Below are 576,716 nucleotides of genomic sequence, written 5' to 3'. Positions count from 1 at the left end.
ATTTCCATGTGTTTTGTTGGGTTTGTTTTTTTAATCTGGGAACAGTATTTTAAAGTTTGCAATTTTTTTAGATGACATTCAATACTTGAGTATATTTGTTCTCATGGTTTTAAATGGGCTCACACAGGAAACAGAACCAGGTGCCATTTCAACTTCAATATTCCTCTAGCATAAAACCCAACATTTAATGGAGGTATAATTTATTTTTTTTAAACTTACTTCTAGCTCTGGTGTTAGCAGTCTGTGTTAGACTGCATTTACACACAATGAAAGTTTTTACTTGTGTGGTGGAGAAATAACTACAAAAATAGATGCCCCTGGTAACGAGCAGGCCCTCTAAGCACATGCAGAACCAAGCGATTTATCTCCAAATTCTTCTCTTGTGAGTCGGATTAACAGATCAGATCCCAAGCCCTATAGCCCCCATACATCCTATTTTACAACTAAATGTTTCCCCCTTTGGAAATAGCCTCATGTTCCAATTAATTCATTGTAAAAAAAAAAAAAAAAAATGGACTACAACTAACAATTTGATGTGTGATTACAACTTGCAGTGCTTACTTATCCTGCTGTTTATTCACAGGCTCAGATTTGGCTGCAAAGCAATTTCCCCAAAAGGTACAAAACAGAGGTCTCCTCAAGAGCACTCTGAACCATGGCAAATTACATATGGACTATTTCACATTCAATCCCAGTTTGGCCAACAAGTTATTTTTGTTGAACTATCCTGAAGCAGTCTTATCAGCAAAGTAGTCTATGGTCCTAAAAAAAACTACACACACAAGCTGAAAAGCCATTTACCTGAAAGTTTTTTCCAGCAGTTACACCTGTCTCCAAAATACATTCACAGATCTTCAGAACATTCAAATGAATAGTTGCACAAAGAAAAAAAAACAAACAACACTTATACACAACAGTGATTACCTACACATTTCTCTGAAATTATTCAGCTGATTACTACAGGAAGGTTACACCAACTGCAATAGCTCTTCAGCTAATGTTCTTAGTGTGAAGTTTACACTAATTTTGTCAAGCCTAATGTGGGGACTTTGTGCCCAAAAGCTTTCAGACTTCCCTCCAACTGCATCAGATAAAACACATCGTTTCAACCTATAAATTTTGTCTTACATCTGAAGAACTGCAGGATACTAGACCTACCAGTACTGCTATATAAGTGTTATCCAATTTATGCTTTAAAATATGAAAATCAATACACTAAGGATGCCAGATCTTCAACTTAGAAGTATAATGATTTAAAAGTAATTGAACAAACATAGTTTCTAGAACTGTATGGACATCCTTCTTTTGACACACTCCTAGCAAAGCAGTAACTTTAAAATATTTGCCCTTAAAAATTGCAAGGTATGCTTCCACTCAAAGAAGTTAGAAGTGTATTTTCACCGTGTTAAATAATAATTTCAAAGGAGTAAGAGCTTAGAAACATGCTCATCTCAGGTATTTAATCCATCTGCCCCCTGCCCCCCAGTCACCTTCTTTGTTGTGCAAAAGATCTCTCAACCTGACAGCAGAAACAAATGGGTGCACAGTGTAGCAGGTGTACCATTCCATTCCAAGACTGTCAGGAGAAAGCTTTGGTGTGAATAATGCTGAGGGCACCTGGGTTATGACATCCTGTCTGGTAACATGTTCAAGACAGGGAAAATTTAATAGCTGAAAGTCTCAGAATAGATCCAAATAGTCTCCAGTACAAGAAAGCCCAGTCCTTGGGATCTGCTTGTAAGCATAACTCCCATTACCCTTATCAGTAATTTACCAGTACAGGGACCTTCAAGATAAAATTCACCATTAAGCAATATTAAACAGACTGCTTATTTTATGGTGTCTGCAAGGTCACAATACAAGCTGTTTTTACAGTTCCCAGGTGAACTAAGCCAGCCTTGAGGCCAAGGCAGCAATTCTACATACAGGTTACTAGTGTCCTGAAATTACCCTTCCAGCCTTCTGTACTGCAGCCTGTCCTCTACTACATTAAAGGCTACTTAACTTCCACTTGAAACTGCATTTAAAGACATGTCTCAAGATATAGGCAGCGTGCATCTGATGTGAGGTTCTTATGCTCTACACCACACTGACAACCCCATCATCTTCATTGCCAAGAGGCCTCCTGGTACAGAGGTAAAAAGATTCAGTCAAATGAGCTAATACTCATTGAGCAAAGTGTCAACATAGAAAAAAATATTTAATAAGTTTCTGAAAAGCACTTTCTAGCTTTTGGGGTGAGATTGAAAAAAGAAAGGGAGAAAAAGCTAATGAAAAGCACTTCCTTTTCATGATTAGACAAAGGCCATTAGAACTTGAAACACTGAACTGGAAGAAAATAACTCTTGCAGTTAGTCCTTTCCATACTGGAAGCAACTGGCTAAGTGAAGCATAAGGAATCCCACAACAACCCCCAGCAGCTCTACAGGCCTGGGGAGAAGAAGTTGGAGAGCTGCCCAGCTGAGAGGGACCTGGGGGTACTGATTCTGCACCCCCACAGCTAGCTGAACATAAGCCAGCAGTGTGCCCAGGTGGTCAAGGTCAACACCATCCTGGCCTGCACCAGGAATAGTGTGACTCGTAGGACCAAGGAGGTGATCCTGCCCCTATACTCAGCCTGGGTGAGGCCTCACCTTGAGTGCTGTGCACAGTTTTGGGCTCCTCAGTATAGGAAGGACATCAAGGTGCTGGAGAGGGTGCAGAGAAGGTCAACTAGGCTGCATAGGGGTCTGGAGAACAGGTCTTATGAGGAGAGGCTGAGGGAACTGGGACTGTTCAGTCTGGAGAAGAGAAGGCTGAGGGGAGACCACATTGCTCCCTACAACTACCTGAAAGGAGGCTGTAGTGAGGTGGGTGTTGGCCTCTTCTCCTCCATGACTAGCGATAGGACAAAAGGAAATGGGTTTAAGTTGTGCTATGGGAGGTTCAGGCTGGATATTAGGAAAAAATTATTCACAGGCAGAGTGGTGAGACATTGAAACAGGCTGCCCAGGGAGGTGGTAGAGGCATCGTCCCTAGAGGTGGACATGGTGTTTCAGGTTTGGTGGTTAGGGTTTGTAAGATGGATGGTTGGACTGATTGATCTTGAAGGTCTTTTCCACCCTTGATGATTATATGATACATGTACCACTTACACAATTGTATCAGAAGTTGTGCTGCAGGCTAGAACCCACCAGCTACAGAAGCAGCCCCCTCTAGCAAGCTATCAGCACAATCTTGAGCAGGACAGACCGTTGTCCAAACTAGCACAAAGCTTCTGTTTTTACATTGTCACTCTGAATTTTACTTTCCCAGCAGCTTGCCATTTCAGAGGCACTGGTAGATTTCTCAGCTTTGGGCAGGGGGTGTGAACTCCAGTATGTATTGTGAAGTATTGCTATTGTAAAAAAAACCCACTAAGCTTTGGAGAGAAGCAGCAGGCAAAGCTCTTCAAATACATGCTTAATTCACAGCAATGATTGCACTCCATCGCTACAAACTAAGAGAAGTCAGCAGGAGAGGGAACTCCTGCACCTAGACATTTCCAGAAAGGTTTTGAAATATTTGGTTCTATATATTGCTTTGGAAAATGAAGAGACGCTTAATTTTAATTACCAACAGGGTGCCGAGAGCACAGATGGATGCCTGTTAACTGAAGCTACCACAGTTTCATGTAAATTGAAAGAATAAATCAAATATCAGCCTCCCAAGAACATTCAAAGTAAAAGATGGTAATGAGTTTTGGAAGCAAGAGAGGAAATTGTTGTCAGTGAAAAACAGCCAACAAAGATAACAGGCCTCTGCCAGCAGACAACCATCAGTAACAACCCAGCCTTATCAGGAAGCAACTTGTCAGCCAAATATGGAGATTAGAGGGATAGCCATAAGCCAGGCAGATATACTGTAGCAATAAACCAATTCAGTCAGGTGTTGTCTTAAACCCAGTGGCAATGGGAACAGTAATGCAAGTTACCTCTCCGGAGGCAGGCACAGGAAAGAAAAAAACATCTAGTCAACATGCATTAAACCAAAGTAAGCAACTAAAGATCACTGAGAAAGACCACTGCTATGCCTTGAACAACGAGGCATGAATTGGGAAAGTGAGGACAAAGAGACATGGACAGCAAGATAAGTCTCTATTAACAACAGTCTCTGCTAGATTTAAACAACTGAGATATTCAAATCCTTTTGTAGTTAATTTAGGACTCCAAAGAAGTGACAGGTTCACAGCCCTGAATACTTCAGTGTTTCAAGAATATGAAATAGGCAATATTAAGTGGGACAAATTCTGCAGATATCGCTACGTGATTTCTCTTTGACACTGAAAACAAGGACATCAACTGTAAGGATAAATTCTTGACAGAGTCAATGTCTGCAGTCATCAGCACCTTACTTAAGGGGCCAATGAATAGCCTCAGCCTGTACATACCTTCAATGAACACAAACCTGAGATGAACTGAAATCACCACAATATCGCATCCCACACTTGCCGACAGACTCAAAAAGCCACTCCACTAACTCTTCCAGGATATATTGTGTCAGCAGAGTCTCATGACAGGCCCTCAGTTTTGTGCCTCTTGGTAGGTTTGACAAGAAAGGAGCAGTGCTGTTCATAATACACCCCAAAGCAAAGCTCCTCTTTGAACTCTGTCTTATTCTGAGCACAGGTATGACAACTGTGGCTGAGCTGTGTTACAGGATCTGCACCTGAAGAAAAATAAGCCAAGGATGACAAACTAAAGCAAGCTTCCATAAAAAGTCAACAACAGACCTATCTTGACAGGGAGGATTAATCAATTCCTTAAAATAGAAAGCCTGGGAAAGCTGCAATACTCTGTATGGGAAAGACCACTGATTTTACAGATGAGCATTTCTAGTGACAGCACAAGAACAAGAGTCACCAATATCCTGGATATACTTGGTATCTAAATGAGTCTACAGATTGTATCAGACTATTTCACAATAAAGTAATACCTTATTCCATTCATAAAACAATTGCATAGTCATCTCCTCTACAAGAATACAAAGGAGTTTTCAGAAGAAAGTTTTCTACAGGTAAGGCTAAAATTAGCTGTTGATAGAAGATCATACCTGTGTATTCATAAGTGTAAAGAAACAAGATGCAAACTGCACATCCTGTAATTTTACCAGAACAAAACAGCTATGCAAAACTAAGCTTAAGTATGGCTATTTTAGCAGTGTAGCAACTCTTGAGCTATAAACGAGAAATAATCACAATTTAAAAGTACCCTTTAAAAAATAAAAACCCGCATTGATACATAATGCATTTTACAATAGCTTAAATAGTCTAGAAAGACTTTCAAGACCAGCATTGTTCTGACATTACCCACAAACATTCTCCCCAGCTTGTATTAAAGCTTGTCAACTGGAGAAAGGGAGAAAGATACCAGTAATAGAAAGTATGAGGCACTGCAAATGGGAAAATTTTAAAGAGACCTAAGGAAAAAATTGCTAGATTTATACTAAAAAATGTAGTCATACCTCCCCAAGCTTACAAACACATCATTGTAGCCTTCTGTTTAGGCTAATCAGATGTGCCAAGAAGGAGGGTACGTTTGCAGAGGCAGAGCAAAGTGTTAATGCTGTTCAGCTGTTTCTGGGACCTACCTCATTAAGCACTACACTGTGTAGACACATGCTAAATTACTTTGGATAACAGCCATTATTTCTCTTACATGTGTATCTGAACAGAACTGAAAATTTGCATTTTATTTTAACAATGTGTTTTAAAATTGGAATAAAAGCAGCCAAATATAACTCACAAAGGGTCAAAAGCCAGGAAGACCAAAAGCCCCACTGATTTATGCAGTATTAAAACACAATTTAAGATATTTATAAACAGCATCTGTAGATTGGTTTCTCTTATCAGTTTTCAAAACTGCACATACACTGCCTTTACATAGCATACAGGTTACCACCACACAATGTTTGCCAAATATTACATATTCCATCTTTTCAATGGGGTTCTTATAGAAACATTTTACAAGTGCATCATCCTATGACACTGCAGAGCCATACATGTCATTAGGTTCAGCTGTACCTATGTGATTTAGCCCACAAACCACAGGACTAAATATTCCAAATAAAATATTGGTATCTTAATTGTGCTCCCCCATTGGCTCAATCTCAAGCCCTGTTGCAGATGGCTTTCAACTTTCAACCATTACCACAGAAAAGCCTTTTATTAGCCTTCCTTTCCAGCCTCCCCATGATCCACTAGCTACTTACAAGCTGCAGAGCACTAGAATTGCTCTGAATTTGCCACAGATGCTGGGACAGGAAAAGTCATCTGGAAGACGTGGCCACTTCACTCCTGGGAGGATGATTACCTTTTACTGAGTGCCTAACACAGTCTTTGAAGCAGGAGCTAATGACTACTTCAATCTAAATGCTTTAATTAGTAAGTTACAAAGTCAAGGTCTTCCTCACCCACACTCTCCCTGTTGTCACAATTTATGCATTCTTTTCTGAGCCTTGTTCCAGCTCTAAGACCTAGATTAGAGAGAGAAAGCCAGGACAGTACTTTTTCAAAGCCTGTTTTAGACTGGTGGCTAGGAAAGCCTACAACCTACAGCCTGCATCTCCTTACTAGCTCCACAGGCACTCCAACAGCTTAGCTAGCTCAACAAATACAGACTGTAAATGCCACCCAATATCTCTAGGAATTAAAATTGCAGCTGCCCAATAGGCACACCTGGCATGGCTCCCAGGAGAGGCAGGGAAGTGAGGCACAGTTCACCCCCACCCAGCCACAAGCAGTCAGCAGGGCTACACAGCCAGGCACAAGCAGAGATAAACAACATTTGGAGCTTCGGAAAGTGCAGGGTTACTGCAGAGGCCAGAAACTGTGGCTTCAGAGGCAACCAAGTGCCATGTCATGTAGTTCTCCCTGCCTCCATTTCCAGTATATTTCAGCATTCCCTTAGAAGCCACGGTGACATGAGTGCAAAATACTGCACGACTTCAAAAATGTCATGATGAGACTACACATCAGCAAGGCTGCTGAAAGCTTCACGTCCCTGCAAACTGCTCATTATAGTCCATTGCACTCCAAATGAAGCACTGCTGAGTTCATTGAAATAACACCAGCCTGACACAGGATTTACACCAACCCCTTCAGCTTAACAACACTGGTTTTCAGGTGACAAAGGAGAGAGTTTCACAGAGCAAGATCGTGACACCAGCACCATTTCCAGTGCAAGATTCAGGTCCCTGCCTCCCACTGCGGCAGGATTTCACACACCACTTTTCTGCTACAGAGAAGTGCTGGAATAAGATAACATTTTATTTCAGGGAGCACCTGTGCAGAAAACTCTGCTGTGATACATTAAATCCACAAAAGCTCTGAGTATTCTAGAAACACCAGTGCTGGTCTCTCCACCACAGTGTAGCTGACCTTCATCCTATTCCCCCCCACATGCAGGATAGTTTCTTCTAATAAACCAGCAGCCAACAATTAAATGTATATCTCTCCCTATTGCTCTCCAAGAGCAACCAAGTGCTCTTGCAAGTCAGCAATTCTCCTAATTTAGAGTAATCCACCATTACTTAATAGTGAACCCTCAAGATCCAGAGACTGTTTTTAAGGACTCCAACAGAATAAACTAAGGTATTGCATTTCAGACATAATCAGTAGCAGTAAGTTTACTGGTCAAAGGTCTGCATTACTACTGAAACATGTATTGGGATCCTCATCTGAGCAGCAGTATCCAGGCAGCTCACACACTAAATGATCCAAATACTGGGGATCATATCAGGCATAACTTCTGATTTAGCCATTTCATAGACTTTGCCAGCCAAGTTAGAAGTAGTAATTCAGAGAATTTGAACTCCCTCTGCACAACAATATCACCAAAGAACAGTTTGGATTCTGGACAGGCATCCCTATAAATCCAGCAGGAGACCCGAATCACCATGCTAAAGACAAGTCATCAGTTTACCCAACAGCCCCACACTTAGAGCATCTTCCAATACTCCTTGAACACAGCAGCATCACACCAAGGAAGGCAGTGGCTGGAACTTCTACTTGCCTTAGATCCTAGATGAGCCACAACTGAAGACTGATGCTAAGTAACTAACTTGCTCAAATCCCAGCTTTATTCTCCTCCACACTTGCAGCCCAGTTTCATGGCTATACCAATTATTTGTCTACATGCAAACATCTTCAGAAGGAAAAAAAAAGGACCACATGCCCTGCACACAGTCAGAGCATTGTTTGGTATTACATTAAGGTATGACCAAGTACAGAGAAACTCCTTAAATAGCTCATATCTGACCTATGAGGCAATCCTTCCACATGGTACACAAGAACACACATCTGGCAGAGCATCCCCATTAAAAGGAAAGTTGCTGCAGGAAAAGACAGACTCAAAAATCAGTAAAGGATAATTGGCCAGAGTAGGGATAGTACCCAACCCTAATTTGGATCATCTGAAATCAGATATTGGGAGTTAGTCCTCAGTACTCAAAATTTCAGCCAAAATTACTAATCTAGTGTTAATGATTTGAAAAAAGTACGGATGTCAATTGCTGTGTACCAGCCTATGAACACTGTTTGCAAAAGCAAAAGTTTAATCACAAAAAATAAATATGGGCAAAGGGAAATATTTCTGCTTACCAATTAAAGCAGTTTGCATAACCACCATCTGGAATTAAAGTATTTTCCCCTCCCTCAATTACAATACATGAAGAAACTTGCCTTCTGTGCACAGTAGATGCACCCACAATGGCTGTTGCCTTTATCTTGTTTTGAGGCAGATACTGAATGATCTTTACTTATTACCCTAACTCAACTCTGTATGTACACTTTGATAGGGCTGTTCTTTCCCAATTGCTTTCATTACTGTTAGTCATCTGCTTCTGTCACTTACTCTGGATCTTGTCTTGCGCTCTTAAACATAAACAGAGTTGTGCCATTGATTTCAGCAACAATAAAGTAGGAAGAGACATTAGTCACAACACAGCATTATCTGACAGCACCAACTCATAAGGCCTGACACAAATGTTTTTGGCATTCAATTTATTTCTTATTACCATGACAGAACCCAAAACTCAAGCCCTTCCTCCCCTCCTCCCTCCCTTCCAAGTAGCTCTGTGCAATGAGAAACTGAACTCTGCAAAAGGTTCATCACAAAAGGGCTGAAGGATTGTCCTGGGGGATACTGCAGATTAAGATTTGTTGTAAGAAATCTGTGAGCATTACCTCTCCAAAGCACCCACTCCAGGCACTCTGAAAGCTTTCTGCTGTAGCTCAGCTCTAAAACACTAATTTGTATTTCCCTCCAAAACAGCAGTTCTCCTAACTTGAAGACTTTTAAATGTCTAAAATCAGAAAGCCCATATTTACCGACTTCAGACATTTTTGTATTTACTTGGCCAGGTACACAGATGAAGCATTGTTTAATCAGCTACTGCTATATAATGCATAAACTCATACATTCCATACTACTTTTGTGGGATAAACTGTTGTAAAGGGCATTTCCAGAAGTCAAGCCAGCTGTGTAGTTATTACTTAACAGCTTTAAGTCAGAATTCAGTAGTACAAGTCCTATTCAAATACCTAGGTATGTATTGTTCTTTTCCCCAATGTGAATAAAGACTATTAAATTTCAACAACTAAAAATACTTGGACTTCCTAGAGACATTCATTCAGCCCAGAAATCCTTTTCCACCTCCAGATTTCAGAGTATTTCAGCAAATAGGACGTAATTATGTATCTGCACTGAACAGATATTAAGCATCTCATAGGCCTACTAGAAAAGAAGGCAGGTTGTGAAAGTAGTTTATAGACTACCTAGTCCATTGCAAGTCAAATATCATGAACTGTTGGCTGAAGAAAAATGTTACTATCTGGTACATCAGCAGATATTTATCCAGGTAGTGGTGTAAAAAAAAAAAAAAAAAAAACATCTTTCCAATCAAGGAAATTGACAGTTACTGAAGTTCTGCAAAAAGACTGATGTTGCCCCACTGAGATTGGCCAATGTAATGCCCATCCACATGAAGGGCCAGAAAGAGGATCCAGGGAACTTATAGGCCTGTCAGCCTGACCTCAAGGCCTGGCAAGGTTATGGAGCAGATCATCCTGAGTAATATCAAGTGGCATGTACAAGACAGCCAGTGGATCAGGCCCAGCCAAATTGGATTTAGAAAAGGAAGGTCCTGCCTGACCATTCTGATCTCCTTCTATGACTGGGTTACCCACCTAGTGGATGAGGTCTATCTAGACTTCAGCAAAGTCTTTGACACAGTCTACCACAGCATCCTCCTGGGAAAGCTGGCAGGCCATAGCTCTGACAGGTGCACCCTTTGCTGGGTTAAAAATTGGCTGGATGACCAGGCCCAGAGAGTGGTAGTGAATGGTGCTGCATGCAGTTGGCATCTGGTTACCAGTGGTGTCCCCCAAGGATACTGACCCCAGTCCTATTCAATATCTTCATTGATGACCTGGATGAGGGGATCAAGCCTACCCTTAGTAAATTCACAGATGACACCAAGTTTGGAGGGGAGTTTGAATTTGCTAGAGGGTAGGAAGACACTGCAGAGGGATCTGGACAGGCTGGATCAATGGGCTGTGGACAACAGTACAAGGTTCAACAAGACCAAGTCCTACACTTTTGGCCACAATAACCCCATGCAGCACTACAGGCTGGGGGAAGTGTGTCTGGATAGCAACCAGGCAGACAGGGACCTGGGAGTATTGATTGAGAACCAGTTGAACATGAGGCATGAGTGTTCAGGTGGCCCAGAAGGCCAACGGCATCCTGGCTTGTATCTAGAATAGTGTGGCCAGAAGGACTAGGGATGCAATTCTCCCCCTGTACTCAGCACTGGTGAGACCTCATCTCTAGTACTGTGTACAGTTCTGGGCCACTCACTTCAAGAAAGATATTGAGGTGCTGGAGCAGGTCCAGAGGAGAGCAACGATGCTGGATAAGAGATTAGAGGGAAAATCTTATGAGGAGAGGCTGAGGGAGCTGGGGTTGTTTAGCCTGGAGAAGAGGAGACTCAGGGGGATTTTCATCATCCTCTAAAACCACCTGAAGGGAGGTTATAGCCTCCCAGGCAACTAGCTACAGGAAGACAGGGCATGGCCTGAAGATGCACCAGAGGAGGTTTCAGTTGGAATTAGTCTCCCCCATGGAGAGGGTGACTAGACATTGGACTGGACTACCCAGGGAAGTGGTAGAGGCACCATCCCCAGATGTGTTCAAGGAAAGGCTGGATGTGGCACTTAGTATCATCTTCTAGCTGGTGTGGTGGTGTTAGATCATAGGTTGGACTTGATGACCTCAGACGTCTTTTCCAGCCCCAATAATTCTGTGATTCTGTGAGATCCTTGATAATTCAAAACACTCTTGGAAAGACAAGTATTACTGACATTATATTGATAATTATTCACGTTGCTTTTCATCCACAAATATATATGACATGAGTAAAAGTGACTATATCTGCAAAATATGTACAGACTCTAGTTCAACAGTTCCAAAAGCATATAAAGAAGTCTTAGGACATTGGGTTTTGCAAATGAAGTTTCCTATGGTCAGGTGACTTTGCCCCAAAAATCGTGTGGTACAAAAAGCAACAGAATCAAATCTCAAAGCATATAAATAGGATAAAGATTAAAACCAGGGACAAAAATTTAAAAAATGGATCACCTGAAATACTACTGTCTTTACTACTGAATATAGACCAAAAAAAAAACAAAAAAAACCAAAAAAGAATATATTGAACATTGCTTTTCTTGCTTTTCAGTATGCAAAAGAGCTGTGATGTTCAGTGTGTCTTAAAAACCACTTAAATAATGCACTCCGATTTGATCTGTAGCCTAATTCTGAAACATATCAGATCTGATTTAGCACACGTTTACTAGATTTACTGACGTGGTTTAATTCACGTTATTTACAATTGGAGAGCTTGACAATAAGTGGAAAACAAATTAAATCTTCCATGATTATAACTCATTATAATCACTCATTGGTGTAAGTGAGAGGGAGGCTGTAATAGACTTGTATAAAGAGATGGACAGACAACTGTGTTGCTGATTCAGTAACCAGAAACACAACATAAGCCCCACATATTGATGAGGGTACCTTATGTGCAGACACAGTTGTCTGCAAAGCACTGGCATAGCCCTGTGCTGGGCTTCCCTCTCTTGAAGCTGATCTGCATGTCTGACCATGTCACTGGCTCACCCTCCATCACCACTTGCTTGGTGGAGGTGGTTTCCACACAAAGAAGGAGCATGAACTGAGCAGATGGTTGCCAATTCCTAGAAGGCAAGATGTGTTCCTGTAGCTGGCACTCAAGATGCATTAAAGATCATTTGATTTCACAGAAATTTGGTCCTGCTTTGTTCATTAGGCTGCCGTGGATATTTAGTACCTCACAGTCAGCCAGAAATAGCTTTATCCCACAGTTCTGTTCCATGATCTCACTTTCCCCCACTCTCTTCCAAAACAATGCAAATAACTTCAACTGTTACTAACACCAGACCTGGGGGGTGCAGAGCTGTCACAGGGCTGCTCTGAAACCTGCAGATTCTAATCAGTTTGGAAGAAGTACTACCCTTTTTCTGGAAAGTGCTCATGCTAGTGAGCTCTAAGCCACAGAATCCGTAAGCCAGCATTTCTCTGAAGAATGGAAACTATGCAATATTTTAACTTAATTATGCATAATTCTTGAAAAAAAAATAGTAAAAAAGATTTGCACATTAGCAGATTCAAGTTACACTATTTTAAAAGAAGAGGAAACCAATCAAGGTCTATATTAATATAACCTATTGATAGATACCTATCCTCTTAAACATTCACTATCCTAAATTTATAACCTCAAGAACCTTCTGTTGAAAACTGTACCTTTGGGGCAGTATCTGTGAAAAACTGACCCCAGAAAGTATAGCCTTTCTTGTGGAAATCAGTTAATCCCAAAAGCTTTATTTTTTTAAATATACATCTCACTAATACATTTGTTTGCCACCTTTGCACTAAAATAAGGTACCATATCCAAGGTCCAGAGCCAGCACATTGGGAATTTATTAGAAAATCCAGTAATCCTTTTCATAGAAAGAATTCCCAGATAGTTAGCTAGCCTTGGATTTGGCACAGTTATTAATCTGAAGAGCTTCATTCAGAAATATTCGTCCTTCACTGAACTAAGAAGGTCATTCACTTCTCAGGTCCATCAAATAACAAGTTGATCTTGTTATATTACCTACTGAACATTTCTGCTTCCCACTCGAACTAAAGTTGCCACTGAAATAGACACTCAGTAAAAATCAGATGCATTGTCTAATGAGCCAGCTCATGGTCCATTACAGCAGATACCCTGCCTATCATTTCACATACTGAAATGCAAAGCATTTTGTGCTGAATATATTTAAGAATATAATATGCAATCAAATCTGAATCCTAATTCATGGTAATAATGGAAATGTCCTTTTAGTCATTTCACTCAATCAATCCGCATATTAAAGGCTCTTTTCAAGTTTTTAACAGTGAAAAAACAGGGTGAAGAGACTTGGCCCCTCAGGGTAGTACTTCAATAAGCATGCTCCGGTATCAGAAGCTAGCCCCACACATGTATCAGACATATGAACAGTCAAAGCAGTTTGGAGGGAACAAGGACTGGGCTGCATCTCCTGTCTGAAGCTTGACTTACTGGTTTTCCTTCAGGAACTCCAGCACAAGCATTTTGTCTGACATCAAAAGAGGCTTTTTCTAGCACCAACTACCAGAGCCAGCCGAAGCTAGCAGTGAAGTGACTGCTGAGGCCATCACTTTACTAGATCACAGACTGCAATCTATTACCAAAAGAAATATTGCAAGAGAACCTGACAGATGAACTGTTCAGCTTGATAGATCCACCTCCCCATTTTAGCTCTTCTCAAATTCACTGTATTGACTTTCTGACAGAGGTCACAACAGTGAAATCATGATGAAGCAGCAGATAAGAAGCAAGAGTGCCAGATCAGCAACATCAATTCCTGCAATACCTTAGAAAGAACTGGAGTGTTCAGGAAACTACACTGCTTCTGTAAAAACAAAAATAAATAATTAAAATATAGCTGGAAATACATAGGGCAAAAACCTCTCCTGACTTTCATGTAAAGCACCCTAGTTTCAGAGCACAAGAAATTAAATTCCTGCTAGGACTAGAGGTGTTCCTCTGGTCCCAAAAGCTCCATTATGGGCAAATTTGTAAAACTATCATTACTGCATGGCCACAGATTGCTGTGAAACTCCACATGAGACTCTGAAACAATTGTCCACCAGAGATGTTGCTAGGATGTGGCTTAGTTCCAGACTGGTGCAAGTGCAGGGGCACATACTGCTCTACACTAGGCTGCAGAGGAAAGCATGCAACTTAAATGGGCATCTAGGGCAAGATGAAGTGCCAACGACTGTGAAAAAAGTCAAACACAAAAAAGGAATATAAGGCTAAATTAGAATTGAAATACATGTGAAAGCAATTATTAGGGATTTCAACTTCACTTTAGGGAGGAAGAGTATATACTTCAGACTGTTCAGCTTAACAGAAGGGAGGAAGTGTTGTTACTATGCAATATGCTTCATTAAAACAAGAAAACATTGATACAAGAAGTGTATTCACCATCTCTTCACCTTACTTCTATTATAAAACCAAACTCAGCCCTTCCCATACCTTAATTCCCAGTCCTAGCCTTCAGAAATGTATTTGATTCTGCTGCCAGATGAGCTCTTGCCATTACATGCATAAATGAAAGTGATCTTCATTGCTGCTCCTCATATACCATGTCTTTTATGTAGCCTGCTCATGCACCACTTGTCCCCTAATGCCTTACGTCAGCATAGAAGAGTCTTCCTCCCTTTCTAAATTACCTTAAATACAGTTACACTTTTTACTTGAGGGGATTATGTGAGAATTAAATGTCTGAGTTAAGACCATATTCTAATCTTAATGCAATTATATATTTTACTAAGCATACATTTTATATTAAGATTGATTAAAAAATGAGCCAAACTGCCCCCTGTGCCTATCTCCTGCTCCTCCAGCCACTATACAGCCTCTTGTACCACAGCACCTGCCCCTGTATGTTTATTACATAGGCCAAGCCTAGATAGTTGGAACACAAATACATATGCACTTATACTAAAAATGATTCGGCAACACAGCTATTTTCAAGAAGTCTTTAGGCAATTCACTAAATTTTTATGGCTTCTGTTTGACAGCTGTTGTGTCAAAACCCTTGGTTATTCTCAGAGCGGTGAAAAAAATCAAAAGCTCTTGGACACAGGCCTTTATCACACACAATGTCCTGAACCATGCTCATTCCTGCTCCAGATCCTATCTGTGACCACCTAGGGTTTTCACAAACCCCAAGGTTGCCTAGGAGCAACATGACCACTCCCACCCTCACCACAACTTCTATCTGCAGAGAAACTTCACTTAGGCTATGGAAAGATGTCACACACAAGCCCTGAGGTATCTCTCCCATGTCACACCACCACTAGAAAAGTTAAGATTTTTAGCTAGACATATGGACAATGAAGAAAAACAGATCAGCATCAGCAATGTATCTGGTAGCCCAGAAAAATAAGCCGTTCTGCACATCCATAAAGATGCCAGCGTGCTGCTTTTGTGTCACTGTTACAGTCCGATAAATGCAAGAGATACATTGCTTTCACTGAAGCACCAGAGAGCTGACTTAGAAACAGTAAAAGCTTTGTATAATGAGGCATTTACTATTCATGTTAGTATAACCATATGTCAAACTAACTTTTTAGACAATAACATTGTCTATTCTGTCAGACATGTTATCATCTCCTCACTGCCCCACTTGTTCATTAATCCCCGAGCACCCAGCACAGCCTTGTGCCACAGGATGCTGGTGTGTTCTCATAGCCAGCGTGGGTACAGGGACCTTATTCACCATCTGGATACCACGGGTTGCCCCCCTTCTCCCTCCAAGCCCACCTGCATAACAAGGAAAGCAGAATGCTCATGCACTAACAGCCTCCAAAGACAGCACCAGTGAGACCTTTGCTCTCCTCTTAGCCTTTTACAGATGAGTCAGAGAAAAAAATAGGAGGAGTGGGCATCTTGATTTAGCTTCACTAACTTAATGGAGAAGAACTGCTGGGAACACTTCAGATAATAATCTTAATTATAGAGCAAAAGTACTAAGTAGTTATGAGAGTTTAGTGTTTAAAAAAAAAAAAAAACACGCAGCATTTTTAATGCATCATCTGCCTGTGCAGTTAGCTCCTCTCGCTCTAAAGTTATGTTTAGGCTTTTCATTTTTTCCATTTCACCTTCCCACAAGGATAAATTCAGCATCTACCCAAAAGGCTGTTGCATGTTGCCTGTACACTTAAGACAAGAAAATCCAAGATTTACATGTGAGAATGATTTATGCCTAATTATTGTTTCAGACAGAAGTTAGCAATTACAGGGACACACATTCATGGTGGCCAGAGAAGCCCATAGGACTTCAGCTGTGAGCCCACACACATGCATTTTCTCATCTTCTCCTACACAGAGATTCATAAAAGAAAATGAGGAGCCATTACTACACACTGTACCAAGGTCTGGAGCCTGCAGTGAGGAAAAAGTCCATTGATTTCTTGATATGATTTAAGGAATATAAGTACAGTTTACAGCCTCTGCCACAGTGAAAGCCAGCAATTGTCAAGCGTCAAACTTAAAAAATAATTCTTTATTTAAAGTGACAAAGATAAATGGTTCATTACCACTCAGAGCAAAGCACTTACCCAAATTAGTCATTATGAAAGGACTAATTAAGCAACAGGGAGTCTGATCACCTACAGGTTCTGAATGAGACAGAAGTGAGGAGACGAGAGCTCACCTGTGAAAGAGGAATGAGAGGCCAGGACAACCATGGCTATTTCAGACAAAAGAGGAAGGGAGACATGGCCACTCTCTGTAATTCACCTGTGGTTCCAGGTATGGGATAGGACTGTTGCTAGATACTCTAAAGGACTCCATGTGAAGCACCAACAAGACTTAAACAGCAATGAAACACTTACAGATAAATTTTTCTGTCAGTCAGTACATATAATGCATGAGGAATTATCAACTCCAAAGCCTTTCCTTACCTGTAGGAGATTTACTTGAGCTGTTGCATGTCCCTGAAGTGGTGGACGTAAGCAGGTGTGCTCAAGCAGCCAAAGCCCACCAGGAAAGCTTGTGCATGGCACCAGGCAGGACATGGCAGTACCACATAGCTCACAGAGGTGTGCCAGCATGTCATAGCACAGACAGAGCCCAAATATCCTCACAGCAGCAAAGCACCAGCAGAGCCCAAGCTCTCATCACAAACACTCCAGACAAGCAACACCCTCTCGCCCTTTGGCTGCAGCCAGCAGCCCACGGGCATGACAGCCCCACAGGGGCCCCTCACAGGCTCCAAGCTGTTCCTCAAAACACACCTGGAGCTCCCCAGCAGCATTGACCGTCAAGCCATCAGCTTCCCCACCCAGGCAGACAAATTGCTCCCCGCAGCACTACCAGCAGCATGAGACAGCACCACTCCACCACTCTGCATTCACCTTGAACAGAGCCCTTCCCTACATATCTCATTCCCCCTTCAAAGCTCGCTTGTCTACAGCATAGGTTTTGTGCAATATTAACTCATTTTTAACACCTCTCCAGACAACATTCCTTCAACCTTCAGTCTCTCCCGTTACCAGCCCAGAACGTTTGCAGAGCCCTGTTGCCATCAAGAGAAGCAGACTGCTGGTGATCTCCTCAGCATGGCTCAGCAGACAATACACCAGAACACACACCACCTTTGCTCACAAAGCTCACCAAAATCGTTAGTGTCCCCAAACCACAGCCACCCCCCCACCACAGCAGCACGGCCGCCCCGCGAGGCCTCACCTCCAGCAGCCCCCAGGCGCCTCACGAGCTGCTCCGCACACAGCCACCTGCATCGCTCTGCGGTCTCTTTTCTTGCTTCATTCCACTCAGGAGCCTCCTTGGTCCAAGCAGACACTCTTCAACTTGTTTCACCAACTCTTTACCTTGAAGTACACTTTCTGCGTGGTGCCGGAGCATGGCAGCCCCACAGCTTCTTTCCCTCAGGGCACAGTGAGGCCTCAGGACTGAGCCGCACCTAATCTTCCTTCTGCAGACTCACAGCAGCCCTGGGGTCACAGCAAAGCAGCCACAAGCATCAGGGGCTGCAGCAGTTGCTCCCTTACAGAAGTAAAACACCTCTCTCCACAAAAGAGGAGGCACCCATCCTGCATTTATCCTCCCTGAAGCCAGCCCTTGGGAGACTCCTTCCTCACAGCACCCGCCGGCCACCCCAGCCAGCTGCTGCCCATGGGGCTGATTGCAAACGGCCGGCCCTGAGCCAGGGACACCTGCAGCCGCGGGGCCAGGCCGGCCCCGGCCTGCACCTGGCAGGACACAGGTGAAAAACAGAGAGAAATAAAAGGTGGGGGGCAGCTCAGCCCTGTGCAATCCAGGAAGGCATGGAAGGCTTCTGTTTTTATTCCATTTTTCCCAATAAACAGCTGCCTGTCTGGGAGGGTTTAGCAGCACTTTCAGGTATCCTTTTTCTGTGTCAGGTGCTAGCATTCCTAATTAGCCCCAGCAGGGCACTGTCTCCCAAAAGTCAGCAGTTACATCTCTGGTGTGGCATCAGATATGACATTTTATATTTAAAGCAAAATAAAACAGAGGTGGCTCATAGATGCATGAGCTGTGCCCCGTGGTAAGGTCTTCTGGGTTAAAACAACACAGCAGGTATCTTCTGGGCAGTAGCCACAACATTACACTTTAATACTGTATATTTTTACCTCTTCTGAGCACAAAATAACATGCAATTAGGGACCAGATGTTAAATTCTTAAAAAATGAAACCACAATGGTCAGCAGTGGCTGCTTTGTGCTCATCCCCACAGGAGAGCAGAGAAGCACAAACAGGTGTTTCCTACCACTTACTCTTTAGCATTGCACCAAAACCTTTTTGAAATATCCTTTACCACTGCCAGCTCTAATGCTTTGAGCTGGAGCAACAGCTAGCAAAACAGGTGAAAAGCACATAACATCATGGGCAGCATGCTTCAACCCTGAGCTCTGCTCTGTCAGTCAGAGCTTTGTCCCTGCTTTATGGGTGGAAAGACCCCAGATGTCTCCAACCACTCCAGTATGACATTGCCAGGGTCTGATGTAGCCATTGCACCATACATGAAAGAGGGGGCAATCAGATATAAGTGTGCCCTGAAGAACAAAACAGATCACCACTTGATTAAGTTAGCACACCTAAGAACACCTGCTCGCCAAGTGTGTAAGGTGGCAGATTTTAGTAAATGGACCAAATAATATGAAGATCTGAAGGGCTGATCCCAGACCAATACAGTAAGCATCCATAGGAACCACTAATGGTGAATAAGTAAATACTGAGAGCTGCCAGAAGTTATTCTGGTAATTATATAAACACTGAGTATGTCCCGTTCCCATTTTACATCTCCCATGATAAACTGTTATGAGACACGCACACGGCCTGAAACAGATAATTACCGATAATCCTGACTAGTGGGAGAGGGAACCATCTGGCAGATGGAAAAAAAGAAGGTGCCAAGAGTTTAACAGACGTGGGGACTTCTTGAGAATTTATTCATAGAGGTCTGAAGAAAGAAGTATTTAGACAAAAGGTCACCTATTCTGTATCTATCTATATCTAAACAAATTGAACACCAAAAGTATCCAAATAATTATGAAAATTATTCCTGCTTGAAATTAATCTGGAAATTATGTGAATCTAAAACTGTAAGTGTTAGAAGTTAGGAATTCCTTCTGCATATCATGATTAAGCACAAATGCTTACAGTGCACAGCATCAACACATTTTATCTTACATCTTTCACATTTCTATCGTCTCTGCTTTTAATATGCAAATGCCTTTTCTTTGTCCTCTCCTGACCTTGCTGCATGGTATAATTTTTTTGTTCCATTTTCCTTAATAGTATTTCTTTCTTCTTATAGCAGAGAAAGAGCAACTTCTGATAGACCACACTTTGTATTCCTTTCCTTTCTTCTAAGTGAATCTCTTTTGCATCTCCTGTCTTCTTTATAACTCCTGGGTAAAACAAGGGACATTGCTTGATGCAGCATTCTAATTGTGAATCCATGTCTTTTTACTCAGATCACTACTCATTAGCCATTTTGCTACTGACCCTCCACAACAGCTGAGCTGCAGCCAGCATCTGTTGCAGTCAAAGGGAACTCCCACATCAGGAGTCATCGGCAAAGTGCAAAAACTAAGGGGCAAGAAATTTTTGCAATATAGTGATTTGGGCTGGTTTTGTTGAAGCATAATGGTTCACCATGAGCACAGTCAAGGGCTGCAACAGGTTGCTCAGGTAGATCATGTGAATGAGAGAAATCCTGGAGCAGCCTAATTTGATCTCGTAAGCTGACCCTGCTTTGGGCAGGAGGTTGGACCACAAACCTCCTGAGGCCTCTTCCAACATTAATTCATAAGGCCACAATTTTCAGAGACACTCTGAAATATAACTCCCACTGACTCCTGCATAATGTTCCCATTCCAATGAAAATTATTCATTAAGGCATTCTTGGAAATCCTTAAAGCTTACTAGCATCTTCACAGTCCTTAAAATTGTAGCTGCAGGGGCCCTTCCAGTTAGCAACTTCCACTAATGCCATTAGAAACAGGTTGCCCAGCAGCTCTCACCAGCTCTCCTTGTTCAGATTGCTTTGTTAATAATTTTTCATTTGGGGAGTTCCTCCAGTCAGATTTTTGTCGTTTTTCAACAGGAAAGTCCTATTTTCATTCAAACCCCGTCAGAACAATGCCATTGTATCCAGACACAAGTGTGCGGTGCCTCATACTGAAAGACCCACAGGCTGTCCTGGCTACTCACCAATTTCTCTGATAAAAAAAGAGAGATGATAACCTACTGCTCAACCTGAATTCCCTTCTCACCCCCTTGTTGAAAACAAGCATATTCTTCTATCAGACACTGAAGTGGATGCCAGGGATATCACCCACATCACTGGGTGTAAACGGGTCCCTTACATACAGAATTTTCTTCTAAGAAGGAATATTCCTTATATTTTTATATGCATTTTACAATTTTGTGTTTCACTATAGAAGCAGATGATTCTTTTATCCTAGTTCTCCCCTTTACAATGCTACTTATATTATGAATCATTTCCTTTCATAGCATTCATGGTATTGATGTGTCTAAGGAATGCTGGCTCTTCATTAATCAAGGGAAGAAAGGACACCTTATGTTTCACACCAATTCTCATTGGATTTGCATTGATCCAAACACCAAACACTCAATAATGCAGGCCAAGTCTTCTGATCCTTTCATGATCTCATGATGCTGGGAACCCCAAGTCCCAAAGAATAGTAAATAGAAGGAAATTTTCCAACTTGCAAAATTAAAATGATTTGCGTTGTACAGAATGTATGCGTTTTCTTTACAGAATTGATAACTTATGTGAAGAATCATGAATGTCATGGCAGCCTAAAGCTCTTACTTAAACACATTAAAACAATTCATTTGATACCAGTGAATGCAAATAAAAAATATAAGCCTTACTTTTTACTTTAAATGTATGTAATATAATGAATGCTGCTGAAATGTTATTCCATGTGGTTTTTTAGTTCAGAACATGCATACATTTTCATCAGATCTCGCTCAGGAACTCTGACACAAACTGTAAAACACATCCAATGACTGCCAGGATAACTAGCAGAAAGAACTGACCATCCAAGTTGGATACATCAATGGCAAGCAGTCTTATGCTCACTTAGAGCCTCCATATTAAATCTACTTGCTGTACTTATACACATAATTCCAGCAGAGTTATATTTATCCTGATACAATACTGTTGGTACAACACTGGGTTTAACTCCAGCCAGCAACTGAACACCACAGAGCCACTCGCTCACTGTCCCCCACCACCAGTTAGGTGGGGAAGAGAATCAGAAGTGTGAAAGTGAGAATACTCGTGGGTTGAGACAAAGACAGTTTACTAGGTAAAGCAGAAGCTACACACATAAGCAAAGCAAAACAAGGCAGGTGGGTGTTCACGTATCTCCAGGAAAGCAGGGCTCTCTCACACGTAATGGTTACTTTAGGAGACAAACAGCATTGCTATGAAGGCTCACCTCTTCTTTCTTCCCCCACCTTTTTATGCTGAGCATGATGTCATTTGGTGAGGAATAGCCCTCTGGTCAGTTGGGGTCACCTGTCCCAGAAGTGTCCCCTCCCAGCTGCATGTGCACCCCCAGCCTAGTCACTGGTATGGAGGGGTGAGAAGCAGAAAAGCCTGTGTGTAATCACTGCTCAGCAGTACTGAAAACATCTCTGCCCTATTAACACTGTTTCCAGCACAAATCCAAAACATAGCCCCATAACAGCTACTGCGAAGAACACCAACTCTATCCAGGCCAAAACAAGCACAAACACCCTTATTTGAAATGGCTCTAGAATAAGAACATTTTTGATCCATTTGATTAAGTAACATGGGCAGCATGTCTGTGCTGAATGTCAGGTGCCTGACGTTCAGTCTGTTCACGTGAAGCAGCCCCACACAATTTGATGCAATTGACATTCACGGCTCCACAGAGACCCATGCTTGCACTTACAGGGATGCACAGGAGCAAAGCTGAAACACAGACTCTGAGATCACCTCTTGCAGTGTGCAAAAGCTCATGTTAAACACTTTTCACTTTCAAGGACACTTAAAATACACCACAGCAATTAGAAATGCAGGGGGGAAATAAAGACTAATCTTCTTGTGGCCTACAGGATGAAAAACACTTGTTTCGGAATTGATTATAACTACCAGTATTTTATCTCTAGGGACCCAAGTTCAAATCGTAACTGAAAAACAAGGTTTGTGGTTTTTAATTAAGTCAGTTATGTACCTCACCCCAGCCAGGGCATGAAGCTTAACACCTGACAAATTTACAAAGTGAGCACAAAAATAAAGAACTTCCTTCTTTTGTTAGAAAGACCGAAAGATACCTTATCTCGCAGTTTTTCATTCTCAGGATTTAGGTCAGCTGTAGCAACTTCCACACTTTCACACATCTTGTGTTTTAAGTTGATTCAGTGGAGGACAGAGGGTTTTCTTGTGTTTTCATGCACCAAGTGACCATGTACAATATTTGTACAACTTTCTGGTTTTGTTCACAGCAGAAAACAACAAGTAGTTGCACACTGGCCTTTCTGTTCCATTGAAATGGTGTGCCAAGTCTTCAAAACAGTCTCCCTCCCAGTTTAGTGAAACCCAGTGCGCCCTGTACCTTGTGTATGCTATCGATTATTCACTAACACAAGCATTAGCTTCAGCTGAAGAAGCATGCTGTAATTAAATCAGATAAAAAGCAAACCCAGGCCCTGTTTTTAAGCATGACTCAAGAATTATTTAAGCATTCCCATCTCAGTTAGATTTCCCTCCCCCCAACAGGCAGAGGTCTCTTGTAAACATCTTCTTCATCTTTCTGATATTTTTCTCCATAATTTTCCATATTCAAAACTTTTTCATTTTTTTCAACTATGGTTGGCTATTTTAAATTCCTCTAATCATCTGAATATAAAAAAGGACTTTAAAGGGCCTCTTTTAACTGCCAGTTGCTCAAATACTTATTTTTTTTAATAGAGCAGCATTAAATGTAGGTCTTAGCCCACCAGCATTTTACCTAAGCAGAGTCCCATTCACTTCTCCTGAAGCTTTACCCAAACAAAATTGCAGTCCTTTATTTTCACAAAATGAGCTTTGCATTACTTCTGTCCACCAAAACATGCCCAGGTACAATTGCACAGTATGTTGATTAATTCCTTGCTGCAATGTAGTAGGTGGAGCTCAAATTATGGACCAGATTCAGATGCTGTAACTCTACTGGCACACTGCTCCTACCAGGAAAGTGAAGCAGATGCTTGCAATGCACCATATTAGAAGAGCAGGGAGTGCTCTCTCAGAACAACAGGACGGGCTTTTTAATACAATTAGAATCCAAACGAGATTTTTGGAAGCTAAGTTAATTTGGCTCATCTATTTCAAACTCCCAGAGGCAGTTAACTCCTGTTCACTTTACTTATCCAGAAAACTTTCCCAGAAGAGACCAGGAAATTCTGCACATACAGATGACCGTATTTCAACCCCCAGCACCAAGAGCTTACGCTCTAACACTCTGTCATGAGGAAGCGCCATTTAGAAACCGCAGCGAAGTTTCATACTTTGAATACTCGGAGCCAGAATCGCGGCGCAGGGTCCCGGCCGGGGGGGCTGTGCTGGCTCCCGGGGGAAGCCCTGCAGAGCGGCTGTGCAGCTCGGCCCGCCGGCAGCAGCGCCGGCAAACCCCCAGCACCAGCGCGGCTGCTTCCCGGGCACACGGGCAGGACCGCGCAGGGGGCAGCAGGCTTGTTCATCAAGACGTGGCCAGATAAAAAGCAAGCGACAGGCTCTACAGGCAGATCAGATTTTCAAGCACTGCCCCAGGACAAGTCAACTGGGGAAAAAAATAACAACAACCAAACAAACAAACACAAAACCAAAACAAACAAAAAAACCCAAACAACACACGGGATACAGCCCAAACCCAGGCATTCAAAATCCACTCAGCACCGCATCTGAATATGTACAGCACTAACACAAAACACCTCATTCCACAACACAATTACCTTAATCTGTATTTTTAAATACCAAATTAACTAACCCTCCCATTTCAGAACTGCTGTCTGGAATTTGGGAATACATCCTAACAGGCCAATTATTTATCTCCCATTGATAAGTATTATTTATGCTGCTTATACTGATGGTGAAGATGAACTGAGGGAATGGACACGTGTCATGGAGTCACTCAGCAAGTGTATAGGCAACCTTATGCAATAATATTTTAACTAGTTTATTAGATGTGTTTCCTTTTCAGAGCAAGTTCAACATCTAAAGCCAAAATTTCATCAAGAACTCAAATACCTTAGTAGCCAGTTACCAGCTGCTTAACTTAAAGTACTGATACAATAAATACACATTTTACACATCACTAAAATTTTCACACACACACACTTATCAGCATCCTGTTTATAGCCATTTATTTTCACAAACCAGTTTCCCTTTTCCTACTCATACTCTTCACATTTGCTGAAGGCACAACACCCAGATAGGCAATGTAAAATGTACTTCCTGTAGAAAAGTCTATAGTCTCCTAAACGAAGTTTGGCAAAATTACTTCTGTTTAAAAACTCAAGTTCCAAAATGAGCCTTCAAAGAACATCAGAGAACACCACTAAGATTATAAACTACTTGAGGTGTCTGCACTTCTCATACACAATACACCACTTAACCTTTAATAAACCGGGACTTTTCCAGGAAATTCTAAAAGCCAAAGTATTATTTTTTTTTTATTATTTTTTTTTTTAAATCAGATTTTAGCAATGGGACTGAGCTATAGGCAAGGCTCCCAGAAAGAGCCAGACCACCATCTGGCTCCCTCCTAGAGCAATGACAATTCACAACAAATGCATATCTAACCAGTGCTTTGAAATCAAACACAAAGGTGACTCCGTAAAAGCTCCATTTGAGTTACGCACGGACAGCTGTGTTTCCTCCCTCCTCGTTCATAAATATACTCTTGGACACTTAGACAAAGGGGAAAAATAAATCATGTTATGCATTTTTCTGTATTTCCCTCTTATGCCTGTTACCAACCAACGTCAAGAAATATCTTAAATACGTACTGTTAGCACTATATAATATATATAATATATATAATTTTATTTTTGTTTTCACACATGCTAATGTTTCCAGTATGTTAAATGTCTTTTTAAATCCTGCACTTCTTGTCATGCTGTAGATCCACTTCTATTTGACAGTGACTCTTGGACATACACGTCATGACAAAAATAAATACTGCTGTGATGGCAAACATTTTAAAACTCTTAGGACTCTAATACAGTGGCACTTGAAAGACTTTTTAAATACAACAGAAAAAAAGACAATACTTAAATAGATAGCTGCTTTGACATAGCCGTAAAATCTGCACTACATTTGTGAGATCTGTACTTGTTTCTGCAAGAGTAGCTCCTAATCTTTCAATGTGTCAAATTTTGCACTCCAGCCCTCCACCCATACCATCAAAAAAGTCCACGTTGCTAATTTTAAGCAAGCATCCCCTCCAGCTGTACATAAGCAACACTGTAATTCCCAAACAATTGAGGTAATTATAAAAATGAATATCATTTATTGTTTTATTTTACTACTATCATGTCTGAACATTTGCTTTCATACAAAAGTCTGGTTTTCAGCATTAAGCTTTCCAAGGGCATCCCCTCCGCAACAAGGGATATAAAGATGTGTTAGCAATTGTGCAAGAGTTTTTGTTACTATCTCCAAACCCACAAGAACTCCATAATCAAGATTTTGGTACAGAATCAATATCTGGCATTTCAGAGAAGGGGGAAAGGGCTTTATACAAATTTCAGTTCCACTTTATTTACTGAAGTATTTTAAATCTAACCCAATGCAAAGGAGTGATATTAAAAATTAAAAAAAAAAATCATCACATTACTGTATGTTACCCTTCAGCAGTCTTTGGAGGAATTTGGAAACCAGGTTGCTTTTCCCGGCTCCCTCCCTCCCTCAAGCCAGCCAGAGCAGCTCCTCTCCCTGGTGGGGCCAGCCACCCCGAAGCCAGTCGGCAGGCACCTGCTGCCTCATCACAGCTGAGGCTTCCTGAGCAACGTTCTGCTGAGGTCCTTCACCTCTTCGGGGCTGCCGACCCTCTCGTAGCCCAGCAGGGCCATGGGCTGGTGGCAATACTCCTCGACCTGCTTGATCTGCTGGTAGCTGAGCGCAGTCCTCCAGGCACTCAGTGCCTGGGTAGCATTCCTGGCCGACACCACGAAGGGCTTGGAGGAGTAGCCGGGACCACTGGTCATGTTAAGGGCAAACTTCTCCATCTCTGGGCTAACCACCAGGTTGACAAAGCCATACACTTGCCGCAGGGTCTTGATGGGCTCTACCACCAGGTCCTCATAGCGCACGGCCATGTAGTTGCCCTGCAACCAGTCAGGGGGGTGCAGGGCAGTCTGCAGGGTCTTGGCCATGCTGCTGCAGATGACCTCCATGGCACCCAGGGCATGGTAGTCCGAGCCACCCCCCCCCTCCTTCTTTCCACCCAGCTTGTGGCCAGCATCAAGGAAGGGCATGCGGTGGATGCGGGGGTCCCTGCTCCTCACCACCTGCAGGCTCTCCCGGATGAGGCCATGCCGGGACTTGATGCGGGAGCTGGCAACGGCCCGGGGGTCCCGCACCAGGTGGATGACTTTGAGGTCCAGGGTCGGGTCCCGCATGAGTGGGGCGAGGACAGCAAGGTCGAAGACACGGACACCCTTGATGACCAGCGTGCGATACTTGTGGCACTCCTCCTGGAAGCGGCTGAGGCGCTGCGGGGGGCACTTCTTGCACACCCGGTCATCCACCATGCCCACCACCTCCTTGCGGTAGGCCGGGCAGAGAGGCGAGGAGCAGATGACCTTGTTGGTGGCTGCCCCGAAGATGCCCAGCGTAGTGAGGTTCTTGCCGGCACCCGCCGTGCTGTAGAGCTGGAAGACGGAGAGGTCGCAGCGGTACAGGGAGCTCAGCATGTCGCGGGCCGCCCCTTGCAGCGACACAGCGTCCCCGGGGTACAGCTTCTGCCAGACATGCCACACCGGCTCGTAGAGGAAGAAGACCTCGGGGTTCTGGTTGAAGAGCTCCCCGAAGAAGGACGACCCCGAGCGCCAGGTGGTGAAGACATAGACCAGCTGCCTCCGGTCGCCCGCCGGACCGCGGCTCCCGGCCGGCAGCGGCGGCGGGGGCGGCGGCGGCGGGGGGCGGTGATGGGGGGCAGCGGGGGGCTCCCCGCAGCGCCGCGGCTCCCGCCGCCACTTGTACTCCAGCAGGTTGAGGGCGGCAAGGAGCAGCAGGAGCGCGTAGCCCAGGCACAGCGCCAGCGCCTTCCGCCGGCACACTTTCATGCTGGGCGGCAGCGGGGCCAACTGTTGCTCAGCGCCCCGGCGCCCCGGGGCCCGCTGCGGTCAGCAGGGCGCGCCGCCCCCGGCGCGGTCTCCCGCCCGGCCCCCCGCGCCCGGCCCACATGGCGCAGCCGCCGCGACGGCCCCGCCGCCCCCGCCCCGCCGCTGCCCTACTTAGCAGCCGCGCGGGCAGCCGCGCTTCTTCCGCGCCGCCATCGCCGAGCGGCCGCGGCCGCCTCCGCAGCCCAGCTCACGGCGGCCGCCGGAGCGAGGCGGTGCCGCACTCCGCTCCGCCCCGCAGCGCGGGGGCGGGAGCAAGGGGCGGCGAGCGGGAAGGACGGGCCGGCTTTTGCGCTGCTCCGCGCTACCAGCGCGCATGGCGCCCCCGCGCCGCGGCAGGGACAGCCCCGGCCACCGCTGCCGCGCAGGACCCGCCGCCGGGCGGCCGCGGGGGTGCGGCCCGACATGGCGGCGCCCGGCCCCGCGCTCCCCATTGGCGGCCGCCGCTGTCACTCCCGCCGCCGTCCCGCGCCCGCCGCAGCGCCCCGCCGGGCCCGGAGCGCCCGCCGCGGCGGGGCGGGTCCCCGGCTCAGCCGCAGCCCCGCCGCCCGCCCTCGGTCTGCACCGCTCCCCCGCCTCTCGGAACGGCCAGGCGGTTGCACGGCCCCCGCCGCTGGGCGAGGGGCGCGGTTAAAAGTTGGTCCCGTGTTGCGGGGGTTTCCGTCAGCCCTGCCGCGGGAGCGCAGGCTCCGGCACCGGTTATTCCTTGGACAGCGGAGCTGCGCCGGCAACAGGAAACGGGAAAAAACGAGGCGCGGGGGAACAGCTACAAGGCCTGAAAGGGATGAGGTCCCTGCTCCCAGCCCCCAGCGTCATTCATTGGATATTTGCAAATTTTTCAAAGGTCCTTGAAGAACTTCCCGAAAAGCATCACAAAACCCTGAACTGTATGTTCCTGCTATTGCTGGGACAGACATCTATCTTCTGCCAGTTCTTGCAAATATTTTTATAACCACTGCAGCTAAGTGAGCACTTCACAACTGCCTGTTTAGTCCCCGTGAACAGACACCACCGGGCTGATGAACTGGCTTGTGGAGTCGTGTTGCTGCCCCGGGCCAGCACTGCTCCAGCACGACCACTGCAGCGGGTGCGAGGGCTGCTGTGTGCCGGCAGCAAGCCCCGGCAGCCCCTTAACTCAGCGCCAAGGCGAGTCTTCTGCTGGAGCCAAGCCAGGAGAGGATCGTTCCCAGGCACACAGCCAGGACTCACACTCCCAGCCCTTCATTTGCTCCTTGAGAACCAAGAGCAGAGGTTGTCTCTGCCCCCGACACCCAACTCAGCAGCTGGGCAGTGATGTACCCAGAAACTCACCATCCCAGAGCAGTTATCACGGACTAGAAGATTGTCATCGTTAGTGTGCTTTATAGCTACAGCACTGCATAAAGTGTAACATAAACTGTGGTGCAGTGCCAGCAGCATCGTGCTTTCAAGATAACACACATCCCCAGAATGCACCTAAGAACAGCACTGGGAATGTCCAGTGTGGATGGTACTCTTGTGGGACCACAGGCTCCCCATGCCACTGAGCTCAGGGCAAGGCCCAGGGACTCTGCTATGTCAAGGCATTCTCTCAGAGGTTCCCCCCCTCCCCTGAGGGAGACCAGAGCAGGCAGAGGAGTGATCACATGCTACAGAAGCATTTGGTGACTCCTCTTCCTGTTGCTCTCCTTACCCAGCAGCTCTCACATCTTCATAGCCATTCACACTGGGATTTCTCCACCTTTCACAGGATATATACAGCCCACCTCTACAGGACAGGCAGTAGGTTTCACCTGCTGGAGGGCTGCACTTGGCTCAGACAGATCCCTCCACAATGGATGAGACTGACAAAAGCATTTGCCACAACACTGATCTTCTGAATGGCACTTATCCAACAGTACAGCACACACTTGTACACTCACAAAGTGGATAAAACACCAATTCAGCTGGTATGTGTCTCATCTGGTAGTGCTCTGTTTAAAACAGGGAAGAAAACAGTAAAATAGGGTGAAGGAGCTAAACGTGTAAGAGATCTTTTTATATCCCTTATCAAAAGGATTTCTGTACTCCTCCCACACTTCCTACAGGAATATTAACAGCCAAGCTGACTTCACAAAAAAGCTTATAAAGCTTACCCTTCTAGCCCCAAAGTGCAGGGTAACATCCACTCTTCCCTGCTCACTCCTCTAAGCCATGAAGCTTCACAGGGCTGGGTGGCAGCACGAGAAGAGCAGGGAGTGAACCCCTGCTCTGAGACACTGCTGCTGCCCACACCCCGCTGTCCTGTGGGAGCTGCAGCGGCCAAACCCCATGGGACAAGTCAGGGATCTTTCAGAACCTGGCACTGACTCTGGTGGCAGTATTAAAATATTACTGTGAATTTTTCTATAGAAATAACTTGTCAATAGCAGAATTAAAACAACCACTAAACATCTGAGAAAAATCTGTATTGCATCAAACAGTGAAGGGGAAGCCATTTTTTACCTACACTGCTCCAGAGGAAGCATTTAAAGCCACATTCTGCAAAAATAATTTGTATCTAGTTGCCAAAAGAAATGCAAAGTTTAAACCAAATGAGCTTACAACAACTGACTTGTAACTTTAAACGTAGTATATAATAAAAAATAATATACGTCTGAAGCATCTTTGCAGCATAAAACTCTTGCAGTTATTTTATTCTCTAGTCCTAATCCTACAGTTCTTCACATAAAAATTTCATTTCTGCTTATATCCTTTTCATAAAGGTACAGAACAAATATTTATGTGGCTTTACATGCTCACTAAAGATGAAGTGACCTTCACCAAGTTAAAGCAGAAATGTTTCTTTTAAATTTCGGAATGCTCTGTAGTAGCATCAGCTAGGCTGTGTTAAATGTTAAGTAACAGCAGTACTGAGACATCATAGTTCATAAAACAGTATCCCCTGCCAATATTGTACTGCAGCACTAATGCAATAAAGGACAGAGACTACAGAGAGCAAAAACAATTCATAGCAGTGAAAAATCATTAAAAGTTCAAATTAATATCTTCTTTCAGTTTCACTTAGTTGAAGACAGGTATGAAATTTTGTAAAAAAACCTAAAAAGCCATCTCCACTCCTTACACAACTTAAAATTTAGCAAGTAACAGATAAAGATAAGCAAATATGAACTGCAAGTATAACGTTTGAAATGGCAAAACTAATCAGTAAACCCAAATATTAAAAGCTGTAATTGGATTCTGCATCTTCCCTGGTGTTACACAGCAGCCACATCTCTCTGAATCAGCGAGTGTACAAGTACTGACAGTAACATTGCCTCCCTTACACTGCTCCACCTCTACCTTGCAAAAGATGGGGCTGAGCAGCTCTTTCATTTGACCTAAACCCTGCAAAACGGAATCTTATTTTTTTCAAAACTGGAGTTATAAATGTATTTATTCTGTGCAGGTGGAATCAAGCACCCACGCAGATCTCAACTGAAATCAATCAGGTTCAGTGCAGCTGCAATATTCGAGCCTCTCAGAACAAGTTTCAGACTTGGTAGTCAACTTATCACTTTAAGCAACTCAATATCAATGAATATTTAATAAGTTTATATGGAAAAGTTTTATGCTGCCAACTTTAAATTAATACCAAGTCTGTTGTGGTCTTTTTTTTTTTTTTAAATCATCTACACATCTGATGGGCAGTTTGTTGTGGTCTTTTGTTTTTTAAATTATCTACACATCTGATGGGAAGTATTACAAACAGACAGCAAAAAAAACAGATTGATCACTCTGCAGATCTGTTGACAGAGCTGAGGCACACTGTTCTGGGACATGGTCACTGTATACAAAGAACTTGGGTTAAAAGGAATCTGGATTTTTCCTTTGCACTGTGGGATTTAAAGTATTTGCTGATCTCCAAGAGCAAGAGTGCAGGCAGGCAAGTGGGCAGCAGCCATCAAGAGCTGCAACAGTGAGTTCTTGGCTGTGCTGCAGGCTGGTGGGTTCCAGCTCTTCAGTAAGGCATGGCAGTGTGCACGACCAGAGCAACGGACTGTGACAGTAATTTTAATTCCCACAAATAGCTGAAAAGTTCACATGCACCCAAGTTTAAAAGACAGATTTCTAAAAGTGTAGCAAGGTGGCACCAATGAATCAATCTGTTACTTTAAAGTGCTAACAAAGATCACCATCAGGCAGCTGGTAGTTAAGAATTTATCTCTGTTTCGGCTCAGAAATAGAGAAAAGGTACATAGACTATCATAGATACAAAGATAAAAGAAAGCGATGGGGCAGGGTTTTCTAACAAGCAGTCCAGGGACAAGATCCTCACCAAAAAGGACTCTTACAACTTATCCCGCATCCTACCTACATGATTTCTACAGCTTCCCCCAAACTTAAAAAAAATACAATGGAATAGAGCCCCAAATCAGTGAAATACTTAAGTATTTGCTTCATTTTAAACACTATTGTAGCCAATTGAAAACTGAATTAAAATCAGCACCATAGTGAGTTATTTTATATGTTTCCAAATAATTTCTAGGCCAAAGTGTTTTGCTTAGTCTCTCAAACCTAGGTTGGAGAGCAGATAGAGGGTATCTCAGCAGGCAGCTCAGGTTTGAAATGGTCTCACCATCTCATCTATGTGCAAAATCAGTAGAATAAACTTGAGTGATAAATGCCCCAGTAAGTGTCTGAAAGAGGAACATTCTGCAGCTGAACAGATAAAGCTCTTCTCAAATTTGTTCAGACACTTCAGTGTATATTTTCCATCCTCTATTTCATTTCGTGCAGTCTAAATTAGGCTCATTAGTTTCACTATACTAGATCACTTATGTGAAATAAGAAAAGTTTCCTCTCCTCAGGAAGTAAAATTCACCATTAAAAAATACAATTTTAAAATCCCAACACTTTACAAACACATTACTTTCTGTGACCTTTGATAGAGCAGAAAAGACTTAACCTTTTCCTGTGCAGGTAGTTACACACTACAAACTCTGCAGTGAGCAATGTATAAAGTGAAGGGTAAGTAACTGTGATTAAAATTCCCCAAATTAAACTACAAGAATTTGTTTGTTTGTTTGTTGCATTAAATACTGAAATACTTTACGTTGCAGTTTAATTTTATATTTAGTAATTATTTTATGATAATTACATCTAATATTTAAACAACCCAAATTCTGACCAGTTGAATTATTTTTTCCCCCTTCAAAGTAATACTACCCCAGCCAGGATTCTCAAACATTCCCCCCCTGACGTCTTTTCATTTAAGTGAAGGGCTGCAAAAGGTTTGATCCTTACAGGAATATTTCCTGACGTTCATAAGGATGGAGTGGGCACAAGATGAAGAAATTTTCCTGAAGTCAAACTTCAGAAAACTTTATCTTTTAAAACAATTGGGTTTTGTATGAAAGATGGAGATTTAGGCTGTGCGTGGTAAGTTCTAGGTGTTGATTAAGAAATCCTTTATCTAGCCTAATTTATTCAGGATAAATATAGAAGTTGAATTCCTCAAACAATGCTCAAAAGTGAGATTCTTAAAGCTAATACACAAGTTAAAGATTACAAAGTGTGAGCAAAATTCATACAAAATTAAGTAGCTGCCCAACCTTGGAGATCTATGAATTTGTTTAAGACTGTATTTTGGCATCACCACTTGGAATAGGTGAGAAAAAACTGCACAACAGTCTTTAAAATTAGAGATGTTTATATTTTGCACCCTTTCTTTTAGTACTGTGCATAACATAACAGCTTATTCAAAGTCTCCTGCAGTAGTAGCAGCTGATTTCCCTTGAAACACACATTTTCAATAACACTGAAGTCTTTAGCAGCCATTTGATAAAGCGATGGGTGCAGCAATTTGCCTTCTGAAGTACTTGTTTTCTCCTGGATATTCCTTCTAAACTGTGCATGCAGAAGCAACTGGCAGGGACCAAAATTAAACCAGCTACTCATAAGCCAAAAATACAGAGTGAAGTGGACAACCCATCTGCAGCAAGCTGTTCCCCTCCCCTTTCTCCTTTATATTCAGCTCCAGTTGCACAGGTGACATTTTCAATAATTTTACAAATTTTTGTTTGTGCAGCTGAAAGAACTACAGAAATTTATGAACGTCCTCAGGACACTGCAGTGTAGATAAGTCTCTATTTGACTTTTATTAAAATTAGACATCCTGTCTCAACTGTTGTGTAACTGTTTTATATTCTAAAGGAAATAAAGATACTCTACTTTTATAACTGCATACCTTAAGACAACGGGCAACACATTGTTTCACCACAAGGGCTTCCAAAACCTGTGGAAGGTCTCACATAACAGCTGCCTTGGGATACGTGAGGATGTGCCTCCCTACAACCAAAACGACAAACTAAATAAACATTAATGCTTCAGCACACTTCACCTTCCTCGTCTGCAGTGCCCAGGAACCCCTAAATCCCTTCAGCTGGTCAGCGCACCTCTCCCTCATCAGCATCCCCACAGCAGGGGGCTCTGCTCAGGCTCTGGTGCCACACAGGGCAGCAGCCCACACTCCTGCTGAGGGACTTGCTCCCCGAGGACAGCAGACACCACACAACAACAGTCCCTTGAATCTAAGTATTCGGATGATGGAGCAAAACAGCAGGTCCTCATTTGGCTACAGATTGGACAATTTTCAATCCCAGGAAAAAGAGTCCCCAGTCCTTGTCTTAAAATTCAAATACAGAGCTCAGGACAAAAGAGAGTGAGAATTCAGTGTTGCTCATATAACTAACATACAACATGCTACAAATTACTGTCTAGGAAAGATCTTGAAACTACTCCATTGCATCTCAAAAACTCAGTGGGTAACATAAATAATTCACTATTAACTCTTGAAAATCTTGAGGATTTGAGAAAAAGGGACTCTTCATCTGTAACACTATAAATTTTCTACTCCATATCACAGTGAGGACCTTCTCCAGGCTGGCATGAAAGATGAGCACCTCTGGTGGAACCTAACTGCCTAGCAATCAGGCTTTATTGTAAACTATTATTATTATCATCATCATCTACTGTAGTTACCCTCTATAAAAACAGAGAACAGGAATCCATAGCCTCTCAATTCATACAATGGTCAGAATTCAATCCCAGCCTTATGTCTTAAATTTTATGGCCAATTCTTTTCCACTTTGCCCAAGGCAATATTCTCCATTCAGATAATCAGCAGATAGTTCTTTTCCCAAAGTGCAGAGAAAATAAGCTTAAAATCCTGGGGGGAGGGAGAAAAAAATAATAATTAAAAAAAAAAGAGAGATCACCAGCAACCCAAGAGATGCAGATTTTATTATTAAATTATAGGGATCAACTGTAAAAAAACTCTGTACCGTAATTTCTGAAGGTTCATCTCCAGTCTCAGAGCTTCTCTGCAACAGGGTGGTGTCAGCTGCCACAGTATCTACCAGGTGAAAACATTTGGCTACATCATTCCTGAAATATCAAAGGTGTGCTTTTTTAGAACGGCTAAAAAGATGAAAACTGCTTTCCACCTCCAGTGATGATGTTGATTGCTACTAATGACCTCGGAAGTTGAATCCTGAGAACAGGCTAATTTCCTGATCCATCTTCCACATATTCAAATTGCATGCATGAATTCCACCCTCCTCTTCCCACACTAGCTAAATTTTGTACCCAGAACAGTCTGTCATACAGAATTAACCTATTCTGCTGTGTTAAGTCTTTTTCATGAATGATTTCTGAGACCTAGTACACAGACCTTATGCTTGCCCTTTCTCCATGCTCACCTTTCTACAGGCACACTTACTAGACACAAGTTCTAACAACTGAAATCTCGGACCTAGATCTAGTCTCAGAAGCCTAAGAACCAGAATCAGGAAACAGATTCCACACTTGCTTGCGGGCAACCTTTTAACAAGGTCTTGAAGTGTAAAACTGATAATCTGTATTTAAGGCAAGAAGCTACAGGAAGTTGTTCAGTTGTGGCAAGAATAAAAATAAAAACAGAGCAGGTAGGTCCAGGGACATCACGTCTTACGGTGTTTCTTAACTGTCAGCTCTAAGTGAAGCTTGCTGGCAACTGGGACATGGAATCTCTCCCTCAAAATAACGCTCTGGGGTCGAACAACATTAAGAGTTCATATTCCAGCCTTTCCCATCTTGTGGGGGTAGCTGAGGTCTTTTCACAGATCTCACAGAAACTAAATTACCTTGGAGGCATCTGTTTCTCTCAGATTTGACTGATGGGTTTGAGCATCATTGCAGAAAAGGGGAGAAAAGCAGGCACAGCCAGTAGAACAGCTCACTGCTGCTACGAGAAATGGCTCCAGTTCTGTTTCCTTCCTTCATGCACCTCCTCACATAATAAACCTGCCTACTCTGCGCTCATGCCTTTCCACAGGAAAAGTGGTTAAATGAGTGCTAGAGCTGGTGGTGGGATGTGGCAGGAGTACACAAGCAGGATGCAACGTGCAGCATCGACTCGGCCCATCTTACCAAAATACTCCAAATGAAAACACTGGAGGAAGCTGCATGTTACATGTGAACTGTTACCAAAATCAGGACCATCCTGCTCACTGTCCAGCACTGTTCCCTGCTCTGAGCCAACTCAACTCACTAAGCCAGCAGAAAGGCAACCAAGTAACAAGCATACAAAAGCCAAGCGTCTTCCCTTAATCAGTTAAACTGGCTACTCAAGAGGGCACAAAAGGCAGCAGAGAGGAGAGAAAAGAGAACAGGAGGCACAGGGAAGGTGAGGACAGGACCTCCACCCCACAACAACAGCAACAAGCTGCAATGCTGGCCCAGCCATAACACACAAACTCAGGCTATGCCATGACACGGGTTCCATTTCCTCTGCCTGATGTTCCTGCAAACAGTTTTAGGTATTGAAAAGCTGCTCATCATCTCAGCAGCAGTTCCAAGTGGGAGGTTTTCTTTGTTCAAGGGAGGATTATACAAGCAACTACACAATGAGCAGCCTGTGTCTCCTTAACAAGTTTCTGAGAAGCAAAGAGGTCACCATTGACAGCAGAACAGCAACAGCAATTACAGTTCAACAACACAGGCAGAATCAGTGTCAACCAGCAGAAGAGCTGCTGAGGCCAAAGAACTGCCCTTAGCATAAAACACACAAACATTACTCTTTTCAGGTTAAAAATAAAACCATTTCTGGATATCGACAAACTGACCATTTTATTGTTGCCATGTCATTTGGAAATTTTTCTGCATAAAATACAAAACCAAAAGCAAGTAAGACAAAAAAGTTCATGTGAAACTACCATTTCCTCTTTAAATAACCACAAACAGAAAACTTTCCAGCTTATGACAGAGTTACACAGTAAAACATCCCTGCAAAAGATAAGACATCAGAAGTGACAAATGGCTTACCCGTGAAAACTGCCTGTGGTGACAGAAGCAGGTGGAGGGAAAATACTATGCAATTGTTTAAGACTTCTGCATCCCGTGTGGAAAAAAAAAAAAAAAACACGTGGACAAAATCAAAGTAGTATTATTAGTTATGATTCTTATGAGAGTGGCTTTATGAAGGATCATCAGTTGGAGCAGCAGCATGAACCAGTGCTATACTCAAAGTCTTGCAACAGCTCAGGCAGTAATAAGAACAAAAAGAAATTTTCAAATACCACTGTGAACTGTTTAAATAAAATACAAGTTCATTAACTCCATAGCCTTATTCAGAAAAGTAAACTGAGGTAATTTTCAGAATTTGACTGCTAGTATCAGGATTGTAATTTGATATATCTGATGATACTGAACAATTTATTTTAACATAACTGTAAAATTATCTCCTGGATTATTCCAGTAGTGCTGTCTTCAGCAGTAGAAAATTCACTTTTCTTGTTGGACCTTCATAACTGTCCTACATTCTAATGTTCTCAGCAAAGAAAATGATAGAAAGTATGCCAATATTTACTAAAAAGGCAGCAATACAAATATCCTTCACAACTACCTTTACCTCAAGACAGCCAAATTTTTATGTCCTTATGTAACTATTCAGGGTAGATCCACAATAGCTGAGAAACTTCTCACCCCGTAATTCCTCAAGCAGCTGTATGAAAGTACAGCAAACCAGCAATCTAAAACTAGATACAAAGTTCAGACCTTAACCCATTTGCAGAAATACAACGTTTCTAATTTTTATTACAAGCATTAATTCCACCAAAGAACTGTACATGCCTGTGGAGGAAAAGCCCACATGCAAGCTGTCTGAAGTCATCAAAGACATGCCATTTTTGGCTGATCTTGCTTTTCTCATCACAAGATTCTAGTTTTTAAGTCATGTTATATGAACTTCTTTAAGGTAACCTCCTCTTACAAACACAGTTCAGAGCACTATTTTCTTTTCAACATACCAAAAACACACCTCAAACACCAGTTGATCCTCAAGAACCCCTACAGATAAAATTGGATTTTGCATTTTAGTGCTCCATAACTTAGCTGTCTCAGGCAGTACTCCTGCCAAAGTGGAGGTCTGATACAATTTGTACACAGTTTCTGCTATAAAGTCTGTCTCAGAAATTCATTAAATAAAACTAGTACATTTCAAAGCTATCCGAATAGAGGAGATAATCATAAGTTCATGGTTGAAAATGCATGGGAGTAATTTTACATGCAGAAAAACACAACGGATACAATAATCCAGCAACTTTAAAGGGTTCACGTGTGCTTAGGTGGACCTGCAATCTCAGTACAGAAGGGAGTCTGTAAATGCAGAAAGCAGGAGTACATTGTGTCACTGGGACTGAGGAACTCACATTAGCAACAGTTGCAATTCTAAATATATGCTTTGGAAAACATTATTTGTTACCCTTGTTTGTAATGTTTTATTCTTACACTTCAAAGCCTCCAAGGGGCAGGAGGAGAACACATGCACTGTGTCTGGTGCCCAAATAACCTGACATTGACTTTCAGAAACCAACTCTTCCTGAAACAGTATTACAAAAGGTTTATGCAGCTGGTGTGGAGAGAAGTTAAAGGAAGTCACAGTTTTAAAAAGGCAGTTCAAATATAAATACTTCTGTAATACTAGTAAGAAAAGCTTTTCATCATCATCAGCCACCAAGCAGCTTTTCTTCACTGAGACAGGGCCCACGTGCTCACAGCGGGAGAGTCTAAGTCTTACAGAAACGCTCAGAGAGGTCAGTACCGCTTCAGAAACAACACAGATGAATTTGTAACTCAGAATCTAGAAGGCCTTCACCAAGTATCTGAATGTCCTGCAGAGTGCTGGGTAGGCTTCACCAAACTATCAGCACAACAGCCTCCAGTACATACCTGGGAATATACCACACACCTTCCGTACCTATGGTTGTCTCGGGCTGCAGGGGTTACTCAGCTGCTCTAGAATGTGGCTGTAGCAGGCTACACTCGGTTTCTCTGCTTTGGATAAATCTAAAATCTAAAGCATGAGTATGTACCTCAGGTATCATCCACAAGACAGGGCAGGAGAGGACAGAGAGCCCCCTTACTCCCTCACGCCCGGAGCAAAGGGTCGAGCGCTGACAGACTGGGGGATGTTAAGAGGACAGCGGGCTCGCTCCTCCTGTACAGGCACAAAAAACATTTGGAAACACTCCACATGGAAACACTGCATCATACCTCCTCAGGCCAGAGGTTTTTCACAAGGACTTTCTGAATCCCAGGATCAATATTTAAATTACCCCTATCCTACATCAACTATATGATTTTTCACCATTTCACCCCAAAAAGCTGCAGAAACAAGTCTCACTGTAATGGCACAACTATACCTTGTCACTGCAACATGACCTAAGGAAAAACAAATTTCACAGGCAGCTTAATTTTCAGTCTTCAATATTAATCTGCATCTTTTACGAAAGACTTGTTACCAGATGCTGTCTCCTCCACTCTTTTCTTTGCAGAAAAGCCAAGCTATAAACAAAATTATTTTTAAAAGAAGGGAAGAAAATTCAAAAAGTACGATCAAAAGATGTTCTTTTCAACAGGACAAAAACCAAACATCCAGTTAAGTATACACATTCTTAATTGCTCTTACAAGACTGTTAGGTACAAAACAGGTTTTCTAAAGCCAAGCTATGAAGCAAAGAACAAGAGGTATGAGAATGGTATTTAGAGAATAAAGATACTGAAAAAAGGTATTGCATAATAAAGCTGTTACAAAATAAGTCTAATGGGTATGCTCCTTTAGCTACTTGGCTTAAGCCTTTTATAATCACTGATGAGAATTTTATAAAAGCTGAAATAATAATTAATTATTGAAAAGTATGGCTAAACTATAATGCTAAGTGATTTTCTACCCTGAGGATTTTTAGCTATTAAATGAAATACATAATTGATTCTAAAGACAGAAAATTCTTGTGGCAAACTATCTTTAGTCTCACTTCACCTAGAACATTGTCATTTATCACTTCTCCACTTATAAACAGCTACAAGATAAAAGCAAAGAAGTTAATTGGATCTGAAGTGATGATCTTCCTGTTGTGAAGTTAGGATTCTCCCTGTCCCCAGCGGATTTTAGTATCTACTTTTTCCTCTAGAAAGCCTTACCTAGTCTGCCAGGTACAAATACACAGCAATTAAGAAAAAAAGTAACTTTGTTTCTAAGCTACCAAAATCTGTACATTTGCAATATTTTATGTTACAGGGAGAAAGAAAAATATAAAAAATAAACTCTGCACCTTTCTAAAACAGATTCTTTATAATGTAATATAAACAAATACAAGGTGTATTATTTTATCATCATTAATGCAACTACTCAGTACTCATTCTAAGAAAGTCTTTACAGTACACATGCATTCATCATACTTCCCATATTCCAGACAACCTCTCAGTTCTCATAAACAAAAAGAATTCTCCACTTAATTCTCACATTTGCAACAATTTATATAATCTCCCATCAGGAAAAAAACTGATTATTTTTTTTTTAATTAAATAGGCAGGTTTTTCAAAAGACATTTTCGATCCTGCTTCCCTCAGCGTTGCCTCTTAGGCTGTATATATGTACTTGTAACCCAAAATTTTCCCTGGCACATTTACAAAATTCTAACAATGTAAAACCTGCAGATACACAAGTGTAATAGCACACCATCATCCAGCTCTCTGTGCCTGTAGTTAAGTACAGTTTTTGCTTTCAGAAACAGTTCACAGGAGGCCAGATCCCTTTTAATTTTAAGTTTTTATTACAATCTCCCCACACCTCCAAGTATAAACATTGAACCTCCCCCATTTTTCATCCCTGCCCCCCTCCCACCCACAGAGAGGTCGCATGTTAAGAGACCAAGGTGAAGTGATTTAAAACCACAACAATGCCTAACACACAGAACAGGTTTGGAGAAGGGAAGGCCTAACATTAAAAAAAAAAAATTAAACAGCCTCTTGACTACAAAATATTAATAAATAAAATATGTAATTAAAAATGTAAATTTTTCCCATTTTGAAGAATTTGCACAACAGAGGAATAAATTCAATACAATTATGTAAAAGGTGTCCTTAAAATCAGTTTTAGAAAACAATAGTCTACTGAAGGTTGCAATTACTGCACCTCTGTTTAAGGAAGAGGTCATACAGTCTCAGGCTTGCTGTCCTCTTATTATTCCCCATGCAAGCCATAAATATGTTACTGATACATCATAAGTATACGATATACATACACTTATGTATGATGCATCTCTGCAGAGGCCCTTTTTTAAAAAACTATTACTCTAGTGTCACAAATATTAGCTGCAATTAAAATGGAGAAATGTGAAGCAAAGATGTACTTGTGAAGTTTATCACAGACTGTTCAACTGCTCTTAAAGCAAAATGTCATGGTAAGAAAGAAAACCCATACACTGGATTCAAAAGGTGCTTTTATCTGGCTAGTCAAACTAGAGAGAACAGGAACAGAGCTACCACTATACTGAAAGATCTAAGCACAGTAGCATGTCTGAAATACACAGTATTTCCAAACAAACTATGAATTCCTTTAGAGAGCTGTATCACCAGTGGGGCAAGAAAACAACATCTTAATTTTCTGTTCAGATTTTATTTGAAATCTAATTCAAATTGTTAAAGCTACAAAAAGGGGGCACATTTCAGTTATTTCTGCTATGTCACAACATTCTAAAACAAAATATCACTACTGCCAGCAGATCAGTTACACACATTTCTGATGAAACTTCTAGACACAAAAATGTTTCATTTGGGAAATAGTCACAATGAAGATATTTTGTACAATATAAAACAATGACGGGTCTACAGATGCCGATACTCATGAGTATACACGTGCATTCACCAAAAAAAATAACCAGGAATGCTTTTTTGTTTTTTTTTAACAGACTGTTCAGGCACAAAAACAAAACCGCATCTCCAGTAAGTGACAGCATCATAAAAAATATTAACATTGTCAGTGTTTGCTTTTCTTTGACTTCTTGTGAGATCTGTGAGGAGAACGAGACTGAGACCTGGATTTTTTCCCTGACTTTTTAGGGGACCTGGATCGTGATCTTCTTGATCTTTTGGGTGTCCTGGAGCCAGACGGCGACCTGCAAAAGAATAAAATTTTATGTCAAATACTAACTGATAACATCAAATTTTTCTGCAGTTATTTGGTGTTCATTTATTGAGCTAAACAAGGTAGAAAATACCTTTTTCTGGCATGGGGATACTCTTTCTAGAAGGGTATCTTGCTTTTGGAAAAAGACAACTTTCTGCATTTTCAGGTTTTTAACGTGTTATGGGCTTAACTCGAGTGCTTGGGATCCACAAGAAAAGTAACACCAACTCTTACCCTCTTAAAACAACATAAGGAGTTCACAGCCCCCCACATATACCTCTGCCACCTCTGCTCTTGTACTAATAGCAGTCTATATCCATACAGAAGAGAACAGAAATGAAACATTGAATTGCGTTACGCTGAACAAGTACTTTGGATTCTCAAACATCTCCAGCTTGTGATGCAACCCCACAGAGAAAGAATGTACACTGAATAAATCTGATGTCATCTCACCCACACCTAATGCATTAATCTGATACATATCTATCATATATCATACATATCATATATATAATCCAATAGATACATCATACTAACTTTAAAAAAACACAACCAAAACTCAAATATTTTTCCACTTCTGCTAGAGTTCCTAACTTACAGCACAAGAATCTGATTAATGTGAGTCTGTATTATGATTCTTTGAGCAGCATCAATTTTCCTCAGTATGTCTGAGGATTCTTGTATCAATAAAATACTCTACACATCTAAGAGAAGTGGAAGTTGAACTTTTGAGTTTTGAGCTACAAGAGCATCAAATACAATAATAAAATCTCACTTCAAGTTTAACATTAACTAGAGAACAAATATTTGTGTCAAGTCTAGAGATTGGGTAATAACTATTTCAGAAACAAAAACACATGAGCAGTATCACATCTAGATTTTTTTCATTAAAAAAAACCAACCACAGAAGAGGAGCTTCATGTAGGAAAATCATCAGTGAAAGACTGGATGGTTACTATAATTCTGGAAGTTCTATGGACTACAGAAGATCTGTCTTTTGAAAAAAACCACAAAACCTAATAAAGCAGGAAGATGCTTTGGTTTAAAGCAGCATTTCTCAAAATTATTAGTAAACAGGTAAACAAGAAAATAGAAGTGAACAGCCTTGAGCTATCAAGGCAGGTGGCTGTGCACATTTCAAACATCAAGTGTCAAAGATGTTAACCAGGAACATTAGAATAGTCCCCTATGAGAGGAAATACTTGCATATCTAACATGCTCTGATGAAAAACACACAAAAAACCCCCCCAAACAACCAAAATACACCTATACACTTAACTTTCCTACCACCTGAAATACAGAAAATACCAGCTTACCTTTTGCCTTTTTTACTGACATCTCTGGGAGAATCTTTATGTGATGACCGAGAACGTGAACTCTCTTTGTGGGACCGTTCCGAGCGCTCCGAGCGCTCTGATTTAGGGGATGGAGACTTGGCGCGCCGGCTGCCGCTGCTGCGGGACGGGCTGGGGGACGCGCTGTGCCGCCTTTTCCTTTGGGAAGGGAACAAAGTCATGGACATTCACACGCACAGAGAGGCAAGTGAAAATGCCAATTAATAAGGATTCCTTTCTGTAGATACTTTCTTTTGCCAATGTAACATTAGATCCTTTTAAGAAATTTAAAAAAAAAAAAACCCAACAAACAAGTTCAACATGTGCAGCAGATTTTTCCTGGCTGAAAAAAAACTAAGGCTGTGACTCATTTTTTTTGGTTGCAGTGTAAAAACATTCTCTCAGTTCCTGAAAAGCAAGGCACTGTACTGTATCTACACTTAATAACATGGAAGAGTTCTGCTATACAAGTATAGGAAGATAAGAGTGTACAATCAACTACCCTAAAACTAGCTGTTTTGAAATTTATTTTAAATGAAATGAATAATATATAAACTGCCACAAATAATCTGTGGTATGTACAGTTTTTGTACATTTTGGACTAATACACTGCTGTGAATTTACTGCTGAGAGTTAAATATGCTTTTTTCACCTGGTCATTATTTCACAGCATTAGTCAGGGCCAAAAGGAGCCATAAGGTGATTCTGTTTCAAAGAGTACATCCCGTGAGGCATGATGTAAAATTACAATTCCTTTAAAATTTAGAAAAATGTTCTAAGATCCAAAACATGTGGGTTTTGGGTTGTTTTGGGGTTTTTTTCTGTTCTGGAGGATTTTTTTTGTTTGCATGGTTTTGTGCTTTTCTTTGAAAGTAAGATGCACGATACAACGTAATTTCAAGGCTGCCATTGTATATATATAAAGACATTAACTGTGAGGTTTTTCCTTCCATCCACTTTACTCCAAGGAAAAACATACCTCTCTTTTCTTGTTGGTGTACATTCCTCCTTTTCCTTCTTATCTTTGGATCTGGAATCAGATTTTTCCTTGTCCTTCTTGTCTCTGTCTCGTTCTCTTTCCAACTCTTTTTCTTTTTCCTAAATTATTAGAAGCATTCATTAATTCAGGTGAGGTGTGAGTAATTATTATATAAAGACAAGCAAGCTAACCACCACCAAGCATAAAAGCACTGAGTACTGAAGGAACACAACACACAGTCTCAGAAAGAACTAGTGGTCACACGATAACCACTCTTCAAATCTTTATTACTGTTTCATACACAGCAGAAGCATTTATTGTAACACAAACACTGACAAAAACATGAAAAATGTCACCCTGTGTCAGAAAGTCTGAGTATCTAATTGGAAATGAACAGTATTCAATTTTACAAATTTCAAGGAAACTTTACAGCTGTAAGGTTTTCTAAACTATTTAAACATGATAGAATACCAGGAACCTCTTTCTACTTAAAACATTTGTATTCATCTTCATTAATCCAGATTGAAAATTGAGACCATCTCCTAGCTACAAAACACTATGAAGAGAAAACAAAAATACAAACAGGAGTCTGGAATAAGGTCTACTCTGTAAAAAAAAGACCCACAAATATGATCAATTTTTATAAACCAACAGCGCTATTGTGAAAGAAAATATATATACCCTGAGCACACATTGTTTGTCTGTCAAACAGTTAGAAAATTAGTTATATAAAAATAAAGCATCAGCAAGCCTGAACACAGAGATCAAGAATTGTACTTCTTTCAGTTCTGGCATATTAAAAAAAGTTCCTTCCATGGCAAAAAATAAAGAGCTATTTCCTGCATACCTCACAAAGAAGTCAAAGAAGGGGTGATTTAGCCAAATGAAATTAAAGGGGGGGCAGGCAAGTAATACAAGTGCAGGACATACCAGGACAGCTGTACTAATCAAGCCTCACAACTTGGAAGACTTATTAGTAAAATTTGTGTCCCTTATCACATAGGTACTATTGCAAACTATTGGTAAGAGTCCACTAGAATCAATGGGCTTTGAAGATGTGCCTTGCTTATTTCATAGCATAAGTAGTATTTTGTCATGATAAGTAGTAATAAACAGTATTTTAAATAGCTACATGTTCCTATTACTTTAACAATACACACTACTACTAGAAAATTTACTCTTGGAAAACTCATTCTATAGTAAATTAGACAAAAAACAATGGCCAACCAAGTTTGTGGGAAAAGCCATGAGAACCGCTGTTGTTATTATTATTGTTATTATTATCATAATCACTATTATTATTCAAACAAAGGTTATTATGGCATTAAAGCAAAATATAAAAGTTATTCCCTTAACAATGAGGTTGTTATTGTTTTAAAGAATGTCCATAATCATGAAATATTTCTTTACTAAACATTACCTTCATTATTGACAGTGAGAAAAGTAAGACAATGATTAAAAACCTAAAATATTGCAACGTGGTTGAACTAATTCAACACAAGCTATCTAACAGTTCTCAGGGTTACATTTTCTGTTTTTTTAAGCTACTGTCTCACTGAACATTCTGTGCTTACTTTATAAATACTTTCTTTCTCCAGTTACAGAAAGCACTGGCGAAGCAAAATGTTTTAGGATACAACAACATTTAAAAGGAAGGTTACTTATAAAAATTGTTAGAAGTTTAACTTCTAACATCAACCTCCAAATGTGTAAATCTCCTCCAGTGATCAGCTTTCTTAATTTTTACAAGTCTCTATCTTCAAGGCACTGTGCAAAATTATTTTAGTGAATTAGTCAGACACTGAGTACCAAATAATTCAAAGAAAAAGAGACAGACAAACCTGGTGCAAACTGCCTATTTCTACTTAGTTTTCAAAAAACTGCATGGGTACCTAACTTCATCACTCATCTGTCAGGCTGTGAAACGAGATTAGAAAAGCAACTACCACTTACTCTCTCACTGAACACATTGTCCAAATAGGTTACGTGTCCTTTCAAAGACTTCAGATCACATGACATCACATACATGATACTAATTTTTAAAGCCACTCTGACTTCATAGTCCAGAGAGGACTACTGAAAATGGAAACGGTACAGAATTATTCACTTTTGGGTGACAGTGTAAGCTGGAATTATGCAGGAAATCTTGGAGAATCAGAAGCATATATGATGCTTAAATACTATGCTTTCTCTTTCTTTGGAAGCCTTTAGCACAACAGTTCAGTTACTAAAAGCAAAATGAAAAGTCTGATGAACGTCTTCAAATGACAGCTCTCCCCTTCCTTTCCCACACCTAATGGTTTGCTTTATGTGGTAGGATCTTTTAGGTTTCAATGTATTCTAATGATACCCATGTGTACAGTGTGAAATACCACCTGATTTTGATAGAAAAGAGATTGCGTCTACCCTGCCAAAAGCACTTGAATTTAGAGACATGCAGTTTGACATTACAGTAGAATTTTAACAAGAACATACGTTGTTACACTTAATGCCACCTTACCTTTAATAAACTCAATAAATGCCTATCACAGAATCAGAGCCAAACATTAAGAATATTTCTTACCCTCTGGAGCAGCTTGTCTCTATAGTGTTCAACCTGTTCCTGAAAACTCTGGCCTGGTTTCTTGGGTCTTTTCCCAGACTCTAACTCATCCTGAAACTTCATCACCTTAAGCTGTGAAAATAATACTGACCATTAGGTTATTTGGCTTCTTATTATCCAGTTAGGCAGGTGGCTGAAAACAAAATTTCCATGATTTATAATCTGTATTCTTCATTCTCTCTATACAAGTTTGTGCACAAAAAGATACTAATTTTATTTAAATTGGATCAGAGCGACAAAACCGCATACTTGTCTGCAGGCACCTGCAGCTGTTTACAAGTTAAGAACTAAAAATAAAGGGATTTTTTCTGTATTCTACTAAATTCTATTCCCATCATTAGAACACGGAACCCTTGTATTTCTTAGATCATTATCTGGGTTTTTTTTTCTTTCAAAATGAGATCATTTACTGCAGGTGTCTTAATCTATTGTTTCATCTTCTCTTGTCTACTCCAAATTCTCCTTCAGAACTGCCTTTTTCACATTTAACCCTAAATACTAAAATCAAATTACTGACATAATTAAGACATAAAACAAATGCATCTCCTCTTGAAAGAAGCGATTTTTACTAACATACTACTCTTTCCTGTGCTATCAAACTTAGCAACAAAATTCAGCTCACTAGAGCTGCTAAATGCAACCCTAAATTTACAGCAATAATATCGCCAACTGAGTCACAAAGGAAAACAAATGTCAGAATTTTCCCATATAGATTTTTTTTTTTGTCTAGATACACTAAAACCTTTCCCCAAGTTGAATCACGTAATAAATCTTCACTCACATCTCTTATCAGTTGTCAATTCTTTATTCTTACTGATACGGCCTTTTACAAATAATCCTTCAATATTTTTTGGATGAGGTGTCATATCATTTTTGGGGGGAGGTTGGGAGGAGCTTGGTAATAAGTCACATTGTATTTGTCAGCTGTCTTCCCTATGTTTATGCTCTGACTCTCCTGTATTTCCTGTTTCAATACTGACCTGCACATCCATATATATATATACATATATATATATATATGAGTAGAATTTTCCAGTGCTTGAGGTTTCATTTTTAGCAAACACAAAATCGTTTTCTCTTTAGAAATATTTAACTCTTCCACACTGAAAATACACCAAAAAAAAGACTTTGCAGCTGTGCCCACTTTGGTTATCTGAAAGGATTCTTACTCTCTGGGTCCTCAAATCCCTAATATGAAGCATGCACAAAATCAAACCCTGAAGCTTTTTTCTATCCTCTCAGAAGCAGCAGGCCAGACTGAATACGAAAATACCATATATTCTGATCAGCCCCTCCAATTACTGACTGACCAGAAAGGAAAGGCATCACAAAAACAAACTAATCACAAGAAAAAATATGTTAAAGAACATAAAACCCAGGTAAGGACAACATTACTTTGAGCCGGATACCCTGCAGTTACAGAGCTTATGCCCACAATACATTTGTCATTTTAGACTAAAACACGATGGAGCTGACAAGATTTGATTTCTTTATGTTTTTAGCCAACAAAGCTGTGACACTCTGTTCAACTGTATTTTGAAAGCAAGCATAAGTCTATAGCCCAAAGTAACCAGAAATGAAGGAAAACCAGGAATCCAATCAACAGGCTTTACTTAACTTAATAAGCTAATCTGGATGTAAAGAAATCCTGAGCTTCTAGCGGCCTGTCTTACATGCATGTTACACAACTCACTGGTGGCACGACATTTAAAATGCTAAGAGGAACTATGTGCACGTAACCTTCAATAACTGGGCAGGGGGGAGGGAACCAAATAGTGGTCTTTAGAAGGTGCCTAAAGAAAGAGAGGAAAATTACAAAAAGCTCATACAAAACCCACTGACTCAACACCTCCTCAAACATCAACTGTGTTAAGACCATATGGTTTCCTGAGACAGCCGTGGTCTTTTACAGACCAATCACCAATGTTATCTCTCCCACGTACTTGCTGCATCTCCCTTTGAACCATGTAAACTGATTCCTTTTAGAAAGATGCTGTGGGTAGAGGAAATCAGCTATAGTATATCCCCTAGAAAAAGTGACTAAGTGTTACAAAATGCTGAGATGATATCAACAGCTAACTACAGGAAGATCATTCTCTTCCACCTTCTTTCTCCACTCCTGAACCCCAAGAAAAGGGTTCCTCCTCCACCCTGCCCTTGCAGCAGCTGCAGTGCTTGGCTGAGCCTTCCATAAGCCAGATAATTCCCTAATCCAGCAAAAGCTCACCTTTCACCTTCAATTTTTTTCTCCCTGCATTAGTGAGATGTATTGGCTCAGGGGAAGAACGAGCAGGTGCCAGATCTCACAGGTAGGATCAGGATATTCCCTTTCAGCAGAGGTGAGCAGTTAGACCAGATCAGCTCATCCTAGACCTTCATGTTTAGCAGCTTTTGCTACTTGCTCTAAACATCACCACTGTATCTTTTAAAAGAAAAGGAAGTACTTGGGTCCCAAAGTCCAGAAAATAATTATCTCAAGAATTCTCATGCTCAAAATTACTATATAAACTTAATAATTTGGTTATCTCCCTTCGCCATTCCACTATTCACAGCATATTGGCCATAGTGAACACTCTTCTTACTGATCTTTTCATGTAGAGCATATGATGCTAGTGTTATATATCCTTATGACTTTGGCTTAAACCTGCCTAAGCACCTAATTGAATCAACTGCTGTGTCTACGAAATTAGTATTACCTTTGTTTTGAAAAATGCAGTCTCCCACAGCAGAGTTTAGAGGTTTTCAGAGACTGCAGTGCTGAAGTGTCCAACAGCACTGGAGTTCCTGTGAGCAATTGCTACTAAATGCTCCAATGCAGGGATTGTGTTCGTCACTAATCGTAAGGAGGTATCTCTCCTAAATTCAAGGTAAACAGCCCCACAACATGCCTCTTGTCTACTGGTTCTCATCTTGAAAATTTCCCCCTCTCCGCTTAAACTCATTTGAGGAGAGTAAAAGATTCAGCCTTTCCTTCAAGTTGAGGCACTGACTACAGATTAATCAAGGAAGTTAGAGAAAGGGGTAACATCTTGCTGCCTCAGTTCAGGGAAACCACAGACTGACACAAACTGAAGCCCTGCTGCAGCACTTTGCATTTTGACACGAACAGCTGTGCCATGGACAACCTCTCTTGTTTACAATGAACCTATTTTCAAAAACTGTTCTTGGTTTTCTAATTTCCTGCTGGCACTGAGTCCATGCACAGTGGTCTTCAGAGGGCAAAAAAACTTTTTCGTAAGAGGTTACTCTGCACTTATACATCCGCAGAGCTTACACAACCAGGCTCAAACACTATTTATTTGAGATAAATTAGCTGCACACTAGATACTAGAATTAACTAGGAAGTTAATCACGAGATGCTTGAATTTCTGCTTGAGATATATTTTCACTCAAATCTAGGCTGATTACAGACTGGATAGCCATGCAAGCAGACCAAAATGTTTTGTTTTTTCCTTAAAATGGACTCGCCCCAACAATGGCTGCAACAAGTCCTAGGCTTTGCCAGAAGCAGAGCAAAATCTTTCTTTGAAAGCTTTGGAATATTCTGCAGCTACAATATTATCAACAACAGATAACAGTGATATTGATGTATACACGTGAAATACCTCTTTAGCCATTAACAGCTTTTGTGTTTTGGAAAATAGAAGTCGATTCAAAGATTTAAAATCCATCAGAATCTGCTGTATTAAGCTAGTATTAGCAGATCGAATCTGCTGCTATAAACTGCAAAACAAGCAAGAGCCAATTTGTCTCATCTGTTACTATGAAGCCACAATGAGTAAGATATTTGATAACTTTTTGCCATTTTGCAATGTAAACACCAAAGGGTTATATCATTCTAGTGATGATTACAACTCACAGATAGCTCCTATGAATCGATGAACACATACTCTGTGTAGTAAGCCAAGAAAGATCTAATACTAATACTAATCCAGAGAAAGAACTAATGGAAACTGTATGGAACTTGAAATTCTTGACAAAGGTACACAGGACCTTGACATTCAGAACAGGCCTCAGATACAATATACTCTTGTTGACCACGCTTAATCCTTACCCTGTGCTTTAGTCATTCCCCATTGGAGACTGAATACTACAACAAAGGAACTTTCGTTTTGCCTGGTACAGCAACTTTCATCAAGAAACAAGGATAGTATCACCCTTTGTGACATGCAGGAAAAATTTCTTTGGCTCTTAGTAAAAAAATAAATTGTACCTCTAATGTCATTATGTATTTTTAGGGGGAAAAAAATATCTCTTTACACAATGGGCATGGGGGTACTGACAGAGCACAGACACAGGATGGTATAACAGAATCCAACCCTGCATCTCCTGGAGCTCTGTGGTTTGTAGCAGAAAGGCTGAACCAGAAGACTCAAAACCATTATTCTTTTACCTCTGATTAGGCTAAAATAAAGGTGAGTAAAGGTAGCTACTTTGGAGGGCAAATCTGTTTCACCCTTTTGGAAGCCCTGATATGTCTGGATTGGTGAAAACCCTCCCTCCTGCTGCAGACAAAGCTTGCACTCTACTTTTTTTTTTTTTTCAGATGATTTTGCGCAGCAAGATGGAAACAGAAGCAAAGTACCTTAGAGAAAGGTCCAAGGTGGACAATGCTGCTTCATTTTGTGAGTTTTTTGCATGCTCTGAGGAAACAAGCTTAATGAACAATTTAAGCAACGTAAAGTTCCCATTGTTCTAACAGTTCACAGCACTGAGGTCTCCCTACAAAGAGGAATACACCTTCCTTTTATATGGGAAAAAGACACCATCAAGACCATTCTGAAATTTGAGTTTCAATGTAGAGCAAAGTGCCAATCTTTCCACACTTAAAAACACAGTAAAGAAATAACTGTTCTTCTGTGTTACAAAATAACCTCAGTTCTTACTAAGTTCTGGAAAGAATTTGCACTTCAGGAAGTTTAATAGGGGTATGGGGGAAGGAAAAGTAAAGGTTAATAACCTGTCTACTCTGATGGCAACCATCCGATGGCTGTGGCCAAAGTTTGTTTCTTACTGCACTTTCCCTCCCAGTTGACAAACTCAATTTACTAACTGTAAAGAGGGAGAATTATTGCTTGCATCCATGAATTTCCAAGAAACACGTGAAAAAATGTGTTTCAGCTTCCATAATACTCATTGTGTCAACTGCTGGAGAGTCAGACTTGGCTTTTTTTTCATGAAGATTTTACACAACATTCTAAAAATTGTATATTCAACAGCACAATTGCTAAAGCTGGTAATTGGGTGCTTTTTTCTCAGTTCCTCCCCTCAAATTTAATAATGGATATGTTCTTTGGCAGGGTCTGGGTACACACTAACAAGGAACTTTGACTGTGAATGATTTTAAGCAGGAGTACTTTCTTGTCAAAGACACTCAAGGAAAAATTTTAAAACTTCTACAATGTCTGAAATGTTCTGAAAAATAAAAAATTACAATCTTTTTCTGGTGATTCTAAAAGTCTGAAACTGATAATTTACTCTCCAGAAAGAATAAAGATGGGAACACGCACTTGAAAACTTCAAATAATCACCACCTAAATCTGTTACAGATGGGAAACACTGATGAGAGAATTTACAACACCTGTGCAGTGTAAAATTGATCATGGTTAAGTAAATCAATTCCTAATCTGTCTCCACAACTGCCAGGGTAACATCTATAAAACATACTCAATCTGAAAGAAACCCTTTCCATAACTACTACAATCATTAAAACAACAATATGAAAACTAGTTTCAGTTGTACTTTTGTTGGTCTGACATCCTATATTTTGCACAGAACTACTGCCACCATGAGTCAAGTCAGACATAATTCACATTTAGCTTTTCTCAGATTCAGAATTTACTCAGTGCAAATAGCTATTCATCATCAACTTTCAAATTCCTATGTAAAGCACATAGTTTGTTAATTTTAATTATCTGAATGATTAAACAGAAGTATAGTTGGGAGAAACAACAGTTGTGGCATTTTAAAATATTATTGTTTGTACATCTCAAAAGAATACTATGAGGCTTTGCTAATGCCTCATTTTAGCTAACTAGTACATTATAGCATCAACAGGCAGGCAGCCACCATCCCACCTTCAAAATATTACCCAAATTATGATCTGTCACTTGGAGACCCTACAACTGCAACAAATAGTTTAGCAGCTTATTATTATTTTAAAGAACTAAACAGAGAGTATAAGAATTTCAGTATGCCATGTATCATGGATTTTAATACTGAACACAAGTTGGAAAATCACATACAGTTTTAAACTTGTTTTTACATGGCACTGCATGACAGAAAAGCTACACTGCTAGACAGAGCTCATGCTAAATTCAAGTTCTAATTACCTTCTCAGACAAATCACAAGCTCAGAAGCCAGCACTAAGACATAAAGGATCTGTGCTCATCAACCTTAGCAGCTATACTAACACCTATGCTTGGAGAAAGGATAAAAGAACGAGTGACTCCTATAAACTTTTACTGAACTGCCCCTTTCCAGGACCACCTGATTTAGTTGCATCCTCTTCTTTGTTTGATGGCTGACACAGTGAAAATAGCAACTTTTAAATTTAAAAACACAAACACTTTAAGGCAAGAGACAGAGAGAACAAGAAAGGCATAGGACTAAGGTCACATTCAAAAGTCCCTCACATTTGCTAAGAGGAGGAAAATGTAGAGGAATCCAAACAATCTAAGGCTGTAAGTGATGCTGAAAAAGGACACTGAAAAAAGAAGGGCAAATCTCAACACGCAGTAAGCCCTGACTCAATTTTTCATTTTTTCCTGCATTATTTTGAAAATCAAAACAAGGCTGTAAACAAACATACCTTTATAAAAATACACCAGACTAAAAAAAAAAAAGCATATATAATAGGTTTGTAATTATTTCAGTAAAAATAACTCCCTGTTATATGCAGGGAACTCGGGGGGGCAGATTAGAATGGTACAGAAGGGTGGCACAAAACACCACATACTGACCTCTATCTCTCTGAGTTTGGCACGTTTTTCTTCACTCATTTCTGAGTATTTGACTGATGACTTGGATTCAGGCATTTCTTCTTTAATAGGATTGGAATACATGTGTTGTTCTTCTGACTTAGAACTCTGCGTGTCTTCCTCATCTTCACTTTCTTCTTCTTGACTTTACAGAAAACATACAAAATTTATATATATATATATATTTAAGACAATTATCTGTTACAAAATTTACTACCTCTTGTACTTAGTAACTGGTTAGTTATTAGTTTTGAAATGTTATGTAATATTATGTAAAAGTCCTGTAGCTACAAAACAATCTCCATCTTTGAGACAGATATCTTAATATTTTCATTTAATGAAATAATTCATATAAACAGAGTGCAGAAGGTTTCTTGACATTTACAATAATCAAAACCATACCTAAATCTGCCACAAAACTAGTCCTCTACCCTCAGCAGAATCTCTCAAGTGCTGTAATAGTGTTTTTCAGATATTTTTTCATAAAAGAACAACATCTACTACACTTTTGGTTTTTTTGGAGACAACCCCGAGACACAGCAGATACCCAAAGTTATATTCCCAGACTGGCCACTAGAGTGCTACAGCACTACGTGCAATGCAGTGAGATATTTAAAGCATTACTAACAGATGCTCTCAATCACTTGAAAGAATCAAGCAAAAGACTGCTCAAAAACAACAGATGGCGTGGAGACTCTTGGCATCCAAAGAAACATACACAGCAGAATAATATTCACTGTGTTTGTCTCAAAAACAAAAGGCAGAGGTTTAGACACATTCACAGATATCTGACATCACGATTGCCAAACCATAAAATGCTTACCATTTTTTACTATACTATTAAGTTATCAAATCAGAATCAACTTAAAGATTATGGTGATTAACTTTTTAAAAAATTGTAATTTGTTGTGTTAGGAAAAAAAATCATGGGGGCTGAAAGCATGCTGCACCAAAATCCTGATTTTACTCTTTTTTCTTATTGTTCTACTTTCAAAATTTAATTTTTCTTCTGCTCTTATAAGACATGCGTGTGTGTTTGTACCTATGTATGTATGTATCTATTTTATAGGGAATTCCACAGACATTCAAACCTAGAGGCAGAAAATTAGTATGTTTTCAGCAAAATGAAAAAGTATTTACTTTTGAATTTCCTCCTCCTCAGATTCTTCATGTTGGTCAAAAAGCTCCCACTTAGAAGTAGTAACAGCTAGAAGAGACAGTAAGGTAATTTTAACAACAGAAAAAGCTATCACAATCTGAAAATCAGTATTTGTAGATATAAAAAAAAATTACAATGTGATAAAATTTATCAGCATCTAGCACTTATTACAGACCTTCTATTTCATAGAAATACTCAAAACTGCACGTTATCAGAGTATTTACTATTTACAGAGCTCTTCACTGACATTGCATACCACGTTTCAGTAAATCCTTCAAAAGTAGTCAAGTATTTGTCAGTTTGTATAGTCTTATCTTCTAACCAAATACTCAGAAAGACTGCCAACCACATCTCAGATTTTTTTTTCAATATTTACTCTTAATGAACTGGAAATTATTTTTAGAGGATGGTAGGCTACTGAAGTAGAATAACAAAACCAGAATACGCTATTTTCTTCACTGAAGTTATGAACTGAAAAGAAGTTATGACTGAAAATCCTACTGTATCACTACATAAATCATATTAAAACTTTTAAATAGATCAGCTGAAAATAATAAAGAGATAGTAAGAAACCTTAAACTTCCAGTTTACTTAAGGAAGTGTTTTAGTTTAATATACACCCTAGAAATTAACCTTGAGCTTCCAGTTCTGATTCATCCACTGCTTCCCACTTTGAAGGGGCAACTTTGAATATGGGCTCATTCTTTTTTGAGTCTTCAGCTGTATCCACTGTTGGAGAAAGACACACAGGAAAATAATTTTCAAAGCTCTTCAAAAGTTTCAACAGAAAAAAATCATAGCATCACAGAATCCTAATAAAAAAATCAGATTTAAATACTGAAACTTATTATACCATTTTATTATTTGAAAAGAAATCAGGATTTGGAACCTTATGTGCACACCATTAGAAGACGGCTACTGTGTGTGTCTCTGAAGCAATTAAGCAGTTTTTAAACTAATCCTTTCCAGAACAAATTGAGATTAATCAATTCCACACTCCACAAAGCTACATGCCATGTCAATTCCTGACTGTACTTGTAAAAACTACTTGGGAAAAGAAATTATATGGTTTGAAGATTCAAATGGAAAGTAAAACTGAATCTTCATACAAGGAACTCCATCAAGATCGTCATCCAGTGATTTAATTGGGACTCCATCCAGATCATCAATAGGAGCAGCATCAATAGGAATTCCATCCACATCTTCTAGTGGAGCACCATCAAGCTCTTCCTCAATGGGAGCACCATCAAGATCATCTGGTACTTCCTGAAAGCAAACAATAAGTATTTCAAGAACAAACCTACCTTGCTTTTCCTTACTTCTCCAATAATTTATTTTTTTAATTGGTAGCATTAAAAATACCTTAACTCAAAAACCTCAACTTTAACAATTTTTGCTACCAAGTACAGCTGCTAACTGCAGAGAAAAAATACAATATCCTCCTATAAAAATATATATATGCAAGAGCTTGGAATTTGTCCACAATATACTGGAAGCTTTGCAATACCTTTATTCAGAAGAAGAGATATTAAGGTGAGGTTTAGCTCAAAATGAGCCCTTTACAAGTCAGAGAAATTATACTACATTACACCTACACATTCTAATTTGTTAGGTGCACATGCAGGTTCACCCTGCTCTACTGCAAACCTTCCAATTACACTGTAGGACTTACTCCCACATCCACTCAGTAACAGGCATGTTTCCACCAAGTTATGAAATAAACTTAGCCTTAAATGTACATCTATTTATTAGTGCCCACTGTCTTAATTCTCTTAAATAATATTTATATGTACCTGTAAACAGATCAGTACAGATTCACTTAGTGACAATGGGATTTTAGAAATTTATAGCATACAGCTTCAAAATATTGAATAATAATTTACACCTCTCACTATGCAATAACTAAAACTCACTACATACCCTGTTTAAAGTAACTTCAATTAAAAAAATAATGCTATAGATAACTAGAAAGTTAGCAACTTACTGCTCTAATACAACACAGCAAAGATCAAAGTGTAAATGTATCACAACCTTCCTCTGAAACAAAGAAAGCTCAGATGGCTCTATTACATCCACGTGTGACACTCACACAAGAAGAAATTGGGTGATTCAGGGAACCAGATGCCAAGTTATTTAGAACACTCAGAAATTATAACTAATGCCTGGAATTCTAACTCAAAATTCACCAACAGATACTACAGAGTATTTCCTGTACAAAGGCAATAGCTGTCATTCTGTTTTAGTCTTTGCTGTGAAACAGTTTCACAATATAACTCCACCACAGCACCTAATCTACAATCAACAAATGCAGCAACAGATTAAACAGCATTTGCATCTGACAATATCTGTTACGCCTGTGTTTAAGAGCAAGGGGTCCAAGGAAAAAAGGTTTATTCACCCTAAAAGAGATATCAAAATAATCCTTGCCAGCCCTGTTTTATATTCACACATTTTTCTTCACCATTACTGCCAAGGTCACTTACCTCTGTTTCTTTGTCTTCCATGATATTTACAAGCCCCAAGAAAATATTCTGTAGTTTGATGAGAAATGGCTCAGGATAGATTGCCCAGTCTTCCCATGCTCGGAAGCAAGTCATCACCCGTTGCTACAAACAGTAGGAAAAAAATGCTAATAAATTTCCATTATGAAATGTAAAGTGATTGGAAATACACCACAGAGAACTACTACTGTAGAGAGCTAAGTAGATCCATACTGCCATATACTACAATGATACCATGTTAGGCAAGACTAGGAATTGTACCAAACTATGCACAGAGGAACTATATTTTTTAAATTGCACATGACTTTCATTTTTCCTTTAAATTCCTGATCCATCATCAATTTCAGCTGCTTACAGTCCCTATCCCAACAGTAAATTTTGTTCTGTTCAGATGTTCAAAGCAGGTTTGTCTACTACATTTAACAGAAGATATCTTTCCCTTTGAAAAATAAAATAAAAAATTAACACTGGCTTATTAATATTATTAAACTGAAGTTATGTCTTACTTTCATCTTTTTGTAGAAGAAAATTATCTTTGAAATTATGGGCTTCAGCTCAAACTTGTCACATTAAATGTATCTGGAGATGCAAGTATTTAAAAAAAAAAAAAATCTAATGCCTGTCTTTACCATATAATTTAATAAATAGTTTTAAAACAGGAGATAGCCAAAATTGATTCTCAATCTAGAGTGAAGGTAGGATAACCAGGGTAGAGATCTTAATACAGAAAAACTAACTATGCTGTAAAGCTTTGTATTTAAAGTTTCTGATTTAGAGAAATAAATAAACAAAAGAACCATAGAGGCATACTTAAAACAGAAGGAAAAGCTAGACTGGACATGAGAAATGGTGAAAAGCAGAGCACTTTATCTCAAAAATCACTTTCAACTACCCATGGTCAGACTACTTATCAGACCTCAAAACATAAAGCCTAGCTATCACAGAAGTGTTAAAAACTAACTTCAGGCTGTTAAGTCCAGCAGTTTCTTTCCACACTGAGCAGTTCAAATTTATTTCTGAAACTGAAATACAAGGGGTGTAGAAATAATCAAAAAGCTGGAAGGCTTTGTTTGCAATTCGAGTACCAGATAGATACTCTCTCAACTCTACAATTATGTACCTACTGGTATGCTTGTTAGAAGCTAATTTTCTTGCTTAATTTCAAGACTAACTTTGCAAAAGAGAAAACTTAATATAAGAAATTAAAAAAAGCTTAATTAGGAAGCTTCAGGTTCAAACCACCTATCACAGTATGCAACCTCTTGTGCAGGAACATCTATTTATTTGACTTCTATGTCATGTAAATAACAATGAAATACATACCTTGAAATTTTCAGACTGTAAATGGCCTTGTATTGTACGGTAAGTAGCATTGAGATCAGAGAATATCTGACATAATTTTGTTTCAAAACTAGAATTAAACATATACATTTCTTTAGTTAAACTTTGTAAGATATGTCTTCTGGACATACATAATTCATGAAAATACCTGGGACACAGGACTCAAAAGCACAAGGTTCTGATCCCTATAGCAGCCATGAACCGAACTATAAAGCAAATATGATTACTATATATTAAATCACCTTGGACAACAACAGAACTGTGAAGGGAGATCTTCACATCTGCTGCAGTCTCTCTATATAGCCTGGAAGGACTGGAGGAGGATAAAAGGAGTTTTACAACCACACATACTATGAAATAATTGTCTCAAAATCAAATTTGTATTTTTAAAAAGTTCTTAGTTATGTGTCTATTCTAATTTACTCAGTGAGGCCCACAGCTGCCTGGCTTCCCTTAGGCTTCTCTCAATGTGCAAAAAATAAACTAGTACAGCAAACACACACTGCAACAAGAAACATGACTTGCAATCACTATAGTTTTGTAACACACTGAATACTCTCCATCATGCTACCATAACACTAGAAAATCCAGGAAGCAGACACAATCAAATATCCAAATAGGACAACGGTACTCTACCTTGGGACCTTTTTCTTAAATTCTGCTCAGTGTCTTAGAAACAAAGAACATGTTCCCCATACAAGTTCTCCAAACTTCATGGAGAATTAATAAACACCTCCTAATAAAAAGAATTCTACTTCAAAAATTTACTTCTTTGCATGGGCTATATCTAAATACTATCTACAGGCTCTCTTTCTGTAACAAGGCACAATTTATTCTCACCTCTATGAGGATCAATGCAAGTGGCCCCTTGTATAAGGCACATGTACTTCTCACATTACAAAGCAACCAGAAGCACTAACATGTTACACATTTTTATGCAAAGGAGACACAAATATCAACAGTGTGGTAACAGTATCCTCATAGAAAAGTGTTAATTTCTCTACAACTTTTATCCAGAGATGTACAGAACTGAATATGAGGATTTTTTTTTTTTTTAAATCATCGATCACCTAAAATACTATACTTACAATTTTCTATAGTAGGAAGCGTTGGCAACTTTAGCTGAAGAGTTGTATAATACATCTGACACTAGATACAATCTTGCAATCTACAATAAAGAAGGTTCAAATTAAGGTAACTGTAGAGTTTAAATTATCCTGAAAACATAAGCATTCTTCCATAAAGAATACAAGACAGTTTAAACTATCTAGAAGTATCCGATTAGAACTAGTGTAACACAGCCATACTATTAGTAAACATGCTAAGAAACAACTTCTCCCTTGTTATGCTACAGGGTACTAGCCACTGCAACATGGTATTACACAGTATCACAAAGGACAGATTGTGGCATTCCATTTGTATTTCCTTCTTTGAACAGACTATTCTGCTGTTTTCAACTTCACAGTAAGGCAAAATATTATTTACAAGCAGGTTCAGAAAGCATAAAAATATGTAACAAAATCCCACAGGAATAAAAACATACTTAAATTCAAGCTCATGTTTTAACACAAACCCTCAATGCTACCTGAAACTTATGAAATAATGCTTGTAAATTATATGCATGTGTTGTTAAGTAAGCTCTTCCCCCCAAAATAAAAGAACACATAAAAGCTCCACACCTTCTTCGGAAGGGGAGTCTTCAGAATGGACAAAGATTCTGTGATGCAGTCCACAATTTCTTCAGCAGCTTCTGCATTATTTAGGCAGAAAACCATTGCATCACCTATATCATTCTTCCGAGGTGTTAATCCACGCAGAATTTCTTCTAACTTGTCCCTCTGTCTGAAATATCAAGAATTTTAATACTTTCAATATAAAATTAATGGTACTTGGAGGAATTTCCATTTAATGATTCGTTTTATTTTTAATAGCAAAATTAAGAAAATAATGTATATATTTCCCCTGCCATCGCCATCCCCACCACGCTTACAATTCACAGCAAGGAACTCTGAATATCTGTCTTCCTGCTTATTAACAACCACTCCATATTTTAATTTCTGATGGACAGCATCAATAAGTTTATAATAACTGCTTAGCTCATGAGATCGGAACAATGTTGAAGAAAGGGGTAGTATACCCCCATAAGCACATACAAACAGAAAATGGGGAAAAACTCTCATCTTCCCAATCTCCTTCAAAGAAAGGGATAACAACAATGGATTGAAAGGAATCTGTGTTCAATGATGACAAACCTAACCAAATTCAGAATGTATTTAGCAACAAAAGTCATCAAAAAAGACTAACCAAAAAGCACTGATGTTAAGAGAGTTTCTAAGTAACTTTATGACAAGCATGGCAACATTTTAGGGATAGCATATTGTAACAACAAAAAACACAACAGGAAAAAAACCAAGGAGATTTGCAGTTAAAACAGCACAATAAATAGATGGAAGTTCATACTCCTCCTTAAGTGCACCCTTCTTGTTCGGTTCCTCCACAAATGCTTCTGTTTCTTGCTCTTCTGACATCCCATGCAAGTATGGATTCAGTGGTGGTGGCCTCCAAAATGATCCATTTTTGAACATACGGAAATCTTCTGTCCTCCACTTGGTTGGAGCATCTCCCTATAAAGAAAACAAAACAAATTATTTTTATTTTGGTATTATTTTATTTCATTATGCTTCAAATTATGAATTGTCACTAAAACTCTACTTGCCTGAAGAATTGAATAAAGCTTCCACCTATAATAAACGTGGGCTGGAGTCTGGTTTTCAAATAAAAACCTAAACCAACAAGCAAAGAAAAGATATAAAACAAGTTACACATTATTTAACCAAAGCAAATTCAAAATAATAATTCAGTAATAAAAAAATATAACCAAACCCTGTCCAGAACCACACATCAGCAACTGAGTGAACTCACGATAGCTAAAATCATGTACGCCTACAGAATGTGCAGAGCAAGTGCTACTACTCCAAGCACACAAATATGCAATCTGCAAAGCAGAGTGGAGAATTCCACAAAGGCACAGCATTTCTCAGAAGTTAAAAGCAGAACAAGCAAAGTCAGAAAGACTGTGCAGCCTCACAGCAAAGCAGAAGAATAGTAAGTGCAAAGAGTCACTACCAGAGCAACTGCAACCGCAAGAGGATTGAATACTAAATTACTTTAAGTTCTCCATCAGTTAATTATCAGAACATTTACAAGATCAGAAAAAACTAAAAGCCCCTTATGGGCTGGTCATTTTGACCTGCATATTTTCTAAATTTGTCTATGAAAATAAAAATGAAACACTTCAACCTTACTGCAAATGAAACACTTGTAAAAGGTCATGCAGTATTTCCCTGAAAAAGTTTTTCAGAGATTGCATTTCACCAGAAATTTGAATTTGGTCCTTTTTTTATTTCATTCATGACAGGAGCTGTGAATTCTGAAAACTTTATTATGTCAACTAAAGTTTAATCCTATTTGTATTAATATCAAAGAAAAATCACTCCCAGCTAAGGGTGAGAAATCAGGCTCCAGGAAGACTGGACATTGGGTTAGTCTGTCTGGTTTGAGTGGAAGTTTTTTCCTTTTTTTTACTTTATTCTTTGAATTCCTCTGAAAAGTAGGCATTAAATGTAACTTTTTTTTTTTTTTTACTATTTGTTTTATATAGGTACAAATGTATTTTTTAGTTTGTACGTAGTGTTTTATTTATATGTACATATTAGTATCAACTGGAATAGAAGTACATTCTTCTTTAGAAAAAGATGGCATAAGCATTTGTACAATTTCTAAGACTTAAATCTGCACATATAGCTAGACGTAGTAAAAACAACCCCTCTTAGTATTTCAGAAATTCAAAATACTAGCAACTGTGAAAACAGTTAGTGCCATTTCCAACTGAAACAAAGTAATAAGCACCTGAACATTGGATTGTTGATTTCTCGGTTCATGATCATGGCTTCAAACATGGGCCCTTCCCGTACCACAAACTCTATCATTCGATGTATCAAAGCGAGCAAATTCCTACAACAACAACACAGTTAAAGAAAAATTGATTCAGACCTAACACTATATAATTCTACACTCCACCTAAGATACTACAACTGTGCAGGAGATTATTTTGCTGTATTGTTAAGAAAATCATATACAAGATAAGGTAACATGGAACATACTATAGCCTTGCATCATAGACACTGGCATTCTAAAATACAAACATGCCTAAGAGTGGTGGAGTAAGAATTTAAGAGACCTCTTTCCTGAATTTCCATTAGGCTAAGCCTACAACCATCTCTTGCTTAATAAGTAGCTTAATAGTCTTTATGCATAAAAATGGGCAACTGAACACCAAAGTACAAGTAACTATCCAAAACTAAGCCCTCATCTAAATTGCTCAGAACTAAGATGAAAGCGCTAGATAAAGCTCTACAGAAGAACAAGCAGCTGAACATTATGCTCAAAAGTAAACACATACACTTTAGAATATTCAATAGAAATCACATTCAGCTTTCAAACTATTCAAGTATGAAAAGAAAAGGAAATAGCCTTCTTGATGCCAAACAGGGCAATGGATATACAAAATTTAGATCTCTTTTTGAGCAAAACTCAATTTGTCACATAGAACAAAACTGTGCATCATTTCACGTCAGACCATCAAATATTTCCTCCCTCATATACCCAAGTGAACCAAATCACAATTTAAAAAAAAAATGTTGAAATATCTGTATTTATTTCGTTTGGCACTACATGCTGAGACAAGAAGTAGATGTGAAGTGCACATTTCTCAATCCACATCTGAAAATGCAGAGCCACTTATAAACATGCTACCAGGAGATGGGACATACAAGCTTTATAAGGAATAGAAACCTTCAGTTTTCAAACTTCTGGGATTTTTTGGTAACAGGATGTTGAATTTTCAAATATAGATTATCTACATATATCAAAAGCTTCACAGCACATGTGCTCTGAATGTGATGCAAACAAAAAAAAAATACAGATTTTTACTTTTTTTATTTTCTTAGATGTAACAAATGGGTATTGGTTCTTTACACGTATTTCATTAGATTTCCTTTTAGCAATTTTCAGAATTCTTAGAATTCATAAATTGTTACAGTGAAAAGCTGCAGAATTTTCCATTACTTCTTAGTAATGAGGTGCTTATTTTCTACCACGTGTATTCAAAGTTTTGCCACAGATATAATACACTAGATGAAAAAAAATTCAGCTTAGAAATAGAAAACCTGCTTCTGCCATGTGCAAACTTAGCAAATGCTCTGTTTTATACCAGCTAGCATTAAATCTACTTTTGCTTCAGATATTACATAAAAAACCCAAACAGCTACCTACAGCTCAATTTTCCTGTCCATTTGCGTTTTTATTATCCCAGAAATGTTGTAAAGAGGACACAGTCTTAGTAATTTTGTTGCCATTTTATTTAAAGTAGTATTCTGAAAGTCTAAATAGCAAGACTGATCTTGTTATATGAACTGTATTTGAAAACATCAGTAACAAAAAATGTACAATTAGCTATCAAGCCTCTGAGCTATTAGGCCGTGAGTTTATTTTAAGGCAAGTTCAATGCAACCATTTCTGTCTTCCTGCAGAACAACACCATTGCTTTTCATCTGATTTTTCTTTCATCAAGTACAATAAAGTTGCATAAGAGCAGCTTATGCTTGAACAAGGACATCTGCTTTGGAAAGACCTCAGATGCATTAAAAAAAGCTTCTGTATATTCTGTATCTGAAAGAGGCTGTTAATGCATTCTGTTATATAAGAAATGACTACTTGAAAGTGAATTTCTCAGAAAAAAACTTAATTATGTATATTCAATATTTTCAGTTTAGTAAATACCAAGATGCAAGAGATATTAAAAACCAGTATTGAAAATTTTCAAACAAGAGAGAATAATTAGATGTATTATGCCACTGCAGTTGAAATTTCTGCATGATGCAATGCAGTGTATAATAGTCTTAGCAGTTGAAATTAGCAGCTTTAAATGTCAACAGGAACAAAAAAAGAAAGTATTTTCAAATACAATTCAATTAACAGGAGCTTTTCTTATCATAGGACCTTTCAAAATGCTACAGTAAATAAAATGGAAACATTTTTCTCTGAAAGCTAATTACTCTTAAGCACTGTACAGTTTTCCAAGTCCTTGCTCTACTACTCAATGTTTCTCCAATCATGATGCCTCCTGGTCACCCTGACTATTCATGTCAGTACAAAAATTGTACTGTCCTAAAATTTCATAAAAAATATTAGTGCATTTGAGCATCTAATGAGAAGTATGTTCATACTCTACTGTAACTAGCTTTAAAAATCTCTTTTGTCCCTCCCCACACACGCGAAAAAAAAGAAAAAAAGGACTTTGTGACAATTAAAACAGTGTAGTAAAAAAAGATGATAGCTTTAAGTGTATTAATTTAAATTTTCACTTAGCTTAAGTTGGCCAACAAAAAAAAGTTTTTCAGTTATAATAAAAACCACAGTTATTGGAGCCGATCGTACCAATGTCTGGTCAAAAACTGTATACTTTCCCAATCCATCCCATGATGTTTTCCTGGTCCCCCGCTGCCGCAGACAGTTCAGCTGGTGTTGCTCACCAAGGCCAATGTCAAAGAGAATTTGGTAATCTTTTGTGCTTATTTAGTTTTAAAACAGTGTTGTGTTCCTGTGTTTGGGAAAAGGTTTTAGCTTAACTGAGCAAGAGTTTACCTAGACTACTGTGAAGGTAGGAGCACTGATGGGGACCAAAATGTAAAAATACCCTTGCAATACAGAACTACCTTTTTCAATGACCAAAATTATTACCTGTTGCACATAAAAACAAAACAAAACAAAACAAACCCACAGAAATAAAAGCTGGTTTTCAACTGAATCAGTTGCCCAATTAAAACAAAAACAAAAAAAGGAAACAAAAAACACTACACTGGAGACAGCTGCATCCCAGCTAAGAAATACTCAGACATCTATGTCAGGACTTAAACGGCACCTCTAAGACAAGCCATTTCATCCCAGGGTTCACTCACAAAATTGCCCTGCAACTACTTCTAGTGCTCAGATTCAATGCAAAAGATAATTACTTAAGTCCATCCTCATTAAAAAGAGTTATTAAGATAAGGATAATAAAGACTGTAAAACACATACATTTCTCTCAAGTTTGATGAAAGAACCATTGCTCAGTCAAGCCATTACCTTTTCCTCAGCATCACCATTTTTCTTTAAAATTCCGAAGGGGAAATTTTCTATATTTAGATCAGTAATAATAAAGAAAAACATGTACCTTTCTGTTGGGATAACCACTTTGACTATGGCTTGCGACAGAGTCTGTATATGAAGTCACATCAGATAATAAACATAGAATATGTGAGTATTGTTAACAAGTAACAAGCAAAAATATACATATGCAATGAAAATACTACACAACTATCACAAGTTTTGCAGGCAATCTCTGCTGTGAAGTTATAACTAAGCAATTACACAAAATGCAAATGGTTGTGTCAGTGAACCATAAAGGTTCACTAATTGCAAAGTATCAGAACATTCCTGTCAGAATGTACATTGATGTACACTAAATAGGTACTACGCTGAATATAATTAAGAAAGGAGTTTTTAAATTTATGAAAAGATTCTAAACTATTTGACTTGGATCAAAGTTGGTATTACTTTATTCCCAAGTCTTACAAATAATAGTCCTAACATTTAAGTGTCATTCAAAGAAATCAACAAATTCTTACAAATGTAAATCAAGTTCGTTTGTGATTACAAGATACTTACCCTTTTAATCAGCTAATATTCCAGAAAAAAAGTTTGAAAACTGACTCCATAATTTCCATAAAATACTTACTGAATGTCCAGATTAATTACCTTCTACACAAAATACATCAACTCCCCTAGTGTAAAAATAATGCTACCCAAATTAAAATGTAGTATTTTCTCTACAGAAAACAATTTAGATACTGCAATTTGGCAGCCAGCAAAAGGGGGGGACGTAGGAGAAAAAAATCCAGGGAGCCTGGAGGGGGAAAAACAATAGCGAGATAAAAAGCAGCACTAAAATAAATCAAGACCCAATAGACTGTACCCTAACACAGACATGAAATAGAGCTTCAGGAATTAAGGAGGTTCCCTTGGGCTACAGCAGGGAGCCAGTGAGTTTGTACACTAAGTGCTACCAAAGTCAGCCTGAACATTCCAAATCTATGAAGCCACTGAAATACTGGCACAGATGTAGCATTTAACAATGAGATATGGCCCAGGGTGCTGTAAGTTACCTTCTCAAAATCTTCCTTGTTTTTCGGTGGTGGTAACATTGGAGCATTAGGATTCTTCAGTCTCTCCCTAGGCTGGGCATTAAAAGGCAGTCCTGATGGAGGAGGTGGAAGGGTATGCTCCATCATGGAAGGCGGGATGTATATTGGATGTGGTGGTATAGGTACAGCTTTGCCCCAGCCTAGCTTCATTTCAAACGACATTATCATCTTGCCTGAAAATGTGAAAGTAACAGAAAACAAAACAAAAACACCATTCTGTTATAAACTGCTTTGGCATCACTCAAGATGTCTCTATGCCAGTGCAGCACATAGGTCTGCCTACCCTGGTTTACTTATTGCTTACATTGTTGCTTAGTGTATCACATTATGTGCAAATGAAAGCCTGTTACATGAAACAATTAATTAACCATTTTGTCTTCCCCCAATATACATTTTTCAGAAGACTACAGTACACAATTACTTGAATTGTTGAGGAGAAAAAAAAATTTTCAACGTTTGATATTCAGCACATCACAATGAACAGAGTAACTTTTAAATCATATTATTTCTATATTTCAATTCTTCACAATGTTTTGTAACAAAAAAATTTCAAATTATGCTGTTCAAAACAAAATGTAATAGCCAATTAGACCAGCTACATACTTACTGCAAGCCTACTTATTAATGGTCCAAGCAAAGGACCATTTCAAGTAAGCTATGCAAGGGCAACCTTTAATTTTCTATTCTTTTTGCCAAGCATGCTGATTTTATTCTCAGGCTCTTCCTAGACAGCAAGGATATAGGTTTTTTTCATCACCTAAGATAGTTTCTTTCAGTTTTTCAAATAAAAGATAGACAAGCTAGTTCAAATGCAAAATTGAATGTCTGGTGTAATAAAGTTACCTCCTCAGTATCAGGAATGTAGTCGTTATTCAGAAGAATCTAATACTTAAATCACCAATTATTGATTATATATCCTTTGCACTAGTTAAACTTATTCACAAAAAAATTGCTGGTAAACTACAAGTAATAGATTCCTGATTCTCAAACACTACCTCCCGCTAGCATCTTCAAAACAGTCACAAATGTTACACCTTTACCACAGTCAAACACTACCTCCCGCTAGCATCTTCAAAACAGTCACAAATGTTACACCTTTATCACAGCAAAGCCATGTGTATTCTCAGCCCTTGTATAGGCTATAGTTTGATGACATTCAGCTGCCAGTGTAAACTAAAATCCCTGCCAGGGTGTTATCTACTGGAGTTCCAGCATATCTATCACTACTCAGACAAAACAACTTGAAGATATGCTTATAATTACTCCTCAATATTCCTACAAAGATAGTTACAATCCAAACTGAGAAATCTGCTTACCATTTAAATTCTTTAATGCTCTTTCAGCATCTCTCCTGTTCATAAAGGCAACAAAGCCACAGTTTCTTTCTCTTGCTCTTTCTTCATCAGTTCTTGGCCACATAATTTTAACACTTGCTAATGGTCCAAAGCGTCCAAATTCCTGACATAACATCTCTTCATTCATCTACATTGTAAAAGGTAAAAATTAGTATCTTGTTACTGTATTCCTGAGATGCTCATTCATATTATTGTCTCAATACAGTCTAAACATTAAGTTTGGCAGCATGAGATACAGAGTATTTATTTAAATGAATACAGCTTCTAATCACCGACTGTACCTGGTCTGTACATATGTGTATGGTTTAAAATAGAGGGGAAATTGTCACTTAAAAAATTCAGCAGGGCCCAAATATGCCAACACTGCACTTTGTTCCTTGGCTCTAAACTTACTTGAGGATTAATGTTCCCAAGATACAAATTTGTTGTGCTTGGATCTCCAACATCATGTGACCCTGGTGCATAATCATCCAGTACTACAATGATGGAGGAAAAAAAACAGAAAAAAGAGGTCATAATCCTTGCCATGCCTCTAAGTGACAACATTATATTGAATGAGAAAAGAATCTATATTACCACCAGATGATCTGTTTCTTCTTGAAGGAGCGTCCACTGAACAAATACAAGAAAAAAATATATAATTCAATCTACAAATGCTGTAGCCCGAGCAAACATAAAAAATAACATCTACTTACTTGAACGACGTTGGCCATCTGAATCTGACTGAGGTGGTTCAAAACGACTCAATCTACCTTTTGTTTTATGTCTTTCATCACGTTCCTCTTGTATTCTACAAAACAAGTTTAACATAAGTAGCAATACCTTTTTGAGGTTTTTAATCTCAAATTTTCAATTAACTTCGGAAATACGAGATTTTTTAATATTAAACAATGGGCTTGCTAAAAATTTCAAATTGCCGGTATGTTCAAATTTCTGTTTAATCAACTGGAATGTATCTACCAGAATTATTCCAGCTACATTCCTTCTCATTCATACTGTGTTTTAATCAGAAACAGAAATCCACTTGGTTTGCAATGTGGATTACAAGTTCAGAATTAAGAACTGGGCTCCAAAAAAGTGACCCAAATTCCAGCTGCCAGAGATCTACTGGCCATTTAGATGACTCTTCAAGATGCACAAAACTCCAAGGTGTATTTCTCCTCCTACCTTTTCTAAGCCTTATTCATGTAGACTGTCAACTTTTAGGGTGACAGACACCCCATATGACCATTTCCAGAACATACAGGAGCTTGTTTCAGTTTACACCTCTGAGAATAGTGCTCACACAAATAACTGTTCTGTTCTTTGTAGTTTGGCCTTAAATCCTTGTACAAATATACTGTGCAACAGGAATACAAGGCTGTCAATTCAATTTGTTTACATCAGATGAGCAGACAGCAGGTGATGCTCAGACCCCAATCACAAGAGCCATTTCACAGAATCATAGAACACCAGGTTGGAAGCAACTTCTAGGATCATCTAGTCCAACCTTCCTAGGATGGAACAGTATTTAGATGATGTGACCAGCACCCTGTTGAGTTGAGTCTTGGAAGTGTCCAGTGCTGAGGAACCCACCACTTCCCTGGGAAGATTATTCCAGCGTTTGATTGTTCATATAGTGAAAAATTTTCTTCTGGATCTCCCCAAGAGTAACCTGCACTCATTAGCCCTCATCTTTTCCATTTGATTCCTTGTCAAAAGGGAGTCTCCATCTTCTCAGTGTCCACCCTGTAAGTACTGGAACATAGCAATAAGGTCTTTCAAAGCCTTCATCTACCTGGTTTTGTGCAAGGCATTTGACACTGTCCCACACAACATCCTGGTCTCCAAACTGCCAAGACATGGATTTGACAGATGGATCACTCGGTGGATAAGTGATTGGCTGGATGGCTGCACCTAGAGAGTTGTGGTCAATGGCTCAGTGTCCCAGTGGAGGCAGGTGACAAGTGGTGTTCCTCAGGGGTCAGTGTTGGGACCAGTGCTCTTTAACATCTTTGTTGGAGACACGGATAGTGGGATTGAGAGTATCCTCAGCAAGTCTGTTGACCATACCAAGCTGTGTGGAGTAGCTGACACCCTAGAGGGAAGGGATGCCATCCAGAGGGACCCTGACAGGCTGGAGAGGTGAGCCAATGCCAATCTCATGAAGTTCAACAAGGCCAAGTTCAAGGTCCTGCACCCGGGTTGGCACAAACCCAGGCATAAATACAGACTGGGGGGAGAATGGCTGGAGAGCAGTCCTAAGGAGAAGGACTTGGGGGTGGTAGCAGAAGAGAAGCTCGACATGAGCCACCAGTGTGCGCTGGAGCCCAAAGAGCAACTGCATCCTGGGCTGCATCAAAAGAAGTGTGGCCAGCAGGGCCAGAGAAGTGATTCTGCCCCTCTGTTCTGGTGAGACCACATCTGGAATACTGTGTACAGCTCTGGACCCCTCAGCACAACAAAGATATGGAGCTGTTGGAGAGGGTCCAGAGAAGGGCCATAAAGATGATCAAAAGGGCTGGAGCACCTCTGCTATGAAGACAGGCTGAGAGAGTTGGGGTGTTCAGTCTGGGGAAGAGAAGGCTCCAGGGAGACCTTATAGAGGCCTTCCAGTACATTAAAGGGCTACAGGAAAGCTGGAGAGAGGCTTTTCACCAGAAGAGGACACTGAGAGGACAAAGGGTAATGGTTTTAACCTGAAAGGGGGGATATTTAGGTTAGACATCAGGAAGAAAGTCTTCACCATGAGGGTAGTAAGGCACTGGAACAGGTTGCCTACGGAGGTTGTGGAATCCTCCTTTCTAGAGATGTTTAAGGCCAGGTTGGAGGAGGCTTTGTACAGCCTGGTCTAGTATGAGGTGTCCCTGCTCATAGCATGGAGGTTGAAACCCAATGATCTTTAAAGGTTCCTTCCAATCTTAACTATTCTATGACTCTTTTCTCCAGGCTGAAAAAAAAACAGTTCTCTCGTACAGCAGTCTTTCCTGTCCTTTGGTCATCTCTGTGGCCCTTCTCTGGACCCTCTCCAGCCTGTCCACATCTTTTTTGTATAGTGGGGACCAGAACTGAACACACTGTTCCGGGTATGGCCTGACAAGCACTGAGTAGAGTGGGCTGAAGATTTCTTTAGCTTTGCTGGTGATGCCGTTGTTGATACAACCCTGCATCTGGCTGGCTTTCTTTTTTATGGATCTATAATGCAGTGCCTACTGTTTTCTAATGCATACAGATTATTGTGTTTTCCATCTCTAACATTAGGGCAAATATACATGACTTAGTTACACTCAACTCATGTGCTGCTCTTTCTGTTGTAAGACACATTCAAATGTGAAAGTATCTGCTTCTTGAAGCATTATTCTGTTTGGTTTTAGAACTATGCAAGCTGAAGTACATCTCTGAACTTGAATTACAAGTCTTATTCCGGCACTAATACAAAAGCTAGATACAGTTTGAGAGACACTGACAAAATTTCTTAGTCTTCTTCAGTCTGGAACACATTTCAAATTGCTACCAACCATTGTTACACCACCACTGAGAGAAAGGTCAACACCAAAAACCTGAACATCCTCACCCATTACAGCACCTACTTGTCTTGCTATATCTTCACTAACTTTAATAATGCATGAGATGACATTAACAAGTGTTCTCATTTACAAGCTCACACTTGCTAATTTACAATGGAACTGCATCTCAGGTTCCACTTGTGAATAATATATTGACAGCAGCTGTCAAAGAAACAAACCTGGCTTTCAATTTTTTACCTAGGTGGATGGCCGATTGATTCACTCATCAAAGCTTCTTTTCACACCTAACTGATCCAAAAATCATTTTTGGTAGCTTTGGAAACACAGTCAGCCAGTCACTTCCTGGGATCTCTAAAATACTTCATACATTTATATGTAATTTTTTTAGTTAATTGCTCTGCATATTCTTCTGCTTAGGAAGGCAGTACCAAACTGTTTCAAAGATCACAAACATCTCTGACATGCAAAGAAATCCACTCATTTCAAAAAAGATTTAAGGCAGCATACTGGGCTTTTCTGGTTTGTTTTTTGATGATTCTGTAGCTTCTGGTCCATGCTAGATTTCAAAACAGAAGTCCTCTTCAGCAACAGCAATAAACACTTCCTATCACAAATCAGCATAAGAAAGGGCAGAAGTCTCAAGGAACACCAGAGAACTAATCAGATGGCAACTGGTTATCCACACAAATCAGACACCTATACCCAGCATCTAACATCACGGGCTTGCACTCTGTTTAAGGAGTCATACCACTTCACAAACATTTGGGGAAAAACAAAAAAACCTACTCTGGGAAACAGCTCAGCAAGAATGATCCTAAATATTGACTATAAAAACAAGGTTAAAACGTTCCATCTCCTTTATTTACAGTAAAAACTAGTCAAACTTACTGCTTCAATTCTTCTTTAAAAAGTTCCAAATTACTCTTTTTCTTCTCCTTCTCTCCTTTCTTCAAAGGCTGAAATTAAAGATATATCAGCCAACATTTCAGAAGACGAAACAAAAATAAAATAAAATAAAATGTATATAACAAAATTTTAGATAATTTCCATGCATATTTTACCCACAGCTTTCAAAACAAGTCAACTACAGGAGAAAAAAAAAAAAAAAATCAAACAAAACCAAAATGAAAAAAAAACCCAGACTTGAAAACATTAAGACTGAGCACTATCAAACACAAAGCTAGAAAAAAACCCACAATAAGAGCTTAAACTAAACTTTGTTACTTCTCCTTACAATGCAGCATGTGTGATCACTCTCTCTACAACATACAAATTTCAACTATCTGTGATGTATTTTGTCAGTTTGTTCCACTTACAAGCTGACTACAGCCCTAGCAAACCTTCATGTACTAATTTAACTGACGTGTGTACATATATATGTAAATTATTTTACATATATTTTTTCAGCTATTTTATCCAGACAAACATTCTATGTGAATGCAATTTCCTTTCTCGTTTCCTTTCAGATATAAATACAGGTCTGAAGGAACAGTTACTCTAAAGAGCTGAAGGTCCTCCAAAAAAACACTCTGGAATGACAAAGAATATGGATATTGTTATTTTTTTTTACTGTAACATATGCACCTTTACTAACTAATGTGAACTCTTAATCTTCAATAACATTGCTTTTATAAAACCAAATTTAAATGAAAACGTTTCCGATAGGCAGACATACAAAATATTTATTGTGTTACACACTACAGCTTTGGAAAAACTGGACTTCCTACTCACCCCAGGCAAAGTTGTTTGTTTGTTTTTGTTTTTGGGGATGGTCTGCCAAATAAATAAAACCATTTTTACCTCATTATCTTCAATCACCATTGGACAGGGCAAGTGAGTAAACTGATTGCATTACTTCTACGTATTTATGACAAATTTGAAAAGCAGTAATATTCTTACAATACAAATACTTGCATATGATAGAACAGAGCTCAGCACAATAAAAAAATGCTAGAATTCATTTATGTAACTGTAAAGTTTTACACACAATGATAAGCAAAACTGCCATCCAGTATTTCCCCACTAGTCTAAATCTGAGTTTTGCTTAAAGCTGGAGGAAGACTAGGATGGATTTACCCACAATTACCACATTAGATCTTATTTCCCACTCTAAGAGGCAGTATCGTGTATGTTTCACTTAAAAATTCTAGTAAGCTCTATTAAAAGACATCCAAGATTACACATTACATGCATACAGTTGTAACAATAATCACATGTAACTATCAATCAACTTGAAGACTAAGTTTGATCATACTTCCATTACTTTTTATGATGAAATCTCAGTTTAAGAACATTAAAGTATCAAACCATAGAGAAGTCAAAATAATTTAAAAACAAGGTATTCAGCTTCAAAATTGTGTAATTTCTACAGCTTCTTTGGTACAATGCAAAGAGCTACAGAGACTTCTCAAAAATCAGCACAAAAATAATTCAAAAACCCTCACCAAGAAAAACACGGATCAATGCAAAGGTCAATTTTAATTCTTCTTTTAAGTTATGAAAACCTAAAAAACACATGGCAGCAAGAAGAATTGCTTCTAAAACTTCACAAATTCTTAGGATTGGAGATAGTGTCACTTTGGAACAGTCGCTCAATCTGTACTTGTGAGAAGTCTCTCTCAATTAGCAACACAGTAAAAACAAATATCTGCCAAATCCAAGTGCAGTACTAGGTATATCATGCTGGATACAGCACTTACTGGATCTCTGCATTTTATGATCTTGTTATTTGATATGAAACAAAAATTTCCACCTTAATATGTGATCAATACAGATAAAACTACTCTGCACGATCACACAGACATTTTCCTAACCACTTCTAAATACTTCAAGTATGGGGTTAATATTCAATTAAGAAACTTACAGGCTTTTTGGTTTCTATCATTAAGAGGGATGGAGGCTTCTCATTAGATGGCTGGCTTGGCTGGTTTTTTTGATCTGAAAATCGTGATGAAGGCTTATAGATTTTACCTCGTTTCTCATCTGTTTCATGCTCCTCTGAAATTAAAGACAAATTTTAAAAAAATCATATTAACTAATGCTGCACAACACTGTTCATTAGAAAGGATGCTGTTCTCTAGTCTTGCTCATTCAATTCAATACAGTATTTCATTTAAAAATGTTAACATCTTTTAATATGAAGAAAAACAACAAAGATTGTTTCGAAATACCTAAAGCATCTTTTCCTCTGGAGTTTAAAAGACAAATCGCACAACTACCTACCTAATGAATGAGTCAATGCATAAAGTTTTTAGCTTAAAAAGTATTTTTTAGCTTAAAGATTATAGCATAAAGTTTCTTTTGCTGCTTCTAATGCAACATATTAATTCTACACTGCAATTCAAAGCTAGTCTTAATCTTTACTCAAAGTGAAATGACCCACCACCACCAAAAAAAAGATTAGTTATACCTTTAGATGCATTAACGATGCCTCCTCGTACAAATGTTTTCACTTTATTACCATCACTTCCTTCAAAGGCAGCAAGGAATTCTTCATAAATTTCTGCAGCAGCCTTCTCATCCTCCTACATAGCAAATGTTGATCTATTTACTATCATTAGAGAAAAATCTTCACTTGACAGCTATTCTTAAATTAGCTGTGTGACACTGCTTTTATTTTCTAGAGTTCATGCTACAAACTGCAGTTTTAGACAGAATTCAAATTTCTGAGAAATGTGGGAAGAACACAGCACATAAATATCAAAGCAAGTAAGGCCTGTATGCTCAAATATGACTGTTCATTTTACAAGAGTTTATATGGCAATTTAATGTTCAAAAGATGCCAGTCAGAAGAGATTACATGAAAGATCAGGACTATGAGACTGGAGCTCTACCGACCCACTTATCAAAGAACAGCATGTATTCCATCTTACCCATTACAATCAACACGTGACTGAAGGAGACAAACGACAGGATCATCTTTAAGTATTTCCCAGATAAGTTAATTCAATGACTTAATAAAGTTGAGCGAGACACTAAAGTTAGCACTACCATGTTTGTTTAGGCTACTATTTCCAACAGCCTAGCAGGAAATACCCCACTGAAATATGGTAAGAGTTACGTGTGTAAAGTTCAATGTCCACAGTTTTCAAAACCTCCACCTTACCAATTATAAGCTACAGATTTATTGAAATCTAGACGCTCCTGAGTATCTTAAAATTCGGTATCAAATGTTACTGTTTTTATTAATCCCAGAAGAAGCTGTTAGACAAAAATATGTTTTACAGGATAACAAGGATGCTTATTGGAACAATTTCAGAGACAACAGGTACTACTTAAATACAATGGTAGAGAGGAAAGAACAAAATAAAACCTAACGTGATGACTATCTTAATTTTGAGCTATACAACAACCAGTGCATTATTGTATTTCAGTATTTCAGGAAGCCAGAGAACTTGATTTCACACATGGGAGACAGAAGCAAGTCTCTCTGTCTTAATGCCATGGATGCCAAGAACAAATTAGACATACAAAGACATAAAAAATATAATTCACTTTCATTCTTAGAAAGCTGGAACTATCAAAATAAAGAAATTTGGTGGTAAAGCTGGTTGTAATCTAAAAGCAAATTTTTTTTCAGTTCTGTATACAAATCAGAACTTTCATTGTATACCATTACCTTCTTTTTTAATTCTTCTTGCTCCTTCTTGCTCAGAGTCCTTTTGGCAGCACTCATTTTGCCAATACTGAATGCTTTAAGTTTGCTTTCCATTAAAGGCTGCAAAAGCAGTAAGAAAACAAACATTAAACAGTTAAAATAATGTTATTCTCTGCCTTGTTCTAGACCAGAATCTTTCTACCTGAAGTGACTTCACCTAAGCAAAACAATAGGTGCCTGTACTTCTCCCTGAATGTGCCATTACCTAATACAATCACAAAATTTAAACCTATGTGTTTTTTTCAAAAAAAACAAATTGAATTCTGCACTACAGTTCCTTTCTGATCACTGCAATTTTGGGGAGCGGGGGAAAGGGGCGTGGAAAAGTTCCAAAAGCTTTTCTGACTCTTTTGGCCAGAAAAACGTGCAAGGTTGAACAGGTGTAACTGAAGAACAAAACCGATGATGAATTTCAGTTACACTTCAAGGTTAAGTGTAGAACTTTTTGCTTGAAGAAGAAAATGTGTTCTTGAAGTTTTCAAGTCCAAGTTAAATAAAACAAAAGGCCTCACATGTAGCTCCTAGGTTCTTTCTGGTTTAGGAAATTTAACTTCCATTCCTCCCTTCTTGAAAACATGACGAAGGATGGACTCTCTGTAAAAGCCATTTCTGAAGAGTATGGAATTAATATTCTTAAGATTCTAGATAGGTACTTAACAGATGGTAAAGTGTTGAGAAAAGAAAGACAACAGGATGAAGACCATGTTCAAATGAGGCAGAGAAGGAAAGGAGGGAAGGAAAAGAGAAAATAGAAAATAAACTTCTTCTGGAAACTCCTAGCTTAACACAGTAATCCAAAAAGAAGTAACACAAGAAAAAAGCCCCAGAAGAGCAAAACATAAGCTATTAGCCTTTACATTCAAAACATTTTGGATGCTGTTACACAGTGCACAATGATGCTTACTAAAAACTGCTGCTTTTTAAATGGCAGTTCCTTAAAAAAAATAATCAGCTCAATTTAATAAAACATCAAGACAAATAAGGTGAACAACTTAACCATCCTATTAAAAAAATGTCAGGTGCCAACCGCAAAAGGAGTTTCCTCTATGAATAATTTTCTTTGTGAAAAGTTTTACTGCTAGGATCAGCTTCCCACTCAAAAATTTTTATGCATGAAAAAGCATTGTGAAAAACAACACTTGGAAATACCTTCAGTTTATAGTCCTTGTTCAGTATCACAAACACCTCCTAAAGTGCCAAGTGTATAACCAAAACAGCTCATATTTCTTTTAAAAATGTTACGTACTTCACTATTAAAAGGAAAACTATCAATTAACATTAATGCAGCATTGTCTGTGGAGTTACCTGGTTTATGACACTGTCAACATCAGCTGCTGAGAAAGGTTTACCAGGAGCTTTTCATGCACCTCTATATTTTTTAAGTTAATAAAATCCAGTTTTCTGTTGTCTGAAATCCAGCTTATATCTCAGTATAAGAAATAAACAACCTTGACAAAATGGGGCATATTGCTATGGCACAGCAATGCAGACAAAACAAATACCACACTCCTTCCCAAGGTTTATCCTGTTATCAGGAAATCATCTCTCACAGTAATGTTACAGAATACCTCCAGATCAGCCACCTGAATAGTTACAGTGACATAAGGGAAGAACCTGTAAGGTAACAAGGGTGCTGGCACTAAAATTGCCTTAGTTTAGAAAGCATCTCAGGGAAATAACCAACACAACAAAAAACCCAAAACAAACAACACTTTCAAAGTGGCTGGAGTAATATAAAGTTAATAGGATTGAAATAATTTATGCCTGCTAGTTACATTTCAGTAGACAATTATAACATCATTAACAACTATATGCAGACTGTAACAGAGCTATACAAAACTTGAAGGTCTTCATCTTTCAAAACACAGAACATAATATATTGAAAAGGGGAAAGCAAATGATGGAAGCAAAGAGCAAACTTCTAGCTGAGTAATCAAATCACTGTATGAAAGCAAACTCCCATTAAACATAACAGTGCATTTATTATATGAAGGCACAAAGCACTTAAGTCCCAGTTCCATGGACAAACACACACATTCAAGAGATTTAAGAGTAATTTTCCAATTTGTAGCTAGCAAAGCAAATCAATAAAAGGATCTACTTCTTTATGAAAAGTTTCTACTATTACAATTTTAATATTATCTTACAAGCAATTTAACAACCGGTAAATGACTTTTTCATATATAAAATCAAATTGAAATCTTGAAGAAAATCCAAACCACAGAATGAATTGTCTGGTATTAATGCTCTGTTTGGCTCTTGCTGCTTGTTTTCATTTTAGCTCAGAAATAGGTAGGCATTCAAGCAACATATCAACTACATGAGGAGGCAAAGGTCTCTTCAGTAGGGGAAAAAAAATACTAGGTAATTATTTTTACCTTTTGCTTTATTTTTCCTTCTAATAGAATATAATTAAAGGACAAAATTAGGACCACACTATTTCATTTTTGAGAAGCAAACTACACACAAAAGAAACTTTAATATAAAGTGACTCTTGTGATTAATCTTCTTGTATTTGGAACTATTCCTCCATATAAGAGAGAAACATTCAGAGTCCTTACAGCTTCTTCCTGCTCAAGTATCTATGATGATTTCAGTATCATTCAGCAGAGCTTCCTACACTGATTGTTTGAAAGTTTCAAGGAATATTTTTAAACATGAAAATCAGTATTTAGAAACATCTACAGATTACATAGTCAACGCACCAGAGTCTGCCTGCAAAAAGTTGTTTTCTTTAGATAATGGGCTTGTTTCGAGTTTGTGGGTTTGGTTGAATTTTTTTTAATTGTTTTTTTTTATTATTTGTTTGTTTTAAATATTTTGGACTTACATGTGTATCAGCAGATCCAGTGGTGTGTACTGTATCTGGCCCCCTGACCTGAAGACAGAAGGAAGAGGAGGTGAGGCACAGAATATGAAAATAATCAACCTCTGTTTTTTTTATTCAGTTCTTGGAATGTGATTTTCCTTTCAACTTTGACATTCAAGTACACAAGAAAAAAGACACACGTAAAGTATTTTTATTCTATATCTGAACAGAGTCACAGCATGAACAATGTCAATACATTGGAAATAAGGGATTAAAGATAGACTGTTCTTCCTACCATTTAAAACATAAATTTTCACAGCTGGATTTTATAAACATGTCACTAACACCACTGAAGGAAAACCGATTAAGTTTCTTACACTGAATCTGCAAGAGTTGTCATTAAAGGCTGTTAAAGATAACAAAGGGCTTGATTATGTTTGTCTTACTATAAAATCATTTCCAAAACTGCTCTTAGTATGTTGTGCATAGATGGAAGCTGGCAACCTCAAGAACACTGATTTAAGTCCAATTTGTGAGTATGTGCTAATTAACATTATTACTTTAAACTCTAACTGAACTTTAACAGGTCAGCCAGCATCTATATAGAATTTACACAGGCTTTTTTTTTAAGTCAGGTTTTTAATTGAGTTGAAGTGAGGGAGTACACCCAAAAAACAGAGCATACTTTTAAATTATGTAATGTCCAAATTACATACATAATTTGTACATATGTGCAAATGTACAAATTGCAGCAAAACTAACTGACTTAACATCTGCTATTAAGACATAACTGCCTGATGAACAGTTCATATCTAAATTGAAATTTAAAATAAATAAAATACAGCCATTAGCTGAAATCCGTTCACTGGTTACAAAACATGAGCACTTCTTATTACCAGGAATTTATAGTTTCTACCAGAAATGGTAATACACAGTGCTCATCTCCAGTTTTCCAAAACAGACAAGCAAGCATCAAATGATACTTCTAGAAGATAATTTACTAGACCTCATTTTCATTTCACATCAAAGTTTTTCATCTACTAAGGTACAGACATTTATCTTTAGATAAGTATATTTCTGTGTTTTACAGTCAAGAACATAAAAAGGTACCAGACACTAAATCTGTTTCTCCAGCAACAGAGCGGATGATACTGCTCAGAAAGACTTTCAGTGCATACCAGCATTAGAGAGTCTGTTGGACTAACAGCAGGGGAGCAGGCCACTGATCAAAAAGGTCTGAAACTCACTGAGCTACAAGTACAGCAGCACTCCCCAGGCAAAAGGGACCACATGCACTGTGCAGAAAGCCACCCTCAATGTTAGCCAAGGAACAGGATTTCTACCAAGGCACACTCTGAAAACTTCTAAAAGCAGCTTTAGCTTTTAGACTAACTTTCTCCAACAGTAACTAGTAGATTTGCAGAGCCACATTATCATCATTGAATCAGAGAACGACTTGAGTTGGAAGGGGCCTTAAAGATCACCTAGTTCCAACCCCCCTGCATGAGCAGGGACACCTCCCACTAGACCAGGCTGCTCAAAGCCCCATCCAACCTGGCCTTGAATGCTTCCTGGGATGGGGCTTTCACAACTTCCCTGGGCAACCTGTGCCAGTGTCTCAACATCTTCGCACTGAAGAATTTATTCCTTATCTCTAATCTAAATCTCCCCTCTTCCAGTTTTGATCCACTCCCCCTTCTTCTCTCACTAAAAGCTCTTGAAAAAAGACGCTCTCCAGCTTTGTTGTAGGCCTCTTTCAGGTACTGGAAGGCCGCTCTGAGGTGCCCACAGAGCCTTTTCTTCTGCAGGCTGAACAGTCCCAACTCTCTCAGCCTGTTTTTATAGCAGAGGTGCTCCAGCCCTTGGACCATCTTCGTAACCCTTCTCTGGACTCTCTCCAGGAGCTCCATGTCCTTCTTATGTTGGGAACTCCAGAATTGGACACAGTACTCCAGGTGGGATCCTCCTTCCACAGTTTTTAAGGTTTTGTCTTTCCATCAATAACTTCAGTTCATACATTTGGTACTGCTTCTGCCCATCAAGCAACTGTACCCACAAAGCACAAGATGAAATAACTCTTGACAAAACTTACAGATTGCTGTCTGTTTCTAAACAGCTGCTATTACAAAAATGACTTCTCACAGCACTGCACTTTGCGTCCACCTAGACTGCTGTGACAAAAGGGGCAATTTTGTTTCCTTAGAGTTACACCAGCTGATTTGACTCAGCAGAATCATAAAGTCTAACATTCACAGAGAATCATTTCAGTAGATGTTGCCCACCTGTGTTGAAATCTGGAACAGGATTATTTTTCCTCCTTCTCATTGTATTAAGTAGCTCAACTGAACTAACTGTTGAAACATACCCATAGCTCTGTCCTGCAACTGATGACACCTAAGATGTGAGGATAGCTCCTTCACTTTCAAAACACTGACAGAGAAAATGTGATGCATTCATCTTTCAGTCATTACCAGCATAAATCTACAAATGTTCTCTACCACTCTGCTTGGAACCTTTTTTTTTTTTTTTTTTTTTTTTAAACCAGACTGTTTTCCAGCTGGATCACTTTCTCAGTCTCCTTCACTGCACAGGTCCCCCTAAGAATTGTGCCAGCTTCACTGAAATAGCAATGCAGGCTGCTGAAATGGCATTCCAGTAAAATACAGCCATGTCAAACCACAGTATTGGAGGTTGGGTCACTCAAAGCTCCATTACCAAGTCTAGCCAAGTTTAATCAACCTTCAAAAGAAGAAAAAAAACTTCAAATGACCATATAAATGATATTTGTGACAAATTTCTATCAGAAAGCCAAAGCAAAGAGAGCCCTCTCTTAGATTTTGTTGTTTAAATTTTCTTCCAGCTTCATGGAAGCTTCCAAAAAAACCACAGACAACTGTTCTGCCAATCTTTCTTCTCGTCAGCAGTGCAAGTGCCTACAAATCCAGTTCTTCACAGTTTCTCCAAATTTAACAATCTCTGTATAAAAGTGGCATGATCATGTTATTTCACAAATATTTAAAATGCGCTGTGTAACATAAGCAAACTTTTTTTTTCCATTAATACCAAAGCCATTTAGTAAAACAACAAAGAGCAACAAAAACTGCCAACAAAACCCAGAAGACAATCCTATGGCCTTCCAAATGCTCCTAAATGTTATTTTTACAGCTGTAATGGCTACAACTTAAACATAAATAAAAGCCCTGCCCTTGCAGAAAACTAATAGCTTCAGGGTAAAGTGTTTATGAGAAGCCCTGGTGTAAGACACTCTTGCCCTGCTTCAACACCTTCCATCCATTCTGCTCTTGCCCTTCTTCAACACCTTCCATCCATTCTGCCCCCATACTGGGCAGCTGCTCACACTCAACCAGATTCCTTTTCCATCTAACTGACACCTAGGAAAGAGAAAGTTGGGGAGGTTTAGCCAAACCAGTTTCTAATTCATAGCAGGCTCCTCTACTCCCTCATATGTAGGACAAATCAACTAAAAATGACAGTGTTTGGGAAGGAAAATGTAGCTGAGGCTGTGACCAGTTTTTCTCAGCATTGATACCAAGGAAAACCAAATGGAATCACAGCTTGAATCACAACGTTAAAATCCAGTAAAGACAGAGCTTTTGGCCAAAAGACCAAACCATATCTTTTATACTTTCATTCTCTATTAAACTGTCTAGAAAACATGCTTGAAAACATTCACAAATTATTTCATAGCTAATCTATTTATTTTTACATTTACTGGAATAGTGCATATTAATATTATCCACTACTTGAACAGACACCACTTCAAACACAAAAGTAAATGGAAAATGGTTTTCTCCAAAGTAATTGTAAGGAATGTTATTCCATTATAAGCTTAAACTCAGACAACAGGAGACCTGCCAACACTTAACTTTCTACTACTAGAGAGGAAATGAGAAGGACACCTCCAACTACAATTCCATCAACAGAGGAACACACTCACACCTCTCCTGCTCCTGGTCACCAGTTGAGCAACACAGAGAAAGCTAAAGGCCACGAGTTTTACCATCCTGCAGAACACTACATCAAACTGGAATTCACCACGTGCAGATTTCCACTGCCACTCTTCATATACTAACTTACCAAGGAAAGTTATCCATTCACAAGCAAATACCCACTTTTCTTCAACATTTAATTAACACACAACTTACTCAAAAGCCTGAGAAATGCATTTAAGATTAAGGAATGTTGTTAAGACCTGTTTTAGAAAGAAAAATGGGAAACCTACAACTTGGTTTAAGTGGATAAGCTCTTTGGCACTATTTCATGAAAGCAGTAGACATGCAATAGATCCACTATTCTCAGAAGATAAAATAAGAAAATGGCACAGCCATTGAGGAGCTAATATTTCATTACATCAAGACCGTAATTTAACATAATCAGTATGTACCATTTTAGAATCCTAACCTCCACTCACCTCCTAGGCAGTCTTCTGCAACCTCTATTTTACCTTCCATACTTTTGTCCATTTTTCCTATTTAGATTTCTGGATATCTTAAGCCCATACCTTGCGATCCCAATCTCAAAGTCACAATGGAATAGACAATGCTTTTGCAATACAATTCACATTGGAGACTCAAAGATATTTAGAAGCTGACAGTATCATAAAAGGCAGCTCCTACCACAGCAACACAGGCAATAGGTGCTCCTCGACCCACACCATCATCAGAGGAGGCTTTCAAATGGTTAATCCAACAGCTGACTGAAGTAACCTTGATTTCACACTACAAAACAAACTAACTGGCTAGATGTTCAAAACCAGTACTTAGAACACGAAGACTGAAGAACAAACACCACCCATTCTCAAGGGGAGCAGCAGTATCTTCCTGTAAGTGTTAAAGCCTTCAACAACTAGGCTACAGCTCTTTACAGAACACAAAAAACAAAATGTCACTGTGTCTTCCCTGGAAGACTAGCTAGAAGCCAGCAAAGGCACATCTTGGATTGCCACTGAAACATACCCTATGGAGTCTATGAGACATAGTTGTTTTGCAAGTACAGTTATTCTTATAACCTGCAAATACAGTGTACCAAAAAGAAAGGGAGTCTGCAGTAGTCCCACTGACTTCAGTGGGATGGATGACTCAGTATGACAAGTGTCTGCACATACCTCTGCTGAACTGAGATCTAGGACAAAAAACAACTATTGCAAATTAACTATTATTGTATATTTAAAAAAATAGTATCATCACTATGCAAATAGTAAACAACAAGTCTATAACTGTGAAAAGAAAGGGATCACATATGGGTTGGGTTTGTGTACCATGTTATTGATTGCAGTAATAAATAAATTATTGTTCTATGTCTAATTATACTTGAAATCCCAAAATATCTTGTGCCCTGGAAGTCATTCTCCCTAAATTAAGACCTACTTTACCACTAGAGTTTTCTGACCATCTCTTACTTGCAATTTCAAGCCAAAGGCAAGATCCAAAGATTTTTTCCTAGCAATACTTGGAACAGATTATAAAAGAGAAACAAAAATAACACTCTTCTACTCTAATAACACCAAGTAAACATGCAAAGGCTCTCAGTAACTATTTTCCAGCTAGCTTCCTAGCAGCAAAAAAAAAAAAAAAAAAAATCCTGCTTTAGCTGAATACAAAAATGAGTAAAATTATTAATCTATGTAGCACTACAAATCCCTCAGCCAAAATGTGTCTTCTCCCTTGACTGATTTACACACTCCCACACCAAAATTAACAAAAACCCTGTCCAAAACAAACAAAAACCCCGTCCAAAACAAACAAAAACCCCAAACAAATAACAAACAAAAAAACCCCAACACTTCTAGCCTAAAACCTGCAACAAGGATAAGTGAAAGAGACTGTCACTGATCGCTGATCCTCAAACCATCAGCTGCCAGTGCCCCCCAAACATCCCTTCTCCTGGTGGGAGGGGGATGCTTAGAGAGCAAGGAGCCCTGTGCTGTTCCCACCCCAGCCAGCCCAGCGTTGGATCCAGCGCACAGCCCTGGACGAGTTCGCCTGAACTCCTGCACTACTGGGACTTCTGGTCTGCAAATCCAACAGTAACTACAGGAAGCTAAGAGGGTACAGTGAGAAGAGCAAGGCACAGCCCAGCGATCTTGCGACATGTGTAATTTCATCGCAAATCAAAAGAAGAGACTCGATCTCAAATTATGGTTTTCCTTCACACACGCGAATTGGTAACTAACCTCTCCAGCCCAAGGTGGATCAGGGCTCCCGATACCACCGAAATTAACACGTAGGCGGGCCCGGGTAAGACCCGGGCACCATCCAGCCGTTCCGACAGCACAGCCCGCGCCCACAGCTACGGCGCGCTCGGCCGGGACCCCGCTCCCCGCCCCCGCCCCGCTCCGCCTGGGGCACGGGGATGCCAGGAGGCCGCTGCCGCCGGCCCGGGACAGATCCGTGCCCAGGGTAGTCCCGGGGAACGGGGATAGCCCGCGAGAGGCCCAGGCCCCCCGGCCGCGCCGCCCCCTTCCCGCCTCCCCACCCCCTCCCGGGGCCCGCAGTCACGGCGGGCAGAGCAGGACGGAGCAGGCCGCGCCGCCCGCGCCGCGCCGCCCCGCCACCCCCTGCGCCTGGCGCCGCGCCGGCAGGGACGGCCGCGCCCCCCCGGCGGCGGAGCGGGCTGGCGGGCCAGCCCCGGGAGCGGCCTCACCTTCCCACCGGCCTTCTGCGAACCGCTGGGCGCCTTCTCCGCCATCTTGCCTCTCCCTCCGCTCAGCCCTGGCGGCGAGGAGGCGAGCGCCGATCGCGCCGAGCCCGCGCGCGGAGGGCGGGCAGCAGCTGGCCGAGCCACCGATGGGGCGGCCCGCTCTGCCGGGGCGGGGCCTGCCCCGCTCGCCCCGCGCCGCCGGGGGCGGGCGCCGCGACCCGCAGCCTCAGCCGGGACCTGTGCTCTGGGCTCTTGCTCTCACACTAGCAGAAGAAAGCCCAGAGGGAGTCGCTAGGCCCCCCAGATCTGCCCGGCAACCACTGCGATAAGCAGGCAGGCAGGGCGGGACGCCCGGGCGGCCCGGGGCGCACAGCACGGATACGCATGGCCTGAGCCCCCCAGACGGGACGGGACCGTTCCGGTCATACAGGGCCTTTTTGAATTCACCAGGTGTTTTCCTGCAAGACACTATTAGCAGGTGACAGCTGGGAACTGCCCTGGTGGGATGAGTAGCGCAGCAGGATTCGGCTGAGGGTGCTGAGGAGGCTGGCAGGTGGGTGCTGTGCGTGTCCAGCAGTGTGGGACTGCCCAGGGCAGCTCTTGGTGCAGACCACAAGCCCAAAATGTGTTTGAGGCAGGAAGGCCCGGGCCAGGATCAGCGTGCTGTGCAGCTGCAGAGCACGGCGCTTCAGCCATTCACACAGGTCTCATCTACTGTCCCGTGTCCGTAGACACTGAGCAGTGCCTGGGGCACACGGTTTGGAGGCAGGCCTGGCTCCTAAACATCTCGCAAAGTGAAAGAGAAAAAAAAAATACTGTTTAGAACAACAAAAATGCCACATGAAAAACAAGGAAAGTCCAGGAATAGTGAAAATCCCCCCCTACTGAACATTACTTAACTAAAGGTTATAACCAGAGGTTACCTAGCATTTATCATGAGCCTGCATTTCTAGACTCTTGGATTTTGACCACAAGGTGGACGATGCTGAGGTGTTGAGGTAATACTTAAGGAAAAGACAGCAGATACATAGAAATGAGTGAAAGCTTTAAATCCACCAACTCCTGATGCCTACTGCCCTGTGAGTGATGGGAGGGAGCAGGGCCTACACCAATAACCACGTTTGTCAGAAGAGGATAAAGCAGAAACATCCAGAAGAGGCAAAAAGAAAGCAAAATGAGACGGTGGGAAGGGCAGGGGAAACTGCAGAGGATTGGAAAACCCTCAGGAAACCTCCCTTGCTGCAGGTTTGTGTCCATCTGCCTGGGGAGATGGTCTGACGAGACCATGTTGCTCTGCCAGTAGTTATCTTTAGGGTGACGGTTTAGCTGTCTGTCTTGTCATTGCTGCTATCACGGTGCGAGCCCTGACACCGGCTGCCACGTGCGTTGGTCACTGGAAGTGACAGGACAGCGTTAGGAAAACCAACGCTCTCTCGGGAGCTGGAGGGGAAACCTCCCTCGCCGCCGGAAAACGCCCATCAACATGTACGACCAGCAGCGCGGAGACGAGTGAAAACCAGCACCGTTCCTTGTTCCGCAGGTGCGGAGCAGCTCCGCCGTGACGGGGCGCTCCGGCAGGGGGTGACACCGGCGGGCGGCGGCTCCCGGCTCAGCCCTGGGCAAGCCCGGCGCGGGGGCCGTGCGGTACGTTTTGTACCGCCTAACGCGTGCAAGAGAGAGAAACAGCAAAATCGTAATAAATAATAATTCTCTAGATGGAAATTGCCTTATACTGCACTCGAATAAGTGGTTGGTCAGACAGCGCTGCTGCTGCAACTAAGAAAAAGGTGAGGTAGACAGAGAAGGCAGAAATACGCGTTTCTCCCTGTTCTTCAAGCCTTGTTCCACCGTTTGCCAAACAACCATGCAAAATGTTTCTGGTAATGGATTGGCAGCTACGGATCAAGAGGTATCAGATGTTTATTGAGCTTCTTTCAGCAATAAGCAATTACAGCAACAAGCATTTGCTATACCTACAGCTGACACTGTACCTCACCATCTAGGGTCTCACCTTTTGGAGGATGGCTCTCCATTCCTGCAACCACCTGCACAGCTTTCTGTGGGCAGCCCAAGGCTTTGCACACGTTTTAAGTGGAATGGAGGGAAGGAGGGAGAAATAAAACCCAGCTCTTGACAGCAGGATCTGGGGACAATTCCATCAGTCTTTTTTAGGACTTGCTGATCTCCAGACTCGCCCATAGAGGAGCCCTTACACAGGAAGGAATGGTGCTGGCCAAGGATCTTTAGAGATGGATCAGGCAGGATCTTATTGCTTCAGAATCCAAGTGCTTCTCTTCCCCCATCTTTCTCATTGTTTTCTTGAGAACCACTTCACCAGTTTGCAGAGGCACAGGATTAGTGTCAGCAATGACCTGCTTTTGGCTATAATTTTTTAAACATGGTATTGGAAACAGGTGCAGGAATGAGTTGGAAGCAAACAAGCTGGGAAACACGTACTGGATAGAAGGGGTACTTAGGGCTGCATGAGGAGACACTAGATGCTGCTCAGCTGTCCTGGGACTGCATTAATAAACAGACTGACACTTCCGGATAAAAAGCAAACATCTAGCTGAAGAGGAATGTGCCCTTGGATGCTCGAGTTTTGGGGCCACTGATGTTTAGAAAAATTGTGCTCCATTTGGCCTCAATCCCTTTATTTAATCCACCTCATTAATCCTTTTTAATTATCCACCTCATTGTTTAAATCCTCTGCTTACTGCTCAGCCTCTACCCTCTTTTGTATTCATAAACCACACCAAATTAAGACCATCATGAGCAAGAGCGTGCTGTGAAAAATAGGAAAGATAGAGTTTCAAAGGTCATCTCTAAAGATATTTTTTCAGAATGAACTGTACTCCTGAATCTGAGCTATTTATAACACACTGGAATAGTACAGTAGTACTTGTGTACTGTTAGTGAATGACAACACATGTCAGGGTCTTGGGCTTAATGGGAGACAAAGGGGAGGGATGAAAGAGGGAAGGAAAGAAAGCGGCAAGATGCAGAAATGTGTGGAGAATTAATGCTGGAAAGTAGGCTAATAATAATATTGAAAAGGAAATATCAGACATTTTTCAACATTGGTTGCAGGCTGGGAGCTGTTTATGAACTGTTGTTACGGTGACAGATATAATTAGGCAATATATTAGGGAAAATAATGAATTACCATAAATAATTAACAGTAAGCTACATTAAGTAAACCACACGCTGTAGTGTGTTACTCTTGTTTCTGGCTGTTTTTCCTGACTTTCAGAGGGGATCTCTCCCTTGCTCTCACCCCAGGCCACAGTACAGCTGAACTGCTGCAATCCTTTTGGCAGAGGTAGGTGTGAGGGAAGGAGAGAGGAAGGATTTAAAGTGCTGTGGAAGTTCCCTACTCTGTAGCAAAGGAAGCATGTTTGAGGGCACAAGGTGGGCAGACCAGGAGTAGGACAGAAGTGGAGCTGCTGGGGGTACAGGCTGTGTGTGTTGTTTCCACTGCTTAGGCAGCAGTCTTCCAGCTTCTTTTCCCTTATTCCACCTTTCATCTCCTCCCACCTCTGAGACAGAAAATCACTAGGCAAGGATTCTCAAAATAGGGAGATGCAGACTCCCCCGTGTGCTGGTGTGTTGCTAGGAAGCTGTGGGTCTGCAGCACAGGAGGAGAGCGGGACAGAGACAAGAGGCAGGCAGCAGGCACAGCCGGAGCACAGCCAGCCTGGGCTGCTGGGAGCCACTGGACTGAGGTGCTGTAGCAGGGACCCCCAGAATAACAAAAAAGAGCCAGAGATAGTGGTTGGTAGAGGGCAGTGTGGCTCCGAGGTTCCCAGCAGCCTGGACTTGTTGCTACTGCTGTCTGGTCTCTGTCTCCTGGCTGGAGCAGTCTCTGTGTTGCTCCATCTCTCGGCGCTGGTGCCCTTCCATCTCTCAGCTGTGTGTCCTGCTCTAGTCCTACCATCCAGCAGCCACTTTCCCTTATCAGGGAACCCGAGTTCTTTCTCCCCCTGGAACTTTTCAAGCAGTGAGGCCCATTACGCAAACCAGTCACAGGGGCAACATCTGACTTGTACTGTCTGGCTGAGAAAGGTCAGTAATTTGCAGTGTATTTTCCAGACATTTGTGCCAGCATCAAATGAAGGCTTAGTTCCAAAAGTTCTCCTGCAGCTTCTTGTCAGAGCAAATTAGCTTACATGGCTGGAATCCAGGTGTGCAAATTTATCAGCTGTTTAAAAGCATGGTAGTTCAAGATGAGTGCAACAGCAATCTTTCCTTTGTTCCTACCAAGAGTCCCTCCTTTCAGCTTACTAACAGTGAGCAGCAATTTGCACTCTAGAGAACATTCTCACTCAGCACATACAAACAAACCAATATCCTTAGCCACACACTTTGTAAGTCAGGGTTCAGTCCTGCAACCCTTGCAAAGGACAAGTATTTTGCTCTTGCTGTGAGATCCTAGTAGGTGGGAAACTAACTTCACTGTAATACTTTTCAGATTTGCTGCTGTCCAGAAAAACACAAATTCTACCTCTAATCTTTCAAAAACAACTTAAAAAACACAAAAACCAAATATTCAGATAAATTTTCTTAAAATGGGAAGTGTTTTCTCCCAGTTTGCTGCGTTTGGAGTTTTTTCAGATAATTTCAGATTGGTTTTATTGCTGGTTTTTAAAGCGTAAAGAACACAAACCTGAAAATACTCAACTTGAAGGTAAAAAGGGCAGAAAATTGGAAGCTCCTGGTGAGAGGTTAAAATGAACACTGCTATGCAACCATGATGGTGTCAGTTATTGTAATTCCTTTTACCTTATCTGTTTTTTCTGACCTCCAAGTGAGGCTTTAAAATACAGGTATCACCTTCACTTCTATTTATCTATTGAGGAACTACATTTGTAAAGTATAATTGTCCCTTATTAGTTACTCAAGAAGCATAAAATGATGCAAGGATTCCTGTTTATCCTGTCTGAAAAATATAGTGGGGTGGGATCTCTGAAAGCAAGTTAATCTCTTCAATATAAGATCAAAACACTGTGCCTACTCAATTATTACAAAAGATATAAAAGATTATAATTGCTGCAACAGGAAGTTACCCATCAAGAAATTAATTTCATGAGATTGATACACACTTAAGAAAGGATTAAAAAAAAAAATAGAAGGAACATGTTTGTTTGTCTGTGTATCTGTTAAGATACTCTCCCGTAACAACTGCAAGCGTGACCTACATTAGAAAAAGATGAGGCTAAAGGCTCTGTTAAACACCAATTCTTCTTAAATAAATAGAGCCAAATCCTACCCTCACTCAGTGAAGGTTCAGATGTCATAACAGAATAAAATTTACTAAAGAGATTTTAGTGAAGAAGGATAAAAATCCAGAGAAAACAAAGTGGTTAAACATTTTCTCTCAGATAAAACATCTTATTACAAAAGAAAATGGTAAAATCTATCTTGAAGGTCAAAATCTAGAAAGGAAAATAACTTAAAGAGAGAGACAGAGTTGTATAGTAAAGGATTATGTCAAGTAAGAGCTCTTAATATCGATGCTTGCCAGTGTGAGTGGGTTAAAATTGGGTGAGGCTGAAGGTGTATCTTCAAAAGCATTTTAAATCTTCCAACCACCACTACTGCTTGTTGACGAGAGGACTTTCTCTTTAGTAATAAATTAATTTCTTTACTCACTTAGAAAGGCAATGGGTAACAGGAGGGCTAAGTAAAACCTCCTCCCTAGTGCTGAGCTTGTTAGTGCAAAAGATGAAATAACCTTTCCCTCCCAACTCCCCCTAACTAAAAGCTATACTTCCATTAGGAAGGGCTGGAGAAGTTTAGAGTATCTTAAAGGGTTTCTGATATTTCAGACAAAAGGATACCTTCTGAAAGGACTTCAACAATTAATAAAACAGAAGTATAATACAGAAACATACCCACTTTTGGTATTTTTGGCACATCTTTTTCTTTGAGACTTCAGCCAACACTGATTAACATTATCTTCCATTACTTGCCCCACTAGGCAGCTCCTTTATCAGTGTTTTAAGAGTCTTCTCAACGGTTATTTGCAGAGATAGCCTGCAGAAAATTCTACACGTTAGAAGAAACCCTGGTAAATGCTGACTATGCCCTTCTAAATATAAACTCTGGTTTAGAGAAATGCACTGAAGCCTCTTCATGCACTACATTACGTGGACTCCTCTCTGTGACCTGCAAATGCCCTGATTTTCCCTTGCCTACCACATAATAGTCATGTAATACTGTCGTTCATGGACTACATATGAGTAAGAGGCTATTTTGAGGTTGTAAGTGCTTTAAATTGTAAGAATCCCAGTTCACTATTCCACAGCTGGCTTGGGAACAGAATAATTAACTCAATGTAAGATGTATGCAGTTGTCTTTATGAAAGCCCAATCTGTCCTCAGAGACCATTCTCCCTTGTGAGGAGGCAACCTTGGAAAAAGCAAAAGAACCAGATCGTTAGTAATGAGTTTCATTAATGTGGCTAATGAAGCTACATTGCTGTCACTTGGCAATTATGTGAACTGTAATCTTTAGAAGCTCTGAGATCTCTGTGCCACTTCCTGGCCAGAAAAGGAGTAACCAAGTCACAGAGTGGTCAAAGTTGGAAGGGACCTCTGGAGATCATCAAGTTCAACTGCCCTTCCCAGGTTATGTGTGTGTGACATCAGCAGAGCACCTGGGACAAGTCAAAGCTGGATTGCCACACTAAGGCAGAGAAAAGATAATTTATATTCATTTTACACTCCTTATATTAATCCACACCACAATGTTAACAGGTAAACCCACAAGGGACAAGGCAAACAAAAACTAGATAGCTGCCTTGGGCTAGTGCATCCTCCAGAGGAGCCAGTGTGTACAAGTCTCTCAAGTGATTCTTGGGTCTACAAAACAGAAACTCTCCATCCCCCAAAATATTCATTTAAGACATATTACAGGAAGACATCAACAGCAGGGAGAAATTTCCAGACATTTCTCTTTTTTGCAGTGTATCTCCACCAATACCTAGCCAGTCCAGTGGCCACCAGAGGTGTGTCAGTCTTGGACCACAATCAAACCCCACCTGCTCCTCCCAGCCAAGGTTGCCCTCCATAAAAACAAAAACCCAGTGGGTGTCTCTCCCAGGAAGCCAGGTGACACCTCAGTACTCCCCGAGGCAAGAGGGCTGAATGCCTCCCACATTCCTGAAAGTTTGGGGATTGTAGGAAAGTCAAAACGTGTCAAACAAGCCCTGCTGCCTCTGCAAGGCCAACAGTTCCCAATCAGTGACCAATGCTGTTGTTTGTTAGACACCATCTGTTGCAACAGCTGCTGGTGGCTTTCCAACAGGCTCAGATCTAAAACCAGATTGCTCCCAGTCAACCACCTCTCCTTACCTAACCTTGTCAAGGGAGGCTGAAGGTCACAGTCCCTTTGGTCCTCTTCCCTAGGGCCTGCAATGGCACTCTCCACCTTAAATGGAAGTATCACATAGGGATTAGGAGAAACAATCAATCACAGAGCCCTACTTAGGAGTGCCTATATGGGTGGTGTGGTGTGGTAAGGTGGGAGCAAGGCAGGGGAGGAGGAGGTATCTTCTAACAGCCCCCTCACTGCCAGGTGCATCTACAGCCAAGCAGCAAACAGTCCAGCATTCAGCCTGTCTCTTATTCAGGATGGCCTCTCTAGTGCAGAGCAGCCCCATGAGAATCCAGACCTCTACCAGAGGCTGAGCAGCTTTCATTTAGTCCCAAAGAGCCTTTCCTCTCCTTAAATCACACATGGCAGAGGCCACAGCGAGTGGGGCTGGACTCACGCCCGGTGCAGCTGAGGCTCAACACAGGCAGATTACACTGAGCCCCCTGTCAGTCACTCTTCCAGGAGTGTCCAGTTGGCATGTCCCTGCATGCCACCAGTCACCCCCACCTACCCTTCTGCCCTCTGAAACACGTGGGCATCAGAGCACGCTAGGTCCATTATGTAAAAAATAGGTCTTAGTTTAATATTTTACTCCCCTTCCTTGGCTTTTCAGCACTGTTCAGTCATGTTTATTTGTCTAGCAGGACTCCTGTGTAATTTTTATAAAGATTATAAGCAGTGTCACCAGTCTGCCCTACTTTTGACAGTTCAGTAAAATCAATATTTTTACTATAATTAAAAATGCATTTTAAATCACCTTCAGCAACACATTTTTACTATATTTTTGTGCGCCAATTTTTAAAACCATATGTTTGATTAATCCTTGTTCAGAAGATTTTGCATGTTGTCACGATTCACTACTGAATGGAAGATTTTTATAAAAATCTTTGGGCAGTGTCCTAATTCCACTGGACCTCAGTTTACACCATATGACCATATATATAAATCTGAATATCAGCATGTAATACAGACATTTGGAAACCCAGAGCTATGAGATATTTAAGACCATCTGAAAACAAACAAAAAGGGAAACACGTGGGAACAGCAGAGAGCAATTCCTTACTCAGGCTCCTACCTGTGCCTGCAATGGTTACTTACCTTTCTGCACTGCCTTCTATTTACTTCAGACGTCTTAAGGCACAGTTAACACGTGTACGCTGCTTTTCCCCGTATTTTTGTATTTGGATTATATAACTGTGCTGCTTGCATAACTGCTACGCTGGTAAATGTAGATTTGTCCAACTCAGAGCAGCTACTGGCAGCCCACCACCGAGTCCCCCTCCCAGCCTCCCACCCCGCATGGAGCATGGAGCTGAGGTGGGTACCAGGTGGGTGCCCGATGTGTCAGTGCGACATACACCCCTCGCAGCCTGGCCGGGAATCTTCAGCTTAAAATAAGGTTTGCACTCATTGCATGAGAGAATGTCACCAAGGAAGCCAGGTTTCAGGCGGCCTCGCTGAAGCGCACACGGCGGGAACGCATCCAGCTACCCCAGATGTCCCTGTCTGGGGTATCTCCGAGCTCCGTCCCGCCTGCTGGGCATCTCCCGACCCCGCGGGGTCAGCCGGGTGCCGGGGTCTCCCCCACCCCTTTTTTGTGCTTTTGTGCCAAGCCGCCCTCGTGGGAAGGGCCCCGTGCACTGGCAGGGGGTCTGCTGGGGTCTCCCCGTGCCAGCTGTTCCTACCCCCGGGAGCGACCGAGAGGGGCCCTGAGGGGCCCGCACTGCCCGGGCCCGCCGCACACCTCGCTGCGGGGCGGCTCGGCCGGGGCTGCCGCGGGGCTCTCCCGGGCCCGGCCCCGCGCTGCGGCCGCATCAATCATTAACGGCGGCTCGGGTGTCCAGCACCTCCCTCCCCGGGAAACCCTACCCGGAGCGGCGGGGGCGTCTCTCCCCGCTCGCCGGGAGCGCTGGATGCGCCGCCGGTTTCCAGTTACCGCGATGCCGGGCGGCGGGGCGGGAGGAGCCGCGGCGGTGCCGCCACTGCCCCTGCTGCAATGAGTGATGCTGCCGGGGGCGGCGGAGGAGGAGAAGCGCAGAGCCACCGCGGCTCCTCCGCCCGCGGCTGCGGGAGCAGCGCCTCTACCTCGCCCGGGCGGCGGGGCGCGGTGGCGGCCGGAGGGCCCGGGGCTGGCAGGGGCGGCAGCAGGAGCACCAGGAGCAGCAGCACCAGCAGCAGCACCAGCAGCAGCAGCATGCCGGCGGGCGAGGGGGACAAGGAGGAGGCGACGGCGCCTCCTCGCCCCGCCGCCTTGCTGCGGTGGGACGAGGTGCCCGAGGACTTCGTGGAGTGCTTCATCCTCTCGGGCTACCGGCGGCTACACTGCTCGGCGCAGGAGTGCCTGGCCTCGGTGCTGCAGCCCACCAACGAGACCCTCAACTTCTGGACCCACTTCATCCCGCTGCTGCTCTTCCTCAGCCGCTTCGGGCGGCTGCTGCTGCTGCGGGGCGCCGGGGACGTGCCCTTCCACCACCCGGCCCTGCTGCCCCTCTGGTGCTACGCCTCGGGGGTGCTGCTCACCTTCGCTATGAGCTGCACAGCCCACCTCTTCAGCTGCCTCTCCCCGCGCCTCCGCGCCGCCTTCTTCTACCTGGACTATGCCTCCATCAGCTACTACGGCTTCGCCAGCACCGTGGCCTACTCCTACTACCTGCTGCCAGGGCTGAGCCTGCTGGACGCCAGTGCCATGAGCCACTACGTGCAGCAGCAGCTGGGCTGGCAGCTGGACTGCAGCCTGCCCATCGCGGCCTACCGCGCCCTGGTGCTGCCCGTGGCCCTGGCGCTGGCCGTCACCTGCACGGCCGCCTGCTGCCGCAGCCGCGCCGCCTGCTGCGCCTACCCCTTCGCCGTGCGCACCTTCGTCTTCGCCATGCCGCTGAGCATGGCCTGCCCCATCATGCTGGAGAGCCTGTTCTTTGACCTGCGCACCCGCAACCCCACGCTCTTCGTCTACTTCTACCGGCGCTACTTCTGGCTGCTGGTGGCCGCCTTCTTCAACGTCAGCAAAATCCCTGAGCGGATCCAGCCAGGGCTCTTCGACATCGTGGGGCACAGCCACCAGCTTTTCCACATCTTCACCTTCCTCAGCATCTATGACCAGGTGCACTACGTGGAGGATGGGCTCGCTGAATTCCTCAAGGCACCTCTGGCTGCCCCCACCTACTTAGGTACAGTGGGGTATATGCTGCTCCTCATGCTCTGCCTGGCCGTGGTTGTCAGGAGGTTCCTCAACGTCACAGACCTCTGCAAGCAGGACTAGTTGGGACAGCAACCATCACACCAGCAGCCCTTGGGCTGGAGACCCTCAGGCCGATGATCTTCAGACCGGTGATCCTCAGACTGGCCCCACCATGTCCTGAAGATGCTGTGAAACCTGGGGGAAACGCACCTGTGGAAGAGCCACGTCCCTTTTGCGAAGGGTTGCCAGAGAAAATGACCCTGGTGGAACTGCTCGTGGTCTTTAAACTACTAGGTTACCAGGGGAAGCAAGCAAACGCTTACTGGTATGTTGCTGCTTAGAGTATAAGCTGAAATAATTTATCTCTGCTACTAGGAAGAATGCATGAACTGTGAATGCCACTTACTAATTTCATAACAATTAGGTTTAAACTAGCTCGGTATATACATATATATTTATATATCTAGCTATATATTTATTAGCTACATATATGTGTATATATATATACACCTGAAGACACTTGTGCAATGATTACTCATAGACTTTTAATCAACTCCTGTGTGAAATTTCCTAGCAGATTTTGCACTGACATTTATCTTCCTCTGTGATACTGTAACAGGCCTTTGCAGCCACATACTGGATTTTAAATGCAAACAAATCGATACCTATCTATAGTTTCTGAGGTCTTGCATTCTTTTCAGCCAGGGAAGAATATGTGGAATGGAGAGAGGAAAAACAGCTGTGAATTATTATGGAACTGCCAGTTGATGGAGAGACTTTAATTAGACAGGCAGTGAGTGGATGGTGTAGCCACTCAGATATTAAAATAAAATAGAGGGATATGTAAAACAATTGAACCAGAAGGGGGTCAAACTAGTTTGGAGCAGGGACGAGGGGAGAAGAAGGGCACTGCATAATGGCATGGCTCTTCCCCCAGCCCGTCAGGAACATCTGTTGTGTTATGGGTGTTGCTAAGGGGCCCTTTTATCTTCCCTGGTAAATCACTCCCAAATCAGCCCTTTAGAGTCAAAGTCAGATGCCAGACTTTGTATAAGCCCCTGCTAAGCTCAGTGGGAGCTCTGCGGATGTAAAGGGAGTAACTGATGCATGAGATCTCATTCTGGATCTTTTTAAGAATTATGTGAAACTGATTACTTCTGCTCTTTAACTAGAGCACTCTGTCAGATTTACCAGCCTAAAATGAGTTTCAGAAAAAGGTACTGCTGAATCTGAGTTCAAGACCCAAAATCTAGCTATACAAATGCTGGATACAGGCACTTTCTTATCATTCCCCACCTTTTCCTATTCTGATTAGTTGTGGCTACAGCTGGGTGTTTTGAAGTTCTTGGGGGGCTTCAAAGACAAGAATGATAAGATACTTTCCAAAGCAGTACCTTCTCACAGCCACCCTGGTATTATCTTTCTCACACAACACACAACTATATAAAGGCTGAACTTATTCTTTATGTAAAGAGACGTTTTTTGTAAACTATGTTCAGATTTTAAACAGATGCATTTTGATTTTATCTGACAGAACAAGTATGCAATAATATTACACAAGGGGGTTACAATTTGAAGTTCATGTGAGAAACTACTTGTTTACCCTATTTTCAAAAAGAGAGGTGGTACTTCCTTTAGGAAATGCTGGTGTTGTACTGCACAATAGCATAGTGACTCTTTAACTCAGCCTCTTTGCCCCTGTTGTGGAAATACATTTGTGCTTGGATCTTTCCCATTTTCATGTACATGGCATCCAAACCCCAAGAAAATGTTTTCAGTGCAGTCCCATAGTCTTCTGTAAGACAAAGCCCCCTTTGTTTATAGTGGGAATATAGGAAGGACTATAGCTAGGGATTATGAAGTCAAATCCTTAATACAGGTCAGAATAATCACTGAAACCAATAATTGATATATCCTGAACCAATGTCAGTTTTGTGAAAATGTCCCTATGAAAGTGCATAAGCTAGAAGAAAATTATACCCGGTTCATTTTATCTTTTATCTCAACCCACTTTAACTATAATGGTTTGGATCTTTTAGATTCCCAATGAATGATTACAATGGCCTAACAAAAAATATGTATTCTTTGCCAGCCACAGTTCTGTTAGTCTATGATTTGTGGTAGGGTCACATGGAGTCTTTTAAAGAGATTGGCTAGAATTTTCTGAAACAGCAGTTCCCAAACTGTGGCCTCTTGAGTTGTCACTGATGGGCCATAAAAAACAGCATGGCCCTTTGTGGCTGTCTGTGTTCCATTTTCATTTGCCAACCTGCATTAAAAGAAAATGAAAACTACACAAAGTAATTTTCATGTTCCCTGTTTTCATTAACTTTTGTCAAAAATATGCCATTGCTTTATTTGGTTGCCAATAAAGCAGAAAATTATCTACACCATTGGGAGTGGAGGCTGGTTCACAACACTGTCATGCTCTGAAATGTGCTTTATATTGTGGAAAAAACCCTGAAAACTCACAATAGAAAGCAAATGGATCAAGACCTGCTATTATGGCATCTTATGGATTTCCACAACTGCAAAAAGAGGCCAAAATCTTTGAGATGTGCTGTATTCAAGTTAAAATAATAGAGGCGTAGGAGTTAAAGCTCAATGACTCATCCAAGTTTCAAAACTAATTATGTAGAAAGGGTTTGCCTGGGAGATGCCACTAGCATGTCCAACCAGCAATTAAAAACTAAGAAATAAATTTAAAAGGCCAGGGACAGCAGATCTCAGCACTAGAAGACAGCTCAGAAACAAGCAACAGTAAAAGCCAAATGGAAAAAAGGCTTTTCAAGCATATTGTATAATTACTTATATTTGTGCTTGTCAGTCACAATATAGAGGACGTCTCAAGAGGCAATGTCAAAAAAAAGCTGTTGCTAACTTGTAAAAATACATTTGATATTTGCAGTCAGGCCACACAGGGTCGTCTATATATATCTCAACGACAGATAACAGTATAAAGGTTGGATTGCAACCAACTGCAATTTTACTGGAATCCTATTGCTGTTACCAGAGTTGCCTGTGAGCCCCAGTCACACTGCAGATTTGCTACCTGGCTCTGATATTAAGAATATTGCTTCATTTAAAAGTTTCCATTGGCAAAAGGTTAAGGCACATGTATGGACCTAAGCCCTTCCTGGAATTACTTGCAGATGCTGGTTTCGAGTACTGCTCTCTGAGCCACTGTATGAATCAGGAGTGAATGGGTACAGGGAGATGTGTTTAGATTTTAGGAGCTCTAATTAATGTATGTTTGTTCATTTGTCTATCTGTTTAAAATGTGGCTACAAATTAAAAATGTTGCAATAAGTGTGGAGAATACCTAGGGAAATGGTACCTGAGTGTCTGTGTTTATTCAGCGAAGGACATGCATGTAGACAATTGCTCCGTTTGCCATGTCGAATTGCCAGTCTCCCTAAATATGGACAGAACAAAAACAAGTTAAAGAGGTTTAAAGTGGAACAAGACATCTATATTTATAGTGCTTGAATATGCTCACGTAGAAGCGAACGTCACCATTTGCATGGCTTGTAAGGGAGTGGGATCTTTTTAGTGTGAAAGCACACTTGGCTGAATGTCTGTAAGCATGTCCAGAGCTTAGACAGGAAGTCTAACCTGAAGACTAGATGCATAAGGACATCCTAGAAAACAAACTTTTTTGCATAAGTACCTGTCATAATGTTTTTTATTGCCTGGATACCTGCCATAAGGTCTACACTGTGAATTCCACAGCTCACCTTTAAAACCAAAAAGGCCTTTGGGGCCTTTTGTGGTAGAATCTGTCTGGGGACTGGGGACAAGGTAAGGACTGGAGCACAAGGGGGTGGCCTGAAAATGCCTATATGTCTTTCTGTCTTTGACTGATGTTCCTGTGCCAATGTGAACTGACTGTTGATGGGGCCATATCCCCGAGTGTTGGTGGCATGGACACCCCCCTTTGCAATCAGCACATGCCTAGAACTTCAGTCTACACATTGGCACATATTCAATGAGCCCAGCTTCTGGGCACTTCCAAGTCACCTGTCAGCTTCAAGCTCAGCTTCCTGTAAGATTGACATACCTGGTCCGTAGTAACTATCCCATGTCCTGGGGCGACACATTATTTCTTCTTCTGCAGTGTCTTCTGACTGTCACTACCCAGGATATCTGCTTCATTAGCAAGACTGGAGTCTGCAGTCTGGAAACAAAGGGAAAGGTTTCATCTGCATTCTGCACTTGTAGAAATTTAGCAGTTAAAAGTAGAAACGCGTCGGTTTTGCTAAATGATAGTTTCGCTTAGTTGTCCAAGTATAGTGCTTTTTATTTATTTGGCTACTATGCTAGGTTTTTGTCAACAGTGCACCTGCAGAAAATGACAGTATGAAAGTTTTACTTCATGTTTAAGTAAATTCTCTGAGGCAGCACATTCATAAAGTATTATTGCACTTAACTCAGTTGATTACCATCCACATGCCTTACAGAAGCAAATCATACATGTAGTAATTGCCCAGATTATACTGTTTTTCATTGCCTATGAAATTGAAAATCACCAAGTGGCTGGTAACAAGGTCAGGAGTCAGTCACTCCTGGGTTGTCCCTGCTTTGCCACTGCCTGTTCTGTAATCTAGGGTAAGTTGGTTAAACTGTGTTCATTTTGAATGAATTTAATTCATGTACAATACTGGAATTGTACCAGGGTTGAATTTGGCCCTCCGTGTCTCAGTTTCCACATCTGTAAGATGGGGAGAATATACCTTACCTACCTCGCAGGGTTGCTCTGAAGACTAGCTAATGTTTGTAAAGCACTTAAAAATGCAAATACCCTCCTAGGTGCTAAGAAGAAATACTACTGAACTCCGGCAGAGAGAATGTTCTATTTTTCTGTAGCTCCTCAATTCCCAGGGAGAGGGACATGAATGTTTCTAGATTATGAGTTCTTGGGACAAACCCTCATTATTGCCATACTCCTAGGAGGTTCACATCCTGTGTCCTCTGGAGCTGATGGCAAAATCTCCACTGGCTTCAGGCAAGGGGCAATCAAGACCTAAGTAGCAGTTATCAGGCTGACTAAATGCTTACGGGTTGGGAGTAAAGAAAATACATACGTGGGTTATGTACTCTTCAGAAATTCTCATTGGTGACGTGTACTGAGGCTGGCATGAGGCCTCGTTGTGCATTTAGCCATGGACTGTATTCCAGTTACTGTGAAACAATAGAGCAAGATTTCCTATCTGTGTCAGTAAGACTATGATTATGTCTCAATTGCTATTGGGAATTTCAACCTACTTCAAGCTACTTCTTATCAGAGTAAAAAGACCTTAAATAAATAAAGCTTTTAAATAAACATTTGTAATCATTTGGAACATAAAGTTATATTGATCAAACAAACAATGTTCTCTTTTCCCCTCCAATTCCCCAAAACCAACAACATGGAGTCAGTCCTACTGATGAGTGAAAACTGAACATGCATCTTCTTATCACATATGTGTACTCTTCCTTTGCTGGGAGCCCTGACTCATCATCCTGCTAACTCACTCTGTCCTTCTGGAAGGACTGACATAAACAGCAGCACTGAGTAGAGGACAATATTTTTAAAGAGCTTTTCTAACTGGCAACAGTAGTGGGAAGAAAAAAAAGAAAAAAAAAAGACATCAAAGGGTTTCAGTGGTTCATTAAGTCAAAGCCTCTGCTGCTAGAAATTCACCCTGTCCCAATATATTCCTAGCTTCTGTTAGACACCTGTAAGTCAGGGCTACACAACCAACACCCAACTTACAGCTGAGACTTTATCCTCTTCTCCTCAGATGAGATGCAAGATACTGAGGAAGTGGCACATGCACTGAAAGACGCAGACCTCCATTCAAGATGTTGTCTTGGAGCTGGGTGTGAAATAGTAAAATTGTTTTCACAGCTTGCTTAGACAGATGCTGCTTCAGTCCACTGAATTCAGTGATAAATTCATGACCAAGTCAAAGGAAGCAGGCTTTTGCTTTGAGCTCCCTGTAAGGAAACATCACCAGCAGACTTCTGCTTTCAGGGCAACTGCTTCCCAGGCCATACTCAGAACACAGAGGATTCTGAAGTAGGGCTTTGCTATTTCATGTGAATGCCTTAGGATTTGTGGTGTAGCTGCAGGTTAATAGTATGGAGAAACAGTTAATAGAAAGTCAATTCTGTTTGCTAGACAGTCAAGCACGCATTAGTAAGAGGTATCATATTTAAGGGTCTGTGCATGCAATGAACAAAAAGTGTTAATTTTGTTTGGTTCTGTTGGAAAGTTTTGAAAATTTACTCTTTGTACACTTTTGGATGCTGACTACTGTATATGTAATGACTATGCATTTTTAGCAAAAAAAAAAAGTGTGAGCTATAAATAAAGTTGATTCTGAGTACATTTTTGCAGAAATGTATTTATAAAGTTTTTTTTATTACTTAATAGAAGTTACTGTGACACCTGTAGGATCAGAAATGCATTGAATGTAGTTATCTTCAAGCAGATGTTGTTAGCATAAGTACAGGAACTTCCAATTCTTATATAGTGCTGTTGGTATTTCAGAAAACACTATACCACAGTAAAAATATTGTTGCCATTTTATTGCCTTTTATATTTTAAAACAATAAAATAGCATCATTGGCTGTTTAGTTCTCCAATATCTATGCTAGCTAATTGATGACAGGCATCCCAGTTACATTAAAATTAATACATATAAGGATATCAATGTTCTGCCTACAGTGCTCACTGAAAAATCATGAAATTGGTAGGAACAGCTATGTCAAGAATCGCAGCAAAATATTGACTACAGATCAAAAAGGTCTATTTGACATCAAACAAAGCCTCCCATTTGGCAGACTAGGAATGTTCCAAGTGGCAGAATATTGTTTTCAGCCCAAGTCAGGACCGCACCAAAAAGCACTCAATGAACTGCAATTACAGAAAGCATCTGCCTTAAGCATTGTGTGTCAAAATGCAGCAGGACACAACGTAGCCCAACATAATTGCAAGCACCTCCTGATAATTTTAAAAGGCTGAACACAATGGGAAACTGTAAGATTTCTAGCTGAGGTTTCTAGAATTCCTTCAAAAGTTCTAGAAGTCTTCAGAGTTCTTATTTGCAGAGTTTGTACATCCTATTTGAAATACGGTAATGGCTTCAAGTATTTGATTAGCCCAGCAAAAAATATCCATTGTCACTTTAAAAACACATGCTTCAAAAGACTACATCCTGCAAATAAACAAGTGCTTCAAAAGGCTGCATCCTGCTGTTATCATTTAAGGCCTTTCATAATGTTATCAGTAGGCTCTGGACCTGACTGCTGGTCATCAACATGGCTCATCACAAAACGGATGGAGCCAGTGAGGATGGCAAAATACTGAGCAGAATGGAAAGCAACAGAAGTCACTGCTAAGACAGATAATTTATTGAGGTTAGTACCTCAGCCTTCAGCTGAGATGGCTCCATCATTGTTCCAATAACCAACTGGAACTCTGAAGGCAATCTACATTTCGTTACCATGATATCGCTCCTCTGACAAATGGCCCTAAAAGTCAGGACAGCATGTTTGTGGACGAACAAAGGGGCATCTGATACACAGCCTTAACCTTCAGATTTGATTCTGTCACTGTAGGATAATGTATGGTTAGTAGAATCTATGAGAGGAGATGAAAATAATTAAAAATTTAAAAGCTGGTAAAAATGAAAAGCAAATCAGTATTAATGCTAAGGCCAAATCTTGGTTTCAGTACTGAGAGCCTCCAGGGCAGACACTAGAGATGCACTCTTCTGCAGCAGAAAGCCTTCTATTACAAGGCAGATTTCTTATCAAGGGTGGCAGTACACTTCTGTTTGTAGGAAGCTGGAAATATTTCTCCTGCCAGGGAGCACAGCCTTTGGGTATATGATATATGCTTTACCGGAGAATGTCAGCAACAACATCACACAATATTTTTGGAGAGTAAACAATTTTATAGAGTTCTCTAATTTGAGTCTCTCCTGCCCCCAAGATCAAATCCTTTTGTGTCCCTCCTGATGAAATATGAACATACAGTTTTCCTTCATTTTTTGTTTAAAGTATACTTCTCATCTATTATCCTCTGTTTGCTGGGAAGCATCTATTCTCTGCCACTCTCCCCTGTGTCCTGAAGAATTGGGCAATGCCACTTGTACAAGAAGAAAAACCTTGATTTTTCCCTCTTTATATCCTGGGCTCTCTGCATCCGCAGCCCTGGGGCTATGGAATTCAATCACTGGCACACAGTAGTGTCCCAAAATCACAGTTTTTCTTTTTAGCAGCACTTGGAAAGACCTCTATGAAATGTCAATGAGGTGGATAACAAGCAGCAGTATCTGAAGCACTCAGAAATAATATAAATAATGAGCAAAAGGTAAACAGGTCCCTGGAGCAGCTTCCCTGATACCTTTTGTACACAAAGGCATTCACTTATTATCCCCAATTTAGCAAAGCTCATAAGCACATGCTTCAATATGAATATACATTTATCTTTGTTCATTCACAGAGCTGAACTCGTGTTTAAGTGTGCTATAGAAGCAGAGCCCTAATGAGCAGACAGTGCCAGGGAAATGCTGCCAGCAAGAGTCTGGCACAGCAAATTCTGCCATTCAGCCCAAAGGCAGTGTCTTACACTCCAACATCCAAGACTCACATTCTCTCCTCTGCTTTAGTCCTTTAAAGCATTCTCCTTTTAGACCATTGTATGAAATATTTTAATATGAAACAAAGAGCAAAGTACATATGTAAAAGCTAGAAATGCACCAACTTAGTAATTAAATAAAAGGTGCAAGTTTTCCAACATGTTGCAATAACAAAATATTATTTCTTGTAGCCTGGTAGAAAATCATAGCCTGGAGTAAGCAAGTTTGGAACAGTAATTAGGCTCACTGAACACTAAAAAAAATACATTTTCTAGCCAATCTGGTTAAAAATAATGTTATTTATGTATTATATAGACTGAAAGATTACAGAAGCCAAATATTAAAATTACCTTTTTCCCCAGCAAAAGAGCATGTTCCTTCAAACTATAAGTATTCCGCTCCAACAGAAGCATGCCATATCCTATATTTTCATGCACGGATACACTGTGGACAACAAAAAATAATTTGACTTAACTGATTTCAGTGAAATATAGGGAAAGGAAGGTATACAAGAGTGGAAAACCTGCTCAAATGCAATATTCAGGTTGTATAATTAAGATCACGTAAAGTAATGGCTAATTCAGCAGCCCTAATGCCTCAGAGTAAGTATACAGCCAGTGTATGTAGGGATCTGCTTTTACTGAGATGACCAGTAATCCAAAGGATACAGTGCATTGATGTAATGAACAGAAAATAGTACCTACCTCCATAACAATTAAGCTGTGATGAGTATATTCCTGTATTTAGACATAAGGGTGAATTGCTTCCATGGTAAATGTGTTCAGACAGCAACATTTATTAAAAAGTTGGTAGTGCCCTACATACTTTGGTTGAGGTCTCAAGCTGTTACTGACAAGACATTTTAGAAATCTTCCTTACTAAAGGTAGGGGGGCAAAGAAAAAAATTTCATCAAGCTGAAAGGATTTGTTGATTTTGACTTCGCTGGCAGACTTGTTAGATTTGCACAAAGCAAATGAACTGGTGGACTTACAAGTATTACCAAATGGAGCAATCACTGCGTTCTCTTCTGGAAGTCACAGTGACTTTCTCCAAGCAGAGTTACTGAACACCCACCATGTGGCCATCTCACCTTTACAGCAGCTGTGGCTCAGAGTGCAATCCCTCTGTGGAAAGTACTGGGTGTTCACCCAGCACTATCAAATGCAGTTTATTGATGCTTTTAAATTGCCCCAAGGAATGCTATTCATTAGCCACATATGCACATACAGTTAAGAAATATTTATGATTTTCAGGCTCTGGAAGTGTCATGATTTCTAGCTTCAGTGAGAGGGCAGCATTGCCAGTTAAGTCTCAGACATGAGTGACTTCCAGCTTGTAACTCGACATAAGCACTCTTTGTTTCAAAAGCCATTTCAGTCACCCAATATCTCATGAATGAAAAAATCTGCAACAAACAGGCTGGTAAATGAAGTCTCTAAGGCGAAAACTTCCCATGTGTACTATAATAGATTAGCAGTATCAAGGCTCCCTTCACGAGTGATTCATGAGCTAAAAACAAGCAACAGATTCAATTCTCCTCCCTTTGCATTTTGCCTGGAAGGCATAATCAGGCTGGAGAATAATTCTGGCTGGTAAAAAGCCTCTGTTCCTACTTATTCCTCAAGCACATTGCTTCAGTACCGGCACAGAGGATGCAACAGGAATGCAGAGTGGCACAGCAGATCTCCACTATGCTGCACCAGTCCATATGGGGCACATAGCCCCTGATGATCCTGCTGGGGTTGATCCCACACACGAGTCAAAGCAGCCTGAGAACCAGGCAGTTACAGCCCTGCCTGCCTGCTGTGCCAAGTGAACCTCAGAATAAAGAGATTCAGGCCTGCTGTTCAGAAGAAAGTTTTGCAACATTAGTCTGTGCCCAGCAGACCTGTGTAGGACACGGAGGTCAACCAGCAGGAGTTTCCTAGACAAGGCTTGGTCTTACTCAGTTTTAAGAAAACTAACCTCGATTTTCAAGCTCAGCTACTTGCACTCTCAGAGTTTGATTGAATCCTCAAATTTTATCAGCCTGAAATGAAAAAAAAAAGACAAAATAAAGTACTGACATAGACTGAAAACTTATCAGCTAATTCAGACTTTTTTTTCCCATCTGCCCCAGTGAAGGCACAGACCTGAACAGTAGCTTAGTGGGGTGTGTAGATCAAAGGAAGGGTAGTGCAGCACAGTGTCTGTTTTGGAAGAGGCTGGCTGCAGTGGTTCTTGGAAGGCAGCCCGGTGCCGGGTCTGGCGGGGTCTGGGCAGCAGAGCCGCCAGGAGGAGCGCGCAGACCGCTCCGGAGTGCGGCCCCAGCACAGCCCCTGGGAAGCTGTGTGGCTCCAGCAAGGACACATTTTTTCCATCGTTGGGAACCGCTGTATTTCTGCTTTGCAGCGCACAGAGGGAGCAGAGCAGCGCTGACCAGGCACCCCCGCCCACAGCCCTGTTTTCCCTGGACGCTGCAGAGCCGGGTGGAAGCGCTGCCCTTCTGGCTCCTCTGCGCTGGGCACCTCTTCTGCCCCAGGGATTACTTGGAAGGGATGCCCCATCCTGATGGTCTTGCAAAAATAACGCCTTAGAGGCAGCTGCTTGCTGATATAATCCCATATGAAAAGAAAAACTGTTTTGGAGGGGATGACGCTGCCCTTTTAGGCATTCCTGGAACTTAGGCCGGGTGTGAGTCAGTCAGAGCAAGAGCGTACGTCTTGCCGTGTTAGCTTTTTATTTAAACATATTGACTAAAATAAGTTCATTTGTTCTGTTTACCATATACATACCACAGTAGATACAGATTAACATACCTATTAGATTTACATATCAGTTTAAAAGTAACGTGTGCTAAACAAGCAAAGGAACAAAACAGGCCATAGGTCAAAAATTTTTCTGAAAGTATCCCCTTTTGCAGAATTTCATCTTGCAGTACCTGGAAGGCTGCAAGGTCAAGCATCTGAAAGTCATCAGTTTAGAAATAGCTCCTTCCTGGCCCAGAGCTTTCTGTGAGGATGTCTCAGGACAAATTCAGGGCAAGTGAGGGGTACTGGCCCTGATAAAGCCCGAGTTAGCCAAGAGGCACGCACAGGGCTGGCACAATGCCACAGCCAACCTGTCATCTACTGTGAGAAGCTTTTTTATTCTGCCACTCAGTTTTCAGACAGTCCCTGTTAGTACAGCCTACCTACCATATTCTTAGCTAATATCAAACAATGCACATACATCTCATGCTACAGTTTTAAACACTTCCTGTAATATTAGGAATATTAGAATATTAGTAATATTAGGAAGAAATTCTTCACTATAAGGGTGGTGAGGAACTGGAATGGGTTGCCCAGGGAGGTTGTTGATACCCAGTCCCTGGAGGTTTATCAGGCCAGGCTGGATGAGGTTTTGTTCAACCTGATCTAGTGGTAGGGGTCCCTGCTCATAGCAGGGGAGTTGGAACTTCTTATTTCCTCACACAGTCTATAAGTAAAGCTTTTCTGGATGTTTCAGGTACATTATATTAAACCAAGTCTACACACAACCTGTCTGCATACAAGATATCCTTAAGAGTGAAATTCTAGACTCAGAAGAATTTGCTTTGGTAATAGCATTACTGTCTTTTCTCATCAGATGTTTTTCTTAGATACCAGTCACCATTTCTCTGTCAACAAACTGTGTGTGTATCAACATAACTGCTTAACTTGCAAGTCTGATCAATGCAAATCCTGAGGCCTGACCATATTTTCCAATAACAACTGCAGGGATTTACTCTCAACTAAGAGTATGAGATATGTTCTGCAGTACAAGCCGCATCTCTTATGCTCAATGTCAAACATAACACGCTTCTAATAATAGAACCACCACAATCTGTCCAGCTATTACAGCCCTTGATCTACCACAGGAGGCATCTCATTAGATTATAGCTAATGCAGTAACAGTGACTCTTTCTAGTGACGTGTAAGAACAGAAAGGGTTCACGTGTTGGGGACTTTTCTCATCTATAACATTATTCTGGAGGATTTAGAAGGGTGAATTTCAGTGAAATAGTTACAATTGCTCTTATACAAATTGCCACAGCATGCACTGAACTCTGGGGTTTTCATAAGGCCCTTTTTAAGTAGGAAGGACAATCCTCTACAGGGCATGGTGATGTTAAGTCTTAAATTTCAGACCTCGCTTATAATTATGCATTCAAAAATTTTGATTTTATGATGGGAACATAATGGAAGAAATAGGAACGTAATAGGGAAATATAACTTTCCTCACATTATCCCTTAACTCAAAGAATCTTATTGAAAATTCCCACATTACTTTAAATTACTTTCATGCAGAGATCATGTCTCAGAAGCATCAGTTGTTTTTGGGACTAGCTGTTAACAAAATAAAAAAAATAGTTTTAAGCTGTTACTCAGATTTGACTATTGTAATCTTCCAGACTAGTTCTCTGGTCCAGCTGGCATTACAGTGCAGTGTTCTCACCAATGCTCATTTGAGGCCTACACACAGTTTGTGTGACACCACAGACTTACGGGAGGAAAAAAAAACATGATGCAGAGGTGGCAGGCTTCATTGCTCTCCAAGCTAAGAACCAAATTTTCATCCACCCATGCCCTGCAGCTGCACAGCCACAGCTCTCAAATGATCCCAGCTTCATGCTTTCTGTTGTGCAGCCCCACCTTCCCAGCCTTATATCCTCTACCACCAGGAGAGCAAGCCCAGGCAGTGAGACAGGCTAAGCCCAGCACCCCACAACCACAGCCCACAGACAGAAGCAGAGCTGTACACAGTTAGGAAGTTATGGCTGAAAACCCAGATTAGAAACCCAAAGGCAACCAGCTACTAATAAAACCTGCAGAACTGCAGAGTTTTACATGCACATGACCTGCATGTCAGAGACCTGGGCTAGAAAGGCATCAGAGCATATTCAAAAGACATCAGATAGAACTGTGTGCCAGTTTCACACTAAATTTCTATAGAAATGTGGTACTAGAAAGATGTGTGAGTACCTAGTTTCATGACCACTGCAGTTGCCTCTGTCTCTCTTTGACAGATTTCTGATTTCTCCCTAAAGAAAAGGGCCTGAGATGCTGACCTGCCCCACACAGGAAAGATGACAGCAGATCCACTAATTCTGTATTTCCTTGCTGTGGCTTTAGAAGTATCAAAACTTCTTAATTTGTTGTAATATTCTAAGTTTTGTTACTCTTCAGCTCAGAATCTGGAAGGACATATTGATACACTCTCCAAGCTGTTTTCAGGTTAATATATTTCCACCGCACAGCTCCTTTTTTTAAATCTTAATATAGATTCTGCACCAATTTTTAATTGCTCATCTGTTATATCAGCTACATATGCCCAAGTCCAGTGCAGTTCTCACTGCTCAGTCATTCTCCTTCTATCTGCCTATGTCATATTTAACCTCTTAACTTTTGAGTATTCATCACAGTACCATTTGGTGGATTCTTACATCTTGCTGACAGCTACTTGTTCTTTTGTTGTTTTTACATAAGATATAGATGCAGGAATCTGCTGCGTACCTTCCATCTCCAAGTTTCAAGACAGAGACTTCTTTGCTTGTATATCAGTTTTTCTTCTTTGAAAGGAAAACTTTTCTTCTTCTTTGAAAATCTTTTATCTGAAAAAATATTTTTAAAGGTCAAAGGTAATGTATTTTTCTGCAGTCAGTAATTTCTTTCCAGATGTCAGACAATACTGTGTTTTAATTATACAGTCCTCTGAAAGACCTTCCACACTCTGAGGTTTTGTTTTATGAAATTTTATTGGCAAAACATATGACTAACAAAAGGGATATGACTCTATGGTTGCTGTAATATGAATTATTACACTGTTTGCAGCTGAGCTTTAAAAACAATTTTCAAACAGCTCTGGTTTTGGTGACTAAAGCTTTAAACCTCTTAGGGTTTTTTTTACTCCCTTCTTAAAACCCAAGGTGGTGAATTTTTTATTCCTGATGACATTTTTTGTATCAGGCTAGGCATAGGGATCTGTAGATCAAACATATAAGGTGAAACTCACTGATTGGAAGCCCAGAACAAGTTTATATTCCATGTTCATTGTTTTGATGCCATAAGTAGCCTGACAGCCCAGCCAAGGTCTCTGGGCTTTGGGTAGGGGTACTCAGAGGTGACCATCTGCCCCAGCTCTGGACACAGTGCTCCACTGTGAGTGGTGAGGAGCTTTTGACACACTTCCTATCCTGCCTTGCTACTGCTTCTCTAAAACCTCTGCATGAGATGTTGCTGGCGCCAAACAGAGAAGCAATGTCAGTATCCCCTTTATCTGTCTGCCATAAAAGCCAGGTTGATGGTTTGATGTCTGGCTTCAGCAGAGACTCACTGCTAGAAAACCCAGGCCCCCTCAGTGCCACAGTTACAGGAGTTTCACACCTGGAGCAGTGATTCAGGATGTTTCACACATGCCGAGGTTGTCATAAGGACCTACCTTCTTATAGTGCAAATCTTATCAGTATAACAACTTCCTACTAAGTGTTTTTTGACATACTCATCTTATGGGCCAGACTTCATTGTTTTCCTACTCTTTTATCCCAATATATATCTACTTCTGCTGTATGTTAGCCACCAGGAGTATTTTTTTGGTTTAGGAACCACGTTATACACGAGTAAGTCATCAGTAAGATACCATCTTTGTGTCAGTAACATTTAAGTGTCTACATGCAAAAAGTCTCTCTAAAGTTCAGACTTTAGTAAAAAGTGCATATTGAAAAGAATCTCAGTGATGCACTGCAACTATCTGTGCTTTTGTGAGCTCTCTAATGCTAACTCATTTGAGCTGTAAGGAGTTAGAAAAGTGTGTCACGTTGTCTAATTCACAAATTGAGATAAAGGTAAAGCAGTTCTCCTCAGCCTGCATGTAGCTTAAAGCTTGCTCCTGTCTTTGTCGTGAATAAGAATTTGTTGCCTGGAATGGTGTCTCTCTTTTGAGTTGGCCCAATGAAAACTCATTTGTGATTAAGAACCTTGCCTCGCTTGATGACTTCGGCAATCACACTGCACAAACATTACTGCTGGAGCTCCATACAGCTGTGACTATTCAACTGGGAGACAGGTCTCAAGAGCTCTCCCTTCCTGTCAGGCACAAACCATCATAGAGTAGCATTCTCCAAGAGAGAGATCTGCTTGTGGGACATATAAATACTGTTTTCCTTCCATTGATGTTAATAGGAGCAAGGATAGAAGTATGATGTTATGAAGTGCCAAGATCTTAAAATATTTTCTGAATTATTTCTATTTTAAGAGCTGTTTTGCTTTAGAGGATGAAAGGTCTGTTCACTTAATATGAGGAACAAGGCCTGTCTCAGAGATGAGGAAGAAAATCTATTCATCAAAAGCTTAGCTATTTCAGGAATAGTCTGTAAATTATTTTAGGAGTTTGTTTAAGCTGTTGTTACCTATAGCTGGCAGATTTCTGGCAAATGCATTGTTGTTTCTTTAGACTTCATTCCTGCAAGGAAATGTTTTTGAAGGACAGAACTTGTCACTTCTTTTGTTGACACTGTTCTACTTTGTGTAAATAATTACACATTCACTGGGACTGGGACTAACACCTCCACCCTCCCCAGGAGGGTTACCGAACCACCAAACTAGAACATTGTTTTTTTTTCTCACCAGCTGGCTCCATGAATACTTAAGTATATTTTACAAAGTAGGACTGTTTCAGTCAAGGGGGCTGGTGGTCAGGTCACTACTGTGAGGCAGAAACCTAACCTGAATTTGAGGAGAGGGAGATTTCCTCTCAAACACAGGTAGAAATTAGACTTGGATTTTGTGAGGTGTACACTGACTTATTTGGGAACACTAATATGATCCCCTCTCTGTGGGAACTGTATATCAATTTGTGTAATTATTTTGACAAGTGCTTACATGAAAAATTTTAGCATTAAATGGAATAGTTTGCATCAAATGAAAATGAATTTGAAGACTTAATTTCATTTAGAAATATGAAAACATCATATTCGGCGCCTGTGTACTGAGATTTTTTTTCCTGTCCAAGTATTCAGTCAGAAATTAGCCCAAAATAACTTAGCAAGTTTTCCAAGTAATATCTTGTTTACCAGTATGGGCTCCACAAATTGTATGCCTTCTATCTTAGTCTAATCAGAATTCAGGAAGGTAATCTTTGCTTTCTGCTTTAAAAGCTGTGAACTGTAGCTGCTGTTATAGAGTGAAGGGCTTCTGTGAAAGACAGGGTAACTTGGGAATTCACTGCCTGGAAAAACTTAATTTCCATCAACTGGAAAATATTAGATTCATCTACTGAAGAAAAAGTAAGGTAACTCTGATGCCCTCTTGCTGTTTTAGGTAGTGATCAGCTCTACTTCTGTCTGTTCCCACAGACACTGAGGGTTTATCAGAATTAATTTTAACAGTATCTTTCTTGCAACAATTCAGTAAGTTCTTATCTAACTGATAGCCAGCCTAACATTGGACACATAGCAAAGGTCTATTCAGTTTGACAGTCCTGTATTTTTATTTTCTGGACTTAAAAGCTAGACATTAAAGGTCCAAAAAAGAGATTGTTTTATCCTAGAATCAAGCATTTGAGTTTGCTGGTGTTTTGTTTGGTTGGGTTTATTTTGTTTGGTTGGTTGGGTTTTTTGGTTTGGTTTTGTGGCAGGTTTTTTTGTGGTGTGTGTGGGTTTTGTTTGTTTTTTTCCCAAAATTTAACAATTTCTTTTTAACAAATAATACAAGTTTTGTATTTTCAGTTGGATTTCGTACACCTGCACTTCTAACAACTACTGGTATGGCATTCACATTTTGATGGTGTTCAGACCAACTTCATCCCTTCTAGGAATATTAATGACTTTAATATGGCCAACGTTTAACAAATAGATTAATATTTTGAGGGTAATTCAAACACCAAACCAAAACAATCTGGGACAGGGAATGGAATGGATGGCTGAACTATCCAAATCTGAATGGCAGATTTAACTTCCAATTCTCATATTAATATGAAGTATCTGAATAATTCTGAAATTGAGTCAAACTGTCAAAATAAACTGAACACAGAGATGCAGTATGACCAAAAGTCCTATTCAGAAAAATGTGTTTGGATCAGACCCCAAATCATTTTTTTTATAGCTGTAACCTTCTGGGTGTAAGTCTTGCATTACAGCCTGACTGGGAATTTATGCTGTAGTTTTATTCTACATTACAGAAAACACAGAAGTGATGCTACAGGTGTAAATTAATAAATTAACAATCCAGGGCAGGTCAGAGACATAGTGATGCTTTGGAAGACACATTGAGCTTAGTTTCATCTGATTAATTTGAATTTCACTTGTATTTAAAGTAGATAATTGAACAATGGTACCTAAGAAGAGACTCTGGGTTTAATAATAGCAGAAAATTACTGAGGCATTCATAGAAGCATGCTTTCACCTTGGTAAAAGCAGCAACAATGAGAGGGTGATAACCAAGAAACAGGCCAAGAAACATTTTGGGTGGTGTCAAGGCAGAGCAGAGTGTCAGCAGATTTTAAAAGCCTAAGAACCAAGAGCTTTGAAAACTCAGCTGGAAAGCTGAATACAGAGATGTTGTGCTGGGTAGACAGTATAATAATAACGATCTATTGGTTGCACTAATAACTCAGGCTCCATATAAAATTGTTTCTGTCATTCCCTTTCAAGAATCTATATACCTAGCATCACAGATCTGCATCTGTACCTATTTACAGCAAAGAATTCCTTACTGTTTGACATTGTGTAGTATAATTATCATCAGTGCACTGCAGTACGTCTGGAAATATGAGGGAATTCTGGCTCAGCATACCTCAGGCAAAGTACTGCACCTCTTAAAGAGTGATAGCACTCATAAAACAGGAGCACAGGAGCCCAATTAGTCTTTCATACACACTGAAAGCCAGGCATAACTTTTTTGAAGTGGAAGGAATTACAGCAGTATAGGTCTTCAACTGTAGAACAGGTAACAATAGAAATTTAAATAAATACTTACCAATCCTTGCAGTCTTTGATACCTTATTTGAAGATGCTATACATCCCCCTAGAAAATGTTATGGGATAGAGGCAGGCATTCTTGGTTCCTTGCCTGCAAGGATTAAAAAGAAACTTGACTGTAATCTTGAGAATGAGCCCAAAGACCAGGCTTAGAATCTGGAATGACTTTTCTCCTCTCAAAGTACCCCTTCAATAAGTGAGCTGAAGCATTTAAACATAAAGACTCTTACAAAACAGTTGCCTGTGCTCAACTGTCCACCTCCAAACTGAAGTTAAGAATAGTTTAGGAGCACTAAAATTCAATTACAATATTACTGACTCAGTCTGGCCCTTTTTTAGTGGATTTTGTTTAGTGGATATGGGAGATTTCCTCAGATACTGTTAAAACCAGAGTCGCAGGCTCTTGAAAAGATTAAAACAATTTAACTCGTGGAATACAGAAAGGATAAACTGCTGCTTGATTCAGGCCCTGCACTTTTGATTTCTTAAGTACTAAAGGACTGCTGCTGAGTTAGAAATGAATAGAAGTTTCATACAGTTCTTTCCATATAACACTGAAGCTGTTTTATACCAAGTGTATATCTAAGTTCAGCCTATAATGCTGCTTCTCTAATGATTTTCCAGTGTCTAGGTTACTTTTGTGATACATTTTGTAAACAAAACTGCTATTTTCTGTAAGTCTCTGGACTTGGCTCCTCAAATTTCCATATAGTTTCCATCCATTTTTTATAACATTTTGTCTTAATACTTTAGTGTTTTTATGCTCTATAGCACTTATCTACTGTTCAGATGTGCTGCTCTGCAATATCATGCTGACACTGATACTGACAATGACATTTCTTTACGTATTAAGTAATGATGATTCTGTGAAAATCATTACCCAGAGACATAATGGATGCCAGATGTGTTTAAAAAACATAATATTAGGCTAAACTCCAAATTCTGGCCCAGAATGCAAGTGTGCATCTCCCAGGTCAGTAATTCAGCATTTAAAAAAGTAAACGTACCATTGTAATGCACATGGCAAATAGCTGAGTTCCAGCCATCAGTGAAATAATCTGGCCCCAATTTTGCATTCCATGGCCTCTGTACTCTGATAGGAAGGAGGCCATAGGGAGTGACTGTAATTCCCCTAGTCAGAACTGCCCAGCCCTGGTACAATTTATTGTTGCACAGGAACAGTCCTTATTTACAACAATGGTGCAACACCCTCCTTCTTGCCAAGGATTCTACACTCCAAGGACTGAATAAGGACAATGGAGGGCACAGCACAAACAACAAGAGGAATCAAGTAATTTTTTAAATGTCATCAATATGATGTTCTCCTCAGCAGAAAACAGCTGTATCACGATGCTCCTTCTCAAATACTTCAGCTATCTTGACTTGATCTAATCTGCCAGGGTATCTTCCCTGTCCTGGATTTTCACGTTCGAGAAGGAAAGTCCTTCAGATGTAGACTCCTCCATTTTATCATTCAGATGTAGCTGCTGAGCTGCTCAGTTAATTTAGGGCCTCCTATTAATATTAAGAAAACAAGTACAGGGATTATTACATCTGATGGTAATTTCCTTGTATTCTACCATCTCTTGTTGCACAGAGTGTCGTATCATTTGCATATTTTGTAGAGTTCATTCCTCAGCTGTTGCCTTCCCAGACAGTTTATGGTATTTTGGAAGCAGAGAGCAAAAGCAGGAAAGCAGTATTTTAGGTGACTGAACTAAGATTGTTCACCACACTTTTCTTCCTAAGAACATTTGAAGTAGGTAAATTAGATCAAACTGTTGTCCTTATTATATATAGCCTTATAAAGAAGAGCAGTAGAGGTTAATTCAGGAACAGCAATGAGAGCATTGGCATGAAATAGTTTCTCACTGGGTGTAGTTCTGATTTCCAATCTGTGTTGACAGTAACAGTAAACTAATTATATAAAATTGCACCATAAGACTCAGGTCCCAGGTATCACCTGTGCAATAGCAGCATAACAGCATAATACATTTGATGTTTTTTAAAAACATATCTATTTTTGAACTTCAGCATTCAGAAGTTAGAAAAAAGAATTATATTGAACCTGGGTGCCTTTTTTTTTTTTTTTTTTTTTTGTAGAAGATGTGAAACTTCTTCTACACGAGAGAATTACAGCACACATAAAAAAATAGGCAGCATCTTGGCTCATGGTTCCAATTTCCTTTCTGACAGCATTCTTCCCAAAATCACACTCTAAGCCTCAGACTTCTCTGGAGCACCCCTGATGGCTTTTCCAACTTTTCTTTCTCTGCCTCTGCATGCACAGTACCTGGCAAAGTCTCTCACTGCACAGTCATAATTTCTGAGTGGTTTCACATCTGCCATGATTTTAAGCCCCCAGTGTCCCCTGCAGCCAACTGGAAGGGAGGATGCCTGGGATCATCAACAGTTTGTTAGCACCACCCAGTGTGCTGCGCAACGCAGCAGTGACTCCACACTCTCATTCACTTTTTTCATTCATGTCAAAGCTGAGCTTAAAAGTCTCTGGTGGTGGTGGTGGTTTAGGAGGGGATAGGATGCCATTGTGCTGTAGATTGGTCAAAAATACTTTTATTTTTCAGTCTACAAACCATACTCTGCTCTAAGTCTCCAGAAATCTATCTGCATACAGACCTGAGCTAGTCTTGTCTTTATGATCCAAGGATGACTTTTTTTTTATCTATCCCTCGTAAAAGTAATTCTATTTTGTATCCAGAAACAGAAAGTCTATTTTTTCCATTTTAATGACATAATTTTCTATCTCCTCTCATATTTCCTTCCCCAGACACAAGCATAATTAATGGTCTCATGTTTCCTTCCCATATCCACTGTAGCAAAGGGAACCTGCTTTGGAGTAGTCTTTCATAATATTATCTACTTGAATACTTGCTGATTTGGATTACATTGAGCTTGGGGTAATGAGTGACTGGGTAGCTGATCTGTCTTTGCTTTTACAGCTCTCTAGATAAGAATACATTTACTGACACTTGATGATGCCCTGCCCTGTGCTGCAGCTCGGAAGGTGCCCTGCAGAGGCTCAAGTGCTTTGCTCCTCTCTGCTGCTGCAAGATCTGGCTGTGGGACCACCTGAGTCACAGGTACCTACAGGCACTTCTGCCTTTTTAATTTTATGGCCTCCTAGTCGCTGGTTTATGTTCCTGTTCCTTTTATGCACTGCATATTTTCCTTGGACCAATATGTTTAAAATGCACGATTAGGGAGATAGCTCTTGCTTCAAAATACTGTTTTAGAATCCATTTGTCTGATCAGTACTTGAGCAGTTTCTCCACCTGCTGTGCTGTATGGTCATGGTAAGTTCATGCTCTTGGTTAATGGACCTTGGGATGCTTGGAAATGTTGAAATAAATCTTTAAGACGCTTGTACTATGATGAAGTATCTGTTCACAACATTATGAATGTTTCAAGCATCCTGCTTGATAGCAGGCACTCTAGTTAGTAATTATTAGATCACTTTTGTTACAGGAATATTTGCAGTTTAGCAGTAGTTGTCCAATTTATCATTTTTATATTATGATGAAAATAATTCAGCTAATGATAAATCAACACCATTGTCCTTAATATTTCCTCATGCTGACAAATAAGCAACTGACTTTGAACAAATAGGGGGTAAAACATTAAAAAAAATAATAATTAAAAAATTGCATACCAGTGTGTATTCCCATAAAGAGAAGAGGCAAAGTAGAAACTGATGTCAGAATTGCCTGAACCAACAAATGTAAGGACAAGCAGGTAATTTAGAAAAGCCATACTGAAAAACTGTACCACTTCTATGATTAATGCAGCACATCTGGTCTCTCTGCTAACTAGTAATATGAACTAAGTTTTGCAACTGTATTAAATATGTTATTGCTTGAGGTAAAGCCAGCTAAGAGACAAAAAACACACCAAAAAGTTAATTAAGGAATGCAAGCTATGTTCCTAAGAAGTTCCTAAATTCCAAAGAAGATGCGGGAATACTGTCAATACTCATCTGCACTTAGTATCTCAGTATCAAAAGAAAGCAAAGGAGGAGGAGGTCTATGACTCATCACAGCCATTTTTTATATAAAGCCAAAAACCACATTGTCATTTGATAAATGAACTGAGAGTGAAGCTTGACATACAAAAAGAGAAGAGTGGAATTCCAGCCTGCAGAAGGGTGGAGGCTCTGCGAGTTTTCCAGTGACAACTCTTCAGTGTTTTTTTATTTCTATAAAGTAGCAGAGTCACTTAAAGGTGTTACAAATCCTAGGCTTACAGACCAAAGCAAATTTGGGAAAACTAGGAACTGGATGAGAACATCAGTTTGTAAGAGTCATTTTAGGTGCTGGGATTATTAAAAAAATGAACATATGTCCTCTCCATTGCCTGTTGTCAAGTGCTATTCTGAAAAGGGACAATTGGAATTCCAGGAAAAAAAAAAATATTTTTCCAGTGAAAATATCAAGGTTTTGGCACTTAAGACTGCATTGAGAGACCTGGGGGTGTTCAGCCTGCAGAAGGGAAGGCTCTGGGGAGACCTTACTGCAGTCCTTCAATAAAGAGGACTTAAAAGAAAGATGGGGACAGACTTTTTAATAGGGCATGTAGCAACACGACAAGAGGTAATACTTTTTAACTAAAAAAATAATAGATTTCTCTTAGATATAAGGAAGACTTTTTTTTATTACAAGGGAGGTGACACACTGGAACAGGTTGGCCAGATAGTGGTAGATGTCTCATCCCTGGAAACATTCAAGGACAGGGCTCCAAGAAACCTGATCTAGTTGAAGATGTCTCTGCTCACTGCAGGGGGCTTGGAGTAGATGACCTTCAAAGATCCTTTGCAACCCAAACCATTCTGTAATTCTATGATTCAAATGAAATAAAGAGCATTTTTAAAGCATTTACATACATTTAAATTAAAATTATTTCACAATGTCAGCAGAACAGACTTTGGCAGAAACACTGAGAGAGCACCAGAAAATCTTCTATCTTTTTGTTATTTTGTACAGGTGACAGAAGAATAGACCATTTGGTGAGAAACCTGAAAGTTGGAGCTTAAAAATTAAGAAACTAAGCTTTTAGGGTGGGGGTTCATTCTCAGTCAGATCAGCAGGCCATTCTGGCTGTTGTATAGCAACGTAATTGTTAACTTTGTCAACAGAGGGGATGGCAGGGTGGCACGGAGGGACACACGGAAGAGCAGGACCACTTCCACTTGATTTGCACTGTCATTTATACAGTCTTTTCAAAGAACATCTCAGTGACAGGCTGTCACACAGGGTTACATTTCAGGTAGAGGTCTCCCCTTTCCACTTCAGCAGTTGTCTCATTTTCAGGCAAAGTCACACTTGCCAGACACTCATGTATCTTACTAGCTTTGTGTACAAATTATCTTTCTTCAGTGACTGTTGGGGTGAAGCACTCACACCCGAATCACCAGCACCACTAGCTTAGTCCAGGAGGCCTAGCAGCAGCTGATGGGAGAAAAGAGGACACCCAGGCTGGGCATTTCTTCTAGACCACTACAGAAGGAAATGGCACCCTAGGACAGTGGGCATTTTTTATAATTATTATGGTACTAGCTCTGTAGCTTAAATGTTAAACAGTTTATCACTAAAGATTCATCATTAAAGCCTGTAGATGCCATGCCTCAAGGGCACATGTAAGAGAAAATATTTTTTCTTCTACCTTCAAAAATAAAGTACACTAGAAAAGAAAGTTACTTGTCATGCAAAGTCATTTGCATGTAATTTTCTTTGCATACTAAGACAGACCCTTTGTTTACACAACTCGGCACTATTTTTGTCACATAATCTATGCATCATTTATGCAAAGAATACATACACAGGGCAGCATAATTAAGATTGCACGAGAGACTGTAAAACTGCCATCTTTTGGTTTTGAGGTTAAAACCTTTATAGCTTAATTTATATATATTTCCTACATACAGTTTCTGACTCTTAATTTCATGGTTTTATTCCACAAAGACAGGGACTCTTAGATGCTGAGTGAGCAGCTTCCTGACTTCAACAATGAAGTATCATTAATTTATGAAAGGGTTTATCTGATTTGGTTCCCTGCAACAGTAAGGGACTGGTCTTGGTGAAGAAGAAAGGTCACTCCCATATCTTTGTTCCTAATGGATACTAGTTTTGCTTAAGATTAATGTCAATGCTAACACCTTTATTTATAGGTAACTACTTACTGGCCTTTTACTTTTCTGTTTCTTCTGCAGCCACTGATGGAAACCAGCCAGATGTCTCTGGTTTAGTTCACGGGTGAATTCTATCGACATAATTTACATTTGGTAAATAAAGTTTAATTTAGATTGGGCGCCTTGTTTGTAGTCTGTAATTTAGAGTGTGCTCCTGGATAGAAAATGGCAGGGAGTGATGCTACTGCTGTTCTTAATACAGCAAAGGTACAGGAGCCTGGCTCATGTGCTGTGTACAGGTGTGTCAGGCTTTCCCAGCAGCCTGTTCTCTGCCTCAGTTTGCTCATCAGGCTTGGATCATCCCCTTGCTACACAGATCTGTAGATATTCTCGGGTGGTAACGAAGAACCTGTTACTGCATCAAACTGTTCAGAAGTTTAAAACTACCTTTGGAAGAAGTTAAAGGCTGCAGCAACCACATATAAAATCCAGGTTGGAAGGGACCTCTGCTCTGACCACATTACAGTCTTTTGTTTCCACAGGCTCCTTTCTGTGGACTGGGGTTCCTGCTCTAGTCCTTCATCAAGCCTTGCCAAGATGTGTCCTGCTCCTTCCTCCAGCCCCACTGGGGGATGTGGGGCTGCCCCTCCTCAGGGTTGCAGACCAGGCACTCCCACCTGTCTGCAGACACACACGTGCACTCATATAAAACCTGGGCCTCTGCAAAACCCATGCCCACGTTATCCTCCATTGCCTCTGTGCACACAGGAGCACTGTTGGAACCTCTTTCTGACCAGCTGTTTTGCAGGCTGCATCCAAAGATCTGGGACACCCCAATAGCAGCTGTACCTCTCCCACACCAACCCTCTTGGAAATTTAGCAAGCATAAATCCAGGTTATGCTTCTGCTTCCTTCATCCAGCAATGCAGAAAGGAGAGTACGGGTATCTGTAGCAGCATCCACTTTTTGTTTAATCCTCACAGCATCCTCTAATCCACAGCACTTCTTTAAGGCTTTGAGACCATCCTTGTTTGTATTTTGCAAGAATAGGAATATTAAGTACTTAACAGATAAGCTAAAAATAAAACAATAGGTTTATATTCTGCCTTACATACAGCAGAATTTCTGTTTAGTTTCTTCAGCCTTTGCTTCAGCTGGCTGTGCACAAACACTTTACTACAGACTTACCTTCTCCTCCTGCCAGAGCTGCATATGGGAAGACTTCAGACTTGCACTTAAAGCAAGAAGAGGAGCAGGCTCTTCCTGAAACAATCATTAAGAGATGAATTATCATTTATTGACATGATAAACTGTGTGTCACCATCCAACAACACAACAATATGGTTTCTGTAAACGTTATTTAAAATACCAAGTTTTCTTATGTTCAATAAGAATACTGACTTAGTTTTTAATTTCTTTTCTCAGTCAAACAACTTTGGCCCAGATCCTACAGACACATAAGTATTGCGTTCATTGCTGTGAGCTCTGCCACAGCCCTTTAAAGAGCATCTTTCACAGCCAGCCTGAAAAGGCTACTAAAATGGGTCAAGATCACCAACTGGTAAACAAAACGAAGCATTTTAAGTTTACTTTAGAATTTAAATAAAGAAGAAAAATTTAAAGCGGCATTACTATTTTTCAAGCATTGGCGAAGCTGTGCAGGGTTGCACAACCGGTGACACTGCGTTCATTCATGCTCAGGACAAACAGCCGCACTGTGCCACTTGAGGACAGGCTGGGAGGACCGACGGGAGGTGGCTGCGCGCTCCTCCAGCCCCTCCGTGCGCCAGGGGCGCGGTGCCCGGGGTGCCCCCCGTGCCGAGGCTGCAGCCCCGCCGCCCCCCCGCGGCAGACAGCAGGGCGGAGCCGGGCACGGGGGGGCAGAGCCCAGGGCACGGGGAACCGGCCCGGCCCCGGGGGCGGGGGGCGCGGGCGCCTCTGCCTCCTCCCTCGGCCCCGGCGGACACGGGCGGATCAGGCGGAGAAGCGGCTCCGCGGCCCCAGCGCTGCCCGAGATGCCGCCCGCCGCCCCGCGGCCGCCCCTCCTGCTGCTGCTGCTGCTGCTGCCGCCGCCGGCGCGTCCCGCCGCGCCCCCGCACAGGTACCGCGCCCGCGGGAGACGCCGCGTGTCCCGGGGGTGCGCGGAAACCGCCGCTGCCCTCGGGCAGCTCGCGCGGGGTTTTACTGCTCGTTAGGGCATCCGGGGAGGGGAAAGGCTCTGCCGCGGCAGCCCCAGAAACCATCGCATAACGTGCTCTGTGATGTGATACAACGTAAATCCCAGTACCGAGAGCTCATCCGCAGGGCGTTCGTTCGCTCCCCCGGTGGCCGCAGCAGTCACGCTGTGGTTCGGAGCAAGGTTTTTCAGGGCTCCCCGCGTCTCCCCGCAGCGTGGCCGGAGCAGGGAGCCAACTCCTGAGCTTTTTAGCCCTGAACATCCTCACACCCGCAAAATCAGGACATAGGATTCATCAGCAGAGTGGAGTAAGCAGGACTTCCACACACGGTGCTTATGCTCCTGTGGTCTAGAAAACTTCCAGACTTACTTACTTGATGAAAATACCTTAATTCAAAGCATTTCAAGGTGGAAGAGAAAGGAATTAAAAGTTCTTTTTCTTACTGTGCTAGTTTAACTACTATTATATATACTAGAAAAAGTAATTGCTAATGACTTTTTAATAATTATTTTTGCATTACAATAGCAATCTGCAATGATGTATCACACCACCACACCTTCCATCTTATGAACTAACAAAGGAGGGAAGGATAACAGTCTGTGTAAATTTATAATTAAGGACCAAGTGGTTAATTTTCTCTACATCCAAGGTCATATGTTAAATTGCACATTCTATGTCAACAGTGAAATTATGCAAGTAAGGAAGAGGTTTAAGGAAGGCTTAAAGTCAGTAATGCTTTTAAGTATTTAAGCTGTGTTTTTAAGTGTAAGACAGTCCATGTCTCTTTACTATTATAAAAAAAAATAAATGAAATATATTTAAAAATTAAGCACTGTTTTTCCTATTATTCTCAGGCCTACATTTACATGTGGAGGAGTTGTATCTGGAGAGTCAGGGTTTATTGGGAGTGAAGGATTTCCTGGAGTCTACCCTCCAAACAGCAAATGTACTTGGAAAATCACAGTAAGAATTTTTAATATCACAAAATCAGTGCTGAAGACAATGAAGAGCTATTTGTTGTTAATGCCAGTGTTTTACAGGGGTTAACATATGTGCAATCATGAACTCAGTAACTCAGAGCAGCTCAACTATCGGGAGATTTTTAGGGTTGCTGTAATGTGATAATAGGGGCTGAAATAGAACTTTTCTCACCTCCCATCAGAAGCAAATTTTCATTGACTTCCATAGATACACATCTAATAGTTTTGAAGTAACCCACCTGAAAGCAAACATCTACCCTTCCAGTCACTGCAGAAAGCAACAGTTAGTTAGATCAAATGGATTAAAGTAAAGCTTTGGGGTGTAGATAATGAAAAGCAAAATTTGTTGGCAAGACGACATAGAAAAAGTTTTAAACCAAAACAAAAATTCCAGACAGGTTTGTTGTACTGTGCTAATAACAGTGTTCTGCCAGCCAGGACATCTGGAGTATGTCATGCAGCAAGCTGAGAAAGCAGTGGGAAAGTCCTGTTACATTTAGAAAGGACCATGTGAAAGCATGTGGTGCAACTGATATTTTGGTGCTGCAATGAGACTGTAGGGCAGAGAGATTGTATTCATAGACAGCACATGCTGTTAAACAACTAGGCCTAAACACTCCAGTGCTCCATGTGTCCTTATCCACAGACTCGGAGAAGGGGATTTGAATGAATTATAACTTCTCACATCTGCAGAAATTAAGCCTTCCAAATTTGCCCACCAAATTTCGTCTCCATTTTTTAGGCACAGTTCACCAAGAATTCCTGTTACATTCAGGCCTATAATACAGACTTTACAAAATAAAAAGAAGTATAAGAAAGCTTAAAAAACTAAATTAAGTCTGTGTGTCGATGGGATCTCTGAAGACAACTTCAGTTCAAAGACTGCATTGCAGGCTAGGTGTTGGCTGTAGAAAAAGATGTCACAGGATGTCTCTTGCTACTGTAGAGATGCTGATGCAAAGCAGGAGACACTGATGTGTTTACAGTGTTCAATTAAAACAACCCTTGTACCAAATGAATGATATAATTTTAATAATTTTATCTGAGGGTTACCAGTGAAGCTGCAACAGTTCTTTTTGCACCTTTCTGTTGCATTATTATTAGAATCAAGTTAGAGCTTAGCTTTAATCTGTGGCTGACCTTATCCAGAAGAGTATGATGTAAAATACAGCATATGGTCATGAATAAACTTGCTTCCTGCTGTTGAGGGGCTGAGATGACAGTCATCAGCGTGGCCCACCTTACAATCTGAAAAGCAGATACAAATTGCATTTGGAATAATAGACACGTGCCTTAAATAAAAGGGAAAAAACCTCCTAAGTTACTTTACCAATAAAACAGTATTAGATATTCAAAAGTTCAAAACTGAATCTGGAGGGAAGTAATTTTGATTATAACAGCATACAGATTTTACCATTTGAAAATCTGGATTATGAATGGAGGCAGCACTGAAGAAGCATTTACTGAAGCATCCCATGGATCTTCCCTTCATCATATATTGAGGACAGAGGGACAATAGAACAATCAATTGTATTCGACAAGTGCATACAGAGAGGTTTCACTGCAGACTTTATGTGGCTGTTGCCAACAAGATGTGAGCATCCAGGTTAGCCTGGGCTTTGTGAGAAGCATTCCACAAAGCTGTAGCAGGGCTGTGTCTGCGCTCAGGCTCTAGTGACAATGGGGGCAACTCGATGGCTTCTGGCATTTCATGATCATTCTGACTCCCACTTTTCTGCTATATTCCCATTTACTCCAGCTCTTTGACTGCTGCACACCTATTCTCTGCAGCCCAGCCAAAGCCAGAGAAGGGCTGCACAACTGTAGTAGTGCAGGATTTCTTGAGCCTCTGCCTCATTTAACCCTGTTTGACAATATTGTTCACTTAGCCAAGCTGTGCAGAATACTCCTGTCTCTTGGATGCAGGGAAGGCAAGGACTACAAAACTTGCAAGACTAAGTCTGCACCCTCTTTAAGATGAGTATACTTTGCCAAAATGTGGGAAAGTGGTACACTGAGGGGTCTGTCAGGCTGAATTTAAACAACAAAATCCTTTCACCAGGTACTGCTGAGGCTCAGAATATCTTGCAGTAGCACCCAAGAAAGCAAGCCAGTTACACTGCTATGAAGAAAGAAGCTGTAGTTACTGTTGAGCTTCCTCATTTAGCATCTGATCTGTGGAAGGTGATTAAGACTTTTTGCCTGTCCATTTTGGCCAAGGGCTATGAACATCCCCCTGCAAACATTCTGCCTCATGCAGGATCTGACAAGTCTGCAAGGCTGCAAGACACATTGATTCACTTTGTGTCTGGGTCATGAGAAGCATGAACTACCAGAACTCATCACCTATAGAAGAAATCTGCAGAGAGGCAGGGACAGCTAGTTTGTTCTTTAGAAGAGAACAGATTTAGAAAACATTATGGGTAATACAGGTAAAGCAATGTAGCATTCAGGTATCAGCTGAAATCTTTCCAACTGGTTTGCTAAAGCTAGAAGAGTCTCTCTCGCTCAATTATAGTTGTGTTATTTCAAGAGACTGGGGCTTTTTCAGCGGGCTAAAGAAAACAGCTTCTTTATTCTAAGAGCTCTAAGAAGTGTTCAGCATGTGGTTGTATTACAGCCTTGGCAGACTACCCAGCAGCTTTTAACTGGCTTTGCTAAGAAGTCATTTGTACAGCTATTTCCTTTCCTATAGTAATGTATATAGCTTTATCTAAAATATGTGATATACATTTACTTTTAATGCTCTGTAATCCTTCTTGGCCATTATCACCTCACATAAATGTGTCACTTCAAGAATCTGGACTGCTGTCCTGTGTTTTTCTGGCAGACTGTGTAGTTCCTGTACAACTCTTAACAACTTCATGTGCAACAGTAATACTGAAGACTGGCAGAGTTAGGTAAGGTTATATTTTTATAGGTTAAGGAGCTGTATTCCAGCAGGTTTTCTGACAATAAGGCAGGCTTGAAAAATATACTTATCAGGGGAGTGGGAATCTGCCCTGGGGGTGTGAAATATTTTAAATAATTTTCTCTATGTTTTAAGCATTTGTTTTATCATATCAATTGTGAAACTACCCTTCTAGTAGAGAAGAGATCTTTGCGCATGGTTGTATTGCCAGAAAATAAATTGCTGAACTGAATCTAGTGCCTTTGTCAGGAAGAGCAAGCCAATACAGATGTTCTTTAAAATGTTCCTTTGTGGCTGGAGAGGATGGAGCTCAGGAACAAGTGACTAGGCAAGAACAGTGTTTTTTTCCCAGGACGTAACTCCAAATAGCTTTCACATTCATTCTCAGTAGAGTGAAACAATACATTTGGCTTGCAGGCAAGTGATATGTTTTTCAAGTCTACCTACTACTGCTATGGCAAAACATACAATCAGCATTTTGGTATCAAACATGCATAAAAATATATTCAACCCATATACACTATGTTTATGTAGGTTTATATACCAACTTCTTAAATGCTAGCTTCTCAGAAAGTTGGCATTTTAGAGGTTTTCTCCACCAAAATATTATTTTCAAAGCAAATCATCTAAACCAAGTAATTTTGAAAAGTCTGACAGTTTGGGAATCCTCCCCAGAAACTGAGGCACAACGATGAAGAGGATTTTTTGTTCAGTCAGAGCAACAACAGTAAAACAGCTTAGCTACTTTAAATGTAACTGAACTTTAACTAACATTGTATGTTATACTTGCAATGAATGATAAATAATTTAGGGACCTTATTTTGTGGTGAAGTGTATATATAAAATAATCACGCCCTTTTGAATAGGTTAATAATTTGCAGAGATGAAGTTAGGGAATTATACTCTAGAAAAACTCCCCCTAAAAATTCAGGCAGTGCTGTTTTCCTCTAGCCTTCAGTAGGAGTAAGGCATCCTTCACATGAATTTAGTCTTGTTATTTCTGATCCTAAAGAAGTTTATAGAGTTAAAATAAGAAGGGAAGCAGAGAGCCAAGTATGGGTCAATCATCCTCAATGTTACAAGGAGAGACAGAAGTTGAAGTGCCTCTATCATTGAAAGATACCAGCTGGATGGATAAAACAGAAAAATAAGGCACACCCTGCAGGGGAAGCCTCACATATTCTTCCTCTGAGTCCTCCGTCTTTCTTTTTTTTCCCAAGAGCTGCAGTTCCTTCCAATTCTTTCTCTGAGGTATCCCATCATCTTACTGCATCAGGCTCAGATGTGGCTCAAAGTAAACAATACTGAGTCATGCTGGCCTTTGCTTTCTCCCTAGTGTTTCTCATGGAGTAATATTTTCAATGCCCCAGGATAAACACTGGCAAATTTTAGCACATTAGCTTTCACATTTAAAAAAGGGAAATGGTAGAAATTAATTAAAAGTGTTGTATTGCAAAGATGTCTGTATTTCTGGTGGGATTCCTTGGGAGTAGCTGCAAACTGGAGCAGCTGCTGCCAGAATGTGGAGCCACCATCTTCTGCACTGTTGAATGTCATCTAGTCAGACTACAAACTTTTAATTTATTTAATATGCTGGAACAAATTTATTACTCTTGTGAATAATGACATTATTTTAATAAGCAATAACATTATTCTATAAAGTAATGGCAGTTAGCAGTGACTATGATTAAGGGCCTCAGTTCACCTATTTCTGTAAATGGCTTATCTCTCCAAATTCAACTAAATGTGAGCAAGGATTATTCTAACAACTAAGATCTGGAGTTGGCTCCTTATTAAACATCCATGACCATGTAGCCGAGTTTTTCCTACAACATTATCTTGCAAACTGTCATGAAAGAAAACTTATCAACTCAGTACAACTATGGGTAACTCACAATGAAGTAGACTGAACTAATAGAAGCTAGAGAGATTAAAACTATAATGAAATATAATGCTGTAATATAATGTAGTGTAACAGAGTCCGCGGCAGAGAGAGGAGAAGAAAGTATAAAACACTGCACACAGTTATACCATGAAACAGAAACCCCAAGACTTGAGTGAATGGTGCTGGCAGCTGGGAGTCCGGGTGCTTTGCCAGTGTCATCTCTCTCAAGTGTGGGTCAGTCCCACATCCTGGTTCCCATGTCCAACTTGGGGCAGCATGAGAGCAGGGAGTATCTGGGGGCAGGACCAAGTGCCATGGGGCTAGTGTCAGCAGAGCAGCACAGGTTCAATGTGCTTGTGGAACAAAGCTGTCAGTGAGCACCCATCAGCATTACTGAGGGATAACCACTTGGCTAAATCTGAATGCATTTCTACAAGGAAAGCAAAAAAGACCTTTTCTAAACCTCAGAACCACTCACCTCTCACATTTCAACTTCCTTCTTCAAAGTGTGGGAGGGAGTAGGTGTCTTCAAAGAAGCAATTCAACCTGAGAAAGTAGGGGAAAAAGATCTCATAAACACTGACAAAACTGTTAAATATGATAGAGCAACTTCTGCTCAACTTTCAGAAGCAGTGAAAGTAAAAGGGGAAACTTCTTAAAGATGGGTAAGTTGTTGCAAACCAGCAAGATACTGTAGTGGAAAATGTTGGACAATCTTAACTGTAAGCCTAAGAGCTCTTTTAAAACATGATAACCTTTAAAGGTCACCTTATTTAGATCCTGTTGTACCAGTTGTACAAACTTGCAAGTAACAAGTGTTCTACCCCAAAAGAGCATATATTATTTTGCACACATACTTCTGGAAAATAGGTTTCTTTAATTTAACTATCTGAATCTGACTTTATCTGACAACTTCACAGCCAGCATTTTTTAACTTACTTGTCCAGTCACATAGAGTTTCTAGTATAACCATAAATAACATTCAAGTCTTCTGACAGGAATACTGAATTCCTTTTAGATTTTTCTGTTAAAATGACCATGTCTTAATGCTTCTTAGTGATTCAGACTGGAAGACAAGTGAATGCAAAAATAAGAGATTTAGTTATGAGAGCGGTGATTCAAAGACTCACTGCTTTCAGAGAATATCTTACAATATCACCACGTGTCTTACTGGCCTTACGCTGTTTACATCTACATATGGGTTATTTTCTGATACTAGCTGTTGGGCTCACTTCAGTAGTGTGATTTTTAAGCCTAACATCTGGCTTTAAAGTTTTGTAAAACATAGTCATTGTGCTTTGGAATTTCTGGGAAAGATTAAATGAGTTTTGTGGTTTTGATGTAGTATTAGTGATGTACGTCAGCACAGGGGAACTGAATGCATTTCTGAGAGAACTCTGAACTTAAAGGAAAATCCTCTGAAACTAGAAACAGGAGCTGCAGTGGGGCTGGTCAGTCAGCATGTAGGTGGGCCCCAAGCAGTTGAAAACAGCTCAGGCAAAAGTCTGTTCTGCTGCAGGATCAGCATCAGCACTGGACATAAATGCAGCCACATGAATAATTAACATATCTACAGCACATTTTTCGGTACTTCTAGAGCTGCTGCCTGTATTATTCTGTGGGTTAAATGGTTACATCCATCTATAGCACTTTCATCTATACCTAACAAGGCATTTTTAACTGTTGAAACTCTCAACATTAAAACACTGTTTGACATTTTCATATAGGAACAGTTTAGTTGTAGTTTATCTCAAACTGGTGTTTTAAAATGAGTCATTGTTAAGGAAGGAAAAAATTCACGAGCTCCTAAATGAAGTGGCTTAAATATGGACTTACTGCAGATACATTAAGTGTGTGTTATATATTTAAAGCAGAAAATAATAGCAGTGTCTCAGTAAAACAGAACAGCTGCAATTATTTTAATAGTTAACCACTCTATCAGGCTATGAATTGAATGCAGATAATTACACTCTGCCTGTCTAGGGTCCCTCTATACTTTAAAATACTGTTTCCCTCTTCATGTCCTGTTACATAGCACTGAGTGCTTTGTTAGAATAATTTTCACTTCTCAGTACGCTTTTCATTCTCTTAAAAGCTTGAAACTCTATCCCAGGAAATGTTCTCCTCCTCGTAAACTATTATTTTATCTTAATTCACATCCTTCTCACTATTCTTGCCTGTTTCTCAGTTGTCCACAGATGCAGACACACAACATTTGCCCTGTCTTATGTTACCTTAGATGTTTGAGAAAACAAAACTTTTCTGTATTGAAGACACCCACTAATGGTTCTTTTGAACTCTGTTTATAGTTCTACATATTCTTTCCAAATGCACATCTTTCACTGCAGCCTTCAAGCTAAATGTAACCTCTCCAATAACTAAATATTAGGGTTGTACAGCATTAGCTATAACGTTTTCACTTTTATTTATAAATGCAGGCCATGTGTCAGTAAACACAAAAATCCTTCAAACTATGAAACTTTATGAAACAAATCAGCAAGATAAGAGAGACCATTTCATTTGCTCAGAATGGTAAATTGTTTGTTCCATGTATTTTTTAAACCATATTAACCTCATCCTCCTCACCTTACTTGGTGTCAGGGAGCTGTGTGGCTGATTGCACACTTCCAGCAGAAAATAAGAGAAACATGCCAGGCTGGACTGGGTGGTGATGGTATATAATTAACTATATGGGCTTGGCTAGACAATACTGTAGATTGAGAATAAGACAGTAACAGAGAAGGCCAGAGCTTTGTTTTTATGATTGGTCCAATATGATTTAAAACCCACTCCGCCTGGAGTGTAGTTGACAAAAAGAGCTTACTGGTGAGAAGGCTATGAAAACACTCATGCAAATAGTGGGGTCAGAGAGATACGTGGTGTCCATCACACTTCAAGATATGTCTACCCCTCCCTCTGTCTCCCTCCAGGTCCCAGAAGGAAAAGTGGTGGTTCTTTCTTTTAGATACTTAGACCTGGAAAGTGACAACCTGTGCCGATACGATTTTGTGGATATATACAACGGCCACGCCAATGGACAACGCATCGGCAGGTTCTGTGGCACTGTGAAACCAGGTGCCCTTATATCCAGCAGCAATAAAATGTTGGTGCAGATGACTTCGGATGCTAATACTGCTGGAAGTGGGTTCATTGCAAAGTTTTCTGCAGCAGAACCACATGAAAGAGGTAATTAACAATTACAAGACAAATATAACTGTACAACTATGGAGAGACACATTAATGCTTAAAAAGATGTGATGTCAGAGATAGTAGGGATTGTGCCATTAAATGTATTCATTAATTATCTTGCTATATCAAAGCATAACTGTTTAGCCATCATAGTTAATCAAAGCAGTAAAGAGGAGAGCTATTGTAAGAGTTGCAGAACTGCACCATGTAGCAATATGGTAAAGGCTAGTCAATAAAATGTCAGATTAAATTTAATATAAATAAATATTGTAAACAAGGGGGAAACACCCACAATTTATGTACAGTGGGCTCTGAAATAATGATTACTGCTTAGGAATGAGATCCTAAGTTTAAAATAGATAACTTATGAAAAAAATAGTTGAGTATCAATCCAGTGCTCAACAAGCATCAAAAAAGAATCAGAAACTTAGCAATTTTTAAAAAGGGAATAAAGAATAAACAACAACAAATGATGCCACTATAAATCCATAATGCATCTACATCTCAAATACTGTGTGCCATTCTGATGTTCCCATCTCAGAACAGGATATAAAGAAACTATTAGAAGGAATCAGAGACAACAAGTATGATAAAGGAACATCTACATAGAGACCAGCTGCACAGCATGGACCCCTTCGTGCTGGAAAAGAGAAAGTCAAGGGGAGTGTAGGAGAGAGCTCTAAATTCGTGATCAGTATGGAAAAAGTTAAGGGGGGGCCACACTCACTGTCTCTTCCGATACAAAAAACAGATGAGCAAGTGGCTGCAAAACAAGAGATGGCAGTTTTCTCAGTGAACTGTTCAGTGCTGGAGGGCTGTGCCAGAGGACACTGCCAACTGTCAGTTTCTCTACCGGTTTTAAGATCATTAGAAAAACCTGTGGAAGAAACAAGAAGGTATTATTAAGCATAAGGTATTGCCTCGTGCTTGGGAAGACCATGAACTGCGAGACGCTGGGAGGTTGCAGGGGGTGGCATTGCCCTGCTGAGTGACTCTTGCAAGGCTTTTGCTGTTAGCACAATACCAGACTAGACAGGTTGTTGTGCAGATGCAGTGCAGGTGGTAATTTATTAGTTGTTCCAGTTGTATCCCTGTAGTGAAAACTTCTTGAAAGACACATTAAACGACTATGATGTAATTGACTTAATTTAATACTGAAGGTGCATAATCATATTATATAAATAAGGATTACATACCTGATGTAGCTTTGTAATTTGGGACTGGAAGAGATGAGGAAGAAAAGACCTTCTCCACCGTGGGCTCTCCACAGGCCGCAGTTCCTTGTGGAATGCACGGGCCGCCGGGACAGCTGCTCCAGCACCCGCAGCTGCTTCTCTGCCCACCCCAGTGTTCTCAGGAGCGCTTCTCACTTTCTTCATCCCCCTCTTCAACTACATCTGGCATTTTCTGCCCTTTATTAAATACGTTTTCCCAGAGGTGTCCCCAGCCGAGCTGGAGGGCCCGGCCGTGTCCCGAGGCTGTGGCCAGAGCCGCCCGGCCCCGGCCCTGCCTCCAGCAGCAAAGCAAACGCCTCGCCCAGGTCGCCCGGTCCCCGGCCCGCGGCTCAGCCGGCTGCGCTCTGCTTCCAGGCGATCAGTACTGCGGGGGACGCCTGCAGAAGCCCTCGGGGTCCTTCCAAACACCCAACTGGCCCGAGCGCGACTACCCGGCCGGAGTCAGCTGCTCCTGGCACATCGTCGCCCCGAAGAACCAGGTAAGGAGCCGGCCCTGCTGCCCCCTCCATCCCGCGGGCAGGGGTTGGGGTCCGCCCGAAAGGCGGCCCCGGCTCCCGCTCTTCCCGCCCGCCTCTCCATGTCACCGGGCTCCCTCCCGTAACTCCTGTGCTTTCTCAACATCACATATCCTTATCTGTGCATTAATACGTTCCCCTAAGTTAAACTTTTCAAAGCATCTATGACTTACGAGGCTTTTAAAACATTTTATTATTTTTTTTTAAGATTACTTTGTTAATTAACAGTACATCACACAAATTAAGTTAGGGCAGGTGATGAAACATGATGATGTCCAATGCTAGGTCCAAGTCTAACATCAGTTGCAGAATTTTCAGTGTTGCTGCAGTTTCGTATTGAGGTACCCAGGCAGAGCTGGGAGAATATTAAAAGCAGACATTATTTTATTCTGCTTACAGTACAGAGAATGTATTCGGATGCATCCTGCACGATTTTAAATATACATTTCATAAAGTTTATTTCATATTTTGGAGGCTCTGTCTCATAACATACTCAATTAGCCAGATGCCCTCAGCGTATGTTACCATTTCATTAATACCTGAAGAGGTGTTGACAGCAGGCCAAGAGGGCTCATTTGCCACCATTTGCCACGCATAGCAAACACAAATGTGTTCCCATGTGTAGGGCTAATCTCAATCTTAGCTTCACATTTTCTGGCTGTTGCTGAGCCACTTCCTCTGTACCTTGGCAGGAAATCTACAATGATTTAATGTTTTGGTCACCAAATATGTTTGGTAGGTTTCTTTTTTAACTGTGTCCATCTTTTAAAATTCCACTACATGTAAAGATAACTTTCATCTTAATCAGCTCATGACTGTAATCCTCCACTTTAAAAAAGCTGCCCCAGATGAATATATTCTTCAGATCTTTCATACTTTTCCATTTACCATTTCTCCCTTGAACTCAAGTAGTATGTCAGCTTAGTCTTTCCTGTACTCCTCTTTAATCCACATTCCTTGCTTGCTAGATACAGGTCATTTAACAATCCTATAGATAGGCAGTGATTTTTAAAACCTTATCTGTAAACTGCAGATTACTTTGGTTCTTTCCAAATATCTCTAGACAAGCCTATAAACTTTTCCTAAGCTTGTACAGAAGATTTAAGAAAGGCTATATAAGCATAAAAATAAGGGCATTGTAACCTGTGCCTTGAGAAAATCCTGTTCCATAAATCTACAAGTTTCTGAAGATTCATTTTTCATGTATTGTGACAGTGGCTGCATGCAAATGAGGCAGAATTTTGACAGGGACAAAAGCCATTTTTGCAGAGGTAGTGAATAAGCATCTCTCTCCAAGTGCACAGGAAAAGCTGTTCACTCTTCTGTTTGCCAAAGTTCAGGTGCTTTTGTCTCTACTTCCCTTTCACAAGCACGTGAACACTAAAGAAAGGCAATCATTTGCTTCTAATACAAACCAATAATTACTTCATTTATTACAGAAGATTGAGGAGCTTCTCATGATGATGAAGAGCTTTTATTCTGTCATTGAATACTCCTTTGTTAGTGCAAGGGGCTCTTATGAACAACAGTGAAGTCGATTTTATTGCCTTCTGTTTTGCCTGCTATAGAAAAATTTAGCATTTGTGCTCCCAGTTGCATTACTTCTTTCTATGCCATCCTTTTTAATCACAAGCATATTATTCAGATGGGAACTGGCATTTAAAGAGCATTTTTTCATCATGATTACGAGGTTTTTGAAATAAGCCTGTTACCTCTGAAACCAAGTCTCCTTAGGTTACTCATACTTAATGAGAAATGAAATGGTGCTTTACACATCTGAATAGTGCAAAAGCATATCCAGCCAAAACTAAGACATCAAGGGATAACAGGGTATCATTACTATGAATATAGAAGATGATAATTTTTACTATGTCAACAAATCAAGTAAAGGATATGCACTGTAGAAATTACTTCTTTGTACAGCCTTAAGATATTTAATATCATCTTTGAGACAGATCTGTAAAGAGAAAAGCTGCTTATTTGCAGTCAACACAGTTCAGTGTTGTCATTCAAGTCTCATTTGTGCTATTTATGGGAAGGTGATTTTAACACTGTTGTGCTTTCATATAAAGAAGCAACCTAAATGTATATTAATACCTGTTTCAATCAAGCAGTTACGTTGCATTTTCCTTCCTTGCTACACACAATGGACAGAATCATACTGCTGGACTTCAGGACTTTGTTTCAGAGTAGTACATTCCATTTCTGTTTTCTTGTCCATTGTTTCTTTTCCTGAAGTAGAAAAGTCCATGAATACAAGTCATATTGGAGATAATATATCAGCACTGGAAATATCAGTTATGCTATTGCTCACTTACAGCTTGTACAGCCCCAACATTTATTGAAATCATGGATGGAAACAATTCCTTGAACTACTTACTTTCTCTTGGTTTTAATCTTACTTTTTATTTTCATTCTATCAATATTTTTGTTTCTGCCCTTTATATTTCTGCATTAAGTAAACACAGCATTGGCAACCACAGTGATTCAAACCCTCCTCTTTATGAAGTCAGTGAAATGGCTTTTACCAATTTTACCTTCACTTTTTCTTTAGCATATCTTGCATGATATATGAATACTAAAAACCCCTTTTGTTACAGTTATTTTAAAAGCAGTGTAACACCTAACACCTATTATCCTCTTTCATTCACTCAAAAATAACTCAGAAGTTAGATGCATATATTTGAAAACAAAATGTTTTATAGAATATTAGAGTTGTACATTGAACTATTTGCTGGAAAGAATTCATGTCACTTAAAATACTTTACTCCACAATTAAGTGGATTAAGGACTCTTCCTTTATGGAAAGATAAACCAACTAGTACTTCATATGAAGACATTACTTACTATAAGAAGCACTAATAAATTCTGCATATCAAAAACTTAATGAGTTATTTATACTTTCTCTGCAGCTAATAGAGGTAAGATTTGAGAAGTTTGATGTGGAGAGAGACAACTACTGCAGATATGACTATGTTGCAGTGTATAATGGTGGGGAAATCAATGATGCTAAAAGAATTGGGAAGTACTGTGGAGACAGTCCACCAGCGTAAGTAACTTTCTTGAATTATGAGCTCCACTATCACGTGTCATTTTGCTACCAGTTCTGTACTAGGTTTCTGATTTTTATTCTTTTAAAAATTATGACATTTTCTATCTCCCAGCTGAACTTCCAGGAGTTGCTTAGTATCTTGTCTCTCCCTGGGTTTTCCCTTTTCTCTTTCCCTCCATGACTAACCCTGGCTTCAACTCATGTTCTGTCCTGTCCCTCAAGCCTTAGCAGAGCACATCAGTACTAATGCTACTGATATTGATATAACACCAATATTAGTGGTAGCTGAATATTAACATCACTTAATATGCATGTTTGATTATAGATACTGCAGTACAAGGATCCAGCTGAACTCTCTAGCCCCTTGGCTCATTACTCACTCTACCTGACTCACTTTCCCCACCACCACTTCCCTTCTGCTGGTTCCTTGGCTGCTCTTTGCATCCCTGCTTAGCAGCTCTTCCATCTGTGCCAGGGCACATTCTCTCATGGCACAGACTGCTTTCCTGAGTGCACTGGGTAGCACAGCAGGCTTTCCCCAGCTTTGCTATCAAATTGCTGCCCTCAAATCCCCTCAGTACTCCAACTCACCTAAGTCTCCAACTCATCCATCCCCCATAAAACAACCTATTCCAAGCCTCCCACACTCCCAAAACCCACCCCCAACCCAGCCAGTGGCACTGTAACTATATAATCAGGTCTAGCAAGAGTAGGTAATAATTATTCCCTCAAAAATGTAAAGTTTTCTTTTTTTTTTTCCTTCCTCTTTCAACAGACTGCATTTTCTTGAAAAATTTTTGTTACTATTAACCAATATTAACCAATTAACCAATATCCACAGACAAGGTCTGTGGAAAGCTCAGAAGAATGAGGCAAGAGCTACTTTGGCTAGACTTGAATTCATAGCCTTGAATCAAGTCTCAGTGCACCACATCCACATGCAGAGGCAGTTACTGTCACAGAAGGTAGTAGGCAGCATTTGAACTGAGAACTAATACATTTAACAGTGCCTGACCATGACATTTCAAATCCTGGTAACTTCATTAGCACTTCAAAACCTTAGTAATGAAAATCCAATCACGGACAAAAACTGAGCCTGCAAAAATAATAACCCAAACCATTTTATTTTTACTGTTTTGGGTTTTTTTAAGAATTAAAGAATCCAACATGGAACTCATTTTCTTAAGGCCTTCTGAATGCATAATGTGTTTTTCATTTAGAAAAACCCCAAATTAAAAAAAAAAAACACACTTAACTCCATGACACACTGTGGATTTCTTCAATATATTTTCACACTGTGTTAGTCTAATCCCTTCCATTCCATGGAAGTGAGGTCTGCAATGAAGTCTCACAGAAGAATTTAAAGACACTCATATTGACATAACCTTCAGGAATCAGAGGTTCAGGTGACTCATCAGAGTGAGTTTCGTGACACCAGTGTCTGACATGTCAGCAAAGAAACATGTACTTCAGTATTAGTCTGGAGGCAGATTCTGCATTCAGACCAATAATTAAATTGAAGCACTCTCTTTTTTTTTGTAAGAAGAATGCTGTTAATACTTTTGACTTTGACATTTTAGCAACTGATTGTATTTTTTTTTCTATTTCAGGCCTATTCTGTCTGAGAGAAACGAGTTGGTTATTCAGTTTTTGTCTGATTTAAGCTTAACAGCTGATGGCTTTATTGGCCATTATAAATTTAGACCAAAAAAGTTGCCCACAACTACAGCTCCACCTACTACCACAACAGTCCCTGCTACCTCAAGTAAGTTTGACTAACTTTATTTTATTTCTTAGAAAAATAAATTATTCCAGAACAAGGAGAGAGTTACAGAAAGATGTAATAGAAAGTAAAATAAAAAAAATTAAAAAAAAATCACAGTTTCATGTTTTGTTAGTATTTCAAATATTCAGGGAATTGATTAAAATTAATATCCTCTGCGGAATATCTTAATATGCTAAAGGGAGAATATACTTAACATTATTAAAAGAAAATCTATCCAGGCAAGAGTTCAGTGTAACCATAACTTGGCTCAAGCTGAGAGAATTTTCCTGTCTCTTGTCAATTTTTGACAGTTAACTGACAAATTCTATAGAAGAGTAGATGATCAAAATTCTTTTGTATAAGAAGTTCTAAATATTTTTTAAAGTAGTTTTATTTAAAGAAACTCTCTTCTATACAAGTTAATGTGTAAAAATTTGACCATCTTTTTCTTCATATAGTTACTAAGACCAAGAAAAATTGGTGTGAAAGCCACCTGACCCTGCTTCAAATTCGGTTGACATTTTGTCAGTATTATACTCTTTTAGAATTATTTTTATTTTTTAGAAGTCAGGGATTGGAATGGATTCATATATCACACTAAAAATGTATGTTTCCTTTTATATTTAAGACTAGACACCATATATGAAAGATCAGAGGGGGATTTCTGAAGGTATTGCCAGAGCAACCTCATTACTGAGATACTGAAGGGATAAAATCTTATTGTTTCTAGAACCTGAACGTGAGAGATTTGAGATACTGTTACACCAGAAAACCAAATTATTTATGTTGTTTTTGCAACACATAGCCTGATTTGCACTTAAAACGCATCAAAAGTCAGGACAGCAATGGCCTGTCAGCAGGAAACCAGCTGTGGTGCTTAAATACTGAGAATGAAAGGTATTTAAAATAGATGAAAATAAAAATGAAATCATAATGACCTAGAAATCATTTTGGTGTGACTGCTGCTCTAATAAAAAGGAATTTAGCTCTTCTTTGCTATAAAGCACTTCTTAACAAAGTTAGCTCCAACTCTTGTTCTCAACTAATCCAGGCTGTCCGATGTCTCACGCTGCATTTGTGGTCAGTTTTGCCATTGAATTTTTCTCTGTGAGCTGTTTGTGTGTGCAAATGCAAAAGAGGTGTACTTGACTCATTAATTCCAGATCAATTTTACTGACAACATCAGTGTTAGAAAATAAAAACAATGCAAAGTCACCTGAGAGAGAGAGGATGGCAAAGGGAAGGTGTTCAAAAGGACTTGTCAGGCAGAAAGAAATAACAAGTCCTTTTAATGTCTGATCAATTATGCATTGTGTAGGCATTTCTGATCTTAAAAACAAACCAAAGAACACCAAACCTCTGCAGTTCAATTTCTCATCAGTCATTTGCATTCAGAAGTGTACAGCTCAAATAAATTTAGCTTATTATCTGGCAAAGCAGACCTGCTGAAACTCACACAGAACTCTGAGCACTTTATTTGCAAAACTCAGAAGTAGAACTCCCATGTGTCAGCACACACACCCCAACCCTGAGACAGCCAAACAAGAATATTTTGTAATGCATAATCCCAGTTTTAAATTTAGAAAATTCAATACATTTTTGGCAGCTACCCATGACTCATCTACCTGCTACTTTTCTTATCTTCCTACTACAGACACTGAATTGAAAGACTCAAAGAACTTTACATTCTTAGTTCTCGAGCTGCATGAAGCGCAGGGAAAGTACCTGGATGACCTAGCAACTGACACTGTGAGACAGGACAAGGAATTAAATGGCAGGGCACCCTGCCAAGTGCTAATTGTAATTTAGAATAATTATTTGAAAAATTATCATTTAAAGTTCTAGGAGCTGAATATAGTGTATAATTTCTACTTTGTATTGTACACAGAAGTCACTTTATAAAGAGCAACTCAGCATATAATTAAAAATATGTTTAGAATTACACACTGGTAGCAAAGAACTGTGCAGACACATCAAGGCAGCAGAATTTCACTCCCAAAACTGTGTAGATCTGTCTGTAGGACTGAGGTTACATCATGTAGAATAGGACCAAATATGCCTCTGTATATATAGTAACTTGCTCTTAAGAACATTTTACCTTGTGGGAGGCATTTAACTTTTTAGATCTAAAGAGACTCACTGAATACCAATCATGTGAAGGCTGAAAATAAAAGAAATAGAACCAACCAACCCTAAACCAATGAAAAACACAGGGTTGGAATTTTAAACTTTAGATTTGAAAGGAAAAAACACTGAGTATGCAGATCTTCTAACAGTCACAGGTATAACACCAAAGTGCAAAGTAACTTTAGTGCCATGAAGGTGAATCTCAGAAACTTGCAAAATTATAAAAAGAATAATTTCATTCAATTAATTCAAATAAATCAATTCAAATTACTGACTGGAAAATTAGTCAGAAATTCTTTTTTAGAAAGTGTTGGCTGAATAAAACTGCTGCAAAGTGTTCCATTCTGAAGGAAATAAAAAAACTGCAAAGAAATTTTTCATCACTAATTTAGCTTTTCTTAGAAATTAGGATTATGTAGGGGTCTAGGTTTTTTTAATCTGTTCATCCCAGCTCCATGTTTCCAATAATTACAATGTCATTGAGCAATTTCAAACAAATTTGAAAAGTACATAAAAGCCTTAAAAATACTCCATGCCAACACATTATGTAGAAAGGGTTGGCTGAGTAAAAGTACAAAGACCACTAACATCCACCCAAGGAGGACAAAAATACAAAGTTCATTCCGTTGTTTATAAACAAAGCCTTCTGTTTCAGAAAGGAAACATCAATCCCTACTATTAAATTGTTACACTAAATGCTGTGTTTCAAAATGTCATCAGTTATTAAGCATTACATGAAGCTACGTGAAAAGTTTAGAAAAAAGTCAGGACTTTGAACTCTGATCTCTACCATCACAGTAGAGGACTTTCAGATAAAAGGTCACTCCTCCCTCTGAAGTGTGACTGTAATATAATGGTATGATACTACCAGGGCTGTATAGCAACAGGCAACAACACTAAACACAATATATACTGAAGACCACACTGGAATCAAATTTTTCTGAAACATTCCATTCTATAAGGTCATTAGAACAGATACTTAACTGCCACACATGAGAAGATGATGATTGGAGGTATTGGCACAGAAGAAACATCATTATTGTGGTGTTCATCCCTTGCAATACCAGATCTGGTTACTGAATACATCAGGATTATTAATCTTTCCTCTCTTTTTCTAAACATACTGCTTTGCATTTGTATCAAATACCTCATTTAAATTTCAATTTAATTTAATTGTTGTTCTTCAAAAAGTTGTGAAACCAACAGTTGCCTTGTGCCAGCAGAAGTGTAAGAGGAGTGGGACTCTGGAAAGCAATTACTGTTCGAGCAACTTTGGTAAGGAAACAAAGTTTGATTCTTTTTAATGATGCACTTGGCACTGTTTTTAGACTCAAAGGAATTTTATCAGATGTAGTTCTGAGTTATCATTAATATATAGGCTATATTTTTACACTGTCTTATGTGTGCATCTGACATTGCTATCTGTGTTTCACTCCATACATTCTTGGAGATATTCCAAAATAGGCACTGCACACGTCTGCAACAAACATACTTTCTAAATCTGAAAAGCAATGAACAATGTAGAACAACCTCCTACAGGAAAGTAGTGATGCCATTACTGTATATTCATCTCACATGTCTGTAACCAGCCAATACACATTTTATGCTGACTATTCCACAATTCAGTTTATAGACTTCCAAAACACTTCAAAAAGAAATCAGAAGACATGGCAGCTTCCGAGCCCTGCTTTCCTCACACAGGTACAAAACACTCAGGAAAAAATGGTGTCTGCTGTATATTTGGATGGCATCGTCACTGCTGATTTAGTCAGTTATAGCTCAGAGTACCTTCCCATATTAATAACTGAAGGTTTTTTAATGCCCTATAACATGCCTAAAAATTTGACGGGACAACTTTCCCCACCCCCCTTTTTAATGTTTGTTTGTTTAATCTGACTCTCTCTAAATTTATAGCAAATCCCGAGAGATCAGAAGAAGTCTGCTGGTTTAGGAAAGTGGGGGCAGCTTTGCATCATTCTGCTAGAACAGTCGAGGGCTGTGGCTGAACCCTAAAGCAGAACAATTACTGCAGCATGACCCCCTCCCACTCTTCACCACCAGTCTTGTTTCAATTTGTACCCAGTGTAGGCTGGCTCAAGAGCAAAAGAAGCAGGTAGAATAACAACAAAGTCTCCTCTTAACTGACCACAACTCGGCTCTTCTGGTTGATGGTAACTGACACGATATAAAGCTTGTTCTTTTACTTTTAGCATCAGGGTAAGAAAAGCACATTCACTCTCACCTTTTGCCAAATACTTGACATTTTTCAGTCTTTTTCATGATGGGAGTAAGAGTAAAAATATTTTATATGCTAGTGTGCATGCAAGCGTATCCTAAGGTAAGAACAAAAAATGCACTGTTTCTAAATGTGATTTATTCCAAGCTTACTGACTTTATGAATTTAGAAAATAAGGTCTTTCATCATACAATCCATTTGTATTGCTTCTAGAAACATAACTGAAATACCCAGCAATTTAACATTCACAGTTCTCTTTTGTTTGAACTTGAACACTCCCTTTTAATTAAAAGTTCTTGATTAAAGGAAGATAATGTGCAAATTTACAAATGCCTAAGCCAAAAAGTGGATTATGCAGATTTGTAAAATATATCTGGTGGCAAATACTCGATAACTGAAGATCTAATTCATCCTAAGATAGAATAGCTTATTTACAAAAGGTGATCTGACAGTAAAAAAATTGGTAGCACCTTTTGCCATTCTCTTTTGAGAAAGAAATGGCTTACAAGTTCATCTAATCAACATAGGGAAAAAAAATTGTATGTTTCTTTGCATACTGAGAGGTCTTTGGGAGATACGATGGTCTAACCTGTAGTCTAAATTTAGCTGAAACTGGTAAATTCATTATCAGTATCAGGCCTCAGATCAAAATGTAAGTCTTAGGGCATTAACTATTCCCTGCTACTCAGAGTTTGAGAGAACTGGGAATTCAGCTTTTGGCTAGAGCATTTGCAGTTCAATTTCACCACTGTTTTAAAATTAGTAATAAAACAATATCAAATTGTACTGTTTAATTAAAGTTATCAAAACCTAGCACTGGGCTTGCAAGAGACTGATACATTCTAGGAACAGTTTTATACTTGCTGCCACCAAAATTTCTCAGTGGCGAGCTATCTGCTTAAAGGTGATGCCCACATTTTAAGTAATATTTCCAGTATTGTTTGTTTATGGACTAATACACTTGTTCAGTTTTTATGATGCCTCATAGTTGATGTCTAAAAAAATGATACAAATGTATCAAATTGTTTTCTTCTAGTAATTACTGGAACTGTAATCTCAGCAATAATGCGGGCTGGCAGTCTGCATGCAACAATATCAATCATTAATGTATATAAGGAGGGAAATTTAGCAATTCAACAAGCTGGCAAGAGTATGAGTGCCAAGATTATTGTTGTATGTAAGCAGTGCCCTCTCATCAGAAGAGGTAAGTACACAGAAATAACTGCTTTGCGTGTTTGTAAAAGACAACAGGTTTCAAAACTTCTGTTTGAAATGAGGCCACAAATGTCAGTAAAATTACAGTAATTGTTTCCATAACCAACAATTAATGTTACAATAAATTTAAGATTAAAGTAACTAGTTACCCAGGTTTAAATGGAATCTTTCAGTTTTACTTATGAAGGTTCAGACTCAGTTAGATTGGAGAAGCCTGAAAAACCCATGTGATAGAAAATAAAATCTGACCTGGTTCTGTCCAACGAAACCTAGTTTGATTTTGGTTTTTTGTGTGTGTATTTTGGAGCTATTTTTCATACAGAGCTACTTAGAAGGGAACAACAACCGTGCATTAAACCTAGAAGAGCAGTATGTCACAGCAAATGACAAAAATCACCATATTTCCCTGTTGCTTTTCTAGTATGAAGCCCACTCTGTATCTGCAAACAGCCAGTATTTCTATAGCTATCTTGAACAGTGTTATACAGAGATCAACCAAGATAATTTGCAGTTAAATGTAACAAGGGCTACCTGTATGGTGTTATAAGAAGTACTGTGTTTCATTGAGGTGACTAAGGAAAAAATAAAACACTTTTCAGCTATGCCTCCTGAGTAAACATGTAGAAGAGGAGAACATAAATGGAAGCATAGAATCAAACAGTCAAAATCATTTAATAAACATAAAAAACCCTTCATAAAATTCAGGATACTACTGGTATTTAAGCATATTAATTAAAATTGGGCAGTTCTGCAGTAAAAAATTCATCAGAAACAAACTTTTGCCTTTACCTTTGTATCTCTGGAAGCTAGACATCATTCTGGGAGACAATAATATCCTCGGTGGAACAAATTGTCTCCTTTTAGGCAGATGATCCTGCTGGCTCCAAACCACACACTTCTGTTCTCATCCTAAATCTCCATGAATTATTTAGTAGCCATTACTTAATATCTAAACTTTTCTGCTTATACTCCTGTAACACCACTCTTTCTAGCCTAAGGCCTTGCAAACCCCTAATCCTTCTAGGCCATAAAAATAGGCAATTCCATCCAATTTCTCCAAAGCCAGGACTTATCACACATAAAGCCACCTTGCTTGCCTGACTACGTGTATGTAGATATGTGTGTGTGTGTATATAAATAAAAAATTTTGGGAGGTAAGAAAAAGGGATGAAAAGACTGAAGAACATTAACCCATCCTACAAGCTGAGTAAATGACAAAATATCCAGAATGAATGAGACACATTCAACTTTGGGTGTTAGTAGCTGTTATCCAGTGTTTATACTACATTTCTAATATCTTTCAGACTCATTTGACAGTCTAAATTTAATTACTATCTCCTATATATTTAAGTATGTAGTAGACACTTAAGCTATTCATCTACTTGATTTTTGCAGAACTGTATTGTATTGTGTAATAAGCATGGCAAAGATGGGTAAGGAAGATTATGCTTCAGGAAGGAAGGAAAAAATGTTAGAATGCAGATGTTAGTGCAAAGGAATAGAGAACAGAGGTAAAAGAACTGTACTTACCAAATTATGACCTGGATTCTGTCTTGTAATATCATGCTCTCTTCTCTGTAGGTTTAAACTACATCATCATGGGCCAGGTAGAAGAAGACGGTAGAGGCAAAGTCTTTCCCAACAGCTTTGTAATGAGTTTTAAAACTAAGAACTCAAAGATCCTAAATGCCTTGAAAAACAAAACGTGTTAAAACTAAACTCTGCAGCTGCCTTCTGTCATCTCTCTTGAAAAATAATTTTCACTTAGTTTAAGTCATGAAAATACATCTGACTGTCAACACTAAGACCATGCTCACCTTTTCTTCCCTCCCACCCACCCAAGTACACCCTGGCATCCTTTACATCTACCTGTCAAGATGACAACAGATCCTCCTAAGTCTTAAAAGCCAAAGATGTGCAGCAGAGCCATCTGATCTGAAAACATACCAAATTCCAGTTACTTGGAACCTGTTAATTTATAATTGCCCAATTTTTAAAAGAAGTTATGTATATAAAATAAGGATTTTAAGTGCAATATTTATAGTAACTCATTTTAACTTAGCTTTTTCTCTTACGTTGTTTTATTATATGGATTTCTGCATTATTATCTGTGCTTAATAAAATATTTTAAAATTAAATCATACATGAACCAGTTATTCATTATGTATAAAGTGGGGCAGGCTAAACATAGAAACTCTTTTTTGATCACTGACATGCTTCTGATGGTTTCAGTCTTGCATAGTATGACTGACACTACACTTGCTGATCAAGGGCCTGATTTTCCTTCATTGAAAACAGGGAATCATTTGAATAGAAACTAGATTTACTCTTCAAAGTATTAGACAACTGTAACACAGTGCCATGCTCTTTTGCTGGTAACTATAATCTACTTAGTAAATGTCACTGTTAAGTTCCCTTAGGTAATTTGGGAGGAGGAAGGTAGAAATTAATTTAGTAACAGTAAAATACACATGCAAATAGTTTAAATTTTTGTCTCTGCTGTGAAAGGACAGACAATACAGCAATGCTCAGTCTGGCAACAGTGGTGTAAATAGTAGCATATCTAATTTATTTCATTCCTGTATGTAAAAGGTTGAACAAGTAACCCTTGAGGATAAGGATAGGAACAGACTGGAAGCTGTCAGACAATGTTACAATGTTGAAACATCTTTGCCATATCTTTGCCTGTTGTATACAGTTGTTACTGAAACTGACAGTCTATGACCAAAGATGAAGGAATAGAAAAACTGATTACAGGCAAAGATTAATACTGAGAAGCTGAGGAACAATTTGGTATGAAATAAATGCTTTTCAAAATGGGTAAAACTTGAGAGCTAATAAAAATAACATGGCTTTAAGTACTTCTTTTCCTCATATAAACACCATACCAGAGATCTTTTTATAAGGGGCAGGAAAGTATATTTAAATGTACAGTCTCTATTGGAAGTACTCATTGCTTATTTCCTAGTGGAATGTGGATTACCATTCTTCTTGAGTTACTGGTTCTCATATATACTGCCAAGATGTACTGCCACAGCGCAACTCGGTCACACAGCAGTGTCTGCTTTGAAGGCTTGATGGGTGGCCAGGCAGGAGAAAAAATGAATCAGAGGGAACCACAAAGGTGCAAGAAGGCTCTGCTGGCAGCTTACATCCAACAGCTCAGTGCTGTCACCACACTACATGCATTGCCAGGCCTTTGCCTTACAGACTAAACCAGTCAGCATTTCTCTATGGAAATGACTGCAATAGTTTTTTTGCAAAACAGATCTAGCTTTGTAATCGGAAACATTTAAAATTTTAATTTTCCAATATTGATTCCTATGCAGATTAAGGGGTTTTATGCATGGTGCTCTCTGCATTTCTCAGCAGCACCCTGGGGAGAAGCAGTGTGGAAATCATGCTCTGAACGGTCTTGAACTACAATAATCCATTTTTATTTGTGATGACATGACCATCTGTCATGCAACTTTTCTCAGTGAGGGAAGGGGAGCCTGGCAGCCTGCTCCTCCTCTCCCAAATGGTAAGTAAAACTGCCTGCTCTTCTCAACACTCCCTTTAGACCAGTTTCTTATCCAAATCAAAGCACCATCAGCAGTAGCCCTGCAATAGGGAACAGGAGCTAGGACTTGAAAGAAACAGAAAGCAGTGCCAGATTTCTCAAGTAAGAATCAGTCAAAAAACATAGGTAACAATGATTACAAGTTGTTAAAAGCAGATGTAGTGGCTATAAACTTCAGACATTTAAAAATCTAACCTGCAACAAAGAAGAATCAAAATTATCTAACTGCAATACACTGTCTGAAATAATTTCAACAGAATTAATAATCAAAACCCTGGTTTAGCAAGCACATGAAGTGATGTTTCAGTGATGAATGGTTTTGGCCTTTCTGCTGTAAATGGAGGTAGCATGAAAACTTCCATATCCAGTTTTCACTCAGGAAGGCAAAGTTAGCTCTAAGACAAAACAGATATTAACATGAAAGAAAGAAAAAAAAAAAAAAAAAAAAAAAAAAATCAGCATTTTTCAGTAGTCTCAAAACCCCCACTTAGTCCTGTCAGGACTTGCTCTAAAATTTATATTAAGAAATTCTGAATCCTGTAGCAAAGTAAACTCTAGCGTCTCCAAGCTTTTATCTTTTTTTGACATCTCAGTGTAATGTATCACAGACAATTTTGTCTCTGTGCACATAAGAGAGATCTCAGAGCCCCAAGACCTGTAACTTTATGCAATGGCCAGGTGACCGAGCCAGCTCTGAGTGGTTCTGCTCAACATACTGAAAGCAATTAGAAATAGCTGCATTAGCATGCTGCTTCAGACAGATAAACACACCCAGCTTTCCAAAAGAATTGATCAGCATGAACTGAATGCCAAGCAGCTACTAGTGCATCTAGAATCCAAGCCTGTTTGGACCTAGCACATTGTCACCTCATAGCACTGCATGAAGCCGTTTAAATGAACTTAAAATTGACAGTATGGTTCCACAAGGAAAAAAGGAAAGGAAACAAAGGTGGTAATACATTAGTTCCATATGCCTTCTTTAAACTTACTATCTTGACATGACAAAGAAATTACTTCCAATATGGTACCTGATATAGTGTATTTCAAATGTGAGTAATATTAATGCAATCATATTTTTCAAAGAGCTTTTATTTGTCTGCTTCCTTTCTTGAATATACATAACATACACAGCACATAGCTTTTATGTTGGTGTATTATTCAAACACAAGATCCAAGTCCAAATACAAAATTCAGTGATCCTCTTTGCTTTGAATATGAGAGGTTAGCTTCTAACTCACATGAAAAGCCTAAAGACTTACCAGAACACCTCTATACCATATGACTTCTGGAAGCAAAGTATCAAAACCGAGTTCAGATATACATAATTTAATAGTACAGAAAATATATTACTTTTACAAGAAAGTTTTAAAAGAGTTCCTTCCAAAAAGTTAACATCCTCATAAGCCTCTACTCTATCAACTTCCCAAGATCAACTGCAGTCAGATCACTACGGCTACCTGCGCCTTCCGGACGTAAGACCATTTTACAAGAGCACCATCATGACAGTAAAATTGTCAATCCTTTAGCTGTCATAAATATACTTATTTCTTAACTAAAAATACAGGAATCTCACATTTCTCAATTACAATTTGTCAACTTGAAGTATATATAAGCATATAAAGCCAGACAGGACCTTCTAGCACAGAAAATCCCCAAAGCCCTTACTGTCCATTGGAAGCCAAGTCAAACCACATGTTCTCAGAAAACTTATTATTCTTCACACACACACAAAAGTTTAGCTTGGCAACAATTGTGGTAATAAAAAAAAAAGGGAAAAAAAACCCAAACCAGTTTAAAAGATGTGTAAAACCTGTCCAAAGCAGGCCCTTCTACTCCACATCTGTCCAATGACCAGATACCACGTACGTCCTCACAGAAAGAAGTGTACAGAGTTTCAAAGGAATTGTTCAGCATTGCAAACAATAGCACTCAGGTGCTCTGCCTCATTTTTGTTAAATCTCAGGTTTTAACAATTCAAATAATTTGTCATCTGGATTTTAAAAACCCAAGATATACAACATTGAAAGTTCACAGGTTAGTTTTCAAGTTCTTTTCCCAATCATGACATGATTTTGAGGCACCACTGAAAAATCCAAGCAGGAACTGATTGTCTTGCATATAACCATAAACATTCAAGAAATGGTCAGTCTATTCCGAGTTCAAAATTTCTGTTCCCATGAAAGGGAAGAGTAATTATTTTATTTTCTGTATTCTCTAAATGTTAGTATACCATCTATGTTAACTTACAAAACTTGGCACTAGAACTGCCTCTTTCAGAGCCATACAGTCTTCACATGCACTGTAACCTACAGTCAAACATGATTTCCAACTGTGCTGGAAATTTTCTACTACTCTACATCTGACTTTTCTATTAAAAATAAAAATAGGCTGGATTAAAAAGCCTGTCTTCTCACACAGCTTGAAAATCAAGTATCAAAAGGAACAAACAGCAAAAATAGAAGAAATAAACATTGTGCTAGTTACGAAGCTCTGACACCTGACAGCTGAAGAACATTAAAAAAATCCCTATATACAAATTTTATATACACACACAAGGATTAAGAGCTTAAGAAATGGATGATATCTGGGTTTGCATTTCCTTTCACCACCTCTGTATCTAGCTGCTACTCATGCAAATGCATTTTCAAATGTATTATTGTGCAATAATAATATTTTCTGTTTGGTCTGGCAACAGAATTGGGCAAAAACTTTCACCTCTACGTACCTAAAAATATACACACTGAACTTAAAAGTTAGGCCTTAGTTTCTTGGATAAAACATAGCATATTTAGACGTTCGAAACCCAAGCAGGTCTCTCATTTCATTTCGGAATTTTGATAAGTCTTGCCGCAGTTCATTCAGGTTTTCCACAGTTGCCTGATCTGTGCTTTGCATCTTCTGTCTCATGGAAGTCAAGTAACGGTGGACTAAACAACACATCACCTTTTGATAATTCTCATCTCTCTTTTGCTTCAGATTTCTCCATTCCTTTAAAGAAACATGACATATTTACAATGGAACAGTGATCTTTGAGCCCTAAAGCCTTGTATACAATTATACAGAGAATAAATAAGAACAAACTGACAATGATACTTTATAGATACATCCTGATGAGCACAAATTTACAATGCATGTAAATTGCCAGCAAAAGTCAATTCTAAACTGCTGTACCAGCAAAACTGAAAATTTTTCATCTACCTGGCTTGGTAATTGCCCTATGAGTAATTGAGAGTGCCATAATCCTGAACATTTTAAGTATGCATTCCATAAATGTAGTTTTTTAAATGCTACTTTTGTAAGCAAGAAGATGCAAGATTAGTATGCAAGATTACAGGGTACAAATAAAAACATCTACTTTAAAAAAACCTTAAAAATCCCTCCCCCCCCAGCAATGAGATGTTTCAGTGATCCTTCTCAGTTACTTATTTTGACACTTCTGTATGTTTAAAACCAATTACCTTCCCCATAGAATGCTCTTACCTCATCATTTTTTAGATTACCACATATTTCCTTGAGGTTTCTATAAATTTTCAATCAAAGTATTTTTTCCAGACTATTTCTGGGGGAATTGCGGGTTGGAGGGAAGGGGACTGAAACTCCACAAACTGAAAATTAACAGAATCTTACTTAAGTAGAAATAGGTAACATTTATATTTGGATGCAACATAGAATCACGGAATCATAGAATGGTTTGAATAGGAAGGGACCTCAGAGATCATCTAGTGCCAGCCCCTGTGCGTGGCCACACATTATTCCTATTTATCTTTGTAGCACTCACTGTATGACAAGCAGCTTCATGCTACAATTTGCTGATTCATTTTAGCAAGCAGCACCTTTCCAGCTTGAGAGCCTGCAGCTTTCCCAATCATTTCTTACCTTCAGGCTGTTCTGACGTTTCACTTTGCCACTTGATGTATGAGAGCAGATCCATTTACTGAGACTGTTGAAAAGATAACAGATGGTCTTGGGGGAGGGAATAACATTGAAAGGTGGAGGTAGTGTGCATTTGTCATCAAAGTAGCTAAGCCAAAGCTTGGCACGAGCAAACTTCCATTCTTTATCTTCATGATTCTAAAGAATCAGAAACATGAACAGAGATCAGAATAAAAAATATTAACAAGCTATTTTGTAAGTTTTGTTTTTTAATACCTGAAAAACTGACTTTTAATTTTGTTGTATAATATTTTAATATATAGATTATATGCTATTTTAATAAGTTTAATGTACTAATTTTAAATAATTAAAATACAAAACTTAACTCTTCAATTCACTATATACTTCAGTATAAATACAAAATTAAGTTATGAAGGCATAAACGCCTTACCAAACACCCAAACACCACACCGTATCAGACATGGCATTTGGGCTTGAACAGTCATTTTATCAAGGAAGTCTTTAACTCCCAGGGGCCCAAAGCCTTGCTCATGTTCAACGTGCAAGTGCCCATTTTATTTGGATTAAAGCAAATAAAAAGTTCCGATTTGAAGGAAAGATGTCCCTTGTGAGCTCAGAGACAGAGTTCATCCATTAAGGTCTTTGGATGAGTCTACACATTGTAGGAAGAAATTTGTATAACATCCAAAGATACAGTTAGTAATTATTGGTAATTAACCAGAAACCACTTACTGCAATCAGCTGAAAGCTTTTATGAAGCATTGCCACAAGTAGTTTAGTTAATACTATGACAACCACCACATTGTAGGTACCAACAATAACAGCACCCACAAAAGACTGTAATTCTTCACCATAGCTAAAACGTGTGACAAAGATTGCAACGTGTGCCAGGGAGAAGATATACCAGAAGAGAGCAAAACATGTGCCAATAAACCTACAAAACAATAAAGAAAAATAAATTGTGATTAGGTAAAGTAAGCACCAAAGGCGAGTTTACTTAATACAAATTCAAGTTCAGCAAAAAAAATTCCAGTTTTGTTTAATTACTAGGAGTTAAAGGCTAGAACAATCCAACCATTTATAGATATCAAACTCACGAATGGAACGTGTCGTTGCTCTGTTGTTCACAGAAAATTCCAGCACAGTCCTTTTCTTCATTTACAGTAAATCCTTTATCATAAAGTTGTGTCAATCCAATTGTGAATGAGAACAAGACAAGAAGAAACATGCCCAGAAATTTTCCAAAATCTTGTAGCATCTGGCCCATTGAAATCTGTGAAATAGATTTATATAGGATTTTAGTCAAATAGGTAGTTATTTTTTGTTTTATTCTCTTCTTTAGCTTCTAAACAAGGAAAAAAAACCTACTTACATTTTACACGCTTAATTTAAAATGCTAAACAGACCTCAAAATCAGAAGGTACCCTTGTGCCATTTTTCAGTGAAAAATTCTGCATGTTAAAAGAAAACTCGAGTATTTTTAACATCATCTGATAAATTAATATATTTTAATTAACTATAAACAACAGCATGTACACCTTTTTCTTTATTTGTAATATTAGTGGTAATAAGGAACTAACAAGTTAATAAGTAAAAGCAGTAAATAAAATGCATTTGAACATAAATACCATAACAGAAACTTAAGATAACACTTAATAAGGACATTGAATGTTTTAGGTAAGATTTTAAATATAAACAATGTATAGATGTGCCAGCACATAAAAACTGGAGTGTAAAGTACAGAAGACATGATATTAAATTCAGAGTATTAGTTTTGATTTCAAAATACCCTATACAGAAGCTTGCAACAGTACAAATACAGCATCTTTTAAAAAAATAAAAACGCTTGTGTGCACTTTTCCAATGCAGAGAAGACCTTGACTTACTTTTGTCATAAGCACAAATTTTTACACAGACACAACATCAACCATGTACTACATTTGAATTACTCTTCATATAAACTTCTTCAGAGAACAGTATACAATTACAAAGAATGCAAATATATAAAATGGGGTCAAGTAAATCTAATCCTCTATATAAATAAGCATGTGGAAAGCCTAATCCTATATGGATCACATAGTCTAGAATTATATCACTGGTTTTGCAAGTACAAGTTTACTGTAAGCTAAAGTGCCAGCTCCTGCTTCTTCCTATGCTGCTGGAGACTGAGTATCCCTCTTGCACAGCAGACTGAATCTTTGCACAGTTTGCAACAGTCATAAAGAATCTGTAACAGCAGGCAGAGCCATGCAGTGATTATACCATCTGGTCAGAGGATGAATGTAATCCCCATCACACTGTTTCATCACATCTATATTTTAAAGAAAAAAATCCCCAACAACAAAAACATCTATCCTTTAACTGACATGTGATTACAGGCAGGAGAGACAAAGCAGATTAAACAGGAATGTATAAAAACTGCAAACCACAACTCTATTTTGTTTGTAATAGAGTGTAATAACAGCCGCTTCATATAGTCATGCTGTTCCTTTCTAAGTATTTAGAATTTCTAAGCATTTGAAATCTAATAATCTAATCTAACAGAATACTATTCTGTTAGTAATAAAAAACCACCACACACGGCCAACTTACAAATCTGAATTAAAATAGATTTTATTAATCAGTAAGTTAAGTAACTGAATGCTTAAAAATAACAGCCCAGAGAACACAGTAGCTGCCTTTCCCCCCCGACACGGTTGGGTTTCCATACCATATTTGATTACCACCATTTGAACTTTGTGACCTACTTTCAGAAAATACTGTTGGAGTTGTTGCACAAGCTGTACTGGCCAACAGAAATAACATAAGCTTCAGTGTGCCACTGAATGGAGTGACTGTTTTTATTTACTTGGAAAATTTCATAACTTGGCCTCCCAGTAAAAAACCTGTGAAAGTTCTAGTACATAAATAAATATGCATATTAAACAGTAAATCTCTTTAAATTGTGGAGAAACTTCAGTGTTCAACCAATTTGTATAACAAGCCTAACACTTACTGCAACATCAAGACTTCAGTATTTTTCAAAGTATGCAAGTACATTTCCATTTTAAAATGTATAAAAGAAAAAAAATTAAAATAATTAACAGCAACAGTCACAGACAGAGAGAAAAGGGAAAGAAGTAAAACTAACTTAATGCTGAGAAAAGAAACAGGCATCTTCCAATAGTATTAAACTGGTTACAAGAAATATGAACATTATTTTTAAAGCACTTTTTATGATGATTTATAAAAGACCCATTTAACATATTTTTTAAAAAGACAGCATGGTTAGTTATAATGGAAAAAATATCACAAGAAAGTGAACTATACTAGGTCTTCCATTATTTTTCTTTCCTTTTTCATCTTAACTGGTATGTTTTACATGAGATTTAAAAAGACCACAAAACTTCAATGCAATATCACTTGTTTTTACTTTTTACTTTCTGACTTATTTATTTTCCTTTTCAAAAAAACTCTTCATAAGAAATTAAGATCAAGTTTAATATTTTCTCAAGGAGTAATGATATTCACCTGGAGTGGTCCCAGAATAGAGCTGGTTGTGTACATGAAGAAGAGACGCAGATAACTAAGAACATTAGCAAAAGCAAAAAGACCTTCTGCCACTAGGGTAGGATGGAATGCATCCCAGTCCTTCCTTTCAGCATAATCATGAAACTGCAAAATAAAAAGGACAAACTGACATCATTGACATTGTAAATACAGAAATGCAGCCATGCACCACTCCCTACTCTGCCTCCAAAACAGGCAACTGCAGAAAAGAAATTAACGCACAGGATTCACAGATGGTTTTGAGATATCTCACTCTTTTCAGACAAAGGTGACTTTAAAAGCCATGCTAGAGGGAGCCAGAAATCAGACTATGTAAATTTAGCACCTAACTTGGCCATTCACTTCCTTGGTGAACCATTTATTCACCCATTCTGCTTTCTTTTCTATTCTGTTTTGCACAGGTGGTTGTAAAGAGGGACCCTTGCACTTCATAAACATGTGCATTGTCTAGTGTAACAGCCCTCATTCAAAATGAACATGCTGCAGAGATAACTAATGTACACATGCGACTGCAGTGTGCTTATAGCTCATCTTAACCAGTTTTAGAAAGATTTAGGAAGACCTAGGAGCCAGAGTTCCTTCAATGGATTTTAGGAGCGATTACAGAGAACGGAAGCCACAAGTGAACTGCTGGTGTAAACACACCCTTAAATTATGTCCACTAGGTACTATTAAACTATTCATCGAATATCCAAAGATCTCTAACTTTCAGCTTGGCTGAAAACATTCAGCATTTATATTAGCAGCTTCTGCTATCTCAAAATGCACATTCAAAACCTAAGAAAATACGAGCTGCTTTAAAAAACCTTGCCCAAAACTGAGCTGCACAAAGATGGCCAACAAACAGGGATATAAACATTTTAATACCTTGCAATTGTATGTGTATAAATCCTTCCGCTAGAGAGACTCATCCTTTATTTCTTAGCAGCTTCAGTGCCAGTAATATGGACCTAAGACATAACTAAGCATTTTAATTTGGCTATCTAGATCTTTATGAACTAAAAACTTTGCCAGACAGATGTGACAAAAAAGACATCCTGTTACACAGGACAGGAGTCCTGCAACTTCCACAAGGTTACAACTTAAACTACCAGCAAAGAGCTCTTAGATCTTAGCAAAGGAACTACTACCAACATGGCTGGTTGCAAAACAAATGGTTGGGAAGGCAGCCCAACACAGGTTTCTCTATTTTTTCCAAGAAACAGAGCTTCCCTTCCAAATTATTAGCAGCCCCTGAATCAATGCACAGATAGGGAAGTGAGCCAAACACCAAGTAGGGAGGAACTGAACCAGTTTATTTCCCTCTCAACTGCCAGACAGCTGTCAGCTCACACTTTGCAATACAAAATAATGGTGCTACTACACTGTCTTGAATTTTGCTAAAATATTCATATTCAATTGGTCTGGCAGCTTGCCATATGCTGTGTAGCTAACAAAACATGCAACAGAATGTGGATGATCACTCTAAAAAACTTAAATCCTCAACCAAATCCAGGTGGCTTTTCACAGAGAACAGACAAGGCTCCTCTATGGTCTTGGGGCTTTTTTCCTTATTATAAAAAAAAAACCCAGAAGCAAACAACAAACACCCCACAAACAAAAAAAACCCAAACTCCACCAAACCAACAACAATTAAAAGAACCCCACAACCACTTAGAATATCTGAGCGTATGTAATCAAAAGCTAAATAAAACTTTCTGTAACAAAAAAGTGTTAGGCAATCTAAACACAGAGTTTTAATGTTAGCTTTCTGCATAGTACAAATGTCAAATCAGAGGAGTTGTATGGGGAGATTTCCCCAAATGAAAATCAAGCCATTCAGAAGACCAGCCAGCTCTTACAAGGAAGACAGTAGCTCTGTTCAGGGTCTCTGACTACTTGAACATGTTTTGATGTATTTTCTAACTCCCATTTGCCTCATCAACTCTTATAAGCCCAAGATGCACCAAGACCAGAGATCTTGGCAACTACACAGCCTATACCTATACCACACAGAATACTTAACTCAGAAGCCTAGACTGCATCCACACAGTAGGCTGTTACTAATGTAGTACACTTAACAGCAACATCCTATTACTAATGTGCCACATGCAACATATCTTCACATATTTTGCAGCCATGTACTGCTTTTGTATTTGCACAGTCAGTCCCAGCAGAGCTTTGGATCTATGAAGTTGGGTGCTTACCTTGTTATGGGCAACTACTTTGAGAGCAAAAGTAGCCAAATACAGAGAATTCATGACAAAACTAAGCTGGTTACGGGATTCTTCTAAAAAGTCTTCTAAACCATCATACCAGAGTCTCTTAACATCTGACCACACCATTCCTGCAGGAAAAAAACAAAAAGCCAGGGAAGTCAAACCATTACACTGAATAGATACTCTTTTACAACTACAGCACTTTCAACTGTCTTTTTGTAAATTATATTTTAGCAAAGAGAAAGAAGTAACCAAGTATATTTACTACAAGGGTTGCTTTGGATTTCAAGTATCCATCATAAGGCAACAAGATGTTTAGCCTTTTCAAGCCTATTTTCCAACTAAGACGTTGTCCAATAAAAAAAGGCATAGAAGAAATTAATAGGAGAAAAATCGGACAGGAAAAAGTCAAATTTCAATAAAGGTAGAAGACTAGAAGAGAAAAGCTTTTTCTGAAAAGTATTCACCTTTTTCCAAAAGCACTACAGAAAGCACTACTTGACTATATGAAGCATACTGTATGTTTTGAAAGGTGTAGGTATTACAAAATGTTTTTTAAGTATAAACAGTTCAGTAAAGCAGAAACTTTTCCTACTCTGATATTAAGTAATATTAGGACAGAAAAGAGACCATGACTTAAGATTGCAAAAATCAGAAGGTTACCTTAGAGCAACATGCATTTAAATATTCAGGGTCTTTACAGTAAACAGAATTTTGCCATTGTCAATTATGTCTGGTTGTACAGGAAAATACAGTGGCTAAAAATTTTACTAACTGAATGTCTGTTACATCCTTGATATTTTTTGTAAAACTTGAAAGTACCATTAGACGAAATATAATGGCACCTTTGATTTCTATTAATATTCAGTTATTTAATATATTTTCAGTACTTCTGATGTATGCTACTATATTTAGGACAAGAAGCAGAGCAGCATGTGTATAAATGGTAGTTAAAAACTGTTAGACTTGGTTCAGCTTTTAGGACTTTGCAACTTCTCTAAAACTTGGACCTAGTAAAAGCAAGACCCAGTTAACAGGTTAAAAAGCAATCAGATACTTAAGTTCAGTCAGCTTTATAGCAACGTTGGAAGGCATAATAAAAAAAAAAAAGGGTGCTATGTGCAGCCTATGTGCAGCTCATGAAAGGACATAAATCTCTCTTCTTTATGGTTATAAAGAAAGTATTTCTAAATCAGAACCTCTGTGCCCCTTCATATGTATTTTATACTAATTTTGTTACTGAATCAGCAAAAGGAGCTGGGGAAGTAAACATGCTATAATTTGTTACTTACACAAAAGAATTTAAATTCTGTTGCTTTATTTTGCTGCATTACTTGTATGATTTAGGCTCAATAACTCAGAGAATGAGAATTACTATATTTATTATTTTGAAAGTCAATCTAGTGGAACACAAAACTTAAGTGTTAGAAATTCTGCTGAGGTCATTTTGTCATTGATTTTTAGAAAGCACTTCAATAGGACTACTGAACAAAGTAACGTAGGTCATTCCAGTTGATTTTGTGATATGTTTTCTAAATACATTATTTTTCAACTTACTGAATAGTTGTAAGGAAACAGTACAATGTGTAACTAAAAAAATATGCATTGAAGCTACAGATGCAATTACTATTTTAAAACAATCTGAAGATTTAATAATGTGAAAAATAACCTGATTCTAATGATTTGTGTTACTTATAAGTAATTTTTCAATCCTATGTGAAATCCACATATTAAAATACTACAGGAAAAAAATAATGTTTCTATAGTTTCAATAAAATTTCCAAGACCACCTAATGACACACTTCCTGCCTGCATTAAACTTGATGGAAAAAAGAATTTCTAAAATCAGGTACTGAATCTCAAAAAAAAGGAGGGTCTGTAACACTGATTTGAATGCTACATTTCAAGCTTTCAAGTTTATTTCAAGAACTGCATGAGTTTGAGTGTGGGGTATTGGGTATTTCCAAAACCTCCATGACCTACTCCATCTTAATAGAGCTAAACAATGAAAGGAATCACTATTACAAAAAACCTTACTCTAAAATAACAAATAAACCACCCACAACTTGTTAGATAAAAACTGTTTTTGACTGTATCACTACTTTTTACCAATCCAACCAACCAAACAATACATAGCTAATTGCCTTACATTAATAGATAAGTTCCCATGTAAAATTTAAAACCAAACACACACAAACTAAAAACATTTTTAAAGGTTTTAGCAAAACAAAAGGACATGAGTACTCAACAAAAATTATACCTGTGCTCCCTCTACTGCTTCAACCAGAATTAACATGCACCGTCAGTTACAGTAATTTCCAGATATGGAAAGTTATAATATGGGAAAATAACACTTGTTGTGTTTTAAAACAAGGATAAGATGAACCCACACCTTCACTATTAGACTGAGATGGAGCATGCATGCATACATATGCATAAACATACATAACACTTTTAACACGGCAACCCTGCAACAAGCCCAAATTACATTATTACTTCTCAAATCAAACATCACAGAATTGGTCATGACAGACTGACTTGTTATGTACTGTTGATGTACTACTAAGCTTGTATATGTTCAAAGTTTTCTCCCTGAGTTGAGCAGAATTGCTATAAAAATTGCATATTGGCAACTATGAAAGATTTTGCAGAACCCTACATTTTTACAACTGTTTTAAGTTGGATTAATCTAACCAAAATTTACAGGATCCTCCTGTTCTATCTAGCTGGAACACATTAAACTAGAAATGAAAACAGTGCAGGAATTGATCATATGACTGTAACTGCCTATTTACTCCAAGTATTGACAATCCAGAAAAATTATCATTAACTTGCATACAATGCACGAATACTTTTAAATCTACTTTATGATTACATGAAGATCTTAGCTAGATTTTCAAAGGAACAGTAACTTCACTAGCATTATTCAGATTCTAGTATAATTCCATAGAGAGGCACACAAGTAATTCAGAAGCTCAGATCATTCCTGCTGTTCTATAAAATTCATCGAACCATGGAATATTGTAAGTGGGAAGAGATCCATACAAATCATCAAGTCCAACTAGTGACTCCACCCATTTGCAACCTAAATGTTAAATCTTGTCCAAACACTTTTTTCTTGTAAAAGAGAGATGGAAGAACTTTAAAGTCTTGTAGACTGTTGACTGATGAAAAAACAAGTTTGACTTACAATGACTAAACCCCTAATACTACGTAATTCTAACTATTAATGAGAAATAATTGGAAAAAATCTATAATTATGTCAGAATTCATTTTAATCCTCAACTTAGCACCAAAGAAAACTAGCTGATGACAAAACTATTATAAAACTATTAACCTGAGGAACACACACTTGCTTTGCCTTCAGGTTTGCTGTTTTTTTAAGATCAGAATTTTAAAATGTGTAGGAAGATACACATCTGTTACACTAGTTTGTTATTGCACAAATGAATCTCACTTGCATCACTCATCACCAGCACTTCTGAAGAAAAAAATCACATTCCTCTTCTGCTAGATCCTACATTCTGCTTCTGACGCTTCACCTTCTGTGTTAACTAGACTGTTCCGACACTTCACATCCGTTCCTCAAAATGTACTGCTGTTTTTTTCTCCTGTGACACTATCATCAAAAGAGTAAACTTCAGTCAAGGAAATGAGAAACATGCTAACTTCATAAGAAGGCAGTACAAATCTTTCCTATCAACATCAGCAATTGTCATCCAATCTACTCAAATCATACCTACCAATGAGCCATATAATCAGAAGGTAGTCTATTCTCTCGAGGGCTGGTCCCATTGTATTCTTTTTATTCTCATTGTAGACAAGGGAGTACAAATTAAGTAACAGCAGAAACGTGAAATATGAAGCTCCATGAATAATAAACTTCATAAAAGGAGTGTGAATCATTCTACCTACTCGAGATTTAGGGGCTAACAAGTAACACAAGGACAGAACTGGCCAGAAAATGCCAACCATCAAAACAGTCAAAATTTTCTTGCACGTGTGCTTGCGCCGATAGCCTGCCATCTGTCCAAACCATACCGTGTTTAGGAACTGCTGGCAGTTAGACTGAGCAACAAACTGGGGGGGAGAAAAAGAAACAAACAAGAAATCAGTCTCAAGTTTCTTAATCCTCATTACTAATTTACATTATTAAAATTCATTTTCAAACTGCACATTACCAATGAACAAGTGAAAGCAATAATATTAAGCTGAAATTATTATCTCGTAAGAGAACAATATCTGAAATACATGAATATGCTTCTTTAATGTGTAACAGAAATGTGTGATGCTGTTCTAGAACATTCCATAACTGTGGCTTATGACAGTTAAACACTATGCATTTTAACAATTTCACAAACAGTGCAAAACAGACAGAACTGCAAACCCTGCAAATGCTAACTGAAAATGGACTTTGCATGGAAGGGAAACTTTATGTCTCCAGTTCTTGTATTAGAATCCAACAAATATCCATGTGCCTTCTAGTACCACAAAACTAGAGTTATAAATTGTCAAGGGATGAAGACAACAATGACATACTGAATTAGTAAGTTTCCATGCTGCTGGCATAAAAACAAAAGGTGCTCCTGTTCTGGAACAGAAGTGCTACTCAGTTCTACCAGCATAGGTCTAACATAATTCTGAACAGCACAGAGGATGCCTAAAGCAAAGCTGAACAGCTAACGACAAGTGATAAATCATTCATCACACCTAAGGATCCATGCTTCCCTAGGCAAGGATTTAATGAGGATGTGAATAAATAATTACCAGTGCCAGAGCTGTTCATAAAAGCATGGTAATCTACACTCTGATACAGAAAACAATACTTTCTTCTCCACAGTAAATACTGAAGAAAGACTTAATATATTTCAATATCATTTCCCTGTTTCACATGTACATATTCTGTGTATTGCCACCTCTTCTGTAACACTTGCAAATTTATTTTCACTTCTATGTCTAGAGGCAGAACAATAAATTAATTGCTAGCCAAGTACAGTATGAAAAGCCCATCAAATTACTGCAAACACAAACCTCTTTTTGATTATACTTGATGGCAAGTTTTAAGCGACTTAAGTTCATCCTCTCTTCCAACAATCCTCGCTTGTCTACATGTTCATCACTGGATGTGTGATTCAGAATAACTTCCAGCTCCCGTGAATTCCGTGCCTGTGCAAGCAAATCTTTAGCAAAGGTTTTGCACTGTTGAGCTAGCTCCTCATAATCATTTCTGGAAGACACAGAAACAGTACACAGAATTACACGGCTCTCATATTTTCCATTAAATCACTGACTATGCATTTTTGGTTGATATTGTATGTTATGCTAAGACAAATTAAAAAAACCCAACCCAATAGTCATGTCAAGATCCAAGGATTCTGAAGACAACCATGGGTAGGTTTTGCCATTTAACACTACAATCATAGTCTAGTCTCCACTAGGCAAAGAAAAACTTAGAAACAGACTTAGACTACACAGTAATTTCTATGTAAACAGTTAAAGCTTAGAATTACTTGCAGAAGATAAGAAAAATGCAGTAGTCACAAGTAGGACACTGGTAATTAGTAATTTGGACTTTCTAGTTGGAAGTTGTTTTGGGTTTTGCTTTTATTCATATAATCTGAAAATTAAAGTCTATTCACTGAATATTATTTATTAATACAATAAACACAGGAAGAAATTACACTATTCATTTGTCTCACCTGGCACACAGTCCATTGTAGGGCCAAGCTGTATCACAGAAATGCAAGAGTTGAACTCTTATTAAGAAAAAGACAAACAGCTATTATAACTGAAAATCTCTACATTGTTTAGGAAAGCAGAATTTTACCTCGTACCCATTTGCTTTCATGTTCTCATAAAAATACATGCTTTTATGCTGCTAAGTTTCAAAATGGTAGAAACCTGCATAGTTTAAATATAAAATTATACTGCGCTTTTGCTCATTATATAGACATGCATTTTCAGCATGAAATCTACACACATATTCATATTACACACACACACGCATGCTGTTCAGTCTTGTAATACAAGGAGCAAAATTAAGAAACAATACCCAAAACAACTCCCAGCATGAGTCAGGTCAGTATAAACAAGGCATTGCATACTTCTACCTTGATGCAGGAGACAAAAGTGCAAAGTATTAATGAATTATCAATGTGATTAACAGGTGTGATCTTGAATTACATCAGAATTTAGCATAATTTCTATTTATTTTTTCCAGAGTAGAGCTGAAATTTGAACAGTTGGTGCAACTATACACATTGAACTGTCTACACCTAAAAGGTTTTACAGTAATTGTCAAAATGACTGCTAATGAGACATAAATTATATAACTTGTTATCATGTCTAATCATCAGTTTAAACACTCCGATGACAAAAATAATAAACCTCTTCTGCTGAATACACATCTCTGTACGTGTAATTTAATAGAAGTATAGAAATTGATTTACGTTTTCAATTCCTACCTGAATTCAACCTCAACAAGGCTTAATTCCTTCAAGTCTGCACTAAGTTCAAAAGCTCGCAGGATCGGATCCTCCTCTGTCAACATGATTAAAGCAGGGCTGGCCAAACACCGGTAAATGTCAAGACGAAACCTGTGACAAAAGATGAGCAAGCAAAATCAAGAAGTTTCATCTGATTAGCAGTTTCAAATCAGAGCCTATTCCAGAAGTTTGCATAGAACAGTCAGCTGTTTTATGACAAAACAATTGGGTCTCTTAAAATCAAACACTACAAGCATTTAACGTGATGTCACAGAAGACACTGTCCTTCCCATACTTAGAAACCCTGTTCTTCTAAGTACCAAAAATTGGCCAAGCCAGTATCCTCTTCTTTTCCACACTACTTCCACTGTAACCAGTGTATCAGCAGAAGGCCATCAATTAAGGTAACAGTACTGGTAAAAGCTGGTGTCTTAAGTGTTACACAGTAGCTCTTAGGGTTCTTCAAGTAGAAATAGGAGGAAGTAAAGAATTTAAGGTCATCTTCTTTACAACTAAATTAAAAACAGTGAGAAGCCTTAACGTGCCATACAAAAAGGAAAAATCAGGGAAAGCATCTGAAGGGACATTTTCCTCTTGCAGAACTAGTGACTCCTCAACATTGAAACCAAATCTGTTACCAGTTCTAGTTTAAACTAAGAGCTGTTATCTCAAAAGATTTTATTGTTCATTTGCTGGGGATACCCTCACACCTCTTCTCATACTGAAGTTAATGACACGGGATATCAGACAGATGTTGCCATTGCAGGTACCACAAGGTGGCCTGCTGCAACTGGATATGAGTAACAATTGTTATTTCACTTACCTTATTGCTTAGTAACTTGGATACACACTGAAGTAATTATGTAACAAGTAACTGTATATTGTAACTGTAGTCCAGCTCTACTATTTTTCATTGTGATTCTCTCATATTCAATTATGTTCAACCCTCAAATATGTTGTCAACTTAACCAGACAAAATCTGAAGATGCGTAAATCCCAACCATCATTTTTAACCTTTACTAAAAAGCTTTCTACTTTCAAAAACACTGAAAAAAATATTTAGTCTGCATCCATTGATCTGTGCCACAATCTCTTCTAGAAACAGAATTATCCATCTCCTCATTCTGGCTCAAAAACCCCAAGTATTCACTAACTTATGAAAAATATTACTTGCATAGTTTCTATGCTTCCAAACCAAAGATAGCTAGAATGTTTGTGACACAGTCGGTAGAATGGAAAGGCACTTAGCTTAATGTGCATAGTGATTAAGAGCATAAAAACAAAATGAAAAAAAAAAAAAGCCACTGCCTCCCACCAGCTTTTCAAGAACTACCAGCTCTCACACTGAAAGCTGCAATGCTTTAAAGAAACCCGCTCATAAACCTCACCTCAAAGAGAAAATGGAAATACACTGAATCTGACCCAAGCAACACAAGAGAATGAAGATTGTTTTTGTTATCTTCTACAATTGGCAAGTCATACCTGGAATGTCGCAGACTATCTTTTTTGTTCTTTGCAGTACACAGTGTGCATTCACAGCCTACAGCATGAGGCTTTGGTAATGAGATGTCTTGCTTTAACAGCATGGTGAGAATTTCATAGTTGTTACGATGAGCAGCTAAAATGACAGGTGCCACATCCATGGTTGTTGAGTACTCCGGGTTCTGAATGCGTTCCATTAGTTTCTGGAACAAAATGTATGAAGTATCTAAATTTATTACATCAAGTTTAGGACAGCATTTACCTGTAAGGGGTTTTTTTGACCGTTAAACAACAAATCTCTCCTTCAAATTATTTCCATATGTTTCATAACATAAAAATAAGAAAAAAATTGTAAAAACATTCAAACACCTCTCAGATAAATATTGGGGGGAAAATGGAGATGTTTCTGATTTATTTATATAGAAAACCTGACATTCAGTGTCTATCTTCTCCAGTATACATGCACAGTATTAAAAAGTGTATTTTGCTCTAGTTTGAGAAAAATGATGAGTATATTTACTATCTAAGTAGAGGAAAAACATTCTGACTCTACCACATTCTCTTACACAACACCTTATTCCTTCCCTTAGTCCACCTCTACTTGTGAACTTTCACCAGTTTTTTGATAGCTGAACATTGCCAAGATAAGCTTCAACTGGTTAATTTCAAGGTGAAGATTTGATGTTTACAGATTGTTTGAAAAATCTACAAAGCTTCAAATATAGCTTCCCGTTATAGGTCAAGGCTGCTAACTACCTTGGAAACTGTCTACAAAAAAAGATTTACAACCATGCTATTTTTTTTTTCCTCTCTTCTGGACTAACTAGACATCTGTTAGCTTTTGGTGCATGTAAAGCCACTAGATTCCTTAGGCAATAAAGCAAAAGAACGTATTCTATCCTTTAAGACAAAAGAGACTACAAAAATAATCCCTGATGTCTAGATTCTATCAGCTTAGATAGGCAGAATTTCATCATAGGACATTGTTTTAAATATTGTGGTTACCCAGAACACAATCATATGGTCCCCACTCCCCAACCAAAAACCCAGAAAGAACAACACTCAACTACAATGGTTGGTCTGGAGGATCTTTTTGGTCGGTGATTAAGTAGGATGTCAACAGCTCCCACCACTTCCGAGTCAATAGCCACCAGAAGTGCATCTGATGACTAAGGAAAGAAAACAAGTCATATGTGAAAATATAAGTAACTTAAACAACATAAGAAGTCAATCTGAATATAAAGTGTCTTTTTATTATCAACTACCACAATATTGTTTTGTATTATCACTACACAAATGATCAGGATACAAATTCAGGTTGTCTTTCCAGGACTTAGTGTAGCATTACTGATAATTTGTTTCACTGCACAAATGGTAGAAGAACCAACTTCAGAAATTACTTTCCAGCAAAGATGATGGAGGATACTTGCAAAAATGAAGTTCTAAGGGACAGTTAATCAGATTATTAGAAGAGTTAAAAGCACAAGCCTATATAACACAACTCAGGCACAGGTAAAGTTTAACAAGCACTGCAGAATCCCATGCTTGCCTTAGCTTGAAGCAATCTAATATAATGTGCATTTTTCTAACTGTGTTGCCATTTAAAAAGTTACTGCATTCCATGGCCAAAGAGATCCCTGCACTCTACACTTCTTAGTATGATGCTCAGAGATTATATACTGTTTATTTTACTCAAAGATAAAGTATGCGTTCTCTGTGCAAAAAGAATACCATTTAAAATAAATTCAGATTTGTTAATATAATTGAAAATGTCACTATACACTTGCCATCCCAAAAAAATCCTACTAGAAAAATAAATTAGTGAGACGAAAATGCTTTTAGAACTACTAAACAAAAAAATAATTGAACTGCCTATAAAGACAGATTCTATTTCCTTCCAAATTCTGACAGATTAATAGAGAAGATACATAAAGAGTAGAAAACATATATCAGTGACTACACAGAAAATTTTCAGTAACTTATGTATTGTATACCTGGCAGCCGTAATCCAAAAGAAGCTGTAGTATGTCCAAGTTTTCATTTTCAATCGTTATGGTAACAGCATTTCTTCCAAGCACATCCACACAATTTATGTTCATTTCACCCGAGCTGTTTTCCTCTAAGAGTTTCTTAACCATGTAATAGTCACCTGCACAAGTAACACATGAATGTCACTAAATATTATTTTAAAGCAAGCATGTGAAAATTTTAAGTACCAGCTACCATCAAACAAGAAAAAATTCCACAGCTGACATCAAATATGTGAGACAATTAAGAAGGCAAGGTAGATAAGCATTCTCTCATCAAGGAGGTAACTGAAAACATCTCAGGAGGTCTCTTTCAGTAAAGTACTAAGACATGCACTGTTCACCCCTTTAGTTCAGCCCTAAAAACACACACACACACAAAACCATAGGTACTTTTCAAAATTGGGACAAAAGCTCACACATAACCTGTAAGACCCAGGAAACATGAAGATCAACTACATCTGAGGTTTCTCAGCTCAAAAAAGCCATAGGCTCAGAAAAGCCCTCTCTGTAATGCTCAAAGAGATTTGCATCTTCCTTGAGAAGAAGCCACAGTAGTCCTCTCTGTATCACTATAATTTTAGCATAGATGTATCATCAAAGCAGGTGTGATATAATACTACAATGTCATCAAATTCAAGCTAGGAAATCTGATGAGCAAGTAAAGCTCCCTACAGTAGGGTGTACTTAAGCTGCAGTTTCCTATCTGACTGCAGTACAGACATACCAGCCTGCCCTGCTTACTATTATTCTGTTCGATTGATTCTTCTTGCCAAAGTTAAAATATTTGAATTATTTTTGTCTCTAGGGTAACAGATAAGTTTACAACATAGAAGACCACAATAAAGACAAACCTTAGTGTAGAATACTTACAGAAGCATACATAGAATGTATGTATGTGGAGTAAAACATGTACAGAGCCCACAGGAGTACCAAACAAGTACTGGGCACCTACTTGGCAATAAAGCTGTGGCTTCAGAGCAGCGCAGGCAGCCCGGCTCCCGCAGCAGGGCACCGCACCGCAGGGAGCAGCGGGGCACGCACCGCAGGACAAGCCCCCGCTCACCTCCCCCCGCCGCCGCCAACACAGCGCAGCACACGGGCAGCTCTGCCTGGAAACGGCGTCTCCGAGAGCGCTCGGCACGCGGTTAAAAGCCGATCTCGGAGTTTAATGTTTCTGACATGTTAAGATCAGTTTGACTTAAGACCGTTTCTATTTAAGGCTAACCAAATATATGCTTAAAGTAAACAGCATATTTTCGACACGAACAATCTCTTCCCGTGCACCACCATGGGCGAAAATCCCAGGAAACGAGACTTGCTCATTCTGGGGATGTCCAGGCAATCCCCACTTTTACCACTATATACTCACAGACTCTTAATACCTTGAACGCAGCAAATACTGCAGGAACTCCCCCGGCACGAAGGAATTCCCTCACAACCCCAGGGCTGGACCGACGCCCCGCGGGTAGCGGGACAGCGGGAGGCGGCGAGGCCGGAGCCCAGCCCAGCCCAGCCCCGGCGGGCAGCGGGACGCAGCGAGGCCGGGCTGGTTACCCCCGGCCCCTGCTGGTTGCCCGCCCCCGGCCCCTCCTGGTTAGCGGCCCCCGGCCCTGCCCAAACCGCCGGGCGCAGGCGGGCTTGGCCCCTCGGAGCGAGCGGCCGAGGCCTCCGCTCCTGGAGGGGGAGGCGGGCCCGCCGGGGCACGGGGACCGGTACCTTTGTCGCAGGCCAGCAAGAAGAGCTTCTCGTCCAGGGTGGTCTCCTCCTTGACCTGCCGCACATCCTTCAGCGCCAGCAGCTTGTTCGGCGAGGCAGAGGCGGACGGGTCCGCGCTCTGGTACAAGGCGGCCATGGCGCCGGCTGCGCCAGGCCCCTCAGCGCGCGGGCGGGGCCGCCGGTGCCCCCGCGGGGCCGCGCTGGGGGCGGCGGAGCTGGCGCGGGGCCCCGGGCCCGCAGGGCGCGCGCGCTCCGGCCGCACCGCGCAGGCTCCGGGGCGGAGCGCGGCGGTGGCGCGAGGCCTGTCCGGGCCCCCGCCCCGCAGCAGCTCCCCTCGGCTTTAGAACCTCTTGTTGACAGTGTTCTGAGGAAACAATTCGTTTCCGGTGGTGCGAGCTGTCACTGATCCTTCAACATTCAGCCCTTGGAGCTTATACGTCAAAGGTTGATACTGAGAAGGATGAGATGGTTACTCCTGAAAATCCATGAAGGGAACAAAAACCTACAGCAATAGTTAGACAGCAGGAAATACTGACACCTACGAGCCTGGGCAGGTAAATACAATCCTTTAGAACCGTATTGTCCAAGAAGAGATAATTTATTCATGTGGTATAGAGTTTAAGTAAGCCTTAGTTTAGCCTACCTTGAATGAGTACGAATTGACTTCGTACTGATTTGCCTCCAAAGAATCGAATTCTATACAACACTGTCATTGCTTAGACCTGGGAATATAAACCAGGTAACTATCAACTATTAATAATTTATTCTTAGTCCAACTGTTCACTTATCATGACTCCTGGCTTTTGCCACACTTAAAACTGTTTTCAGGAGCTGTGAGAAAAAAAATTGTTTCATACTTGGAAAAAAACCAACCCAACAGGATTTAATTTTTATTTAGTTTTCTTCTTTCTTACTGTTTGGCATCTGCTAACAACTTTAATAAACATCCAGCTCCAGAACCTTAGCTTAACATTTACAGCTGCAGAGAAAGGAGAATACTTTAAGAAAATTATGGACTTCATCTCATCCAGACAATACACCAGTCTTTGTAGACAAAACCTCTGCACACATTATATACACTTGAGGAAAATCAAAGAATCTATTAGGAAATGCAAAACCCTGCCTGGACTAGCCAACTCTTTATTTTCTTACATAATATTCTAGGAAAAAAATATGAAAAATTAAAAAAATATGAGTATGCAACTGCAAAAGCTACTGCACAGGCAAACCTAACTTACAACATGATTACATTTCTGCTCACTATTTGCTGTTTTTTCTTAAGACACAGACTATAGAAGTTCCTGCTCAGTAACAGAACTACTACATATTTTTAAAGATTACTCTCCCATAAAGGTTTCATCAGCTTTATCAATATTAATTAGTTTCCAGTCATTATCACCACAGGCCTTCACTTGGTCTCACTGAAGTCAATTATAAGACTCTCATTGGCTTCAACAGGAATTAGGCTCTCAAAGACTAAGGCAAGGATGGTAATTTCTGTGCAGATTAAAAGTAACAAGAGATGAGGAGTGGAATGCACCTTGAGTCTTGTATGACTACATATAACATCCACAAAAATGAACCACTGTTTTACAATAGGTCCTGAAATAACATATGCAAACGTATGCAGATGCGTAAAGTGCTAAGGAAACAAATACAAACAATGCTTGATTAACATGGTGTGGGGTTTTTCTTAAAGCAATACAAATCTGTGATGTTCATTTGGTAATGAATATGTTCTGAATACTATCCTACCCATAAATAATCCATGTCTAAAGAAAATGAATAGAATTTTAACTTATATAAACACATCAAAATGTATTTAACAGGTGTATTTGTGCATTCAAATGTCCTCTTTTCATACTAAGCTTCCGAATTCTGTAAACTGTGAGGCATTCATCGTGCTTAATGTGGCAGGAAGTTGTATTACAGGTCCTCATTATTTTATTTTGTTCAGTCCTCGTCCCATCAAACATGCAAACACTGTCATCACCATTTTTGGCTTCACTTCAACAAGATCATCTGGGAGAGCATATATACGAGCTCCTATTTTTCGAGCAACTGAAATGGCATACCTTGGAAAACAAGAGGAGATAAATACTGTTACTGTCCTTGCATCTACTGGAGTGCCAATATCAACAAGAAGAAACACTGGTTCAGTCAGTACTTAGCTACTAACAGAGTGGAGATGATTGTGAAGGAAGCATGTATTAGCAATTGTAGGGGTAGATGTTCTGCTACTGGTTATTAAATAATGTTTTGTCAAAACCAAGATGAGTTATCTCAGGCTATTAACAAACCAGTTATAGGGCCGTGGTGATAGGTCATATGAGCTGTGAATTTGAGTTCAGAATGTATATATGTTAGAAAAAACAGCTCTAGAATTTAAGAATTTATAATATATACTACATTTGAAACAAATTAATATCAGTGTAATCTTAAAACAATCAGTAAATCATTCATTACACAATCAATTCACACATTTCCTGCACATTAGGAAAACACAAAGCATGCATTTTAAACTTACTTAGCATTATTTAATTTGTCTTCATAAGAAAGATCTTCTCTCTTGACCATTTCTGGACTAACTGCTTTTGGTGCAATGGCATCTATTAAATCTAGGACAGGTAAACTAGTGCTGATTGATTTGTCCTAAAAAAGACAAGACTTGAAAGATGAGTATAAGGAATATTTTATTATTCTGTTTTCACAATGCAAAAATCCCTTACACACATCTTACATCCCTATTGAAAGATAGCAGCACATTTTGTTAATTGCATGAAAGTTTCTCCCCTCCATTATGAGGTCAAATGTTATTTTCTGCAATCAAAATGTTAAGGTTCACAATCAGTGTTGATATTATTACACTGATGGTTTAAATAGATGTCATGAAACTCCCCTAAGGAAGGGAGGGAGCTTTGAAAGAAGTCTAAGGATCAGACTTTAAAGACAACAAAAAGGTATTTACATTTCCCAACTACTTGTATTTTTTTCCTTGTCTTGTAATGGAACTATTTTCTGCAGTAGTTTATGGCTCACTTTATAATTTTTCAACTCAGATGGTATTCTGAGCTAGTACAAGCAGTCTGTGTTTTGTATTTAATACACAGACATGTTTCCTTCCGTTCTTAAAACGGCAACTGCTATTACTCCAATTACTTCTTCCCAACTGTTAGGGTGGATAAGCAGCTCACAATGTCAAACCATAGGGCCACCACATTATACATTTTTAAATGGTACCATAAATCTTCTTGAAGACATTGAACCTCTCAAAATATCTCCCCAGGACTGTAAGCCAAAAACCACACCTCTATCGTGATTATTTTTTGAACTAAAGGTAGTTCAATAGAACTTTGCTTTCACAGTCCTCAATAAATGTCAGGGACCTCTACTTGCTCTGCTATCCAGTCTGCTTGCTGCAGTAACCTTAGCATACAGACAAAAATTCAAACTGTGAAATATATGTGAATGTTGGAAAAATCAGTAGTAAAAAAGGTATGCTGAATAATGTCACTTTACATCAATAGCTCCTTATTTTTATTAATCTACTATTACTTGAATTACCCTAAAAACACAATGCCCCCCCAAAACCACAGGCATACCGAAAGCAGAATTTCTTTGTACTTTCAACTTATTATACCAGCATTATTACAATTTATGTAGAAATAAGAGAAGCAGCAATACCATTTAAGACAATGGCCTATACTAAATATTTTGCTCTATAAAATTATTTTATATTACCTTTTGCCTAATGCAATTTCATAACAGTGAGCTCTCAGATATTTAACTTGCTAGGTTCTAATGCTCCTGTTGTGAACCACAGACATAACTGTTGGAGAGTATAAAATGAACCTGTATAAGTATATTCTATTGATTTGCAAGGGCAATTATTAATGTACCATTTCTAAAGAATGAGAATCAAACGGCATGACACACCTGACATACATATGACTTCTTTCATATTTGACACTAAAAATGTGAAGGGAAAGCTCCTTTGGTGCTTTGTTCATATTTGCTGAACGTGGCAAGTTCCTGCTTTGTACAGGTCTGCATCAGCAGTGCCAGTGCAGACAAAAGATGTCACTGGTTAACTTTTGCCCCCTCTCCTGGCTATGTTGGACATGAGTACATCTTTTTGACCAGCTATTATTAAAAATGGCAATTTACCCCCTCCCCAGTATTTCCAAAATTGTTCTTCATGTTTGTACAAGTTTGAGCGTGCCATGTAACGTGCCATGCCCAAACGTTTCTAGCTTCTGACAGAAGCCCCTTGGGAAGTTTGGCCTCTTTTTTGTTGCTGTTGGGGTTTTGATTTGTTTTAAATCTTACAGCAGCAATTATAATTATTTTGTTTCTAACTAATAGACTTGTAAAATACTTCACAGACTGTCAAACATATTTCTTTATCCAAGTATGCTAGCTGATAGGAGAGCCACTGTTAGAGCCAAATTGTTACCAGATCAGGTTAAAAACCCCAGATCTTATTTTATGTGGAAAGAAGAAAAGCAAATTAATTCAGTTACCTTGAAACTTGTGATTGAAGTTTTCTTATTTGCTGTTGCAAGTGTCCGATTCACCCACTTAATAATAATTTCATCATTTACTTTTTCCCCCTCTCCAAGGTCTGATAGTACGTTCAAAGTATACCTTGAAAGCAAGTAAGAGTCTTAAAGTGAGTAGTAGAACTCAACTCTGCAAACACTACAAAGCTACAAGCAAAAGTAAAGTATTACCTCAGCACAGTAACAATGCCAAGTATTCATCTTGATAAGGTACCCTTACCGTAAGAATAATATAGTAATTTAAATTACTTTTTTGGTTGTTGCAATAATAAAGTAACACCAAAACTTGTAATATTCACTGTTATGTCTACTTCATATAATTGTTTTACTCAGCACATCATAACTAATTTTACTATATAAGCTTAAATGGCTCCCTACCACCTATGAGTTGCAACAGTCTGATAATCAAAAACATTGAGTGTAAGAAAATTAACTTGTGGGACGTATTTGCAATGAAGTAAATTACGTCAATGTATAATATATTTTGTTCCTGGTGACTGCACTAACAAAGTTTTCATTTTATGATAGTTGTATTACTGCACCTGTTAGAGCCTAAAAATTACTTCCCATTTTTACTTCTATAGCATACATCATGTCTTCCTATTTATCTATCTTTTTGATTTCAGATATTTAAATTATTCTCTGCTTATGGAAAGGTACATGGAATCCACATGAAGTTCTGCTCTTTTTACTTCCTGCAGGGTTTATAATTTTAATTACTTTTTAATAGACAAGGTTTTAATTGTCTCTGTAAATGAATGTGTACACAGACTATTGTGGTTTCAATCACTACACAGTATATAAAACTACAAAAAAAAAAACAACACATGAAGTTTCATCCTAGATAAGAGAGTTATTTAGAGGTGACTTGCTAACATACCTGTTAGGTGAGCTGAACATTAGCTTTAATTTACCTTAATATAGAGACGTATGCACAGACATATATCCACATCTATGGCATACTGTGCCTAGTTTACCTTCTCATCAGCTGCCACACCAAAGCCAAGGTCAGAGTTGGATTACCCTCATTTAGGTCGTGTCCAGCAATACCAACCAGTGAGAATTTGGCTTTTGTCTTCCCGAGTTCTACTGCATAATTGCAATTCTCAATCTAAAAATAAATGTTGTGTGCAAATAATTAAGAGACCTTAATATTTTTAAATATACAGACATAATCTATGTGTATTTTGAATTACTTTGGCTTACTGTTACATATGGCGAGATCTGGAGCTGGAGAAAACATTCTAGCCTTTCTATGCTGTGATTAAAATAACACGATTTTTACTATAAATGCACATGTGCAAGATTCCAATGACAATCTTTTTTCACACTTGAGAAAACCAGGTTTGCTAAAACAAATTAATTCATATATGCTTACACAGAAACTGAATTTAGAAAAAAAATGTATTCTTCTTAAAAAACTATTTTTTTTCCTCTCTATATCTGGCTTCATAATGATCACAGAATTAACTGAAAGCTTGGATTCTGCAACTCTTGCACAAATTCTGCTGGCAGCATACAAAACTGCTCTGTGAGGGAACACCTGTCAGAGCATCAGGCAATGACAGCTGCATCAGGCCTGAAATTTTCACTTATATACCTTAATTAGACCCTAAATTAAATATTGCCAAAGATGTACAGATTTAGAAACTGCTCTAACTGCTATTTATATATCACTTGGGATAATAGCTGGAAGATACTTTTTCCTTTTCTTTTTCCCCATGACTGTCTCAGTAGCACACGTATCTAGATAACCCAAGTTACTACAAGCAGCACAATGGGAGACAGTGACAGTGAACTGAAAGACAATTTCTACCCACCTTTTTCATATTTCCACCAAGCAGTGGGTAAGGAGGTTTGTTGACGTGGCTCCAGTCAACTGGCACACGAGTCATATCATACAATTGAAAGATGATTAAAGCATCAGAGAGATCACTAAACCAGAGTAAAACAATGGTTTTTAGTACAAAAGCTCATACTCACAATGACAATATTAATTATTTGAGACTTCTCCAAGTGTAATTAAGTTGCTGAAAAATGCTATTCACACAAAAAAAATGTTAGTAATTTTGTGAAGAAACTGACCTTTACCCAATTGATTGATTTATTTGATTAACAACATGAATTGTATATTTAATTTCATAATTTTCACAAATCTCAGTGAAGTAAGCACAGCCACTGGTTTTAGCAACTATTTAAATATTTTTTATAAGGCAGGCATAGATAAAACATCTAAAGAGTTTTCATTTATTGACTTAATTTTAGTTTCTCCAGTGACAAGGTTTCCATAATGTTAAATACACATCCTTTATCTGCACCTACAGATATGCTTTGCTAAAGAATAATAAAAACTAACATACTTACCTTGTGAAAAAAAGAATATTAGGAAAAGTATTATATTCCCATTATAAATGGCCTTTCTAAAAATCCCTTTCAGATATTTGCTAAACTGAATTACCTACATCAAGCTAGCTACAGATGGTATCACTTTACCAGAGCTCATAAACCAGAAACAATGAAATCTAATAGCAAGTATACAGGCAAGCAGATGTTCCCAGTTGCTACCTACATCCCATCCTTTATTGACAGGATTTGAATCAACTGCTGGTACAATTTGAAAGTCATTAGAATCATCACTAAGGGCTAAAGCCCTTTATTTGAGGGAACACTACACTACATGGATTCTTACAGTCTACTCAGAAGGCATCTATCCTCTCTTACAGTTTAGAATTATATTACTATTTAAATAATGGGTTTGATGCAATTTCAGCTGCCATAAGAGAAAAAGAAAAATAATGCATTATAAAACTTAATTATCTCCACTTCTTAAAAAATGTAATTCAAAGTACGAGTGAGAGATGCACATGCAAACTTACTAGGTTTTCTATTTTTTCTAAATAATGAATAGAATTATCTTAGTCAGATACTGCTTAATGCAGTTCTACAGATCGGTTTTGAAATTCCTATCACACTGTGTGGAAACCTAGAAATCTCTGTTCTAGTAGAAATACAACCTACCTTTCTTCTTCCCTTCTTCCCCTATCACGCAAGGGAAATAAAATTGTTTTTTTAAAGAAAGCCTTACCTATATAAATGATTAACATATGGGCTTACACCCAGTGAATTCATCCAGTTTCTGAAAGTCCTTTCTTCATTACTTTCTCCTATGGTGACAAATATAATTCTATGTAAGTTACTGGAGAAATAATTTAGTAAGCCACATAATTAACAAGTGATGTTTAAGTGACTCGCATGTCCCACCCCCTACATTAAAAAAAAAAAAAAAAAAAGTTCAGTCATTCCCCCTGGCAGGTTCTCTACTGAAGAATAAGTCAAGGTAATCCTATCAAACTCAGAGTCCCTGAGTTCTGGGCACAAGGTCAGAGAAGTACATGGAGTACTATTACACTACATTTGTCTTTGTAAATACAATTTGATAAAACACAGAAACAGTTTGTTGGCTATGTTTTAATTTATTTATAATGGAGAAAATAGTGATGATTAATAATAACTTCCTAAAGCCAGAACCAGTGGAAATGGCAATCAACGGTATCTTAAGTTCAACTTGAGATGGCATTATTTTAATAAGAGTTAGTACTAACGTACGTACTGTAATTACCTCACACTCCGGAAACTACAGCTCCACTTCTCTCCACACAAGTTCCCAGTACTAATTTGTGAAGATCCTCCCCAGAGCAACAGACCTCCCCTTTTTAGGTTTTAGCACTGGAGACTTAGCAAGGCAGTACTGGATTTCTTACATTTGTGAAGCTACTGACACTGCCAAGAGAACTAGTTACTCTGGCAGTTTTAACTAGCAACTCTGCTCATGAGAAATGCCAAAAATTCAGTAAGAAAAAGTACAAGCATGCTTCACTTTCCTGACCTAGACTGTTTTTATCTGTTGTAATCATGGGTTCCCCTAAACACTCTCTATATAAATTTACAGTTTGTAATTATTAGACATTAATTTTCTACACACAACACTACCTACATTTCAGCAATGCTATCTGTGACCTACTGTATGTGAACCAGTGCTGCATAAGCTGTTTTACATCAAAAAGAGCATTAAAGAAAATACTTAGCCCAAATATGTGAGCTTGGAATAACCTTATAACTTTATTCCACTGGGCTGATAATCCACAGTTAAGAAAACAGGACATTGAAGAGGGAGAAAACCTCCCCAAACAGTGAAAGAACAGATTCTCTCAGGCCTCAAACACAAAAATATGAGCAAGATTTTTGCTTTGTCTTTTCCTTAGAGGATAATGGTACCAAGTTTGTCTACTGAGGTTTATGTAGCATGAAAACTGCCTCATTCAGTACTGCAGTTCTGTGTTGACTACAGAACAATGAATGTTTCTGCAAAATGAAGCTACTGTATAAACATGTATTTATCATTAGAATAGAAAGAAAACCTCCTGAATATTATTTTTCCATTTAATAGACCTATGACACTGATTTTTAGATAAAGGTTACAATTTTAATCTAGGTCTCTTCCCCTTTTATAGAAAAAGCGCTGGACTTGAAAATATATTAAAAATAAGAAATTTCAGCTCTAATTGACACTTTTCCAATAGAATAAGATTTATTTTAAAAGTTTCAGCCAGCTTACCAGTTCCTTCCCTTTCCAATTATTATGAAATAGTTTATATTAATCCCACTGATATAATTTCTTTTTAAATCATGAGCTTTCATATGCAATTCAAATTAGTATTCATTTCAAAGATTTACTTGTAGAAATTACCAGTCACTGATGAATATATGATGAAACAATGAAAAATACTATCCTGCAAGGTCTTCAGGCTGTCAGATTTGTTTCATGTATTTCTTTGCACAACAAAATTTAAAAGACCAAGAATCACATTTTACGACTAAGTTATTAAAAACATCAGTGTTCTCCCATAAAGAAGACAGAAACAAAATACAAGCATGATATGTAATTTAATATTATTGAGTTATTTATATTTAGTATTATTATGAGGTTATAGTATTTTGAAGCAAGCCCCTTTTGCTCTTTATTTTTTGAAGTTTTTAGGCTTACTGAACTTCAAGTTGGCTTGCAATACCTAAAATACTGACTGCAAATTGCTTTTAGGAACACTTGTCCATTGCAAAGACAGTAACAAAATTACTTCATGAACTCTTTCTAAACAAAGCATAGCTACAAAAACAGATACTCAGCAACTGCAATCAGATTGAGAATTTTAAAATGCATGCTTAACACTTTTGAAAGAATCCAAAGCAGCCAAGCAAGAGCAAGAGCATGCAAGTTGGGCAGCACCCTTTTGGATAGTGGGAATCCAGGAACTACACACAACATATTTAATATGCCACTCTAAACAAATCCCTTTGTCATGCAACACATAAGTGTTCCTAAGTTTTCCAGATGGCTGAGAGCTGACCAATTTTTTCTCTCTGTTCTTTTATTCAAAGTATACCTTGTAATCCTATCAGGAGCACATCTTCTGCTGAGTGGTGCAGCAGATAGCCAAAATCATTGGAAAACTGCAGAAAGGGGGCAGAGCTACACAAAAGAGAAAGGAGCAAATTTGGTAGCATCCTTTTCATTTATTGCCATCTCCTTCTTTGAGATCATATACTATGGAACTGCATGAGGAGTAGCCATAGAGATAGGATCAAGAATACGAAGGGCTCCAAATACCTACAGTTCTCTCTGAAAGACAACAGATGGAATTTGCACCCTAAGTTCAGATGGCCTGAGTGGGAGAAGTTAGCCCTCTCGTGCCGGTCGACTAAGCTACCTCAGCAGAGCAATCTACACTGGAGAAAATGTAGGGGGACAACAATCTCTCCTCTGCATCCCAAGGACTCAGCTTTCTGTATGACTTGGACTTACTCTGCTGCCTTCCCTACAAGTGAGAGGTTCCTTAGAGCTGCAGCAACACACAGTTAAAGGCCGTCCACTGACTGGGGTCAGGACTCCCCCCTCCAACCCCACGTAACTCCAAACATTCGCTTTGCTGTCAGTATAGCTGAGGGATATGCTCTCCATATACAAGTGCACACTTGTTATGCACTGTCAGAGCAGATGTCAATTTATGCACACAGTTGTTTGTTGTCTTAAACCAAAAAGAACAGCCACATCATACTCTCTAGGTGGAACAGTCATTGAAAAGATGGAACATATGCAGGGAATTGGAGATTTTCACAAAGTTCTACTCACCCACACATGCCTAGAGCTTCACATCTTGGTTCATGGAAATTCCCTACTGGTGGAACCCACAGAAAGAACTATATAGCATTTGACTTACTGCAAGTCCTGCCCTCATTTTATACACGTTAAACCTGGGGTTTTTTTTTAAATTCTCTTCTACTTATGACGGCATATTAAAGCAATAAAAAACCTCACAAGAGTAACACAAAAATCAACCAGAAAAGGACAGAGATTATTAAAAAAACTAGGAAAAAAAAAAGAAAGCTGCAGAATTAACACTTTTATGGAGTACAGAAAAGTACTAAATACAGTACCTACATTAGGAGGGGTCAAATCTGGATTTCATGAAGCAAAATAGGAAAGCATTATAAATTGAGTCAGATTTCAACAATCTACGATGAAACTATAAAGAAATTAATGTCTTCTATTTTATATCACTACCTTGAGAAAACAGCAGAAAAAACACAGGATTTTATTGGAAAAAAAAAAAACAAATAACAGAAAAACATGAATAACATTGTCTTTTGGCTGAAAGAACTATTTTGATGGTTTAGATCTACATGACACCACAGGAGATTATCTGGGGGCAAAGGAGAGTAATCTACTTGCCTTTGAACAGATAACATTGGCATGATTATGCATCTCTAAAATATACTATAAACACTAAGTTAAATTTGGCCAGTATTAATCATTACATAATAGTAATCTAGCATTCAGGTGATTGCAACTTTTTACTGTTTTAGCTGAGACTTTGGTCTCATCTAAATGTTTTAGGCAAGTTCAGAAAGTAGTTCAGCTTTATTTTTCTGTGCCAATGAAAATTCTTCTTCTAAATTTGACCATGTTTTAAGTATTGAATCCCACCTGCAACTTTACATTCAGAACAGAGAAGCTGAACTGAACATATACCAACTCAACACGGCTCCTGTATACATTTCCAAGAGCATTTCAAACAAAATTGCAGGAGAGGAAGAGCAGGCCTTTCCTTCAATCATTTGTCAAGGACAGCAGGGACTGCAGAGACTAGGGATATCACAGCTGAAAAGGGAAGACTGCCTCCTGTACTCTGATAATTCTACAACAGCTTGATATTTCTACCATAGCTGGTGCCCAGCTGAAACTAGAAGAGTAGGAAGCCTGAAACAGGAGTGCTCTGAGGGCTACAAGATTTGTGACATAGGGATGCAGCAGAGCAGACAAATTATGAAAAGAGGAGGAAAGGAAAATGGACTCACCTAGATGGAAAGGAAACCTGATAGAACAGTAAGAGGAGGGCAGGAGTAGGCAGTGCAGAGGAATGTGTGAACATTGCTGATGATTCTCCCGAGTGCAGCACCCCTGATTCTCACCATTCCTTTGAGATCAGTGAACAACTGAAATACACTGGCAGGAGCCATTTCATTATCCTGTATTAGCTGGTCCACAGAAAGGGTAACAGCTAAAGGTTGCTACCAATTATCCCTTCATCTCTAGCATCAGGGATCTGAACTGTACAGTTCAAGTCCAAACTTGCCAATATGCTAGAATCTATATAGGTTGCTGATGCAATAGATTACTAGAGGTTGGTAGTTTATAAGTCTTTTTTTTTAAAAAAAAAAGTTTCCTGTTTTAAAAGGCAACAAACTAATACACATACACACAGATACATTTATATATAAACATAATGTGAAAATTACTGTAAAAATAGTAGCATAGTATAGCACTGAAAATTAAGGAAAGCTAGAATTTGTGCATCAGCTAAAATATAAACAGTATGGAAAGCACAGGTAACTGGGAGTAGAGTTTTTGCTCCTGCAAATGAATGGTAGAAGGTTATTCATTAATAACTTTTGGTCAGGCTAACATAAATGAACAATATTCACAGTAACAGGGACTTGTACTACAGGTTTGTATTGAAAGTTAGTGAGAAAGCTCTGTATGCTGGCATTAACATGGGCACCATCACACAGGGATCCTGTATCACAGCCTAGAAGGAACACTTAAATAAAAATCAATAATAGTATTTTCTCCTGTATGCTTAGCAAGTCGAGTACCTTCTAATAAATTGAGATCGTACGATGAATTCTCAGGCTTGTGTAGGGCTGGATACGTGTTAAAGAGATTTGCAACAAAAGCCAAATTTAGCTTAGGGTTGCCTGCAACCACATCAGCTGGAGTTACAAACTGTCTGCAGCCCAATTTATCTGCTTGTTGGAGCATGTATTCAGCCCTTCTCAAGTCATTTTTATCCTGAAAGAAAAAAATAAATGTTGGAATAAATACAAGCATACTTTAATTCTTCACAGAATCTTCTGCTTAGCATATCTCTAAGTGACCCATGCTAGTCTCTCCTTCATTCCCCCCAATGCCTGAGCTAGCTCTTACAGCCCATAACAATTCCCCCTCTTTCCATCTTCCTTTGACTTCCTCTCAGTCCTTTGCTTTGGCAGCTGCCTGCACAGCATTCCCCATGAATCACAGCCACAGGAATAGCAGCCAGAGGTGTAGTGGTTTTATTTCTGGTTTTAGACTGTTGATTCCCTTTCTGCACATTCTGCTACACATGCGGTAGGTTCACCATCCCTACTTTTAAGTGGTATTCTCAAGCATAATAATTAGATGATGCCCAAAACCCCAGAGAATGAATGTTTCAGAATATGATAATGTGCTACCTCGCTTTCTTTTTCAGATTTGTGCCTCTGAATCATCTTAAGTCAGTAACCTGTCTGCTATTTGGTTTATTCTGCCTTAGTATTAATCTACATAAATCAGTCTTCAAAACCATGTAGCATATACTTTTTGCCTCTGTTCCTCACGGCACTGAGAGTTACTATTTATAAGAAAATTATTTAGTAATTGAACTGTTAGAATTTAGTAACAGTCAGTAATTCAGCATTGATACACTCAACTAGAAGCTTGCTCTAGAACAAGTTGTTACATGTTATTGATACTGGTTTATAACCCATTACAGAACATGACCATATGAATGGTAGAAAATTACAAGGAATAATTAACTGAAGCAGGATGTTGCAATATTCATGTTGGAGAACCCAAACCAATATAAAAAACAGTTAGACACCACTCCAAGTAAAGCACAGCAGTTTTAGACTGCAGGTTGCATTGTCCTGTTTTAGCAGCACCCTGGTACTTTACTCAAGTGTTTACCCATTTAAGCTTTTGTGACACTGAGGAATCTGAACTACTGTATGCATTACAAAACAAAATGGGTCTCTGAGACAGCCTCGTAACCAGGATGTTAGATACATACACAGAGGTCTCAGATAATTCCAGTCTATTTTTGTGTTTCTGGATACTTACATGAAATCCTGAAAAGTCAATATTAATGGACAATTCATCAACATCTCCTTTCGGTGCAATCTGATTTAACAGATGGTAGTATGCTCTTGAATCCTAAATTAAGCAGAGTAATAATAATTAAAAAAACCCAACAAAACAACAAGCATGTAGCCTTTCGTAGCCCTTTACACAGAATCACAGAGTCTTAGGGGTTGGAAGGGACCTCGAAAGATCATCTAGTCCAACCCCCCCAGAGCAGGATCACCTAGAGCACATCACACAGGAACGTGTCCAGGCGGGTTTTGAATGTCTCCAGCAAAGGAGACTCCACAACCTCTCTGGGCAGCCTGTTCCAGGGCTCTGTCACCCTCACAGTAAAGAAGTTTTTTCTGATGTTTACATGGAACCTCCTATGTTCCAGTTTGCACCCACTGCCCCTTGTCCTATCACTGGACATCACTGAAAAAAGCCTGACTCCATCCTCCTGACACTCACCTTTAACATATTTGTAAACATTGATGAGATTGCTCCTCAGTCTCTTCTTCTCCAAGCTAAAGAGACCCAGCTCCCTCAGCCTTTCCTCGTAAGGGAGATGTTCCACTCCCTTAATCATCTTTGTGGCTCTGTGCTGGACTCTTTCAAGCAGTTCCCTGTCCTTCTTGAACTGAGTGACCCAGAACTGGACACAATATTCCAGATGGAGCCTCACCAATGCAGAATAGAGGGGAAGGAGAACCTCCCCTGACCGACTAACCACACCCTTTCTAATCCACCCCAGGATGCCATTGGCCTTCTTGGCTACAAAGGCACATTGCTGGCTCATGGTCATCCTCCTGTCCACTAGGACCCCCAGGTCCCTTTCTCCTACACTGCTCTCCAGCAGGTGAGCCCCCAACCTGTACCATTACATGGGGTTGTTCTTCCCCAGATGAAACACTCTACACTTGCCCTTGTTGAATTTCATCAAGTTTCTCCCTGCCCAACTCTCCAGCCTGTCTAGGTCTCTCTGAATGGCAGCACAGCCTTCTGGTGTGTCAGCCACTCCTCCCAGTTTAGTGTCATCAGCAAACTTGCTGAGGGCACACTCTGTTCCCTCATCCAGGTCGTTGATGAAAATACTGAATAGTACCAGTCCCAGTACTGACCCCTGAGGGACTCCACTAGTCACAGTGGCTCATTTGTTTCTATGCATAGTGTGTTTAAATATCATTGTGATTAAGTATCAGAGCAACATACTTCTTCCTAAAAACAACAAAAGGAAGAAAAGATGGGTTTCCGCGGACCCAGAAGCAGGGAAGGATGGACAGGCATTACAGAAAAGGCAAAATAACTAATAAGGTAGTGTGAATTGTCCTAAGTAACTCTAATAACTCCAGAATCTTAGACCTTCCCTGAATATGAACTTACTGGATATGTTTTACACTGTGATGTGATAATACATAGTATGAGCAACAAATAGGATATGAAAGATCAAAATAATGCTCTTTGAGTGTTGAAAAATTCAGCATGAACTTAGAGCTTGAGAGAGCAGATGACTGCTGTTCTTCTAAATACTCCTGAGGTGGCTCTATGTTTCTATGCATACTGTGTTTAAATACCATTATGATTAAGTATCAGAGCAATAACTACATACCTTAATGTCTTGGCTGAAGTTACTGATTTTCTGCCACCTTGCATTGGCCAGATGGTAGTTCACCCAGCGAAGCAAGAGCTCTTCTGGGGAAAGCTTCATTAACTCATCTAGTTCTTCCCCTTCATTTAGCAAAGCAATAAGAGCTAAAAGCAAGTTTGAAAGAAAGCTGAAATCATTGCTACTGTGATTTAAGTTAATTCTAAATTGTAGACATTGCTATGCCTGGCATTACTCTTACCTTCATTTCTGGATATCTCAATATCAGCAAAAAGACCAACTTTAATGATCTGCCACAAGAGTCCTAACACCAAGTGAGGTTTTCCTTCTTGCAAATCTTGTGATCCGATATTGACAACTGTACAGCCAATAGCAGATGCTGAGTTCAGAGCCAGGTTTAGGTTTTCCTATTTGGAATATCATTGTTTAACAAGTTTGAGGTTGTAATTCTCAGTAAGTTTATTAATATTAAATATTTTAAGTTTTGGAAGTTATAAGACATTATACATTAGTTCAGTTGTTCCTAATACAAAAATGACATTTGGGAGAGCTTTTGTGAACCACTGTGTATCTTATAAAAATTTAATGGAAAACTTTATTGACAGTGTTTAATAAGGATGCACCAAAGCATCATGGACCATCTTCAGCAGCTTGGATTGTTGAGGAATAGCCTTATCAAAATATTTTTGTAACTCATAAGTAACATACACACAAATGAAACAATATTGCTCAAAATATCAGGGGCTTGCTCCTGGGGAAAAACTTGCTCATATGAAGTTCTGCCCTGTGCAGGAAGCTACTGACATCACTGTCATCCCATCTTGGATCTTAAACAAGCTGACATTTATACAAACAACTCATCAACTGTACTTGAACAGACAGCATAACAAAATCATAACAATTCAATAACCTGACACTGAAGGTAGAGCTAAGAATTGTCACAGATTAAATACTCCAAGAAAAAACCACTTGACAGCTCTTGTAAATTTTACTCTCTAGTTTCTTGTGTTATATTTAAACTATCTAGAAAGAATATAAACACAAGCAGTATTATCTTTGCTAACACATCTTTAAATAAGCAGAGATTACAAAACCCACTTGGAAGATTTAGAACATGGTATTTTTCTTTACTTTTCATACTTCAGTGTCACAGCCTGAAATGAAGTCTGCCAATCAACTGTGGGTTTTAATCAGGATTTTTTTTTTCCTCCTTAGACTGGTAGCTTATAGATCTACTTCCCTCTTCCAGACCTGTTCTATTATACTCGAACTAAGGTTTTAGTAACTGTTTCTCTGAATTATCTTCATGACTTCACACACAATTAAAAATAAAGCTGCTCATCTTCTGTCCAAGCCACTCTCCACTATTGAAAATTCATTATCCCACTATACAGCATACAGCCATAGATACTTTCTGCATTGCTAAAATAAGAATTGAATTCCCGCTCAAATCTTAGTAAAGCAAAAATGAGAACAGTGAAAAGGGAAAGAACTAAGAAAAGAAAAAAAAAACACCTTTCCTGTATAGCATCTAAGAAAGTTTGTTAGAAAATACAATTTCTCTCTTCAACATTTTTAACATATAGTTCTTTTTTTTTTGCTCCACCATGAGGACTGTCATTAAAACAAAGCTATAGAAAAATATTTTATTTTTTAATTTGTGGCAAGTTCATATCTGTGCAGTACTTACAGAAACAGTGAAGGGAGTAAGTTTCTTCTTATTAATAGCCCTTTCATCAATTGTATCTGGTTGTGAAAAGTTGATCATCTTGCTAAGAAAAATAAATCAGAGTTTATTCAACCTTTCATTTCTCAGAAAATATATTACTTTCTTATGAACTCCTAGCACTTGAAACTAGCTGTAAACATATCAGACAAGTTAAAAAAGACCATCTTATCCTCTAAATCTCCTCTCCCTGGTGAGTAATTAATCTACAAATCATCAGATAATACACAATTATTGGCAACTCGGGTTTTATACTTAAGTAACAGAGCACATCAGTGTTGTCAAAGAACAGTTATTTACAAGATTAAAACTGTAAACAAAAGACAGTTAAATACCTCACAGTGAAAAACTCTGTAATATAGTAAATTTCTCTGCACTGCATTTCTGTACTATCTTGCATCTACAAAGATCTCAAATGCAAATTCACACCAATCCAAATAAGCTAATTCCTTGTTACCATGTTGAATGAATAAGTACTATTAGTGTACTTAACTAACTGGAAAGTTATAGCAGACTAAAGTTAAGAGACCTACTCTATATTCTCTGTTTTGATTTGGATTTAGCTAAGGTTTCTGTTCCTCTCATCCTATGATTTAGTAACTTTTTAAAATTTTTTGCAAGATTTCTAATTATTTCAGCTAATGAATATATGAACTGTGTAATACCTCCTTTATAAACAGCCTGTACATATCTGACATGTATAATTATGGATCTGAAGCAGAAATCCACTTCTATAATATATGCAGAGTCGTATTAAAAATTTGCTATGAGCAAATTTTCCCTATCCTACATATTGGTTGAAATATTTAATAGTGGAGTCCTGACAAAGCCCATCAGAAGTTTTCCAATTCATGTCACTGTGATCAGTGAGATTAATTTATTTTCTTTCTCACAGCCCTGAACTCACCAAAGAAGAATGCCATCTGCAAGGCATTTAAAAAGACTGGCATCTGATGGGTTCATAGGTAGCAGGTGCTTACAGTCTGGGTCATCTTGTAGAGCCTTATTTATCCAGTTAACAAAAGCAACTTTTTCTTCCTCTGAAAAGAAAACAGCATTGAAATAATTATTTCCATGAACACATACTACTAAATATCAGGGGTCAAAGAGATTCATCTCCAAGAAAACCCCTTAGTTTCACAGAGGCCAGTTATGGAAAAGATCAGGTCAGCAGGAAAGAACCCAAAAAGTGGCAAGTACAGATTGATCTTTCTCCTACTGCACCCTCTAAACATCTGGTGATTTTCTGAAGGGCAACATAAAAACCACAGCAATATAATGGGTCATCATGGCTGACTTCACATTCCATTTTTCAGCAATTACAATGAAAATAAATGTGCAACACCTCAATCTACACACCCTTGGTTTACATTGCACCATTTCATTCTGCCTTCTCATAGGACTTCAGAGACTAGTAGCCTTTTTGAGACTGTTACCTGGTTTACTGTGCTGTACCTGGCTTTGAGAAACTTAAAATGTTTAGTACTTGAGTTTCAGATTTACTGCAGAATTTATTACTACGTGTCTAAGAATGCTTATGGGGACAACAGTCAATCGAGTATCAGTGTCCAAATTCCCAGACAGTACAGGTGGTATTCACCTCACCCCAAGAAGCACACAACACACATAGCTACACGTGACTCATTACACTTGTAATTGTCAGTGGGTAGAAAAGTAAAACTTTAGTGCACACAGATCATCTCAAAGTAGATGGCTGATGAGGCCAGGTCAGATGAATTGCAGTCTAGTGGTGTCAGTGTCTTCCCACCAGTAAGATGAAAGGGAGTCTAAACAATGAGCTGTGTTGGTGTCCCCCTAGAGGCATGCTTGGGGATGCAACGTATCCCCTGCTTTGGAGATAAACCAAGTTCAGCTCATGTTATAAAGATAAAACCTAGGGAGAGGATATGACAACCTTTAGTTACCTGAAGTGAATCCTCCTCATACAGAGGATCTTAACACTTGTGGAACACTTATGGAACCACAGCAAACATCAGATGGGAGTCAATAAAAAAGCTGCAATATTGCTTATTGAAGTATGATCCTGGAAGTTAGTTAACATTATGATCAGGAGGTGCAATGCAATTAGGCACAATTACAAACTTAAATAACATGCAACAGAGGGAGGCAGAAAGAAACAGATGAAATATTAATAGTAACTTCTCAAGTATGAGATAAGCTATGCACAAATCATATGGGAGTGAACAGTTCTGTAATGGCACAGGGACAGCAGAGAAGGCCTTTCCAGCCAGAAATCATTTTTATTTCCACAGTGTTAAATAAAATTTTTTTAAAGGCAGAAAAATTGAGATTAATTTTTATATTAAGAGTAACATTTAATTAGAATGTAATGAAGCCAAAATCTTGAGTAGCATTACTAAAAGTATGCCAAAGGGGTGATTTGTTTATTTTTACACATGCTGTCAGTGTTTGCTTTCATTTTTTGCTCAGGCAAAGATTCCTAACTTACCTCAGTGCAGCATGAAATTAACAACTGAACAGCCAATCTTTAGTAAACTACCATCCACACTTATCTTGTCCACATTTCCTTTCTGTTAATTTGCTTTCAACAGTAACTTTTTCCAGGTTGGTTTTTTTTTCCTTCATCTGTAGTGCAAACTTCAAGAGTCTTCCTCCATGCAAAATTCACTCATGTTTGTTTCTCACCTGAATAAGAGTGTTGTGTCCCCTCACTAGATATTGCTGATGTTCCTCCAATTGCTGTAATGCCTTGTTTTTTGTTTATTGATTTTCGGAAAGATTTGCTAACATCTTTACTTTTCAATTCCTGAATTATCTGGAATAAGAAAAATAGAGAGCATTTTGTGATTTAACATAGCTTCAAATAATTAGGTGATAACTCACATAAGTAGTCCAGAGTTGGTAATTAACAGCTTTTTTTTTTTTTCAGAGCAGAAGCCCATGTAAATACCAAACAAAACTCCTCTATGGGTAAAACTAGTTTAAAACTCTTCATGAAAACTTGCATGCTGGATATCTAATTTCTAAGTACCTACAGTCCTACCTTATCAGGCCATGCTATCTAAAAAACTAGATATGCAACAATCTACAGAATTTTTCCACTACATTGGATATGCCAGTGTCTTAAATTTGCCCAAATACTGTTCTCAAAACTGTCAATCAATTATAAGTAACAGAAGCAGTTCAGTATCTGGATGCAAACATTTGCATCTCATTTATGAGCCACTGACAATTACAATCTTGGAAAGAAAGATCAGTAACTACTTCAACAAGCAACCTGCTGCAATTAGCAGCAGTACTCTAAACTCAAAGCAAAAACTAATCATCCCCAAACACACACACAAACCAACAGCCTGAAAAGTATCTCTTAAATAAAGCACACTAGCCATTGATCACATCAGAAGTCTAAACTTTTCAAATTTTTTCGCTAGAAGTGGAAAACTATACCTCACTCCCTGTAAAAAATAATCTTTAGTTTAGAGAATAAGCATAGTAGTGCATACCACTAAGAGAATTCAAAGGCTGGTATGTAATTATTTACTCTTTTGATAAGGCAATGGCTGACCTAACAGTTCCTAAAATATGTAGTCCATCCCCACTTATTTGGAGAAACAAAGTAGGAGTGATTGAAATTACTGTGCTCTCACATGCTGCCCCTGCCCAAGTAAGATCTACTAAATAAAATTGTAAAGTGATATATGAAGACTGGAAAATACACAGAATATTGTAAATTGACACAGAAAACCTTCCCATGCTCAAAATACTAGTTATTTGTATCAAAATAGTAGTTAGTTATACTACTTAATTCAGTTTTCTGTCCTACTTCTCAACCAGTATCAGACAGTAGAGAAACATCCAAACAGGATGCCTTACAGAGACAAATTCTTCAAAGTTTATTCTCCCATCCTTGTTGGTATCTGTCACTGCAATGATTTTTTCTACAATCTCCCGGACTTTGTAACCAGGCAAGGGCAGACTTGCTTCTTTAAACAGGTCTTGAAGCTCATAATCACTGACATACCCACTGTTGTCAATATCTGCAAGATGAAAGCACGATGAAAGTTGTTTTCATATTTATGCAAAGAACCAAGTTGAGAAAAATAAAGTGTAAAAAACCGCAAACAGTTCTAGAAGACTAGTATTTATTCTGACACAGATAAGCAAGCATGAAAGAATACTTGTGGATTAGAGGCAAAGCTGGTGAGTTGTGCCATCTTACATGTTTTCTCAGGAACTCTCTTATAATCCCAAAGCACAGGTATAACAAGATGCTAAATTTGTAAATAGCCAAGTTTAAGCTTTTTTTAAGACTCTAAACAAAATTTCCTATAAACCTTCAAGCGAAAGGGAGATCAATTATTATATTCCTATTGTCAATATAATACCATTTACAATCAGAAAACTCAAATTTGATGCGAATTGGTATTAGAAGAGCACACTTAGACAAAAAAAATCCTCCTTGCACAAGAACTCTACTGACTCTAGATTTTTGTTTCTTATCTAGTAGACATTTACTGTTCTTCAAAACATTTGATGGGGTTAGGCTTATCTGTGAAGAATAAACCTGGGATGATCTGTATCTGTTTATTAAAGCTGACCTTCCCTTATCTGTTAACTTGTGCTGTTGGGAGAAATTTGTACTGCCACCTTCACTTACACTTGCCTCCCAAGACCACATGTCAGCTATTGCTAAGTACAGCAAAGTATCAATCATTTTTTTCAACAAGAACTACAGTGTAGCTCTGTAACTGTGGAAAGAAGTGAATGGCTGTATCATGTGAAAAATAAATTAAGGTAAATTCACTATAATTCATGTTACTCATGGTGAACAACAGAGCAGCACAGTAGAAATCATAAAAATACCCTTTGTACTTCCACCTTAAGCTACCTGTGCGCAGAGAGCTGTCACAAATTCTTGTCTTAGTGTAACAAAGCATCACTTTATAAACCTTTTTTTAATCAAATGTTATGTGTAAATTAATCACAAATTAACTGTTCCTATTTTTTTATATCTATTCATGTTTCCATATACTTATCTATACGAGCAGAGTCTGAGAATGCCTCACCTGTAGTGCAGTAACTGCAATGGAGAGAAGTACTTTTAAAAGCACAAAAGCTATGGTCCATACACAATACAAATGAAGCTCAAATATGTGAAATCATGTCCAGAATAACTAGTGTTGAATATAATATCCGTAACTTTATATTTAATGCTAATATTTTCTATGTTTGACAACAATTTTCAGACTCTTCCAGGATCATATTAAAGCTCCTGAAAAATATGAATAGTATTTTCCCAGTTCTCCCAATGATGCATCTAAGGTAAGTAAGAGAATGTCACAACTAACAAAATGAGTTAGAAACAGAAGCAAGATGATGTGGCTACTTTTCTGCCTTGTCAAGATGCTCCCACTTTCATTATTTTTGATTATTAGTTAAAAGACCTCTCTTTATATTGTCTCTAGTATCAGAACTCAGCCAATAACACCAGTGTATGAATATGCATCACATTACAGAAGGGCAAGTAGAGAAACATGCTTTCATCTCTAGCCATAATTCATTGCTATACAGTAATTTCCCTCTAATCCATACAACACTATGCAGCTTCTGTACAGCTTCAGAAGGTGGCCACAGTTCATGTCTGAAAGGCTAAAAACACCCTGTTAAAAAAACCAACACAAACCAACCAACAAAAAAACCTCACAACAACAAGCTACTTTTTTGTTTTCAATACCACCAACAATTCACAAATCACTACACAGACAAACTTTGTATATATATGTATTAATGCATCCACTGTCTGGTCTGCAAACATACCACGACACATGTAGTAACAGGGATGGTCTAAAAAGCAGAAGACATGCTTGTGAGCTCATTCAGGACTACCAGCTATTTTATTTCTCTAGGTTCATCTTTCACTGAGGCTGTTTCAGTGATGACAAGCAGAGAGTTAGATACATGCCTTTTCTCTGTTTACCAATATATCTGCAAGCAATTTATCCATAAAACACAAGGGAAATGTAAAAATGAAAGAAGAAATAAAGCTAAATTAAGCTTAAAATTTATTTTATAGAAAGCATAATTCAGTAAGGAATAAAGTGCTTTTCAGCAAGTAGGAGCAATACAGACAGTTCTTAGAGCAGAAAGGTGAAAACATGCAGGAAGGACAGTGGGAAAAAAAGCAGCATGGAGAAGGTGAAAACCAACCAAAAAACTGTCAGACGAGACCAGTGAGTATCTTCCTATCCTAACACCTCCCAGTAAATTGATACATTTACCATATATACCTACAGTGCTCTTTTCTTTCATCTGCCTTTCCAGCTTCTGCAGACTTCTTGAGGTACAGAGTATGTCAAGAGGATTGTTTAATAACAACTCATTCATTACCTTCTATTAATGTATAATGTATCTTATTCAGTTAGCACTTCTACTCTTTTTTGATCTCAAAAACATTCCAAGACAACGCATTATTGGTTGTATTATTTGTCATGAAGAAAAGTTGATTATTTTTATTTTAAGCTTTCTTACTCTCTACTAGGCAACACATAATACCATGGACAGAAACGGAACAATTCCCTTTTCACCTTTTCCACACTACTCATGGTCTTACAGATCACTAACACACAGCTTCCCAACAGTCTCTTTATCAAGCTGGAGATGCCTCATATTTAAGACTTCTTGCCTAAAACAACCCTGTTCCTCATTGTCAATGATTACAAATATGTTTTTTTGTTTGATTTGCTGAACTGCACAGTGACACATCACCCTCTCACAACTGCAGAAAAAAGAAATAAAGCAGACGGGCACAACAGTATTGCATTCTAGAAATAAGGGTTAGTTGCTGTATAATTTCTCATTTTACTTACTCACTGATTAATCTGCGAACATCCTGTCAAGCATACAAAATTGTACAGTTATTTATTAACATCTGCTAACAAGATCAAAAAATTGCCGAGCTGAGTTTACTTAAAATGTAACATCCAATATAGAGGAAGAGAAATTACTAGTTCACCACAGCATGCAAGTAAAGTGAAAACAAAGTATCAGTAATCTAACATGAAAATACATATTTAACAGTTAAAAGTTTAACCAAACATTTTTTCCTTCAGATTTTAGACAATCAAAAAACTGAATTTTGAGACCTATCGTACCACATAAACAATGGCATAAATAATACAACTGCCCAGCCTGAAAATTGGTTTGTTTTCATTGCTGAAGTTGAAAGAAATAATAAACACACAGTTTCAGTGAAAATAAGGGGGTTTGTGTAAATGTGCTTATTTGGTTTATATATTACTGGCAACACAGAAGGAAACCTTGACCCTATCAAAACAAAAGGATCCATAAAGATGGCATCTGTATTATTTTAATATTTAAAACATACCTATTTTACTGAATGCTTCTCTTAGTTCTTCAAGCTCTTCACGAGATATAGTAGTTATGTTGTTTTCCATCTTTGGACAACAAAAGTGTCGTCCTCAATTGCTTATACCTAATAAACAGAAATATAAGACACTGTAATTCCAAGTACATACTAATATAAATTACCCATCTTTTCAATACCAAGTACCAGACCTGAATGACATTTCCAGGCCTGGCACACTTAAAACATTACAGACAACACTTTAAAATACATCAAACAGCTAAGAGTTCTTTTCATTGTAACAGTGACTGAAAATTCAAAACAGCAGCACCTGTTTTCATACACTTGATGTTTTAATTTGCACAGAACAATCACTGACCAACAATCTGCCTCCACTGCATGTTTTTCCAACATAAAAATAATCACCTTACATTTCAACAAATAATGTTTAGCAAAAAATATTTCTAAGTGCAATGCAGTATCCTTGCCAATTTAGTGCTAGGATTTAGTCCTGCAAAGCACTGAGCACTCCAACATTGGCATAGTAGTAAACCCCAGTGGGACACTACCAAGTACCTGCAACCAATCAGTGGGTTAATGCTGAGGAGCAGTCCAACAGCTGCTGCAGAAGTTTTCACCTCCAGACCTTTACTCCACCCTTCTGACAAGCTTGTTGTCTCATAATACTGTCAAAGGCCAAATAAAGGCTTTTATAGAGCAAAGACTGGAGTCTCAATGTGAATCTACTTGACCCAACTCCATAAAAAAGCAACACAAAACAGAAGGCACTTTTGCAAGAGCCGATGAACCCCTATGCAAGATCCTTGATCATTTCCTCTTACTGAAGCCTTACTACAGTATGATGCTTCAGACCTTTGTTAATAAGTGTGAGTTTGTAAACCAGTCTCACATGATTGGCTCTAGATGCAAACTGATACCTACATTACCAGTGCACATACCATTGGCATACTCAAAGTAGGCCCAGAGCAGCACCCACCTCTGTGTGCAAGGCTCTGAGCAGCACTTGGCTGTAGAGAGCAGCAAGTGCTGCAGGTGGTGCTGTGCCTACCATGCAGTAAAGGGTGTGTCTTTACTTTTACTTCATAAACCCAAGTGACAAAAATCCATCCACCTTACAGTACTATTTGCATCAAGTTGCCCTACACTTGGTGTATGTTTTCCCTTCTGGTTTAGTGTTTTAGATCAAGAACAATATTCCTGTAAGAGAACTCTGTATGGGAAAGAATAAACTATATTATACCATGAGGTACTCACTAAGAGTTCTTGTTTATTTGTAATGAAGAAGATACTCTGAAAAAAAAAAAATGCTAGAAAGGTCTCTAGAGCTAAAAAAGAAATGATGGACAAGGCATCCCACATGTAGCTAAACCTGTATGCATAACGACACAAGTGATGCTCATGAGCTAGCAATGAGTAGTCCCCAACTTTTTTCAAAATGTTATTTTTAAATAAACAAAGCAACTATTTTTTCACATGACTATACAATACTGTGACTTTTTAAAGAATGAAGTAACTTGTAATTTTTATCTTCTGCTCTTTAATCTTTGGGGGTTATATTTTGAAATTTGTGTTTATCTGAAACCATTACACATTTCCTTCAAGATTAAAATTACTTGGAAGTTAAGATTCTCATTTAACAAACTTCTACCGAGGATCATGTTTTTAAGAAAAAAAAAAAAAGAGACATGGTGAAACATCTTGAGATAGCAACTGTATTGGCAGACCATTCAAGAACATTTTGTCACAGTAGTGACTGCTGTCTCAATGTACAAAAGTACCTGCAGCATAAGTATTTACCTACACTTACACTGCTGCATAAGAGAAAAAAACAAGTTATGGGCACTATGTAACTGATTCTCATCTCAGCCAATGTTTCTGCGTCTTTTAAGGCAGTAATTTACTGATCTTCCATGATGTTATATAAAGTTTTCATAATAATTTAGGGTTTTTCCATGATGCTATATAAAAAGAGTTCTTAAAGAACATGGGTTATTTTAATGAGATCCTGTCTACTTTACTTGGGTCAGTTTTTTCTCTGTCTTCACTGGGACTGTTCCTGTGGGTCACACAGGATACAGCCTTGAGTGTGGGTGGAGAGTTAAGTATTTTTCCTTCATGTCACTCAATCGTATTTAAGTGCTAGATTTAAAAACCTACTCATCCATTTTGCTAAGCTTACTAGCAACATGTACCAGTCTTTATACTAAAAAGAAAACACCCAACCATTTAAAACATATATTAGAAAAGACCAATCTTACACAGAGATGTTTATGGATGTGCAAGTACCTTGATTTAAAAACTGATGTGGCAATTTAAAATAAGTAAATAATAAACTGTGGAAAAATTGGAGGGCAAAAAAGAATAATCAAACATTTAAATCTAAATTAAGGAAATTTAAAGGACTCTGAGGCTGCAAAAAGACAGAAGACAGTCCTCTGAAATACAGAAAAAGCATGTCAAAGCATAAGTGAAATAGTAACCCATGCAGGTGCAAAAGACAACATTTCTGTCATACTGTTAATGTTTTAAATGATTTACCATTACCATGAGTCAGATATTATCAAAACCAATTTCTGCAAAGTTGCAATGCAATTAGTTTCACTCCTCCCTTTTTATGATTCATAATTTAGATCTTCCATCATACCCTATTTCAGAAAATAACAATCTTTGATTTCCAAAGATGCTGATTATGTCAGTAACACAGCAGAAACATCTGTTCTTGAATGAAGCAGAAAACTAAAGCTAATACCTCTGCTCTAAAGAGACAGTCTTAAATACCCTATTATATAATTACAGGGTAAATTAGCTGGTCAATTAAATGGCAGAAGTGCTACAATCATGGTTCTGGCATTCGGGAAAGATCTAGTCTGAGCAATCAGAGACAACACCTACACTAGTCAGGCTTTTCAGACAATTTCAATAACAGAAACAGGCCTTCTATCTAAGCTAATAAATACCTTGCACCCAAAGGTTTATCATCACCCAAGATGACTCAGTCCACAGGCAATTCAGACAAGATTTAACACTAAGCCTCCAAAGGTACATGTCTATTGGAATTACAACTACTTGCCAAAAGGTATTATTAGTTTACAGAGAACACATTTGTCTGTACTGTGATAGCGTTCACATGACACTTAGATTTTCTGTAGTCTACGCTTACATTAAACCACCTCCTGCTGCCCCAGGACAGGGTAGGTACAAACACTGGTTTTATGCTGAGAAACTGCCCATGTCCTTTTTTAAGTCCCCACCAATACACTTAATATGAACTGATAATATTTATCTATCCCTAGCCTATCTTCTAGGCCTGGAAGGCTTTTTGTACCTAAAGACAATTCCCTGGAGTCTACTGAAAACATTCCATACCCAACCCTAATACAAACTACTGCTGATACCATCATAGTATTTCTTTGTGTGCAGACAAGTACCTGTGTCTGAGCAGCCAAGAAGGATCAAGCCAGCAGGCCAAACAGCAGCTCCTGCTGTTTTTTTGGACTTGTTATCAAAGCTGTCAGAAAGAACCAGAGCATCTAATTGGCAATCAGGCCCAATAGTTTTCTCCATTCTTGCAGGCAATTGGCAATTTCTTTTCCAGCTCTTCACTTCAAATTCTATTTGCCTTGTTTCCACGTGCAGCTGCTTCAGCAATAATAACAGACATTCCAAATGCTGACTCAAGAGCTTATTTTCTTTTGTTACTGTTTTTGTCTGGCATTACGGACACACCTCCTCCCTCCCTAGTGCAAATACCAGTCTCCATGGCTGCATCACTCTGAAATCTGATGTTTCCAATGACAGCCAAGCTAGTATAATTCAAAAATGAAGGTTGCAAAGAAGAATTACTGCTTTTATGTCAATAATCAGCTGGTTGTTAGTACGTACTATCTACAATTACAAAACATTAAAATTCTGCTTCTCTTACTGGGCTTTGAATCAAACTGCTATACATTTTAATGCAAAAAGCCAACCAAAAGCCCCACAAACTCCTCAGTTTAACTTGTAGCAATGTGAAAGGACAAATTATTTTAGGTGTTTCATTTCTGGTCTGTAATAAAACAGCAGTGGAGATTACTGGAGATTAGCTTAACTTCCTGGGGTAAGTCTTAATCTTTATGACAAAATGATAAATCAGTAGGGTTCAGTGACTTGATAATTTTTTAATTATCGTTGTTTACACTGGTATAGGATATGGAAAGATAGCTTATCTTTCCCATGTCTGTGAAAAAGCTGCAGGAGGCATAAGTAGAACTACACTTCACACTATCAGAAGCTGATCACAGAATACAGTCCTCCTAACCCAGAAAGAAATAATCTAATACACCTGTAGAATGATGAGCACTGGGTCTTACAAATAAAGGAGACATAAAAATAGACCCACTCCTAATGCAGCAAAGAGGATGCTTGTAAACCTTTAAAACAGGACAGCACTGAGAGGTCAAAGTAATTAGCTATATAAATAGATATAACTGCACATATGAAAAAAAACCACTAACTGCTGAAGAACATTGCTAATTTTTCAAAGAGACAAACTATAATTATGGTATCAGATACAGTTATTAACAGAGAAGTATGAAGTAGAAAGTTCTTTAAATATCATCCAGTCAGTGTGAAGCTTCACAACCAGAAAGCGCCAGAGGGGTATGTTTCTCAACCCAGGCAAATACCAGGGCTCATAAACATGGCTGGATGCATTTATGACCATCAAAAGTATTTAATTACTAGAAGTTAAGAGTACAGTAATGAAGTTATGCTTTAGTATATAAACCAATAATCCATGGAATTTTCCTCAGTGTTCTACATACAACATTAAAGAGGAATACTGGTGGTTTTTTGGTTGCCTTTTCTTAACATCTTCCAAACTGTATGCACTGATGTTTGCCAGAGGAAGACTATCACACCAGCCAGAGTGATAAATTTTGTGCCCATGAGATATGTATCTTATGTGAGGACTAAAAAACTTACATTGAAGTTAATTATTCACTCTAGAGGAATTCATTCAACATAGTACAGTAACTCTAGTGAATAATAAAATCAACATTTTCCACTATGCCTTTAAGATAAACATAGGTGTGTCACAAAAAAGCAAGCAGTAAGCTGTGATACCTGACTGTTAGACTGGTCAGGGGCCTGTTCTGGCTTTGCTTACCATGGTGTAAGTACAGCATAGTTTCATGAAGCTTAAATCAAGATGAGGAACAATTCTATTAGTGAGTAGGTACATGTTTACTTCAGAAAGATACCTTTTAATCCAAACAAAATGCCTCCATCTTCCTTTGCCTGCCTAGTACACAAAATAGCCATGGAAATTCATCAACAGTATCAGTTTCACATAGTTTCCTTCACATGTATTATTCAAGAGGATCTGAGACAGCCTGTGCTTTGTACTGTTGCATTCAGCACTCCAAATGAAAAAACATCAATGGAAACCTTACCTATGGCAGAAGGATGAAAAAAGTCCTACTTCTAGGAAAGTAATTTTGGAAACATACTATTGTTATTATTTCCTAAACATTCAGAAAATCTAACCTGTCCACAGTTCAGCTACATCAACACTTTGGGCTGAATTTGCCCAAAGTAACTATCTCAGACCATGTGTGACCTGTTCTAGTTTGGTTAATTAGTTATTCTTCTAAGATCTGTCTACCCCATATCAACAGGCAAAGCGATGCCTGCTCATACACCATTAAACCAGATATTATCTGATTTATAAACCTTATAAAATTTCTGCTTGAATCTGCTGTGTCAAGGATTATTTGAGGTTGTACTCATCCATTTTGTTAATGTGTGCATGCTGTAGTCTACAATTGCAGTTACTATGCAAGAATTCACCTCTGCAATTGCTCCTTCCAATATGCCAAGAGAAGGCACAGCACCTTCCCCTCCACTTCCAAAGACTAAGAGGAAAGCAAAGAAGCAAACTCCACTCTTCCAAATGCCACAACAGATTACAGGCCACTGCTCTACTTCTCATCAAATCTGCATTTATACAAGCAGCTGTAGTATTAATGAGCACGTCATAAAAAGCAGATCTGAAATAGTGGCATTCTCTGTGAAACTGGGATCAACACTACAAGCCCTGCAGAGCTCCATGCACAAGTTATGGCTTTCTAATTCTACTTTCTGATGTTTGTAAATACAGTCATTCATAACACACTAGTTGTGGTTATATCACTTTTGCAAGTAACACAGAACAACAAATTGTGTATTTCTGCAATACAGTGCATCCTGGACTTCTTAACTGTTAGCAAACCATTTCCACATGAAAAAGGTATGCACAAAGCTGCTTCCATGCAACAAGTAGTTTATCTTTAGGACTTAGTACCAGGCAAGTCACTATTGGAAATATAGAAACACTATTTCTCTCATAGATCTCTTGATAAGAAACAACACTTCTGTTTTTCAGAATACAAAATCAGACAGTTTGCAAAACAATATACCCTTTAATCTGAAGCAAAATCATTGCAATATTGAGATGGGCTTTATGTTTTATTTAATCAAAACTTCAAGATTAAGTATTCTGAACTATCTGCACATTTTTTGTGCAGGGAGTATGGAATCAAAGTATACAATATGAAATACTAAACAGCTGTGCCACAATAAGCAAGAAATTAAGGGACACAAAAATAAAGTTTCCCTACAAAATCTCTAATTCAAAGAACTCTTATCCCAAGTAAAGGCTGGAGATAGTGAATCTGCTAAAGTGGCACATGCTTTTAGTTTTAGTTTACACAACCTTTGCCTTGGTGAAAGTTCAGTAACAGCACGCACATGGTAACCAAGATCTGTCAAGAGAAGTGCAGAAACTTAAGGACAATGAAAGGACAGAAGGAATCTGAATACACTTAAACCATAAATCTTAATTGCCTTTTTATGATGCTGTATCAGTATCTTTCATTATCAATTTCAAATATTGAAAATATTTGTTTCATTCCTGAACAACATAAAAAATTAATCAGGAAAAAGAACACAGAAGCCATCAGGACTTCATGCTAAACAAACATATTAATGGCCCACTAATAAGAGACCGTCTCCATTAGAAAGTGTTTTCAGAACTTCTTGCAAATAAAAGAAGCTTATGTTCTCATGAAAATAGAATAAACAAGAATAATCAGTTGTCATCCAGACTAGAAAAGAATGGTCCTTTTACACTCTTTACAGAAGTTTGAGCCTACTACTTGCAGGCAAACAGCCTGGAGACAGAGCTAAAGTGTGAACACCATAATGTTTACACTGGTCCAGGAAACATTTGATTGAGCCCTGAACAAAAAACAGATTTGACTTTATTTCAACAGGTTCAATCAACTTAATATACTTTTTCTTTTTAAATGACCTTTTCTTATCTCCTCTCACCAGCTATATCATTTGCCCTCCTGATGGGTCATTTGATACTCTCCAAAAATCAGTTTATTTTACTGAAACCTATGCCATATGCTAACCAGTCATTTGGCTTCCCTTTACACACGTCCTATCCTCTTTCCTGGAGAGCTTCTGCCAGCTCCCACTAAGCACTTCTTCTGTTCTTCCTATTCTACAAGGCTACCCTTGCCTCCACATCCACCATCTTTACCCATATCAATGTCTTTGGCTGAGCATTGCTTACAGGCATTCACCCAGTGACCAGGCAAATGCAGTGTCTCTGGAAGGCTGGGTTTGGTCAGGAACGTGCTTTCCAGTTAGCATTGGAATCTGATGCCTGAAATACTGCCACCAAAAGCAAGGAAAAAATACTGGCTAAACCACCACAGCCATCACAGATAGCACAGGGTGCCAAACCCAGAAATTGTGTCAAGATTAATGCCTAAGGTCAAAACACCACAGCAGCGTTACCACGCAAATACATGTTAGATGGAAAGAATCTATCATTAACACCTAGAAAACTTGATGGGAAACTAGGAAACAATTTGTCATAAACCCATTTTATTACCAGTCACTGCTGTGAAGAAGAGAAATGCTTTTTAAGTCCAAACTTGGTGTCTCCGTTACATTTCATTAAAGGAAACCACACTAAAATATAAATGGAAAGGCTACACTTAGAAAAAGCAAGTTCATTCAGGCACTCCATCCCCAAGTCATTCCTTTGTGCCCAGGCTGACATTACATATCAAGTTTACAACAGCAAAAGGGAGTTAAGACACACCAGCAAACGATACTTAATCTCTTTCTTTCTTAGTCTAGGTTTATGCACATACAACTTTTGTTATCATGCAACTACAATGACAAACAATAATTGCATTATTTTTATAGGAAATCCCCAGATAAATATTCTCTGATACATATCTTAATTAGGAAACAAATCCTGAAATTCTTCTGGAAACAACTGCAGCAATAAATCATCTGTGCACTCAGCAAAACTCATGCTGAGAGCTCATGATATGCTGCCAGCACCCCCATTTGACAGAGGAGCTTTCTGTGTGTCCCAAGACTCAAAACTTGGGGTTATGTTTTTGTTATTCTTTCATGTCTTTATTAAAACATACCACCTCTACTTAATTACTAAACAGGAAATCTAACCTAAAGGAATAGTCATAACACCAACTTCTCAAAAAGAGTCACAAGTCAGAATCTAACAAATATTTATCAAATGGTTTTTAAATTGCTCCTATGGAATGACACCTGGCTTGTTTTCAGATACTTCATGTCATTCTCTGAACTCTTCAAGCTTTTTTCTGTAACTGGAAAATTTGTTTTAAAATCCTCACATCCTCACATAATTTCTCAACTCCACAAACCACAACTTTTGAAAACATCTTCAATTTTCATTGAAAGCTCTGTCAAATTATGAGAACTGATTATATTGTGCAAGTCACTGACACACCACCTTCTGCCTCTGCACTACAATTTAAATAGTACTTTTCTACAAGTGATAGTGCTATTAAAGTCAAGTACTTGCAATGTCATCTCCACCTCAGTATTTATAGTAAGGAAAGAAAAGTAATCAGAAACATTAAACTAAAACAAATAGTGCAGCTTTTCACCATCTACCAGCTTCTAACGCAGCAGTTATTAGTAAATTACAATTTCACATTTTATGAGTTTCACAGTTTTTTGGAGTTCGCTGGATTTTGCATTCCATCTACTACAACCAAAGTGTTCTCATGCTCAGCTGTTTAATCTGTCACAAAATCACTGATTCTCTTACAACATTTTTTGTGAGGCTTTCAGTTTTTGTCCCAAGCCTCTATTTCTTCCAGATTCAGTGCTGCCCGAGAGGTAGGACATCCGGTACTGGGTGTTCATTGCTAAGGAATTTATCCTTCTATGGCACTCATAACTTCAGAAAAGTGTATTTTTCTTTAGCCAACTGGAACATATGAACCATTTTTCTCCAACTGCGACAATAACATTTAGTTAGCATGTAACTTAAAAATGAAAACTATGAGTAAAGCTGTCAGTGAACAAACAGCCAAAGAGGTAGGAGAGAGATCTCAGAACAGTGCAACTGCAGCACTCCAGACAATTACTGCCTTTACCTTCTGTATGCCTGCTCTCCAGTAGTCTGAAGTAGGAAACCTCAGCTTACTACAAATACCTTAACTCCAGCAGAGTGCCACAGGCTAACTCTTACTAATGAACTTAAATTTAAGGTCACCCCAGAAGTTAATCATGTGAAGATCATTAAGAGTAACAACAGAAACGCACATTCATTCTCCCACCCTCAGCAATTCTATTTACATCCATATGTTCTCCATATTTTAGCTAATTGCAGTTACTAAATAAGTACCAAATAGGTGTTTGTTTTTCAGTTTTCATTAATTATCAGATGGCAGCATGGCCTCTATCACCTGCTAATTCCTCAACTCTACATGGTTCAAAAGATAATTAGAAGATTAGACTGATCAGGTACTATACTACATGCAAGCTAGGATTTCCTGTCATGGAAAATTCATAGGTTATTTTTGTTTTTCTTTTTTTCATTGCTCAAGCTAGAGGAAATAAGGAGGGTCTTCAAGACACAGCAAAAGCCACTGGCAAAACCATCCATTTTCTGCAGCCCACAGATGCATAAACACTGCCCATCTGCCAGTTCACAGCCTTAAGGAGCTATGTTTGCTGCTGTGCTGAGGGTAAAAGGAGCACATTAGTAAATCTGAGTAACTAAAACTAAAAAGACTATTGTTTGTGGCTTCTAAACTAGAAGACTATCTGGGGCACACATGAAGTTAATTTGCTGCTACTGTAGCTCTCAGTAATTAGGCCAGAAGAAAACTTACAACTGTTGTTGCCAACTGTCATTTTTAATAATATTTTGAAGAAGAAATTTCTGAGCAAATTATTTTCTAAATTATTCAAAACCTCGTCCTTAGATTTCTTATGATTAGGAGATAACTTTCATTTAAAAACAGTCATTTCTGATGTTTTGGTGAAATTAAAATAAAAAAAACTTGATAAAAATCTTTGATTTAGGCAAATTATTAAGTAGTTTCAGCTGGCAACATGAGCAAACATCCCTAAACATTTAAATAATACACTGCAATTGTGCAGAAAAAAAAGTTTTTAAAAAATTAGTCTAAATATAAAATATAATCAGGCACTTCTAAAACAGTAAGTATCTAACATTTTATTCATCTGGTGCAAAATAATACATAAAGTTGTGTATGATTTTACTAATTAGAAATCTTACTTCCTTTTTTCAAGTATCCTAAAAGAACTCATCTTACATAATAGTACCAGGCTAGTAACAACCCTTACAAACCAAAATTATATTTTAAATAAATTAGTTGTTGCTTTAAAATTAATGGTCCAAAGGCCCCTAAAGAAAGATATGCTTATACAGTTATCTACAGTCTTGTAACCATAGGGCACACCACTTTCTACACAAAATCCTGTAAGCTGGTCAAGCAGATTACTTTTGTAAGGAGTCTTTTTGCTTAAACATGAACTCTGAATATTCTTAAATTTAATAAGCCATTTTTAAAATGTCACAATAATGTGACAATTGTTTGCTCTCATAGTCTGCAGTAAATGCTATAGTCTTCCACAACTGCCAGATAACAGTCAGAAGTCTTTCCAAACCATGACACTTTCAAAAGTAAAATACTAGTATTTCTTACAACACTGCTGAATCATAACACTTGTGAAAACTTTGAGAGCAGATTTTCACATGTTCAAATAAAATAAGTATCTAAAACCTGCCTCTTTCATGATAAAATGATCAACTGTGATCAACTACCAGATAAATCAGCTTGTTCAGGTATCATTTATTTTACAAGGGCAAAACATGCCTCTGGAGGAGAATTTAAAAGATCTACATTTTATTTCACATATTTTAACTAGTTAAGCAAACATTTTGGATTTTAAGTCAGCTATAGGTCTCCACCAAAGGGCTTATCCTTCTCCCACCGACCATTACAAAAGCCAGATAAACCTGTTGTTTATGGTCACTTGACACAGTGACAATTAATGAAAAAGAACTCCAATTTCCAACTCTCCAAAATTAATGCTCTTGTGCATTAAACAGTAATCTAGATTTAAATTTCTATTTTTAAGTTTCTAAACATGGCACAGAAATATTTATTCTGCTCTTATCAATTAGCAAGACAACACTAGGCTTACCTTGCATACTTTCACTCAGGTAAGAACAAGCTTTCCCACTATTACTGGGCTCTCTGGTTGAGGAGTCCAGCTGAAAACAATACAACTAAAGTGACGTCTTAAAGCACTTCTTAGGTAGCACCCCAGACTATAGTAGCAACCAATTACTCATCCAACATATGCTTATTTGATTGAGAAGGACTGATATGGATTAATCCTCTTGAGTTTAAATGCCTTGATCTTAATTTACTTAGCAACAAGTAGAATGGTAGCTTAAAGAATAAACAGTATGGCAGAAGAGCTTGTTCTGTAGATTAACTACCACAAAAAATATTCCAGGAGGGAAAGCATGCAGAAATTTTGGAATGCAACAGAAGCATGAACATCTATTGCTATAGTTTATTTTCTAAATTCTACTTTCCCAGAGACAGTCAGTCTCTCAGATGGAACTTTAATAAAAAGCTCAGCTGTCTTTCCCCACAACAGAAGGGCTGCCATTTTAGGGTGCAAGCTACCTTTTGAAAACAAATGTAACCCAGAGCACCAGAAGTGGAGATTTGCTCTGGCATGACAAGTTGTCTCATGTTGCTGTCAAGTCTCTCTTGGGAGCAGCTTTGGTAGGACAGGACCAAACAACCTTGCTTATGCTGAAGAAGCCAACCAGAAGGTTTGAGTTTCAGACAGAATGGATGGTCTCAAAGATTTGGGAAATTTTAGGGGGAGTTTATTTTAAAAACTGTAAAAAGATTGCATTCCCTTTTAATACGATCTTCATGCAAAGTTTGGTAAGACTGACACATACAGCACTAACAAACTGCAAGAGCCATCTGACGTTTTGCCAGGCTTAATTTTTTTAGAATAATTTTTTAAAAAACATTGGAGTAATTCCATATACACAATGCAAACTTCCACTTTGCTGTGGTGTGTACAATTTTACAATTACCAAATGTACAATTTACTTAATGCTGGTATAGTTATATTTCACTTTATTCAGAACACAACAGCGTTCCGAACACTGTAGCTTACAGAGGATATATACTTTTCATCTATGCTTAGCACTGAGTATCTGGAGACACATTAATAGCAGAACAATGAAAGCCCTTTGGACAGATCAAAGATATATAAATATTCCTTATTAAGTTGAACAAGATACCAACTTTTAGAAGGATTTCTCCAATAGCCCTTGAATTAGTGAAGTTGTTATCTGTGGATATAACTCTAAGTACATAACTTTATTTTAAACCAATGGAATTACTAGGAAGATTTAAATGTATGCACTATAACATTTTGCTAATTTGGGATGTGAAAAATATTCTGCCCCATACAATTAGAAGGCTGATATAGGTGACAAGTAAAGCATAGTGTATCTTTATATTCAGTTATGAATTGGTTTGTCACTTAATATATCATGTTACATAAAAAAACCCCAACCAACCCAACAGATTTGGAACCAAGCGTCAAGTCCTGATGCCAGCTGTATCAGTGGAGAAATTCACAGTAGTTTCAATAAATATCTTGATTCTGTAAATCATCCTAGACACATCCTAGAAGTAAAATACTCAGCTCAATGAAAAAAATTGATTTAATACTATTTTATAGTATTTTAATACTACCTTTAAGATATGAAAGAATAAAATCTAGCCTCCCCTTGTCCTAAGGGGAGAAGCCAGTGAAAAGAGCTATGGTAGGCCACATGGAAACAAAATGGGAGAAAGGGAGACATGACCCTAGAAGAGGAGCATGATAAATCAGCAAGACAAAAATATTCCAGACTTTAAAATTTTTGGGAAAAAACCCTTATGAACTATGAATCTGGTTTGAAAATAAGCAGCTAGCTCCTGAAGCTCACACTAAGACAAATTTTTTAAATTAGCATTAAAGTAAATATAACCTTGCTGGTAACATACAGCCTAATATTTCAGCTCCACTACATGTCAATTTTTTAGTTCTACCAATTCTACCATTCTACTAACAATTATCAGCAAAATGAAAGGATGAATACACCAAGTGAACTGTATCCAGTATCAATTTTTTTGCTTGTGAGTATTCTTATTAGGGAAACATCTGCAAGAGAGCCCTGGAAGTGAGTTGATAATCCTTTTCCCACCAAAAGCATGCATATATAAACATATACTCTGCTTTATGCATAATTTATTTCTGAGGCTTAGCAATACCAGTCTCACTGATGAGCTATTGTGATGTACTACCTTTATTTGCTGTATTCTCTTTATGTTAGCAGTAACTAGGTACACAGCCACACATGAAAATAATTTACATTTAGAAGTACCAAAAAAATAATAAATGATGTAATAGTCATGACTGACATGTAAAATTTCCTACATGTGATCGGCTGAACAAAAGCTGAAAAAGTGTAATTATTAATTTATCACAAACTTAATATAGTGGAGAACAGTGAAGTCACTCTTACTGTTTGATTTTGCAGCCCTTTTTTAAAGGTGGAGCAGCAGCAACGCTTAACAGCCCCTTTGCAGAGGCAGTACCTGACTGCAATGCAGAGCTGATTCTATCAGTATCCTGGAACCCTGATCTGAACTGAACCTGATCTAAGGCCACTTATTGTTTTCATTGTTAGCATCCCTTTGCATACCACAGCATGACCACTGGTCAACTGTTTGCTCAGTGAGCATCAAGGCTGAAATGAGCCAGTGAGACAACACCTCACACAGAAGAGCTTAAAACCTGGGGTGAAGATTCAAAAGCATTTGCAACTGCTTAGCTAAGTATCTTTTCCCAGCAATACATTTGCAATTTATTGTTTCCTTATTGTCTGGCACAGTACAGTGGAACTTTCTCCAGTAATAAATGTGCTTGCTAGGATCAGATGCTTTTACCCCCTGGTACTCCTGGTTCTACATTTAATCCATTTATGAAGACCTCATGATTTTTGGAGTTTTTATGGCAACAGTTACCACAGACAAAGTATTTCACACATCATGGTGAATGCTTTGAAAAGATTATATTTGATTACCGCAATAAGGGTGGCAACTAAACCTCACATAGACACTTCACATGAAGTGTTAAATGTAAGGGCACTGATATGATCATTTTTGTTCAGTTATTTCTGTATCACATGCTGCTCAGGTGATGCCTGTTCCATTGACACAATTCTCTCAGAGTAGTGAAAGCTCCAAGTACTGGGAAAACAGTCACCAAGGAACATACGCTCCACCAAAAGATAATCAATACTGTCCCAACATACATAGGTTGAATTTATTTGACTTCTTAAAAAGGAGGGTAAAAGAACAAAAACCATGAATCCTTTCTCCCTCCTCCATTGCATTGATTTCTCTAGTAAGCAATGGAGTGAGGAAAGTTGACATTCAGTAAAACTTTTAGCAGTATTCCCAGGCATATGCTCTATCCTAGTCTTAATCAGTATGGAACACAGAACTAAATGGAAAATTATTCCTTCTCACATTAAATCTCTCCCAGAAAAGAGCTTTCCACTATGAAAACTGTGGCTAGTAGTTATTCAGATTTTCATTTAAGAAACATTTTAATAAAAGAACCTATGTAATTACAGCAGCCAATACTTTCAAACGTATTTTAAATTAAAACACTGTGATTTTCTCCCCACATGACTAGTAGAGAGTTTTGCACCTAAGAATCACTGTTGCAACTTTTTTTTTTAAAAAAAAAGCAATTTCCAGAGTGAATTAAACCATGGAAAAATTTTCCCCAAGAACTCTTATGACAGTTATATTATTTAACTATAGATTTTTTATTTTTATTTTAATATTAAGCATTTAAGATTGATTTTTTTTTTCTAGAACTAGATTACAGGCATCTAATTCTCATTCAAAATTAAAAACTCAAAAAATCTTAATGTTAGAACACAGATCTTGTTAGTACATACATTTCTGTGAGTCTCCTCAATGGCTACTAGCCTCAAGAAGAATATGGTTCTAGAATACCATACAGCAAGAAAAAAAAGTAACAAAAAGATACATATTAGCAACTATTTTTAATAGTAATAGTTGTAGAAAAGTAAAGAAGTAATTGCTGCCATAGAAATAATAATGGTGGGTTCCAAAAGAATGTATACTCCTACATGCTCTCTCTCCAAATTAGTCATGTTTAATTCTACATTATCAATAATCTTAATTATGTAAGCAGATTTATTAATAGAAAAAACATGCTTAAATATTTACAGGACTAGGACCTGACTAGAGTACATATAGAAATACAAGACATGGAAAAAAAAAAAAAAGAAAAAAACCCCAGCAGATTTTAGTGTTTTATATTGTCTTTCCTAATTTTTTTCTCTCTTGTTAGTTTTTGTTTAGCAGTTGAGTGTACTTATCCTGCTTTTAGGTTCCTGCCTTGCCTGTGGTCCTTAGTGCTATTTACCACTTAATTCTTTTCCTTTAAAAAAAAAAAAAATCATCAAACCAATAATCAGGACAAGATGTAATTTTAATTTGTGCTCCTTCATTCCAACCAAGTTGACTAAGCAATACAGGCATAGATAAAAGTGGAGCATGCTGGAATACATGTTTTTATGGTGTACTGGAACAATACAAGGCGTTCAAAGGTCAGGCAACTACTCTGACAACCACTCTCATGACTATATATGGAGATGAGTCCTCAAGTACTCATACAGACTATCAGATATTATTACAACAACCATACAAATGATAAGCCGTAAGGACTCCTTGATATGATATTAAACTATATAGGACATTTCTGAGAACCCTCATGTACCATCTTGGCTGATTTTCTTCTGATCACTGTATCAACCTGCTGTATTTCACAGTTCATTAAAACATCCAGAAATACACATGAGCATTTAAATGTCTCAGTATAATCACTTGTCTTGATGTTCACCTACAGTTACACTAACCACATGGGGAACACCTCAGATACATCTAGAGTGGACAAGCCCCATGAAGAAGAGTCATTCTACCTCAGAATTATACAGCAATCAAGAAAATAAAAGTACAATTAACATGCTCTTGTGCTCTGGGACCTGTTGGTCTGATGCAAAGTCACTCAGTGTCTCAAAATAAGTACAATGACCTGCAGAGGAATGTGGTAAAGAAGCAATGAAAACCAAAGATAGAGGCCTAGATGCAAATTTCTGTATTTCCAAAATTCACTATCAAGTGAGGACTGCCTCAGTGTTTAAGGCAGGAAGTAACATCAGCCACAGCAGAAATCTTGGTAGTGTCACATACACCATTTTATGCTTAGTTCCACCTGTCTGCATTAATTTCTCCCTGAATTCTGGATGTGAGCTCTGCACACCTAAGAGTCATTTCACCAGTATCAATTCTATACTGGAAGAGAAAACACAGAATGGTTTCAAGGCACAGTATTTTCATGAGTGGTGAGTCACTCTCTCCAGCTGGATATTAATACACCCACACCTCCTCCTGAGGGTCAAGAGACATAGAAGTATAAAATAATGGGATAAGGAAGACACAAGCAGATGAATTAATAGTTTATTGAGCTGCTTAATATGCATGCAAGAAAAGCAAGGGACAAAGTCAAGGTGTTTCAGCTCATGTATCTTTGGAGGGTTTGGGGAGTTCTAGGTTTCGTGAGTGCCCATAAACATGTTCTTATGGGGAGCATCTAGAAGACTTCTTGTCCTTGCAGCCCCATGAAGTTATTATTATGGGCAGTCTTACACAGAGTTTTGTAAGACCACAGTAGCAGGAGGAAGTTCATTATATGATCAGAAGGCAGTAGATGGGGCGTGGCAACTCGGAAGGCAAAATGCTGGGGAGCAGGACATCTCTCTTTAGTGAGCTGCTATAAGTACTTATTATAAAAAAGAAAAATGCCTGAATTAGATGCTTGGTTAAACACTTAAAGAAACTGCACCATTAATTTATGTAGCATTCTACCTATGACAAGGGGAAGCACTGCTACAATACCTATGTTAATATGATCTCACTGTTCACTCTGGAGACTTCCAGGCAAAAGCATTTTTTTTTTTTTAAATTAATCATTTTGTGTGCCAACTTATACTTTGCCAACTACTAAAACAAAAAAAACCACCCTATGATTCAATAAATTTATTATATTTCTTAGGATTGAAAGCTAAAGAATAATATAGCCTGCTCAAACTCTCCCAATACCCCAACAGATACCCTGCTGTCTTTTCAGTTTATTAGAGATGAGGCAGGACTTTTAACTCTTCATCAAATTAGCAATTAGTGCAATTTACACCTTTCTTATCATGACTGTTGTTTCAGGCTTGGAAGTTAATACTTTGAATACTGTTTTCAGAATAAACACATTTTAAATTGAAATTGTCTAGAAAATTTTGTGTTCAAAATAACATTTTTTAAAAAACCCAGATATTCTTGGTCTTTCTGGACCATTAAACTTCTACTTAACAAATAATAAAAAGCTACATGTTTTCTGCTTTCTCTCTAGGAATGACTCTTGAAAGACTAATATAAAGCCAGCTGGTAGAAATCATGACAATATGTGTGAAAAACAGAGATAAAACCTATTTATGTTTTCTGAAGTTTTTCTAAGTATTCCAGGTCTTTCATACATTAGCAACCTTTAAAAGGTCAGCAGAATTTTTAATGAAACAGCATAGCTACATCTTACACAACAAAAATAATCCTCTATGAATAAAAAATTAGCAACGGGCACCCTGAAAGCATCCATCTGAAATTAATCAGGAACGGAAACACACACACGCCCACTCCGTGGAGTGTTTTACATGCACGAGGCATGGCCAGAGCACAGTGGAAACAGGCAACAGAACAGACGCCGCTGAGAGGATTTTATTTCAGCAGCGACACAACGCTAAGGCAAAGTTTGAAAATAAAAAAAGGCAGAAAGAGCTATACCTCCCAAGGAGAAAATCAGAGCTCAGACTTCAGTTTCCCCTCAGTTGCTCTCCCCGCTCCTACTGCCGGTACGTAACCCCCCTCATTTCATGCTTTCACAACCCGAAGCCCTGCGGAGGGGCTACCCGGGCGGGGTGAGAGCCCGGGGTCACCAGCACCCAGCCCCCCCACACACACCCCGGGAGGTTTAAACGGTCTTCCAGGTTTTACCCTCAGAACTCCTCGTACTTCATCCATTTAAACGCACTTACACTCTCAAAGGACGACAAACAGAAAACAAGTGAAAGCCCCGCAGCAGAGCAACCCCGAGTGCCGCGGAGCGGGGCTCACCGCTACCTGCCGGCAGGAGCCGACACAGCCTCCCGGCCCGCCTCGCACCCCTCCCGGGCACAGAGCAGCGGTAACCCCGAGCCGGGGTAGCCCCGAGCCGGGGTAGCCCCGAGCCGGGGTAGCCCCGAGCAGTGCCCCCGGCGCGGGACTCACTCCCTACCTGCGCGGCCGCCGCCTCCCGCAGTGCCGGGCAGCCCCGCTCCCGCAGCAGCTGCTGCCGGCGGGCGGGCCGGGCGGGCGGGCCGGGCCAATGGCGGGGCCGGGGCGGGGCGGGGCGGGGGCGGGGGCGGGGCGGGGCGTTGTTCTCTGCGGCTTGGGGGTCTCACCGCCGCACAGCTGAGGGTTGTCACGGCGGGGCGGGGGCTGTGCCTGTGGGGCGGCAGAGAACCGCGGCGGGCTCGGGGAAGCCCCGGCCCGGGAGGCAGCGAGCGCTCCAGCGGGGGGTTCTCAGCCAGCGCCCAAGTTTCCTCCTCACAGCCTCTCACCGCAGGGCCACTGCGCCCCTCGCTTCCAGCCACTCTGAAAACTTCTGTACTGCTCCCTTTGTGCTGCGAGCCCCTCCGGAGCCCCGGCCCGCGATCCGCCGGGACGCCCCTGCGGGCGGGCTCCGTTTGGCGCCCTCGGCAGCCCCTCGGGACCTGTGCCGGGAAGCGGCCGTGGCTCGGCGGGGTGCGCTGGACCCTGCTGGCTTGTTGCCCATCTGTGCCCCGTAAAGAACAGCCGCGCTGGGGCCGCGAGGTCCCCCCGGGAGCCCCTGGGGAGCCGGGCACTGAGCCTCCGGGGCTGCGCTGTGCTCTGGTGACGAAGCGGTTAACCTTCCGCAGCGCCGCGGGGCGCGCGCCCGGCAACGGAGGAGTTTTGGGTCCTGCCGGGCGCCGTCGCAGAGTTCCCGCCTCGGCGGCGCGCGGCCTGTTTCAAAGCGGCCGCCATGGCGGAGCAGGGCCTGGGCATGGCCTCCATGATCCCGGCGCTGCGGGAGCTGGCCAGGTAGGGCGCGGCAGGGAGAAGCAGGAAAGCGCGCCCGGCCTCGGCATCAGTGTGTGGCGTGGGGCAGTGGGAAAGTAGATTCCCCACCGCTGTGCAGGGTCTCCTGGGGCTGGGCCTGCGCCTTTCCCAGGTCCTGGCCACCTGCCGCTTGCCTGGGTTGCTGCTTCCCTCACTGGTGGTGCTGGTGGAACCTGAGATGCGTGTTGCCCTGCGTGGCACCCATGTCCTGGGGCCTTCTGTCGTTTTGGTAGTGTGGTTGCACTGATAATGTAACTAATGTTTGCCTTTAAAGTTTCAATGGCAGCATAAAGATTGCAGCTTTGTTTTGCGGGAGGCAGTTGGTTAACATGAAGGTACAAAATGTATGCTGAAGGTTTCACCTGACAAGGGCTGGGTGCTATCTTAGTCAGCTGAGCAGCTGTTGACATTTCTTACGCAGGGTGTTGGTAGCTAATCGGTGGAATCGTTCTGGGTAATTCCAAAAGTAAAACAGGTTCATAGTTTTCTGTTTTTTCCCTTCAGCAAAGCTGGTTTGTTGCTTAATAGTAGCAGGCAGATAAATTCCTTAATCTGCCAGATGCAAATTTTGTATATATGAAATATAATTGTGCAATACTATTAAATTATCTTCAGAACTTGATAAAACTTTGTACTTCTGAAGAGTAAGCAAAAAGAGGAACACCTAGGTCACTAAAGCAAGAAATAAGTTTGTATTTCTTTTTGAAGACTTCCAGAAGAAAAAAAAAATCAGCATTTAACCTTGTGTTGTTGAGATAGAGTTAAAATAATTATTCTGTATTTTAAAATGGATAGTGTCAAAATAATGTACTTTTAATTTTAGTGCTAGTCCAGATGAATACAATACAGTTGTGCAGAAACCGAGACAAATACTCTGCCAGTTCATTGACAGAATTCTTACAGATGTAGATGTTGGTAAGTATTGCTTCCCTATCTTTTACAGTTTTTATGTTTTATGCTTTAAGTAACTCCTGACCCAAAAAAAAAAAAAGTTACAACTCAAATTTCAACAAAGGTTAAGAAGTTAAATGCAATACCATTTGTACTTTTTAAAACTAGCTTCTATTATTAATTATTTGCTATTATGAGCTAAAGTAAAACAAACAACAAAACAAACAAACAAAACCACAACCCAAAACAAACAAACCCCCAAGCAACTAGAGGGTGAAAATGCAGTGCAGAATAGTATGAATATAAATGCTCTTGACACTGAAAATGAGTAGTATCATGTAATGTTGTTCATTGGGTTATACAGTTTGCAAGTCTTAATACTCACAGAATTGAAATACTTTGATATAAACATATGTATTTTTAATTTTTGAATTCTAGCAAACTCTTATTTTAGTATTCCTTAAATCATGTTAAGGTTCCAATTATTACAGTACTTGAACAACATTTTGGTAATTATGAAACACGTATCCTAGAAAATTCTCATTTGTAGTTATTTGTACATTTCCATGAAGGAGAATCACAGTAAAGATAAAATACTGTTTCCAAGGTATAATTTCATGTAGCTGTCTCAATAAAAATGATATTTTGTCTAGTTAATTGATCAATTTCAGTGTTGTTACTCTGCAGATGATGTGTTTGTTAGTCTTTTATAGTCCTGAAAAGGAATGCTATCAAAATGCAAACAAAAAGCCTGTCTGCTCTAGATACTGCTTTTGAGTACAAAAAATTAATCATTTCCATGTAAGTTTTCTAATTAATTGCAATCTGAATTTGAGATAGATAGCACAGGAAGGAAATTATGTGGAATTTGGATAAATCTGATGTGATACAGATACCTGTTTAAATGGGGCTATGCAGCAGCATTAGATGTGTTCAGTGTTGTACTAAACTTTCTGATTCAGTTCACTTCACTCTGAACTTACCATTTTAAAACTTCTATTTCTTGGAGATTTAGAACAACTCTTAGAGAGTGTTTTCTCTATCAAGATAATAAACCTAGAAAAACGGTGTGATTAGAAATTAAAATGTTAAGTATTTGCTGTTCTTTGCTTATCAATCTGTTGGGTGCAATACTATTAATGAATTTAATGTGAATGAATAATATTTAAGCTGAGTAACATATTTTTCTTCATACTGTTTCATGTCACATAGAGGGTTTACAATATGCACAAAATTGTCTTTGTGGATCAATGAAGTACTCTTCCAATTTATAATTATACGGATTTAATACCAGACCATTGTATTTTTTGTAATAAATTTCTTCTTTCTTTTTAGCTGAAAGATAAATTTGTGAAGTTGATTTATTGCCATGCTAAATCAGAAATGTATCTCCTTTGTTTTTTTAAGTTGCTTTGGAACTGATTAAGAAATCAGATTCACAGCCAAGTTCTGTGATGTTGCTTGATTTCATTCAACATATCATGAAATCTTCCCCACTGATGTTTGTAAACGTGCATGGAAATCAGCAGGAGACCGAATGCAGTTGCATTGGTGAGTTTGTTGAAAATATTTATGTTGAAGCTTGATATGTTCAGGATTTAAATATTTTGACAGTAAGATCATATGAAAGAGCAAAAATGGGAGATGGACAGATTTGTAAGTTCAGCATTGCATATTTGTTAGTAAGTGAATATTATTATAGGCATTATTGTGAAATGATTTGCACTTGTGATAATGGAAATTTATCAAGGCAGAGTTTGACCTTATTTGTTGCCGTTGCTCATTGCTTTTACCCATTTCATGTTGATGAGAGATCCTGTATGCATATACTTTGTCTGAGGTTTTTTTTTGACAGAGGAAACTGTCTCAAACTACCCAGTGTAAAATGTCTATCATGTGTCCCTCCCCTTTTGCTCTTTCTCAGTAAGATCTGCTGAAGAAATGTCCCAGTGAAGGCTCTCTTGTACTAAGTCCACATGCATTTATCTCAGGGTGTCTTCTTTTCTTTTACTGATGAGCAGCCTGCTCTCAAGGAGGTGCTTGTAATAGGAGGTTTTGATTTTTATCTTCATAATTTTCTGTTTGCTGTTTCTTTTTTGTTGTCTTAGAATTTAGTAACTGGATCATAACAAGGCTTCTCCGAATTGCTGCAACTCCAAACTGCAGCATGTTGCACAAGAACATTTGTGATGTCATTTGCTCTTTACTTTTTCTGTTTAAAGTGAAGAATGGCTCCATTTTTGAAGTGCTAACTAAAGACATACTACAGCTTTTCCAAGACTTAATCTTCCTGCATGAAAGAGATACACAAAAGGATCGCTGGGGAGATGGACTAGTCTGGCCAGTGACTGTGAAGAGATTTTCAAGTAATGCAAGTGATAATGTGGGATATTTAAGTTTGGCACCATTACAGCTGATGGGCATGCCCAATGTAGAAAGTTTGGAAGTTATAATCATGTCTGTTCTGACAGATATTGTTGCAGATGTGTTTTTTGTGAGACAGGATATCATCCTCTGGGGGATAGGTTGCTCCCTGTTGGAGCATGGCAGTCCAAAAGTTAAAGCTTTGTCGTTGAAGTTTTTAGTAAAATTAATTAATTTAGGAGGACCTCCAGAACAGCTGGCCAGTGTTTTCTTCACAGTCTTTTTTGGAATTCTACAGTCAGCATTTGAAATGGATACTGAGGAATCAGAGCTCTTTGGAGAACCACTTTTACTGTTGGTGAGGAAATTGTTGCCTTTTGAAGCAGATTCTTACCAAAATATTGAACCTGTCTACTTGAATATGCTTCTAGAGAAGCTCTGTGCGTTGTTGGAAGGTGATGTGTTTAGGTGTCTTCAGTCTGAAAAGCTGAAAACTGCTTTTTGCCATATACTGCAATATTTTCTGGAGTTTGTTCCAACTGGCTATGAATCTGCCTTACAAGTAAGAAAAGTCCATATTAGTACCATATGCGGAATTTTTGTGAATGTGCTTGGATCTCAGGAAGAACAAGAGGTAGGTTAATGTTAAAAACTGTATTTATTGTATGAATAGGTCATGTACAAAACCCTATATCTGTGCAAAGAAGAAAATCTAGAACTACTGTTTTTAATTGCATAAGTTGATACTCCTTGTTTCTCTACTGTCTCACATATTTCCACAGGTTAGAATTCTTGAATTAGTTGGATGTAACTGGACCGTATGTTTTTTAGATGTTTCAAACTATTGACAAACTATGTAGGCACAAGGGTCTGTCTGTAATCTTAGTGTAAAATGGGGGTAAGGCACAGAGTATGCTCATGTAAGGACAGATTTACAAGTAATTTCCCTTCATCTGAGCTGTTCCTACTTTTTAATTATGTGCTTTTAGTCGTATTTGTTAGGGGCAGGCAGACAGAAAGGTTTGAATTAAAATAGAATCATAGAATGTTTTGGATTGGAAGGGGTATTTAAAGGCTTTCTGGTCCACCTCTCCTGCAGTGAGCAGTGACATCTTCAGTTAGATGTGATTGCTCAGACCTCTGTCCAACCTGACCTTAGCTGTTTCCAGGGATGGGGCATCTGTCACCTCCCTGGGCAGTCTCAGAGTGTGTCACCACCCTCACCATTAAGGATTTCTTCCTTATGTCCAATCTAAATCTACCTTCTTAGTTTAAAACCATAATGAAGTGTTAATAATGAGATGTTGATATGCTGAGTGTTCCCTCAGATATGTGTACCATCTCTATTGTCTGCTAAACTTAGTGTGTCTGTCTTGATGGTTTTGGAAGCAAGGTGTTATGGCAGGAACTGGGAAATAGCCATACAAGCTGCATTTCCCCTGGTAGGAACACTGGAAACTTCATTGCTTATGAGAGTTTTCATCTTCTAATTAAAAAAAAAAATTAATATAATTTTTTTAGAGAACTCTGTAACCATAATACTTGGAAATTTTTTAAGTCAGAAACAGTAATACAGTCTTTGAGAAGTCAAACGTAGCATATGTCATGGTACCTCTGTTTTCCATCACAGTATCTGATGAGTCCACTTTACACAGCATTGAAAACACAAACAGAAGAAATCTTTCAGGAGCTTCATCAGAACCAGTTAGATACTTCTGATACTGATGGGTGGAGCAGCAGCAGTGATGAAATTCCAGAGAAAAGACGGCGACTAAGCCTAGCAACAAAGCATCCAAAGAAATCACCTACACCAGTAATGTATGACACCTAGACAATAACTACTTTTATAGTAATTTGGCCAATGAATAGTAACAAATGACAACTTTTTAAAGGCAGTTTCTTCATGGCAGCCACATTGAAAGATCTTTAGGTAAAAGATCTAAATAATATTTTTAAGGATCATAATCTACAGATTATTTTTAAGCCAAATTTTAGTTAGACACTCTTTATAAAAAGTTCAATGCAAATAATTTTCATTTTTACACACTGAAAGCAGAAAAGCTGACAGTATAGGTACAGAATGACAGAATTGTGTATGTGGCTATGTTGTTGCACTGCATGTAGTTAAAGCAGGTGTAGTTATGTCAGGTTGATGATGAACAGAGCCAGTTCTTTCAGCTTCTTCTTTTGCAGTGCTTCAGCTCCCTGGTTCTCTTGGACTTGTTCCAGCTTGCTGATCGCTGTTGTGTGTTTGGGCACCCAAAACTGTGCTTCAGCTGTGAGCTCATGATCAGCTTTCACTCTTGATAATACAGGCCAGTCTGGAGTTAACCTTTGCAACTGTATTTGGCTTTCTCTGCAACAAGGTCACACTGCTCTTATGTTCAACTTGTCTACAAGTCTGCCAGGTCATTTTCTTCAAATCTGCTTGCTGGCCGGTGAGCCCTCAGCCTGTTACGCTGCATGGGTTGTTTTTTTTGCTAGTTGCAGGACTTTTCATGTCTCTGACCTTCATGAGGTTCTTGTTGAGCTAGTTTTCTAGTCAGTTGAGGGCCTCTGAAGAAGCATCTCATGTTTTATCTGCAGAGCAACTTGTCTTACTGTAGAAAGGAATCAAGTTGGTCTGTCATCATTTGTCCTTGGTAAATATGTGTTGTTTGTTTCTAGTCACCTTCCTGTCCCTTATGGCTAGAAATGAGTTCAAGGAAGACTTTTTCCATAACCTTCTCAAGGACTGAGGTTAGGCTGGCAGATCTCTAGTTCCTTGGATCCTCCTTTTTTGCCTTCCTTGAAGATGTGTGTAACATTTGCCTTTTTATAATCATCAGAAGCCACCCTGCTCACCATGATCTTCCCAAGGATTGTAGAGTTATACCTTTAGAGCCTTTCAGATAAGTCTGACTTGCATCATCTTTAACTTCAGAATTAGTTTCTTGATCTCTCAAAGAGCTCATTTATACTATGGCTTATTGTGGTGTTTTCCTAATCCTGTGTTCATCATAGATTAGCTCTGCTTTTACTATGATTATTGATCTTTTCTAAAAAATTGTGTGGGAAAAATAATTAATATGGTCGAATTACAGACGTAGTCCTGTGAACATGAAGTTGAAGAGCACACTGTGGAATGCCATCACAGATAAAGCTGCATCCTTGATATTTATCCTTGAGAAGGAGGTTCTGACAGCAGATATTCTTCAGACCGTAGAAGGCATTGCTGTAATTCTGCGACTGGCTGCATTGTGCACAGTTCATTGTTCTCCCCCAACAAATTCTACCAGGTAAAGGTACTAAGGTCAAGCCTCAAGACCAGTAGTTTCTTGTAACTGTTACTATGATTTGTGTAGATTACTTTAGGGTTTTTCAATGTATTGGGACAAGTATTGGGTAAGTCCTGTACATTTTGAAGAGGTACATTTTCATAGTAACTTTGCTTGCAAGAAGTACAGTATTAAATGTTTATAGTCTGTTCCATTGATCATATGATTTCTATTTTAACAGTGCAGATCATAAAGTAACTCATCTGTGTAACCCCAACACGTGTAAGAATACTCCAAGCACCTCTGATTCAGTAGTGAATACACAGTTCAAGTGGATTTCCTCTGATTTTATCACAAGAGTAGTGAAAGTCTGCAGAAACCTGCTAGAGGCTGCTACACAGATTGACAATCTAGAACAAGTGATTGACAGAATAGTGAAGATCTTTGATGCTTTGCTGTATGCACAAGGTGAGAAATCCTTTAAACTAGCTTGTCTTTTGTTTGATTTGTAAATTAGCGATACATCTGACTAAATCAGTCTGTTGTGGTAGAGGTACTGAAATTATTGATCTTGTGTTAGAACTCCAATTCCTGTAAAAAAAAAAAAGGTAAATAAAAAAAAAAGTGGTATTCTCTGTTTAGAGAGCTTCTTTTACATTCCTTTTTGAACATGTTTTAATAGTCTTTATCTGTACTGCAGTTGATTTTTATCTGAAAAAAGGCTGAGGGGGAATAGTGAATACTCAGAAGAAAGAAACAAACTTTTTTAGTAGTTTTATTTTAAAAACACACAGAGACACCATGCCTTACTCTCTCTTTCACTGAAAGATTTCAAAGCTTCTTACCAGCTTCAGCAAATGTGGCATGCAGGAAGCATACCAAAAATATTAACTACTTGCATGTTTTTGTTACAAGTAGTTAGTAGGATGGAGGACAGACTCTACTAAGACTCGTGTTATTATTAAGGAGTTCAGCTTACGAGCCCTCCCAAAGTACACCTGAGAGTCTTTGTACAAATCCAGATACCCTGAAGCTGTATTAATTTTGCTGTGTGTGTATTACATGCTGTTAACTGTTAAAAGGAGTTTTTAGATTATTTTGATGTAACTCTACACCATTTATTATTACATGTCTAAGATGTAATATATCAACATGAGAGAACAGCAATACTAATCTTTGTTGATAGAAAAATTAACATTTTGTAGCAAATTAAGAACATAAAATGTGTAACTATTTTATGAGTTATGCACAACTGTAAAAATAGCAAGGTTTTTTGTTGTGGTGTGTTTTTTTTTTTCCCCTTAGTGAAAATTCCACTGAGTGATCAGATTCTTGATAATTTATGTGGCTTGCTATCTCTGCCCTGGGTTTACAACCATCCAGATGATTCTTCTTTTAAGTGTTTTGGGTTTGATCCTCTAGTTTTGAGTCAAAAAGCGGCACAGAGTTTCTGTAAGTATGTTAAAATATTTGAAGCCTAATATATATATGGAATGGTTGTTCTAAAGTAAAATTATTTTCTTTGCCCTCTTACAATGATTGATGACATGAAAAATTTAAATCAAGTAATGATCTGCTTTATTGTTTGTTGTTTGGTTTTTTTAGCACCCCAAACGCAGTCACACTGTGTGTTCCTGCTGTCTCTCTTCCCAAGAAACATTTGTCTGGATTGGAGAAAATCCATCTATCATTGGGCACTGCAAAGTCCACATGAAGTAATTCGGGCTGCTTGTGTTAAAGGATTCTCTCTCCTGCTTCATCCACGAAGCGTGCAGGCCTGCAGTATGATTCCCAAAGCTCTGTTGTATGTATTACTGCTTTTCTGTGTGGACAAACAAGACATGTAGTATAAGCACTGAAATGTGTGTTTAATTTTTGTTTCATTCAGAATTTGCTCGATCTCAGTTTCAGAAATCACCTGTTAGCAAGCAGATAGGTCCAAGGGACCATGTCTGTATAATAGAATGGTAATTCCTTTTCCATGTCAGCAGATAAGTTATTTCACTAGTTGAAGACCCCATTTCTAAATAATATATTTAAACTAAGGATGGGAAAGGAGATATCTTTGTCTGTCAAATAAATGTTTGTCCATATGTCTCTTTGAGCCTTTCCAATTTCTCTAGCTTTTGTACATACGACTTGCTGTGTTGTGTCCTATTGTGTCTGGTCTTCAGTGTCTTTATAACATGCCAGAATCAGCACGCCCAGTGCTACCTGAAGCATTTAATAGAACTTGAGAGTAATCTGAAAAAGAGAAAGAAAATTTAGTGAGACCAGTCCTTAAATTGTCCTGATAGCACTTTCACTATAGTTAGAGTGTTCAGACGATGTAGAAATGCAAATCTCTAGGTAAATGGTCTATTAAAATGGTTTCATTTTTGCTTTCATTTCAGAAATCAAATCAAAGATGAATCTGAGCTAGTCAAGGAGGCTTGTGCTGCTATAGTTGGGGAACTATCTTGCTGTCTGTCTGGTACATTCAGTGTACAACCTTCCTTAGCAGACTCTGCTATTAAGCATTTTACTTACGATATTTTGTGTAGCAGTCTTACTGTGACTTCTGCTCAAGGAAAAACTTCTCTTGTGCAAGCCTGTGTTTTCAAGCCATTTCTTGTTCTGCTTGAGAACAAAGTATCCAGTTCAGTAAAGCTAGGTATGTGACATTACCTTTATTCACATTTTGCACTTCAATATGAGGTAGCAAGTCGCTCCTTAGGTACTTTTCTTCATTCTTTTTTTTCTAGGTTGCTTTTTTAATAGCCAAATGGTGCTTGAAATTCTGTGTTTCGGTTGATATCGCTGCTAATGTTTGATGTTGCCAAAGTTGATACTGTTTTTAAATAATTTTAGTCTATGGCTATATCTAGAAATGTAATACTCTGAGTTTTAAATTACTTTTCTGGCTTGACATTATTTACACTTTTGAGAAAAAACAATAGTGTGCTTTATGGCTTACTTGCATCACTCTTTTGTATACTTCAGTAGATTTTCAAAAAGCATAAAAAACACGCTTTCCTTTCTTCCTCCAACCCATGCCGCTCAGCATTTATAGAAAATATACCTCATCTCTGCAAACATCTGGATTTTAACACTGATGAGTCCAGTGTGAAGATTCTTCTTGGTTCTCTATTAAATCTAATGGAAGATCCAGACAAAGATGTAAGAGTGGCTTTCAGTGGTTGCATAAAGAACATACTGGAATCTTTAGACTCTGAAGAAGAATTCATAAAAGAAGTGAGTTCTTATTAATTTTTGTTGGTTTTCCTCGCTTACTGTGTTTTTTGTTTCACTGATGTCAAATACTCCAAAATTATTTTTTGTTTGGTTTTCATGTGTTCTAGCTGTTTGTTTCGAGAATGAAAGAAGCCTATACAAATGCCAAAATATCAAGAAATAATGAACTTAAAGATACCTTGATTCTCACAACAGGTGACATTGGAAGGTATTTTTGTAGTGTCTTGAAAATTGCAAAATAATGTCAGTCTGTGATGCAAATTAACTTCATGCTTAAATGTAAATGTAAGATTAAATTACTTTATTTCAAGTCCAGCCTTTGTCTGGAGCCCTTTCCAACTGTACTAAGCTGTTGATTGATAAGGAATATTCCTTATTTTCTTCTTCCCTGCCATAGGACATACAGATAAGCTATGCAAATACAATGATGAGTCACTTTGCCTTATAGTGATGGTATATTCTTAAGTAATTTTATTAATGCAGTGATTCTCTTTTCCTAAGGGCATCAAAAGGAGATCTGGTACCATTTGCTCTCTTGCATTTGTTGCACTGTTTGTTGTCCAAGTCAGCTTCTGTGGCTGGAGCAGCATACACAGAAATTCGATCCCTGGCGTCAGCCAAGTCCATAAAACTGCAAGCTTTTTTCAGTCAGTACAAGAAGCCTATCTGTCAGGTAAAAAGAAAGGATTTGGTGGTGTAGAAAGCCATATGTTTAGGTTCTTTTTCTGTGTTTTGAAAATGGTTTTAAAGGTAAAAACTACACTAATTTACAGGGTGAAATTTCAAGAAGGAAATTATTTTAATAACAAAACATTAAAAAACCCTGTAAAAATTCAGGAAGAAATGGGAGATTTTTTCCTTTGTCATAGTCTTATCCCCTTGGCAGTATTGCTTTTCTGTTTTTATTCCCTAGATGCTGTCATGCTGAAATAGAGAAATTACACAGTTTCTTGCATTATGTGGTACCATTGTCACGGGAGTCTATACTTTGAAATTGGAATACAAGTCAACTTTTTACAGTCATAATGCTGACAAGATGGATTTGTTCTTTTGTTTTATTCATTACCTAAAGATAGAAGTTTAGTTTAAAGCAAAATATTAAGTGCAGACTTTCCTAATTTTGAATATTTTTTAAAATGATGCAATGTCTGAATCCAAGGTTGCAAAATTAAATGCAATTACTAAGTGGATGATAATCCAGCTCTATCACAAAGTAATAATTGTAGATCTATGTGCAATAAATGAGAAAGAAAAACAGATTAATAGAAAGAGGAGCCGAACTCTTGGGTTTATATTTAGGAAGTGAAAAAGGGGAAAATAATATTAAACATACACTTCTTCATGCTTAGTTTCTAGTGGAATCCCTGCACTCCAGCCAGATGGCAGTACTGGGTGCTCCCTGCCAAGGTAATGAGCTACAGAAACAAACAGCTGCTCACCAGAGGGAAATGGCTCTGGACATGTTATCTGAGATTGCCAATGTATTTGATTTTCCAGATCTAAATCGCTTTCTCTCAGTAAGTTGGTCAGTCCTTTATATTTCTGGTTTGTTGTTTTTTTTCATGTACATGTGTGTGCTTGTGGTTTTCTATTCTGGTCCACAATTTTTCTGTGAATGGCACAGATTTGAAATTTTTTTCTCTAGTTATTGTGATATGCTTAAGGTAGAGTACTTGGGGGTTGTTGCAACTAGGAGCTCAAATACAGAGGAACAGTTTTATAGAAGATTTACAGTGATACCTACAGTTCTAATTCAAGTATGACAGATTATGAACTAGAGTCTGCAGTGCTCATGGACTATATCAAGTGCTCTTAAAGGGATTCTTGGTAAAGTGTGACTTTTGCTGGTGTCTGCTTTCTTATTTTAAATGAAGTAAGCTATTGTATGGTTCTGTCGATAGATCTCTTGTTCATCTGGCTAGATATCTGTCTTATGTGAAGCTTAAATAGCTTCATACTCCTATTTTGCTTGTTAGAAGATGTGAAATGCACAAGTAAGCAGTGTTCTAGTTGATTGGGGGGGGGGGGGGCGTGGTTGTGCATCAGCATGTTGGGCTTTTTGTTGTGTTTTTCCTCTTTTTTTTCTTTTGTGGAGAATCTGAATGGACCCAACAAGTGCTATCTCACTTTTTGCCTACGTGTTTCTCAATTTTTATTAGATGAAGCACTTTTTGAAGTAATTTTTAGTTTATCTGCATTTTTACTAGGTATTTCCATCTCCTTGAAGTTCTGCTTTATTCATACCTGTGGTCTTGTGTATGACCAGAGATGTGTGTTTTACTGACACAAATAGAACCAAGCTGAACCCCAGGTTTTGGAGAGGTTTGATTTGTTTGTTGTTTTTTCACTAAGTGTTGTTCCTAATTTACCAGCGGACCCTGCAAGTTTTGCTTCCTGACCTTGCAGCCAAGGCCAGTCCTGCGGCCTCCGCGCTTATTCGAACCATCGCGAAACAGTTGAATGTGAACCGAAGAGAGATTTTAATCAATAACTTCAAATACATCTTCTCACATCTGGTCTGTTCCTGCTCCAAGGATGAGCTTGAGCGAGCGCTTCATTACCTCAAGGTAGGTTTGCTGTATTGTACACGCAGATTAAGAGCAACAATTGATCAATAGTGAGCTTTCTGCTTTATTTAAATTAAAATCTGGAAAATGTACATTGGGAAATTGTATATGCAAAAGTTTTGTTCTTGCTATTTTTAATCTGTTAAATGGCTCTGAGGATCTATTAGAAGATATTTTTGTGAATTCTAGACACTGTAAAAACTTTGCTTATTTAACATGGAGCTGATTGGAAGCTTTTTCTTTGATTTCTATGGTGAATCAACCAGAGTCCTATTCTTCCTGTCTCCGTGTACTGGTTTCGTTATGATGAAATAAAGACTTGGTTTCTGTTTGCTATTTGATTATAGAATGAGACTGAGATAGAACTGGGAAGCTTGCTGAGACAGGACTACCAGGGACTGCATAATGAGTTGTTGCTGCGTATAGGAGAACACTATCAACAGGTCTTCAATGGTTTGTCAATATTGGCTTCGTTTGCGTCTCATGATGATCCTTATCAGGGACCTAGAGAAATAACATCGCCTGAACAAATGGTAAGTACATCAAAACTAACATTCATTTTTTGTTCAAGATTTTTTTCTAGCCAGTCTGAGAGTGAAGACAAATTGACTTTCTCTGAACATCACTTATTTGAGGCAAAAAGTGGAGGAAGGGCTGGCTTATCATATGAGGTGTTCCTGTAATAGAGAGATATGTAACAAGTAGTCATAAAAAAACCCAAAACAAAACAAAAAGCCCCAAACAAACCCAACCCCCTCACACACAGATTCCCAAATCCTACCAAAACAAAAATCCATACAGTCTAATGAGGATGTCTTTCATTAACAATTATATTTCTTCAGGAGCAGTGTATGTATTTGGAATTCTTCTCATTTGTCTTTCAGAATTAGCATTTCATACTTGCTTTGTAATTTCTTAATCACAGGAATGTGTTGATAGTAAGATTATTTGGGTTTTACTGTGGGTTTTTTTTTTTCCTTCCCTCCACAGGCTGATTATCTGCAACCTAAATTGCTTGGTATCTTGGCTTTTTTTAACATGCAGTTACTGAGTTCCAGTGTTGGCATTGAGGATAAAAAAATGGTGCGTAAACTTAATTTGGAATATTAAAACAAAGATAAGCAAGGGCTATTTAAATATTCTGGGCTACTGTCATTGAAGTCTCAAAGATACTAAAATTCCAACATGATTTTTGGAAACTGATGATCTCACTGTAGGCTGGGCTTCTGCGTAAGCACAGAAGTTTGTTTTTTTTCCTTTAATGATGAGCTAATATGCATATTCCAGTCAGACTTGGTAGATGTAAAAAGTCACTCAAACCAGTGTATATTTTCTATGTGTGAAAATTCAGTATGAAGGACTGTGTTAAAAAACTGGATTTGCTGCCAGGAGCAGGGTTACAGAAGCACAAGCTAGAGAAAATTATTTGCAAATCCAAGAGAAACTGGGCTTTATTGGGTTTGCTTCTCACAGAACAGCTCCATCCAGCCTTACGGTAGAGAGCGTTTAGAGAAATTAGAGCTCACACCTCCAGTCAAAGTCTGAAGATTCTGCTCTGCTATTGTTTCTATCTTTCCTTGCCCTACTTTTTGTTCTTGGTGAGTTTCCATCTCTGTGACCTTTTCTCAAGCTTTGGTTTCTTCCTGAGCTACTAACCTGTCATGCTGGATATTTTTCTACCCTGTTTCATGCCGTGTTACTGTGCATGAAATATCTGCTGGTTTTTGTGCATCTCGGTATTTCTCTTCACTCTGTTGTCAGTCCTATTGACAACTGAGCTACTACCTGTTCCCTGAAGCTTACTGGTCACTTCTGCTAGAAGTTGTATGTCAATTCTGTTGCTGGTGGGTTTTTTTTTTTTTTAAAGCGATTTTATTTATTTTCTCTGAATTTTAAGTATCTGCTCTTTTCAGCTTCTGAAACTTTGGACGTGTAGTCAATCGTGTCTTATAACAAATATCTATAACCATGAACTCCTTTGGTGTCCATGGTTCTTCCCTCATAAATCTGTCAACAGCCTAAATGACTTTTTTTTTTGTTGTTACAATCCCATCATTAAAGATTCCCTTTAATTCTGTTTTCCTATAACCCTCAAATTATTTATTGAAACATCAAACTGGATGTCATGTCTGACAGAGTATGATTTCTTAAGCCAGGGTAGCCTTATTTTACTAGAATGCATGGTTTGTGTATGTTTTACTAGTATCTAATACACTAAAATTAATTTTCTCTGTGTCTAGGCATTAAACAGTCTTATGTCTTTAATGAAGCTCATGGGTCCAAAACACATCAGTTCAGTAAGAGTGAAGATGATGACTACACTGAGAACAGCTCTAAGATACAAGGATGACTTTCCAGAACTGTGTTGCAGGTGAACTGATAGTGTATCCAAACAGTGACATACCTGTCATTTCTGGTTTTGAATGCACCTTTTTGCTTTGTTGTAGACAATAATCTAAACCACAGAGCTGAAATAACTTAAAATGCTTCTTATGACTCACCTAAAATGTCTTTATGCAGAGAAGATTCATTGATTACTGCTGGTTTGTTGTCTTTTCTTCTTTAGAGCCTGGGATTGTTTTGTTCGAAGTCTGGACCATTCATATCTTGGCTCCTTGCTTAGTCATGTGATAGTAGCATTATTGCCCCTTATACATATCCAACCAAAGGAAACTACAGCAGTATTTTACTTTCTCATAGTTGAGAACAGGTACTGTACAAAATATTTTCAGTTATATGGATTAAATCCTGTAATAGGGATGGGAATAATCCTAAATAAATGTTACCCAGCATTGAGCTGAGAAAACTTGTTCTTCTGCAAAATAGTATGTTATTCTGTAAATTTCCACTTCTCTAAATTTTTTAATTTGACAAGTGATAGCCTCATCTGACAAGTTGTTTTTTGTGGCCAAGTTACAACCTGCTTAGACACTTTCCTACCAAGTTTTCTGATTCTGTCTTTTTTCTGCTGGTATGGAAAAATTACTTCCCTCTCTACAGCACAGACAGACGGAATGACAATGATGGCTAACATTTGCTCTAAACTAGAGAGTGTTGGATCAAGTTGGAAATAGGGAGGAAATTAGTTATTTATTTGTTTCTTTCAATAATTAGTTATAATTATGAAGTCACAAAATTTGATGTTGGGTATGATTTCATACATGCTCTTCAGAAGTGGCTACAGCAACTGAAAATAAAATCAAAGTCTACAAAATACTTAAGTTTTTATTACTTAACCTTTTTGAAGACAATGCTGCGTCTTAATTCTTTTTCATGCCTTGTAGCTTTAAATTTATTATTTTAGGAATGGTGGGAGTTTATATCTTGATTACTTTTGTTGGCTTTTCAGTTTTCTTGCACTGTATCATACCAACAGCACTCAGAAGGTGACAGTCGGACTAATAAGGGTCTTATAGAAGCCCATAGTAGAAAAATTGAGAGAGATCCCATCATGTTGGGAACACAGAATTATTTTTTTGGTTGTGTGTTTTCTTTTTATAAGGAAAACTAGAACTGGCCCGTTGGCCAGTGTCCAAAATAAGGAGAGTCAGTCCTCTTAGAGATGAGTGGCAACTTTGAAAGCTTTGGGAGGAACTGTCCTTGAAAGAGAGAGAAATTTCTAGTATTTAGGAAAAATACCTGTGACTTAGTTGAGTAACAAGAGGAACAAATGGTGTAGTATGAATACTTAATTAGATTTAAAAATAATGGAATTTACTTTTTTCTGCTTTTCAAGCTTTTGTTATTCTAGTCAATACATTTAATTCATTTCTTTTGATAGGTTTTTAAGATTTTTCTGCTCTAACATTTGCTGTGTTCTTTGCAATTTTTTTTTTTAATCTATTAGGGATGCAGTACGAGATTTTTTACATGAAATATATTTTCTGCCTGACCTTCCAGAACTAAAAGAAATTCAGGTAGTCCTTCAGGAATACAGAAAGGTACAGCTTCCTTTATCTTTTTAATGCATCAAATGAATTCACACCAAGTGAAGAAAACATGAAAAATTTATTGCTAAATGGTAATAGTATTTTTCTGTCTCCACAACAAAACAGCATTTATGTAATGCAGGAATACAGTGAAGCAGATCTTGATTCTTCTTTAGAAGTGAAATATGCTCATTTTTAACATGCCTGTTTCTGTAGCTTCTCCTGAACTCTGACTTCTCTTTTTTTTTTTTTTACATTAAAGAGATTATAAAAGTGAGTAGTATTAGCTATGGCAATGAACGTGTTACAAAAGAAGCTACTTTTAATTTGATCCCTCTTTTGTATTGTCTTTAAAGGTAACAAAGTTTGTCAATTTTTAGGAGTACTCTGTGGTCCACTTTTCCTTGTCCTCAGAATTGTTAGGTAATAGATGGAAAGAAGAAATTATGTAGTGGGAGTGAGATGTAAAAGAAATTAAAAATTAATTTTATTTTAGATAATGTGGTGCTCAAAGCATTTTCTCATTTAATCACTTTAATTTATACAAAAATGTAAATGTAGCACCTTTCTGAGCAGAGTATTTTGAAAAATAGACAGGAAGACAGTGATATATAAATACAGGTGAGAATGTAGGCAGAAAGGTAGTTGCTTATATGTGTTCTCACCTGTGTTCTTTGAGATAAGGCTGAACCATGTTCCTGTCATACTCAAACTTCTGTCTTGTTCAGGAATCCTCCAAAAGCACTGACCTGCAGACAACACTGCAGCTGTCTATGAGAGCTATTCAGCATGAGAATGTGGATGTTCGTATTCATGCCCTTACCAGCCTGAAAGAAACATTATATAGAAATCAGGTATAGAAAACCTCTTGTAGTAGAATTAAAAATAAATCTGGACCAACAATCTACAACTCCTTACTTGTACTGGGTGTTCACATGAACTGTTATTCTCTTCAATTTATTAAGCTAGCTGTTTCCTAATATAATGGGGTAAAGGAATTACTTTCCTTTGTCTCTTTCTAAGAGAACTTTCAAATCCTCCTAATGAGTGTGATGCTGATTCAGCAAGGCTGTTGGTGTGTTTCTTACCTTTTTTCAACTCTGAAGAAAGTTGTATCTAAGAAGTCCATTTCAGCACTTGATTGTGTGGGCTTGTCCTCTGTTACAACATGTAGGGCTTTTGCCTCAGGAGACAAACACATTAAAGCCAGGGTTTTTTTCTGTGTGAGTGTAATATCTGAAAGACTTAACATATGTGTGACCACCTGAAACCTTTGGTATGTTTTTTTCTCTTCCTTCTTTGCCTTTTACCCTCAAAAATTTGAATCCATTGATTGTATTCAAATAAATTTTATAGCCAGGTACAAGTTGAAGATGCTGCTTTGTGAATCTGTGTGGTTCTTAGACCAGAGGCATGTATGTGGTCTGTTAAAAAAAATAAATCTGTCCCCTTAGTAGCTGTAAGATTGTGGGACACTCTTCAGTCAGAGATTAAAAAAAATAAATCCTAGCTAAATGAACAAACAATCATGGTATATTTTCCTGGCCATTCAGTAGTTCTTGCAGCTCAGATCAGCAAAACCTTGGCATGTCTTGCTTAGTTAGAAGCCCAGCAAAATAAATGAGGCAAATCAACCTTAGTTTCACAGCTTGTGGAATTATTTGCTCTGTTATTTCAGAGTTGTTATTGCTCTGTTAGGTTGGTTTTGATTTCAGTTTTTTCATCAAACATAACAATGGCGAACATCTTCACATTATGAAGCACAAAAATTCTCTGTATTTGGACTACATGTGGAACGGGGGAATAACAGTTGGGACAAAATAAAAAGAAAGGACATCCCATTCAAATTATGGGCATTGATTGAAGGACTTGAAAGCCTGGACTTTGTAAAGCAGAGAGTGACTAAGTGCAACAATGGGAAATAATAAGATACAAATGGCAGAGAAACCAAAAGGTGTGACAACAGCTACATGAAAGAAATTGAGAGGAAGGATCAGAACACCTGAGGAATAGGGACAGATAAGTGAAAAAGGTAATATAGAAAAGAAGTTCTTGGTAAGACAAGGAAAGAAAATGAAGTTAATGGAGAGGTATATGATAATGAAAAACAATATTTGCCATGGCAGCAGTATTAAGTCCTAAATCCCTCATTCCTATTAATTTGTTTCATCATTCCAAGAGTAGCAAGAAGTTTAGGGCACCTGGGCTACAGTTAGGAAATAACAGTATTTGAATCGCTAACCTAAAGTCAGGGGTAAATGAAATATGAAGTGAGTGACAGGTGGAAGATTTCTGAGATTACTTACCATAACCAAGATTGTAGATTCACTAATCTTGTTTTTCACCTTCCTAGGAAAAACTGATCAAGTACGTAACAGACAGTGAAACTGTGGAGCCAGTTATCTCCCAGTTGGTAACTGTACTTCTAATTGGCTGCCAGGATGCAAATTCTCAAGCCCGGCTACTTTGTGGAGAATGTTTAGGTGAACTGGGAGCTATAGATCCTGGAAGGCTTGATTTTTCAACAAGTGAAACTCAAGGAAAACATTTTACATTTGTGGTAAGAAGTATTGTTCTTCTGTTTTGTTTAGTAATGGGTTTTTTAAAACATTTGGGAGCAGGGAACTTCTACTCTATAGACCCTTGGGAAATCTATACTTGCTTACTCATCTGCAATGTTTAGAATCAAGCTTCAAAGTTACTATTTTGAGATTACAAATACAGTTATTACTCTGTTTTATTAAAACTGATGTTCTGTTTGTGAATGAGGCTGGTGTGGAGGATCCAAATTTTGCCTATGGGTTATTAATGGAACTGACCAGAGCATTCCTTGCTTATGCTGATAATGTCCGTGCTCAGGATTCTGCAGCATATGCAATTCAGGTAAGATACATCCTTACATCTTAATTTTTCTTCACAATTTCCTATCACACTGAACTTAGAATTATACAATATATATATATATGTACAGTTTGAAGTACATGTTTAAGCATTTGAAAGTTTATGCTATACAACTATAAATTGCAAGGTCAGTGATTATTCAGGTCAGTGGTTTTTTATTTTTAAAACTCTTCAGTGCTTGCTTGGGAGGAGTTATCAGGAGGCATGACTCCTCACCAAGGAGTCATCAAATAAAAGGCACCATATTGTGTCACAATATTTCAGGAGAGATCTGATGTTTCAGAGGTAACTAAGAGTCCATACATAATGATTCAAGGAGTAATCCTGAGGCTGACTGAGAAATGGTGCAGGTTCCATAGGCAGAAATGAAAAACAATAAGTATTCCTAAGATTGTTTCTGCTTACACTTTTGAGAAGCAACTCAAAGGGAGCCAGCACTTATTTTCAAATACTAGTATATTCTGCTGATTTGCCAAATTCAAGCTGATTTGGTGGTTGTTGAATTTTTTTTGTTGTTTAATATCTTTGTGAAAATTTGAGAACAGTTCTTTGCTGCAGGAGGAAATAAATGGTCCCAGGTAGTCAGCTGAATAAGTAAATTTCATTAACTTATGCACAAGGAGAACTCAGACTAACTTCTAATCCTGGTTTATGGCAGATGTGAAGAATACTAGATAATATGGTACAAACATCAACTGGAGTATCTGAGGAATCATTAGTTGAAATCAACACATCCTAGTAATTGAGGATTAACTATGCTGGACAAAGGTCTTGCATTTGTAATTTCTAAATAAAGCGTTCTGTAATCTCTTATCTCATTCCTTCTGTATATACACCCATTTTTGTTATGACTGTGGTCATGAAATATTTTCAGTGCTAACTTGGTCATGTAAACCATGTCTTTCCAGGAGTTACTGTCTATCTATGACTGTAGAGAGACAAACACTGACTGTCCAGGCTCCACGCTTTGGAGGAGGTTTCCTGAGCACGTGCAGGAGATCTTGGAACCTCACTTAAAAACACGGTATATGAAAACTTCAGCAAATTATTTTCATAACAGCTTTAATTTTTTTTTTTTCTCTAGGCTAGCAATTAATTCATTTGGTTTTGTGATTGTTACTCTTCTGTGAAGTGTTATTTGTATATTCAAAATTCAAATAACATCTTTGTATTTAAAGCCAAGTTAGCACTTGAATGCAATTATCTATGAATCACAAGCAAAATTCTGAGCTCATACTTTGTCCAAATTTGCCTGTTTATCTCTAGAGCATTGTTTGATATGATATTTTAAAGCATTTGTTTCTGTTTTCTTTCCTGTGCACAAATTCTCACTTTGAGTACAAACTCATTAATATCCCTTTACTCCTACCCTGTACAGAAGTAGGAGGAGCTCATTGGGTTTTAATTTGATTTATCCTTTTCTTGAATTAATGAGAAAAATAGTTGGAGAAAACTTTATGTACGCACCTTTAATTTGAAATAATCAACAATGCTTCCTTTGTATTTCCAAATGAAGACAGTCATGCTTATCCATGAAAAGTTTTACCTTTTTAGAAAACAAAGTTTTTGGCATTTCTTGGCTTTGATATATTTTCTGTGTTTTTACTGTCAAAACTGTAGTACTCAAATATTTATCAACTTGCATTTCTTAAATCTGATTTGAACAGCACTTTCAGGTATATTTAAAAATTCTGGTAACGTTACATTGTTTGGTTTTCATGCTTCATTTGAAGAAGCTCTAGAATAAAAGAAGCTGAGTACTGAAAGTATTAATGATCTTTTAAAATTAGAAGATGAAACTTATTATTGTAGTTAGAGAACTTTATAATGTGCTGGTTTATTTTATTATATTAGATTAAAAAGTTAGTTTTATTAAATGGATATTTCAAATTTACAGGTACAAGAGTTACCAAAAGGCTGTAAATTGGTCTAAGATGAAGAAGCCAATTTACTTAAGCAAATTAGGTGATAATTTTGCAGAATGGTCGGCAACTTGGGCAGGTTATCTTATAACAAAGGTAAGAGAATAAATCTGCTCTCTGTATTGGTATATATGAAATAGTTCTTGAACCACATTTCAGTTTCTGAAAGTCAGGGATGGATGTGGGGGGATGTGCCTATTTGCTGTAGGCCTATAGCAAATACCTAAATACTCCTTGGCATCATCAAGGTAACCAGGCACCTTTCTTTCCCCAGCAGTGCTGCTTCTTGGCTGGGCTTCACAGGTAGCGTCAAAGCCACAAGTCCAGGAAGTTCACCCTTGTCCAGTGACACTTGTGTAGTTGAAGGCACTGATAAATGCCTCTGAAAAATATCTGAAATGCTTCTGGAAAACCTCAAATTTACCTTCTCAGTTTCTGAAAGGTTTTTTTAATTTCTTCATAGCTCCACAGCCCCAGCACATAAAAAAAGGATTTATCTCTTTCTTCCTTTCCTTTTCCCCTTCCAATATGTAAGTGACCCACTGAAAATTTTGCTTCTAAATGAACTATTCTAAGAAGTGAGTTAAATCATAATAGCTCAGTAACCACACTGTCCTCTTTATATTTCAGACAAAGAATTCCCTGTCTTAATAGTTTCCTACTTTTTGCAGGCTTTTAAGGACAGAATAGAGGCTGAGTGCAGTAGTAGATTCTTGGCCTTAATGTTTTTTTTCTGTAGCCACTGCAAGTTAACAGTGGTGTAGAAAACATGGAAAATTGAAACATAATAAATGTCTGCCTGTCTGTTTATGATAGCAGCAGCCGACACATGTACTAGCTGCTGCCATCTGGCATCCTGGTTGCAGGTTTAAGTCAGATGAACTTTCTGTAGGAGACAAACATGTTACAAATTCTGTTCCATCAAATAATTTTGTCAAGAAAAAGAAAATTTTTAAATTTTTAAGGCATTTGCACTTTTGTGATGATACATTTCCTGAAAACAACACTTTTCTGTAGGTGCGACATGAGCTTGCCAGAAAGGTTTTTGACTGCTGCAGTATTATGATGAAGAATGACTATAAAGTAACGATTTATCTGCTTCCACACATCCTTGTGTATGTTTTGGTGGGATGCAGTCAAGAGGATCAACAAGAGGTGAGCTGTGTAAGAGAAATTCTTCACAGGAATGCTCAGAGCTGTTCTTCTAAGAGCTGTTCAGCTCTGCAGAATTCCTGTAGATGTACATGAGCAAATTGTATAGATGTTAAACTCCATTTCCTGTAATAATAATATAACTTTTTGCTGGGGTTTTGAATATACAGAGGTTTGTGTTGAACTGCTTTTTTGTGGATTTCGTGTTTCTTCAGTAGGGCCTAGGATGAGAGATTAGGCAGTAACATCAAGAGATGGAGTGCTACAAGGATTGAGAGTGCAACACAAACAAGAAATCAGTTCAACTTGTATTCTTCCGAGAATTTATACCTTTAATTTTTTTTTTCTCCCTTGCATACACTTACAATTTAAGTGGAAAAACTATTTAGCTACCAGACTCACGCAGATGAGGCTTCATTGATGTCTTGCAGCAAAACAGGGTTAGGAGAGAAAAGAATAATCCAGTCTGGTTTGCTTCATTTTCCTCTATCAGAAGTTGAGGAGACTAAAAAATGTAACTTATATTCTATTAATTTGAAATTTCACAGGTAAGATAACTGTGTTTAAACATTGTGGGTGTGTAGAGGTGTGTGATTATTTTTCTTGTGTGATCAACTACATCAACAGTAAGCATCTGTTATGGATGTTAACTCACTCTGTTGACTAAAACAAACAGGAAGCAGGTCTTTCATAGAACCATAGAATTGGTTTGGTTTGGAAGGGACCTTAAAGATCATCTAGTTCCAACCCCTCTGCATGGGCAGGGGCACCCCCTACTAGACTAGGTTGCTCAAAGCCCCATCCAGCCTGCTTTTGGGCACTTCCAGTGAGCAGGCCTCCACAAAAGGGTCTAAGTTTAATTTATGCTGCCACTTTTTTCACCATTAGCTCTCTGATCTAGGTAAACTGACTCGTATAAAACAAAATTGTGGTAGTAATCATTATGTCTTGAAACGTGAGATTCCAGTAATTGTGATGGTTATTCTGAATCCAAGGGTTTGATTTTCAAAGGCTTCCTCCCTGTATGGAGTCTCCCGAAAACAACGGCTACTTGGTTTGCCATTTCATTCTCTTAAGATTGCAGGACAAACAGAGCTTGCAAATAAGACCAAAATTATTAAAATATGTAATTGAAATATCTAGTATTTTACTTTCCTTTTCGTGTTCATTGCTGTTTCCTACTGTTTCAATGTCTGTATGATACTTCTGTCTTTTACCACATTAATGTTTGTGTAGGTGTACATGGAGATTATGGCTGTTCTGAAACACGATGACCAGTCTACTAGAAGACTTGAAGACAGTGCGTCTGATCTAAGTCAGCTGAGCACGCAAACAGTGTTCTCCATGCTTGATCATCTAACTCAGTGGGCTAGACATAAGTTCCAAATGCTTATTGCTGAGAAAAATGCTAGCAAGTCTAGCAAAGACAGAGGTGATCTAAAAAGTGAGTGATGCTTATTTTGTTTAAAATGGCATTTACATTATTCAAGTAAGTATTTAAATTTGTCACTTCACATTATGACCACTTAAGAATTCACAATTACTGTAATATGTTTAGTCTGTTTTATGATTTATTGCTATTATATTGTTATTTCCACCCCCTTCAACCTCAAATCCATGGTTTTGAATGCCCACTGTAAGAAATAGAGATTTAAAATTTAAAAATGTTCATTTCTTAGTAGCTTTCTAAAGGTTCAGTGTAACATATTTTAAGCTTTCATGCAAGATGTAGGAAGTTCACCAGGATTATTTTAAATAAATTATTGTTGTCAGAAGAGAAAAATGTGTTCTTAAATTAATCTGATTACTTCACTAAATTTTGAAAATAGTAACTGACTTTTGATGCGTAAGGTAATTCTTAGAAAAGAAACTTTAATGGACAGACTTTTAAAAATGTTTTGGGTTGTTGTTTTTTTCCATAGCATCAACTGAGCACTATGGAGAATATCAAAATGTGACACGGTTTCTAGACCTCATACCTCAGGATACACTAGCTGTGGCTTCCTTTCGCTCCAAGGCTTACACAAGGGCTGTGATGCACTTTGAATCATTCATCACAGAGAAGAAACAAAACATTCAGGAGCACCTTGGATTTCTTCAGGTTCTGAAATTCTTTCTTGTTTACTGTTTGTTTTATTTAAAAATGAAAATAGGCATACACGAATAAAGCTTGGTGAAATTTTTGGAGGTGGGAAGCAGAGAAGATGTAGTCGGGCTCTTGCTGTTTGCTACAAGTGTTTAGTCATCTGCCTTTCAGCAATTTTTAGTACTTCCCCTTGCTTAGCATGCTCCTTAAATGATAAGTAAGGAGTATAATAAAATATTGTAAAATCCTGAAAATAGTTATATGTTTTTTTTGTTGAAGGAATAGCATTTACTGCTTTTAGTTAACCCTGTACCTTTTGTCAAGAGAAAACAGCCAACTTTAAAAAAAAAAAAAAAAAAAAAAAAAAGCAAAGCCAAAACACATTTGAAAGAAAGCGAAGTGGCTTATTCTGAAGTAGAGCAAAAGCTAATGTTAAGGGTATTGAAAAAGATGGCAATTCTTTTCAAGAAGTATTTTAACCTGTGGGCTGAGCCTGTTTGTGATTCCTTATGGTTTATATGCCTCAGCAGCATTTCCGCTTTGAAAAGCTTAGTATGTTGCTTTTCCACCTTAAGTAATCTGCAGCTTCCTGGTATATTACTTTATTATGTAATAATAGGATATTTATTTTGCCCTTTGTATATATTGTTTCAGGTAAGTTGATGTGTTATTGCAAAGTAGGGCTAAACTTGGGAAGTAGCCAAGCAAAACTGACATCTTCCATAAAAGCTTAATGCCAAGAAGTCATACTGAGTAGTTTGTTCTCAAGAAGGTGTGTGATTCTGTGCACGTTATATATATAAAATTTCTTGTTGTTTTAGAGTTGGTTTTAATGTCCATTTCCAATTCTGTTTGCATAAAGAAATTGTATGCTGCTATGCATGAGCCGGATGGAGTAGCTGGGGTGAGTGCAATTAGGAAAGCAGAACCATCTCTCAAAGAACAAATCCTTGAGCATGAAAGTATTGGTTTGTTAAGAGATGCAACAGCCTGTTACGATAGGGCTATCCAACTAGAACCTGATCAGGTAAGTACAAGACAATTTATTTTTTTTTTTATAAACACATAGAATGATTTTATTTTTTTTTAATCTTAATTAACGAAAGACTAAGCCAAAAATACCTCTTCAAGATATTTACATAAAATGGGAACACAAGAGTTTACTGTGGCATTTTGCTGAATAATTATAGCAACTGGAAGTGTCTTACAAACTGAAACAAATTTCTTGCTGGGTTTCTAGTATAATTGCAGGTGTGGGTTAATATTTGCATGCTTATCCCAGGTTTTTTGCTAGATCAGCTTACCAATTCCTGAGTAGGAAAACATTTTTATAGAGAGTGAAATTGCTTAAGGTTCTGGATTTAGTTCTGTCCTGTGACTTTTTTTCTTCTTGTTGTCAATAATTACTTTAAATCAAATTTATATTGACAGTTCTGATATGAGCATTAATAAATTAACATCTAACTATGTTTGTGGTGAGGTGCATTTCAGGAATTGCCTATAGAGTGATGGAAGTTATTTCATAATCAGAGACTTTTTAAATGTTGAATGTTTGTTTAGCTTATGGTGCAATTGGTTATGCCTTTTTATAATATAAAAAGCATCCATATAGACATGTTTCCTCCTTCATGCTGCCATGAATGTCATTAATGTGTATATATGTGTTGGTTTTCTTTTAATTTGGATTTGGGTGTGGTTTTTTTTAATCCCTATTTCTAGATTATTCATTATCATGGTGTAGTGAAGTCCATGTTAGGCCTTGGTCAGTTATCTACTGTAATTACTCAAGTCAACGGAGTACTTGCAAACAGGTACTGTAAGCAACTAATATAATGTTTATTTGAGTAATATGAAGCTCTTGTGTTACACCTATGCCTCAGTAGCCATTTTTTTTACATTATCGAGCATTTGAGGCTTATAAAGCATATTCAATTAGCAATGTGAAGCTAGAAAACTTTAAGTGCTTTGTCTATAAATTTTTTTCAAGACTTGCAGGAATGTTAGTACTTCTTGTCTGCATTGTGTGCAGTGTTTATATGTACTTTAATTTGTTAAATAGAATCTTTAATTCTTTGTCTTACATATTGCTTGTTCCATAGCTATTCTGTAGCCTAATAGCATAACGGGATTGCAATATGGTCATTTTAAACTCTGCCATAGAAGTTAAATGCACTGGTTGGAAACTGAATTTGTGGGATTGTGTTGTTCAGCTATTTTTTTTCAGTGTATGTCCTTGGTTTTATTACATTTTATTTGAAGCCAGATTACCTTGATAGTTTTTAAGCAAGAGAAGTTCTATATAAAGAGTATTTGCTAGTATAATGTAGAACTAAGGTACTAAGGGAGGGAAAGGAAAAAAAAAATACTGAGTTCGGCACAAGCATTTATTGCCTTCATTTTCTTTTAACAGGTCTGAATGGATTTCTGAATTGAACACTTACAGAGTGGAAGCAGCTTGGAAACTGTCACAGTGGGATTTACTGGAAAATTATTTGGCTTCAGGTGAGTTATCATGGTATTAAAATATGAATATTCTTGCATTTTTTAAAAGTATATTTTAGTCTAATCATCTTGAATCAAGGGGCAGCTATTGTAGCTCTTTAGTCTTGGGTTTAACTGAAGTGAGGGCTGGTTCGGAGCCTCTTCTAGATTTTGTAAATCTAATTGGTTGTAAACTGTATATTCTTTGAGTATAAATTTCAAGCCAGTGCTTGTGGTCAGAAGTGCTAGCAAGTTCTTGCAGTCTGTCTCAATGAAGGCAGGGGATGGTGATCCATGTGGTAACAAAGACATGAGGGGTAGTGAGTGATAGGTTGGTAATGAGGGAAGTGTGTGGGTGTGGTCAGGTGGGGATCAGGACTTGTCCCCCCAAAAAGGTGGCAGGACAACTAGTATTTCTAAAATTAATGAGTTCTAAAAAACCTTGTATTTCCAGTAGTATGTTAAGACAAATTAGCACATTCAGATTAAGCTGCTTAAAGAAACAGTTTATTTAACACAGAGGCTTCTTTTTCCTCTCCCAAGATGTGAAGTCCACTACTTGGAGTGTCAGACTAGGACATCTATTATTATCAGCCAAGAAGAGAAATGAAGCAGCTTTTTATGAAACACTCAAGATTGTTCGAGCAGAGCAGATTGTACCCCTTTCAGCAGCAAGTTTTGAAAGAGGATCCTATCAGCGAGGATATGAACATATTATCAGGTTTCTGGTTTTCATGTCATGACTTTCAAATCCAGAAATAACATCATCAATTATGCAGCGAGAATTTTACATTTCCAAATATGTGATGTTGGTGTGCATTTTCTGTCTACTCTGTTTTTTGTGTTTTGTTTTGTTTTTTTTGTTTTGTTTTTTTGTTTGTTTGTTTTTGTTTTGTTTTTGTTTTGTTTTTTGTACTTTGCCAACTGGAAGTCTTTGATTAATTTGGACTTTATCCCCCATGAAAAAATATTTACAGTAAAACTGTTGGGCATAGTTTTCCAAAATCAGCAAGCAAGTTTAGGTAAACATCAGATAATAAAAACAATTTAATTCCATGCTTGAAGTAGTACATATAGGCCAGTAATGCCAGTAACTTAACAGCATTTCTTTTAATCTGTATGGTGGCCTGAAAGTACTCCTTTTACCAACAAAAAGCACTAAAAAATGCAACCCCATCCTTTTCAGTAGTTTTACTCTTTTTCTCAATTTTGAAGTTGGCTGTGGTGGACTTAGAAGTGAGTGGTCTTTTTCTAAATTAAAAAGGCTTAATACTTCCTCTGCACTGTAAATACATCTTTTTGGCAAAATACTGCATGAAACTAGCCAATTGAAGTACATATTTCTTAATTCTCTGTTGCATTAGTAATTTTTTCAGTGTTACTTTATTTAGGACGTGTGGTTTGAGTATTGAGAGTGAAGTGTTTCAAAGTAGTTCAGTTTAGCTGTTGATCTGGGCTACTTCGAAGCCTTCAGGCCCTGTCTCTGTCACATACACTTACTGTACTTAGGCTCTGCCAGTAAGAACATAGGTGTTTACAAGCTTTCAGCTTTGCCTCTTCATATGTTTACAGTGATAGCTAATCATAATGGTATATTAAAATAATTTTAAGAACTATATTTTCAAGGAGATGTTGAAGTAACAAGCAGTATATTTTCACTAAAATAATACTAGTTGAAAATATCAGACTTTTTTAAGAATTATTTCTAGAAATAATGGAAATAAATACTCTTTGTGAAGATTGACTTCCTCTCCAAGTGATCTTCATTGTCTCTGTGCTCAGCAGCTTGATATAGGAATAGTGAGAAACTAACTTATCAGTTTAAAAATCCTTGATTTTCTGTGTTTGGTTTTGCTGTATTTTTGCTTTTAGAAGTCCTACTATTTCAAATTATTTACACAGCCAACTTTTAGAAAGAAAATGGAGAAAGCTGTGCAAAACTTGCATAGATCTTAAACAGCAACACATTTTCACAGATTTTTTTGCCTTTATTTTGCTAACACAGGTTGCACATGCTGTGTGAGTTAGAACACAGTATTGGACCGATGTTTCAGCAACCAGCTGATGACCACGGTAGAGACTCCCTGAATTGGTGTGCTCGTATTGAAATGACCCAGAACTCTTACAGAGCAAAAGAACCCATTTTGGCACTGAGAAGGGCATTGCTTAGTCTCAGTAAAAGGTGAGAATGTACTGTTTCTTGTCTGTCCACATTGTTTTCTCAGTAATGTCTGTGTTGGATGGAAGAAGATAAAAATATGAAAATCTATGTTGTAGACAAAAGCTGTGGTATTTCTAGGAAAGATAAGGGATAGACGGGGAGAAGAGCATTTGGTTTCAGGCCTAAATGGAAAAAATGTGAAACAGATGCATTACAAATAGTTTCAAAGTATCACTGTGTAGTATATAGCTTATGAGAAATTTTATGAGAAATATTTACTTCAGGTTGCAAAGTAGCTTTTGTGACTGAAATTTTTCATTTTCTGCAAAATTATCTCTGCAGCCAGGATTACAGTGAGCTTGTTGGTCAGTGTTGGCTCCAGAGTGCCAGAGTTGCAAGAAAAGCTGGTCATCACCAGACTGCATATAATGCTCTTCTGAATGCTGGGGAATCTACACTCTCAGAACTGTATATAGAAAGAGCCAAGTGGCTCTGGTCCAAGGTAAGGAAAACAAAAATGGAACTTACTATCTTACATGCAAGAAAATAATCTTTTGTTTTCCTCAAGAAAAAAAGGCTTGCAGTTAGTATACACAAAATATGTTAACTGGGACTATCAACACGTATCAACAAGTTTTTACCTCCAACTGCTAGTCAGCCCTTTTCTGTATGCATTGACTTTTGTGGGAGCTGTTCATAAAATGGTGGGTTACCTGCCTCTGTCAAAACAAAAACTATCTTAATGGTAGACGTTTCCTTAATTTATAGCCTTTTAATGAATAGAGGCAGGCAGCAAACATGGGAGAAATTGTTGTAAACCTAAAGTGACAACAATTCCGAGATAACAAGAAGCTTTTGAAGTCAGTAATATGCAGTTACCACAGCCAGAATGGTCTAGAACAGACTCGGGGACATAGCTTTGCCTTAATAACAGCTGCGAGTTGTGAGTTCCACATCACTCCTATTTACGGTATATAAAATGCTTTCCTCTTTCCCTTAGGGTGAGGCTCATCAAGCGCTCATTGTTCTCCAGAAGGGGGTTGAGTTATGTTTCCCTGAAAATAAAGCACCATGCAGTACCAAAAACCAACTCATCCATAGTCGGGCAATGCTGCTAGTGGGCAGATTTATGGAAGAAACTGCCAACTTTGAAAGCAATGCAGTTATGAAAAAGTACAAGGTAATCTGATATACTGGTGTTAACAGCACTGTTGTTTTTAATAAGAATAATAATATAACCCCTAAGTAAGCTATTGTTATGCTCCTGATTATGTCAATCAGGGGCATAAATGGGATGAAATGGTCTATCAATGTGTAGGAGGGAGGTAGATCTTATAAAGGCTTATCTATCTGAATTAGCTTTGGTTACACATGTCAACACAGGGAGCTAAGAATACTTTTAAAGTAAAAACCAAATTGCAAGAGTGTGGCTTTTTTCTTATGCAAGCACAGATTAGAGTTGCTCACTAAAATGTGGCTACTGTAAATAAACAGTGAGGTAACTTGATGACACATTGCAGTGCTCTTCAGTGTTCTTTCTCTTTCTGGTAGTGTCTTCTAACTGTGCTTTAAATATGCTTCCAATCTCTGAAGAACTAGCTAGGAAAAGAGGCATCTGGTGTGTTGTTCTTCAAGAACAAAGTGCTACACTGCTTCATCTTGCTATGCCAGTGACACGCTGTTTTGGCATTGATTAATATTGCATATTAAACTGGTAGTAGATGCAGCTTATTAGGCTTCCTTAAAAGTAGTATGTCTTCTAGCCAACTTGTGGCATTTGATGCTGTTAATATTTACCACTGTCCTACTTCTGTAACAGTCATTTTGAGAAAAAATCCAATGATGTATCAGATGAAATGAAGGTGGAAATTATGGGAACTAATGAGATTTTGAAGGATTATATTAAAATTCTAATGCTTAGATTTCTCTGCTGTCTAAATATTGCCACTGGAAACAAGCCAGTGTTATTAGAGAATGGATGTGCCATTTGCTAAGTTGTTTTTTTTGTGGTTTTTTTTTCTGTCACACATTTTCTTTTAAACACCATGCTTTGAGGAAGAAAACAGAAATGTGTAAAACATCCTGCTGTTTTACTTTCTAGAAAACTAAAATAAACCCAGTATTGAGCCTATAATTATGAGGAACTTGATAATGTTTTTTTAATGAAACTAAAACCTTTCATAGTTGAGGAATCCTACATCATCCTGTCTTAAATTACCTTGCTGTTTCCAAATCCAAGAGGTATTTTAAGAACGGACTTCTAGTTTGGACAGGTGTCTTGGGGCAAAATTACAATTTTGGAGTTAACAACATTACAATTCATACTTTTTTACTTCAAGGTAGCTAATGTGATTCTTGTTTCGTGAGAATATTTAATTTTATTTTCTTTTCTTTTAAATCTAGCATCCTTTCAAAAGTATTTCTCTCTTCTTGATTTTCTTGCAGGATGTTACAACTTTCTTGCCAGAATGGGAAGATGGACATTTTTATCTTGCTAAATATTATGATAAATTAATGCCAATGGTAACTGACAACAAGATGGAAAAACAAGGAGATCTGATTAGATACATAGTTCATCATTTTGGGAGGTTAGACCCTAGGGGAACTTTTTTTAGTTTCTATAGAAGGATGCTTGTTACATGGAAAAAAAATTTTATATATTGTCTTTCAGTAGTTCAGACTGACTCAAGTTTTTATGCAGTGTTGTAAAACAAAATTCTCAATGATTCCTTTTGTTTTCATAACTAATTGATTTACTTCTGCCTTCTGACTAAGCAATTGTTGTCTGTCTTGCGTAAGACAGTTAATTATTTCATCTACTATTTTGACTAATAAAACAAAAATCTTGTTAATATTACTAAGCTTTTAGTTGTTGCAGATGCATTAAAATGCTGAACATACATTTCTAAAGTCAGGAATGGAATGTGAAACAATTAAGGATGTTTGTAATGCTTGTAATACATATAATTAACATATTGTGTATTAAACATGTAATCACAGGTCTCTACAGTATGGAAACCAATTCATCTACCAATCAATGCCAAGAATGCTATCTTTATGGCTGGACTTCGGAGCAAAAGCATATGAATTTGATAAAGGTACAGCATTTTTTCCCAGTGCATACTTCCTGTATCATACTTTTGAATATAAAATTGCAAGAGCAGTGAAGTATATTCACAGTTTTTTGTTTAGACTTACTGCCTGAGGTTAAATGTAAACAAGAAAGAACTGTTTTCCTTGTAAACGACAGGATGTTAATCTGTAGGAAAGTATTATTTTAATTAAACCCTCCCAAATTTTTTTAAAGTATGTAATGAGAGAGTGTTGTTCCTCAGGTAACTGTACATTCAAGTCAACTGCATTTGGCTGCAGGCTCATCAGAAGCTGCTTTCTCTGTCGATGTGCTGCTTATCCTGGGTCCTCAGATGCAAGGGTGGAAACTGGAGCACATCTGCTATTTCATGTCTTATAAAGACATTTTTCATGTCATCTCCACTAAACATTGGAATCCTTTTACTAGGGAAACACACTGGTTTTGTTCTGTGCCACTGCACCATTTTAGAGGAGTAATAGGTGTTTCATTTTAAGAGTGCAAGGAGAGCTTTTCCAGTGTCATCTGTTCCGTGTTCCTTTCGATCTGTGCTTGTTTATTTCCTGTTACTCTGGTTAGTTAAATAGCGTATGTGTTAGTCATTGTATGCTATGTTAAAAAAGATCTTTACAATAGGAGCTGCTCCTTAAGTTTTTTTGGCTTATGAAAATTACCAACTGTGGGCTTGCTTTAAATGACTTTATGTTTGTGATGGGGAAAAAAAAAAAGGAGAGTGATCTTGTCCTCTTGTGTTTTCCAGCTAGTCGTTCAGAACGGGCTCAAATGAAAAATGATTTAGCTAAAATAAATAAGGTGATTACAGAGCACACAAATCACCTGGCTCCTTACCAGTTCCTGACAGCTTTTTCTCAGTTAATCTCCCGAATCTGCCATTCCCATGATGAAGTCTTTGCAGTCCTGATGGTGATTGTTGCTAAAGTGTTTTTAGCCTATCCACAGCAAGCAATGTGGATGATGACTGCCGTGTCCAAGGTACCTTGATTATGTATAGCTACACCTTTATTAAAGTTTGTGCAACTGTTTTCATCAGAGAGAAGTGTGAATACAACCTATTTTGCTTCAATATGATGTGAAGGAATTGAGTGTTTCAGTTGCTGTGATACAGTTTTGTGAAACAGAGTATCAGTGCTATCACTGCCAAAGAGTTGATTGCAGTCTAAAATTCAGATGTTAGTCTTTACGTATTCTGGATTAGAATGCTGACATGCATCCTGACTTGTATGATGTATTAGGAAAGAAGATTTGGATAACAAATAGCTGATGAATTGCTTAGTTACAGACAACAGATTTTGTTGTTTTTAGTAACTGTAATAACATTTCCAGTTTAACAATCAAATAATCATCTCTGTGCCTTGATTAACATGAATAGATAGATATGCCACTTAGTCCTAATACTTCCCTGGTGCTGTGGTCATTCCAAAGCAAATTGGAAAGCATGGCAAGTACTATTTCTTTAAGGCTGGTGAAATGACATTCAGGCTTTACTGGCATATTCTTGAATATTGGCATTTATGTTATGGGACTCCCAAGAGCCGTGTCAGAAAGTAATAACCTCACCACCCCTCTACCAACTGTGCCCCTTCAGGACTTGTTCAGGTACGAGATTTGAGTTGGAGAACATCCTTCTCCGTGTTTTAAATATGGCAAGCAATAAGTAGAGAAAACAATGTATTAACTATTGTGGATTTTGGGGATTCTTTAATTGATTTTACTACTGTTTAATGAATTGTAACTTTGCTGTTTTTTCAGTCCTCTTACCCTATGCGTGTCAATAGATGTAAGGAAATTCTAAACAAAGCTATTCACATGAAGGAATCCTTAGGAAAATTTATTGGAGATGCAACACGTCTTACAGATAAGCTCTTGGAACTATGCAACAAACCGGTACTTACAAAAATAAGCAAATTAATGCATGTAATAGGATTATTTAAAAATGTCATTAATCAAACTTTTTCTGATATCTTTCATTAGCCAGTTTATTACATTATTGCAATTGAACAGAAACTCGGCGAACTTGTAAAAGATTTATCTTTTTTATTTAATAATAAAAAATAGAAAATGGCTTTAAATTGAGCACATAGCAAAATATTTCGGTACGTAATGGTACATTTCACAGTGCATGGGCTTTACATTGTGTTGTGCTTTCATGTATGAGTCTTGCCCAGTAAATTCCACAGTTTTATTATAAAAATACACTCGTTGTTGTTTTGTGAACAAAGGAACTTGATAATAAAGGTAAAGCTAAATAAATTCTATTCTATTAATTAATGTGAAATAGCAGTAATATTTTAATTGTTTATTTTTAACTTCTGAACACTTTTTTTTTTCAAGGTTGATGGAAACAGCTCAACGTTAAGCATGAATATTCATTTCAAAACACTTAAGAAATTAGTAGAAGAGCACACATTTAGTGAAATTCTCATTCCTTTACAATCTGTAATGATACCAACTCTTCCTTCAATTCCTGGTGCACATGCTAACCATGACCCTTTCCCTGGATGCTGGGCCTACATAGCAGGCTTTGATGATACGGTGAGCCTCTAGTTGGCACCTCATTTTTAAAAGTCATGTTAAACAAATATAGCTGCAAATATATCTTACCTCCCTAGAAATGGAGCAGGAAGCATCAAAATTACTGTTGTGGAAATTGAGTGGCTTCTCTCATAACAACCTCAGACAGATATGGCCCCTTGGTAACAAAGTAAATGATAAAGTTTAGGCCTGAGGTTAATAGGCTGTAGCACCATGGACGTGCTAATGTGATTTGTTGCAGTGATTCATTACAGTCAAACTTTATTTTGTATGATCTGCTATGAGTGTTAATAAAAATTTCAAATTTTCCTTAGGTGGAAATTCTTGCCTCACTTCAAAAGCCAAAAAAGATCACCTTAAAAGGTTCAGATGGGAAATCGTACATTATGATGTGTAAGCCAAAAGATGATCTAAGAAAAGACTGTCGGCTCATGGAGTTCAACTCCCTTATTAACAAGGTTTGATGAGTTAGACAATTAGATTAATTAAACTTGGTGGCCAGATTAAAATGCTGAAATGTAACACAAAAAACAACTTACCTTGAGATAAGGAGTAATGGGAGAAAAGTAAAACTGTTGCAAAATGTATTCCAATGGTAATCAATATCAGTTGATAACGTATAACTGCTTACAGACTTGTGAAAGCAGTAGCAAAGTACAGCAATTTGCCAAAACAATTGCTTATTCCAACAAAAACATACAGGAAAGTTTATTTACAGTAAAAAAATAACTGTGAGCTGTCTGCTGTCATGATTTACATTTCTAATTTGTATTTTTTAATATTTTTAATGAGAACTAGATAAATTCATCTTTTCATACTAAAAGTGTTGCCGTTCTCCTTATTTTTGTTATATTTTACTTCTCAGCAATATGCTTAAGTTTAAGGTGCTATGTTTTCCATGAGGTTAAAGCAGATGATAGCATCTCTGATCCACTACAACACTTATTTCAAATACTGCTTTTAAAAGGATTTAAGCCATGTACGTAAGTTTTACAGTTTGACTATTTACTGCAAAATTCTCTTTTGGTATGCTTTGGAGAACAGATGAGCTTTTTGCTTACATTTGACCGACTGCAGACAGTGAAGCTTAGAATTTACATTCTAGATCACGTGATTGGAAAACAGATATAGGTAGAATGGTTAATGTTGTTGATACATCTTGATCCTATCTGTGCTATCTCTTAATTTCATTTTTCTCTCGTGAATAGTGCTTAAGAAAAGATGCAGAGTCACGAAGGAGGGAACTTCACATTCGAACCTATGCAGTTATTCCATTAAATGATGAATGTGGCATAATTGAATGGGTGAACAATACTGCTGGTTTAAGAAATATACTGATAAAGCTTTACAAGGAAAAAGGTAAAAAAATATAGAGGTATTTTATTTTTTAAAGGTCTTGTATTTTTATTAGTAAACGAGACAACAAGGATCAGACTATCTCCTAGGAAGATGCAGTCACATGTGATTTTAACTGTATGTGATATATTATTATTCATACATGTGGTAACCTTATACTGTTAAATGCTTCCCATAAAATAAACAAGTAGTAATGGCAAGAAGTAATAATACAATCATCTTAATACAGCAGCAGTGCCAGCACCATGGCAATTTAGGTGTGGCACTGAATAATAGAAAAGACTGTGAACTTTTTCCTTAGATTTGATCTGTTGTTTTTCATTTCTGTTATATTTGTGTGAGATAATTAAGATAATTTAGAATTGCATCAAGATTGAGCGTACAGCAGCTTTCCAGAGAAAAGATTTCTTCTGAATTTCTTGTTAACAAAGCAACCTTGTGGTCAGTGCAATAAAACTTTGAGGGAAAATTTCAAGTGTTATCTGGATGTATGCAGACAGCTGGGAGTTTGGAACTCCAGACATCTCAGCTGAATTCATAAATGGCTTTGTGAGGGTGATTTATTTTGTGTATGTGTGTTCCCCTCGCTCCACTGATAAAAATGGTGAGTTTTTGCCAGGTCTTCTCTTGAAGTTACCATGATGATTTGTTACTGAATTTCCAGTACCCCACCACCACTGTGTTCTATGGGTAATAACCCATAGAACATTCCATTCATTCATTTATTTCAACTTGATGGAGATGTTTATCTAAAACATCATATTGTACTAGTATGTATGAGGCTCAGTAGGTGGGGATTTATTTTGCCTAATTGAGGAGGTCTGTAACAGGTATCTACATGACCGGAAAAGAATTGCGTCAGCACATGCTTCCAAAGTCAGCACCTTTGCCTGAAAAGCTGAAAATGTTCAAAGAAGTCCTTCTGCCTCGCCATCCTCCTCTCTTTCATGAATGGTTTCTTAGAACGTTTCCTGATCCTACTTCATGGTGAGTGACTAGCTCAAGAATATCTACTTTGTGTATTTCACTAGATATTACTGATACTACTGAATAAAGACAGATAACCCGAGGAAGTGACTTGGACACATGTGCTGCCTGTTTCTGCAGGTACAACAGCAGGTCAGCCTACTGTCGTTCTGTTGCAGTTATGTCCATGGTAGGTTACATACTTGGCTTAGGAGACCGTCATGGTGAAAACATCCTGTTTGATTCCTTGACTGGTGAATGTGTACATGTGGATTTCAACTGCCTTTTCAATAAGGTGAGAAATACTGCTTGCTGAACTTGCTCTTTATTCTACATGCATGTAAATTATAGATTTCTTTCATCTTTGGGTTGTTTTGTCTGGGATATGTAAGGAATATATGATTGTTCTCTGTACTGCACTAATAAAAGCCAGCTTTTTGATTTTACCAATATCAGATTAGCTGATGTGAATACACTTAGAATAGCCCAAATTTTAGTGTGTTTGTATTTTGTGACACTACCACCCTCCAAAAAAAGCTGTAATTACTAAATTCAGAGTTCTGCTGCTGTGAAGAGTTTCTTGGGTTTTTTTTCCTCACACAATTCAGCACAAAAATTCCAATGGTTCTGTAAAACTAAACAGCATCTATTGTGGCCAGAGTGGGATTGGGAGCTTTGGTGTTCCTATTGAAAGATGCTTTTGGTATCCTTTTAAATTTAGATAAGTGAGGTACTGGTACTAGTTTATTTCTTCTGTTTGCTTTTTAGTAAGTCTAAGTTGTCCTACATAACCTTTAATTTGAAAAGAAGAAATATTTTTAAGCTAACTTGCATATTACAAAAGAAAAGTTAGCGTTTTGCATGAAATTACAGAGCAGTAATAAATATTTAGAACAAAATTTTATACTTTCTGTTAGTGTATTAAAACTGGGGAAAAGAGGTTACTTGGATGTTTGTATCCTTCATCCACTGTAATTTCCTTTTAAAAGCTGAGAAGGACCGTGATCTGAGCAAATATCTCTTGTCAGCCAGGAAACTGCCACTGACAAAGATGGGAATAAAGCCTAAAAACAATTGAAGTGTGACCCTCTACTTGAATAATGCTCAAAATACTTATGACATACTCTTTTTTTGTCAATGTAAAGGGAGAAACTTTTGAAGTTCCAGAAATTGTTCCTTTTCGTCTCACTCACAACATGGTTAATGGAATGGGTCCAATGGGAACAGAAGGTCTCTTCCGAAGAGCTTGTGAAGTCACCATGAGGCTCATGCGTGATCAAAGGGAGCCCCTAATGAGGTACAGCAACTGGTTCTGCCATGAGCTCTGAAAAAGCTACCTGTAGTCTCAAAACCTGAAACAGTAACTGCTGGTGAATGTGTCAGTTTCAGCACATGCCTGTCAGGCTGCTCAGTCCTACTGTGACACCCAGTTGAATATAAAAAAATATAAACACTCAGTGCTGACTTTAGACTCCTGACATTGTTCTTGTTTTGAAAATGTATTATATGTATCTTACTCTTTTTTAATTCTTAATTAATTATTTAGTGTCTTAAAGACTTTTCTCCACGATCCTCTTGTGGAATGGAGTAAACCTGTGAAAGGGAACAGCAAAGCACAGGTGAACGAAACCGGAGAAGTTGTCAACGAAAAGGTTAGTTGAGAATAAGAATAGCCAAGTACTCAAAAGTCAAATGTCCATTATGGTTGCCAGTTACATATTTTCTAATTGAAACCTTAACTTTCTCGGGTTTTCTTTAATTGAAAAAATTCCTGTGGTTATTTCTTCATGCTTATATCTCTATGTTAATAATTTTATCCATAAAGACACCATTTTAATTTATAGCAAGTGTAATTTGTCTACTAAAGAATAATAGAAAATAGAGCCTACAATTCTCTTATTAGTGTTACTAACCAACAAAAGCAATAGGATAGGTGGGGCTCCTGCATACCCTCACTGCCTGTTGCACTGTCCTCCAGATTTACAGTGATGTTAACATCTGGAGTATTTTTCCGTGCATATTTTTGTGCTTTTCGTGAGTGGTTGCTTATTGTTGAATAATTATGTGCCTTGTTACATGCCAAGGAATACTTGGTTAAAATTAGGATTTCCTAAGTACTGTTTCTTTTGTAGCTGCTGATACAAACTGTATTGTTCATCCAAAATATAGCTTGCACAACCTGTAATATTTGCTCTTTCCCCTTTGCAAAAGTTGTCATTTGTTTCATTTTCGCTTTAAAATGAATACTTAGTGAAAAAAATTTTGTGTAATAGCAAATAAAACTTAAGAGTGCTGACAAACACAGCAGTTAAGGACAAAGTGCAGTACTGAAGCTCTATTACATCAAAGAACTTACCTGAGCTGTTTGAGGAGTGATTATCTCCTGATCTTCAACTAGGCTGTGATCCTTCTTTTAGTTACAGCACCACCCACATAGTTGTATATAACTTTTTTTTTTTTTAATAGGTACCAGTGTTATGCTTGAGCTTTAAAAGAAAATGTGTGTGAATAATTGGTATCAAGTAGCTGCTCTGTTGGGTCTCAGAACAACTCACTTTGAGTTGCTCAGCATAACCTGTTATTACACCTTTTCATTTACTCATAATTTTGGCCTCAGTTTTCCAGACTAGGTATCTTCTTTAATTTTATTCAGAATTCCAAGAAAAAGACTAGAAATTTTTGTTTATTGGAAAGTAATTATATGAAATAAAGACCATTCTAACACTTTCAAATACACTTGCACAGCTTTTTCAGTCTTACCTGGTAAGTTTTATCTGTAAAAATGTAACGTGAGAGAGCTTGAGCAATAATCTATGCATTTTAGAGAATTATTTTTAAATGTGAGTATCCTTTATTTTCAAAGTAACTGTTTTGGCAACTGGGCTTTGTAATAAATTAGCATACAGATTTCAAACACATCCTAGTAAATACTTCTTTATTTTAAGAAGTGGAAGTTAATGTATAATGGCAATTATTTTTTTTTTTTCCTTTTTTGTTTCCAGGCCAAAACCCACGTCCTTGATATAGAGCAACGGCTACAAGGTGTCATTAAGACTAGAAACAGAATAAAAGGATTACCCTTATCCATTGAAGGGCATGTTCATTACCTTATTCAAGAAGCAAGTGATGACAACCTGCTCTGCCAGATGTACATGGGTTGGGCTCCATACATGTGAATTTTTTTCCCTTTGGAACAATACCATTCACACGTGATGAAGTTATAATGCTCTTGAGAAGGTACTAACCAGGGATACCTGGTAACTTATGTTGATTTCTGATTGTGAGCAGCAGAGCAGTCTTGTGTAAAATATACTCTAGACTTGCAAGTATGTTGTTATTAATACACTTGCAGGTGTGTAAGGTGTTACAGCTTAGGTTTTGTGTACATACAGAAGGCAGTAGATAGAACTGCTTAAGAATTAGTCTGAGCAGGTCTCTGCAAGTTTCTTATGTACATACTTACTCTGACTTCATGAACAATTTTTGCAGTGTTGTAGTAATGCACTCTGTAAAGTACTGTGTATTTTTGTAAAGGTTTTTCTCATTTGCCTTACTTCTAGATTAGGAAATTTGACATTGCACAGTTTTATACTGATACGATATTAAAGTGGTTCTTTCGATGTTTCCTGCTCGTGGTTCAGAAGGGCTTTTTGTAAATGATGATCGTTGTGGGGTTTTTTTTTTCAGCAGGCCTTGAGCTCTGGGTTTCCTTGGGCTCCCTCCCCCGCGGCGCTGCCTCCCGCCCCGGGACGGGCAGGCAGGGGCTGCGGCCCCGCCCCGCGCCGCTCTGTCCCCGCTCTCGATGGTGCTGCCGGCGCTCTGGGCGGCGCTCTATGGCGCGGGCGGGCGGGCCGCTGTCAGCGCCGCGCGCCGGAAGGGAGGCGGAGCGCGGCCCGCGGGTCTGGCTGTCGGGGCGGCGGAGCGCGCCGGCCATGGGCGTCCCCAAGTTCTACCGGTGGATCTCGGAGCGGTATCCGTGCCTCAGCCAGGTGCTGAAGGAGCATCAGGTGAGCTGGGGGCCGAGCGCCGCTGCCTGACAAGGGCCCGTCTCCGCGCCGGCGCGGAGGAGGGGGTTCCTGGCTGGCCCCTCGGCGGGGCGAGGGAGCGGGCCTGGGCCCCGGCCGGGCTGGCGGGCCTGGGCTGGGGACGCGGCGGGCTCGCCGAGAGACGGGCCGGGCAGGGCGTGCGGCATCTCGGCGAGAGCCGCAGCTCGAAGCGGCCGAAAGGCGCGGGATGGCGGGCGAGGTTTTCGGAGCCCCCCATAGAGCCTGCGAGTCCCACCCGAGGCCGCCGTTACCCGCCGCTCGAGCGCGGCGGGGCGGGTGTTCGCACGTCCTCCGTCCGCGCAAGTAGTTTGCGGCAGGACCGGAACCGAAACTGCCCTGTTCCTTGAGGAAATGCCCTGCCGGAGCGCTTCTCCGCGGCGGGGCCGTGTCCAGGTCCCCTCGCCCGGGCTCTGCCCCTTGGCAGCTGTTCCCGGCGGTCCCGCTGCTCCCCGGGGCCCCCGAAACTCCGCAGGGCTCCCGGCGGCCCTTCTTCCCTTCTTCCCTCTTCCCCGCGGCAGCAGCAGCCGCCCGGAGTTTCCTTCTTACCGGGCTTCGAAAAGTTACTGCTGCTGACGACGAATGGCACAGCAATGACGGGGGACAGGTTTTTCGGCTCCGTTTCCTTGTCGCATGCGTCGGACAGTTGGTGTTAGTAGCAAAAGCGAGAAGTACGGTAAAGGTTGAAAAAGGAAAGCTGCAAATAATGCTTTAACAGGAAAAAAACCCACATTATTATTTCCAGAGAAATCGTAGTTTGTTATCATCTAGTTTTCAGAGAAATCATGTTTAGAAACAAGCCCTTAACTTGTCGTTGATACTTTCAGCTGACGTTATGGATGTGGTTTTATAGTCTGAAAAAAGACGTTCTGAAAAGAGTTGGCTGATGATACAAGGCATGTTTCAGTGTTAAAACATTTTTCCTAAACAGACAGCGTTTTAAAAAGGTTAAATAGCTGTTGTATGAATATATCTAAGATGTCCTGCTGAAGTGATTCCAAACCTCGATGTTTGGCCCTTCCTTTCAGTTTCCATGCAGTTTTCAAAGCTTAAGTCTTTGCTTATGCTTTTTTAGCTCTCACTGCTGTGTCTTCTGTCGTCCATGTAGCAAGGCAGCAGCAGTGTGTGTTAGCTTTTCAGCTCTTCTGTTAAAAGCCTGGACTGCTCACTGAAATTGCTGGCAGCTTTAAACTTCTGCTTAAGAGCTGTGAACTGTGGCAGCTGAGGGAGGCAGAGTGTGTGTCTGCTCTAACCAGATAGCAGCAGGGGCTAGGACCCACCGTGCCTCCTGAAAAAGGCAGTTAGAGCTCTTAAATTAAGCAGAAAGCACAACTCTTAACTTGTACCCTAGTGCTACTGTAAGTGTCTAGTCATTCTTTCTAAAGATTAGATTGTGCTATTAGTTTACACGGAATGTTTACTTTGTATAAGAGGGAAAAGAAAATGTCTAGATTGTTATCTGTGATAATAAGCTTCAGCAGAACCATGTATCTCTGTTCTTCCTTCTGTCTGCCAGGTGGTTTGAATATTCAAACTGACACATAGTACCAGCTAGATTAGGATTTTTGTTTGCTGTTATAGAAGTAGCTATCCAGGATAAAAGGCAATTCCTATGTAAAACACATAATAATTTTAAAATCATATTATAGTCTTGTTCCTGAAGAAGTCATCTGTTTTCCACATGTATGTTGCTTCCGTATAAAAGCTTTAGTTTTCATCTCTTTAGAATGCAGCCAGTGCAATTCCCCGCTGTCTTATCTGCAAGTGGTGCCTGTGTGGGTGATGTGGTGTTTGAGCATGTTGAGAGCAGTTTTGTTATGGAACTTAACTATACTGAGGGGTTGTTGTGCACAACAGAGGAGTAGTTAGTGCAGGTGACTGAAGAGACTACCCAATCCTATCTCCTTCTTCTCTTCTTCATTCCTCTTGCTGAAACATAGTAATGTTTCTCTTGCATCTGGATGGTAAATGCAAGTTCCAACAACATGCCCTTGAAAAGTATGTAAATATATGTCAGCAGCAATACTACAAAAACTCACAAAAAGTGAGCAGTCCCTTTTTCCAGTTTCAACAACTAGAGGATTTTTATGAACAGTCGTATTGGTAGATTAAACAACTGATTTGTTTATTGCAAAGTACTCTTCTGCATGTTTGGTGGTTTTTGGTAAAAAAAAAAAAAAAAAAAAGATAGCAGCCCCTTTGTTTCAGAGAACTATACAGAAAAAAACCACACCAAAACACGTTTGGAAAGCATGGGAAATAAATTGATGTAGTCATTGATAACTTTACTGCTTTTGGCACCCTAGACTCGCAGGTGGCTGTTAGCACGGCTGAAGAGGCAGCATGCAGTGCTGGGTGGAACTGGTTAACAGGGGGAGAGTCCTCAAGCTTCTTAAGCTGGCTTTGCTTTTGAAATGCAGCTGGAAACTGCATGCTCAGTTTTGTAGTTTTTCATGTTTTTAGTGCAGCTGTGCAAGATTGAATTGTTGATGTGTGGGGTTATAAAAATTATCTCTTCCTGAAAAGTGTTACTTTTTACTTTATTTACTTTTCCCTTACACAATGTAGAAGGTGGGTTGAGCACAAGGGTCAAAAGTTCTGATGTCCCAGAAACAGTCAAGATAGGATAGTAATCACTGGGAAAATCATGAGGGGCTGCAAGTGCAGACAAAGCCATAACCAATCAAGATATTTTTAGCTAACTGTTGTGTAGTAGTTTCCAGGGAGGTCTTCTCACCTCAGCTTCCAGAGTTCATTACTCTTGGTGATGCCTTAGGCAGTGATTGCATTGCTTCAGCTGTCGTTGAGTGGGTACTAACTGTGACTTCTGTAGATTCCAGAATTTGACAACTTATACCTAGACATGAATGGCATTATACATCAGTGCTCACATCCAAATGATGATGATGTTCACTTCAGAATCTCAGAAGATAAGATTTTTGCTGATATTTTTCATTATTTGGAAGTACTGTTTCGCATTATTAAACCAAGGAAGGTTTTCTTCATGGCAGTTGATGGAGTAGCTCCAAGAGCAAAAATGAACCAGCAGCGTGGGAGACGTTTTAGGTGAGAATATTTGTTCTTGCTCTGTGTTCAGGATAGTAAACACTTAAAAAAAATATTTCCTTAAATGTATGCCGTGAAAAGTAAAATATGAGTGGTCATGCCTTTTACTTTACTTAGTAGCTTTAATTTTTAATTGAGAGTAACCACCTGAAAAATGTTAATATTTAAAATCAGGATCCCAAAAAGGAATTTTTGCTTATTTTGATTTATCTCTGTGTATGTGGGACTTGGGGGCAGGAGGAGCTTTTTTCCTTTGAAATTTTCTGTGAAATGAATCTGCAGTGGAGCTCTTACAGATGTGTCCAATGGTTTCATGATCTGTGATAGTCTTCTGTATTTGTGAATGCTAATTCTAGATATGCCTTTTTGGTAACTGCAATGTAATGTTCTCTGACAGTCATAGAAGAATCAATTTTCTAATGAAAATCTAGTTTCCTTTTGGTACCATTTAGGAATTTAGTCTTTTTTATTAATTTTAAGGCTTCCAGTTGTATCAGAAACAAGTTCAAACTTATTAAGGACTTAAATTCATCTCCGTTTTCTTTTTAAGCCCTCTTTAAAAATTCAATTCTATGTACTTTGTCAGTAAAGCTGTACTTGAGATATTAACACTTGAATAAGGTGGTTCTTTCTCTACTCACTCTCTCCAACCCTGTTTTGGTTTAGATCAGCAAAAGAGGCAGAGGACAAAATAAAAAAGGCATTAGAGAAGGGAGAAACTCTCCCTACAGAAGCCAGGTTTGACTCCAACTGTATTACACCAGGTAAATTATTTGATAATTATTTACATTTATGGTTTTGCATCTCTATTTTGGCGCTATTTTCCTATCCTGAGGCTTTTTTAAAAATTTTAATTAGATGAGAGAATCAATAAATGCTCAAGTAAGTTGTGAACACAAGTGTTAATAACTTCTAGCAGGGTTGAAATACTGTCTCAATCTAAACTTTTTTGAGATTGCTATGGGAAAAATCAAACATTTGGGGGGGAAAACCCAGGTGCCCTTTTAATCTCTTTCAGAATCTTTGCTTGTTTTCATCAATACTTTTGATATGTAAATACAACTTTGAATGGCAAGTGAAAAGCTCTGTGTGTAACTTGGTTTTCTGTTTTCAGGAACTGAATTCATGGCCAGATTGCATGAGCATCTTAAATATTTTGTAAATATGAAGATGTCCACAGACAAATCCTGGCAAGGAGTAACAGTCTACTTATCAGGCCATGAGGTTATTGTATCTTGTTATTTTTTTATTTTAAATACATCTTTATTTTATAGAAAAGTACTTATTGATGAGTTCTGTGGGTTTTTGTGCAGACTCCAGGAGAAGGCGAGCATAAAATTATGGAGTTCATCAGATCAGAAAAAGCAAAGCCTCATCATGATCCAAACACAAGACATTGTCTCTACGGTTTAGATGCTGACTTGGTATGTACAACTAAAATAATACAAACAACAGAAGTCTATAAAGTGTGTGTGCATCTTTGATGTCTTCCTAAGTGTAGAGGTTTCTAGAATTATACTAAACAAGCGTGTAATTTTATATTTGTGCAAATTTTTAATGAAACAGAACAGCAACATTTCTTTATACTATGTGGTTCTAATAGTAAGTGCTAAAAAAAATTAAGACCTTTTTAATCTCTTTGTAATAGATTATGCTGGGATTAACAAGTCATGAGGCACACTTTGCGCTCTTAAGAGAAGAAGTAAGATTTGGTGGTAAAAAATCTCAAAGGTAATTTGTTTTAACTTTGTTTTGCATCTTTTTGTGTCTTTAAATCCAAAAGATGCAGAGTTATTAAAACAGTTCTTGGTTGTTTTTTTTTAATTGTTTGCATATTAAATTAATGAAGGTTTTTTTTTTATTTTTGTGTTAGAAATATATTAAGTTAGATAAATCAGATTGTTAAATTGTGCATTTTAATTCACTTGCATGAGGAAAATGCATGCCATCAGGACAGCTGATAGAAAAATCCATAGAGCTTTAGTGTGTTGTGCTGCTTTCTTTGTATTATGGATGAAGCAGCCCAGGCTGTACAGACATTTTTTTTTCATAATTATCTTATGCAGGCACTGACTCTTAAAATGTATTTTTATCTCTAAAGTTTTATGCCTGTAAGTAAATTTACAAGAGTAATTACTAAAAAAAAGACTCTTTAAGTGACTGATGGGTGGGTGCTCTTATTCTGTATTGGTTCATTTTGAACTAGCTAATGGGTTATAATGAGTAGAACAAGGTGATTTGTTCCATAACTGTATATGTACATGGAGCTATTCTGAAGTTATAAAAAAAAAGAATTTTATAACTGTTAGTGTCACTAGGTTCCTTCTTTAAAGGACCTTAGGCGTACATTGGGTGGATAAAGGGAGAAGGTGGGAGAGACAAAATCTGCTCTCTGTGTGTGAATACACAGGTATTTATGCTGGTTTCTCATTGGAGGTGGTTCCAGCTAGTTACGGTAACAAGGTCAAATAGTCCTTTATAAATTTAAAATACATCAGTCTTTAGGTAATTAATCTTTTGGTGTAAGTAGTAACAGATCTTGGCCTAATGTTGGGTTAGGTATTAAGTAAGAAGAAAGGAAAGCAAAGCAGAATATATGTTGAGTATTTTATGCCATAAACAGACAGTAAGTTTGTCATGTTTTTTTGGCTGCTATGTTGAAGCCACTAGATAAAATACATATTGAACACATTTTCAAGTTGAGCATATCCTTATCTTACAAGAAGCATTTCAAATGGCTGCAAATGTAACCCAGCCAGTTTCAAGAGAAGTCTGTGTACTCTCTATGTACTCAAACTAGTTCTAAAATAACATTTATTGGCTTTGGTGCAAAGTTAGGTTGTCCTTCTTTTGAACAATGAGATAATGACTTGAGAAATAGTTAATGCGATACAGAACTCCACAAAGCTGCTCTGCTTTCTCTAAGTTAGCTGTTTTCCATACAGGGCAGTCACGTGCTGTTCAGAGGATCTACTGCAAAATTTTATAGACTCAAACCAAATTAATCCTAAAATAGATCCAAATAAATGTTTGTATATTATTTCTCCTACAAAGATACAGTATTAAGATTACCTGGTTTTAAGTAACCTTGGACTTATTAAATATTCATGTTGACAGTGTTTATAAATAATTAACTTAATGTTTTGAATAATTTACAGAGCATGTGCACCAGAGGAAACCACATTTCATTTGCTACACTTATCACTGATGAGAGAATATATTGATTATGAATTTTCACCAGTGAAAGTAAGTTCTGATGGAGCTGTGATTGTTAAAAATGTGTGAGGTCTTTTTATGCAAACTTGATAATAAAATTTATACTCCTGTGTTTTTTCCTCTTTTCTTCCCTCCCTCCCTCTCCACCCCACACTCCAGGACAAGATTTCCTTTGAATATGATATTGAAAGGATAATAGATGATTGGATCTTAATGGGTTTCCTTGTAGGAAATGATTTTATTCCTCATCTACCTCATTTACACATTAATCATGATGCACTGCCGCTACTTTATAGAACATACATGGCTATCCTGCCAGAACTGGGAGGTAAGACACCAAGTTGGGCAGTGGAAAGCAGAAACATTAACATTCCTGCCTTAACATTTATTGGCTGTTTTAGCCTTGTTAGAATGTTTAGCGTTTATAAGGCTTTCTTTAGACAGCTAGTGAAGTTGTATTCTATTATCTATGGGGCATTTACATTTAAATTTAAAAAATGTTAAATTGTTGAATTAAAAAAACATACTTTGTATTCTCATTAGGTTACATAAATGAAAATGGACATCTGAATTTAAAACGCTTTGAGAAATATCTCACAAGATTGTCAGACGTAAGTCACTTCAAAATGGCACCCTATAGAATTGTATTGTCTGTTGAATATACAGTACAGTAGATTGCCCTAAAATAGATGAAAAAACAGAAAAAAAAAAACCCTCTAGTTTTGATGAACTGTTAAATGACTTTTACAAGTGGTTTGATCAGCTGTTGGTGAGACCCCAGCTGGGGTACTGTGTGCAGCTCTGGAGCCCCTAGTGCTGGAGAGACATGGAGCTGTTGCTGCGTGTCCAGAAGAGGGCCATGAAATTTATCAGAGCAATGGAGCACCTCTCCTGAGGCTGAGAGAGTGAGGGTTGTTCAGTCTGGAGACTCTGGAGAGACTGCGTTGCAACATTTCAGCACTTGAAGGGCGCCTGTAAGAAAGATGGGGACAAACCTTTTAGCAGGGCCTGTAGTGACAGGACAAAGTGTAACGGTTTTAAACTAAAAGAGGGTAGAGTTAGACTAGTTGTAAGGAAGAAATTATTTACAACAATGGTGGTGGCACACTGAAAGAGGTTTCCCAGAGAGGTGATAGATGCCCCATCCCTGGAGACATTCAAGGTCAGGTTGGACATAGGTCTGAGCAACCTTATCTAGTTGAAGATGTCCCTGCTTGTTGCAGGGGGCTTGGACTAGATGACCTTTAAAGATGCCCTCCAACCCAAGCTATTCTATGTTTTAGCTGATGGGATCAAATCAGTTGTTGATTTATCATATGAAAGTAAAAGGAGATTTAATAATTTGATCTATGCTTTATCATCTTCTGGTACTGCAAGGTAAATGAGGATTCACCAGTAGAATCATGGTCCTCATTTCTCATTGAGTTATGAACAGCAGTACTGGGCAAAAGGTGCTGCAGGCAGCAATGCTCTTTGTGTCCCCTGCAGGTCAGTTTCTTGTGGAGTAAGCTATGTCTGAAGACCTGGGAGAGCAATATTTTTTGCGAGTTTTGAAAGAAGATCACTGGTAGAGAGCAATGAACTGTTAGTATCTTTAAGGCAGGCATCAATGTTCTTCAGTAACTAAGTAGTGTGGAGGAGGCAATCCTGTTAAGTGCCACTGCAGTAATCCATCCTAGAGATGAGAGAAGGTACAGGCCATATGGTAATGAAAGGTCTCGCCCTTCTGCTGAACTTGGAAGGAGGAAGTTCATCGGCCTCTCCCTGCTTCAGCCCTGTCTTCTGATCCTTGAGTAGAACTGTGAAAGCGTTGGGTGTGTAGAACAAGTCTCTTATTACCCAGACCCTATATACTTCTGCTTCTAGAGTTAATAGCGAGTTGTGGAAGTTTTCTTAACTGTTCATTACCCATTTCTGCCTTACTGAAAGAAAACAAAATATGGCTTATGTATATGTTACAGATTGCTAAGGAAAAAAAATTCTATTTGTCTATTAGTTTAGTAGTTGCTCTAGGCTAAAATGTTTATGTATTAATTACTCTAGTTGTAATCTAATTCACATTCTAAAAATTCATTGTTAATTAAGCACTCTAAATTTAGCATCCCTCAAATATTTCTAAACTTCCTTTAATCTTTCTGCACAGTTTGATCGTGAACACTTCAGTGAAGTCTTTGTAGACCTAAAATGGTTTGAAAGTAAAGTAGGCAACAAATACCTCAATGAGGCAGCTGGCATTGCAGCAGAGGAAGCCAGAAAGAATAAACAAAAGAAACAAAAGGTTAGTGTTTTACAGGCATATTTGCAAATAAGAGTGTTACTTTTTGCAAATCAGTAATTTGATCTTAGACAAATTAAATTACATAAACATCTGTTTTGAGATTTTTCAAGATCAGAAAATGTAGTAAAATGTAACTTTTGAGTTACCTGTGTCCATTGCTGGTTGTGAGTGATGAAATGGTTAAGTCAAGGTTAGGTTTTAATGTTTTTTGAAATCTTGTGAACTTGTAACTTTATGCTTTATGCCAATTTATCTGTTCCTCAACAGCAGCAAAAATTAGTTTTTGTTGAGCTACGATCAGACTTGGTATGCTTAGTAATTTTAATTTTCACTGCATAGCCTGCTGGAAGTTTTATGTGGTTCAGATAAACTGATAGATCATTTGTGCATGTCTTGGTATTGGCTGACTGTTTGACATGGAATAGATGAATAGCAGTTTCATTGGTGTGAGTGCTCTCAGATTGGTTATTAAACTTCCAATTCTATATATGACTAATTAATAAGGAACAGCGCCTTTCTCTGTCTTGACTCTACCCCATTATCAGGTTTACCACCACCACCTGCATTGTCTTTCTTTCAGTATATGTCTTCAGCGGAGAATAGAGTAGCAAGAGGAAATTCCATCAAGTTTAATCTGTCACTGTTTATCATTACCTTTAATGCAGTCTGTGGTTTGTAAGAGTGAGATGTTAGCTCTTTAATGAGCTATGCTTTATTTGTGAATGTTTTCTTACTTGCCACAGAAGTTTGAAGTAGCTGTATAGCATTAGCTACAGATCTTGGCTGCTCCCTTGGCAGTGACAATCAGGAGCTTGTGTACCTCAGGTACAGTGGAAGAGGGCTGGTGTAATGATTCTGCTTATTGAAAGCTGCTCAGTGCTGTACACAAGACTGAATGAAGTGAATGCTTGTTTGACTCCCTAAAGCACAAATTTTTTTGTATCCTTACTTTGCACAAAAGTAATTTGAACTCTTGGAAATTCACTGATGAAAACAAGACTGCGTACTGGTGCTGTAGCACAATGCATGATGTAGATAAACATGCTTAAAAGTGTCCTGTACTGTTTTGGAAATAGTATTTTGGAAAATTATTTTTTAAGGTAGTTGAGATTTTATTAGACAGTGCTCCTTTGATTGATCTGTATGGATAAAATAGTTTTTCCTAGGCAATTACATGAGAAGGAAATGTCATGGGTTTTATACTTAATAACAACAATAATATTTATGCATCTTGATTATGGCAGTTTGAGTTGCAGATTTTATGGTTGTGAATGAGGTATGTGCATGTGATTCTGTATTTATACCTTACCTCAAATATTGATTTAATAGGCTCAGGAAAATTCTATATGTTTGGCTGCTTTAGAAAAAACTGAAGGTGAAGTGACGCCTAAAAGTAAGTGCAAATAATTTTATCCTCATAGATAAACCAAAAATAACTTGGTAGTTTTTGTATAGATTTGGAAGGATCTGTAAGATTTTCATGTAAGATTTTCACCTTACTTGACAAAGTCCAACGAAGGGCTCTGAGGATGATGAAGAGAGTGGAACACCTGCCTTAAGAGAAAAGGCTGAGAGACCTGGGGCTTTTCAGTCTAGAGAGGAGAAGACTGAAGGGGGAATCTAATTAATAATTATAAATACATAAGGGCTGCTGGGCATCAAGAAGGCAGGGACAGCCTCTTTTCACTTGTGCTCTGTGATTGGATGATTAAAACTTAAGCACAGGAAGTTCCACCTCAACATGAGGGAGAAATGGAACTGCACGTCACTGCCTTATGGCAAGAGGGAGTGGGGCTAAAATTCTTGAAGTGCTTCTTATCTGACTAGTATTTCCATGATGAATCAAAAAATTAATAAGCAAATCTTGAAGAAAGTTGTAGTTTGGTAGTTGTATGGTCAGGTATTTTGTTATACTAGTAGGAGTGACTGTTGTAAGATGATGTTGCTGACCAAAACCATTAAATTTTAAAATGTTTTCTTAAATTATTTTCTGATGGCTTATGTTCTCTTCTCTGTTCTTGTAATTTTGCTGCAAACATGCTGCATCTCTTTACAGGGGGGGAAAAGATTTTGTTTGTTTCATGGTATGTTACTATCAATACAAGGAACATATAAGCACCTATAACTGTGAATTGAGGAATAAAGTTAAATTGTTAAGTCAAAACTGAATGTCTTCAAATCTCCTTGTAGTAGAGAAGTGAATGTTAATGCGTTATTTTTTCATGACTACTTTTTCAGCAGCATTGGAAGATGAACCAGAAGATGATGATCTGTTTGAAACTGAATTTAGGCAATACAAAAGAACTTACTACATGACTAAAATGGGTGTAGAAGTAGTTTCTGAGTAAGTGTATGCTGCTGCTTTTTTTGTTGTTTTCTTTTTTAAACATCAAATAGAAGTCTTTGCATCTGTCCAATAGAAGACAGGATATTCATCCATGTCCAAAGCAAAAATTGCATTTCTGTGTATTGCAGCAGTGATGGTTTTGGCTAATGCAGGAGAAGCTGCAAGTTGAGTTTTCTGTGGGAAAGTATTTGAGAACCAGAGGAAAAAAAAATCCATTAGTATTAAATTAAGCTAAAAAAACATGTTCCTAGTAGGTTTCCCAGGTGTTCTGTCTTAATTTCTATGTACAAGGTACTAAGTAATTTTTATATACCGGTGAAAATAAGGACAGCTAATAAGTATATTTCCTTTTTCTCCTAAGTGACTTCTTGGCTGATCAAGCTGAATGTTATGTCCAGGCAATACAATGGATTTTACATTATTATTACCATGGAGTTCAGTCATGGAGCTGGTAAGAAATACTGTCAAATGAGAAACTGCTTAAAGATCGAGTCGTCTTTCACCCCGTATGCTGGGAACATTTAATGTAGTTCTGTTTTTCTGATCTGTGAACACCACTGTGCTATAATTAAGACAAGTAACTTAAGATGTTTTTTTCCCTGCAGGTATTACCCTTACCATTATGCACCTTATCTGTCAGATATTCGCAGCATCAGCGAACTCAAAATCAAATTTGAACTGGGAAAACCTTTCATGCCGTTTGAACAGCTTCTTGCTGTCCTTCCAGCAGCTAGCAAAGATCTGCTGCCTAAATGCTATCAGGTGGGCTTTAGAATTACTTGTATTTATCTTTTACCTACCGGTTGTCTGATTTATTTTGAAGTAGCTCTTACTGATATTTTTGCATGTCGTCTTAGTTCTATTCTACCTCTAAAATTTAGGTGCGTGGTTAAATACTTCTTCTTAGTACATTTTAAAGTTAGTAGAAAGCACAAAATTTTGCATTTGCTAAGCAATTTCAGACTAGGGCAATTAAATATTAGATGTTGAATTCCTGTTCAGCCTTGTATTGATTTTAATACCAGTCTTCCTCTGTCTCTTCCCAGAATTAGTGCTAAATTGTCTCTAATACTGCTTTAAATTCTCTCCTGTATTTTCCTAGCATTTGATGATTAGTCAAGACTCTCCTATTATAGAATATTATCCACCAGATTTCAAAACAGACCTAAATGGAAAACAGCAAGAATGGGAAGCTGTAGTACTAATCCCATTTATTGATGAGGTAAGTTCTTTCAAGGTCTGCTGTCTTAAAAAACTTTTAAAAGTACAATTAAATGGAAGTTTGAATCAACACTTGATAAGACCACAGAAAGATATAAATGTCTTCTCAATGAGGAGTAAGCCTGGATTGAGTTACCACAAGCAAAGTTAGCTTCAAGTGGCAGAAGTCTTAAGTAAGGGATGTGGACTTCTTATTGTTTGTTCATGTTTTTAATCAATTATTTAAATACTTAGTTTCAGATTCTTTGAGAATAAAACTCTGTTCCTACATACATAAAAAATACTGGATATCTGAGGTAATAAAAAAGAAAAACTTGTCTAGAAAGTCTTTCTACAGAATATCTCTTCATATGAACACCAGTAATGGGTAGAAGACTTCTAGTACAATTCAAACTGTTAAACATTAACGGAATGGAATAAAATAATAACCTTATGCATGTAGGATAACAGTATTATATATGTTGTAGCAATACCTTTCATGAGATTAAATTTGAGTGCATCAAATAATTTATTAAAATAAACATGGAGATTAGATGTTAAGATATAGATAAGTGGTGGTGTGTGCCTGTCAACTGTTTCCACAGTTCACAATGGGAGCTTGACATTGTTTAGTCTTGCAAAAGAAAACAATTGCTACTTGAATGTCATAAGGTTTTGAAGCTTTTTCAGTATTTTGCAGAATTTTATGGTAACTTCTAAAATACTTTTTAATCTTTCTTTGTATGTTAAATGTAAAAGTCAAAATATGGCTAGCTTTGGGAAGTATATTTGCAAAAAGGTCATCTTTATTCTCCAAAGCCATTCCATTGTAATTGCCCTGTTTTTCTCAGAGAGCTGAGGCATGAGCAAGGGATAGGCTGAAATTAGAAAATTAACACATTAATGAGAAAAGTGCAGATATCCATTTTCCCAATTTAGATGTTTCTATGCTAATTTTTGTTGCCAGTTTCACATAGGCTAATTTCTCTAAAATATAGAAACGACTGCTGCAGGCCATGGAATCCTGTAATAAGTGCCTAAAAGAAGAGGAGAAACGAAGAAATACTCACAGTGCTTGCTTAATGTACTGGTATGACAAAGATGTAGAGTTCCCGTACATGTCACCATGGCCAGAGAAATTTCCTGCAATAGAAAGATGTCATACGAGGTAACTCTTGCATAACTATTGTAGAGTAGACTAGAAGTAGTAAGAATAGTTTTAGTAGGATCTTAACCAAAGCTTGTATATGCCAATATACAATATATACCAATACACTGAAAATATTAAATGTTGACTTAGAAATTACTCGTTGTGGATGGCAAAGTAAAAGTATTTGTAGCTTTTCTTAAACTGTTCCTTTGCAAAAGAGATCAACTAATGGTAATTCAGCAAAAGTACTCTAGAGCATACTGATCTTTGTATGACACAAAGAGTGAAAGACTCATACAAATACCTGACCATAGCCATGATTTATCAGCACATTAATTCCAGACCATTTGTAAAAAAATCTGAGCATTTGGATCCACTGCAGAGTTGGAGACAAGTGTGTTGTTCTCTTTCCTCTTGTTGCAAGTAACCAGCTTATTTAACACAGACTGAGATTATATAGAAACATAACCTTAACAGTAGTCAAAAGAGAGGAAGAGTGCCTATTGCAGAACTACATTCAGTGATGAATGAGTAGTTGTGAGAAGAATTACATGATATGGAGCCATTACTAGTTTAGAATTTGACAGTAACAGTGAATTAAAAGTCATGTTGAGACATACTGTGACTTGAAGTTTTGTCTTCCTTAGTGAGTAGTCTCTTGGTAGCAGTAGCGTGGGTTTCTGTAGTCCTTTATATAGATTCCAAGTGGCTTAAATTAATTGTTACTTTACAGGCAAGTCTAATAATAAGTGTTTGAATGAGTAATTGGTATTTTCTAGAGCCAAAGGTCATTCTGAATGAACAAGTGTTGTGCAACCTGTTTTGTAGGTATAAAACAATACCTTTGGATGCTTGGCATGTAGAAATAACCCACAATAAGATAACTAAAATCAACAAGAGGGCTTTATATTTTTGTGGATTTCCTACTTTAAAGCACATTAAACATAAGGTAAAAGATTTCTTTCTTCTGACATTTTCAATTGTATTTAATGGATAACTGTGTAAGAGTTAAACTTAAGTTTTATGTGCTTTTACCCAGTTCTATCTTAGAAAAAGTGGAGTTCAAGTGTTTCAGCAAAGCAGCCATGGAGAGAACATGATGTTAGAAATCATAGCTGATGAGAACTCAAAAGAGCAGGTAAGCGTTCAGCTCCTAACCAAAAAAAATAAAACAACACCAAAGGAAAACAAAACAAACTGCAATAAAGCAACAAAAAAACCCCATGACAAAACAAAACAAAAACAAACAAAAAACACACAAAAAAAACTTGTCATAAAAAGACTGAATTTGTTAAATAGATTTGAAATTGTGGTTATTCATATCTTCTCAGTAGTATATTCTACGAGAAAAACATTTATAGAGTAGTACTGGAAAAGTCTTTATAGATTTTTGAAACGCAAGCATTTCTTAAAAAAGGATAGTTAAACATATTGAGTAGTTAATTTAATATTATATCTTTATACTTTTTAAACTTTCTTTTACTAGTAATGCTTGGTTTCAAAATGAGCTTTTTGTATTAGTTGTTAAATTTTGATCAATAGGAAGGTGAAATATGGCTTTATGCTCAAGGCCATAGAAATAATGGTTGGAGTAAGAACTCTGGAATTGTTCATGCCCAGCCCAAAGTTGAGACCATTAGGTGCTAGTATTCTCAGTATCTATTTTGAAAACATCAGCTGAATCAGTTCACTGAAAACATCAGTGGTACTAGTTCACACTGAAAACTTTTATTTACTGTTAGAGTCAGTAGAAAAAAAAAAAAAAAAGTTCGTTAGGGTTAAAATGCTAAATTTGTGTGAGGAACAATCTAAGATTTTGAGAATCTGCTGACATATTTAAATATGTCCTGACTTCAGAATATTAAATGTCAGTCTACAGATTTTAGCATTTTTTCTGTGGTAGCCATCAGATGTTCTCAAGTAAGGATTTGGTGAGGCTCCCTCCTGACCGATTAGTAGCTGGAAATTATAAAATGCAGGGACGGAGAGTCTCCAGAGCTGTGCCCCATGACTTCTGTGTAGCTGAGTTTATAGACACTTCTTTAATCAGCCCCTTTTTATCAACAAAGCAGATTTACGCCTTTTACTTAAATGAGAGAGTTCAATCAAAGAATTAGAATTGATGCAGAGACATTAAGAAGCAAAACATTTTTTTCTACATCTGTTAAAAGCCTGTATTTCCTAGTAAAAAATATCAGCAAGCAAAAGACAAATCCAAAAAATAAAAAAAGTTTCAGAGATCAATTAATAAATAAAGCAGGAAAGAAGAGAGGGGATTTTACAGTAGAGAATTAGGGAGAGTGAATATTGAAGATGCATGGCAAAGAGAATGGAATAAGGCAAAACAATATATTAAAAAACTAGCAGAAGCTTACTGGAAAAACAGAACATAATGTGAGACTAAAATTAGAGATGCTGGCAAAGTCCTGGACCTAAGTGCTGTTTTTCATTTCAGTGAGATATGAAAGTAAAATCTGTGGTACAAAATATTTTGCTAATCTCTATGTTTAAATTTGATTATTGTGTCCCAGAGACGCAAATAGTTCTATAGTGATTAAACAAAAATGGTTTAACTAAAAAAGTACATAGCTTATACCAGAGATGTAAATCAACCCAGGCCTTACAACTGACGTATTAAGAGCCCCACTTGCAATATGATAGTTTGTCCTAAAAATGAATTATGATTCTCCAGTTCCAAGAAGATGTTATGTCATATGTCACAAAATATAATTTAATAAGCTAAAATGAGCTTTTTCTTCTGCAAGAACAGTTCTTCTTGAGCTGTTAAGAGGAGTTTTGATTGCAAAAAAGGTTTAAAAATATTTTAATTAAATAATTAGTAACTTCTGGGGTTTTTTTCAGATGGTAGAAGATGTTGCCAGTTTGGTACTTGGAAAGCGTGTTTTTGTTAACTGGCCACATCTTGAGGAAGCCAGAGCTGTCGCTGTGTCAGATGGAGAAACTAAGTAAGAGACATTTCAAAGATAGCAGTTTAAAATAATCTTAATTGTTTTATTAAAAATAAGTGACTTAGGCTGTGCAGAAGTTTTGTGTTTGTAAACTTGCTAATAGCAAATTAGTCCAGATGTATCCAAGGCTGCTTGGTGGAAGGACCTTTATTTAATATTGTTCTGAGGTTTGGTTATGTCTGTAGTCCCTGAATATTTTTTCTGTAGATGTTGTTTGGGAGAGCTCATTCTCAACTTTGAGAGAAAAATGAATGCACCGAATTTCATATAGATTAATGTCAAAGAGAGTATTTCTGTATTTCAGCACGTGCACTGGTATTTTTTATAAAAAATATGCTGTGTGGCCTATAGTGGAAGGGGCAGAGAAAGCAATTTGCAAGTTTTCCATGTCTTTAACAAGTAATTTTGAACTATTTTACGTTTTGCTCACTGTTGGTTAGGTCTAGATTAATCTTGTTCAAATTTGTACCTGTCCTAATATTTTCAAGGTTTTATTTGGAAGAACCACGTGGCACACAGAAGCTTTACATGGGAAATGCAGTGCCCCCAACTAAAGTGGCATACGTTGGAGATAAGGAGCAAAGCCTGTGGTTAAAAGAAGTTCAAGGCATTTCAGAGCAGTAAGGAACTTTGAAAATTAACGTGTAACTTGGCATTGTTTTGTCCTTAGCTATGTTTTGTTCCTGTGTTACAGACTTAAGAAGCAGAGAAGAACGGCTGCATAGTTGATGATAAAGGTTAATGAGTCTGCTGGAGTTTTAAAAGACAACATAAAAGAGCTTATCTTGCAATGTAGTTAGTCTCTTGGGTATTTAATGTTATATGCTGCTACAGAATTCTCAAATTAATTTTGGACAACTCTCCCACTCAATTTTCTCTCTGGTTAGAGTAATCTGCAGTTGTAGGAAGTATGTAGAATAGACTCATACATATCAAGTTATAATTTCAGTAACTTTGCACTGTTAAACTTGAATACAATTCTTGGTCTTCTAGAATGTGGGTGCCAGCTGAGTTTCAGTAGCTTGCCATTTTATTATCTATCATTTGAGTTAACTGCCTTAATTACCCCTAACCCTTACCACTGTGAAGGTAGAATGTATCCCAATTAGCACACCTAGCTATGTAGTGATGCCTCTGCAACAATGGATAAGCAAATAGGTAAGCTGTTTGTTTGAGGTCTTTTTAATGAAAAAGGAAGAAAACTATTAGAAACTTTTTGTTAAGAGTACTTATTTATTTATTTTCAAGAAATTAATTCCACCCTCTTGGTTTAGTTCTGTTTATTGTAATCAAACTAAATGTTCTGCTTTGTATTCAGTTACCAGAAAAGAAAAGGAATAATTATTCATGAAACATCAGTAGTTGTATATGCTCAGTTACTCACTGGTAACAGATATCAGCTAAACCAAAATGGAGAAGTTTATTTGGAGAAGCAGTGGTCAAAACAAGTTCTTCCTTTTGTTTACCAAACTGTTGTCAAGGTAAATATACAAGTTCAGTATCTTTTTCCACATAGCTCCTTACTCCATTGGGGTGGGGGAAGTGCACAGAGGAAAGTGTGTATGCTAATTCTTTTTTTAAATAGTGAACAAAAATAAACCTCTTAAATGTATGTGGGCTACAAAAAAGTAACGTGCTTAGGTGAGTGTTTTGTCACAGAATTTGGGACCCTGTTGAACAGTTTAAAGACTGTCCTGAAAAACTGTTTTTTGTTCTTTTTGCTGATGGTATTTTGAATGAAGTACAGGAGTGGTGCCTCTGCAAGGTAACATAGTTGCCTGTGTAACAAGCATATGTGACCTAGGATTACTTTTTTGATGAATTATGTTGGACTCAGATAATGTTTCAGAATGTGTCTATTTATACAAACTTTTTTATTATTCTACTGGAAATGAGTTATATTTAACATTATCAATTTTATCTTTTTCATGTAGGATATCAAAGCCTTTGACTCTCGTTTTTCAAACATCAAAACTCTGGATGACTTGTTTCCTCCTGGAAGTACAGCCTTTATGCTGGGATCTCCTTGCTACGGCTGCATGGGAGAAGTTAGTTCTAATAACTTCACACCTGCCACCCCACCCCCCCCCACCCCCCCCCGAAGATTTCTCTTTGCAATTTTAAAATAAGGTGTTGCATGGCAGTAATGGTCATTTGCTAGCTAAAATTTTAAACCAAAGATTCTCTGATGGTTTAGTCAGAGGAGAGGAACAGGTTGTTCTGCTTTACCTATCACTCTTGCTGGCATAATAGGAAAAAAGGTAGCATAGCTTGAATGTAGTATTATTTTTTAGTAATTATTTTTGATAATTTGCAATATACGGTTCTAGTTTTGTACCATTTTCAGTCGTGTTCCTTTGATTTAATGCTCTTTATGAGGAAGCAGTGTACAGGTTGAGGCAAGATGATGACTTGTAAAGGATGTCTGTGCCTAGTACAGCAAAACTGTTGATGAGGTAGCATACAAGGTTTAATAACCATAGACTGCTGTTTAAAAGTTTTATTTAAAATGTGTTGTATTTCTCTTCAAGGTTCAAGATTCACGTGATGTGATCACAGAAGGTAGAATTCGTGTAGTTTTCAATATTCCATGTGAACCCCAGCTTGATCCCTTAATACAGAACCAGCATGTAAGTGTTTCTGGTTTTCTATTAAAGGCTTAAGATAAATGTCTTGAAGGGATTCTTCCATATTATTAAATTGTGCTTTGGAAATTGTCAATATTTTTTCTTTGTTTTAAAGAAATACTCTGTGAAATACAATCCTGCATATATTTTGGCCAGCCGTCTTGGAGTAAGTGGATATCTTGTCTCCAGATTTACAGGAAGTATCTTTATTGGAAGAGGATCAAAGAAAAAGTAAGTTTTCTTTGTGAATTTTGCTGTGGAGAAACTTCTAAATTCCAATACAACTCTACAGAATTTCTTCCATACTTTAGTGCAGGTCTTATCAAGTATATAGCTGTTTTGTGGTGTGAAGCTGTACTTCCAGGAGGAAACTAAATGAATATGCAGTGTTTTTCTGTGCTATCAAACTTACTTTTAATTTTTGTGTAGTGGAGAATTGTTCTGTTTGCTTTAGTTTTGTAGAAAAACATAAATTGACTTCCCTGGTTAACTATTTGCATAATTGAAGCAGGAGTTTGATCTGGCTTTACCACACTGAAAATAAAAAGTGAAATTAGGATGTAATTTTATAATATTACTGCCAGTATAAAAGGATTGTAATTGTACCTGTTATTTTTTTAAGAACTATTTAAGACTATAACTGCTTAAAATACATAAGGGAGACAATCCCTGTAGTTCTCTGAATGTCAGAATTGTGGTTTCCTAGGCCAGCTCAGTAAAGAATCGGTTGATGCATGAGCATCATCTTGTGATTTAACACGTACATTTGTTCCCCACTGATTGTTCAGGGACACCCTTCTGCATTTTGGTAAATGCTATGTAGATTGTGGTTGATTAGATCTCAATTAAGGAAGAAGGGTAAAATATTCCCTATCCTCCTTTGCAGTAAGGTGTGGGCATGCATGTGGACAGCTACTGTAGCACAGCTCATGTCCTATAACATTCACAGTTACCACGATATTAACAAAGAAACAATACAATGAATTTAATTTTTCTGTGGTTTAAGACTTGGGACGTAAGTTTGTGTTTTCTTAATGCATTTACACACACATATACATATTATTGCAAGTTAATAAACATTTTCTAATTTCCAGTCCTCATGGAGATCATAAAGCAAATGTGGGGCTAAACCTGAAGTTCAATAAGAAAAATGAAGAAGTTCCTGGCTATACGAAGAAAGTTGGAAATGAATGGATGTATTCTTCTGCAGTAGAACAACTACTTGCTGAGTATTTAGAAAGGTAAATACTGGATAGGAACTTAATCCAAATTATCAACCTTAGTCTTTGCATTTTGTCCTCTGGACACAGTTCTTGTAAGAACTGATGAGTTTGCTTTTGGAGATTGCTTGGTGGAATTTCTTTTATTCCAGTGTTCTCCTTCCAACAGTCTCTCCTCCCAGGGAGAAGCATATGTTTGGATAATTTTGTCAGCAGCTTACTCTTGACAAATCAACAGTATGACTCTAAATTGAGTTAGGAATAATCTATCTGGGCTCCAGAAATTTTGAAGCCTGTCAGTTTGTTTTGATGAGGCTTTTTTGTGTTCTGTGCTGATGTGAAACTAAATTTGTCTTCCGTTCATTCATTTTTAGAGTCCCTGAACTATTTAATTATATAGCCAAGAACAGCCAGGAAGATATCTTCTATGAAGATGACATTTGGCCTGGAGAGGATGAGAATGGGTAAGCCATCTTTCTCCCTCCTTTTTTTTTTTCTTCCTAGAATAAGTAGAATGAAGGCTGACAACATTGTGAAAATACTGGGGATCATATAGTGGCTGCAATATAACTGAAATCTTACTGTTCCTTGAGCAGCATGATTCTTCAGTCACGACTGAAAAAATTACCACAATTATGTACATTCCATTTGTGGAGTCCAAGTCTTTGTCAGACTCCTGTCTCAAGTCCAGTAAATGAGAAATCTGTTTTTCAATGGCTGCTTCATAATTCTTGTTTTCAAAGTTACTTTCAGTAAGCAAGGTATAAGGAGTCAAGAAGTCACCAACAGATTATTTTTTTAAGTAAGCAATAATAATTTTGTTTAAGATCTCTTTGAATTTGAAAAATAGCACATATAGAATTTAAAGTACATTGCACATTTTTTTAATATACATTGTCAGTTTCATGGGAGACAAGAAGCAGCCTTGGTTCCAGATACAGTATAGTAACATTAAAAAAACCTATTATTAGCTCGTAAATCCTACTCACGGGCTCAAGTTGCTAAGTGTGCATAATGCTGCACCTGCAGGACTCTTACCAGGCAGATACACCATTGTGAGACTCTTCTATTATAAGAATCTCAGGTCTGTGTTCCATTTTAGAAGAGGCATGCCCTGAAGTTCTTTCTTACTGTATTGTGAGAAACAGCTGGTCACAGAACCTTTAATCACAGCTGGACATGGTTAGTTGATGGAATGCAAATATTAGTTACTAAATACTTTTACATAATGTAACTTTAAATATTTTTTCTGAGAAAAGAGCTTAAGGTTGTAGTTTTAAAACAGTGTTACACAATTCAGTTAGATTTATTTTTTTAACCTCTATTGTGAACTCATACAGAACTCTTTAAGTTTTTTACCTTCTGAATATATGCAAGCATAGTGCCTAGATCATAATAATGGACTGACTATATCAGGGAACATTGTAAAATTTTTAGTTCGTGCAGTTATTTTAGTTAATGTTGTTTTTTATTTAGAGCTGAGAAAGTTCAAGAAATTGTTGCTTGGTTAAAGGCACATCCTGTATCTGCTTTGTCTCGCTCATCTTGTGACTTGCAAATTTTGGATGCAGCCATTGTTGAGAAAATTGAAGAAGAAATAGAGAAATGCAAGGTATGCAGCTTGACATCATTGTGAGCAGGGGTCAAGCAAAAAGCTGCTGCTCATTGTTTTCCAAGTTCTTGAGTTAGAATAAGATAATTGAAGGTTACTTGTCATTCCCAAGACAAAGAATACAGAATGTGATGTAAGATCTGGATATGGCATGTGAATTGTCCCAGAAATTTGGAAGAGCTCATTATTAATGTTATTTATTGAGTCACTCTTTTCTGAGGTGATTCAGCAGCATATGAGGCCATACTGTCAATTCTGCCTTTTGGTGATTTCAGAAAGGAACAGGTGTCAAGTGTATATCCTGACCTGTTGAAGTGCTGTTTCTATGTGCAATCCCAGCTGTTCTTTGCTTGCAGTTTCTCTTTGGTTTGAGCTTCATTAAGAAGTCAGTCATGTTTTAAAAACTGGATTTAGTCATCCTGAAGACTTCATGAAAGCTGTATATCTTTATCTAAAATAAACAAAAACAATTCTACATTATCTTTTCAGGTGTTTTGTTGTACTTGAAATCCAGAATTGGTTCTTGCAATTGTCTGTAATGCCTTTCTGTTCCTTTCTCCTTTAGCAGAGAAAGAGCAACAAGAAGGTGCGAGTTACTGTGAAACCCCATTTGCTGTACAGAGTAAGTGATGTGAAAAGTGGGGGTTTTTTGAAGTTATCCATATGAAGTTATCATATTTATTTTACCTAAGCTTACCACCTTTCAGAGAGTAGAATTTGAGGAGAGTATAGATGGAAGAGAAAGTTTTAAGATGCCTTGTAGAAAACAGATTTGAGAACAGCAGTCTGTGCTTAGGGGAAATTCTCTCCTTTTAAACTCTTGTAATGTATTATACTGAGTTTCAGTTCTATTCTGCCTTCAGTCCTTCACACTTTTCTAGTTCTTATTGGCTGCCTAATGAAGGCAAAATAAAGTGTACTGCCGACTTGTCTCCTCTTTCCTGTTCTGCTTTTTGTTCAGTTCTTGATACATGACCAACTGTTCATCTTGCGTGGTATTTCACAGATACTTGTGTTACTGATACAGAAAGGTGACACTTGGTTTTAATTGTCTAAATTGATCCCCTTGGTCTGTCTTGGATTATATACAGCATTGCTATTTCTCAGGCAAAAGCAGTGAGTGAGAGTTGCTAGAAAAAAAAGAAGTTTTGTCTGGGGAAGGAAGATTTTGTGTTCTTAATTATTTCAGAATGTTTGCTTTATAGTGTGTTTCAGATGTTGTTATAAATGTGTTTTGATTGTAATCCCTATTTTTGAGTGAACACTAACACAGTCTTTTGGTTATTGTCAGCCATTAGAACAACAGAATGGGGTTGTTCCAGACCCAGATGCAGAGTATAGGCTGTTTGACCGTGTTGTCAATGTGAGAGAGAACTTCTCCGTTCCAGTTGGTCATCGAGGTACCATTATAGGAATTAAAGGAGGTAATATTTTCTTCATAATTATAGCATTAAAGCTATATGACAGCTCAGCTATGGATGTGTGAAAGCAGGCTTCAGAAAAGGGTTTTGCGTAACGATTGTGAATGTACAGACATTTCTCACTGATGGTGTTTTCAACTCAAAGCCACTGATGACATATTTACTGTTTTGAATTAAACCTACAGGTATTCTATCTTAATTTTATGTGTTTACATAGCTGTACTTTGGGAAAGAAGTTCCTTACCCTTTGTTCCTTCTTAATGTGGATAAGGCAGAGATCAGAGAGAACAGAGGCTGCAAAAAAGGAACAAAATGAAGTGTTATGGGAAAATATATGCAAAGTTTAAAGACATAGAGATAAAAACAATTATTAGCCTTTATACTTACATAGAACATAAAACCTTATCAAATATTTCGAATTGTTTTATTTGGAATTTGTTTTTTGCTCTGTGATAGTCAATTTCTGCTGAATGGCATGGGTTTATACCTCCTTAGACCAGAAGATTAGACATAAATCTATTATAGATACACAGAAGGATTTACTGAATACCATTGAGTGAAGCAGTTTGAGATCTAGCAATAGAAATTGTTTTCTTACCTAATAGTTAAGTAGTTGCTTTCTCATTGAGTTTGCATCCAACAGAATCTTTAGTCTAGACCTGAGTGCAGCTTTTTAATAAGGCACTCTTTTCTTTATAATAATCATATACTAGTATAATTTAAAGGAGTATTAGTCCATATTTATGCAAGAAGTTAATGTTAAAGACATCTGTTTCCAAAGGTCTGAATGTGAAGATGGCTTGTGTCTCTTTTCTGGGAGTTTGACAGCTGTGACACACTGCTATAAATTGCAGTTCTGCTAATTAATGTTGATAAGTTGTTATTCATGGTACATTTCTGTTGGAAGTGTATCTGAAAGGGCAGCTATATCTGACTTTGAAAAGCATCTCTGAATTGCTGTTAATGAAATAACTAATTTAAAGAATAAGCATTTTTTGGTTGCTAATTAGTTTTTGGTGTTTTATTTATTGCATAACTAATATAGATATTTACATATCTATATGTTGCTTATATAGGATGACATTATACTTTGTTCTCTATAGCCAGTAGAGAAACAGATGTGCTCTTTGAAGTATTGTTTGATGAAGAATTCCTTGGAGGCCTAACTATAAGGTTTGTGCAGGGGGTTTAATGGCAATTTCATGCTATTGGTATAGATGGCATGAAATTATCTTTGGTTTGGTTGAGTATTTTTAATGCTCCTCTTGAAAAACTTTGTCAACAGTATTGGTCAGCTTTTATTTCTTTTGTGTTTCTTTTTTCTCTTTGAGTAGGCATGATTTTTATGAAGGATATTATATTTTGGAAATTTTCTTTAGGCTTTTTTGTGCATTTAGAAGCTTCAGATTTGTAGAAAGCAAATATGTAGGAGCAGAATAAAGTACTAGATTCAAATATCTTCCTAAAACAAATATGTAGAAAACAGGTTATCAGTATGTCTTTAACATATAGATTAAAAAATAGTAAAAATCTGCTCCTCTGAAGAAGGAATTCTGAACTATCAATAATTGATAGTTAGGCACAAAATTCTAACCACCATTAAAAATCTAAATTGTTCTCTAGATGAAATGTGTTTAAAGCTGTTGTTTTAAAGAAGTGTGATAATTTCTGTATTTAAGCAAGCAGGTAAACTTCAAAGTGTGCTGATTTACCCACCAGGCTTCATTTTACTGTTGTTCTTAGATAAATAAAGTTTTGTATGGCACAAGTTAGAGATTCTTACCTATTCCCTGTATTCACCAAGCATAACACAATCCTGTCCTTTGCAGGACTGTCTTGTAACACAGGTAATTTTCAGTGTTTGGAATCATAGAGGAAGACAAAAAACTAAGTGCTGCTTAGCTTCAGTTTATAATTCTGCTAATGGCTTTAGTTTTCATCTCAGAAAAAGAAAATAACAATGTTTCCTGGATCATAGATTTTTACAGACATGTTTCTTATAGAACTATGCTATAGCCATTCAAAAATCTTAAAAATGTATTTGAGTTTATCATTAAAAGGTACAACATAAAGTCAGAGTAGTAGTAATTACTGTTGTTTTCTGATTTTAACAGCCAGAGTGGAGCACAGATGGGATTAACATTGTGTTAGTAGATTTCAGTGTGGGATACAGTTTTCAGCCTCTGCTGTTCAAGCTTGAGTCATTACCTTTTGGCTTAGGGGGGCAGCAGTGTTGTTAAATGAGATATACTGAAATGTCACCAATTGAAATAAATGAGTCAGCTGTGTAATTGGCTTTTCTTAAGGTGCTCACCTGCCAGAGGCTATCGTCTGCCATCAAGTGCCTTAATTAACCTGTCTCATGGTAGTCGGTTAGAAATGGGGAATCAAAAACTGACGGCAGTAGTTAAACCTCAGCCAGCTGTGAATAACTGCAGTTCATACCCACCTGATACATCATCTGCCAGCTCACAAAAAGTGCATTTGGGAGGCCTCAACCATTCTCCTCGCTCCCTTTTTGTTCCTACCCAAGTAAGACTTTTCTTTCACTTGTACAAAATGTTTTTTCTCTAGAAGCTGAATTGTGATCATGGTTGTTGTCTTCACTGGTGCAAACAAAATGTAATTTTTATGTCTGTGTATTAAAAGTAGGGTAGTCATTATCTTGGAGAAATTCGTTAATCTAATAACGAAAAGGACCTAAAGTCCCTTATTGACAGTTGTTTTACTTTGAATACCTCCAGTTACATTCCCAAGAGACACACATTTTGTTCTGAGCAGTGACATCACATTTGGTGTCAACAAATTGTTTGGGCAGAGATGCAATTATTTCCTTAAAAGCTCTGTTCCAGGTTATGCTTCCTCTAGGCCAAGTTTGTCCATGCTTGGGAAAAAAAACATAATTCTTTGTCAGTTTTGCTTCTTGGTTATAATTTACTTAGTTTGAAAATACAGTAAAGGAAGAAAAATTACCAGTGATTTGGGGATCTCATTGGTTTACAAAAAATTAGCTTAGTGGGTAACTTGTTATAGGTGTGTTGGAGAAGAATTTTCTCATTATTTCTAAGTCTATATAGTAAAAAATAGTTTCCAAAAGCAAGTTTAAGGCAATTAAACTCTTCTGTTATGTGTTTGGTTTTTGTGTTGTTTTTTTTTCTCTCAATGATCTAGCAACTGAATGGGAGACAACATTACAATCTCAGGGCTGAAAATCAGGGCAACTCTAACTCACCCCAGAGAGGATCATTTTTGAGTGGCAATCAAAAAAATAAAGTGAGTGTTCAGATTCATTTAGTATTGGACTCAAATGTCTCACTATTTATTTGTCCCCCTATTTAGAGTGGGTGCCCTTTTCTCATAATTAACAGATAGCTTTTAGTACATCAGATGTTTTAGTCTGGATATAGACTGTAGTAGAACTTGTCCCTTTTCTTGAATTAGTATAATATTCTGTGTTACCCTTGTTTCATTCTAGATTTTTGAAAGTGTTTTTGTTACATAGTTGGGCTTCAGTTCTGTGATGACATACTTGTAATGTTATCATTCAAGCTTCATAAAGCCCTATTTTGTAAGGCATTAATAATACAATTCAAGAATACCAACAGTATGAGAGCATGCTTTTGAAACCATTTTGGGTTACTGTCTGAGTTTAATTAAACTCTGCAATCTCTCCTCCATTTATAAATTTAGTTAATAACAAACCGAAACCAATCTCAAAACCAGCTAAGCTGGTTTCAGTTTAATAGTGATTCTTAGGAAAAGATGTTCTGTAAATACAACCCACCACAATAGCCTATATCATAAATCAAATACCTGCAAGTTCTACTACTGTCAGTATGAAAATTTCTGTCATCTGAGCACTGTTGAGCTTGGACCTTAGGTTTTTCAGAATGTCTTTGTATATGATTAGATGTTCAAAAGTTGACTTTATCGCTGTTGAGCTTGTTGAGGGTGTTGCTTCTTATTTTGTCAGGCACAGAGTAATCAAGATGATGAATTCTGCAGCATATGGCAATCACTGCAGAGTTCTGGAAAGTCTCACCATCTTCAGCAAAACATGCATGAGAAGGTTAGTATATAAACTTTAAACAGATTCCTGGGTTGAAAATATGAAGGTACTTCATTTTATATGTTAGTTCGTTACATCATAAAACTTTCTAGTTAATGTTACAAAATAAATCCTCTGGATGAAAGTATTGTTACATAGGGTATGCATAGCTCTGGAAAGAGGTAATTGTGTGGGACTACTGTGTAAATGATAGATAACACAGCTTTCTGGTTGAAGTTTGATGTTTGAAATCCTAGAGTGCAGTTCTACCTCAGGAAGTCAAGCTGGGAACTGGCAATCAATTCTATAAGCCAGGATTCAGTGACAGCAGCTTTAAAGGTCAGCAAAGAAAACAGGAGCCATATAAAAAATGTAAGTACTATGATTAGAAACTTTGTTTAGGAGAACTACTTGCTTTATCTGATCTTCATGGAAATGCTTGGTGACTTTTTTGTAGTTATTGACAGAAAATAGTTTATTGTAGTTATATAAACACTATGTTGCACTTGTTATTGTCAAATAATGTCTAGGGTGTACATACTAGTTTATTCAACACTTAATTCTGAACATTTTAATCAAGCTGTTGTACATTATGTTGACATTCCACCCATCTAATATAAAAACAAAAAACCCCACAACTTGATTTTTAAAATTTGCTTGTGATCATATTTGTAGAATATGAAATTAGAGAAATTATTGGATGTACTTTATCCTACAAGAAAAGTATTCACCAAATGACCTGTAAAGTATGAATTAAACACTTAATGCAACTATTCAGATTAATGCAACTCTGTGTACTTACGGAGCTACTAATTTTTTTTAATCATTATATTATGGTTTTCAAGAGCATTTCAGAAGAATTTGTTCTTTTGTAGTTAAAGAAGATTCCAAAGTTACAAGAGGTGAAAGTCAGCCACACAATAAAATACCAAACAAACAGGTAACTTCTTTTGTACTGACTAAATGTATTATTTTCTGCTCGTTTTACACTGATCTGATTCAACATTTTACAGATATCTCTTTAACCAGTATCTATTTTAGTTGATTCTTTTACAAGGTAAATAATATTTTTGAGATTTATTTTCTCTAGAGATTTTATATGCAGAAAATGAGAGAAAGGGTGTCAGGTGTATAATGATGATATCAAATGATTTTCCTATTCCTCTCACACTCTAAAAGCTGTGCTGTAATAGGAAAACAGAAATGCTAGGTTTTCAGTAAGCTGCAATCCTCTAAGAATATTAGCTTGTGAAACTGTTTGCAGATCCATTTCTAATGATTGTGTTAGAATGGTTAATGGGGAAATAGTACTCAGTAATAAATGCTGCAGTGTATTTCAGAATTTTGCAGGTGTGAGTAAGTACAATGTCAAACTTCTGAAGAGGAATGAAAGTCCCAATATTCCTGTAATTCAGAAGGCTGCTGTTGATGGTGCTTGTACAAGTACAAAGGTAGGATCTAGATGGCTGATTTTCTTGTGTAATTTCAGTTTCTAGTCCATGTTGTTCCATTTATTCCTGGTCACTTGTGTTCAAATTCAAGTTGATAACAGATACAAGACAAACCTGTATAACCTTGTTTGCTCATTAAATCAATTCCCTGTTGGTCAATACTTGCATCTTCTTAGTATGCAAAACTTGATGTAGTCTCTGGGTATGTGTTCACACTGAGTAGATATAACTGTAATCTGCTCAAGCTAAGAAAAAAGATGCTGAATGAGCATAAAATTAATCTCAAACTGATAATACCCATCCTTCTACATCTGCATGTAATATACTAGGTTGATATACTTTTTTTTTTTCATTTATTTAAGAAGGATTATGAACTTGAAAGCCTTCTAGCTTCTTTGAAAATTTCCAAAGAAAATGAAGTGCAGACTTATTCCAAGGAAGCAAGAGCTACAAATGAAGAACATCTGTCACCACAATCATTTGCTATGGTCTGTATACTGCAGGAATCATTACACTGCAATTTAGCATCTGCTATCTTAGCATCAGTGCTTCTATTTAAAGGAACTCCATGAAACCTCATACTGCCTTTTTAAACATATTGATGACTTTAATTAGCTGTTCTCAAAGAAAATTAACAAACACATTTGTTAATGCTAAGATGCAGTTATCTGTGCTTTGATAAAATGTGACTGATAAGAAAGCAAAAAATAATCAGATTTTGTTACTGATTGTGATATTCAGAGTTAAGTAAGAACGTAAAATTACCTGAATACCATCATGCCCCTGAATGTTTTATTTTCTTCTTAAAGAAAGGAACACAGATGCTGAAAGAGATTTTGAAGATAGATGGCTCTGACCAGGAAACAAGGAATGAAGTCAAATCCCACGTTCATGATGTTCCTGCTGCCCCTAGTAGACAGGATTGCCATGGAGCTGCCTTGCCACATAGACAAGGAAAGAAAATGGGTATGTTTAGAGATCAGCTCATAGTTTAGAACTTCACTTTGTAGTGACATTTTAGAACATAGCTAACAGTAAATACTGATTTTTAAAATACAGTAATAAAATGTCTGTCTTTTTCAGTGCTACTTCATTCAGAACTAAAAATCTCTATCTCCTGGGTTTTGTGAATCAGATAAAAATATGCCAGAAAAAAATCAAATATGCTTTTTTTTCTGCTAGTAGCAAAGTTGCTGTCCTTTTAGTGCAGATGTTTGTGATAAAGCTTTTTTTTTTTTCCTTTTGTTAGCTGCTTACATGAACAAGCTTCATGGCACTGGAGGCCCTCAGAACACACCAGCACTGGAAACTGGAGGTCACCCTTTTTTTTGTCCACAGCCTGCACTGTCTACTGTTTCTGAACTCTCTCGTATTTGTTCTCTTCTTGGAATGTCACAACCAGATTTCTCTTTAATAAAAACACCACAGGTAAAAAGCTTTTATGGAAAAATTTAAGTTCTCAACTTTTTTTAACTGTCTTATATAAAAAAATATTTGAACTGAGCACTGAAATCCATCTAAAAATAAACCTTAGCTTCTTTTGTTGCCTTTAATCAAAACATACAAATAAATCCACTGTTTCTTTCTCAGTTTGTTTGCCAGCAATACAGATACCCTCAAAAATCTTCTCATTTTTCTAGACCTTGACAGTTTGTCACATAAAATTATCAAATGGTTTGTTGGTTCATGGACCACAGTGTCATTCTGAAGCTGAAGCAAAGGAGAAAGCTGCGCTCTTCGCTTTACAGCGTTTGGTGAGGATGCAAACAATCTTTTAAAACCTTAGTCTCTATTGCATTGTCTGTTTGTAATCCTCCATTTCCTTCTCTCTAGAGTTCTATAGGAGTAAACTTCCCTTTGCCTCCACCTCCACCAGTCTTTCCAAATTTTCAACCACTGGGAGTTCCTGTACCATCTGGATCAATTCCTCCAGTATTTGCACAACCCCCTGGTAAGTACTTCACTAGTACCCATTTCATAGGATCATATCACAGAATTGTTAAGATTGGAAGGGACCTTAAAGGTCATCTAGTTCCAAGCCCCTTGCTATGAGCAGGGACCCCTACCACTAGACCAGGTTGCACAAAACCTCATCCAGCCTGGCTTTATAAACCTCCAGGAATGGGGCATCAGCAACCTCCCTGGGCAACCTATTCCAGTTAGGAATATATCAGCCATGATATCCTGTACTTGTAAGAGTTTATATGAAAATGAAAGCCTTCAAGAAAGCCCCATTTTTGTTCTTCATATATGTAGTTGTATGTCTGAACTGTTTTGAAAATAGTTCATTAACCTCTTCTTATCAATATGCAGGTTAATTCAATGTGAAGCATCAATCATGCCTCTCCAAATTCTTTTCCTCTAGAATGTATTGGTCAATTCAGACTTAGCTGTGTTTTTTGGTTTTTTCCCCCCTCAAAACAATAATAATTAGTTCAAAGCTGATAGTCTCAGTCCAGAATTTGTAAGAAATCTCCTCCCTTATTTGATGTGGATTTTTTGCCCCTGTATAGTTAATGGTTATCCATGCATTAGTGTTTTTATTTGTTTATAACCAGTTTTCACTGAAGTGCTGTATTACAGCCATGTGCATGGCAGGTAACCCCCTAAAATTGCTAAAACTCATGGTGCCATTTCTGGTTCCTGTCTATTCTGTGTTCTACTAAAGTTCACATTCACAGCTAGTAATTAATGAGTCACCACAGCTGCAGCATCTTAGTAACCCCTACAACTACTGCTACATCTCTTTTCCCCAGGGTTTCTATACTGTTGACTTGCTTCTAAAGGTTTCCCTGAACTTGCAGCCTTCTACTAATACAGTTGTCTTAGCTGAGGATGCAAAGATCCTAAGTTATTTGTGCTCTGAAATGAATATGCCATGACTTAGTGTCCCTAACTGTGATGTCATCTAGGTGTAGTTACATAAAAGCAGAATGGTTTGGGATTTTTTTTGATAATAAATAAATACCTATTTTCAAGAAAATATTAGGCTTCACTGGAAAAAGAAACAACATACATACATAGTTGAGGTACTTTTGTGGTCTTTAGAAGTTGATGTCCTTTTTTTGAGGAAAGAGAGCTTCAAGTTACTTGTTTTCACAGCTAATATAATGCCTCCATCATCTCACATGGTTGGTCCAGTGTCCTGGGGAACTCCAGTGCCTAAACATTACTATCCTGGCTCCTATCCAGGAAATGTGTCTCTTGCAGGAACTATACCAGTTGGTTCTCACAACCAGTTTATACCTCTGCAGGTAAGATTGGCAGGTTTGTCTTAATACCTGTTTTTGCAAAAAGATGTGATGATTGCAAAAGCACTGCCACTATGATGCACTATTTAGTATTAGAAAATTATTGTAAAAAATTGTATGCATGTTTTCTGAAAGTGGAATATTTGCAGTTTTTTTCAGTGCATTCTGTTAAATAATATTTATTTAATTTAAAGGTAACTAAAAAAAGGGCTGCTAGCAAGAAAAACTTTGAGCTCAAGGAGTTTCAGAGTTCCCCTCAAGCTGCACCACTAAAGAATGAACAGCCAGTGTCTTCTGACCACATTCAGCAAGATAGTTCTTCAGCTCCTTTAAAATCTTCTCAAGCTGCTCAATCCACTGTTTCATTTCAAGACAATGTGGCTACTCCAAGTGTTCCTCATAACAAATCAACACCAAACACTTCCAGCAAGCGAAAGCCAAGAAAGCTGGCTGTCAATTTTGGCGCACCAAAATCTTCAGAATAAATATGGTAGCTAGGTGTATTTTAACTTCAACTCTTCCCCCACTGTTATGTTCTGTCATTTAAAAAAATCAGAAAGCTCTATTAAAAAAACCAGCCACTTTAGTATAGAATGAACTACATTCTATTTGCTATAATTTTCATGCTTGTTACAAAAACTATAAAAATTATGTTTAAAATTTATTATTTTAAAGTAAATTTGCAAAAGCCAGGAAATGCTGAGTTAAGGTTACCATGCTATCCATGGTGCCTAGGTTTCTAAACAGTGGCTTACAGACTGGACTGGGTAAGCAGCAATAACAGTGGCAACCTTGATTCAGAATTGCTGAGCTTTTTGGAAGGAATGTGGAGCGGTAATAAGTTGGGCATCTAACTTTGCTTAATATGATGTTTTGTATTCTAGCTTCATTTTAAATAGTGGAATAAGGCAGAAAGGAGGAATTATTTAAGGGCAGCTTTTGTATTGTCTCTCCAGGTCCTTCTGAGTTGAATCAGTGTGCTGAAACCTTACAGTGGAACTGCCAAATTGGCTTTAGTGTAGACCTAGCAGTTCATAAAGAGCAGCAACTTTCCAACAATCAAAATGTAGGTATTATTGTGTATCTAGTATCAGAGTAGTAAAAAACTGGTTGCTGATGCAGAATTTGTGTTAGGAGATTCATTAATAGGATGTATTGAGTTGGAAAATATATTTGCAAAGTAGAGGCCTCTTTGGTAAAGTTGTTTATTTTTTCAATCTAGCAGCACTATCAATGTCATTCTTTTATAATTATGAACTAACATAGCTCTCTACTAAAGATCTGCAGAGCCTCCTAAAATGCTAATGATATCCTGATTTTTCCAAATTATAAAAATGGCCAGATTTTAAAGATGCACATTTGGGTAGTATGGCTGTCAATGTTATGTTTACTTAAAGTCCATTTCTCCCTTTAATAATTTGCTCCCTGAAACCTTCTCTTTGATAGGTTTTTTTTTTTTTTTTTTTGCTAGTGACTTTTAATATTTATATTTTAGTTTTGTGATAGAAGTTCTGTGTAGCAAAATTATATTATCAGGAACTTGTTACAGGTGGTTCCATAAGAATATTCAAACAAAAAGCTGACTTGTATTTTGGAGCAAGTTATGTTATAAAAGAAGTAACTCCATCATTCTTAGCTCATATAGGAAAAAAGAAGCCTTAAAGGTCCCTGTACTATTGTTAACCATTTTTTAACTCTTTAACACGTGTACTGTTCTTACTGACATTTATATGAAATCTTCAGTCTAAGAGAAAATTTGAAGCCTCAGTGCTATTACCAACATTGATTAAATTTCATTTTTCTTCTTCATTCTAATCCATTCCAGAAAAAATGAGGCCCAGGAGGCTTTAGAAATAAAGCATACTTTAGTGATTCATTGTGTTGCCTTTGAACAGGTTTCATGTTGGATCTGCAGACTTTCTTTCAGTTCCCCTACCTTGTTCTTTGCCTCTACTTCTTGGTGTAGTACCAAGTTTCACCTTCTTATTATGTTAGAGGATTTTTTCTGTTGATTTCTCTGAAACAGTACTTGTCTCAGCAGGATTTGTAGAATAGCAACAAACCCTATGAAAAGGATCACAGAGGTAAAAACAGGCTTAAGAAATTTTATTTCATTTTGTTTAGTATCACAAACCTTGCAGAATTGTACTTAGAATGCATTGATTTTATTGTTCTCTTTATAGCCATCCAGTCTCAAGAGGCTTTAAAGCCATATTCCATGGAGGAAAAGCTGTACGTTTTAGTGACTTCTTGTCATTAGCAACATGAGACTGACACAATGATGACATACCAGTATTTTAGAAGTGTTTATGTGAGATGTAGTTACAAGACACAGATATTAGTCCCCCATATCATATATGAATTATCTGATCATTAAAGAAGAGATTTGTTTAGAAATGCCTGTGATGGAGGTGAGACTACATTAGATTCTTGCATCACAGAATTGGGACATATCTGAATAGCCAATTTATGAAAATTTTTTATCAACCAATGTAGGAAAGACACTATACTCTTAACACCAGTAAACACAGCAGGTTTTTTTATTAATTAATTACTTCAGACTAAGACTTCTCCCTGTTAAGGTAGAATTGCTATATTTAGTATATATAGCTGTTTCAACACTTTGTAGCTGCTGCATATTGTATTAGTCCATGGTTTTTAGTTTATATTCTATGATACTGACTGCCTGGTGCCCAGTTAATTACAGTTTTACATGTCCTGGTAGATGCCACATTTGCAGTGATCTATGCCATGTCCCCCATGATTTCAGTTTTATATTTTAATAAGATGATTTTGTCATTCAAACAGATATAAATTTAACCATTTGTTTTTCCTCATAGATAAAAAGTATTTTGTAAGCACTGGAGTTTTTCATTAGATCTTATACAGAGCAGTATTTTACTAAAAAAACAAAAGGGAAGACTTTTATGTGTGCATTTTTGTAGTTTCTGATTTTTTTAAAATAACTTTTCATTGTTTATCTGCCAAGTGAAATGTTTTGAATTTACATATGAATGGATGCAGAATGTATTTTTTGTGCTGTTTAGTGTTAAGTGTGCATTTGCAGATTTTTAGCATGTAGTTGCACAAAGGACTGTGCAAAGATATTTTACAATATGAATATACGATACACTGAAGGAAAAAACATTCATAAAAGTTAAATGCTATATAAAACTTTAATGCAATAGAATAATTTTATAAATTGTGTCTGTGTCTGCTTGGATTAAATATTGAAACAAGAAACTTTACTTACTTTCACTGTTTTATTTCCAAATGCTATGTGGGAATTTCTTTGTGCTCCAAACCAAAATTTTAAGATGTAATTTAAATCTTGTGAAGCCCAATTTCTGTCATTCTCAGAGGCAGCAACTGCCCCACCTCCATGTTGTTTCTTCATGTCTTTCAACTACTACACAGTTAAAGATAAAATTTTGTTACAAAGGCTGTTGGTCACTTTTCAGTTAAAATACTGATCTTCCAAAACCTTTATAAAAGGCAGTAATTTTACTTTCCAGCAAGTTCAGCCCTAGTGGTTCTTAACAAGGTGCAAAACCAGCTGATGGCTGAAAAATAGACAGAGCCCATGGATACCTGGAAATATTTGACACCCTTTTTCTGTACCTGAAATACTGTGCTGAGATTTTTGCGATAGTAGAGTAAGAATAGTTACCTCATTGGTAACAAGGCTTCTGAATGAAGCACAGTGACTAAATGCACTAAAAACAGTGTAATGAGTTTGAATTTGAGACAAACAGCAAATTACATTTCATAATTGGATTTCCTCATCTCTGACAATAGCAGTTTTTAAATTTCAAAACTGAAAAATTAATGTTTCTAGATTTTTACCCTTATTTTAAGAGGAAAAATAAATGTCACCTTCCTATTGTGCGCATATATGATGTGCTGAGGTTTGTCCTCTTTGACCCATTATCTCTAAGGTCATGTTCAAACTCTACTTGTTCCCTTTTAAAGCATAATGGACACTTGAGTCATGCTAGTTAATTCTTAGTACCTTTGGATCTGAGTTACAAACTGTGTTAGGATCGGTCTTTTGCCAGCTGCAGCACCAGGTTTTCATGTAGAGAGATGTTACTTTCCTTCTTATAAATCATTGTGTGAATTAGCTTGTTCAAAGCAACTAGCACCCAGAAGCTTCCACTCTTACATAACCGGCTGCTGCAACTCGGTGTAACAATATTCTGCACAGAACACCAGTCTGGTTGAGATTTACACTCAGGTCATATTACTCAAGCTGAAGATACCAAGATACCATCTTTCATTTCTTAAGCTGTCTTCAGATTATTAGTCAATGGACTTTTAAGTACTGAAGTCATCTTGCATGGCAAGTTCTGCCTCTTTACTTTTCCCATCTCAATATATAGCACTAAAGAAAACTGTAAGAAATTAAGTAAACGGATAATTTAAATACATTGGGTTTTGTGTAATAAATCTTCCATGGACATTCCCATTCAAAAATTAAGTTACTTTTGTTCAATTTAGTTTAGTTCATCTGAGCTACTATATAGATGACCTCCAAGTGTAAGGAATTTCAAAGAAGGAATGGTGACAGTAAGAGATTTTAAAATTCTTTTTATTTGAGCTGAGATTTCCATGTGCATTCCATAATCAGCCTTCTTTACTACTGAGAGACAGTTATGTTCTTCTCTTTCTGTCTCTGGAAAGGGGACACAGTGACACCAAGGGCATAAGGGCAGTCTGAATACACACTCTTGGCCAACAGAATCCAAATTCAGGTGCATGAGGACCCACGAATACTGAGACTGTAACTGATACATATTTTGAAGAATCGGATATAATGAGGTAAGCAACTGTTGTCTGTTAACAAAAGAATCTGGTTCCAACAACGGTTCTTTATTGCTGCCAATTTTTATGGGGTGTTTACTCTTATTTTTCTGAAATTTACAAATTTCCTGTTTCATTTCTACTCGAAGCAATACAAAGCAAGGGGAATACAGTGAGTCATAATGCTATCAAGTGCACACAGTAACCCTGATTTCTGTTACTTGAAAGAATAGCGAAAGCGTTTTTCATCAAAAGTTAGTTGTTTTTTTTCTGGTCAATAAGTGTTACTCCATTGCTTTATGAGAGGTGATAATCACCCTTACTTCCTGTATTTTGTGTAATGGCAAGAAAGACAAAGACTGGCAATTAAAAGCCAAAACGTTAATTTCTGTGCCAGAAACAATAGCAATGAAATTCAAAGTTGGCAACTTTTAGCATGTTGAGGGTACAGGTTAAAGCAAGATCTGTGATTCCAGTTTAAGTGATCTATTTCAGAGTAATTTTTACATGGTTTAGATTTGGCACTAATTTGGGACAGAACCTGACATTTATTATTAGCTCCTGATGTTTTTTCCAGCACATATTTATCTGAAACACCTGAAATGCTTTGTCAGTCATTGAAACTTAACTCAGCAGGGTAAGTGGAGAGCAGGTTGCTGGAGCCTCTGAGTTCATTCTTCTTCTAGAAGAATTTAATCACTTCCTGTGTTAAAATTTTTCCTTTTCCTTCCCCTTACTTTATTTTTTTAATTCCTTTTTTTTTTAAGTGGCTAGCTCTTATCAAAACGAGTTAAGTGCTTTTTCATCCTTTTAGCCTCTAGGGTATCCATTCTCTTGTTGTTAAACTTCACTGATGGCCACTTTCCTCTATTTTTAGATTTTTTCCTGTCAATTTCCAGACTTTGAAATCAGTGTTCTTTTAAAGAGCTGTTTAGCCCTGGATTTTGAAGGGTCAAATGACCATTCCTCAGATATACACACACGGATACACAGATATATACAGATACGGGACTCAATCTTTTTGTCAAAGCTATTCATAGTTTTGTCATTTGTAGTCCATATTGTAATTCCTTAAGAGACATCCAAAGGATGGTGGACATTATCTCATGTATACACATTCCACATCTCCAAACATAGATGTTACTTAGGACGGATTAAAAGTCTGGGCAAATACTGGAACATTAACAGAGTAAGTACACCAGTTTTCACTTCACTTACTTGGGTAGATAAATTCTTGGCTTAAAACTTTGTTGTCCTAAAGGCTTACCTTATTCTCTGGCAAAGGTTCATTCTGTCGCAGAGCTGGCAGAAAGGAAGGACTGTTTGTGCCTCAGGCACAAGGCAAAACCTCACATACGTAGGTACAGTTTGATGTGCAATTCTCTAGTGAAATGCTGGTTTAATGACTCTTTTGTTGCTTATTCCTACAGGATCATGCTAAACTCCTTGTATTGCTACATGATAAGCCATTTCAAGGAATTAATCTGATTGAAACTCCTTCCCCAATGTTATTTTTCAGCCTGATAGTTCACGGTGGAGCCACAAGAACAGCTGTGTTGGTACAACAGTTTGCACTTTGAGAGGGCGGGATGATTTGGCAAGAAAGGAACTGCTTAAGAGACATCTGATTGCTGCCTAAAACTCAAATGACATACAAAGTTAGATTAGCTGATGTCATTGTGTGTGATTCTGTCTGTTGGCTAAAAGTAGAGTGGTAAATTCTGGCAAGAGTACAGGAGGAACCGCTGAGAGTGGTCATACAATAAATTATTGGAGCAAAATTTGCCTAAAGTTCATTGCTTTCATTTTAGGCTGTAAAGTTTCCAGGGAAAGCTTAATGAATTATGTATGGAGCCACAGAAAGTAGTGGGCTCCTACTCAAATGCAAATGGGCTAAGGACCCAAGGCTTTCATAATATTAAAACTTGTTGAAGTGGCAGAGGTAAGGAAATGGGTAACTTGTTATATACAGAGTTCTGTCACACAGCAGAAGTGCATCTGAGAATAGCTTTATTTAATAAAAAATGTTACCTGTTCCAAATACAATTGAATTAATAATTTGACAATGTTAATTAACAATCTGGTCCTAGAAAATATCAAGATTACTAGAAAGAAAACAATTAGTCCTGCTGAATCTGTAGCACTGTCATCTCTCAAGGCCTTTTTTAACTCTGACAACTGGAGCAAACCCCTCTTGGCATCCTCTAAATATACTTGTAGCTGACTGAAACATGCTGAGTTCGATGACATTGCTTACAAATATTCAATATAAATTACTTGCAGTAAGGGTTTTGCCATCATTGCCAGCGACAGAGAGTTTTCTTGTCCTTGATGTTCTGGCATTTAGTTGGTTTTACTTAATTCTTTCCTTTGCTACAGCATTGGACAAGTCCCTGGAGTGCCTCAACACTCCTTCATTTTGTTTGATACTCCAGTAAAAGATAAGGCTGGTCACGCTTTCTAGAGACCAAAGAAACCGATGATTTCAGCAGAGAAGGTGCAGAAGTGCAGGATGTGGCTGCTGCTGTAACTGGTACATGACTCCAGGTGTGTGAATTCTCTGCCTTCTGAACAGTGGGTGTGGCACCTGCATGCTCTCACTGCCATGGGAAGAGCAGGGTGGTAGTAGAGGTTGTTATCAGCATTGCAGTGCAGCATGAGATGGGGGTCTGTGCATCTTCCCTTCAAATTGAATGTTTCTTGTCTGTGCTAAGATGAAGTTGGGGCTTTTACCCGTGTTGGCAATAAGATTTTTCTCTGAGGGCAACAGAGGTATTGGATAGACAAAGACTGCCTGTGTAGGAATGATGTTATTTTTTACAAACATAAGCTAATGACAGATAAGTTATGTATGGACAAGCTATGCATGTCTAGAAACCCCACTGCCTCCCTTATTGCATTGTCTTTATCATATTGCAGACAGAACAACAATAGAAAATACATATTTTGTAAGCCTCTCATAAATTGAGCAATTCTAATAAGTGCTATATAACTGAGATTACATATGGACTGGAGCCATGCAAGTTGGTTCATGTTACCCTTTTCCAACATACATATATATATATATATATATATGGTGTTCCTTTTTGAGATGCATCGAAGTTCTTAACACATTAAACAGTTTAAGATTTGCATGAAGAAATTGGTTTATGGTCACTTCCATGCAATATGGTGGATTAGGAGTATGTATTTGTTATATTAAGAGCTCGTAAAAGAAAAAAGTAACCTGCATCTCCATTTTCTTTTTGAAGTTTTGCTTCATCTTGCAGTGAGATGGGTCCCACTTGTATCAGTACTGTAAAAGCTTGAAAGATGAAAGATGTATTTTCCCATTTTTATTTAAAGGCTTCTTATTTTTTGAATGTTTTGAGAGGTTGTAGCATTTTATACCAGTTGAACATATTGAATCTTATTTAGGGAGCTTTCTTCAGAAGTTCTAAATAATTATTATTTACCAAAACTATCAGAATAATTGGTAGTTTGAAGAAAAGCAGTCTTCATCAGATACTATGTATTTGATACCTTTCTCTGACATACACCTGTTAGCTGTTTATCAGCAGGTTATAACGTGTCAAGTTACAGTCAAAGAGAATATAAAAGTCGAGGAGAGGATGACTTAATGAGTTGCTCCTTAGGGAGGAGAAGTAAAGCAGCAGTTCCTTGGCCTTCTCTCTCACATGCCTTCAGTTCCTGGTGATCCAAACCTTTGTCCCAGTGACCTCTGCAACTGCCTGGCTGGGGTGGGGAGCCCCTCCTCATGTGGCTTTCACTGCTGTTAGTATTCCTGGTTTAACATCCAGTAATATCAGACTGTTATCCCCCCTAATATCCTTGTGTTGTAGTGGAACTTTTTGTTACAGGGGCCAAATAGAAGTGCAGTGGGAAAATACTTTCTATGTTTTTTTTCTTTTCCTACTCTAATTAAGTAAGGAGCTAAAACTAATTGACTAATTATTCTAATTAAATTAAGGTTAAAACTGAATTATGACACTATTGTTTGAACATACTGAATTTTATTACTGAACTGGTGGTGTTCTAGTTGTTCCTGTTTCACCCCATCTAAGGGCAATATGGGAGGACTTCTGTCAGTCTCTTCCAACAGTGATTTTAAACGTGCTTCCTTCTCTGAAGCAACAGAGTTGCTGCAGATGAAGACTTTGTATAATTGCATCTTACTTGTTTACTGATGTACACCACCTTCAGTGTCAGATCCCAGGAGAGACCGTTCCTCGCCTTTTACCAAACACCTGCTCCCAGCTGACTCTTTTCCATGTGGTAGGGCTGTAAGGAGGAATTGGGTTTAGGCAATTTAGGGGCAGTTCTTACACGCTGAGTGAAGTGTTTCAGGCGTGCTGGCTGCTTTCTGTTGTTAGAAACGCCTTGACATTTGGTGTTTAGCTCAAAGCCGCCTGAGTGCATTTCGTAAGTTTATACAGAAACGGCGCAGATGAACGGCGGAGGGTTTGGGCTGGTGTTTTTCCTCTGATGTAGGAGCCGGGCCGCGCTGACACGGCACCGCGGCTGCCCTGCGAGGGAGGGGGCGGCAGGTGCTGCCGCTCCAGCCCCGGGAGCTGCGGCGGGAGCTGCGGGGAGCAGCCCGGCCCTCCTGCCGGCGGCCACGGCCCGTCCGCCCCTGCCAGGCCGCGGCCGCGGAGCCCGCCCCGCCGCTCCCCGCGGGCGGCACCTGCCAGCCCGGCGGCTCCCCGGGGCCGCGACCCGCCCCCGCCCCGGGCTCCTCACGCCCATAGGCCGGCCGGGCGCCCGCCCCGCGGGGGTGGCGGTTTTCTGGCCGGGGCGGCCGCCGCGCCGCACTCGGGCTGTCATGCCGTGCGGGCGGCAGGAGGGCGGCGCCGCCCCCGCGCGGTTCGTGCTGGGGGTGGACGTGGGCAGCACGGTGCTCAAGTGCCACGTCTACGACCGGGCGGCCGCCGTCAGGGGCTCCAGCTGCAGGAAGGTGACTCCGCGGCGGGGGGACACGGCGGGGCGGGGCCCTCACCGCGCGGGCGGACCCCGCGGTGCCCCTCGGCGGGCGAGCGCGGGCGGGAGGCGGCCTGTGCCTCGGGACCCGCCGCCGGGGCCGCACTCGCTCTCCCCCGGGTGCCGGCCGGTTTAAAAGACCCGCGGGTCTCCGGGTCCGTGACCCGGCGGGCGCGAGTTCGGGGCTCAGAGGCGCTCCCCAGGTTGGCTTTTCCCGGTGCGCTGTGTGCCCTGCGCCGGGGCGTGTGGGGACGGTTCCCCAGGGCCCTCAGACCAGCCTGGGTGAAAGGAAACCCCCCGCGGGGACCCCTCGCTGCTCCGCTCAGCGTTTGCTCCCGCCCGCCTTCCCCTCCTACCTTCTTCACTTGACTCGCTTATCGGCTAAATCCTCTCTGAACAAAAACAACTTTTGTTAGTAGGTTATAGCTGAGACCTGCGTAAGGCTTGAGTTCACACACGTGCCATTACCTAACCGAGCTGTGTGAAACAGGAATCGTAATGATGCCCTGTGTCTTTGTTAACAGGTGGAATCGCTTTATCCCCGTCCTGGATGGGTGGAATTAGACCCTGAAGTGCTGTGGAGTCAGTTTGTTGGAGTGGTAAAAGACGCTGTACAAGGTAATGGCTTAAAAAAATTAAGAAGGCGATTATTAATAAAAGCTAGTAAAGTTACTTGGTTAGATAATGCGATTATTTTTGTTTATTTTCTAAAACTACTGAAAATTAATCACTGAGCACAGGTCTACAATGTATTTTAAAGCCTATTTAATCAGTATGGGAAATAGGACCCTTTGATTAACTTTTCCTTTTCAGTGGGGTCAAATCAGGATGGCAAAAGAACCAGGAGTGTGCACACTTGATTTACACGTCATTGGCAGCGCCTTGCTGCTCCAGAGTTTTCTGTATGTGTCCTTCCCCAGTGTCTGCTTCCCTTTCACCAGATGCCTCTGTGTACAAACAAAGAGGAGGCTTGTTTCCTTCTCTGATTCCCTGCTATTCAGCTACGGCTTTGTGAGTGTGGATGTGTGTGAAAGAATGGGAGCAGGGCACTGCATGGTTGTGCTCACTCAATTACAATCAGATACTTTCATTTTCCCCACTCAAATTACAGACAGTTCTTAGCATCCATCTTAGTTTCTGTATTGTTATTTTCTATTTGTACTCTACCCTAATGTTTCCTAGTATTCCATACACTAAAACACAGCTCCCTTTTCTGCCCAACTTCTGATGTTTGGGGTGGTTTTTTTTCCCTTTTCTGGATTCTGGTCTAGCTGTGCATGTATTATCTATAATTCCCACAGCTTTGCCATTATACCAGCATTCCAGAGTTCCAGCACTCTGCAATCCAGCGTGAATCACCTTTGTGCTACACTGATGCATTGGCTTGTCAGCTGCAGCCAGCTCCTTGTCAAGTGTGTGCATGTCATGCCCTTTCTTCAGTGCCTAAAGTTGCTGTTCAGCCTCATCTGCCATCTGGTCTCCAAGTGTGGCTCTGCCTTTGAGCCAGGCTCAAGCCAAAGCTGCTCTCGTCTCTTCCTTTGGAAGGCAGCCTAGGGGACAGGGGAAGTAATCATTACCAGGTGTAAGCTTCCTGGGATTTATTTGGTCGTTTTGTTCTGTTTTCTCAGCAGCCACAAGTACTCTGTCACAAGGATAGCAATGCCACCTCTACTCCCAAAGACCTTACTAGCTTTCTCAGCTCCTGTTCTGTGGGGCAAATCAGGAATCAGATCTTTTTGACTAGTTTTAAAAGGGGAAGCTTTTCACGTGGCCAAGCCATATGCACTGTGGGCAAGTCATTTTTAAGTGGTTAAGTAATGTAAGTGAGCGTAAGCCCACGCTGCTGTCAAAAGAAGCAGTCCCACCCTCCTTTGTACAGGGCAGTTTCCTGAGTCAAATTGGTGCGTGGTTGTTTATGTCAGCAGAACTTCATGAATATTTGTGCCAGCACAAGAAGGGGTGTGGCTCCAGGACAGGAATGACTGGAAGCAGAAAGAAGACATAGGAGCACTTTGTTTTACAGAACTTGGGGAGCTAAAATTTGATTCCATGCACAGGTGGATGAGCTGATGTAGTTCAGCAGTACCTAAAGGTGGAACCTGCTACTGGCTGCATGGTCCCACTCTTCTCTCTCACTCTGGTACTGGTTCAGGTCTTCCAGGAGGGACAGCTTTAGCTGAAAAATATCCATGTTTGTCTTCTGATTTGTTGGTCTCTAATGGAAGTTAGCTCTGGCCACTTAGGGGTGTAGAGGGCATGATAGTTGACACAGGGAAAGTGGTGGGAGCGTGCAGGTTTTGGAGATGGGGAGGAGCCAGACATGCTGCTCTAATCTGCAGGGAGCTGCAGTAGGACTGGTATGGCTTTGCCTTCAGTTTACATCCAGCTGCTACAGAAGAAAGATACTGCTGTTCTCAAGCTGCTCAGTCCCAGGTCCTGCTCTCATATGCTCCCACTACCAGCAGCACTTGTGCTAAAGGACCTTCATACCACTGCCTGCCTGAATGCAGGGATGAACATAAGGGAAGGTGCAGAAGCACATACAGAGGAGGGCAGAGCAAGGTGTGCCCTTTCTCTGCGAAACTCCTTCTGTGATTGTCACTCAGATTTTGTCAGTTGTAGAGTCTGCAGTATATTATTCTGCAAATGAGTAATTTTGCACGTGGAAGTTAACTCATGAGCTTGACCTATTTAGCCTGTGATTGGTTCAAGTTGTGGGATTAAGGGCCCTTCAGAGTAAGAGTACTTTGGACCAAACAGGTACTCATTTAAGTGGAATTTCTTGATGTATTTTTTTTGCCCGCATAATTTTGCTCCTGGAAGCATGCATAGAGGTACTAGGGAAGCTGACTAGAACTGCTTTTAAAATAGCTCTGGACATATTTATTTACAGTTATAAGAAAAAGCGTTCTCTAATGTTTTACTGTTTGAGCCACTTAGGTGGCCAGTCTGTAGAGATTTGTATTGTCTTGAATTATTCATTTCCTAAGTATTCCATACGTTTTTTAGTTACACTGGAAAAGTTGTATTTTTCTTTGTTTCTTCAAATAAATGTCATTTTTTGTGTGATTGCTTTTTTTTTTTTAGCTGCAGGACTTCACATGAGGCAAATTGCTGGTCTTGGGATCGCAACACAGAGAGCAACTTTTATTACGTGGCACAAGTACGTATATTGTGTGTAGTTTAAAAGGAATGTGTATTGTATTCATAGACTGGATGAAAGCAGACTTTAGAAATGTTGAACTTGGTCAAGTAACAACCTCAGAGCAGCAATGTCAGTCACTCATGTTCTCTTGTGTTTGCACAGCCACACCTTACAGCAGTTCAGAGTTATTTATAATTGTATTTCCTTTTTGTTTTGTTCTTAGTACTTCGGAAGAGATAAATACGTACCTGTTTTTTAATTCAGTTCAAAATGTCTCTGTGCCTGTTGCTAATTCCTCAAATCCCCTCATATGCCCCTATGTTAGGAGTTGACCTACTGTTAAGTGTCCTGATTGGAAAGGGTGAATGTTGTGGTTTTTTGTTAGCGTGTGCTTGGTAGTTTTAAATGGAAATCTTCAAATACTGTTTTTCAGAAGGACAGGGAAACCTTTTCATAATTTCATAAGTTGGCAAGACTTAAGAAGTGCTGAACTTGTGAATTCCTGGAATAAGTCACTTCTGCTGAAGGTAAAACTGTGCTAAGCTAGATACTGCTTGAACATACTAGAACTGCTTAGTATTTATAAAGAGTAAAGGCAATATATGAAATACTGGAAATGTCCTGTTAATATGATGTGCTGTCACCTAAAAGCATTCAACTGAGCAAGATTAGCATGGAAAACAGCATACTGCTTTTTTTTTTTTTCAGTTTTTTTCTCTCTGTTGTATTAAGACATTGCATGTTAACACTGCTACAGAATAGTTTTGGGATGTAGGTACTTCTTGGCTGGCAGTGTTTTGGGTCTTCTGCAGGTTTTTTTATGTGCTCTTTGCTCACATTATCTGTAGAAGGTACATTTGATACTGCTCATGGCTTGTGCCTCGTACCTTTAGAAGAGAAAGATTTGCTCTAAATGGAAAAACTGAAGTTACTTTTCCAGTAGGTGGAAACTAACTAGCACACCCACAGTAATTAATTACTGGTTTTGCCACTGATTGACTTCATGGATGAAAACCTTGATTAATGATTAAATTTTGATTAATCTACTGAAAAACATAATTGAGCCTGTCTCCAGTAGGAGAAATATCACTGGAATAACAGTATGTAACACTGTCAACCATATCAGGCATTGTGTTCAAATAGGTGGCCTGTCTTTATAATGCAGAGCAGCCTCCATCAGTGTGCTAGAAGTCACTAAAACTTAGTCCAGCTGCTCTTTCCTGTGGCATTGTTGTGGGAAGGCTGTATGTTGAAACCTATTGTTGGGATTATCTAGCAGAATTTTAGCTTTCTGAATCTAATCACATGTCAGCGGCTTTCATCTGTGTTGACATCCTTTAGAGATGATTGATCAGAAACCTTCAAAGGGAGAGATTAAAATTTAAGTAACTGTTTTATTTTTAAACAGGTAGTCCATGTTATTTTTACAGTGCTTCATTTCCTGACTGGGAGTGATCGATATTTGGCACCAAGTTTTCTTACTTTTTCAACACAACAAACTTCTATGAAGTTGTCATGGGTTTTTAAAAATATACATGAGGTAAGCTGGGAAGAGAAAAAATAGCTGAAGTCATAGTAATGGCTAGTGACTTACGTTGGTTGTAACCTCGTCACTTTGGTCTTGCTTGTTCTTTTCCTCAGAAGAATCAATGGAAGTCTTTTATCTGTGTTCAAAGCCTCTCCACCTAAATTTCTACTCCTGTTTATACAACTTTTTCCTCTGACTCTGGAAATATCTAGTAGTAAAAAGCTTTTTTCATGCATAAGAAACATAATTGAATCACCTTACTTCACTTGATATAATTATACAAGTAATTGTTCTTTTTATTAAAGTTGTTTGCACTAATTCTTAAAATTTTCCTTATTTCTTCCTATTGTTTTTATAACTTTAGTAATCTTATATTCTATGTTAATTTTCAAGTTATCATCTATTTTTTGCCTTGTGTAAAGAAACCCTGAAATCTTTTTAGTTTTGTCTGGTATTTTCTGTCACAAAACTAACAGTTGAGAAGGTCAAGTATGATTTTGAAAATAATGTTGAAAATGTTGAAGTGTGAATTTGGAGGATTGTAGACTTGAAGGTTATGCAGCTGCTGAGTGTTCAGTGTGGGATGAATGTTCTCCCGTATTTTGTCGGGCATTGATACTGAAAATATCAAACCAAAAAGCTCAAAAATTCATGGCTGTTAATTGCAGAGAATGATCTATGTAGTCATGTTTTGAGTGAATTAGTTTTAAATTCTTTCTGTGAATTCTGCTGTTGTACACAGTATCAGTCAGTAGAAATTAGATTAAACATTCATTTCCCACTTTAGAGGGGAAAAAAAAAAACAAGGACAAGAACATTTCTAACTTTTTACAGACATGATAAACCAGAAAACAATGGTTCTGTCATTATTGTTCTCAGCACGTATTTTAAAATACACTTATTTTTTCTTATTTCTGTTAATTCTTAGTTTGAGTGCAATATACAGGACCTTGTTGTCTTTATTCACCACTCCTTCACGACTGCTAAAATTGTGACTATAAAGTTTCCCTTCTTAAGGCTCTGATGCCACCACAATAGAAAATTGCTTTTCTTAGCAGCATCTGCAAGAAACTGTGGTTATTCTCTGTTAGAAGCATGAACTGTAGGGTAATGTTACTTACATAGCCCAATCACCCTTTTAAGAAGAAAAACTGGCAACCAGAAACTTTTTTTCTGGGGACATTATTAATCACAAAGAAAAAGAGAAAAGGAATCAGAAGTGTGTTCATCTTTACTATACCCAGTTGTAAATACTTTTTAATGCATGTATTTGTTCCCAGGCTGGAGAAGCTGCCAAAAAAAATAACTGCTGCTTTGGAACAGTTGACACATGGTTACTGTATAGATTGACTAAAGGTGAATATTGCAGTTCCTCTTAAATATTAATAAAACATACTGGAACCTAATGAGGTTCATGACTGTCATTGATATATCCTAGACTTCAAAAACTTTTTTGACACTTTGTGGTTTGTTTGTTTTTGTGGGTTTTTTTTGTTGTTTGTTTTGTTTTGTTTGTTTGTTTTTAATTGATGAATATTGTAATATACTGTTTAAAAATAACCAAACTTCTGAATTAATTTTCCTTTGGGTCTGCCTGGAAGGGCAGTCAGAAAAGGAAATAATTATTCAGTATCATTAACCTTGAAAGCATTCAAGATTTAAAGAGGACTATCAGAACTAATTGTCCTTGGTTGAAGAAAGAACAAAGAATAATTACAAATGTGGAGAATTATATGTTTCTGTCCTGAGGGCTAATTGAATAGATTATGATAGACAGTGATGTAGTTAGTGTGTTTCTTGTTGTCAAAAATACTGGCTCTTTTCTAGTCAGTTTCATGAGGATAAAATAATATAACTAATATACACACATTACAGTGAGCAGCAGGTAGGTTTTGTGCTCATTGTGACTTTGCCTGTACACACTCCATTTTTATTTCATGGAAGCCATGGAGATGTTTAAAGGAAAAGTGTGTTTACAATTTCTGTTAAATAATTGGTTATCTAAAATCTTACTTTGTTCTTTTTTATGGTAGGTTCTGTGTATGCTACAGATTATTCAAATGCCAGTGCTACAGGTGTTTTTGAACCCTTTACGGTATGTGCTGTTCCGAAAATGCGTCGCTACTTATTGTGCTTCTGAGATAGTTGCTGACATTTTTACTTTTTCCGTATTATTTCAGAAATGTTGGAACCCCACTTTGTGTTATTTACTTTCCATTCCAATGTCTATTTATCCACCAGTGAAAGACACAAGGTAATTATGAAGGCATATTCAAAAGAATCTGGTAACTGTTAAATTAATTGCCTTTAGAAAATACTACATAATCTGCACAGGCAAAGTAATACACAGATACTTCTATATGCAGACGTACATTTTAACACTACATCCAAAACTTTATTTTTACTATGAATATTTCTAAAAGGGATAGTTTTAAAATAAATCAGTAGCATTACATTTCATGTGTGATGCAGACCCAGGCCTTGTATATCTAGATATCATTTTAACAAATAGGTCCATTTAGTGTTTAAATGTTTCTCCCTAACATTTGTTTTAAGCTTCAACTTTGGATCAACTGACTCTGAAATATTTGGGGTGCCTATTCCAATAATGGCATTGGTGAGTGAAAATGTTTCCTTACTTAAATTTGTATATTTGTAGCTATATTCTTTTTATCTAGCTGTAATACTTGCTTGCTTGGAAATTATTCCTTCTCTGTGACTAAGCTGTAGCAGAATTGGTGTTTGAATTTCTGTCCAAAAACTCAATTTACAACCCTAGAGGGAAAAGAGGAGAGAGGAACAGGCATTTCTAGATGTTGAGGTCCTAGGTGACCAAATGGTAAAGCGCTGAATATAGGACTTCACAGAGCTGAGTTGTGCTCTAAGCTCTGGTAATGTGTCTCTCTCTGGGTTAAAATGAGGTTTTTCTAGATAAAATTGTGCAGTGGAGTCCATCCTGTCTTGACTTTAGTGAGACTGTATACAAATGTGAGAGTATTTGTTAATAGATGCAGTTATGGTACCTTTTCTGTTTTAACTAAAAATAAATGGAAAATAATATGTTCTTGGATCAGCGGTTAGGATTTGGATAAGAAAAAAATATTGCTTTTGTAAAATAATAACTTGCATAAAAATCTGCTTGAATTGAGTCATCTAGGCAACGTGAATTTCTCCTATTTTTAAAGAATTGTAGACTTAATTTATCTGTGAATTTACTGTTTTATTGAGGCACAAACATAAGTAAATACATTTAATAACCATCACTTTTGTTGAAAAATTGAGAATGGGATGATTTGGTACAGGATAGCAGGGAAAAAGGAAAGTGAGAGCTCAAAACTTAAGCTTTCTATTAGGGGGAAGAAGAATTCAAGCCAAACTAGTCTGTTTTGCTCCCTGGGATTGCAAATGCCCCACTTATCCTTGTCAAATAAGGAAAACATAAAATAATTATTTTGTTTCCATAACTGTTCAGTGTTGCAAGCAACATTACAGAAATTCACATTGTGTCCAGATCTGGTGTAATTTGATTCTAGTGATAAATCTGAACGTTGGAATGGCCTGCAAATACTTCAGAAATTGTATACAAGACCTCTCAGTGCTCATTTTCTTTCTGAATGATATTTGCATTCAGAGCTGTGAAGAGTTTGCACTGATACTGTAAAATGCAGCAGCATTGTAGGTTGGTAGTTACCTGCTAACTTGTCCTGTTGTTGTGTTGGCACTGCAGGTAGCTGACCAGCAATCAGCCATGTTTGGAGAATGCTGCTTTCACCCAGGAGATATTAAACTGACAATGGGAACAGGTGGTTTTTGGAATGTGAATACTGGAGAGCATCTCTTTGCATCACAGAGAGGTAAGCTAGTGAAATTTTAGAGTATTTCATGTTACGCGACAGCTGTTAATGTTGAGGGTACAAAAAAGGATAAAGCAAGACTATGCTTTTTCTTCAGCCTTTAGCTGTAGAAAAACAGCTTGAAAGTGTTTTCAGAGCAGAAGACACTGGAAATTTTCACTAAAGATTTAGGGCGTGGTTGTGCTGAAATAGGCTTATCACAAAGAGAATTTAAGTAACATTACTAATAATTAATTCTTTTACCTGGAACCCTCCTGGTTTTGTTTGTTTTCACCTGTTGGTCTTGATAGCAGTGTTATACAGTACAGGAATGAATAAAAAGGGGATTCTCATATCAGATGTTATAGTGGGTCACTGTAAATTCTCCCCCTGAGCTCTTACACTTTGAAGTACCTGCAGTGAGATAATAGAGGAGTAGCAATTACCAGTTTTCTTTTAAAATACTAGAAATAGGTTCCCCAATGTGTTTCTAGTGTTTAAAACTTTGTGTTTCTGAACATTTGTGTTCTCTCAAGCTTGTTAATTTGGCTATTTGTCAAGGGAGCAACAGTGGATACTGAACTAAATTTGCCTGCACAGTTTCTCTCTGTCATATTTTTGAACACTTAATAATTTCAGGAAGCCTACATTTTAAATGGGAGGGGTGGACCTGGGTGTGGACAGTGGTGTGCCAAGGAGAATTTTACCAGCTACAGTCTGGAAGGAGCTTGGCAAGTACAGGACATGTGTCAGAACTGAATATCATAGATGTTGAATTCCTTATGAATGCAAATGTTTTTTAGGCTAATTAATGATATCATAATGATGATGCTTTTACTTAGAAAATGCTGTAAGGTTTCTGTTTTGTTTTGTTTTAAGGAAAATGTTTGTCTATTGTGGTCTGATAGGAGTTGAAGTCTTTGAGGCAATGCTGTGAACCTTTTACTGCTTTAGGCTGTTACTTATGTTAAAATTATTTTCCCTATGTTCTTTGGCTGCTGTGTGCTTAGTAAGACAAGCTAGGTACCTAGCTTTCTCAGTGCCCTGGGTGTGAAATGTAGTGCACTCAATCTTTAAAGCTGACATATGTATTTAAGACTGCAAGATGAATCCCTACAGCATACTTGTGCAAGCTATTAATTAGCTGCTGTTCTAGTTTCTAATCTATATTTAGTTGCTATATATGACGGTTTAAAAAAAAAATTCCTTGAAGAAAAGTTCTTCTCACAATCCAGTGATAGAAGCATGTTGCATAGATTTAAAATCTACCTCTCTAGCAGTCTGATAGTTCTTAGCAGTTGTGGTCACGCCAAGTGTTGTGTCGATCTGTTCCCCAGAGACAGATTATTTTACACTACTAGAGACTGGTGTGAATGTCTTCAGGAAGGCCACCTGATGGACTTGTCTGACTCTAATTAGCTGTCCTTCTCTAGGACTTTTCACTTATTTAATTGTTTGGTCTCGGAGCTTTGCAGCTTAAAATTTGGTAGAAAATAAGGATTGTAAGGGATATCATTTCAGGCACCAATGATCTGGAGACACGTATATGACTTTTTTCTTTCAAGAGACAAATGCAAAGTTTTAATATAAATAGGTGCTGCTGATTGCTTTCCCTTTAAGCACTGGAGTGCTTTCAGCAGTGATCAAATTTCTACAATTGAACTAGTACTACCATGCCGCTGTTTTGGACACAGGCAAGCAAACTGGAGATGGTTCTGAGGGAGACACTTGTATGTCAGCAAAGTCACCTTGAGAAACAGAGAGAATCCTGGATCCTTCTGATGCTTTTCTAGTCTTTTTCTATAGTTACTGGGACTAATTAGCCTTTACTGCATTACCAGTGATCTCTTGAGTCCTCAGCAGGGTCCCATAAGGTCTGGGTGCTCTCTACACTCCAGCAGTTGCAGTATTTGGGTTGGGTTGTGTGAAGTTTTCATTGTAGTGGCCACTGAAGGCTTCGGTTCTTAACAAATGGCCTGAAAAACCATTTGTCCACATGCAGTACTGGAGAACATCTACTGTTCAGCTAGATAACAAGATCTTTCTGCTTTAGCATTAAAAGCAGTTCCCTGCAGGACTTGTGTTCTTTGCTCTTACTACTACAGGTATCAAACAAGGTCTGAGTTCACACTGCCTGTTTTAGGTAGTATGTCTCTTTTCTTTGTTAAGGTTTCAACATAGTGGGGCAGCAAAGGGGAGAACAAATCATCAGGTTTATCCTTGTTACTGGCTGTTTATGTCTAATGTACCTTCAAGCAGACAGCTTTTTGAAAGGTGCTGCACAGTCTTTTCAAATAAACTAACAGTGTTTGCCCTGGGGATTTCTGCCTTCGGAGACAAAAGGAAAAAAATGGTGTAATTGAATCTGTTTTTGAGTCACTGTAAAGCCAATACTGCTTGGTGGAAGTCGTAACTTCCTGCAAATCCCTTCATGTAAACCATGGAAATGCTTATCTTTTGGAGTTATAAACAAAGTGTGTCACGAGATATTTTTAATGAGTTTCGGTGTTTGTTGTTTGTATTATGCAAACATACAGGTAAAATGCTATAGTTAGCTGACCAGAGCCATTGCTGGGGACAAGGATGGGCAAATTGTGAGACTTTTCTCTTCATGCTTTGTGTAGAAGAAGCACTGCATATTGAAAAAGGAATTAAAAAGTATATTACACTTACTATCCTCTATGAATAGGCTCTGTGTTTTAAGTTTGTGTTGGATTGTTTTGTGTGTGTCTTAGTATTTCCACTTCCCATGTGAAAGCCCAGCCTTCAAGTTTTACATGTTGGGGAAATAAATTTTGACTTTTTAGAAACCTTTGGAGAAAATTAGATTAATTGAAAACAAATAGGCAAATATTGATAGATTTTAACTATATGTAATGTTATCATTTTAAAAAGCATAAGTGCAGATAGCGAATTTTTTTTTCAGGTTTATTTTGGTCTAACAAACTGTTGTTTGAATCTCTTGTAATTCCATCACTAAATTTTTAGACAATGTGCTTAACCTCTATTATTGAAATACTTTTAGCTTGATGTATGCAGAGGAATTGAATAAAGATTACTTTTTTTGTTTCAATTTGAGTTTATCATGGAGAGTGCTTGTATATGTTGCTGTGGAAACATTTAATTTAACTAGGCATTGTGTTTTGTTTTGTTTCATGGAAAATAAGAACTGTATCCACTGATTGGTTGGAAGATTGGGGAAGAAGTTGTTTACTTAACTGAAGGCTGTATGTCAGACATGGGCAGTGCCATAAAATGGGCTCAGGATATAAGTAAGTAGCTGTTTAATTTTATAGAGGGTAATTGTGTTACTACTTAAGAAACTACTTTATGAGGTTATAGTTATGTTACTAGGCTTGGTTTTATTATCGATAATAGAAGATACTAGCCTACATATACTGGACAGTGGAAAAATGCACAATCTCATTAGTAGGTTTTCTGAGTGTGTTTACTGCAAGTAGTTTGGTTTCACAACCATTTCCTTATCAGCCCCTGCCTCTCAGACCTCCCTGCATACATAGGCTTTTATTTGCCTGAAATGTTACATTATACTCTTCAGTGGCGTTCTCTTGAGCATGACAAACTTCCCAATACCTTTATACCTTTGATTTTGGGTTTTTTTTTAACCTAGTATCCAGACTTGAATAGAAATAGTGTAAAGTTAGATATGTGCTGATTTAGGGTATTTAGACTTGGATTTTTAATTAAGAATCACAGAAAGTTGACTACTGATCAAGTCTAGGTAGCACGATTGTAATGCGTTATCCCATGTTTCTGTTGAGAGATCTTCAGCTGGCCATCTCAGAACCAGTATCAGGTTTGAGTTGTATGAAAACAACGTGAAGAATTTGATAAATAAAAGTAACTGTGTTGTGTATGTTGCTTCACATAGAAGTCGTGCCTTTTGGCTTTGACCTTTGTGTAATCAAAAGATTGGCCTTCCAGTTTAAGAAAAAAAGTAAGAAAAAGACTAGCTGTATAGTAGTTAATGTTCAAAACCACTGATTGTTTACAGAACAGCATGTTCAAATAAGCTGTTTACCTAGAAATTTAGTATACCTTTATTAGGATGCAAAAAAGGAATTGGTATCTCAAGCTTTAGGGCTATCTGGGAAAGGTTTTCCTGAAGTGTAGCTCACCACAAGATTGCGTATTTCTTGAAGTTGTCAGTCTCTGGTGCATATACATGCTCATGTATATGCCCTTAAGGATGAAGTATGACTCGGATGGGTGCTCAGGTTTTGTTGTTACACATTTCACTCAGCCTAGAGAATAGCAGCCACTGGTCTTCTGAGGAAGTTACTTTTATCTGCAGCACTGAAATGTATATTGAATATCAATGGTACATATGTAAGCTGGCTACTTCAAATTCCAAACTTAAAATGGATACTTTTCCATATGAAGTGACTTGTGCATAAAACGGATGTTATTGGTATATGCAGTGCAATATTATATAGGATTTTTAGCTAGCCAGTAGAGAAGTGGACATGGCCTACAGTTGTTAAAACAGGCAGAAATTGGGGAAGTTTTAAATGGAGATAAAAAGTAGGCATGCTGCTATAAACTCTCTAATCACAGCATCACAGAGTCTTAGGGGTTGGAAGGGACCTCAAAAGATCATCTAGTCCAACCCCCCCACCAGAGCAGGGTCACCTAGAGCACATCACACAGGAACACATCCAGGCAGGTTCTGAATGTCTCCAGAGAAGGAGACTCCACAACATCTCTGGGCAGCCTGTTCCAGTGCTCTGTCACTCAAGGCCTTTAAGCCTTGATAAATAAGCAAGGCCTTTATTTTCTGGACATAGGATTGCAGAGGAGCAGAACTCAAGAACTTTTATTAGCTCTATGAATAAAGAGAAGGGTAAAACTTTTTGCTCTGCAGAAGGAGTAAGACCAAAACACAAGGTAAGCTAATGGCCTCAGTAAGTCTGGTGAGGCTCAGCATGGCTGAAGATGAGACACAGAATAGCAGTAAAGGTTTAGAAATAAGAATTTCTATAGCAAGATAAACTTAGTTTAATTGACTTTTGGAATTAGGTAACTTCTAAGAGTTTTGAAAAAGTAGTGTGTGGAATTTCAAGGTGAACTCAATCTTACTTATATTTTTAATTTTCTGTTCTGACACAGAGGTACTATATGTAGTTCAGTAACAGCAAATACAACAAGAAGGAAGAAGTGTGATTTAGGCTTAATAGTCTACACACAGTAGAATCTAAAGCTTTCAAAGAAATTTATGAAGGTTACAAAGGTAAATTGAAACTCCTGCTAAGTTACCAAGATAGATTTTTCAAAGACAAATTGAGTTAGATTAACCTGATTTGTCTTTGACTGGAAAGTTTACTTTTTAGACAGGAAAAAAAAAAGCTGTCATTTACAGGAGACCTGTGGTCTTCTGTAAAACATTGTGGTCACGTAACAACATTATTAGTGAAAACTACAGAAGATGGGTGTTAGTACAAGAACTGCATGTGGGTGAAGAACAAGCTAAAGAAGGATATCTGTAGAGCTGTGAAAGGAGACATTTGGCTAGACAGAGAATAAAAGTAGTGTCTTTCAAAGAGGTGATATTAAGGCCTATCTTATGTTTGTGTGTTGGTCACTTGTAAAAACATAAAGAGTGCTAATAAAATACAATGGGTATTAAGGATGTTCTCTGTAGTCTTAAGGTGTTTGAACTGACAGTAGCATCTTTGGGAGAAAAAACATGTTTTAAGTTCTGCAAATGTAGGTTTTTGGCATACTTACGGTGCCATTGTTAGCATTGTCAATTCCCATTTATGTTTTACAGGATGTGAAGATTAGAAGGCTATAGCATAATAGATATGAGAAAATATTTGAGTTTAGTCTTTACCTGAATCGGGTTTTTTTAATATGACTAGTGGACATGAAGTACAGGAGAACTGATCATTTCCCTTAGAACTTTAGTTGAAGAATACTGCAAAAGAAAATAGTCTAACTATATTTTTGTCTCTATTTTATGAAGAAATTGAACTAAATAATTAAAGCATATGACTTATGCATCTTTACAGATCTTTTCACCAATGTAGATGAAACAGCAAAAATGGCACGGAGTATTGTTGATTCTCAAGGCGTTTGTTTTGTTCCAAGTTTTCAGGTAAAAATGCTATTGATATAACGGAGAATGTATTTTTAATAACCTAGTTAAAAATTTCACTTTGACATGTTTAAATGTAGTAATTTGCATCTTATCACAGTAGTTATTCTGTACTCCTCCAGTTCTTGTTCTCTATCCCTCCCCACAACATATGAAGATCATTGTCATATCAGAATGCTTAAACACCATCCCCCTGTGAGAAACAGAATCAGGAAAGTTACTTCCAATTTGCAGATGGAGACCTGGTGGTCAGAGAAACTAAATTACTTGCCTGCAGTAAGTAACTCAGCCAGTGCCTACAGAGACGGAAACCGGTCCCATAGCTTTTCTGCCACATGCAGAGCCTTCATTGAGGCAGTACTTCTAGGCACTGTTCTAAAGTAAGTAATTTTGTTCTGCCTCTTTCCAAGATGTAGGTTGCAATTCATTAGAATACTTAAACATACTTAAATATGCACAAGATTGCAAGTTCTGGTGTTATGACAAGCAAAGATCGTGATATTTAGATGCTTCTTTGATACACAGATTTTAATCTGAGTTAGATTTTTCCCTCTAAAATAGGGTTTGTGTCTTGTTCCAGAGCACAGTGTGTATAGTAAGGAGTTCCTGGCATTTGTTCCCCACTTAATTCCCCTCCATTTCCCAGTAGCTTGCTTTTCAACTTCTTCTCTGAGTAACTTCCTACAGTTATGTGATCTCATCTGGGTCATAAGCTCTGGGTTCTTTCTACTTGCTTTCCATTTATGCTAGAGACTTCTGTATCTCCATGTGTGTCCTTGGTTCTTCTTGAATTTCCTTACAGATGTCAGTTACTGTCCCTGTGTAGATGCACCAACAAGGGTGATACTGATGCTGCAATTCAGTCTAGCATATTGACCTGCATTGGAATTTATGGGAATTCCAGTTAATATATAACATTAAATGGCAATTTGTGATAGCTGGGGAGCTAACATGCTGCTTGTTCAGCTACAAAGCAGTTGCTTCCACTTTGGTTGTTGTAGTTGATAATAATAGTTTGTAATTTGTCACCACAAAATATGGCAGAGCTACAAGTCAGAGCTCTTGGACAAACCACACAGAATGAAAATAATGTTTTGCTAATGTAGCTGTTGCTAGGTTAGGGGCTGTGCAGAGCCCCAGGAGCGTTTTGTCTGGCTGTGCCAGTTCCCTAAGAACATGAGGTGATGGCACTAAAAGCAGACTTTCAGCAGCATAGATGTTTTTACGTCAAAGATTTGTCAACATGAAAATAGCTGTGTCTCCACCAAAGTTGGTTTTCCTAATCACTGTTGTTGTCCAGGAGAAACTGTAGTGTAGCTGTGGTCTCCATGTTGTCATCTGGAATACTGGCATTATGAACTGTGTTGGACAGGTGGACCAAGCAAGATAAAGGAAAGCTGTTGCTGTGCTGTGGGGGTTGAGTAATGTCTGCCACTAGCTAGTTCTTTGGTGTATAGACAACAGATGTTTTAACCTGTCTGGGGTCAAAAAGGTATTATGTTACTCAGATAAAGAAAAGCAGTTAAAATGAAAGTAGTAGTTTAATTTTTGCTTAAAAATAGAAGTCTTAGATAGTAATTTTTTAGTTTGAATGCATACATTTTAGAACTATGTGGAATGTTTTTGACAGGTTATACATCTATGTGGGTCTAAGAGTTTTCTGTGTTTTTTAAATCTTCATTGGTCTACCATACTCAGTTTGATAGTTTCCAGGACTAGTGTTTTTTTCTAAAGAAACCTAACATCTTAAACTTTATCATTGTGTAAGTTCTGTATGAACAAGGCAAAGAGAAATTTCACTTCTTCTGCAGGTAGTCCAGCTATCTTCTCTCAAACAGCCAACCTAATAATTGAGTTTTTTATGAGTATAAAGCTTGATTATGCTTCCATTTAGCATTTACTGTGAGTAATTGTGCTGTGAGTAAGCAAATGTTGAGCCATGTCTAAATTTCAGTATTTGCAGGCAGGAATCCTGAGGCAGACAAATGTTAGTCTGAATCTTTTTTGAACCCTTAATTCTATTAATATTGAAGTTCTAGGCATGTTTTTTTTCAGTTTGGTTTTGTTTTGCTTTGTGGGTTTGTTCTCCCTCTTGCTTTCTTGACACTGTTTCCAGGAGGAACCCCAGCTACCTCATGGGTAAACACTGATTCAGTCTCTTTCCCTAATTCCAATATTCCCAGTCCAAATTTGGAAGCTGTACTTAGAAGACCAAATGGATTTCTCTTTTAACTGTGGCATCTAGTTACCACTAATTGTATCCACCAGTGTGACTTTCTTTGCCTTCTAAAATCCCTGCTTATTTCAGTGGAACATGCTTAGCTCGTACACTCACAGTAACAGAATCTGTATCAATTTAGAAACTGAGTGGTTTAAATGGTATGCAAATGGACAGGAACAGAGTTGAACACTTCTGGGACTGTAAATGCTTAGCTTCACTACGTAGGTGCTAACACAAATTGATTTTATAATAAGGTTATTTAGACTTGAAAATGATAGGGGTTGGGGAGGGTTCTTTTGGAGCCCGTGTGTTTATTTCCTACAGGGTAAAATGTTTCTCTACTCATCCCTGTTAAGGCAATAAGAGCCAAGTTTCTTTCTTGCTGGATTCTACTGCTGTGATGCAGCACACTGAGAGAAGCATCATTGTGAAAGTGGATTTGAAATTCAGTGAATATGTGCATGAATCATGTTTCCACTTCTTCATTCTGCTAGAAACAGCGGTTTCCAGGGTTAACTCATTTTGGCCAGTAGTAACAGCAAAAACTCAGGACTCTTCATTGGGATGTGTGCATATATATATACATTGCTACTTTTTTTTAATTAGTGATTCTTTCAAGATACTCACTGTTATGTATAATCTGAGTCTATACTTTTTAGTTTATTATCTTGTAGATGAAAATCCATAAACTTGGAAGCCATGGATCTTTATTGTGCTCATGGGTTGGACAAGTGGTTCTATTCTTAGAATTGGAAGGGTACTTGTATATGGAAAACAAAAGAATATTTTACTGTAATGCAGTTTCTTTTGTTTAGGAGCTTTTGCAAAATGCCGGTTTTCCTTTTGGCCATATGTATCTATCCATAGGTTTTGTTGATTTATTTTTTTTTTCTAACATATGTTAGTATTATCTTAATTTATTTAATATAAATGTGTGTATATATTTTATACATATAAAAGTAAAAACTTCTGGTTAAGTGTTGTAATTGATATTTAGTAGAGTACAACTGGAAAGAATTTTACAATGAAAATAAGATTTAACATGGTTGCAAACCAGGTATAGGCCAGTAAACTGGTATTTTGTTATAAAGTTAATCAGAGGAGTGGAGGGGAAATTCATCAATTGATCCTCCAGCTCCCTGGGAAAAAAAGACAATTTAGTGACCATCAGAATTTTATTTGGACTCTGTTTCAGTGAAACTGAAAGCAGACTCTAGTATAAACTCATGTATTACCATGCTTTGCATTGTTACTTTTAAAATTAGTTCATCTTTCAGCAGTTCAGGAGTGTTTTCTTTAAAAAAAAAAAAAAAAAAAGTGGTGTGCATGTGAAATCTTGCTTGAGAACAGCATTATCAGTGTGCCTTGTCCTAGACACTTCAGGTGTGCACTAAATGTGTTTTAAAGACAAGTCATACAGATCAGCATTATTTAGTATGTCAGATTTGGAAGAAGTCGCTTTAACCTTTTTCCTGTTGAAAGAAGCTGCTTAAACTGTTCACTGAGTTAGCTAAAATAATACTACATACCTCTTACATATTGTTTTCAATTCTCTCCTCTTACAATGCTGCCTGTAATTGTCGTAAGTTTTTTTTTTTCTTACTCTTTGACTCCTTTCTCAAAAGCCTACACAGACAATTCACTGAACTCATGGTGAAATCTTTTCTGCAGGTATCTGTGAGTGACCCATTTTTATGTGCCTCTTTCATGGGGCTGAAACCTACTACTACCAGAAACCATCTTGTACGAGCTATATTGGAATCCGTAGCTTTCAGGTACTGCTTACTTGGTTATCTTGCTTATGTTAAGGTATGTTTGCTTTTCATTTCTTCAGCAGTGTTAAATGGATGCATGGACTTCTGCAATTTGTAATATATAATTGTAGTACTCCTTACTGTTATATTGAAAAGGAACATTACCTGCTTTCCTTTTTTTTTCTTTAAGACTTTACAAAAAACGTGTGTGTCATTATTGGTTCAGAGTTTTTGTTAAGTAACCAAATAGGGATTTTTATATTGTTTTCTGCATGTTCTACAAACGTCTTCTGTTTAAAGTTTGCCCTTACTCTCCTGGCAGTGTTTTGTGAGAACCTGTAGTCCACTCTCACTGTTCTAAGTATCCCTGAAGCTGGAAGTTTCGTATTAGCTTTTTGGCTAATATGAAATATTTTTGGTGTTTCATAAAAAGCAGTAATAGACATTTTTTAAACATCTTTAGAGATGTGAATGGACAACTTCCAGATCTAACTGTCAAGGTTTGAAGATATTACTGTTAGTCACTGATTATACCATATCAGCAGCTCACTGAGAAGCAGACTGGTTCTGCCTTGCCAGTCCGTGCAGCATGCCTGAACTGAACTTGAATATGGTTTGAGCCTGGTTCACACTGCACTGTGGCCAATTAGGAAACACTGATACTATTCCTTCCATCTAGGCACCAACTTTGCTTTGGGCATCATAACCTGTGGCAAAGAGGCAGAAAGATGGCTGAAGAAAACATTCTGAATTGCTGCAACTGTTTCTAATGCATTTTTTTCTGCACTGTAAAAGCCATGAGAGCTGCAGTAATTCCTGAAGTAGAGCATGGGGCTCTTGAAAACAGAGATGTTGAGAATCTAATCTCATTCAAGTACCTAACTAGAAAAGTGTAGAAATCCTTTGTGGTTAGGTTTTCTCCCATTAGGTGAAATGGTTTCAGAACAAGTCAAACTTGGAGCCTTCAGATGTTCCCTTTAAAGAACAGCTGGATAAACTCCGATTAACACTCTGTCAGCCTGCTTTCCTCACTCCAACAATCTGATATATCAACAACTGCATCTTGTCTGTAGAAATATATCAGCCATTTCAGGTGGGGAAAATGTACCTTCTACAGTGACTTGCTATAGAATGGACCATGATTTAGCCACACCTGTGCCTTTTTAATGATGTATAGCAAAGACCAGATTCAGTCCTTTCTGGTTTTTCGGTTTTTTTCTTTTTTACTGTATGCATTCTGGAAACTTGTTAGCTATTGCAGCAGTTCTGACACAACTGAGGCATTTTTTGCCTTGTATTTTATTATCTGTGTAGATACTGGAAACACTTAATGGAATATATAATACTTAATTCAACTAAATATTTTTTTAAAGAAACAAACGGATTTATGATATAATTGTGAAGAAGGTGCGTGTTCCTCTTCAAACTATTCGGTAAGTTCCACATAACTTCAATTTTATATATGGGAGGTTGATTTTAAATAGGTTTGACTTCATTATGCCTTTTGTCTTACTGTAAAAATTGGTTTGCTGAAGATAATTACTAAGTCAAATGTTAACGTAAGTTAAGTGGCAGTACGGTCTACCCATAGAATGGTTGGTTCTTAATTAAACTCTTGGCATTTTTGATTGTCAGAAGGTGAGTAATTGCTCTAAGTATTTAAAAACAAAACACAAATTCATGTTTTCATGTAGCACTAGGGTGCATGTAGCAATACCTACCACAAAGGTCATTCTAACCTTTATTATCACTATTTCTTACTGAAGTTTTTTTGTGTTGGGCCTGTCACAGACTGAATATTTTTTGAAGATGTCAGTTAAAACTGGATCTATTTGTAAGGGAAGGAGGAAGAACACTTTTGAAATCCAGTTAAGACTTTGGTTTTGGTTCCGCCTTTGAAGAAGCAAATCGGGTTTAGTGGGGTAACCAGGATCCCTAGAATATGCTTTTCACGTCTTGGAAAAATTCATTTGAGTTACGCATTGCTGGAAAACTACATTGCACATTTCAGTAGGTACTTGTTTTGGGCATGCCAGTTTGTCTTACAGCTGAAAGCTCTCCAGAATTCCTCCTTCTGGCAGCCAGGGGTCATAGTGATACCACAGTCAAGAACAGAGAGGAGAGTGTTTCTGTGCCTCTTGTGGCTTTTTTCTTGATACCCATGCAAAGGAAGAAATAGGCTGGCAGGCAGGAAGACAGTTGAGAAATCAGAATTTTGAGTAGTGGAAGAAAGGTGAAAGTACAAGGTGGGAGAAAATAAGTTTCTGTCTTCAATTATGTACGGGGGTGGAGCAGGCAAACAGGAACAGACGGGCTTGGGGTTTAAATGAAAAGATAAAAAGCACTGGATTTTTCTTATTCCTTATGACAGTTTTTTACATAGAAAATTGAATCAAGAATTTGAGAAGTCATAGTAAGACTGCAAACTGAAAAACGGGAAGTGTGGAAGGATTGCCTAGGGAACATCAGAATTCTGATCTCATTTACATTGAAATGTAATCTTTAAATCATATGATCATGTTCTGTTTTTTTTCTTAATAAAAAAGCTGTTTCATACTATAATAGTTAATTATGACCAGTAGCAATTCAACTTGTGGATTAGACATTAGAAGATAATGAGATACACTTGATGACTTTTCAGTAGGGATGTAAACTACTTTCCCTTCCTTTTGTCCACACATTTTTCTTATCTATCCATTACCTTTTTTTGGTGTTGTTGCTTTTATCCCATAAATACATTCATTCCTTGTTTTAGGGAATGTCCTGTATCCTTCCTTTCTTTGTGGTCTCTGTCTCCTACACATAGACATGCCCTGTGTTGTAGTGGTCTGTCACAGCATTTACAAGGATGATCCTAGGGGTCCCTGGAGTCTCAGAATGTCACCTATTTACTTGTTCTGTGAAATAGAACATCCCCAATTAAATGGCGTGTAGGAACTTTGAGCTAGATTATGTACTCTACAGATTTGGTCTTCAAAGTATCTAGAAGCAGAATTTAGCTAAATGTAAAACTGAATATTTGGACATTTTCTTTTTTTCCCTTGTAACTTGAATCCAGTGGTGTCTTATTTTTGCAGAGGAAGGAAAATGCACGTTACTGGCATTAAGAAAGCCACTTTGCCAGTTACAGGTTTTTATGCTGTAGTGTAGAGGTGTTGACCCTGCTTAGCTGTATGCACAAACAACTAGAACCCTGTAACATCACCAGTCAGGTTGTGTCTCCTGATTTTACTTCCAGAAACAGCCAAAACATCTGTGCAAAAGTTCTATGAGGCATCACAAAGCACAGGAGATTTCAGCTGGCTTATTTGAAGATATCTAAGCAACTGTTTATTACCCAACACTTTCTCTAATAACAAATAGTAGATGTCTTTACTGCACCATATGCACAGCAGCTCCATGCCTGCCTGGTATTGGAGGCCAACAGCATAATGGAGCAATCTATGACAATTTGAAGACTGCTTTTTGTTCCGGTTTTTGTTACAGTTTTTTGTTTGCAAGAGCGATTGCTTTGCACCACCAGTAATCACACTCACATGATTAAAAATCAGCCTTGATAGGTCCTAGTTTTCTCCATTAAAAGGGCCTCCCAGCATGATTCAATCAGGAAAATAGATAAAAGAAGGAATTGTGAAGGCATTTTAGCTAACTAGTGTAAAGATTTGGTAGTAATGAAAAAAGATCTGAGAACTCTTGAAAGGGTTTGTTTAATGTTATCGTTTTAACAATTGTCTTGTGTTGTGGTGATAACTATGTAAAGGTTCTGTTATAAACACTAACATTTCAACCAGGATGATGTATAGTTTTAAAAGACAATGCTTCATAGCTTTTGCTAATGTATCTGTGCTATGGTCCTGTCTGTCTATCATTCCTTCCTCAGTTTGTAGGCATTCTTTTTTTTTTTTTTTTCTGTGTGCCTTGTGCTGGCCTCTAAACTTGCCCATAGAATGGAAATGCATTTGTGCATGAGTTATAGGAAGGTTTATGCATAGGTGTGAAACCCCAGAAGTTATTTTCTGAAATGTTGGCAATAAGCATTTGAACTACAAGCTTTTTTTCTTTTTACTTTTTCTCCCCTCTCCCCGTAGAGCTGATGGAGGTGTCAGTAATAATAGTTTTGTTATGCAGATGACTTCAGATTTAATTAATAAGAAAATAGAAAAACCTGCAAATGCAGACATGTCTAGTCTTGGTGCAGCTTTTCTAGCAGGCCTTGCTTCAGGTATGTATACCTTTAAAGGGGTTTTGTTCTTCCCTTCATAATGCATGTTTGTAACTAAAAAAAAAAATATCAGAAAAACAGTGCATCACTTCAAATAACTTTAAAAGCTCCCCCAAATTTAGCCATTTTTGTGGGAATCCAAGGTAAGTAGTGCTTGTTTCTCTGTACAGTGCTTTGTACCCATCTACCTGTATTCAGTAGACCAAAGAAACAGATTATAGTTGCTGTATGCACACCAAATCAAGAACCTTATTTGTATTTCTAACACAATTTCCCAACTTGAGCAGTTGTAATGCTTGTTTAGTTGTATGTAAATAAATAGCACAGTGAGTTTAATCTGAAAAGTATCTGCATAGATATTTGTAAGATTAATTTATACTTGTAAGGATACACTACTGGGGAAGAAGAAAGAGGTGAACCTTGCTGCCTTCCCCTTGCTGTATCCATTCCCATATTTGCACTGCCTGGCGTGATGCTCAGTGGGAACGGATGACGTGACAAAGAAGGTGCTGCACTTTGTGCTGCCATGTCATTCCTACAGAAGCTGTGACCTGTCATCTGTGAACCAAGTCTTTATTCTTTCGGGTGTTGACTGAAATAAACACAATGGCAGTAAAAAATAAATTACCAACAGGGAAAAAAATACAGTTTTATTCACACTGAATTGTATATAATTTACCAGACTTAAAACTACAAACTGTCAATGGTTTTGCTTAATGGAAGCATGTTTTGTAGGTGGACATTGACTTCATTAAATTGCTTTGGTATGTAAATAACACAACTGTAAGATTAAAAACTACATGCACAGGTTAGACTTAATCAGCAGTTAAAGCTGGATGAAAACTGCAATCCTTGATAGAAATGATTCAATAGCATAAATTCATCTGAATACTTAAGAGCAGCTGTTTTCTACCATTTATGCTGATCTTAAGACAGTAGAGAGCAACTAGTGCCAAGTTTTGGTTTCTGTGGCCCTTCTTCATTGAGAGGGACCTGCAGCCAGAAGCACAGTGTGGATGAAACCTAAGGGAACTCCAGCGTACCAGAGCTGTTCCTTGGAAACCATCCCAGTTAAGCAGATGTGCTGTTGTCAGGATTCCAAACAAGTGGATGCTATTGGAAAGGAGTTTCACATGTTAAAAATATGCTTCCCCTCTGAGAAAGTTGTTGGTTGAGTAAAGAAAAGCTGTCATGATTTCTTACTGTGTTTCTGCTTTGGATCTCTGGGAAATCAATTAAAACAATGCTAAAATAACATTTGCAGTTGAGCTTGACAGTGAACTTTCTGTTTATAGGATTTTGGACTGACAAAGAACAACTTAAGAAGCTAAGGCGAATAGAAGCAGTTTTTGAGCCCCAGAAGGACTCTGAGGAATACAAAGCTGCTATGGATACCTGGCTACAAGCAATGAAACGCTCCCTGAACTGGTAGAAACTGGCATTTTAATTATATAAGAAGAAAAATAGTTTAATATTTATAAATAGCTTGACATTATCAGGACAGTAAAAACCATAACTGAAATTTGTGATGGTATACATGTGAAGTTATATGGTACTTCAGTTACCCCCCTGCTGCTAGATTACTTACCACACCATAATGAACCTTCCTATCATCTCTATGACAGCTGTAGTGCAGCTGCAGTGTTTGTGTCCCTTCAGTGACCTCCTTTGGGTGGCCCAGTTGCTTGAATCCTACCAAGGACTAGAGTTGGGGAGTTTTTTTCCTATGATGAGTTTTCTACTGAGGAGCTTACTTCCCTTCTGATTTTTAAACTTTTTTTGTATGTTAATCATTAGGGAAAGATAAAAGGCATTTCTAAGAAAAGTAAAATGATTGTTGGGGAGGGGGTTGGGATGAACTTAATAATGTACAAAGGTATTTTCTTATTAGTCGCCTGTTAACACCTTTTGATTGACTTTCTAAGTAAACATTTGACCAGCTGTGTGATGACATTTTTATGCATTAAATTAAGATGAAATACAAAAGCAGATGGACTTTCAGTACTCCATATAAAAAAAAAACCAACAATACAGGTCTTTTGTAGCTGATGGTTCCTATCTAGTTGGTAGCTCAATTTTTAACAATTTTATGAACAACAAAATTTATATTACCTGGCATGGCCAACATAAATACATTAAAAGTAGTTACAGGTATGCTAACTAACTTGTAAAAATCTGTAACGTGAGTATTTTCAAGCCCATTATTACATCCTATTATTACTATCTAAAAGGAGGTCAAAAGTCTGTTTTTGAAGTCATTGATTACTTTTATATTTTTAAAACAAATTGTAGTTAAATAAATGTATAGTTAATTATATTTATGTATTTGTTTATCGCTAATCTTAAATAATTACAATTTTATCAGGAGTATGTGTAAATCAGTTTTAAAAATGTAAAATCATTAAACATTTTCATTTCAGAATAATAACAAATTCAAGCTGTGGGTGATTGTGTTTCACAGACACTGGAGACAAGAAATTTTTACAAATTTAACACTCTTGAAAAGGGCCAAAGAACTATCAGTCACTTTTTCTTGTGCTGAAACATGGAACATCAAATCATACGCCATGCCCTCAGTTTATTTCACAGTCACCTACTGTGAGTTGGACCATCTGCTCAAGCTGTATTCTTCAAACTCTAGACCCCATTTTCTTGTCACCCTTAGGTTAACATACCTTTTTTTCTTATTCTTCTGTTTCTTTTTGTCCTTAAGTCTGTGCTACATCTTGGCACTTTGGTTTTTACCTCTGCATATCCCTCAAGTTTGCTGAGACCATTGTCTCCTGAACCTACTTTAATGGGAATCCTGAACTGAAGTCCAGAAACAGGTTTGTGTGCTGATTTCTAGTAATATGCCAGACCATATGGTCTATATGGTTGATAGTTCTATAGATGCTTCATTTTTTTCTTTTTTGACCCCAAAAAATTGCTGCACAGGTGCCAAGATTCTAATATAAAGTCCATTTATGACGTTCCTTCCACTCCTCCTGTTGTAAGGTAAGAACATGTAGCTACAGGATATGTGGAACATGTGCTTTGATTCAACACCCATGTTCAGCTTGTGACTTTCTCTGCTATCTCAGCCTCACTGCTAAAGAAAATGCTCATTGGCAGGAAGGTCCTACTAGACCAAACAAAGGCTGTCAGTTTGGCATTTTGAGCAGAAGTTTGTGCCTCAGTCAATCATATTCTCCACTTTGTTCTCACTGAAGGAGAGTTTCATCAAATTCTGCCTAGGAATAATGTCCACATACTGCCCTCTTGATGAAGGCTTCTTGACTTAGGTTCACTGAATAGTTTTGTGGTTTTGCTGGGCTTGATTAGGGTTCCTGCAGTAGTGTTCTTTTTTGTATAAACTGTAGCAAGATCCTTCAACTAGTCCTAATGTTTCCATGATCAGGACACAGCACAGAGGCTCACCAGTTCAACAGCAGCCTCTGGAAAAGGTAAGAACTGTTCCCTGCCAGTCACTGGGCCATAGAGCAGAGGGGGGATTCTGCTGGTCCAAGCTAAAAAAGTACGAAGTTGTGATCCCTCTTCAAACAAACAGGTGTTAGCATTGCAGGCTGAGCTGAGGCATGTGGTGGTGCTCTGACCCACACGTTGGGCAGCGTTTTAGTTTAAGGTTTTGCAAGGAGTAGGGAAAAGTTCAGCAGGAGAGAAGGCAGGGGGGCTGTTCTGGGTTAGTGTTGTTATCACAGCAGGGCTTGTGTGCTGGCAAGAAAACAATGAAACTAGCAAAGGTTTAAAAGTAATGTTTTGTGAAAGGGGAATGTGGGGGATCTGAACAGGATCTGACCAGTCAGAGGCAGCAAGATGTTGTTCTAAGGCCAGGAGAACACTGACCTTTCTGGGGACTTCCTGCAGTGTAGGTTTTACTCTTAAGTAGACCCTTAGCCCATGCCTTAGGACGTCTAAAAAAACAATTCCAATATGTTTGTCAACGCAGCCCTCATTCTGCATTAATTTTGGCATTTGTGTTGAGTTTGAAAAAGGATGTATTGGTTTAGAATGTTAACAGCAGTAGCATACTTACCCTCAAGCAAATTTTATTTCAGCAGCTTCAAACTCAACGGTGTGTTGTATAGATACTGTCATTCTGCAGGTTGCTGTTGAAAGCAAATGCAGACTACAGCAGTGACCTTCTTTTGTTAATGGTTAAAATGCCTATTTTTTTATGTTCATAATCAGTATCTCACTACAGTTCACCAGTGTTTCTTGCAGAAAAGTAAATAAACCAAAGCACTGAAAACAGGTATTTGAAGAGCAAGTGTCTTTACTGAGGCTGGGCTTGAGTTCAAGTATTTGTTTAGCTCAGGTAACTCACTGAATAGTTCAATAAAGCAGCCAACCTGGTTTGCTTGGTTTGGTTCCTCTTCTAAGGCCTTACACAGCTGTGCCAAGGCTTCGGTTGCCTTTCTCTTAGCTATTGTGATTGTACCTGCTACAGGGGTCTCCAGGAGAATACACAACTGTTTGCTTTTGGTTTTTAATGCTTCCTTGAAAATATCTTGCATAACACTGCAAATATCGATAAAGGTCTTGTTGCATGGGATTAACGTATTTTATAGAGGATGAAAAGAAACTAAAACCGCAGAGTCAGCAAATTCCTGGGCATGAGCCAGATTTTCAGTTGTGAACTATCCCACTGAAGTAAACACAGTTATTGTTTGCTAATGTTGTCCTTATTCCTTCTTTTCAGAACTTTATTTTACAGGCTGAACACCTTTTTTTTTTTTATAGGATCAAATATGTCTTTAGTGTTTCATGTTGCCTGTAAAACAAGAAAATCACAAGTTTAACATGTTTTGTCTACTCTGTGTATGGCCTAGAGGTTTCTAAAACATCGTGTTTCTGCATTCATATAAACTTTGTTTGGCTGAGGGGTATTAAGCTGAATTTGTGTTACAGTTCAAACATGGGCCATTGCCTGCCCTCTCTGTGTGCCTGGCTCTGCAGGAGACGGACTTTAACAAACGTTGCGTCGTTGCTTTGAATGAAACTAATGCTGGTTTTATTTTTTTACTGCCTGGTGTTTTCTGTTCATATTCTCTTTATAAGAATTCTGAATCCTCTTCTGTTGAAATAATGCTGTTTTTTCAAGAAAAGGTAAGCACACGTTGAAAGCAAATGCTGGTGAAAGCTTTAAGAAGCTGGGGCTCTAGCTGGGACCGTGTCTGGGGCAGGACCCCCCGAGCAGGGGCTGTTCGGGCGTTGCACCGCGGCGGGCAGAGGAGCGCCCAGCGCCGGTAGCTGCTTCCCAGGAACATCCCTTTGTTTGCGAGGCGATCCTTTGTTCCGCAGGAAGGAAGTTACGGAGCTGTAGCGGGGCTCGGTAAGGAGGAAGCGGTGCCCGCGGTTTGCCCAACGCGGCAGCCCCGTGTCCCCGCAGCCCCGTGTCCCCGCAGCCCAGTGTCCCCGCAGCCCTGTCTCCCCGCCCCGGGATGGGCGCTCGTTCAGCTGCGGAGGCCCCACCCGCACCGGGACTGAACTTTGCATCCCCCGGCCCCGCCGCGCCGGCACGCAGCGCGGTGCGGCCTGTGCCTGCAGCCGCCGCGGCGCCGCTCCCCCGCCACCCCGCACACCCCCCGCACACGCGTCCTTCCGGCGCGGCGGCCCCTGCGCGCGGCGCCGGCCTGCGGGGGGGAGGGGCAGCGGCTGCGGGGCCGCGCGGGGTGGGGGCAGCGCCGGCCCCGCCTCCCCCCCCCGCGCGCCCTGGATTGGCGCGTGGCCTGTGTACACACACGGGCGCGAGCCAATGGCGCGGGGCGGGCGCGTGACCTCACGCGGCGCGGCGGCCAATGGGCGCGCGCGGCCGCCAGACGCCGCCAAGCTTGTGCGGGGGAGAAGGGCCCGGGCAGCGCGCGGCGGCGGCGCGAGGCGGCGAGCGGGGCCCGGCGCGCGGGGCCCGGGGGGGGCGGGGGCGGCGGCCGGGCTGGAGGTGCTGCCAGCGCTCGCGCCGCCACGCGCCGGGGTTCGCGGACTGGCCCTGGTGGGCTCCCGTCTCGGGGCCTCCTCGCGCGCGGCGGGTGCGCGAGGCCGGCCCGCCCGAGAGGCGTCGCGCGCGGGGCCGGGCGGAGCGGTCCCTGCCCCCGCCGCGGCGGCTGCTCGGGGGCCCGCGTCGCTCGTCGCCTCAGCGCTGCCCGCGAGGCCCGGCCCGGGCTGTCGCCTTCTCCGCCGCTTCCCTCGCCGCCGCCGGGCCTGCGGGTGAGCGGGGAGCCGCGGGGGCGGTGCGGGGGGGAGGGGGTTGCCGTGCGGGAGGGGCAGCGCGTTTCTTCCTGGGGCCCTGTGGCGTTTAACGGTCGCTGTCGTGTGTCCCCCCTCCCCCCCCCACCGCGGCCGTCTGGCGGTTCCGTCGCCGCTCCCCGCCTGCGTCCTGCCCCACGGGGGGGCCGGCGGGCGCCGCTCGCTCCCCGGGGAGGGGCGGGCTGGCCGGTGACACCTGCGGGCCCCCGCGGGCTGGGGCCGGGCCCGGCCGGCGGTGACAGCCGCCCTGCGCGCCGCCGGGTCACCCTCCTCCATGGTGGGGAGCGCGGCGGGCCTGGGCCGGCGCCGCGCCGTGTGTGCGGGGCCGCGGGGCGAGCTGGCGGCCCTGCCCGCGGCTGCGGTGGGGCCGGGGCGGGGGGCGTGAGCGGGCCCGCCTTGAGGGCTCAGTCCGGACAGGGACCGGGGAGGCCCGTGGCTGTGCTAAACGTAGCTTGAACTTCGTAGCGTGGTTGTTTTGACTCGCGGATTGTGTCGGGGGGAGGGTTGGTCCGACAGCAACAACAACAAAACTTAATTGAACGCCTCTTCCTGCGCCCTTTGAGTTACAGGCCTTCCCTGACGTTCGGGCGTAAAGGCTTTAACTGCAGAAGTGAGTTAAAATGTAAATACTGTATTTCGGAATTGAAAATACAAACAATAGAGGAAAAATATGGAATAAGTAAACTTCCTTGAAGTGTGGGAGAAAAACGCATCTGAGAGCGTGCTCCCTCAGGGAGTAAAGGGGGTGATGCTGAGCGATACGATGTATCAGAGCTCGTGCTGTTTTCTCTGTAGAAGGAACTTTAGTTTTCATTTTCTCTGTGAATTTTTGGGTTGGCTGAGAAAGCGAGTAGTTTAAATAGATACGGTTTAACATACCGTGTAAATTTTTCTTTAAAATTATTACTCAGTTTTCCCAATTTGAAATCAGGTTCAATTATTTTCATGATTCTATGTAAATACTTCTAACAGTGGGTAGTTTGTATTTTTCAACTACTGTCGTTGATGTAGCTTAATTATGCTGACAGAAAACAGCAAAACATTGGAGATTGTGTTATGTAACTAATTGCAGTTTCATAGAATCTTTGATTAAAAAAAATGTGCTAATATAAATTGATGCTATTTAAAGTAGAAATTAATAACTTTTTCTCCATCTCTTTACCTTTCTCAAATTGACTTTAGTTCATTTGATTATATTACAGCCTGTCTTATATCAAAAAGGTATGCTTTGTACACATGGGGTAAAGATTCATGACAGGTGACAAGTATTATAGAAAAAAGGCAGAACTGTATTTCACAGCCTGTATTTGTGCCAGTGCTGTGTGCACTTAGAGATGTTTTATACATAGTGAAATACTGAATATTGGGATCTTCTGATGAAAATAGCAGGTAGGGTGCTAACTGCAGCACTTTGAAGAAACATAAAAGAGTAAGGAGAATTTTGCATTATAGAAAAGTCTTGACAGGAGGGGTGGTCATAAGAGGAAAAAAAAAGACAAATTCTTCTCCTTTGAAAAGTTCCTTATTGTGAAGTGAGTCTAATGCTGCTAGAAGAGGAAAGAGCAATAGATCAAATCATTTATTCTATGCTAATGAAAAAATGTAAATTATTAAATATTAGCAGGATTTGCTCATGGGTGAATTGAAGAGGGTTCTTATTTCACTCTTAGATTATTGGGCGTTTAACCACTTCCTGTTTGTTCAGAAATTAACTCTACAGAAAACATACACCAGTGACAGGAGTGCTCTTTATTGCTGCAGAGGGTCCTGACTGGTAAAGTGATAAGGTACAATTTGCAGCATTGCATCTTGACAGCAGCTAACCAGTGTGAAGGGAACAGGCCAAACAATTGGCTGGGCAAAAGGCACAGTTCTGTCTTGCTATCCGTGTCAATACAACAGAATTCTTTATCTTCATCTGCATTTGTATGGGTTGGATGTGACTGTAGGGACCTCTTGTGCATCTGCACAGTTGCGAGCACCTTCAGTTGTGAAGATCTTTCTGTGGGTTTGGCTAAAAATGTTACTACAGGTTTAGCAAAAAAACAGGAACCGAGCGAGATTCCACCTTTCCATCCCCTTCAAGAATTTATTATGATTTTTTTTTAGGTGTGTGGACCTCTTCACTGTGCCTGCAGGAAAGTTTAGTGCCAATCTCTAAAAGGAATAAAATAATAGTGACCAAATATGGTTAGGGGAGGGAAGCTGCATCCCATACTGTGTAAATACTAACATTTAAACTTCTGCATTCTAGTGTGGATCAGAATGAGTTATTTAGTTATAGCTAGCCTAATTCAGTTCTTGGAATTACATTTATTCTGATGTGGCTGCCTTAAAATAGTATTCTTAGGGTTGTCTTTAGTAAGCAACAGTTTGCTAAATTGTTTGCTTTTTCTGCATACTTTTTGGTGTAATGATTAAGAATTTCTCTTCTACTTTTCTGATTACGTTCACAGAATACAACTGCTAATTAATCATCAGTGAATCTTAAAATAGGGAAAATATATGGTCTAGTCTGCTGCAAGAAAGTTCTTGTGTGCAAAGCTAATAAGCCACTGGAATCACAATGGTTTATCAGAAAATGTTAGGGATTCAGTGGAAAACAATGCAAATGCCTTGGTGTGGTGACAGCATGCACACTGTATCAAAGCTGGTAATATGAATGCCTGTTGCAGGTTCTGAAAAACTAGACATACGCTAGGAAATCCTGTCAAAAAGTGCAGGTGTGGCAGGGAGTGACAGTTTTATATTAACTTCCTGGTTTGAGTCTTCATGTGGTTTTTGTAGCATGAGGTATTAGAATGAAATGAGTTTTTTTACCCCTGTTATTTGATTTATATATAGACTACAGCTCTTTTGCGGGAAGGTGAGGCAGTAATAAGTGATCTTGCTCTTGCAGTTTCATTAAAGGAACTCTTTTGCTACTTTGTCTGATTTCCTGTGTGCGGTGTTCATTTCCAGTAAAGGTCTTTACAGACTGTTGAAGTTTACTTTTTTTACTTTTCAATAATAATAGCATAAAAATCTCTCTGAGCAAATCAAACTGCATGTCTATGATAGGTCAGTTTGCAAGATTACTATATGTAATAATATATACTAATATATGCTATTAATGTGTATACAGATGTATCCTAACATAATAATTGATAGATTCTCTTATAAAAATAGGGCTTTCTAGAATATTGGATTTATAGTGAAACCCGGAATAGTAATTAAATGAAGTGGGATGGTATTTGGATATAACTTCTAGATCTAGCTACTCACTTAGTACTGTTGAAGAATCTCTGCCTTTCAGAACACAGTTTGCAAAATCTGCAGCCTGCTGAAGCCACTTTTGAAAATATTTGTCTTTACTGAAGCCTATACAATTTTTTACATTTTTTGTAACACTAACTTGGTGATAAAATAATGCTTTAGCTATCTCACATTTGGTTTTGGCTGTCACAGTAGAGACTGAAACCAAGTTGGAAAAAGATGAGCATTTGTTTTTGTTAGTATGCTTCGTTGTGAACTGCAGTTCAGGTGTTGGCACAATTTCATTCTTTCTGACTTGGTGGTAATATTTAAAAGAGAGATAGAAGACAACTTGATATTGTTAACTTCCCAAATCATTTAAGCGTGAATTGCAGCAGGGGCTCCTTTAGAGGTATCTTTGAAGGCACTACTCAGAATTGTCACAGCACTGTGATTTGCCTGGTTTACACATCTTTGGATATTTGATAGACACGAACAGACAAGTTTGGGGTTTTTTCCCCAAAACTTGTACACATGCTGTTAGTTAACATAGTTTCTAGAAATAATACATTTTATAAAGGTGATATTCTTTTGATTGATTTTACATTATTTCAATCAGTGAGACATGCCCTGATTATCGGGTTTTTCACAGTGGTAAGCGGAAGCAGTGATGGTACTTGGGATGATAATGCTTCTCCTATTCCTAGACAGCTGATTCTTCCTAACAGTAAATGGAATGGCTGTGTCCCAAACACAAAATTTTTGGTAACTTCTGTAGTCCATTTGTGAATGTAATCTGGTCTGGTAGTTTTTTTTTTTTTCTGTGGAACTTAGGTCGTGCTCTTCTGTTTGGCAAGTCACGTTTCTCCTTTTTCATCTGGTACCTGATGCTGCCAGGGTTGTCTTAGTTTGTGTGGGAATGGCAAATTATTCCATTCTGTCTTACAATTTCTTTAGTTCTTCTTTTCAAGAGTCCCTCACTAACCTCTGTTGAGTGACTGTCATCTGGCAGGCTGCATGAAAAGGTTGCTTTGATAAGAACTCACAATCTGTTTCCCCATGGTAGGTGTTAGCAGATGTGTTCTGTGTAAGTGACCATTTTCATTCACTGTTTTGTTACTGGGAATTTCAGCTTAAGGTGTAAGTGGAAAAAAAAAAGGAAAAACAGGTCGTAAGTTGAGAAGGAAATTGGCAGGTTACTACAGGTACACACTGTCTCTAAGGTTATGAACTTTTCCTGAAGTTGTATAGATAAATTCTTAAACTTGGTAGCAGCTATTATAATTGTATTTGTGGGAATTAAAGTCTTAAAGCAAATATATCAGTATTTGCTCATTAAGGCTTGTAAACATTAACATATTAACATACTAAAATTCACTTATGAACAGCAGTGGTCATCCAAGTATTAAATCTTTCCCATGTGAGCAATAGTTGTAATTACCAGAATAACTCTAATTGACTTGTAATAGAAATTATGGTAATAACATGACCAATAATTATGAATGAGACTAGGAAGTGGAAGTGTGGACTTATGTCCCCTGAGTGAAATGAAAAACCTCTGTGTGCATATGTTCTCCATTTATTTTAAGGAAAGATATAGATAACTTTTCCCTTCATTATAAACTTCACCTTGAGAAACTTGATAAATATATTGCTTTTCTTTTATGTACAATCCAATTGTTCTAAGTTTCAGTTTATTTAAAATTTTACTTAAAACAATTACTTTAAACAATTTTTTAAAATCAGTAATTTCATACATGCAACAAGCTGTGTGTCGATTCTGTATAAGGGCAGGCTTCTGCTGTTTGTCAAAAGCAAATTATTAATTCAGTTTCTTGCTGTACAAAAATTGGGAAAGCTGTGATCTGAGACAAAACACCCAATTTCTTCCTGATGGATTTTTGAAGCATGCACACACTCCACTGAGCTCTTCAAAAGCATGGAGTAGTCATCATACAAAAAAGCCATGTCAACATTTTGTCACATTTGAACCCATAAGTAATTTTTCAGGAGATTCTAAATGCCTTTTTTTTATTATTATTATTCAGAAAGAGTCATTATGATGTTCTGCAAACTAGACTGCACTGACCAAACAGCTTCCTAAAATCAGAAGGGTTGGTCCTGTCCTGTGCGTAGGCCTAGATGGTCATCTGAACTGTCAGAAGGTTGCAGCATATGGAAAACTTTGTTCCTTCCCCTTCCAGTCCTGTTGCTGCTATTGTGACAGTATTAAAACTAAATTGGCTCACTGAGGGGGTCAGGTAGAAATGGTAATTGTTGAAAGCAGCTAGTGTGGGGAAGGAATGAGAAGTGGAAGAAGTAAGGAAAAGGGGAAAATCCCTTTTATCAGTGATAGCAGGGCTGGCATCTTACATCAGTGCAACTTGTTTAATGGAATTGTGCTCTTTAGGTCATTTGGTGTGCTGTAATCAGTATTTGGGAGCTCGAGTCAGTAGAAAAATCCTTTTTTTGCCTTTGTACTGAATTACAACTAAAGAAGCATGAATTTTTTTGTAACCTTTACTCTTCAGTGAATACTGTCATAATCTTCAATCCATGCAAGAGTGGATAATGGTTTTAAACTAGAACAAAGCCCCTAGCAAATTATAAGGGAAGTGTAGAAAATAGTTACTAAGTCTTTCCCATCATCAAGTTATTTGTCCCTATATAACTTAGTTATCTTTAATTAAATGCAAATGTAAATTATCTTCACTTCATTGGATGTTAAAGTCCTTCGAGCAGCAAAGTGTAGACAAAAGTGTTATCTCAATGGGATGGTTAAACTCTTCCATGTATTTGTCAATGTACTAATGACTGTGAAAATTTTAAAATATCAAAATTAAAACTCATTACAAGACCAGATTAATATCTAGAGCATTCTCTGATGTATCATACAGTGTATGAGCTCATGGTAGCAAGAAACTTGCTTGAAGTCTCAGTAATCAAAAAGATGCTCTTTTCAGCTGAGCTTAATTGGAAGAGGAGCTAATCTATTTTTGGCAATGCACAAAGACTGACTTACCAAGATATTTTTACAGTCCTTCATATTGATCTCTGAATTTTTTTCAAATGTCAACCTGTTGCTAAAATGAGGTTTCTTAAGGCAAAACTATGTTTGTAACAATACTGCAAGCTCTTTACTCTGAAAGGAATTTGTACCTGCCTCTTTCCACTGAAGCTGTAGACTCCCAGATGTTTTGCCCTCTATAGTTGTCAGCTCTGGAAAAAACCCTGGGCTAGAAACCCAGTTAGAGAACAAAAGATGAGCTTATAGAATAGATAATCTACTTAGAAGAGCTGCAGCTAAATTTCTCTTAATTCCACATGTGTCAGCACAGATCTGTGCTGAAAAAGATGTCTGTAAAACTCAAATAGAAATTTTAGATCATCTTAGTTTTTTAAGTGCTGCATGAATTGTTACCCACTGTTCTGTTGTCAAGCCCTACATAGTTTATCTTGAATGACAGTAAGCTGGTTTGAGGATTTAAAAGAGCCATCAAAGGTTCAGGTACTTGAGAATTTTTCCACAAGTTTATTGTTACATCCTCCTTATTTGAGCAGTAAGGCATATGCCTCACCTTGCTCATTTTGAAATAAGCCACGAGTGCTGCTCCTATTCTTAGACATAGAGTTTACTGCTGCTAGTACTTACGTGACATTGGTCATGTCTAAGAAGCTGAGTCCCTTGAGGGAAGGAGTATCTAGTTCCAGGTTGATAGGATTTTGGCCTCAGCACTGTAATGACTGGACAAGCAGAAGAACTTGAGGCTCAGCAGTTAAGTATGTGGAGACTTTGGGTACTTTCATCTAGGGGAGAGTTTGGGTACTGCTTTTTATGTTACTCCTATGTTGTGTGTTCTTGTCACTTGTGCATCCACTCAGACCTGTTTTAATCCCTGGGATTCAAGATATTCAGTAGCCTCCGTCAGCAGTGCTTTTGCTATTTGTGTTATAATGTGTAAAACAGCAAGAATAAATATAGCAAGTGGTGGGAGTAATGGGGATGTAGTGTTTAGGATCAATTCTGAGAGTATTGGAAGGGATCTGATTAATTTGTTGCCTCAACATATGCTGCATGAGGTTCTTAAAGGTACATGTCCCTTGACGTGCTTTTAGCAAGCCACACTAAGTGTTGGTTGTTCCTTCTGTAGCCTAAGTGCTACAGTTTATACTAACTGAACTTGCATGTAGGCTTTGTCTGTTTTTCCAGGTTCTTTGTACTGTGTAAACTTGAGTCATAATTACTGCTGTCTTCAGGAGGTGTCAGTTAATTTTGTTCTGAGGATAAAAAATGGGCACATTGCTCAATCACAGCAGCTTAAGAGAACCTGGTCAGCTGTAGGTACTTACTTGGTTTTGTACTTTCTCAATTCTTGTGTGTCTAGATGGTTCCTGCAAACTGAGATCTTATAATTTCTAATTAGGTTCAGGTCCTTACATATCCTGTTAGCATCTTGGTCTAGAGCAGTCATGCTCATTTTGCTTTTATGTCATGTAGTAGTGAAAACTTCTGTACTTTGGATTCATAGGGTGCAGTCTTTTAAGTCACATAAAAACAAACGATGAAGCTTTTAAACTCACTACTCAAGTTATTTTATTTTGTTAAAATCTCCTCATATCCTTTAATAGTCAAGTAACATAGATTTCATTTTTCAGTCTCTAATCACCTTATCTGGTATCTACTAGGGCTTTTTTATTAAGGCATACAGTTGCTTACAGTAGAAGCTGGAAAAATAAGTTGTAGTAGCTGCAAGACCTTCATCATGCACGTCATGGTGGGAGTTTCTTTCAAATGTTTCCTGAGAGCTACTTTCTAATATTATTTACAAAGTAAAAATGACTGTGTGATAACTGGAGATTATGACTTGCTTCTCACTCTGTGCAACTTGTTGAATATGCCCCTTGGTTGGCTTTTTGATGTTCTTCATTAAGTGACAAGCTGGATTTTATATGGACATGGGTATTGCTGTCTTTTGTAGTTCGTAGGCCAAGTTTGTTTATTGTATACATAAACAAAGGATAAAACTGGGACTAAGTAATCTGAAGAGGAGTCAGTAGAAAAAGTTGACAAATCAATGGAATAATTCTAGAGATGCAAAACCTGTAATCTAAATTTCAGAAGTTTGATAACATGGCTGTTTTTCTGTTTCTTGGTACCCCGGGAAATTAATCTGACCAGTACATATAGATATTTTCACTAAAGTGCATCCTTTTTTATCTCAATTGCTTCAAAAGAAGCTGGATATTAAAGTGTTTTTTAGAAATAAGTTGAGGAAGTGCTTCCTGGAAGAAAGTGGATTTCTGATAAGTACTTTGTAATTTTTAAATTTTACTGATCTGAAAACACAATGAAGCAACATATGTGTAACAGGTGGTCTAATCCATGTAGATGCTGTGCATAAATTAGCAGTTTAAAACTGAGCTTGTACTGATTAATAAGGAATCTTTTTGTTATTGCTGTTCGCTGAAATCAGCCTTGTAGTACCACAGCTCAAAAGTTAGTACTATGGAGAGAGGTGTGAAGAATATGAATTAATTCCTAGAGGAAGGGCTGGCATTGTACAGGTTTCTTTTTCTTGAAACTGGTTACACTTACTTTCCTCTTAGTTGACGCAGTTTCTTGGAATAGTTTTCACTTACTTTTGATCAAGTAAATGAAAAAACACTCCTTGATGATGATAAAAGTAATTATAGTATACAAAAATACCTACAACTGTTTTCTGTGGTTCCATGAAACCTTTTCATTATAACAACTTAGGTAACTGTCCCGCAGTTGTCTTAATTTGTAAATAGTGATGTAATACTCACATAAATGATACTTTCTTTTGCGAAGGGCAAGTGGCCTCTTGGACTGGGGAGAATCTTTGTGTGGTGCTGGTCTACATGAAGGTGTGATATGTGAAGTACTGGTAGGAGTTAGAGAAAGCTAAAGAAAACCAGATTAAGTTTGGTAAAGCTTAATTTTCAGGGACAGGAAATAGACTGTAATGGCACTAGTAGGTTTTAGCCAGTATGTGTATCTTAAAGGGATAAATTAAAAATAAGACTTTGGACCACAGAAAATAAACCTATGAAGGAATAGAATATTTTTCTGCAGATAACTGTTTTCTGTTCTGCTTTGTTTTTTGTACTGGGATTGAGCTTCAGTATCATTGAATCTTCAGAATAGATCTGGCTTTTACTTTGTAGCAGTAACAGGTACAGATAAACACCCTTGTACTGTTTTGTTGTAACTAGAGCTTGATTATCTGGGCTTTTGTAAATTTAATGCCCAAACTGGCTTTTTAATGTCATTGGCATAAGTGATTAGGCAACATATGTTCTAGAAGAAACTACAACTCAAAGTTTACAAAGTCAGGCAGTTCAGTTTGCTCATTGTAGTGTATGATATTTGACCAAAAGGCAAAATTATGGGAGTGGATTATAAACCAAATCTTAGATTATGAAGGGACAGCTTTAGTTCAAATAAAGCTGTCTTTGTGTCTCATGTGCTTTGGGCTCTAAACCTGTCTTTATGCGGCTTCATTTCAGTAGAAACCAGCTAAAGAACAAAAAGGTTGAATTTTATGTTTCTCTATCTGTGTGGTGCAAGCTGTCAAACAGCAATTGGGAATGAAGAGAATCTCCATTTTGAGGCCATCTGTGTAGTTTCTTTTGTCTGAACCTGACAAGAGGTCATGGCAGATGGTGGGGTCACAAAGTCTGGCTTCTCAAGCTTGACAAAATGTGTTCATAAAGCTGGAAGAATACCAACTGTTCGTACTGGCTGAAGACCATTGTGGCAAAGGACTGTAGTAGTTTATGGACAATACCTTCTGGATCACTAAGCTTGGCAGCAAGTAACTTGTTAAAGATGAAACTAGTTTGTTAATCTGTAAATGGGTTAAGACTGCTTAGCAAATATGTTCTTAACTATGTTTTATTTGCCCAAATTACTTGTAAAGCCTCTTAAAGCAAGAGAGGGAGGTCAAACTGCATAATGAATTTTGGCCAGAGCTCCAGATGATGTATTCAGAGAGTTTGTATGGAAAGAGGGGGAATATGGAAAAAGAAAAGGCACATAAGGATCATAATTTTCAGATGCGATGTAAGCATTCAGTAGTTGCTCTTTGCCATGACCACTGTAGTTTTATGGCTTTTCTGTGGTGTTTCAGGGTTGCTACATAAATCCTTTCCCCAGGGTCTCAACAGATATCTCTCCATAGTGTCCACTCTAAAGGCACAGAAAATAGCTTCTTATTTTATTTGATTTTTTTTTTTTTTTGTGAAACTAAACTTTAAAGTGTTCATGGGAGAATGTCTTAGTAAACAGAATTGTGTGGCGTTCACATGCTGGAGTAACTGCTTAATTATGGCTGCAATAATTGAGGCACAAAGGAAGATAAATACAACTCATTCAGCAGGAAATGGAGAATGCCTCTAAGCTGAATAAAATGTTTTGCCACTAACTCCAAAAAAAGTTTAATTGATATGGTGTCTGAAATCTATAGAAACATCCAAGAATTAAAATTTCTTCTGAATTGTTCAAAACCACTAATGCCATAATGGTGGAGTTCCCCATCAGCTACACACACTGCTGAAACAATTTCTGGCACTAGTGGAAGGTGCCCCTGGGGGATTAGAACGAGTTGATCTTTAAGGTCCCTTCCAACCCAACCATTCTATGGTTCTATGAAAGTCCTAAAAAACTCAGTTTGAACTGGAATGTTTTTTCTGGATGTTTTCTAAAAATACTTAATGTTTGCCATGCAGAACCTGAGTATTGTGGTGATTAATTTTATTTAAAAAAAAAACAAACCCTATCCCCTGGAGATGCACGGTTTCAGGTAAAGAGGTAACTTAAAATATATTTTAATTAAGATATTTTATTAATTTTCTTACAGGATGTTCATTTTAAAGATTCTGTGAAGATGAAAAGAGATATCTTATGGTTTTACAGATTATAAAGCAATATCGCCTGACATGACGGCAAAAAATGTAAGTATAATTCTACAACATGTACTACTTTTTATATTGGCGTGTTGCCAGTCACTTCTGGCTTTCAGAATTTGAAGTCTGTGTTTGATTTCTTGTATTTGTCCATACAAGAAAACACACACAAAGATGTTCAGATTCAAAAATCTTGTCCAATTTTGGTATACCACAAATGGCTACCCCTGTGATCTTCTGCAGTATTTTCATAAATTTAAGTTGGTTAGAAGCTCCTTTAGGATGTGGAATTTACTCAGCTATAGGTAAGGTTGGTAACTGGAGCAATGGTTTATGCTGTTTCCTTCTTGATCCTTATGTGGTACTCTGTGATTCCTCTAACGTTGCTGCAAACTTACCCGAGAGCTTCTCGTTTTGTTGAAGCATCTCACCGTTCCACCAGAGTGAAATCCTTCTACCGAGTCCAAGTCTCAGAACTCAAGAAAGAACAGAAAGATGGCGTATGTCTTTACTAATGTCAGTATACTCTGTTTCTAGAAGACTGAAGGCCTTCCTGTTTCTTTGTCTGCTGCATTAACAAGCCTGTAGTGTAGTGTCTAGGGGCTTTATACTTGATTCCCCTATCCTGATTTCTGAGGAAGCTTAAGAAATGTCTAGCATCCTGACCTTAATTTTCTGCCCAATTAGCTGTGCTTCCTAAGGTACACTATTTATATAGAGAACACTTCTGATTAAGCTTGGTGATCAGTGACTTGAGTATGACTTTGGGCCTTAGGTAATTTACCTGTTGACTACCTTTGATAGGGCATCCTGCAGTCTAATTAAATCTGAACAGGTTTAGGAAACAACATGACTAAATAAATACCCCAAAATAAAAGTGCAGCTAATTCTAGGATAACTGTCTATTCACTAGCTACAAAAGCTTTTGGGCTTTGTTGGTTATATTGATCCTAAGGGCATAGTTTGGTTAAATTAATTCTCAAGTCTTGGAAATTTCTTTTCTGTTTGCTTTATTAATAGTTTCATTTGGTGTGTAGTTCTAGTTAAGGCTTTCAGATGTATTATGTCTGTTTGATTCAAGCTGACCAAGCCAGAAAATAAATTGGTGTGTATATGCAAAGCCCTTTGACTTAGTAAGTCCCTCTCCTGTTGAAGCATCACGGAAAGGGAACTTTAAAGTGCTGGAATGTGGACATCTTCTGGGAAACTGTTAACAGGCACATTACCAAACATGTACACATCCAGAAGCTGTCACCTCTATGTTCTGAAACCACTACCCCTCAACAGGGACTCACCAGTGTTTAGGGATGTTTGTGTTTCTAATGCATCACGAGAACAAAGCATGGTGATTTTAGGCTACAGTGTCTTTGCATCTCACATGCATAAGCTGTGTTGAGTGACATAGTCTCCAAGGAAGCTTGTGCTTCAAGCACATGGTAAAATGTTTTTATAGATTGAATGGGTATGCAGGATGAATAATGTTCCCTATCCCTGTTTTTCCACGCTAACTTTTTGAGTAAGTGATGGGAGAATTACCAAGATGGGGCTCACTGCTCACTTCCTCTGAATGCAGGACACTTTCTAGTGTATATCTATGGAACATTGCTTATGGGTAATTTGGCTTTCCTTACAAAACAAATCCAACCAAAAGAGCTATGAATAATAAAACGTGGAATAAAAGTTATGGATTCTCTTGGAGGTGAAATGTTTATGTGCTTTGTACCCAGATGTAATTTCAATCGCCCTGTCATAATGGGTTATTTCATTCTTTGCTTATATCATAAAATATGTTTTTCTTTCCTGCTCTGTACTTCCATTCCTATATGTCCTGGTAAGAAGGCACCAAAACATTATTGAGAAATGGGGAAAAAATTAGTAAATACTCATGGTAAATATATTTTTAGGACAAAATAAATAATATGACTCGAGAAAATTATTTGAATATAACTGTTAGTTTCTATTGTCTGATCTGAATTTTTATAGATATGCTTATAAAGTTACTTGTTATTGCTTCTCAAAGGTCGGTTGTCTTGTCCTAGATAAAGTCCAATAAATGGCTATAATTCTTTCACATGTCAAAATGAGAGAAAACAAGTTAGTTTAAACTCATTTGGTCACTCAAGAGGGCCTTAAACAAGCCTTAACACCTATTTTACAGAGGAAACTCTTAAAAAAACAATGTAAAGGACACTAGTTGTTCTGCACTGATAGTCCCTGCAGGTTTCTTCTTGTTTGTGAGAGAGCCCCTTTTAGGTCCACCTGAATAGGTGGTACTACTACTACATGTCTACTAATGAGTCTGTTCAGGTATACAGGTATAAGAAAATAGCCAGTTAATGGATTCCCTACAATTTACAACTTCTTCATGCTGTAATCTGGATCAGTTCTAGGGCAGAGAAAACAAAAACTTTTCCGTTTGATGGGAAAGTTAATTTCTGTAAGGAAAGGGAAGGATTGCAGGTGGAGACTTGCTGCCTGAACAGTATGTCAAGCAGTGGAGAAGGCTGATAAGCTACAAGGGCAGCTCGTAACAGTTTGCCATCTCCAAGGTTCTGGCTGTGAATTATTTTTTTTTTTCTTTCCCCTTGCCCCATTTGGAAACTTTGTAGTCACCTACTAGGAAAGGGAAAAAAAAAACCCCTTGATTTAAATATTTAGTAGGATGCAAAGGCCTGCCAAGTGCTTCTTTCATCTTACTTTGTGGCTGGATTCATCCTGCTACAGCTGGACAGGAGCAGGAGTCCAGCTCCTGCCATACCCAGTAATCCAGACACTCTGAGGTAGTGTTATAAAGCAGAAATATCACATGAGATTTATAAAAAGTAAGCGTTAGATTATTTGCTGCTTTCAGTGTAGGAGTGGTTAAATTACAAGATTCCCAAAAGCAGTGGGTGGTACAACCTCCAGATAACAGTGTGGCCTGGGACCTCTCTGACATTGAAATGGAAAACTATTAATTTCTTTTTCTGCTGCAGTATTGTAATATTACATCACACTTTGCTGCTTCTGAGGGCTTAGTTACAATAATTCTCTAAGGGAAACAAATTCCTTTAGATCTGCCACACTTTTCATTCCAGTTCTCATGAAATTCAAGTTTGTTTTCAAGCTGTTCTAAACTTAGATACAAAGATTATAAAATTGAGAGAAGTGCTGCTGTTCATTGAATGCTCTTTATTGTGTTACTAGGACCATAATGAAAATACATATTTATATGCAAACTAATATTCTCCTGTAATTTTGTATCTTTTGGATCTCTGAAGTACAAGATACACAAAAACACACATAAAAAGAACTCAAGTGCTTCATTACATTTCCTTAAATAGTGAATCAGTCAAATAATCTAAATCTTTCAGAGAATTAAATGTAAATGTTTGAATTTTCAAAGCAGCTGTAGTCGTCTTGGGCTGACGGTGCATATGTAGATCATCTTCAGTGTTTAACTGAAGCACCGATATGATCAATAGGAAAATGTACAATTGCGGTGCTGTCTTTGAAGATGTTAATGGTAATTACGATTCTTAATCTTTCTCATTGAACAAGTTCAGACCCTTATTTCTAACACTTTATATTTATCCCTGTGGCTCCCCTATTCCTTCTCTGAATTAAAATTATTTCCTATCTGTGTTTGTCTATTTCTTGCAAAGGCAGGGTTCTAGGGAGAAGCTGAATCAGTTACTTATTGTGCAAAGGCAGCAGCAGAATGATCCAAGAGTGCTGGCTCTTCATTTTGGCTTTGCAGTTGTAATGCCTTTTCAGTGCTATATGCTATGCAATTTACTAACCTTTCCAACCTCTGCTTTAAAGATCTCCTCAGGAATACTTTTTCAGTGTAAGGAATCAGAGTGACCTCTTAGCACATAAGCTTTCTTTGCCACCCTAAGCATCCAGAGGGAAGAAGACTAGAACGTTACTGTTTCCAGAATGAACCTGCGACCAAAACGTGATAGGAGACATGTTGGCGTTTGTTTTCGTGTCTTACTCTTTCCCCTGCTCAAATCCACGAGTTACTGTTCCCGTCCTGCCCAGCCCTGCTTTATTGCCTCTGCACCGCTGCCACCTGGTGGGAGACAAAGGGGGAAACGAAGAGGGAAAAAAAAAAAAAAGAGACAGACATGCTCTAGCATGTTTCAAAAGCATCTTCTGGTGATACCATAGTCTACAACAACCAAAGCACTTGGTTGCACAAAGCCTTGGAAATCACAAAGCATAGAGCTCTAAAAATGCAGAATGTCTTACCATTGCTTGCTGTTGCTGGGTCCACCCTTGTTAGCTGGCATCTGAGGGACTTTTCCATCTCTGCTGTCCCTCATTCAGGAACAGGGATCTGATGTTTTTCTATATTACTTCTACATTTTCATGCTTTGTGTACTCACCAAAATCTGAGATGCACCGTTCTGTGTACAAGTTTTCTCTGTCTCTTACCCTCAGGGTAAATAATTTTATCTCTAAGACTAAGGAATGTATTAAAATGCATCAGTAGTCACAGCTCCTCAGACCTGTCAACCATGCAGCTTAGTACTGAGAATACTGGACAGCTGACAGATTTCTCCTGTATTATTGGACATGGTTTAGGGGACAACTTTGTAGAGTAGGGATGATGGTTGGACTTGGTGATCCCAAGGGTCTTTTCCAACCTGAATAGTTCTATGATTCTGTTCTATGATTGGTGGTAGCAGCTCTGTTTGACTTGGAGGGGACACACCATAATAGCCAGAATGTGCTGCTTGGGTCATCTATAGTACAGTATCAGATTATTTACCTAAAAAACCCCAGGCTTGGGTTTTTTTAGGTAAGAACTTGGCTAAAATTAGTTTGTCATCTTATACATGCAGTAAATGTTTTGGATCCTTTGCTTTGTATCTCTTGCACTTGTTAGACTCTGTGTCCACAGGATGATGATGTTTTAGAAATGCAAAACAGATTACTTTCATAATGCTGTTAGTTACGTACTAGAGAACATAGAAAGGTTTATTGTATTTTAAGACTTCAAAAATGTTTTGTTCAGGTTGGTGTGACGTCCACAAATGGAGACTTGAAAGGATTTATAGATCAGAACCAGAGTCCAACAAAAGGTAAGAAGAATTCTAGTTGTATACATAGAAAAAAAAACATGCATAAAGACTTATTTCTTCCTTATGTGGACTAAATTAGTATTATTGCTGTTGTCACTGCATATGGTTGGTTCATTTTTGGGAGACTCAAAATTTTAAATGTTGTATTTCATACAAGTACACTGGTAGATGTTTTATTACTGACATGAAAGTGGAAGATCTTCAGGTTTTCAGAGGGGAAAGGAGAGTGTAGTAAAAATAATTGGAGGATGAAATAAGCCCTTGATTTTCTTTGCTTGATGGTGAATAATGTGCTCAATTTCCTCGTTTGCACCCTCACTAAAGTTCCCAGACCATGTTGTAGTCCAAATGGGAAAGGTTAAGCATGGCTTCATCATCAGTGGTATCTTGTGGTACTTTTGTAAGTATTCTGGACAATTATTATTATTATTTATTAATTATTATTAATTAATATATTATTAATAATTCTAATACATTATTAATAATTATTATTAATAATAATTTGTCCTATTCTGTTTCATTTTAGCATTTCTAGATTAATCGCTTTTGACTCTAAAACTGTCTTGGCAGTCAGAATAGCTGCAGTATTCCAAGAAAATAAAGCTGCAACCCCTTTATCAATATTAGAAATCTTGAAGATTTACAATTCAGGAAATACTTTGATCAATGTTTCTAAGTAAATGCTGATTTGCTGTTATCCACCCCAATAAAGAAATGCACACACTAGCTGGAAGGATGACTTTTTTCTCATCACAACAGTTTAGGTGTATCAGACTTCAGAGTCTTAAAAAAATGGCTACAGCTATAATATCTTCATAGTTTTCTAAACTGTGCAGAACACTACATACTAGTTTTAGGCCTTTGAGAATTAATTTATTGTGCACTGGTGAGATAATTGTCCTTTGTGTTTCATTATTTTGTGATTATTGTTTCACGATACATGGGGAAAAGACTAAGTGCAACATTTTTTATAATTTCTGAGAGACAAGCAATTGATTTGTTCAGATAATAATCTAATAACTTTATAAGGTATAGGACATTACTGCTGGTAGTAATATTCCAGTGATCCTTATCCTAGTCGTTATTAGATTTTGCTTCTGGGATGATGGATATATTATTTGCCTCCATTTTCTACAATATTATGCTCCAACAATTTTTATTATTTAACCTTGAGGTGTAATTAAAAATCACTGACATCTCTGAGATATAACAGCTTGTTCATGCTGACTTACTCTTCTCAGAGAACGAAATATTCCATAAAAGCTGGAAAAACTTGCATGCCAGTATCTAAGGTGTCTCTTACTTTCAATCTGAAGTGTCCTTTACTTCTTCTGCAGTGTTCCCTGTTGAACTCTGGAAATTCAGGAGGACAGGAAGAAACTCAAAAATAGGCATTCAGATCTACTATCTCTTACCAGGCCTTTGTGAACTTCCTAATTAATGCAGTTTTTATTGTTTTATCCATGAGTTAAGTTAACTCATTTGCTACAGTAAATATAGAGGTAAATTACTGCTATATATCTGTGCCTGCTCATAATGTGCCTTCACAGTGTTCTTAAACTGAAGCATGATGGATTTACGGTATACTCGAGCAAAAGAGAGAGGCTATTTGCTCAAATAAGGATCTTATTGAAAGCATCAGATTTCAAGTGCTAGAAACTTTTGTTTAGAAAAGTTGCATTTAATTTTTTCTTTCCAAAAAGATAATTATTTATGGTGTGTGTTTATTTGTTATTTGCACAAGCATAGTAATTTAGTACCAATATTGCATTGAAGGAACACTTCAGATTCCAGTGCTGAGCCATGTGGGGACGAGAATTCCCCACAAATTTTGGCTTCCTTTTTTTTTTTTTTATGAACTCCGATATTTTCTTATACTACAAAATCTTGTGTAATCCTAGGTTTATTTGGTTTAATTTTGAAAAATGCTGGGCTATTCTAGGTAAACCTGCTGCTCTGCCACTTTGCCTAGACTACAGCCTGCACCTTTGAGGTTGCCATTTCAAACTGCAGGACAATGTATTGAAAAGCTTACCAAATCAGCTGTTGCTTGTTTTGTACTCATACAGCTGCAGTTTAATTCTGTAATCAAAACAGCTAATCACTTGACCCTTACACTCTAAAATTACCTTCTCTGCCTTTTTTCTATTCACAGGCTTATCTTTCAAAATCTTATTTCTGAATTCTTCCCTTGAGCCATCTGAAGCAGTTATTCTATAACCCTCTTCCAGGGTGTGTTTGATTAGGTTTAATTTATCTTTCCTACCATGACCTGTTGTGTCCGTACCACGACTTCTGGATATTTTCCAGGTTATTTTGCTACAGGAGAAGTTAGTACTCACAGACTGCTTAGGTATTACTATCTAATCTGTAAGATTTAAAGTATTGCTTTGTTACTTCTGCTTATTTTTAAGTCTGAATTACTATTCCTAAATAGGTTCACAGGTTGTTTGGTTTATTTGGGGGTTCAGTTTTCTGGTTGTTGCCTGTGCTTGTTAGTGAGAATACTGTGGTCTTCTTGTTGTGGTGAGGTTTTTTTATTCAGGATTTTAGAATAATTTCAGGGTTTTTACTGAATGCAAAAGGGATGGTTCCTCTCACGTTTTGGAGAACAGAGATGATTGTTGCTGTTCTTAGCCTTGAGGACAGATCTGTATGTATGCGTTAGGTATTCTAGTATTTTGTTATGGATTCTGCCTGTTGGGAGAAACTCCTTGTATGCTCCATGCTGGCAAGACTGAAACACTCCTGGGTGTAGGCAGAACTTTAGCTCCTAATAAAGTTAGTTGACAACAACATAGTTCATTATTTAGGCAAAATCCTGGTTTAAGTGGCAAGATACCTTTGTGGAGTTGACCTATTCTGTTAACATTACTAAGTATAGTAGTTCAAGTTAGTTCTTAAACAGGTATAACTAGGTTAGTGAATAAGTAACAGTTCAAGTGTGGCTCAAGTGTTTCAAGCTGTAAATGAATTAAAGCAGACATATTGTACAGTTCATATTGAAAAGTTGCATGTGCAACCAGGAGAATTTAAAATTTAATCTGCTTGAAAGACATTCCCAGTCAATAAGTTAAGTGCTTTCAGTTTTGTAATACTGTTCATATAGTATAAAAATAGTAAATGAAATCTTTTCCAAGCAGAGGGCAGGTTGCATTACCAGTTTCCTCCTCTCCTGTAAAGCCAACTTGCCTGCCCTCTGCATCCACATACTATGTCTGTGGCTTTGTGGGCTCCATTCTAGTTTAAGGAGCAAGTCCCAAAGCTGCCTGATCTGCTGAGCATTGGAGTTGTCCAAGTGTGAGGCCATGTAATGAAATCAAGCTTTGCAATCAGGTATTACTTGCAAAGTCATTTTAGCAATCAAAGCTGGTGCTTTTCAGCTGTAAGTCCAATGAGGTTTGGTGCCATCAGGTGAGCACTCTAATTCAACACACCTGAAATGAGTTAATTTGTTACCTGCAGTGACAGATAAAGGGACAACGCATCCTGCAGATGCCTTTAAACAAAATAAGGTATGCAGAGAACTCAAAATTTGAAAGCAACTACAGATTTTAAATATTTCTGATGTGTGCAGTTATGCGGAGCTGGCTGCCCTGCTGGGGGGCTGGGGCAGGACTCAGCCCTGCCCTGCAGAGCACCCTGTGCTCAACACAAAGCAGCGGGGCTTGTGTCTGTGCTTTGCTACCGCGCGGCAAGGGCCGCTCTTCCCTTGAGACTCTCTGGCCTGAGCAAAATCTTTTCCTACTCCTTCAGTTTCCAGGTGCTGCTGCTTCGGCCGTGCTGCAGTGTGGGACCGGTCCGATTAAAATGGTCTGTGTAAGTGTAGGAATATCCGCGGGTATGACAATATTTACACACGCGGAACAGGAGAGGCTTTGCTGAGGCGCCTTAGAGGCTGTGCTGCCGGTGTGGCTCCCGGGGCTGCGCGGGCCCTGCCGCCCGGCCGGGGCTTGCTGGGCCGGGTCGTCGCTGCCGCCCCGGGCACCTCGGAACGAAGGCGTGGGCGGGCGGGGCCGCCATGGCCTGCGGGACGGAGGCCCCACGCTCTGTCTTGCTTCGTTTAAACTGGTGGCGGTGGCACTTGGCGGGGGCAGCGGAGAGAAAGGCAGAGCGGAGTGTTTACAGCGCTCTGGGAGGCCTGCACACCAAACGCCCGGGCTGTGCGTGGTACGGCAGAGGGGTGTGCTGCCGTCCGGGGGAACCTCCACGGCGTGGTGAAAGTCATAGCGGGGGGAACGGCCCCTGCTCCAGTGCAGGCTGGGGCCAGCAGGCTGGGCAGCAGATCTGCAGAAGGCACCTGGGGGAGTTGGTGACCATCAGTCAGCAATGGGCACTTGCCTTGAAGAAGGCGAGTGGTGTCCTGGGCTGTGGTATCCCCGGGCTGTGTGGGGAGGAGTGTTGACAGCAGGTCAAGGGAGGTGACCCTGATGCTCCACTCAGCCCTGGTGAGGCCATTCATGGAGTACTGGGTGCAGTTATGGGGCTCCCCAGTGAAAGGGAGACAGATGTAGTGGTGCAAGTCCAGCCAATGGCCATTAAGATCATGAGTGAATTGGAACATCTCTCATATGAGGAAAGGCTGAGAGAGCCAAGACTGTGGTCTGGAGAAGAGAAGGCTCAGGGTGGACCTTATTGATGTATATAAATACCTGAAGGCAAGGTGTACAGAGGATAGAGCCAGGATCTTTTCAGTAGTGCCCTGTGACAAGACCAGAGGCATGAGCACTTTAATTACTGTCAGGGTGTCTGACCACTGGCACAGGATGCCCAGTGAAGTTGTGGAGATGTTCAAGAAGCCATCTAGACAAGGTCCTGGGCAACCTCCTCTGGCTGACCCTGCTTGAGCAGGGCAGTTGAACAAGATGACCTCTGGAGGTCCCTCCCAACTGTTGTATCATCCCACCTGCAGATTCTTGTAACTTGGCTTCCTAAGAGTGCTGAGAATAGTTAGTTTAGGGTTGGGCGGTGTACTTAGATGTGTCTTAAAGTTTTTCATAAACTTGAGAAGTTGGGGTTTGATCCAGAATTATTACAGTTACAACAAAGCCAACAGCAAAATCAGTAGAAATGTATTAGGACGGCTTGGTTTTGGAGAAGAAAAAATATTACCAGACTTTGAGCCAGAAAACTCCCAATTAGACTTTTTTTTAAAAAAAACACCCAAGATGTCTCCTGTAAAATGAAGTTGTTCCATTGAAAACTCAAAGCTGGTGGTAGAAGTAAGATGTAATACATCTGATATAAATGGAAACAAGTCTAGTAAGGATCAACTTGTATTTGATAGGTTGCATTGTTAATTATACTGTTTCCAAGGTCTTGTTTTGGCATGCTTTTAACTTATTTTAAAAGTACCTGATATATATGACCTGCAAGTAAGGGATATTCTGAAAAGTAAATCACATCCATTAAATACACAGAAAAGTAATCTAGATCATAAGCTTAATTTTAAATAGATAATGATCTGGAAATTTCAAGAACTCTAAATGTATGAGTGCCTTGAAAAAAAGTATGTGAGTTACTTAAACCATATTTTGCTGTCTTTCATGGGGAATACTCTTGCATGTAAAAAAGGGGTGTATTTCACAGGTTTACTGTTCTGTTTGCCTCCTAAACAAAATCTGTTGGCTGATCCAGTGTGTCTGTATCAGAGTGAAGACACTTGGTACTGATCCACTTTTTTCTATGAACGGTGAGTTGACAGTTATCAGTTACTAGAGTGTGGAATAAACAGCTTTAACAAGTTCACTATGAGTGAATTTGATTCTTGTCTTAAAATGTATAATGTTTACTAACACAATAGTTCTGGTAAATCATACTGTCCTTAGTTAATGCTTTTTTGTTACTATATTCTTAAGTTCTATGAATTTACATAGTGGTCTTTTTTATTGCTGTGGAGAGAAAAGATTGTCCAGCTCTAGACCACAAGTCTTGCAATAGGCTCCATGAGGGAGGATCTCTTAATCAGATCAAATTGCAAACCAGATTGGTTCGGTGGGAATCTTAACTTTGAATATAACTTTGCAATGAACTTAGTTTCAATATGTCTTTTTTGTGCAAGATCTGATTTTTCTAATTCATAATAGGACTGGAATTTTAGAAATTTGTTGGCGTGCAGGATTGCCATGTGCCTATGCTAGAGTAACGGAAGCAGGAAGGCAGGTGTCTCCTTTTGCCTTTTTTTGTTTGTTTGTTTGTTTAAATTAACGTATTTACCATTTTCTGCCTTTCATGGTGATGTAATCTTTTCCTTGCTTTGATAGACATCTTCTCTGACAACAGTGCCAGTTAAGTTGGCTCTGGTCACCTCACAGCTGCTTTTAAGCATTTTCCTTTGCTTAGTGCCAGCATAGCTGAGCAGTTCACTGGACTTGGGAACAGATTCAGCTGAAAAATAGCAATTGTTCCCACTTACCAGAGGGAAAAAAGGCAAATTCCCTGCATAGGCAGAGCTGTGGCTGTGCTGGCTTGTAGGCAGGAATGAGCGTTGGTGATGAGGGCTGAATATCTGAGCATGGCCTTAGGGGTTCCATCTTGAGGCCTGAAGAGCTCTGGAAGTTCATTGTGTGCCTGAAGAGATCTGCTAAAATGACCAAGACAGCAGAATTGGTCATCAGTAGGCCTGCACTTGGTCCCTAGAGATTCATGCCATTGTTAACGCCTATACATTTGGCTTAAATTGAACAGTAGAAGACTGAAAATGCACTGGTCTTCGTAAGCCTGAAGTACACTGAAACATCATCTGCACCATTTTGTTTTTTCTTTTCTACAGGTTTCTTTGATTTCATATGTTTCTAGATAGGTATGTGCTTCTAAAGGCTAAGGAATGTTTAAAGTTAGATTTGTGCAATAAAAGAATAAAATGTAGCAAGAAAACATGCATACTAATAGCATGTTAATAATTCCATTTTTCTACATGCTTTCATAATGCTGTGTCCTGATCTTGGAGATCAGTTTATGTTTTAATGTAATAGAGGAGCCTGAGGACACATCACATGTTATTACAAAATACCCTAATGGACTCTGACCTTTTTTTTGCCGTTACCATCAAGCTGTAGGCTGTATTATTTAAAATGACTGTTCATTGATACGGTTTTAAAAATGTGGACATTTGTTTCAGATCTCTGAATATGAAATCCAAATTACCAACACTTCCCTGGTGTTTTGTCTAAGAATTCAAACTTTTTTTTGTGGATGTATGCATTGTGTGTGACCCCAGCTGGTTGGTCTGTGCTTCCCATCAGCTATGGTTTCCTTCAAACTGGCTGTGACAGATTCTATACATTCTCCAGTTGACATTGTTTCTGATTATCTTTGCAAATAAGCTGCAGATCTGAGAGATTTAGCTATACAGGACAAAAATCACTGAAACTTCTTTAGCTTCATATTTGTTTAGGAGTCCATGTTGTTTGTGTGAAGTTGGGCTATTTAGTGTACACACAGCAATTAAGTGTGTGGGATGGTTAGTGTGTGCGTGTGAGCACACATGTGCATAAACATGAATAACTCTGTTCTGTGACTGATGGAAGCTGAAGATAATTTTAAATCAATTTTTCTTTGTGTGTGCAAGTAGAAATATTTCACAAATGCCAGGAAGAATAATAGGTAGTGATCATGATTTTCTAAATATGAAAAAAAAGCAACACTGTTTTTTTTCCATGATAAACAATAGTGGTTACTATGGGATGGAAAAAAAAAAGCAGAAGCAGAGTGTTTTGTTCTAAGAAACAAACATGTACTCTGAGAGGTTTTTATTTTGAACTTGCATCAGTGACTGGCATGCTCAGTTTGTGGTGGTTTTATATATATTGCAGTTAAAGCCTCTCTATGAGAGTTTTAAGTGAGTTCCTTTCCCACGTGCTTGGTTTTCCATAGGTAAAATGGGCATAAAGACACTGACCTCCTTTGTGCTTTGAAAGTACTGCTGAGAAACATTATATAAGAATTGAGTATTATTATACAAATCATTCTAGTTTGATCCATCTCTGCTGACCTTTTCATCCAGGCAGTAAGATTACCGTGACTAGGAAGCTGATGGGTCTCTTTGTGTTCAGTTTATCACTGGAGGCTGCTGTTCTTCAGTGGAACATAGATCAGTGTAATCTTTTTTGTCCCCAGATTATGGGTGTTATTAAGACTTGGCATTTATTTGGTATTTGATCAAGTTTAAAGCCTTTACAGTTGCTGTGTGAGAAAGTACATATAATTAGTTTGGTGATATTTCTGCTTCAAGCTGAACACAGAAATCTGTTAAATATTTTTAGATTATCTACAGTGTGCTATCTGCTTCCCCCTTCTTTTTCTATGTTGTTTTATAAATAGACTCAAAGAGATTGTTTCCGTTGATTCTTGCTGATTTGTAATACTACTTTGCCTTCAGAACTTTAAAAAATGACCAGCTTTTCAGCAAACAGGTGCACTGACTTAAAAAATTTGATACAGAATATAACTAGTCGTTTTAGCAAGCAAGTGCCTGTTCTCTGAGCTGGTTGTATTTGCATCTGCACTTTCCAGTTTGAGGGGATGTTTTAGATGTGCTGGGACCACTCCTGGCTAACTCCAGGTTTTTCAGTGACAGCTGTACCCTATGGACCTGGGCTGCTCCTGCCCCAGGTGGGGAGGATGGAATGCTCTTGGAAGTTGGATCTCTCTTTGTTTAGAGAAGAGTAGTGGTGATACTGACTGCAAAATCTGTCTCCTCAGGTTGGGCTGCTGATATGTGATCACTTTGGATACACATTAACTTTTTGCAGCAAATAACTGAACCAGCTGTCATGTTTGCTGTAAAGAGCGATGGGAAAGTGGTGTTTCCACCACTGAACGTTTGGAGCAGTTGAGGTCACATGAGTATCTGGACTATAATGCTATTTTTTTAAAAAACCAGGATATTTTATTTGTAAGTATTTGTAAGATACTTTATTTGTAAAAACTTTTTGTTTACCATTTTTTCAGCTGCTGATAAACAGAATCATCTCTTACTGTGAAAAATTAGGTTGGTTTTCCTTTCTGTCCATGGTGGATGGGAGAGATCTCACCCATAAAAAGAAACTGGTCCCTTTCCATTTTATCTGTGTTTAAAAGTCTACACATATTTATATTTACCCATAAAATAATTTAAAAGGCAGGACAAGGGCAGGGAAACATCGCTGAAAACTTGATCAACTCTTAAAATAATTTTGACAGTGCTGCTGCCAAATGGGGGATTTGTATAGGGATTAGAAGATGATCGTTCTTTCTGGAGGTAATTCTAGCCCGAAGACTTTTAAACATACCTCATCTATAAGTAACTGTCTTTGCGATCAAGATCAAGTAATTTAAATCACTCTTGTATTTACTAAAGTTGGTGACTGTATACATTTATTTAGATAGCCTTGTAAATGAAGGCACAGTGCAGCAGTAGCTCTTAATTAGTGTTTTTTCTAGGGCTGATATGGTAAATCTGATGGTTGTGTGTGGTTTTGGCCATGGGTGTTTTTAAACTACAGTTTTCAGAGTCTGCATGTGTGTGCAAGGGGTTGTACATCAATATGTATGTTGAAAACTATTACCAGGGCAAGTAGATTACAACCCATGTGCCACATGTTGAGAAAAAAACAAACTGTGTGCATAAGGATTGATGTGGGGCAGTGGGCAGATATCTATATCTGACTGCACCAACAGTGCTAATTGTGCAGTGCAGTGAGTCTGACATGTCTCACTCTTCCATTGTGAAATGTGATGTTACTGCAGATGACACCAAGTTGGGAGGGAGTGTTGATCTGCTTGAGGCTAGGAAGGCTCTACAGAGGGATCTGGACAGGCTGGATTGATAGGCCGAGGATAATTGTATGAGGTTCAACAAGGCCAAGTGCTGGGTCACCACAACCTCATGTAATGCTACAGGCTGGGGGAAGAGTGACTGGAAAGCTGCCCAGAGGAAAAGGATCTGAGGCTGCTGGTCAGCAGCCACTGAATATGAGCCAGCAGTGTGCCCAGGATGCCAAGAAGGCCAACAGCATCCTGGCTTGGATCAGAAATAGTGTGGCCAGCAGGACTGGGAAGTGATTGTCCCCCTGTACTCAGCACTGGTGAGGTTGCACCTTGAATCGTCGGAACATTAGAACATCCTTGTCTCAAATTGTAAATATTTCTCATATCTCTTTTAATTTTTTATAAAGGTGAGATTTTTGCTATGTCTAACTCTTTACTCCTTCTGTGCTGTAGCTACAGAGGATCCTTTTCTAAATATTCTTTTTCTCTCAGTTGTGTTGCTTCTGCTTTGCCTTACAGAGAAGTTAAACCATTGAATTTTATTTTCCAGTTATGTCATGGCAGAGTACAGCTGAACTAAAATAAAAAAGAAATTAATACTATGGTTCATGACCAAGCGAGAGAGAAAAGTGGGCAGAATTGGTTATATGAGAAAAGACCAGGGAACAGAGATGTCTGACACCATCAGCTTGGGACCATCTGGACTAAGCTGAGTGTTGACCATCTTTTATGGAAGGAGGAGGGCAGGGCAGTGGTGAGGGCTGCTGTCTGCACTCTTCTGAAGGACCCTGTCACCTCAGATGCCTTCAGTTTCTTCCTGCTAGTGCCAGAGAGTGTAAGTAGGTCTTCAGGAGCCAATCCTTGTCCTTAGAGCTCACGACCCCAGCTAGACCCAAGCTGGCCCTGGATTACAAGGCAGTGGCAGCTCTTCCTTTATTTGATTCTGCCTTCAGACTCACTGCTGTCATTCCCCATTTTGAATAAGATTGTGCATAAGAATTGAGGGAGGCATTTGATCGATTCCCAGCTCGCTTGCTTTGAAACTGTCACAGAGGCAGTAGCTGCTGCTGCCACCGTGTCCAGTCATGGCTTAGAGGGGCTTGTGTACAACAGTTTGTGAGAGCTCATGAGCTAATGGTAGTGCTGCATGACGGTCTTGATTAAGACATTAAGTCTGAATAGCCAGGATTACAAGGTACGATTTGGAGTAGAGGAGCAGCAGCAGCATTTGTGAGGCTCTCAGCATAGAGCTGTGCTTCTCTGTGTGAAGGCAGGATGAGTGAGATCTGTAAGCAGTCTGGGATCACAAAGATGATAAACATCTTGGGATGAGAATGCTCTGGGTTAGAGACAGCATGGTTAGCTTTATCTTGACATCTAGAAGCATGCTCTGTTACTGCAGGTAAGTTTGTAAAGGTGTCATTTACTCCATCTTAACAGTGATAGACTTTCTTGATTGATACATTTGTATAGTCACATGAGGAATGGTTAAGGCTGTGAAGATATATGGACACATATTTCATACGTGTCCTTGTGGTTTAAAATAGGATTTGTATGATGACTTCTTTCTAGAAGTATACTCATTAATTTTAGCTGTGTGCTCTTTGTCATAGGTAAGAGGAAGGAAATAAAATATTAACATGAAATTTTAAAGGTAAAATAGTGAATGTGTAGTGAGGTGTCCTTGTGACATCTGCTAAAAGCTTTGGAGGCTGCTATGTGAGGGAGGGTTTTCAGTGTATGAGACAAAATGCTAACCTCATCCCAAAATGACAAAAATATGTGAGAATTTGTCAGTGTTATTCATAGGTTACTAAGGAAGTAATTTTAAAACTCTTTTTACTGCTCTTTTTAGGTAATATTTCAATAATCACATTACCAGTTTCCAGCACCAACTCCCCAACTAAGATTTTGCCAAAAACCTTAGGACCAATCAATGTGAATGTTGGACCCCAAATGGTAAGTTGTGCAACTCCAGTAATGCAAATTTGTGTAAGTAGCTGCGTGGCTTCTTGTTGATGTAATATGGAAACATGACAAAGATGTGAGCAGTGCTGGGAACATGCTGCTTCCTGCCTCAGCTGCAGAGGCTGCTGAAGGGCCCCACCTGGGTGGGAAGGGATGGTGTGGGTACAGCAAGCTTGATGTGCCAGAATCACCACTCCCAGCGACCACCTTACCTTGTGTGTGACCTTAGGCAATACCTGCCTTCCTGGCTTTGAGTGGAATTTGAAACAACTTTAACATTTGGCATTTAAACTCATTAAGAATGTTACTGATGCTGAATATTTTGAGTCGTTCTCACTAGTAAATCTCCAGCATTGGCAAAAAGGAAGCGTCTCATGTATATTGCAAGAGATTTTTACCTTGTTGAAACTGCTGCTTTTAAAACTGTCTCTTCCTGTCAGTGGTAACTGTGCATGAGTGCACATTGGCTGTTCCAGGGATTTTGGATCTGGTTCTGAGAAAAATTCTTGTTTTTCTGGTGGCCAGAGCATTAAAGAGGCAATGCAGTGAACTGTTTTTAGCAACCTCATGCCTACTTGCCAAGCCCTTAGCCTGAGTGCAAGAATGATTTGATGTGTTTTAAAAGTAATAGTGCTGGGTCTTTTTCACATCAGCAGTTATTACTGTTCTTCAGTGGCTTTTATCCCAGTTGGACAGATGGGCACCCTGAGCTGCATCGTCCCCTGTGCAGAGCTCTCCATCTGCAGTACCAACCACAGGCTGTCCACCAGAGAATAGTGTTGCTTAGTGCATCAGTGCTGATGCAGGTGTTGCTACAGTGTGTGCCCTGCAGCATCTGACTGGAATAGTTCTACTACAGAAGATGTATTTTGTGAGTGCAAGAAATAATAGCCAAAAACAGGGGTGAGCAGTTAGTTAATGTAGCTCCTACTCTGACAAGTGATTTCTCAAGACCCTGCTTTTGCTTGAAGTGAACCCCACTAGTTACGGTTTAGGTTCTGTAGCAGGTAGAAGTTGCAAAAGCTAGTGCATGTTGTGACACACACATTTTATTTTATTTATTTATAATTTTTATTCTTATTTTTAAGTTAATTTTTTTAAAGTTATTTTTACTGCTCCTTTGCAAGGACAGATCTATATTCAGAAAATATTTTCTGATTAAATAGGCAGTAACACAGGCCTCCTAAGACATCCAGTGTTTGGCTTTGTTGTGTGCCGGACCATTTAAATGACAATGTTCACAGCTTCTTAATAGTGGGAATGTGAGCGCCCCTTTGGCATCTCACCTGTGTTAGCAACATCCTGCTGGGCTTTTGGCTTTATTTAACCACTGTAGGTACAGCCCTTGGGGCTGCTCCTGGTCCTTCACACAGCCCCAGGATCAGTGGAGTGGGCTGTTGGCTGGACCATGGCCATTGTTCTGAATCCCTTGGGAGGGGGCTGTCCCAACGGTGACATCAACACAATTGGCAGGGCTGGATTCTTGTGTACCAGTGTTTGTTACTTTAGATTCAGTCTGTAGGTGTAAATTTAACAGCCTTAGAATTATAGATAAAATGTTAGTACTTAGTTACAGGGTTTTAGCCCATGTTACAGCTGCTGTGTTTGCTAAATTAGGATGAGGTTTTACTTCTCTGTTTTATGCTATGCTGGGAATTTATGTGATTACTTCAGGACACAGGGAAAATGTTTGCTGTTAAGATGGAATTAGTCCTCTAAAATACAGTGTAGCATTTCTTGTGAAATCAAACATTCAGTACTAAATTTAAAAGTGACACTGAAATAACACTGATTTGTATACCCGTGACGTTTGTGTCCCTGCATCCTAGAACTTGCAGCTTTGCCAAGAAGCTGTAGACAGGTGTTGTTTTGTGACTGTGCAACTACCACCTGTATGTGCCCATCAAACAGGGACTACCCGAGCTGCCTGGCTGCAGTGGGAAGGGGTTCCAAGGAGAGCGTGCTGCTCGTGTCCTTCTCCACGAGATGGCACCAAGGGATAGACAGATCGGTCTTGGAAACATCCAAACATGATTTACCACCTCAGTTTATTACAGTGGTTGTCACAAGAAAATTATAAGGAGATTGGACATAAAATACTCTTTTATGATACATTTTATCAGTGATGTACAAGACATCAGTAGAAGAATGTGAAGCCCCAGAGAGGGTGGAATGTGGAAAAATGCATTTCAGTATACAAAATACCTGACATCTTTGTGGCATGTGTCTGCCATACGCTAACAGAACCAAATGCTTGCTGCAAATAAATATTTACAGTGGTGCAAGAAATTTATATAAAAGGTTGCTGAATTGGGTTGATATTTAACTGAAATATTGCATTACTGATCCTCATTTACATACGGTTACACCAGTGCTGAACCTTAAGCAAGCCTTTAAAAATTAATCCTTCTCTCACAAAATGTTTCTGTCTTCAAGCCAGTGGAGCAGTAGGTTGATAGAAGTTGCTACCTTTCCTGTGCCTGCGTGCAGTGTGCAAAGCAGCCAGCCAGGGATCTTCTGTTCTCCAGTATCAACCAGTAAATAGCTTAACTTGTACCTCTGGTTTGGTTTTCCCAGTTTTCTGTTTTCACTTGTTTCTGTTAAGCTATCCACTTGCAAAAACAAATAAGATAAATTTATGTATTTAAGCCAAAAAAATACATGTATGTAATCATGATGTGGTGTCAGGAGGGATGTGAATTAATGCTCGATGAGCTAAAAGGAAATGGGAAGTTCTTCAGATGTAATTTTTTCTACTTGTTTAAACAATACAAATAGATACCAGAGTATCTGCCATATAGTGACATGGTAAGTTAACAAGTAAAGGAAACTACGAAGTTTAGTACAGTCAGTACTCAAAATGTCACTAAGAAATGGAATAAAGTAAAACAAAGTTTAACTAATTGAAATTAAAGGTTTAAAGTATCAGTAAAAAGAATGGTCCAAGCCACTTGGGTATGAATCTTACCATACTGGAATAAAAATAACGTGTTTTATTTTAAAGATTAGCTAATTAATACTCTTTCATTGTTAAGTACTATCTAAATTTTTCTGGTGACCTGTTGTTGAGAGCAGGTGTCTCAGGGTTAACAACCATTCTATATACAATTTCACGGGATTTGAATAAATGTGAATTCTATCTATTCTGTACAGACTTCATGTTTAGTTCCCTAGGTACAATGTTGTATTACTAGCTTGCTGGAATGCCTCAAGATCTTGTGAATGCCAGAAACTGCAGAGAATACTTTGTCTGCAGCTCAGGTTGTCTTTGGTGCACCAAAGACAGCCAATTACAAGAGCAAATCCATTGGAAAGGAGGCTTCGTTGATTACAGGGATTAAGAAATTGCCTAGATGTACTCTTGAAGAAACAATTAGATGTATTAGATGCATATAGGTACAAATTCTAACTGCCAGACCTGGAAATTATTTCTATTTGTCTAGCTCTTGTCTATATGAAGAATAGAGTAATATGGTACAATTAGTAAAAAATAGTAAAGCACTGTAATTATTTTCATGTATGAAGATCTTCTAATGACATCTCTTCTACACATTCTGGCTGCAGCTTGCATCTGGTACAGAATTATTTTTTTTTTTTCTTGGTATCATGCTTAGTGTGACTTCTGGGCTGTGCTAACCTCTGCTTTCTTAAAGAGCTGTGGCTTTTACTTTCTGTATTTCACAGATCATAAGCACATCACAAAGACTGACCAATTCAGGAAGTGTTCTGATTGGGAGTCCATATAACCCAGCTCCAACAATGGTGACACAGACACACATAACAGAAGCTTCTGGCTGGGTCCCAGGGTGAGACTTGTTTTATTTAAATATGTTTGAGGATCTGTTCTGATCTTCTCCTTTATTTATACCATTGTATCTCTATGTTGGCTTACAGCTTCTAGTTCTTGCTCACCTAAAGTGAGCGTGCACTTTTGATGTCTGGAGCCTGTGAACACGGAAGTACAAGCACTGGTCACTGCACTCTCTTGTAATTTTGGTTTATGGCAGAGTCTGTTTCTTTGTGAAAAATTGAGATACAAATTGATAACTCCAGATAAGCCTTTATTTTTTCAAAAATTCCTGGTACATCCAAGTAGCTTTGCTATTGAGCATATCAGCGGGTGCTAACAGTGAGAGAGACTGTCAGAAACACTTCAAGAGGCATTTAAAAATAAGCTCTAATGAAAACTTTTTAATGTAATAAATGTAGTATTTTTATTACTATTTTACATTAGCAACAAATTTTCATTGGGTTCTGATGTTACTCCAGAGTAATGTGACTATCTTTATCTCTTCTAAAAAAATCTGGTCTTTACAGTATTTCATTATTTATTTACTTTTTAATTTCAGTACTGCTGAGCTTATCTGCCCAAGACAGGTGTAGTGCTTTGCCTCTGAAAATTAAAAAGTAATTTATTTCCATATATAGAGTAATATTTTTAATCAGCGATGAATGTCAGTAGTACCTTTCCAGATTTACAGGTGGGAAAATGGAGCATCTAGGAGATGGCAGATATGACAGTACAATATTTTTACCCTGTCCTTCTTCATTCTATGCTGCAAGCAAGGGCTGTCATAGGCTTGTGCTTCCCACCCACTGTATTTCCACCACAGAGTCAGTAAGTTGCATGTCCAGCTGAGCAGTTTTTAAGCTTGATTTTTTGCTGACCATGTGTTTATTTCCTGAAGTACCTCTTGAATCAACTTAGTTCTGATTTTATTTGAAAAGGAAGTTGTCACAGATTACTTTGTTTCTTCAAATTTTGTGTAATATGTAGGCCAGGCAGAAGTTATTCCAGCAACTAGAGGAGGGAAAAGCTATCGTGTCTGTTCACAGCTTCCTAAACTGGAGATGAACACCCATTAGCTTTCTTAAGCTTCATCCAAGCCTCATGATGGAGATGCCCAGCAAGAAGCCTCGCTGCAGTGCATCACTATTGTTTTGCCCATGAAAAGGAGCAAGATGTTCTCCAGATTGGCCGATCAATATTGATCACTGCAGATGTCTATACAATAGGTCATATTTTCATCTGAAGAACAGAGGTGAGAAAGGCTCTGTGGTATTGCCCAACCTAAGGGGTGAGCCTTGCTGAAGATAGTTCCAGAGGTTTGCAAGTCCAGACTCCCTGCTTCACCTGTTGTTTACTCCTCTTTGGAGATGCCAAATTGTTTCCCAAATCAAATGAGCAAAGAGCATATTCGTTCTGGGTTACAGACCAGGGCACAGCTCTCAGTTCCCTGCCGTGCTGCCCCTGCCCGGGTCTGCCCCCGTTGGGCCCCGGCTGCGCTTAACCACCATGGGCAGGGGTTGCCAAGACAGGTCCTGCAGAAAGCGGCGGCTGCTGCGGGGCTCTGGGTCCTGCAGCCAAGTATGTGTAGGCTCCCATGGCACGGATCTTCAGATCCATCTGGGGTGTTCAGCTCCCTCCATGACACTGTCAGGTTTTTAGCTGTGTAAGTATCAGCTGTGAGCCCTGGTTTTGAAACTGCAGGGTAATGTGAGGTAACTTACCAACAGCTCTCAAGCAACGTGCGTTGTGTCAGCTGCAAGGACAAAAGGCAAGTCTGGGATGCAACTTCTGAAGTCTGGTGGCTGTAGCTAATAAATGGACTGATACAGAAACAGGCAATGATAGGTGACTCCTACGCAGAATTCATGTCAGCTATGTCTTCAGTATCTCTCACTCTTGTGCTCTGAATTAATATGAATGTGTTTAGTGTCTGACCTTGTTTTTTGTTAAAGATACCAAAACATTCAGTGTTCTGAAAATAGAGAATGTATTTTATGCACTGTTTAAAGGGATTTTTCTTCCACATGGAGGATTTTTAAAGGAGCCTAGCTTCTTTTTGAAGAGATTGGGTTATCATCTAGCTCACATCAGCACTTTCTTCAGTTCCAGCTGAAGTGACTTTCCTAAAATCATGGTAAAATTAGGAACAGAACTTGTCTGGCAGTGAACTCAGGCTACCTCCTAACCACCTTCTTTTGAGTTTTCTCAAGCTGTGTGCTGGTTTCCCCCCCTTCGGTAACCATGTAACAGCAAACATTAGTACCCAGCTAGGCCCCAAATACATTTATTTTATTGGTCTGAATAGATGTTATTTTCTTCTAAGTTTGAATTATCTTTTCTTAGGGACAGGAAGCGGACTCGAGACTTCATAGAATCAGATTTTTCAGAAAGGTGAGTATTATTGAACATATTTTATGGGTTTAGTCAGACCTGTTTTATTTCTTCAGATCTACCGTTCAGAGATATGGGTGTCCATTTCCTACTTCTAGCAGTTTTCACTCCTCTGTATAAAAGCTATGTTGTCTGTTATTCCTTGAAGTTATAATTCATTACTTTTTACTTTTTCAGTTCCTGATAAATACATTTTCTATTACAGATGATAATGGAAGTTGTAAAAACCAAACATCCTTAGAAACAGGATTGGTCTAGTTTTCTATGTGACAAGTACCTGTAAATAGATGATAATTTCTTTGCTTCTGAAACATCTTTGAATGTGTTGAAGGTGGTTTTATTAATTTACTTACCAAGAGGTTACTCAAATTGAATATGTGCACAGGGATTAGGAGTGCTGCTTTTTAAAAAAATCTCCCAGTGTTCCTTTTCACTCTTCCTTTTCTTGTTATTTCCATTGTTCTGTTTTCTTCAATATATGCAGAATTTTGAAAAGCGTTCTTGTATTTTAATGTTTTCCTTAGCTTGTTACTGTTGACAGAATTAAGTATTTTTCTGTAAAATAACAGATCTCTCTGAAACATCAAACCAACTTGTACAACGGTAATTAAAAAAAACCCCAAAACATCACAACTGAGCTTTTTAAAGGCATCTGTTGAAATACACAGACAAATTTAGCTTATGTGATAAAACCAATTGCTCCTGTTTTTTTTTTCCATTACCATTATTTAAGCTCTTGCTTTCTTGAGGAGGAAAGTGAACAGAAGATAACTCACAGTTGCCAGTTCTAATTTGGCACCAGAGAACCCAATATGCACTTCCTCTCCACAAGAGAGATTCTTGTATCGCAGTCTTACACGTGATGGTTGTTAGGAGAAGTAAGATAATTTCTGCTGCATTGTAAATAGGGATGTCTGAGCCAGACATGAGAGCACAAACATGAGAGTTCTCTGTAAATCTGGCTTCCAGGCACAAAACCTATGAGGTTTTCCCTGTCTTTTTTTGGTGCTTCTTTTGTGAAACCCACTTGGAGGTGAATTACAAATCCAGCTTTTAAGCATCTGCCCAGCAGCATGAGTTCAAATACTATCAAGGTGGAAATCACCAAGAAAGGGCAAAGGGCTTCAGTGTATTTTGTTTGCCAACTTGTAAGAAACAAGAAACTGATTGGAAAACAGAACAGTTTAATTTTTCATTGAGGTAGTACACAGTCATGAGTTCTGATTCCTGTTGCCAAGTAAGACCTTTTGCTGTGTAACAAAGTAGCTTATTAAGACTGAATGTATTAAAATTACTACTTTTCTTTTTCCAGCAAGAGAAGCAAGAAAGGAGATAAGAATGGGAAAGGTCTGAGGCATTTTTCCATGAAAGTATGTGAAAAAGTTCAACGTAAAGGAACAACTTCATACAATGAAGTCGCTGATGAGCTGGTATCGGAATTCACAAACTGCAACAGCCACCTAGCTACAGATTCGGTAAGCAACCATGTGGTGGAATTTGTTACACCATCACAGAACTGTCTGGTTTATCATGGAATTCTGTCCCTCCTATTTCTGCACTGTCCTGCCACACTCCATACTTCATTTATTTAACTGCTTCCCAAATATAAAGACTTACTCTGAAATGTAAAAACACAGAAATGAAATGAAGAATAGCTCTCCCTCTAAATTACAGACAAAATACAGAAGTCTGCCAAAATAATGAGCCTTTTCCAAAAGGCTACTCTTGTATCCACCATGCATGGTCTTGTCAGGCTTTTCAATTGTCTCAGATGTGCTGGGATGGGAATTTGCTGCACAGAGGCTTCAAGGGGCCCTGGAGCTCCCATTTGCAACCAACACGCTCATGTGGTATCCATGATGAAGGCATCATGTTTAATACTACTCTGACTTGAACTGCCATTTTGGCTTTTTATCTTGTACTTACTGATGAAGGATGTGTTTGATCTTGACTTTCCTTTTAGAATTCTTTTGTTGTAATTAATGCTGTATTACTTTCTTAGCAGGCTTATGATCAGAAAAATATCAGACGCAGAGTTTACGATGCCCTTAATGTCCTGATGGCTATGAACATCATTTCAAAGGAGAAGAAGGAAATCAGATGGATCGGCCTTCCTACAAACTCAGCTCAGGAATGTCAGAATCTAGAGGTAAAGCAAGGTAGATGGGAAGTTCTGTAGAGTTCACAGGTTGTGATAATGGAGCTGCTCTACTTTAGAAGAGTGGGTTTTTTTTCAATTTGAAACTGATGGGTTTTGACTCTTGCACACTATGAAAATACAACTTTTGATTTTTGAATAACCTGAAAGGATATGTTTAGGTAAGCTTGGTTCAGTTTTATTTAGTGTACGTTACATGCCGTTGTTAAAAACAACTGTTTACCTTACAAAAATGGACATTGATTAAAATACGGATTATTTTTAAGATTAAAGTCTGTAGTAGCCTGAATTAACCAGAAGAAAGTAAAAAGAATTTATGGTGCAGTTATGTTTAGAAAATGGTATACACTTAAGAGGAGACAAATTTTCTTTGAGTGTCTATATTTGGAAATGTAATTGAAAGGAAATTAAATTGAAAAATAATTCCTGCCAGGATATCAAATACTAGTTAAGAACTGGCAGGAAAAAAAAAACAACACAGTTTTGTTTATTGGTTATTTCCATTATTTTTCCAGTAGGCTGAGGGTTACTGTGTTTTTGCAAGGTTGCCAGAACTTACATACACAAATGTTGCTTGTCCTCCAGGCCAAATGGTCTATAAAGAAAAAGCACAAGTTACTGTATTTCCTGCAGAGTGCTGTGATGACTGTCTGTAAATACATCTTAATATGTATTATATTTGTGACATTAAATATCTTAAAGGTGGGTGGGGTGCCTCTCTAGTGCAGAACATTTTTTTTCTGCAGGTTCGTTTACATCATCTTTCTAGATGTAGTAAGAAAAAACCCCAACTTTTACTACCCTTGTCTGTTACAGCAACTTGGAAAACAGATCCACCCAAGGAGGATGCTCATTATACTCCAGGATTCCTTTCTTAGGGCTTATAGATAAATCTACATTTTACATGCATTCATGTGAATGCACTGTCTTCAGTATCGGTTATTGTTACAGCTTTGGTACTTATCTGCAATGATCATATGCCCTAATTACATATGAACAAAATGGAAGCCAGGCCTATTTTCTAAAAACATTGCTTCCTATGACTTACTAGAAAATAATAGAAAATGAAGCTGCAATTCATTGTGCAAAAAAATCAGAATTAATTTTGCTTTTAAAGCTGTATTAAGTGCCAGCTCTTCTTACAGTGTAATTCCATAAGATCACAAGTACAAAAATGAGAAATCAGTACTAAAAAGCTTGTTATATAGAAACCATGTCTAAATTATACCTGTACTGTTTATTGGTTTTAAGAGTTACATATTTGTCCCAGCAAAGACAGTCACCTACTGTGCTCTGAAGGAAGTATTTTTAACATTCAAGTATGTGTGTGGAAGAAGCAGCACAAGGTAACATTGCAAATAAAACAGGGTGGCTTCGGCCAGCTGAGTGTTTAAAATACTGCATCATTTCGTTTCAGTGGTTGAATGAAAAGGTAATTGAAGAATTTAGTATTTTGGGGAGCAGTGATACGAAAACAAAATCAAAGCACCCCCTCAAGCAGGTGTTTCATTTGGTGCTAATTGTCACTCTGTACAATAGAAAAGAGGAGGAATGGGGTAGGGAAATAAGAGTCTCTTGTAATCATTGATTCATTACTGGAGTTACAATTTTTGACAACAAAAAAAAAAATTACATTTTGTCAGACCTGTTTTATGGAGAAACTCGTGACTTTGGGTAGGGCTGAAGGGACTTGTGCAATTTACTTATCATGCCATGGAATTCTTCATTTACAATGAAAGTATAGATTTTTGCAATGGTGCTAGCACAATGATGTAGCTCTGAAGTCTGTTCAGTTTGGTACAATGGAAAAGACAAGGTTAAATATTTGATGCACTTAAATTTATATTTTAAGCTAGAAAAACAGAGGCGGATTGAAAGGATAAAACAGAAGCGAGCCCAACTACAAGAACTGCTGCTGCAGGTACAGTTAATTTTAATTTTTATATAAATGAAATTATCAAGTGCAAATCCAACAAGATAGAGCTTCTAGAGTTCTTTCTATATTTATTTAGCAGCTATGATACACTAAAGAGAAGTTTCATGCTTGTGACCTTTCTGGATTCTAGTAGGAGGACCTCTTACCCTCACTTCACAGAATCATAAAATCATTGTTTTTTTTATTCCTGGGTGGGCAGTTGGATTCTGATCTCAGAGGTCTTTTCCAGCTGTAACAATTCTGTGATTCCGTAAAAATACATGTTCATACATTTTCAGTCAGACGTAAGAATTCAGCAAGCAAGTGGTGTCATGAAAAGCACCTGTTGTTGAAAGACTTGGAGAATTTCAAAACTTAGCTCTTTTGAGAGAGAAAAGAGAGTGATGGATGAGATGGGGAAGTGAATATAGCTTATGAGAAGTAGGGGGATGCTGTAATTTCTGTTAACTTTTGTTACAGCTCCTAATCTGAGGTAATTGTGAATATAAAGTAACAGAGACCTCTCAGGCCAGTGCCTTTTTAAAAGGAATGAGGAACCCATCTCCACCAAACCTTATTGCTCCTTTCTTGTTTCTTCTCCAGGGGTTGTGAGGCCATTAGGATATATGTGAAAAAATTGTGGTTTAAGTTCTGTTCCTGATGAGCTTCACTAGTGCAAAGAGGAAGTCAGACCCACAACTTAAGCTTTTGACAGAAAATTTTATTTGCTCTTTTTTTGTCAGTGATCATTTTTTTTCTTTCTACAGCAAATAGCATTCAAAAACTTGGTACAAAGAAACCAGCAAAATGAACAACAAAATCAAGGTCCTCCAGCTTTTAACTCAACAATACAGCTGCCTTTCTTAATAGTCAACACTAGCAAAAGAACAGTTATAGACTGCAGCATATCAAGTGACAAGTGAGTATTTACAGAATCAACTTCTAGAATTTCATTTCCTTTGTAGACTGGAGTTCTTCTTTGAACAACTAAGATTTTTTTCTAGTTTACTAAATGTAATTGTGTATTTAAATTTGCTGCTGTCACTTCAGGGGGGTGTTTTTTTAAATATTTAATGCAAATGCAGTAGTAATAGTAATGGCATAAGTTTATCAACATTGCTTTACAACCACTAAAAACAGGCTAACTTTCACTGTAAAAGGCACTTCAGACTGCATTATTTGCACAGGAGAAATAACTGAATGAAATTATATACTAGGACAGCACTAGCTCTTAATGAAGCCATGTGGTAATGCTTCTGAATTCTGATTCCTAGTATGCCATAACAGTATTTAGTCAGAAACACAAGGATCCATGTAACACAAAAGTAACATGGCAGAGGTGATAACAACTTTTAAAGTGCCTTCTAATAGCAAAAGGGTTGCACCCAGCTCTCTGAAGGAAAAAAAGGAAGGAAATTACATAGAAATTTGAAATACTGTCTTTGTAAGCAAAGTGCTATAGTTGCACTCTTATATTAATCTGAAAATCTTCCACTTACCTACTTCTGAGTGCTTATGTTCTTCATCCTGTGAAAATATGGCTGAAATATGAGGTACTGTTATGTTATGTTAACTGTTAATTGGATCACAACTAGTTTATTAGCTAAAAATAGCTGGCTTTGCTTTAATACTGTAGATTACAGATTTCACTCTGTGGTACTGAACTTTAAGTCAATTAACATACAGCAAAAATAGACAGTCTCTAGTAACCTAAGCATCAACATGCAAAAAAGCAATACTATTAAAAGTTAAATTTAAGAATGTAAGAGAACACTACTACTAAAAATGAGCACAGCAGGATTATTTCAGTTGCCGATACTTCAGTTTATATAACCCAGCTTCAGTATTACTCATCTGGAGATCATTAAGTGTACAACCAAAATTAATCAAGCTTTTCACTGTGGTTATTATTCATGCAACAGATGAGTGGCAGCAGCAGTGTGTAGACAAACAGTGCCAGAAAATGCTAGTGTTTAAATAATCGCTGTTACATTGATCTGCTAAACAAGGCAGTTGGCAGAAGTGGTCACTCAGTTTGGAGAATCCAAATTCTGAACTTTACTGGAGAGTGTTGTGCTGCCTGACTGGTCAACTTGAGTGCTTGCCCTTCACTTGGTTTCATCCTCAGTCAATAACCCACTGTTTAAAGGGCTTCCATTTTCCTTTCTTCTCCCAGGTAATATTTATATAAGCATTGGCTTATCAGTATTTATGATGCACAAGCAGGTGATGTTAGAAAGTCCAATGAACAGCTAAGCTCACAGCATTAAGCCACTCACAATTTTAGGTATAGGATCTTCCAAAGTAAAATAATTGCTTGGGAAAATTCCAGCTGCTTGGAACTGTACACAAACTGAATAGTAAGATGGCAGAACAAAAGCTGATTTCTCAGTAACAGCCAAAATAATTCTAGGAATTATTTGGAAAAACAGTAAGGAATACAATATAAACTAGATGCATGTAGAGCTTTTATATCTGGAATACTCTATACTGTCTTGTTCTTGGAAAAAGGATAGCATAACCAGAAGACAGACACATAGGGTAGCAAGAGTGACTGAAGCTATGAAAAGCCTTTCACAGAAGGAACAGATGGACTTTTTGACCTAGAAAAGAGAGGACAGTGGATTCACAGGTGTCTGTAAAATCATGGGTGACGCGGAGAATGTGCACAGAGAACAGCTATACATAGCTGCTTATTACAGTTAAAACTAAGAGACTTTAAGAGAAGTAGCCATGTGACAGGTGTTGGACAGAATATATATATTGTACCAGTCAGTCAATGCAAATGGTAGCATTTGGTGTTGGTCATGTCAAGTCCTTGAAAGAAAAAAACTTCAAGTAACTAGGAAAGGAGTGGGTAGTGTAACACATAGTTATGCTTAAATAAATACAACTGCTTAATAATACCGTACGAGTCACAAAAGAAATTATGCCTGTAACCAACAATTAGACCTAGCACTAAGCGTGTAGATTTCTAGATTAAGATTTTGTGTATAGGTACAAAAGTTTTCACTTTTCATATCTTAATAGATGAAGTAAATTAAAATTAGTATTGAAAAAAAAATTGTCAAGAAGAGCCACACGTGACATCAGGTTGGAAAGATAACTGAAGACCCACCAATGACATATTTTAAATATGACATCTCATGGATGGGTTGCTTTTCCAGGGGTGAAGGGTTTTGTTAGCAGAAAATGAAGTACTGGGATGTAGCCTTACATTGTAATCCCTGGACTGGTGGTGTCAAGGCTTTTAACAGCCTGTGCTCATAGCATAAGGCCAGTTTAGATCCCCCTGCTTTTCTTAAAGCTATGTTAAGTTTATATCGCTATTTCCACTTTTGTATGCTATGAAAAAGATTTTGAGAATCCTGCAGCAGAAATGGTAAGTTTTGTTCATACAGGACTCTGGACAGACTGCTCTGCTAACTGCATCCAAATGCATCCAAAAAAGCAAAGTTATACCAAGGTAAATAGGTCAGTTCACAGGAGGAGTGTTGCACATTCAAACAGAAAGTGAAATATAAAAGAAAACAAATCCAAAATAGTTCCTTTGATGACAGAGCTGCAGCTGACCTTTAGGAGCATTGGATTTAGCACAACTGAAGGTTCATGTTTAGTAAAGCCTCCAAAGAGGGCAAGAGTCCTTTGAATCTGTTTAATGAGGTAGAAAATTTTAGACTTTCTTCCTGCAGTGGTGAAGTTACATTAATTGACAAATTGCCATTTTAAACCCTGCAGGCATGCCAGTCACAGAAACAGAAGAGAAAAAGCATCTGCTGCATTTTTTTTTCCCAAAAGGGTACTTTACAGATAATGAAGAATCTAGAAACTTACCTCAGTGCACACCCAGAAAATGAAAAATAAGCAAAAAAAGCATAGCTGTACTCTTCTTAAAACGATCTCACTTGGGCTTTTTACATGCAGATTTGAATACCTCTTTAATTTTGACAACACCTTTGAGATTCATGATGACAGCGAGGTGCTGAAGAGAATGGGAATGTCCTTTGGGCTTGAGGCAGGCAAATGCTCAGCTGAGGACCTAAGAACCGCAAAATCACTGGTGCCAAAAGCTTTAGAAGGCTACATCACAGGTAAGTTAGTGGAGACTTCTAAATACTGTTCCTGATCAAATTCATAATGTTAACTGAAGCAAATATGATATTTACCTACTTAGGTATGTAACATTTGAAGTTATATGGGAGCTAGTAGGGTTGGTATGTAAATGAGTTATTTTAATTCACACTAATTTATAACAACAAACTTCTGAGTGTGCTTTGTCGTGAAGAAATTCTTAAGTAACTAAATGGACACCAAGAAGAGATTTTCATGAGTTCATATTAATTCTGAATAACCGTTGATGCATGGAGGAGCAAACTGGAAGAAGGCAGTTCTTCCCAAATTGAGGAGGAAAAGGGAAGAAAAAGAGCATCTTGAACTGGTTTGGGTGTAATCCATATGTGATCCAGAATTCTCTGTATCTCTTTGTCCATGTAGACATGCTCATCATACACTCAGTGCATGGAAGGTAGGCTCTCCTGTCTCCAGTCATTTCCACACTTTAACTTGGCGTGTAAAACAGTGATACTTAGATGAAACACATGGGCAGCAGGTGCCATCTGAGCACTGAGCTTCTCTAAATAAAACAAGAGGCTCCAAAGAGTTCCATGCAGAAGCTTTTACTGCCACTAGTCATACTGTTTGAACAGATGACAGTAGACTCAAACCTGGACCTTCAGTGTTGCATGATGGAACCAGAGCTGCTAAAATTTGTATTGCTTCCTTTAGCTATTGTCAGCCTGCATTCTTCTTACTCTAGCCAAAGCTTACATCTAGCCCAGCATTTTCTCAAGTTTCTGGAAGGACTTAAGCTGTAAAGGAAGTGTTACCCAATTAATGTATACAGACCTTCATTTTTGAGGAAGGGGGTAACAAAGCTATTTGCCCTAACTTCTCTACTAACTAGACTTTGGTCTTGTTTTTAAATTACAGTAGTATAAAACTGTCTTTCATGCAGGGAGGTTGGAGATTTCAAGTAGTTGACTTAATTTTTTTAAAACTTTAGGATAAAGTTGATTCCCTTCTGTTGGCAACATGTAATCTTCGTGTCAGGATCTTTTAAATGCAAGCTTTTTATTAAAAATGCTATTTCGTCTTGCTAAGAAAAATACAGTTAAGTAGTCAGGAAGCTGAATATTCAGTTTTGTATTCCTAATTTTACTATGTGAGAGAGTTAAGAATGAAACATTTTTTTTTAATTTGTGATGTCAAAACACTGCTGGATATAAATTGGAATTCAGTTACGATCAAGAAGATTCTAAATGGCTTAGCATTTCAAACTACAGCAAATGTGCTTGTGTTTATCCACACCTGTTTGTCTTTTCCTGGTCCTGTGGGTTTTAAAACTAAGATTCTATATTTTAACTTCAGTACATTTTGAAATTACCCACCAAGTCTTTATAAGGCTGCATGGGTGCCAAAAAGAATTTGAAAGAAATCATGTTTTGTTCCTCGCAAGTTCACTCAACTAAAAATTATTTACCACATAATTTATCATCATTGTAAAAAGGGAAAAGGAGTAGAACTCATTGTTTTTAATAGTGCTGCAGTCTTCAAATTACTTAATTGCTCCTATGTATCAAGAAGCAAACTAAAATTTCTATTTCATTTAAACCTGCATTAATGTTTCCAGAGAATAGGATTTCTTTACATGTGCAAAAAAACCCATGTCGCTACACTATTTATTGAGTAAAAACAGCTTTTAATGATTAAGTAATAAATGTCTGAACTAGTGACTAGCAGTTCATTTTAGTTTGTTTGGAAAAAACACCCATGTACTGCTGGTGGGGTCTTTTTTTATTGAAAGCATTCAAGACAAAACAACTGTGATGTTCCTGCACAAGTGAGAAACAAGCAGCACTCTTTCCAAGAAGCTAAACAGAAACAAATGGATGCTAAAATTGCATTTTATTAAAGTATGTTATTAGGGTCATTTCCCTAGTAGCAGATGAGCAGCCAGAAACCTATCTAGAATACCTATCTAGAATACTCAGACATGGATTTACATTCTGCTGTTTCAGCCTCTGAAGAAATTAGCCCAAAAGTGTTGCTACTAGAATATATTTACTCATTGAAAAGGTTTCCTCTTTCTATCGCTTGCAAGTTAACTGCACAACTCGTCTCTGCAGTTAAGAGTATGAACTACATAGCAGAGGTTTCTAATAGCAGTAACTGGTAAGTGATGGAAACAGATTTAAGCATTTTGCACAATACTTGAAAAGCATTTGCCTGATTAAAATTTTTTTGCTAAGTTTAACCTTGACAGTCTTTAGATGCTGTTTCTTACACTGCAAGACTAGTGAAATGGAAGGTTCATTACTGGTTTCTAGAACTCATGGTCACTACCATAGCTCTTATGGTTGGCACTTACAAGTTCATTTGCTTCAATTACTACTATATAAGAAAAGCAAATAAAAGTCTCTTCTTATTTATTAACTGAGTAAATTCAAGACTGAAGTCCTGTTCTAGTATGTCTAAGTAGGTAATTCATTTGCAGTAGTTTGTTTTGTAATGCTTGCTACTGTGACTGGAGAAAGAGATGGAAGGATCCATGTCCAAACCAGTTCAATGAAAGAAATTTTAAATTGTCAAAAAAACTTGGACCATCTGAGGTTTTTTTTGTTTGTTTGTTTTTTAAAATAACTTCTAGTTGCATTAAACATGCAAAATAATTTGCTTGGAACTGCTGTTGTGTGCATCAAAACCTAATTAGTGTCTCTTCTTTCCCAGAGGACCATGTATTGTAGCTATTCTTCAAGCACTCTCATTTGATAAAAGCAGTATCTTCTAGGTTTTTTACAGGTTTCATGATGTTTTAGCAATAAATTGTTGTGGATTTTTTTAATATGTATTTTAAATAGTAGGTTGGTGTGATCCTCAGGTGTCTGACTGCCATTGAAATCAGAAGAAGCTAAGTCACACATTTTCATGTTGCTCAATTATCATAATTGATGCAAACTTATAAAACTGACATGATTTGACCTTACTTCTACAGGTTTCCTGAACAGGAGCAAGAGCAGAGGATACAGCAGCTTAACCATAACTTACAGTAAAAGCTGCCATTAAAGTGCTGCTTTAGCTGAGTAGGCAATCCAGAACAAGCGATGGATACACACCAGACTGCACTACAGCCACATTACTTGCCAGCTCCTTACTATGGAAGGAGCAACGTTATTTCTAATGTAACACTTGCACCAACTTAAAGATGGCATCCCTGGGTCACAATCCTAATTGCATGTTCCTGCCCCGTTCTTCATTTTGACACAGTTACTTTCCTCTGCCCTTCTCATGAGCTGGTTCAGGGTACTAGACTGCATGGTTTTTACCTGGCAGACCAGTTTGTGGCAATTTAGTCTGCAGAACTGTTTAGCTAAGGCCTCAAACCTCAAGTGTCAAGGAGGGAATGAGATTGCTGGGTGAACAGAAATATGCTACTGACTGAGACAAGCCTAAATTCTTGTAGAACCAAATCCGGAGTAACATCCTGGGCCTTTTATGCCATGCATGTACAATAGGCAGTTAATGCAACAAGTCCTGCATTGGTCAGTGGTGTTGTCACTCCTACAGATTAAAAAAGCAGGAAATAAAAATTCGGAAGCACTAATAGTTGTGGTAACAACATCCCACTTTTATGTATCCCCTAAGGTGGGGAGCAGAAAGAGTGGTGCCATCTAGGATCCCTAGATTACAACTCTTCTTTATTCTTCTGTGAGGAAGTGCTCTGCTACCTACCTGCACAAGAAGCCTTGGCTGGAAAATGGGCTGGAGTTGGAACTGATGAGAAAAGAGTACTCTGAAAAAATTAGCTTCTTCAGCTATCTACAGTAATCTTATGCAGCAGTTTTACTTTTGCATTAATTACTAAAGGGTATTGAGGGTATTCCTTTACAGCCTTCTCATGTAAAGTACAAACTCGTACCATGTGTACCTCCTGCAAGATATGCCATTCTTACATTGCACTATACCTTGGGAAGGTTGTTAAAGATGCTTTCCAGTCTCTTCATCGTAGGCAAGACTTCTTTCTTGACAGTACTTTCCAGACAGGAAAGGGCTTCTTGAAGTCACCATCTTTTCACAAACTTCCTCTCTTCCCTGACTCCTCAGAGACCACTGGAAAATAAAATTTAGGAATATAAGGTAATGAAAGTATAAGGCAGGAATATGTATCTATGAACCTTCTTTTCCACCATATGTGTAAAATCCATACTTTCCTTCACCTTGCTCTTCAAAAAGAAAAGCTAGCTAGGTATTATCCCAAAATGTTAATAAAATACAAGATTACCAGCAATGACTTGTTATTCTTCTGGAATATTAAGCATGTACACACAGGCTTCAAAAGACCAGGAAACAACACTGTGGTACATCTCTAATCCACTTTATTAATCTAAGTACAATGCAGTCATTCCAAATACTTCAGCCTCCTCCTGCAAAGACAGGAGGAGACTGTCAGAACACGTTCTCCGTAAAAACAATCTCCATTTAGGGCAGTCTTAACAAAAGCCTTCTAACTGTGTGCATATTCAACTATTCTCATCTATTCTGTCCTCACAGATCACCCTAAAGCTGCTGCTTACTAAAGTTTCCTGTCATGTTCCAAAGACTCTGCTGGCAGGAACGTCAACATTGCTAGGCTTGCTTTGTAACATGATTTAAATATCTCACTGCTAACAAGTCACCAGAGCACAAAACAAGGTAGCCAGTGGATTCCCAGTGGATGCCAATTTCTGTGGCTGTGACAACCTGCTTAAAACAGTCCCCTGTGCTACACAGTACCCTGTCAAATCTCAAGGAGCCAAAGCTTAACAAGAGCACAGGAGGACAAATGAGAAAGCGTACGTAACAAACACAGTTATTCTCTTATCTGCTGTCACAGAACAATTCTAAATAAAATATTAATAGTATACTCCCATTTTACTGCCATTGTGCAGAAGAGAGGTTTGCTTAGGCATAGCAGGTAACAGTAAGGACTACAACTTCTGGTTTAACACATCCAGCTGGAATCACATGCAAGTATAATAAAAAAGAACTAGACAGTCTGATTTTAACTGTGTCGAGATGGAATTTGGATAGGTCAATAGAAACACCTAATTTAAGAGACAAATTAAAAACAAACCCCCTCAAAAAAATCCTGTAAGTGTAATTGGGTCAATGGACTTGTTTTGCTGATTGTCTTGGCAGAAATTCATGCAACTGGAAATAACTGACAGGTGTTACTTGTTAAAGAATTTGAAAACAAGTACTATGAGGGTTTTAAGTAACTTACCTGTATATGTCCCTCAGAGGGCTTTTAATAAACTACCTCAAGCAATTCACTACTGCAAGACCATTTTAATCCTAAAATTTCTTATCCCTAGGAAGGAGACTTACTTGCACATCACACATGCAGTATACAACAGGCTCTCTCTTTTGTACTCAGACCAAGACCTTTGCCATGGTCTGTTCACATCCACAGCTGATGGGTGTCTCTACTCAGGGTCAGAACAGATCAGGAGGCTGCATTGCAGCCACCTATGAGACCACCAAGATGAAACTGCCTTTGGCCATCAGAACACACAGCTGAAATGCACCTGCTGGTATTTCATTGGAGTATCTCCAATCCTGACAAGTACAGATCTATTTATTACCATCACTGAGTGCAACAGCAAAGGCACCTAGAGCTGGTGAGGCATTTCTACAAGATCAATCTGCAGCAGTGCATTTCCATGAAGGACTCCCAAAACTCTTATTTCAGGTGCCTGTGACTGCAAATGACTTACTAAGCCAGGGTCATCAGCCTCTTCAAACAGAGGGAAAAGTTCCATAGACAGTGCAAGTCTTGAGTGCATCCACAAACACGGGGGGGGATATATATACACATAAAAGGAGGCCTACAAGAAAGACAGGTACAAAATTTTATCAGAGCCTGCAGTGATATGACAAGGATTAATGGTTTTAAAGTGAAAGATGGTAGATTTAGGCTAGGTATTAGGAAGAGATTTTTTACAATGCAGGTGGTTAAACACTGGAAGAGGTTGCCCAGAGAGGTGGTAGATGCCCCATCCCTGGAGACACTCAAGGTCAGGTTGGACAGGGCTCATAGCAACCTAATCTTGATTAAACAAGACATATCTACAGTATAAAATCAACTCAAGCTACTGGTACCTTCTCTTCTAAACTAAACTAAGGAGTCCTAACTGCAAAAAGAATGTCAAGACTGTAAAAGGAAGAAAAAAATTAAGTAATGATCATAAATACAATTATGCTTTTTTCTAGATATATCTGCAGGAATTTCATGGATAAACCAAGGGTTACTTCCAAGTTCAGCACAAGCAATTTCACATTTAGAGGTAGCAGGAGGCACTTCTGACGCTAAATCAAGGTACATAAAATCTTTCTTAATTCAATTATAGCCATACATGCTTGTGGTACTTTCAGTAACCTCACTGTTTCATGCCATGTGCATGCAGGAAAAGAGATTTTTCAATTACAGTTGATTTTTGATTGTGACAAAGTCTCTTACTTTGTTTTCCTTGAGAATTATATTTGAAAGGTCAAATCAACATGCTTTGAATTTTGAACAGAATAGCTATTTTGCATCTGTTTCAAAAGACTAGAATCCCTTCCAAGCCCTTATTATAAAAATAACAGTGTTTTCCTGATTAACCTTAAATTCCTGCCTAGGCATGGACTACAAATAGGTATTTACATGTAGAAAAGAGCCTGATAATACTTCTGAAGCAAACAAAAGAATGTTTCATGTCTAAATGCATGACGACCTGTATGCATAAAGTTTAGTCCACACAGTCTAATGGCAATTTTAAATTAAAAAACAACCAACAACAACAGAAACCCAATCCAAACAAAAAACCAACTCAACAACCATATTCTTCTTGGAGGTTACCTGTACCTTAAAAACATGGAAGAAGGGATTATTTTGGAACAGCTTCTTCCTCATGGCATTTAATAGCTTAATTTCATATTGCAAACATTTCTGTATATTGAAAAAGCTGTGATGGGTTTGTTCTTCTTTAAGATTTCTTTGGCTTGAACAATTCTACTGGTTGGTTATGAAAAAAAAAAAACACAGCCACACAATAGAATTTTTTTATGCAACTTTCCAGTATTTTAGCAGTTTTCATAATTGTTAGCTGTGTTAAATGCAAAGCTTTTGGATTTTTCTGTGTTGATAGCATTTCTTTAGCTAAAGGAAAAGCTGAGGCCAAAAAGAAAGCTTAAAACTTTGTAAGAAATCCTCTAAACTTCAACATCTCTGTTGTTTTGATAGTGAGAATCCAAGGTTGTGTTTGGATGCTGAAGTGGCCTTAGCAACTGGGCAGTTTCTTGCCCCTAGCAGTCAACAGTCCAGCAGTGCAACATCACGCTACTCTGAGTCACGGGGAGAAACACCATGCTCATTCAATGATGAAGATGAAGAGGAAGAAGATGAGGATTCTTCCTCCCCAGAATAAGGACAGTAGAAAATAGAATATAAAAAATGCTGCTCAAGTATTCTTAATGGGAGCTCCTGTTTGAATTTTACTTGTTTCTTGCCTTGGTTTGCACTGTGTTCAGTGAAGCAAAAAGGAAGCTTCAAAATATTCACCCACAGCTGAAATTGAAAACTTTTTGTAACTGAACAGTGTGATATGCAGACACAGAGCAAAGTTTTTTTTATCAACTATGACTAAGGAAAATAACAAATTCCCTGGAGACTGGGCAAAGTAAACATCAAGTTCACAGTTTCCATTCTGGGACGCTCGGTCTCAAGTATCTTTCTTCCCCTTATCTTTACCAGATGGAGAAGAAAACAGTCAAGAAATGCCAATTCTTGCACTGTCTTTTGGCTGCGCTACCTTTAGAAAAAGGGGGAGAGAGAGAGAGCACGCGTGAATGCGCCAAAATAGTTATTTAAAACTATCGTATATGAAAATTGTTCTAGGGAAAAGGGGCTGTTAGAATGTTTGCTTTTTTCTGTTAAACTTGCTGTATAGAAGATTCTTAAAGTAATATAAATTGCAAGTAATTAAATGAATCTTGAAATAGTTTAAATCCATTTTAGATACTCTGAAAGTAACATTAGTATGTCTATCTTGAAAGGTTCATATGTTCATTTATACTGCAGACCTAATTTATTATAAGCAAGTGATTATTCTTAGCCATTATTAAACAGGATAAAAAGAGTGGTATTCTCTGCACCAACTTTTTTCAAGGAAAATGTTTAAAAACTGTATTTCTAGATTATAGTGTGTCCAGTAGAGCTACGCTACTCCTTTACTGTTCTAACTTTCTAATCCCTTTGATTTTATAGCATGTGGTTTTTTTAAAAAAAAAGGCCTCTATGTTAAAGATTTCAGGTAGCACATTTTCAAAGCAGTATTTTCAATTTTCGGGTGGGCAGGTCACAACTTTTAAAGTCATAGTTGAGGTTCTTAGGAAAAAAATTAGCAATACATCATTTAATGTTTTGCATTGTAGTCAATTTGGATTATGATAGACTAACTCTCTTACAGTTGACTTCTGTTGCACTCACCAAGATGACTGCACCAAGTACACCTTTGAAAACTAGTAGTATCAAGCCACTTCTTAAAATAATTTGTGGCTAAAGTGACACAACATTAATCCCATTTGAACTGTTAAATTAGTCTTGCAACAGTAGGCTCTGTGTTCTATAGTTAACATCACATCCAATCATAAAGACCTTTTTTTAAAAAAAAACACTTGAATAACAGAGCAAAATACACTGTAGATTAACTCTGCACATGGTGTTCTAATCCAGTATTTTAACTAGTCTCAAAGTTTACTATTTTTACTTAGGTAAATCCAGTTTTAAGTAGTGTTACTTCTGTTTAGTTTTTATACTATATGTAAATAGTTGACCTGCTTCTACATACCAAGGTATGAACTGTCAGAGCTCAATGATGTTGGCTCTGTCATTTAGTTAGGAGATCAGGCAGCTTGTAATACTATTTGTTTGAGCAGTGGCAGCAAACTGGATCCCCAACTGCTGTGACCATGACTCCAGCACAGTATGGGCTGTGTCCGTGTCACCTGCTACAGGCACACCTGCCCTAAAGCCAAGGAGATCCAAAAGCACCAAGCCTGAGCTAGCAGGGTAAAGTGGGGCTCCAGCTAAAACACTACCTGGCTGTTGTACAGGAGTTAACACATGGCTAGCTACATACAGGAGAAGGTACAACTGCCAGGAGCACACAAGCACACCTGCATGTTTGCATTAAAAATTAGAGCATCCAGATAGAAATTTTTCACAGGTAGTTCAAAATCTTGCATTTGAGATACAGTTAGGATGGCACTATTATTTAGTTATAACTCTTTACTAAGCAAATAAAGCTATCTAGCTTACAACAAATGAGTTGCAAATGCACAAATTAAAAGACTTCTTATATGCCTACCACATTATGCAGCCTCTGGGCAAGACTGTTAAAGACTGTACTGTGCTTATGGCTCACAGGCAACAGCAGACTGAGGGATTTACACCACCTCACTTCAACCAAACCTGTAACACTACCTCTGTATGAAGAAAAGCTTTACAAATACATAACAATATTCTGAGAGTCAGTGCACTTCAGAGAAGTGGCTCACTTTTGAAGGGAAGGAGAAGGTAACAGATACTCCAGGCATTACTATGGTATTGTCAGCTTCATGAATGACATTTCTTTTAAACAGGTAATTGCTCATATTCTTAAAAAAACCCCACCACATTGTTTTTCAAAAACTGCCTGGTCAGTCAGCTTTCATTAGAGAGGGCAGATCTAGGGTACCTGACATATACAGGATCCTAAGGAACTCTTAAAAGAGGAAAACATTTTCTAAAGTGATTTCCCCCTCCCCATCACGCATACATTAGGGGCATATTTCACTTTACACTTTCTTCACATTTGCCACTTAAAATCTGTGTAAAAGAAAAAAACAGCAAGGCACTAAACATTTACTAAAGAAGGGCACTTCAAACTATAAAAACGTGGCAAAAAAGGCTTCCTGCCCAGAAACTGAATGTATTTTAGGCTTTACAGGAAGAGTGTCTTCAGTGATACTTTCCTTCCACTGATACCGATGTCATTCAAAGCAGCAGACTGCACAGCTACTTGCTTTCTGACAAACTTCAAGCTATCAACTTAAAAAAAATAATAATCTAAGAGCACATAATATTTAAACTGTTGAACCAAGACTTTAAAAAGGTTTTTTTCCTGAACTAGTTGAATCCAAAGGGCAAAACAAGTTAGAACATTTACAAGAGATTTCAAAAAGAAATTATTTCCTTGGGATTCTTTGTGCCAAGCTCCAGTTGAGGATGAAGTTCAACTAAAGCACTGCAGTCTTGTGGTTACACTGAAGTCTGGGAACTAGGAGAATTTTGGGTCTTATCCAGCTATATTCAGTAGTTTATGATCTCAGGCAAGCCTTTCAGTCATTCTTGTTGATGTGAGCTGACATATTTAAAAGAAAACAACACCAAAAAAAGCCCAAAAGAAAACAGGTAGATGCAGGACCTCACAAAATGCAGCTGTTGCATCTAAATTGAGCTCTGAGCAATTATGAGTACTAAGGGGACTGAGAATATTGAGCAACCACACAGCTCCCACTAAGCTAATGGCAGTAGTTATGCTCAGTCGCTTCAACTTGCAGGCCTCCCCTCCCTCTGAAAGCCAAGAGCAGATACTTTCCAGAATAAAGTGGCCATTAGCAAGGCTGGCTTCTCCATTTTCTATTCAGTTACCATCACTTTCTCTTGTCTCGTGCAATACCCTTGGCATTCATTGATATAAAACAAGTATCAACTGGTACTAGATGGTATCACATAGAAGACAAAGTTAACATGTAAATTTTAATGCAAATTCTACTTAATATAAATTTAAGTGACATGGTTCTGCATCTTGGAACACTATTTCTTAGTTATACATTCAGACAGCACTTGTCTGCAAGCAACATAATGCTGTGTGTGATTGCTTTTATAAATATTGTACTAAACAGCTTTCTTTCTGGACTTAAATTATGGTGCTTGAAACATCTAAATTTTACTTAGAGAAACTTGTTAGCACTGCAAACTAGATTAAAAAATATGAGTGGGAGATGGCATTTCTCTATTATGTGGAAATCTGACAACGTTTATGGATTTTGGTTTTTAAAATGGTATTAAGGTGTGCCCTTTCAATACTGGAATTGTTGGCAACAATGCACCTAACCTAAGAAAGTGTGTCTATTTAAGTAAGACTAAAGCAAATGATACCAGTTTAACTGAAGGTATAATTTTAACTGACTTCATTAAATCTAGTACAAGCCACACTGCAGACATTCCCATTTTCGTTAAGGTTTTCATTTAGTTTTAAAACTATAGCTTGCCAATACTCCAAATCCTTTTGAGCAGCTGGCAACTGCTGACTATACATAATATCAACAGAAGGACTTGTGCTGATCCAGCTAATTCAGCCTGAAGTAACATTATGTAAAAAGGCCTAATAACCAAATTTTAATCCTTTTTTTTTCCTAAACAAGACCCTCATGTTCACACATAAAATTATATTTGAATTTAGAATTCCACAGTTAAGGTTTTAAATGTCAAGTGCTCTTTCTTGTGACCACATCCACCATTTTAATTGAAAAGCATGGCTGCAACAATCACATTTAAACACTGAGCAATACTAATTTTTATAATTAACTGGCTTTTTTCAGCTGAAAATAATCCAAGCCAGTTGATCAAGAAGACTTTCCTTTTAGTGAGATAAAGACGTTTGTGTTTTGCATTCATTTAAAAGCAAAGCTAGTAACCACAGGATATAGCATAGTAAGGAAACCAAAACTATTCATCTAATTTATATCTTTTCAAGAGTCTCTCAGGAACATAAATATTTTAAATAAACAGATATAATGAACTACTTTAATGTTTTATTAAAAAAATTTATAGTAATAGTCATACTTTGAGGTGACCTCCTCCTGCTTTACTACAAGCTTAATTAATTTTAAATAAAGAAATGCTGCAGTTCAGTTACTCCAAGGCCTGGTGTATTTACAGCTGAAGACACCTCAACCTTCAGCACTGGAAAACAGTACCTTTCACACCGTTGCTGATGAACAAGGAAGGGGCTAAGGACCATTGCTCTGTTTTCGTTTTTTTGAAATACACTTCTTGAATTTCGACCCATGCCAATAAATAATTTTCAATTTCTGATTATCACATACTTAACCTTGCAAGCATCATAACAGCTCTAAGTATTTTCTGCTGGCAGCTGTTCACATAACCAAATAATACCATGATGCTTCCTGAAACTCTTCTTCCTCAGACTTAAGGTTCCTAAATCAGATTACCTCTTTCCTATTTAGCTGTTAGAACTCAAGTCTGGTGAGTGTTTTTAACAGGTTGTGAGCAACTTTTCTTCTGTGGACCAGGTATATTGCCAAAAAAATCCCCACAACCAACACTACTCCCAGTTGTTTATCACCTCTGCTTTTCAAGTCACTCTAGAGCTGCTCATACAAGTACTTCCTAGCTCATTCAATCTAATTATCTTAGCTAGCATCCATGGATACCAAACCCAGCTGGTATTGACAGTCTGATGAAGGAATACTCATAAAAGCAATCTGACAGCAACAACTGAAGGGGCTGTTTATCACAGCTGCTCAGAAAGTGTGTATTCATCCTGTATGTTTAATACTCCTACCTTGTGTGGCCTACCCCAAAGATCAGCCAAAACCGACATGTTTTCTTTCTGCTTGCATCTTTTTGACAATACCCAAGAATCCAACATTCAGGATATCAACTTAACCTGCAGGACACCAAAAATCCTTGCTCAAAATTGGACAGAGGAAACATCTGACATCTACCTATCCAAATCCCAGGAGAAAGCCTTCTGCTTACAAACAATTTGAAGCAAATGAATATCTAATTTTTCTTTGTCCAGTAAGAAAAGCAGGCTGACCTGGTTCAGATCTGTCTATCTGCAGGAGGGCCATGATAATTCCAAGCAGATACAGGAACCTCCCAGTAGCCCAGACTTGCACCTCTTCTCAGTATTCTGTATTGGCTAGAAGTGGCAACCACTGAATCCTCTCACTTCTCTAAATGCCCTTCTTAAACACTCAATGCTTTCCAGGCATAGGCGCTTTAGATAGAACAACACCATGGGATGGCAGGATGCAGCTATATAAAATTTAAATCCAGTTGTGTAGATGTAAATAAAACTCATCTAGGCAGTATATAGGAAACTTTTCCCAAGAGAAAATGGGTATTTAACAGTGACTTGTTTTCAGCCTGTTCTCATTATCCAGGCTGAGTGAAACTGAGAAATTTACTCCCTAGCACTATCAGGTGCTTGTGCCCTCCCATGAAGCATCAGTGGCACACCCTTAAGAACAAGGCAGTCCAAGAGGAAAGAACGCAGCACATGTCCATAGCCCTTCCCACTTAGATGTTTTAGGTCACAATTATTCTGAACAGCAACAGAAGTTAAAACATTGATCAGAAAAGTTTTAAGTGGGTTAGTTAAATCTCTAGTGTAACTTTAACAGTTAGATTGGTTGCATTAATGCAGTCATTAAGTGGATCTCCCAGAATTTTCCTAGGAAAACACCACCAGCAACCTACCACAAGTTCCCTTGTCTCTAAAGCCAGGCTGTATATATGAAAAATACTTAAGTATATGCCACTGTTACAACACTGTATCTCACAAGCACTTACTGTGAAAAAATTAAGCCTACTTTGAGCAAACCTGTAAGAACTAGGATACGAGTTCCTTCTCATTCCTCAGGTCCTGACTGTAAATAATGCCCTGGGACCAAGGCACCAACCGCCATTTGCATATCCTACATCACGTCAGGAACAACTAGCCAGCAAGTACAGGCACAGTTTTTACAGCACTGCATGTCTTTGGGCACTTCTTAGATGATCTGGCGTAAGATAAATCCCTTGGCAATGAGCTAGTGCTAGTTAGAGAGCAGCTGCAACATGCAGTATCCATTGCCCCCATTACAGTAGCACTTTTTAATACCTACTATAATCTACAGGGAAGTAAGTTGTAGAGATACTTCCTTTTTATGTTTAAAATGCAGAAACCACTTGAAAGTCCATTTACTTTTAAATTAAATAAGACTTTTTTTTTTTTTTTAAGAACAAGGCCAGTCATGAACAAAGCCATTTTATGACCTCTGTCAATGCTGAACTCCAAGGCGGGTTTGTAAACATGGTGGGTGGGAAGAAAAGCACCACTGACAAACCAAATTTCTGAGGAAGCTAACTAGATGGAATTTTAAGTTTTAATTAATTTTTTTATCCACTCATCTTAATTCTCCCCCTTTGGCATAAAGCATCACACGAACACTCTGGCAGAAATTTTTCTTCCTTTTCTCCTGCTGAACTCCTGTGTCTTCAGAAAGGTCCAAGCTGCCCATTCATCTCTTAAACAATTTGCTGCATAATTCTGAATTCTCCATAGATTTCTTTCCTTCCAAATACCTTTAAATTATAAACTAAAGTTTTATTTTTGCAGAAAGACTGCTATTAAGCTATGCTGATCTTTTGTCCTGATCAAATAGTGTTAATTTCTACTACCACATTGTTCATGGCTAGGAGTAGTGTAAAAAAGAATGTGGTAGTATTGTATGTTCTTTAAACACTGACAAAGATTTAAAGAAAAATGCATATACAAAGTTTTACTTTCCTAATAGGAACACTGGCATTAGCAAATAGTGTATTTGAACCAATAGGAAATATTCCTTTGTAGTAGCAAACACTTTGTAAATAAAAACTTGTTATTTTTTTAATGGAAATTTTATAGAAGAAGCTATTTCTGTATACTCAATTGATCCCATGTTTACTGAAAATGCTGCAAGTGGGAATTGTACATTGTGGAATGGGGGTGGGGAGCAGACAAGCCTGACTGAAGTGAAAACTATGTACACTTGGGAGAAAAACACCCAGTTGTCTGTGAACAGGAACATAAAGCATAACTATAGAAGAACTGAATAAAAGAATTTCAAGGCAATGGGATTGGGCTTTTTTTTAAGAAAAACATTATTAAACAAAAGGTGGTTCAGTTTAACGTTGACAGTATGTGTACCTCTTTAAAAACATCTAAAAAGAAAATCTACTTTACAATTTAACATCCAGAAAATATTGCATCCTTTGGCATTTTGAAAATAAATAAAAATATCTAGCCAATCCAGCCTCATTGGTTAGTTTACCATTCAGATAAACTTTATGCCATTATCCAGGAAAAGATGCTGAACTTCTCAAATTGTTACATTTTGACAAATTAACTCACAAAATGTTTAGGAGTATTATTGTCCCTATCTCATCAAGACATGCACCTAATCTACACCTAAGAGAAGGCCTCAGAAAACAGCTAATCAATTTCCACATCAGTCTCATTGCAGATTTCACACAGGCTCTTTCATGCAGTTTTCTAGAAGTGTTAGGTCTATTTAACAGCCAAGTCTGCAAGGAAGGAATTCAGAGTTCTCTTCAGCATGCTGTGTCCCAGTACTTCATGTGCTACCTTTGTGTCTCATGCTAAATCCTCTCCAAACACCCTTCAAACACCTATAGGCTCTGAACATATATCCGTCCAGTCCCCTTCCCCATATTTTGTTAGCAAGAATCCAAATTATAAGAATTTGAGGAGCATTAAATACAGTCTCTCCATCATCTGTGTTGGTTTTCCAACTCCACCAAATACAAAAACTCCAAGTAATTTCACAGTGCTTGTTTTTCCTCACACGCACAGAAGACCCATGACTTGGTATTTTTAATCTCAAACCAGCTGATAGTAAAAGTTAGAAGACAACAGGAAGAGACCTGCAATACTGTAAATTAATTCTTGTGCAATAAACATAAACTCTAACAGAGACCTCCTTTCATTTAAATACATTGGCATATTTGAGAAGACATTTTCATTAATAAATTTGGCTGACTCCAGTTAGCCCCAAATAACTAAAAACTCTTTGTTACATATTTTTATGGGCAAGAAACAAAATTGAAGAAGCAAGAAGGTATAGTCTTTATCTCAATAATATAGTATTTTAAAAAAAATTTTAAATTAAACAAAAAAAAAAATCTGTACCTCCTTTGTGTCAGTGCTACATAAGTTGCTACCAGAAGGATTCTGGAACACTAAGCTTCCAGTGGAGCTGGTTGGGATAAATATTCTCCTTAAAAGAATCTAAAAGGACAAGGTTTTGTTGTAAGCTACTTCTATTTCTTTATGCTGTATTTTCATCTGGGGTTCTCTCCCCTCCAAGAACCCAACATAAAGACTGGGAAAAAGTTAAAGCATAGAAGTCCTTTTATTCTAAGAGAGATGTACTCTGCATGGTTCTCTAAGAATGGAGAAGTCTGCAAGTAGCTCTCTCTCTAATTACAAATGCTTTTGGTTCAAGTTTCTTTGTCCAAAAAAATAGCATCATACAAACTATTTTATATTTTTCTTTACATAAATCTGCATGTTTGCTAAACAAAGGAATCAAACAACGGTCACTGCTGCAGCATTAAGACGTTCTGTGTTAATAATAACAGCAGAAACACTGAGACAACAACACATTTCTCCTTTTTTTAAAAAAGTCTTTAAAAGTGTATTTTGCTGAATTACACACATTCTGTTAGAAAGCAAAAAGATCCCAGAATGCTTGGGAAAACCAGAAAAAGAAAACCACCAAATTTGTGTAGGTTTATTATTCATTAAACTTTGTCTCAACCCCAAGTGTAGGATAGGAGATAAATTTGAACAATACTCCATTGTGGAAGCCCACTGTCACGAGTAGTGTCCCTGAGTGCGTGTGATTCGTGTAGGTTGCTCCTGAACACAGCTCAGCTTTGCTGCACTTGGCCTGTCCTTCATCTGCCTGAAGAACAACTAGTCTTTGCTCTTGGGGTCCAACATAATACAGAGCCCCTATTCCATTACTCCTACTGTACATCAATGAAAAGGCTCAAAAACCTAACGTCATGTATCCTTGCTGAAACCACCATTCAAGGGTAAAAAAACCCACAAGACAGTGTTCCTATGTATTTCACAGGATACACAGTAATTCTCATATGTCACAATGGTTAAAACAAGTCCGTCACACTGAAAAAAACACAAGTTGTTGAAGGATTTGCATTCCTGCCTATCGGTTCTTACAGCTGCCACCTGAACAACCACCGGCACCTTGATTTCACTACACTTCGAGAATCCCTCATCCACAGAACTCACAGATCCACAAACTGAACACCATTGTCCCAGGCAGCCGTAGCCGAGCGGGAAATTAAGTAAAAGCCTACAATAACGAGATGCCATCAAAAGGAAGTGCTGGCCAACAGAAGGGTTTGTGTTCTGCCAGCATAAGGCAGCAGTTCCATAATGGCACTTATGTAAGCACTCTTGGTTTAGAATATATTAAATCAATACTCCTTTGGTCCCGAGGACCTGTGCTAACCCAAGTTTTCATTATCTTGACACTGAAGTCCAGGTTATGCAAAAAATAACAATACACAAATATCCATCTTTCACTGTTAATTGAACATTATTTTTCAAATATTAAATAACAAAAAATCCTGTTTCATACCATATTATGTAAAAATCAACAGCCTACATTTTTACAGCAGTTACTGACGTAAACAAGATAGTCACTTTTAATAAATAAGCACCACAAAGACATAAATTTCTTGGCACACTGAGGAGCTTAAAAAACATTTCAAATGAATAAACAACATGGATGATGGGAAAACATTCCAGCATTTACCAGTGTACAATTTGAGTCTCCAGCTTTCCAGAATGAAATTAAACAGCATTTGGAGCTCTTAGTAACAAGGCTAGGTTGAGAGCATGGACAAGTTACTGCAAGATAAGGAAGGGCGTGAACTCAACACAGACAGCTTGGACACACTAATTGCCCAGTTACACCCCACAGAAAGTGGATTATCTGTGGTAAAGGTAAGAATTTTTTTAGTTAAATGGGATTTTTTTAAAAAGTTGTGTTTCCATGGGTGCCTGTATGTTTTTAAGGCCACACCTCAGTCAAACATTAGAAAAAGAAGTGCTTGCACGTCCATGTATTTTGTTAAGACAGTTCTTGTGTTTTATATCTACTGTTGCAGGATAGCAACTTATGACCAGACCAGCCATATTATTATCCTTTCCAAACAACCGTGTCCCTATGTTTAGGTTATATCCTGTGTTTACCAAGTCCCCGTATTTGTTTCTATCCAGTTTGTTCCTGTGTCAGTGCTACAGGAACACACGCCCACCAGCTCAGTCTGCTCCTGAACAACGAATCTCCTCACAGAGGCAGGTCTGCCCAGCCCTCAGCTCCGCAGTGACTGCGGCCACAAAGCAACACAAAGGCCTCACAGGCTCTTCATCTAAGGAAGGCAGGACAGCAGGACAATATAATGCTACCTGCCCCTGGTCTTAACACTTCCAGAGTTGGTTGTGGGCTCATTTCCAAGAAAGCAAAGTCACGTTTTGAGTTTTCACACCTGCGGTATCACCTAGCTGTACTCATTTTGCACAACTTCCCCACACCTGCAGAGGATAAGATCGAAACGCACCTCGCCGTCTGGAAGCACCGCCTGACCCCCGTCTCCTCGCACAGCCCTACCAGACACACACAGGCTGTCCCCCGCTCAGCCCTCTGCCCGAGCCCGCTGCTGGAGCCCAGGCCCGCCGGCCGAGCCAGCCTTTCGCCCCGTCCCGCCGCCGATCCGCAGCCCTCCCACCCCTTCCTGAGGCGCCGGCCCGGTCAGGCCAGCGCTCTCCGTCCCGTTCGCGCCCGCCCGGGCCCAGGTCCGCCGCTGCCCGCCCCTTTTCCCTCACCGCGGGGCCGCTCTGCCGACCCTCGCCTCCTCACCTCCGCCAACGGCCGCCGCGCGCGCCGGCCCCGCCCGCGCTGCCCCCGCGCGCACAACCCGCGCTCAGCAGGCTCGGGAGCAGGAGGCGAAGAAACGCGAAACCGACCTTGTTACACACATTCCCGATTCCCGAAGAGCGCAGAGTTGGCAGAGCGGGGCTGGAAACGCGTCTTCACCTCCTTGGCCCGCTCAGCAGCAGCAGCAGCAGCTGGCGGCCGCCAGAGCACACCTGTGCCTGGCTGCGACCGGCGGGAAGGGGACACCCTTCCTCACCAGAAGAACCCTCTGCCCGGGGCCACCAGCTGCTGCAATTAGAAAGTCTGATTTAATTAAAAAAAAAATAAAGAAAGAAAAAGCGGCCAAAATTCAACAATTTCATATGGATGCTTTAAAGCTATTCTCATTTTAAAGCCTTTCACAGCAGTCCCCGGGACTTCTCCAACCATTAGTCCTTGTATGGACTCTGCATGTAGGAAACACGGGGAGCCACTCCCCCAGAGTGGCCTCTTGCCATGAGGGAGACGATCGATACTGCAAAATTCTGAACATATAATCAGAGTTTATGAAGTGATTGAACTGAACAATTAGATCCAACGGGTGGCAAACCTCAGAAGGTGAAAAGCCTTGACTTAAGTACATTGGAGAGTTGAAAAAATACAAATAGCTCTGGAGAATCTGCAGACAAAAACTTCAAGATGGAAAAAGGTCCAGTGCTTGCACAACATGCTTTGAGGGAGATTTTTTTTTCAATTATCATTCTATCAACACGAAGATAACTTTTTTCTTTCCCATCACAAAGTATTATTACTAGTAAACTGAGCAAATTATAGAAGAGGCTGCTATACCTATTGCTAATAGGAAATTAGATGTAAAAGACTACAGCTGTATGAGATGTAAATGAGTACAGCTGCAGGCTGTCTGCAGCTGGGCCACATCCTGATGTAAGCCCAGGATTTTTTACTGTTGCTACATACAAACTTTCTCACCTTTGGTATTTTCTCATCACATTAGCATGACTAAAGCCAAGTTGGAAATATTCTACACTTACAAACTTTATTAATGTTCTGCCAAGCTCCTAACAGTTTTCTAACATCAGGCAACACATTAAAGACTATTAAATTAAGGTTGAATGTGATAGGGTTATTCTGTCCAGCGTACACTGCAAAGTAACTGAGCTAATTATATCAGAGCATTTATCAGCTCAGTATTTGTTTGCTCTTGAGCAGTAGCCAGAAGCTATTGCACAGTCAGAGACCTGATCAGGTTTGTACTTTAACTGAGGCCCCTTCTAGCCAGTGTAAATGTATTGTGTGTGTCCCTGAGATTATTGGTATTGAGCCATCTCTTTGTTTTTAAACATAGGAAAAGTGTAATTGGCATGAGGCCAAATGGGTATACCACCAGAGACACAACAATTCTGGGAAATAAAGCAGTACTGGTTGCTAAAGATTTTTCATAAAGAACTGCAGAGCCCAAAGAACTCTTGCCAGACTCAAGAGATAGGTCTAATTAATTCATTTCATAGGGGATTACCCCTATTTGAAATCTGGGAAAATGCATCCATCAAGTGGTATACTTTATGACTAATAAGCCATTCACAGTTAAAGATACTGCACTAAAAGATGATTGCAGCCAAATACACCCTGCTCAGATTGCTAATGGATATAATCCCTCAAACTATTTTTTTCTTGTTTCTATTCAACTGGTTAAACTTGTATTAGAAAAAGACTATGAAAATTATCAGTAGCTAAAAGAAAAAAAGTACAGAAGACTACCTTAACCAGTGGTCAGGCTCTTAAATGATACAAAAGCTGAAGGTGAGCTGAAGGCTCACATGCTGTTCTCAGCGCTGCCCAAAGTAGTGAACAGGTACAAGGCACAGAACCAGAATAGGCCAATAGACATTGCTAACCAAGGGGGAGCCTTGTTTCCTGGGTACAGGATGCACACACACCAGGTAGAGAATGCACACTGACAAGCTTTTGAAGGTGATACTACTTATTTCTGGAATTATTTTGTTTCCGTTTACATGCTTTTGTAACTCTATAAAGGAGGTAAAGTACTACATAAATTGGATACCTAGGCATGTATTCCTCATCTGTAGTAAAGCTATGAAAGAGTAATTCAAAAGAGGAAAACAGAAGCACTGTACTCTCAGTCATCCACAGGGCACGTTAGTGTTAAACTCAGCAGCAGTGGCTGCTCCTGCCTGAAGAAACTGCAAAGACTTATCTCCACAAACATCCACTGGTTATTACTAATCACCAGCAACTGTTCTCAGTGGAAGAGCTGTGATATATGCTTAGCTTTACATTATTTTTATGGTTGTTGTTAAGAGGAGCTTGGTAAGCAGGAAAATATAGAATGCATCTTGTGCAATCCAGAATGAGTTAAGAAGCCTTGTGCCTGAGCTCCCTGCAGACAAGAACAAAGTGAAACTTGAGGAGCCAGGCAGGAGACACTGGCTGAGCAGACAGCAGGAACACGAACTCAAGGGGCAAAGACATCTTATGATTCCAGCAGCCATTTATGTCCTAGGGAGATTTCAGAGAGCTTTCTTGTCATGTTTTATGTCATGGCTGCATTTCTGTTTGTCAGAGTGCATTTGCCAAGTTGCACTGCTGAGTTTTTATATGCAACTCAGCCTACAGCAGCTTCCAGTAATGGCATCTTATGCAATTTTTGACCTACTTTAACACATTGGGGCACTTGGAAACATGAGATCCACTGCAGCAGCTTTCTGCTTGGCTGTGTTACACTGCAGCAGGAAGCAAGTAGACAAATACCTTGATGCACTAAAATACAGGTGACAGAAAAACAGACTTTAGTTTTCAAGGTATATATCAAACTATTAGGTGCATCCTGATCAATCATCATGCCTTATACCATCCTAGAGACTGTACACATTATTTCAAAAAGATCAGTCGAAAGTCAGTAAACTTGCATATACACTGACCCGTGTGCTTTCTACAAAGCATTTTGGTATACACTTGATTTGGGGTTGATTACTTCTGTCATATTCAAGTGGGTTTATGTAATGAAAGTAGTTCTTCATTGTGTTCTGTTTTTGTATACTTTGGGATAATTAAGAAAGTTAAGAGGTTATTCAAATATGAATGCCTTTAGTAGCCTTTTTGAATACATACTCTATAAAAAAAACAACAGAAAACCAAAATAAACAAGAAAAACACCACAGATTGTATTTTACCCCCTTTACTTTTCTCCTATCCATAATTCTGTTGGCTTGCAAATAATTCACTTTAGACCTTTCAAATATTTTCTTAGCAGCTTTAACAAGCTCCCTTATACCCAGCAAGGCAGTTACTACACAATCCACAGAAGAGTTATAAACCCTCTCTGGCTCCCCCAGTTCCCAACCAGTCCACATTACCTCCCTCTTATCAGCTACCGTGTTACCTTTCGGAAAAACATTTCCTCAATATACAAGCGTACAGAGCTATCAATCCAGACTGAGGAAACTACCTGTAGGAACACTTCCCCTCTTTCAAAACTTACATCCTCCTGCCACACAACTTCCCTTCTCTTGCACAGCAAGAGGGTTGTAAGCCTGAAGATGAGATTGCACTATAACAAACCTGCAAGTCTTGTCAACGTGACTGCAAACTCCTCCAGTTCAAACTGGGCAGCTGGCCTCAGGAGATAGTACTTGCTCTCAGCATGCAACGTGTACATCTGTGCACCATCCACTGAAAGGACATATATATAAAAAATCAAGTGAAGTAACTAAGATGCTCCCAACCACATGGAGAAATTAATTTTAATTCAGCTTTACTTTTTCAGAGGGGGATTTATTTTCTCGTGTTTTCTTACAAAGTCAAGAATCAGATTCAGATCAAGAATTCCATTTCACTTTTATTTACCATCTAAGCCTCTCTGTGGCTCACTCTGCTGGGCTTTAGTCACTTGAAACACAGAGGATGGGGGACCAGGGGAGAAGTCTCAGGAAGCTTCTAACTTTATACTTGTGGCTATAGATGGCCTTAAGTGAATAGCTCAATTACTGAGCAGATTCCTTAGGGATTCAGTACAGAAAAAACGGGACAAAATAATGAGCTGCTGCTACATCTGCCACCTCAAATGAAGACAACTTGAGCAACTTTTCTTCGGAACATATTAAGATTAAACTCTTAGCAATTCCCTTCAGTTAATGCAAAATCAAAATTAGGCACTACTACCACAGCCACATGCATCACCTCAAAATATTTAAGTACGTGCTAGTGAACATAACTGAAATTTCCTTTATTGACTTCTTTAGGTGCTTGCCTGAGATTTAGAGAAAAAAAAATATTTTTAGTCATGATTAGAGCTATTTGATCCAAATAAACTACACAGTGACACACAAACTTTTGATAACCCTCATGTTGCACTAAGATTTACAGTCAACAAATTGCAATAGCCTGAATTCTCAGCTTAGCTTTTCTGATTTTCTTCCCTCCCACTTAGGCAGGAACTGAGGCAACTATGTTGTAAAGGAACTCACTCTGATCTTTTGCATTAAAATCCTTCTAACAAGACAGCTACTCTATATATTTTAACTGAAGGGCAACTAAGACTACTGTAAAATCAAGCTTCTATGATGGAATCTTTGTCTAACAGCAACACTGACTTCATAGTCAGGTAATTTCTAAGGTAGAAGAGGTAAACTCTTTTTGGTATGTAGTCCAACAGGTGTAACCTAACAAGCTTCAGGACAAAGGTTCATGATGAGAAACAGCTGAGGTTAAAAGGTACTTCAACTATTTATTCCCCCAGCATAGTTAATACAATGCAGAAGGTATGTAACTCCTCTGAAGTAAACCCCACGCATATTCTTTGCTCTTACCTAAAAAAAAGCCACCCCAAACCAGAGAAACTTAGTACTGATGTAGAGGGCAAGCTGAACTGAAAAAAAAACAGTTCTGTTGCCACAGTGTACAGCACAGGCAGAAAGCACAGAGGCCTCAGACCATTTCCTAGTTTGCAACAGCTTGTAGCAAAGGGAGACCAGAGGTCTGCCTGTTGTATGTGAAATTTCTTCTAACATCAACAGGCAGAGCTAGATCTGACCCAACTGAACAGTTGTTTCTGAACACATTTATGTCTTGAGTATTCCATGGTTACAATGAAAAAAAAATAATTCTAAATTAAAGACTTAAAAGACTTTTAATGGTAGATGTATTAGCAGAAAGATTTTTTCTATGAAAGTCCTAGTTTTCACGTATATCGACTACAGACATATTAACAAATTCATTAAAAAGCTTCAGTAATTTGACAGCAGAATTAGCATGAATGCTACTGACATGTTTCAACAAAGTGCCTAACTAGTGAGAATATGAATGTTTCACTAGCAGGGAAGTCAAAGCTCTGAATAATTGCAAAATAAGATTGAAGCTTTTCAAGCATTCTAAGGTTTGGAAATCCATACTCAGAGCTGCCTGCATACTCTCAGTATCTAAATCTAGTATTTTTCAGTTATAGCTTTAAATTACACAATTAACTTTTTTCTCCATCACAGGAAACCAACCTAATTCTGTCAGAAGAACAAAGTGTACTCTGAATTCTAAGTATGCAAACCTTCTTATTCCACTTCAAGCTCCATTTGCTTCATATCATCCAAAAGGTATGATGAATAAGATCCACAGAGAGGTAGAAAATAATCCTGAAATAGGGAAAAATCCAGGTTTGGTGCCAGGTTCCCAAGAACATCGCATTTAGTACATTGCAGGAAATCAGTCAGCAGGGCTTGGGGTAGAGATATGTATCTCTCCTTTCCAAATCTCCTACAGAGAGAGGCAGGGTGCAGGGAATAAAAAACAAACAAAACAAAACAAACCCAACCATTTTCTATCTATACGGATTCACAGTTCCTTCAGTCTACAACCCTTCCTTCTACTCTACATCTGGATCCAGATTTTATCTGTTTCTTCTACAGCTTGGGAACTACTGAAGAAGACATTTCAGAACAAAAGGAAAGCATCTTTGTTTTCATTACAAGTGTCCTAAAAGCAGCAGAATCCCCAATAGGAAATAATTGCCGATCAGTGCCAAATTTGTGTCATTTGTCCTCAAGGGATCATCTTATCTACTGCATTATCAGTGTAAATAAAGCCTTCAACTAATTTTGCCTCTTAACAATCTTCCCTTCATCTTCCCCTTTAACCCTGCCTGTGCATGTTCATGTGTGGGGTGGCAACAGGACTGGGAGTGGGGCACAGCAAAAAGAGGTACCTCAGCTGAACTGCGTATATACAAGTAGGTTTTCATGGTGGAATGAAGCAGCACCTGCAAAACCCGACTGTTTCACAATGTTTAAAACTTCTTGTTCCAGACTCAAAGGTACTAAAAGTTAACCAAATAAGACAAGAAAGTATCTACCAGTATAAAACTTTAAACAGTTCAGGTTTCTGGTAACAAGGTAGTAAATTTATATCTTTAACCTTAATTTAAAATTAATTCCAAGGAACCTTTACTGTAAATAAAGAAAAAAAGTAATTTTATCCTATCCTAATAGTCAATACACCTGTTTATAAATTACTACTTAGATAATTTACTCAAATTCAAGACACAGGAATAAAAATAAAGAAATAGTTGTTTCATTAAAGTTTTAACACTAGTCTCATTACCTACATACATTTTACATGCTAATTTTGATAGATGAACTATTTATAAAGGTTTTTTTCCCCCCCCCCCTCCCCATTTGATAATGCTGATGGGATTAAATTACCAACAAAACAAAACAAAACACTTCTACAAAATCTAGGGAGAACAGGATTTTATTGAGTTCTACCTGTCTGAAAAGTGCTGGTGAAGAGTTGTCATTTCATGCTTTGTCTATATAGGTAAGTCAAAAGAGAAACTCTTGCAAAAATCAGGTAATTTGAAAACCGAGTGTGTATCCAGAACTTACGATTCCTAAGTGAAGACAAATGTGAAAAAAATTTTACATGACGCTTGTCCTTCTCATTTTCAGATGCAACATCTACATGTTAAGTTCCCTCAGAACTATTAAAATACTTTCAGGCAGTATGAATATACAGAGAAGCAATTAGTCATTTTCGAAACCCCAAGTATCCCAGCTCTAAAAGTGCATGATTTAACACATTAGTAATGGAACACTTTGAAAGAACACCGTTACTAAGTATTAACGCATGCTATTATTACAAAAGTACCCATTGCATATTGTAGGAACATCATCTTTTCTTTCAACAAAAAAGCATGCAGAATGGTATCAGATCAGTATAAATCTATTTTTAATGAGATTCAAGACACTGTTCAAGTCCCATTAAGAGCAGCTTCATCCAACTGTGCCACCAGTGTAAGCTTGCACAAAAGTTTTGCACTAATGTGGCTTAGGTTGGCCTCAAATATTATCAAAGCAGGGCACTAAGACTGAATCTTGATTTTTAGTAATAATTAATTTAATTTGTTTAAATAAAGTATTAAAAACCACTGTAAGAATTAGGAGTAAAAGCATGTTCAGTAACAAATTTAGGCCTATTTAGCAGAACATACAGGTATTTACACAAATGCTTATTTGCTGTGGTCTTTAATACTGAGAAAACATCAGAATATGGCCTATGTGCTAAAAAAAACAAAACCAAAAACAAAACCAGCCAACCACCATCACCAAACAAGACCAAACCAAACACACACAAAAAAAGCCCATGTCAGCACAACCGCAGAAGTTACAACCCCATACAATGGGCTGACTTGGTTTAATGTAAGGAGCAGTCACAAATAAACCAGTCTATTTGTAGCAACTGGATTAATAAAACTATAGATAATCCACTCCAAATCAACAGGATATTATTTCTATAAAGTAGTTGATGATACCAATTTTCTAAATGGATGATACACAGAAAATCCAAGATGAAAAAGCAGACGAAGACGTGAAGCACGTTAAAATGATGCAACGAAACAGAGTATATAAATTAAACAGGAATGTTTAATCAAGACAATCCTTTCTTTTTTTTTAAACATAGGTTCTTCAGGGAATTTTTTAACTGGAAAATGAAAGCCTATTCCCACAATAGTGAGGCCATTTCTTTCAAGCAGCTCTGTTGTATAACTGTTACCAGGACCCTAGGCAGTTTAATTTGTTGTATATTGATATTTCTGAACTAGAAAGTTTTAAAATATTGTATAGATTTGTGCTCCACATACTGCAAGCAATTAACAACACAAAGAAAGATTCAATTCCTCAGCTAGAATACCAAACTCTATACCCAAGTATTACATGTACACAATACTTGCACAGTGACAAGCACAAGAAAGTACTAGTTGAGCACTTGCTTTCAGAAATCCACACCAACTCTTAAAATCCATTCCAATTCTCCCAAACCACCCAGTATACAATTTAAGGCATCTCCACACAGCCAGCAATCCACCCACTCCCAAACACACAATTTATGTTGGAGGTGTTCACTTTTTCAAAAAATTCACTATGTCAATCAAGTACCATTTATTATTTACCCCTATAACTGCGTCAGCATTGAGATATGACAGTTAAACCAGTGTTAAATCAATACAATATTTACATAGCACAGCACATTAAGCTTGAGACACTCACTTGGGGGTAAAACCACATTTTAAAACAGGACAAAGGTCATCATTAGAATGTTTGAAATCAGCTATTTACAGGTCCCTATGACATAACTACAGTCTGTACACTGTTCCAATGGGGCAGGCAGAAGCAGGACAGGCATTTATTTTGAGGAATTTTAAACATAAGATTTGGAAGCATATTGTTATGCTACCCTGAATGCCATAAACCACCTTAACATTCTCCAAGGTGGTCTCATATCCTAGGAATGGCATGTCCAACTGATACAAAACAGACAACACAACGGGTTACTTTGTGGACAATTTTTTACTCATGCTATTCAGTCATCTGAACTTTGAAGGCAATTCGTCCCAGAAACTTGTCACGATCATCTTCATTTTTTAAATTAGGTGAGCCGCGGATCTTACACTCGATTGTTATTTCTTCTTTGGTACTGTTGGAGTGAATTGCTAGTTGAACAGCCACTAGAGGCTGTAAATAGTGAGCCTAGTAAACAGAAAGATGGGGAAAATATTTCAGATACCAGAATAAATTAGCATGTAAATTAACATTTAATCCATCAGAATAGTTAAGAAAAAAGCTAATTAAGAATCCAACCTTTCAAAGTCCAATCTGACACAGGCAAGACTTTTTTTCCCCCAGGTTAGACAGTCAAGTATACATTCTTCATACTATTTCTTAACTAATATATTCAACACTACTTAAGTCACTGACTTATTTTTCTAGAAACCTCTACGAAACAGCCTCTGAAATTATATTCTTTCTTCCTGTCTATTCCATTTTCTCTTCTGCTTGTTTTGGTTGTTGTTGCTTTTTAATCTTCTAATTTAAGTGAATTTTGCTAAAAGCATGGTTCAACAAATTCTAGTTCACTAACTTCCCTTCCACTCTATCCCATTTATTTCTTCAGCACCAATCCATTCTAAAATGTATTATCTGTTTGATAGCTTTACACAGAAACCTTTCCTTCAACATTCTGACAGTAACCTGGTCAATCGTATTTGGTGGAACAATTACAGCTCAGTCCCAGCACTTTAGAACATGGTCCAGTGGCCACAGTGGTGTTGGGTTGATGGTTGGACTTCAGATGATCTTAGAGATCTTTTCCAAACTTAATGATTCTATTAATCTTTTCCCTATAATAAAAACTAAAACTTAAGAACAAATGCAGAATAAATTTTTCTTCTGTCAAGTCAGTATTATTTCTCAAGTCCAATTCAATTAGGACAAATTGAATTATCTGGTAAAATGCCTATGAATTAAGTAAGAGCTTATTTATTATACCTTGTTAAAGCAGCATTTAATCCAAAATTCATTAAGTTGTTCCATAATTTATATTTTGTAGGGCAATACCACTGATTAAGCACAATTCTTTACTTTCTTGGTCAAAAAAAACCATAACCAGTGGACTAAATACAACACTGCAGTAGTATAATATAAGCCTTAAAATTTAATTGGATTTTTTCCCCCCCTCTCATTAACTTAAGAGACTCCTTAATACATTTCTGGGTTTTTTAGGCTATTTTCTCTACTCTTACACCAAAGAAAGCACTACAGAATACTTGAAGTCTGATTTACAAAGAATGATGCTATGGAAGCTGATGTGCTGATACCTTTAATATGAAGTACTAGTAAGACATCAATTGAAATAACTACTTTGCTTGGATGGCAATTTTACTACATCAGAAATTTTCCTGTGCTCCTATAAACTTCCAAGTGGGAGGAGAAAATGCAACTCAAAATCCTTTGGTTTTAAGGATTATAATCACATGTAAGGTACTGAGTTTTCTAAAAATAAGATATAATATTAATTCCTGTGTTTCCTCAGAGTCTTCTCATCACCAAGATTTTTCAAATAAATACACAAATTTCTATGATGTTTTGTAGACAGACAATACCACAATGGATTTTCTACTCAATATAAAATTTGAGGGGAGGGGGAGAGTATCAGCACCCTCATGAAGCACCACAGATCTCCTAAAACAGTTAACATTCCCTAAGGTCAGGGAGTTGGGTTCACTGTGGTGGGCAACAAAAGGTAAATATTAATTCCAGAACATGAAACTGTAGATTAGTATGCCTTCTACCTTAGCACAAGAGCAGCAATCTTAGTCAAGTCCTTTTAGCTCCTTTACAAAATAAAAGTAAATCAACAATCCCACACTGATACAAAAATTTTGTTGTATAGCCAATCAATCAATCCTGTTTCTCGAGACCTAGTCAGACACCTCAGCCTTTCAGCACTCAACTGTCTTTTCTGTTTTACAATATACTAACGTCAGGAGAATTGAACCTCACATAAGCAAGAATCCCTCAAACCACAGCCCCTATCCCACATGATAAAGTAAATGTGAAAGGACATTGAACCGAACACAAACAAAAAAGTAAAGCTTTTTCTTAAACATCTAAGTCAAAAAAGGAATATAATTGAGTTTTGCCTAACTTCATTATTCTCCTTCCATAATCTTTCCTTTTCTGTCAGTATAGCAACAAGATATTCCAAAATCAAAAACTACAACCAACAACTGTGGTACACCATGGATCTAATAGATTGACACTTAAAAGTACTTTTATCTTCAATGGTGAGCAGTGAAGGTAAGTTTATTAGGCTGAGTAACTTCATCAGTAAGAGGCAATATAATTTTATATTTGATAGAGGGTACAGATTTTCTGTATGTAGTTAACACAAGTTGATGAAAGAGAAGAAAAATATAACTAAATTCAAGTTTGAAAAGGAGTTGGAGTTTTAAATCTATGTGTAAAGGCTTCGGGTTTTTTTAAGACTTAAGTGTTCTTCAATTAGATAAATAAAATTTATGTCAGAATACACTGATAGATGGAGCAAGCAAAGAAAAATTAAAAAGAAAAAAAATCTGCTACCATGAAGTGCATCTTCATGAAACCGAGCAAACAGAAAACATAACTGCAAAGTCACAAATATCATCAACAATACCATAACTGAATTATTAACTTTATATCCCCAAGGATTAAGCACTAGAAACTGTACTGTAATCTGAAGAACCACTTTTCTTTTTCCACCTTTCCCTGCATTCAAAAAAGATTCCAAAAGGTATCAGTGATCAAAAAGCAGCAGATGTCCTAATACTACTACTAGTATACAGCCTCTTCTTCATTAGGACAATGCCCAGAATCCATCTTAGTAATTGTAAATGTAAACAGAAACAAAGCATTTACACAATGAAGACAATCTTTAAGACATACTTACATGCAAGCGTTTCCCATAGTAGGGAAAGTACATTAAGTCAATTGAGCCTCCAGTAGGAAAATAATTTATCTGAACCATGCCTTCTTCCTGTGATTTGAGATAGCAACAAAATTTTAAGTTAACATCTGCTTGCACAAAAAGGAACACAAAATTATAATTACAACCCAATGATAAAGTATAAGATCCCTAAAAAAATGCAACCGAGCTCCAAAATCTTAGAATAACTTCCAAAATAGATTTATTTTTGGCAAACAGTTACATGCTGCTCACATCTGCTAAAGTAAGGATTATTAAAAGTATTATTTAAATTAGTAATCAGGTCAAAATAGTTTGCTTTTGTGTTTCCCTCATGAGTCAAAGAAAAGGGAAGGAGGGAAGAGGATATTAATTGCAGGGAATAATTTAACAGTGGCCAAAAAACCTATGTATGAGCTAAAATCCCAAGTATCCATAGACTGTATATTTTGGTGAAGCCACAGCACATCTGTATTTAAAGATAAATTTCTGTTTAAAGCCAGGTTTTTAAGCTTCACAAATTGGAAAAACATAACTCTTCAAAGATCTACAGCCCCCTCTCTGCAATGGTGTACTCTTCCTAAAATTTGTTCAGCTAGTCTTGGAATCTAGTCTACCTAAAAGGAAACCCTAATTTTAAATGGTGATGTTACTAGAGTTTCTGTATGTCATCACCACCTTAGAGGAATAATATACACATATATGACCTTATTACTAGACTTTCCTCTGTAATCCCAAATCTTGTAATAAGAGGCAGCTACCTATAAAGCTGATGCCTAATTTCAGACTAGAGGAGTCACCCAATCTGTCAGATAAACAAAATATGTATACGTGATTGAGCTGTTCCAGACACAGGCTAACAGTATAGCCACACACAGACACACCTCCCTATGTACAATATTCCTCAGGACTGTGTCAGCCTGGAAAACTACTGAAAGCTCAAACCACTAGGAAATGCCCACATCTGATGTGACTGTCTGTAAGGTACACATAAGAAAGGAAAATGCCACTAACAGAACCTCCGTTCAGAACATGACTGCTTGTTTATATATGTTCAAAGTACATTAGTAACTTCCATTGTTTTTTTCTGTACTACCATATACATCAGCTGCAATTTTAAACACACTAGAAAGTCAAGAAAACTGCAGTAATAGAACTAAGCAAAAAAGGAACACAAAGATTAAAAAAAAATAAATATTAAAGCACAGCTCAAGAATACCTTCTCCTTGCCCCCTCAAAAGAACATACAACATGTTCCTGAGGACATGGCCACATCCTTGTTCCTTTGCAGTCTAAATTACTGCAATTCTTCAACATGTTCTTATTAAGTATCTTGGACATTCAGCTAGCAAACTGAATTACTAAGTAGAAATATATTGCTTTTCACTATTATTATTTAAAGCCCATGCAGTTAGCTGAAAATATATATATTATTTTTTTTTCAAATATGTTTCTGAAATAATAGTTTAAAAAAATCAGAATATAGAATAACATCAGGAAGATCACAGCTAAAGAGGAGTAGAGCTTTCTGGATCAGCTAAACACAAGGCATGCATGCAGTCATAAATATATATGCATTAGGCTGTCAATGCAATAGCAGAGAGGTTGTGGGACATGCAACTACCTGTCTCATGCAATGGCTGTGGGCTTGGGGTTTAATAATTAATTAATCCTACTTAACATCTCTACACAATTAAAAAAACCCTACACCTAAACAAGCTGCATTTGCTGAAGAGATTCAAGAATCAGTCCATTAGCGAGTGTGAACTACTTCTACCATTCACAATTTCCACAAAGAGCTGCAGGCAGCCAGCAAATCTAAAAATCAGACCACTTAGCTGGACAGACAGACTCCACCTCACTTAATGGGTCTCTATTAAGACTGTGTCTTTTAAAGAATAATTTTGGAGATGTTAAAATAATGTACAAAGACCCAAGGAAAGAACTTGGGCAAGATTGTATTGTAATCATTTGAGAAGAAACGGTATCATTGCACCAGTAGAACCTGTAAAACATCTAAAGATTTCTCTCACAAAAACCAAGGTGACTCAGATGCTGAGTATGTTGACAAGAGCAAGGCACATCTTTGATACAGCCATTCTTCATTCCTGTCAACTAGAAAGTGATACCTAATACAAAGTCAGGACTAGTTCCTGAACAGCAGAAATCTGTGTATTTTGGAACTAAGGCTATTTTTCTTTTCTGTAGCTAAAAAATCTCAAATGTACCACTTCTCAGTAAAGGTAGTTTTAACTTGAAAGAATACTGCTGCAAGATGTTCCCGTGTACATGAAATTGTGTAGTATCAGCTTCAGACCAACCCCCTAAAATGCTGATCATCAAAGTTCTTGCAAACACAATCATTTTTTGGCTTGTTTCTCTTTGTGGAGATCCTCAAGACTACAGCAGATCAGCTCCTTCAGGGTGCAGGAGGAAGAACCAGCTGTAATTAGTGCCTGCCACTGCAAGCACTCACTTCCCTGGGGAAATTACAGTGATGACAGCTAGAGTGAGCAAAGTGGGGAGAACCCCCAACTATCAAGTCTTTCTTACTCAGGTGTAAAGATTTCTGAACTAGTAACTTGCATTTGCATTATGAACTGCACAAATAAGATCATATATTCTAGGAAGTTAATATCAGTGTGGGGTTTATTTTCAGAAACGCATGTCGCAAAACTTGCGGTACATCCGCAGTTCTTTTAATCCACATTTGTTGAGAGCAAAGCAAAAGAAAAAACATCAAGTGAAGGAGAACACTTCAGTTACCTAAAGACTAGGTGAACACCCTGAATAAGAGAAGCAACAAAGAAGTACAAATGATCACTATACTTCAACTTCCGTTCTGAGCCTCTATTTAGGAAACATTCAAATCCAGTGACAGATGCAATGCAATTATAAATCCATCTAACAAATGCATGAAAGCCTATTGGCTGTCCTCCTTCACCTTTCCATTGTGCACACAAAAGGGTCACAGTTCACATCCTTGCATCAGCAAGATCCAATATTCTACACAGTCGAAGAAATAAATATGGAATTGGAAACAAAGTCTCATAAGCTGATGTGAAGAACAGCATTATTTTTTAAGTTTAAAGCAAGCAAGGGGCATAACAGAAAGGACAAGTCTGCAAAAACAAAGCATAGACAAAATGAGAAAATTAAAGTTGTTGATGATGCTTTGCTGTCTAAAGAAAAGAATGAATTGCAACCAATACTTAAGCTTTCCTAAGCAGGTAAATTATGATGAGCTAGGGGAAGAACAGGCTAATTTAAGATAAAACAGATGCATTCAGAGTGCCAAAGCCCGACAACATTCTCCCTGGAAGTCAATGAAGAACTAACCATCTTGAATTTAAAAACACCACACTTGAATAGAACAGAGAAATTCTAACTGGTTATGGCATAAAGCAGCACTTCATACATAATGAAAGAGGATGCAAGAAAAGACTAACTGTAACCTACAATACAAGTATCTCAAAGGGTTAACAAACAGCAAAAAACCCACCATGACCAACCAAGTTTTCATCAGCAAAAGAACAAGTTTGACATCAGCTAAGAGGATAAGAAAAAGCAAAACTATGGTTTGCTTAGTATAGCTTTTACCACTGTCTCATAGAGATAAAGCTGAAGAAATGCCATCATTGTAATATAGGATTACCCCTAACGTTTTATAAATCCCTTGAACATTAGTTTTCAACACTTCAAAAAGCATTACAGGTGCAAGTGAAGATGACTGTCCTGGATGTTACTCAGTGTTTTCAATAAGGACTCACAAGATGTAAAATAAAGTCCATTGACTGATGGCACCAAGCTGGAAGTAATACAGAACACTTCAGAGAAGATGATCATCAAAAATTACAGAGGGGGGGCAAAAACAGTAACATGAAATTCAAAGCTCTAAACTTCAAGAAATCACATATACAGACTATGAAATAATCAAAAGAAAGATCTAAGTAGTAAATTAAAATAAAGACTTAGAGTATTACAGACAGCAAATTCACTGAGAGACATTACTACTTTCAATCTGGTAAGTAAGGGAAAAATTCTGTCATTAAAAATACTGCAGTTAGAGCCAAACTTCTGTCCAGTTTGAGATACCACATTATGAAAAACTATAAACTAGAGAAGTCAAAGAAGAAAGAGTACTAGCAGAAGTAGAATGAACTTAATTGTTATATTTCTAAAGAAACAATTCTTCCAACAAAGCAGCATTTTTAAGCATGAACACAAAGAAATCAGTCTCAAATTTCAGAGACAGAATCACTTTTACTTGCACATCATGGTGAGATCAAAACTTTAAAAGATTCCATAAAAAGAACTGAAATGTATATCCACCACAGGTACCTAGGATGAAGGCTGGAACTCTTACAGTATTTGTCTCATTAACTACTGAAATTTACCAGCCTACATTTTTATCAGTCACCTCAAGCTAAAACCCACAATTCCATTCTTTGCTCAAGTCACTAACTTACCAAGGCTTTCACTGCTCCCCAAGCAGTCAAGGAAAAATATGCAGAAGCCAAGTAATCACTACAGTTGCCATAAAACATTCTGTGTAAATCCACTGGTACACAACTAATACACATAAATTAGCTGTTATTGTAAATAGTTTATGCTAGATTTGAAGGCAACTTTTACTTGCACAGTAACGTTAGTTTCCACACTGTGTCTTACCCTTCATTTATAAAATTGTCTAAGGTGCACTTGCAGCATGGAGAAAAAATAAAAATATAGGTTATGAAATGGGAAAACAAAACACAACTCACAATAAATAAACAAAGATGAACACAAATTAGGTGTTTGCATTTTCCTTGAGTCTAAAGTAAGTTAAGTCAGACACAGCTAAAGATGAAAGAAAAGCAACAAATAAAAAGTATATTTATACAGTGGAGAAATTAAATACACTAAAACTAAGCTAGACATACAGTAAATTAAAACAAGAAAAAACTATACAGTCTAACAAGAAAGAGTGAAATAAATGTTCTGACCCAGTATTACTTAACTTTTTATTCTAATAACAAGGAAAATTAACTGCACATTTCTTACATTCAGAACTGACCTTAGATGTACAGAATATATGTGGTTCTCCTTCAGGCTTTAATCCAATTATCTAAAGGAGAGAAAGTGAAAATATTTATAGACTCTCTTCCCCTTTCCACTTTTACAGTCTGAATTCGAACTTTTCCCCCACTTAATATTGAAGAGTTCATATAGGGAGCAAATCTATCTAGAATAATTTTTATATGAAGCAAAATTTTAGACTAGAACTAAGATTTTAAGCATTGTTAAGTAAAAGGTCAAATAGTTACAGCGGCCACAGAAAGGACTATTTTCTTATTTTACATTCAGCATATAACATTAATGCCTCAAGCTGGTTAGCAGTTCAAGTGATGTATAATATCACAGAACAGTCAAATACTCAGTAAACTTTTAGGAGTTACAGAATGCATGACATTCTAATTATATTTTGAGAATGCAGACATTAACTAAAACACACTTTACGTGCACAGTGGTTTAGAGTCTCTTATATAGCATAAAGTATCGTACTCCTTAAAACAGGGGTTTCAGATATTTTGATGCAAGTCATCAAAGCAAATACTTGTATCAGAACGCTCAAAAAGCTCACTTAATTTTACTCTCTGAAACACACGAATTGCTAGACATTTCAGTAAATTATTTTATTCCAAAAAATGCAAATATCTTGAGAAGCAAACTGAACGGTTTCAGTCCTTTTCTACAGTCATTTTTCAAAGAGTGGTATTTAGAAGCACTTATACAAAGAATTAAAAAATAAGTAGGCACTTACTCTGTTCACTTTCACAAGCACACAGGGAGTTCCTTTAGAATACCCAAAGGTCTTATCTTCCTTTCCAGAGCATTGTCCAAGCTCAGCGAGGTTAAAACGACATGCCTTTTTGATAGCAACATTGTTCTGATCAAAAATCTTTCCTGGTGTACAGTTGATGTTTTGCAATTGCTTTGAATCATCATACGCTATGGAACACAAAGAGCTTGTAAATCAATGGTATAAAGCATACAAGCAGCAAAAAATTGCAAAAGGCTATATAAACATCTAATTTCAGACTATTTTCAGCATTCTCTTATATTGATTTTTTTCAAAGCCTATCAAGAATCACAGAATCATCATGGTTGGAAAGGACATCTAAGATCACCGAGTCCAACCATCAACACAAAAAACCCCACAACCTCAGCCACTAGAGCATGCCCTAAAGTACCAAATCTACACAGCTTTTGCATACCTCCAGGGATGGTAACTCAATCACCTCCCAGGGCAAGCTGTTCCAGTGCCAGACCACTCTTTCAGTTTAGAAGTTCTTCCCAATAACCAACCTAAACAACCCCTACTACAGCTCCAGGCTATTTCCTCTGGTTCTATCATTATCTGCTTGGGAGAAGAGGCCAAAATTACAACCTTCTTTCAGGTAGTTATAGAGGGCAATGAGGTCTCCCCTCAACCTCCTTTAAAGAATTCTCACTCAGTTACCAAGCCATTTTAGATAAAGACCAATCAATTAACTTTAGATAAAATTTGTTTCCAAATACATACCCATGTAATTTTGCACTGAATTCTTTTGGCATATGTAATTTCTACATCTTGTAGTATTTACACAACCATGTCATTAAAACACTGATGCTGATGCTCCCTGTCCAGTACTGATACTGGTACTGATACTTAACTTTTACTGCAAATTATATATTTTAATAACACACATCTAGAGTAAGCTGAACTTGAATCAGTTTTCATTAGCAATTATTAACTACAAGCAAAAAAGGAAACTAATGTACTCAACATTAAGACTCCTGAATTACTTGAACAGTTTTAAGTAACTTACATTCAAGAAATTTTCTAAGTGTAGAAACATATTCTGCATATGACTGGGCATCACTCTTGTTAAAGTAAAATTCCAGTGCAGTGTCTGGCTTTGGTGATATCATAAGTCCTTAAAAAGAGAAAGTGCAAGTAAAGAACTCAACAGCTTCTCTTCCCTACATCACTCTAACCTATTTAAAAATCATATTGATCAATTGGAAAAAAATTTATCTGTAAAAAGCCTCCAGTGTTACCCCCATATTCCATAGTACTGGAAAGTAATTTGTGTTTGAAGTCAGTTATCAAAATCAACATTACATTAATTAATCCTGAAATTCCATCCAACATATAACTGCAATTCACAAATCAAACCCAACTGATTAGGAATAGCAAAATCACAACTTAATCACTTTCAATCAAAGAAGTTTACTTATTCACTTTCCATATTGAGCAAATTACACTTAAAAATAATTGAAAAAATACCCAAAAACACACCCAGAAAGCCTCCAGTTAAAGCAATGCATCAAAGCTTTAGGCAATAGAGAGTGAAGCTATGATTGTATTAATCTTATTGAAACCCACAAGAACCAAAGTATTTTAAAAAACTTTATAATGCATAAAATGGCTTGAAAGATTTCCAATCAAAACAGACAAGCAGAGTTAGTTGTTAATCCTTTCCTCCTCGAACAGAAAGTTTAGATGTCATTTGTTTCATGGAGAAAACATGAAACTTTGTCAAACCACTGCACACACGTCACTTGAAAGGGGTACTACTTAGGCTGTGGTAACTACCAACACTCTTGAGCTGCCTCCTGGGCACTGCAGCAGTGAGGGTTCCCCAGCCCGCTGCAGTGGGGCCAACTGCTGGCTTCATTCAGCTGCTGGCTGAGGGCACTGGAACAGGAGCAATCTACAGCCAAAGAGCCAGGACCGGCAGGAGAAACAAGGACACAGATTACCCAATGCTGAAGTCCAGCTTTGTGTTGAAGTATGAAAAAGGCAAAACACTGACTCGAGTTTGGGCCCTTGATAGAGGTGAACTGTCCTTTGTCCCAGGATATGGGTAAAGAAAGGTACAGAGTTAAATCACTAGGGTGTTTCTGTAGCAGGTGAAAGCAAAAAGCACACTCTGCTAATCCGTACAGCCCTGCTTCAGGAGAGGTGTCACTAACATAGATACCTAATGCTACGATTCATCATAGCTTCAGTACTACAAGAAATAGCACCACACTACCAGAAACTGCAGAAGAAATTAAATCTGTTCAAAAAAGATGCATGATTGATTGTTTTTTTCACACTACCTTAAGGTAACTTTTATTTAATGTAAGTCATTAAAATGGATAAAATGCCTGAAGTGATTAACATATGAATGTCCATGCATCTGTCTCTTCAAGTATAGCTGAAAACTGACAATGCAAAACCACAAAAAAAAACAAAACCAAAACCAAACAAGAAAACCAAACCAGCCTATTTTCAATTAGTTAGTTTTCTTCAAAGTTAGAATATTAAAATGGTTTGAACAATGTCAAATTCAGCATAAGGGAAGAAGTGCAACTAGAGCAGCAACTAATTGTATCAGCTTAGGATGTCATGTAGTTTCCTATCCTCTGGCAAAACCAATTAAAACTAGAATCCCAAATGAATAAAATTTAAGGCAGAAAATAAAATTCATCTCCCAAAATTAAAAAATAAAATCATACCTTATTTGTACCAAATAATCACTTAGGAAGATAAGAGTATAGTGGGAAGATTAAGTGGGTAGGTTGTCTTAATGGTAGATTCTTAATACACTACTGTAGTTACGCAATCACAGTAAACTTTTGGAAAACATATAGAAAGTGCAATTAAGCAGTCCAGGTCTATTAATTTTTTATGTGTAGAAATGACCAAGCTTCTAATCTGAAGGCAGAAATTATTACAAGCACTTTAAAAGTGAAGTAAAAAGTAAAAGTAACAAGGGAGAAAAATCACTGAAGGGGTTTTACACACTAAGGGAATTTGAGGGACAAAAGACTGTTATTATCTATAGAATTACACTATAAATTAAGGACTCATGCTGTTTTTCAAAGCGAATATGACAAAGTCACTAAACGAGTCATCAATTAATTCAACAATAATTTGAAGATATTTACTGCTTCAGGGGAACTTCAAAAACATCCTAAGATGAAGGGGCTGCTCCAATTCCAGTGGATCACAGTCTGTCTACAGACTATGCTCTAAATTCTACAGAAAAAGCTATCTGAAGTAGGACTGATGCACAGACAGAGAAATGCAGGATTTGGTCTTGTCTAGATAAACAGAATTAGCAGGCTTAACATAGGATCACATCTAGGATTATAACAAGATATTAAATTATCCAACACCTCCAAGAGGGATTTAAAAAAGGTTTTTAAATCACCTGGATTTGATTGATACTATCATATATCAGTGGACAATGCAACTCAAATATCAATTATAAAATAAATAAACTGTGAGATTTTCAAGTATGTTTCACACAAGAGTAAAACCTTTGACCTACGCCATCCAGGTTTTGTGTGTAGAATTTTTTTATAATTTAAAGTTTTACAGCCAGGAACATGACATGTTTCACTGCAAGTGAAAAACGACAGAGTTAAAGAGAAACATTAAAACAGAAACAAGCAATTTTATTAACTTCTTATGTATGAGTAATTACAGACTTAGTATTAATTAAAAAAAAAAGTAATTCTGAAATGTTATAGGAATTCTTAAGTTAAAAACTAATTGTGACATATACACTTTTTAAAGCAAACATTCTTTATGACTTATTTCAAAACAAAGGAAAATTAACACCCTGAACTGCTAGAGAAAAAAATGTCACTCAAGTCCATCACTGAGTCACAACACACAGCTCCATTCACTACCAAAATTTTGACTACCACAAAGGAAATGAGGAGGAATAATCAACTAAGCCAAATTTTTTCTTTTTCCCCTTTTGTAAAAAAAACTAAGAAGGTCTTTATTATTATCATCATTTTTTCCCCAGCCCATTCTTAGCTTGAAAAAGGAGCAGAAGACCTCAAGAATCCCTTATCACACAGGAAAACTTGTTAGAGAAGGCCTGAATACCGCATCAAAATCTGTTCAAAATCCAGAGGCCTAATTGCAACTTGCACAAACAGGACTACTGCATCAACTTGCGTGTCGATGCAGCTGCAAGATGGTGGTTAAGTTTAAGGATTTGGGAGTTCAAAAAAGAAACAAGTATTTTAAAAAAATAATGGTGTCTTAACTTCCACAAAAATATTAATATTGCATAGCCACTTAGTTTTCTTGTGTTTTAAACATGAATTTGGTCACTAAGCCAAGTTGTTATAAAATCTGAAATATCTTCTCAGCTTTGCAGATAGTCCAACCACTTAGATTGCATATACAAATAAAATATTTAAGACATTCTCCGGAAATAATGGATAGAAAACACTAATCTCTGGTGTAGTTACAAGTACGAAGAAGCATCTTTACAAGTGAAAATCCTGATTTTTTTTCCAATATGGAGTCACACCAAAATAGAGTCTAAGACAGATTTTTGTGATATCCTTAAACCAATCTTAAAAAAAAAAAGGGGGGGGGAATAAAAATACAACCACCATATTATTAGTTTTTGTTTGTGAAGTTGTTTTGCTATCACATATAGCTTCTTGAACCAGCCAACAGTGAGATGGGCAGGTACACAAGTTCCAAGAAGCTTATTTTTAATGGCACTTTTAGTGGCAGCAATGGGACCTTCTCTCTCCAGTGGATCCCAACATAATAGGTCAACCACCCCTTGAGCCCACAAACATTCCATGTTGGTTGCAAGCCACCTAATACTACAGTGAAAACTCTGAAAAAGTCTTCATATCTTGAGCACATCACCCCCACAGTGCATCCTTCCTGTATCAAATACAAATCCCAGACAGCCTTCCACCTGATACAAGAGAACTGGTTTATAGTATCTTTAAAGCAATTGGATTACGTGATAATCCCACTTCTGCAATTGCATGTTGTGTCGATGTGCAGGTAGAATTGCAGTCTAGACACATGACAAATTAAACAGAAAAAAACCAGCAAAAGTTGGCCCATGTGCCCAAAAAGCTACTGACTGAACTTATATAACTTGCCTCACACCAGGTTTTACCTTTGGAACCCATAACTGAATAATAACTAGTTTCCCAGAGGCAGTTCATACTTCAAACAAATTCTCAAATGTAACTTAGCTGTTAAACAAGACTGAGATTTATGAAAAAATAAATACACGGTTACCTGGACTAGAAATCCGGTCACGGTATTTTGGTATATCATTGCTCAGTGTTTGAAGCATAACCCACATTGTGAACGTGAAGAGTGCTGCCAGGAAGCCATAAAATACCAGATAGAATAGTAAGATCAAACCTGTAAAGAAAAAGCTAAAATTACTATTTTCATTTCAGCTAATTCCATCACCTATTTTGAAAATAAAAATGGGAAACAAGCAATACAGAGCCTGCTTATGGTTGCCCCCCCAATCCCTTGCTGCTCCTAATCATAGTTATACATCAATATGCTTCTAGCATACAAATGTACTGCACGCTGCAGACTCATGTATGCAAAAAAGGTTTTCTTCATATTTTTGGTTCTTGAAACTGACAGGTCATTTTGGCTTCTCCATTTTTAAGAGAGAAGCATTAAAAAACATTATTTGGTCTGCACAGGAAAACAGATAAAGATGACTAAGCAGTCCATTAGAAAAAAAAATTCACTTGGTTAAGAAAATTATAGTTTTGTATTTGGAAAGGGGTAACTAGGGAAGACAAAAGAACTGAGTGAAAAGATAAAAATATTATACTGGATCCAGAACAGGTAGGAAGCAACTGATATTTGAACAACATACTTGATATTAGAGACAACACAGAAATTCAATCACACAGAGCACTCATTCACACGTACATCCTGTTAGAAGAGACATCTCAAGGTGAAAATGCTTTCTGCTGCCTATTTTTTAAAACAAACCAAGCCTTCCATTCAGGCTTACCAAAAGTCTTTGCCTAAAGAAACCACCAGATTTACCAATCTACTCCTGGGATCCAGCAGCCTTCTTGAAATTCACCAATTACACAGATGTTACAAGCTTCAACTTGACAGTTGCTTAAGGAAGTAGAGCCTCAAGGAAACAGTCTATTTTGAAGCTATACTTCACAATCACTTAGCTGCAAACAAACTGAGAAGCGTTCCCTGGTTTTCTCTCCCCCTTTCCCCCCATTTTTCATTATGCATGCACAGACATGCACTCTGGATATACATATTGGTTGTTTACTGAAAAAACAAGGCATCAGACAGGTCAAAGTTAAAATCTTCAGAGATTATAGGGACTCAGATCAGCTGCAGAAATCTTTCAAAGAACTTTCTACCCTTTTTCTCAGAGGTATGATGCATAACCTTCATTTAAAAGCCTTCAGAAATTTGGGACAGCTCAATTATTTTCATAACTAAGTTTTGTATTCTTGCATTTTTTTTTCACCATGATGGACCCATATTAGTGTATCAAATTAAATAAAATAACAGTATACTGTTTATTACATTTCCTTGGTTTTGCTTTCAGAAGTTCTGAGAATATGTATTGATGATTACTATCAGATTACCTTTTAAAAATTTATGTTTACCAGGAGAGAGTTCCTGCACATCTACTATACAGATGGAGGACTTAGTAAAAGACATTTAAGATCAAACAGAAGTTGTTTTATTAATCAAGTATAATATAATAAAAAGAGTGTGTGATTCTGTTTAAAGACTGAACACTTGATACTTAAGGACACATGCACAGACATTATTCAAAAAGAATGGGAGCTATACAGGTACTGAAGAATTAGGGTACCTGCACAAAGAGGGATCTTCAAAGCCTTTCTAATTCAAAAACATAACCAAACAATGACATAAATTCAATTTTTAGAAAATATTCTAGCCATAAGGCTGCTATCAGGAAGCCAAAGAGATTTAACTCCGGTCAAGAAAAGCATATCAAAACCATTATGCATACATTCTCATCAGTGATGAGTACTGTACAGTCGAAGATGAAAGAAGAAAGCCTAACCCCTGGCTCCTGTCCCAGAAACTATGCTTGCATTTTGTACTGAAGTATTTTCTAGTGTACTACAGCCCCCAGTAATCCATTACTACTGAAGATGCATGTACCTGTATCATTTATTAAATAATTCAGTGTACATATATTAAAATAATAAGGCAGATCCTGAATTACCTTTACTGTAATATAAGTTCCCTGTACCAACCAGCTGAATGGTACTGGACTTTGGTATGGATTTAGTTTCCAAGTTCATATGTTGAGAAAGTTACTTACCATTCTGTAATAATCTGAAAGTGATCAGCTATTTAAAATACATTTGGGTATCACTGAGATATCAGACACAACAGTAACTAAAAGTAAAGTAGTAAAGTACACAAACATAGGAATAAGCTTACTCTATAATGAACAAGCCAGCTAGACATCTATTATAAACTATTTCTAAGGCTATTTAGAAGCTATATAGAAGTTGAAAAGAGCATACAAAAAATAGAAATCCTAATCAACAAAAGCCATGACAAAAGTTGCCTATGTATTGAGTACACCAGCAATTTACTTTAACTGGATCTAAAACAGAGGAATGATCTTCTGATCTTAACAGCCAACATATTTTGGTATCACAAATCCAATCAACCCAAACTCTCTTTCAAAACCTTTGGTCAGCTCTTACTCTGATTCCTACAAGTTAATCAATTATTGAGTAAATTTTCATCCAGCAGTCTAGAAAGTACACTTTCCAGTGACCAAGACATTTATCAACCAGTTCCAATGAAACAGAAACAAAGTTTTAAGACAAGCATCTATTGTGGTCATTTTATAAAAGCAAGAAAGTCAGGAAAATGTTTTTTCATTGAGCTATTTCAGAACACATGTATTTTAATTAAAAAAAAAATATTACTGGGTAAAAAAAAAATAATTAAAAATCCTTGCCCACTTGTTTATTGCTGACGGACATTATAGCAGCATGGTGAAGCACTTCTAAGCAGACATCATGGCCCTAAGTATAGTACTGCTTTGGGCCAATACTACCACAGTATCTGCAACACCACCCTTGGACTCCATTTTGAAGCACCCTAAAGAGCTGATCCAAGCCTGCTGCAGCTCTCTTCCTTTGTTACCTCAGTCCAGACAATGGTGCCTACCCAGCTACACAGTCCTCTTGACTCCAGTGGGGAAGGTGAGCTGCTAACACCCCCTTCCCTGCCAAAAGCTACACAGAGACAGCACTAATATACATATATACATGGCTCCTTGGGGAGCCTTCATGTACCAATGTTGGTGAAAACTGGAGGGACACCAATGTCTAAAACACAGTCATCAACTCCATGGCAGACACTGCAGTATGAAGAGACCCTTAGGGAGTCCTTGTCCTTCCCAGCAACATCATACCCACTGGGGCTGCAGCAGTAACACAGCCAGATTTCTATTCACAGCCCTGAAACTCCACTAGACTCCTCCAGCCCAGCAAAGGACACACGCAGAGATTATTTTTATTTTAATATAGCTTGTAAACACACTGGACCACTAAACTGCCCCATTTATGCTACTTTGCCACACTAAGAAGAGGGGAAAAAAACAAACAACAAAAAAAACCCTCTGCAGCTTCCAAATGGCCCCAAACTGAGTAAGCTGCTCTTTGTGAGCCTATTAGTATTAATTATCCTAAGCTAATCACAGCGAACAAGCCATAACCTGTCAAGAAGCTCTGCCAACATAACTTCACATAACACTGGATTTCTTGTGCAGAAACAAAACACACCTAAGTAACAGTGGAAAGGTATCCTCCACAGGTACTCCGCAGAAAGCACAGCTACATCTAACATGCAACTCAGTTCAGTTATTGCACAGTATCTTGCTACACCAAACCCCTTAAGTCTCTCAGTCTTTGACACTAAAGCTAAAGATACAGGAAAACTGTCAAAATCAAAATTCTGCATTACTGTTTACCTAGTTGGGGTTTTTTTGGTTGCTCTATTTTTCTTTTTGCAAGGCATCACGTACCAAAACCCTCTCCTATCCTAAACAGATGGATAAATAACAGTCAAATCTGGAAAACTTCTATTTCTGAACCAAGATGTCATCACTAGTTCATTTGCAGGGATCAAAACACTTCTGCAGTATGAAAATCATGTCTGACTGGCGAATGGAAAATATCACATACCTGTTTCCATGAGCAACACAACCTTTCCAAACTTTTCATGGCAAAACTGATAAAAAGCATGTAATATAGGATGAACCAGTGTCAGATCTATCTATACATAATACACAGACAGATATTTACAGGTATCAATATAAACATTCCCACAACAGACATGAAAGCAATTATTTAGCATTACCTGCAAAAATTAAAACGAAACGCTGTTGTTATGGCTTGTTGGATTCCATGCTCATTCATCCTATCACCTGCATGATCATTCTTCAGTACCTCTAATGAGTGGTATTTAAATACCTAAGTAACGTTACTAATGACTACCACCAATACCAGCAACATTAAGAAGGACTTTTGGTCACCCACATCTAGATTTCCTTGTCTTAAACTAGCATACATATTATATAAGCACTAATCACGTCTCAACTTTATTCCCTAGATTCTTGAGAAATACTGTTTTCCAAATTTGGGGGATCTTAGGGTGAGGGAGAGGAAGAAAGAGGGAAGACTTCAGGAAGAAAGAAAACCTCGGTCCCGTGTTACAGTTTATTTCACAATAAGCCAGGGATCCGCATATAACATGGCTAAACAATTCAGGAGACAATAAAAACTGTCAAATGCAACACTTGGAAAGAATCAGACAAAACAGTGCTTAATGTCATAATTAAAACATTTACAATACAAAAAAATCCCCAAACCCTAAAATACCCTCACTGTACCACCAGAGCTTACTAACACCTGCAGAAAGAAAAGGCAAGACTTCTTTCTTCAGAGTGGTCTGTGTCATGCAAAATAAAACATCCTACAGATTTCTAAAATACTCATTTATTACTATAGGCAGTACCATGGAAGACGGCTGCAGTAATTTTCCTGGCTGTGCACAAATTTTTGCAGGAACTCTCTGTCTGCTGCAACACAAAAAAAGGGTGCCGTGTCTCTCCGATTCACATCTTGGATATGTAAATACTTCTACTGCTATGGTAGACAATGACACCATAATGTTTAATAATATATTACCTGTGAAGAAAGTTAAATCACAACAAAACCCTGCTCAAAACATTGATAAAGAACCCAGAAAAGTAAAGGGAAAAAATCAGCTAAAACTTTGAGAGCACTGTATGCCCCAGCAAGAACTCAGTGAAGACTAAACAGAAGCAAAACTGGATCTTTTGTTACAGTCAATGACAAAACTGCATATCCATTGCCATGGTGGAAAGCTTCCTGAAAAATTAGGAGTTGGGCTTTGTTGGTGATTTTTTTTTCTGTTTTTTTGCTCGCTTGTTGAACTTCAAGCATGTATTTCTGCATTGAAGAATACAGCTAAGCATGCAAAAGAACATTCTGTAGGTCCAAATTTCTCTGTATTTTAAGACAGTGCCACCTCTACTTTGAATACCTTGACACAGCTAGCTTACAGAAAGGCTTAAATAGGCTTGACATGACATCTAGTGTAACCATAGATGAAGTATTGCTAGACTCTAAATTGCTGTCTTTTTTTTTTGTCTTTTTTTTTTTTCTGGTGGGGGGGACACAAATTATTCTTCTGTAACCTTGACTAAAAAACGTTTACTGTCTATATTGCAAAATTATGTACAGATTTGAGTGTGTAGTGAGCATCCTGTTACAATACATTCATCATGATCTCACTCGGTTCTTGCTACAATTCTAGGCAGGCACAGCACCTTACCAGTACAGGGAGAGTCAGATGCTAAACTTCCTTTTACTTACAGGAAAGCCTCACATGGCAGTCCTCCAAGTTCCCCTCTTTTTGCCCTATCTGATGACACCCTGTGTGGAACCCCAGGACAGGTCCTCCTTCCTGTCATCTCCTCTTTGAGGACTATTAGCACCCCTTGTGTTTTGTTGCCAAGATTTACACCAACTCAAGTAATTCACATTTTTTCCCAATATTTTCTGTTCCTTTAATACAATAAATTATTATGCCAGATAATAAAAAATGTATGGGTTTTGGTGTTTTTTTTCTGTATATAGATGTAACTGAATTAACTCTCAAGTCTGCAAAAAATAAGGATCTCTCATTTTTTACAGGAAGAGGAGACCTAGTACAAGGTTTTTACTAAACTGTAGAAGGCAAATCTTTACCAAACTCCAAAAGGCAACATACCTCTGTTACTTGACAAGCTTGTATTAGATCTTTTTACAAATCCTGGCATAGAAATGGCAGACAAAGATGAGTGCTCCAATGTCACAGTTTTCAGATTCACAGAGAATCACTGCCTTGCAGCTACAGTAAGCCCCCAGGACTGTCTCCTGCTAGAGCAAAACATGCACATACTATGAATAAGTATTTAACAGTTTCTCAAGTGCTTCTGTCCTATTTCTTATTTCAAGAAATATCTTACTTCAAGACAGAAAGCTGTCTTGGGACAAGAGAAATATGTATGAAAGGATTAGAGGCAACTGAATTCTTATACTGCCGCTGGAAATAACACAGCCCAGCTGACTAGCAACCAGAGTTTTCCTCTCCTACTTCCCCACCTTCCAGAGGGGAGACGGACAACAGAAAAGGCGCAATTGTAAGACACTCAATGAGTGGTCTGCAATTAAAAAAAAAAACAAACAAAAAACCAAGCAGAAAGCCACACACCAACCCCACAAATGGTCAAAGACTATATTTTACTTAATATATATAATATTTTTATGCACAATATGTTAATCACAAAATGCCAGGAGAAATATATATTGACAAAAAAAACCACACTGACAATGTAGTGTTGCTGAACAGTTACGTCTTAATGTCCAGACTAAGGAAAAGGTATCTAGCACCATCCACATACCGATCACCTAAACAACTTAATAAAACTTAATAATGAAGTAAAAGAATTCAAACTATTATCTGAGCCTGCAGATACTTTCCCAATGCAGAAAAAACATATCTCAATTACCAACTAGGTTGTACCAATTTCAAATGTTACCTATTGGCCCCAGACTAGCACAGATTAGTAACATAAGTGACTTATCCTACTAGATAGGCTTAAACAGAGGTTACTTCAACTTCACTTTCTTAAAAAAGCTACAAGCTATTTCTAACGTGCCCACAGCCGTTGCGCTTGTCAGATTCATGATGACACAGACTTCTGCAATCCATACACCCATCCATCCAGCCCACGCACTTCAGGAAACCTGCCTGTACAGAGATCACTAGACAACAGCATAGTGGAAATTTCCTCTCCGTTGCCATTCAACTGGCAGAGTAGCTAGCAAGCTCTTATTTCCATCTGAATGGAGAACTCACGCAAGAGCTAGGGCCCTCTCTTGACAGACAGGAGACATTGGCACCGCAAAGAAAGAACACTCCATGCATGGTCTGCTTAAGGCTCCTCCCCATTATTTCAACATTAGTATTCATTGAGATCGTGTCAAGGCCAAGGATGTGTTGGCCTGTTCCTTTATGCCACGCTGAGATTCTTGTTGGTTTTGTAAGTACAACTATTGAGTATTCCAACTACATCCAAGTTTTGGGAGGAGACACAGCATTTTCTGAAGTCAGTAAATATGTCCCATGAGGACTGAAGAAACATCCTAAGGATTTATACAACTGTTTAAGATGAGAAAACATACTCAGAAAATGCAAATATTTTTACTGGAAGCAACAAGATTATGATAACATGCTTTCCAGTTCAGAGAAAAGCAATGGGAAGACTACCTGAAAGTAGGAAAATAAACACTGCCTTTACAGGCTTTACTGGAGAACCTTCATTTAAAACCTTAATTTAAGAAAAATAAAAGTCTCAGAAGCCCTGTGTTGGAACAAACTTAGCACAACCGCATACAGCGATCGTTCTTTAGTACATTATCTGGCACTTGGGCTCAAACTTTTGGGGTTTTGAGGGGTTTTTTTTGCTCTCCGTTTCTGACCCGCAGCTACTGCCTGGAAGTATAAAGGCAAATCGCGCTCATTCATTCTCGATCTCCTGCGATGCTGGAGAGCGGAGGCGCGGTAAGGAACGATGGAGACGAGCGGCTGCACGGACATGCAGGCAGGCTGCCATCATCCGAGGCGCCGGGCGCGGAGCGGGAGCCGGCCCCGCACCTCTGCGGCGGAAACCCGTCACAGCCGCACCGCGGCGCCCCGGAGCCCCCCCGCCCCTCGGCGGAGCGGGCGGGGAGGAGCCTGCGGGCCCGCTTGCTGCATTTGCGTACTGAGGCGGGAGGGAGGGTGAGTCAGCTCGGGACGCGCTCCCAGAAACTCCTCTTCCTCCCCCGACCCCCACCTGCTCCGGGAGGAGCCCCCGCCCCCCCTGCCCCCCGCCGTCACGGCCAGACCTATTTTTAGACCGCCAGCAGCGGCGGTTGTAACGGTTACGGAGGCGCGCGCGCCGCGGCCTCGCGGGCCGCCTCACCTGCGCGCCGCGGCCCCCGCACCCCGCCCCGCAGCGCCGCGGGGGCCCTGCTGCCGCCCACTCCTCGCCCCTCGGCCTTGTCCCCCGCCGCACCTCGTCTTCGCTGGAGCGGCTCGACCCTCACCCCCCCCACACGCTCCTCCCGCCCCGCGGCAGCCCTTACCCCAGCTTTTAGCCGTGCGCCCCAGGAACTCGCCGCTGCTGGGGTTGTAGATGAACTGCCGCCACTCAGCCAAGCTTTGGCGGAAAGGCTTCTTCGCTTCCTTCGACATGATGAGGCCCGAAGCCGCTGCGTCGCGCACCCCGCCAGCGGAGCCCGGCAGGCAGAGACAGCCGCAGCGACCGCCCGCTCCCAACCGCTAAGTAACTGCCGCCGCGGCGCCCGGCGGGAGAGCGGGCGGGGGCCCGGCAGGCAGGGGCCGCCCCGCCCACCTCCGCGCGGGGCGGGGCTCGCACGGCGTCCCTCGGGCCCGGCCGCCAATCGCCGCGCGCCCGCCCCCTGGCGGCCCGCGGCTGCGCTGGCACGCGGCCCTGCCTGGCGCGCGCCGCGGCCCCCGCCGGTGTCGCCCCGCGGGGCGCGCAGGGCGCCCGGGGCCGCCCCGAGGTAGCGGGGCCGGCAGCGGAGCGGCCCGCGGGGCAGACCTCGCCCTCCGGGGAGAGAGGGGCTGCGGCACCTGCGGCCCCCGCCCCGCCTTCCAGCTCCGCCCGGGGGCTCAGGCGCCCGCCTGGCGTGGGGAGAGCCCGGGCTGCCGCGGGGCAGCCTCCGCAGGCCGAAACGGCCCCGCTTTCCCCCCTCCTACCCCTGTAACCCCGTGGTTGCTGACACGGCGGCGTTTCACAGCAGCGAACGGACACCTGAAGGTCTGGGAGTGGCGGTGTAGGATGAAAAATGCTGCTCTGCGTTACAAGCGAAACTCCTGTCTCAGAACTTCCTTTAATTGTGCCACCATCCCACAACCCTTGGTAAAAGAACGTGTATCTGTACAAATGCTGTAGAAAGGGTACTGATAATACAACTTCTTTGAGCATGAGACCTCAAAAACTCAGTTGCTATCACACTCCTGAAGACCAAACTAAGAATAGCACAGAAAATACCATTCGCCATCTCAGCTGACAGCAGAGGAACAGGCTCCATTTACTCTGCTTACCCCCTTTAATTCTCTCTTTCCCCCGTACTAAAATGGAGCAGTGTCAGCCACCGAACTGCCCCATCCCTCAGTCTTGTGGGTCAGCTCTAACGTATTCTCCCTCATATTGTCCAGCCAATTAAATAATGTACCATTAATTAGGGACTTTGCAAAACCCAAGTGTAACAGCGGAGCTACTACATCAAAGCAGTTCTTAAAATAGTCACTCAGTAAGACAGCGATCACACCTGAGTAAAAAAGCTCTTACAGAGTACATCCTAAAAATGTAAGAGCAACAATATAAAAGATGACTTAAACAAGAGGAACTAAGTTTTTATCAGCCTGGTTAGTTTAAATCTTTATGGCAGCTGCAGTATTATTCACACTAGAAAGCAGTAAATGTGAAGTATAAAATAGAATAAACCTATTTGCCTCCTGAATGTCTGATGCAAATGGTATCTTTTGTTCTATTACAGTACATCACCTAAATAATTTTATTTGCCCTAACATAACAGCAAAAACCAACATATCACTCTGTTTCCCTGTGTCATACTGATCAGCTAATATGTTCAATTTCAGGCCCAAAATAACACATTTCAATTTTTCTTTTTTCTTCTAAACATCACCAAGCAAAAGACTGTCATTCCATTCTAACCACCGCTTTGCTGAATTATTTTTCATACCTTATTCAAATAGGCATCCTGCACTCTTAAGGAATATATCAGCAAAATGTGCCCATTGCCACTTTTTTGGATGGGACACTGTATTGATTCAGTAACATAGAAGTTTACTAGATACAAAATCTGAGAGAGCTAATACACATTAAAAAATCAGATTGCCTCCAAAGAACCACCGTGCCCTACATTATGCAAAGAAATTTCAACATTTAAATATATTTGTTTTTAAATTGTTAAAGAAAATGTAAACCAAAGTATTAGAGGAACTAGTATTATCCAACAACCACTGAACTCTTCAGTCTGTTCATCATAAAACAGGAATCTTTTTGTGTTCTGCTCCAGTGAGCCCAAAGGCTCAGTTTGACTACAACAACTATTACCTCCATTTTCAAAATCAGCAGTCTCATGCACCCCAGCCTGAGCTGGGTGGAGGGTCACTGAAAATCAAACTGTTCAGATGCAAAAGGCTAAATATTTTTACTCATGGACATATAAACCCATTAGCTAGAGACCGGTCCCAGGTAAAACCATGGAAAGCCCCACCCATATTCCAGTCTTTGCTAACAAAAAGTAACAAACGGCCACAGTATGACCAGGGCCTGCCCCACTGCTGCCAGCCAGAGCACAGCCCAGCCCTGGGGGGCTGCAGGTGGGCAGACAAGAGCCCAGGCCCGGGCAGCAGCCCTGGGGCCGGGGTGCAGCTCAGCAGGGCCAGGCACAGCCGGGGCTGCAGACCCGCACCTCTGGTGCTGCTGGCATGAGTGAAACGCGGCTCTGGGGCCATGGGGAATGATGGGGTAATTAAGGCCTATTAGTGCACTCAGAGCCCTGATCAGTAGGAGCGAACAACTTATTTTTTTAAATTATTAAATGTTCAGCTAGTACAACTAACTGCACTTCCATTTTAAACTTGGATTTCTCCATGCTATTGATTTAGTGCCACAAGACATCTTTATTAAAAACACCTGATTTATATAGAAATAACTGGACTAAAAACTGGCTGACATTTCAAAATGTAATTGTCAGTGGCAAGATATCAATGAGCTGATCTGCTTCCAGGAGCATCCTTCAGGGTACCGATTCCTTAAGCTGAAGGTATTTTGTGTTAGCAGTGTTGGTGGTTGTATGAAGTCTTTGGTGATGGTGTTTGGAAAGGACAGGTCAGTGTGTTCATCTGTTCAGCAAAGCACAGGCAATGCTGTGGCAAAAAGAACTAATGCAATCCAACGTGCATAAAAACTTGTCTTCTAGAAAGAAGATCTCTGTGTGCATATTGGTGTAGAAACTCTACTAAAAAATCCTGCTATCACTTCAGATATTTTACATTAGCAGGAAAATGGAAATAATATAAGTGAGAGAGCATGGAAAAATTATTCAGGGAGCATAGAACAAGCTAACTTACAATACAAAGATTGCACATTTCAGCTTTTTCAGCTTCTGAAAGAAAAAAAAAACTGTCAAAAAACTGGATTAATTTGAATAGGTTCTTAAACACAGAAGAGAGATCTTGATAGTATGACCTTTTCAACCTCTCTGACAAAGGCAGTGATATCCATTTGCTGGAATCTAGCTAGACAAACCTAATGTTGACATTTCCTGACTGTGAGGACAACTAAGTATTTAAATAGTTTATCTCAGGAGAGATAGAGGGTATACCTTTGCTTGGGTTTTAAACAGGAGATTAGATATACTTTTTAAAGGCAGGTTTAACTCAGATGTGAAAGAAATCCAGTTTTGTGGCAACAGGCAGCAAGACTTTGCTTACTGTGAAATAACACTGCAAAGCACCAGTCTAGGTCAGAAGCAGCATTCCCTTTTTGCAGACACCATCCAGAAAGCAAAACCAATTGTCTCTGCTATCCACAGGGATTTTGCCCATGTTTGGTCAGATGGTTATTGAAATATTTGGTTGGGTTCCACAGAGAGAAATGAACAAGTGACACTCACGGTTCTGAATACCGATGTGTGATGTTTGTCAGGTTTGTGCTCATGGCCTCACAGACCATTCAGCACTAGGAATGGCCTTAGCTTACAATTTCCTATTTCTCTGGAAAGGCAGCTTTATCTGCATGGCTTAGTAAAGGTGTCATCAGTAATGTTTTTTCCAAAGCACATCAGGAAGAAAACCACCTCAGCTCACTGTCAATAAAATAATGGGTGATGATGATAAAAATGTAACCACACAACACAAAAAAATTTCAAACTTTTAAAATATTAATTGTATAAAGATACCTGCTAAGTTCTTTTTAAAAATTGTCACACACAAATCTGGCAGGAAAATAAATTATAGGAAGCAAGATTGCTACAGTTTATAGTACAGAGACTCTGCAGAGGGCAGTTTTTTTAGCACAAGCTGTTTCTTTTGTGTTGCTAAACAGAACTTCACTTTGGCCCACAGGAGGATTACTGATGACTAGAAAGCCAGCCCCTTCTTTTCTAGTTTGGGTCTAGGGTGGACCACAGCAAAATTTTGGCACCACTTGGATAGCTCCCTGGGGCTGCTTTAACTTCCACAGGGATCTGCCCAGTCTGGTTTCAAAGCAGCTTTTGAATTGCAAGAGACGTATTCGTAAGTTAGACACAAATCTGCTTCTTTATCCTCAGCTAAGTTTTGAACTGGAACTAGAAGAGAAACTGTAAACTAAGGAAGGACCACCTTCAAAAATATTATGACTGAGAAACACTTTCTACTTCATTGTACAAAATACCAAGAAACATAAGACACATCTTCATGAGGAAAAAAAAAAACAACAAAAGACTTCCCACTAAAAATGAAAAAGAAAATGTCTGTCATTGTGAGAGTAGAAAGAGTACAGAAACAGTTCTTGTGTTTGGTAGTTTGCCAGTGAATCAGAAAGGGCTGGTAAAAATGCATTCATTGTGCAGAGCCCCCTCACTCTTGAAAAATCTCCTTTATTCACAGAGACAAGATTCTGCTCTTATATAGCACGACAAGTCCTGTTAAGTCAATGGGAGCTGACTTGCAGTGGACAGAGAAGGCTTTTGCCTAGATATTCACATTTGTTTACAGTAGGAAAAAGAGCCTCTAACTACCATTGAAAATTATTTCACTGCTTATTTTTAATAAAAAGGGCTTGAAGTGAGAAATGCTCAATTTGTAGGAAGGTTACTTCATGACTAATTTGGTAACACATGCAGCCAGAGTTAAGTTTCAGATTTTTTTCATGGTCAAGTAAAAAAGCTTATTAATTAAAGCTGATTAGAGAAGAGTTTATAAAAATAAGGTAACTGTCTTAATTGCTGAGGCATTTTTCTCCCATTTTGAGCTAATCCTTTGTAAACAGCAATTGAGTGAGGGACCACAGGCACTGTTACTGACAAGGTCTGTAAAGGAGACCAGTGAAGTACATGGACTGAGGCAGAAAAAGGAGCTGGGCAAGACGGCTGGCATTAGCTGATGGGTAACTTTGGGATGGCAGCAGAAAGAGCACAGGCAAATTGAAAGGCATTAGGAAAAGAGGTAAAGAGGGAAGATGAGTAACAGTGAAGACAGAGTGAGGAGCCTGGGGGACTGAAAATGAAGTTTAATGATGAAATTCACATTAATTCTGAAGTACTGCTGAAAGAGATGGTCCCTTCTCTCCCTGTTCCACTGTCCTTTCCAACCCTGGTTGTGATTTTTAGCACTGGTGTTCATTAACAGTGGGACTCTATGATCTTAAAGGTATTTTAACAACCTAAATGATTCTGTGATTTTACCTCATGATGACCCGATTTAGAGAGCTGAACTGCAAGAAAACAAATCCTGCAAGTTGAGTTTCCTGACTCTGTTCACACGGGAGACCAGGGCATACAGTAGGAGGAATGGTAATATCCCTTTCAGTAGCAGCCCACAATTAGACTGGCAGAATCACATCCTGAGTTCAGCAGGGGACTCAGGCAGCAAGCCAAGGAGAAAGCCAGTGCTGGCTAAGCCAGGAGACTGAGGCTGAAATGAAGTGTCTATAAAGACAGAAAACCGTTGAAATATTGATGTTGGAGGGAATGAAAGGCCTGGAAAAATGAGGTGGGGTTTGGAAGGAAAGAGAGGGTAGAAAGCAATTGCAGGAGTCTCTGTCCTTGCTGAAGCATCATGTCCTGCTCCTAAAACTGCATTAGAAAGTGCTAAGTTTCACTATCTCTTTACCATCAAATTTTGTGAAGCCAATGATGAGCCAAATATGTATGTTTCATTGCCTTCTGTTATTACAGCAGATGGCAACTTACTACTCTTACCAGTAATCAATGAATGCAACAGACAGAAGTCTTTTGCAGTAATCTAACCTTATTGATAAAAGTGGTGGTATCACACCAATGTGATGGTCTCATTCTAGCACTGACATGACTCTAGGTTGTTAGAAAAAGGGAAAAGACAATTAAGAAAAAAAAGAAAAGGAACTGTGAACACCTGTACATTTGGAAAGTCCTACAATCACAGTTCATATAGTTTGGCTAATAAATGACTAAAGACAAGCAAGGAAGACTCATTAGACAGCCAAACTTTTCCCTGAAAAGTGATACCTATGAAGCCAAATAGCTTTAGAAGACAATTTTTCACTTAACGTTTCCTCTCCTGTATCTGGTGTGTCTGTTTAGATATCGATTACATGAAAGTGTTAATTTTTTTTCATTCACTTTTTCTTTGACATCTGCATTTCCCTATGGATGTAAATTTAGTCTACACAATGCTGGCAGTTTGTGCAGATTACCATGAAATACAATAGGTTGCCCCTCTAATTTACTTAAATGCTACTGAGAGATTGTTCTGTGATGGGAACTAGTATTTTCAGTTTTCCCAGTAAGTCACTGATTCCCTTAGTGATCTTGTACAAATAATTTCATTTAATTGCACCCGTACCAAGCCAGCTGGATAACTAAGCAAAGAGCAGCTCTTCACTGAAAACCAAGCACTATGCCTAAACTGTGCCTTCTCGAGTGAACAAACATGGGGGAGGAACCCGTTTTCCCTTGGGACCATCGTGAGGGAGTCAAGCATTCCAAGTGCATTTCAAAACCTAGAAGATGGGTTCAAGTTTGGTCTTAAACATTTTTGCTAATCCAGTAATTAACATGCTGGTTTTGCATAGAATAAAGGATTTTAAATATCTAGAAGCATATTATCATAGTTTTTAAAAGAGCCACTATTTTTGAAAAACATTAGTTTACTTATTCACTTCAAACAGACTAGATCTCAACTGTTATGTTTTTAAAACTCTGGTGGCTTACTTAAATGAATGCTTGTGACTCATAAGGCCTATTATTAGTCCTTCCGAGCATACATTAGCAAAAAAAAATTACAGCAAGCCAGCTTTTATGTACTGTTTAGCAGAAAGTTCACTATATTAAAGAAACCACTGCCATGTAGTTCGCCTTTAACTGTTAAAAAAATATATTGTAACCTACTTGTTTTGAGTATGTTTCATTTTACTTTCTAATCCAAATAGTGTATGTGTTACATACAACTTCAGTAATGGTGGCATCAAACTGAAGGTATAAAAATATTTAACCAGCTGGTATACGGGAACAGCATTGACACACACACATATATATGAGTTTATTTACTAAGCCTTCATAAATATTTCTGCCACTCCATGAGAGCTAGATTTGTTAAAATGCTAAACACCTTCATCTCTCATTAACCACAAATGATACTGAAGTGATCAGCATTTTTTCAGTGAAATCCTACATACATCTGTTACCTGATAGATTCATTTGTAGGGAGTATCCCTATAGTATGTACAATTGTGGAATGCCCACACAAAGTCATAAAGCTTACAAATTGAGATGTCAACTTTTTATGTTACTAGACAATCTATTTATGTGATTTTGAAAAAGGAAGTTAGGAAAAAATAAAACTTTTAAAAATGGAAAATGACAGTCAGCATTTTTTTTCTAGTCTGAATGTGTGGGAATTCCACCATTACTCTAGTTTTGGTCTGACTTTTTTACAGCATTTTTTGTAAGATTATACTTCCAGCAAATTATTAAATAGTTTTAAACAAATTTGTAACTTCTTGGCAACTGTTTTTCATTGACTTTTAACTATCTGTAGTTTTGAAAAAGCAGTAGGTACACTTTTTAGTCTATAGTATAGTTTTATTTAAAAATACTATAGAAAAATATAAAAGAGGATCAGATCTACATAGGATCCATATGCCCATTGGTTTTGTTTCTGCAGCCTCCTGCAGGTTTAATTCCCAGCTTAAGACTACTGGATTTTCCCAAAAGTGCCACCAATAACGTTTTTTAATTATTTTTAACTTGTATTTTCTGATTTCTCTCCCATTTGAACCAGCACAAACAAGTCTTCCTTTCCATTGCTTTCTAATCATACTACAATCTAAAAATGTTCGGTCTAACTCCTACTATCAGATGCAACCCCTTGAAAGAAAAATATACTTAAACCAGTACATTTAACTCATCTCTATATACTTTAAGGGCAACAGTGGTTACTACCACATAAAGGTAAAATACAGATTTAAAAATATGTACTGGCCCAGGGAAAGAGGTTTTTTGTCACACTCAAGTGCTCACATAGTATGTAAAACTTCCCTCTTCTCCCCATGGTGTTCCCCTATGCAGGAGGAGATACTACCCATACTGGAATGGGATATGTCCCTTACAGGAATGGAAGCATTTGAGTGGGGGGAGGAGGATGATTTAGTTCACTGAAATGTGAAAGAAAACCCTGTCAAAATGTGGTGTGTTATAATCACAGAGCCTGTAAGAAAATAAAATCTTTAACTACAAACCCCCTCCTCCCCTCCCCCCCCAGTATTAAAAAATAGACTGAAATGTTCTACATCCTTCTTTTAGCAGTTCTCTGCTAAAGTAATGGGTACTTTGTTGTTATAATACCATCGATCTTCATTTTTTATTTATTTGCTAGATTGTTTGCCAACAGAATAAAGGTCATTTATAAAAGCCCACCTGCACAGATTTGTGCAAACGTCATTGCAAGTTGTAAAATTCAGTCCAGAGACATATTGATTATGTCTGAGATCTATGTGTTAACAAATTTGGAGCCACAGAAATTGATATTTTGAGTAATTACGTAATATTAATAAAGCAAAGTACTTACTTAGAGTCATCATAAAAAGCAAATCTGGTTGTGATTTCTGGCAGAAATCACAGTGCAGTTTCCCTGTGTGGACAGTGATTTATGAAGCTGTTGAAGGAACTGCACTTCGTATGTGCTGTGAAGACTATGTTCTTGGCATTTAGAATAATGGATTCAAAGAATCATTAAGGCTGGAAAAGACCTGTAAGATCATCAAGTCCAAACATGTACTAAGCACAGTTGGTCACTGCATTGAACACACCTATACCAATAAGGCTGCTATAAAGCTGCTTGTGAGTCATGGGAAGCTGAACTATTGAAATTTGGCACATAGAAAAAAGGCTATTAGCAAGGTGGTTAAAGGTTGTTAACCAATACTTGAGAGGAATGACTGCTGTTGCCCTGTATCACTATAGCAGAACAATACAGAGTTCACCTCATTTCAAAGACTGAAGTCACTGAAGAGGAGATGGTTGTTTGCATAGGCCATTTCAGAGGACCAGCAGGCAAAGAATTCATATTCTTAACACAATGTATGCTATACAGTAGATTTCTCAGATCAATTATATATTGCCTAAAACAATGTTCAAATAAATACTACGTGAGAAAACACTAAACATTTGCCTCCAGTTTTGACCATGAAACACAATTACACCTGTTCCTTCCCCTTTGGTACTTGTCAAGTGGTTGAAAAGATCTCAGTAAGAGCAGATTTTTTTGTCTTCTAACTATCCATTCTGTATTTTAAACATTCTTAGGAGGCTTGATTTCAAATTTTTATATTCAGTTAGGTCTCTTCACTTAAAGAACTCAAATAACGAAGATACAAATACAGATCATCTTCTCTACATACTCTGATCTACATATACATACCCTTAAGTAAACTGGGAGACCAACAAGCCACAAATTGGAAACTATGTATTTAGATGGGAGGAGGAATTGTTTATGTGGCATAAGGAACAGTAACTTTTGTCAGTGTTCTTGAAAAGAGACCTAAGAAATTCTAGATTAAGGGGAAGCCAGCGGGGTTTCAGGTTTTGCCATTAGTGACGTTTCTGCAGTGGAAAGACACAAAGCCTCATTTGCAATCCTCAGCCATTAACTTCAAAAAAGTTTGCATCTTTGTGCAAAAATGAGAATTTAGTTTTAATTTCCGGCATTGCATTTATTCAGAAAGCTGTGAATATTCTCTTTATATCATCGTCCTCTTTCCATTGGCAGATTTCTTACCCTATAATGAACATGTAGGTGGAAAAATAACACTGAAGAGATAATGATAGGATAAAGATTATATTTCTGTTACTAATTTGCCTCTGGCTTATGCACAGATTCCACATGCATGCATTATCTAAATGCTGCAGAGAGCAGAGTGGCAGACTGCCTTATTATGCTTGCAAGCCTTCTAAGGAGAGCAGAGCTGCCTGCAGAAGCACTGACCTTTCTGGAGAAGCAGCTCTGGAGCAGAGGGTGGGAAGGGCAGGCAGAGGCACAGCAGTCAGGGAATAGGAGGCAGGAAAGCTGAAATGAACAAAAGGGTTTGCTTACAGCTGGGAAAAAGGCCGATTTAAAAATCTAAACCCAGGAGATTAATTCCCTGCAACAGGTATCATGAATAGTCAAATATGATCTCCACTGTTAATCATACAGAAACTTTCCCTATTTTTAATGCTAGAATTTTAAACTGGGAAAAAATTATTATACCTTGGTTTCTGTTACACCAACAAAGATAAAATCCCATTCTGACATACATACTCTGGTGTTCTCTAGACATACGATTTCCACTTCTTTTGGGTCAAATCATACATAGTAAATCAGTTTCTAGAGACAATTTGCTGATTAAGATTCCTATTAATTAAAAAAATTTCCTTCTTTCATACTATTCACTTTTCTAATTTTGTGTGCAGTTTGAGCAAAGCAGTGCTGGGTTTGTTCCACTTCTTGTTTTGCTTTTAAACAGCCTGTATCAGAATAAATCCTTTTGGCATCTGGAAAAATGATTTATTTCTTCACTAGAGCTTATGGCTGTTGCTCAAATAAGAAAAGGAGTGTTTTTTCATAAGGTTGACATTAAGCACGAAGTAAACAAAAACACTGCTGTCTGATCTTGAAGCAGTAAAATTGCCCTAAAAAAAATCCTGAGGGTATCACTTAGAATTACACAGACCTCACAGTCTCTGTGACCACAGAGACTCTTGTAATAAAAAGATTTTTAAGTGAGTCCTATTGAGAACATATACTGTGCTCTCAAGCTGTTCAAGGGTCTCTTCCTGAGTCTCCCTCGGCACTGCTTTGCTTCTTTAAAGAAATAAAAGGCCTTTGGGTGGACAAAAACATTTGTTTTCAGTAGAAACAGAAAACTATACAAAGGGCTATGCAGTAATCTTAAAATTGTATATTGAGCAATTGAGAATTTGGTAGGTAAACCATCCCTCTAGAGATGAATACACAAAACTTCATTGCTGTTAGCTTTGTATACATGGTTAAGTTAGATGCCATAGTTCTAACTTTATGGTTGTAGGCTACGTAGGTGTTTTTCACTTATTGTTGGAAAATAAATTAATTTCTTCTAAACAGTCTAAACATGTTCATAGATCTGGATTATGCAAAGATATATGTCCAAGTCTGAAACATTATTTCTTCATTCTCTTATTTATCAGTTCTGCTGGTAGAAGCATTAATTGCCAGCTATATAAAGGAAAAAAAAAAAAATGAAGAGGGGATTCTTCACTTGGCCTACTATAAATTAGAACATCTCTGAAAGAGAAAAAAAAAAATCAAACAGCATTTCCTTTCTTGCTATTGTAAAAATAAAATAAAAATCATTGTTCATTTAAAATAATAGCTTTTACAGAATGAGCCTATTTTTTTCCTTACCGGAAGATTGCAGGAACAAAACACAATTAATGCATTTGCTGCCATTCCCGATTAAAATGAAGATTTAAAGCCCTGTATATCCTGTCTCAGACTGATTTTAAAAGCTTTATTTTTCAGATAACATCAAGATCCTGGTAATTTCAGAGCAACAGTGTACAGTCTGGAGCAGTGGCTCTTCTGTGGATCTCAGAATAACAAACTACCCCTGTGTCCACCCAGGCAAAATCTTGAAGATGTTTCCCAATACAGCTCACTAATTACAACTACATCCCCTCAAAAGTAATTATTTCCATTATTGCTTTAATTTGTAATTCTCAAATAAACTATCCCTCTATTGTAGTTCTTAACTAGGGACTAAACAGATACCTGTAGCTAATTAATCCCTCAATTAATCAGCCTGGCAGACATATGATTGGGAAAAAAGGCTGAAGGCATGCACAGGATTTATGCTCTATTGCAACACAGATCATAATTTCATTCATCACACATCTGCTCTTGGGTTAATTAGCATAATAAAACTAAAAGCTTGTCATATGGAACCCATGGTCAGCCTTTGACTTCAGACCTCACCAGACATCATCTTCTCCTTATCACTGAAAAAAGATATGCAAAATATCTAAGAACTTGTGCTCCACAACTGCTTAGAGACTGCTCTGAAATCACTATTAAAAACACTTAGGACACTGTGTAAATGTATCATAGCTAACTCACCAGTTTTGAGGGAGGCCAAGTTTCAGAACTGATGCATTCAGTTCACTTTGAAGGAGTTCAGTTTCTTAGATCTGGTAAATCTCAACATTTAAAAAAAAACGAAAAAAAACACCAAAATATACAGAATCCTGAAAATCAGGGTCATATTTTATTCAGTAGCAAAAGCAGTTAAATAGTTTTTGTGCAGCAGGAGACCAACATTTGCAAAACAAGAAACTTTCATGAATTTAAAAAAAAAAGAAAAAAAAGTGGTTAGGAACCATCTAAGGACACCCCAGCCTAGAACTGTGTGTGATTTCTGGTCCATACCTAGATTTGCATGTGAATCAGTCCCTACATTAACTAGAGCAGATTCTTACAGTGGTGCCACCCTGCAGTTTCCCCCACTGCTGTTAGTTTTACAGATGAAAAGAAGGTGAGGAGACTGTTGGCAGCAAAATAAACGAGTTTGGTAAGAGATCAGGAGGTTTCTATCTCTTGGCAAGAAACCAAAGTTTCCTTCCTTCCTTTGTTTACAATACTTAATCTGCTATTCTCTGTACAAGGAATACGGAAAATTCTAAAGAGATTATCCATCTCTTCATTCCTCTCCCTGCCTGGAACCAGTGGAACATAAGAGTCTTTAGAAGGACCAAATATAAGAGTTCATACTCAGTTTTAGTTCTCATGGGTAGTAGAACCTGGATTAGGATTATGGATTAATTAACTAGAGGCCTTTTCATCCAGCATCTGTCACCACATTTTCAGTCACATCAAAAAGAATAAAACATTTTGATTCAGTATTGACACAGAAAGATGGGAGAGAAGCAAAAATGTGTTCACCACAGAGTTGCAGAAATGAGAAAAATCACCCTGGGGGGGAATTCAGGAAAGCCAGTATTTGAATATTTGTCCATTGCTTGATTTAACAGAGAAGAATGATCACCCTGGGGTGTCTTACACTAAGATAAAAGCATGAGAAACTACCAATTCTTAAGATGCATCAGACAATATTTCATTATCAGTTTATTTTATGCAGCGTACAAGGTATCCTTACCATTTAGTGGACAGCACATTTTCTAATTTCTTCCTTAGTATAGGATGAAAAGATGCAGTTGTGCAATACAGCTACAGAAAACAGCTGCCCACATTTCTGAAAAAAAACTTATGACAATATTGCTGCTTTTAGTATTTATTAAATAAAACAAGATCTGAGTATCAGTAGATGCATAAACATCTAATCATTATGCAACCTTTTTGTAGCTCCTCAGAGTGCCCATCCTTTTCAATACCTACATTTTTAATCTTTCTTTTAAATGCAAGTGTTCTCTGACAGCTCATTAGTTTGATGCCAGGTTCCAGATTTCAGCATTAACATTTCTCACTCTCAGTATGCTAGCGTGGGAAACCGTAAGTTTACATACTTGTACATAGTGTTGGCAGCACAGCTTAGCTGTCTTAAATATCCTTCACTCTGGGCAGCAAGATACTGAAATTGGTCTCCTCAAAGCTTACATAATATTAGGATTCAATATATGTTGATTTCATTTTTTTTACCTTTTTGGACACCAGTCCTACTGCTTAATTGCTGATCTCTCATGACATTTGCAAGGTAGCTCTGTTTTTACCAACTCCTTCATGGTTTTGTGGTGATAAATAGTCTCTTATTTGCTCACAGAAATGCATTAACATATCAAGTCCCAACAGGGGATAGTATAGAATTCTGTCTGGAGGAGGAAAGGAAACATACCTTGAAAAGAACAAACAAACAAAAAAATTCCTGTATTCATCAGAATAAACTTCTTTACCTAAGGACTGTTTTCAAACCAGCTTCATACTTCTTGCATAATTAGGAGAGAATAAAAGAGATTTACAAGCCAGATAACGTATTTTAGATTACTATTCTACCAATTGTCCTGCACAAGTTCAACAGAGTTTCCTCCTGTTGTTCATGATATCCTGTTGGTATTATGTTTTGGAAATAGACGCAAAATTCTTTTTGGCTTGTTTGTAAATCAGGCATCTCTGTCCAATTTATTACAGAGGAACAGGCTAAAATGGTAATTGGTACTAGTGGTTCTTCTGTTATTATCATGTTATTATTACTGATAATGACATAAATTATCCGTGCTTACTATCAATTTAATTAATTCACACAAGGAAGTACAAACAGGAATGATTTAGGGGCCTGCCTTGTTTGGTATTGTTGCAGACATTATCTCACCAGTTCCACTCTCATCATTCCTTCTATCAAGAAACAGCTCTACTGTCATTCCATTTAGAGAAGTATTTCCTAACAGCTTGAGTGAACCAACTAAGTGCCTCACACAACCCAAGTGGTCTTCTCTGCTTTCATATTCTTAAAGCCATTTTCAACTAACACGCTGATGATGTCAGAAGCTCAAGCCCTGGAAAGCAATCACTATGGTGATATGCTCTGCTCTGCCTCCTCCTGAGAAGTCCAGGATATCAGAACAATTTATCTCTTTGTAGTTCCATCTAAGCACTTCCATAGAATGACATGTAACTAAGCAGGCAAGCAATGCAGTTAAAGCTTTCACCACTCTTCAGAAGGTTCACTCAGAAGAGTATGTAGGAATACCCTGCAGGAATGCCTGCAGACAGGATTGCTTGACAACAAATCTGTTCTTACTTGCAGGAGACCTTTTATCCCAGCGATTCAAAAGTCACGAGAAATGTCTAGCACATCCCATGTCATGCTTGCATGAAGTCTTGCAAAGCAAACATAACTGAACATTCCTGTACAATAGCTGTTTTTTTAAACAGTTACTCCACAATTGTTAACTGAACCACAAGTTTTGACAACTGATATATCCATGGTCATCCCTTTGGTATTCTTTATAAAAACATGCATCACGGAAACATTCACCATGAGGAGCTCCCATCATAAAGACATGTATATAGTGTGTCATTCAGCCTTGCTGTATCTTTCCACTCTGTGAAATGTAACTGTCAGAACACCCTGAATGAATAATATAGGCCAACATGTAGGTTTGGTAAAGAACACCTCTGACAAAACACATGTCAAAATTCATTAGTTACGTTCAGCTTCAAGTAATGCTTGTGTGCAGAAGAAAAATTAAAATTTTCTTTCTTCATAAGTCATTCTACCAAACACTGCAACAGCACCATGTTGGTGCACATTAATCTGGAAACAAACCACCTGGAAGAAACTGGCCTATACTAGCAAAGCACAGACATTGAAAAACACAGATAAACAGCACAAACAGGATAAAATAACTACTAAGACAGATTGTTCTTGCACTTGGTCAACAGGAAAGGGAGGAATAGAACTAACATTTCCAAAAGCCCTTTCACAGAGACTCAAGTTTTCTTCCCATGTTCCCTTACCCAAAGCCTCTCACCACTTGGAGTAATGCTTGACTGAAATGGTGCTGACAGCTATTCTTCATGGCAGCTTTTGTCTTTCCAAGCTACAGAGTTAACATTGTTTCCCTGAAAGTTAAAATGGCTTCTTTCAGAATTCTGCTGGCCTTTCTGGAGGTGATAGAAGAGGGTAGAGATGTGGGATAAATATAAGAACAACGTTCCACGTCATACAAAGGAAGTTAACTCAAGAGCGCAGTGCTACCTACAGATGTCAACTGTTTTCCCATGGATGTAGGTACTTTCACTGTAAGAGACACACCCTCTGCTCTTGCTCTTTTACAGGCAAGAGATGCCCAAAAGATTTCCACTCCCTTACGATCACTGAGCATTTATTCACACTTTGGCAAATGCAAGGAGCAAAATGGTAAGAATTTTATACTAGCTCTGAGTATTCAGCTCTCAGATTCAGACTAGTTACATAAGTGAAAGTCAAGAGAAACACCAAACAATTATTTCCAAAGAAACAATAATCCTTGGTCTAATTTTTAAATTAAATACTAGATTTAGAGTTACGTACCACGTCTAATTACAAAGTCATATGATTAAGTGAATTTATTTCCAGTTTCTGTCCATGCATTCCTTAATGAGTCTATGAAGCTCCTTAAGACTATCATAACACAGTGTTTCGAATGTACCCTAAGCCACAATGATCATAGGTGACCTTTGCCCACAATGCCACAAGTGATAGGTCTCATACTATAAAAAGCCAGTAATTTCTGGTATCCATATATTTCAAAATTGATGGGTTAGCCATTTGGAAAAAAAATGTATACTTTGCTTTTAGCAAAAAACCCAGAACTTTCAGGATTTTCAATATTTCTGTGTGCTATGAGACAAAGTGGCTAAAATCTTAATTCTTAATGTAAACCTTGTTATAAAGAAAAAACATTGTGTATATTTATTTATTTACAATTAATTACTGTATATATAAAGGAATTTAAGTCTTTTGGTCTAAAAAAACTAATTCTAAAAAGATACAAATAATTATCAGTGTAAAAGAAGCAATAAATACTTTTAAAGTATGAGCATACTTACTTATCTTAATCATAGCTGTGGATATTCAGATCAGAAAAATGTTACATATGTATCATTAAAAGCTGTGAAAGCAACAATACAGCATATTATTATTTAAATACAGTATTACAAGCTTTTTATTTCTAAAAAATACTGATATTAAAAGAATATAAAACCATCCATCACTTTATAGCTGCACTCCACAATTAGAGGCAAGTGCTCTAACTAGAGATCTGAGCTCTATTTTGCTTTCTGTATTGACATTTGTTTATGACTAAGAAATAACTATCTCAACTATTACGTTTGCTACAAGGCTCTTAACTTAATGTAAAGCTCCCTTCCCTGACTGATGCTACTCAGCAGCCTGGAAACTGCACACAGGTTCCAATTCTAAATCTGTTACTGGAATAGAAAAGTTAACTCCTTGCTGCAACACAAGGTGTTCACTGACTAAACGAGCCTTTGCCATGATACAACCGAAGGAACAAAGCTAGAGCTTTACTGCCACTGATAAATCATCTCTGTGGACAAAGATTTCATTAGGTAAATACTAAACCACATTTTGTCTCTGAGTAATGGTAAAGGTAACAGGTATGGTATCAAAGAACATTTGGACTTGAGATACAACAGAAAACTTTTGCTTGTACCCTCTTAGTGCCAGCAGCCTTTCTGCAGCTCTGTCCAGGATACTTTCTTATAAGAACAGATTTCAAGCCTTTATGAATCTCACATTTCAGCCTTCTTCAGTTAAAATTATCAAGTAGTCCTACTAGCAGTACTAAGTAAAACAGGACAGGAAAGACAAAGCTGTTAGTACAATCACTGCAGAGTGGCCAGGGCACCCAGTGCTCTTTCACAGATGGCATTTAGCACAATAGAATTCATAATTTAGCTTTTTAGGTTAGATTAGCACTTGAATGCATTGTATCTATCTGCCTGAAAAAGAGGCAGGCAAGACCCACAAAGCTGAAAAAGAGGAAAAGAGAGACGGATAAAAGAAAAAAATTAGCAGTTTCAAATTACATCATTTTCTTTTGCCACAAAAACGAAAATACCCTACAGCCACAAGGTTATTTTCCTCCCACAACTTCATCCCTCATTTTCTACCATAAACATCCGGTTACTTGGTCAATACTTTTGACTTGGGCCCTGATCTTGCATATTTGCATACACATTTAAGTTTACTCATGAGTAGCAACATTAGCTGCAATAAGACAATTCAGCAAACATGTAAATCTTTTAGAATTGCTGGCTTTGTTTTGTTAAGGTGAAGCAGGATCTTAAAATAACTTTGTTCCTGAAAGTTTACATTGGCAGGAAGAAGAAAAGAGCCGAGCATTTCACAGATTCTTTGAAAGAAATTGAAATTATTTTTTTTAACGATGCACTGAAAATGCTAATAGAAATAATATTTGCTCTGCTCTGTCTCCTCATAGTGTGAACACAAGTTGTGCACATTCTGAAATAGAGTTTTAGAAAATTAAAACGAATAATTTCAAAATAACACATTTTTTTCTTTCATACAACATTCCAAACTGTGCATTACCAGAGGACTGATGTGCTTCTTTGAATGATTCATGGAACACTTAACATCACAAGTATCCCACTGATATACATTCTGCTAGGATTTATTGACCATATAACATTTCTAAGACTAAATAACCTAATGTTATGTTCCAAGTTCACAGATCTCAGTATTTCAACACATTTTGAAAAAAACAGACAAGTATCCCCTGTGATCCCAGGTGATGCAAAATTCTAACAGGACATTAAATTCTGGTTCTGTCCATACATAACCTCTTTCCATATGGGAATATGTACATAGTCATGCACTAGAAAATCTTCACCATTTCAGAGCATTGCTTTATGGCTCTGGAGGATGGGAAACGGCATTTCTATGGATTCCAGGTGTCCCGATTCTCTCCAAGCTGTATTAAGGTGGGGGTGGAGGTTGTGGAGTTTTGTGTTTGGTTTTTTTGAGGGGGTTAATTTGCTTTGGTTTTATGGGGGGTTTTTTGGGTTGTTTGTTTGTATTGAATGTATAAAGTTTCCTATCTGGATTTCTTACACATATGAGCCTAATACCACACTTTGAGAGTTTTCTACAGATAGGAAAAACGAAGAAATAAAATCACTGGATGTCGGTGGTGGAAGCACCCTCCTAAATCCATGACAGAACCACACTACTCTCTCCTCTCAAACTCCTCTGCTTTTCACAGCCTTTCAGGATCATCCTTCTCAATTAAAAGCCTTAGTCAGAATTCAGCTTATACCGTTTTTACTGTTTGCCTTAAGAGGCAAACAAATTATATGCTCATAATTCATGAACAAAATTACTCACTAATCCTAAGTAATACTGATTTTCATTATTTTCACTTGAAAATGAAGTACATAAAGCACTGGAAAAGTAAATTTGAAAGAAAAAAAGGGAAGAATTATTTTTCTACTTGGAACAACACAATGTATTACCAATGTATTATGTAGCTGTAACTAAATAACTTAAAGTATTTAAAATAAAAGAGATTTTGAATGCTACAATGTTTGGGAGGAACTATTAGATTTTAAATTAACACTAAAGCTGTGTGCTGCACATGATAGACCTGACTGTAGAAGACATAGTATCTATTGGTTTTCTTCTTTTAGACAGATGTGAGTTCAATCCCAGTACCTATATAAAAGAACTCTTTTAGCTCAGTAGGAGGTTTGCTCTATGAAGAATAGGTAAAAGGATGTTAACAGCCTCCAGGACTGCAAGGAATGGAGCAGTTTCAACTTCTACTTTAGTCAATTAGAATTATGACTAGATAGTAAAAAGTTACTTCAAACAACTACCACCTATTTTCTTACCAGAGAAAATCAGTAGGATGAATTCTCATGAGTAAAACACTTCAACAGTAGCAAGGACTCGCAGAAATGTTTCCAATTAATTAAATTTAGGTTGTCATAACATTGAAAAATAAAACATATCCAAATTAGCATGAGAATCAATGAGCATTTGAAGATGGTGTTAACTTGCGCACACAACCTTTCTAGCACTTAACAGCAGAAGGTATTTTTGCAACTACTGAATTAAAATTTACACTGCACTGAAATAAATTTCTTGTAAAAAGTCAGTTACAAATTGCTTTGTAATTTGTAGCTTAATTTATCGCTGAAACACAAAAATTCTCAGAAAACCTGATTAAAAGTTTAAAATTCATTTCCAAAAAGAAATTACAAATACATTTTCTTTGTATATGGTATTGTCACTTAAAAGAATACACATAATAATTATAATAAATAAATGCTTTATTCAACTTTGGTGCAATCTTATCTTCATTCTGTTAAAATCAACTTTGCAGATTCTGATCCTGTCAGTCCTATTTCCTAGTGATATGTAGAGCTTTCTGTTACATTTTACAATTTGAACATATTACAATGACATAATTCAAAAACTAACAAATTAAGAAAACAACAGACAGACTGGCTAACCAATTAGATTCCAAGTTTGACACGGTATGTGAGCTTCACTGTCTAACTCAGAATATTACTTAAAAATTAAAAAAATATTTCCTGAAAACTGTTGATCAAAGAGGAAATGTTAGTAGAAATAACAAGAAAATAGAAGGAAAACCAACACATGACTGTATTCAAAATGGTAGTCGGTCATTTTCAAAAGGTGCTGCCTCTTCACTCTATTGCTGATTTTTGTATCTGAGAATTTCTATTATTCTAAGTTTCTTAGAGAAATATGACTCTTCAACCTGATAACGCTCCAATAAAACAGAAACATTAACTTTTTCATTAGAGCAAAAGGAAGTAATATAGTCTATACAGCTGGTGGTTCTACATAGCCTGTCAATGTCATATTACATTGATTGGTTCTTCTTAAACAGATGCAGTTTCTGAAACAGTGTCAGAATATGGAATGTTCTGAGATGGTTCCTACTCTTTGTGTTAATGATGTGCTGTTTACAACAATAAACAAACTCCTGACTTAGCTTCATCTCCATTTGCATATTTCCCAGATTCTACTCTGTTAGGATCATTCAGTTCTTCAAACAGTCCTGTTTCAATAATTTCTTCCTGCCAGGGTATAGGGACAGCACCTGTTGCAAACCTTTGGAAGAACTTCTTATCTTTGTCATCAAACTCAATTCCTCGTACTTCAGAGAAGTCAGCAATATCTCCAATATCTTTGGCATAGACAACTGATGGATCTGGCACAAATGGAGGGTCAACAAGGTTTGCCTCTAGCCTGTGGAAATTTATGGTTTTGAAGAAACTATGTTTTCTTGGGTCATCATCTTGATTTCTGCAATAAAGTAAAAGTTTGTTACAAAAGAAAGTTTGTACAAAGATGTGCTTTTGTGTTGTATACATGCAAGTATTTTGAAGTAAGAAGAGAGATACATATCTGTATATATATATAATTCAATGTAATTCCTTTTTCATAACCAAATAATGCTGCATTGCACAATACAGAGCTAAGAAGCAGAAAATATCCTGATCCCATTATTCATTACTTTACCTCTCAGGGTAAATTAGTCTGGGCAAGATGCCATGCTAGAGTCACAGTGCTGCTTCTGGCAGCGCATTGAGATTCCCATATCTGAAGAATCACTTTAACTAGGACTGAAGATATAACAGGGTGGTGAGGTGGAGTATTCAATTTACTGTCTAACAAAGAAAGTCCAATGGTTGGCACTTCTTAACTAGGGTAAGAATATCTATTAAACTTTAGATTGGGGTACACTGGGTTAACACATCTAGAGACTGACTCTAAGGAACAACACTCTGATCAGGAAACTCGTGACAAACGGCATTGCTGGCTTTATCTTAATTCAAAACAGCTATATGTTTACATCATAAAACTCAGCTATGTCACTCTAAGAAACACTCCAAGTTTTAGTGAGCCTGTTCATTCAAATGAACTACTCTTATAAATGAACAAAGATTATAAGGAAGAGATTCACTAGTTATGACATTAGCAAAAGTACATGTGCCACTGTCAAAACCACAATTGTTTACTCGTATTGTTAAAGCCGAATAGTAAAATCCAGGAAGGACTAAAATAATTGTAAACACATCTTACGAAAAACAACTGCAGACCTCAGGGAAAACATGTGTTGTAAAAGAAACAGTAAATTTAATTCTAGACCCATAGAGAGATTATTATTATCAGATATTCTGACGATAAGAATAATTTGAGCCTCAAAGGTGTGCTCATTAAAGCCTGACCAAGGACCACAGCCTTTGACTGTGCCTCTAGTGCCAAGGCATGCAAAGTGTGAGTTCTGAATTGTAGTGAAAGGAGAAACAGAGAGGACCACTCTATTTGCTACAACTATGCACTCTTTTTTTGAAATGTATTTATTGATGTACCGGTCTTGAAAATCATAACATAAAAAAACAGATTTGTCTTGGTTTTGACCTCAGAAAATGGTGGCTGCTAATAGGCTGCTTTTGTCTTTTCCCACTTCCTTGCAAAAACATCTACTTAGCTAAGTGTAAGGCCTCGTATTTCTAGACAAAATTCTATGAACAAAACATTACGTAAACCTTTGGAAAGTCCTTTATCTTTGCAAGTGTGGAGAACTGCCATAAAAAAGTAGCAGATTCGTGTGACTACAAAAAATCGTCCTTTTATAAAACTGTGTACCACATGTGCAGAACAGCTCCTCCAGCTGGCCACTACTGCCAGTTCCTCATAGGCTGTCCTGCCATGCTTCTAGCCTGCCCTGGTGCTAACCACGCACAGCTGAGATGAAACTAGCAGCTGCCCTTTTCAGCTCCCTTGTTAGCTCTTGTCAGAAAATTGTCATTTTGTGCCTCTGCTGCCTGGTTCTTCTGAGCACGTCCCCACCAGCCACTAACCAGTGCACACCACCGTGCCCAAGATGCTAAATCACAGCCTGAAGAAAAACAGATGCTGCCATCTGGCCATCCTGGACAATGAAAAAATGACATTTTCAGCCCAAAAAGATCCATATGAACACAATTATGAATGTATAGATTAAACCAACAGGGATCATCACCTCTGCATATACATAGTCTTGCAAAATCATCTCCTATCTTAACTAGCTAGTGATAACCAAGTACTTGAGCAGCCCTGGAGCCTGATGTGATTTATTTACACTCACTGTTAGCTTGAAGTGCATCAGAGTTGCTGTTCAAATTAATTAGCATCCTGGGACACCAGTGGGCAACTAGGGCTGACAATCCTACTGAGCGGATGCACTCACACAAAAATTGCACTTTATTTTGCTTTTCCTTTCTGTAACATAAACCAATATGCACTAAAAGCTAGTGAAGGCTACAGAATGGATTGCTGCAGTGTTTCCCCGCCTGATGTATTTTGTGACACCACCAAAACCATAAAAGGTTTAAAATCATAAAGTTACAGGTACGCCATCTACTGGAACCAGATTGAGGCACCTTCCAACTAGCTGGAGATGAACTCTTCCCGTGTGAAATGCACAGTTATGTAACTTAAAGAGAAAGAGCAAATGAACTTATCTCAACTCCATCAGTTTTTTATTCCCCACTAAAACAAACAAACCAACCACTTCATAGATTTAGGATTAAAGGTGTCAATCCCAAAAAGCTTCAGTGGATAAAAAGGGTTACACCATTCCTGAACTAGCCATTGACACTGAGTCTTCAAAAAAAGAATGGAGTATTTTAAATGGTCAGGTGTACAAAGTAAAGCTGTCCTTGAGCAGCTTTAACTTATGCAACAGGCACTTATGTAGATAACCCAAGGTCTTGTTGTCCTTAGTGGAATTACCGTGCTAATCTTTACATAAGGATGAGCTGTCCTGAATAGTATCACCCTGTTTAAAAGGTACATGCAGGTTTTTATTCTGCATCACACCCAGGCATGGTGTACATCCTTCTCTAAATATGGCACATAAGACTAAGTATATCTTAAATAGCAGGATATTAAACACAACCTGTGCAATTACCTTTCTGTGTACATTTCTCCCATTGCTGAGAAATAACAGCAAGCAGAGTGGTTGCAAATTATTCCCTTGGGAACAGGAATGTGGTTACAGTAAGTGAATAGTCTGTTGCTGGTTTTGCTTCAGACTTGCAGAATGAACTCAATGTCTAAATTTCCCTTGCTCTGAAATTTTGTTTACTTCACAAAATGCTGTAAGACTAAATGTCTGCAAAGCCTGTTGATTTGTAAGGTAGAATGCTCTAGATGTTTCTGTATTAAATTTATTTTTTAAATAACCTTTTAAAAACATATTAATAATAGTATTTTGTATCAAGCATACTCTATGTGCTGTTGAAAATACTTTTTTTTTCTGCAGCCTTGCAGAGTTGTTGGGAAAACTCATCAGGCACAATGAGTACTTTTCTTCATTTAACACCGGAATAAGAATGTCTATTAATTATATACTAACTTTCATCAAAGTTAACTCTTTTAGACAAATGTGTCACTAACATTTTGCAAACTTATTTCACATGGTAATGAACTATAAATTTAGACTATCTAAGCATTTTCATTGAGTCCCTGTGTCTATTCCATCTTTAGACTGGAAAAGCACCTGATACATATATTTGTACTCATAGGTGATTCAAATGATGGTATATTTAAAGACAGGTACTATCAGTTTCCTATCAATTTCTTACACAGTCATTTTATATTATATATTTTGTCTACATTGCAAATGTCCATCCCTATCTGAGAGATCAGATATATTACAAATTAAATACTATAACGCTTAGCTTTCCAATTTTCTTCTTATTTAACAGTTACTTGGAATTGCTAAGTCAGAGACACATCCATCAGCCACCTCTAAAGTCCTGTTTTGTAAGAATTTGTGCTCAATAACATTCTCCTTCCTTTTCTCCCTGGTATGAGTCAGGAAGACCAGAACATCTACAACAGTGTTTACAAGCACTTGAGTAAATCACAGGGGTTAAGGTCTCTTCAGTAGAAGCAAATGATGCAGCCTTGCAAGTCAGATATATCTGCAAGGAAGAGAATCCACATTGCAGATCTGGATTTTTGCCCACATCATACCAGTAAGTGATACAGCCTAAGATTCTGCATTCAGTCTGCAGTAGCATAGATGCTGGTATCTACTTTACTATCTTTTACCTTTAGGAAAGAAAATGCAAGAGAAACTGTTTCCTTCTCTTAGAACTACACAGTCTATTGCAACAAAATTCCTTACTTCCCTAATGTCTTCAAAACCTTCCAGCTCTCTTTCTCTAGAAGTGAAAAGGAAAATTCAGTACTCTGCAAGAAGTCAAGATCTGACCTAATTTTGTGTAATTTGTAAAATAATAGTATTGTTTGTAAATTTAATTTGGCTTTTACTGAGTTTGAGAAGTAAGGCATACCTGCTTCCTAAACGATTCTCTTTTTTCTTGGCCAAAAATAGTCGGCAAATGTCTTTTGCTTCCTCTGAAAAGTTGGCATGTTCAAATTTCACCTCATCTTCCAGAGTTCTTCTTCTAACCTCATCTTTATTGACCTTTTCTTTGAAATCCTTAAATGGTGTTCGCCCAGCAATCATCTCATAAATACTACACCCCATAGCAAACCAGTCCACAGGATAGCTGTAATCTTCTTCCTTCAGGATCTCCGGAGCCATATAACCGTTTGTCCCAGCCTATTGCAAACACACAGACAAATTTACTATAAAATGTCAATAAAGAAATGCATACAATTAAACAGACTAGTTTATAATTCTTCAAAATTAGTAAAACAATGTATTAATTATGTATCTAGAAACTCTGTAAAATTGATATATTTCTTTATCTAGAAATTCTGAAGCATAACTCTGTTTTAGCACATGGACTATTTCTGTCTTTTAACATCTTAACGTATGGAGAAAACTATGAAATATGCTCTTCAAAGGGAAAATGCCCGTGCAGTTTCTCTCTAAATGTGGTTTCTTTTTAAATTAATGTTTAGCTTGCTTTCTTCTTCCATATTATTTTTTTTCCTGTTGAAGATAATGCTGTTAGCTTTGTCCTGTAAACACAACTAGCAATCTGTTTGAAATGATAAAAAAAAAAAAGACAAATATGACACAGAATCATCCACTCCCTCCCTGTTCAGTGGTTGTAACTGGTCCAACACAGGAGTCTGCTGCTAATGAGAAAACTCTGATCAAGCTGGTGGCCAAGTTGCATGAGCAAGTTCTCACTTGCAGTCTCTCTTAGTTTCTGGAATGAAGTGCTAATAACATCAATGGCCAATAAAAACTTTTAAAACCATTGTAAGAAACTAAACCTATGAAAATTATAATTAGTAAATTACATGTATTCAAGTGAATGAATATTTCTTATCTGAAAAAAGCTCTCTGAATAGACTACTACTATATACAGCACTAATGGACAGTTCTCCAAGTGAAGGGGGCTCTGAGAAGGGAATCTGCCAGCTTAATTCCCAGACCAGGCCTGGCATGTTCCCTTGGGGGACAGACTGCACAGCATCCAAAATAGCTTCTGCTGCCTCTCTTTCTCTCTCTCGGAACCAATTCACCTCGGAGGGAACTGAAGTCAACGTCTCTGTACATTCTGCTGCACTGTTACATGAGTGAGGATGTGGGCTTTCAATCAGAAGAGCATCCCCATAACTGACAGCCTCACATTGCCTGCCACATCTGATGCTAGATCTTATATATTTACCAGATTCAAATAACAGTGATACATCAGAAATTGCTTGAACCTCTTTTATATGTTTTTGAAATATTTGGACTAATGAACTAGTAGCATTAGCGTTTCCAATTAATTACCAATGGAAAATTATGTTTGTGCAAAATCCCACTTAAAGGTTACCCAAGATGGTAACCATTACTGCTACCAGAACACAAACAGTGACAGAGATTCACTCCAAAGCAAAACAGAGTCAGAAAAGTGTAACTAAAACTAGACGTCATTTGCACAAATTGTATTTGTAAAAGGCAAAGCTCAAGAGATTTAAATATTTTATTGAGATTAGGTAACTCCTCTAATTTTTGAAACTTTGGGCACAATATTTCTGAGTCAGGTCTCCCTAAAAACTTCACTACACATTGTGGCATATAGTGTACTGCAAACGACACGTGCAAGAGGGAACATCTTAGCATTAATTAAAATATAAGCCTAATGGACAGAAAATTAAGTTCAGTTTGCTTTCTTTCTTCGGTTTTTGGTTTGTTTTTTTTTTTTTTACTTTTAGGGAGGATAATCCTCCATTTGGTTGAAAACCAGAAATGAGATAAGAACAAAAATACCAGCCAGACTGAAAGCAAAAGAAAAGGCTAAAAACCAACAGTTGCCTCTCTCTCACTAATATCACAAAGTACTGAGTAGCTGTATTAGGCATTGCAGCAGCTGATAAAATTCCATGGGAAATCTGTACTGTTTGCATTGCATTTCTCTAAATATAAGTTAATATTGAGAGATATCCCAATGATTTTAAATTTTTATATACGAATACTGCTCCACTTATGAAAGGCAGACAATTGCTCAAATACAGACCACAGAATCCAGATCCATCTGGCCTCAGAAGATCATGAAGCCTGGAAGGCAAGGAAGGAGTTGAAAGCAATAGAAAAAGTTTGGTACAAATGCACAGCCACGGAGTTCACTGCAGGTTAGCGAACACAGACACTAAATAGGCTCCTGGAATATTTTTTATCTTTCTTTTTTTTTTTTGTCTTCTGGGAAGCAATAAACATTCTTACTTTTACTGAGATGAAACTGGGGCACTAATGCCTTGAAGAACGGATGAGTCATCATCACCAAAACGTACCCTGACAGCACAGTATGGTCTTTCTTATAAGACATTGCTGCAACTTACATCATTCTGCAGGAACAGTCTGACATGGAAAAGTCAGAATTCTGCAATTATAAATGTGTTTCAAGGCAGCTCCTGTCAGACTCTCCTTTCACTTCTTTCTTCCATAGTTGCATTTTCAAAAGAAATGGTTGCCAAGTAACTTTAGTCTCTTCCATGTGCATGTTCCACATAACCTTCAGTAAGTCACCCCATACAGAAGAATGTGCTGTGATACGGTACTTGTGTTTCTCAAGAAGAGAGAAAGCAAGAGCTGATCCAGCTCAATGTGAGACAAGTCTAGAACTGTCTGTTGTTCCTCTGACATGACAAAGCATTTTTAGAATTTTATGAAAGTTGTTTTTCTCAGGAAATTTCATCAAAATTTTAACCTAATCTTAAAACAAAACTCTCCCAGACCTGAAGCTTTCTTACGATTCATAATGAAGGAAGAAGAAGCAGGAATCTAAACATCCTAACCCCTGAGATTCAAACCCCATCTAAGCTTTTCCATTTTATAGCAGAAACAAACACATTTCACAAGTAGTCAGCAGTGATGTTTAAGGGGCAAGAAACACATAAACAAGCAGGGGAAAGAAATATATAAATCTGCAATCTTTATCAAAACAAGAATCTGAAGAAAGGAGCTTAAATTTTCCACATATTTCTACATATGTAGAGCTTTGGCAAAAGCATTTGGGAAGAAATTACCTTTCTTCTTTCAGCCATAAGCATTTTCTGTATTAGAGAACACAAAAAAAGAGAAATATTCAACCCCTGGCACTGGAAGAACACGTGTTTTTCAAATGAAGATTTAATTCTATCTTTGGGGAGCAGATAGCATTAGAGGGAAGCTAAAAGCTAACATCCCTGCAATAATCATTACAGAGAACAAGATGTCAAAAATCAGATCATCTTACAAGGAAAAGAGATCTTGTGGCAACATGAAAGGCAGCCTCAATGACTCAGGAGAGATTTATTTAAGTAGGTAAAATAGAAGCTTAGTGAAGGGAGTTTTTAAACTGTACAACTCTCACTAGCAGTAGTGGGACTTGAGCAAAAAAAAAAAAAAGTGTACTAAGAGGAAAATGTATCCACTGATTCCCAAAGCAAAAGTGAATCAGAGTAATGAGTTAAGTTACTTTCAGCAGGCCAAGGAGGAAAAATACATACTGTATAGGACAGAAAGCAAAGGACTTTAAAGACATCACACACAAAAAAAAAAGCATTAATTTTTAGAAGGGGTGGTATTGAATACCATGGGCTGTTACTGAATATTTAATTCAATTAGAATTATCTGACTGTACCTCAGAATTGGTACCTCTAAATATGGATTACTGATATATCTATAGCTCAAAAAATCACTAGGTTTAAATGATTTTGTAGTTGTTCTCACTCAAAAAAATGTATAAGTAAATTCAGAAGATATGTATTCACTGAAAAACACGTTTTCTTACAAATTCGTCTTTTATGTGGATAAATTTTACTCTTTTAATGGAAACAGGAAAAAAAAACCCACCAAAAAAAACCCCACCACACTCAAAAAGTTGAATTCCATTGTTGTCTACTCTACACTACTAGGATGTGCATGGGGTTTTGTCTGAGACGAAGATCAAGCACGTTATTGTCTTCTTTCCTCCAGGATTCCTGATAAGACCAGGAACCATGTGAACCTAAGTGTTGACTGCTCAAGTGATCTTACAGAGAAACACATAAACACAGGGAGTTACCCCTTCACTTTCACCCCTGAAAGTTTCTAATGGGACACAACAACAAAAATACAAATAATAGCACAATGGAGCCAAGAAATATTACCCCAACTTTCTTACAGAAAGCAGAAATCATATGCCATTGCAGAGGCACACAAATTTTTCAAGTGTAGTTTAGTGCAACACTAGCTATTTTTTGCTTGTTCTTCAGCTACTACTGTCTTTTGTGATGACAAGCAGGATGCCTTACACTTGCATATGCTGTTTGAAATACAAAAATATATTAAATTTTAATTGACTTGCTTTTGAAAAGGGGTAAAAAGATCTGCTTCTCCCTTTATTTCTCTATCCCTAGAACAACCCAAAATACAATTTATTAATAATCCCATAAAAGGTAATGACCTAATGTTGTCTTTGGATACATTAGTGAAGAAGTTCTGTTAAGTGGAATTGTTGCTTTGAGTGTGGTTTGACAGGGCATAGCAGAAATGACTCATCTGAAAGTATACAAATGTTTCATTTGCAAAATGTGATCCTGCATGAATTTTTAAAAGGTCACATAATTATCATATTTTAATAATAAAAGATGTGATCCTGAGAAGCACTAATGCACTCGAGTTTCCAGTACAGTCAATAAGTACTTGGCACACCACAACTCTGAGCAGAGCAACCCCACAGTTTAAGTGTGCTCGTACATCCTGTTCAGATTGCTGCCCCGAGAATGGGAAGTCCTTTGAACCCTACCATTATCCTAGCTTCTAGCAGATACCAGGGAGAAAGAGACAGAACTCTGGAGTTTTCATCAGCACAGAAACAGGCAAATGAGGAGAGATGGGATTTAGATCTCTCTACCTTTCCCACAGATCTTCGCAAAATAAACTCAATTGATATCTCAAACCAAACAGTAAAGCAAATCAGAATGTCTATCTTTTGTTTGCCATGGCACAAGAACTGTTGAGCAGAGGGAAAAAAACAAGCTGAGTTTAGCTCCATCAGCTGTTTCCTGGGGCTCAGTTCTTCCTTCCTCCAAGGGGTGCCACTGCCTGCTTTGTTCTCTTGTCCAGCTGTTCCTCTGCTCCTTCAGCAATGGCCTTAACAGACCCTGCAGGAATGCAGGAACAGCCCACTGAAACTCCTCTCTGCGCACAAGCTAAAAGGCCCTAGATGTAGAGGAGAGCAACCGATCTGCCTCTATCACTCATTTTACAATGTTCATTCTTCTCCCCAGAGCCACTACGAGGAGGAACAGAGCGTAATTTAAATGAGGCAGACAGAACTGTAGTTCCTCCACACTTTCTCACCACATGTTCATAGAATAACAAGAAGCCAGCTGACCAAATGAATAGGCAACTATCTGTTAAAAGAAGGTAAAATCCAATCCAATTAGGACAAAAGGCATCCTTGAAAGTCTCAAAGAACAAAGTCTGGCATATTGTTAATGCTTAGCACGGGGAAGGGCCTTACAATGGGACAGCCTAACATCAAGTGATGGGCAACTGATGCAGAACAGCACAAGGAGGACTCTTTAGAGTACCAGGAAAATATGATAAATAGGCAGCAGGAGCTTAGGAACAACTGAATCCCACATGCTACACAAAATTTAAGACAGAAGTCTTTTTCATTTTCACATAGGGACATACTTTGAACAGGGAAAACTGTGCCTCAAAAAGCCCCACCAGATAAAAGCACAAAAGGAACAAACCAAATTTCTGCTATGTTAGAAAAAAAGGAAACTGAATTGCCTCTGGATTCAAAGTCACTACCTGGAGTAGTAAAAAAGTTCACAATTCATTTTTACTCTTTTAAACTTGGACATCACCAGTCACTGAAATCAATCAAGCTGCACAAATGGAAGGGAAAGCCACTTCTGAAAGTGCAAGCTGCCTCTCTGCTCACACTTGGGAAGAGAAATACACACAGTTACAGCATGTTTACCAGTTTAGATTCATGCTATATGAAAATCAAAGGGATAAATGGCCTGAGAAAACAGAGGCCAGTAACTGAGCACCAATTTTAGCTTCGGACTCTACAGTAACTCCCTGCTTTCTTCCTGTGTGATCACACAAATCACTATCTTTGTCCAGATCCCCACTGGAGACACAATCTGCTAACATGCCCATCTCAGTGAAGTGTCATCAGAAGAAATGTGCATTCATAGACAGTGAAGCAATCAGACATTGTAGGAACAGAGCATATAGGACAAGCAGAACTGGTACAGGCTCATAACTACACAACTAGAATTCAAGAATTACCAGGTTCTCTCATCTTCCTGTAACGTGATTAACCCTTTAATTTCTCCTATTTCCCAACTATAGTGTGCGAATAATAACCACTTCACTTTAGAGTTGTTTATGGCTTTATTATTTAATGACCAGAGATCATTCCATAAACAATATTAATAAGGGAGAAAATTATCCATCTACATAGCTCAGTATGTATTTCATGGAGCACTTTATAACAAATACAAATACAATATCCCCGCACAACGTTAGGTGACTTTCTGAAAAAAGGGAACATCCAAAAGAAATTCTGAGTCCAGTGGCAGTGCAACTGAGGGAACGGGACTACAAGCTGCCCTGAGGAGGGTACGGGCCCTCCAAGGTAGGTACAGTCCCTGTAGTCTAAGCAGTACAAATGAGAACGAGGCCTGGATGGTTACTGTCTACCACTGAAATCCATGGGATTTCACCCACCTTATCTTTCAGGATTATGACTGACGTTGGAGGTACAATTCTTTTACACATAAAGCCAGGAAGATGGGTACTGGCTGCACCAGACCAAAGGCCCACATGATCAGTTTACTGGCTGTGAATTGGCCAAAAAATTGATGCATCAGGGAGACTAATTCTTCTCTAATACCTTCCTAGACTCCAACTGTTTGCAGTTCAAGGGCTTCTGGAGACAGAAATGGCTTCTCTCAACAAAGCTGACTTCTATCAATTGTCCACTCTCCTCTGAAACCTAGATAAATTCTTAGACTGTACAAGATCTTTCGCAAAAGAGTCCTGTAGCTTAACTACACGTTGTGTTAAGAACCACCTCCACATTTTCTGAACCTGCTACCTTTCACTAACAGATTTTAAAGTTGAATAACAAGCAAAACCAAGCCCACAGTTTTAATTTGCTTAAGTCTGTAATGCCAGGATTTTAATTTGTCTTAATTCAAAAGTCATTATATGATTGTTAACTGATACTCATCAGTAAGTGGGATGTCACAAGTGGTCCAATATGAACAGAAGTACTGCATTCCTCACCATCCTCTAGCTTACAGTTCCTGCAACACAGCTTCTGATCAAAGCTGTCAAATCAACAGTTCAAAAAATTCAATTGTCAGCCAAATGTTACATTTCTTACCCAATAAAACAAAAACATATTTGGCAACATTGAACACAAGAAGTGGCCCACTATGTGATTTACCAAAGAGATAATTCCAGAATATGTATTATTTTTTCTAATAAGGTACAAGAGACAAAAGGCCTAAACAGTAGTATTTAGCACTCATACAGCATTTTTCATGTTCAAAGAGCTTAATTAAGCTTTCTACCAGCTCTACGAACTTGATAAGAAATGTTAGCTCTTGTTTTTTATAGAACATGCTACAGTATTCATTAACCATCAGATTGAACTGAATTAAGAACGAGGTTAAGTTATGCAGAGAGACCTTAAAGGTCTCCAAGGCAGAAAAATGTGTGTCATGGGTGGCATGCCCTGTGTAGGAAAATAATTTCATGGGACACATCATGTTCTCATAGTTTTAGATTACTACAGTATCCTTTCTGCCATCTACAAAACTGCAGGAGGCAGAATTATCCTGCAAAATCACTTTTGTTCCCTTCATGCTTATGATCATGGCATTCATACTGGATGAGAATGCATTCTGCAAAGTGTATGTTCCAGAGATTCAAAAAATCTGAAATGCCTGTCATGATGATGCTCTTCATAGCAATTGTGATTATCAAAATTTTTAAGACTCAAGTTCTGCTAGCAAAGCATAATAAATTTTATGTCGTAATTAAAAATGCATAAACAGAATTGTGGTTTTGATACTGTAAAATAGCAGCAAGCCGCTCCAATCCGAAGGAAATGCAGGGCTGTCATTTTTCAAATACAAAGGAAAAATACATCTTTACAGAATCTTATCTAATTAGAAAACCATGTGATAATGACCAAAGGTAATTAATTTAGCTATTTTTTATTTCACAAGTCTGAACCCTCCTCTTGCCTCTCAACTGCTCTGAAATTAAACTGTAAGTTTCAGGAACAGCTAAATGGATTTCCTTATGTTTTCCTAAGAAATAGAATCTTATAATAAACAAACATAGAGGAGGGCAAAAGGTCATTTTGAGTAAGATTTTAACCAAAACATGTTTTTCCTATAAAAATATTATGATGTCCTTCAAACATATAAAACATAGCACAGGAAAACTGTGAAGAAGCCTGAAACCTCTGAAGATACTAATGCACTTTTATAAATACTACAAAAATGTTTGTCTTGTTTTATTTTTCACAGTTATTATGTCAATATTTAAGCTCTCCAGCTCACATGCAACTGCAGAGAAGTGCTTAATCATTTACATGCAACAGTTGCTTTGCACAAAAGCCATATCCAGTAAGCACAGAAAGTTATCCCCAAAATAAACATCAAATAAGCACTGACTTGTGGAAAAAAATGAGGTAAGTCCTGTATATTTGAATATGTGGAGGATACAAAGGTACTAAACAGAAAAACATGCTCACTTTTCTCACAGCCATTTTTAGGAAATTAAGTAGCATTACTCTTTTGGATATGGGCAGGAACATCTGACTCACATAGAAGTGAATTTTGTGTTGTATGAGAAAAAGTGGCAGAGACTTCAAGAAAAAGGATGCCAGGTTAAACTGTTCAAGTGCAGAAACTTGCGATGGAAGTTTCATGTTTCAGTCACATGCAAAAATAAATAGTTCCAGAATCAATCTGGTAAGTACATAACAAGACAGAACATTTTGTCTATGCAAAAGCCATTTTTGCAGGCTCTCAGTTTCTCCTTGTTGCCTATTTCAATTATGTAAGACAAAGAGAGTATCATCATTTAAAAAGGCATAATCTTAAAATACAACCTCGTTAATGCACGGTGTGATCAACACATCCAAACAGATGCTACAGGCACATGTGTGCAACAAGTCATGCTATTTCCTGAAGTTCTGAAGAACTACATTATCACTGGCAAAGAGTTTATTTCTGTTTCCAGTAATGTCAGTAAGAACACTGCCCAAGTAAGTGTGCATACACACATTTCTAGGTAGACTGCACAAGTACATAGAGAAGATCCCATATAATCCATGTTTATTTCATGAAAAAAAATACACTGTGTGTAGCATTCAATTGCTTTCTACCTCTTTTATTTCCAAGACTGTTTTTGTTCAAACTTGTGTATTTTCACTTTTTTTTTGCAATTTCTCCATTCTAAAGCCAGTGAGCCCATCACATGTGTAAATCAGCACACCTTAGTGAAATGAAAGTTTCTAAACTCTGCAATTATTACTGAATCAGTTACTTACAACCGCCTATGTATGTTCAAAGAACATTCACATGGAAAGCCAGTGTTTTTCTACTTGCTGCTTTAGCAATTGAAAAGGGAAAAGACTACGGCTGAGTATCCAACTCTTTCTAGACTTTTTAAAGCATTGTTTCTGAAAGTAGGGTATTTTTATTTATAAGAGTTACAGCAACTGGCATAGAGCACACAGATATTTCTCAAAAGGAGTATATGCAATGACAATACTTAAAGGATACCATGGCTACTTCTTCAATTATATAAGTATTAAATCAGCAGCTGCACAATGCTTTTTACACAGCATAAACACGCATTACTTTCTAAGGTCACCACATTAAAGTCTCCCATCTAAAAATCAAAAACCTTTCCACCCACAAAGAAAATTACCTTTGGCTTATAAACAACACATAAGCATTGCAGTTTCATAGAAATCTTCACAAAAAACTTGGAAAATTTCTAAAACAGGTACTCATTAGCCAGCCTATCAATTGTGTCAATCACCTCAATGACCTAACAAGATTTACAAAAGGGATTTATTGATCCTCCAGCCAATGTCTGGGTGATAGACATTTATTTATATGTGAGAGGCTAGGAATTTTTTTGATACTTTGAATGCAGAACAAATTTATCTTTGATTGGCTTGTACAGTCATGAGAGGTGTACATAACTTTCAGAATGTATCAAAATACTGTATTATTTTTGCAATCTCTAATAAAATAAATATACAGATAAATCCATATACTAAATACTATTAAACCCTGTATAAGGAACAGTGAAAGTCATCACATGATGTTTCTACATCATAATATACAGCAAAAGAGAAAGAAAAAAAAAAAGGCAGAACAAAAAGACAACTTTTTTTAACTTATCAACTCACAGCAAGACTACAGCAAATGCAATTCTGAAAATTATTTTAACCTTACATTTAACAAGTAAACTGTCTTAATTATTCATAAAACATGTAAGATTGGGTAAGTAAAATTATCTTAACAGATGCAATACATGACCATTAACTGTACCAAACAGCTAAACCGTGGTTTCATTTGATACTAGGGATACTAGTTAACTCCTTTGAGGCAGCAGAATGACTTATGAATGCAAAGTTAAGCATTATTCTCATACTGAAATAGAACAGTATTTTAAGTCAGAACTGCTGGAGATATGAAGTTCCATGTACTACAACATCCATCAAAACAGAAGAATTTTTTCCAAACAAATAAATAAATTAAAATTAGATTATTTTATGTTATAGATGAGTAGAATTTTTCCTATAAGCAGTGACTGATAACTGTAAGCCTCAAATGTCACTTCAGACGATCATCTAAAATCTAGCAACAGCTTTATGCTGTTAGGCACTTTGCTGAGGTACAGTACAATCCAGTTTTTGCCTGGAGGAATGGATTTTCTGCTTTACCTTATAAAATTGCCCTTATAAAACTGTGTACACAAAAGGGTGCAACTGATTACATTTAACTTCATAAATCTGTCTTGGAGCCATGTATCTTTCCCAGTGAAAAAAATCAAAGCTATACAAATATCTTCTCTCAAGATTTTCATAAAGTGAGAACAATTTGGTAGTTATACTCAAAAAGCATGCAATGATACAAATTTTCTGCCTACTTTAAGTCATAATGTAACTGTGATTAGTAAACAAAAATTAATTAAACAGGAAGATTTTTACTTTATTACATGGGTACATGGTGAAAAAACGCTACAAATTTTGTAAAGGTGCTTTTAGGTCTTCCTGTGTATGACATTACTGTAAAGAACAGTAATATCTAGTTCATGTAATGTTTTTAATAGTAGCTTTCAAATTACTCAAATAGGGTCAGTTTATAGTAATTCCCAGTATTATTTTGTATTTCTATTCATTTAACTTCCTTATAGTTATGATACTGAAAAGAAAGTCTTATTTTTCTTTCTTCTATTCTAATTTCCTTTATGAATAAAATGGCCTTTAGCAGAAATTCCTTAAAACACACTACAATCATGTAGTATGATTCACTGCAGCTTGTGCTCTAATAAGACACATGTAACGCTGAATAGTGCTTCTAAAACCAGTGAACAACAGAAGAAAAATCATAGCAACTTGATGACTTTGTCACAGAAACATAGAACAACTGCCTTGCTCACTACTGCATTTAGCTTCTACCTTAATACCAACAGAAGTGGTTAGACATTTCTAAATACACTATTTTACTTTTTTTTTCTTCTGCCAAAGCCCACATATTTACAAGTAGCAAAAACTTGGACAAAATTATTCTTTCTGATCTCAATAACTGAATGCATCTGTAACTTGCAAAGCACAGTAAGGTTCACAGCTTCGGGTTCACTGAACAAAATGCCATTTCCACAAAAAAAACCATCATTCCCACTTCACATAAGTTCTACTTAAAAACCTGCCTTAGCTGTCACAGAAAATTTTTTTTCATATCTCAAATGCAATGTAGTCTTATTTTTAAATTATTTCCTATCTAAAAATACATCAGTTTCCATATTGACTTTCACCAAGAACTAAAAAAATAATGCAATTTTTTTTAAATTGCAAGGAAAATATATATTCTTCAAACTACAAATTACTGTATTAAATAACAATGTCAGAAGACGTGTGTACTTCAAGTGTGATGCAAGAAGTTACTAGCAGGTCATCTCACTTCTACTAAATTTCCACAGAGTAACTTGGAAGACTTGGAGAGTTTAACACAAGGCAGCAAGATCAATTAATAATGTTGCTTCTGTTTCCTCATATTCTTAATGTATTTCAGACACATTCACTCATTATTTATATTTTTAAGCTCCAGACACCTTGGGAGAAATAGGCTTTTTTCATAGTTAAGCTATGTGAATACATCTTTCATGTGCAAACCCCATGACATTATTACCAATCTGCATTAGTTTGGGACAGAAGGCAGAGCTGACGTGCTTCACTGCCTCATTCACACAGCAAATAAAAGCTGGTCATCCATCTCTTTTTGCTACACATGCACACAGTCACCTACATTTGCAACTACCATCAAGTCTGGTAACTTTGTCAGGAATTAATTTGTGGGGGTAGGAAGGTTGGCAATAGTTTATTGTGTGGCACTGTGAACACCTGCAATAAAATCAGCAGCATCACTGAAGAGTAATCTGGAAGAAAGAGTAATCTGGAAGAAACTATGCTTTTAGGAGCAAAAACTGAATACAGAAGGAGTTGCATCTCTGAATGCAGCTCTTCAACTAAACAATTAATTTGTTAAATCCCTGACTATGCACTACTGCTCAAGGCACAAGGCATTTGTGTTAGCCTCTCTAAAATGACTGGTTCAAGAGTTTATCTTAAGAGAAATAGCAGGTCAATTTGATTCTGTGTAAGATAAATTATTTTACTACATATAGCACCTAGAAAGTTAATTACCCAAATCTTCTTACCACCTGTCACTTAGAATGAAATGACCACATAAGGTCTTTAGCAAAGAACAAATCCTGGGGAATTAAGTCTTGGGCTCATAATGCATTAGAAATAGAACAGCTTCCTTCCCACTGCCCACGTTCAATGAATTTGTACTCACCCTCTGAGTGATGGTTTTTCCCTCTTTGACTTCCACTGCCAATCCAAGATCAGACAGTCTGCAGTTACCGTTATCATCCAGGAGGACGTTTTCTGGTTTCATGTCCCGATACAGAATCTTGATAGAATGGAGATGCAGAATCCCACAGGTGATCTGAGCTGAGTAAAAGATGACCCTGTTCACTTCCAAACCCCTTTCTCCCACATTGTAGATGTGATACTTCAGATCCCCTCCATTCATGAGGCTCATGACAAGACACAGATGGGTTTTGCTTTCATATGCATAAGCTAGGGTGACTATGAAAGGGCTGTTGACCTTCTCCAGGATCTCTTTCTCCAGTAGTGCCATCTTCTCCCCACCTTTCTTTTTCAACCTTTTCTTATCCAGTTTCTTGCAGGCATACATCTTGCCAGTATTTTTCACCTGGATAGCACATACCTAGAAAAGCAAGATGCACATGGAAAGGTAATGAAGGAATTTTGCACATTCCAACTGGAATATAAAGGATAGTAAGGGGCAGGAACTGGTGAATCACAAATGCCTATTAGTAGCTGCCAAAGCCAACTTCTGTGGCAGAGTATATTAGCAAGGAATACAAGGAAAAAACAAGCATGCAATGTGTCCTGCTCCAGACCTTATGCAAAGCTCTTGAGGACACCATTAGTAGACATCCATTAGCAAATAAAATGAAGAACAGTTACTTTCTGACAACACTCTCTGACTGTGAGAGTAAGCGGCATATATAACTTAGTATAGCTAGCCCTCCTCCATCTCAGAAAAAGTCAGCCTTACTCATACTGCACTTTGGGAACAGATCCTGATCTGTGCTATTCTCTAAACTGCACCTAGGAATTACCTGGGAGTATGTGAGCTAGCACAGACTAAAATGTGCCAAGGAGCAGACTGATAACTAACTACATGGACAGTCATGCAAGCTTCTGTAAAGAGGCCTGCTTTTTACCAGCATAGATACAGAATGTAAAAATTTTAGAGCAGCTCTTCACTAACAGGCATCTGGAGCTTGTATCACAGCACAGATAACAAACTCAGCCTAATTTCTGGGAAATGGACCATATGAAGAAGAAAGTTTTGCAAAACCTTAGACAATGTCTTAGTCCATTGCCAAGTTCATCTTTGCAAACCCATCTGCAGGTCTCGAAAGGAGAAGACCCACATACTTAAAAGTACAGCTCTTACCTCTCCAAAGCCACCTTTGCCCAGCACGCGGAATTCGTAGAAGTATTTCTCAGTTACTGGTTGCTTCTCAAAAACTTTCCATTGGAGGAATTTGTCATATAAAGGGCTGGTCTGGAAGTCCTGGAAGGGCTTGTCTTTAAGAAATTGTTTTGTTTCCTCCTTCACCAGCTGCACAATAGCCTCGTAGTCTTTCGCAGTAGCTGCCTGGCATTTGCTGGCCAAGTCAGAACTCATGAAAGCCAGATAGTTTTTGGAGCCTGTCTTAAGAAAATTGGTGAAGATATTCTCCATGGTACTGCTCTTGATGTTGTCCTCTGCCAACTCCCAGTTTGACAACTCGTCCAGGAAGTCCCTAGCTACCACATAGTCTGGCACTGTCTCTAAGAAGTCTCTGAAAAATCTCTTGCCAATGGGCTGCTGCTCACAGATGTTTTCATAATCAACAACAAGAGACTGTCTAACCTCTCCACATTGCTCAATCTTGGGCAGTGAGAGGCTCCTACGCCTCTTTTGCATCTCCTTGGCATCTGCATCTCCACTCTTCCTTGCCTGCAGATAGGCTGTGTTGGCAATCAGGTTGTCAAGTCCCCCCATGTCACACATTTTGGCAAGCTCTTGGGGTGGCAGAGCCTTGTTGAGACAAAATGAGTAACTGGCCCAAGTGCTGTGCTGTAGCTACCCTGCACTTCTCCCTGCTAGTGGTTTGGGGGAGTTTCTGAGGAACACTAGAAAGATTAACTGCTTTTGCATTAAATACCTCTCAAGGATTTTCACTAAGTACCTTTAGGTATATGCACCATTTGTGGAAAGTGACTGGTAAGAGGTTTCTCTCTTAAGTAGCTTGGAGTTTGCTATGTATAGCTGAGGGATGACATCCTAGGCAAACCTTCTCACTGGCAGCACCAAATGCATGACGTTCAGCTGGTTTACAGAATGGGCTCTGATAACCTTTAAAAGTATCAAAGATTTCCTCTCTATGCACTGTCCCTGGCTACTGAGAACATGCAAAGACACACACGCTTCAGAATCAGGGGCACTCTGGCCAAGTTAAGATGACAGTCTTGTACCTCCCTCGCTCGACACAGAGAACACCAGTGTACTAAAAATTACGTAAATTGGCATCTGCTTTTATAAAAAGCTTTTATCTGCCATGCCTGAAACATAAGTTGACACAGACAAATATGAGTCACTGAGCTTTAAATTATCACACGATTCAGTGCTTTCAGCATCCACACTTCCCAAACTCAAGTTATACTCAACATCAGGGACTCTGAGCTCAAGAGACACTTTGTGCACGCCCTGATGCCTCATGTGGCTCTACCTGAGCAGATTACACACTAAGACCTGCTGCTGGTCTAAAAATAATGATCCCTAAATATGAAACAACATACAGTTCTGACTTCAGCTCCAACACACAGAAAAAGGAAAAACACCTCAAGTGACCAGTCAAATCTAGTCAACACACTCCCATATGTTATGATGGCCTCAGTTTATTTTCCCTGCTGAGCTTCATGACAGTAAGTAGCAGGATAAGAATGCAACAAAAGGGTATGGTTGAGGTGGCATCAACAAAGGGACAAAGGTGATTATAATCAAGTCAAGGCAAATTCCACCTGACTTCATTCACTGGCTGCCTACCAGGAAGCCTATGTCCCGTTATTTTCCCAAAAGAATAAAAATAATGTGGCATTTACTAGGCTGAGCCCCCCTTCTGTTGTGGGGTCATGTGATTTGGCTGCTAAAACTTTAAATATAAGGAAGGTATTATGGGAAGAGGAAAGCAGTTCCATGACTCTCCCAGTATCAGTGGAGTCAAGCTGTACTCTTGAGGTCAAGGTCAAGTCATCTTTTCACTTTTGGAGCAAGTTGAAGAGCTGAATCACAAACACTAAACATCAGGAGTAACAACAGGTACCCCCTCAGACTCCCTACAGTAAGTGCTAAGCCCTTCTTGGCTGCTTTTTGCAGCGTAGTACTGCGTAGTACTTTGTTTTTACAAGCTTAATCCTGCCTGTATTGAATCCATTTGACACATAACTCATACTTGTACTCTACAAAATTACTGTGGAAGTGCATTAATCTAGGTGTGATGGAGAGGGCCATCCACTGCAAACTGCTGCGTGTGCACAAGAACGTGTTGTGGTGTAAAGCAGAGTATCTTGAAGTGTTGCTTGTACAGCAATCACTAATTCTGCCAGGTGAATGCACGGGGCAGGAGGAGATTATGTAAAGGGCTAAATAATGCAGTCAGCAGAGCAAGGGAAAGTGAAAAAAGTCAAAAGAAGAAAAGCAAAAGTCTGCTGATGGCTCTCCTGAAAACCATGCCCACTGCAACATACTGTAATATCCTGGGTACAGAAAGGCATGAAAGGAGGTAGTAAAAGCTTTAATTTCAGGTCCTAAAACTCAGCAGGGTCTTTTTACACTTAGCAAGAATGCTGCCTCATCTCAAACTTAGAGCAGCATTACAAATGGGTGGTAGTTGGGGACCTAAGGGTGAACTTGAGCTGAAAGCAGCTACTGATTTACTTAAGTCCAAGCAAATCAAGAAAACAGCTAATGTTTATGGTATCTGCATAAGAGAGACTCATTCACAGCTCTGAAAGCAATTCTGCTGTTACAAGCTTCCCTGATTTCTATGGAATACAAGCTTTCTCTAAAAGAACATAACTTCATAAAAAACAAAGTGAAACAATCTGATCTTCACACACATATTCACTACTTCAGTCACTTCTGAGAGGACTCTAGCTAGAATTATCTAGATCTGTCCCACGTTTATTAAACAGTGTAGAGAAGTAGATCAGCATTAATCTATTAGTCAGTAATGGCTATTTAAGTTTGTTACCTACTCATCAAACAGTCTGAGTGAGAAGCAAAACTGTTTTATTTTGCATGTATAAGAAGTGAACAAATTCAAGATTAAAATTGGGTATGTATAAACAACACCTGTGCTAATGGAATATCAGGGTATGATTTGGAACAGAAGGAAATGTCACTGGTGCAGAGCTTATAGAAAGACTATTCTAGATTAACCTCCAATTAATGGTCAACAAGATACTTATAATACACAAGTAGATACAGATAAATATCAGCTGCTTTGATTTCAACATTAACTTTCCTAATACCTCATTTGAGTCACACGTGTTTTTTTACAATTATAATTCTGATCTACTCTTGTCATGCATGTGATATGAACTGGAAGAAAGGTGAAAATTACTTTGGTACTTGCCATATTGACCTATAACCCACAGCAAAGTGAAGGATTAAGTCCTCTGATGGGACAAGATGGAATTAAAAGAGATTAGAAGATTGAGCTGGGGACCAAATTTTGTTAGAGAAGATAGGTGGTAGACAAGATAAAGTTTAACATCTAAAGCTAAAAACTATTTCCACATCCAACCAGATTTTCTTCTGCAATCATTTTAGGAAGAAGCCCTTTACACAAACAAAAAGGCCAAGAGGAAATACTCTACAGCAAAGTAAATGCTATAGGCACTTCATTACTACTATTACTCCACTTTATATTGGTTTTCAGTTTTAAAACAGACATTATCTGGGAAAATAACAACCAGTGAGAAATATTGTGACAGTGACACAGAGCATTTTTTATCTCAGTGTGTAATGAGGCAAAAATCTATATTTAAAAAATTCCAAACATTTTAAAAACAAGATTACAAGCATCAAACACAAAACCCAGTAAATTCTGCATGTATTATTGACACAAAGATTGCCACTGAACCCACTCTATACAGTGAAGATAAACCTCTTTAAGCATACTTAAAATAACAGAACTAGACAGAAACATATCTGCTGAGAAATGCATCAATCTTAAACATTTAAGTGGTTAACTTTGAAGTAAACAATATAATATTGCTTCGATTTTGCCCAGGTTTATTAACCATTTTATTAAGCCTGAATTTGTTACAGACTTAAAGCAGTCATACAACCTCTCTTTTACATATATTAAAGAAAAACCCCACAGACTATGTTCAGATTAGCAGTAATTACTTTGGATATTTAGGGAAAACACAGACAGAGGCAAGTATTTAAATATTTATAAGAAAAAAAAAATCACAATTCATTTTAAAAAGATGACATATTGAGGGTTTCCACAAAAATGAAACAATGCTTTCTCCCACTTCCAAAATATTGTAGCCAACAAAATTATTCAGAAATTTCTATTTACTGAATTTTCCTGAAACCACAATTTAACATTTTTCCCTAGATTTTATTACTACTTGCTTTCCTTGGGACATTTAAATTATGAGTTTTGTTTGCTTTCTATACTAGTCATCTAACCAGTGAGATTGTTTATGCCTCTAAGTAATAGTTATCAATATATCTGGATTAAAAGTACATCTCCATAATCTTTAACAGAAATATAAATTAAAAAAATATTAATGAGGTTAAATTTTAATACTGTGGCTGCAGAAATCATGTATAGAATATATTACAGCAACAAACTTACACATATAACAAAACAAAATTTTCTAAAGTCATAAAGAAAGCCTAAGTTAGAAATGTTTAGTTTAGTGTGATGGAAAAATCCCATAGCAATGCTTTACACACTATTCATTTTAGATTAAAAAAAAGTTTCTAAAAAAGTCACCGTGTTTTTGTATACAATATTACTTAGAAAACAATGTATTTATCCTGACAGTAAATTATGCAGAATATCAGACTTACAAATAAGGCTGCCCTTTCAAATTAATTCATTTATCTATGCAAAACCATTAAGCAAACTGTATTTAGGGTCTAATCTGCACCACCACAATTGCATGCACTAATACAGTCAGTTCTCAAATCGGAACAGATACATTTGTCAGTGCTTTGTCTCTCTCTTCACTTGTCGAAATACCTGCAGTAAGACTGACCATTGCCTCCTCCTACAGCAAAGAGCAACCAACAAAACCACACTGTTCTTGCAGCAGACAAACTAAATAAATCATGCCATGGTTGACATGTTCCATGCTTTTGTTTGGGCAGGTGGCATAAGACATATACTATTTCAACAAATTCAACAGAAAAAACCTCCACTACCAGTGCTTTTATTTGCCTATTCTCTGGACTACCCAGTCCTGCTGGCAGAGGGGACAGCGATTATTCTGTTTCACCCACAAGGACATGCAGCAATTGTGGAAGGAATGATTGCATTCTCCCCAAACCACTGAAAGAGAAGAAAGAACATGTTCCAGTCACACTCAGCTGTCCAGTCAACACCTACAGCAAGGTCCAAAATACCCTTCTCAGATGTTTAGAACCAGTGCAAGCTTTAGAGACAAAATGGATCATCACTGATTCATCAACTAAGACTGGATTGTTATGGTCATTCTGATGACAGCCAGTTCTCTGTCACCAATCCTTTTATTTCCAATTATGAAAAAGAAATACAAATGTTCTCACTTCCTTGTGTACAATGACACACTTCTGTGAATGCATGAACACATTTATCAGTTCTGTCCAGGAAATCAGCAGAACTAAGTTCTTCACTTTATCTTCCCCGGTACTAAAATATATCCAGTGCTACTGATTCACTATCACACAAGCAGGTATCACCAAATTCTCATCTGAAATGCATTGTTTGAGCTAGGATGTATGATATCAAGGAGGCACTCTTTATACAGTATAACCATATTGGAATACAAGGGTACCAAACAAAGGAGTGTCATAAATTACACTTTTCTTTCTCTCTGACTATCTTAAATAGGACACTTAGCAAGTCAATTAAGATATCTGGAACAGGAAATTCCTACTCTTATTAAAACAATCATCAAAACCAACAATGGATTAAGTTTGAGACAATATACTTCAAAACAGAAAGAACAAGGGCGTGGAAAGGTTTTAAGGTTGAAAGCAAACTTTCACTTTCTTTTCACTAATTGTAATTTAAATGTATCAGAATTAGGATTTGGTTTTGCATGCATTGTAATTCAAAGTATGTTTATGTTTAAACAGCATTATAGCCAATTCAGTGAAAACTCAACAAACAAGCAGTTGCCTCCACTTTATCTGAATTATGAATGGCAAAAAATATGCTTTCTAACCCAGACAAACGTTTATTTCAGAATAGAGAATTTTTATTGATACTACCATTGTCTTCTGGCATGCATTTCAGGGAAAAAAAAAAAAAATAGCCTTTTCCTACCCACTTCAAAAGTGTACATTATTCTCTCCTCAGTTATGCTCTGGGTGAGAGAAACTTGTCTCAGTTGCATGTGTTGACTGCAAATTTAAAGCTGTTTTGTATTACAGCATGTCTGAAGTGAAAACTAATTTTATTAGTGCTCAAAAATAAAGCATAGACTATTACTAATGTAAAAAGATGACACAATATAGAACAAAACACTGGTTTACTTTTGAGCATTAAAAAAAAAATCAGTATTCCCTTCGAAGTTTAAAATGCACCCTACTGAGTGAAGCTTCAATTGAAAAACAAGCAAATGAAATCACTACATACCAACACAATCTTCTTGTTTGTTTTCAGCTTGACATCTAAGACAGGCATCTAAAAGTAAACAAGAACAAGACTCGATTTGATTCTCAGGATTCCATCTTAAGAATAGTTTGTCAGAGGAAAATATAAACTCTAAAACCAATTCACAAAGGTAAAAATCCCAAGTTTTAATGTCTCATTCAGCCCTTTAACATTAAAACACCCCCTAAATATTAGAATAGTGCACACAACAATGAAATATCTATCTAAAAGCAATCAGGAGGACTATAAACTGTCCAACAAGTTTTGTTCATTTCCCATTGCTTTGGTATTTTCATAACTTCTGCTGAAAAAAGCCTTCTCCATTTTGTAGTATAACAACTAGCAGATTTGTGCCAAGGCATTCAGGCATATTAAGACCAGAGCAAGCACAAAGCCAAACCCTAATTACAGGATTTAGCTTTTCAGATGTCAGCATATCCTTTTAAGGAGATAATTCACAATTTTCATTTTTTTAGGCTGTATGTCTCTCACCACAACCCCCACCTTCTACTACTTTTTATATAGTAATTTTCCTTAATAAGTATCTGCATGTAATTTTCACAAGAGTCACATACACATGCAAACATATCGTTCAATTTGATAATACCAGACAGTATCCAAAGGTTTTTCATCTTGATATACTCCAGTCTGAGGTTACAGGACTTAAGGCAAGTTTAAGGCTCAGAAAGGTATAAAAGTGACAACTTCCAGGCTTAATATTGTAACACACACATATAGTGGAAAAATGCCTTTGTTTTTCCTTTGCCCTAACATGGGGTGCCATAGACACGTGAGCACATACCATGCACAAAAGAAAGTATTCAACTATTATGGGAGCAAACACATCTAAATCTCCTCCAAACAAAATGTAATAATTTAAACAAAAACATCCTTCACGTTAGACCTGGCCTATATGTCACTAGTTTGGACTCTATTATACCAGAAGATAGAAATATAATGTGCTACAGGAATTCGGATTTGAGTCTTTTCACTTTCTGTGCCAGATAGAGCCAGTACTTCTATTTTAGATTCATCTGTCCAGACATTGCTTATTTTCTCAGGTAAAGAAAAAAAGAGGACAGAAACTCTGAAACAGTTGCCCTTTCCTTACTGAGATAAAAGGCACTGCAGTTGTCTCTTGCCTGTTCCTGTAATTTTTATTTTCACAGCACCTAAGGGCCAAGCTGCAGGGAAGATTCAAACTACTTCAACTTCTATCATGGCACATCGAGACAAACTGATCTGGGGTAAATTCAATATATGAGGCAATAAGCTGTGGCAGACTTTGTAGTCATTAGAAGAACAGCTTTCCTATCCTAGCCCCAGATTTGCAGTTTCAGAGAAACAGCACAGAGAGCTGACGACAGAAACCACTGCAACCACACGAAGGTAAGCTGTCCCCGCTCCTGCACCATAACCCCTAGGGTGTCAGTCTGCAAAAGGTTAAGCAAATCTAAGACAGTACCGTTGTAATCTTGCCCTTCCCAGGTAAAACCTGCATTTTGTTTCTTTTTTTGCTTCTTTCCCTTGTACTTCTGTGATCCTTGAAGCCTACATCGGTTCAAGGAGTTAAACCAGTAGAAAATTAAGCCAGCTAACACCTCCTTCCCTTGCAAAAAATGAAGCAAACTTTCAACAAGTGCCAGCTTAAGTCTGGCACTGCCTCCAACCTAAGGTTACTACAGACGGATGGCTCTACAGGAGCCAGATCAGGTCTGGCAGGGTCAACATGAAATTGCTAAACTGAAGTCAATAATGATCAAGTTTCATGTTCTAACAATGTGGCTTGTTCTCCAAAAAACGGCTACCAGATTTTTCTGCCTGCTTCAGATGTAAAGCACTCCTTTGGTCTAGTTATGAAAAATTATAAATTAACTTATTTTTAAAAAAACATCTATCATTTTGTTCATTTAAGCCTTTTTTATAGTACTCTGTAACAGGCTAGGTAGAACAAGGAAATACACTTCTAAAATTATGGCTTACATGGCAGATGAACCCAATTTTGTACTTCCAGGGTAGCCTCTGTGCACTATATAAAAGCAGACAATCTTCAAAACTTGCTTACATAAAAGGTGAATCTCCCACCACTTCAGTCTGGTCTACACCTTTTCTCCTCTAGCACACCTTTTTGCCTTTTCTGTTTGCAGGCTGTTATCAGTAAAAACATGTAGGAGAAATGACAGCACTGCCTATTTTGCCTTATTTCTGTTTAAGCCAAAAACCAACTAGATTCGCAGAATCATGCTTCCTGGGCCTACAAAAGCAAGGTGTGAATCTTGGGTCATTTGTCCTTCCAGACTATACCAAGCCCAACCAAGAAGACAGCTGCCCAGAATGACTCGGCACACTAGTAAAAATTGAATATAGATATAAAATAGAAGAACTTTAAAGAAATTTCAAATACCTAAAATAAATATTGTATTTGTTAAAGACACCAGAAAACATTAATACTAGTCAACGATGGAGGCTGCTTTCAAAAATATTCTCCAGATTTTAAAACCAGGTAAATTAACTCCTTACTTCTCAGAATTTTTTTTTTGTACATTCACGTGTGTTAAACTGGACATGTAATTAGGAGAGTTCGGTAGAAGTGTTAGAAATTCTGGATTAAAAGATCTGGAAAACGAGTTTATATCTACATCCACCACTGCTACTTAAAAAAAACACACCACCAAACAAAAACCCAACAACAAACAGCAGCACACATCCAGCACTTGGGTCAGGTCGCCTGTAACTCCGCGCTTGCGGAAGTTCCCCAAGAGACAAGAAACCGACTCCACGAAGAAGGCGACTTCGAGGAGCCCAGCAGAGCAGCCCGCCCCGGGCCGCCCCAGCCCGGGCCGCCCCGCGCCCTCCCCACGCGGACACACACGGGGCACCGCCGCTCGGGAGGGCGGCCCCGGCCGGCCGGGGAGCGGGGCCCGGCGGGGCAGGGGAACCCTCCCCCGACAGGCGCGGGCAGCCGGCGGTGACCGCCCGGCCTGCGCTCCCCGGGGCGCGGGGACACCCGGGCCCGCGGGGACGGCCGGGCCCGCAGGGCCCTCCTCGCTCCAGAAGGCAGGAGGAGGAAGAGGAGGCGCGGCGGGGCCAGCCCCCCCCTCTGCCGGAAACCGCGTCTCCCCCGCCCGCCGCGCCCAGGCAGCAGGGCCGGGCGCTGGAGCCGCTCGGGCCCGCGGGCTCCGCCGCGGCGCAGGGGCTGCTGCCCCGGGGGGCGGCCATGGCGGCGCGGGCCTGCGCTTACCCATCACCTGCACGCGGCAGATGGCGCAGGTGTCGCATTCCACGTCCCAGCTCCACATGGCCACCGCGTTCCACTTCTTCAGCGAAAACATCTTGTCGGGCGCGCCCGCCTTGGAGCCCGCAGAGCCCGGGTGCGAGTGGGGGGCGCCCGGCTCGTCCCCGTCCTCCACATCGGCCATGGCGGAGGGGCGGGGACGCGCCCGGCAGCGCGGGGCTGCAGCGCCCCCCCGCGGCGGCAGCGGGAGCGCGCGTCCTGCGGGGGAGCCGCGCGAGCCGGGGCGCGGGGCCGAGCGCGGGGGCCGCGGGGGCCCCTGCTCCGGGGGGGGCACGGGAGCAGCTTTGTCACGGGGCCCTGCGGGGCGGGGGAGCAGCGAGGCTGAGCCACCGCCCGCCCACCGCAGCGCTGTTAGCGGGCGTGAAATGGCAACATCCGTCAGAATTCACTTTCTGCATCATTTCTATTTTTCGCTGTTCCGATATTTCACTATATATACACTGAAGGTTCCTCTGGAATTCCTCTTGTGAAAATACCACAACTTTCTCGCATCCAAAGTTAAAAGTCTGAAGTCTCTAGTAACTGAACGCTGTCTTGTTAGAGAACCGTAATCCTTCAGGGAAATTGCCAATCAAATAGAGGAATGTTGGAATGTCAGAGTAGAATAGTCTGAATTTATCAGCTTTAATTTGTGAGGGGACAAATAAATCAGCAGAAAATTGCTAAGAGTTGTGAAACTCTAGGGAACTAAAAAGCTAAAGGGAATTTTTAAAGTGTCTGATTACACTCTAAAATAAAATATTTACATGTAGAACTACATACTCCTAAAAACTGGAGCTTCAAAAAAGTCTGTATAAAAACAAAACTAAAAGGCATTATTTAAAATTATGCTAGAAACCTGCATTTATAAATCTTTACCCAAATAAAAGTACCAAATTTGACTTTTCCAACATAGTGCCCCATCTCTTTAAGCCCAGCTTAAGGTAAGTGTGTTAAACAACACTGATATTCACGTACAAATTAAAGACAGTGTCCTATCTAACCTTAGGACAAACTAATGGAAGATGTAACAGCTCAAGTCCACCTTTCTTTTCTCAAGACTTTCTGGTACTTCATCTGCACCAAAGTTCTCCTATCACATTGCCAAACATATCAACTACATTCAGAGTCCTTGACTGTGCCAAACATAATTTTCTTGGCAGCTCTAGATACTTATACAGCTTTATTTTTTTGTACATAGTCTTGGACATTTCTCTGGCTGTATACCCTAAAGTATTAACATACCCCATCATACAGCTTGAACAGGAAGGATCAACAAGACATTACAGATGTGCACAGACCACACCAGGTTAACCTTAGCTTATCCACAAAGCAAAAAGCTAAATGCAAAATTCTTCTCTAGCCATGGACTCTTTATGTGCACACCCACCCTCCTCCCCAGCTTGCATTTCTGATCAGTTAATTCCAATTTGTCAAGGCACTGACCACACTGCAGAAATCTCAGTATGTCCACATTGGTTTTGGTGGTAGGGCTGAAGTTTGAGCATCAGTTTGCAAAGCCAAATTACTCCAGGCAATCACACTTACATTGCTGGTTGAGTCAGTTCCCACTTACACTGTAGAAAAAAAATAATAAAAATCAGTAAATTCTCTGTTCACTAACCCACTATTAGCAAAGTCCTACCAAAGGGGTACTTATCTTCACTGTTCCGTACTAGTGCTGATCCAGTTCTGGATCCACAACAGGTAATAACTTTTAAAAACTAGGGTGGCTTACTGCTTACTAGCTTGAGAAATTGTTTCTCTCTCTACCCACTTTAAAAGAATAACTGTGCTCAGCAGAAATGTGGCCAAGTTCAGGTTTAAAAATACTAACTTTTTGTTTTTGTCAACTTTCCTCTGATAAAAATTCCTGCTGATTGTCACGGCTAGGTTACATATGATAATAAAGGCACAGGAATAATTACATGTAAGAATATGGTATAAATAAGAGTGCAGTGTCAAAAATGAAACATTTTAAGTCAAGGGAAGGGCAGAGATAAATTATATTTGTTAATTCCCTTTTAACATTCAAAAATCTAATTCCATCCAGAAATGTAGTAGCAGAAATAACTATCATTTATCTCCATGCAATTCAGCTCTTAGACAGTAACAACAATAAAGTCATATTAATGGGAATTTTAAAATCCATTGGAGAAAAAGCAATTTTGGATAACTTGAATGTTGTGATCCCTAATAAAGCCCAGATTTTCATTATGCTGAGAACTAGAGATTCTTTATTTGTAGCACTCAATACTTTAAATTGGAACAGTTCCTACCTTCAGTTATGCTGAATAAAATGTTAAAACTCATGCTGGTTTGATGCTCTAAATAAACCTATTTTCTGCTTACCTGGTATAGCAACAGCAACAGAGTTCAACTTGGTGAGAAGGAAAGCATCTCCAAGTGATTCTGTGGACCATGTATCAATGTCAGAACGAACTACTGCTAGAGTAGAAATGGAGTACATAGTGCATCCACCCAAGTTTGCAAGTGATGTAGAGTAATATGAAGTGTGAACAGAAAAAAACCCACCAAACTTTCCTATTTTTATAGCCAAGGAAGACTTTGTGCAAGATTTCCAAGTGCATGTCCGTATTTTTAAAACATTTAAAAATGGACACCTAGCATGTGCCAAATTGACATTCCTCATAAAAGATGTTACCTGCATACACTGAGTAGTTTTATGACCAGCTGTACTGCAAGTTTCTCTGGCTGTGAATCACAGCTTCACCTGAATGGACTGGACTGCCTTCACTAAGGGGAAAGGATGACCAAATCTTTCTGGAATTCCAACTTTCAACATTTCCTAAGACTGCTAACAGAGTAAGCCAACATGTCAGCAGTGGCTTGCACATTGTACACTTTGGCAATAAAAATTTGGCTTTTGGTAATGAAAATAAAAAATAGTTCGATCACTTCAATTATATTCATCTTCAAGATCTTCTGTTTCTACATTTATCAACTATCACTTCAGAAGGATCTATCATTTCCTTGTAAACACTACTAAACAACACGTGAATAAGAACTTTTGCTCTTCTCTGGGCTGGTTCACACTCCTCTCAATTCATACTGCCCAATTCCCAAACTCACAGACATCAGCCATGAAAGGAGCAATTGCTGTCTTGTTGTCACCGTGTCTCTGGTTTGGCCAGAGCTGAGAGGTCTATAAACTCAGAGGACCCACCATATGTAGCTGATGTGATGCTCAAGCTGCTACTATTGTGATGCTAATAACAGCAGTGGCTGATGATCACATGGACTATACAGCATGCATACTAAAAACCTCCTGATTACTCTATTTCCCAGTCAGAAAGAAATGTTATAATTAAACTACAGTGAAAACACTTAAATTCTAAGTTTCTTGTTTTTCCTCACTGTGGATGTCTCTTGCCCATAGGCCTCCCTCAAAAGAGTCATTAACTTTGATAATTCAGCTCTTTTTAACTCATTTTTTTCCTCTTTTTTTTAATTAAAACCATTGTGGCACTTCTGATTCTGAATTACTGGGACTAGGTATAATCCAGAAAAATTTTAAATGAAAAATTTTTATAAACTTGAAAATCATTCTTTTCCTGTGATAATATATTGTATTGGTATACCTTTTCCATGAATATTTAAATTTTTCATAGATCTGCTAGAAAGTAAAAAATTTGTGAAATTTAAGCACATTTCATTTCTGCTATTTAAAATATCAACTGCCTTTAAATAGAGATTTTATTAAAAATGTTAGCCTGTTGTATGACAGGCTATGACAGATTATAAATGGGTGTTGTCAGAATGCCCCACATTTGCTGTACATTTTGTAAATGCAAATATAAAACACACTGATTTCAATAATTTGGCAATACTAGTTTTAACTTGTAACCATTCCCTAAACTTCATCACTTCATGATGCTATAAAGCAGTTTTTCCTGCACAGCTGGGAGTGGGGCAGCAAAACAAGTGGCTCAAGTATGTAAGAACTGCTCTGGATGCCTATGGATAGAAGTCAGTAAAATACCAAACATTGTCATTAAAACAATTATGATCCCTTATTTTAGTCTCATCTCCTCCTTTAAGAAGCCATCAGGCATAACCAGCTCATTTGCTGAGCACATCAGTTCAAATGAGATGCAGCTCTGAGTTTATTCCCAAGGACTGGAATAGCCTTTGATAGAAGAGAGATTGCCAGTATGAAACACTGTTTTCAGTACTAGGATGAAAGGAATGTTTTGAAAACTACTCGTTTTCCAAAATAGGAAGGAGGTAGCTTTTGATTTGGTACACCCGTGCTTGCCTTGCCTTGTATACTCTCACGGGTAAAACTTGCATCTTTAGTGTGCATTAGAAATTAAAGTTGTAGAGAAAATATGATACAGGTACCTTTAACTCTGTCCATATGGCTTTACAGAAATAAAATGTTTCACAACTAATAGCTGACCACCTGAAGATCTGCATAAAATTTTCAAGCCATTCTGGAGAAATCAAGTCCTGGCACTCTAGAATTCATCTGTTCCCTGCAAACACACATGACATTAAGGAGGTCGCACATGGGAGGGTGGCACAAAATAGGATAGCTCTTCCCCTGAGTTTTCCCTATGTACTTATTCACTGTTTTTAACTGTAAATAAGAACTCATCTTAATCATGGAGATGTCTGGAAACAAACTGACTTTTCCTCTTTTTTTCTTCTGTCTTTCCTCTTACAACTTTGAGATGTTGTTTTTATCCACAGTTTGCTTACTCTGAAACATAGAATTGGAGATATTTTACTAATAACAAAACTGTTATAGAAATGTCATTTTTATGATAATGCAAAGAATGGTTATGTAATTATGTGTGTATCTTGGCCAACTAAAGCATGTGCCAGATTGTTCTGTCAGTAGACTAACATATCAGAACACTTAAGTACTTGTCAATTTACCTGCCAAAAAAACCAAACCATCTAAGTGTCACACCATGGCAGAATGGCTGTAAGTATGCATTTTCTCACTATGGTCAAAGATGTAGAGAATCACATGAGAAACTAGCACACTGACTTACAAGGAATCCAGAGTCCTAGGAAGAACTTGGCAGCTACAGAGGCTTTATGCCTCAATGGTTGCTAGCACAGCCCACAACTTCAAGTATGATCAGCACAGAAGCTTCAGATCTTAAATGGGAATGACCTTTTCATGTCATGGTTTGGAGAAAACTCAACTTAATGAACTTTTAGAGAAAGCAGCTCATCAGCAGCGAAAATAATGTATCACTCTGCTATAATAATCATAGAATCCTTCACAAAATTTGTAATGTCCACAGAAATAATTCTTGCTGTACTTTCAATTCCATCTTTAACTTCCTCTACTTTCTGAGCTCTGCAAATGAATGTAGTGATCACTCAAACTAGGCCTTATTACAGCTTACCTCAGTATTAATCAAAATTAATTTAAAAATGGCTGGAAGGTTTGCACTGTAGCTCCTAATAGGAGCTTCCATACCAGCAATAAAGGACAACAGGTCAGTTCTCTGTACAAGGAAACAAAACATCAAGAGATTAAAACACATTTGAACAAAACTATCTGTTCAAAAATGCCCATAAGCATAGGAGGAGTGAGCAGATGGCAAAAAAAGTGCTCTATTACATAAAAAAAGAAGACTGAGAAAAGTAGAGACTATTTTTTCCATATGCAATATTAGGTCTGACAAATGATATAGCTGGCACTGGCACACAGGACAGGGAATGAAAGACAAATCAGTAAACAAGAAAAAAATAATTAGTCATAAAACTAATAAGGTATTACTAGATGTCCTGAAATATATCAGACTAGTTGTTGCAAACATTTTAAAAAATATCAGATCACTAAGGCTTCTATGCATGCTGCTATGCTAAATGATTAACTATCACTTCTCTCTCCAACCCTCCACCTTAGAATGCAAAGATCCTGTAAATGGCCAAGCAAGATCCTTCAACTGAACTTTGTCCTTTCCCCCCGCCGCCCCCCCGTCAGCTAGATTTATCTTCTTACACTCAATTCCTGTATGGAAACCCCTATTAATTTAGCCTTCAGATAAATGCTAGCATTTTAAAAAGCCAGGCCTCACAATAAACACAGCGTACCTCAAGTCTGTTGTAATTTATTTGTGAGTTATTCCCAAGCAATGTTACAAAACATTTTAATGTCTTGATAAGAAAATAAAATTTAAATAAAAATACATTCAACAATACATCATCAAAATACAAATTAAAACTAATGATAATTTACAATCTAATTGAACTAATTACTGAATAACATCATCTTTCTAGACTAATCAAAATTAAGGCAACTTATTATTAATCATCCTACTTGTACCTAATAAAATTCTAGAATATCTACTGCATTTTAAAACATTATAAAATGAGAAATTAAATCTTAAATGGTCACAAATATTCAATGGCCTTTGTTTTTTCTCCCAGATATTCCAGTACCAAAGCAAAAATAAAAGTGCATATTTAAAGAAAAATCTTGCAAGTGTATAAATTTTAATTTTTCATAAATTTGACTTTAAAACCAAAAGAAAACAGCTCCAAGGAATAGACACTTTGCAACAGGGATAATCCATATACAGCAACCCCAAACTTTGACACTCAACCACATTCAACTCTGTTTAATGGCAGCTTTTTATTAATGGCAATCAATCAAATCCACTTAACCTTGGCAAAATACATTTCTTGGCTTTATATCCCCCACTAGCTCCCACTCTCCTCCCCCCATTTTCAACTGTTGGCAAATGAAGTTCCTTAGAATATATCAAATGTGTAGAAAAGGAAAAGGCAAAAAACAGCTGAGGTCATTACATGATTGTGACATTGCAGACACTAGTACTGAATACTGGATATTCTAAAACAGTTTGTCTGGTATGAAACCAAATAGTTATTTTTAAAAGTTATATTCATTCCAAAAGAGATTTCAGTCCTGTCTTGCCAACTTGCTTCTACTACAGAAAGGCTCCCTACAACAGTATAATAAATGTATATTAATTTAAACAGCTTACAGTTTCAAGCATCATGGATTTCTATTCTATTTTTAAGTTACATTCCTAATTAATTTGGCCAAACCATGATTGTAAAAAAAAACAACAAAGAACACCCAACAAAACAACAACAAAAGACCCTGCAGCAAATGCTCCAAAAATAGAAGTACCACATATAGTTATTGTTAAAAATAATATTCCAAGGAGTACCATTGTATTTAATACTGATGAAGCAAAGTTGCCACAGTAATACCTTTGCTTCTTCCTGGTTATTTACATACATGTTCTTTCAGCATAAACCTAACTTCTCAGATGAAGTGAGCAAAAATGAATCTTAAAGTCAAGACTGCCAGTTTAGAATTGTGTTAAGTGACAAATACGAATCCATATAACTAAAGATATAAAAATATTAACTGAAGCATTGCTTAGAGACAAAACAATGTTGATCATTCAACTGATCGTAACAAGCAGATACTACAAAGTATCTAAAAATAATCTGGGATAGTCCAGATATCTAAAGTGCTTTGAGTGATTATAATAGAGATTATTTATTAGATTTGTAGTCAAAAGGTGAGCTGTACCTAGTTATTACTTTTTTTAAAAAAAATCATACATGGGATGATGTAAATTGATCACTACTTAACCACAATCTGTTCACATTTATATTTTTCTGTCTGTAAGCAAACTTATTTAAAAAGAACGTTGCTACCCTGCATTTTTTTTTTCTTAATCTAAAAAGAAAATGTACCTTAAAAAAATCTAAATAAAATAGAAAGTGGTCTAATGTCACTCCATATATTACTCACCCCAAATGTAAACAAGAGGTACAACATACAAGTTCCCTGATTTCTTCTTCTTTAGTACTTAAAAACACAACTAACACTGGTATCTGCTGTCCAGATTATTTGCAGCATACTGCATGACTGTAAGACTTCAGCTGTAGATTAAGTCCTGACAACACCTACCACAAGGAAAAAAGTCAAATGAATTGTGTGTGAAGCTTTAGGTCTTTTCCAGATCATAGTATCTTGAGACGTCCAATTCAAGATCCGTATCAGCAGAGGAGGCACTCATGGCAAACCCATACAAAGTTGCAGTGTATATATTCAGAGATGTAATCCAACCAACAAACGCTGTGTGCATTTTTTTTCCATTAAAAAGCTTATATGTTTAGAAAGTTCTTTCCAATAAGACAACAATGGCAAAACAACATTTATTCACACTTGTTACTTCAGGAATCTGGAACTCCAAGTTCTTCAGCAAAATGAGAATAAACCTTAAGACCAGATTTCCAAGTAGATATTTTTCTATTAAATATTAAATAGATTGTCAACACAACCAGCATTTATGTTCATTCTTAAATACTTGGTAAAAATGCATACAATGAATTTAAAAAAAACAAAACATCGAAACACTCAAGAATATTTCCAGTTTTTTTTTTTTCATTGAAGTGCACCACAGTTTGTTTTGGTTAGGAAACTTTTCCAACAATTGGATTTTCTCTGGAAAAAAATAAAATATTACATGTAAATATTTTAAGGTTACTGTTTGCTTTGTAGTTATTATTATACAATTATAACTTATTATGCAAACCTATATTTTTGCATAATTTCTAGCTCTACTTGTGAAATTTCATGATTTGCAGAAAACCTCACATACTTTCACATGAGACCTACTGAAATCAAGTCAGTTTTTCCAAACGACTTGGGTCAAATACTAAAGCAAGCAAACTAAATTGGGCTTTGAGCATTCCTTTCTTTCTGGTGAATCAAGCCTCGATGCAAAGAATAAAACAGAAAACTTGCTAGTGGTGTTCCTTAGGTATCTGCCAGGACTGAAGAGAATTGCAAGAATCTGCTCTAGAACAATGTACTCCAAACAATAGATTTTTTTTTTTACTTCACCAGAAGTCGTGTTTATCCTTGAGCACGGCCACTTCCATGTAGTATAGTCATTGCTTGCAAAATCTGTTTCTGCAGTATAATGTTTACAGTTTTATATAACTTGATGTGTTAATTATTTCCTAACTTAAATTTAAAATTAAAAAAACAAAACATAAAACAAAAACAGAAGGTAGGCAGTAAGGGATACATTTTTTGTGTACTTCAGATGTTAAGTTGCAAGGAAATGAGAGTCATTTCACCTGCTTATGAGAATCTCAACAGGAACACAGAGGCATCCCAAACCAGAGAAGCTTGTTGTATCTTCCAAGAACTGGTAAAAAGCTGCATTACTACAAATTATTAACCTTATTTTCTCCATGTCTTTGTGATGTCTAAATCTACCTTTAGCTTAATTATCTCCACTTCAACAAGCCTGGCCTTGTTCTGCGATTATTTTAAGAACACATTTACGTATGTCAAAATCATGTAAGATACTTACTCACTGCCATATTTAGCACTAGATGATCTCTTCTTTCGGTATTTGTCATGCGATTCATTCAGTTTTTCTACTGTATCTATTATCTGTTTAAGTGTATGAAAAGTTGCTACAGAATCTTCAATTGTGAAGTTAGAATAATCATCTGGTTCTTTCCGTGGACCTTGATAGACTGCTATACTTCCACAAGCCTCTACAAAAATTACCACAATTACCCCAATCAGAATTTTTATTATTAATTAATAAACAGATTTAATTCTTACATAAATGGTGATTTTGAAATGTAAACTTACTCTAGCTTATATATAAAATGGGTGAAGACAAAAGCAGAAGGTAGTATCAACCAGGTGTATTTACAGTTCTGTGGCTTATTCTCTGCTGGTTAAGTTCAGCATCCAGCTCTCTCCTGTTCACATTAACAGAAGACCAATGCTGTCTTGCAACTCAACCATGTTCAATAGAATTAAATCCATAGGCAGGAAAAGGAGAGTGAAGACAGAAGAGCAACCTACTATAGTTGCACTCTCTCTGTTCAGACTATTAAAGGTTATTTCACAGATGCAAATTCAATTTGAACAACGTGCATGTCTGATGTCTGCTGTACAGAAATGACTGAAGAACATCTGATACCAGAGCACTGGGATGATCAAAATATAATTTTGTCTCTCTACTATTTTCAGGTGAACTGTTAAAGCATCAAACTGATGCTCTGGGTCTAGAAAATTAGAACTGAATGGTATCAGTATAATTCTTCAGAATTATTACTTAAGTACCTTCCAACTTCTGTAGTTTAGACATGTTGATAGTGAAGAGTGAGTAAATTCTTTCTGTCTCTCTGTCACCATCAATCTCAATTTGGGTATCAGCAGGAACATCCCTAAAAGGTGAAAAAAAGAAACAGGAAGTCAATATAAATAATTCTTGAAAGGTTTGAAAGCAAGTAAAAACTGCTTCTGTTTCAATATACTTAGCCTTTTAATATGTCTATCATTCATTGACAGCCTTACAATTGGTACACAAAACTTAACATTCATTCCAAGTGTTCTACAGAAACCGGCATATATTTTTTCTGAGGGCAATGAATACAGCAACACTAAAAACTGCCTTTTCCAATAGAATTTATTGTTCATTACATCAAGAGAAAAATATTTTTAAGATATCGAAGGTTGACTGTTATAAAATGACAACACTTATTTTAAAATCTACTGTACTTGAAAGGTAACCAGAAGAGAAGGACAAGATACATTCCTAAAACAGAACAGTTAAAAAAACAAAGGCAAAACCAACCACAAGATACTTAGCAACTGGAATCTTTTGAACCGTTGAGAAGGCTAATATAGGAATGTACTAAGCAACATAGAAAAAGTATTATATGTATTTTCAGAAAGTTATCGTGTAGGACTTACACTGAATTTTGGAAGACTAAGATCTTCAGTCTGTAATTTATGCAACATACAGTTAGGGATAAATTTATTTTTAAAAAAGATCAGAGCATTTTTCTGTTCTCAGAAATCAGCAGCTTAAAGAAAGGCACTAGTGCATCATATTACTCATTTTCCTGATATACTTTAAAAATAATTGTCAGAATCTACATCTATAATTTAGCCAATTTTCTTCATATGGTGTTTTTAAAATGTGAGGTTAAAATTTTAAAAAGTGACTGTATGAAACAAGACAATGTGATTAGGGAAAGACTATTATAGAGTTCTCGGCTGAGCGCTCTGCAGCAAGGTGCTTAAATTATTCATATAGATGACTTAGACAAGACAAATTTCTGCATTCAGCTTGAAATCTGAATAAACATGAGCTATTATTCTGTATAGAAAGAAGTCAACCATTCCATATTTCTGATTCACATGCAGAACTGGTTACCTTCATTTCATATGGTGGCTGACAAAGTACTAGACTTGGTAAAATCCAGTACTTCAGGCCTTACTAGTAAGCCATATTTTTAGTAGTGTAACTTGCTAAAGTAGACAAGGAAAGCCTTGGTTTCACATCTTCAAGTTGTATAGTGAATCATATATTATTTCTGCTAAAAAACGTATCTTTTCAGGTGAGGAGCAACTTACGCGGTGCAGCGAGCACAGCCCACTGTGTTCTCTGTGGTGGCCTTGCAGCACAACCAGCTCCCGTTCAGAAAAGCAGAAGGGTGGTAAAAACTCAGCCTCTTCTGGTTGCATCTTGTTACCCGGCAAAGAGCTTCTATCCACTCACTGGCTTCTACACAGTTATTTGCTTGGATATAAAGTGGTTTTTCTCCATGTAGTACTTGAAACATCTGTATAAGGAAGGCAACATTATTCTGCTCAGTTAAAGACAAAAATCCAGTTATTGCACAACTCTGAATATATCAAAACAGATTTCAAAGCTCTAGCAACTCAAAGCCAAATTAAGACAAAGTGAGACAAGGGAGAAAAAATTACTTTTCACCTCTCATTTTACTACACAGCCCTATTAAGACAAAAGAAACCATAACAGCTCTCTGTGTTCCACCTATACCATTTCCTCATCCAAAAAAGAATCCTTAAAGAATTGTTTAAAGAATTATAACATGAGGCATTTTCTGTCCTCTTCATTCACGTAACTTTAAATGTGACCTCAGACTTCATGCTTCATATCCCTTAGCCATCCTCAGCCTAACAGCTGAGCTTTTATCACTGCTCCAGAATATTTGATTGAATTAACAACACAAGTACCAATGTGCCACAGGTTCAGAATGAGGCAGGGAGCACAAACAAGGGACTCAGCTGATGAAAGTATTGTAGAAACTTCTCATAAAAATGAAAAAGTTTGGTAATGTTGCATTGCTAGTACAAGTGCTTTGTACTAAGTTTTAGCCTTCGTTCCATAAATCTGGGAAGGGGGACAGAAGTCAGAAAATCAGTCAGAAATGTTGATGCAGAGATCCAAAATTCCAGGTTAAGTTCCACGTTCAGAGTACTTGGAAATAATGCATACAGATTTTTATTCCTGATACAAAATAGATTTTTTTGCTCGAGTGTTTAGTAACAGGGTTTCAGTAGCTCTATAAGCTCATTGTAATCTTTTATTTAAAAAACACATCGAGAATATAAACTATCTTTTGACTCACATTTTTCTTGTTGAAGGAGCTCTCATCAAGTTTCTCCACTGCAAGGATGTTTTTGATTGGAATAGTGAAAATTGGTTCTTTATCTGTAAAAAATTGTAAAGGGATGAGTGAAGTGATTTAAAAACAACTGTTTTATAGCCTCAGTGCACTGATACTGTAGGTTAAGTTCTCTAAAATTTGCATTTTTTAAATGGAGAAAATGTACCTGAATCAGACAAAAGCATTTGGTGATCAGGGCAAAAGTAACTGAAATGTATCATATAAACTTTGGGAAAATTAAAAAAAAAAAAAAGTATTAAAAAAAGCCTAAATCAGATGCAAACTCTTAGCAAAGTGAGAAAGTAAAATGAATTGTAAAACACCTTGCTGTTTGTGGTAGGTGAATTCTCTGCTTGTTAGACAGAACCATCGTTTCTTAAAATTCTTTTTACCAATCCGAGTCCTTCCCTGAGCTCTTTTGTACATTTCTCTGCAAAGACAGAATCAAATGAAATGCAATCATTAGTCTTCTGAGGAGCTTCCAAAACTGTTCATTGAGACAACATAAAAAATTACTTCACTACAGATTAAAAAAGTAATCTACTAGTTGTTTAAAATAGATCCCCAAGATCAGGTCCCAATATGGTGGTTGTGTACAGGGTTCCATGCACAGGAAAGAGTTTGAAAAACACACAATCCAGACTCTTGTTTGTAGCAGCAAATTTGAGCAGTACTTACTCAGGTCCAGAACTCTAAATTTTCCCAGAAGGGAGTAATGTGTCTCCAACTACAAGATTCTCTTTCCTGCCACTTTCCACAAGTGAATGTACTTGACCTTATCTGGATCAGAAGCTGAATATAAATGATGCTGAACAGGACTCAGTAGCAAGGGTAGACAAACTGTATTCAGCACACTAAGTGTACTGACTGGAAACTATTTTTTTTGAGCAACAGCCATCAATTTATAATACACATTAGCTTCCAATTTACTATAACTGACTGTTGCTCCACCACAATTGTCACCTTCATCTCTATTTAATATAAGCTACTTTTCTTCCTTGTTTGAAATATGGATGCTTGTTTCACAGAAGTATCTTCACTTGCTATGAATCTGCTTCTCAGGTAAATACAAATATTTTTCCACCATAAATGTAGTTTTAATTACTTCATCACCTATTCTTGATCAATTAAAAAAAAAAAAAACAACTCATTTCTTAAGAGTGATTTTCACCTCAATTTTAAAAAATGCATTATTTCATTTACTGTTAAATATTCCAATTGCAGAGTAATTTTTCCCTTACTTTAAAGGCAGAGTATTTAACTAGCTGGGCTTAAACAGCATGCAAAGTAACTCCAAATTAAATTAATGAGTTCTTTTAAAAAACACTTGCACAATTCTGAATAAACCATTGCAGAGAGCACAGTTGTATCAGAAAGACAGACAAGCTTCGATAGGTTTTAAGCTGCTTTTAATTACTTTTTCCAAAGTGTTTAAAAGGTAAATTACAAAATTTTTCAGCTGTTGGCTTAACTGTTTCTGCAAACTAACAAAGAATTATCACAAACTACAAATATAATAATTTCTACAGTATATCAAACATTTTAATGAGGATTCACCTGACCTTGGCATTAATGAAAAAAAACAGTCAAGTCAATTCTGTTTTGCATAATACAGGTTAAAGATGTATTTACCCTTCTTTTAGATGTACTGGCTCACTCATACCACTGGGTTCTTTACTTTCAGTAGAGGAAACATCATCTAGGAACTTAAGGAAAAAACACACAATGAATATATAGTACTCATAAGCACAGCAAAACCAAAAGCTATTTTGAAGATATATAGATACAGTTTCTCCAGGAACAAAACAATCACTTTATGCAACAGATCAAATGAAAATATATTGCAGGGACTTGGAACAATGTAACAAAGGAAACCCATAAGCAACAAAATGTTTATATAATTAGCTACTAGCCAGCACACCTCATAAAGTCTGCTTCAAAAAATGGACACTTTTTTAACTAAATGAACTTAGTCCACTATAAAAATTGTGTTCCATTGCGTAGATATTTAGTTGTTTTGTCTGTTGTTCATATTTAAAAAAAAAAATCTGAAACTGACAACAATTTTTCTTTTTTCTCTCTAGTAGAAAACTGAACAATAGCACAACTTTCTAATACGTAAGACTGATCAGATCCATCAACCATTAAAAAAATCTAGTTGGAAGGTACCTTCTTAACAGATTCAGTAAATTTTTCTTCTTGAAATGTTTTGAAAAACTCGCACATAAACGTCTCCTTGAAACTTGACTGAAAGACAAGGTATATTGACATAAATAAACTTCCAAAGAATGTTGTCTATGAAATAAGAAAGAATTTTAGCAGCCTTACAAGTTTGCTTTTGGTCAAACTTCCCCAACTCCCCAAAGTCTGGATGGCTTTTGATATAAGAGTTAATGTTCTACAAGTCTGTGCATCCTATAATAAAGAAACAAAATTCAGAAGTCATTTTTTCACAATTCCAGGAAAAAACTTCAGTTGAAAAAATGAAAATGTCACAAAAAATATTATATTATGCAATGTAGTAAATCTGACTCATCTTCATTCCTTTACTTCTTTGCCCAAAAAGAAGAAATGCATATGTAGTATTGTCCTCTATCAGCACTTGTGCTTTGTGAATATGTTTTATAGCCTACTGCATAGTGTTTAGTATTTTACTCACCACCACTAGAATTTACTATTTTTACCTTTAAAACACATCAGACCCCTAAAATCCTGTAGTTGTTACTACACACCTAATGCTTTTGAACTATGCAAAATTTAACACTAAACATAATGAACTATTTGTCTTTAAGGCTTTCCCCTAATTTGTTTGCTACCTCAGCATTTGCATTTTAGTACAGGATTATACACAAGGCCACAGAAAGGGGCCTTGCTGTTCCCTTTGAAATGTTTAAGCCTTAAGTGATAAAACACTGTAACCTTTTTAACCAACAAACTAGATAACGTCCAAGAAATGGATTTGAGTAAGATGATTTTTTTTTTTTTTCTTTTGAAAGCACAACACACTTAAGTTGATAAATAAGCTAATAAAGAAGTCCTGGAGCAGAAGTTTTCATACCTATTCTGTATTTTACGTGAAAACTATATACTATTTTTTCCTATCTCCATATTCCTGTATTTGTAGATTTTTGTTTTATGCTATCTATACAATAATTTGAAAACTGAAAATCAAAGGGTCACCCACTGCAACTAGTGGAATCAATTCAGAATCAATACACAGACCAGTTACTGGATAACTGTACAACTTCTGTTTAAGACATTTTTTCTAAAGTGACATCTGTACATTTAACTTTCACAGTGGAAGAGAGCAATGCAGTTTAGGCATATGCTTTTAAAGAACCCTCAGTCACGTTGTTATTCTAACAAAGCACATTCACAAGAAAGGCACAGCATCTATATCAATAGCTCTGCTACATCACTTGAAAACACCTCAGAGACTGAGAAATTTTATACTTAGAGAACTGCAAATGCCTTCGTTCCTTTGGTGAGGTATAAAATTGAAAACTCTACTGAGGGAAATAGGAATAGTAATCCTATTTTCCAGTTACAGACCCACTGAAAGTCACTTATGCCTTCCCAGATAAACAGACCTGACAGTTATGAATAAAACAGAACAAAGCTTCACGAAACTTACTGGATGGTGAGGTCGTAAATGAAAAGTATGAGGTGAGACTACGGCTACAGCAAAGAAACGAAGGAACACAAAGCTGCTCACTGCAGAATACTGTACATGAGGGTCATCTGCAGAGAAAAACCATGAAATGTAACATGCACTGAACTTAATAGAAATAATGAAAACAGTCAACATAAAAATCCTTAGAGTATAACATCAGAGGAGACATTTATATTTTGAAACAGAATTGAAAAATCAATGAAGTGCATGAAATGAGAAAGGTGATCATGGTAAGAAATGCTCAACTTATAATGGAGGGTTTATTTCTCTGAAAAGATGCAACTGCCTCATCAGCTCCACTACTGGGAACAAAGAGATTTCTGCAAGCATTTCTGTAGGCAGTGCTGATTAGCTGCAGCTGTAGGCATGCTGAATCAAAAGACAAAATACTGTGGCAGTTGCCTTTAAAGACTACAGCTACGAAGTTTATTCACCTGTAAAGCTCATCACTGATCAACTCAAATACATTAATGCTGCACAACAAATGCAGTCAATACATAAGAGTAACTCCAATTATGAGTTGCATCATAAAACCAGGGTGTTACAGAATTTTGATGCTGTAAATGAGGATTTTATCATTTAATATTTTGGGTGTGTTTACACTTTTATATGGCAAAACTGAATGGGATCACATTCTTACTCTAATGACCATTTCAGTCTGATCTGTCTGGCAAATTAGCTGTTCTGAAAGGATTCTTTTAACTAGAGAAATTACGGTGTCAGTTCCAGTAACAAACATGAATCAGAGAAAGGCTCCAGACTATGAGAAGCATATTCTTCCTTTGCAGCTCATCATATGACATTTCAGATTTTGTCTGAAGTATGAGAGTATTCCAGACCCACCACATTATTCCTACATTAAAAACATTCTGAAAAAATAAAACTTTTTTAATACTGGTCACATTACAAATATATTTAATATTTTATATTCTTCACCCTTCCCCAGAAGTACCTGTAACTAGTAAAGCTGGACATTTAAGTTCTAAGTGTGCTAGTCATAGTTAACATGGCTGCAGTTTATGTAGTTATGATATAAATACCAAATTTATTTTCAAGTTTATATCTTGCTTCTTTAGAAACAGTAACAAAACAGCTCTTTCTAATTTTTTGTATCTTACAGCTACATCACTTCCTGTATTACTTGTGCTTTTCTTCCTTGGTACTTTCCTTGGTGAGTTACTTGCTGCTGTCTTACAGTGGTTCTAACCTGGTATCTTTTTGTACAAGAAAATACAAAATTCTTGCTGATTGACCACAAGGCTTTACTATAACTTACAGACTGACAGAAGAACAAACGCTCGATTCTCACAGTAAAGTTTCAGGGCACAGCTTTGGACAAGGCAAAAATTTTAACAATCCCTGTAAGGTAACTGCAGAGGTTAAGTATTTCACATGGAGCAATTTTTAAAAGTGTTTAGAAAACACTTACTTGGAAATCTTTTGGCAGCCAGATGCCTCAAAGAATAAAAAACATCACACATTAGGGTAGGACAACTTATACTTGACCGCACAATTTCACTGAATACTTTGCCTACATAATAGCGGAGATTTTCCTGCAAGTATGAAAAAAGGTATTTTTTCAGACTATTAACATCTGCATTTCTATGCTTTTTTCCTGAATACAAACATAACACGACAAATCCTTTTTTCAAAACACTCCCCAATTATTCAATAATGCATTTTAGTATAGTACATATTTTAAAAGCTTCATAATATTTATATGGGATTACTAGTGTTAAAAGATAGTTTAATGATATTCACTTAATATATAAGCAGTGGCTGGCAACATACAACTATCTATCAAAACCTGTTTTGTAATTTGACAACAGCATGTTACAAGAAAGGAGCACTTCCCATGCATACCTAGTGGATGTTAATTTAATTTTCTGCAGCTGCTCTTGCCTCAAAAGTCATCCTCTGGTAACAGGCAAGCAGCAAGCAAAAACTTCAGTGGAAAGTGTTAAAGCAGTTCTAATTAGCTACTTCATCATCTAGGTGCTCTGATCACAAGGAAACAGAAAACCCAACAAAATGCTAAGAACACTGTATTCCTCTGTTTAGTTTCTCCTCCCTGTCCCATTTCCCCTTGGACTTCTGCTTTGCTGTTTTCATCAACAGAAATAAGAAAATATAACATTTTCTTTGTTTACTCTGGAATCAGAGAATTATACTGCTCCCATAAGTTACTCATTTTCCATTACACAGAGCTGCTTTTAAAAATGTTTTTCTAACAGACTTTTAGAAAATTTCAAGTAGGAGAAACAGATTAGGAAACTCACCATATTTATTTCTACATTATCCCCTTCTCTTAATTTGATGGGATCTATTTCACAGGGTTTAGGAGACTCACATATCTGAAACAAACAAACAAAACTATAGGAGTTCAACTTTTCAGACTGAAAGCATGGAAATTGAAACCTATTTCAAATCAGATTCTGCTCTAGATTCAGGGTTAAAGCTCTAAATAGGCTCTAATGATCCTTAATAGCATGCAATAATCATCCTCACTTTTGCATGTGCTTTTTAACATGGACCAATTACATAAAGCATCTCATGGGTCAAGTTTGCAACGTGTTAAAGGCTGGAGCAACTGTCATTGACTGTTTTTTTTTTTCAAGCATCTGGATAATAAATAAAAACCAGCTCCTTCCTCTAAACTTAATAAATTTTTGATCAGTTTAACTTTCCTCTAGAATTCCTCAGCTGAATGATTACTACCACACAGGGAGCTGTAAGAAGAAAAAGAGCAAAGTGACAGCATATGCTAGGGGGCTAAGTGTCCTGAAAACAGTTTCAGTAGTATAACCTACCTCATCTATAACAGGTTTCAAAGTAACCTTTAGGTAGTGCTTCCCCACTATTTTCATCATTTCATCTACACACCGAGTTGCTAACGAGTTGCCTCTGAAGACTGTGTTTGCTTCTCTGTAAGACAAGAACTGATTTTTATTTGAACAGAAAAAGGAAGCTTGGTTACTAAATCTGATTAACAGTTTATCTTGCCATTATATATTCATTTTTTAAAAAATATTTTTCATATATTTCAGTCAGGAATTCCAGAGTTTAGATCTCCAGCTTGCAACAGCACTCAGGAACAGAAAGAGAGTAACGAAGAATATAATTACAGTTATTACCACAACCAGGAACATAAATAAAACCATAAGGAAAAGCTTAAAAAAATTTAGACAAAGTTATAATCCAGTGCTGAATGTGATAAAGAACAATTATAGAAAATTTCAAAATAATGAAGACTTGTACCTCACTGATATACAATTCTTCCTTTAGTAGCCCTGGTGAAAAAAAACAAACTTAAAGCTACAATAAACAGCATACTACTACACTACACTAATAAACTCAAGACACTTCAACCACAACATATTTAATCTAGGGTTGTGCTTTTTAATCATTAAAGCAGTTGAAGAAAACTTAGAGCCAGCCATGCAAAATAAACCTTTCTAATCTGAGAGATTTGGTTTAATCTTTCTTTGTAACAGTTCAATTATAATGGAAAAGAACTTGTGTACTGCAAAGCAGTTTAGAAAACTATGAGTCAGCTCTTTCTACACAGTTAAATTACGTCACCTTACTTAAATCTGGAAAAAGTCAGCTTTGGAATGAACCATCCTGTGGTGACAAAATCCCTTCCACATCTCCACAGGACTCGGCACCTCAGTGGTCACTACTCAGGTCTACTTTCTCTCCTAACCATAGAGCTGCAAATCACAGGCCATAAACTGCCACTTGGAAAAACTCCTGTGCGTGCCGCTTTCAAGGCATGCAGGTGGACATGTACTTACTCACAAGGCAAGATGGACCTACACAGGCAGTGGAAGAGGGGACAGGTGTCCTGGGTAGAGTATAGGGACACTGCCCAGTTATGTAGGGATGGGGTCAGGAAGGCCAAGGCACTGAACTGAACTTGGCAAGAGATATTAAGAAAAAAAGAGAAGGGCTTCTACAGGTAGGTAAACCAGAAAAGGAAGGTTAAAGAAAGCGTAACCCCTGATGAGCCACAATGGTGAAATGGTAACAACAGACAAGGAGAAGGCTGAGGTCCTCAATAACTTTTTTGCCTCAGTCTTCACTGGCAACCCCTCTCCTCACAACTCTCCTGTTGATGGCCCACAAAATGCAGACCAGAGAGACAAAGTCCCCCCCACTGTAAGTTAAGATAAGGTTTGTGAACATCTGAGGAATCTGAAGATATACAAGTCCTTGGGACCTGATGAGATACAGCCCAGAGTCCTGAAGGAACTGGCAGATGTACTTGCCAAACCACTGTCCACGATATTTGACAAGTCATAGCAGTCAGATGAAGTCCCTGGTGACTGGAAGAAAGGGGATGTTACACCCACATTTAAAAAGGGTAGAAAGGAGGACCCTGGAAATTACCGACCTGTCAGCCTCACCTCTGTGCCTGGGAAGATCATGGAACAGATCCTCCTAGAAGACATGCTAAGGCACGTGGAGGACAAGGAGGTGATCCAGGACAGCCAGCACGGCTTTACCAGGGGCAAATCCTGCCTGACCAACCAGAGGGTAGTGGTCAACGGGTCTAAGTCCAGATGGAAAACAGTGACAAGTAGTGTCCCTCAGGGTTCAGTCCTGGGTCCAGTGTTGTTTAATATCTTCATTAATTATACTGACAGTGGCATTGAGAGAACCCTCAGCAAGTTTGCTGGTGACGCCAAGCTGGGTGGTGCAGTCAATATGCCAAAGGGATGGGATGCCATCCAGAGGGACCTGGACAAGCTAGAGGAGTGGGTCCAGATGAACCTCATGAGGTTCAACAAGGGCAAGTGCAGGGTCCTGCACCTGGGCAGAGGTAACCCAAGATATTAATACAGGCTGGAGGAGAGGTCACACTTGAGAGCAGCCCTGTGGAAAAGGACCTGGGGGTACTAGTGGATCAAAAGCTGGACAGGAGCCATCAATGTACAGTTGCAGCCCAGAAGGCCAACATCATCCTGGGTTGTATCAAAAGAAGTGTGGCCAGCAGATGGAGAGAGGTAATTCTGCCCCTCTACTCTGCCCTGGTGAGATCTCATCTAGAATACTGCATCCAGCTCTAGTGCCCCCAGCACAAGAAAGACGTGGACCTGTTGGAATGTGTCCAGAGAAGGGCCACGAAAGTGATCTGAAGGCTGGAGCACCTCTCTTATCAGGACAGGCTGAGGGAGTTGGGTTGTTCAGCCTGAAGAAGAGAAGGCTCCGGGGGGACCTCATAGTGGCCTTCCAGTACCTGAAGGGGCTACAGGAAAGCTGGGGAGGGTCTTTTTAGAGAGCTTGCAGTTAGAGGACAAGAGATAATGGTTTTCAGCTGAAAGAAGAGAGATTTAGGTTAGAGATCAGGTGTAAATTCTTTAGTGTAAGAGTGGTGAGACACTGGAACAGGCTGCCCAGAGATGCTGTGGGGGCTCCATCCCTGGAGGTGTTCAAGGGCAGGTTGGATGGGCTCTGAGCAGCCTGTTCTAGTGGGAGGTGTTCCTGCCTATGCAGGAACTAGACGATCTTTAAGGTCCCTTCCAACTCCAAACATTCTGTGATTTGCAGAAAAAAGTGCCCCTCATGTAAGTCGCACACTAAGGATGTAGGATTCTCAGCAATTATAAAATGTTAAGTGCCAATCTAATGACTCGTAAAATTTGGAGAGGGCAAATTATGACATTTTAACATAAAAGCTGTGTTCTTAGAAGCAGTTCTAGACTGCTATCTTGCTCTGTTTAGCTGTATATTAGCTCCAAGAAACGTTTACAACATTTTAACAAATTGCACACAATCATAATTCTGACTCCCAGCTGCAATGTGACTTTAACAATGTTTTTATAAACTAGCATTAAAAGATGAATGCATTTTGACAGTTTTACATAACAAGAGAAAGAAGTGTGACACATTTGCTTATCAATGTTATCACAAAGCCCTTTGAAACTCTTAAGAATAATTCACAAAGACATAACATGACTAAGCACGAAATACATACTGAGTGTCCTTCAGGTCTAGCTCTGCCACTGCAGCAACAAACGGAACGAGCTTATGGTGGTGCAGCAATAACCGAACAAGGGGCAGAACAGCATCATACTTGTCTCGACAAACTTCACTCAGTATGTAGGCAGCAGATGCAGAAATTGGCTGTGAGAAAGCGGAGTATGAAACCATGAGTGAAGTACTTCAATGTTCTTCATGTATTTGGCAAAGTACAGACCAAATCTAAAGAGACTATAGACACAGAAGAATTTCAGCATTTGCTATATAACATGCAAATCAGAAGTTTCAACCCTACAGAAATAGTTACGTGAAAATTGGTATGATCTACTCTGTACTTGACATTTAAGAATGAAATTCAGCATCTACTCACCCCTCTCATTCTCCCTAGAGGGTTAGAGTATGGCTTTGTCACATATCCAAGGAATTACATAATTGTTTAACTATAATATCATGTATCTTTATAGAAGTTCTAAAACTATAATCAGAGCACACTGAAATACACTCCTCACACTTCAGAAGTGTCTGTCACTACTCTACAATTGGGAATTCCAATACAAACACTGAGTTATTTAAGAAAAAAGAAAAGACAGCTGCTGACTGTTGATAGCTACAAACTTCCTGAATTCCAATGAAGTAGTATTTGAACATTTTGAAAAACTGAAAATCCATTGAAAAATTTTAGTCACAATCTGCTTCCTCTTAACCTTTTTTCTCCTCTGCCAGTACTTCAGCAGCACTGAAGAAAGGCTACAAAAGACAGGCATGTAACACTCAATGCTATGCTAACCATCTACCACACTTCCCACTTTGTCACTATGTTCATGTGAGAAATCCAGTCATACTGATTAACACACTGGGGAAGACAGAAGCAATTCAGAAGTGGAATTAGAAATCAACTCTGAAGTAGACCATTTTTTTATAAAGGTGATTATGTGCCCCTTCAATGCCAGTAACACCCTGGAAAACCTCTAAATCCAGGGGCCCAATAGCAGCCAGTAGGAAAAGACAATGTTGTAAAGAGTTATCAATGAGAAGTATTTTATCTGTTCCAGTCACACAGCACAGGCCATTTCACTGTCTATACTTGTTTTCCTAAAGTAAGAAGAAATCTTGATAGTTTGGAGCAGAAGTAAATGCTCTACAAGCCACTCACGTGGCTGTGACAGAAGTAATCCACTCAAAGGAAAATGCAAAAAACCCTCTAGATATGCATAATTCACACAGTCTCATACAGGACTGCATAATTATTTTTAAGCTTTCATTTTAAAATAAATTTTCCACAAAAGTACCTGAACATCTGATGATTTTAGCAGCAAGTTTCTGAGAGAAGTGTAGTATTCAGATGGAAGTACATAGTCTTCAGTGTAACAGATATTTAACCTAAGTGATCCCAAATCATCAGTTTTAGAAGACTTGTTTCCATTTTCTCTTGGTTGAAGTAAGTACCTAAAACCAACAGGGCAATTTTAAAATATTAGATTCACATACCATTAATTTGACTAATTCTACAATAAAGCAAAGTATCACATTTAATTATTTCAGTATATATAAACCAAGTCTGAAAAGTGGCAATTAAATTCACAAATTTTAGATTTAAAATTTAAAGAAGCAGCAAATAATGAAACATATCTTTATTTTCTCATATATTTCCAAGCAGAAATATGTGATATAATTCTTGTATCTCAACTGGGATAGCAGCAAGAGTTAAAAATTGTGTTGGACCTTCTCATGTTACATCTGGATATATTTAGGGCGTTGGACATAGCAGATAGAACCACTAGTGCAAATAATTTAAATGGTCTAGTCTGAAACCAGCAAGAATACCTAATATTAACAGGCTGCATTCCTGACAAACAAATACAATCAAAGGAAAAAAAAAAGTGCTTTCTCCTACTCTCAACAAGAAATATTATAAACAATCCACTGGCTTTTGCTGTAGTTCACCTGTATTCCAACAGGAGGTGCAGCCCTACAAAAATTAAACAGCTTTTAAGTGATATCACAGCTTCAACATTCAGCTCAAATATCTTCAAATAGTAATTGTATCTTCAAATAGCCTTTTACAGTAATTTATACTTGTATTTCTACAATCAGGAGATAAGTATTTTTTTAACAATCAGATGGACTGCCCATGAAGGCGTGCTAATATAAATTAAAATTGATTTACAAGAGCCTCCATGTGACAGTATGACTCTTAGGCTTATTTTCCCAATATTTAGTAGTAGTGATACCATTTTTATCTGCTGTACACTTCAGATGTATTAAAAAACACTTCATGTAGATTAATAGTATAAAAAAATAGTTATTTTAAATCACAGAACTGGTTTTGATAAGTAAATCATAATTGGATATGAGGGCAAGGTATGCCTACACAAACCTCTCTATTGATGCTTCAAGTGAACTGAACATGAGTGAGATGAATTAAAAAACACAATACAGTGGTAATAAGTCCATGCTAATGTAAACTCTTAGCAGGTTGTTAACAGACATGTCATTATGTTAATATGCTCATACAGCTTTTGATCAGTTCAGAGCACTGGCAGCCAAGCCTGTGTCTGCAATACACCATGTAAAAAATTGAAAAAATTGACAAGAAACATTTATTATATTTAGGATTGAACTCAAATACTAAGAATCAAGAGTTCAACTTTGACCCATCCAAGACACCTGGAGACTGCGGTGGGCACATGGAGCAGAGCTATAACGGCTCCTGGCCAAGACCTGTGTTCTCTTTAGTTCCCATTTACTCCCTTCCTTCCTGTGTTTTCTATGTGGATATGTGAATATGAATGTGGATATGTGCATTCTTCTCTGCATTACTGAAAGGTGCACTAAAAGTATAATATTCTACATGCTTTGAGGCATTCAAATCTGTTGTATTCATCACTTCCTCCTACTAAGCATTTGAAAGGCTGAAGGTGCTAGAGACTGGAAAGAACTTAGAATCATAGAATCATAGAACCATAGAATCATAGGGGTTGGAAGGGACCTCGAAAGATCATCTAGTCCAACCCCCCTGCCAGAGCAGGGTCACCTAGAGTACATCACACAGGAAGGCGTCCAGGCGGGTTTTGAATGTCTCCAGCGAAGGAGACTCCACAACCTCTCTGGGCAGCCTGTTCCAGTGCTCTGTCACTCTTACAGTAAAAAAAATTTTTCCTGATATTCATCTTAAACCTCCTATGCTCCAACTTGTATCCATTACTCCTTGTCCTATCACTGGTCATCACCGAAAAAAGCTTAACTCCATCGTCTTGACACTCACCCTTTACATATTTGTAAACATTGATGAGGTCCCCCCTCAGTCTCCTTTTCTCCAAACTAAAGAGACCCAGCTCCCTCAGCCTTTCCTCATAAGGGAGATGTTCCACTCCCTTAATCATCCTTGTGGCTCTGCGCTGGACTCTTTCAAGCACTTCCCTGTCCTTCTTGAACTGAGGGGCCCAGAACTGGACACAATATTCCAGATGTGGCCTCACCAATGCAGAATAGAGGGGGAGGAGAACCTCTCTTGACCTACTAACCACACCCTTTCTAATACACCCCAGGATGCCATTGGCCTTCTTAGCCACAAGGGCACACTGCTGACTCATGGTCATCCTCCTGTCTACCATGACCCCCAGGTCCCTTTCACCTACACTGCTCTCCAGCAGGTCAGCCCCCAACCTGTACTGGTGCATGGCGTTTTTCTTCCCCAAATGCAAAACTCTACACTTGCTCTTGTTAAACTTCATCAGGTTTTTCCCCGCCCAAGTCTCCAGCCTGTCTAAGTCTCTCTGAATGGCAGCACAGCCTTCTGGTGTGTCAGCCACTCCTCCCAGCTTGGTGTCATCAGCAAACTTGCTGAGGGTACATTCTGTGCCCTCATCCAGGTCGTTGATGAAGATATTGAACAACTTCCGAAGGGACGTTGCTGCTATGTTACAAGCAGAGGTCAGTCTTTCCTGAATTCCATTCACACCTTACACTTTGAGCTGCTAAACTTCTGTGCCTGCTCCCCTGAAATGACATTGGGTTGGTTCCATAGAATATCTTCTCAAGGACTCAAGGAAAAAAAAGAAAAGAAAAAAAAGGAAAAAAAAAAAGGCCATACTTTATTGTTATTTTTGTTGTTTATTGTTATTTTTAAAATAAACTCTTCATCAGTCGTTCCAGAAGTCTGAGTTAGGAATTTAATTGCAAGTGATTCAATTCTGAGAAGTTCCAGGTTTTCTGGTCAGGCATACACAGATTACTAAAATCCAGGAAGCTGACAGATACTTAAGCTCAGTCTTCCCATTTTTTACTCTGCACCTTCCCTTCAAATGCATGAACTGTTCTGTGGGAGTGGGCATGTTGGGGGGAACAGAATAACTAAATGAATCCTCTGGCAAGGTTAATGTATTGAGATGTTTTACCTAGACTAGAGCAGGAAGACATATTTTAACAGATAGAATAAAACATGTCCTTTGCAAGGGAAGATCTGCAAGATAGAAGCAAATTCACTTCTGAGACACCATTTCTCACCATGCTTGAAAGGAATCATTTCTTAACACCTTCACAGGAACTTTAATTTCTCCCAGAAAGACGTCTTGTACCAAATTTCCATTATTCCATAAGTCAACCCTGAAAATAAGAATATTATTGAATTATTTTTTTCTCCCAGAGAGAAATAAAAATCTTTAAGTCAACAGCAACTGCCTTACAGCACTAATCCACATGCATGCAGGCAGGAAATGTTAGAAATCTCACTCCATTCTAATCAAATCAAAAAGAATCAAACAAGTGGGTTATTAAACCATAAACACCAGAAAAAGAAACAAACAGTGAGAGTTAGACTTGCAGACCTTGCATCAGTAAATAAAAGTGATATTGGCAATATATATGTATTCTGAACAATGTCTATCCCAAAAATGTGCACATTTCTTTTCAGGTAATTCAGGTGAACTTTTTAACTGATACATTTACATAGCCCTATCTAATTGCTCGAGTTTGGCACACTGCAATGCCACACCAACACATGCGCTTGTTTTCCAACCAGCAGCTCGTTTGCTTACAACCTCAAAAGGAATCACAGACTCCAGATATGCACCTTGGTTTTCTTCTATTACTTCTTACCTCTCTGACATTTCTGACAGACAGCAGTTGTTAAGAAGAACAAAAAAAATTAATACTACATTTGTTGGGGCATGACTATTTTTCTAAATATATTTGCATTTATAATGAAATATACAATTCTAATGAAGATATTAATGAAACTACTAGTTAAAAATGCATATACCAAGTTATTTCCAGAATGGCTATTAAAACTAACTTCTAAATTCTTCTCATGCCTGTCAGGAAACATATGCTAGCCTTGAAGACTTTGTCAGTCAGTAGATTTGGTGCATATATGTGCGTGAGGATGATAAAGGAAAGGAAGAGCACACAGGACTCTCAACTGCTCTAACTACATAGCACCAACACAGACAGACCAGCCCTAAGGGTAAAGAAGCAAAAAAGGGGAACACGCTTTGAAGTATTCTTTGCATTTGTAAGGAAAAGATGCAAAACATTTCTCTAAGAAGCAATGCAAAACTATAAGAATCTCATTAAAGGCTTTCCCTCTGTTTTTATTAAAACAGCCAACTAAATATGAAAGCAGACTAGTGTACCCTTCAGTACAAGTTCTACTACCAATATTCTACCCAGAATAATATATATTGGAAGAAGGTCCTCACGCCTCTTTACTCACAGGCACGGGAAACAAGTTTAGCCTGCTAGATACACTCCACCACTATTTACTTAAAAGGAAAACCCAGCATCTTCAGTAAGAAATATACTAAAAAAAATGGAGTAGTTTTCTGTATTAGAAGGATCTTTTCTACAAGTCTGATCATAAATTACCTAGAGTTACATTCAAAACATTTCTTTATTGTCTCAATAAAATATGATGGTTTACTGATGATAAAATAAATTGGTTTCTAATCTACATCGCTTACCTGACTTCTAGTTTCTCAATATCTTCTTCTTCCACCTGAAACTGGGACTTTTTGGTGTAACTGCTGGACCTGGTTACCTGCAAGCAAATTACTCCTATTAACACACTTTCTACTGGGGTATGATGGATGTTAAAAAAGAAAGAAAACCCTGCCTCTAACACTGGTAAATAGTTACTGTTCCTTTTAAAAAGGAAAAAGTTCAGTTCAACAAATGAACTGCCTTTTGACAGAAAACAGGTGAAAGATGGGTCAGTAAGGGTTCATGGTGGAGCCAGATGAGGGACAATTGATATCTAAGGGAATTATAGGGATCTATTAGAAAAAACATGAAGGAAGTTTGATACGAAACTAGCAAGACTTACTTTGTTTTCAGTGTAAGCCCCAAAAAAGCATTAAAGTTACTTTACTTGTTATAGACTTGTACTTCTCAGGGTTGAGTGTTGGGACTGCTTCTTTTTAACACCTTTATCAACAATCTTGATGAGGAGATAGAAGGCACCCCCAATAAGCTTGCAGACAACACCAAGTTGGGAGGGAGTGTTGATCTGCCTGGGGTAAGAGGCTCTACAGAGAGACTTAGACTTGGACAGACTAGATTGATGGGCTGAGGTCAATTGTATGAAGTTCAACAAGGGTCCTGCTGGGTCCTGCACTTGGGCCACAACAACCTCATGCAATGCTACAGACTTGGGGAAGAGAGACTAGAAAGCTATTGAGCAGAAAGGGACCTGAGGGTTTTGACTGATAGGCAGCTGAATATGAGCCAGCAGTGTGCCCAGGTGGCCAGAAAGGCCAATGGCATCCTGGCCTTTCTTAGAAATAGTATGGCAAGCAGGACCAGGGAGGTGATCGTTCCTCTGTACTTGGCACTGGTGAGGCCACACCTCAAATATTATGTTCAGTTTTTGGCACCTCAATACAAGAAGGACAGAGGTGCTTGAGCATGTCCAAAGAAGGTCAACAAAACTGGTGAAGGGCCTTGAGAACAAATCTCAAGAGGAGCAGCCTAGGGGACTGGGGCTATTTAGTCTGAAGAAAAGGAGCCTGAGGGGATCTACAACTACCTGAAAGAACATTATGAAGAGGCAGGAGTTGGTCTCTTCTCACAAGTAACTGGTGATAGAAGGAAATGGCCTCAAGCTGCACTAGGGGAGGTTTAGACTAGACATTAGAAAGAACTTTTCACTGAAAGTGTTATCAGACATTGGAACACGTTGCCCAGGGAGGTGGTTGAGTCACCATCCCTGGATGTGTTTAAAAGTTGTTTAGATGTGGCTCTTGGGGATATGGCTTAGTGCTGGACTTGGCAGAGTAGGGTTAATGGTTGGACTCGATGATCTTAAAGGTCTTTTCCAACCTAAGTGATTCTATGACTCTATGATACTTCTGAGGTGTTTAAGGACCCAGCAAATAAGTCCACTCTTCTTGCCCTAGTTATACGATAATTGATACCTCTTAATTTTCCTCATTTCTTGTCTGATTGCAATGTCAGTTTAACTCAAATGTAAGTCAAAGTTACTGGAGTGGTTAGCATTTTTACCCTAAGACCTTACTTCCTAAGAAATTACACTTGGTATCTTGAGCAGGTCAGCTGAAACACATGCCATACACTGATACTCTATACGTACATATGGAAAAATTTCACACTGAAGTCCCACAGCAGGACCATGATCTATATCAACACAGTGAATTATAATACATTTGAGGCATATGTAATAGTTGCACTGCTTCTCTCATCTGAACAGCATAGTATGCTTACATGCAAATGTAGTTTATATTACAGAGACAAATCATATTAAAATTCAAACTCATTATTTGGTTGTTGGGAGGACAACTAATGTAGAATGGAAATAAAATCCTATACAAGAAAAAAGTTAACTTGTTTTTAACTAAAATAATTAGCCTTTATATGGTATTAATGCTACCTTGGTTTATTTAAGTAGTAAGTTGGGGATTTTTTAAACTCAATATTCTTGAAAATATTTAAATTCAATTCCACATCATAGGTAAAGTTCTCTTGGATCTCCTAATGGCAACAGATGCTACATAAAGTGACTCAAGACAATTAATTACCTTATGTCCTTGTGAGGAAGTAAAATTTTTCACATAGAAACTGAAGGGGAATGCTATTGTCTGGTGCCCCCAGAAATTTAACTATGGCATTCACTTACATTTGAGAGGCTAGTAAAAGCTCTTAAATTTGCTTGAAGAGGGCTTTCTGCATTAGGTACTGCTATACAGCTTGCTTTAAAAATATTTGAAGGGTTGAGTAAAACAGATAAAACAGGCAGAATACTACACAAAAAGTTACCTCAAAATAAAATGTTTCGTTAAACTGCGGATTGCTTGTTTTCTTCTTTACTTTGGTCTTCTTTTGGTCATTCCTGTTCCAATGTGGTAAAATTTTTACCATAGACAACTTAAACACACAATTATAAAAACATTCTAGTGTCAAGAAGGACCCATGCATTTAAGTTGAAACATTTTTGTCATTTTAGAGATAATTTTGACCAGTGAAAGTTCATCTTCATAATATAGTTTGAAAAGTTCAAATTTTAAGTGCTATATCTAGTCAATCATTCACTAGTCCAGCCCAAAGTTTCTATTTCATTTCACAAACAAGCACAATTTACCCATAACAAGTAAAATATCTCAACAACTTCTAAAGCATTTCAAACTTCACTCTGCACAGAATTTCTTTACCCCTGCTTGCAGATTACAAGCAGTTTTCCTTGTCTTGTTCAAATGCCATTTTCTGTTTTTCCCATGCTCTTTTGTTGGGGAAATACCCACTGCTTCTTTACAGAAAGAAGCTTACACCAAGCCACTAAATGTTTTCTTTGGAAGGAAGTGCTGCTAATGCTAGATGCTAAACAGCATAGGGTCACACAAAACAACTGCTCCCCACCCTCCTGTATTTTAGATACATGATTTGTTGGGGTTTTGCTTTTTTGTTGCTTTGTCATTTTTAATTTTACACATTTTATAAAAGAAGACAGTCTTAGTTAGTAAAGTGCTGTGAAAGCATGAAGACGCTTTTTAGAAGCAACAAATCTAAAATGTGAAGGAAAAACAGATGAGGGAGAATAAAAATTGTCCTAGACATCAACTGTCTTCAGGCGCTGGCTATATAAATATTCCAGTCATGGAACATGAGTCACACACACGAGACTGGAAAATCTTAACTAGGAACTTCTGTTAGATTTGCACATATATTCCCATGCCAACAAGGTTAGTACTGTGTGGGACCAAGATTCGCCCAGCTCCATCTGTATCACAGGACTCAAACAGACAATACTGTCAATTTACCTTCTTTGGCAATCAACACCATGCATCTTAGTTGGCTGACTCTCCCTACTCCTCTTAAAAATAAAACTTAACTGGCCAAAACAAAACAAAAAGCATCCTCCAAAAAAACTCCAACCCAAACATAAAAAAATACCATCATATATTACACATTCATTCAGTGCTTACTCGGGGGACAATCCTTTCAAAGTACTTTAAACATGCAAATTCGCTAGAATACATTCTTGTTCTATGCTCACAGTGGCAATTTCTTCAGTACTGGAGAAAAAAAGATGGACTTAGGTTTGATTTTGGAAAAAACTCAGCTCAACCCTAGCTCACTTCAGATGTTATTGGGCAGGGACTTGCAAATAGGTAATCTGTGAGATATGGGATTCCTCTTAAATGAAAAATCCCAACAATTCTTCAGGATTACCAATTCAAAAAGGAGACATTTAAACTGTGGGGACTCTCAATGTAGCCTTCTGAAGGTGCTCACATTAGAAAAATCTCAGAGCCTCCACTCTCTCACTTCCTCCCAATTACTAAACATTCACTGCAAAGACACTCATGCATTAAGAAAAACAAGGAACAGAGGACAGTGGGTGAGCAATTGACTATATCATCCCATGCAGGCATGTGACAGAAATTAATAGGAAGTATAGTGCAGATATCAAGAGTCCAGTACAAAACCTGAGAAGAAAAAGGATGGAGTGACAAGTGATTCTTGACTAATGCAGGCCATTCAGACAGACCAAACACTTTCACAACCTTGAGAGTATGACAGGAAAGAGGAGAGTAACAATGTGATGTACGCAGAAAACATTTTCAATTTTTTCTATATTTTAAAATATCAAAAGCTTAAAACCTATTACTTTATTTTCCTGTTTAAGAAAACAGCATTACAGATTAATTCATTTTATACTAAAATGTTACCTGGAAGGCCCCACAAGAGAGACTGTTGCGTAAGGGTCACAATTCTGTCCATTTATAAGAGGCAACCCATGGCACTCCTTTATGCTACATGGAAAAGACAGTAAATAGATCAGTGAAGCAATGTCTTTGGCTTAAAAAAATAAAACCCAAACAATCTTCTTTTTTAAAAGTTGTTTTTGTTGGGTTTTTTTTAAGTCCTGCTGTATTATACATTGATCCTACATAATGTATGCACATGAAGTAGATGGTAACTACAGATCAGTAGATGGTAATACAAGTTAATACTCAGACTATTAGACTTCGGGGACTCTGTGAGAACAAAATTTGTGAAATTGCTTCACTAGAAGACATTGAAGTATCACACATGCATGGCTCCTAAGTAAAATGAACTGGTATGTTAGGGGAAACTGCAGACTCCATTAACTTTTAAATTTGATTTCTCAAGGCTCACAAAAAGCTATCTGGCCTCATCCACATGGCAGCAACTACATTTGGAAGGCATTAAAACGGATTTAAATCTTTTGTTTCAGCTAACCTATATTCTGAGTTGAGTAAGCTGAGAAATGCAGTGACATATCCTGAAATGTTATTTAAAATTAAGCATCCAAAACTACTAGCATATAGTCTAGGTTCCATCCATACTAAGGCACAAGGGGAAAATTAGTACACCTTTGAAATAAACCCCAAAACCTATGTAACTTAAGGAAAAAATAGACTTTTCTGCTTTAAGTTCATATAAATAATCAAGTATATACTCCAATACTGTAATGTGCAATAGGAAGCTGTGCAGATCAAGGTAAAGTCACGTTGCAGCAACAGTAACTATACACTGTTGTTAAGTAAATGCTTCCTGTACTGCAGAAAACCAGTGTTAAAATAATAACAAGAGTTGCAAACTCCAACATTCACAAGTGGGGAAACAAAAGACACTAATACTTCTGTGCTGCCTCAAAACTCCACCCTCTTCAGAGTACGAACAATTACAAACTAGTTGGTATTTTCTCAAAAAAATGTCCCTTTGTCTTATCCAGTTCAGGGAACGTTTAGTGCTGAACCACTGCACAATCATTTGTTATTTTTCTTCCAGTTTTCAAGCACGTGGCCTTCAGCATTTCAATAATTTTTGAATCACAATGAACCTTACAGTGATTTCAAACCCACCATTTAAATGGGTTCTTGAAACATCCAGTTGTTTCATAAGCATTAATCGATTCCTCCTCCAACTTGCACGTGACATTGAAGAGCGGCAACAAAATTAAACTGTCTGGTCTTTTCAGTGATTTGGGGCATGTGATATGAAGCAGCTAAGACTTGAATTGTTCAGACTATCGGGTATTTTTGTAGCACTAAACAGTGTTTCTGCAGCTGGCAGAGATTTTAGGTTTCAGGTGAGTGCTGAACATACCTATAAGTTAGCCTCAACTTGCATCTCACCAGAAATTCATAGCTCCTACATCAAGTCAAATTTATCTAGATAAAATTCAACTATTTTAACAAGAACAACACAGTTTCCCTTCCTACAGCCTTTGTAATGTTCACCAAGCTCCTGGATTTCTCTAGTGAACAGCTGCAAGTCCAACAGAAAGCAGTTTATTTCCTTATGTATGAAGTTTATCATCCCCTTCCCTGATCACTGTGTGAATGAACTACATACTTGACATAACAATCTTGTAGGAAAATGTGTACTATCATAAAACCAAAAACTGATCATAATGCCCTAATTTTGGTTACAGAAACAGCTTGTTCTGGCCTCTCTTGTCTTCTTGAGTCTCGACTGCAACATAGACACACTAAAGGAAGGCTTGTTTATGATTTACTGCAAGCTGAAAAACATTTTACAACTACCCAGCCTTGCAGCAGAACTATAATCTCCAGATTAATCATACAGATCTGTCACTTCACGCTGATTTCATGCTCCAGTCAGTCTCCCTGTGTAGGAAGCTCTAGCATTCCTTTTTCATCTCCTGCCCCAGTTCTGCTGCCAGCAAGTAAGGTCTACCTATCTTAGACACCCTACCCTGTGCCAGTATCTCCAAAACCAAACAATACCACAAACTCCCCTGACCACCAATATACCCAGATCTTTCCTTTTCAGACCCATCAGGAACAAGAATTTCTCCCAAATTTATCTAATCTCCTCCCCTTCCATCTCTCATTCCAAGCTGGCCTGTTATAACCATCCCTTAACTCCCCCATCATTGCCTGGAGCTTGTTAGAGAGGCACCATCTGACAGCACAGCTAAGTCAACCAGACTGCACTGAAATGGTGGATCCTCTTCCTCTTACACTCTGCCTTGCATCCATCACCTACGGTGATTCTGTTTACCAACCTTACAGAAAGTTATCTGGATTTCAAGCCAGCTTTTAGTCAGTTTGACAACCTGAATTAGCCTAATCAGGCAGAAGATCTCACAAGCTCCAAAGGCGGTGAAGGCAAGTAGTCAACAAGGCCAAGTGCAAGGTTCTGCACCTGGGCCAGGGCAATCCCATGCACAAATAAAGGCTGGCTGGAGAATGGATCAATAACAGCCCTGAAGAGAAGGACTTCAGAGCGATGGTAGACAAGAAGCTCAACATGGGCTGGCAACATGCGCTTGTAGCCCAGAAAGCCAACAGCGTCCTGGGCTGCTTCAAAAGAAGCATGTCCAGCAGGTCAAGGGAGAAGATTCTGTCCCTCTACTCTGTACTCATGAGACCCTAGAGTACTGTGTCCAATTCTGGATCCCCCAACATAAGAAGGACCTAGAGTTCCTGGAGTGAGTCCAGAGGAGGGCCACAAATCCGAGGGCTGGAGCAGCTCTCCTATGAAGACAGGCTGAGAGAGTTGGGGCTGTTCATCTTTGAGAAGAGAAGGCTCCAAGGAGACCTCATAGCAGCCTTCCAGTATCTGAAGGGAGACTAAAGGAAAGTTGGGGAAGGACTTTTTACAAGGGCACATAGTGAGAGGACAAGGGGTAATGGATCAAAACTGGACGAGGGGAGATTTAGGTTAGACATTAGGAGGAAATTCTTCACTGTGAGGGTGGCAAGATGCTGGAACAGGTTGCCCTGGGAAGCTCATCCCTGGAAGTGTTCAAGCGCGGGCGGATGGGGCTCTGAGCAACCCAATCTAGTAGGAGGTGTCTCTGCCCATGCAGGGAGGTTGGAACTAGATGATCTTTAAGGTCCCTTCCGACCCCAGCCATTCTGTGATTCTATGATTAAGGGCATGATATCTACTCAGCACTCTCAAACCGGATTGCTACTCCCTAGGGACAGGCTACATGAGACTGGTTACTGAATATAGTTTTAAGCTAGTAAACAAACAGCCTCTAGTAAACATGTTTTAAAATTTCTGAAGAGGTTTGAAGTGGCTCAATTAGAATAGACAAAACAGAAACAGGAAAGTGCAACCTCAACAAGTTTATCAGCTAGCAAATCTCACAGAATACTACCCTTCCCCTAAGTGATAGAACTGCAACCTCCTACACAAAGAAAAAAAGAAACTGAACCCCATCAAAACTAACAGACACCGCCCAAACACTTTGGCCAATCAAAAAAGAAAAAAAAAACACTAAATATACATTCCTGTTCTGACAACCATAATGAACACATTTCCACCATGTGGTAAACATTTCAGCTTTGACAAACAGTTTCATCTATCTAGGATGGCACAAACTATTTTCATTCAAAAGGTATAAATATGCACAGAGTTTGAAGAAGCAGACAGGAACCTGAAAGCCTTATTTTCTATTTTAAACTACTACTTCCTCATGTAAAGTCTAAGCAATCGCTAAGAGAAGGACTTTGCTTCTTCTCTCAAACTACTGATCAGTTATGGCACAGTGTAAGACATCTTTCAGTTTACAATAATTCTTGCTTCACATCTCAGTACTTTGTTCTGCAAGAGGAGTTTCATATAGGAAATATGAGCCTTTCAGATACAACTGGCATATATTCAGCTCATAAGATGGAAATAAGTCCTTAAATAGACATAGCCTGCAATAACCCCCTTCAATGACTGATGGATTTTACCTTCACCATTCAAATCAACTAAAGTCCTCCACAGGCAGAAACTAAATAACTGCAGCCATCAGGATTAGTATGCTTAATAAAAAGTATTTTCCCTAAAATGACTTCTTGTGAGCAGATAGAATACAAGCAGGACGGTTACAAACTGACAGGTCAATTTAAGATACTGTAGTGTGTAATTTATTTAGCCAAGTGCAAAACCAGAAAAAAATCTCTGTAGTAAGCCATTGCTAGGCTTTCAAATATTGACACTGTAAATACATAGAACTGATTCTTTCAGAGTTAAAGTAATGCCAAACACAGAATTCTAGCAATACCATCCCAGAACCCAACTTGGCAAGAAGCCATTCACGTATCATCAATTTCAGCAGCAGCAAATATGCAAAAAATGGGCTCACAAACTTGTTTTTAAAAATTCCCAGAAAGGAGAACTGCAAGAACGTATTTTTGAAATGTGCTACTATACATGCCATTGTGGCTTTGGAATTAAAAAAAAGAGCCCACAATGAGTCAGCAGTTTATCTCTTGCATTATCTTTTTCTCTCCTCATTCACACATTAGAAAAGGAAACAATTAGAATTGGAGACAAAAGTTTAATTCAGAAACAGTCTCTGGGTTTATCTGCATGAAAATTAACCGCAACTAATACAAAACTAATGTAAAATCAGGGCTTAGCCCACTCTAAGTGGTCTCTAAGATAGTCCTTCACCACAGGATGATTAACTTTATGCTTGTATTAAAAAAAAAAAGTAAGGGCTCTATTAATAAGAGATAAGCAATTCCAAGTCTTAGTTTTACTTTCTCCAAGAAAAAAAAAAAATTATCTCAATATGCTATTTTCAGATTGCTTATACAATCTTAAAGCCCTAGCTGGGTCCAGTAAGTCCCACCTTAAGGAAATATGCCACCATTTTTTCCTCTCCCCCCATCCCTGCCCAGCATCAAGTAAGATCAGGTCAGTCAGTTATGGTATATCATGTATATGACCAGTTTTTGCCAACTTGAGCAAAAGAACAGAGCTTCCATTTTTTAAGTGAAGCATTTTCCAGACTGTTGTGCGTTTGTGATATATTCATACTTAATCCTTCCCGAAGATTACTTCCCTTATATAAAATGTGGAAATAAAGCCCTAATAATGTTCTACATTAAAAACAAAACAAGAAGGAGGCAGACAGGAGGATAGGGGAGCAAAAGAAAAATGAGGAATTGCATTCCTGGTTTTGTTATACAACTGACCACCCCTTTGTTGTATGCAACCACACTTATCTTTCAAAAATCACGTTCTTTTCCCAACAAATTGGTTTTACTATACATAGTAGCATGAGAAATAAAGCCTTCCTCCCTCCCACATTAACTGTAAGAGGCTATCATCAGTAACAGCTCTCTAGTGTCCAAATCCTTAACTTCTAAAAACTACTTCCTACTGGAATTACCTTCAGTTTTTAAAATCAATTCTCATCATAATACCCATCTAGAAGACCAGTAAAAAACGCTTCTGCAGCCATATCTACAGAACCAAAATAATATCAATCATCTGCTAGTCAGGTCTAATCAGTTTGGTTTAGCCACAAACAAAAAGGTGATGAGGTACTCCAGGTAATACTCAGAATCACAGGCCTTGAATTACTTGCTATTGTATGTGTGCTTAACACAATCTTTAATCTTGTGTTGTGAAAGATATACCTACTATTTTTCATCTTTACAGAACTTCTGGACTCTCAGAGAATACATAGTAGAAATCCATTAGAAACTCACCTAGGAACAGAAGGTAGCACAAAAGCCTAGAATTGTATTATCCTATAAAATAGGTAAATAGGTTTAAAAGCTTCCCTGTCCTATTACATTGAGAGATCATTAATTTCAACATGAAGCAAAACATGGCTCTGAAAGGCAAGTACTATAGCCCTTATTTGAAGAATTATTTTTGCACATATTTTTTTTCTTAGGCCAATACTTTTTCAGCATTGGACAGATCAAGTGACAGGGACAGAAATACACATATATGCCCAGTCTTTTTATTTTTCTACCCAATCACAGATCTACTACTTCCTATCTTTCAGCTCTGTTAAAGCAGTTAATAATAAATGACTTCTCAGGCCCTTGCAAGTAACAAAATATAGCAATAAGTGCATCTCTGGCTAATTATCCTTGGGAATTTACAAAATAAGCAGACTTACAGAGTTGAAATTTTCTAGGAGAGAATCTCACATATATTTTCTGTAAGTTACTCATGCTTTAAGGCCAAAGGCGTCTCAAAAATGTCCTGACATCCGTTTCTGTAACACTACAATTCTTATTTCTCACACTGTCACATGTACATCCAAAAATAGATTTATGCACAATAAACTACTTATGAAGCCAATTATTTCAAGGCCATCGGCATCTGAGATAAAACAATATTAAAGACTTAGTTTAAGGAACTGTAGTACATTTCATAACCTCAGATTAAGACAAAAGTACTGATGTAATACTGCAGCGTTTAACGCACAATCCTCTCCCACGTCAGTGAGTGGGTGAGCACAGCAACCACGAGAAAACCCTGGCTTCCTCTTCATCATTTATCTCCCTCATAGAGATCCTAAGAGAAGGCACAGTGAGGAACCCACTTCCTACTCAAAATTGCAATCTGCAACAGTAACTTACTAAAGCAAGCTTTCTTCAACAGATGAAAAATCCAACATGATTAAAAAATAAGACTACAGGGCATAGGTATATAAAAAAGTAAATTTAAAAAATTAACATCTATCAGAAAGTTAAGCTGGAATAAAACAAAGTCATAAAGATCCAGCCTGCCTTTGGTAGTGAATAACCCACGGGGCTGTTCTAATTCTGCCTCGTGCTGCAAGTGGGATACAAAAATAAGAACAGCAGGGCTCCCAACGAGCCAAGTTGCCATCCACTACACAAGCAGAAACACATTCAGAATTATCTTTAAGTTACAAATATACATTGATATTACAGCAAGTTTCCATATCTTGCCAGAATTGTCAGCCTACAACAGCCATCAAAGCATTACCAGTTTCACTGGCTTAGTTCTATCGCAGAACTAAGTTCCCTTTCATATCAAGTAACAGAAAAGCAAATATTATTTTTCTAGGTCTTGCTCCAACTAAACTACTCATCTGGGTTTACACAGTTGATTAGGACAGAAATGTAATTCGAGCTACATACTGAAAACAACATTAGCAAAACTGACGGTGTAATGGTCTCCCCCTGTTCCCTGGAGTTGATCTGAACATGAAGGCACTGAGACAAATGGAAGATCACATAACATTTCGTCCCCTTGCAGTTTCATAATACATTCCGTTCCTTCACACTAAATTCTCAGAGAAGATTTACCAGAAACAAAAGACACCTCATTCTCTGAATAAATATAGGTTAATTAACAACGCTAGAAAGCAAAATTAAATAATCTTACTACCTTTTGAGCTTTTAATCTTAATTTTCCCTTAGACTTTATCACGCCCATCTGTATTTTTCTTCACATGGCCTATCTCACAACTTTCTAGAAGGCAAGTGCAGACAAGTCTGTCTTTCTGAAGCACTAAAAATAAAAAACTGCAGTTAAGACTGGCTTGTTCCCCTGAACCTTACTCATGCTGAGAACGTAAAGAAGAGTCACAAGAGAATACTGTCAGTCTCACTGAGTGTCTGCAAGTCATTGGTTTCCACTGATCTGGTCAATGAAAGTCTCCCAGAGGCAAGTAACATGGCTGTCAGACTTCTTCCAAAATAAAAGCTAGGATTAGTTTCTGGATAAACCAGTATCTTCTAGTATGCCCTCATCAGACAATTTTTTTTATGAGAGTGTGAGAATATTTTTTATCATGCTATTTGCATTAGCTTCTTATCAATTTCTAGCCTTAAATGTAATAATGAGTAAGAAGAAACAGAATGACCAGTACATGTTTCTTGGTCTGCTGTAACTATCTGTAAATTGTATTTAAAACTCCCAAAACCATCACATAGGATCAATAACCAACACAGGTCTAAGATGAAAAACACAGGAGTACAGACTGGTCAGTATCTTCCAACATGTCTCATATTGTGCTTTTTCTTTAATATTGGTAATTTATTTTTTTTTTAAATAACATATACCCAAAGTTTACTGTTACTATGAGGCTCTTAAGACGTTATAATGGCTTCCTATTTTGAAGTAAAAACTCCTTTAGTTGCTCCTAAGAAATTTCACTGAAACATGGCAACATCACACTGCTTCAGAACTGCAACCCCTGTACTTTGTTTTTCTATAAACATTCCTTATCATAGTTAACCATAAGCAAGTAATTCTGAAGTAAAACTAAAAGCAGATTTTCACATACCAAACCAAAACATTACTACTGGAAAAGTTTCACACTGCTTCCAACACAACCACCAGCAGATCAGTTCAGTAAACAAGTCCTGGCTGGCAGCTGCAGTGGACATTCCTAGCTTTCTCACCAGACCAAATTAAACTGGACTTACAAGACAGTGAACTAATGATACAAAATAGCCATTCTAACCCCTACTAAAAGAAGGCACTTCTGGAGCAACAGAGAGATAGGTAGTTGTAAAAAATCTTTGCAGGAGCTCCCTAAGCATCAGTTGTTCCCTCAGCAAGGTAGGCTCCAGGGAAAGTCAGATAAAAAGAAAAATGTTCCTGGTACCAGGATGTGCAGACATTCAGTATTAAGAGGGACAAATCACATCATGTTCTAGCAAACAACTAAATATTCAAGAAATAATGTATTTTCTTACTGTACTACTAGTTGCTGGCACACAGATCCATTATCTGTTATCAGTTCATTCAGTTTTAATTCAAGGTGAACTTTTCCCTGAAAAAACAAGAGAGAAACACAAATAGTTTTAAAAGCCTCTATTTTAAAAGTAGGAATTAGAACAACATAGTTTACAGTTAGAAGCTATTTAAGGTAATTCCAATATATCCCTTTCAAGCAATTATGGATTCTAAAGCATGTATCCTATGAGTATGATGAATGCATTTGAACTTGGAGACACAGTGATCATGTATTATCCTCAACTGTAGACAACACATGAATTCATCAAGCCTCCACAGATTTAACACACAAGAAATAATTTGCTTTTTTTGTCCTAAGCCCAGGATGAATGATTGAACAAACAAACAGCAAATCTACAAGCATTTCAGGAGAAAGCCCTAAAAATGACCTCAGACTTTAAAGGCAGTTAGGTGTATTTAGAAAAGTAGAATAGTACACAGTAGCTGTAAATACTAACTTTTCATATCCAGCTGTGATTTCCTGTCCATTCCAACAGACTGAAGATAATTTGGAAATTTATTACACATGCCAGTGCAGCTTTCAACTCTCTCATTAAGTCTGTTGATGTACTCATGGAACAGTAAACACCACCAAAGGAGAGGACAAGGTGGCATTAATTGCTTTCTTTTTCTGATATGACAGGATGTATTAAGAAAAAGAATCAATAAATGATGGCATAGCATGTACTAACTTAAAACTCAGCAAGAGCCAGTCTACTCTATCCTCTTCAGTAAAGGCTCAAAAAGCTCCAAACCAGGACATGTAACTTTCTTGGGATGACCAAAATTTGGTACTATAGCCTTGCTCCAAACATCTACTGCCCAAACAATTTCTTCCAGTGCCTGGCTATTCATGCTGGCTTTCACATCTATAATCAGACACTGACACAGTCATTCCATATTCTCCCTAGTACTCCTGGAATTTGTGTATTTGCTAAATAGATCATCAGATGACACTGCTCTGTCCACAATTACAAATCTTAGGGAAGGAATCTGGAAGGTAATTTCAAAGTGTGGAAAAGGAAGCAAGCTATAATTTCAACTATAGTTTTTCTATATAACACTAAAATAAAATAAAACCCTTAGGTGACCTTGCAAACATTTCTAAAGCATTATGTTTTAACATAAAACTGAAATGTTTTTATTGTAAACCCCCTGGGGGAAGGGCTGTGTTTCTCTCTCTGTACGTCACATGAGAGGAGAGGTGAAGTTTCTTTATAAGGAAGTTTTAAACGTAACTATTCCGGGATTCTTGCCAAGTGTTTTGCAAACTGTTACTACATGCATTGGAACACAGGTACATTAAGAAAATATTTGTCAAGCACAGAAACTCAATTACAAAAATAGATTTACAGGATAAAAGCAGGATACTGAGAAGCATGCCAACAGCCTTACAAGGAAATTTTTTTGAATGACAAATGAAAAGACAACATTAGCAATATTTATTATAATAGCTGACTTAACTAGTTTTAGTAGGCAGACTTTGTGTTTAGCCTAAACATCTTCCTTCTGCTTATTAAAAAAAAAAAAACAAACAACATAAAAAATCTCATGTTCTAAGCTGAGCACTAGGAGTAAAACAGAAAGTTTCTTGCTCCTGAGAACTATCTACAGATGTAGTTTGTTCAAAACTCAGCACCACAATGGCTACAGTAACATGGCTCTAAGTGAATTATTTGTTTGATGAGAGCTGCCTGACAGTTTCCTGAAGTTGCTGATCTGCAGATCTGTATCAGAATTTTGACATAATATGGAACTTGGTTTAAAAGTGGTTGTACAGATTGGTTTTCGATCAAAACAAAGATAAATCAGCCATTCTTATACAACAAATAAGCAGCACCTTTCACGAACACACAGATCTCAGGGTTGTTCAAAGACAGCTAGGTACCATTTAAACTTTAAAAATCCATTTTCAGATTTTCAAACGACCAATTTTCAGATACTGAGTGAAGATGGAAGGAGGATCAGAAGAAGATGAAGCTGTTATTATGTGGCCAAGATTCACATAGTAACAAAGAAGCCCAAACCAGGGTGTCCAAATCACCAACCTAAGCTTCAGAACTACAAGAACAATTTAGTTAAACAGTTTTGGTTTTAGAACTGCTATTACATTTTAACACTGCATTTTAAGAGGTTTTTCCTCCCCACAGTTTTGATATTTTGATTATTTCCACATTATGAAACATTAAAAGTATCCATAGTAAGTACTAGTTTTCTAGGGGTTTTTCAGCTCTTCAGTGGAAACTGGGGTAGCAATTGATTTTAAAGATTTATGCCAACAGGTGCTCACACACAGTGCCCACATTCCAGACGTAGTGCTACATTTATGTTCCAAGCGTACCACGAAATAACCTCTTATAAGTGTTAGTTTTCTTCATAAAACCTTCTCTCCTTTAAATTCAGAGGAGATGAATACTGTTTCATCCTAAGGCTAGTCTATGCTTGGGAAAGTTATTGAGGGTGGTTGTGGGGCTTAAACAGAGTTAGAAACTTATTTTTACAGGTTCTCCTCAACATTAGATACTCTATGTTGCAGTACTTCTCTTGAACTTCCTTCCACTTCCTGCAACTCAATTGAATGAACATCACAGCTGAGCTACTGAATTTGTAAGAATAAGAAAGATCATCTTTATGCCATATACACTATGTCAACATCTAAGTAGATGAAAAAAAAATCTATGCAAAAAAAACCCAACAAAAAACACTAAAATAACCTAGGTTATCCACTCAGAAGCATCTCTGGTAAACTGAAGTCCCTGTAGCATAGCGAAATTAAAAGTGGGACTCTAAATTACATCATATACCCACATTTAGTAAGGCTCGCAACTGCTAACTCCATGTGCTTGCTATAAAAACATCCCTACATACCAGATAAAGGTTCTATGAACTTTTGATGGCTTTTTCCAGCTTTCCCATTCTGAATTACAGCAAACACATACTACATTTCTGAAATGTGTATCTTGCTGTCTACTACACTGAGCTCCTAGCACCATGTAAAGACAGTTCCATAGAACTAGGAATAGCTGTTCAACTCAGATAACTGTGAGGTTTATTTTACTCAGACCTTTCTTCTTCTGTAGGACTACAGATCTGAGCCACTAAGAATCCAGAAGCTGGCTTTTTTCCCCAGTCTCCTCCTTTTCCAAATGTACACATTCTACATGAACACCAGGGGAATTTATTAGTATATTACTTCAAGAGCTATGAATTGCATAAACTTTAAGAAACAGTGAATGTTAAAGTTACCTTCAAAAACCTTAGAAGCACATGAAAGATTTTGACCATATCAATGTATTTTGCAAGTACAAATCAAACTTGTACAAAATGTTTCTTACTACGAACAACAAAGATCAAGTGCACATTTAACAACTGACCTAATTTCAAACCAACTAAATGAAGATCTAAGGACCAAAAAAAACAGAGCCAAGCAATTCTGAGAACACTTATTAGCATGCTGAGGCAATTGGCATTTTAGAAAACATGAAGATTTAAAAAAAAGCATTAACATTTGCACCAGCTGCTATTAAGTATGATCTGTTCCAGGCAACTTTTCAAATGCTTCTTTATTTGGTTAATATTCCACATTCATGTATATTTTTCAAGAAGAGTGGATGAAGGAATAAGTTTTAAGAAACAAGATGAATACCCATTCATAATGTTGTTACCAGCAGCAAACAAAAAAAAAACAGCTAAGATCAGAACACTGAACAGATGCTTTCTAAAAATGGAAGTAATTTTTACACCCTTTCAATGGCTGGGAAGAGACCATGCTCACCCCATACACACTTGAAAGGGAATAAATACCCTCACTTTTCTTTCACTAAAAACTTAAGAGTAACTCAAGCACAGTGCTTTTACTCTGCTGAACTTTCAATCAGCTCCACATTACCTGTATAAGTACAGAGCTGTGGAACCAGAATAGAAGATGACAGCTTCTGCATTAGGAAGGACCCTAGAGAAGTCCTATGTTTATTATGAGCAAGGTGGTTTTAGAAAATGACCAGCCTGTTAATTTCAGTTTTATTTTGTAGAAATCCACAATTTTTATTATTTCTAATCCCCGAAGAGACAAAATGTTACATCTAATACACTTCTAAGCCTTTTTAGAAACTGTCACAGTTGTCAACAAACTTCCAGTCTTACTTTCATTTGTCCTGCCAAGGCAAAGTTGACAATTTCCAGTACACACTGTAAGAACTGATGAACCGTAAAGAAAAAAATAAATTCAAGATATGCTTATTAGTAATGAAGATGTCAGCCAGTACCAAAGCACTTATGACTTGGTATGGATTTTGTACATTTACAAGCTGTATACCACAACATGCACCTCCACCACTAATATACATTATGTACAGGCTGCTCATTATACCAAAGTCGGTCTGTATGAGCCAATTATTAATTTTTCATTCAATACATTTTTATGATTTAGGAAAAACATAGCACACGTGACAACACTTCAGTCAAAGTAGAAACTGCACTTCAGTTTATATTTGGAAAGGACTTCTAGAATATTCAGAATGATCAGATGGAAGAATTGGAAGAATGATACAACTTGCACTGGGATGAGACAACCTATAGGTCCCTTCCAGCTGAACTATTCTAACAGATAGAAGAAAATTATATCCAGACCTTTTGAAAATCTCTCTTCATATAAAGAAGCCACATGCCCTCCTGCACACCCAACAACTGCATGCTAAATTTAAGGCTCATAGGTGACTACTCCTGGGAAATAATGCTACTGCTTTTTTTTTTTTTTACTATTCTGTGCACCTCTTTGTAAAGTTGACAGGATTGTTCCTATCCAGTGGGACTTCCAAGCTACTAGAAAAATAAAAAGTCCAGGACTTTTGCCCTCAGATAAATTTAAAAAAAAATAAAAAATATTACAAGTCTAGTAAACTGGTTATCACAGCAACAAGACAGATTCTCAAGAATACTAATTGGTTTTTCCCTCAAACCAAAAAAGACTTGCTACAGCTTCTAGAGTCATCTCATGTTTATGTACTACTTTTTCTGAACCACAGACCAAAATACAACTCTGAAGTGTAAGTTACTTCATAGTGAATGCAGAAAATATTTCAAAATAAGATAAATGAGCACAGTGCAAGTACCTCCAATTCTGAAGACTAACCATTTCAGGTAACACCAAAACTGATTTAAAAAAATCATTCACCTGTCTCAAGTACATATCTCCTCTTGCACCAAAAATTTTAGTCATCAAAATACTGTTAAGACATTTCCCAAATGGTTGCTTCTTGTGCCAGTTTTAAGTATCAAGGTACAATACAGCTGGTTTAATGTACAATAAGCATTACTCTAATTAAGCTGAAAGACACAATTTTCTCACAAGAATTAAGCAAATGCTTACCAGTATCTGCCACAGCTCAATATGAACTTCTACTCTTACATACACTTTGGTGTATTTAATTTCATAAATGTAAATGTACACATTAATAGTTACCTGAACCTCTGAATTAGAATCAATAGGTTGAAGCATAAACCAGTTTTCTTTTCCTGTGTAGTTGCATAAATCTTCTTTTTTGATTGACACCTTTCCTGAGGGAGGGGGACAAAGAGAGGTATGTATAAATAGTTTTCATCTGAATAAGACAATTATTTAAATAGATTTGAAGTTTGATTTTTGTTTAAACTCCTGATACTATATGAAAAGCTTATGGAAACAAGGAACATGAAGCATCAGTAATAAGAAAAATACTTGAATAAAGGCAAAGTAAGCTAACTAGAACATATTATCTTACATATCACTAATAACAAGACCAGGTAAAACAAGAAACATTTGTGGCACGAAATAACATAACAAAGATTTGAGAGAACAGTAACAGTGTTGAAGACTGTTTAAAATAGGAAACTGAAGGCAGACACCTTTTGCTCTTCTGACTGCTGTTTGGAAAGCTGTCGTTATACCAAATTATCTGGCATCCTGGTGCAAATTATTTCCTTCCCCAATTCAAGTAACATGAAGCCTACTTCCACAGCAGACTGTTGGAGGTTTACAGCAACTACACCCAAACAGCAGCTGCAACAGAGCCATTATATGCAGCAGAAAAAAAATAAACTCACCCCCTGTAATTTTTCACTTAAGCTACATAAAGAATTTTGCAACAACTTCTAAGTCACTAAGTTACAGGTTGCACGGACAGGGAAAAAAATTATCTACAAATAGTTTTAAGATTTATTCCACAACTACAATAATTGTGGAATTATTCCACAATTCATTCTTTAAAGACCTACAAGTAGTGACAATTATTCAAATATTCCTAAAAAACAGAAGTGGGTAAAAAACATACAGAATCAAAAAAAATTTATTGAGACGATAAGACTATAAAATGTCAGATTAGCCAAAAAATAAACATATTTTAATAGAATGAAGCAAGGAAACAAAATAATTTTTCAAACTTCACAGGAATATTTCATTTAAGTGCACTATACAGTGTGTTTTGAAAAATGCAACACTAATAATTATATCCTTAACACTACAGATGATGATACTCAAAATAACGAAACGTTATGCAAGATGAAGATGGCATCCCAGAACTTACCTATACGCAGGTCTTTTTGTAAAACACTTTTATCATAAATGTAGAAGGACAACCACTGGAACGTTCTTGGAATCTCAAAGTAAAACTCTTCTCCAAAATAAGGGCTAAAAAAAAAGACTGCAAGTTAAAATAGAAAAACACGTATGTACTTTATACAGAAGACAAACACTACAATGCTACTTTTTTACTGCAGTTACAGATTTTGGCCTTTAACTTGCTTATCAAAGCCATCCACAGCTATTTCATTACAAGAACATACAATATCGCTGCAAGCTAAAACTTTATGGGAATGCTTTAGACATGCTAAAAAGATAAAATAATAATCAGAGCATACAGATGAAAAGTGCTGTTTTCCCTGCAATTTCAAGTCTATTTTCTGTCTTTAAATTATTCTTGTTGGTTCTCTACACAACCCAACCAACTCCCTGAGACACAAGTTCTGTGTTTCTCTTTTTTCATTCTGTATGTGATTAAATGATATTAAAACACTATTTATTAACTGTTTCACTAGCTGGGTGTAGTTCTAACTGTTGTGTCAGATTTTATGTTCCAAGATTCAGACCTGTAAAAAGAAGCCATAAGCATCAGCAACTGTATCACAGAGCAGTGAAAAAGAGCAATGTTAATCTCAGATACACATGTTGTCCTGCATACTGAAACGGTCACCACATTTATCCACCTAACATAGTCCAATAAAATGTTTACAGTTCATCCTATTCAACTGTAATTTCCAGTTCTCTACATAAAATGACTCTGGGTTCCTCTATGTTACAGACATGTTTCACACAACACAGTATTTTCACTCCAGGAATTTATACTTCCATTAAACTTAGAGTACTGATTGGTGCAACTACAGCCAGCAGTCAGAATGTCTTATTTCAAGACTGAACAAAACCACAATATTATTTGTCACTGCAAGTTGTGAATTCTGAAAATCCAGTGCATCCACAAAAGAAAAACAACAACCTATTTCAGAACTACTGGATTCTTACAGACTTTGAATACTTTCCATTTCAATCTGTTAACATCACCAAGGAAAGGTGTGCAGCTTCATGAAACTATTTTTAGCTTCTGCTTTATTTCTACATGTAAGTATTCCAATGACAATTATACCAAACCCAGAAACAAAGTGGTTGGTGTGGGGTTTTTTTGTTTCCCAGTAAAGTACCTTTCTAACACTGTATTGTTACAATACTTCATTAAACTAATATAAATACATCTACATTTGGAATAGATTACAGAACAATTACAGAAAAAACACCAAATGCTTAAGGACTAATGGCTCATGAAATAAGTTAAACATAAGAGCTGATAAGTAACTTTAAAAAGTGGGAAAGAACACAGGTGAAAAATCTAATATTCCAAATTTCTAGAACTAATTTTTAGAAACAAGAGCTTTAACTGCAGGATTTAATTGTAAAGAATTTCACAAGTTAATATGTTCCCTTTGTTGAAACGCAGACCTTATACCACAGGCTTCAAAGTAGACAAATCAGTATCAGCCTTTGCACTACACCAATAATTAATTTAAGAATTCTCAGTTGAAAAATTTGCTTGTGGTTTTTCAGCTCTCCTGCCTGCCCCTCCCTCCACCCCTTTTTTTTTTTCTAATTTCAAAGCCACCAAATTCAGCTTCGATTTCAGGGGCTGGAGCTTCTCTGCTCAAGGTATAAATTAATCAGCATTACCTTCAGCCGCAGTGCAGCCCTCAGCAGCCTCCATTGCCTTATTACCTTTGCTGCTCATTTTAATTGTATTGACACAGTAACTTAAACAAAAAAAGATGAAACAAAGGCTTATTTTAAACTTAGGTCAATTCCATTATATGGCTCCTCTCATAGCTACACAAGCAGTTGCACCAGTACAAAGAAATACTACAGCAGAGAGTGAACAGTAGGTGAACTGGCACTGGATCAAGGGAAACTGCCACTAACGCTGCTTCGGTTGGACACCCTAAGAACATCAGACTACAACATACATCAACAACCACCTATCACTAAGTGTTAAGTCTCTGTTCTTGCTGGGTATATGTAACTCTACATCTAATTATAACCGTGGGACAAAGACTACCAGCAGAAACTTCAAAAAACCTATTTAGCAGCTATATCCTATGGCTAAGAGAGCCAACTTCACAACTACATTTCCTCTCCATTCTTGTGCAAAGAATGATCAGCCACTAAACCATTATTTTGGCCTCAACATTATATGAAGTCTCAGATTTGGCAAGAAAAAACAGGTCAATAGTATGTGCACAAATAGAAGGTAATGCATGGTTTTATTCATGCTGATACATTTTTCCTTACCTAGATTAACATCACTGCCTTATGAATCGGTTGTTGATTATTCTCTAGCAAAGTCTGAGGCACAGAGAGAAAATTTGTGGTGGGCAATTCGACATATAATTAAAAAAATTCTCAGGTGGATACCAAACTGTCTGAAGGGGTACAGTAGGCTATACCAATGAGGAATAATTAAAATGGAGAACTTACTCAACCTGTTCTTCAGGGATTCAGTCAGTTTAGTACTTTCATTTGTGACTTTGATGCAAGAACTTTAAAGACTGTGACGGATAAAAAAGTAGAACATAGTACTAATTCAAAGGAAGACCAGACTGTCATACAGGAAGAACTGGATTACAGTAATACAGGAGATTAAATGTGAGACGTTACTCTTTTCCTATTCTGTTCCTTGTCACAATAAACTGCCAGTTCTATGATGGAAATCCATCAATGCCCCTAAATCTGTTACTCGATAAAAGCTACAGTTACATCAACAAGAGAATATATTTTTGCTACAACCTTGCTTTCACATAAAGTTCAGTTTGCAAAAAAAAAAAATAAAAATTGCTGAATTGAGTTTAAATTAAAATATGCAACACACAAACCACAACCTCTCCCCTCCCCAATTCCTCATACTTGACCATAGATACTTGAGGAGGCTCATAGGTACTATTTGAACTTTCTAAGGAAAAAAACATTTGATCCTTCAGAACCTACAGAAATCCCACACCATGTCAGGAAATATTTGAGTTATTAGTCAAAATGCCATTCTTTCACTTCAGTATTAATTCATGCTTTTCTAATCTTGAAGTAATTGGATTCACATCTGCACTCTAACAAGAGTCCCAGTACTGGTGGAAGCCCAGACCTATTTGCACATTTTAAAAACACATTTCTTAATTAGTTTTCAAGTACTGTAGTCAAAGATCATTTTAATTCTAATGATAATTACTTCCACAGACATTTAACTAGAGGATATTCATAGAATATAATTTAGATTATAGCTAGTATAAATTTGCAACCCAGAATACAGTGACAAAAACAGACTGCGAATTACGTGTCTAAGAAAAAACAAGCAAATAATATAAAACAAAACAACTAAATTCAAAGTTGTATCTATGATTACAATTACACTGCACTACACCTTACTAAAAAGCACTTTATAGTTTTCACACTAATAAGAGATCAGAGCTTTCATCTTCCCTTCCAGTACCTCCAGGTTAGTACGGTATTCTAGCTTAATACTGTAATAAGCAACAAGGTGGTATAATTAAGTTTCTGGAGTAAGTGTCAGTCTTTGTAACTGCACACACACTAGTAATCAAGGGTAAGCATCCAACTCTGGTCACTGCTAATACAGGATGACCTAACTTTATTACATTTCATTAGTTTGTATGGAACCTTACCCATGCTGTGAATCTAACCATGCAGCCATAATTCAGAGGATGAAGGAGTTCCTTATGTAGCCACTGGAAATGTACCAGTTCTTAAACAGAATATATTAAAAATTGCTACATAAACACTAAATGTAACAAGTCTTGCTTCTAAACATAGCAGTAATTTCTAGAGTTTCTATTACTAACATGTCAAAAATCAGAGACCTCAACCTTTTTTTTAAAAAGATATGCTGGGTTCCCTTTAACCCACCAAACTACTGTCTATTTGGAGGGGCAATTTTAAGTTTCTGCTTTATCAATTCAGTCTCTTTAACATTCCTTTCTGAAGGATTACTCAGTTAAGTTTGTTTTGGTAGTCAACCTCAACTGTAGCCAGTTAAATTCTGCAAACTTTCTGGATCTGGATCTGACCCACAGTACACAGAACTCTTAAACATGGAAAAGTTCTGGCTCCTTCATTCTAGAAGCAGGTTTTACAAGACAGATACTAAGAAAATAATATCACCAACACAAACCAATTGCATGTTGGAAGACAGGAATTACATGGAGAGCAAGTATCAAGCACATTTCTTGCTCTTGAAAACAATCTGGAAGAAAAAGCAGCTTATGCTGCCCAATAGAACAGAATCAAGTAACAGTGCAATACGTTTCCGCATGCTTCATTTTAAAAAGCAATGTCCTTAGAAGCCTCAATTTTCTTTTCTTTCAACTACTCTCACAATGTATACATTGCTGTAGCATTTCTGAGTAGTTGCCACAAGTCAGCTCTCATTTTAAAGAGCAAAGAGCATACACAGTGATAGGTATCTTGCTTTCATCCTGAACTGAGGCAGTCTACCTTATTTCAATTTAAAAATCAAGCTTACCTTAAAGATTTTTCAACTACCTGTGTACGAAAAACTTCTTCTTGGTCCAAGTTTATGGTACAGAAAAAGTCTCTCATTTTGTTGGGCATTAAGTGTTTGGCATCATCTGTAAATAAAAAAATTACTGTAAATATTGAGGGGAAAAAACCCACAAAATAGTAGACGTACAAATTTTGCAGCTGTCATGTGTCCAAAATTTACTTTCCATTCAGTGAGCATACATTTCCATATTAATTTTCAACACATAAGATCCAATAGTGTACAGAAATTGCTACATCCAGCTTCACGTGGAATGAGTGCCAACAGGAAGAGGACAGCAGACTGACTCACAAACACCACCACTTCCTGCAGCACCTGCACTTTCCCTTGAGAGGTCTCGTCTTGGGCTTGACCCTGTGTCGCTTGCTAAATCCAAGAAGACTGCAGCCTGAGGTGATACTGCATTAGGTCATAAGACCAAGACATGATCTGGCTGAGCTATCATTCACTTGGTATTTTCTCTGCAAATATTTTGGCTGAAGGAAGCTGATTAATGAGAACATACCCATAAAATCTATTTCATTTTCCACAATGAACAGCTAAGTTGACTGATGTATTTCCAAAAGTTCACCAACGAGTATTTTTTCCTAACTGCCTAATCTAGTAGAAGGGGGGGAAAAAAATCACCCACTGATTAATGCAACATGGATAAATACAAGTAGAAAAGTTTCTACTGAAACAGGATGTTAACACAGGAACACAACAATTTGGTGGGTACTGAGTCTAGGCCACTGCAATAACAGACAACACTTCTCAAAAACAGTTACTTAGAAGTAATTGCAGCTAAATCCAACCAGCTTCCAATGTTCCCTTTGGAAAGGCCCTCCAAAACCTGAATGTTGATATACATTTATTTACAGCAACATTGTCCTTTACCTTAAACAGTTATTCCCTCCTACCCCCATGTCTCCTTCCCCTCTGAATCTCTTTGAAGATAGTAAACAAACCCCTTTCAGCTTTTATTCTGTTAAAAGACAGACACTCTCCTCTGGTAGTCTCTAGTGAGAAGCTCCTAATAAGTGAGCAGATACTCTGCCTCTGTTCCACTTTAATTCTTAGACATGGGCAACCAGAACTGCACTCTGCATTTAGGACTTAACCAGGACCATTTACAGTAGTGTTCATCCTTACCTGCTACTGGAAATGCCTCTCCCAGTGAAATGTGGAATCAACATTATCTAAACTTATATAAGGTATTAAAAAGTAATAGGATGAAAACTACATTAAAGTAGCTTGAATTACTTATCAAGTCTCAATAACACACCACCTCCACTTTCATAGACCACACCTTGAAACTAGATTTGAAGTGTCATACATATGTTATTTTTTAAAAAACTGCAGATCCGAAGGACAGTGCAGTAAGCTCTACTGTCTATGCTGTTAATCTGTAAAATCAGAATTTTCTTTTTTCTCCCCCCACCCCCTGTGCCTTTGTTTTTGTTAAATGCATTAATACAGGAACAGAGACTGAACTTCATGCTGTTTTCCAAGTTAGGGATATGTACTCTGATGGAAAGCACAAACAGACACTTAACTACCACAGCTAAAACTTGTTCTCTCAGAAGAATCTACAGCTTTTTATCACCTTGGTTGTGGGAGAGGAGGAAGTGTCCATATTATTTTTAAACATCACACGATGTTGACAGATTTAGAGACATGAGCAGAACCAGTTTCTAATGCTATTAGACTGCAAAAAGAGACATCAGTTTAAGTAATATACTGCAGAAGAACCAAGAAAAGCATCAATGACTGAACATTGCCTTAAAAAAACCCACCATTTTAATAAAACATATGAAAGAAAATACAAATAATAATGAGGCTAGTGATACCCAGAGTATCTGATGCTTTAGCTTGTAACTAGCATGAACTTTGTGTGTCAGTTCTTCCTGACAAAAATATAATAATCTTTTTTCACAGAATTGTCAGAGTTGGAAGGGACCACTAGAGATCATCTAGTCTTAGTACTCTGTAGCTTCACCATTCTATTTTTACATAAAATATTTACAATGCAACATTACTTAATCAGCACTGCAAAGACAGTGTGCAGTGGACTTTGAAAGAAAATTACAATTCTTATACATTCATCTTTTCTTAAAAGAGTACAAATTAAATATTTCCATATAATTTACCATTTTTATGCCTTCTATACTGCAGTCTTGCAATATTAAAAGAAACTTTGTAACCAAGAAAACAAATAGACGTTTATATTTATCAAAGAGATCAAATCATTTATTTTGCAGTCCAAGTGTTAAGTTTTAAGGCACAGAAAAATGTATTGGTGTTTTTGGGACGTAGGGGGCATGATTCTCAGTTCTGAATTAAAAATAACCTCAGAGCACTTGTCAGGTGAGGTACAGTGCACGAGATTTCACATCTTTCCAAACACCTCTTGAAATCTGTGACTGTGGGAAGGAGACTTTTCAGCCATATAGTGGTCCAACTCTTCCAAGCTAATTTTTTTTAAAAAAGGAAAAAAGCATACAAGCTTCTGATTACACTGCCAAATCTTACTTTTTCCTCAAAAACCTAAGGCTTCAATGGTTGCATAAAGTATGAACACCACCAGATACCTGCTTGAATGTTCTGATTTTCAGTGCATTCATCAAGTATGCAATTCTGAATTCTGAAAACTGCACACATTTCACTGTCCAAAGGATGCAAAAGAAAAAAGGTAAGATGAGAGAGAAGTATATTGAGGAAATGTATACCAGCTATTTTCCAATAGTTTGTTTAGCAAGTGCAGGTAGTGTGAATGGTTAGTCAGAAACACCAAATTAAGTTGTTTTGGGGAGAAGACAGAAATTAAACCAATTTTAAATCTAACTGTGAAACCGTGACTTTTTTTACTAACTTTCCTTCTTGCCACTCAGCTACTTCATGCTACATTTAGTAGCCTAATTCTATACAGAAACGATGAAATGTATCACCAAAATAATAAACACCAATATTTTTATTTTGAAAAGACAGAAGCTCAAAATTGCTACTAGTTACCTGACTTTTTTATTAACTTTCTTTCTTGCCACTCAGCTACTTTGGGAGAACAGCAAAAAATAACAGTAGTAATTAAAAAAAAAAGTCACATTTCGGCCAACTATCCATACTGGCCTGGATTTTAAAATATTAAGAAAGTATTGTTTAGTTTCCCTACACAAATACCTAGTAAAACCTTGCTATAAAATATTAGATCAAACCTAAGCAAAAGGTAAAAGCTGTGATGCTAATAAAAAGTCAAGTGTTAGAGCAACAGGATTCAGGTGTACAACATTTAATAAATTCAAACTCCCCCCTAATTTTAATGCTATGAGTTAGTAATAACAGTAATGGAGCATCCTACCAAATTCAAACAGTTCTCTCAAATTTCCTTGTCCTAAGAATAATTTGTTAAACGTAGACACTACATAAAAACAAAGTTAAAGCTTGTTCACTGTTAACAGTGCATCAGAAACTAGGCAAAAGAAGGTGGGATAGATAAATGCTATTCACAATATCCTTTACCAAGTCAAGGTGTACAAATAGTGTATATTCTCTGACAGAGACCCAGAATATACAAATTCAGAAGACATGTATGCACACAAACTCCACAGAATCCACTTCACAGAACAGCATAATCCAGGATAAATACACTGTGTTTACATCTAGGATCTAAGAAGTCTGAAAAAGAATGTGTCCTGAATGTTGTCAAATGAGCTCTGGGAGATGACAATTAGAGACATTTCCTTGGTGCTTCACTAAAACAGGTTTCAATAAACATCTAAAAAAAATCAAAGCCACTAAAATCACCTAAAAACATACTCCTGTCTGTCATAACATGAGAACACAAGCTCGTTACACAACTTTTAACACCACACTACAAGATATGCCTAAAAATATATTACATTGATATACCTTTGTAAAGCACTTTTGTCCCTACTATGACACACAAAACGAGAGTACCAGGGACTACAAATGTGTTCCTATTCCATTTTTTCACTGCTGTGTGCATAATAGCTACTTAAGTCACCTTTAAGTATATACTTCAACTCTAGATCTGTTGTTATACAAATCGTCACATCTCTAACTTTAGCTGTTACTGTAAAACACCGTCAGTGCAGATGGTGTTTTCTATACATGCAGAGTTACACAGAACTGACATTACATCTTTAAAACTAAAACACACTCTCCATGCAACACATAGAAACTGAATCAGTGTCATGTCTATCAATAATTTAAACACCAAAAAAGCTTGGGCACCAAAGTGTACTCTACTTCTAAAACACGTTTCAAGGAATTACTGCAGACCATGAACACAAACTTCCCAAAGCGAGATTTACTAATGCTAATCCCTCCAGATCAAGGGGGATTACATTATAACATTTGTTTATTATTGTTCATTCAGAGGATTTCCCCCTAAAAAATACATTATTACAATACTACCAAGAAGTTACAATAAAACAGTGAGTGCTGTGCAAAAAAGCCAAAAGAGCACCCAGGGATTAGAGGAGCTTGCAAGCTTCCACAACATACTTAATGCATATGGGTTTTTTTAAAACAGTATTTTTGCTTTGTTAGAAGAAACAAGTAGGTTGATAAAGTTATTTTCACACTGTTTCAAGACACACCTTTTATTGCAGCTATTACTTCCACTCATTTTCCAAATGGGCTCCTACAGTCCTTACATGTTCATCTTTGCCAACCAACTTTTTACGTATTCCCTAGGAAGCAGGTCACAGTCCTCAGTTTACCATTAGTTTGCCAGGTAATTAAACATTCAAAATTATTATACAACTGCAGGCTGAATCCAGAACACATAAATAAAGCTAGTTTCAACATAAGTCTTTAGACATTTTGGTTTTTGCCTTTTAATGCTCAAGGGAAAATTTTTATCAGGTTCAAGTATTGCAAAATGTTGACAAAAACCTTATGCTAAAAAAGTTAAGGAGCAGAGTGGCATCAATAAGTAAAATCAGCTTCACTAATTAATGCCTTAGCCCCCAAACTAACAGTATTCTGTTAGTTTGAGCAAGCTGACATGTATTATTTCTGTGGTAACAAAGGATGTCAGGGAGTGTGTTCAGCCTTGCTTACTCAACAGGCAGTGGCTGGCCATGGCTAACAGACTGGAGCAAGCCCACCTCAGCTACACTTCGGGCAGTCTCCTGTTTTCATGACCTATTTACTAAAGATTTATTCAACTCTGTATCGCATGAGGATATTCAAGTCAACACGACTCCATCCCTCCACCAAACCTAATCCTTCACAAGATTCCCACAACCGCTTCTCAATCCCAGCAACGTGCCCAATTCAACTTGTTTCGCTTCATTCTCAAAAAAGTCGATCGACTCCGTGAGAAAGGAAATCGCTGGGCTGCATCTGAAAGGCATGAATGTACTCTGATACCCCTCCAGGAAGCCGCGGTACATCCTGTTTCTCCTCCTCGCTTTGAAGTCCTCCCGAGCCGCACCACACTCTATCTGCTTTCCCTCCCCAGCCCCTCCTCCCCGGCCCATCCTTTGGTTTCCCACGTTACTGAACGTGTAGGTATTTTTAGTCAGCACTTCCTAACCACCAAAATAAAGTCACCAGCCTCTCTTTCTGCCTCCCTCTCGCTCGCACACACGCTACACAAAGAAACAGAAGCATTAATGACCGTTTCCAGAACAGCCCTCCACCACTAACTTCCTGCACATCAATAATTTCGCAATTTCTGCTTGACAAACAGACTCCCATCCCCGAGCTCCGGACGGGAGGGGACGTCTCTGCTCGTCCGCCCACTCGAAGAGCCCCTCGGAGCAACGGAGGCTTCCCGGCCACTCCAGGGCCCCAGGGCCCCGCCGCATCCCTCCCTCCCTGCCCCGGCCCTGCCTCCCTCGGGCCGCGCAGACCCCGGCCCAGCCCCGCCCGCCCCCGCCAGCACGTGCCGGCCGCGCCCGCCACAAAGCCCCTTCCCGCCGAGCGCGGCCCGGGCCCCGCGCCCGCTCCGCACGGCCTCAAGGGCCGCTGTGCGAGCGCCCGCCCGCCCGCCCGCCGCGGGGAAGGGGAGGGAGCGGCGGCAGCCCCGGGCGCCCCGGAACCAAGGAAGCAGCGGGCACCTGAACGCGGCGACCCCGGCGCTCGCCCAGCCCAGCCCGGCCCGGCCCGGCCCCACCGCAGCCCGCCCCGAAGCGGCCGCAGCGCCGCACTTACAAATCTTCCCCCGCAGGTTCTGCAGCACCCGCACCTCGTCGCTGCCGTCCCCGGCCGCCATCGCGCCAGCGCCGCCTGCGCAGTGCAGGGCAGGGCAGAGCAGGGGAGGCAGGAGCGGCAGGGGAGGCCCCGCCGGCCCGGCCCGCCCCTCAGGCCGCGCCCTCAGCCGGGGGCACCGACCGGAGCCAGGCGCGGGCGGCCGCGCATGCGCGCTGCCCCCCCTCCCGACAGCCCCTTGCGCGGCGGTTCCGCTCTCGCTGCGGGCGGGCCCGGGGCCCAGGCCCGGCGGCTCCCCCGGCTCCCCCGGCTCCCCCCGCGGCGCCGGCTGCTCCCGCACCTCGCCCGGACTCTGCCTTCCCTTGCGCGGCTCTGGCGGGGCCGGGCAGCGCCAGGTGCGAGGCATCTTAACGACCTGTATTTACATTCATATTCATCGCATTACGCGGCTGAAGCGAGCGGGGGAGCCGCTTGTTCTGATTTCTGGAGCGCTGAGTGCCGGTCTCCGTGAGAAGCACGCGTTGGCTTTCGCAGAATTGTCCCTGCTGTCGCGCGTGCACGTGTGCCAGCTCCACCGCGTCAGAAATGCCATAAAACAAGCCGGGAATGGCTCCACCGGCAGTGCTGCCGAGGGCAGCGGCGGGGGGAGGGCAGCAGCCCACGCGTCCATCGCCAGAGGCCTCAGGCACCCGGGGGGGCTGGCAGGCTGCCGGTGACCTGCCCCAGCCGCCTTCATCGAGGGCCTTTGCGTTCCATTTTATACCGACATTTCCTGAAGATACAGATCCTAATGTGAAGCTGGGGTCTTGCTTCTGTCTGGAATTCACCCCAGCCCTACATGGGTGGTCGGTATCTGTCCTAGGTCTGGGAACAGCCACCAGTGGCGTGTCCTGTTTGGTGGCACATGGTGCACACTGGGGGTACATCTCCAGGCTCTGCAGGCAGTCTGGTGAAAGCCTTTAGTGACTGATGGTATCCCAAACCAGAGGTAGTTCAGTGGGCTAAAGCTGTTTCAGAAAGCACTAGGAGGGTTCTTCACTTGACATCTAGAAAGACCTCCTCAGTCTGTCCTTCCAGGAAAGCAAAGGGAAGTTTAGGAAGTTCCAGGCCAGCATTTGTCTTTAATTCTCCTATGCCACAGTGCTCTCATCATTTTCTACTGCACAAATCTTGCCCTTATGATGTGGCATCAAAACATATAACCTGACAGGCACTGCTGTGCCTCATTCCTTGATGGATTTTCCTGCATCCAACTCCTCCCCTGTTGCTCCTTCTGCAGCAGTGAGCTTCCCTCCTCCCCCCACACTGCACACCGTGGCTGGGGAGCACAGGTATGCGTTTAAATGTGGCAGACAGGGTTGGTGGGGAATAAACCGCTTCACAGCGTTAGCGGGGGAATTTGTATGCATGCAAACCCCAAATCTGCACAAAGATACAAGTTTGCATAATCTGAATTTTAACCTGTTAGAAATGAGCAGTTCTTCTCCAGCACAAACTGAAGATTGGATTATCTACCGTCAGCTGTCTAGCTTGGCTGCTCTGTCTGACTGGGGGCTGCTGAGCTGAGCCCATCCCACAGAGTCACAGCTTTGATCCAGGAAATGTAGCAGGGCAACACTGAAAATTAAGATGTGCTTGAACTGTTGGCTGCAACATTTTAGAAGTTAAGATGATGTGATTCTAGTTCTCCCACACTCTGAACAGTTACAACAGTTTGAGTTTACTGTTTACTTGGCATCAGTTTCCTTCAAAGCACAGACCTTTAATTGTCTTAATTCCTGAGACCCTATTTTAAAAGTGCCTCAATTTAATCTAACACACTATATTCAGAATGCTGTTTCACTTGTGTAACAATCATTTTTGGCCTCTCAAAGTTAACATTTACAGGTTAACAGACAGGTAGGTCTGTTCAGCTAAGGACATAGTTAAGACAAATACTGGTGTGCTAAATTGCACACCCCTAAGTTAGAGGAAAGGTTTCTTCATAGAAAAATGAGGATGCTCTTGTGAGACAATCTTTTACTTCAGCCAAGTTGTTGAATTGTCAGTGGTAAGTACTATAGTAAGGAAGTTTAGAACAAATAAAAGTGATAATGATACTTATTTCTGCCTTTAGTTTAGCTGTGCCATGTTATCTCATTTCATGGAAGACAGCAATATCATTTAGTATATTTGTTCTAGTATCATACGTGAGGATTGACTAACACTTTGTTTAGATGCACAAACTTCGGGATGATCCACTTGCCTTTTTAATTAGCATTTGAAATAGAGAAAAATACATTTGTTTTATGTAGCAAACTTCTAATTTTTTTTCTTTAGTTGTATATCTCCCCTGAGGACCACCCCAAAATAATCTGCATAATTTAGCTTAAATTCAATTTTTAAGGCAAGTTACAGACTAGTGACACCTAGCTGAAGGGGGAAGTATTTTGAATATGTGTAATCGTATGTATTTTTATGTATCCTCATGTTTCTTTATGGAATTAGGTATTTGCATTCTGAACTATGTTTTTTGACAGTAGTCCCAAAAGATCTGAAGTACAGCGTGTAAAATATACAATCTATACTGCAAGGTCACTATCAGAATTGAAAAGAACTTTTAAAGCTTCAGGTCCTCATGAGAACACGTTCAGGATGTTGCAAAATATTAACTGCAGTTCACCTGTCTTCCACAGCCTCTCAGACAGAGAGCAGGTAGATTCTGTTCACCTCAGCGCTGCGTTCACCCTTAATGGTGCAATGCCACGAGATGTCATCACTCCCCTTCCATTCACTCTTCCGACCTTAACCAAGGGAACGTTTGGTAACCACGTTGCTTAATCTTCTGACAAAGTAACTATTAGAAGGTCCACACCTCTGGACATTACCTAACTTAAAAAATGGAGAGACTTAGAGAAAAATAGGAAGATGTTACTTTAATTAAGCAAAAACAGAGTTATAATCACTCCTTCTAAAAATAAAATTAGACTCTTTATCAACTTAACATCTGCATTTAATATTTTCTGAACAAAAATACAGATGTGATTATGTAGCAAATTACGGTCTTTGACAACATATAGTATTTACCTTCTCTTACACTCACTTTAATTCTAATTTGGTCATTAATACTTGACTCATTACTGCAACATGTTACTTTTAGTAAAAGTGCCACAATTGAACTATAAACATGACATTGCAATCTTAAAACTGCTTTGCTATAAATTGTAGAGAATATACTGTTACAAAGTCATTGTGTTTTTATCAAAATATACAAACCCTCCCCAAACCTAACACAAGCTATCAATATTTTTCTTAGGAACTATACAGTTATAGAAAATATTTGTAAAATTATCTTTATATTTATAAATATTCTACCTTATTTGCTTTGGTCTATAATTATCACCATATATGTCCACTTAGAAGATATATTTGTGTAGTTTCTTTGAAACACCACTGTACTTTTCTGTGTTTATTCCTCTGTTATGCTTATTTAAATGGAACCAAAGCTGCCACAAACCCAAAATTTCTCAAGGTGTTGATAGCAGTAACCAACAACAGAATAAATAAGTGGACTATATTATTACTTCAATCAATACTGTATTATAATTTCAATTGTAGTTTTATTGTACCCAAGCTATAGTTTCTTTTAAAATATTCAAGAAGACAAAGTGAGTAAACAAACTGTGTACCATATTTGCACGTAGAATCAAGCTGAGGTTCACTAACTTTTGTCCCAACTTAATTTTTTAACACTTTAGAGATGAATGTACATGACTGATTGGAGATGCAGATACAGTACAACAGAGCCCTATCATACAAAATGCAACTTGTAGACACACACAATCTTTGACTTTTTAAAAATCTCTTAATCTCAGTTGAAATTAATAATATTTTCACAAAATAATATTCCTTGCAATATTTTGGTGATATCTTTCAGAAGCCTATTCTCCTGATCCTTAGCAAACTGTGAAGCTGTAAGGCTCCCCCTGACCCTTCATTGGGGCAGGATGAGGGAGGCAGAGAGAGAAATACTTCTTCCTCCAGCAACCTGCTCCAGGCACCTCTCTGGTCACAGTGTTGGGCAATGAGACACTGTGACAAAGCTTGCCAGAGACCAGGTGCTGGCATGGTTATGGATCACTGAGAAGGGACTCATGAAGGTTAAACGTTGCATTTAAGGCATGGGGATGACAGGGAACCCCACAAACTAGCCCTATCCCTGTTTATACATAGGGACTGCCTCAGGGTTACACATGGAAGCAAGAATCTGAGTATTCATCTATTCCTCACAAAGTCAAAGTATTTATGAGGAATTGCTCTGCTGTTTGTTGTCCAGGCATTATTCCAGGATGAGCAGCAAGACTGTCTGTATCTCCTCTTCTTCTGCTGACAGCAATGGTATTTCTAAAAGACAGCAGCTGCAGACCCACCAGGAGGTGGACATTTATATACCAGATTTCTTTAAGCTAGGCTTTTTCACGAGAACTATTTTCTTTAGAGAAATGCACCTAAATAGGCTCTACCCAGCTACTGACATTGGGATGTATGCAGTTTGGCTATTGTGAGTTCCACTAAATCTTTATTAAATGTCTCGAAGATATCATAAATCTGGAATACTTTCCACACAAGCACTCAGACTTAATGGTTATTATGGTAACTACAAAACTGAAGATGGAAAGGAACAGAGGTTTAAACTCCTGAATAGTTTTTGTAAGTGTTGAGTTACAGAAAAAGCACACCAGAACTCAAGTGTACTTCAGCATATGCAAGTGCATGAAACATTTCCCACTTTCACTTTAGAATACACTAAATTACAAGTATTTTGTTTATAAAGACATTAATTTTTGTTTAAAAAAAAATGCAATATATGGTTTCTGCAGCAAAAATTCTTTCTACAGAATACACTGTGAACCTACATATTTATTTTGCCCATAATGATTTTGACTCAAAAGCAGCACTGTAGAATAGTTCAGTGAATAGTTTCCTGTAATGCTAAGTAGAAGGGTTTTGGTTGGTCTTTTTTTTTTCTTCCCATTTTCTTTCTCTCTCTAGAGATATTAGAAGTCTATTGTAGCAAAAGTATTTTGGGTCATTCACATTAAGTTTGTATTATTGCAAATAATAGTTTTTATTTTCTGGGTTGTTTTTCCTTCTTTTGCATATATTGACACATTTAGATGAAGAAATTTGATCATAGTAAATTACACTAACTTGTGTGGGGATGTTTCCCCATTCAATGCATCTGTATTTTCTCCAACATATAGTTTTGGATTTTTCTTCTCTTTTGCACAGCTGTCACTCAGAGTATAACTTCTGGAGTTGCATTTTGTATATTTTTTACTTCATTTCCTTCTGATCCAAGGAAATTTGGATTTTCTAAAAGTTTAGTGCTCTCATTACAAAATTGTTCTTTTCTGTCTTGTGGACCTGGACGTTTGAATAGATGTTTCTTCTGGTGCATTCCCAGAGCAGCTGCTGTCTTGCAAATTTTGGGGCACTGAAAGCAAGCGTATCCTTTTCCGTTATGCTCACGCACGTGTCTTTGCTCATGGTTTCTTTTGGTAGAAAGGTACAAGAAGCTCTGAAAGCAGAACTGACAGTGGTAGCGTTTTTCTCCAGTATGAATTCTTTCATGTATTTTGAGTGTTTCATTCAAAGTGAATGCCTTATTACAGTATTGGCAGACAAAGTCTTTGACACCCAGGTGAATACGTTCATGTTTCTGTAGATTTCGTGGAACTGAGAAACATTTACCACAGGTTTTGCAAGTGTAGGGCTTTTCCCCAGTGTGACACCTCATATGCATTTTTAAAGTGGATGGACTTTGAAATTCTTTTTGGCATAATTCACAAATGTAAGGCTTTGAAGTAGCTACATGCCAGTGTACGTGCTCTTGAATTTCTGTAGTGGAAGACTGATCTCCTTCACAGAGCTCACAATGAAGACTGGGCATTTCTGCGTTCTCTTCTTGACTGATTGCCTTCTCCTCAGGAGCATTCCTGAGTGCGTAGTCTCGACTGCATGTGTTGTGGCTGTCCATGATGGGGTTCTTGCTTCCATGCTTTTTCCTCCATTTGGTCTTTTTCAGTCTTCTTAGCTGTTTGGATTTCTTTTTTGGTTTGTAATTATAATAGGGTCTCCAGGGTTTATCACTGGTGTCCTGGTCACTTACGTCATCACACATTTCTGTCAGCTCCAGACATTCTGAGCTATAGAGCCTAGATGGGCTTCCTTCTTTTACCTGCATTTCTGATTCCTCAATTAGATTGTCCTGCTTGGACCCATGTTTAGATTTTCGGCCCCTTTTACAAAACAGCTTAGATCCTAATATATGTCTTTTTACAATAGCCTCATTACCAATTTTTACTGTTATTTGACACAAAGGAGCAACATTACTGTCAGTAGATGTTCCAGGTAAGGCAGGCTTTGCAATGTACGTTTCAGTTTTACTCAGTTCTTGGACAGTACTTGCTGTTTTGCTAGATGGTCCTCCAGATCCTGCAACATGCTGCGTATCCTCAGTTGCTTCTGCTCTGTTGTACAGCAGTGTTTTCTTTTTCTCCTTAGTAGTTTTTGATTTTGTAATGCCCTTCCCATAATTATCTGATCCATATTTGCCATCATCACTTACAGATTGACTAGGCAAATTATTTGAAGATTCTGTCTTATTGTTTTCTACAGAAGTGACTGTTTTACTGTGCATTATTACTGATGAAACTCTGCTACTGTGCATTATAACAGAGGCTGCAGAACTGCTGTAACTGATGACAGAGGTTGAATTTTCATTCACGTTGGTTGAAGACACAACTGAGGAATCACACTCCTGAGAACCAGAGTCATTTCCAGCAGCGGAAACTCTTTTTTCAGCTGTGAAAAAGTCCCTTTGTAGGTCAGAATTTAAGACACCTACTCCCCAAGAGGAAGAATTCTGAGTATTTGTGGAAGATGCTGTATCATTACACGAAGATGTATTCAAGGCAAGAGTTCTGTTGTTTGCTATTATATTACTTTGAAAATTCAGTGGTGGTAGCTCAGAGCTAAGAGAACTCGGAATGAAACAGTTAGTAGAAGCAGCTTCATTAACCTGGCTACTTGTTTGAACATTTTCATATGAAGAATTTTGGTAGGACTTATAAGATAGTCGCCTGCATTTCATAGGTAAAAGTCGATAAAGTTTGTATGGGTACATACTTGGTTTTAAGCCTCCATTGGCTGTCTTTTTGTTTACTGAGAGACGATGATCAATTGCATGGAAAGATTTCTGATGATTTTTTAGTATATAGTAAGTCATAAAAGTCTCCAGACAGAAAATGCACTGATACCGCCTTTCCCCCGTGTGCCAGATCTCGTGTCTGGTGCGATACTCAGCTAATGCAAACACTTTGTTGCAGTAGTGACAAGGGTACGTTCTTCTCCATGAATGCACGTTTGAGTGTCTGCGAAGGCTAGACAAAGTTACATAACTACGCTTGCAAACAACACAAGTATATAGTATCTGCCCATCAACAACTTTAACCAAATGATCTGTTTCTGGTAAAGTGCAGTTTGCATTAGAATAATCAGTGATGCTGTTCTCAGGCAACAGAGGCTCTGTGTTTGCATATGAACTTCCATTCCTTCCCTTGGTAGCAGTATAGTTATCTGCAAAATTTTGTTCATTTGCATTGTGAACAGGTAGGTTATTTGATCTCATGCAGACTTGTTCATGACTTTCCAGTAAATTTAGATTTGCAAATTGTTTGCTGCAATATTTGCATATGAAAGTTTCCTGCTGCTCTGAATGGAGCTGAAGATGAGTACTGAGTAATGCCCTGTCATTGAATGATTTTGCACAACGGTTACAATTGTAAACAGGAGGAACGACAGCTGCCACCGATCCAGACACATTAGCAGAATTATTTTCCTCTTCTCTGGATAAATGGACATCTCCTCCTTTATTTTGAGGTTTTGGAAGAGAAACATTTACCTGATCAGTAACTGCTTCATGTTGGGCTTCTGTAGTGGTTCCTGTAGAGGCTGGTACTTTTGCTATAGCCAAACCAGCACTCTGGGGCTTTAAGGCTGTCTTAGGAGTACTACAAGCTTGTTTTCCCGAACTAATGAGTGGTGTAGCTTGGAGACTTTCACAGCGGTCTTCACCCATCTTGTATGAAGGGCTGCTGTCCTGTTCAAGAAAAGGTGTTCCTTGAAAAGTATCTCCCCCAGAAGAAACTGCATAGGAGTGTTCGGCCAGTGTACTGGCCGGCTCAGCATCTTTGCAAATGTCGCTTCTGTCAAGGCTGATGGGTGCTTGTACTGTCTCAGACACCTTTTTAAAGCTTGCCCTCAAATCTAGTGGAGAAAACAAACTGTTTTCTGTTTCAAAAATTGAGAATGCATTTGTAATTCGTGGTCCATTAGTCACAGCATTATCTTCATGTCTCTTTTCGTGTTTTTCCTCCTTGACAGTCCCTTTTTCATTAACACAGTATGCATAGGGGCAGGGGGAACTTGAAAAATTAGCATCTGTAAGGTCTTCTAGAAATGATATTCCCAGCTTTTTCCCTGCAGCTGCAAGGTCTGTTACTGTTTCCTGCCTCTTAACAACTACTGTGGAACTGTAGATGTAATTCAGTATTTCTGTAAACACTTCAGCTTTCAGATCATCTAACTCCAGTACATGACCTGAAATGCAGATAGTACGACTCCAAAAAATATTTTTGAAGTAGAGGCTTGATGCTGCCAGCACATTACTATGGGCTTTAAATTTGGTATCCTCCACAATTATGGTGACATCACATAGAATACCCCGAATGCGCTGTTCATTTAAAATGGAAAGTACAGTGTCACTGTGGAAGACGTCCTTGAAATCCTTTGAATGGGACATGACTGTCACCTACAAGAAGAAAAAAAAATAATGTAAATATAAAGCATTTTTCATCCATTTCAGTCACAGATCTACTTTATAGTTCTATACTTCCTTTGTACATATTTTTAATTTATTAACTTCAAATAAGAATGCGTAACATTTTGTGACAGCATTTCAAAGCAAAGCACAGCAATGCATCTAATCATTACTACACAAAAAGCACCTATAGTGATTAGCAAAGGTACATCACCAGTTGCCCTTAATATGTTCCCATCACCCAGGCCGGTGGTTGCTGGGGAGCCCCAGTTGCAGAGAGGGTCTGGAGAGCCCTTCCCAGCACCTGGGAAATCCTACGCAGTATGTCCACTCGTAGGTCAGGTCTCCAAAGTTCCCTGCAAGAGGGTCCCAGCTTTATATTACCAAATCAGCATGTCAGAATGACCTTCATATTCCTTTGTGTGGAACAGCCCCCTACAAACCAAGACCAGGGCATGGCCAGAGCCCAGAATGCAGTTGGTAGAGTTCCCTAAAATATCTTGTCCAGACATTTTATCAGCATAAGCTACGTATTAATAGTCCATTGCGCACGGTTACACAAGAGTTTCTAGACACTTCATCAGCATTGGTCAACCACAAAGGTTTCTAAAATATCTGGGCTAGTGGTTAAGCACACAAGATCCAAAACAACTAGTTTATCTTCAGCATAAGCGGTTTGTGATAGTTTAAACTAATAATTACACCACAAAAATTAGTAACTATAAAATATACAGGGTTCATCCACAGGTCACCTCTGGCCTGGACCTGTTATCCAAGCCTTAGTACTTCAATAGTGTGTTCTTAATTTCTACCAAATAATAAGATCTAATTGCAATAGTAAATACCATTAAATAACTACCAATTTATAATGATGTTTAATGCTGACAAAAAACATCTGCCAGGCTTTTACTATGTAAATATACAGGTTTAATTGAGATAAAAGATGCAAAATATGAATGAAAAAGACTGAAAAAAAGTACTCATTTGACAGTACGTATCCAGAGAAAATCTGACCTATTCAGACAAATTATTTGTTTTGCTGAAACTCAGATCTGTGCCATACAATGAGGTTTGTTCCTTTTTTTCCATCTCTGAGTAGTGTTTTCAACTACTACTGCCCATTTCTGATTTCAAGTCATGAAGATAGTAGTCCCACTGGCACTTAGAAAATACTACAGTAAAAAAAAAAAAACTTACATATTTTAAACCCCTTTTCTTTCAACTTGCACAATTACAACACATCTTAAAGAGAATTACCAACTACAGATGTTTTGTAAGATAGGTTAAAATAGTACCACACTATAGTGCTATAATAAATTAGTAATACCTTCTAATAATTCCATCTACTGCTCCATATTTAAAAGTTAAGCTTGAAAATTTTTATAGTTATCCTTATCCTCAAATAGTTTACATTAAGAATGACAGTATATTAAGATGGGTTTGATCCAAATGGTGAAATAGAGGTTTGACCCACATTCACTAAGAAAATGGCAACAGCCATTTAGAAGACAGTGGCTCTCTCACCCAAGCAATTCAGAAGTAATCTTTTCTTGAAAATAGGGTCTTTATCACAAAGTGAGTGATATGGGACATACACCCTTGCTCTAGCTAATCTAGTTACACTTTGGACACTTCATCACGAGTCCACCAACTACTTCAATGCAAAATAAATTATACAAAAAGCAATGACATTCTTACTGTGAAGACAAACACAATGTGCTATGAAAAAGATCACAGTTTAGCACATTACAGATGAAGCTTTTTAAGTAAAAATTTGTACCCTACAGCATGGCCACTGTTTCTATCAGGAAAGTATTGTCTACATAAACAGCCTACACTTCTAATACAGTTTAATGCCCAAGAATTTTCAATGCATAGAAAAGAAAAACAACAGTGATTAACATAAAATACCTTTGATGCTTATATGTGCCATGGATGTCAAGAAATGAATTCTATCACAGTGTAACTGTGATACAAATACAGAATTATTGTTATTATCTGGTCATTCACAACACCTGTAAATCTAGATGCATGGCTTTGTGCCTTTAAATCTTAAAATAATAGTTTATCATAGAATCATTATTTGGCTTAAGAGATATTTATTAATTTGGAAGGATAACCTGAAATTCACCATAGTTAGGTATGGTTATCTGCTTTGGTTTGGCATTTGAGAACTTGCAGATACTTGTAGATAGTTTCTAGCATATTGAGACTTGCACAGAAAGAATACTGACAAGAACACATTTATTCAAGCAAGCAGCCTCTATCCCATAATTCTTTTTTCTCATTGACAATGTCTGAGATTACATCTGACTCGCTCATGTGATGTGGTGTTAGAAACCAACTGTCAGACATCAAAAACGTTTCACAACAGGAGCTATTGAAAGAGTTATTTCCTGACTATAGGAAATAAATTATGTCAAGTCTACCTCCCACTGAACTGCCCCATAGGAACTTGCCTGTGTTTTTTCTCTCTTTATTGGAGACAGCTGGTTTTAGTTCAAAGACACATCAGCTGACATACTACTTGCTAAATATATCAGATTGTTACTTCTATACTAAGAGGCATTTATAAGAAAGGCCTACAAACCCAAGTGATTTTAGTTAAGTCTAATCATTCAACTAGTTGTTTCAAAATGTATCCTAAGAAGAAAAGTGAATTTCAGCATCTACTTACACATAAGTAGATTGCCATTTCTTGTAGTCCTGGATATCTTGGTATGCTCAGTAAAACACCAAACTAGATTCCTTGTGTAAAGATAGAAGAAACTATAATTTGCTATTTGAACATTTAAATTTTTTGCTGCATGCTAAACCATCTCCTATAAAACTCACTTGAAAGTTACACAGAAAAATTCCAGAGCAAACTGATTTTCAGAGCCAACACTTTTTGCTTCTGTCTTAACCTATGCATGGCCCAAATAGTCCATTTATTCGTGTGTGTAATGATTCTCTATTGCTGTTTCTCTGTCTTGCTTCTCGCATTTGTGAAAAATACATCTGAAATGCTATAAAATCAGAACGCTTTACCTAGCACACACATGAATGGAACATTTTAGGAATATTCTACATTCCATTTGCAGTTCATACTGCAAAAGGAAAACCTGCTCTACAGATTCCAAGGGAGCTCTAGTGAGACTAAGACACAGAGATCAAACTCTTCAGATGCATTATTATTATTACTATTAATTTTTTTATTATTAAAACACTGGAAAAACCATTTGAAATGTTACTACTCTTCTGTATGATTTTTATTACAGAATTACAGAAGAAATTCTGTATTACTTATAAATGTTGCCCAGAACTTAAGTAAATAACATTTAACCTATTAAAGGTTAGCAAAACTCTTCAGCCTACTAGGCCATCCTTTTTTTGACACAAATGTATGTGTTAATTTGGTACTTTTTACTCTAAATCCAGACAAATAATTTCTTAGGAATCTGAACAGTACCTTTGTAGTATAACTTTATAGTCTTTCGTACACCTGTAGGTAACTTCAGCTTCCAAACAGCAGAATTTTTAATCAGGAATTACCTTACTATTTGCAGATTTTATGTGAAAACAATAACAGACTTAACCTGTCATTAAATGTTGCTGATCTGCTTTGAGAAATAAGATTTAAAGAGTCATCTGAAACTTATGTGTACAGCTCAGTAGGTTGATTAAACTGTAATGCTGCCTTTTCTGACATCAACAGAATACCACGCCAGGACAACAGCCATCAGTGAAAATCAGTAATATTAAAATTCAACTAGAAGATCAAATTGATGCATCCAAACACAAATTTAACTATTTATGCCTCACAGGTGACACTGCTAATTTTAATATAAAAATATTAGAGCAGCCAGCTCTACATGGATACTACAGAGGGAAGAAGCTACTGTTAATTTTTATATTCCTATTACTTAGAAGTAAGCAAAGATACACAGTAACTTTTACTGGCTGATGAATACCAACTATAAGGTAACTACCAAAGAGAACTGTTGCAATCTAGGAATACTATTTTTAACTTTTGAAATCCACTACCAGGCAAGGGGACTCCATTACATATGAAAAGAAATTCTTCTATCCCACTTCGGTTGCCTAAATTTGAAAGACAAGCTAGCAGCACCACCACCAACAACAAAAAAATCATTAGGGCCAGTTGCTAGTACCCAGGCAAAATAAAAAAACAGGGAGATAGCAGATAAACTGTAATAACAGTTATCATTTCTTATTCCACACATTTCTACTGAAGCATTTTCTGGTACTTACCAACATGACACTATGGAAACATATTCCCTCAGTAACATTACGTTCAGCTTCATTCCACTCTACTAACACACTCTGAAGGCTATCCCTGTTTTTGTTTCCGGCCTGTTTCCCCAATCGAGAAGGAACATTGATCTGTATGTAACTCTCCTAAAAGGCACTGTTTTGTTCTAGAGGAGAAACAGGCCTAGGCATCATGAACAAACAAGCAAAATCAAGCACACACGCACCACATCCCGCCCCAGCTCTACTTTCCTGGAAACCTACTGTCCAGCCATCACTTCCATGGTAGCAGCTCATTTTTTATGGAATTGCTCACCAGTCCATCTGGCAGCGTGGCTACGCAGGGCTGCCACAACCAGGGTCCCATCAGTCTCCTTACAACCTCAGGCTGCAGGGTGATGTCTAATGAAGCTGAATGGCCTGTAGCTGCGTGTAGCTTTAGTGCTCCAGTCTACATAGCTGCACATTATTCCTACGTGTAAATTTTTTCTGTTTTGGCCTTCTTCTGCTTGCGTTCTTCCCTATTGAGTACTTAACCTTTTCTATTTGTTATAGCTCCATATGCATTGTAGACTTTAAGTAATTTTTTCCACACTTTTCCCTCTAACTTTCAATTCAGACAGCTGGGGGGGGGGGGGGGGGGGGGGGTGTGGAACTTAGCATATTACATTAGTATTCGCAGATCTCTGATATCACCAGATGAACCGTTCCTTCAGCTGTAGCTCTTTCCTATTACTGGCATCCCTAACTCGTTCTCTCACTTCCCCTATTTACCCTTTTCCATGACCGTTCCCACCACTTGGAAAACCGCCTTCACACCTCATCGGCGCTCAGCGCAGGTTTAGGCTTTTTCTCTCGTGACCTTTCTCACTCTGAAAACCTGGAGCGAGGGCCCCCCCGGCTCGGAAGGAGCCCCGACGCCCGCACGGAGAGGAGGACACCCCGCTCCCGCTCCCCCAGGCGGGGCGGCGCCCCGGGGCCCTCGCGCCCTTCCCCGCACGGGGGAGCTGGGCGCGCGCCGCCCGCCCCGGCCCCCCGCACCCGCTCCCCGCGGCACAAGCCCCCCGGGGCAGCACGTTCACGGCAGCGCCTCCGTCTGCCTCAGAGCGAGCCCCCTCCGGGCACCCGACGCTCGGCGCCGCGCCCGCCGCGGTCACTGGAAGGCGCTGCCTGCCCCGGGCAGTCACGGCTCCCGGGCTCAGCGCGCCGCCGGCCCGGGACGCGCTGCGCACTAACCTGCGGCTGGGCTTCCCGGCAGCAGCGGCGCTGACGCAGTGTTACGTTCGAACGCGGAGTAACCGCCTGTTCGTGAGGGAGCCGGCGATCAGAACCCTGTCTCGGGGGCTCCCTCCGGCCGGGGGCGCAGCCCGGGGGCCGGCGCGCGGGCCGAGGCGGCAGGTGCCATCTTCCCGGCGGCGCGCGGCCCGCGGCGCCCGCCCGCCCCGCCGGAGCGCGAGCCCCGCGGCGGGCGGCAGGACGGCGCCGCCATCTTGCGCCCGTGGCCCCTGGGGAGCGCGGGCCGGTCCCGCGCCCTGGCCGCCCTCCTCGGGGCCCGGCTGCGGCGGAGTCTTTCCTGCATTCATGTTTAAAGCGAACGCTTTGCGCTTAATTAACGCAGCCACGCTGGGATACTTAGCGTATCAGCCAAGCTGTTCATATGCAAGGGCTGTAAACTTAGAAGGATGAGGAAATCCGGTGTTCCCTTCCATCCAGCGCCTTGCTCCGTGATCACCAAGGCAGATTTGTCCTCATCGTTTAGAATTCCTCTAGGATCTAACAAAGGGTTTTGATTGCCATGTTCTCCTTCAGGGCCTTTCTCACGGGAAGAAGGAGGAAGCATTTATGGAGATGCATAGATCCATGCATAACTTCTGCTACTTCCCACTAAAAATGAGAGATGAAATTTTTCCTGGAAAAAGTACCATCTGAAGTAAATGATATTTGGTTACTGAAGTATAATAACATTTAACTTCCATATCTGATTATATTAAATATATTTTTAAGCATATATAGGAACTCATTCAGTATCATGTTTCTTTTAAACAGTAGTCTTATTTACTTTTGGTTTCTTTGGATTATTTACTGCATCTGGAGATAAGTGCAACAATACTATTAGCTGCTTCATAAGCTCTAACAAATGCTTACCTAGGTAAAGGAGGAGGAAGTGGCTTGATTTCATTTAGCCAGGTGCTCAAATAGATTAGCTACAGTCTTCCTATATATGCTCTTTTTTTTCTGTCTCTCCATAGTCAGCAAAACCTGTTTTTCCAGTACTTGGAATCATGAAGCTTAGGGGAAAACTAGGCTTTGAGAGGCTGGAAAACACTGTTAGGAAAACAGGCAATTTGCTGTTGTCTTATAGCTTGCTTGAAAATACTAATTTTGCCCAAGGCTAACCTGTGTTTATTTTGATGATCTATTGTGTAAAAGGTTTTACAGGACAGTTACTTTGATTTCAAATCTTAAGCCTATGCATTAGAAGCATTAGGACTCTCTGCTACCAAAACATGGTTTCTTTATCTCATGACAAACTGAGCTGTTCTTATCGGTAGATGTTTACTAATAGCTGTGGGAGACAGAACAAATAGTTGAAGAACGTTGCAGTAATTAAGTTTATACCCACATCTGGGTTACTTTTAATCTTGGACTTAGTCTGTTGCTTATTTACTATTGTTTCTTCATTATTAAGTGCATATATACATGTTCATATGTATTCATGAAGATTTCTGACTCAAGTGCAATATGAAGTATTTGTGACAAATGTCTTGTCAGTAACAATACAATAATATGGATTAAATTAAACCTGTTGTAAGCCTTTAAAATAAACAAATGCATTTATAAATAACAATAAATACAAGCTTCTCTTTAGATTACTTGAAACAAATTTAAGGAAGACTAGGCTATGAATTCCCCCCCAGTTATATAATTTAAAATGTATAAAACAGTTTCAAGGTTACTGAAGTGGTGGTGTTTGGAAGCTTTGCTGATGTCTGATAATGTCACTTTTGCAACTCCTGGCATATGCTGTTCTTTCCTTAAGAGTATTTCTGACTGCCAAGGAAGAAAAAAAAAAAAAAAGTGTCCATGTTCCTCTCTAGTCAGGCAGTTTCAGTTCTTAAGCAACAGCAGAAAACAACATATATAGCATTACCAACTCTTGCAAATTCTGAGTGACAGGATTTTGGCCAGGGCTTGACTGGTTTTCTTCTCAGTGCATAGAGGACAGCCTATCCCTCAGAAAAATGCTTGGATGGACTGTCTTCTCTATTGCTTTCACCGCTGGGGTCAAAGCAGGCAAGGCAGCTCCTTTTTGCCCGTCAGGCAGAGCAACACTTCACTCAGAAGTGGGGTACAAGAGGACCCAGCAGCCCAAAGTGGCTTCACTCCTTTGTGTTACCCTGAGCAAGGGAAAAGGTCCTTTGTGTAACCCTTCTCCTCTTGATCAAGTGGAGGAAGAGGAAGGGAGAAGGAGCACGGCTATGGAGACCTGTGGCAGTTGCCTCCTCCCCCAAGTCTGGTTGAGAGGAGGGGAGCCTGGAAGAACTAGTTTGGCTCTCAAACTGAGCTGTGCATGTGCACCAAAAAAAGTCTTTCTCCAGGGTATGTTGCCTTCTTACCATTGAGGCATGACCTAATCTGAGTCCCATTAACACTGAACAGAACACATACAAGCAATTTTTAATAACTATACCTTTTTCTCTCTACCAGTCTGAAAAAGAAAACAAAGCAACAGCAATAACTGACATAAATCCAAATTCTTCTTTTGCACAAAACATAAAAGCTTATGTTGTACTGCTGCTAAGAATCAGCTGACTTTACAGCTTGCTATCTCTGAACAATCTCAGTATTATTTTCCATTTAAGTCTTTCATTTTGTATGTGCTGCTAACAAGCCACTTTCTAGCCACCTACACTTCTGGAACATCTCATAGTCCTCAGCCAGCATAGATCAATTGCAATCGTGAAGCTATGTTTACAGACAGAGTGACAATAACAGACATTTTTTCTGTTGTTGACTGTTGTCAGATGTAGTAATTTGTATTTTTTAATAGCTTTAAACAGAAGTAGCAAATTAAACACTTTTGTTCATTTTTGACAATTACTATGTGGTATTCTGTTACTCATTCCATTATCAGAAAGTCAAAATGAAAGTAGTTGAACCCAGCCTCTCATTTTCCAATTTTAGAGGAAACATCTTTTGAATATCCGAACCAACATCCACAGAGGCAACAGCCACCCTGCCTGCTCAGGGGCCACTGTTATTCTCAGCAGGTGTTGGGGGGACCAGGCCAGTGCAGCCATTCTTGCCTTTTAGTACAGCTGATGTGGCACATCATGCTAGATTGAAAACGGAGCTAAATCCCTTCCCCTGGAAACACCTCATTCAGTTGGTTTGCTAGAGGGCTGGGCACAGCAATTTTGAAAGCCAGAATTCATCTTCAGGCTGTTAACTGGCCACTACTGATCTTCAGTATTCCTTAAAATATTGCAAAATATTTTTTCTTTTGCTGATATATCAGTAAACTTCAGTATGACAAAAACAATGCACAAGTGATAACTGTTACTCTAAATCATCATTGTAACGTGGCCATTTATTATGGCAACTTATTTGACACACAGTAACTGTATGCTCTTGAATATTGTTACGCTCCATTTTGTGCTGACCTAAGCAGCCCAGGCCAAATCCTACTGTCCTACTCCTCCTCTTCCATCTTGCTGCACAGTCCCAGTTTATGAGCTGCAGCAGGGACTCTGCCCATGTGGAGGAGAAGAACTGTAGCAAAAGCAGGTAGCAGCTGGCAGTGAGGAGAAAATCTTGATGGCTCCAGCTCTGGTTTGTGCTGCACACTCTGCCACCAGCAGGAACTGCTCCAGGCCCAAACCCTGGCCTGACAGTGAGCTCAGCTCAGATGAGGAGCAACAAATAATAAAAAGCAAAAAACCCAGTTATTTGCATCTCCCTAAGAATTTCCTAAACTCTTACTTGCTCTAAAGTCTTAACAGTATTGTAGCATACAATGGTATGTATCACCATTGTTTATGGTTCAGGATAATGAAAAGATTCATGTGATAGTGTTCAAACTATCTGGAATTAGTAGTAGATTCTGGTACATTTGACTGAGAGTTATTGGAAATGTTAAACATTGTTAGGGTAATCTCTATTAGATAATCTCATGTATGAAGCCTTTGCTCTTACTGCACACTCCTAAAAAGTCAACAGGAATCATTTAATTGATTTCAAGGAGGTTTTAATTAGGCTGTTGGTCACATAAGCAACTTCTCAGATTACACAAACTGAATTTAAGCTAAGGATTTGCATATTCCCATTTTTCCTGACTTTTTAAAGATTAGTATTTTAGGCTGATTTCTTCAAGATTAATCATCCTGGGATAAACATAATTAACTGGAAGGACTGTATACACTTCTCATTTTATAGACAAATGAATACTCTAAGAAAGGCCAAAAATAGCCTGTACATAAATTTGCTGAAGTCATTAAACAAATTAGTCAAATCTGACATTCTATATCTGAGCTTCTTTTAAATCCAGGAATATAAAACAAAATAGTACTATACAAACACTTGCAGAAAGAGCATGAGTGCTGCCTAAATGCTACATCCAAATCTTATTCTGAAAGTCCAAAAACAACTGCTGTTTTGACTTAATCTACAGCTTCTTCTCCTCCCCCCACCCCCTTTTTCTGTTGTTGACTGCTAGAAGACAGCACTTGGTCCTATCTCTTTGCCTGGATATGTTGACATAGAATGAGAGTGCTACAAGCAACACCAGTTTCATTTTTATTTCATGGCTTTAATTTGTCACTGTGTAAAACAGTATAATCATACTTGCTTCTGAATGCCAGTACAAGATTCAAATTTAGAATGCCTGAGCATTTCTGAAAGACACTATAAACCTTCATTTCCATTCACACTTAGTTGTCTTAAAGCTATAAGTATTCAGAATCTTGGAGAAAGATTTAAATTTGCAGACCAAGCCTACCATACCAATTTTGTCCAGTCATTTAAAGTCCAGTTTTAAGCATAATGAAAAAAAACCACAGGAGATATTTCCATTGAAAACATTAGATCTTTTTTAGGATAAAACCTTTGAGTATTAAGAATCCACATTGGGCCATGCCCAGAAATCTTTTTATATGGTGATTTTCAAGATGCATGCATTATGGTGAGCACATGGTATGTAAATGCATTTGGCTGCTTAATAAGCATTCACTGACACACATCTGCAGCATTGCTAATGTACCTTTTATTCGTATGTGGTTGCCAAGGAAACAGGTTATGGCCCAGTATTCTACCTAAAATACACTGAGCAAGTGTTCTACGGTAATATACTTAAATAGGTACAACTTGGATTTTGTAGCCTATTGCTTCTCTAAGTGCAGGTAACCTGAATTGATCTAGTTTTAATGTATCGCTGATTAGTTTAAACCATCAATGCCATCTTATTGTACCTGAAAATCAGTTTCTATGTGATACAACCTTGTGTATAAAAAGTAAATGCAAGTACAGAAAACGTTTTGGGATATTCTAGGAATAGAATAGAGGTTGTTTTGGTTTGTTTTTTTTAATTTGGTTCCTTATCCTACATTCTGCCAGGTAGCCTTAATTACTTCTTTCTACTTAGAGATATCACAGCATTAATGACTATGATGCAACAAACCATTTCCTACAGAAACTTGTGCAAGTTGTGCCACTGAAATCAAGGAAACTACACTCTTTCTGTAACACAAATTATACTGTATGATACAATAAAATACATTCAAAATTAGTGAATTAATCAGGATTTCACTGTTTCTTTCACTTATCACATACATATCTCAAATCTAAAGCACAGATATCAGGTATTTATTTTAACCAAGATAATTATTGCACAGTCACAGTAAGAAGAAAGGAAATTGCTAATATTTGAAAAAGCTATGGAAAATGTGAAACTCATTTTGGAATATCCTGATTATTTATCACAATACTATATTTGAATTTAAAAAATGCTCTTTGCAGTTCACGATTCAAGAGGGTTTTTACTACCCTTGATGTATAAAGGTTGAGATTAGATGAACTATATGCAACTTCACCAGAGGAACAGTACTAGAAATGGGCACTGGCACTAAAAGAGTTCCTGTAACTTGCATGGCACAGATTTATAATGAACACTAGTGACTGTGATCCAGAGTTAACATTCTGGCAAGCTCAGGAGGTTGGCTTGCCTGCCACTATGTTTGGTTTGAACAGATCACTAGAGGTGATAACAACCTGTTTCAAAGATCTATTCTGCCTGATTTTGTTTGTCCAGCTTCTATGGCAGTAAATATCCAACAGGGATAAAAAAAAATCAAAAAATATTCATGTGAGAATAAAACAATGTGGTACCATTGCAAGAGCAACCCTTAAATGATTTTTAAAAAGGTAGATCGTTAACTGGAAAAAAAAAATTACGTCACATAATGCAGTGGTTTTAAAGTGTTAAATATTTTAGCACATATTTCTATGTGAGTTTTAAAGAGATTACAGCTTGCTATAATCACTCCATAAACTTACCCACCTAAAAGCAGGTTGTTCTTCTGTTAGAGTCTTTTAAAAGCAGTATTGACAGGTATTTTCGGCAAAACCATCTCAGTAGTTTTGTGAACTCTGTGGCTACTGCATTTTAGCCTGCAAAGGGGAGAATCCAAATTTAATGACTATATTATTAGACAAGTGCTAATTTCCAGATATGTTGAGAAATCCATCAAAATTTTTCCCTTGAGCGCAGTAGGACTCCAAATCTACATCTTGGAGGCTTACAACACACCAGCAATAAAACAGTACTGCTATTTGTGGATACAGCTTCTGCCTGCATTGTTTTACTGGACATAATGTTTCATAGTATGTTCTAGACAGAAATGTAAGGATGTTTTCTAATTTAAATTAATTTTTCATTGGGGTCACTGGAAAAATTAAACTGAAAACAATCCTTGGCTCAACTGCTCTTCTCCCATGTCAACTATATCCAAACTATTCCTCACACATTTATGTAACAAAACATCAAATAATGGAAGCTTCACAGCTTCCTCAGTTAGTCTAGTCCTGAGTTTCACATGGTAAAGTCCATGGACAACAAGCGTATTTAAGATTAGCTTTTGAATTTGCCAGTTAAGAAAAAAAAATCACGGTACAGGGAGAAACAATCATAATTACTAGTCAACTTCCTTGACTCCATATAAATAGCTGAAACCAGTTTCAAGATATGCTTTATCTCAAAAGCCTCCACGTTCTTTTGCAGTCTTTCAAAAAACCTTATTTTTCTCCTCTTTCCATTCTGTCACTTTTCCTTTGGTCTCTTGTCACAAATACCATCACAGTATCTGTGATAATGATATTTCTAGGCAACTTTTGTTCTCTGGAACACACTGTCTGAATCTCTCTGCTTAAATGATTATTGATCATTGTCAAACATCTCAATTTTTTCATGTATCATTGTGTTTATTATGTATCAAACATCCTAATAAGGTTATCATGTAATAATGTAAAAATTATTCAGAACAGTTCTTTGTTTCAAAGATACTAAACAAAATTAGATTGTTCCATAGAGCAACTGCAAAACCTTACAGATACGGCCTTGAGACTCGGCTGATAGGCATGTACGTAGCAGTAATTAAGGATACATAGATCCATCTTGTATTTGCAAACGTGCCATATGCTTTTTAAAATAACATTGTACAGGAAATACAGGATCCATAATTTGGCCTTAAAAGATAGGTACATGTTTAGTATATTTTGGTTTGGATAAATATTCTGTAGCTCACATTTCCCTGTAAGAAAGGCCAGAATGAAATAAAATTGCGTTAAGCCTTTATTGTTATTTCAAATACCTGTAAAGTCACATTCACAAATAACTGTGAAATATTATGGTGAATGGGAAGCTTAAACATCACATTTGGAGGAATCCAGCAGAAAAAGATGTTACCAAAGCTAAAGAATTCCTAAATTTGATAATACCATGTAAAATTATACATAATAAAGCCCTTTTAAAACAAAGCAACTCACGTGACAAAGTACAACAGACACTAGATGCCCCCAAAGGGTTAATTGGTGCCTGTTAATTACTACCAGAGTCTGTTTAATACTCTGACAAATATTATCTGAACACAAATAGTTTCACACTGAGAGACCTGCAGTTTCAAATCAAAATGAAGTTTAGAGATAGAAGTAACCTTACTAACATCATTGAAAAGCAAGTAGGTTAGTGTTTGACTGAATAATTTTTAGTTTTATTTCATTTTCACTCACGCTTTGTATAGATTTCTGTTCAGCAGAAATGGAGTTTGCATTGATAAAACAACACATTCCTCCCTGCAAGAGGGAGGACCCAGTATCAACAATTAGTCTTCTATGATAAAACTGAAAATAACACCCCAGCCCCCCCTAACAATAACATTAGCAGACTGTGCTGGAGGTGTGAGAAACTGCACCTGCTCCTACATGCCCTGGTGAGCTCTCACAGCCAAAGAAAATAAAATGGATGAAGTTTACACAAGATTTCTGATGGTACCTCTGTCTATAACATTCTGACACTCTGCATGACCTAGATGTAACTACCATTAAAATACATACAGCCACCCACATATAATAGCCAAACTGGAAACAGCTTGGTAGTTGCTAGACTCCTCCTTAATAAATAAATCCATTTCTTTAGCTAGAAGAAATTGCCGTTCACAGGCTGTCAATGAGTTTTTCCAGACTCAAGAAAGCACTTGAGTTCAGTTATATTAAATACAAAAGGACTTGCACCCCCTAACAAAAGAGCAAATTTGCAAATGGCTTTAAAACAACCATAGAAAAGCATGTTCACATAACAGAGCTGCACTTTCTTTAAATGCCTTGAGTGGATATGTTTGAACACAAAGACGTAACAAAAACAGTTTATCACTAAGTGCCCCATCTTGTCTAAAGATAAATATCAGTGGCAATAAATAGATTGCTTCTACATAGCGTTTGCTGAGCAACTTCCTTTAAAAATAACCACAGAAGAAATAAACAAAATGCAGTTTTGGTAACTACATGTCATGGCGCACCCCATGTTAACATTTCAGACAGGAAAATGATCAGCAAAAGCAAACTACTGGAGATAATAAATCAAATTACGAAAAACGTCAACTTTTTACATGTCACTCCAGAGATGCTGTTTATTACGTTTTCAGTCCTTCTTCTTTAGGTGGAACATTTAGGGGAAGATTGCACTGCATCAACTAATATTGTCATTGTGAATCAAATGGTTTTATTATCTTTATTAAGCGCTGGTCTATCGAGACAGATGACAAGTCATTTCCTGAACAGTTATACTCTGTTTATGTGGAATGCAGTGAACTTATATATTTATAAGTAAATGCAAATCAGTTTGATATTACTGATGCTGTCAAGGCTATTACTGATAATTGGCTGTGCTTCTAAGTTACTCCTCTGCATTAATTTTCAGTGCTGGGTCCTCATCCACACAAAATATACTTAAGTCATTTTAAAGTCAAGGACATGAAAGGAAAATGGCTACCCTGCTGCAAAAGTCTCATTGCAGTAGTGAGAATTTCTCAAGTCACGTACAAAGGAGACACACTACATTACAAGCTCAGTGCAGACATTCAGGAACATCTGCTTCTGTATAAGCAGTTATCTGTGGTACACAAAAAATTTAACTTTACTGATACTGCTAAAAATATTAGCTAAAAATAGAAATAAGGAATAATAATATTTAAATTCTGCAAAATCTGTAGGGTCTGCAAATTACCGCAGACCACAAGTGAGCTTACTCTGTAAAGGCTTGTTTAAGATCCAACAGAAGTTCTTTTCCATTATGCTCAAACATGATTCTTTACCTGAACTTCAGAATGGGTGCACTATTTAAAGAAAGCTTCATTAACATTACTGTGGCTGAATTCAGCAAAGGTGAAAGAAGGTTTAAACATACTTCTCATTATCTACTTCTCAGCTGCTAAATATTTCAGTGATACTTTTATGCTTGTGATAATGGAACTATCACTTTATATACATACACAGTACAAGCCTTGACCTACATGCAAGACTAGGCTAAATGGAAAAAAGAACACAGGGTATGTTTCTGGAAACAACCAATGCAAAGCAGGAATAAAACAGTTTTTTGTTGTGTACAGCTTTATAAACATGGCATCATTTAAGAAATGATAGCCGCATGGAAACATAACATGAGATCAGATTCTCATTTAGAACTGAAAGGAAATAACTGCAAAATTTCCATTTGCATTGTGATATTGCTATTAAAGAGAAGAACATCTTTCTGTATCTCTACTATTGCACCTTTTAAAAGGATTTGGTTGCCGAGGAAACTGGTTCTGGCCCAGTATTAATCTGAAACAAACATATTACAAAAGTTGGTGCAAGTAGTATAATACTCATACTTCTTTTTATTCTTAATGCAGGTTTTTGTACCTAGGGCTGTTAAGTTTTTATTTCCTAAGCTTTTTTGTGTGAAGTAAAACACACTTCAGTGAACTGATATTCAGTTTAAGCTGACAGGGCCATCTATATCAATCTCTCTCTTTAAAGCCCTTCTACCTTAAAATAAAAAGAAATACTGTAGGTTTATTTTTATAGCTAATACTGAAAATAGAAGCATTAAAACATATTAATCTTTATTTAAGGTTTCGCACAAAACAAAACCGCTTACGATGGAATTTAAATATTTTTAATGTTTATCTACCTCCATTTTTATTTTTGCATGCTAACTGCAAGCTTAGTAATGCTTATAGTCAGCTTTAAAATGTAACTGAATCAATAGGGTTTTCAAAAATTCTTTTGTTGCATAAGCGTTGCCACGCCCTTGGTACATATGATTATTTTAACAGACATGGTTGCTCTACTTTCACAATAGATTTTTAAAAAACAGGTAAGAGCAATTGTCATGCCAATATGTGAAGCCAACAATTTAATATTAGGTTGTTTTCATTAACAGTTTACTACATTTTTTTAAGTGAAAGCTACATTCCAAAGTCCATTTCATGTTCTTGCAACACTGACCAAGAAATCAGTAAAACATGCAAATCTCAACCTACCTGCATGTGTACCACTTAGTGCAGTGTTAGCATAGCAATGCACCCAGCCATTTTAATGTAAAGCGATGGAGATAAGTTCTATTCTTGGTCTTCTTGATAATTTTTTAGAAGCAGTTGTTAAAAATCAGATGAAAAGCAGCTTGAATAGACCGTGATCAAGAGAACCAAGTTTATCAATAGGGAAAGCAGGAGTGGGGAAAAAAAAGAATGTCCTCATCCAAGGTTTTCTGAAACTGCAACACAAGGTTGTTGGTTGTTTTTTTTCTCCTCCTCAGAGGGTTCAAATCTTGAAGCTGACCACTGCAAAGGCCACTTGTCACATTTACTGAAAAATCAGCCTATTGATATCACAGCTGAAAATATAAACTCGACAACCAAAGCCCGTTGCACAACGTGGACTGCGTAAGAGTTAAAAATAGATTCGAAGTGCCTCCTACCTGCATAATAAATATGTAAGTTTCAAGTGCTTTAATTCGATATTCACATTAATTAACAATACAATATACATTATTTAAACTACAGTAAACGCAAGAAGAAAAAGGGTGACACCATCTGGAAGCACAGTTTGCTTTTTTTTCCCTTTCCAAGGGCTAATAATGTAGTTTGAATGTGATGACAAGCTAACAGCTCACCACATTGCAAGTGAAAAAAGAATTCTTAAGGTGATGCTCAAATATCTAAGCCTGTAATGAAGCACAAACCAGTCTTCACTATTGCATGACATGGCACACAGACCATTTACATACTCACATTTGAGATACTAGGCACAGTATAATGAATTCAATACACAGCATGCACACAGCACAAGCAACGTTAATCCTGCCTGCCATTTTAGGCTTGCAGGAGTAAGATACATACTGCAGCACAGCTCTGGTAAGGGAGGAGGCAAGGAACAGCTCACCTTAAATGCAGTATCTGATTAATGTTGTAAGTGACATTGCGTATCAGCTACAGAGTCTTGGTTCAACTGGGTGGGAGGGAACAAAGAAAATTGTCATCAACTGGTGATGCAAGATGAGCTCCAGTCACTAACACTGTTAGCAAACTCCAAATTCTACAATGATATAGCAGTAGGCATTTCAAACTCTTATCAAAATCTGCCTGTGCAATGGCTGAGTCCGCCTGCCGAGGAAAACAAAACAATCTTCTTGCTTATTGGAGAATCACTGGATTTGCTACAGTAACATCCTCTTGATGCAGAAAGATTTCACGTCGCACATATTAAATCCTGGATGCATTTGCTGTGCTTTCCTAATTTTGAAGTCTCAGAATTAAAAAAAAAAAAGAAAAAAAAGGAGACAATTATAGCAAAAATAGCATAACAAAAGGTCTAATGTTCATACAAATAAACAATTTCTTTTTCTTTCTTTCCTGTTCTCTCTCTTTTACAGTCCATCAAAATCCTGAGCAGTATTGACAAACCACACGAGCACAGGGTCTGACTGCATGATCAGCTGTCTGTGTCTACGCTACACCCTGTTAACCACAAGCAGTGTTAGAGCTAAATATATCTGCAATGCAGAAATGGTAGGTGCTATGTGGTATACAATTCTGATTAATTATAAAATATTTTTCTATCCTCAGATATAACAAATAAAAGAAAATCTAGTGCTGATCTGTCAGGCACGGTATCTGACAGACTTACAGAACATAAAAGCTATCCTAAGTATACTGACCTAGATAGCACTAAGAAGACTTAAGCAGCGTGCAAGCATACTCACTGTCAAAGCAAGGGAAACGAAACAATGATTGTCTAATCAAACTGAAAGCAAGAACTCACTACCACAGTATGAATTCCAAAATGCTACATACTGTACATGCACATCTCATGTTATTGGAAGATGTAAAGCTCCTTTGTTTTTTTTTTCTCGGAGGCTTTTCTTAGCTACGGTTGCACAATGACATTCTGACATCATGGAGGTCAATGCAGATACTAAAGAGCTGTCGTCTTGAAGAAAAAAAAAAAAAAGAAATAATCAACCACAGCTGCAAAAATAATAATTAAAAATTTCACATCACCTACTTAACATCTTGCTGATACCTTCTGAAATTAATAGCATGCATATTGTTCAGCCGCATACGTTAAATTGGTATCAGCCTCTGCAGAGACTGCAGGAGTAATTCTGGGAATTAGATTTTTATAAATGTTAAAAAAGGCTTATTTTCTGGAAATCTTCAAAATACAATATAATATTTTGCATATATAGTGAAAAATATACAGAGTAGAAGCATAAAAAACTGCTAATCTGGATTTAAAAAAAAATGCCTAATAAGCAAAAACGGGTTTATTTTCATTGTCACTGTGTCTCTAAAGGGAGACTGAGAGAACAGTGCTGCAGTTTATTACAGCCTGAATTGCCTTCCCAGAAGGGTAAACCATCAGGTGAGGTAAAACAAACCATAAGATCTACCTGTTTAGAGAGCAGAATCCCCCTCACACTATTTCAGCGACTTTTCACGGCTTCCTATCTCTCTACTGGCAAATACCGCAAGCTGATTCCCAGCACATGACCAGAATTGTGAAGATTAACATGTCTGAAAGTATTGTACTGAAAGATTTCTTTAGGTAAATATTGTTTACCATATGTGCAAGTGAATATAAATGGTTTTTGGCCAATTGCTGAAAAAAATTGATCCTTATGAGGCCACATTTGAACACACAAGCACCATCTTTCATTCGACCTGCCAATACAGCTGGGAAAGAATATGAGGCTGAAAATTTGGCTGCCTTCTTTCTCTAGGAACCTGGTATCCTACCATTTTTTTTCTAGTAGTGAAAACTAATACCAAGTATTGTAGTAAATCAGCAAATGTTGCACAGCAACAGCTGAACTGCTGTATGTATGTATTCATTTTGTGTAAAAAAACCAGACAATCTGATTTTGCTTCTCCCCCCCTTCTTTCTTTTTTAGTGATTAAATAGTTCCCCATTTAAATTCAAGGTTTTTCTTTGGGAATTTATTTGGCATTTTGTTCTCTTTCATTTTAAAGGCTGGGAATGAGATGATCTGAACCGTCAGTGCTTTAAAATATTCAGAATCCCCTTCCATAAATAGCACATCTGTCACACAGAAAGGGAACCCAGCCAGCAGAAAGGCAGACCAGACCAGCAAAAACAACTGCTATGCCAATACATGATTACAAAATAACTTAGGATTTTAGCAACCCTTTATTTGGATTTTTTTTGTTTTGAGCTTTTCAAACTAAGAGCTTTCTGATTATATGCATGCCACTACGTATCAACTTAAAATTAAGAATGTTAAAAATTGATTAATTAGGAGGGTTTTTAAATGTTCGTCTCTTATTCAAATCTATATTACCAACCTAGTCATGCCCTGTTTTAAACCATGGCAAAGCTCCTACAGATTTCAAAAAGGAAAGATTTGGACCTTATATAGCAATCTGTTAGGTTAATGTGAAAGTATGATTACAATTTTAAAACCAGTTTGTAGGTTTGTTTCAAGACATCCATTTCCATAAAAATACAGATTTCAGCAGAGTCTTATATCAAATACAGCCCTTCCTGCATTCTTGAGGTCAGCATTGTTATTCTCCCAGAGAACTTCTGTTCTGCGAGAAACACTGGGAAGTGTTTTGGATTTTGTGATTTAGGAAATTTTAAAAGCCAGCTAACGGTGAATGCAGCAGAAAAATAAACATCTCACGGTGAACAGGGGATTGAGTTTGTCCAGATCATTATGCATACCTCTTGCTTTAGGGGGCCATTTTCACTGCCTAGCAGTAATTTTCCAGGCTTAGATTTGCAATAATATTACTTCAGACTCAACATAATTTCAGTTCAGAAACCAGATTCTAGGCCCTTCTATAGCTGAATGATACATGGTATTGTAAATAATTGAAAAAACTGCACTTCTAGGTTGCACAAAGTAGGCCTAAATTTTCAAGGCAGTAAAATATTCATATTGCATGTTATTTCTCAGTCAGAAGCTTGGATTTAAGCTCTAACCTCATTTGTGCAAAAACTGTTATAGTCCCAAGGCACCTGCTCTTTCAATTCTTGACTTGAAAATTCCCTGCTTCTGCTGGGTCACAACTATCTCAGCCCATGCTATGAGCTTCTGTCAGTTCTTTATTCAACCAGCTTAAAGTGAGGCAATTTCATAGAATCATAGAACCATTCAGGTTGGAAAAGACCCTTTGGATCACCGAGTCCAAACACCATCCCTACTCTACATATAAAGTTCTCCAAATTAAACCATATCCACCAACACCACATCCAAATGACCCTTATACACATTCATTGATGGTGACTCCACCTCCCTGGGCAGCCTATTCCAGTGTCTGACCACTCTTTCTGTGAAAAAAAATGTCCTAATGTCCAGTCTAAACCTCCCCTGTTACAGCTTGAAACCATTCCCTCTTGTTCTGTCACTGCTTACCTGTGAAAAGAGACCAGCACCAACCTCTCTACAATGACCTTTCAGGTAGTTGTAGAGACTGATGAGGTCTCCCCTCAGCCTCCTCTTCCTCAAAGTAAACATTCCCAGCTCCTTCAAGCATTCTTCATAAGATTTATTCTCTAGGCCCTTCACCAGCTTCATTGCCCTCCTCTGTACGTGCTCCAGCACCTCAGTATCTCTCTTGAATTGAGGTGCCCAAAACTGGACGCAAGACTCCAGGTGTGGCCTCATCAGTGCTGAGTACAGGGGGACAATCACCCCTCTACTTCTGCTGGTCACACTATTTCTAATACAAGCCAGGATGCCATTGGCTTTCTTGGCCACCTGGGCACACTGCTGGCTCATATTCAGCTGCTTGTCAGTTAGAACTGACAGGTCCTTTTCTGCCAGACACTTTCCAGCCACACTTCCCCAAGCTTGGAGCGTTGCCTGGGGTTCATGTACCATTTCAAGTATCCTCACTTGATCTCCCAGGCCATTTGTGCTGTACCTTCTCCCACTTTCAAGCTTCCTACTTGTAAAACTTATTCCTCTTCCTCTGTTTATCACCACTCAAGGCAACAACATTTAATCTCTCCTCACATACTATGGCTTATCAAAATTGGTGAGGAATGTGGCGTCCCAATGTCACTTCGTGCAGGTGCCTCCAATTTGTGGTATATGGCTTCATCGAGGAAAAGTTCTAGTTCTCCAGATCAATCACTTGGGAGAGCAGAAGCAAAAGGAGATTGGCTGTGGAAAGAAAGACTCGCATAAAGTGCCTAAAACTCCTGATTTTTGTCTGAAGTATTGCCACACCTTGTCATCCTGAGAAGGAAATGAGAGCAGTCTGGTAGACTGGCAACTCTGCCAATGACCAACCTTGTAGCAGCAAATACCTGTAAGAAGAAGACTAGCAGACTTTGAGAAAAAGGTGAGAAATGCTTTCAGTTTTATATAGATCATCTCACTTCTGTCTTTATTTAACATGAGCCCAAGCTGGACCAAGAGAATAAATTTCTCTTTACCTATAGAAGACACTATATGGATGTGGGAGTTATGTTTAATAATATATAAGTTAAAGAACAGACATACATACTCTTGGGTTCACTGGTTCATTCCCACCTTAGTAGTTACGTGGGGTTTTTTTAACTGTTTGTCAAGTAAATGAGGAACATACAGAAAAAAATAAGAGGATAGAATCAATCCCAGTGCTCAAGAAACTAGTCAACTGTTCTGTGATACTACCCCTGCAAAGCAATGACAAGGGGACATGAAGTACAGCTGGGAATCCAGGGTGCGTGTTTCCAAAAGTGCATACCAGAACCAGCTAGAGCCTTTCAACAAACCTACTCTTGGAATGACTGTTTCAGCCTCTGAATTTAGTTGCATGTATTTTATTTGTCTCTTCATTCCACTAGTGCCCTTGCAAAAAACCAACAACAACAAAAAACAAACCCAAATCAAATCCAAACCAAAACAAAAACTAAACAAAAAAAGCCCAACGCTTTGTTGATGAATACTCAGTTTGAAATTACAGCTATTTTGGAAAAGAAAAACAAACCCTTGATCATGGACTAAATTCTCTGACCTCACACTCATGTTCAGGAAAGCATCCATATGCCCAGACAGTCAGGCTGGCAGTGAGCTCACTGGTCAAATACCTCCTGTCCAAAATCCTACGGCTCACTACATACCTAGAAGCTTCTTTCTTCAGTACTGAAACCTCAACTAGTGGCTGTTGGGCTGTAGAAAACAACAGGGCTGAGAGGGCAAGGACTGATGATAGAATCTCAGAAGTTTTCCTTTCTAGAACCAAAGTAACACACTTTTATACCTGATCCAGCTAACATGGCCTGCACTTCCACTTGTGTACACGCCTAGCTCAGGTTGCCCCAAGGACACAGACTAAATCAGCTGAGCGCTGACAGTTTTCTCAGGCTTTCCCTCAATTACTCCTGTCTCTCTGCATGGCTAAACAAATGCTTCCATTATTTGCTCGGACAGAGAACAGTTGTTCTTAGTTATTCCTATACACAAGTTACACATCTTCATTCTTACCTGCCACACTCACTCAACAGGCCACCAAAATAATATCATAGTGGTCTAAGATGCAAGTTCAAACTTCTGCTATTCCTGTTGAATGGGAATATTTTTGCAGCACTACTGAACTAAAAGAACAGCATTTAAAGGCAATTCCTCTTATAAAAGGCAAATACTGAGATTCTACAAAACCGGCAAATATCCAAATATTATTAAATGTATTCTGATACACTGCATTGCAGCAATGTAGCATGAATCTGCTTTATGAAAAAAGAAGGGCTTGCCGAAACTGAAGGACTACAGACAAGTAAATAATGTACTAAGGTACATTGTGGTGCTGTATATGCTTTTTTGCTAAACACTTCTAACAGCCACATAAAGTCTACTGCTCTATAAAGTATAAAATCTTTAAGGATTAGAACACTTGAGATTCAATGTAAACAAATGTCAAAGATAATTTATCCGCCCACGGAACCTGAAGAAAGTGATGCCTTTAGAGATATTTGTACTCACCTCTACAGGCTGTATTTCTGTATTTTCTGTGTAACATGACACTCAAATAGTCAGCAATAATAAGTGGCTTTGTCCTGCTTTTTCTTTGAATAGTCCTTTAATTACTGATGAGCATGGTCTCTCCCTCTAATTATACCTCCTAAGGTTCTATTTGCTTTCTAAATTGCTGCCAGACACTATGTCAAAGGTTTCAAAATTCTCTCTCCTATCACTCCTGGCTAATTTACCTGATTAGTGAATTTAGGTATTGTTATTTTTACTCAGTTCTTACCAATTTAATTTTTCTCTGTACTAAAGGCACAACAACTTGCTTGATGCCCCTACCTACACATTTCCTGAGCTATTGTTATCAGCACTTCCATGTTCACATCATCTATTTCTTCTCCATTTTTAAGGGGCAGACTTTTCATTTAGAGAGTAACAGACTTCAAGACATGATATGGAAAGACGCTTCACTTAGTCACATAAAATCCTGGAGATGCACAGACATTTTAGTCAAATTGTTATTCTTAATGCTAGACAAGAAGGGCAATAAGAATTAGGATGAAAAAAAGAAAGTTTCTCAGAGCGATCAACATAAAATCTATTCTTCGCAAAAGAAAGTTCAGCCATTTTACATCTTTAAATCAGCAGAAATGTTTGGTTTATAAGCTCCTGATTAAAGCTAGTTCTAACACATATGTCTTTAAGCAGGATCAGTTTGGTGGATGTTATACTTTTCAGTTATTGAGGTTTTTTATTCCCATAAATTTTTAGTAGGGACTACTCAGTGATTTTTAAGAACAGACAGGATGAGAAAAACACACATTTCTTATTCTACAGATTTCACCTCTCTGAAGTCTGAACTAGTTAAGTTGGAACTGAGGTCAGTGTAAATGGAAGTCTTGTTTAAAAAGCTTTCAGTCCTACATCATTAATGAAATTACATCATTTCTCTTTGCACAAATTGTGCAGCTCTTCCATGTTTCAGGACTGTCCATCTGATAGCATGAATGAGTCAGAAAAAGAAAGGTTTCAGAAAGAAATAGTAACAGAAAGTTGTATTCCATTAAGTCTTATGAATGTTAATAAAATTTTAGGACTAAAGCTACTGAGTTAGTACTTTGTTAGAGTGCAGTTGTACAAAAGGCTCTATTAACAAAAATAATACACTTTTACAGCGTGTTTTATCCAACAGTCTCAGGGATCATTACAAACATTAATTGAGCCTGTGATAAATCAGCATTATTATGCTAATTTTATGGATGGAAGGGGAAAAAAACAGAGGTGTTAAGTGATTAACTCTGGAACAGAACCCAGAACCATGTGCACAAGTGGGTCATCCCAACCATGAAGAACTGTTGCCAGAGAAATGGAAGTGCTATATCAGATACAAATGTTATAAAAGGCTTCCAAAACCATGATATATTTACTCTGAGGAAGTGCTCACCAGACAAGGAAACAGTGTTGCTGCAGAGTAACAGCAGGTAACTTTCTTTCATTTGTTCTTCTGTTTTGTAATTCTCACTGGACCTTTGAAGGATCATTCATAAGCACCAAGGATTTCTTCTTGATTACTCAAGTGCAAATCTAAAAGTGGATGACATTTTTATTAATGGCCATTACGCCTGAATCAGTCAGCTGTGTTATTCTCATTATTTATAACTTTGAAGTACAGCAAGTTTCATCTTTACCAAGCATCAGGGACTCTATTCCAGACAAAAATAATCCTTAATATTTCTTCCACTCTTTATCCCATTCATCACTGGCTCCTTACTTACACTGGCAGTTTGTTTCACTTGCCTACCAGGTTTTACTACTCTTTAGACTGTCTTTTCAATGATTCCTTATACATTCATGGTATTTGATTAATTCTGGAACGTCAGAAGTTTCCAGAATACCACAACCTTTATGCAAATGTACCTTGCTAGTCCCAAAGCAAATAATTTTAATTAAGTCCTTAACAGATTCCTCCATATTAATGGCGGAAGAAAGCAAATGTTCTCTTACGATTATCCAACGAGTGATGAGTAATTCATTGCATGTATTTTTTCCCTACAACATACTGAATAAATTCTTGAAGATAACCTTTTATTTGGTGGGCAGTTCTGGGTTTATCAGTTCTTATGAAAACTTTCCCTCCTTCCTCAATGATTAAAAAATTAGGTTAACATAAAAGCTGGATACTAAAGACATGAAGCAGATTCAGAGTAACCAGCTGCAGCACAAGCTTCCTCAGTCTAAATCCTGATCTGGAGAGAACATCTTAATGATCAGGAGCATATCTTAATCTCCACTTCCAACAAATAACTGTCTTCCCTGCTACAAGTATGGTCAACGGTGAGAGCTTTTTCTTGGAGTTTTCACTTAGTGGGTTAAAGGTTTCAGATCTTCACATCTTCTGAACACTGTTGGTTCAGATACATACCAGTCATAAAATTACTTTACATTACCATGCTGATTCTGACAGAAGACAACATTTTAAAAGAACAACAGAAATACTAGGCAGTAGAAAAATCCAAAACAACCCATCTGTATTAAAAGGGATGATCCTCACACAACCAACCTGGCAGAGTCAAGCAGGTTTTGACCCTCCCCTCATTCTTATGAAGCTATAGTAAGCCCTGTGCCCAGTACACCTGGATCTAGAAAAATGCCATTATTTTTTTGTTTACTTATGTAAGAAAGGCCTAAACAACCACAGCTATGTCTATGTTGCCAGTTGCAGCATGTAACTGCAGCAGCATCTTCATGCCTGAGCTAGTTTAGGTATTGACAGAAAGGAAGACATGCCATTGTTCAGTTCAGCCCTGGCCACAGGCTCCCAGTCAGATCTGGTGTGTATAGCAGGGCACTCTAGCTCTCAGTATGCCTGCCTCGTTTCCCCCTCTATGATTAAATTGCTTTTTGTCTGTCAATTTTACAGGCTCAGGTCTTGAGTGGAAAGATTCCCATGGGAAAGGGAAGTGCCTAGTTGAGGGGCCAATAAAGACTTAAAAAGTGTGCTCAGGGCCCTGAGAGCCCTCCTCTTTCCCCTTTCCTGTGTCATGTTCTTCCCAGCCTCCTTATGCCAGCCTTAGGGCTCACAACACTGCATGTTCAGTCAGAGCAGCTCACCAGTTCAACCAAAAACTTAGTCTCTTTTTGGTAGGGTTGCTTCTGGTCGTATTAGTGAGCTCATCCATCTCACCACACTGCTATATGAACACTGGAACCAGGGCTATGGAGGCAGCTGGAGCATGTGGCTCAGGGTTGAGAATCAATGGGTGGTGGCACATGTGGTGGCAGTGTGGTCTAAGTAGGGTGTATGCCACTTCTGAAACTACACCCAGTTTTCCAGTTTTCTGGAATAGTTTGGATATGATTTTCATATTGCAATTACCTCCTAACTTCAGAGCAGGTATATTGCAAGAGTCACTGCTCATAAACATCATTATAGAATTGATTCTGTAAATTAAGTTCATTTTTTAATGTATATAGCTCTGCTAGAAGATCTACAGGCAGCTCGATGATAGTTGCAGGTCTCTTCCAACTGAAATATTCCATTCTATTGTGTTCTACACACACAGCTGTGGATATGCTTACATTTGCCTACAAGTGCTGGAGGATGCCCATTGTTTCAAAGAGTGTAGTCTGGAGAAGAAACATTAAAATAAAGGAAAACCAGACACAAAGAAGAAAGGGAAAAGGAAACAATGTAATAATAATAATAATAAAAAAAAAAAATCAGAGCTTGCTTCTTCTTTCCACACCCTGTGCAATAACCCAGCAATGGAATTCAAATGAACATTCATGGTTTTTTAAACAATAGCCTTTGTGTTCCAAACCACACTGACAAAGCAGAACAGTCCAAGCAAAACACGCTCACATAATCTTTTGCCAGCAGTGTGCTAACCAGCTTTGTTGGAAACATCTAATGCTGCAAGTGAATCTGTTTTGGAAGGTAATCATGTAAGTTCAACTTCTCTTTACTCAGCTGAGAATCTATTTCCTTCTTTCTTAAGCAAATTTCAATCTGTTACATCACTGCAAATTCCGTTAAGTCAGTATGGTCCTACTCTAAGTGCTACTGAAGCTCTAGACCTCGTAAGCCAGGCTGAACAAGACGTAGCACCAAAACCTGTCACCTTTGGATTTGAAGACACTGAGGACACTCAGTATATACAGCTTCACTTCAGAGTAGAAACACTAAAAGGTAAAATTATATTTAAAAGCATGCTGTCTCCTGAAATATCTAAAATTGGGAAAACAAATCCCATGATTGCTGTTACTGCTGGCAGATGTCAGCTCCTGTGGAAGAGAACATGTTTGTTGGTCTATTAAACTGCTGCCGAGCCTCCACCCTATTCAGACCCGAGGATTTTTTTCAATCAGCATGTGTAAAATCTCCCAACTATATTTACATGTGGGCAAAAAAACCATTGCCTGAGAGAGCTTCCTGGAACTACTGTTGAAAAGCTTTGCATGGCAGTAGAACATTTGTAATGAAGACAAGCTCAAAGCTACACTCCAAGGTATTTCTATGTACATCCTCTGAAATGACAACCCATCAACAGCCTTTATCACTCTGAAATCCTATGTATAAATCATCAGAAGGCATCCTTTCCATTAACAATGGAGAATATGTGAATATCATAGCCAGAAATAACAATCATAGTTCACTGAAGGGAAAAGGATCAGAACCAGGACAATTGGTCTCTATATCTCTTTTTTCTACATGGAATACAGTTCTCAGCCATTTCAACCTTGTGATTACTCACTGTGGGAAAGCAGGCTGACTGCTTCTGCTGTTCGGGCTTCTCTGCTGCTAGAAAATGGGCCAGTATCTGGACCAATGCAGAGGAGGAGCAGGGACAAAACTGCTAAAGCATAAACACAACAAAGCAAAAGCAGTAATTTTAGAACTCTTATATGGGATAGGGGAAAAAGTCAGAAATCAGTTACATCCCTCATTAGCTTTTGGCTACTTGACAACAATGCCACTGGCATTACCCCTTATTTTTATTAGGAGGAGCTCTATTGGAAAAAAAAAGGATTTGATGCTTCTAGAATGTTTAGTCTTTTTAAATACAACTTGCTGAGCATATTTTTTAAAAGGTCTGTGGTTACCTTATCTTGTGGTCTATAATCACCTTACTAATGATTAAACTATGCAAAAATCTAGTATTACACAAAGGTTTGTCAACTGGAATTTAACAAATCTGTAAACTCTGCCGTTAAAAGATACTGAAATTACTGAGGTTATAACAGCCACCATAAATCTGCACTAGTGACTGAACTTAGGACCATCTCCTTCTAGGGCTATCATCCCAAAGAAACAGTTGAAAGGGAGAACTGAGAACTGCTTCTTGGTGTCTGGAACATGGAAGACTCTTTGCCAGGGCAATAAGTGCTTGTGAACAAGACACTCAGAATAGAGATCCCCTCGATCACTCTATGTGTGTTACCAAAATTCTGTAGAGAAGAGAGTTTCCACCACTATTCAAGTTTCACTTTGCAGTTATTGTAAATCTGGTACAGTATTTGCAATGCACTTAAGTCATACTCAGAATAAAACTTCACAGCTTCACGCTGTGTGACTCCAATCTTCAGACAGCGCTTCTTTCCATCTATCATCTTGGACTTTCCCCACCTCCCTACAGCAGGACTCTTCTTACCTTCTCTCTCCTCCTCCGTTTCAACACTGCATAACAGGATTGAAGAACAGTAAGAGGATTTAAATTTATTTATGGTTAAAAAATATTAAGAATTTAAAATACTTAGTTGTTTCATTTTCTAGAATTTGTCTGACATAAGTTTTAACTTCCATCACTACTGTGGACCTATGGTATCATTACACGTTTTCTTTTCATACTTTCACACAGCATTTCAGCGATGCTGAAATGTGTACATCTCTGGAAGACATGTTTAGTAGGTGTGAAAGTACACCTCAGATCTGGTTCATGTGTTGTTTCTGACATCCTGTGATGTTTTCTTCACTGAACTCTAGGTTTAACAAGCACTCAGGAAAGCACAGTCCCACAGCAGAACAGCCCACGGCCCTCTGAGGGGCTGTACAAGGGCACTAGTGAGCCGCACTGAGCTGGCAGATTTGGGCACCAGGTAGCACTACCCTCCAAGCAGGGCCCAGCTTACACACACACCTCAGGACACTCATTTCCAAGTCCTTCCTTCTCTCTGCTTATGCTGTATTGTGAGGAAGGAACTATTTTTCTCCATCGTGCCTAAAATTCAGGGCTCATTTCAACTGGCAAAGTGGAGCTCATTATCAGCTGGCTTTAGTTTTCACTTCCTGTGCAAATTGTATTGTACTTATGATGATATTAAGCTAAAATAAACACCAAGCTGAAAACAGCTTATCTGCTGCCTGATCACGGAAGAAACTGGCAAGTGGTTGGGCTCATACTTCCTCTTTTTTTTTTTGTACTTTAGGTTTCAGTGGAGGATCTGATTGGTTCATCTAAACTCACTGTGAAATAAGCAGTTTTCTTCTTCTCTTTTTCATCTGCATGTTAGATCTGCAAAAGTAAGATCACATGCACAAGGCCACTTCTTTCGAATTTAAATGTCACAAGTTAAGCCTACAAATATATAGTGAATCACAGAGTAATGCAGTAGTTACTGAAATTTTGTCCTGAAGTACAGTGTAAATCTTTTTCCTCATCACAGCATCATAGGATGGGATTTTTGGATCCTTTTATTAAGAATTATATTAGCTTTATTTTGAAATTTATTTGTTAATTTAAAAATAATTTTTAGTTTCATAGATGTACATCAAAGCTAAAAGCAACCATACCCTAAATGGTTAAAAATTAAAAGGCAAGTGTACACTATATTCGACTTTTATAATAATTTAAAAGCTGACAACTCAGGAACTCATTGCTTTAAATAAATAAATAAGTGAGAAGAATTTATAGTCCTAATTTTGATATATTACAGAATTCAACACTAAAAGGGACAAATTCACAAAAAATGGCAGCTTACTGAAATTTTAATAAAACTTCATTGTCCTAAATGTAATGACTAAAGACAAAATATTGTACATATTTTCAAGTATTAAAAACAATTCAGACACTTGATTCTGCAAGTTGATTTCGCATATGTCAAGATCCCAGTTTACTGCTTTTATTTTCCTATCTAACAATAGTTACCTGCAGCTGGATTCCACTGTATTATCTAGAATCATCATGTTTACTACAGACCTGTGAAGGTAGGCTTCCATTTCTTTTAAGATATATCCTGGTTTAGATGTCCTTTGGCAAACCTGTAGCATTTTCACATGCCAACTCATACTCAGTCTTCTGCTTGATCTTGTTTCATAGTAAGCATATGGCCATAATAGCAAGGATATGAAAATTGTTGAAGTCAAACAGTTTAACTTTCTTTAATTTCCAGCTGTGTCATAAAGTGTCATAAAAACACTTTGTGCAGGAGTATCCAAGGCTTTCTTCTTTATATTACAGTATTGATGATCACACTTTCTTAGAAGATGGAAAAGCTAGAGTTTTACATCTAGGATCAGTCATACAAATAGCTGCAATGTTGTTACTGTTTGCCATGTAGTAAGAGCACCACCTTGAACAGCTTGGTGTGCAGCCTTTTGTTTCTCTGACCATGAACAGGGTTAAATCACAGTGCAAACAACAAGAAAGGCTACTAGATGTAAAACAGTTTTATCAGGGTGTCTTCCAACAGCTATTATCAGAAGTAGCAGAAGATGCAAACTCATTTGCTGTCCATGAATAATAATAGTTTTTCTGGCCTTTTTATTTCAGCTATTTAAATGGCCAGCATGTTTTCCTTTTCTGCAGGAGAAGCAGTAGCTAATTACAATGATAGTTATAAGAACTGCAATTAAAACAATTCCAGCTCATCTGGCAAAAGTAGCTCCAAACACAGTTGCCCAAGGAGGTTCTGTTTTGAATGTATCTTCTGGGCTTTATTTTATGCCTTCTATTAGTAATACCCAGACAGCTTTAAGCTTTGTTGTAATCCAAGCACAAATGATGACTTGGTGTTTCAACTAAGTGCACCACTGGTAAATATTGTAAAGACCAGCATATGCAGCAAGACACAGCTTAAGTGCCACCAAAGTAAAAGTTCTTCTAGCATTTGCTCCTTGTACTCCAAAGATGATGCAGATTACAAGCTGCGGAGTTCTCCCATCAAGTACTTGTACATTGTACCAGTCGGCAGGCATCTGAGGTCACAGTAGAGGGAACAACAAAGGAAGTGATGGCACATGAGAAGAATCTGAAGTTCTTTCTTCATTTCAAACCATTTTCAAATTATTTTTCATATTAGCAGCCTGAATGAAGTAATAAAAATGAAATAAACTGTATAAAGTGATGTTTTTACAATGTTTTTCTATATGCAGTGATACTGAGCATTCTCCTTATTATGAATTACTGAACATGTTCATGATCTTTAAAGCCAGCTCCCAGGTCCTATAAAAAAACCCAAACAAACCCAACAAAAACTCAAAAGGTATCATAATTTGCAGAGTAAGCTTGATGCTATTTTCCCCCCACAACCGCAAGCATAGTTAGCAGCTATTCACAGTAAGAGAGCTTTGTCTGCACACATTTGTTAGCTGATTTTACTGTAATCTTTACATCTGATATATTGGTTTTCATGGTTGAAAGAAGACCATAACAGAACCTGTAAAGCATATTCTTAACTGTCTCCTTTTCATGGCCATTTTGCAGAAATATGAATACAGAGAGTAAGTATCCTCATCATAAAAAGCACGATTTTTTACAGCTAAAATGATTCCTTCACTGCTATTTCATAAGGGCAAAGCAAGGAACAAACAAATAAAGAGAATAAGCTGCTTAATGATCCTTCCTGCTGATCTCTCAATTGGCAGATGGGTAGTGTGGGAAATAAACTTGCAATACAATAACCCTAATGGCTGAAATAATGCAGCCTCCAAACCATGACTCCAGAATATTTCACAAGTACCACACTTAGTAGAAAAACAGGGTTCATTCATGATGGTATCTATCTGGCACTTAGCATAACAATCTGCTCTGAATGTTTGCTTTCAAGTATTTAAAAAGATGACAGCTCTGAACAGTATTTGAGACAAATTTTTAGTCAGCAGGATATTATTTTTCCTGTAAAGACAAATTGGCTACGCCAATTATTACTAGCCATTGGCTTTACTTACCAACTTAAAAATCCCCACATATAAAAAGCATATAAAAACAAATGTTATGTGCACAAAGTCTTAGAAATTACTCTCTTGTAAATACCGGTCTTCCACTGAAGTTTACCTGTCTCAGAGTCTTGTATTTCTGATATTTAAATGCCTCCTCAACTTCTAGTATTTTCTTAATTTATTTAAATGCAGAATATTTTAAATGCAGTCTTAAGTGCTGGGTTTCCTTGAGATAACTTGCCATTTATTTTCTGTTTGATTTTCAGGCATCTTTACTAGATGCTCCCTGCATTTCACCAAAATACACATTACTCAAAGACTGAATTTAATACTTGAGGACAGAGACAAGCACTCAAAAAAACAGTATTTCAGAAGCAAAGAGGATACTGTAAATGACCTAAGGAGTCTCAGCTTTTTCTATGCGACCATCAGTTAAGAAAGTACTTATGTATGCAAACACTACAGTTTAAGCCTTTCCAAAGCAGTTACGTAATTTCAGAGTGTAAATCCTGTTTTCAAAAGTCATATAATAACTTTGATGCAAGCTTTCATTTTGCTCATGGCTAGCTGTCACTCAACTACCAGCCACAGGCTTACCACAGACAAACAGGTTTCCAGGCTAATATGGCTGCTTCTGACAACCCAATTTTTTACCTCTAATACTGGCCTGTGGCTGTTTGTTTGATAGCAGTAAGCCATAAACACGGGTACTACATAGAGCTTCTGACGTGACAAAACCATATTGCTAAATTTTACACAATTCACCTATAGTTATCCTTTTCAAGAATGCAGGCATTGTATGGATGGGACATAGTAAGCACCTCCTCACTGAATCTGCATGGCTCAGGGAAGTGGCGTATCATCTCCATAGATATAAATACAGCCTTTGAACACACTTCAAAATCATCTACCTGTGCTACAAAAGTTTTGGGAAAAACACAGACTATAGGAAGTTTATTTTGATGAATTTATTATCAAACATTGCATGTGTACTCGCTTTTCACAGAAAGAGAAACATTAATTTTTTTTCTAAGCAAAAAGGAAAGCAGTGGCCAGCGACTACGGTTTCCCTCACAGGAGGCAGTCACCTCTTCCTGTCAACCAGTTTACACCAATGCAGCACTTCAGAGTTAAAGCCTCAATGCTTCAAGCTCCCCTTCACAGGTCAGCTTGTTTTTACTGGGACTCTGTGCAGTCATACAGCTTCAGTTCAACAGTGTCAATACTGGCATCTGGAGCTATTTTTAAAATGCACTGCATTGTCACAAATATGCCTTCTGGTCTCCTACTATAATCTTTTTAGCACGTGGACCATTCAGCTACTTCAGCCATACACATACACAGATTAGGCACTCTGTCTTCCATTTATTATGTAGAAGGATGAACTCATTGTAAGTGTGCACTAAATAAGAAGAAAACTGGTATTGCTTTTGCTAGAATATGCAGAACAGACATAGTAAAATTTAACCACTGCATCCTGTGGTTGTCAGGGGCCCTAGAGAGCTGACTTTGTATGTGCATAAATTAGTAAGGCTTTGCTTAGTCATTCATCTATCAGTTCTATGGGCAAAAGGAAAGAGTAGCTTAAGGGTCTTATATGCAGATTTAGATCAGCATACGGATATATTGTAAAACTTCAGTTTATGCATTTTCACAGCTCTTGTAAGAGAGTCACAGGTCCTGTTCACTCTTTACTCGCAACACACGCAAGCATGGCTTCACACCCAGTGTGGGCAGCAGCTCCATGCTGTCTGCAGTGTTCCAAGTTGGCATTTAACAGAAACCTCAGTTCTGTGCTGAGATGTAAGATGGCTACAAGGAGGTAGTCTGCAAAATCAGAAGGAGCTTTAATAGGAAATGATCAATTTCAATGTGTCCTACCTCAGTGAACCTTTTGTGAATGATACAAACGGATTCAATACAGACAATCAGCACTATCAGATTACAGCAAAACCTTAATGCACCACGTATCCTTATACTACCTGTCTGGATGGAAATTCATAGAGCATTTTCACCTATCATATATATGTTACTCTTTGCAAAAGTGATTTATTTTTTTGTTTGTTTAAAAAATGCAAGATTAAATGCATGGTCTGGGATGGCAAAGCCTTCTTTTACTCAGCATATCAGAGATTTTCACTGGAAACTTATGAGTTGAGGCACTGGGATGGAAAAAAGGTTTTGTTTTTATCTGCCATAAAGGAAATCACTGTCTGTTGTTCTTATTTATATTGGACTGGCTTTACACTTGTGTGACTGTATAAGCATAATAGTAACTATCTGTGGTAAGAAATACTAAAACAAAGCCCCACAGGTTTTACTTGTCTGGCTGAAGAAACAGGATTTCTGAGATGCCAAAGTTTTAAGCCATCTTTGAGATGTCTTCATTTGGTAGACTATTTAACTACCAAAATAACCAAGAGCAGAGTTGGGATAATCCTGGCAGACACTGAGAGATAAATTATCCTAATTTAGCAGTTTCCCTAACATTTCACAGGCTTTACCACAATTCCAGGGCATCCTGTGAGGTCTAGATTGTGTATCACTCAATGCCATGCTGATACCCTTCTAGGATATTCTAGAATTTTTTAATAGGAATATTTCTGTTTTTCTACAAAATTTTCTGTAGCCCTCTGCCATAATTGAAGGAGTTTCCTGGTGTATAATAGAAGTATTCACCTTGCAGATTTTCCAATATTACAAAGGCTTAAGAAATGTTAACAATTCATTTGATAGGAAATAAAACCTGTATGTGCATCAGCAATGTTTATTCATGAAGCTAAAGGTTCATTCTAGAAGCACCACAGATTTCATTTGCAGTTTCTAATTAGACATCTATAGAAGTAAAGCTCTTTCATCTTGGGACTTAGGAAAAATAATAAACCCATGATATATGTTAGTTGTAGTATTTCAGGCACTATTAATGGGCATTACACTGATATTACACTGATGATAAATAAACAAGGAAAGACTTAAAGGAAATTAAAATCATATTACCACTCTAACCAGTCTTATACTATCTTTTATAATCACTATATCTTTTGACATTCAAAAATCCATACTAATTTAGACTAAACATGTTTGCAATTTTTTCCTAATCTGAGTAACTGAAAATCTGAAAGCAATGTTTGGTCACTGTGGATTTATCATACTTGTATATTCAGCTTGCTGAAGAGGTCTGGTAATGCAAATCAAAAAGAATACATTCCCAGAAAAAGGAAACTCCGCCCTCTCCAGAGAAGCAGGAGAATCTAATTCTATTCTGAAAAAACTATCTACATTTGCAATATGTCTGTAAGCTTGTCTGCCACCTATGTGATACTATAAAAACACACTAGCAGGAACAATGTCTTGTTGCAACACAGGACTAATACAACCACCATGTTATTTGAAGACAGTCATCTCTCTACAGTGCAAAGTGCCTTATTTACTTATATCTTGATGACATCTTTCCTCTTAAAACTACTATGCATGTTCCGAGAATGCTCTGTTATTTATGATCTAAACTGATCTCTGATTTTTCATTTGCTCTTGCTTGGGAGCACAATGATGCTCATCATAACTAAGAAAAAAGGAAACCTAAATGCCTGGAAGAAGACTTTCTGATTTCTTTACTGTCCTCTACCGGAGACCAAAGTAGATGATGCCAGAAAATTATGTGCTAAAATAATGGACTGCATCAAGATGGAAGAGTGGGAATTGCAGCTGAATGCTTTCTAGTTTATGTTCCAGTTTTATACAGACTCATGAGAAAGAACATTGTTAACTACAGGCAAAAAGTTAAGAAGATGGGACACATTCAAAAGTATCTTGGTTTTGCACCAATGAACTACTCTGAAATTCTGGTATGTCATATGGAGAAGTTTTACAATATAAAAAGAGTATAGGAACACAGTGAACATAAATAATGAGAATGTTGAACTAAAAATAATTTGTAAGTAGAAAAATGTAGTAAGTTTTAATATTTAAAGACATATATCATCAAATCTTAGAGAGCAGACTCACTGAAGAGTATAAAGAATAATTTTCAATACATCCTGCAGTGTCAAAATACAAAAGTAAATTTTCCAATTAAAGTTTTCCTTACTATTGAGAAGAATAATCTGGTGTATTCCCATTTTTTTGACGTTTAGGCGACTAGGTATAGTTTTATTCTTTCAGTCTCACACAAACTGTAGTATTAAATTAATCCCCATATTGTTAAAAGTTTCATGTTGAGAATATTCAGGTTTTTATTTTGAAAACATGAACTTTTAAAAAAAGTTATAATATCAATTTCAACAGTACACTCATGCCTATCAACAGTCAATAATTAAAGCAATATTGTTTAACTTTATTGCATATTTGAAACAGTTAACCTACCTTGTATTTTGTCTCTTGAAACCATAGAGTTGTTCATGTTTTTTTTTCCTTCTCTGTGTTCTTAAAATACTGCTTGTTGTAAAAGAAGAAGCAAAAGAAATTAAAGAGAAGCTAAAATAAAGAAGTTACATTAAAAACCAATATGTGTAGGATGTCTTTATGTATTTAGAATACAAGTTTTCTCTAGGCTTTTACAATGTTTTTATGCCACTACTGACGTAACCAGAACAGTTACAACAAGAAATACACATACTGTAACAAATCCAGTAACCTTACAGCTATCAGAGATTTACTCTGGTTGTCTGAAATTTTATAGAAACAGGAAAAGTAACAGAATTCATATCCTCTTACTGAGAATGTAATTCTCCTACGTAATTAGCTGTGTTAAGAATACCTGTGAATAGCCTATGGTGTGTTATACACAATTAAGCTGCTCTGATTCTCTTTCACAGAAAAGGGAACATATACACTCATTGTTCAAATTTTTTTGTTGTTGTTGTTATTTGGGGAGGACAATATTCTTTGAGTTCCAAATATGTTTTCTAGTATTCCTTTCTGAAAGTTTTACAAAAATCCTTCTTCCACCCAGGTAGAACAGAAAGAAAAAGAACTTTTGGTATTTTTCATAAGGCATGAATGATACAAACAATTTAATTCCATGTAGTTCACCGCAACAGGCCTTTCTGCCAGCTTAAAAAGGTCAAGGAAAATCCTTCAAAGTGGTTTCAAAATTTTCTAAGAAATGCATAATTCTATTTTAGAACTAAATACTCTTAAATATTGGATTACTAAAAGTAATATGAGAAGAAATAGGGAAAAGAACAGCCCATGGGAAATAGGTTGAGTGATTCTTACAAGGTCATGGCACTCAGTAAGGTAAGTGTAGGTAAGCAAGATGAAAGGTGTGATTGGGCAAGCACACCTCCTTCTGCATCAGCACTACCCATTCTCATTGCTTTTTATTCAGTTCTGCATCTGAGATTGGATGATTGCTGGTTTTATGGGGTACTATTGGCCTTTCATTTGTCCAGAGAGGTTAAAGAGAGCATCCTCAAAGTTACATAGAAATAAATATATATAAATAACAATATCACTACAAAATTAACTCACCTGTAATGAAAATTCTTTCCTGGGACTCCCTCCATCACTTTTGAGAATCTCACATGTACACAGTGAATTTCAACTATGGAAGAAAAACATACGTGGCCTGGGAAATGTGGGTGAAACAACCACAAAACCCCCACATTTTGGATCCATTTTTTTGGTTCCAATCCTTAGAATGACAGCAGCCTTTCTCCTAAAGGAGATGTCTATCAAAATCCTAAAAAAATTAGCTGGAGCATGCCTTCCTTTTGTTCATGTTCACTACCAGCTGCATGGTGGTATCCTGTGTAGAAAGCAGCAGCAAACAGGAGTATCTGCACCAAAATATTTTGTGTGATGATAAGGGCACTGAGTAAAACACATCAACCATCTTCTCTGACTTGCCCTTGAACACTCCTCCTTTTCCCTAGCCACCACAGACTGGCAGACTGAATTTCCTTTTGCTGGTTCCTCTTGCTGAGGACGGCTTGTGCCTATCTCCATGCACACAGTACGTGCTGAATCTGACTTACATGACCACAACGTGCTACATTTTGTTTCTCAGACAGGGCTTGTGACTTGCAAGGGGCTGCAGCATGCTTTCAGCAAGATGTCAGCACACTTGCTAACTTTGGGCTTTTTTTGTACATCATTATATGGAATTGGGGTAAAAAAAATATTCTGGTTGATGGAACAGATGGAACACCTTGGAGAAGCAGGTATATTGCTATTTCTGAGGAAAAAAACCCTAGTCTATATGCTGCTTGTTACCACCATGAATGGTACTGCAATTACTAATATTACACCAATCAGCAACAGAAGGTAAGGGTAGAGAGGATGGGGGTCTGTCAAATTGTTTTCCATCTGAAGATAATCAGGATGTCCTCTCTGGGTGACAGTGAGCAACAGCTGCAAAACTAGCAAGGAGGACTGCAACAACACAAAGCCTTCTTTCAGTTAACATCCTACAAGAAACCACTACCAACATTAAATTAACAACGAGAAGCAACAACGTGCAAGTTAGATGGGTACGACCTGAGCTGAGGCAGTGAGCAGGCCTTTTCATAGCAGAGCACGTTTGGGGTGTGCTGTAATTGATGTTTGCTAGGTGTACTGCAAACTCAGGAAGTGCAATTTGCACCTGCTCTGCCAGAATATGAATGAGTCAGATCCTTAAAGCTTCGATTTTAGCTTTGCTTCTGCTTCCTCATTGTTCTGACTAATATGTTATGATAGCCAGCTAAGTATGGTAAAAAGCAGCTGCACAGACTGTAGGTTAGAGCACAGCCAGGCTCACACTGGTGTCACAGATTTCAGTGGAGCAGCTGCATGCCACTCCAGCTAACTGTAAGCAAAGAAGTTATTAACTGCACTAAGAAACATGCATCAGGACACTTTAACAATACAACACAGTGTGCTGCTAACAAAGCATCAGAAGTCATCGGCATCTCAATTTTTAGCCATAAAATTTTTAACGTTTTAAAGAGGCCAGTTCAGAAGGAACTTAGCAGATAAGACTCAAAATTTCTAAAATATAAAAAACCCAGTAACTCTGCAAAACAGAGATATTTAAAATAGGTGGCAACTTGAAGTGCACATCTAGCTTTCCTAAACGCAAGGAAAAAAAGATCTGGAAAAATATTCTGTAGGCAGCAGGTGTGCACACTGCAGGATTAGTTTAATTTGTATTAACTTGAGAGAGGCTTGGTCCTGTGTAATAAGCAATAATGAAACCTGTGTCTTTTATGAGACTCATTCTGTAAAGACTTACTGGCAGCTTTCATAGATGCCGTAGACGTTTACAGAATCCAGGTGTCTTTAAAATTATTTCATTATTGACTATAAATAAAGTACTTAATAAAACATTTTTTATCAATGGGTAGGACTTTTTTTCTTTGGTTTATAAAGGAACTTTAGTTAAAGTGGTGAATGATACTGAGAGTGAAATCTGTTGACATAATTTAATATTTGAAAGACTGAGTAACAGTTTTCTTTCCCTGGGCTCTTCCACTGAAACCATGACTTGGCAATCGGGTCATGACTGCTCTCCCTCCTGATCTCATTTAAATCAAAACCCTGGTCTGACAAATATTGTAAGAACAGTTATCTGAAACTGCCTGGAGCTCTCTGGCAGAATCAGGCCAAGGGACTTGATGCTAACTCTACAAAAGATAATGAAGGTTTGTAATTGGCTGTTGACAGAGTTAGATTAGATTTGGCTCCGTAAAGGTGCTGTAACTACAGAAAATTATGATGTCATCATTTAGTAGTTTTACTAGTTAGTCCACGACATATTTTTCTCAGAAAGTTAGGATAAAGTCAATGGTGCCACCTAGAATCCTCCCCACCTCCTCAGAACTGCAGGGAGGAAGACCAGGGCAATTTAACTTTGACACAAGTGTCAGACACACACTTTCTGTACTGTATTCTGTACTCTGAGAATACTGCAGCTCACAGCAAGGCACCCTCCTAGCTAAGAGATGTCAGGTGTATCTCAATATTGAAACCATGGATAGTCTCCTGAGCCTGATGTGAACTCTAGAGAATCTAAGGTTTAGGGCACGCAGTCTGTAACCCCCTCAGAGGCCCAGGGCAATCAGCCTTCCCTGTGAAGCACTACCCGCTTTTTGGGTCAGAGTCGTCAAAATGGGGTCAGAGGACGAGCTCATTATTTCCGGTCTTCTCAGCAGTCTGTTCTGAGTGTGCCTCTTGGCTTCTCTGTGACGTAAATGGCATTGTTTGTGAAACAATATGATGTTTATAATGATTTGCAAAGCACTATGAATTGTGCCTACTGAAGACACTCAACATGCATTAATAGCTGTTATTTAGTGCAACAAACTTTCCTAAAATTCCAAGGATCTAGACTAATTATTTATTAAACACTAACCCTCCTATTCTATAACGGCCTTACTTAAATCACCTATCAAAACTTCAATAAATTGGCAATAGCGTAAGATAACACAGGAATTTAAATATATTTTAAATATAAATTGCTACATCTGAAGTGGCAACATTTTCAGGTGGATTTCGGTTAAAATAAGTGTTTTCAAAATAGTGTATCCTTACCAAAACAATTCAACATTTTCAGAAACCATAACGTGTCTGATTCCAGTGTGACCTGCTGCAACTCCACTGATTTAATTGGTGTTATTCCTGATTCACACTCCACCGAGGAGCCTGGTATGTTCCCATCGGCGTCTGACGCACCTCACCGAGCTGCCGCTTCTAAACGTGACCAAACGAGGTTAAGGACGTGTCCAGTTCCAAGGCGCACAGCACCAGCCCGGCGGCCGCCAGGCCCAGACCTCCCGCGCCAGGCCCAGGCCTCCCGCGCCAGGCCCAGGCCTCCCGCGCCAGGCCCGGGCAGGGCCGCCCCGCAGCGGGGACCCGCGGGGCCCGCGCCCACAGCGCCCCCTGGCGTGGCGGGCGCCACCGGAACCGCTGCTCGTTCGGCTGCCTGAGGCGCGGGGCGCGGGGCGCGGGGCGCGGGGCGCGGGGCGCGGGGCGCGGGGCGCGGGGCGCGGGGCGCGGGGCGCGGGGCGCGGGGCGGGAGCAGCGGGAGGCCCTGCCTCAGCCCCTCGGCAGCGGGGCGGCCCTCAGGCCTCCGGCCGCCCGCCCTTCCCTCCACAC

The 576,716-nt window shown here is 38.2% G+C and overlaps 15 protein-coding genes and 2 long non-coding RNA genes across 47 annotated transcripts; 6 read left to right on the top strand and 11 right to left on the bottom strand.

Moving 5' to 3' along the window:
• Nucleotides 1–25,741: 25,741 nt before the first annotated feature.
• Nucleotides 25,742–28,277, bottom strand: CHST2 (carbohydrate sulfotransferase 2). Its single transcript, XM_051626352.1, has one exon. It carries the CDS (start codon nucleotides 28,006–28,008, stop codon nucleotides 26,707–26,709), a length of 1,302 nt encoding a protein of 433 aa, XP_051482312.1. The 5' UTR covers nucleotides 28,009–28,277; the 3' UTR covers nucleotides 25,742–26,706.
• Nucleotides 28,278–41,981: 13,704 nt separating this feature from the next.
• On the bottom strand, nucleotides 41,982–86,792 carry U2SURP (U2 snRNP associated SURP domain containing). Of its 3 annotated transcripts, XM_051626357.1 has the most exons (28): nucleotides 86,702–86,792; nucleotides 80,060–80,107; nucleotides 77,191–77,289; nucleotides 75,982–76,096; nucleotides 75,436–75,569; nucleotides 74,304–74,345; nucleotides 73,461–73,528; nucleotides 69,762–69,856; nucleotides 69,643–69,678; nucleotides 69,460–69,542; nucleotides 69,028–69,193; nucleotides 67,673–67,884; nucleotides 66,682–66,725; nucleotides 63,318–63,422; nucleotides 62,125–62,191; nucleotides 61,869–62,032; nucleotides 61,088–61,250; nucleotides 60,497–60,576; nucleotides 59,391–59,478; nucleotides 58,050–58,172; nucleotides 56,676–56,832; nucleotides 56,200–56,295; nucleotides 55,548–55,614; nucleotides 54,390–54,552; nucleotides 47,388–47,498; nucleotides 44,825–44,943; nucleotides 43,828–44,004; nucleotides 41,982–42,500 (listed from the first exon to the last, which is right to left on the bottom strand). In XM_051626357.1, exons 1-28 carry the CDS (start codon nucleotides 86,744–86,746, stop codon nucleotides 42,362–42,364), a joined length of 3,006 nt encoding a protein of 1,001 aa, XP_051482317.1. In that variant the 5' UTR covers nucleotides 86,747–86,792; the 3' UTR covers nucleotides 41,982–42,361. The 3 variants fall into 3 exon arrangements, with proteins under 3 accessions (XP_051482317.1, XP_051482318.1, XP_051482319.1); XM_051626358.1 differs by lacking the exon at nucleotides 74,304–74,345; XM_051626359.1 differs by lacking the exons at nucleotides 66,682–66,725; nucleotides 69,028–69,193; nucleotides 69,460–69,542; ... (7 more) ...; nucleotides 80,060–80,107; nucleotides 86,702–86,792 and having other exon boundaries at nucleotides 67,673–67,719.
• A 1,808-nt stretch (nucleotides 86,793–88,600) lies between these two features.
• On the bottom strand, nucleotides 88,601–95,834 carry LOC127387674 (uncharacterized). 3 transcript variants are annotated; one of them, XR_007890184.1, is made up of 4 exons: nucleotides 95,174–95,834; nucleotides 94,054–94,129; nucleotides 92,593–92,734; nucleotides 88,601–90,899 (listed from the first exon to the last, which is right to left on the bottom strand). It is a non-coding gene; the product is annotated as an uncharacterized LOC127387674 (long non-coding RNA). The 3 variants fall into 3 exon arrangements; XR_007890183.1 differs by having other exon boundaries at nucleotides 88,601–89,080; XR_007890185.1 differs by having other exon boundaries at nucleotides 88,601–89,080; nucleotides 92,597–92,734.
• Nucleotides 95,819–122,178, top strand: PAQR9 (progestin and adipoQ receptor family member 9). The gene is made up of 3 exons (XM_051626355.1): nucleotides 95,819–97,578; nucleotides 118,818–118,958; nucleotides 122,081–122,178. Exon 1 carries the CDS (start codon nucleotides 96,072–96,074, stop codon nucleotides 97,332–97,334), a length of 1,263 nt encoding a protein of 420 aa, XP_051482315.1. The 5' UTR covers nucleotides 95,819–96,071; the 3' UTR covers nucleotides 97,335–97,578; nucleotides 118,818–118,958; nucleotides 122,081–122,178.
• Nucleotides 122,179–123,930: 1,752 nt separating this feature from the next.
• Nucleotides 123,931–147,424, top strand: PCOLCE2 (procollagen C-endopeptidase enhancer 2). The gene is made up of 9 exons (XM_051626356.1): nucleotides 123,931–124,100; nucleotides 125,031–125,139; nucleotides 132,883–133,138; nucleotides 134,731–134,855; nucleotides 137,804–137,940; nucleotides 139,554–139,708; nucleotides 143,027–143,110; nucleotides 145,108–145,275; nucleotides 146,868–147,424. Exons 1-9 carry the CDS (start codon nucleotides 124,015–124,017, stop codon nucleotides 146,996–146,998), a joined length of 1,251 nt encoding a protein of 416 aa, XP_051482316.1. The 5' UTR covers nucleotides 123,931–124,014; the 3' UTR covers nucleotides 146,999–147,424.
• A 2,495-nt stretch (nucleotides 147,425–149,919) lies between these two features.
• On the bottom strand, nucleotides 149,920–170,499 carry TRPC1 (transient receptor potential cation channel subfamily C member 1). The gene is made up of 13 exons (XM_051626502.1): nucleotides 170,203–170,499; nucleotides 168,451–168,605; nucleotides 167,524–167,625; nucleotides 166,457–166,659; nucleotides 164,954–165,085; nucleotides 163,521–163,716; nucleotides 162,233–162,569; nucleotides 158,478–158,617; nucleotides 156,253–156,396; nucleotides 153,840–154,015; nucleotides 153,475–153,676; nucleotides 152,725–152,919; nucleotides 149,920–151,836 (listed from the first exon to the last, which is right to left on the bottom strand). Exons 1-13 carry the CDS (start codon nucleotides 170,336–170,338, stop codon nucleotides 151,609–151,611), a joined length of 2,346 nt encoding a protein of 781 aa, XP_051482462.1. The 5' UTR covers nucleotides 170,339–170,499; the 3' UTR covers nucleotides 149,920–151,608.
• A 580-nt stretch (nucleotides 170,500–171,079) lies between these two features.
• Nucleotides 171,080–213,824, bottom strand: PLS1 (plastin 1). Its single transcript, XM_051626686.1, has 16 exons — nucleotides 213,799–213,824; nucleotides 194,941–195,048; nucleotides 191,430–191,593; nucleotides 190,242–190,371; nucleotides 188,482–188,614; nucleotides 187,539–187,620; nucleotides 186,090–186,255; nucleotides 185,852–185,994; nucleotides 184,240–184,332; nucleotides 182,976–183,171; nucleotides 177,850–177,928; nucleotides 176,585–176,699; nucleotides 175,742–175,875; nucleotides 174,726–174,849; nucleotides 172,730–172,854; nucleotides 171,080–172,277 (listed from the first exon to the last, which is right to left on the bottom strand). The coding sequence occupies exons 2-16, from the start codon at nucleotides 195,008–195,010 to the stop codon at nucleotides 172,142–172,144; spliced, it is 1,890 nt and encodes a 629-aa protein (XP_051482646.1). The 5' UTR covers nucleotides 195,011–195,048; nucleotides 213,799–213,824; the 3' UTR covers nucleotides 171,080–172,141.
• Nucleotides 213,825–214,545: 721 nt separating this feature from the next.
• ATR (ATR serine/threonine kinase) lies at nucleotides 214,546–255,178 on the top strand. 3 transcript variants are annotated; one of them, XM_051626493.1, is made up of 47 exons: nucleotides 214,546–214,625; nucleotides 215,467–215,558; nucleotides 216,942–217,085; nucleotides 217,643–218,532; nucleotides 219,529–219,716; nucleotides 220,982–221,176; nucleotides 221,397–221,623; nucleotides 222,461–222,607; nucleotides 222,761–222,959; nucleotides 223,549–223,808; nucleotides 224,199–224,389; nucleotides 224,497–224,597; nucleotides 224,891–225,062; nucleotides 225,739–225,906; nucleotides 226,762–226,956; nucleotides 227,304–227,489; nucleotides 227,947–228,039; nucleotides 229,197–229,327; nucleotides 229,523–229,666; nucleotides 230,804–230,897; nucleotides 231,614–231,739; nucleotides 233,239–233,445; nucleotides 233,655–233,768; nucleotides 234,695–234,810; nucleotides 235,684–235,804; nucleotides 236,726–236,863; nucleotides 238,097–238,304; nucleotides 238,783–238,961; nucleotides 239,809–239,973; nucleotides 240,666–240,757; nucleotides 241,357–241,448; nucleotides 241,971–242,148; nucleotides 243,433–243,609; nucleotides 243,931–244,090; nucleotides 244,589–244,768; nucleotides 246,034–246,176; nucleotides 246,589–246,686; nucleotides 247,440–247,672; nucleotides 248,450–248,584; nucleotides 249,032–249,232; nucleotides 249,547–249,690; nucleotides 250,441–250,591; nucleotides 251,419–251,575; nucleotides 251,696–251,849; nucleotides 252,700–252,851; nucleotides 253,101–253,206; nucleotides 254,557–255,178. In XM_051626493.1, exons 1-47 carry the CDS (start codon nucleotides 214,567–214,569, stop codon nucleotides 254,728–254,730), a joined length of 7,977 nt encoding a protein of 2,658 aa, XP_051482453.1. In that variant the 5' UTR covers nucleotides 214,546–214,566; the 3' UTR covers nucleotides 254,731–255,178. The 3 variants fall into 3 exon arrangements, with proteins under 3 accessions (XP_051482453.1, XP_051482455.1, XP_051482454.1); XM_051626495.1 differs by lacking the exons at nucleotides 214,546–214,625; nucleotides 215,467–215,558; nucleotides 217,643–218,532; nucleotides 219,529–219,716 and having other exon boundaries at nucleotides 217,057–217,085; XM_051626494.1 differs by lacking the exons at nucleotides 214,546–214,625; nucleotides 215,467–215,558; nucleotides 216,942–217,085; nucleotides 217,643–218,532 and having other exon boundaries at nucleotides 219,671–219,711.
• Nucleotides 255,179–255,454: 276 nt separating this feature from the next.
• Nucleotides 255,455–290,696, top strand: XRN1 (5'-3' exoribonuclease 1). 4 transcript variants are annotated; one of them, XM_051625823.1, is made up of 43 exons: nucleotides 255,455–255,561; nucleotides 258,431–258,663; nucleotides 259,330–259,427; nucleotides 259,778–259,887; nucleotides 259,977–260,087; nucleotides 260,312–260,394; nucleotides 261,822–261,909; nucleotides 262,039–262,207; nucleotides 262,423–262,490; nucleotides 264,023–264,157; nucleotides 265,487–265,550; nucleotides 266,399–266,501; nucleotides 266,866–266,955; nucleotides 267,110–267,266; nucleotides 267,607–267,726; nucleotides 268,703–268,872; nucleotides 269,683–269,803; nucleotides 269,894–269,992; nucleotides 271,717–271,820; nucleotides 272,312–272,443; nucleotides 273,142–273,304; nucleotides 273,758–273,871; nucleotides 274,355–274,453; nucleotides 274,566–274,681; nucleotides 275,545–275,691; nucleotides 276,045–276,134; nucleotides 277,147–277,282; nucleotides 277,848–277,904; nucleotides 278,574–278,706; nucleotides 279,807–279,876; nucleotides 281,010–281,235; nucleotides 281,875–281,976; nucleotides 282,677–282,772; nucleotides 283,009–283,123; nucleotides 283,627–283,691; nucleotides 284,092–284,202; nucleotides 284,565–284,690; nucleotides 285,012–285,168; nucleotides 285,452–285,630; nucleotides 285,843–285,956; nucleotides 286,036–286,153; nucleotides 287,305–287,456; nucleotides 287,648–290,696. In XM_051625823.1, the coding sequence occupies exons 1-43, from the start codon at nucleotides 255,487–255,489 to the stop codon at nucleotides 287,936–287,938; spliced, it is 5,307 nt and encodes a 1,768-aa protein (XP_051481783.1). In that variant the 5' UTR covers nucleotides 255,455–255,486; the 3' UTR covers nucleotides 287,939–290,696. The 4 variants fall into 4 exon arrangements, with proteins under 4 accessions (XP_051481783.1, XP_051481781.1, XP_051481780.1 ...); XM_051625821.1 differs by having other exon boundaries at nucleotides 266,396–266,501; nucleotides 284,568–284,690; XM_051625820.1 differs by having other exon boundaries at nucleotides 266,396–266,501.
• Nucleotides 290,697–297,035: 6,339 nt separating this feature from the next.
• GK5 (glycerol kinase 5) lies at nucleotides 297,036–324,310 on the top strand. 4 transcript variants are annotated; one of them, XM_051625843.1, is made up of 17 exons: nucleotides 297,036–297,210; nucleotides 297,758–297,851; nucleotides 300,321–300,396; nucleotides 300,812–300,905; nucleotides 301,787–301,918; nucleotides 303,187–303,262; nucleotides 303,940–304,001; nucleotides 304,087–304,160; nucleotides 304,463–304,523; nucleotides 305,634–305,760; nucleotides 308,907–309,011; nucleotides 311,772–311,857; nucleotides 315,750–315,853; nucleotides 317,206–317,265; nucleotides 319,921–320,054; nucleotides 321,350–322,882; nucleotides 322,992–324,310. In XM_051625843.1, the coding sequence occupies exons 1-16, from the start codon at nucleotides 297,079–297,081 to the stop codon at nucleotides 321,484–321,486; spliced, it is 1,554 nt and encodes a 517-aa protein (XP_051481803.1). In that variant the 5' UTR covers nucleotides 297,036–297,078; the 3' UTR covers nucleotides 321,487–322,882; nucleotides 322,992–324,310. The 4 variants fall into 4 exon arrangements, with proteins under 4 accessions (XP_051481803.1, XP_051481804.1, XP_051481805.1 ...); XM_051625844.1 differs by having other exon boundaries at nucleotides 297,061–297,210; nucleotides 300,815–300,905; XM_051625845.1 differs by lacking the exon at nucleotides 301,787–301,918 and having other exon boundaries at nucleotides 297,061–297,210.
• Nucleotides 324,311–325,966: 1,656 nt separating this feature from the next.
• TFDP2 (transcription factor Dp-2) lies at nucleotides 325,967–383,535 on the top strand. Of its 3 annotated transcripts, none has more exons than XM_051625849.1 (13): nucleotides 325,968–326,261; nucleotides 337,418–337,511; nucleotides 342,469–342,535; nucleotides 354,141–354,244; nucleotides 357,938–358,059; nucleotides 360,387–360,434; nucleotides 361,747–361,909; nucleotides 362,440–362,583; nucleotides 364,445–364,513; nucleotides 365,275–365,426; nucleotides 368,432–368,598; nucleotides 374,816–374,921; nucleotides 375,828–383,535. In XM_051625849.1, exons 2-13 carry the CDS (start codon nucleotides 337,497–337,499, stop codon nucleotides 376,009–376,011), a joined length of 1,341 nt encoding a protein of 446 aa, XP_051481809.1. In that variant the 5' UTR covers nucleotides 325,968–326,261; nucleotides 337,418–337,496; the 3' UTR covers nucleotides 376,012–383,535. The 3 variants fall into 3 exon arrangements, with proteins under 3 accessions (XP_051481810.1, XP_051481809.1, XP_051481808.1); XM_051625848.1 differs by having other exon boundaries at nucleotides 362,437–362,583; XM_051625850.1 differs by lacking the exons at nucleotides 374,816–374,921; nucleotides 375,828–383,535 and adding an exon at nucleotides 371,559–372,874 and having other exon boundaries at nucleotides 325,967–326,261; nucleotides 362,437–362,583.
• An 11,769-nt stretch (nucleotides 383,536–395,304) lies between these two features.
• Nucleotides 395,305–419,000, bottom strand: ATP1B3 (ATPase Na+/K+ transporting subunit beta 3). 2 transcript variants are annotated; one of them, XM_051625851.1, is made up of 7 exons: nucleotides 418,739–419,000; nucleotides 410,271–410,399; nucleotides 406,033–406,140; nucleotides 404,985–405,172; nucleotides 404,238–404,288; nucleotides 399,167–399,253; nucleotides 395,305–396,426 (listed from the first exon to the last, which is right to left on the bottom strand). In XM_051625851.1, the coding sequence occupies exons 1-7, from the start codon at nucleotides 418,845–418,847 to the stop codon at nucleotides 396,256–396,258; spliced, it is 843 nt and encodes a 280-aa protein (XP_051481811.1). In that variant the 5' UTR covers nucleotides 418,848–419,000; the 3' UTR covers nucleotides 395,305–396,255. The 2 variants fall into 2 exon arrangements, with proteins under 2 accessions (XP_051481811.1, XP_051481813.1); XM_051625853.1 differs by lacking the exons at nucleotides 410,271–410,399; nucleotides 418,739–419,000 and adding an exon at nucleotides 406,803–410,239.
• Nucleotides 419,001–438,698: 19,698 nt separating this feature from the next.
• GRK7 (G protein-coupled receptor kinase 7) lies at nucleotides 438,699–460,986 on the bottom strand. The gene is made up of 4 exons (XM_051625842.1): nucleotides 458,188–460,986; nucleotides 456,991–457,428; nucleotides 443,769–444,040; nucleotides 438,699–439,722 (listed from the first exon to the last, which is right to left on the bottom strand). Exons 1-4 carry the CDS (start codon nucleotides 458,788–458,790, stop codon nucleotides 439,380–439,382), a joined length of 1,656 nt encoding a protein of 551 aa, XP_051481802.1. The 5' UTR covers nucleotides 458,791–460,986; the 3' UTR covers nucleotides 438,699–439,379.
• Nucleotides 460,987–462,227: 1,241 nt separating this feature from the next.
• On the bottom strand, nucleotides 462,228–468,119 carry RNF7 (ring finger protein 7). 2 transcript variants are annotated; one of them, XM_051625855.1, is made up of 3 exons: nucleotides 467,911–468,119; nucleotides 464,645–464,692; nucleotides 462,228–463,354 (listed from the first exon to the last, which is right to left on the bottom strand). In XM_051625855.1, exons 1-3 carry the CDS (start codon nucleotides 468,079–468,081, stop codon nucleotides 463,298–463,300), a joined length of 276 nt encoding a protein of 91 aa, XP_051481815.1. In that variant the 5' UTR covers nucleotides 468,082–468,119; the 3' UTR covers nucleotides 462,228–463,297. The 2 variants fall into 2 exon arrangements, with proteins under 2 accessions (XP_051481815.1, XP_051481814.1); XM_051625854.1 differs by having other exon boundaries at nucleotides 467,904–468,117.
• A 5,888-nt stretch (nucleotides 468,120–474,007) lies between these two features.
• RASA2 (RAS p21 protein activator 2) lies at nucleotides 474,008–529,170 on the bottom strand. Of its 5 annotated transcripts, none has more exons than XM_051625839.1 (24): nucleotides 529,012–529,170; nucleotides 520,152–520,257; nucleotides 515,610–515,713; nucleotides 514,511–514,605; nucleotides 509,010–509,086; nucleotides 500,262–500,345; nucleotides 498,352–498,424; nucleotides 496,041–496,117; nucleotides 494,587–494,685; nucleotides 491,370–491,526; nucleotides 490,076–490,224; nucleotides 486,906–487,020; nucleotides 486,375–486,449; nucleotides 485,525–485,648; nucleotides 484,057–484,163; nucleotides 482,751–482,837; nucleotides 482,592–482,669; nucleotides 482,055–482,128; nucleotides 480,746–480,852; nucleotides 480,384–480,466; nucleotides 479,362–479,570; nucleotides 478,063–478,166; nucleotides 477,293–477,482; nucleotides 474,008–476,412 (listed from the first exon to the last, which is right to left on the bottom strand). In XM_051625839.1, the coding sequence occupies exons 2-24, from the start codon at nucleotides 520,238–520,240 to the stop codon at nucleotides 476,382–476,384; spliced, it is 2,388 nt and encodes a 795-aa protein (XP_051481799.1). In that variant the 5' UTR covers nucleotides 520,241–520,257; nucleotides 529,012–529,170; the 3' UTR covers nucleotides 474,008–476,381. The 5 variants fall into 5 exon arrangements, with proteins under 5 accessions (XP_051481799.1, XP_051481796.1, XP_051481798.1 ...); XM_051625836.1 differs by lacking the exon at nucleotides 529,012–529,170 and adding an exon at nucleotides 526,353–526,434; XM_051625838.1 differs by lacking the exon at nucleotides 529,012–529,170 and adding an exon at nucleotides 524,789–524,871.
• Nucleotides 529,171–529,249: 79 nt separating this feature from the next.
• ZBTB38 (zinc finger and BTB domain containing 38) lies at nucleotides 529,250–565,796 on the bottom strand. 11 transcript variants are annotated; one of them, XM_051625831.1, is made up of 9 exons: nucleotides 565,627–565,796; nucleotides 564,021–564,158; nucleotides 563,236–563,334; nucleotides 559,926–560,065; nucleotides 553,353–553,488; nucleotides 552,442–552,804; nucleotides 551,541–551,977; nucleotides 547,022–547,131; nucleotides 529,250–535,203 (listed from the first exon to the last, which is right to left on the bottom strand). In XM_051625831.1, exon 9 carries the CDS (start codon nucleotides 535,192–535,194, stop codon nucleotides 531,628–531,630), a length of 3,567 nt encoding a protein of 1,188 aa, XP_051481791.1. In that variant the 5' UTR covers nucleotides 535,195–535,203; nucleotides 547,022–547,131; nucleotides 551,541–551,977; nucleotides 552,442–552,804; nucleotides 553,353–553,488; nucleotides 559,926–560,065; nucleotides 563,236–563,334; nucleotides 564,021–564,158; nucleotides 565,627–565,796; the 3' UTR covers nucleotides 529,250–531,627. The 11 variants fall into 11 exon arrangements, with proteins under 11 accessions (XP_051481791.1, XP_051481785.1, XP_051481790.1 ...); XM_051625825.1 differs by lacking the exon at nucleotides 547,022–547,131; XM_051625830.1 differs by lacking the exon at nucleotides 551,541–551,977.
• A 13-nt stretch (nucleotides 565,797–565,809) lies between these two features.
• LOC127387479 (uncharacterized) lies at nucleotides 565,810–576,386 on the bottom strand. The gene is made up of 4 exons (XR_007890149.1): nucleotides 576,153–576,386; nucleotides 573,111–573,183; nucleotides 572,001–572,069; nucleotides 565,810–566,783 (listed from the first exon to the last, which is right to left on the bottom strand). It is a non-coding gene; the product is annotated as an uncharacterized LOC127387479 (long non-coding RNA).
• Between the last annotated feature and the right edge of the window lie 330 nt (nucleotides 576,387–576,716).

Source organism: Apus apus, chromosome 8, assembly GCF_020740795.1.
Source record: "Apus apus isolate bApuApu2 chromosome 8, bApuApu2.pri.cur, whole genome shotgun sequence".
Taxonomy (NCBI): domain Eukaryota; kingdom Metazoa; phylum Chordata; class Aves; order Apodiformes; family Apodidae; genus Apus; species Apus apus.
The sequence above is the reverse complement of the archived record's forward strand: the minus strand, read 5'-3'. Positions and strand labels throughout refer to the sequence as shown.

Bases quoted from the DNA above. Each gene is read 5' to 3' on its own strand.
- PAQR9 (XM_051626355.1), top strand. From the start codon at position 96,072: ATGAGTGATGCTGCCGGGGGCGGCGGAGGAGGAGAAGCGCAGAGCCAC.
- CHST2 (XM_051626352.1), bottom strand. From the start codon at position 28,008: ATGAAAGTGTGCCGGCGGAAGGCGCTGGCGCTGTGCCTGGGCTACGCG.
- PLS1 (XM_051626686.1), bottom strand. From the start codon at position 195,010: ATGGAAAACAACATAACTACTATATCTCGTGAAGAGCTTGAAGAACTA. The intron at 191,594-194,940 runs GTATGTTTTAAA...TTCATCTTGCAG, and splicing joins AGAAGCATTCAGTAAAATAG to ATATTGACAACAGTGGGTAT. The intron at 172,855-174,725 runs GTAACTGAATTA...TGTCTTTTTTAG, and splicing joins CTTCAATCACAAGTTTCAAG to GACAAATCAATCAGCACTAG.
- ATR (XM_051626493.1), top strand. From the start codon at position 214,567: ATGGCGGAGCAGGGCCTGGGCATGGCCTCCATGATCCCGGCGCTGCGG. The intron at 241,449-241,970 runs GTGAGTTATCAT...TCCTCTCCCAAG, and splicing joins GGAAAATTATTTGGCTTCAG to ATGTGAAGTCCACTACTTGG. The intron at 252,852-253,100 runs GTACAGCAACTG...TTAATTATTTAG, and splicing joins CAAAGGGAGCCCCTAATGAG to TGTCTTAAAGACTTTTCTCC.
- RASA2 (XM_051625836.1), bottom strand. From the start codon at position 526,413: ATGGCGGCCGGGGACGGCAGCGACGAGGTGCGGGTGCTGCAGAACCTG. The intron at 491,527-494,586 runs GTGAGAAATGGT...TGTTGGTTTTAG, and splicing joins AATGATTCCTTTCAAGCATG to GTACTTACTTCAACCAAGAG. The intron at 482,670-482,750 runs GTAAGGCTGCTA...CTTGTCTTTCAG, and splicing joins GTTTGACCAAAAGCAAACTT to TCAAGTTTCAAGGAGACGTT.
- TRPC1 (XM_051626502.1), bottom strand. From the start codon at position 170,338: ATGGCCGCCTTGTACCAGAGCGCGGACCCGTCCGCCTCTGCCTCGCCG. The intron at 166,660-167,523 runs GTTGAGTGTTGT...ATTTTGTTCCAG, and splicing joins CCTCCAGACCAACCATTGTA to AAACTAATGGAACGCATTCA. The intron at 158,618-162,232 runs GTAGGTATGATT...TTTTTCCTGCAG, and splicing joins TCTGATTATATGGCTCATTG to GAATGGTGTGGTCAGATGTT.
- TFDP2 (XM_051625848.1), top strand. The intron at 354,245-357,937 runs GTAAGTTGTGCA...TGTATTTCACAG, and splicing joins TGAATGTTGGACCCCAAATG to ATCATAAGCACATCACAAAG. The intron at 362,584-364,444 runs GTAAAGCAAGGT...TTATATTTTAAG, and splicing joins AGGAATGTCAGAATCTAGAG to CTAGAAAAACAGAGGCGGAT.
- U2SURP (XM_051626357.1), bottom strand. From the start codon at position 86,746: ATGGCGGAGAAGGCGCCCAGCGGTTCGCAGAAGGCCGGTGGGAAG. The intron at 63,423-66,681 runs GTACATGTTTTT...TTGTTGTTGTAG, and splicing joins GTGGTTATCCCAACAGAAAG to GAATTTGCTCGCTTTGATAC. The intron at 44,005-44,824 runs GTATGTTTTTCC...CCCTTCCCAAAG, and splicing joins ACACCAACAAGAAAAGAGAG to GAAAAGGCGGCACAGCGCGT.
- RNF7 (XM_051625854.1), bottom strand. From the start codon at position 468,081: ATGGCCGATGTGGAGGACGGGGACGAGCCGGGCGCCCCCCACTCGCAC. The intron at 464,693-467,903 runs GTAAGCGCAGGC...GTTTACTTTTAG, and splicing joins CTGCCGCGTGCAGGTGATGG to ATGCCTGTCTTAGATGTCAA. The intron at 463,355-464,644 runs GTATGTAGTGAT...CTTCTCTTTCAG, and splicing joins CAAACAAGAAGATTGTGTTG to TGGTTTGGGGAGAATGCAAT.
- ATP1B3 (XM_051625851.1), bottom strand. From the start codon at position 418,847: ATGTCGAAGGAAGCGAAGAAGCCTTTCCGCCAAAGCTTGGCTGAGTGG. The intron at 406,141-410,270 runs GTAACCGTGTAT...TCTCTTTTTAAG, and splicing joins TGACCGGATTTCTAGTCCAG to GACTTATGATATCACCAAAG. The intron at 404,289-404,984 runs GTAAGTGCCTAC...TCTCTCCTTTAG, and splicing joins TGCTTGTGAAAGTGAACAGA to ATAATTGGATTAAAGCCTGA.
- GK5 (XM_051625843.1), top strand. From the start codon at position 297,079: ATGCCGTGCGGGCGGCAGGAGGGCGGCGCCGCCCCCGCGCGGTTCGTG. The intron at 297,211-297,757 runs GTGACTCCGCGG...CTTTGTTAACAG, and splicing joins GGGGCTCCAGCTGCAGGAAG to GTGGAATCGCTTTATCCCCG. The intron at 320,055-321,349 runs GTATGTATACCT...TTCTGTTTATAG, and splicing joins TCTAGCAGGCCTTGCTTCAG to GATTTTGGACTGACAAAGAA.
- XRN1 (XM_051625820.1), top strand. From the start codon at position 255,487: ATGGGCGTCCCCAAGTTCTACCGGTGGATCTCGGAGCGGTATCCGTGC. The intron at 268,873-269,682 runs GTAACTCTTGCA...CCTGTTTTGTAG, and splicing joins ATAGAAAGATGTCATACGAG to GTATAAAACAATACCTTTGG. The intron at 284,691-285,011 runs GTCTGTATACTG...TTCTTCTTAAAG, and splicing joins CACCACAATCATTTGCTATG to AAAGGAACACAGATGCTGAA.
- GRK7 (XM_051625842.1), bottom strand. From the start codon at position 458,790: ATGTGTGACATGGGGGGACTTGACAACCTGATTGCCAACACAGCCTAT. The intron at 457,429-458,187 runs GTAAGAGCTGTA...TTGCTTTTCTAG, and splicing joins GCAAAGGTGGCTTTGGAGAG to GTATGTGCTATCCAGGTGAA. The intron at 444,041-456,990 runs GTGAGTACAAAT...TGTTTGCAATAG, and splicing joins GAAAAACCATCACTCAGAGG to GCTGGGACAAACGGTTATAT.
- PCOLCE2 (XM_051626356.1), top strand. From the start codon at position 124,015: ATGCCGCCCGCCGCCCCGCGGCCGCCCCTCCTGCTGCTGCTGCTGCTG. The intron at 125,140-132,882 runs GTAAGAATTTTT...GTCTCCCTCCAG, and splicing joins AATGTACTTGGAAAATCACA to GTCCCAGAAGGAAAAGTGGT. The intron at 134,856-137,803 runs GTAAGGAGCCGG...CTTTCTCTGCAG, and splicing joins TCGTCGCCCCGAAGAACCAG to CTAATAGAGGTAAGATTTGA.